Source organism: Bos javanicus, chromosome 25, assembly GCF_032452875.1.
Source record: "Bos javanicus breed banteng chromosome 25, ARS-OSU_banteng_1.0, whole genome shotgun sequence".
In the NCBI taxonomy this organism is placed as follows: domain Eukaryota; kingdom Metazoa; phylum Chordata; class Mammalia; order Artiodactyla; family Bovidae; genus Bos; species Bos javanicus.
This window is the reverse complement of record NC_083892.1, coordinates 36,695,136-37,119,941: the sequence shown is the minus strand read 5'-3', so window position 1 is coordinate 37,119,941 and position 424,806 is coordinate 36,695,136. Positions and strand designations below refer to the sequence as shown.

General features: G+C 47.3%; 16 protein-coding genes, 2 long non-coding RNA genes, 1 other non-coding gene and 1 pseudogene across 62 annotated transcripts; 12 read left to right on the top strand and 8 right to left on the bottom strand.

Annotated features, from left to right (window-relative positions):
• Window positions 1–26,264: 26,264 nt before the first annotated feature.
• LOC133238307 (myosin-16-like) lies at window positions 26,265–70,543 on the top strand (annotated as a pseudogene).
• Window positions 70,544–80,807: 10,264 nt separating this feature from the next.
• ARPC1A (actin related protein 2/3 complex subunit 1A) lies at window positions 80,808–104,304 on the top strand. Of its 2 annotated transcripts, XM_061402143.1 has the most exons (11): window positions 80,863–80,999; window positions 81,881–81,953; window positions 86,519–86,610; window positions 88,810–88,914; window positions 94,378–94,600; window positions 96,907–97,014; window positions 98,585–98,797; window positions 101,143–101,218; window positions 101,431–101,624; window positions 102,445–102,535; window positions 103,910–104,304. In XM_061402143.1, the coding sequence occupies exons 3-11, from the start codon at window positions 86,547–86,549 to the stop codon at window positions 103,946–103,948; spliced, it is 1,113 nt and encodes a 370-aa protein (XP_061258127.1). In that variant the 5' UTR covers window positions 80,863–80,999; window positions 81,881–81,953; window positions 86,519–86,546; the 3' UTR covers window positions 103,949–104,304. The 2 variants fall into 2 exon arrangements, with proteins under 2 accessions (XP_061258126.1, XP_061258127.1); XM_061402142.1 differs by lacking the exon at window positions 81,881–81,953 and having other exon boundaries at window positions 80,808–80,999.
• LOC133238731 (uncharacterized) lies at window positions 91,880–109,414 on the bottom strand. The gene is made up of 3 exons (XR_009733608.1): window positions 106,717–109,414; window positions 105,513–105,658; window positions 91,880–92,787 (listed from the first exon to the last, which is right to left on the bottom strand). It is a non-coding gene; the product is annotated as an uncharacterized LOC133238731 (long non-coding RNA).
• Window positions 109,415–109,420: 6 nt separating this feature from the next.
• Window positions 109,421–122,123, top strand: ARPC1B (actin related protein 2/3 complex subunit 1B). The gene is made up of 10 exons (XM_061402141.1): window positions 109,421–109,518; window positions 115,752–115,828; window positions 116,601–116,705; window positions 117,134–117,356; window positions 118,310–118,417; window positions 119,225–119,431; window positions 119,517–119,592; window positions 120,502–120,707; window positions 121,426–121,516; window positions 121,819–122,123. The coding sequence occupies exons 2-10, from the start codon at window positions 115,765–115,767 to the stop codon at window positions 121,855–121,857; spliced, it is 1,119 nt and encodes a 372-aa protein (XP_061258125.1). The 5' UTR covers window positions 109,421–109,518; window positions 115,752–115,764; the 3' UTR covers window positions 121,858–122,123.
• Window positions 122,124–123,376: 1,253 nt separating this feature from the next.
• On the bottom strand, window positions 123,377–134,609 carry PDAP1 (PDGFA associated protein 1). The gene is made up of 6 exons (XM_061402147.1): window positions 134,502–134,609; window positions 131,011–131,102; window positions 129,663–129,773; window positions 126,595–126,716; window positions 125,473–125,624; window positions 123,377–124,127 (listed from the first exon to the last, which is right to left on the bottom strand). The coding sequence occupies exons 1-6, from the start codon at window positions 134,512–134,514 to the stop codon at window positions 124,069–124,071; spliced, it is 549 nt and encodes a 182-aa protein (XP_061258131.1). The 5' UTR covers window positions 134,515–134,609; the 3' UTR covers window positions 123,377–124,068.
• A 32-nt stretch (window positions 134,610–134,641) lies between these two features.
• On the top strand, window positions 134,642–142,701 carry BUD31 (BUD31 homolog). 6 transcript variants are annotated; one of them, XM_061402151.1, is made up of 7 exons: window positions 134,887–134,976; window positions 135,541–135,640; window positions 136,179–136,293; window positions 136,658–136,779; window positions 140,572–140,694; window positions 140,914–141,080; window positions 142,462–142,701. In XM_061402151.1, the coding sequence occupies exons 4-7, from the start codon at window positions 136,686–136,688 to the stop codon at window positions 142,510–142,512; spliced, it is 435 nt and encodes a 144-aa protein (XP_061258135.1). In that variant the 5' UTR covers window positions 134,887–134,976; window positions 135,541–135,640; window positions 136,179–136,293; window positions 136,658–136,685; the 3' UTR covers window positions 142,513–142,701. The 6 variants fall into 6 exon arrangements, with proteins under 6 accessions (XP_061258138.1, XP_061258133.1, XP_061258136.1 ...); XM_061402150.1 differs by having other exon boundaries at window positions 134,894–135,110; XM_061402154.1 differs by lacking the exons at window positions 134,887–134,976; window positions 135,541–135,640; window positions 136,179–136,293 and adding exons at window positions 134,642–134,857; window positions 135,003–135,110.
• On the bottom strand, window positions 142,203–153,945 carry PTCD1 (pentatricopeptide repeat domain 1). 6 transcript variants are annotated; one of them, XM_061402138.1, is made up of 9 exons: window positions 153,858–153,945; window positions 152,227–152,706; window positions 150,692–150,832; window positions 149,254–149,472; window positions 148,375–148,476; window positions 146,943–147,650; window positions 145,713–145,829; window positions 144,906–145,088; window positions 142,203–143,296 (listed from the first exon to the last, which is right to left on the bottom strand). In XM_061402138.1, exons 2-9 carry the CDS (start codon window positions 152,683–152,685, stop codon window positions 143,114–143,116), a joined length of 2,112 nt encoding a protein of 703 aa, XP_061258122.1. In that variant the 5' UTR covers window positions 152,686–152,706; window positions 153,858–153,945; the 3' UTR covers window positions 142,203–143,113. The 6 variants fall into 6 exon arrangements, with proteins under 6 accessions (XP_061258122.1, XP_061258121.1, XP_061258123.1 ...); XM_061402137.1 differs by having other exon boundaries at window positions 153,678–153,880; XM_061402139.1 differs by lacking the exon at window positions 153,858–153,945 and adding an exon at window positions 153,735–153,851.
• Window positions 153,946–154,009: 64 nt separating this feature from the next.
• On the top strand, window positions 154,010–166,361 carry CPSF4 (cleavage and polyadenylation specific factor 4). Of its 3 annotated transcripts, none has more exons than XM_061402144.1 (8): window positions 154,010–154,272; window positions 157,121–157,171; window positions 157,623–157,775; window positions 159,522–159,617; window positions 159,971–160,064; window positions 161,172–161,244; window positions 162,639–162,809; window positions 165,446–166,361. In XM_061402144.1, the coding sequence occupies exons 1-8, from the start codon at window positions 154,170–154,172 to the stop codon at window positions 165,512–165,514; spliced, it is 810 nt and encodes a 269-aa protein (XP_061258128.1). In that variant the 5' UTR covers window positions 154,010–154,169; the 3' UTR covers window positions 165,515–166,361. The 3 variants fall into 3 exon arrangements, with proteins under 3 accessions (XP_061258128.1, XP_061258130.1, XP_061258129.1); XM_061402146.1 differs by having other exon boundaries at window positions 154,031–154,272; window positions 162,717–162,809; XM_061402145.1 differs by having other exon boundaries at window positions 154,069–154,272; window positions 162,714–162,809.
• Window positions 166,362–167,141: 780 nt separating this feature from the next.
• On the bottom strand, window positions 167,142–172,699 carry ATP5MF (ATP synthase membrane subunit f). Its single transcript, XM_061402155.1, has 4 exons — window positions 172,213–172,699; window positions 168,666–168,773; window positions 167,959–168,075; window positions 167,142–167,276 (listed from the first exon to the last, which is right to left on the bottom strand). Exons 1-4 carry the CDS (start codon window positions 172,223–172,225, stop codon window positions 167,248–167,250), a joined length of 267 nt encoding a protein of 88 aa, XP_061258139.1. The 5' UTR covers window positions 172,226–172,699; the 3' UTR covers window positions 167,142–167,247.
• Window positions 172,700–183,319: 10,620 nt separating this feature from the next.
• Window positions 183,320–183,391, top strand: TRNAW-CCA (transfer RNA tryptophan (anticodon CCA)). Its single transcript has one exon. It is a non-coding gene; the product is annotated as a tRNA-Trp (tRNA).
• A 9,140-nt stretch (window positions 183,392–192,531) lies between these two features.
• Window positions 192,532–219,251, bottom strand: ZNF394 (zinc finger protein 394). Of its 3 annotated transcripts, XR_009733677.1 has the most exons (4): window positions 214,415–219,251; window positions 207,147–207,273; window positions 200,089–200,247; window positions 192,532–192,729 (listed from the first exon to the last, which is right to left on the bottom strand). XR_009733677.1 is itself a non-coding variant. In XM_061402580.1 (3 exons), the coding sequence occupies exons 1-3, from the start codon at window positions 214,823–214,825 to the stop codon at window positions 202,029–202,031; spliced, it is 1,929 nt and encodes a 642-aa protein (XP_061258564.1). In that variant the 5' UTR covers window positions 214,826–219,251; the 3' UTR covers window positions 202,024–202,028. The 3 variants fall into 3 exon arrangements, 2 of the variants coding, with proteins under 2 accessions (XP_061258564.1, XP_061258565.1); XM_061402580.1 differs by lacking the exons at window positions 192,532–192,729; window positions 200,089–200,247 and adding an exon at window positions 202,024–203,419; XM_061402581.1 differs by lacking the exons at window positions 192,532–192,729; window positions 200,089–200,247; window positions 207,147–207,273 and adding an exon at window positions 202,024–203,419.
• A 67-nt stretch (window positions 219,252–219,318) lies between these two features.
• On the top strand, window positions 219,319–235,684 carry ZKSCAN5 (zinc finger with KRAB and SCAN domains 5). Of its 6 annotated transcripts, none has more exons than XM_061402579.1 (7): window positions 219,319–219,383; window positions 220,641–221,158; window positions 226,304–226,442; window positions 228,823–228,905; window positions 229,133–229,268; window positions 231,969–232,577; window positions 233,368–235,684. In XM_061402579.1, exons 2-7 carry the CDS (start codon window positions 220,745–220,747, stop codon window positions 234,483–234,485), a joined length of 2,499 nt encoding a protein of 832 aa, XP_061258563.1. In that variant the 5' UTR covers window positions 219,319–219,383; window positions 220,641–220,744; the 3' UTR covers window positions 234,486–235,684. The 6 variants fall into 6 exon arrangements, with proteins under 6 accessions (XP_061258563.1, XP_061258559.1, XP_061258560.1 ...); XM_061402575.1 differs by having other exon boundaries at window positions 219,347–219,383; window positions 220,638–221,158; XM_061402576.1 differs by lacking the exon at window positions 219,319–219,383 and adding an exon at window positions 219,468–219,486 and having other exon boundaries at window positions 220,638–221,158.
• Window positions 235,685–245,598: 9,914 nt separating this feature from the next.
• Window positions 245,599–269,525, bottom strand: ZNF789 (zinc finger protein 789). 7 transcript variants are annotated; one of them, XM_061402605.1, is made up of 6 exons: window positions 269,436–269,525; window positions 258,693–258,902; window positions 254,573–254,650; window positions 252,881–253,007; window positions 249,622–249,735; window positions 245,599–248,582 (listed from the first exon to the last, which is right to left on the bottom strand). In XM_061402605.1, exons 3-6 carry the CDS (start codon window positions 254,639–254,641, stop codon window positions 247,570–247,572), a joined length of 1,323 nt encoding a protein of 440 aa, XP_061258589.1. In that variant the 5' UTR covers window positions 254,642–254,650; window positions 258,693–258,902; window positions 269,436–269,525; the 3' UTR covers window positions 245,599–247,569. The 7 variants fall into 7 exon arrangements, with proteins under 7 accessions (XP_061258589.1, XP_061258590.1, XP_061258592.1 ...); XM_061402606.1 differs by having other exon boundaries at window positions 258,693–258,897; window positions 269,436–269,517; XM_061402608.1 differs by lacking the exon at window positions 249,622–249,735.
• Window positions 269,526–272,043: 2,518 nt separating this feature from the next.
• Window positions 272,044–288,414, top strand: ZNF655 (zinc finger protein 655). 8 transcript variants are annotated; one of them, XM_061402588.1, is made up of 6 exons: window positions 272,044–272,327; window positions 273,498–273,660; window positions 274,823–274,908; window positions 275,302–275,428; window positions 281,779–281,883; window positions 288,038–288,414. In XM_061402588.1, exons 2-6 carry the CDS (start codon window positions 273,525–273,527, stop codon window positions 288,097–288,099), a joined length of 516 nt encoding a protein of 171 aa, XP_061258572.1. In that variant the 5' UTR covers window positions 272,044–272,327; window positions 273,498–273,524; the 3' UTR covers window positions 288,100–288,414. The 8 variants fall into 8 exon arrangements, with proteins under 8 accessions (XP_061258572.1, XP_061258570.1, XP_061258573.1 ...); XM_061402586.1 differs by having other exon boundaries at window positions 272,045–272,327; window positions 288,110–288,414; XM_061402582.1 differs by having other exon boundaries at window positions 272,166–272,327; window positions 282,401–288,414.
• Window positions 288,415–289,341: 927 nt separating this feature from the next.
• Window positions 289,342–306,657, bottom strand: LOC133238947 (uncharacterized). Its single transcript, XR_009733692.1, has 3 exons — window positions 305,407–306,657; window positions 289,985–290,331; window positions 289,342–289,667 (listed from the first exon to the last, which is right to left on the bottom strand). It is a non-coding gene; the product is annotated as an uncharacterized LOC133238947 (long non-coding RNA).
• LOC133238940 (zinc finger protein 239-like) lies at window positions 290,732–303,611 on the top strand. Its single transcript, XM_061402610.1, has 3 exons — window positions 290,732–291,087; window positions 296,709–297,887; window positions 303,485–303,611. The coding sequence occupies exons 1-2, from the start codon at window positions 291,012–291,014 to the stop codon at window positions 297,650–297,652; spliced, it is 1,020 nt and encodes a 339-aa protein (XP_061258594.1). The 5' UTR covers window positions 290,732–291,011; the 3' UTR covers window positions 297,653–297,887; window positions 303,485–303,611.
• TMEM225B (transmembrane protein 225B) lies at window positions 304,823–312,751 on the top strand. Its single transcript, XM_061402614.1, has 5 exons — window positions 304,823–304,900; window positions 307,072–307,282; window positions 307,588–307,734; window positions 308,427–308,564; window positions 312,329–312,751. The coding sequence occupies exons 1-5, from the start codon at window positions 304,889–304,891 to the stop codon at window positions 312,499–312,501; spliced, it is 681 nt and encodes a 226-aa protein (XP_061258598.1). The 5' UTR covers window positions 304,823–304,888; the 3' UTR covers window positions 312,502–312,751.
• A 1,863-nt stretch (window positions 312,752–314,614) lies between these two features.
• Window positions 314,615–332,181, top strand: ZSCAN25 (zinc finger and SCAN domain containing 25). Of its 9 annotated transcripts, XR_009733683.1 has the most exons (9): window positions 315,327–315,416; window positions 316,339–316,460; window positions 317,356–317,772; window positions 319,015–319,216; window positions 319,820–319,911; window positions 321,608–321,734; window positions 323,094–325,458; window positions 325,666–325,732; window positions 327,324–332,181. XR_009733683.1 is itself a non-coding variant. In XM_061402592.1 (7 exons), exons 3-7 carry the CDS (start codon window positions 317,386–317,388, stop codon window positions 323,924–323,926), a joined length of 1,641 nt encoding a protein of 546 aa, XP_061258576.1. In that variant the 5' UTR covers window positions 314,624–315,215; window positions 316,339–316,460; window positions 317,356–317,385; the 3' UTR covers window positions 323,927–332,181. The 9 variants fall into 9 exon arrangements, 4 of the variants coding, with proteins under 4 accessions (XP_061258577.1, XP_061258576.1, XP_061258575.1 ...); XR_009733680.1 differs by having other exon boundaries at window positions 323,094–325,214; window positions 325,355–332,181; XR_009733682.1 differs by having other exon boundaries at window positions 323,094–325,434; window positions 325,666–332,181.
• Window positions 332,182–333,525: 1,344 nt separating this feature from the next.
• On the bottom strand, window positions 333,526–337,962 carry LOC133238941 (putative olfactory receptor 1F12P). 2 transcript variants are annotated; one of them, XR_009733687.1, is made up of 2 exons: window positions 337,233–337,962; window positions 333,526–335,160 (listed from the first exon to the last, which is right to left on the bottom strand). XR_009733687.1 is itself a non-coding variant. In XM_061402611.1 (2 exons), exon 1 carries the CDS (start codon window positions 336,999–337,001, stop codon window positions 336,057–336,059), a length of 945 nt encoding a protein of 314 aa, XP_061258595.1. In that variant the 5' UTR covers window positions 337,002–337,103; the 3' UTR covers window positions 333,526–335,160; window positions 335,766–336,056. The 2 variants fall into 2 exon arrangements, 1 of the variants encoding a protein (XP_061258595.1); XM_061402611.1 differs by lacking the exon at window positions 337,233–337,962 and adding an exon at window positions 335,766–337,103.
• Window positions 337,963–338,670: 708 nt separating this feature from the next.
• On the top strand, window positions 338,671–424,268 carry LOC133238934 (cytochrome P450 3A24). 2 transcript variants are annotated; one of them, XM_061402597.1, is made up of 13 exons: window positions 338,671–338,746; window positions 383,732–383,825; window positions 392,485–392,537; window positions 394,843–394,942; window positions 398,792–398,905; window positions 399,156–399,244; window positions 402,843–402,991; window positions 409,675–409,802; window positions 410,888–410,954; window positions 414,493–414,653; window positions 417,896–418,122; window positions 420,373–420,535; window positions 422,812–424,268. In XM_061402597.1, the coding sequence occupies exons 3-13, from the start codon at window positions 392,530–392,532 to the stop codon at window positions 422,905–422,907; spliced, it is 1,302 nt and encodes a 433-aa protein (XP_061258581.1). In that variant the 5' UTR covers window positions 338,671–338,746; window positions 383,732–383,825; window positions 392,485–392,529; the 3' UTR covers window positions 422,908–424,268. The 2 variants fall into 2 exon arrangements, with proteins under 2 accessions (XP_061258581.1, XP_061258580.1); XM_061402596.1 differs by lacking the exon at window positions 338,671–338,746 and adding an exon at window positions 379,321–379,506.
• The last annotated feature ends 538 nt before the right edge of the window (window positions 424,269–424,806 follow it).

The following is a 424,806-nucleotide window of genomic DNA, read 5'->3' as shown; positions in this document are numbered from 1 at the left end:
CAAAGCACAGAACCCTTCCACGTGGCTGGGTCCAAGGACTTCTTTCTGTACAGAATATATGTACAGGATGCGGAGGAGTCCGAGCAGGCTATGACATGGAGATGGTCTTCTCCTTCCACACGGGCACATTTAGGACTTTATTTAGCACAACCCACTCCTAATTCTCGGGAAGGCTTCCTCCACCAGGTCCCGCCCATGGTCGTCTCTCACCCACACCCTGGCAACTGCCTCCGCTCTCTTCTCCCTGCTTCTACTACTGCTGTGTTCCACTCTGTTCTCGACACAAAGCCACACAATCTTTGAAAAAGAAACCGACCGTGTAATTTCCCCCACTTTTTTCCCCCTACCCTCTACTGGATGCCCACTGATCTTGGAAGAAAACTCAGATTCATCAAGATGGCCACCCTACACAAGCTGGCCTCAGCCTCCTCGCCCCAGCAACTCTTTCCTATGTAAGAAGCCAAGTATCCTCTCAATCGGTCTGTTTCATTTTCTCCACAGCTTTTACCATCGCCCAGTATTTTCTCGTTTGTGCATCTTCCCCTCCAAACTCCCAAGGACAACAGGACCGTGAGTGTCTTGGGTACAATTCCTCAGCCCCTGCACAATGCCTGGCATGCAGTAATATCTGTTGGATGACAGCAATGAGCAATAAGCTCACAAAAGGAGTTGGCCCTTCATTAGAAGAGGTTATTCAAATTGGGCCAACATTGGACTTTCTACAGGGCAGTATGGAATGACCTTTCTTACAAGTGTGCAGTGGATATCCATCTAAGTATATAGGATGGGCTGGACTACATTATACAGAGAGAAAACCGGACGAAGGCAACCAACAGACTTCTTGAGAAGACAACAGCTGGGGATAATTTTGCTGAGAATGACTAATTTAGTCTTATCAACTTGGATGGGATGGTGTAGACAACTTGGAGAATTCTGTAAGTAAGGAGAGAGCCAAGGAGAGAGAAGAGGAATTCTGAGTGAGAAATGAGCAAGAATTGAGTCTTGGTGACACTGGTATTACAGTCCAAGAGCACGAGGCTGTTCTGCATGGCAGTAAAGAACAACTGAACTGCGGTGTCAGAGAAGACTCAAGAGTCTCTTGGACTCCAAGGAGATCAAACCAGTCAATCCTAAAGGAAATCAACCCTGAATATTCACTGGAAGGACTGATGCTGAAGCTGAAGCTGAAATACTTTGGCCACCTGATGGAAAGAGCCAACCCATTAGAAAATACCTGAATGCTGGGAAAGACTGAAGGGAGACGGGGACGACAGAGGATGAGATGGTTAGACAGCATCACTGACTCAATGAACATGAATTTGAGCAACTCCAGGAGATAGTGAAGAACAAGGAAGCCTGTTGTGCTGCAGTCCATGGGGCTGCGAGGAATCAGACCCAACCTAGCGACTGAACGCACACAGACATGTGTAAGTGAATAACTTTGCTGTATACCCGCAACTAATACAACATTGTGAACGAACTGTATGACAACAACAAAAAAATTAATGAAGTAACATTAGCAGTAAGGGAGAGAGAGCCCTCTTCTGCAAGTGGGGAAATCATCTCAGGCACCATTTGCCAAAGTGCCCACAGCGGGTAGGCCCCGGAGCCAGGGATCAGCCTAGGTCTGACTGCCAGGCCATGGTTTGGTTCACTGAGCTTTGCAGCCGATAATCTGTAACAAAATCAGATTGGGAAACACCAGGTCTCCACCGTGGCTGGCCCCTGACATGTGGGGGAGATGTTGGAAAATAGGAACGCGCACGTTTTAGGCAATGGAAATAGCAGAGGCCGCTTCTGAAACGCTGTGTTACCACCTCATTGCTGCATGTCGCTGTTAACTGAGCCCCGCCAGCTCAGTTCGTGAGGCTGTCTGAATGTGCACAGGAGGCTGGTTTGGTACACGGGGATGAAATGCTTTTGCTTCTGGGGAGACCCAAGGCAGGGCCTCATTCTAGGACTGTTGCCATGGTAACCATGCATCCTTCTGCCACATCCCAGAAGGTATGGCCGTAAGGTACCTGGGAAGTAGCGGGTTTAAGATGGTCACCGCTTTCCTTCACATCAACTGTCAATGGGGATTCCCCAGCAGCCCAGTGGTTAGGACTCCGCTATTTCACTGCTGTGGGTTCAATCCCTGGTGGAGGAACTAGGATCCTGAAAGATGTGAGGTGCAGCCAAAAAAGAAAGAAAACAAAAATCAAGTGGAAGGCCAATATCAGATGGCATAAGGAGATAAAGCTCGACTTCAGATCAGAGTCCTCCCCTCTCCCCAAAGCAGTTTGAAAGTCACAGATGTGGCCACTTCATCTGGGGACGTTCTGCAAAGCCAGCTGCAGAGCCAATCCTTCTGGCTTTCACAAGCTTCCCTCCTCACAGCTCAAACGTGCTTCCTTCCCCTCCCACGGCTATTTGTAGCACCAGGACCGCTGGCTACCCCATCATCCTTCACCAGGAGGAGGAGAACACCAAGCTGGAGGCTTTGAATTAGGGGCCGAAGTCAAAGTCAGTACCTTTCTTCACTCAGTCTCCAAGTTTGAGATCCAGAGAAAGCCTAACTGGTTACTTAGGCAAACATCACCCATTTGGGAGGGGGCTGATACCCCTCCCCTCAACCTTAGGCCACACAGTATGAGACCCCTTCCCTGGATGTCAGGTGGCAGAAGCCCACCTAAGGGACCCTCCCGGGCCATGTTTAATTAATGGCACTGAGTTACTTTCTCTGGTTGGGGCGTTGTAGGCCATTTGGTTTTTTCTATCCTTTCCTAGATAGATCTAGTCAAGCTTTGCCATTGAGCATCTTTTGTGAACCCAGAACCGTTTTAAATTAAGATATGTCTCATCACCCCAGGCTTGGCTTCTGCAAGTACAATTTTTCTGATTCTAAATTAATGCATGTTCACAGCTTCAGAAAATGAAATACTTCAGAAGCATAAAGAGCATTAACTCCCAATAACCCCACTCCTCCCCCAAGTTAACCTTTAAAAACCCACACCACCATCCTCTAAGCACCCTAGCTGCTCTGCTCGAGCCCCAAGGTGCTGACTACAGGAGGGGAGCCAATTACAGACACGGTTAACGACTCGTTCATTTCTCCACTTCATCTGTACCAGGGATGTCTTTTGATGTGTTCAGATCTACATCACTAACAGCTGCTTCTTCAAACAAAGTGGGATTTAAGTGAAAACCATGCATTGGGTTGGAGAGAGGGAGGTTTATTCTCCAGGAAAGACTGAGCCAACCTTGACCCCAAGGTCCGCTGGGGCTGGAGTGGGGCCCCAGGGTCGGGGGGAGGGTCTCCAGTTCCAGGGACCACCCACCTCCGCATTCACTCCAGGCTGGAGGCAGGGAGCCACATAGCCAGGCTTCCCTCCAGGGCCCACCCTGACCAAGATGGAAGGCACGTGTCACAGCAAGGAGGAGGCAAGCGGCCAGGCCTCTCCTGTGACCCACCTCCAAGGCTGCAGAAGGCTTTGTTCCGCAGGTGAAAACTTCTGAGGGGTATTTCCGGGACGGGGACACCAGAATACAGGTCTGCAGGCTACTGTGTGGTTGATGCAACCCCAGGCACCCTGCCACCCTCCACCACCTGAGCTCTGCAGGGTGAGCAGCCCACAACAGTCACCACCCCCTCCCACCCCTTCTGAAAACAAGCCAAGAGCCACTCGCCACAGCATCTGCCAACCAAGGCTGAAGTTCGACAGGGAAAGGCCCCACCTGGGCCTCCTGGGAGCCACCCCTCGGGGCAAACCACCGGCTTGGCAGAGGACAAAACCGCAGCAACCTCTCCAAGGGCCCCCAAACTGCCTCTAGTGTCCCGGTGCCCTCACGCACAGAGACAAGCCTCCAGCCACCCATCACTCACCTGGTAGTGAGCCACGGTCTCCAGTCTGCTGGTCGGCCTTAAATGCCCTCAGCAGGTGGCACGTGTTTAGTGGGGGGGCGTTTGGTCCCGCCCTACAGCTGGTTCCTGACCAATGCCGATGGCTCTTGGAATCACGTGGTGCACTTTGCACCACCCACTCACCAAGCCCCGCCCCAGACGCTGATTGAGCTGGTCAAGGAGGGTGGTTCGGATCTCCAGGTGATTCTCAACGTCCCAAAGAGGTACAGGTGAGAGGGAGCCTCAGCGGCGCCCCGCACCTTCAGGCGCTACAGCCTCGGAGACCCTCAGACGGCCGATCAAGAGGCGAGGAGCAGGGACATCTCCCTCCAGGAAAGGGTTTGCATTCTGGGTGTTTGAGGCTTCCAGGATCTGGCTAGATTGAGTGGCCTCATCCTACAATTGGCTAAAAGCTTAAACTTAAAGCTGCTATTGAACAGTTAACAAATGTTTCTTCCCAAGGCCGGCAAGAAGATTGGGAGGTGGTGAGAATGGGTCTGCTTCATACTGAAATGGAAATAGGAACAAAATTTCATATATTTCTTCAACAAATATTGAGTATTTGTTGCCACTTTGAAGAAAATGGCAACCCACTCCAGTAGTCTTGCCTGGAAAATACCATGGACAGAGGAGCCTGGCGGGCTACAGTCCGTGGGGTCACAAAGAGTTGGAAACGACTGAGAGACTAAGCAACCATGTGCAAGGCCTAGCTTGCAACAGTGAACAAGATGACCTGGTCCCTGACCTTCCAGCAGGAACAGAGATGGGCGCTCCCAGTAGAGTGGGAACAGGGCAGCAATTGGGGTAGGGGCAGTCAGGGAGGGCTTCCTGGAAGAGGTGATGCTCGAGCCAAGTCTTCAGGAAAAGAAGTTAGTGGGTAAAAAACTGGAAAAAAAAAAATCCTCCAGGTCGAACAAGGCACTGAGGCAAGAAAACTAGTCATGGTTCCCTTGGGAACAGAGGTCATTTGGGATGGCTAAAGGGACACTGGGGTCAGGTGCCAGGGCAAAGATGGCCTGGTGTACGGGGGAGGGGCAGAGGGAGCTGTCCTCTCTGGTCCAGGCAAGCGGGGGTTGCACTGTCTGTTGTTGTTTAGTCTCTTTTAAGTTGTGTCCGATTCTTTTGCAACCCCATGGACTGTAGCCCCCCAGGCTCCTCTGTCCATGGAATTGTCCAGGCAAGAATACTGAAGTGGGTTGCCATGCCCTCCTCCAGGAGATCTTCCCGACCCAGAGATCAAATCCATGTCTCCTGCATTGGCAGGCAGGTTATTCACCACTGGGCCACCAGGGAAGCCCTTGTACTGTCTGTACGGGATTTTAAATCAATGATAAAATCAATTGCGTCTGTTTGCTTTTTGAGCCAGGAATTCCAAACAGTGTCCGTGGGCTGTGCCTACCTTGTTACTTACTCTCTGAAGGTGTTTGGATTTCATCCTGAGAGCAGCAGGCAGCCTCTGAAGGCCGCAGCAGGAGGCTGCGTTCTTCTTTGCCTGATTTTTATTTTTATTTTTTTAATTATGAAAGGTTCCAAATTTGTAAATGTGGAGAAAAGGGTACAAATGGATCCTCAGGGACACCCAGGCCCTATAATCACCAATGCCATCTTCTTTCCTCTCCCCCAACCTATTTATTGATTTTTGGTTGGTGTGTTTTAAAGAAAATCATCAGACATCATATCATTTCACCTGTAAACATTCAGAATGAATCTCTGAATCTCTGACAGATAGACTTAAAAGCTAAAACCAAAATATCACGATCACACCTACCAAAAGCAGCCATCATTCTTCAAGGGTCGGTTTAGAACAGTTAGGCTAGCCTCGGGGCCAAGGGGTAAGAGGAGGATGCTTACCCAGGTGGGGCTGGAAAGTGGACGTGTTTGACTTCAGGATACCGGGGTTTCGGCATGGGAGGAAAGCCAAGGTTCTGAGTGGGTAAAGGGGGGAATTCAGGCTTGGACCCACACATCCAGATACCTGGAGAACCTTGAGGTAGGGATGCAGAAAAAGCCAGTCGTCTCAGAGCTGGGACAGGACTTGGTGAGCCATCGGAGGCAGTGGTGACTGACAGTGACAGAGACGTAAGTTAAAATTGTGGTTTCCACTATTATATTCAAAATGCATAACCAACAAGGACCTACTGTCGAGCACATGGAACTCTACTCAGGTGTTATGTGCCAGCCTGGATGGGAGGGGAATTTGGGGGAGAATGGCTGCATGTATAAGCATGCTGAATCCCTTCACTGTTCATCTGAAACTATCACAATATTCTTAATCAGCTATGCCCCAATACAAAATAAAAAGTTAAGTTTGAAAAAAAAACACCTGTGGGTTCAAACCGAGGTGGCTGGTGAGGGATGGTGACAGAAAAGAGGGGTTTGGGATGACTTACAGGAGGCCTGACCCCCTCAGGATCTAAGGATCCAAGGCCTCCCTGTTCTGCCCAAGGAATTTGAGATAACCTACCTCTGTCCACCTGCACCCAGGCCTGATGGTGACCTGGTCACTTCATCACAGCCATCCCCGCCTTGGCCTGCGCCCCTTGAGGCTTTTACACACACACACACACACACACACACACACCCCTGACAGATCCTTTACACATTTAAGTCAAGTTACATCACCTTGCTGCTCAAACACTCCAGTGCTCCCCAGCATCCCTCCAATTGCCTGTGGGGCCCTTCAGGCTCTGTCTCACCCCCATCCCATCCTTCTGGCTTCACCGCCTCTGCACTCCGCCCCAGCCACCCTGGCCTCCTCATAGCCCTGCAGACGCATCAGGACCACACTGGCCTTAGGGCCTTTGCACCCGCTGTTCCCTGTGCCGCCCTCACTTCCTTCAGGTCGCAGCTTTTAGAGACCACTCCTGGTCACCCTATCTAAAATCAAGTTCAGTTCAGTTCAGTTTGGTCACTCAGTCATGTCCAACTCTCTGCAAACCCATGGACTGCAGCACGCCAGGCCTCCCTGTCCATCACCATCTCCCAGAGTTACCCAAACTCATGTTCATTGTGTCGGTGATGCCATCGAACCATCTCATCCTCTGTCGTCCCCTTCTCCTGCCCTCAATCTTTCCCAGCATCAGGGTATTTTCAAATGACTCAATTCTTCACATCAGGTGGCAAAGTATTGCAGTTTCAGCTTCAGCATCCGGCCTTCCAATGGTTATTCAGGACTGATCTCCTTTAGGATGGACTGGTTGGATCTCCTTGCTGCCCAAGGGACTCTCAGGAGTCTTTTCCAGCACCATAGTTCAAAAGCATCAATTCTTCAGTGCTCAGCTTTATTTATAGTCCAACTCTCACATCCATACATGACTACTGGAAAAACCATAGCTTTGACTAGACAGACCTTTGTTGGCAAAGTAACGTCTCTGCTTTTTAATATGCTGTCTAGGTTGGTCATAGTTTTCTTCCAAGGAGCAAGTGTCTTTTAATTTTATGGCTGCAATCACCATCTGCAGTGATTTTGGAGCCCCCAAAAATAAGGTCTGTCATTGTTTCCACTGTTTCCCCATCTGTTTGGCATGAAGTGATGGGACCGGATGCCATGATCTTAGTTTTCTGAACGAGCCTCCCTATCCCTGCATCCATATCTGACTTACTTCATCCTGTGGGTCTCCTGGGCAGCACTTGCTAACATCTGAAATACTATATGTTCCCTTACTTGTTTATTTTCCATCCCCACCCCTGAAATGGAACAAAAGCTCTATGAGGGCAGGAGTGTTGTTTGTTTGCTTCGTCCCCACGGCCCGGAAGCGTCATTGCTGGTTGTATCTGCTGAATGCCAAAGCGGGCATGCTGGCTTCAGAGCCAGGCTCTCCCCCTGCCCATGGTGCTCCGAGTGCCCCCCTCCATCACCCAGGATGTACCCTGGGTGTACCATGGGGCACGCTCAGTATCCTTCCCCAGCCAAGCGCTGAGCCAACGTCCTTTGAATAAATCTCATTGCCTTACCTCACGGAGCCCACAGTCGCCACCCAGAGGGCTGGAAAAACATGAGGAAGATCACTTTGGATGGAAGTGAGTCCTTCAGTGGAGGCCGCTCCATCTTCTCCGACTCCTATTGCTCCAATCGTGTGGAAGGGCCACCGCATCCACCCAGGCTTGGGGCCTGACCTCAGCCTCCCCTTCCATCCCCTTCCTCCACAGCCCCACCCTCCCCTGAGGCCCGCTCTTAGACCCTCTGCTCGGGGCTGACCCCTGGGGCCCGTCGCCCACTGGCCTGGAAGCAGGTTCCTACAACACCTTCCCACAAACTCCTACCTGGATGGGTTTGTTGACCTGTTGGTTTAACCTGCCTTGATGCCTCTAATGTAGGGATTACCAATCCCATTTCACAGAGAGGAGACAGGCTGCCGATGTCGACGTGAATGGCCTGAGGTCACATGATGGGAAGACAGGGTCTGTGTGGCCCCATCTTTGCCCTTGTGCTGGGGTCACACCTGACTCCCCCTTCTTTTATTTCCTTTCCTTTCGTTTCCTTTCATCCCTCCCTCCCTCCCTCCCTTCCTTCCTCCTTCCCTTCCCCCATTTTCTTATGGTTGTAAAATACCATAACATAAAATTGACCATTTAACCATTTTTGAGCTTACAGAGGGGCATTAAGTATATTCACATTCTTATGCAACCATCCCCACCATCATCACCAGAACTCTCTGCATCTTCCCAAAGAGAAACTCTGTCCCCACTGAACACCTGCCCCCCAATCCTCCCCGCCCCCATCCCTGGCCCCACCCTTCTACCTTCTGTCTGTGCGTGTAACCCTTCTGGGGACCTCATATAAGTGGAATCATACAGTGCTTGTCTTTCTGGGACTGGCTTATTTCACTCAGCGTGATGTCCTTGAGGCCTGTCCATACTGTAGCAGAGGTCAGAATTTCCTTCCTTCTGATTTATTTCTTTAAAACAAGAACACATTTTTCATGGTTTTGTAGCATCATTGACACTGTTATTTATAGTAGCCTCCCAGTGGGGGAGACGGGGGAGCATTTACCATTGACTGTGTTTATAATGGCCAGTGCAAGGCAGTAGTAAATGCAGACGGATTTCTACTTGGTTTTCATTTTTGTCTTTAAATCCTGTAAGGTCAGGGTCCTTCCCACTTGTTACCCACATCCTCAGCCACCTGCTCCACCATCCCCCCGACTCTGTACATCACTGGTTATTTATAAATGCCTGTTCAGGTTTATTACTACTGTTGAAAGGGTTTTAAGAAAACCCAGATTGGAGAACTGATGTCACCATTCCTCAGGGGATACAAGGAAGGTTTTGTCCTTGAGGCCGGTCTTTGGGAATCCACGGCTCCTGATGAATGCAGCTGTCACCCTCTTGGCTTCTGAGAGTGCATGTATGTGTCTTGTGTGTGTCTCTGTCTCTGTGTCTGTGTATGTGTCTCTGTGTGTCTGTCTCTCTGGGTGCCTGTGTATCTTTGTGTGCGTGTGTGTGTGTGTGTGTGTGTGAGTGTGTGTCTCTGTGTCCGTGTCTGTGTGTGTCTGTGTGTGCATGTGTCTCTGTCTCCGTGTCTGTGTCTCCGTGTCCATGTCTGTGTGTCTGTGTGTCTGTGTGTGTGTGTCTCTCTCTCTGTGTCCGTGTCTGTGTGTGTCTGTGTGTGCATGTGTCTATGTCTCCGTGTCTGTGTCTCTGTGTCTGTGTGTGTGTGTGTGTGTGTGTGTGAGTGTCTCTGTGTCCGTGTCTGTGTGTGTGTGTGTGTGCATGTGAGTGTGTGTCTCTGTGTCCGTGTCTGTGTATCTGTGTGTGTCTGTGTGTGCATGTGTCTGTGTCTCCGTGTCTGTGTGTGAGTGTGTGTCTCTGTGTGTGTGTGTGTGTGTGTGTCTGTGTGTCTGTGTCCGTGTCTGTGTGTCTGTGTGTGCATGTGTCTGTGTCTCCGTGTCTGTGTCTGTGTGTGTATATATCTTTGCGGCTGTGTCTGTGTGTGTACACACACGTATCAGGAAGTCCTCAGGTCCTAGAGGGACTTCAGCAGCCTAAGGATGCTGACCCAGAATGGCTCATTTCAGATTCCTGGGAGATGCTATCTGACCCAGAACCAGGAGATGAGAAGGAGTGCGGGTATTAAGGAAACAAAACTGGTGGTCAGGAAGACAGAAAAAGGAAACCAATCTGATTATTTCTCAGGTCTGAGGCTCGCCAGTAAAATCACCTCTACACAGTACTTGTTTCCTAAAAGCATGTTCTGTTTTCTGGGCTATTCAGCACCATCCCTCCCAAGTTTCTCATCCACCTGATTGTCCTAAGAATTGGCTTTCCTGGGGTGAGTTTTCTCTTCACTGAGGGCTATGAATAGCAGAAGCACAAACTGTGCCCAGAGTCCAGGGTCCTGGTGGCTTTCTCCTGACACCATGTGACCTCAGGAGCTGGGCCGTGGACAAGCCTCCTTGGGGAGCAGCTCCCGGGAGCCAAAGCTCCTCCTCCTTTGGGAGCCTGCTCTGTGCTGGCCTCCGTGAGCTTCGGGTGTGAACCCAGCAGGGTCCCTGCTGCCGGGGAGCTGAGAACTCCCAGCTGCCATTGCTCAAGCACCCAGGTTATAACGATCACATAGGACCTTTGGTCCCCCATTCCTACCCCTGGTGAGATGACATGAGCACCAACTCAGAGAAGGGAGAGAGGTAGGAATTCAAAGACAGCCTGTGTGTCCAGCACGGTGCTCCAGCTCCCTGTGATGGCTCTGCTAGGTAGTTAGAATAGGGAAGGGAGTCCAGAATGGCGGTGGCTAAAAGACAAGGAAGGGAAAAGCCCACGAAAATAGAGCAAAGGAAGGTCCAAGGACCGAGTGAGGACGTCAGGTAGAACAAATGGCGTTCCTCGCTAGCCCAATTTATATAGGGCAGGCCCAGGGGGAGGAAAAACATATGAAAAGAGGAGCCAAAAGGCTGGGACTCTCTCTCTTCTCTTCTTGTCTTCTGGGTCAGCATGCCCTCACACCTTGAGGATGTATTTTTCTTTTATTCTCTAAATAAAACTGAGCTGTAACACGGAGCTATAACACTGATCTGTCCGAGAGCTATAACATGGTCTGTCCGAGAGCTGAGAGCTATAACACGGCCTGACAGCTGTGACAGGCTGAGGGCTTTAACGTCCATTGCTTCAAGATTTTGTTGTGATGAGACAGAACCGAGGAGATTACACTCCCCTGATAGCTCCGAGGCATAAACGCTGTCCCCAGAGAGTACAGGAGGATACAGACAAGGTTCACACCAGCCCAGTCTGTGGCCCCAGAGGGAGTGACATAAATACGTGTTGAATGGATGGATGGATGAGTGAGTGAATGGATGAACGGATGGTGATGATGGATGGATGGATGAGTGAGTGAATGGATGAACGGATGGTGATAATGGATGGATGGATGAGTGAGTGAATGGATGAACGGATGGTGATAATGGATGGATGGATGAGTGAGTGAATGGATGAACGGATGGTGATAATGGATGGATGGATGAGTGAGTGAATGGATGGATGAGTGAGTGAATGGATGAATGGATGGTGATGATGGATGGATGAACGGTGATAATGGACGGATAGATGGATGGATGGTGATGATGGATGGATGGATGAGTGGGTGAATGGATGATGGATGATGGATAGGTGCATGGGTGAATGAGTGAATGGATGGAGGATGGATGGTGATGATAGATGGACAAATAGACAGATAGATGGTTGGATGGATAGATGAGAGGTTATTCAGCTAAACTCATCTTTGAACCCACCAGCTTTTCAGACACTGGGCTTTGCTGGACCTTGGGAGAGTCACAGAAAGCAGAGATTCTCTTCTTTGGAAAACTAAGAATAAATACTTCTTGACAAAGAGGAATGATGCCAGACAGATAAAAAGCGAAAACGACTTTGAGATATTTTGAGATAATAAAATGAAAACGGCACAATGGTGCCAAATGAAACCAAACTGAGGTACAGGTCTAAGTGCAGTATGAAAAAGAAAGAAACGCAGCTGGAGAAACCTCTGCGCAGCAGCCGTGACCTCGGTATTTCTGGGATTCCATAGACTTCACAACTAATTAGGAATTCTCCAATTGGCTTGGAATCAGAGAGTTTTCAAGCCGGGCTGGTTTTGGAGAACTCCTTGCGTAGGTCCAGCTTGCATCGGCCCCGATGCAGAACGCTGTGTTAGATGGGCCTCATCTTCCATTTCAGAGCCTGCAAGGACGGTTCCAGCAGTAGCCTGCTCAGCTCTCCCCTCCTGAGACGACACTGCAGGATTCCAGGGGTCTCTGGAGCGAGGAGCTACTTCTGGGCCGAGACTCCGTACGGGTGTTTGGCCTCCAAGGCGCACACTGTGACTGTACTGCACCTGCGGAAGCCTCACCCGGCAACCCTCCTGGGAGGGCACTGCTCCCCTCCCCCACTTCCCCCAAGGAACCAAACAGAAGCTGGGAATGCAGCTTCTGGAGCTGCCAGGAAGGACCCTCCAACCACCACCCAGGGGCGAAAAGCCAAAGGGAAACTCGTGAGACACCTCTGATGAACATTCGTTACATTTTTTACACTAAAGAATAATTTCCAATCCTAAAAACAGTCCTTCTCATTGAAAAAAAGAAAGCTTTGGGCAACACTGATAAGTTTAAAGAGGGTTTAAGGAAAAAAAATCACCTGAAATCCCACCGCCCAGAGCTAATGGGTCCGACCATCTGGCTGACGATCCTTTCAGATAAGCTCTTAGGGCCTCTGTTTACAGAGGTGCCATTTTGCAAAAATGGGCTCGAGCTGTTCTATAGCCTTTCTTAAAAAAACAAAAACCAACAGTCTGCTGTCAGCCTCGTTCTATGCCAATGAATGTGAATTTACATCGTCAGTTTGAAACCCATGCATTGTGCCTTTATCCCACTTGATTTATAGTTCATAATTAGATTATGAACGAATCCCCTATGGACATATAGGTTGTCTCCTGCTTTTCATCCTCACAAGAACATCCCACTAGCAGTCTCCTGCAGAATTTTCCCTTCTGCTCCCTTCATGGAAAGCTAGCTCAGAGACGCCTGCAAGGAGAGAGGGAGAGAGAGCTGGAAAAAAAGAGAGGAGGAAGGACTTCCCTGTGGTCCAGGGGCTTAGGGGTCTCTCTGGCTCTCAAGACAGGGGGCTTGGGTCAGGGAACCAGATCTCACTTGCCACAACTAAAAGATCCCACGTGCCATATCTAAGACCCGGTGCAGCCAAAATGAATGAATGAATAAGGAAATAAATGTGTGCTGTGCTAAGTCAGTTCAGTCATGTCCCATTCTTTGCAATCCCATGGACTGTAGTCTGCCAGGCTCCTCCATCCATGAGATTCTTCAGGCAAGAATACTGGAGTGGGTTGCCAGGGGATCTTCCTGACCCAGGGATTGACCCCGTGTCTCTCGCATCTCCTGCATTGGCGGGCAGGTTCTTTACCGCCAGCGCCACCTTAAAAGAGGAGGAGAGAAGAGAACAATGGTGTTTGGGCTTCTAAAGAGGTTCCCTGAAGGAGCTGAGGTGGCAGCCTGGGTGGGAAGTGCCTGGGGAGGGGTTGCTCCAGGCCCAAGGTGGGAGGGTGGGGCCAGAAGCCTGAGGCTTGACTCAGCTGCCCTTCGCCTGATCGGAAGGTTCCAGAACCTGGATCCCTAGAGGCGTGGGTCCAGCGTGCCCCGGCCCCAGCAGCTTAACAATAACCTGTACGTCCAAACCGTGTGGAACACAGAGCTGGGGTGATCAGAGAGGCTGTAATGAGCTGCTTCCACAGGGGTGGAGATCGGGTTGCTGAGGACATGACTCTGCTGACACCTGTGGAAACCGGCCGAGGGTCACCAGGCAGGATAAATATATTCCTACTCTGGCCCTACCCCCTCCCAGCCCCAGCCCTGAGCCAAGTCCTCAGAACTCACAGCTCCAACACTTGACCTTGCTCAGAGGAGCCCAACGTGCCCGGGGTATGCTGCCCAGGAGAGATAAGCAGAGGTACATGGAGGGAGTTTCTTGGGGTCTCCATTCTGAGTCATGTGAGAACATCCTTAATATGTAGGCAGCCTATTACCATTCAACAACAATTTAAAGACAAGCCACGGCCTAGGAGAAAGTATCTTCATAGCATATATCCAACAACAGCCTTGGGTCTAGAATATACAAAGAGCTCTCAAAATAAATTAATAAGAAAATAGGGACGTCTTAGGACTTCCAGTGTTTAAGACTCCATGCTCCATTGCAGGGGCCACGGCTTCCATCCCTGCTTGGAGAGCTAAGGTCCCACATGTGCTTAGTCGCTCAGTCATGTCTGACTCTTTGCAACCCCATGGATTGTAGTCTTCCAGGCTCCTCTGTCCATGGCGATTCTCCAGGCAAGAATACTGGAGTGGGTTGCCATGCCCTCCTCCAAGGGATCTTCCCAATCCAGGGATCAAACCCAGGTCTCCTACATTGCATGCAAATTCTTTACAGTCTGAGCCACCAGAGAAGCCCAAGATCCTTCATGGCATGGCCCAAAGAAGAAAGGAGGAAGGAGGAAAGAGAGAAAGAAAACTATCTGATGATGAAAAATGGGCAAAAGACCTGAACAGATGCCTCACTGCATCTGCTATCTGGGTGACAGATAAGCATGTGAAAAGATGCTCAGCATCATTCGTTGATGATGATTAGTTACAAATTTTTAAAAAGCATTTTTGAGTCCACAACTGATCATTTCATCAGCTCTGTGAAGTTAGTGGTAGTTATTGTCATTATTATTAGTCCCATTTAATAGTGAAGAACTGGAGGCTCCTGGAGGTGAAATGACTTACCCAAGGTCAAAAATGAGACTCAGAGTCACGGAACTCCTTCCACTTAAGAGGCCTCTGTGGTTTAAGAATGTTCTAGAAGCCGACACTTTGTATCCAACTGGACAAGGTCACATTTCTCCTTTTAAGTGAGGAGAGAAGACCGCACCCAGCCGCATACCCTGCCATCATGGATGGACGGACCAGCTTCATAGCAGGAGGCCCTGGTACAGGGCTGGCCCCTAGGGGAGTGTAGGACAGAGTGACCACTGAATGCCCAACAGCAGGGGCCCTCATAGGCTGGAAAGGCCTGCCCCGTGGACCTTCCAGAGCTGGCGTTTGGCTTCACAGGAAGGGGGCCTATCCCAGGAGCAGCTGGCTCCGATCCAGGGTCTGGCACATGGTAGCAAACCTGTAGGTTTGGCTTCCTGGCTGTGGATATGGACAGGAGTCCAATTAAAAAAAAGAAAACTTATTTATTTAATAATTTGGCTGCATCGGGTCTTAGCTGTGCCATGCGGGATATTTCATTGCAGCGCATGGACTCTCTAGTTGCCACACGCAGGCTTGGTTGCTATAGGGCGTGTGGGATCTTAGTTCCTTGACCAGGGATTGAACCCTGCACTATAAGGTGGATTCTCAACCGCCGGATCACCAGGGAAGTCATTAGGGGTTTGATTTTCGTCAACTCACCTTGACTGAGAACTTCGCTCCATCCAAAGTTATGGATGGGCCCTGGTCCTGGCACTCGGGGACCCTGCAGGGGGCACTGCGGGGGTTGGGGGTGTGGTCCTCAGGGTGGAGAAGGAGCAGAAGGCAGAGGATGGATCAAAGTGCCGCTCCCCCGCCTTCATCTCCTCAGCTCCCCTGCCCGCCTCAGTCTGCCTCCCGCTCCAGCACTCAGCACAGTTCTCCCCCACCGGAGGCCCGTAGACAATAGTGCAGCCTCCTTGGAGGCAGAGAAAGAGTCCAGTTAACTATCTGTCCTTGCTGGGGTCTAGTGAAGAACGTGCCGCAGAGCTCCAGGGACTGCGGAAAGGCAGGCAGGCAGGCGAGACTGTTGCATAAGGAGGAGCAGGCCTGTTCTGTTGGGAGCAGAGCCCAGCCCTCTGTGTATGCTGAGCCAAGGGGTTTCCAGATGCAGACACCAAGAACAACTTCCACTTCCCTGAATAGAGTGCTGTGCTTGGAGTCATTGGTCCCATCAAAGGGCTCCAGCTTTCATTCATTCAACAAATATTTTGTTGATCATCTACTAGATGCCAGGCACTTTACAAGTATGAACTCAATTCTCCCAACAACCTATTTAATTTCATGGCTGCAGCTATGAAATTAAAAGATGTTTGCTCCTTGGAAGGAAATCTATGACAATCCTAGACAGTGCATTAAAAAGCAGAGACATCACTTTGCCAACAAAGGTCTGTCTATATAGTCAAAGCTATGGTTTTTCCAGTAGTCAGGTACAGATGGGACAGCTGGACCATAAAGAAGGCTGAGCACCAAAGAATTGATGCTTCTGAACTGTGGTGTTGGAGAAGACTCTTGAGAGTCCCTTGGACTGCAAGGAGATCCAACCAGTCCACCCTAAAGGAGATCAGTCCTGAATATTCATTGGAAGGACTGATGCTGAAGCTGAAGCTCCAATACTTTGGCCACCTGATACAAAGAGACGATACACAGAAAAAGACCCTGATGCTGGGAAAGATTGAGGGTGGGAGGAGAAGAGGATGAGATGGTTAGATAATATCACTGACTTAATGGACATGAATTTGAGTAAACTCCATGAGATAGTGGAGGACAGAGGGGCCTGCAGTCCTCAGGCGTGCTGCAGTCCCTGGGGTCACAAAGAGTCAGACACGACCTAGAGACTGAACAAGAAGCCTAATTGGTAATCAGTGTTATCCTCATTTTATGGGCAAGAAAACTGAGGCAGGGAGAGCAGTAAGGGGCAAACCTCATGGAATCTGGTTTCTGATTCTAGTTCTTTTATTAAAAATAATAATAACAGCTGTCTTTTATTAATTTATTTTGCCCATCCCTTGGGGTATGCAAGATCTTAGTTCCTTGACCAAGGGTGGAACCCATGCCCCCTGTAGTGGAAGCAGGGAGTCCCAACCACTGGGCCACCAGGGAAGTCCCATGAGTCCAAGTTCTTGACCACCACAATGCAGTACCTCCCAGTAGAGAGATCAAGCCCCTGTCATCACCACGCTCATGTTCTATGAGGACAAGACCCCCAAGTCACCTAGCAGATCTATAATGCATGGTTGGATAGTGACAAGTGCCAGGAAGAAAAACAAAGCCATGTCTCAGATGCTGACTCGCTGTGTGCTTTCTTGAAAATTGCTTCGTCTTTCTGAGCCTTGGTTTTCTCATCTGCTAAAAGCAGGTCATTCAACTCATTCACCCTACCCACCTGCCCAGGTTGTTGGAAGGATCAAAATGAGCTCATGGACAAAGGAGCCCTTTGTTTTCATGGTTGAATCAACACCAACCCCTGACTCCACGAAATTCTCCCCCAGGGGATTCAGGTCAGCTTACCTCCTACAGAAAGACATCACTAGACTTCCCGCAGGTACCTTTAGGAGCCAGATGACTCCAAGCCCAGTGCGATTCTTAGTGTATTTTTGTAGGCAGAGAACAATGCATTCACCTGTTCTTGGTTACCTTGTGGGCCTTCCCCAGACCAAGCACACTTACTGAAATGGAACTTTCTGGCATGCTGACCATTAAAAACTCCCCCATGGAGACGTCCCTGGTGGTCCAGTGGTTAAGGCTCCACGATCCCAATGCAGGGGGAACGGGTTCGATCCCTGGTTGGGGGACTAGGGTCCCACATGCTGCATGATGGGGCCAAATAAATAAATAAATGAAATGAAAAAAAAAAAAAAAGATGGCCTTTTCAATTAAAAAATTTAAAAAACAACCCTTCCCTGTGAGAAAGACAAACCACAAGAGACTGTGGGGGCAGATGCTGGATGCCCTACGTTTGCTTTAGGTCTGTCCCGTCGGCCACCCGATGGTAAGAGCTGACTCATTGGAAAAGACCCTAATGCTGGGAAAGATTGAGGGCAGGAGGAGAAGCGGGCGACAGAGGATGAATGGCATCCTCTGTCTGTTGAATGGCATGGCCATCGTGTCTGACTCGATGGACACAAATCTGAGTAAACGCCGGGAGTCGGTGATGGTCAGGGAGGCCTGGTGTGCTGCAGTGCATGGAGTCACAAAGAGTCGGACACAGCTGAGCGACTGAACAACGACAACAGCAGTTTGCCACCCATCACCACCCTGTCCGGTGTCCCAGGAGGCTGGTCTCCCCTGGCCTTCCAGGTCCCTGCTCTCCCACTGGGTCTGGCTGGGCAGTGGCTGTGTCAGCCCTGAGGGCCAGGCTTTCCCTACAGCTGTATCCAGGTGGGGTGGCTCTTCAGTCACCTCTCTAGGGATGGGGGCGGCCCCTCACCATCCTCCGTGGGTTTCCCATGACACTGCCCCAGTTAGCTTGTTGTCTTTTCATCAAACTCTAGGCAGCAACCCTACAGCAGTGTGCTCTTTCTTGCTGGGCACCACCCCGCCCTGAAGAACCTCCTGTTGGGGAATATCCCTTCCCAGAATCACGGCAGGGCAGGGGCCAGGCTCTTCTCACTGGCCCCCAACTCATTAGCCAGAAGATGAGAATCACGAGGGAAGAAGCTGGAAGCGCCCCGGGCTCTGGGTGGGGCACTGCACTCCGAGGATGGACTCCAGGCCTCGGCTGGTGGGGGAGGGGTGGAGGGCCCCCCCCCACTTTCCTCTCCTGGATGTCTGGGCACTGTCCTCAAAGGCTCTACCCAGAGAAGCTCCACTTTCATCGTTCACAAGCCAGACTTCTGCACAAAGGTCTGCCCTTTAGAGAAGCCCTACTGCTAGAGAGATGAAAAACAACCCCGTCCCGTGAACAGACTCTGAAGAGCAGTAGGTGGGAGGGAAGGGCACCTCGGCGGCAGCATCGCAGACAGCCCTGCAGGGAGGAGTCTCAGCCAAGACCTGATTTTTACCTTTGGGGAAACTGAGGCCCTGCTCAGGAGAAGTGAGGTTCATCCTCAGGTGTGCAGTATTCAGGCTGAGCGAGTGCTGGTAAAAGACCACTTGCCAATATGAGTCTTCATTGTGGGATTCCAGTTTTCAGAATACAGGGACATGCTCTAGGGATCAGATGGTAATAGAAAACATATGCAAGACATTACTATGTGCTAAATAAAAGGTTCTTTGGGTCTTAAGTAGTTGGTTCCCAGGCCCAAATCTAGAGAGAAAATAGGGAAATTAGCTCTGTCTTAAGTGGGTTCCTTTTTCCTTTAGGAGTGGATTCAGGGATTTCCCTGGTGGTCCAGAGATGAAGGCTGTACGCTTCCAGTGTAGGGGGCCCGGGTTCGATCCCTGGTCGGGGAGCTAAGATCACACATGGTACACATGGTGTGGCCAAAAAATAAATAAATAAGAGTGAATCGAGGCATCAACCCTAAATGTAAAAGTTAAAACTGTACCACTCTTAGAAGAAAATGCTGGACAAATCTTCATGACCTTGAGTTTGGCAGTGGGTTCTTAAATATGAAACCAAAAGCACAGGGTGGCAAAATTAAAAAAAAAAAAAAAAAAACACAGATAAGTTGGACTGCATTAAAATTAACTTTTTGGGGGGTGGGGGAAGGAAATTTTGGGAGTTTGGGATTAACATATGCAAACTAGTAAATATATTAATAGGATTGATAAACTACAAGATCCTATTGGATAGGGCTTCCCGGATAGCTCAGTTAGTAAAGAATCCGCCTGCAATGCAAGAGACCCCGGTTCAATTCCTGGGTCGGGACGATCTGCTGAAAAAGGGACAGGCTACCCACTCCAGTATTCTTGGGCTTCCCTTGTGGCTCATATGGTAAAGAATCCGCCCGCAATGCGGGAGACCTGGGTTCAATCCCTGGGTTGGGAAGATCCCCTGGAGAAGGGAAAGGCTACCCACTCCAGTATTGTGGCCTGGAGAATTCCACGGACTGTATGGTCCATGGGGTCACACAGAGTCAGACACAACCGAGAGACTTTTACTTCCCTCACTGTATAGCACAGTGAGCTATACTCAATATACTGTGATAAGCCATATGAAAAAGAACACGAAAAGGAATATACATGTATAACTGAGTCATTTTGCTGGACAGCGGAAATGAACGCAATGTCGTAAATCAACTACACTGCAAAAAAATTTAAGATAGATAAAGAAGAAAAAATAAATAAAATTAACTTTTGTGCATCAAAGGACATTATCAAAAACTGAAAAAGCCCACAGAATGGGAGAAAATATTTGTAAATCATATATCTGATAAGGGTCCAGTATCTAAAATATATAAAGAACACTTCCAGCTCAACAACAGAAAGACAAACCAATTTAAAAATGGGCAAAGGACTTGACATTTTTCCAAAGATATGCAAGTGACCAACGAGCACATGAAAAGATGCTCAACATCATCAGGCATCAGTTCAGTTCATTCACTCAGTCGTGTCCGACTCTTTGCAACCCATGAATCACAGCACGCCTGGCCTCCCTGTCCATCACCATCTCCCAGAGTTCACTCAAACTCACGTCCATCGAGTCAGTGATGTCATCCAGCCATCTCATCCTCTGTCGTCCCCTTCTCCTCCTGCCCCCAATCCCTCCCAGCATCAGAGTCTTTTCCAATGAGTCAACTCTTCGCATGAGGTGGCCAAAGTACTGGAGTTTCAGCTTTAGCATCATTCTTTCCAAAGAACACCCAGGACTGATCTTTAGAATGGACTGATTGGATCTCCTTGGGGAGTCTAAATAAAAACCAGAATGAGATACCACTTCCCACCCACTAGGATGTCCATAGTTTTTATTTTTGTTTTTAAGGAAAATAACAAATGTTAGTGATGGATGTGTATTAGCTGCTCAGTCGTGTCCGACTTTTTGTGACCCCATGGACTGTAGCCCACCAGGCTCCTCTGTCCTTGAAATTCTCCAAGTACTCTTCAAGTACTCTTGAAAGAATACTGGAATGGGTTGCCATTTCCTTCTCTAGGGGATCTTCCTGACCCAGGGATTGAACCCTGGTCTCCTGCATTGCAGGCAGATTCTTTACCACCTGAGCCACCAGGGAAGCCCAAATGTTAGGGAGGATGTGGAGAAATTGGAACCCTTGTGAACTGCTGGTGAGAAGGTGAAATGATTTAGCCTCCTGTGGAAATAGTTTGGGGATTCCTCAAAAAACTAAACATAGAATTACCAAATGGCCCAGCAATTCCATTCCTAAGGAAATATCCAAAAGAATGGAAAACAAACACAGGCGCACGTTTGTTCAGAGCAGCACAATGCACAGCAGTCAAAAGGTGGAAACAAGGGACTCCCTGGTAGACCAGGGGTTACGAATCTGCCTTGCAATGCAGGAGACATGAGTTCAACTCCTGGTCAGGGAACTAAGATCTCCCAAGCTGCGGCGCAGTTGAGAGCCCCACACACCACAACCAGAGAGCCTTCGAGCCACAGTGGAAGATCCCGCGTGATGCAACGAGGATCCCATGTGCCCCAACACAGAACTGACACAAACAAAAAAATAAATAAAATAAAATAAAGGTGGGAACAACCCAGATATCCATCAGTGGATGAACAGATAAAGAAACTGTGGTCCAACAAATAGAAAGAGGATTATTCAGCCCTAAAAAGGAGTGAAGTGCTGATACATTCAACAGTGTAGATGCACTTTGAAACCGTTATGCTAAATGAAAGAAGCCAGGCACAAAAGTCATTGTATGCCGTCGTATGGTTTTACTTCTAAAATTCTTAGAAAAGCTAAAACCATAAAGACAGAGAGCAGACTGGTGACTGCCTAGGGCTGGGTGAGAAACTGTTTGATGGTTTGTAGATTTCCTTTTGAGTTAATGAAAATGTTTTCAAACTGTTAATAGATAGAGGTGGTAAGCAGCTACAGAACACTGAGAATATACTAAATGCCACTGAGTTAGTTACTTAATATGGTTAATTTTATGTTACATTAAATTCTTTATCAATTAAAAGAATAGTGAATTAGGGATCAGAGGGTGGAGATGGGGTGATTGCAGAAGGAAGTTCCCTGGGCAAGTTTCTCCCTCCAGACCCAGAGGCTGTCTCTGGGCTTGAGAAAGTCACAAAGGACTCCTGCTGTGTTTAGTGGCTCTGACTCTTTGCGACCCCAGGCTCCTTTGTCCATGGGGATTCTCCAGGCAAGAATACTGGAGTGGGTTGCCGTGCCCTCCTCTAGGGGATCTTCTCAACCCAGGGATCAAACCCGGGTTTCCTGCATTGCAGGTGGATTCTTTACGATCTGAGCCATCAGAGAAGGACTCTTAAGGTCCTTCCATCCTCTTTTATGGATGGAAAAGACAAGCCCTGAGAAGACAGGGACTTGCTCAAGGCCTGGAGAACAAGGAAAACCACAGAAGAATTAGAGGTCAAGATTCAGAACTCAAAGCTGCCATTGTACCATGGTGCCCCATGGGCTCTGCTGGCCATGGTGGGCTGGAGGGGGCCCACAGCCATGATCAGATGAGGGAAGTCCAAGCTCACACTTCTGGCCTGAGCATGTGAAAGGGACAGAGTCATCAACCAGCTGTTATCCAGGCTTATCCATGCCTAGGGCCTTGAATGAGCCCACCCATGTCTTCTTCCTTGAGCGTAAGCCCCCTGCATGGTGCAATTACAGTTTTAAGAGGAAAACTCATTAGCCAGCTCTTTGATTTCTGCCCACAGCCTACACCCCTGGGCTGGGGTCATCAGTTTTCCCACAAGGGCATTGGGAGGAAGGCAAATGTCCTAGCAGCAGGGCATTCACTGATCCCCGCAGAGGGACCTGGGAGCATCCAGTCAAGCCCCGGAAGGGGAGGCCTACTGAGCCCACTGGAGCCCTGGAGGGGTTGTTTTCTTCTTTTTTAAGTTTTGCTGGCTCAGACCTGCTGGGCAGGTATAAAAGGGAAAGGCCAGCCTCTGGGGGGACCCAATCTCTTCCAGTGTGACCTCAGGTGAGTACCACAGAGGGGGCTGGGGGAGGTGGGGAATGGGGAGGGGGTGCCATGGAGAAGCCACCCAAGGAAAGGAGATGTAACAATGAGAGATTCACAAGGGGGAGCAGAGAGGAGGCATTTCTTGAGGGGCTGCAGAGTGGGCACATCACTCAATGCTCCCGGGGCTCTGGACCTAGGGGACAGGAGAGAGCTGCCTCGTTCCACAGCGAGACAGGAACAGAGGGGCTTGAACCCAGATCAGCCCCACTCCACTGCACCATCTGGCTCCCACCAGGGGATGGCGGGGATGTTGGACTTGAGCTGGGTTCAATCCCCGCCACCCACTTCCCACACTCTGCAATGCATCTCTCCTCCTCTTAAGACACTTTAAGCGTTTGCATCCCATGCACTGATTTTTTTCTCTGTTTTGTGGTTTGTGGTTTTGAAAACTGGATCTTGTTATCAAAGATGACTGGGAAAAGCAGTTGTCTGGGAGGCAGGGAGCAGGAGTTGTTTACATGCAGGGAGCCCTGGAAGATGCGGTCACAACTGAGCAGGAGGCTGGTGGCTCCTGAGAGGGGTGGTTCCTGGTGTCAGAGGCCTGCATGGCCCTCAGGGTTCCTGGTCCCAGGGATCTGTGCCCCAGGCCACCAGGCCAGGACAAGGGCCACCTGTGGTTTGTGGCAAAACCACCATTAAAAAAAAAAAATACAAGCAACTTAATTGGAATAAACAAAGGAGAATTTCTGGCCCCTCCTCCCTAATTAGGACGATTGAAAAGGAACCCAGCACAGAGACAGGAGAAGTTGTTCTGTTTTCAAGACAAATCTAATGCATTTTAAAAATCTGACCTTGTGGATACTCACGTTTTCTTTTCATGTGGATTTTGGTCTCATCTCCCTGGTGACTTCCATCTATGTCAATCAGAACCACTAAAATGAGACCGCAGAAAGGCAGTGCGATCATCCTGCCAGGGACAGCAAATGGCAAGAGAAAGTTTATGAAGAGACAGTGTCTCTTCCAGAAAGGGGGTGGGGGACGCCCAGCGAGGCCACTGAGCTGCCCAGGGTGACTGTGGCAGAGCTGAGAGCCTGGTCTCCTAGATGCTGGAGGAAGACAGTCCAAAGCTACCGGGGACCTCCCAGCCCCATGCTCTCCACCAGAGATGGGACTCCGGGGGGATCGGGTAGGGTTCCTACCCTGGGCTTGGGGGTCTTCAGCAGGAGAACGATTGCATCATGATGTTCACCACCTTTACCCGAAATGTACCATCTCCTCCCCCTTTTTAACACAGATGACAAACCACAGTCGTATTAGCAGTACCTGTGACTTTGTCAGCAAAGGAAATCACCAGTATTTTCATATATCACAGTTATTGCAGAGAGCTCAAAAGATTAATTCTCACGGCTGCTTTAAAATGAAAGTTACTAGACCTGCTGTTGTTGTAGCCACACATTCCGGGAAACAAACTCACTCAGACGGACAATGCAGATAGTGGAGTGCAGTTTATTACACCGGCGGGCCCAAGGCAGAGTCTCCTCTTAGCCAAGGACCCCAACCAGTTTTTGTGAAAGTCTTATATACCCTAAGTGTATAAGGTTCCCTGAAACTAGTCTGAACAAAGGAAAAAGAAAGATACAATCAAAGTTAACCCATGATCATATGCCTTAAGCCTAGGTAGTTAACAGTGGAGGAGGGATTATCAATAGGCCTGTGGTCATACCCCAATAAGCATAATACAATGTATGATTCTATTCGGTTACACAGATAATTAGGGTATTCTTTAGGCAACGGAGATCCCCGGGGCTCTTCCTTCTGGGGGCCAGATGTTCCAGTTGGTATGTCCTTTCCATAGATATTGGGCATATAGCTCAAAGCCCACAGTCCGGTCCAAGATAGAGTCCTGCTTTCGAGATGGAGCCTGTTCTATTTCCTCCTTCACTGTTAGATCGTGTTACCAGATACCTTCATAAAGAAGTGCGTGTATTGCCGTATCAGGCATGTTTAATACTGTGTTCATTACATGTCGATGTCATTTGTTTCCTTGGTGATCTTATTCATTTTATTACCTGAATTTAAAGTTTTGTCCAATGAGAGCACAGACATCGCCAGATGGACAAAGAAGTCAGTGGGCCACAAAGGCACAGGACCCCTGATACCCCTTCTCTCATTCTCATTTTCTGTGAAATGGACCAGCTTAAGGGTTGGAGAACCCAGGCTTTGGTCAGAACTCTCTAACCTGGACACCACACTGAGATGAGAAGAGGAGAACGCGTCTGACTTTGCCTCCATCACTTTCCTGTTCCGACTCGGCCTCTTTTGGAAAACTGGCAGGGAATGCTGGAGCTCCCCCAAGGATACTTCAGTGCAGTAGGAGGCCCAGGAGCACCACTGTGAGAGCCTCCGTCTCCAGCTTAAAGGTGAAGGCTGTCCCCTTGGCTTGAGAACAGCACTTCTGGCAAAGGGGCTCAGAACCACCTGCTCCCCCAACCTTCCAGAAGGTCCTTCACCCTCAAGACAGACTGGGATGCCCCTGACTTCTCTCTGCTACTAAAAGTCCCCGGTCCTCTGCCTTCCTGAGAGACTGTCTGCATTTGGAAACCAAGAGGCCCAGCCTTGACTCCCGGCTGGCCTCATCTTTTTTTTTTTTTTTGGCCTCATCTTAAGAGAGAGAATCACTGAGCCGGGGCGATTATTCAGCACCAGGGACTCACTTAGCATCTGACAAAGCCTGTGGCCCTCTGCTCAGGTTAGTGTTTTTAAATGCACAAAATAAACTATGCAGGGTCACAAAGGAAACCAGGGGTATTAAAATTCAGTTATCAAAATATTTTCAAAAATCAGTTTTTGATATAGCATTTCAAAGTAGACTTTACTGTTAGTAGATTTAAATAATAACTTCTAAGTGAGGGTCTCATGAGACCATCATTTTGAAGCTGAGATGAGTGTAAGTCGTATTTAGAGATGCCTGCAACCATGCTACCGTGAAAGGAGAATAGTGGGATTTCTGTTGGGGACAGGCCACAGTAGAGCAGGACTGTGGTGGCTTGTGGCCTCTGCTCAGACCTTACGGGAAAATGAAAACCAAATGGTAATTGTTTTCTCGTCCCATTTCATGGTTAAAAGTCCATGCTTTAACCTCTCTTGGTCTTTATCTTCTCCTCCATAACATCAAATCCCTGAACCCTACCTCACAGCCTTAGTGTGGGGGCATATGGAACTACAGACGCAGAAGCATTGTGTGGTGGCTGGGGGTACACAACTCTGAGGAGCTATCAGTTTATTTGTTATTCTCAGTGGTATGTGTGTGCTTAGTCACTCAATCGTGCTGGACTCTTTGCAACCCAGTGGACTGTAGCCCACCAGGTCCTCTGTTTATGGGGTTTTCCCAGCAAGAATACTGGAGTGGGTGGCCACTTCCTACTCCAGGGGTTCTTCTGACCCTCGCCTCTTGCATCTCCTGCATTGGCAGGTGGATTCTTTACCACTAGCACCACCTTGGAAGCCATTATTCTTAGTTATTAAGACCTAATAGCACCAAGACAATGAAAGTGGCATGAGAGAAGCAGCCCCAGCCTGTACTACAGTCTTGGCAAACCATCCTGTTTTTGCTCCGGCACCCAGGGAAGCCCTGGCTCCCACCGGTGGCTCCTTCCTGCTCCTCCCTCAGCTGAGCCACGATGCCCGGTGCACACAAAGGTGAATGTGGGGCTAATGTGGACCAGATGCCCTTCCTGGCACCTCCCGATAAGGGGAGGATTGAAGGCATGAACAAGCCCTATGACATCAAGAGTTCCTGCTGGGTCAAGGATGAGAAGGAGGGCTTCATCGCTGGGGAGAACCAGTCTGAACAGGGTGACCAAGTCACCATGAAGACGATCACCAACAAGCTGGGTGGGAAATGATCCTCAGGATGAAACTGAGCTTGAGTCCTGGACCCCCAGGACTCAAGAGGCACCGTGGCCAGAAAAGCTGATGCCTCTGAGTCCCCTGTGCTGGGTTCAAGTGCAGACTCAATGACACTCAACCTGTGGGGCCCTAAGCAAAATGCTTTCCCTCTCTGACCTTTGGTTTTCTCACAGTAGAGATTCCAATGTGATATGACATGAGAGTATTTTGTATGCTCTGTAAAACAGTGAATGTGTGCAAGAGATCGTAACGAGAGTTGTGTGTGTGTGTGTGTGTGCGCTCAGTGGTTTCAGTCGTGTCCAACTGACTCTTTGCGACCCCATGGACTGTAGCCCACCAGGCTCCTCTGCCCATGGGATTCTCCAAGCAAGAATACTGAGTGGGTTGCCATGTCTTCCTCCAGGGGATCTTCCTGGCCCAGAGATCAAACTTGCATCTCCTACAGCTCCTGCATTTGCAGGCAGACTTTTTACCACTTAAGCCACCTGGGAAGCCTATCATGAGAGTTACTTATCTTTAAAGCCTCAGACAGCTCTCACATGGAATCAATTTTCTAAGAGTAAGGAGGAGCATCCCATCAAGAGTGAGAAGGAGCATCACATCCATCAGGAAATTGTGCTACGTGCCCATGATGGTGTGAGGGCTGTGAGACAGGACCTGGAATACCCTGGGCAACCCAGGTGAGTTCTCCAGTGTCATGAGCTACAGATGGTGGCACTGAGCCCATTGCTGCGTGGTGGTGCTGAGCTGGGGCTGCCTTGTCCTGGCTTGTAAGGATCCAACTCTAAACATTCGGGGGCTTTGCAGGTGGTCGTTAAACCTTTGGCATCCTGGTGTCAGCCATGGTGGAAATGACAAAGGGTGCAAATCATGGATTTTTTCCCCCCCCGTATAGCTGGTTTACTACCACAGCTCTCTGTGTTGGTCCACACTCTGTCCAGCTACAAGGATTGACTTCAGAGAGTGGCTAGAAATTTTGGTTTAGGAGACCCCTCACCTGGAGCAAACTCCTGGGGGAGGCACTAGATATTTTGCTTAATGCTTTTAATAACCTTATGGTAGTAGGATGTATGAACCCTGTTTTGCAGAAGATTAAAGAGATTTTAGGTAACTTGCCTACAGCTACAAAGACAGTGAATGATGAATTCAGATTCAAAGCTTGCTGCATCTGGACTCACAGAGAACAAACTTAGGGTTGCCAGGTACAGGAGTCGGGGGAAGAGACAGGGAGTTTGGGATCGACATGTCCACTCTGCTGTGTTTAAAACAGATGACAAAAAGGTAGGTCCTCCTATACAGCACAGGGAACTCTGCTCAATGTTACGTGGCAGCCTGGATGGGACGGGAGTTTAGGGAAGAATGGATACATGTATATGTGTGGCTGAGTCCTTTTGCTGTCCACTTGAAACTATCACAGTATTGTTAATTGGCTATACTCCAATATAAAATTAAAAGTTAAAAAAAAATAAAACTGATAAATCTAGGGGAAAAAAATACCCCAGAGTTTACTGTATCTGGCTCCAACGTCCATGCCCCTTCTACAGCATCACCTCATTTTCCACGTGGACTGTGGGGGGTGGGGGGTGTGTGGGATCAGTGCTTGGTTAATTTCAGGGATAAGGGGACAGAGACCTTCCATGATCAGAACTTGCGATATCTAAGCTTTATTCTGTGCCTCGCCCCTCTTTGATAGGAGTGGCCATAGGAAAACAAGGCTACAGCTGGGGTCCAGTGGGTTTGAATACGAAAGTCAAGATTAACGTGCAGGAGAAGCATCCTTCTCAGAAGGGCAGGACACTGCAGTGCTGCCAGGAATGATGGATGATGAGAGCGAAGCGCCAGAGGCCCCAGTTTGGGTACAGTTTAAGGACAACACAACTTCTGGGAGCATCTGCGGTAGACACGCATACAGCAGGGTTTGGGACAGAAAAGATCGACTCATCTGGCTCTTAATGATAAAGCCACAGAACTCCATTTCTCTGCTGGGGCTGAAAGACAAGTGTTTGCCTGTGGGCGAGGCCCAGAGATCAGGAAACTACCAGAAATGGACCCTGAAAGAAATCTAGCTGGATTTACTGTGGGCGTGGTGACCATTACTGGGTGTATTTTCCAGAACCGTCAAGATTTCAAATTATCTGCCTGTTGAACTCATAAATTATTAAAAGTCCCAGAAATCCCAGTTGGTGTTTGAGCCTCACATCTCAGGCTTCAGGCAGCAGAAAGATATTTGTTTTCCTGATCACATGTCTCAAGCTTTGGCCCCAGTCGCTGCCACACAAGAGCTGGCGCTAGTTCACATTTACAGGGGAAAAGCTGGGGTGCAGAGTGGGGATGGGAATTTGTTGTATTATTTTTACCCTAAAATATATGTGGCTCATCGTTGTTGGGTTGTTTTTTTTTTTTTTTGGTCTTGTTTGCTAGCTTGCTTTCAATTTTATCCTTCAAGGTGGTTTACTGGGAGCAGGGGAATGTCTTTTTTTAATGGAAATGTTCACTGTTATTTAGAAACCACCACTAATTCTCAAGGCAGAGGGCAAGGGTCACATCTCTGCACAGGGTCCCTGGGATCAATGAGCAAGTTCAGCTACCAGAATGGACTTGGCTGAAAGAGAAGCACTGGTCAGAGATGGTCTGAATATAGGGAGGGAACATCAAGGTCTTTTTACTTGATGCCGCTTCAGCCCATATAATCCTCCCAGCAACCAGCCAAGGAAGCCATTGCCGTCCCTACTTCAGAGGGGAGGCACCTAGAGCTCAGAGGGCCGTGGATGTTCCTCCCCGTCCCACGTCGACGGGACATGGCTGCACCGGGAGTTGGACCCACTGATCCAGTTTTTTTCTTGAAGCCAGAGAGCGGGTGGTACTCTGCCCGACGCTGCCGTGGTGTTGAGACAGTTCTATGTCCTGATGCGCGTGCTGTGTTTTGACCCTCAGACGCTCATCGTGAAGGAAGATGACATCCAGCAGATGAACCCTCCCAAATTCTACCAAACCAGCAACCTGGCGGACATGACCTTCCTGAACGAGGCCAGCATCCTGGACAATCTGCGTCAATGCTACGTCAACACGAGGATCTGTGTAAGTGTCAGGGCTGGAGGGAGAGGAGGGGGTGGCTGCGGTTCTTCGGCCCCTCTCGTCCCCAACAACCCACGTGTCTGCCTCTCTAGATGTCTTTACTAGAAAGGAAAGAGGCAATCTGGTAGGACTGGGTGAGCTGGGGCCCCACTTCAAGGTCAGGGGACTTCCCTTCCCTGGGTTTTGGTGACAGTCAAGAGAGCTGCCGCTTACTTCTTCCCCTTGCCCTACTTCAATACTGCTTCAGTTCCAGATTCAGACCTTCGGCAGCACCAGAGCTACAGGCGGTGCTGGAGGATCTCTGGAAAGCTCTTGGGGTCATTTGCTAGGGCCACAGGCTGGTGAGGCATCACTGGATTTCACTCTGGGAAAAGCCACATCCGCAGCCTGGCTGCGCCTTGAGCTTGGGCAGAGAATGTCCATGTGGGCTCAAGGCCAAGCTCAGGGCCTGGGCTTGCTCAGAGCCCCTCTGCAGCTGAGCCCTCGCTCCCAAGGGTGGCCACACCATGACTCTGGGCTAAGGGACTGCAGGCTCTGTGGACAGTGGCCTGAGGTACCAGGGCAGGAGTCTCCTCTTAAATCCAACACCTCAGTTGAACCACTGACTGAAAACCTGGGGTAGGCAGGGCAGCCGCCCTCTCATGTCCCTCCTGCGAGGGTGGTGGGGGCTTCTCCTCTTCATTCTGGCCCAAAAAGGGACAGAACTCGCTTCTGTTCTGCTCTCTCTGCCCCACCCCAACCCCCAGGACAGGGCTGGAGGGAAAGAGCGACTCGGTGGCTGGATCCCGGATGAGACACAGTGCATCATCCTCTTACGTCTTTGCGTGGGTTCTCTGCCTCTTCTCTTTGCTCCTCTTTCTTTGGGTCGCTTTCTATTTAATAAGGTTCCTTTTTAAAATGCAATATAATGCAGCTCTGCTAAGGAGAAGCTGAGGGTGTGTATCCCCACTTGGAATACAAAATGGAAACTTTTCGAGTTGACATGAAAAGAGGCAGAGAGTGGAGACACAAGAGGTCAGTGTGAATGTCTGCCAGGAGAAGCTTGGGACCCACGGATTTGGCCATTTTCTGCCCTCACCTATTCTGCCCTCAAATAATTTCTTTCACTACTTCACTGGTTTTTCTGATTAAAAAAAAAAAATGGAATGATTTCCTGAAAAAAATTGCCATAGGGTAAAAGAGTATCTTCTTAAGAGTAGACCAATCCCTGTTGCCCACCAGTTGGCAGATCGTGTCCATAAAGAACTCCATGAACTGTCATGGAAAACCTCTCCCATGAAGAAAATCCAAAAATCAAGATATAAAAGAGTATCATGTATCATTTCTATGTGAAATCTAAAATACGACAGAAATGAACATGTCTACAAAACAGAAGCCGACTCAGACGTAGAGAACAGACTTGTAGTTGCCAAAGGGGATGGGTGCGGGGCGGGACAGGGAAGGAGCAGGACTTGGGGATTAGCACATGCAAGCTATTATCCATAGGACGGGTAAACAACACGTTCCTACCGGACAGTATAGATAACTATATTCAATATTCTGTGATACCCATAATGGAAAAGATGATGGAAAAGAATATATACGTATAACTGAATCACTTTGCCGTACAAAGTGCCGTACAAAGTGCCGTACAAAGAAATGAACAGAATGTTGTAAATCAACCATACTTCAAAAAAACTTTTCCGTTAAAAAAATAAAAAATAATCTGTATCATAGAAAACAATTGTTTGCTTTAAGAACAAGGTGAGGGGACAAGAACATATCTCTGGGTTTGTTTGTATACTATGAGAAAGGGATATTAGAAACCAACATGGTGCTTCCTTCTGGGATGAGGGGGCAGGCACTGAGCAGCTGGGGGACTTTTTGCTGTGTATTTGTCCACAGAAACGATTATGTTATCAAGTCAGATCCTGGGGTTGGCCAAAAAGATCGTTCTGGTTTTTCCGTAAGATGTTACCAAAAAAAAACCCTAATGAAATTTTGGCCAACCCAATAATTAAACCAAAAGAAAATGAAACAGATACATATTAAAGAGAAGCCTGGTTTTGCCTACTGGATAAAGACTCAGACATAGATTCTGCCCTCAGAGAGAGCATCACGGAATCTTTCCAGGACGGCAGGATGCTCCAGCCAGGATGCTCTGCGATGGGCCGGGGTCCAGAGGGAAGGGGGTGTCGGGAGAAGGGCCAGATAATCCTCTTCTTTTCCTCTCACCAGACCTACTCGGACTTGTTCTGCATGACACTCAGCCCCTACCGGTGGCTGCCCATCCACGGGGCCCACGTGGCCAACATGTACGAAGGCAAGAAGCGTGCACGGAGATGTCACCCCACCTCTTCTCCATCGCGGATAGCACCCATCACGGCAGGCTCATGGGTGCGTGTAGGGGTGGGGATAGTACGGGGCCGCCGGGGCAGTCATGGCAGGGCTAGAAAAATCCCTTTGCCGCTGGAGCTCCAAATGCATAAGACCCCCATGCTACCCAGTCCCAACCTTGATCCCTCATCACCCACTGAAGATTTTTTTTTAATATTGCTCAGTGAGTGCGCTTGCTAAGTACCAACCCTACCTCACATCCTGTCTCATTTAAGCATTACAAAAACATGGGAAACAAGCTAAATAATGTCCAGAACTCAAGTCAACCCTTAACCATTCCCTATGCCATCTTCACCGTACAGTACAAAGTGATTTTTATTAATGTTACTATTTATCTTTATGTTGCTTACGACTAGGCAGTTTCCTGAGATGGGGCTGGTAAATTCTTGGGCCCTTTGGCAAGGATGTGGGCTTCAGGGGCAGGTGTGTAGCCTCGGACCTGACGGGATCCTAGCTCTTCTTCATCTGCGGGCCACTGCAGCCGTGCTGCAAGCCGGGCAGGATGCAGGGAGATGCAGGTGTCACGGCTAGGGTGTTGCCAAATGTTGAGTTTCTAAGTGTTTTCTAATTACATCTTCCTGTTGACAGGTCCCTCCCTACAGAGCGTGAAAATCAGTCTATGCTAATCACATAAGTGTCCCTCCTGCCTCTCAGTCTATAGACATGTAATTAGGTCTGTGTCTTACACATGTAATTAAGCCTTCTTAGAATTAATTGGGGGGACTTTGTATGGAAATCTGCAGTCTGCGAACGAGTGGGCTTAGCAGGGTAAGGCTGCTGCTGCTGCTGCTAAATCGCTTCAGTCGTGTCCCACTCTGTGCGACCCCATAGACGGCAGCCCACCAGGCTCCCCCGTCCCTGGGATTCTCCAGGCAAGAACACTGGAGTGGGTTGCCATTTCCTTCTCCAATGCGTGCAAGTGAAAAGTGAAAGTGAAGTCGCTCAGTTGTGCCTGACTCTTAGCGACCCCATGGACTGCAGCCCACCAGGCTCCTCCACCCATGAGATTCTCCAGGCAAGAGCACTGGAGTGGGTGCCATTGCCTTCTCCATGGGTAAGGCTGCATCTGCTAAACTGAGTCGGGGTGAGGGGTTTCGGGGCCCAAGTCCCCTCCTGCCCCACCCTGCCGGCCCCGATGGCTGGGACCTTTCATCACTGCAATGCCTCTCTGCAGCCACTCCCCTCTCTGCCCATCACTTGTCTGCACCCGCTCTCCACCTGCAGTGGAGAATCTGGTGCCGGCAAGACCGAGAACATGAAGAAAGTCATCCAGTACTTTGGCGACATTGGAGGAACTGGCAAACAGTCCTCGGATGGGAAGGTAGGGCCGTCTGGGGACACTTGGGGCCTAGGGTCCACACAGCAGAGCCCTGTGACCCTCACAGCTGCTCTCTGGGTTAGGGCCACTTTATAGATGAGGAGATGGTAGCTGAGAGATAAGCGACTTGGGCAGAGTCCCATAGAGAGAAGGTGGCTGCAGACCCGGATCTGACCCACTGGATGGACTCTGATGCTCCAGGCCACGTCTGCCCCTAGAAGTGCTGTGCCAGAGCCCCTTGTGCTTGGCAGGGGAAAGAGGGAACCGCCAGCTCCTGGTTACGCTGCTTCTGCAGGCCCTGGCAACCCCAGGGCTCAGGGAGCACTAGCTGGGCCAGTGGCAACTGTAAAAAGCCAACAGAGAGGAAAGGAAGACTTTGCAGGAGCACCAGGGGTGCCCAGGGAAGGGTTTCAAGGTTCACATAGGAGTCTCTCCACCAAGAGCAAAGGAAAGAAACAGCAGCTAAGAATCAAGGCCTGCCATCTGGCAAGGGTGCTCTGACAGGGACTGCAGGGGCACAGTCCTCAGGCGGCGGCCCTCCTCCCAGGTCCCCTCCAGTCCCGCTCTGCCCGCCTCCCCAAGGCCGTGCCCCTCCTGGGTTCCTGGCACATACACCACTGTCATTTGAAAGCCCTGGCTTCCCAGGCAGCAGCCGACAGGCCACCCCACCTAGTGTTTCTCTCTGGGTCAGGGGTCCCCGGAGGATCAAATCATCCAGGCAGCCCTGAGCTGGAGGCTCCAGAAACAACGGCTCCTCCTGCTTCGTCAGTGTGACGGCGGCAGGGTGGCCCCAGGGTGGCGGGACAGGCTTTACCACCCCGCCCCAGGGAGGAAATCAGGGCTGACTGACACTCACCAATGGGATGACCCAAGTCCCAGCATCTCCTTCCCAGAGACTGGTATCAGTCAGGAGCTTCCCCGGCGGTCCAGGGCTTAAAACTCCACACTGCCAATGCAGGGGACATAGGATCAATCCCTGGTCAGGGAGCTAAGACCACCCACGAGTCGTGTGGCACGGCCCAAAAATATTAATAAATAAAATGGTTCATAATAAATAATGCTTTAAAAAACAAACAAAAAGAGTCCAATTCAGTATTTAAATCCAGGGGCTTGAGTGCAGAGAAGTGGGCACACGGTGATGGAAGGACTAAGAAGTCAAAACAGGAACCCAGAGATCGCAGCGGCTGGAGGCTGAACCGCCTCCCCCCCCCCCCCCCGCCCCACTGAGGGGCCCTGGGGCTGGCAGGATGCGGGAGAGGCGCTGTCCCCAGGGCCCTGGTGGCCTGAAGCCTGTCTGGTGGGAGCTGGGTCGTGGATGGAGCTCAGTAGATCTGCTTCGCCTTTCCCTGCTGACCCCGTATGTCCTGCTGGGGCCTCTCACTGCCTGGGGAAGAGAGCTGGGCGGGGAGGAGGTGAGGATAAAAGGTGATGGAGACACCGAGACTCCTGTTCCAGGAGAGTTTGTCCTTGACTGATCCGGCGTCTCTCCATAGGAGGCACGGTACAGCGCCCTCTATGTGTCACTTCAGTTGCTCAGTCGTGTCTGACTCTTTGTGACCCCATGGACTGCAGCACGCCAGGCCTCGCTGTCCATTGCCAACCCCCGGAGCTTACTCAAACTCGTGCCCATTGAGTCGGTGATGCCAACCAACCATCTCATCCTCTGTTGTCCCCTTTCTCCTTCTACCTTCAATCTTTCCCAGCATCAGAGTCTTTTCTAATGAGTCAGTTCTTCGCATCAGGTGGCCAAAGTATTGGAGTTTCAGCTTCAGCATCAGTCCTTCCAATGAATATTCAGGACTGACAACTCCCACCACGCCTGCCTAAGGCGGAATTCCAGAGGGTTCTAGCCTCTCCTGCAGGGCACCCCTCTGCTCCATTAGATGCCCCCAAACTGCAGGCTACCCCCAGACCCTAGGTTTAGCTCCAAGACCTGTCCACTTCCTTCTCTGCCTGTCCAAGTGGGAAATCCACAACTCCACGTACAGCCACCTCTGGCCCAGTCACCTTTCTGCAGTGCCCTTAGAATTCGGGGTGGGGGGCTGGGGGGAGGGAGGGTCAATGAGTGACCGAAGCCAGTGAGTGACGGAGTGACAAGCTTGGTCTACAGTGCCACACGTGCTCCTTCATGACCCTCCCCGCCCAGGACAACTTCATCTGGATCCACTTCGGAACTCCGGGCAAGCTGGCAGGAGCTGACATCGAGAGCTGTGAGTCAGGCTTTTTTCAGAGAGTTCTTGGGGGCAGGACCAGCTACCGTCATGGGGTGCAGCGCACAGTGAAAGCACGGGCCCCTTGTTCCAAAAGTACTGAGAAGTTCCAAATAGCAGCAGAGGGACTCAAGCGTGGGGCCCTGCTGAGCACAGCCTGGATCACACGCGGGAGGTCAGCCCTACTCCCAGGCCCCCCTCCCTCAGGAGCCAGCCCCCTGCCCTGGCCATGGGTCTGGGGGAGAGGGAAGAGGACTCATGCCTGGACATGGCACTGGGCTTTATGGGGAGGGGATCCCTGCACTCCAGGGAGAATGGGCTGAACTCATGGGCACATTGGCTTCTTCTTTTCCAGATCTCTTGGTGAAATCTCGTGTCATCTCACAGCAAGCAGATGAGAGGAGCTACTACGTTTTCTACCACATTCTAACAGGAAGCCTGAGCTTGTCAGTAAAGATCTTCACGTCTCTCTCATTGTCTCTTAACTGCTTTTCCGCTATTTCCAATAATGAAAGAATCTCCTGTGTGTGGAGGGGTTCTGTGGTTCTACACAAATCTGTTTAGTTGAGAATTATGTGAAGAGGTTACAGGAAAGTTTCTCAAAGTTCTACTCACACCCACCTTCACAATAGCCTATGAGGTTTCACAGCATTGCTGGCCCATTTCACAGATGGGGCTTTGAGATGCTATGGTTGAGATACAGACCTAGGGTATAGGATTTTAGATCCACCTGCCTTCTCCCCTGACTCCTTGTCTGGGTTTCCCAAGTGACTCAGTGGTAAAGAATCTGCCTGCCAATTCAGGAGACACAGAAAACGCAGGTTCAATCCCTGGGTTGGGAAGATCCCCTGGAAAAGCAAATGGCCAGCCCACTCCAGTATTTTTGCCTGGAAAATCCTATGGACAGAGGAGCCTGACAGGCTACAGTCCATGGGGTTGCAAAGAGTCAAACACGATTGAGCAACTGAGCATGCATGCATGCCTTCCATATCTTGGTCAGACAGCAGCAGAGAGGTCAGCCCAGGACCACTGCACGTGGACATAGTCCTGTGAGCAGTTCAGCAAGCAGACTGCATTCATGCCCTCAGTGGGATGCCCTTGTGCAGGCAACAATCTACTCAACTGTCCATGGCAGACCTGCTCAGAATCTAAGGTCCAGAGTGAGATGAAGACTCGGTCTTCCACATACACACCTCTTTTCCCAGCCAGAGACAAGGGCATTGAATACCACCCCCTACCCACACACATGGGTTTTATTTGTGTTGGAAATGGTGTACTTTTTAATTAATATATGCCATTTTGAAATTGGAAGGTGTCACATAAAAACCAAACTTCTGGTTTCTCTGGAATAGCAGGACATCTGGTAGGCATGGCCTGCCCTGGCATGTGGCACGAGTCAGGGAAGTTGAGTGGTAGTGGGCCCTTCGGATGGAGCTCAAGCTCTCCTGTTTACCACACTCCCCACCAAGCCCTACTGCCTGCCTGACCCTGGAGCAGAGTGGCAGGCACCATTCATCTTCCTTCTTGGGCTGTAGTTTTTCTTAACAGTAGAGAGAAAAGGAAAGGACAATATGTCTCGCACCCATGTCTCTTCCAAAAGCGAAAAAGACAGAACAAGAGGGGCACATATTTGAAGAAAAATAGAAGCGAGTGTATTTCTTTGCAAAAGTGACAGCATCCCAGGCATCCTATACGCAAGTGATTCCTACTGCCTGCTGCAGTCTTTGGGTTACCTTCTGCCTTTGAGCATGACCTGCTTTTTACAGGAGAGAGAATGGAGAAAGAGGTGCATTCATTTATTCCAGAAACACCTACTAGTTATCTACCAGGTGCCAGGTCCTGGGCCAAGTGACAAAGGGCACAGCCACATTCCTGAGACCCTCCTGTCTCTCCAAAGTTCCTCACGTGCCTCATTCAAGTCCCTCGATGAGTCCAGGTGACCTCAAGGGGCACAGAGCACGTTGTATTCAGCTCTGTAACCGCCACAATGACACCATCATACCTGGCACAGGGGAGGCATTTAGAGATACAGGTTAAAAATGAAAAAGAATGGACTTCCCTGGCATTCCAGTGGTTAAGACTTCGCCTCCCAATGCAGGGGGTGTGAGTTTGATCCCTAGTCAGGGAGCTAAGACCCTGTATGCCTCAGGGCCAAAAAGCCAAAACATAAAACAGAAGCAATATCGTGACAAATTCAAAGGACTGAAAACTGGTCTACATCAAAAAAATTAAAACTAAAAAGAAGGAAACCACGCGTCACCAGCCTGCTAACCTGCTTTCTTGCAGAAAGCCTGCTGCTGGTCCCCAACCTGAAGGAGTACCACTGGGTGAGCCGGGGCATCACTGTGGTGGTAACATGGACGATGGGGAGGAACTGCAGACGTGAGTGAGTGGGCATAGCCAGCGAAAGACGGGGGAACTCTGGGGCCCTGCAGGCACTGCCATCTGAACTGGGTGGGGCAGGGTCAGAGGGGACACGAAGAGTTGCCAGGCAGCAGCCTGGGTTCTCCCGTGGAGATTGCTGGGGTTGCAGCCAGTGTTTTCCCCAAGCCTGTCATAGAGAGCAGCGCTTCTCTGCAGAGTTGAACTGTTACTTGACAGGGACTTGCGGGGCGGTCTACTCCACATTCCTCCGCCTCCCCAGCCCAGCGAGACATCACCTTCTAGTCCCACCAGTTCCCACAGCACCTCTCTCTCCTCCTCTGTGACGCTGAGCACCTGGGGCTTCCATTAGAATACTGTGTAACTCTCTCTTTTTTGACAAAAGAATCAAATCCTGATGCATTTTTGCCTTCCCTTTCTCTAAGGACCTAGCAAGGAGCCTGTACAGTAATAATGGTGGGGATTATAACACTATTTCCCATTTGTTCCTATCACTGTGGTTTATCTTTATGATCACCTGCTGCTTCTTCTGCTGCTGCTAAATTGCTTCAGTCGTGTCCGACTCTGTGCAACCCCATAGACGGCAGCCCACCAGGATGCCCCGTCCCTGGGATTCTCCAGGCAAGAATACTGGAGTGGGTTGCCATTTCCTTCTCCAATGCATGAAAGTGAAAAATGAAAGTGAAGTCACTCAGTCATGTCCGACCCTTAGCGATCCCATGGACTGCAGCCTTCCAGGCTCCTCCATCCATGGGATTTTCCAGGCAAGAGTACGGGAGTGGGGTGCCATCGCCTTCTCCGTTATGACCACCTACAGGCCCCATTTTGCAGATGACTTCACTGAGGCCAGAAGGTTAAATGAATAATACAAGGACTGCCTTGCAGAGCATCTGGCCTGGGCTCCTTGGAGGAAAGACTCACCCTGGTCAGGGTCTGTCTGGCCCATTGGTGCCACCTCTGGCACCAAATGGTGGCCTCCACTCTGAGGAACAGGAAGCCAGGAGCTCCTTGGTGTTCCTCCCCCGGGAGCCTTGCAGAAAGCCTTTGATGTGCTGGGTTTCAGCGCCAAGAAGATCGGCGTGTATAAGCTGAATGGGGGGCATCATGCACTTCGGCAACGTGAAGTTCAGGCAGAAGGCCAGAGAGAGCAGGCCGAGGTGGGCACCAGAGAGGATAGGCGCAGGGCGGGGGCTGTGCGGGGAGGGGGTGGCCAGCAGTGGGGGCAGGGGAGGCTCAGGACTCTCCAGGCTTCCTGCACATGTCAGAGACCCTCGGTAAACTGAGGATGCTCCTTTAATACCAGACATCAAGAGCCGCCAAAGGCGTGACAGTCAGAGACATAATTTTGGTTTCTATATCACCCTGCCGCGTGACCTTGAGCGAGCGAGTGTGGAAACTGTTATCAGACTTCTGTTTTCTTTCTTTCCCCAATATTCCTAAATTTTTTAAATCAAAATATAGGTGATGTACAATATTATATGTTACAAGTGTACACTATAGTGATTCACAATTTTTACACATTATACTCCATTTATAGCTATTATAAAATATTGGCTATATTTTTTCTGTGCTGTACAATAGATCCTTGTAGCTTATTTTATACCTAATAGCTTGTTCCTCTTACTCCGCTACTCCATCTTGCCCCTACCCATTCCCTCCCCACACTGGTAGCCACTAGTTCGTTCTCTGTATCTGCGAGTCTGCTTCTTTTAGGTTATACTCACTAGTTTGTTTTATTAGATTTCACATACAAGTGGTCTTTAGCTGTCTGACTTATTGCACTGACCATAATGACCTTCCAGTCCTGCCAAACTGCTGCAGATGGCGAATTTTCGTTCTTTTTCATGGCTGCATAGCATTCCATTGTGTATCTCTGGCACAGACAGCTTCAGACCCCAGTTTTTTCAATGGCAACATGGGCGGTCTCCCCGTCTCTCCCCATAACCCCTTCTCTAAACACAATAGACAGGGGCTATGGTTCTCCAGGGCAGGGCACCATCTTTCACTCCCCTGCTTTTTCTTTCCCTGCTCAGTGGCTGACAAAGTTGCCCACCTCATGGGTCTCAACTTCAGGGAGCTCCAGAAGGGCATCACCAGGCCGCAGGTCAAAGTAAGCAACAAGTTTGTGCAGGAGGGCCAGAACATGGAGCAGAGCCAGAACCCCATCGGGGCCCTGGGCAAGACCGTGTACGACAAGATGTTCAAGTGGCTGGTGGTCAGGATCAACAGGACCTTGGACGCCAAGATGCAGAGGGAGTTCTGCACTGGGACACTAGACGCTGCCGGCTTCGAGATCTTGGAGGGGTATCTGGCCTCACTTTGCCGTAGCCACCCTCCTTTGATAAGAACCTTTCCACCAGGGTTCTCTCGCTTCTCACCTTTGACCTGGGGCCAGCCAGTTTCAGTCTGCTCCTGGCCTCCAGCTTCTGGCCTCCAGAAAGTTCCATCTTCATGTATTGGCGCCAAGTCACAACAGGTAGAATGAGCGGTGCGCTGGCTGGAGCTGGCCTGTCCCAGCTCACCAGAGCTGACTGGAGGAATTTTCAGGAATTCTGAGAGCCGGTCAACACCCTGTTGCTGACATGTCCATGGCGCATTTACATGGCCAACACTACAAACCAGGAGCTTTTTTTTGAGAGAGAGCTGATTTATCAGCACAGTACTGGTGGTCCCTGTTTCTTGCCCAGACAAATGAGACTCAGGTCTCATCACAAGACGAAGGCTGTGGATCAGGAAGATTTTGCCTTCATGATTATGAGTTAGGAGGCCCGGTTCTGGACTCGGGTTGGCCACCAACCAGCTGTGTGGCCTTTGGACAGTGGCTACCCCTGTCTAAGCCTCAGCTGTCTCAACTCTAAAATGAGTTGGCCGGAGGTGATGACTTTTAAGGTGCACTTCTGCTCTGCTCTCCTATTATTCCAGGACTTCTGTTAGCCACAGCTAGGGTTTTAAAAAATAATTTAGCCCCATTTCTATCAGGCTTCCCTAGTGGCTCAGCTGGTAAGAATTCACCGGCGATGCAGGAGACCCCAGTTCCATTCCTGGGTCAGGAAGAGCACCTGGGAAGGGATAAGCTACCCACTCCAGTATTCTTGGGCTTCTTGGTGGCTCAGCTGGTAAAGAATCTGCCTGCAATGTGGGAGACGTGGGTTTGATCCCTGGGTTGGGAAGATCCCCTGGAGGAGGGAAAGGCTACCCACTCCAGTATTCTGGCCTGGAGAATCCCATGGACTGTATAGTCCAAGGGGCTGCAAAGAGTCGGACGCAACCCAGTGACTTTCACTTTCAATTTCTCTCAGGATCCAAAAGGCTAATTTGGCTGCTGTCTACAACAAAATCATTTAATTCCATAGGTGGAAAGGGCCTTAGACAGAGTCTCAAACTGTGCTGCCTGGAGTCCTGGGCAGCTGCCGATGGCCAGCCGAGTGGGGCTGGAAAGGGAGGAAAGCGCCTGCGCCAACAGAGGGGTGTATGCAGTAGACAAACAGGGCTGGACTCCCAGCTCCGCCACTTCCACGCCATGAACCTCCAGGTCCCCATCTTTAATGGGGTCACCGATCATTCTTGCAGATGCAGCTTAACCATGTACGTCTGACACACGTACATGCTCGATGCAGGTGACTCTGTGATCAAAACAGCCCCTCTCCCCTGACTTGTTTTTCATAAGAGCCTTCCATGTGGGCTTTCATTCAGAGAAAGCAGTCTCTGGTTTTAAAAAAAAATGAATAAAAAGGCTTGCAAATCCCTCAAACCCCTTCATCCTCCAGATGAGGATGAGAAAAACTAGACAGAGAGACCTATCCAAAGGCACACCAGGTTGGGGCAGGGTTCAGACCCACAAAGCATCTCAAAGGATTTCACTCCCTAGAAAGGAAATGATTCCTCCCACGTTGGTGTTCACGCACCGCGTGAGGCTGGAGTCTGAGTTTCGGGTGCTGCAGCAGCAGTGGGGGGCTTGGGCGGGCATGGGGCAAGGCGCTCTGTGCCTGCATGGGGAGGGGGCCGAGGGGCTTATCATGGGGCCTGGGAGCACCGACTGGCCAGTTGGTGTTACGGCATCTGCGGCTGTGCCAGACACTGGCCAGCTTCAGCTCTGCTGGAGGCCCAGCCCTCCGCCCCTCCCGGGGGAGGCTCTGTCTGCATCTGGGCTGCCCCTCTTTCTATTTCCACCCCACAGTTCAACAGCTTCGAGCAGCTATGCATCAGCTTCACCAAGAAGAAGCTGCAGCAGTTCTCCCAGCACCACATGTTCGCGCTGGAGCAGGAGGCGTGCAAGAGGGAGGACATCCAATGGGTCTTCACAGATTTTGGCCTTGACCTGCAGGCCTGCATCTACCTCCTGGAAAAGGGACCCCGCTTCTCGAAGGAGGGGCTTAGAGAGAGGTCGGGACCCTGACTGGGGCATGTCTCAGGAGGGGATTTCACTGGGGCCAGTGCTTTTGGGGGAATCAGCAACACAGCTGATGGCTCTGGTTTATCTGACCTCAAGCTTCCTCTCTAAAACGGCACAACACCCACTGCAGTGGCCACTGTCAGCTCAGCTGTATTATGCCTTCACTCATCGGATCATCACAAGCTCCTGTGTGCAGGGGGTAATTTATTATAACCATTTCACAGATTCCCAACACTGAGGCACCAAAAAATGAAGTTGCTTGTCCATGGTCATCCATCCTATGAAAGGCAGAGTCAGGTTTTAACCAGGCTGTCTAATAGCCTCCCATGTAATCACATTATAGGCAATGTTTTAGCAAATGGTCCTCACTGGAGAATATATAACATTAGTAGATGCAAACTATTTTATATAGAATGGATAAGCAACAAGGTCCTACTGTAGAGCACAGGGAACTATCATCAGTATCCTGTGATAAACCATAATGGAAAAGAACATGAAAAAGAATATACATGCATCAGATCAGATCAGTCGCTCAGTCGTGTCCGACTCTTTGCGACCCCATGAATCGCAGCACACCAGGCCTCCCTGTCCATCACCAACTTCCGGAGTTCACCCAGACTTACGTCCATCGAGTCAGTGATGCCATCCAGCCATCTCATCCTCTGTCGTCCCCTTCTCCTCCTGCCCCCAATCCCTCCCAGTAGCAGAGTCTTTTCCAAGGAGTCAACTCTTCGCATGAGGTGGCCAAAGTATTGGAGTTTCAGCTTCAGCATCATTCCTTCCAAAGAAATCCCAGGGCTGATCTCCTTCAGAATGGACTGGTTGGATCTCCTTGCAGTCCAAGGGACTCTCCAGAGTCTTCTCCAACACCACAGTTCAAAAGCATCAATTCTTCGGCGCTCAGCCTTCTTCACAGTCCAACTCTCACATCCATACATGACCACAGGAAAAACCATAGCCTTGACTAGCCGGACCTTTGTTGGCAAAGTAATGTCTCTGCTTTTGAATATGCTATCTAGGTTGGTCATAACTTTCCTTCCAAGGAGGAAGCGTCTTTTAATTTCATGGCTGCAGTCACCATCTGTAGTGATTTTGGAGCCCAGAAAAATAAAGTCTGACACTGTTTCCACTGTTTCCCCATCTACTTCCCATGAAGTGGTGGGACCGGATGCCATGATCTTCGTTTTCTGAATGTTGAGCTTTAAGCCAACTTTTTCACTCTCTACTTTCACTTTCATCAAGAGGCTTTTGAGTTCCTCTTCACTTTCTGCCATAAGGGTGGTGTCATCTGCATATCTGAGGTTATTGATATTTCTCCCAGCAATCTTGATTCCAGCTTATCACTCTGCCCCGTACAGCAGAAAAAACACAACATTGTAAATCAACTATACTTAGCAAAATAAATTTTTTAATTGGAAAAGAAAATAAAAAAGGATATGTATTGTTTGATTAAATGCGTAAAAGTGACAGAAAAAGGACATTAATGAGGCCAATGACAAAACGTGAACAGAGTCTGTTCACAGTATTGTACTGATGTTGATTTCCTAGTTTTCATTATTTTACAGAGTTTACTGTAACATTTGGAGAAGTTGGATGAAGGATGTATAGGAATTCTTTGCACTAGTCTTGCAAGCCTAAAATTATTTCAAAATAAAGAGATAAAAAATAAAGAATATACCTTGTCTCCAAAGTTCATCCTCGGATCCATCATAGAGAAGTTATCATCAAGGAAGCCAGGGGTCTTCAATGGGAGGCTTTCCTCCCTGGAAAAGTCACCAAAAACAGTCTGTGGGGACTTCCCTGTGGTCTAGTATGCTCTGTGAGATGGCCTAGTTAAGACTCTGTGTCCAGCTGTCACAGAACCCAAAAGGCCCTCATGCTTGAGCTTTGGGAACAAGCATTGCCCTCTTCTAGGAGTCTGCTTCAGAAATCCAGACCTTCCACGGGAGAGGGCATATTGCATCACTAAGGGCATTTGTGAGCTTCTTTTTCTGGTGGGAAGAAACCTAGAACCACATGAGGCCCAGGTTGCCAGGAATGTCACTGAGAAGGAGGAACAGATAAAAGAGAATTAAACATGGGGAAGACAGGTGTCATTGACGTCACCATTTTTCTGAGAGGCAAGTCTGCCTGGCACCTGGGATTAGCATTTGGGGAGCTACGTAGCACCCTAGAGATGTCAGTCTTCCCTTCTCTTGGACCTGATGAATTCTAGCCTCTTTCAAGTCTAAATAGCCATGGCATTCGAAGACCACGGAAAACCAGACCACGCTCAGAGGTTGCTGCCCAGTTCTGCATCCTGGCTGGCCACATCAGGTGTGGGGCACCCCTCCCACCAACCCCAGGCCAGTGCCAGTCACCTCGCTGGCCTCCTCTAATGCCATCCACTCCTTTTTCCTTCCAGCCCACGGGCATCTTCTCCATCTTCCCCAAGGCCACAAACGCCACATTCAAGGCAGCCCTGTTCCTCAACCACCCGGGTAAGTCCAGCAACTTCCTAAGCCCAAGGGGCACAAGGGCAAGGGGCCCAAGGCCCACCCTGAGCTCGTCCACTGCTCGGGCACCGTGAGTACCTCCCCCGGGGCCACCTGCCCAGTACCTCCACCTCCCACACATGGAAGTCCATCCTGCCATGCCCTCTCTGAGGCTTCCTGCCTTCTACTAACATGGCCATCATCTAACAGGGCGACCAGCTGATTGAAATGACCTCCCACTCCTATTTCCTCCTCACTTCTCTCTCTGGGAGACAGAGACGTTCCCTCTTGGAACTCTCTTTGGGAGTTCCAAAGCAACCTAGCCAAGAATGCCCTCAGACCTGCCAGGGCCATGCCATTGTCTACGGCCCTCCATTTGATCTTGGTCAGAAATGGTAACACTTGCAGGGGATTAAAACTCTGCCCTTCCAATTAACTGTGGAACATTCTGAAAGAGATGGGAATACCAGATCACCTGACCTGCCTCTTGAGAAAATTGTATGCAGGTCAGGAAGCAACATTTAGAACTGGACATGGAACAACAGACTGGTTCCAAATAGGAAAAGGAGTACGTCAAGGCTGTATATTGTTACTCTGCTATTTAACTTATATGCACAGTACATCATGAGAAATGCTGGGCTGGGTGAAGCACAAGCTGAAATCAAGATTTCCAGGAGAAATATCAATAACCTCAGATATGCAGATGACACCACCCTTATGGCAGAAAGTGAAGAACTAAAGAGCTTCTTGGTGAAAGTGAAAGAGGAGAGTGAAAAAACTGGCTTATAGCTCAACATTCAGAAAACTAAGATCATGGCATCCAGTCCCATCACTTCATGGGAAATAGATGGGGAAACAGTGGCAGACTTTATTTTTTTGGGCTCCAAAATCACTGCAGATGGTGACTGCAGCCATGAAATTAAAAGACACCTACTCCTTGGAAGAAAAGTTATGACCAACCTAGACAGCATATTATAAAGCAGAGACATAACTTTGCCAACAAAAGTCCATCTAGTCAAGGCTGTGGTTTTTCCAGTAGTCATGTATGGATGTGAGAGTTGGACTGTGAAGAAAGCTGAGCATGGAAGAATTGATGCTTTTGAACTGTGGTGTTGGAGAAGACTCTTGAGAGTCCCCTGGAGAGCAAAGAGATCCAACCAGTCAATCCTAAAGGAAATCAGTCCTGAATATTCACTGGAAGGACTGATGTTGAAGCGGAAACTCCAATACTTTGGCCACCTGATGGGAAGAGTTGACTCTTTTGAAAAGACCCTGATGCTGGGAAAGATTGAGGGCAGGAGGAGAAGGGTATGACAGAGGATGAGATGGTTGGATGACATCACCGACTCAATGGGCATGAGTTTGAGTGAACTCTGGGAGTTGGTGATGGACAGGGAGGCCTGGCGCGCTACAGTCCTTGGAGTCGCAAAGAGTCTGACACGACTGAGTGACTGAACTGAACTGAACTTCCATTGCAGGGGGCATTGGTTCAATCCCTGGTTGAGGAACTAAGATCCCACATGCCTCGCACCATGGCCAAAAAAAAAAAAAAGAAAGAAAAAGAAATAACACTTGTAAAAAGAAGAAAAAAATTCCATCAGCCCAATAAAGCAGTGCTGCAGTCAATGCCACTGCCTCTGGTGCCACAGCATCAGGTGATCCTCTGTGAATTTAGCTTCGGGGAAACGGCAGGCTTAGGACCGAGGTGTCAGGAAAGCTGCTGTTTGACTGGGTATTGGAGCCAAGCTTTTATGGTCTCCACAACCATGATGATGCCCATTACTGCCCAGAGCGGGCTTGGGGCTGAATTGCAGTGCTCCACCTCAGCCCCTAAGATGAAATGAAGAGGGTTCCGTGTTTGTAGCAATGGTACATCCCAAGTCAAGGGGGGCCTGTGCACTTCCAAGAAGGCTCTAAGAAGGGGCCTGGAGGTGATGAATGTCATACACCATGTAGCAGAAGGAGAGCCCAAAGGTGCTGGCTTCTCATCTGCATCCCTAGGTTCTCCGTGCTCAGGGGAAGGATCTGAAAGGTGCCTTCCTCTGTACCTCTCCAGCTGGGGCCACCTGGCAAAATGGGAACCAGACATCAGTGTGTGTCCAACGACTTGGGCCGTTGGTGCTGGATGAATGGAGCCCCCCCTCCCACCAGGCAATGTGGCAGGGAGCGGGGGTGGAGCTGTGCTTCTCAGCTTCTCAGCAAGGAGAGAACAGATGCCTTTGTAGGGAGTTCTTTACGTGGCTCGGGATTCCATGGGTCAAGCTCAATAGCTAAGACTGAAGTAAGATCAGCCATCCTGGGTAGAAGGAGACCCAGGTGTTGGGGAGGCTCAGGGTGACCAGCAAAGCCAGACATTCAAGAGAAGGTCACACTTGGCAGAGAGTAACTGGGGAATCCTGGTGTGTGGGCACAGCTCAGAGATGGGGTGCACCACACAGGCAAACTGCAAATGCCCAAGACGTGGGGCTTCTGGGCCATCCCAGGACTCCAGGCAAGTCATCAGGACAAGAACTGAAGCCCCGGGAGACGCTACCGAAGATCTGGCTGTGAGGTGGCCCTGGGGTTGAAATGCAACCACTGGCGTCTGCCCCCCTCCAGATGGGTTACAACATCACAGGCTGGATAGAGAAGAACGAAGACCCCCTGAATGAGTCAGTGGTGGGCTCGTTCCAAAAGTCGAGCCTGGGGATCCTGGCCCTTCTCTTCAAAGAAGAGGAGGCTCTGGGTATGGCTGCTCCCTCGTATGTCCAGTCTCTCTGTGCTGATGCCCTTTAGTGACCAGGAGAAGAAGAAAGAAGAAAACCAAACTCTTGTATTCAATTATTGTTGAATAAATGAATGAATAATGAATGAATGAATAACAAGTTGCTTGAGATTGTCTATGAATGCTAGTGCAATAAAGTGATGCAGAAGCATCCTGGGAGCTTCCATCAGCTGACTTGATCACAGGGCCCATACCACCTCTAAGGGGAGCAATATTGCTTTGGAGAAGCGGACACCCAAATGCGCTGTGCTTATTTTCTGCTTCCCGCTCTCCTGTCTGAGCCAAATGTCAAGCCCAGGCCTGCCTTGTACCCTGCTGAGGTTCTGTGGCCCCAGGGGAACACCCAACAGGGTCATCACTCAGAGGGACAAGAACTGCAAATATTCTTGGGCTCAGAGGTGTGCTCGCCACCAACATGCAATTCCTCTGGATGGTCTGTGGGCTCCTCTCCCCAGGCAGTGGCAGCAGCAAGCGGCCTCGGGCCAGCCCTAAATCACACAGGGCCACAGACCCTCCAGGGCGCACAACACTCCCTGTGAGTTATGCCACAGGCAGCCCGTTCACCCTCTCCTTGGTAGATCTCAATTACCTGGTGTGGAGGGCCCCCCTCGGTAGTCCCCAGACAATCCTTTTTGAAGCCAGAGAACACACATCCTTGTCACAGAGCCTGCCCCTCTGATGGCCACTGACGTGAAGCAAGCTTCTCTCTCTTCCTTAGCTGGAAGCAAGAAGCAGAAATGAGGGTCCTCCTTCATGACTGTCTCCAGCTACTACAGCGTAAGTAGGTAGGTGCTGCCCCAGAGGCCGCCTGGTGGCCAGTACCCCCAACTCTCCCTTTCACTGGAGACGTGGTCGGGCTGCCAATTCGCAGCTCAGGATAGGATGAGTCCACTTCTATGCCTTTGGTCGCCTCTTTCATTCAAGGGGTCTGTTTCCTTCTGCAGAGGCCACAAAAACCACAGACCACAGGGCAGGAAAATCCCTTAGAGATGGTCCAGTCCAACTGCACTGTTTCGGACTGAAAACCCAGGGGATGATGGGACTTGGCCAACATAACAAGTGGAAATACCAATGCATAAGGTCTTGTGCCAGTGGGTCTTCAGGGCTGGTCACAACTTCCACAAAGTTTGGGCATTACTGGAAATATGTTCCGAAGTGCAGAAATGCAGCCAATGGGGAGACGTTGCACATAGAATGGTTTCAGTGCTTCACAAGGATCTGGCTTTCCCAAGGCAGAATGGGCCACCCCACTGCATCCCAAGTGGAAGAGGAGGGTTCAGTAGGGAGGTTTAGAATGGGGAGGGATTTGTCCATACAGGCATTACGATTCCTTCTAGAAGCGAGATTCTACAGTGAGCTGGCACTGAATTCAGAGGATCCCTCTTGTAAAACCTGTCACTCTGGGCAAGTCCCTGGACCTCTGAGAGCACTGCTATCTAACAGAACTTTCCACAATGGTGGAATGTTCTCTTCTGTCCAATATGGTGCCGCTGCCCAATATGCTGTCCAGTACGATAGCCACCAACCACACATGGCTCGTGAGTGCCTGAGAAGTGGCTGGTGTGACCGAAGAACTGAATTGTAATCGTAGTTAAATTAATTAAACTCTAAACAAATACCTCTTCTGAGCACAGGTGTCCTGTCACACCAACACGGAGCTAATGCTTCCTTTCTCTCCACCCCCAGGAGCAGTGGAACAAGCTGATGACCACCCTGCACGGCACCTCCCCACATTCTGTCTGCTGTATCGTCCCCCATGAGTTCAAGAAATCAGGTACCTCACAGGAACATGCCTCCCAGCTGGAAGCTTTCAGGATGTGTGAAGTTGGGGTTCGTGCCACATTAAGTCCACTTGTAGTCACTGGGGTTGACTGGGGCAGGACAGGGCATTGAAAGAACCTCCAACCTCCATGGATCACCCAAAGAGCACGTTCTAGCTGCTACTCTGTACAGCTGAGTGCGGCTGGTCTAGCCAGAGTCACACTCAGGAGAGCTTTTGGTCCTTGGCTGAATTGTGGGGAACCTGGGACCCCCCCCCCAGGGCAGTGACAGGAGGAGATAGGACATGGATATGCAGGTCAGCGTCTTTGAGGGACAAGAAGTGGCCTCAGATACCCCAGGGTAGTAACTCCCTGTCCTGTTCCTCCCTCTTGGCAGGCGCGAAGGCCGCCCACCTGATCATGCACCAGCTGGCTTGCAACAGAATCTTGGAAGGCCTCCGGATTTGTAGGAAGGGCTTCTCAAACAGGCTGCAGTACCGAGTTCACACAGAGGTGAGCGGTGTCTTCCTGATGCCTTGAGCACAGTTCTCGGTGTCCGCAGTTGGCTCCTGATAAACAGTCCCGTTGGAGCAGGCACTGTGGGCACCTGATGGACAGTGTCTTATTGTCACTACTTCTGTACACAATGACACAACTTTCAGTGGCCAGCACCCCGTTTCTTTGCCTGGGTGCTCTCTCTGGCTGCGAAAGTTGCTTCGCTCTTGGCAGGCTGAAATGATCAGCAATTAATGACCCCCACCCCAGCCCAGGAGCAGCTCTCAACCAAGAGGACTAAGGACAGTTGGCATATAAATACTTCAGCTCCCCAACCTTGGTGATGGGCTAACTCTGAGGCATCTTCTATACTGGCTGTCAGACAGCTGTGTGTTGGTAAATGTTTAACAGGGCTCCAAGTTAAAATTTAAAAAGAAAAAGAAACGAAGCCCTGATTTTTAGTATCTACTGATTTCTAAGGTATAAATACTCCCACCATGTGGTAATTTCAAGCTACTAATGTGACATCACTCTACGCGGGGTTGGTAAGAGATGCACAGAGGCTCTTGTGAGCTAGGGGGAGCTGGTCCCGCACACCAGGGTCCCCCAGTAGCATGAAGCCCCAGATGCCTGTGGTGATAACTGACTTGATAACGTGCTTTTTGCTGGCTCCTCTGCCCCACTCCCCAGCTCTGCCACCTCTCAGATAAACTACTTGCATTTGAACCCTGGTCTCAAGTTCTGTTTCTGGGGAGCCCAAACTGAGACCTCCACCTTAGGGGTTCTTTTACTTCCTAACTGTTAGAACACATGGTCACAGATGATGGTGCGGGAAGGGTCACTAGAGGTCATCCTGTCCAAGCCCTCTGAAGTCCCTAACTGAGGAATGACTAAAGGGGGCTGCTGGCAGGTCAGGAAAAGGAGTGGTTCTGCCAGGTGTGGAAGAAAAGATCAGGAAGGAAAGGTTTTGGTGTCTTCTTGCAAGGCCCCTCCCTCTGCCTGCCATGGGCCTCGGCAAACCAAGCCTAACACCTGACTCAAAGGCCATCTCACAGATGGACGGTGACCATGCAGGCAGACTTCCTGGGCTGCCAGCTTGGGGAGGATGGGGACTGTCATTGTCTCTCCCAACAGGTACCAAGTGCTGAACCCCGACGTGATTCCTCAGGGGTTCGTGAACAACAGGGAGGCCTCAGAGCTGCTCCTGGGGTCCATCAACCTGGATGTCAATGAATACAAGATTGGACACACCAAGGTAGGGTCTTCTCCCTCAGCCTTGTCCCAGGAAGGTCGGTGGTGACATGTGAATTCCAGCTCAGCTGTGAACCAGTTGCGTCAAACTGCTGAGAGCTTCTGTTTCCTCTTCCGAAAAATTGGGGCTGCTAAATCCAATCTCACAGGATTGGGAGTAGCGTACGTGAGAACTCAGCTCAGACACAGCGGTGTTCAGTCAACAGGAGAACTTTCCTTAGGACTGCACGGGCCCCAGATTTCTAAGAATAAAAGGAGCCAACCTGAATCAAGGTCCTGGATTGGACCAGGGCACCATGGCATGTGTATGGGCAAGGTCTGGGGGTGAAGCACCGAAGCCCAGCCCACCCACACCGCGAGCTCTGGCCCTGAGCTGGCAGGTGAGTTGGGGTTGACTCAGACTGAGCGAATGCCCGACCCTGACTCACGGGGCCTGTGTCTGCTCCACTTCCTTGCCCTGCAGAATCCTGTCGGGATTGGAAGGGCAAGGCTGAGGGTGGGTGGTGTCCATCGACAGCTGCCCAACCTGCCTGCACCCCGACGTGACAGCCAGGGCGATGTGGGAAGGGCACTGGCTTTGCATCAGGCTCAGCGTGGGCCGCCAAGCAGCCCTGAGTGGGTCGCCTGCCCGTCCAGGTCTCATGGGGGGTGCAGGCAGGTGCAGCTTCTCAGCTGGCCTGGTGTGGCTGGAACTCCGGGGAAGTTCCAGGTTGCATGTGTGTCCAACACGTACAGAGCACCTCTTGTGTGCCAGGCATGGTGCAGGCTTAGGGATATGCAGGTGGACAGAACGGAGAGCCCCTAATTTCCTGCAGCTTGCTCTGTAGCCAGCGGTGTTGGCGGGATTGTAACACTGTTCTCAAATCTGCCAGCACCATAAGCTTTGGCCTCCTGCACCATTGAACTAAACTGACTTATGGGAACTTGGTCACAGAACTGCTGAATACCTGAGCCAGAAAGAACCTCGGAGTCTAGCTCCTTCCCCTACACCACCTTTGATGGGTGGGAAACTTAGGAAAGCCTGGAGAAGGTGTGGAGGTCATGTGCCTAATTTCACAGAACTAGGGGGGCCAGAGCAGGCCTCACGCCCCCCAGCTGCAGGTCCTGTGATCAGGCAGGCCGGGGCTGACATCGCCTGTGTCTGACACAGCTGTCTCTGGGCAGGCAGACTGCACCTTGCTTAGTCCAAGGGTTGCATTGGGCACCTCGGGTCCAGGTAAAGGCCCAGGGCTGCCAGGGACAGCTCCGCTCCCTGGGGGCCAGGCCCACTCTGGCAGCAGGGGCAGAACAAGGGACATAATGACTCTGCCTGTATGCGGTGTGCCCGCCTGTGACTTTGGCTCACGTGGGCTCTGCCCCGCCAGCAACATGCTCACCTCACTGTCCCCAGAGACCAAACCTCAACCACAAGTAACTTGGAAATATCAAGCCCAATGTCTCTACCCTATAATGGCTACTCTGGGGTTTTGGCGGAAAGAGGGCAGGGGGAGAAGCATCCTTTTCCACCTTTTTCCTCTCAGTATCCAAGCGAACACATAGAGGATTCATCTGAGGGGGCCCCAACCCCATATCCAAGCGACTGTGACTGTCCCAAGCCTGCTTTGTGAGGTAGTAAAGAAGAATTGATGCTTTTGAATTGTGGGGCTGGAGAAGACTCTTGACAGTCCCTTGGACAGCAAGGAGATCAAACCAGTCCATCCTAAAGGGAATTAGTCCTGAATATTCATTGGAGGCCTTACAAATAGCTGTGAAAAGAAGAGAAGCGAAAAGCAAAGGAGAAAAGGAAAGATATAAACATCTGAATGCAGAGTTCCAAAGAATAGCAAGAAGAGATAAGAAAGCCTTCTTCAGCAACCAATACAAAGAAATAGAGGAAAACAACAGAATGGGAAAGACTAGAGATTTCTTCAAGAAAATCAGAGATACCAAAGGAACATTTCATTCAAAGATGGGCTTGATAAAGGACAGAAATGGTATGGACCTAACAGAAGCAGAAGCTATTAAGAAGAGATGGCAAGAATACACAGAAGAACAGTAGAAAAAAGATCTTCACGACCCAGATAATCACGATGGTGTGATCACTCACCTAGAGCCAGACATCCTGGAATGTGAAGTCAAATGGGCCTTAGAAAGCATCACTACGAACAAAGCTAGTGGAGGTGATAGAATTCCAGTTGAGCTATTCCAAATCCTGAAAGATGATGCTGTGAAAGTGCTGCACTCAATATGCCAGCAAATTTGGAAAACTCAGCAGTGGCCACAGGACTGGAAAAGGTCAGTTTTCATTCCAATCCCAAAGAAAGGCAATGCCAAAGAATGCTCAAACTACCACACAATTGCACTCATCTCACACGCTAGTAAAGTAATGCTCAAAATTCTCCAAGCCAGGCTTCAGCAATATGTGAACCGTAAACTTCCTGATGTTCAAGCTGGTTTTAGAAAAGGCAGAGGAACCAGAGACCAAATTGCCAACATCCACCGGATCATGGAAAAAGCAAGAGAGTTCCAGAAAAACATCTATTTCTGCTTTATTGACTATGCCAAAGCCTTTGACTGTGTGGATCACAATAAACTGTGGACAATTCTGAAAGAGATGGGAATACCAGACCACCTGATCTGCCTCTTGAGAGATGTGTATGCAGGTCAGGAAGCAACAGTTAGAACTGGACATGGAACAACAGACTGGTTCCAAATAGGAAAAGGAATATGTCAAGGCTGTATATTGTCACCCTGTTTATTTAACTTATATGCAGAGTACATCATGAGAAACGCTGGGCTGGAAGAAACACAAGCTGGAATCAAGATTGCTGGGAGAAATATCAATAACCTCAGATATGCAGATGACACCACCCTTATGGCAGAAAGTGAAGAGGAACTCAAAAGCCTCTTGATGAAAGTGAAAGTGGAGAGTGAAAAAGTTGGCTTAAAGCTCAACATTCAGAAAATGAAGATCATGGCATCCGGTCCCATCACTTCATGGGAAATAGATGGGTAAACAGTGGAAACAGTGTCAGACTTTATTTTTCTGGGCTCCAAAATCACTGCAGATGGTGACTGCAGCCACGAAATTAAAAGACGCTTCCTCCTTGGAAGGAAAGTTATGACCAACCTAGATAGCATATTCAAAAGCAGAGACATTACTTTGCCAACAAAGGTTCGTCTAGTCAAGGCTATGGTTTTTCCTGTGGTCATGTACGGATGTGAGAGTTGGACTATGAAGAAGGCTAAGAGCCGAAAAATTGACGCTTTTGAACTGTGGTGTTGGAGAAGACTCTTGAGAGTCCCTTGGACTTCAAGGAGATCCAACCAGTCCATTCTGAAGGAGATCAGCCCTGGGATTTCTTTGGAAGGAATGATGCTAAAGCTGAAACTCCAGTACTTTGGCCACCTCATGCAAAGAGTTGACTCATTGGAAAAGACTCTGATGCTGGGAGGGATTGGGGGCAGGAGGAGAAGGGGACGACAGAGGATGAGATGGCTGGATGGCATCACTGACTCGATGGACGTGAGTCTGGGTGAACTCCGGGAGTTGGTGATGGACAGGGAGGCCTGGTGTGCTGCGATTCATGGGGTCGCAAAGAGTCGGACATGACTGATCTGATCTGATCTGATTCATTGGAAGGATTGATGCTAAAGCTCCAATACTTTGGCCACGTGATGCTAAGAGCCAACTCGTTGGAAAAGACCCTGATGCTGGGAAAGATTGAAGGCGGGAGGAGAAGGGGATGACAGAGGATGGGATGGTTGGATGGCATCACAGACTCGATGGACATGAGTCTGAGCTCTGGGAGTTGGTGGGCAGGGAGGCCTGGCATGCTGCAGTGCACGGGGTCACAAAAATCAGACCCGACTGAGCGACTGAACAACAAAGGAAGGCAGCTTGGTGTCCCACTGCCGAGCAGTCACCTTATACAGCAGCGAGGATCCTAACAGTCTGCCACATTGCACTCAGAGCTTCACAGTCTGCAGAAGCGCTTCCCTCCTGTTACTCCATTTGTATAGTAACCCTCTAGGATTACTCTAGGGGAGGGATCAACACCCCCACTTCCCAGATGAGGCACGGAGGCCCTGAGATGTAAGGGGACGTGTTCGAGGTGACCCAGTTAGTAAGTGCCAGGCCAGGCTGGAGCCCGTAGGAAAGTCCACGAGGAGCAAGAGGAAACAGACGCGGGGCCGGCGCGCTCTGCTGGGCAGGTTTCCAGGCCGACGCCAGCTGTTTCCCAAGGGCCTCAGACGTCGGCACCGGGGTCTCCAAACGCCGAAGGACCCTTCTAAAATATCGTTCTTTGCTTCTGAACTGCCACCCCACATCCACCCCCCAAGCCTCTGCCACTGGTGAGCTGGGCTACTCTCGGATCACTGTGTCTTTCCCTGAGGTGTTCTTCCGAGCGGGCATCCTGGCCAGGCTCGAGGACATGCGGGACGAATGCCCCACCGAGATCATGACCATGTTGCAGCATCGGCTCCGCGGTTTCCTCATGAGGGTCCAATTCAAGAAGATGCTGGAACGAAGGTAGCACCAAGCGGGTGGGCCCACTGGAGCCTCAGCAGTCACATGGAGCAGCTGGGACCCCGCCCACACACGGTGGTCAGCCCCACCAGTGACACTGGGCAGTGCGGAGGGAGGCTGACAGTGTCTCTGCTGGCCCGAAGAACCCTCAGCAGAAACTTGGTTTCCCACAGTCCTGGAGCTCAGGGGCCTGACATGAAGGTCTTGGTAGGCAGGCCCCGCCAAGGCCTGCAGAGCAGCCTCTCCTGCCTCTTGCAGTCCTGGGGGCCCAGGCCCCCCTTAGCCCATGGCTGCCCCACTCCAGTCTCTGCCTCCATCCTCACAGGGCTGTCCTCACATGTCTCCCTTCTTTCTCTAAGGACACCAGTCCTCTGAGGCTAGCCACCCCCCACTCCAGGATGGGGGCTTCCCAGGTGGCATTAGTGGTAAAGAACCTGCCTGCCAAAGCAAGAGATGCAAGAGATGCAGGTTTGATCCCTGGGTCAGGAAGATCCCTTGGAGAAGGAAATGGCAACTCATTCCAATATTCTTGCCTGGAGAATCCCATGGACTGAGGAGCCTGGAGGGCTAGAGACCACGGGGTCACACAGAGTCGGACGCGACTGAAACGACTTAGCGCACACACATGCACTCCAGTCCGACCTCATCTTAACCTCAGTCATTCCATCCGCAAAGACTCTATTTCCAAATACGGTCATAGTCACAGGTTCTGGGAGGCAGGACTCCAGCCTATCTTTTAGGAGGGGACACAGTTCAACTCCTGACACGGACCACCTAATACAAACCTTTCTCTTTACAATTGACAAGTCACTCTCACAGCCTTCTCCTTACTTGATCCTGATAATGACGCTGAGAGAGGGGTGTGGCAGGACAGCAACCCCATTTTACAGATGTGGAAACTGAGATCAGAGGGTGGTTAAGGTACTGGGCCAGAGAAAGTCACAATCAGAACCCAAAAGTCTTCATTCCAAGTCCCTGCCCTCAGAATCGTGTTTTTCAGCCATCTCCCTAAAATGGTAATCTGAGAAAAGCTCTGGCGGCCCTGTGGTGGACTCTGGCTCTTTGTGGTCACAGTATAAGTAATAAAAACAGTAGTGAAGAAATAATAAGAGTAGTGAAGTCCGGAAAGCCACCAGCAGGACCCCTGTGACCCGGCCAAAGGCAGGGACAAAAGTCAGGGGCTAAGTGGTGGGACTCAGTGTCCAGAAGCCCCCACCAGATGACCGTTGAAAGAAGCTGTTAGGGGCCAGGAGGGCTGATTCCAGAGACTGCAGAGATGGGATCTGAAGACTAAATGGATTTCCAGTGAGGGAGTGGAAGGAGGGGCAATGCAGGAGGAAGTGAACTCAGCCCTAAGCTGTCTGACAGGAGCTGGTTCCACTGGGGAGGCCGGTCCCCTATCACCCTCCCCAACAACGCCTGCATTTTAACCCCTGGAACCCTAGATTCTTTTTTGCAGAATGTGCCTGCAGGTCATCCAGAGGAATACACGCAAGTTCCTGCAGCTGCGTTCCTGGGGCTGGTGGAAGCTCTACATCAAGGTGAGGGCCTCGGGGCCTCGGTTCCAGGCACAGGGGCCTCTTGGGGGTGGGAGGCCTCTTAGGGATTAGGGAGGCTGCAGGGACAGTCTGGAAATGAGGGCGCCTTGGAGGAAGAGTGCAGCCTCCTTTCAGACAGGGGTGGATTCCTCCCTGAGAAAAATGATGGTGTGTCCTCCCAACTTTCAACTTATCCCTCAAAATAAAACCCTCTGAGGATGCAGAGAGTGCCCCCCAAATGTGGGCCTGATGCTCAGTGCCTCACCCCTGGGCATGCTGAAGCCCCTTCAACCCCTTCAGTGATGTCCTCGGCTTTAGGAAACCGTGGAATCCCGACTCTCCTTTCCCAGGCTGCTCTGAGGCAGTGAGGGTGAGTGAGTTAGCCGGGTGGTGGGGCTGCAGGTGCCCAAGCAACCAGGCCACTCTCAACCAATGCAGGAGTCCACGAGCCACCTACTACATGCGGGTCAGGTCATACTGGGGCCTGGCATCCTGGGGCCCCCCGTTATGAGGAAGCACGCCACTGGACACCGGGGACAGGGCTGCTGCATTCAGGAGGCTGGAGGACGGGGTTGTCTTGAGGGGCGGGGTGTTCTGGGCAGCTACATGGAGGGGTGGACAGGCCACAGGTCATCTCTGGGGGTCCTGAGCCCCCCACAGCTCACGCAGAAGCTTCTTTCTCCTCCCCGTAGGAAAGGACTTTCTGACAATTGGTGCTGACCACAAGTAGAAAGGTGGGGCGGGGGTGAGGGGCGTGGATAGTAAATTCTGCATGGCCAGAGGTAGCCATGCACAGGCCAGCCTGCTGGAGGGCTTGAGATCGCAGAGGGAGCTAAATAAGAATTTCTCAAATTTGGATATCATGGTACTCTCCCCGCCTGTTCTATGTCTGACCCTCTTTCCTTAAATCAATTCCCTTTTTTACTTTGAAATTTTTATTTTAAAAGGAAACTTCACATCCTTACCTGTCTCATCCCAAGCAGGTTGTCCATAAAAACTGAAGATTTAGGAACTTCCTTGGTGGTCTGGTGGTTAAAACTCCATGCTCCTGATGCAGGGGTCACAGGTTCAATCTCTGGTCAAGGAACTAAGATCTTCGCATGCCTTGCATGCATGGCCTAAAACAAAATAAAACAAAACAAAAAAACCCCTGTAGATTTAACAAGAAAGGAGGGTCGCCTTCCAAGAAGCCATGTCCATCCAGGCCATGGGGAATTCTCAGACTTACCTTTGCTTCATTGCCATGTCACCCTTGACCCAGCTACCAAAAATCTCCATCAAATTCCTGTTTGCCCACAGCACCAGGCTGGGCACACACACATACAGTACATGCTGGGTCTGAGGGATTATCCAGACATGGGGGCGGTCACAAGATGGTGGGAGGAGTGCCCCTGGCTCCCCTGAGAACCTTGGGAAGTTGCCCTCTTTTCTCTGATTCCTTTTCCTAGCCCATCAAGTGCAAACACAGTACGGAGAACAAATGACCTAGTTTCTGTGGGAAGCCAGACTCCCAGCACAATGAGTGGGTTCACTGCCATGACCCTGCTGGTTTACCGAGGTCCTTCTCTGATTTGACCTTCACAACCACCTCTTGAGACACCCAGTTCTCATATGTATTTTCAGGGTATAAAAGTCCATTTGACTGAATTTTGGAGACTTGATCACGGTCCCAAGGCTATCAGTAGAAGACCCTTGACTGGGAGGGGCCCAGTGCCATCTCGACCCTCCCTGCCGTCACGGCTGTGTCTCCTTGACCATCATGGTGTTAGCACTTGAATCATCCATCCGCTTTCCCTGAAAGTGAAGTCGCTCAGTCATGTCCGACTTTTGCGACCCCATGGACTGTAGCCTATCAGGCTCCTCCATCCATGGGATTTTCCAGACAACAGTGCTGGAGTGGATTGCCATTTCCTTCTCCAGGGGATCTTCTGACCCAGGAATCAAACCCGGGTCTCCCGCATTGCAGGCAGACACTTTATCGCCTGAGCTTTACCGCTTTCCCTAAGCTGTCTCTAACATGGTTTCTCCACAGTCTGGAGGCGTTGCTCCAGCTGGGACCCTCATTCAATGTTTGGGAGGCTGAGACCGAGTGAGACCACAGGGATAAAACGATCTTCCCCTTACAGAAGCACCTTCATGATGACCCTTTCCCTTATTTTGCAAAGAAGTGAATTTTAGTAAATTTATACCACAAACTAAAAGTCATCTAGCTGGTCTGGTCTTCTACCCACATGGCCCGTGACCTCATCTCAGGGAGACCCCAGGGGGCACCCCCACTTACTGCCTGTGTGCCTTCTGACAACTCCACCCCCTCTGCATGTTGGTTCTCTCAACGCCTGCCTGGCTTGCTTCTCAGCATTGTTAAAAGGAGGAACTGTGGACAACGGAACCGGATTGTTAACACAAAAGTGCTAAACCGATGCTGGGAGTCATTTGGGTGGAGAGGCCCCTCCCCGTGGGTGAATGGAAGCACTGTCACACCCGGGGTCAGAGGACCAGATGGCACAGCCTGGACTTCTCCTAGACCACTCTCCTAACACCTCGAGGTGCACCTGATCACCTGGGATCTTGTTATGATGCAGATTCAGATGAACAGGCCACAGGTGCGGGCTGAGATGTCGCATCCTAGAAGCACTGCTCGAGGTGCACCTGATCACCTGGGATCTTGTTATGATGCAGATTCAGATGAACAGGCCACAGGTGCGGGCTGAGATGTCGCATCCTAGCCAGCTTGCTGGTGATGCTGCTGCGGCTGGTCTGGGGACCGCACTCCTGGACGACGCTTGGTCCCGCCCATTGGCAAGGAGCTTGGAGATGGCCCAGCTCTCTATCCAACCCCCAGGACACGTTTGCTTGGGGCCCCAGGCCTGTTTGCATTTGTTGTCCCCTGTAGGTGCTGGGACCCTGCCTTTGGCCAACGCTCTTTCCTCCACCAGGAGCATGAGAATCTGCTGGTCGTGGAGGAGCGCCTGACCCCAATGATGAAAGCCAAGACAGGGCTGGAGAGCCAGATCTCCAACACGCGAGAGCGGCTGGAGGAGGAGGAGGGCCTGTCAGCCTCATTGAGCACTGATAGGCGCAAGCTGGAGGGGGAGCTGAGCGACCTCAGGCGGGACCTGGAGGGCCTGGGAGACCATGCTGGCCAAGATGGAGAAGGAGAAGCAGGTGGGGAGGCCCCAGGCCTGACTCTAGTCCTCCCAGGGCCAGGGAACCCCCTAGTTGGCTCACCCTGCAGGAGCCACACCCAGCACTGCCCAGCAGTGCTGCCCAGGACTGAGCTGCCAGCCAGATGCAGCTATTTTAACTTAATTCAGCACAGTTTCAGAGGCAGCTCCTCGGTCGACCTGGCTGCACTTTGAGGGCTCAGTAGCCATGCACGGCACTTGCTACGATGTCAGACAGAGCAGTTGACTCAGGGCTGAGGGCTGCTCCCCTCATGGGGACACCTGGGCCTGTCTGGGTCTCCTCGTGCCTGGGTTCCTGGGTGTCTGCCTGGCCCACTGCCCACTCAGCGTCAGCATCCCTGGGGCCCCTCACGGAACACCCCTCTGCACCACCAACCATATCCACACCCCTCTTCCCAGAAGAAGCAACCCTGTTGTAAGGTGGAGTCACCTTTAGCTGCTCAGTTTCTGCCCAAACAAGCAGTTGCTGCCCCTGCACGCGGCTCCCCAGCTCCTGGTACTGGGTGGCTGGCCCTCAGCCCCAGGCCCCCTTCCAACCTCACATAGGTGGGACCCCCCAGCAAGGGAAGGTGGACCGGGGTGTCTCCAGCGCTGAGGTGCACACGAACCACCAGGACCTCGATAAGACGCAGACTCTGGGCCGGCAGGTCTGGTGGGGCCGAGGGGCTGTGTTCCCAACAGTCCCGGGCGATGCCACGGCTGCTGTCCAAGGACCAGGCGTTGAGTAGCCAGGGCCTGACAGTGTCCTCGTTGCCTCCTCACCCCGAGATCCTGACTTGGTTGGGTATTGGCATCTCCAAGGCCCCCAGGTGACCCTGGGGTGCAGCTATGCTGAAGACCTTCTCTTGGAGCATGCACCCCCTCCCCCCTGCCCCCAAAGATATTCCCAGCCTTAAAGTCCCCCACCCCACCTCCAGGCCCTGGATCACAAAGTCTGTTCGCTGACTGGGGACCTCTCCCTTCAAGAAGACTCCATCGCCAAGCTCTGGAAGGAGAAGAGGGAGCTGGAGGAGCTGCATCAGGTAGGTATTGCCTGCCTCTCCCCTTGAAGTGGGAATTCAGAGACAGGAGACCCCTGTTCAAACCCCAGCTTTGCCACCCCTCAGCTGGGGCCCCTGGGAAGTCACCGAATCTCCCTGAATCACGGTGCCTTCGTCCATCAAGTGGGCATGGTCACTGGCAGCCTCCCTTCCAGGTTTGCTGTAGTGGGGTGATCATGTCATTTATCACCCAAACCAGGATAGGTTCAGAGTGAAAGGGGGCAGCAGGTGTGGTCAGAATGGTCCAGGCACCAGGGAGGGATGCTCCTAGCATCGTAGGGACAAAGTGGGCCCATGGAAGTGCCCTGGAGTTCTAAAGCACCAGCAAATCTTGATTCACCGCAGCAACAACAGACGTGAGCTCTTGAGATCACAGGGCTCTGAGTGCAGAGCCAGCTCTGAGCACACATCAGTGCCGACAGTGGCACGGAACGCCTCCTAGCCCGGATCAGGCCCCAAGAGCAAGCTGAAGCCTGGAACCAGATCAGTGGACCCACATCCCTGTGTTTGCTGACATCATGGGTCTACGTTATGTCCCCAGAGCGCCTCTCTCTGCTGCCCCGGCAACACCTCCCCTTAGACTGTGACTCTCCATCATATCAAACCCAGAGCCCTCTTTTACAACAAACACACTCAGTTCTCATTATTCGAGGTGATGAAGTCACTGAATTCAGCCTGAACCTCTGCTCTTGGGGAAATACAGGATTCAGTTCAGTTTAGTTCAGTTGCTCAGTCGTGTCCGACTCTTTGTGACCCCATGAACTGCAGCATACCAGGCCTCCCTGTCCATCACCATCTTCCGGAGTTCACTCAAACTCACGTCCATCGAGTCGGTGATGCCATCCAGCCATCTTATCCTCTGTCATCCCCTTCTCCTCCTGCCCCCAATCCCTCCCAGCATGAGTCTTTTCCAATGAGTCAACCCTTCGCATGAGGTGGCCAAAGTACTGGAGTTTCAGCTTTAGCATCATTCCTTCCAAAGAACACCCAGGACTGATCTCCTTTAGGATGGACTGGTTGGATCTCCCTGCAGTCCAAGGGACTCTCAAGAGTCTTCTCCAACACCACAGTTCAAACGCATCAATTCTTCGGCGCTCAGCTTTCTTCACAGTCCAACTCTCACATCCGTACATGACTACTGGAAAAACCATAGCCTTGACTAGACAGACCTTTGTTGGCAAAGTAATGTCTCTGCTTTTAAATATGCTATCTAGGTTGGTCATAACTTTTCTACCAGGGAGTAAGCATCTTTTAATTTCATGGCTGCAATCACCATCTGCAGTGATTTTGGAGCCAGAAAAATAAAGTCTGACACTGTTTCCCCATCTATTTGCCATTAAGTGATGGGACCAGATGCCATGATCTTAGTTTTCTGAATATTGAGCTTTAAGCCAACTTTTTCACTCTCCACTTTCACTTTCATCAAGAGGCTTTTTAGTTCCTCTTCATTTTCTGCCGTAAGGGCGGTGTCATCTGCATATCTGAGGTTATTGATATCTCTCCCAGCAATCTTGATTCCAGCTTGTGCTTCTTCCAGCCCAGCGTTTAGGTTCCTGCAAACCTTTGGTCATAGTGTTTTTCTCAACCCATCGATATATCATACATGGTTTCGATTTATACATTATCTTGTTTTATGTGTGTTTCTGTTGAAAAACACACAATATTTAATACATATTGTTGATTCCTTGACATTGAACTCACGGTCAACAGTCACTGTATCTCAGGCCTGAACAAAGCTCATCCAACACACAGATTTTCTCTGCAAAGCACTTCAGAGCCTTCTTGCGTCAGGAACACCAGGCAGCATGGTGGCACTGTGCGTGGTGGCATAGTAAGCAATGAAATCACCAAAAAAAATCACCAATGTAAAAAAACCCGGCACTAAACAGACCAGGAAAAGGACACTTGTTTGCAGTAGGAGCTGAACTGAGATGATAGAGCATCATTTATCCAACCTCAGCTGGGAAAAATGTGCTCCTCAGGCAACTTGACATTTTCGCTGCTCTGCGTGTCCATGAATGACCACAAAAGCACCATGAGTATTGATTTGGGGATTACAAATACACTTTAGTGAGCAGACAAATTGGCAAATAGATAACTCACAGACAATGAGGATCAGCTGTATTTTGGAAGGCCCTCTTACATCCCGAATTGAAGACAACAATAATGTAACTAATACATAACTTCAGGAAAATCAATTGGGTGCCCTTCCATATAATGGAGAAATGAGTGACATTAGTTCATAATAAATAATGAGACTGTCAAACTGCAAAAGCTCAGGTGGATCTGAGAGTGCTGCCTGCCCGAGGCCATCTATGATGGCTGCAGATGGGCACTGGAGGGGGTGTTGGTGACTCAGGTAGCCAAGTGTGGGTGCTGCCAGTGATGAGACTTTACGAAACAGAGAATAATTCTCAGGGAAGTTTCAACAAGTAAATCCTCTCTCAGTTTTCATGGTAGATCATTCTTTTAAAATGTAGTGTATGCTAAATGAAAAAAAAATTTTTTTTTGAGTTAAATGTGCAGAGGTGCTGAGTTCTAGGTTCAGAAAAGCATAAATAGTTGTTTACTTACATGAATGGCTGGCTGGACTGCAGAATTATTCACAGCCTATTGTCCAGAGCACAACCAGACATCCAGTGTCTCTGGAAACACCCACATAGTGCGGACCCCAAATGTTGTGACAGCCAGAAGCCACACCCCTGCAGATTTCCTATGTGCCCCTTGGAGAACCAGAGCCCCCAGCTGCCCCTGGGGTCCACCTGTGGCTGACAGGAGATCGTTCTGCCCTGGGCTCACGTGTCTCTCAGGAGCAGGCGCTCACATCATCAACTCAGCCCAGAAGTGATGGCAGAGAACCAGCTCTGTTCAGCTGCTCCCACCCGCCTTGTGGGACACACACATGTATCTTTCCAGGAAACCCTTGACAACCTGCAAGCTGAGGAGGACAAGGTGAACCACCTGACCAAGACCAGCAGCAAGCTCAGCAGCCAGATCCACGAGGTAATGCCCCATCCCCAGGCCTGATTCTACACCCTGATGGCCAGGTCTGTCCATTCTGGGAAACAGGAAGCGAGGGTCTTTCTGATGCCACAGCTAAGGAACCTGGCCCAGTCTGGTTCTTTACTGCATTCTGGCCTCAGACACCCCGTCCCCCGCCACGCACACAACTCTACTTTCTCTTGTATTTTTTGTCTCTGCAGCCAGAGGATAACTGGAAACAGGAAAAGAAAATTTGGGCGGAAGTGGAAAAGGCTCGCCGGAAAGCTGAGAGTGACCTGAAGATTACCACCGACCCTCTCAATGAGATGGAGCGGTCCAAGCTAGATCTCCAGGAGGTGGTGAAAAAGTATGCACTCTTTCATTTCGCCTGCAGCAGTGTTAGCAACACCGAGCACTTCCTGGATAGTCTGTGCTCAGGGCTTTGTGTACTAAATGCACTTCCCCAGCACCTACTCTGTGCCAGGCATGGAGGATTAGGGAGGAACAAGTAGGTGCTCCCTGTGCTCAGGGAGCTCCCAGCCTCACACAGGGCCATGGACACTGGACAAGAGGCTGATAGTAAGCAAAGCAGCCACCCCAGAGGGAGGGAGTCTGCGCAGAAGCCTACAAACTGAGCTGTCCAAGATCACGAGGAGTGGAGGGGGTATGTTATCAGCGTCACCCTGGGAATAACGCGGAGGACAGGTGGGGTGAGAAAAGCTGGCAGCAGGAAGACAACTGGGAGGCTACTGCAACAGTCCAAGCATAAACCAGAACCAAGTCAGAGGCCAAGGGGAAGGGAGAGAAGGAGGCAGGTAAGGAGGGCCCTTGTGGGGCGGAAGCTGCACTCTGTGTCTTTGAAGCACATTCTGCCTAAGGCAGGTCTAAAGCACCACTGGCTGCCCCGAGGGCGTGTGCATCGAAATCCACCTCTTAGCATGGATCTCGGGAGGAACACCCAGAAGGTGTGGGAGACCCTGATCTATCCTCCCCATCCATCTGCTTAGTCTCTAGCCTCTTAGTTCTCACACGTGGCTCCTGACACATGGGACTCACGCATCAGGAGGAGACAGCCTTTTGCGGCAAGTTTTGGAAGGAACGTTTTCCCTAAAAAGGACAAGTGTTTTGTGCGATTCTGGGGTCTGTAGACTGTAAGCTGCACCAGAGAAGGGAGTTCTGTCCGTTTCGTTCACTGATGAGTCCCTGGAATCCCAGGTGATGTCTGGCACCAGGAGGGACTCAGTACGTAAGAAAGAAAATAATAAATGCACGAGGGAGTGAAGGAATGGGTGGGTCCGTGAGAAGCCAGTGAAGGGTGACTCATCTGCAGGGTGAGAAGGCCAGGGGTCGGGGTGAGGGGGTCTCAGCAGGGTCAAGGTCTCCCCCGGCTCCACTCCCACGCCAACCCACTAGCCCAGCCTCAGAGCTTTTCCTCAGGAGGGCAAACCTCCTCCGGCAGGAGGGATATGGAAATCAACTCTGTCAACTCTAAGGAGAGGACGAGCAGTCTCTGAATTCCACACTGCAGCGGAAACTGAAGGAACGCCAGGTCTGTCTGGGGCGGAGGAGACCCGACTCCCCTCCTGAAATGCACTGGCCTGGGCCTCGGCCCCCATCTGCTGACCGGCCACTACCACAGTCTTCGGAGACTACCACAGTCTTCAGAGACTGACTCACGTCCACCTCACGCCAGCTTCAGTTCCAAGTCCTCACGGTGGCCGCAGGGCCCTCCACGAACTAGCCCTGCTCCCTCCCTTGCTCGTCACCCACTGTCCCCGCACCACTCTGTCCAGGCCAGCCAGGCTGGCCCCCTGGCGGTGTCGTGCACACCCCTGCCTCCCTCCTGCCTCCCATCGCACACTCTCTGTGCCCTGCTTCCTTCTGCTTTTGACAGTGTCCCATATAGGCTAAGCTGCCATCCCTCATTTCCATCCTACAAGGCCAATGGGTAGGTCTCTAACCTCACACCGGAGAGAGAAATTGCTCTGTCTGCTTATTTGCCTGCTAGGCATGAATCGAGGAGCTGAATCAAGAGCTGGAGGCTGAGAGGGCAATGAGCCAAGGTGAGTGAAACACATCCACTCTTCCTGGAGTCAAAAGACCCAGGGAAGCCACAGTCCAACCAGGCGCAGAAACTCCTCCGGAAGCCAACAGAGAGGAGGACAGGGTTCCAGCTGGAAAGGCCTTGTTAGTTTCTTGAGTGCCTCCCGTGTGCCCGGCACTGTGCCACACGTGCACACTGATGTTGCACAGATGCTCTCTGTGCTGCCGCCCAAGGGGAGGCGGCAGCAGCAGCCTGGGCGCCTGAAGACTGAATTCAACAGGCAGAGGTGGGGAGGAGGTTCCAGGCAAAGGGGATCAGATAGCACCTGCATGTGCAGGCACAGAGGTGTGAAGGGGAGAGCGGGAGTGGAGGGAGGCTTGTGGGGAGGGATCCCACAGGGAGATGAATCCAAACACACACATTCCAGCTTCAGCCCGGTGCGGCTGGGGGGCAGGACGGGCACTAAGGCCCCCAGACAGCTCCCTTTGCTGAGGGTGGGGGGCGGGGGGCAGAAGACAGACCCCCTGCAAGTGCAGGCCCCTGACCTCACAGATGCCACTCGGTCATCCCAGTCTTTACTAGAGGAAACGGGGGCTCTTGGACAGTCAGGGTCAGCGTCATTCACCTCCCCCAGGTGGAGAAACAACACAGCAACCTGTCCCGAGACCTGGAAGACTTAAGTGACAGGCTGGAAGAGGCTGGGGGAGCCTCATCTGCTCAGGTGCCATCCTAAGGGGCCCAGGACCCCCAAATCCTGCCCACCTACTGGACGATGAGCAAGGGGATAAAGACCAGTTAGTCCTTGCTGAATTTCTGGGGCTACCTAGGGGAGAAACCAATCAATAATAGAGAACAGGCAAGAGGGGGCTGGTTCCGTCCACTTGCTCTGGGCTGCTCAGTTCAGTGGGTACAAGCGGGACTGAGACTGAACGTCTCAGGGAGGCTGGTGCTGGCCTGCCCATGAGCCTGCCTCTGCTCTGCCCGGTTCGAGCTGAACCACAAGCGGGAGGTTGAGCTGCTGCAGCTGCGGCAGTGGGAGCCGGAGGAGGCGGCCCTGCAGAGTGCAGAGTGCAGTGTGCAGGAAGCACACGGACTCCATGGCCGAGCTAACTGAGCATGTGGAGAACCTGCAGAGGGTGAGGTCCAAGCTGGAGAAGGACAAGCAGGGCATGAAGGCCGAGATGGACGCCAGCGTAGAGACCATGCAGAGGTCCAAGGTGAGGGGGAATCCCTGCAGAGCCTTCTCGAATAATATCCCCTGAGGAGCCCCCCGACAGACCTGAGGTGCGATTTAGATGCTGTGAAGGGAACCAAGATGGACCCATCACAGACCCCACACGCCGGGGATATAACCTTGGCCAAGGTGCACCACCCAACTGTGCCTTGGCTTCCCCATCCATAAAACGGGGGTAAAGATAATCCCCGCCTCACATTGCTCGTTAGGGCTACAACAGTCCCTGGCACATGAGGAAGAGCTCCGTAAATGTGAGCTACTAGGATCTCCACGACATTAGGAGGACTGTATCCTTGAGGAGCTGGAGACGTAGGAAGAGAGACAAGTGCAGTCACGGCCACGCTGAAAAAGCGATACATGGGAGGAAAGAAAATGAAGTCAGTCACTCAACATGCATTTATGCAGCACCTGCCACAGGAAGAGTCTTCATGTGACATGAAGGAAGTGAGGGGCTCCAGGGAAGTGGGGGGCTCCAGAGGTGAGCAGGGATGTGGCTTCAGGGGCCCAGGTCCCAGCCAATAGGTGTCTCCAAACTGTAGACACTCCAGAGAGACCACAGTAGCGCCTGTTTTATCCTGCTCTAATGCGGCATTTTCTTAGTGGGTGAGGTCAGCCGGGGCCCACAAGCGAGGGGCTGTGTGCCAACCCAAAGGCTCTGGGTTTATGTTGATAGAAAACGGTGAGCTGCTGAGATGAGGGTGTTCTAAAAGGATGAGGCAGGTGGCCAGGGAGGCTGCAAGAGGGCAGCCCAGCTGGGAAACAGGGTGGGCCTGGCCTGGGCCTGCTCGTTCCCTCACTGGGTCCATTCTCGCTGCCCAGATGAATGCTGAGGCCCACATCCGAAAGCTGGAGGACAACCTGGCAGAGGCCGACGCGAAGGTGGCTGAGCTGGAGCGGAAGTGGGTGGAAATTAACGCCATCTGGACCCGCCTCCAGGGTGAGCTCGCCCCTCCCTGCAGCTTCCTGAGAACGGAATAGGGATCCTCAAGGAACCTGAAAGAGGAGCCGGGTCCCCTCCCGGAGCCTCCCTGACCTTGGAAAACCCACATCCCCTGTGATGAGACAGGGATGTTTTCTTCTGCCCGCTGAGTGCTTGCTCCAAGTCACATCTTTACAGCCTAAAACAGGGAACACAATTCAAAACATTTTCATGTTGGTTCTCTCAATCTCTCTGTGGGATCAGCGGGAGGAGCAGTACTACTGATACAACACAGTTTTCAAGCATTTTAAAACATGATCAGCCTACAAACATAAAGCAAACACGGGTCACTAATGAGGGAACTGGAAAGATGGTAGAGCCACCTTTGAAAAGCATCTGAGGGACCAAGGTTTACACAGCCAGTTGGGAAAGGAACGCTTCAGTAACTCTGACAAGTTAGATGCAAAACTGGTTCCTGTCCAACAGGGCAGTAACACTGCAACCTCTGGGTCTGATTTGGGGTTTTTTCTATCAGAAGAAATTCTTTACATATCTAGGTCAAAAACGATTTGCGACTCATGCATATGCAAGTTAACATCCAACTTCGCAGAGTCTGGGCCCTAGACAGGGGTCAACAGTTGGGTCAAGCAAAAGTGTAGTTCCTTGGAGAGCTTCACACTCCTTAGGTGTGCCAGTTAGACACAGCTCTCGAGCACTGAAACCAGAGAACCTGAAGCATCATTTGGCCTTACTGCCGCATCAATACTTTTAAAAATCAATTTCCCCACTGGATGGATAAGAAGAGTGAACAGTGAGGTTGGGGGTGACTCGATCACAAAACTGAAGACTTACAGGGCAGAGCTGGAAACCCTTGCCGTCCTCTGGCTCCAGAAATCAGTCCTCAGATGACAGGAGTGGGTTCAGGGGCTGTGACGAATGGATTTTTCAAAGTAAACATTCTTGGCCTCACTGTTGTCTCCAAACTTGTGTGTCCCCTGCCAGGGGCTGGGGGCCTCATTATCCAAAGCTACTTGTCCCACACACATCACCTGGACAGTGGGGACCCTTGGGCATTGCGCCCCTCCTGGGCCCACTTGATTTGGGCAGCTGAGGTGGGGGTCACCGTGCTCCCCATCCCAGCCCTGCCGGCCAAGCCGTCATATTGATGGGTTCTCCAAGAGCCCATCTGGCTCCACATTTCTGTCTCCTCACCCAGCTGAAAACGGTGAGCTGACCTGGGAGTATGAAGAATCCCAGAGCCCGCTCAACCAGATCCTGGGGATAAAGACATCCCTGACGTCGCAGGTGGACGATTACAAGCGGTAGCTGGATGAAGAGTCCAAGGTTGGCTTGCGGGTGAGGTCGGGGGCAACAGTGCCGCCTCCTTGAAGAAAGTTGTATGTTATGAAGATGCAGAAGGAACATGAAAATTATCTGATTCCACAGTGAGTAAAAAAGTTAACTACAAAGCCAGAGCATGCGTGTGGGCGCACGAGGCTAATTAAATGAAAGAAATTATGTATCCTTGTGGACGGTAATGGGGAGAGATCAAGGAAAATTAAACCTCGGTGGTTTGGGTTGCAGACTCCTATGTCTTTTCGCCTCTTGCTGTACTGTTGATCAACATCACATATCTTTAAGTGATGGTCCCAGGTGCCACAGAGACCAGGGGGACTCTGACAGGCCGGTCTGGCCCCCACAGGCCCGCAGCACGGCCAAGGTGAGTTTCGCCAACACCACGCACGACCTGGACCTGCTGGAGGAGCCCCTGGAGGAAGAGCAGGGAGGCAAGTCCCCGGCCCCCTCAGGACGTAGAGCTTTGACTCTGCTGCCATTCACTGCCAGCTCTGGGCCCACCACGCTGACTCCATCAGTCACCCAGGCACCTGCCACCCTTCCCAAAAGCCTGGCTAAAGGTCAGGCTTACAGGAAATACGGTTCTAACTAAAACGACACTATGGCTCCACTGGGAAGACGAGGTTATGGGAAATGAGGGACAGAGGCCAGAGAAAGCGCCAAAACCACACCTTCCACAGCAGGGCTGCTGCTGCTGCTGCTGCTGCTGCTGCTGCTGCTGCTGCTAAGTCACTTCAGTCGTGTCCGACTCTGTGCGACCCCATAGACGGCAGCCCACCAGGCTCCCCCGTCCCTGGGATTCTCCAGGCAAGAACACTGGAGTGGGTTGCCATTTCCTTCTCCAATGCAGGAAAGTGAAAAGTGAAAGTGAAGTCGCTCAGTCGCATCCGACCCTCAACGACCCCATGGACTGCAGCCTTCCAGGCTCCTCCGTCCATGGGATTCTCCAGGCAAGAGTACTGGAGTGGGGTGCCACTGCCTTCTCCGCCACAGCAGGGCACCAAGAGCTAATGCCTAAAACCACACAGAGCACATTTCATTTAGAAACATGGACATCAAAGCCCAAAACCATCAGCTAACAGTGCTGAAGGCGGGTGTCCGTGATGACCTGGAGTGTGCCCCTGACCCAGGACTGCTGTGTCTCCTAACGAGCCTTACAGAATGACTGAACTCTTAGGATGTCTGGGCAGAAGCAAAAACAACGCACATTTAACCGAAACAAGCCAGCTTTACGCCCCATTTTCCACCGTGCGTTGGTCACAGGAGGAGCAGGCCAACCAGATGCTGGCCTGCTACAGAAGACGGTGCACGAGCTGGGTGATGTCGAGGAGCGGACGGGCATGGCGGAGACTGCCCTCAGCAAGCTGTACTCCAGACACCATGAGGCCGGCAAGGGCATCACCTCCTGGAGGTTGTCCAGGCGTCCGGGCTCCTCCAAGACACCATCTGAGGAGTGAGGGCCTGTGGCCCCAGTCCATAGCTGGTAGGTGTGGACTCCATGCTCCGCAGTGAAGGCAATGGCACCTCACTCCAGTACTCTTGCCTGGAGAATCCCATGGATGGAGGAGCCTGGTAGGCTACAGTCCATGGGGTCGCTAAGAGTCGGACACGACTGAGCGACTTCACTTTCACTTTTCACTTTCCTGCATTGGAGAAGGAAATGGCAACCCACTCCAGTGTTCTTGCCTGGAGAATCCCAGGGACGGGGAGCCTGGTGGGCTGCCGTCTGTGGGGTCGCAGAGTCGGACATGACTGAAGCGACTTAGCAGCAGCAGCAACCGTGCTCCAAACTCACCTGCTCTGCTTTGCTCTTTCCGACTTCTCTTGGGTTCAGGCTAAGCCTTTTCTTACCATTTACTTAGGGAGGGGATAAAAAAATAGGACACAGAATCTTTGTCTTAATTCTGACTCTTAAATAATGATTCTCTCAGAAAGTTAAGGAAACCAGTGTCTTGCCTCTGGATGAGTCTGACGATTAACATGTAACCTCCTTTCAGGGCAAAAACCTCAACGGGGTCCCTTCTGTTGAGCTCCCCTCTCTTGGTGGGGGTTACTCCTGAGGCTCCCTGCACCACCCAGACTCAGGAGGCATTGCAGCCCCTTCCACCTAGGTCTTATCTTCCAGGATCAGGCACCATGTGAAGCAGATCCCCCGGTTATGCCTGGGGTCTGCTGGCCCTGGTCCAGTTGCCCTGTCTTCATGTTACCGTCCTGTGTCACCATGGCACAGTCCTGCCAACAGCATCCAGAGGTGATGAGGTGGAGCCCCTGGGGTCTGCTCTCTGTGTTCTGGTTCATTCTGTCTTTAACCCCATATCCCAGGCCTATCCAGGCATGCCAGGCCCAAAGAAGGTGTCCCTAAAGCCTTATGACCTAGAAGAGAATGAACCAGGTATGACCTGGTGATGCTCATTACAAGGAAGAAAAAGCAGCCCACGCACCTGGCGGCACTGTCTTTCTAGCAAGAAGGCGACAAAGACGTTAGAACTCCCAGCTCTGGCCCACAAGGATCTTCTCACCCTCTCTCTCTTTTTCCTGCCAGGGTGATACATATCTCAACAGCAGACCACTGAGAGGAAAAAATATATGAAAAATGGAAAACTGGGCCTATCCCAAGACTACTATGCAAAGGAAAGTGCAAGCCAGAAAAAGACAGGTGCAAAAGAATAAAGATAGCTGTGGGGGCGAGGGGCTTGAGGATGTAAATACCTGGCCATCAGAGGCAGGAAAATTAGCATGGCTTCTCTGAGAGACAGCATCAAGCACAAGCGCTTGGATAACAGTAACTGTGGGTCTGCTTTAGCTGAGATCCTACATGTTCATGTCAAGGATGGAATGTGTAATGTCTGTGGGACCTGGCTGTTCTCTAGGAGTAATTTCTCAGGTGGACAATTTTAATACCGTGTCCCCATGAATCTTAAATAGAAGAAACATGAAAAATAGGCTGACTGAAGATTGTTTTTAAGTGAAGAAGTTTTTCCTGAGACTCCCAAATCCAAAGGCAATTTTACAGTATACCAGGGTCCTGTGGCGACCCTGTGTCCTCCTTCACAGGCTTGTGTCTCAGGGATATGAAGACAGAGAGCTGAGATAGTTACAGGATGCTCTGGAGGGATGGCAAGATCCATCCAGGCTGACGACTCAAAGGCCCCCCACACACACACCCTGCCTCAGTGTCTCCCCCGATGCTCAGACACAGGCAGGTCAGCTCTGTGAGGGCAGATGGTTTTGGGTATTGTATTTTACTGCTGTTAATCAGCAGTGAGAGAGTGCCAGACCCGAAGGGGCAACAGAGTGAATATGGTAAACACATATGGAGTGAATGCCTCCCAAAGAAATGCACTGCTTTCTGACACTGCACAGAGCACTTCCTAAAATCAGGCTGGGGACTTCCCTGATGGTCCAGGGGTTAAGAATCTGCCTTGCATTGCAGAGGATGTGGGTTCAGTTCCTGGATGGGGAACTAAGACCCCACATGCACTAAGCCCCCGTGCTGCAACAACTGAGCCTATGGGATGACCTGAGGCAGCCAAATAAATAAATAAATAAATAAATAAATAAATGAACATCTCTTTTAAAAAAAAAAAAAAAGAAAATCAGATCCCTGCCTCCTGGCGGAATCCACTTGCCAACCCTGGTGTTGATACCCAGAACCCTGCAGAACCACCTGAATGGAAGAGAGGTCTCACGGTTTCTTCAAGTCACTCTTCCGTTCCTGGGTCCTTCAGTCTTCCCAAGTTTCCTTCCCAGATTTCCTTTGTCATCTTCTGGCACTTCTCAACCCCATTCCTTCCCTTTCTGTCCTAGTCTTTGGGGTACAGGGGCAGAGCCCTCAGAAAGACCCACGCCCCAGCCCTCTGGAGAAGGGGGCTTCCCTTTGAATCTCACCACCTGACCTCTCTCCAATGCACTGGCAGACAGAAGTCACTGTTCGGACTGGTAGAGGAAGGGATAGTAATATTCTGTTGGTGGTGCCCACATCATGCTTGTGATGTTTCTAAACTTGGCACTCTACAGCTCTGGAGGGAACCTGGTTTGGGTCCTTGGGTGCAAATACACCAATGTGAAAACACTGCCCTCTGGTGGTGGGGTCTCCGAATGCTGGGTGTGACTAACAGGGGAGACCCCAAATCACACAATCTAAGAATTATTATATATTAGAATTTTAGGGACTTCCTTGATGGTCCAGTGGCTCAGACTCCATGCTCCCAGTGCAGGGGGCCCGAGTTTGATCCCTGGTCAGGGAACTAGAGCTTACACACCACAAATAAGTTTCCACAGGACACAAAATCCTACATGCCGCAACTGAAGACCCTTTGTGCTGCAACAGACTGAAGATCCAGAGTGCTGCAACTAAGACCCAGCACAGCCAACTAAGGAAATAAATATTTGCAGGGGAAGGGATTTTAGAACTGGAAGGGACATTTAGAGGGTATCAAGTCCAGCTTTTGGCTAATTTTGGATTCCCTTCCATAGCATCCCTGAAAAATAAATGGTAATCCAACTTGAACTCTTCCAGTGGAAAAAGGCAGCCCATTGCGGTTCTGGCTGACAGTCATGGTGCAAAAGTCCCACTCAGTACTGAATCGCAATGTCTCCCCTATTTTGACCTTATTCCGATCTAGTCTTCACTTCTGTAATTACACAAAATAAGTTTAATTCTTATGCATTGAAGTCAGACAGATAAGGTTTCCACTTTCCCACGAGTATGACCTTGGGCAACTTAACCTATCTTACCTCCTGCTTTCTTGACTATTAAATGAGGAATAATAACAGCATCTGCCTCGTAGGAATGCGAAGTTTAAACAAGAGAACTTGGCCCAGCGCCCATTATGCTAACGCTGAGCCATTTGCCAAGCTCCTTCTAGCATTCCTTATGACTTCCGCAGTTGACCTTCCCGGGGAGGCTCTCCCAGGCTGTTAGTCTGGTAGCTGATGGCAGCGAGCCTCTTGCTGGAGAGATGCCAGGGGCATCCATGAGGTTTAGACCTGGAGGACAGCCCACACGTGGAGAATTCTCCAGAATTCCACAGCAGCTCCTCACTCTGCTGGGGAGAGTGGGGGCCCAGACAGAGGCAGGCTCAGTGACTTGCCCAAGACCATTCGGTTAAGGCAGAGAGAGAAATAATTCTTCGTGGCAGGAGATGAGATGAAGTTTCTGACCCAGTATTTATTTAAAACACACACACACACACACACACACACACACACCAGACTTCAGTTAGCCACATACGCTGTTTTTGCCTGAAAGTGTTAGTCGCTCAGTCATGTCCGACACTTTGGGACCCCATGGACTGTAGCCTACCAGGCCCCTCTGTCCATGGGGATTCTCCAGGCAAGACTGCTGGAGCAGGTTTCCATTCCCTCCTCCAGGGGACCTTCCCGACCCAGGGATTGAACCGGGGTCTCCTATATTGCAGGCGGATTCTTTACCAGCTGAGCCACCAGGGAAGCCCACTGTTTTTGCCTAAGGACATGTAATTTCAGAATGACTTAAAGATCTAAGAGGGTATAATCCACGCAGTCTTGCAAAATAATATTAATTGTTATCCATGATGACTGAAACCAGGGCATTGGCACCATGTTCTGTAGAGTAGTTACTTCCCTGGCGGCTCAGATGGTAAAGCGTCTGTCTACAATGCAGGAGACCCAGGTTCGAGCCCTGGGTTGGGAAGATCCCCTGGAGAAGGAAATGGCAACCCACTCCAGTACTATTGCCTGGAAAATCCCATGGACAGAGGAGCCTGGTAGGCTACAGTCTATGGGGTCACAAAGAGTCAGACACGACTGAGTGACTTCACTTTCACTTTCTGTAGAGTAAGTGGAGCAAACGTTTATTTACATGATTTTGGTAAATGTTTTGGGATAGTTTTTAAGACTGCTAAGTTTTGTATCACTGGCTATATTAAACACATATGTTTTATTTCCTATATTCTTAAAGCTCTGGCACCTGGGGACTCCCTGGCTGGGGAGTCACGGCCTCTCCCAGGGCTGCTGAGGGACAGCAAATGGCTCTCCTACACAGGCTCACCAATCCAGAGCCCACACTCTGAACCACCTCCTCTGCCCTGTTCGTGTACCTTGGGAGTACTTTCCTCCCTAATCATCCCAGGACCAGGACCAGACGAGGGACCGCCCCTCTGCCCCAGAGCCCACTGAAGTTACTCCACCAGCCAATCCTAACCCTGCTCACCCAGCCGCCCCCTTTCCTTCCTGTGGGAACCATAACGAAAGCTCGTGCACCTGCTTTCCCCTTGCTCCTCTGGCTCCTGACCAACCCTGGGGCTTCCCCACAAGGCCCTGCGTGGCATGTCATGGTGTACCTTCTGCTTCCAGGGACAGGTCTCTGAGTGAATAAACTTTCTCCTTCATGACAATCATTTCCACATCTGTGTATCTTCCCATATCTGATTAAAGCAAATCCCAGGGACATTTGAAGGTACATATACCAATTAGCTTCCTCGTCCTCCTTTCACATGTGATCCAATCCTGGGTCCTTATAGGGAACCCAGCAGGTTCTGGGTCAACCCCCAGGGAGCACAACTTTGGGTATTTCCAGAAATCACAGACTGCTGCCCTAACACCCACACGCTACCAGGAACTGAGGTTGGAGATCTGTTGTGAAAAGGCCAACCTTGAGGTACGGTAAATCCGCAAGACTGGAAGGGAACTTGCTGGCTATTATAAGGGACTGTTCTCTCTTCTGAACCCTGAAATCTGGCTTAGGCTAATGAAAAATGTATCCTGAGGTTTTGGAGCAGTGATCCTGTAATACTTTTTTTCTACAGACATTTTTAAAAAACCAACTTTCAGGAGCTTCCCTGGTAGCTCAGTGGTGAGGAATCCACCTACCAATGCAGGAGACATGGGTTCGATCCTGGTCCACGGAGATCCCAAATGCGCTAGAGCAACTAAGCCCGTGTGCCACAACTACTGAGCCTGTGCTCTACAGCCTGGGAGCCACAGCTACTGAAGCCCTCATGCCTGGAGCCCACACTCCACAACGAGAGAAGCCACTGCAATAAGGCCGTGTACCGCAACTAGAGAGTAGTCTCTGCTCTCCACAACCGGAGGAAAACCCCACGCAGCAGTGAAGATCCAGCACAGCCAAAAATAAAATAAATACAATTAAAAAAAAAGATATCACTAAAGACCTTCTAAACACCTATAGAACAATTCTTTAAACATCACTAATTATGTAATTATTTAATGCTTAATGACCTCCATAGTGATTACATTTGTTGAGCCGTACAGGACATGCACTATATTTGATGAGAATTAAATATTACCTTTAATAGATATGTACCATAAAGCAAATAAACAATGTAAATGTGTAAAAGACATATCATTAATGCACTAGGATTTAGCAAAATAAATATGACAAATTGGGTAATTTTTTTTAATGGTTGCTGGGACGTCCCTGATGGTCCAGTGGTTAAAACTCTGCACTTTCACTGGCAGAGTTAAGATCCCATATGCCACACGGGCAGGGAATCCATATGCCACTTAGGGAACTAAGATCCCACATGCCACATGGGGTGGCCAAAATTGTTTTAAAAATGAATCCAAGAGAAGACCTGAGAACTATTCTCCTTATTTGATGGAAACTTAGAGAAGTTGACTGACTTGCCCAAAGTTCCATACGTACTGTAGCTGGTAAACTGCAGAGTCAGAGTTTGAACTAGATAAATAGATAAATAGAGTTCTATTTATCTCCAAAGTTAATGAACTCTTTTAAGCTATCATACTTTTTTTTTAATAATAGATTGCATAAAAAACATTTTAAAAATGTGTTAGAAATAAAATGTGTAAGAAGTGGCCCTTCAGGAGATTTACAGGCTGGTGACTACAGATTTCACTTACCAAATTAGGAAAATGATACTTTGTATTCATAAGTATGCTTACATGCTTGCTCTTCTAAGTATGGTATTTGTGACAGTATGCTATTTACATACATCTGAGACTATCTTACATCCCTAGATACCCCATAAACTGGCCCCATCCCTGCGCTATGGAAATAAACTGGATGATCAGCCTTTGAACCACTTTGCTGAACACCTGAAACTAACACAACACTGTGAATCAGCTATGCGTTACTTGCTCGGTCATGTCCGACTCTTTGTGACCCCATGGGCTGTAGCCGGCTCCTCTGTCCATGGGACTCTCCAGGCAAGAATACTGGAGTGGGTAGCCATTTCCTTCTCCAGGGGATCTTCCCGACCCAGGCATTGAACCTGGGTCTCCTGCATTGTAGGCAGACTCTTTATGGTTTGAGCCACCAGGGAAGCCATCTGAGACTATCTTACTTCCCTAGGCATCCCATAAATTGGCCCCACCTCTTCCCTACGGAAATGAACTGGATGATTAGCCTAGAGTGGAAAAATCTGCATGCATTTTTCAATCCCTCCGCACTGAATTGTATAAGACCTTTTCTACAGGAAATTTTCCCTCGTTAGGACCACACCCAGCACTTGGGACAATATCTAAATCATAGGCATTATTAACAAAGAGTATGCATTTACGGTTTTGTCCTTTTGTTAATTTTTTTTTTTTTTTTTTTAACTTTTCGGCCACATCACATGGCATGTGGGATCTTAGTTCCAGGACCAGGGATCAAACGCACACCTCCTGGAGTGGAACCACAGAGTCTTAACCACTGGGCCACCAGAGAAGTCCCTGTTAACTTGTAAGTCTTATAGGTATTGATTCAATAATATTTTCAAGAGTCTTGTGGGGAATAGGTAGCTAGCATTAACCCATACAAGAGACAGAAGTGGAGGCAGACTGGTGGTAAGTGCTCACTGTCATTCAGCTGGTGGCACAAACAAGAACCAATCTTCTTACTCTCCAAATCCACATTCCAGATACTATATCAAAGGTTTCCTGAACAGAATGAAATTCTTAGATCTTTGCAAACACATAATCTTTCCAACGTATGATTGGTTATGTTCTGGATGTTCCTATCTGTACAAACCCCCTTTCCCATTCACAACTGGGAGTGACCAATTGAAATCTCCAGACCGTTTCTTTTATTCGTTTCGTTCAACAGACATTACCTAGGCACTTCCAAGTTCGAGGTATTATGCATTTCCTTCTACTTAAGACATCTGTGAACTTGTTTCACCCTAGTCTCAAAGTTCCTTGAGGACAGTGGAACTTCACCCAACTCTTCTATACACTGCACAGAATGCCTGACAATACTTGGCACTTGGTGAATACTCATTGTTTCATGACTTGAAGCTTGACCAAAACTCCAATCTAGTCCTATTCCAATTCCAATTGAGGGGGATGGGACAAGATGGCAGAGTAGTAGGACCTTGAGTTCACTGCCTCTAAAGAGCTCATCAAAATTACAACTAATTGCTAAACAGCCATCGATAAAGAAGACTGGAACCTACCAAAAAAGAAATCCTACATCCAGACATAAAGAAGAAAGCACAATGAGATAGGAGAGGCACACTCTTGATAAAATCAATTCCAAATGAATCAATAATGCAAATAAAATCATCCACAGCAGTGTCCAACCGCTTCATTCCTCCTGTTTCCCATTTCTAAGTACCAACTTCCCTGGAATTGATTTTTTAAAGGGCACAGTCCTCATATTGGATACTAGATTAGGGTCATCACAGTAGTCTAAAAAACACACACGAAGAATAACTTGATTTCCTTGTAATTCCAATGTTCTTACACCAGACCATGATGGGATAAGGGGGCAATGTTCTGGACTAGGAATTATGTCAGCATTGCCACTGACTTCCATCAAAATCTTCCTGGAGTCTCAAAAACCTCTGGCCCTGTTTCCTCAGTTATAGAATATGATGGTTTCACTTAAGAGCCCCTGAGGAACTAAGAGTCTACCATCCAGAATGCCTCATAAAATATGAAAGAAAATGCATCGAATGGTAAGCTTTGTTTAGGCTGAAATGCAAAATATTAACTCAAAAGATAGAATCAGTGATTAACGTTAAAATGCTCATTGTTACTCTTCTGGGGCTAAATTATTTCTTACCTTGTCATTTATCATAAAGAGTTTGGTATTATTGATTTCTATGTGTCACTCTCATTTACCCAGACTATAAATCCCTTCAAAGAAGGAACTGTCCTTTGTAAAGAGGTGGTATCTAAGTTAAGCACTTGGTATTTTGATTCTGGGTAACAACTCTACATACTTTCGGATTCGTTCATCTGACTTGGAGACACAGGAGGAATCCTCGCTTCCACGTGCGGTCCTTCCCATGCCAGGATGCTGTCTCCAGGAAGGAATAATTAACTGAAAATGATCTTTCCACTCTCAATGTGCCCTAGAACGCCCTAGGACCAAAGACCTTGCAGCCATGGGACCAAAGATAACCAATTATTCCAGGGCATTAGCACTGAATAAACAGCCCCAGAGAAGACAGTATATGTGGCTGTGAAGTCGGGAATCTGACAAGTTCACTTTGGTGAACATCACCTGACAAGTTTCTGGGTCAATCACCCCTGGGCCAGGAGAGCTGGTCCAAAATTTCTGAGTTCAAGGGCAGCCAGTCTGGTGGAAAGAGGGGTTCAAGTCACTGTCTTCCTGAGTTTGAGGGACGGCTGAACTCCCCCAACTCCTAGGTCCTGTGGCGCCACCTCGGGAGCAGGGAACGATGCTGACCCAAGAAGGGTAGAGAACGTTCCTTGGAGAGACCTCCACAGAGGGAGGGCGGGCTCTGAAGAGGCCTCCTCACAGAGGGAGGGAAAAAAAGTAGGGATTTGTTGGTCCGTTTGGTTCAAAAGGTCCCAATTCTCAGGAATTCATTCCGTGACCAAAGCACTTGTGAAAACGCCAAGGCCCCACACTTCGGTCCGCGAGTCTCAGGACATTTTGCGAGGAAAGCACTAAGAGGTCCACGTTGTCCCGCCACCAGCTCCCAGCACTCCCTGGACGCAAACTCCTGAAGAGCCGCCCGACCCTTCCCCGCGGCGCGCGCGCCCCAGGGCGCGCGTGCGCCGACAGCCCGCGCCGCCGCGCCGCGCAGGCGCCGTGGCCACTTCCGGGAACTGTCAGCCGCTCCCTCTGGGCCTCGGTCCTCCGCCCGCGCCCGCCGGAGCCTGTTCGCGTCGACTGACCAGAGTCCGCGAATTCAACGCTCCGAGCCCGTCCGTACGGCCCCGATCCCAGGTAAGGGGCAGCAGGGGCGAGCTTCGGGCCCTGCTAGCCTCCCCTGGCCCGGCCTCGCTCCCGATCTGAACCTGCGGGGGCAGTAAGGCGGGGGCTTAGGCCGCGGGGCCCGGAGGCGGAGGGGAGGGGCGGGCCGGGGGAGGGGGCGGGGAGGCGGTGTTCTCTGAGGGGCCTGCCGAGCCCTGGGGTCCCCACATGCCCAGATCCATTTCTCAGCGATTTTCAAGTTCCGATGCTCCTCCAATGCCAGAATGAAAGACTGCTTCTCCTGCGCTTCCTTCGTGGGCATTTATCACAGGCGCTAAAATTGTAGTGAATGGGATCACCACCCTCACCCCCGATCGCGCGTCGCGAGGCACAGTTCATTCCTTTCTTCAGCGTCTAGAATAGGTCCCTGAGCGCAGTAAGCGCCCCTGGAATGTCTGTTCCTGTCTAGGGCAGCCCTGTATCCTTCAGCTATAGGGGGAACCTTTCCGAACCTGCGAAGAAGCCTCCGCCGAGTTCTTTAAGAATCTCCCCGCTTGAGTGCCGCCTTCCCCTAAGTCATGGTCGACCCCTGGCGCTCCGAGTCCTGCGTGCAACCTTTTTTTTTTTTTTTAAGCACCTTTCTCATTTCTAATCCTCGAGTCGGACTGCCCAGCCTCCCTCCCATCCCGGCACCACCACTGCTTGGATGGCCCTGGGAAGGTTGCTCGTCTGAATCCCCGTTTTCTCATCTACATTAATAAGATCCTTAAGGGGTTTCTGAGGCTCCAGTGAGCTTGTTTGCATACATTGCTTAGGATAGCCCCTGTCCCTTAGTATGTGCTCAGTTAAGTTTTATTCGTGCTTCTTACATTCTCTGTGTGTCTTCCCTTCCTCTTCTACCCTTCTCTCCCCAGATTTGTGGACCAGAGAAGTGTCAGATTTATGTTTCTGGCCCCAACCTGGTATTGCTCCACTGCTGGGAATATGGTAGGCCCTTTAATACATTGTGGGCTTTCCTGGTGGCTCAGATGGTAGAGCATCTGCCTGCAATGCAGGAGACTTGAGTTTGATCCCTGGGTTGGGAAGATCCCCTGGAGAAGGAAATGGCAACCCACTCCAGTATTCTTGCCTGAAAAATCCCATGGTCAGAGGAGCCTGATAGGTTATAGTCCATCTGGTCGTAAAGAGTTGGACACGACTAAGCTACTTCACTTTCTTTAATACATTGTAGTTTAGAATCTTTTATTATAAAGCCATCTGTTCTCATACTGGGGCTTTGGAATCAGAAGGCAGTGCTAACCTACTTTTATCTAATTCAACTCCTTGCTGAAATTACCTAAATTATCCTAGTTCTGCCCTCTTTCTTTAATCAGTTTTTAAATCTAACCTTTTAGTATCCAATAGACCCTGGGTGTTTCAGGTATCTATAAAAAAAAAAAAAAAAGGAGAGGTATCATTCAGGAGGATATTTTTGCCAGGTGAGGGAGTAGGTAGATGTAAGTGGCTGCTTCTCCCTCAAAGTATTCGGAGACCTTCCAAGGTTAATTCATCTGCTTATCACAGTTAAAGGAGGGGATCATCTTGGAAAAATAAATCTCCTGCTAGGAGGGAGAGGATCAGTAATTCCATCTACTTAACTAATCCTAAACAGGTTCTCCCTAATGAGGTTTAGTCTGCTGGTCGAGGCTGGAATTGGAACCTGTCTCTGAACACTGTAGAGGGTGTGGTGACCTTGTCAGAGTACCTGGTATTGCTGGGTTGGGTGATGAGAGCAATTAAAAACTGGATGAATCACAGTCTCAAACACTGACCTTAAGTAGGAAACTGACATCCCTACTGTACAATTACTTTAAAGCTCCAGGGCCAGGAAGGTAAAGCCTGTGTAGGTGTTTCCAATTGAGAGGGTACTCCCTGGGGTGTATTTCTGGGGCAGGTTCAAAAGCCTTGGGTCAGAGGGAGAAAGGGAACTCATTTTTTGAGTATGTCTTTGGGGGTAGGCTTTGAACCACATGTGTTCACGTGTTCTCTCATTTAATCCTCCTACCACTGGCCTTGCTATGTCAGTTCTATGTCCATTTCACAGATGAAGAGAAATGAGTTTTGGAGATAGCAAGTGACCTGCCCACGGTTTCCTGGCTAGTGTGTGTCAAAGCCAGGATTCAAACCCAGGTCCCCTTCGCTCCACCACCCATGGCTAACCAAACATTAGGATGACTCAAGTGATAGGTAGAGAAAGGAACTGAGGGATGGACGGGTCCCCTGGAGTCATATTGTGCTACAGAGAAGTCATTTTCTCCCTCTCCATGCTGGCCATTAAAAAGTCATAAGTAGAAGTTTGTTAATATCATCACCTTTTTTGTCTGTCCCTTTTTCTTCTCTCTATCCTCAATAAGACAAGCTTTCCAGTTTTCACTTAAGTAGAAATCACAGTTTAGAAATGATAGTTATCACCCTAGGACAGAAGGTTTCTTTTTCCTAGTGAAAAAAAAAAAAAAAACCCCAAGCTGTCATTATTCTCCTTTCACTGAGTTTCATGAACACATGCTGTGTTCACTGGTGGTGTCTTATGAATTGGACGAACATGAATGTTGTCTTGGTCTACAGACTTAAAATAGCCACATGATTATAGAAGTACAGGTCCTGAGTGTAGGTCCAAATATGGAACCTGAATGATACAACAAAATTAGAAGTGCAATTTTAGAAGTTAATTATGCCATTGAGTAAATGTTTACCTCTTTTGAAGGCTTTGCTCCATTGCTTATAACCCTGAGTTTTCGAATGAGAAAGCCTTTATGTTATTTTGAGTAACTGAGTAAAGCCTTTTGTAATGGCTAAGCATCAGAGAAAAAGAATTACGCATTGAGCATCTGGAAATTTATTTTTCAGAAGAAATTTAGGCGGTTTTACTTGAATTCATTAAAAAAAAATTAATTTTCAGTTAGAGACTTCACCTGTGAGTTGCAACTTGCAGAACATGTACAAGTAAAAAAAAAAAATTAATGATCTTGAGCTTCCCCTGTGGTCCAGTGGTTAAGAATCTGCCTGCCAATGTAGGGGACATGGGTTTGATCCCTGGTCCACAGAGCAACTAAGCCCAGGCACCACAACTACTGAGCCTGCTGGCCGAGACGACTGCAGCCTGTGTGCTCTGGAGCCTGTGCTCTGCTATGACCCTCTCTCCTCAGCTAGAGAAAGCCCTCCTGCAGCAGTGAAGACCCAGCGAAGTCATAAATAAATAAATAAATAATTGTTTGATTAATTACCTAAATATCGTCATTCTTAGAATAGAATGGAAAACACATTTCTCAGCCAGTTCAAGATATCAGATGTTTTATTTAAGGATATATTTATCTCTTTTTGACTCTTGGATTCCTTTACAACAATTAGCAGAGGCATTTCCTTTGCTTTCCACTGAGATTGATTTCTGCTTTGTCTGCTGAATTCTTATTGTTCACCTCATAACCTTCTGGTGGCCTTCCCATTCATTTCCTGCTTACATCAGAATTCCTGTCTCACATTTCTGTCTCCACCCTAAGTTGACTTGTACTTAAAGCATAGAATCTTCAGTGCTGTGAGAATGCCTCTTAGAAATGATTTTAAGGGGAGAGGTGGTAAGGGTGGGGGGAGGGCACCTGGCTACTTTGAAAACATTTCTCCTATTTCAGGTAAAGGTTGCTTCATCAGTCTCTCTAGATTTGGATGCCTGTAAAAATAGAGAATTTGATAGGATTTTTTATTTAATGAGTTTCACAAACTCTGCTTTTCATTTAGTTACAATAAGTTTAGAGGATAAATAACAAACACCTGCCTAATCTTCACCACTTGTTAACATGTTGCCACATTAGCTTTTATACATCTACTTTGTTGTCCTGAAGGAATGAAAATAAATTACAGGGGACTTCATCCCTAAAGCTTCATCTCTATCTCCTAAGAGTCGGAACATTCTCCTACCTATGGCCAACCATTATCATAGTTGGGCTTCCCAGGCAGCGCAGTGGTGAAGAATCTGCCTGCCAGTGCAAGAGACTCGGATTCCATCCCTGGGCCAGGAACGTCCCCTGGAAAAGAGAATGGCTACCCTCTCCAGTTGGAGAAGGCAATGGCACCCCACTCCGGTACTCTTGCCTGGAAAACCCCATGGATGGAGGAGCCTGGTAGGCGGCAGTCCATGGGGTCGCACAGAGTCGGACATGACTGAGCGACTTCACTTTCACTTTTCACTTTCATGCATTGGAGAAGGAAATGGGAACCCACTCCAGCGTTCTTGCCTGGAGAATCCCAGGGACGGGGAAGCCTGGTGGGCTGCTGTCTATGGGGTCGCACAGTCGGACATGACTGAAGTGACTTAGCAGCACCCTCTCCAGTATTCTTGCCTGGAGAATCCTATGGACAGAAGAGCCTGGCGAGCTACCTTCCATGGGGTCTCAAAGAGTCAGACATGACTGAGCGACTAACACACACATTATCATAGTTAAGAAATGGAAAATAATTCCATGTTATGTGATAGGTAGTCTAAATTCAAATTTTTCCTATTTTACAAAATATATTTTTGATGGCTATTTAAAAAATGTAGATTTACAGTCAAGTTTCATTTATAAAATTTGGTTTTTATAGCTCTTTTAATCTAGAACAACCTCCCCCAGGGACTTCTTTGGTGCTCCAGTGGTTAAAACTCCGAGCTTTCAACAGAAGCAGCAGGAGTTCAGTCCCTGGTTGGGGAACTAAGATCCCACGTGCAGTGCAGCGAGGCCAGAGAATTGAAAAACTAAGTGTACAATTCAGTGACTTTTGTAAGACAGCCACCCCACCCCGACTCCCAGCTTTTCTGAATGGTCCCGGTCAGTTTTTTTATAGGATGGCACACATTTCTGGTTTTAACTGTTTCCGCTTTATGTTATGTAACTAAGGCCACTCTCCTTTATTTCCTATAAACTGGAAATTAGATCTTGAATGGATTTAGCATAAATGTTTGGCATAAATATTTCATAGGTAGGTTCACCATCTCTTTTATTACCAAGCTTCTTCATAGTAGCCCTGTGTCCTGTTTTCATGGCACAATTATTAACAGGGCCCGTTTTGCTCTCTTGGAAGTATTAAGTGGTCACTACTTATAAGCGATGATGTGCACTTCAAACTGCCTCCCTTCAGGAAGCCCATCAGATTATTGTTCCACTACTTAATGATATTAAGATAGATTACTTGGCTAAGGTGGTGACAGATTTTTTTTTATGGTAAAGGCATGTTTTTTTGTTTGTTTGTTTGCAGTTAGTAAATAATCTGTGGGTGGTTCTTTTGAGACTATGACTATCTCATACCCCAGCAGTCCTTAACTCATGGTTTTAGAGTCCTTTGATGACCTTTGACAGAATAAATTCCACATTGGTGGTTACAGTGCTAACTGTATTTAAATGATTAAGATTTGAAGTTGAGATTGATTCTCTTTTAATGAGAGAATAATGTTTTATTTATTCCCCAAACATTTCAGGATCCCCAGACAACTTAAATATGGGTTGCCTACTATTTTAAATGCTTTTTTCTATCTCTTGTTGCAGCTTCTATCCTTTGAAAACACTAAGAATAATGTCCCTGCATCAGTTTTTACTGGAGCCAATCACCTGTCATGCCTGGAACAGGGATCGTACCCGTAAGTATGCCAAGTATCGACTTGGCTCCTTTATCTCAGTACCACTGATTCTCTTAGATGTTGGCATTTTTAAGAATCACATATTTCAATGTCATATGTAAACAGGGACATAGCTTAAGAGAACTAGGTCAGTCAGCTGGGATTTTGATAAGGATTACTTTGAATCTGTAGCTTCACTATCTCTTTTAAAGCAATTCAGACTTGGTTTACTTTTTTTTTTTTTTTAATGAATTAATTTATTTGTCTGGGCATGTGGGATCTTTAGTTGCCACACGTGGGATCTAGTTCCTTGATCAGGCATCGAACCAGGGGGACCTGCACTGAGAGCACAGTCTTAGCCACTGGACCACCAGGGAAGTCCCAGTTTGCTCTTATTTTTGAATAAATCTTTGGCACATAAACAGTGTACTTAAGGTTGTTGTTGAATAAAGTGAAAACCTAGATATGGGCCTCTATGTGGATATTTCAGAGAAGGTGATGGCACCCCACTCCAGTACTCTTTCCTGGAAAATCCCATGGATGGAGGAGCCTGGTAGGCTGCAGTCCATGGGGTCGCTAAGAGTCAGACATGACTGAGCGACTTCACTTTCACTTTTCACTTTGATGCATTGGAGAAGGAAATGGCAACCCACTGCAGTGTTCTTGCCTGGAGAATCCCAGGGGCAGGGGAGCCTGGTGGGCTGCCGTCTCTGGGGTCGCACAGAGTCGGACACGACTGAGGTGACTTAGCAGCAGCAGCAGCAGATGGATATTTGAACCATGGCAGAATGGTGAATCCAGAGCTTCTACTTTGTGATCACGTCCTAAAGCTTCATAGCTTAGTTTCCTATAATTCTGTCTCTACTGTCCCATCTAAAAATAGGGTTTTAGAATATTTCCAATTATGCTTAATAGAAACATAAGTTATAATTTTTCTCATTTAAACTAGTCGATATACTCAGTATCTTAAAAGTCAAATTTTTTTGTTAGGCCGCATTCTAATCTGAAACATAGTTTTCAGGTTTAAATTTAGATTTGGATTTTGAAATCCCTACACACATCTTGGAGATTTAAAGAAATATGTAACTGGTTTCCAGAAAGCACTTAAAGTCTTAGAATTTTAGAGCTAGGTATTTATTCCGTAGTTTCATCTTTAAACAGATGTGGCTTTCCTAAGGAGTGAAGAAAAGGGGATATGATAGATGAGGGAGCTGTTAAATGATTGACCTAAAGTTTGGGTCATAGACTTTAATTTTAAGAAATCAATTTTTATTTTTTAAAAATGGATGAACTAGAAAGGAGAAAAATATCATATAAGTTCAAAAAGTCCATTATATATGTATATTCTTAATATTTTAGATTGGTTAAAGAGATTTCTCTTAAAAACAGATTTGTATTTTGTGATTTATATTGGCTTTATTGTAAAGAAAAACTTCAATTTATTTTATCAGTAGAATCAAAGTTATTTTTCCTTAGTAAACAAGTGGTTCCTGTTTCGGTTCGTGATAGCAATAATAAGAACCTACAAGCTATTTGCGGTGTTTCAGAAAGTCTACAGAAATTAAATATTTATCATTCGTAACATCGGACAGTAAACTAAAACGTCAAATATTTTACTGTGGCCCAAAATCATGTCAGTTAAGTATAGCTGTGTTGTTTGTTTGTTACTGGTTAGAATCCTTAATTGATAGTTGTGTATGTTTCTAATAAAATGAAATTTTTAGTTTCTCTTTAAAACGCTTTAAAATATGGGCTCCAAGTAGAGGTAAAAATAATAAAGGAATTCTTTAGGAGCCAAAATTGGAAACCATTTTCTAGAATTGCCTTCCTGTTCCTTCCTTCAATCTGTTTTTAAAATGCTCACTGTAGGAATTCCCTGGTGGTCTAGTGGTCATGCTCCAATTCAGGAGGTGCAGATTCAGTCCCTTCGGGAAACTAAGATCCCACATGCTGCCTGACATGCCACCCAGCGAGGCCAAAAAAAATTTCTTTTAATAATTAAATAGATAAGTAAAATATCCACTGTGGGAATTCCCTGGTCATGTAGTGGTTAGTACTCCATGCTTTCACTCCCAAGACCTGGGTTCAATCCCTGGTCAGGGAACTAAGATCCCCACGAGCCATGCGGCACAGCCTGAAAAAAAAAAAAAAAGCCCGCTGTAACAGATACCTTTTTTGGTGACAGGTTCAAATATTAACCTTTGACTTTTTTTTTTCCAGAGATCGCCCTTAGCCCCAATAATCACGAGGTCCACATCTATAAGAAGAACGGGGGCCAGTGGGTGAAGGCCCATGAACTCAAGGAACACAATGGACACATCACAGGTAAAGGGAGTGGGCTCAGTGCGGCATTTCCCAGCACTGCACACTCTTGTAGACAGACAGCCTAGTAAAGAAGTCAGCCACCCTACTCAGAGTCGTGCAGCACTTACTGAGCTGTCTTTAGAGAATTTGAGAAAATATCCTAATGTTGACCTCGGTCTTGAAGTGTGTCTCTGAGCCCCGCTGGTACACAGAACTCTGCTAGTGTTCCTGAAAACACAGCCTCTGGGGACTAAACAGCTTAGATGGAGATGAGACATGAAAGCCAGAACCAGACAGCACGTCAGCTGGGTGAAACTGCCAGCCAGGCTGGGTTCGCAAGTCCTGAGGGAACACCGTGTCTCCCAGAACTTTCCTGTATGTTGTTTTTGGGGCGAGGAAGACATTCCAAAATACCGAAAAGGACAAAGAGGAGTGTAACCAAATACCCATATTCCTGCCACCCAGAATTAGCCGCTGTTTATCTTTTTTCCTGTGCCAGAAAATTTGGGAAATGAAAGATTGGATTATAAGGAGTGTTATTCTAGACAATGGTAACGAACCCTCTCACCCCCGTGCCCATTCCTGTCCCCCAGAAGGCGGTCTGAAGTTTGGTATGGTACTGTCCCCGTCTGCTTTTTATAGTTTCACTTGCATGAATATGTGTTATCGTTCAGTCACTCAGTTGTGTCCAGCTCTTTGAGACCCCATGGACTGTAGCATGCCAGGCTTCCCTGTCCTTCACTCTCCTGGAGGCTGCTCAGACTCACGTGCATGGAGTTGATGAAAGTGAAAGTCACTCAGTGGTGTCTGACTCTTTGCGACCCCATGGACTAGTCCATGGAAGTCTCTAGGCCAGAATACTGAGTGAGAAGCCATTCCTTCTCCAGGGGATCTTCTCGACCCAGGGATCGAACCCAGGTCTCCCGCATTGCAGGCAGATTCTTTACCAGCTAGGCCACCAGGGAAGAAGTATGTAGGTGGAGGTAGATCCAGCTGATTGCTTTTACCCACTGGTTAGCATTTCATGCCTCATTTGTTTATTCATTCCTGCACTGAAAAACATTTATTTCCACTTTTTCCTTGTGACATTGAAGTGCTAAATTGAGCGTGCCTAGGAAGATCTCCCGGAGAAGGCAATGGCACCCCACTCCAGTACTCTTGCCTGGAAAACCCCATGGACGGAGGAGCCTGGTGGGCTGCAGTCCATGGGGTCTAGAAGAGTCGGACACGACTGAGTGACTTCACTTTCATGCATTGGAGAAGGAAATGGCAACCCACTCCAGTGTTCTTGCCTGGAGAATCCCAGGGATTGGAGAGCCTGGTGGGCTGCTGTCTATGGGGTCGAACAGAGTCGGACAAGACTGAAGCGACTTAGCAGCAGCAGCAGCAACAGGAAGATCTCCGTCCAGGAGTGAATATTTGTCTCTGGGAGACTTGCTGTACCCCAGGGCTATGCAGATCTCAGCCTTGCCAGGCGTCGTCAGCTCGCCTTCATCCCACCCACCCTGACAGGAGAGCTGGCCTTCCCAGGCTTGATAGAGTCAGACTGGCCCATGAGTGAGTGGTGGTCTCTCTCTGAGTTGCATTTCCCTGGTTCATAGAAAGGTTGCTGCTGCTGCTGCTAAGTCGCTTCAGTCTTGTCCAGCTCTGTGCGACCCCATAGACGGCAGCCCACCAGGCTCCGCCGTCCCTGGGATTCTCCAGGCAAGAACACTGGAGTGGGTTGCCATTGCCTTCTCTGCATAGAAAGGTTGAGCCACTGTTTATTAGCCACCTGGGTTTTCTTTTTCATAACTTCACTGTTCATAACTCCTAACCACTCTTCCACTGAATTTTTGTGTCCTTTCTTCTTGTCAATTTGTAAAAGACTGGATCTTAAAGCGGTGGTTCTGAGGCAGATTCCTAAGTGTGCAGTAACGTTCATCTTTGACAAAAACCCTCAATGAATAGCTGGGGAAGGTAACATCAGAGCAGTGTTGTTAAGAAAGCGTCAAGTAAAGGAGAGAGAAAAATGGAGCATTTTTACAAAGGTTTTCAGAACTTGGTGAACCGTTTCTTGATGCCAGATTTCAAGAGAATGTATTACTGTGCTGGGAAATCCTATCTGACAGCTTTTTTTAAAAAAAAACACACTCACTTATTGCTGTGTTCGGGAAGAACTCTTTATTCTTTGACCCTTAACTACTGTAGTTTCTTTTTTATCCTGTTTTCTGGCTGAGTGATTGAGCCTCTTGCTTTCAACAATTTGGCCAAGCACATCAAAACTTACTCTCCATAACATTTCACTTACAAATTTCTCACGTCTGTCTTGGGTCTCCCTTCTTCTTGAAGTAATTTTTGCACTTAAGTGGGCAGCACAGGGACTGATGGTAAATGTTTTGTTTTTTTTAATTGGGACCCTTGAGTTTTGCCTCTGATGTTGATTAGCATAAAGATATCTTTCCCGCATCAGAAAAAAACAGCATATTTTGACCTTCTGCACCCCTTAGATTGTGTCCCCAGCAAAAACTCATGACTGTCTCTTCTGGCTTTGACCAGTGATTTGTGTGTGATGCCAGTCAGGGGCCAACTGGCTGTATTACCAAACTAGCATCAAAGACATAATTTCTATTTTGGTTGCTGTTTCTTTCCCACGGCCTTATTTCTATGAGGTTTGGCCTATTTCCATCAAGTCCCTTTGCCGGTGGCCTTGCAACCTAAAAATAAGCACCCTCATATTTTAAATTGGAATTTTAGCATTAGGAAATACTGAAAAAATGAGAAAAGGCCAAGATGAAAGACCAAAGAACTAGCCAAGAAAGTGAAATAGTTTTGTCCTTTCTCTCCCCTGCTTCTCCTTTGGAATCCTTTGTACTTGGGCCTGTTTTCTGTCCAGATGCTCAAATGACATTTTTCTTTTTTAGATCTGAAGAAAAAACTGTTGTTGGAAAAGTCTAAATATAACTCTGTGGCAGGAGACCAAAGATCAGACATACTTTCTCAGAGAGATAGTAACTATGGAAAAAGCAAACACCCCTCTGAAGTTTTTTAGAAGATAAATCTGCTCAGTAGTACAGAGGAAAAGAATATGGTGTGCATCAAAGGACAGCAGAGTCTGGTGCTTTTCTTTGACTTTATTGTTGTTAAATATTTGATCACCATCTCTTAAAAAAAAAAAAAAGATTTTACTGTGGAGTTTTAAACAGATGGCATATAAAAGAGTAATGCAATGAGCCCAGCCCCTATATACCCATCACTCAGAGTCAACAATTACCAATTGGTAGCCAGTCTTGTTCTCAACTCACTTTCCTTCTTCCTGTTCTGTTTTCAAGCACATCCCAGACATTGCCTCATCTCACATTTTCAGTTCCTGTCTCTAAAAGATAAGGAGTCTTCAAACAGTAACCAGTACAGTTGTCAGTTGCTTTAACTGGCATCCTCATAAGGTACACACATGGTTGGGATTAACTGATGTCTCTCCAGTTCATGGGTTCCTTCTCTTTTCCTTTGCTATTTGCTTGTTAGGAAACTGGAGAGATCGGTTGTCGGTCCTGCAGTGTCTGCCAGAGCCTGGGTTTTGCAGACTGCAGGCACTCAGTGCGTCACAGGTTCCTTCATGCTCTGTTTCCGTGACTCGCTGGTTGAGGTTAGGAGATGGCAGGTTCATGAAGGAGGCACGTAACGTCAGGTCATCTTTCTCTCTGTGATGCTAGCAACTGTTGATGATCTTTCCCCTACCCGTTAATTTAGAAGTGGCTGCACCATGGTAAGACTCTCTAGCATTTCCTCTCTATTAATTGGAATGCATTTATAAAGAACACGCTTACCTTCACCTACCGTCTGGTTATCCTGGAATGCAGTTTGTAAAGGAAAAGATGGGACAGACGCTCGAGTCCTTTCCTTTTCTTTTGAAGTCTTCTGATGGCAGGAAAACAGAAAAAAAAAAAAGATGCAGCACTAAATTAGCAAGAGATGAGAACTTGCCTTTTACTGACTGTCTGCCTTCCTCACTTTTTAACAAGTATGTGCTTTTGCATTACATTTCTGGGAATGCATCATAGATCATTTTAACCAAAGCAAGAAGGTATGTGCCTTAATGTTCATGCCGATTTTATCTATTCTGTTAATAATAAGTGATTGGAAACCAAACATACAACAAAAGGATGTTTTGGGAAATTATTGTGATGAGATCTGTGTTCTAACATAATGTATAACCACTGCTAATTTACTGAAAGCAGAAGAAAATGTTTGCCATGATATTAGTGTCATTTGAGGGAGGAACATGTGTAGATATGAGATGGAAGTAGAGCTTTTTTTACTTTCCTGTATGTCCCATTGTGATGTGTATCTTGTGATAGTATGTGGGTTTGCTGTTGTAGTTAAAAATAAAAATTTAAATCTAATAACAAAGGCTGCAAAGCTATCCTGTAATGAATGGTTTTAAATAAAAAATACACATCACTGAGAATATACTCCCCCATCTTTGTCCCTTTAGTGGTATGAATAATTGAGCTGACTGCTCCGGTAGGTGAATGAATATAAACTCCTCACACTCCTAAAGTCACTGCAATTTATGACTAATGGAGACTTTGATTCCTATTTTTTTATATAAATGTTAAGAATGTTGATTATTTTTAAGGAAACACCTATAATAAAAATTTCTTAGTGGTATTTCTATAACTTTAATGTTAAATTATATTTATGGAAAATACTTCATCAGTAAGTATAAAATGACTGAGTCATAGCAGATTTTACTCTTGGTGTATAACAAACTGCCCTTGACTTTGGGATCCTTCAGAGAGGCTTCCCAGGTGGTGCTAGAGTTACGTTAGTGGTAAAGAACTTGCCTGCCAATGCAGGAGACTTAAGAGAAGGGGGTTTGATCCCTGGGTCAGGAAGATCCCTTGGAGGAGGGCATGACAACCCACTCCAGTATTTTTGCCTGGAGAATCCCGTGGAAAGGGAGCCTGGCGGGCTACAGTCCATGGGGTCGCGAAGAGTTGGACACAGCTGAGTGAGCACCGGCAGTACTGACTCTGTTTAGGTCTCTTCCTAGTTTAGATACAAAGATACTCAAAGACTCTCACAGAACCTGTATCATATAGGAAAGGCATTTTGTTTAGGTTAAATAGCAGCTACCTTCAGAAGAATCACAATTTATATTTTACCCTCTCTATACTGAAGGTCGTTCACCCTGTACATTGCTATATTAGACAATGGTCTTCAGATCAGAATTCTAAAGCCATGGGAGTGGGTGGTGAGAATGCCCCTGCTTGGTTTGGAAGCTCCACAGTTATAAAGCTCTGTTCTGCCTGGCCTTCAGAAGATCCTGAATTACAGAACTTTGCAGAGGAGCGTCCTTGCCTTGGTGATCAGGACCATCGGTGGGGAAGGACGGGCTGGGGAGGAAGGTCCCAGGCCCACCTCCAGCCCGGCCCACCTGCCAGTGCCCCGTCTGTTGCAGCTGGCCAGGCGGAGCTGATGCCCACCACGTCTCACTTGCAGGTATCGACTGGGCTCCCAAGAGTGACCGCATCGTCACTTGCGGGGCCGACCGCAACGCCTATGTCTGGAGTCAGAAGGATGGTGTCTGGAAGCCAACCCTGGTGATCCTGAGAATTAACCGGGCGGCCACTTTCGTCAAGTGGTCCCCGCTAGAGAACAAGTTTGCCGTGGGCAGCGGAGCACGACTCATCTCCGTCTGTTACTTTGAGTCTGAAAATGACTGGTGAGCGCCATCCGGGTATTTTTATTTCTGTCTGTGGAGTTGTGTGTTTGGACCGCTGTGTCCTCGGTGACTTCTTGAGGCGCTGGGTACAGGCTTAACTATAACTTGAGCTCTTCCACATCCAGAGATGTTTTTTTCCTTTGAAATTCTCCAATCTCTCTGAGCATTTTTTCCTTCTTCTGAGTACAAGTCCAATCTCACATCTTCCTCACATTAATATCGAGCTGTAGTTTCCATGTTCTGATCTCCTAACTTGTTTGTTCTTTAAGATGCTACGACTCTTTTCAGTCTGCACTGTCTACATTGCTGTTTTCTTACCCTGATGTATATAAATCATAAACTTGAAAGAGTCCCCATGCCCTAAGGAATAGTTTTTTTTCCCCTATCTCTATTGACTAAAATATCTAGAATTCCTACAGAGAGCAGTATTCTCCTGTCTTTAAAGTTTGCTAACGAAAACTGTGTCCTGGTATAACATTTTACTTATCTAAACTGCTGAAGTAAAAATTGACCAAAATCTCAGAAATAAATCAGCCTGTTGTACATGCTTTATACTGTAAACCACTCGTAGCTGAGCCTGTCAAAATACCCAGGTGTATTTTATGGCTAAGTAACTGATTTTAGCTACTCCTTCCTGCTCACTTTGATAAGGAAACCACTCTGCTCTACCCGGCACGTGTTCAGAAAGGGTGGTAAATGCCCTCCAACACGGAATTGTCATTTAGTGCGAAACTGGCAGTGTTTGTGTTTGTACTAAAAATAGCCGAGTACACAGTATTCTTCCTGTGTCCCTGTCTGAAGCAAGGAAAGGAAGGGATGGTCATGTTACATTATGTAGTTTAGTAAAACCTCAGAAATTTTGATCATCTGTGAATTTGCAACAAGACTGAATTATGAATTAAAGACTGGTGGCCTTTCTTTCAAGCCCCTGTTAAAATAAGGATAACAAAATACTGCCCGCAAGAAATTGTTCAGAAGGTCACTGTAACAGGAGAAGCAGCTTTTTTCCTGGGTAGCCTTCAACCTCAGTGATTTGGCATTTTTATTCATTGAAAAATAGTTTCAGTACAGGTAAATTGGGCTTAACTGTGGGACACAGTACTGTCCCTTGAACAAGACGTGTGTTCAGTGGGATGTCTCAGCTATGGCACGGTACTTCGTTGGTGGGATGCAAGGACTCTTAAAAAACCTCTAAAGGCCTTTAATGTCAAATAACTGGCACAAAACACATCAGACTGCTGTCTGTTTTCCAGAAAGGCCCCTATGAGAAAGATTCTCTAGAAAAGTGACCTAGCATTCAGCTCAAGAGTGAGTCTCCCAGCTCCTGAGTAATAGAACGGGACTGGTTTTTAAGCAGCAGTTTAAGGACAGAAATTGAATTAGGCCAGAATGATGACTGATCTTAGATATAAATAAACTATTTTGGGGTTGTTGTTGTTGTTTTTTTTTTTTTTTTTTTTTGGAATCTTTTTTGGCATGTGGAATCTTTGTTCCCTGACCAGGGGTTGAACTCATGCCCCCAAATTGGCAGGAGGAGTCTCGATCACTGGAATACCAGGGAAGTCCATAGGCTTCCCAGGTGGCTCAGTGGTAAAGAATTTGCCTGCAATGCAGGAGTCTCAGGAGACCCAGGTTCAATCCCTGGAACGGGAGCAGCCCCTGAAGAAGGGCATGGCAACCCACTCCTATGTATTCTTGCCAGGAGAATCCCATGGACAGAGGAGCCTGGTAGGCTACAATCCATGGGGTCACAAGAGTCAGACACGACTGAAGCAACTTAGCATACATGCACAGAGAATTAGCCAGAGGCTCATATTCAGCGAGAGGTTCTCATTTCTTGACTTTTCTGTGAAAAAATAAATTTGCAGCTTCATAGAGACTTAGAAAGGGAATTAAACTATTTTACAACCAACCCAAACTTAACCCAAAACGAAGGAACATATCACTGAGTTATTTGTAATAAAAATTTAAGTGATGTCAAACCTCCATTTTTATTCCTAAGGTTAGGAATCTGAAAGTCCATGGTGGGGGGCGGTGGTACCAGAATTAATCTACAAATACACTCCCTAACGAGGATCCCCTGGTAGCCAGGAAAGTTCAGAACCGGCTGTTCTGGTGAAAATGTCAAAGGGTGAAAAGGAGCAGAAGGGCCTCTTCGGGTCCCCCTTGCTCTTTTCCTTTATAGACGCACCTCCTCTCCAGCAGGAGCCCCGTGGGGCTGGTTTCACGTGGCGCACATCTGTGGGTCACCTGGGGACGGTTGCTTGATGCGTGGGTAAACTGAAATGGGTTTTCTCCTTTTGTAGGTGGGTGAGCAAGCACATTAAAAAGCCCATCCGCTCCACGGTCCTCAGCTTGGATTGGCATCCCAACAACGTCTTGCTGGCCGCGGGATCCTGCGACTTCAAGTGCAGGTGGGAGCAGGCGAGGGTTGGCAGCAGCCTTCAGCTCCTCGTTCTCCGTCCTTCAGCAAGTGTTTGTGTGGTTCCTTTCTTTTGTAAGGGACTGTGCCGGGCCCCACGAGGGACTCAAGAGATGAAAGGAGCTTGTGATCTAGAAAAGGAACGCCAGCATGTGCGGAAATCAGGAGGCAGAAAGAAGAGGGCGAGGAGGGGCAGGTGGAGGGGCTGTAGGGGCCAAACCAGGAAGTGTCCTCTGGCGGGGGGAGGGGGGCGCAGGTGCAGGGTCCCCCACCCCCACAGGTCATTTCTCATCTCACAACCCTGGCAGCGGACTCGGCGCGTTCCAGAGTGAGGCTGAGATTAGCAAAACAGAGCTGAACAGGGCGCTGCTGGGTTCCTTCTCAGCTGAAGCTCTTTATTTGTCATGAGCATGGGCCTGGAAGAAACAGGGCCACTTTGCTGAGCGCTTTAAGGATCATACGATATAATTGCTTTTTAAAGCTGTTCTTTATCAAGAAGGTCCCCCCCCCCCCACGCCTTTAGCCAAAAGAAAAGCAAATATATGTTGCTTCATTATTCGCTGGTTCGTGGGTTGGGAGATGGGGGTGCAAGCTTTCTTTAGTAAGCTGTGTGGAGACATTCCAGAAAACCTGTCTAATGATTTATATCCAAGAATACCCAAGTTCTTTTGGTTTGTTTTTTTAAGGATGTGTGTAAGAATTCAGCTGTGGGATGAGAGGAGGGTAGCATTAGGTGCTTTGGGGAAAATGCTGACCCTTCTACTTGAGCAGCAGTGTAGCAGTTAGGGTTCAGAAGTTTTCAAAGCGAAGCCGTACAAAGAAATAGCACTGGAGGGCCAAGGGACTAGAAGGACCGACTCCCAGCTGTTCTCCAGCCCTTCTGCTTCTGTCTGGGTCAGAACAGCCTCCCACAGAATTAAGTCTTGGAATTAGAGAAGAAGACCGATGACCCGAGGGTGTAAAGGACCCGCCTTCATCCCAGGCGAGCCCTGCTACCCAGGCTGGACATTGACACTAGGGAGAGCCTGCCCCCTCAGCCTCCCTGATGCCCTTGGCTTTCTCTTGGGATGTCCCTTTCAGTCTTCAAATGAGTTAGTACCCGTGGTTTCCTGCAGGGCGGCAAATCGTTTCCTCTCTCCTGCTGTTTGTCCCTGTGGGCTTCCTGGACCCCACTGTTATTGAGAATAATGGCGGGTAGCCTCGTTTAGCAGAGACCGCCGTGGCCTGGGGAGGGGCAGGCAGGACAGCATGGTCCTCCTCCAGATGCCCTCCAGGAGGGAAGGGGAAGGGCTTCTGTGTCCATCACCTGCAGATGCTGTGCCCGAAGAGCGATGCCTCATGGGCCGTAGGCCACACTTGAACTGACGCGGAGGCAGCCCGCCGAATCTTCTCCTTCTTGAGAGGTGCATGTGGGAACTTGCCCGTCGTCAGGTTTTGGTTTTGCTGAGTCGGTACCTTTGCGTCTTGGGACGCCTGCCAGCAGCTGCCCGTGGCCTGTTTCTAGTAGTACATATGGATGTTTTCATTCCCTTTTTCCTTCTCTCCCTGCCCTTAAACCACAGAGTGTTTTCTGCCTACATTAAAGAAGTGGATGAGAAGCCAGCCAGCACGCCCTGGGGCAGCAAGATGCCTTTCGGTCAGCTGATGTCCGAGTTCGGGGGCAGCGGCACCGGCGGCTGGGTGCACGGGGTCAGCTTCTCAGCCAGTGGCAGCCGCCTGGCCTGGGTCAGCCACGACAGCACCGTGTCCGTTGCCGACGCCTCCAAAAGCGTGCAGTGAGTATTAGCCTTTGTCTGGGCTTACAGAGGAGCAGCATGGGGTCTCTCCGCAGCTGGCCTGAGGCCTCCCAGCCCTGGTGGAAGTACAGGACACGAGCGTAAAAGTCCCAACCTGGCTGCACAGCAGCCTTTAAAGTCACCTTCACACGTTTAGATGGTCCATCTGGGGAGATTTTGAAGATTCAGGTTTCCTTTCCAGAAACACTTGTTAATGGAAATACCCATCATGAATCCTCCGAAGGAGCCTCCTGGTTTGCTCCTGGTCCCAGAGTTCCTTCAGGTGGCAGTTAATCCATCCCTGAGAATCCCTCACAGCATGTGAGCGTCATCCCACAGCTTTAGATGAAGTGGGGGATGTGTTCTTCCTCTCTGTGGTCGGTGAGCAGAGCTCCATTCACCCAGGGCCTTGGTGATGGCCGACCCCTGGCAGCCAGCCCACCCGGGGTGCACACTGGAGGGGCCAGGGTTGCAGGGACTCAGGGTGAGGAGGCCCCAGCTCAGCCCTGAGAAGGGCGGAGGGCATCCTTCAGAGCTCAGAGCTCGCATCTGCTGCTCGTGCCTGGAGGGCAGAGGGGGCGACCGCAGTCCTTGCCACTTATGAATCTCCGTTCTTTCCTGGCGCATCCTTCCACTGGCAGCTAGAGGGAGCCCACCTGTAAGGGTCTCCTGACCTGGCACCCTGTTCCGGGAAGCCCTCACATCTGATTCCCCCTGTCCCATGGGGGGAACAAAGTGACATTTCAAAGAGAATGTCTTTTTTACTACTTGGATTGAACTGGTTGGTTTTTGTTTTTAATTTTTTTTAAACATTCCCCCCAATCCTAAATTACATCACCTTCGAGATGATTTTTCTGCACATATATAGACACACACATCTTTTCATTTTCAACGCCAGTGGGATTATGCTGTGCATCCTGTACAGTAATTTGCTCCTTGTCCTTCAGTCATGTTCTGATGTCATGGCTGCTTGCTTTCTGTAGAGTTTACTATAACGCATAATGAGCTCTGAGCAAATGCTCACAAGCCCCTGTCTACCGTCCTACTGATGTATTATTTGCCTTTTCCAGTGCTGCAAGTCAGATTACATCCTCCACCCTTCACCATCTCAGACATAAGTATTTCATGTAGTAAGAGCTAGGTAAGCCACAGGAAAGCCTCAGATGAGGTGTTAGGACTTTAATCCAATGCCAGTCATGCTGGTGGAGGAGGCAGTTGGAGGTTGCAGGGGTGACTTTCACATGGAGCCATGTGAGCCTTCCCTGGCGGCTCAGTGGTGAAGAATCTGCCTGCCAGTGCAGGAGATGCAGGTTTGATCCCTGGGTCGGGAAGAGCCCCTGGAGAAGGAAGTGGAAACCCACTCCAGTGTTCTTGCCTGGAAAATCCCATGGCCAGGGAGCCTGGCGGGCTTCAGTCCATAGGGTCACAAAGACTCAGACATGACTGAGCACAACCATGACGCATTTCTGCGGCATATGAGCCTCCTTCATCCATCAGCACATTTGCTGCTGCATCTATCATTTCTTGGCAGGTGACCATGAAGCATACATGTACCCACACACATGGCCCATTCATGTGTGAGGTCCTGGCTGGCTAACACTGTGTTTTGTTCGTCAGTGGCCATAGCTGCAGGCCCAGTGCCTGACGGGCACAGACTAGACTTCCATGAGTGTCTGTGGTCCCGGCCCACTAGGAGCCCCTGTGAGCCCAGACGAGAATGGTGTCAGAGAAGGGCCTTCGGTCGTGAGTGACAGTGACAGTCAGCTCTAGGAGGCCAGAGAGAGGGGAAGCCCTGCAGGCTGCAGTGGTGCAGGAAAGCTGCTTGTGGGGGTGATGAGACCCAGGCTGAGTTTCAGAAATCAGGGTGGACTTCAGGTGGGCAGGAGGAGGGCATGTGGGTAACGGGGCAGGGGGCCAAGGCCAGGGCAACAGAACCAGGAGGGGTGGGCACAGCCAGAGGAGCAGAGGCCCCTGCTGCTGCAGGTCACCTCAGGGCTGGCCCGTGCTGGAGATTGCTGGAGGTCACAGGGCTTCTCTTAAAAAAAAAAAAAAAAGATTTATTCACTTTAATTATTTGGCTGCGCAGGGGCTCAGCTGCCGCATGTGGGATCTTTCGTTGCAGCGTGTGGGACCTAGTTCCCTGCAGGGACCTCGTCTGGGACCCCCTTCATTAGGAGCACAGTCTTAGCCACTGGACCACCAAGGAAGTCCTCACAGGGCTCCTCTTGCGAAGTGTCTGTCCTTCACGCTATGATGCCCCTTGAGAACATGTCCTCTGTCACCCCCGTGTCTGACGAGGCTGCATGGCCCCTTCCAGTGCGTGTTAACCGGGTTCTCATGTTCAGGGTCTCAACTCTGAAGACAGAGTTCCTGCCCCTCCTGAGTGTGTCATTCGTCTCAGAGAACAGCGTCGTGGCTGCTGTAAGTATTTATCTTATATTCCCGCACGTGCCCTGCGTTTCATTCTTGAGACCAGAACAGGCCGTGCACTGAGGCTGTGTGCCCTGAGGCTGAGGCACAGGGAACAGCAGCCTCGTGGAAGGAACGGATCCAGAGGCCTCTGTGGTGGGACCGTCCGCTGGGGGAGCTGGTGGGCACCCCCGCAACCCGGCCTGACAGTTCCCCCATTTCAGGGCCATGATTGCTGCCCCATGCTTTTTAACTACGACGACCGCGGCTGCTTGACTTTCGTCTCCAAGCTGGACATCCCCAAACAGAGCATCCAGCGCAACATGTCGGCCATGGAGCGCTTCCGCAACATGGACAAGCGGGCCACGACCGAGGACCGCAACACGGCCCTGGAGACGCTGCACCAGAACAGCATTACGTAGGTGCCCCGCCCGGCCGCCAGGGGGCACCGCTCCCCTCTGCTTCCTGCCGGTCCCGTGATGGTCTGTCTGTGCCCTCCAGGCCCGGGCGACCCTTCAGGAACGGGGTGACAGGAGGCTGTAGCTTCCCCAGTGCGGGCCCTTGTTTCCAGCTTGTCACAGAGCCAGCTCCACCCGCACCCCGTAGTCAGCCTGTCCTCCACACGCAGAGCACGGGCCCTGCCCTCAGGCAGCCTCTTCTGAGTCTCGCTGTCTCAGAAACGTGACTGAGAACAAAAGGAGACCGTCTTGAACGGCGTGTTCCTCTCGTAGGGAGCATCCGGCAGGAAGGTCAGTCAGACCCTGTCTGAAAAGTGACCGTAGTTGTCACTTCAGTCCTAGATTTCAAGTAATATGTACAAGTAAGATCATTCAGTTAGATTTCTCAGCAGCATCACGGTGCACACGAGGAGCCAGGTGGGTTTCAGCCATGCTTCACGAGGCCTCTAGTTTGTTCAGAAAGCCTGTCCTGACTGGCTGTGCCCGCCCCCTGCTCCCCCAGGGCCGCGCTGTGTGGCCCGGATCGCCCTGCTTCTCTTTACATCCCTGAGGTTAATGCCCATCCTTAACTTTTCCCTTTTGGCAGTCTCTTTTCTGGATACCTGGTAATAAAATTCATCTGAGCATTTTCTGAGTCAGGGTGCCCCAGACTACTATCCACAGACACCTTAAAGGAACTGGTGGACACTTGGTTTCCTGGAAACGCCGATGCGAGTCTAGGAAGGCTGGCGTTCGCTTCCGCCACGCCCCTCACTGTCTCTCGCTTGTGCTTCCTTTCAGTCAAGTGTCTATTTACGAGGTGGACAAGCAAGATTGTCGCAAATTTTGCACTACCGGCATTGACGGAGCCATGACCATTTGGGATTTCAAGGTATTGTCTGTACCTCTCAGAACACATCTCTTTGGTGCTTAAATTCTTCTTGTGAGAAGACTGTTCCCCGTGCCCTTAACCCAACCGTCACCTGTAACGCTGGGCAGGAGTGTGGTGCGCTGGGCTGCCCCCAGGGGCTATTAGCAGGAGAGAGCCGCTCTGTCTCACTGAGGTGTCCGCACAGTCCCCGACGGGGAGCCGAGCGCTGCTTTCGTGGCAGGCCCGGGGTTGGGTCCAGCCCGGTCGAACTCTGTAGCTATGTTTTTATGAGCCACACCAACTCCTCTGACCAGCTCTGGCTGCCGGCCTTCGGGTGCCGGGCCCGGGGGCTGGCCCTGAGGATTGGCCATGAAAGGCCCTGGAAGGGCTCGTCTGGCGGGAGAGAGAGGAGGACAGGGTCGGGGAGCTGGGTGAGGAGGAGTCAGCACCTGTTCTCCCGTTGGGGAGTGTGGGGTTGGGGGGTGCTGCACAGACTGCCTGAGCGGCCTCTTCAGGCGGGGTGGGTTTCAGGTAGCAAGTGGTCTGGGCTGTGGTGGTCACCGTGGGCTGGGCAGAGACCCCTGGAGGAGCCTGGCATGTCTGTGGGCAGTGGGGGCAACTCTGGAGCCCACTTGGAGAGGCGCCCGCCATGATGTGTGGGCGGCCTGGGCTCCAGGCCTAGTGAGCAAGTGACCAGGACGTGCCTCCAGCTATGGTGGGGGTGGCCAGGAGGTTCTGGACCAGCGAGACTTAGGGGGCCGGATGGAGGGGTGTTGTGAGTGAGGGACAAACCCCGGAGGCTTCTGCAGCCTCCAGCTTCGGGGTCGGGCGGGTGGCGGGGGAGGAGAGGCGGACCAAACCTCCAGAAGTGAAATGTTCACAGAACTCTGCCTCTGCCTATAGGGCTTCCACGACGATTGATGTTTCTGCCCCTACAAGTCTCTCCCCCTTGTTACTTCGCCGCTTTGGGGCATCCGCACCTGTGTAATTAGCTCCACCTGGGTGGGTAGCGCCGTCCTTCTTTGATCCCTGCGGCCAACCTGCCTCTCCTTTTGTGCGCTCGTGAGCACGTCCTCCTCTGTGATCCGTCCCCCTGTGAGCCCACGCTCGGTGTTGTGGACCCGACTGGCTGCGTGGGGGTTACAGACGTGGGAGTGCCTGCCATCAGGGCACTAGAGTGCGGGGCCAGCGACACAGATGATATAAGCACATAGGAGCCTTCCCTCCTGGGGTGTAGCTCCCGGCCTGGGGACAAGGCAGCGCACAGCCTGGAAGGACCAGCAGGGGGCGCCCTGTCCTGGCGAGTCCGGGTCTCCGAGGCAGGTGGGGTAATGGGTGAAACGCTGGGCTGGCCAGTCCCTAGTGATGATCCGTGTTCTCCCCGCTGCTCCGCAGACCTTAGAGTCTTCCATCCAGGGTCTTCGGATAATGTGAAGCTGAGCGAGCCTCCAGACCCAGCATGAGGACGGACCGGCTGCGCTGGGGCAGCGCTGCCATTCGCACCGGGAGGGGAGCCCGCCGCCAGGAAACACTGAAGATGCACGTGGCGCAAACCTCGTTGTGTGTTTTGTTTGAATATAATTGGTGAAAATGTTGTTTTTTTTAAAGCAGCAGTGATTTGGGTTTTGTTTGGGGGTTGTTTTTGTTTTGTTTTGCAATTTCATTCCATTCTTGACCAAAGCTTCTCTTTAAGTAGTTTATTATGGAACGTTGTCAACACTAACTTAAAGGAAGGGGTGGGGAGGTATGTAAATTGTCTGCTAAAAAAAAAATAAAAACACTGAATATGTTTTGGGTTTTGTTTTCCCTATACTGTTTGCATTTTTAATGGGGAAATGTGGGTGAATTCTTTGTCAGACTAGTGAATTTGGGGGGCAGAATCTTAGACTTGGTTTCCTGAATCGAGCCATCTAGTATACCCTTCAACCAAAAGAACCATTTCTCTAGGGCAGTCTTTAACCCGGCAGGACTTGGGCAGAGGAGGCACCCTGTTCCCAGCTTGTTTAGAGACGACAGACAGATCTCTGCCGAGCCGCCTCTTCCCTGTGGGTGTGGTGGGGGGCAAGGTGTGCAGTGGGAGAGAAAAAGCACATGTTGTCATTTTGGTTTAGAGATGATTATACCCAAACTCAGTTATCTTCATCATAAGGAGAAGCCAAGTTTGACATTTCAAGGCTAAGACTCCTGAGAGGCGCAACAAAGAAAAAGTGACTGGTGGGGAAAATGAATACAGCACGGCCTTGAGCGTGGCCTGGCCGCGTGCCCAGAAATGAGCAGTGGTTCCCACATGACTCTAGTACTATTAACGCGGGTAACTGCGTTCTCAAAGGACATCGTGATGTTCTGAAAAGAGCATATTTTGCCCTGCTGCTGACCCACGGGAAGTACCACTTCCCTCCCGGAGGGAATCCCGGCCCCTGGCACCTGCCTCTGTCCGTCTGCTGTAGCGTCTGCAAATGGTGCAGACGCTGAGAGCTGGAGGAGGAGCCTGGTTCTCCCCTGGGGCCTCCAGAAACCTCCAGCACCCATTCAGGTACTGAGGCGGGCTGTGGGCCTCTGACCTCCAGCGCTGAAAGAGAAGGCACCTGCGTGGTCTCAAGGACCGCCCCCCTGCCTCCCCATCTGTGTGAGTTCCAGCAGTAACAGAGAAGGAGTCCACAAGGTCCATTCAGGAAAGGGGAGGAAGGAGTTCCCTAGGAGTCTGGTGGTTAAGACTCGCACTTCCATTGCCGGGGGCATGGGTTCGGTCCCTGGTCGGGGAGCTAAGATCCAGCAAGCCGGGTGGCACAGCATAAAAAGAAAGGGAAGAAACAGGATCGGGAGCAGTTTTTCAAATAGGGTCAGAGCCCATCCAGAGGTTGTAGGAGAAAGCATTCTGCACCACGTGGAGTCACTTCTGTTTCAGACACATGGGGGAGTGTGGAAAAGGCCACAGCGTGTACCCATGGGGATCGTGACCACAGTACAGTTTGAAAGCCACTAAGGTAGAGTCACTCACCTGAGTGGGGGTTGACGAGGAACCAACACTGCTGGTTCTTGCTCAGTCCAACACGGCAAGGTGTGCCTCACACCAAGGTCCCCGTGCCAACACCAAGGGGAACGGTCGACAGGCATGCACTCCTCACAGCGGGCTTGAAACTGGGACTGCCACATTATAGAGATGAAAAAACTCAAGTCCAGAGAGCAAGTAAGGGCTGGCATCTCCAGAGCCCAGGGGGGGAACCGCCAAGCATGCTCCCTGCTGGGCCGGGGCAGGGAGGGGAGCTGCCTGGCCACCCAGCACCACATTTGGGATATGGGTGCTGTCACTGAAACCAGGAAGGGATCTCCACCCCCCACGCCCCACCCCTGGCAACACCTGTGGGGTCTCCTGGTAGACCTAGGTTTCTCATTGAGCCATGTTGATTGATAGGGACAGAATAAAGAGACACAGTAGGTGATTATTTAAACAGTTAAGCGACCCCATGGACTGCAGCCTACCAGGCTCCTCCGTCCATGGGATTTTCCAGGCAAGAGTACTAGAGTGGGGTGCCACTGCCTTCTCCAATCCCATGAGGAGACTAAGTAGAAAAAAATATGGGACTGTAAGTAGGAAAAAAATACAGCTAGCTGCTGTAAGCTAACGAGCAGGTTTGCTTAACCACAGAACCAAGCAGGCTTGCTTGGCAACAAAACCATGCGACAGACGCACGAGATATGCCCCCAAAACAATGAGACAATGGTGGCACGAGCCCCACATCCTGCCCAGTGAGCTCAGAAAGGTAATAATCCCTCGGACATGCTGTCTGCTCTCATGAAAAACAGTCATTGGTGGCTATGTCAGGACAAGCAATTCCCCCGCCCAGCCTGGAGGGGGAGCTGATGATGGAAGCATGACGTCTACTCAAGAAACAGGTGTTCTCCCCCTCCCCACTTTTCCTTTGATTATAAACCTGTAGCCCACCAAGTTCTCGGGCTGCAGCAGCCCTTTGCCCACCTGCCTGTAAGCCTCACAAGCCCCCTAATAAATCACTTATTATCTATCACTTTGTGGAATTCTTTCTGCGCTGAGACATAAAGGGGTGGTATCAAACCTGTTCAGAGCCCCCAGATGACACCACATGGGTTCAGCGTGGCTTGGGCCGTGAGCAGGCCCAGGTTGAGGCGCACTCGGCGTGTGTACCTGGCCTCCATGCGGCATACCTCGGCCATCCCAGGCTTACCTTGGAAGGAGGCTTAGGGTCTCTCCTCTTTCTTCCTCCCCACAGGGTACTGGGTGGCATCCTTTGATCTCAGGGAGAGACCCAGTGTCCCCATCTGGGGGTGGGCACGGGCTGAGACTGAAGGAGACCGGGGTGGGCGCTGCTGGAAAGACTCGCTCCCTGGCCTCCTGCTGCCCGGGCCGGCCCACCACCGCCTGAGTCCAGAAGCCCAGAGTGAGGCTGCCCCCTTGTGACCGAGAGGCAGTAAGGCCAGTGCAGCGAGGAGGAAGGCGCAGAGAGCCGGGGAGGAAGGAGTTGGTGAGCCTGAGACCCTGCACCAGGCCTGGGCCCACAGCCCTCCCCAAGTGGGCCGGCCCTGAGAAGTCGGCAGGGGCGCGGGGCTGTCTTCCTGGGAACCCTGAGAAGGCAGAAAAGAAGGGAGTGTATCGCATTTTCATCCCAGGGAACCGGGGGAGGCAGATTCCAGGAAGACACACATCTTAGTTCTTGGAACTCCAGGTTCTCCCCACCCAAGGACTTGCTCCACTGGAGGCTTAGAGCACTGTCCCCCAATGGAGCCATTTCAGATAACACCCCCCGTCGCTTCCCAGCTTGAGGTGTGTTCCCTGTCGCTTGGGTCTTCCCACAAGGACTGCAAGGCCTGTGAGGTAGGCGAGCAGGGCTTGTTAGGACTCAGCCTCACTTTACAGATGCGGAAACCCAGGCACTGCAAGAAGAGTGGTCTGAAGTTACACTCCAGGTTAAGCAGCTGAGTCAGAGCTGGGTTCAAGATTCTGACCCCACGAGTTCCTTCATTCATGATTCATTAGGCAAATGCCTACCGAGTGCCTCCTGAGCGAATAACACAAACACGCTTTCTAGCATTGGCTAGCCAACTGGCTAGCCATTGGCTCATCAAATCAGCTCAGTTTCACAATGAGGGAAGGGGAGGCCTTGGATGTGCATATTTGTTAGAAAGCTGCTGGGGATGAGTAACAGAGAAACAACTCAGAAGTGGATTCCCCGGCTCATGGCTCACGTATCTGAAACCCCTGGAGGCAGGCTGAGCTCAGGCTGCCGTTGGAGGTTGACCAGGGAGGGCTGTGGTCATTTCCTGGGACTTTCTGCATCTCAATCCCCACCACCCTCACTCCCCCACTCCCCGTGTCATCTGCTGCTGGTAAGTCGCTTCAGTTGTGTCCGACTCTGTGCGACCCTGTAGACGGCAGACCAGGCTCCCCCATCCCTGGGATTCTCCAGGCAAGAACACTGGAGTGGGTTTGCCATTTCCTCCTCTAATGCATGAAAGTGGAAAGTGAAAGTGAAGTCGCTCATTCGTGTCCGACTCTTAGTGACCCCATGGACTGCAGCCTACCAGGCTCCTCCGTCCATGGGATTTTCCAGACAAGAGTACTGGAGTGGGGTGCCATTGCCTTCTCCGCCCTGTGTCATCAGGCTTCCCAAATTCCAGAAGGTATTGCTTTCCTCTCTGTCTTCATCCGAAGTCCTGGGCTTTGCTTTGACCAACTCTTAGGTCACAAGTCCAGGACTAGGGGATCGGGTGAGAGCGTTGCAGAGGGAGGAGGCCACCATCAGAGGTGGGGCTCAGTCCCACCTGGGGGAGTTCCCTGGGCATCTGCAAAGCTGGGGAGAGGTAAGTGGAACCCAAGGATTCAAGTGTCACCTCGGCATTGAAGTGCACTTGTCCTTATGGGAGGGGGGGTAGCCGGTACAGTTCACTTGAAACTTTTTTCTGACTAAAGCCATCACTTATATTTGCCACGGCTGGATGTGGTGGTGTGGAGTTGGGGGTGGGGGTCCTGCTAATAGCCCCTCAGTGTCTGCCCAGAGCCAGGAAGGAGCTAAAGTTTACCAAATACCCTGTGTGCTCATCTCAAAGTGCTCCTCACCTTTGACGCATTTCCTCCTCCCGGCCACCCGCAGGTTGGGATTGTGTAATGGGAGCCCGGACTGGTGAGCCCAGGACTCTGTTGAGGGGGTCAGGGACAAAGTGACCTAAGAGACACTGACTCCTGTCCTGCAAGATAAAGGTAAGTGGGCCAGGTGTGGACATGACATGACATGACAATGTTCCAGGCAGAAAGAACAGCAAGGGTCAAAGCCGGGAGACATGTGGGTGCCTAGAACCTCCTGAGACCCCACACCATCCGCCCATGCCACTTGGTGTCTGGCTGAGCGAACGCTGAGGGAAGGGCCACCTGCCGGTCATCCCTCTTGATGAGGCAGGGGGCAGGGATGGAGAGACCCTCCTGGACCACCTGGCCCAAGACCCACCACATTCAGGCGGCTGCGAGTCCGCTGTAACTTAAGGACGGGAAGCGGTCTGCGGTGGAAAGAGGGTCAGGAAGTGGGCCCTGGGAAGGGGCTGGACCAGCCGAGGGCGGCGCCTCCGTTTTGACGTGAGGACCCCGGCGGCGGGCCGGCGGCCCAGACTGCCCCTGATTGCCCACACGCCCCGCACATGAGGCGACCCGCGGCATCCGCTCCCGGACGGAGGTCTGGTCCCCGCTGGGAGGGGGCCCGAGGCCGACAGAGACGGGCGCCCCTCGCCGAAGCTCCGTCTCCCCGACAGACAGGCGGAGAGCAGAGCATGCCTTCCGGACGGCCCGTGTGGGCGCGGCCCCAGGCCGGGAGGGAGGGCAGGCCCGGGGCTCCCCGCCCGCCGCCCGGCCCCGCCCCGTCCCCACGGGGCTGAGCCCGGAGGCCCCGCCCCCCGCCCACGAGGAAGTGGCCGCGCAGCGCGGCGCCCAGAGCCGGTTCGGCGCGTCGACTGCCCAGAGTCCGCGGCCGCGGCGCCCCGAGGTGAGGGGGGCGCGGGGGCAGCCCGGAAGGGCGGGATCGAGGGGAGCGCGGGGAGGGGCGCGTGCAGGTGGGGAGGGCGTTGCGGGGGGGTCGCCAGGAGATGGGGGGCCGCGGGGAGCTCAGGGACGAGAAGGGGCACTGAGGGCCCCCCTGGACGTGAGCGGGCGCGCTCGGGGCGCGGGGTGCTGGCGGGTGAGCGACCTCCTTCGGGCGAGGGCGCCGCAGCGCTCCCCACACTCCGTGCCTTCGGGGCGCGCGGGCTCGCGCGTCCACCTCCGCGCCCGGCCCTCTCGGCCTCCCCTCTGTCCCGTCCCCCCACCCCTGACTCTGCCCGGCCGTCGGTGGTCCCCGTTATTTCGAGCCGGAGGGCCCCCACGCCCAGTCACTTCCCCTCCATCCTTCAGCCTTCCGGGTTCCTCCAGCGGGGAAATGAGCTGGCGCCCCCGCCCGCCTCGCCCCTCCCCTCTCCCTCCTTCTCTCCCGGCCCCAGCCCGCCCCCGACCCCGGGGCCAGGTCGAAGGGGTCCGATGCGGTGGGGGGTTGCCCGGGTCCGGAAGGCGGACCTCCTGAGCTCGCGGGCGCTGGACCGCCGCGTTCCGAGCGGCCCCTCTCTCTCCGGCGGCCCAGGGGCCGCGGCCAGGACTGGGGCAGGGCCGGGACCTCAGGGCGGCGACGGTGACACTGAGGTTTACTGGCATGAAGCAGCCTTAGCGGGCCCGGTGCAGTCGCGGAGCTGGAGGGCTCTCCGTTTCATCTGGGCTCTCCCGGGAACCCCTCCCGCCTGGCGGCCACTGCTACCCGGTGATTAAGAGCACCCTGGCTGGCAAGGTCTTCCAGACCAGAAGCTGCTAAGAGCGCCAGGGTCTTCCTTCACTGGCCACTGACCTTAGCAAGCCGCCTAACCGCCCTGGGCCACAACTTTACTTACCTGGAAAATGAGGAACTTTCAAGCTGGGAGGCTTACATGTGATCATGTGTGTAAGACACTTGGCAGCGTGCCAGACACACACACGGGCTAAATGTGCGCTGTTACTGTCCTTGCTTTTATTATAAGGCCTGCCTATATGCTTATCACCTCTGAGATTTAGGGTCAGAATCCCACACGGTGCCATTTTAGGCGCTGGGTGACTTGGCGCAGTTTGCTTTTTGTCTGCATCCATTTCCTACTCTACAACATGAAGGTTAAAACAAACACTAGAAGAGTTCTTGGGCTTCTCTTAGGGCATACAAGAGAATGTATGTCAAAGTCCTGGGTAAATTCTGGGCATTTAAAGAAGCCAAGTAAATTAGGTATGTGTATGTAATCCACATACATCTTATCCCAACGTGTTCACTGTTTCTCTTTCCATGTTTGTAGTCATCTGCATTTTTCTGTCTTGTGACCATTATAAAGAGAGTTACTATGAACATGTTTGCTTTAAAAAAAAAAAAAGGCAGTGGCTGTGTTTTTTAGCATTGAAATGAATTTATGCCACAAAAAAATGTTAACAATTTTTAAGTTCCTGTTAATGTTATTTTGTTCCATTTGTTTCCACCTGGTTGGTTTGGAATCGGATGTTACCAAACTGCCCTTCAGAGAGACTTACAAATCAGCAACAAATGAGAATTTCTCCATAGTCTTGCCAGCATTGAGTTTCATGTGTTTGGGGGTTTTGTTTGGTCTGTATTCTTTTAGCTAAAGTTTTATGGTGCCTTAGGATCATTTTCACTTGTCTTGCTTGACTTGACTTTGCCTGGCTTGTAAGACCTCAGCAGTGGAGTTGGGGAGGAGGGATCGGTTGGTCTGTTGGGGTGACTAGGGTTGTTCCACACACAACAGGAAGTTGAGTAACAGCTCAGCACCAGTGCAAAATGGCTTGCTGGCAGCTCCCTCGGGTGGCTGAGCTGGGTGGGGACTTCCCTGAGTGTCTGTAGAGCAGAGTTCTTTGCTCCAGGCAGCTCCTGCCTAGTTCAGCCTCAAATGCAGCCAAACCTCTGGATGCAGAAAAGGCCGGGCTGGCAAAGCTTCTCTGGAAGCAAGACAGGATGTACACCCAGTGCCTTGTCCAGCCCCAGCCTTTTCTGGACAGAGATGTGGGGAAGCATTGGCAGGGAGCACCCCGTCAGTATCGAGAGAATCGGGATGTGAACCCAGTGTGTAGGGAAGAGACGTGAGGCTTGAGACCCTTGGCTGAGCAGCTGGGAGCTTCACCTGGTTTGCTTTGCTTTGGAAGGGAGCTGTATTCTCCCCAGATCCTCACAGAGGACCTTTTAAATGAAAGATCCCCAAGCTTTTCTGATCATGGACCCTATCAGGAAAAAGCCTTGAGCACATACTCCCCAGTAAATATTTACAAGTTGCATATATGTACCAGTGAAATAATAGGGCTGGTCTGTAAGGAATAAACTAAGATAGATGTGATTCATTCATGCAATCACAGTCAAGGAATATTTACTGAGCACCTACTATGTGCTGGGCACTCTGATTGGTACTGGGGAAGCACTTACAAACAAAACAAATACCCCTGTGCCCATGGAGTGTATGTCCCCACCCTGGTATGTGGTCCTTGGCACCCCCTGCCTGGACACCCAAAGCTCCTCCAGCCTTCAGGCTGCTGTCCCTTCCCTGCACCCTCAAACCCCAGCCCTGGGTGATTCCCCCATCCATTCATCCTGAGCACCACCATATGCCAGACACGGGGGAAGTGCTACCTGGAGCACAGAAAGATCCTGGCTCCAGTTGGTAGCGGGCAGCTCGGAGCCAGTGGGGTAGCGGTGGAGTAGGGGGAGTCTGTTGGGGTTTGGCCGTGCTCCCCCAGACTCACTGTTTCCAGGGTGATGGGGGCACGGAGCACTAGTCATGGGGTCCCAGTTGCAATGCCATCCCCAGGGTCCTCTCCTCTCTCTTTGTCCTCGACAAGCAAGTGGGTCCACAGAGCTGGCTCAGAGGCAGGGTCACAGGGATAAGTGGGTAAGTGTCCCCGGGGCCATGGCCTCATCCCGCCTTAGTCTCCACCAGAAGGCAGCACTGCAGCATTGCCTTGTCCACATCCTTGGGCAGAGCAGCCCCCAGGGCACTTTCCTCTGGGGTGACTGGCGAGCAGTGGCACCCACCCCCAGCCCTTTGGCAGGGCGGAGATTTCCCTGGGAATGATGAAGGCACAGTTCCTATGGCTGGTGGCCTGGTGTGAAGGCTGCTTTCCTGGGTCTGATCACACAGAATGATCCCCTGACCCAGGAGCCAGGAGGCTGAGCCCCAAGGCTACAGTGGCTGGAGAAGCCACACCCCTCCCTGGGCTCCCACTTCCTCAGTTGTAACATGTGGGGGTTGGGAGGCCCTGCTGGCTTCAACTGCTTTGCAGAAGTTATGAAAAAGGGGAAACACGTCTGTCTTCCTCTTTCCCACTCCTTTCAGCTGCACCCCCTCGCTGCTTTAAGGTGTGGGTTAGTAGACGAGGGAGTATCCCATCTGAATTTATACTGAGGTGTGACTCGCTGACAGGTGTGCTCTGAGCCTGCCTGTCCCACTGCGCTACCGTACCTCCCTCTCACACTGAGAAATTTTGGGTCCCAGGAAACAAATGGCCAGGGCTCCCCGAGTCCTCTCAGCTGTGTTATCCGTCCTCTGCAGACCCAACCTCTCCATCTTCATAGCCTGAAACCCTGAAATGTCACTAGACTGTTAGGAGTCTGGCCCACAGGTCTGGACACTGTCACCAAGAGCCCACAAGGGCAGAGGTACCCGGCCACACAGCAGGACTGGGACAGAACCAGGAAGTCAGGTTCTGCTCTGAGTCCCCAGGACGCCTGGGGCTGCAGCCATGAGGCTTCTTTCCTTCTGGGCCACCTAGGGTGAAGGGCTCCGGGATGGTCAGCCTCCCCTGGAGTCAGGGGCCAAGAAGAACCCGGCTGGCGTTTGAAAGTGGGCATCTAACCTTATACCTCCACCCCCCACCACCACCACTGGTGACCTAGGGGAAAGTAGGGCAGATAAGCACAGCTTAGCGGACAGGCCTGGTGCACCCACCCTGCATCTTGGCATCTGCGGTGTAGACATGGATGACCCCCTGCCTGCCCAGCCCGGATGCAGCAGAAGCACTGGGGAAACCCCGTCTGGCCCGCTGACCTAGGCCTGTGGCTCCCAGGCACCACTTCCGGGGTCTTTACTGTACACAAAAGAGGCCTTATAAGGAGACAGAGGCTGGGGAGGCAGCCGCCCTGGGAGCTGCATGTTCGTGTTTGTGTGTGCAAGGCTGAGTACACGTGTGTGTGGGAGCAGTCATGCGTGTGCAAGGCTAACCATGCACGAACGTGTGTGGCCTCAAGCCTGGCTGTGAGTGTCCACTTTCTTTCTTAGCAAAGGCTGCCCGAGGACCCACTGGGTCTGGGGCTGAGGGACCAGGCGGGCCCTGCCCAGTCCTGTCTGTGCACCTGTGCGCGCCTGGCCGCTGCTGCCTTGGGAAATTTGCAGGACTTCCTGCTATAAATTAAAGTGGGATTTGTGGTCGCTGAGCACCAGAGTCCCCAGCAGCACAGTGGGTGACACCGCAGCTCGATAGGCCCCAACTCAGCGCTGTTCCTCCCTCAGGGGTCTTGGCTGAGACCCCTGCTGGGGGCAGAGAGAGACCCCAGGGTTCCAGCAGCAGCCAGGGCCATCAGGGCTCAGGCCTGGGCTGAGAAGTGGCCTTCCCAGGGCCCAGCCTTGGGCCACAAACCTCCCGGTCAGATGGGGGAGGTGGCTGAAGGCCTGGGGACACCCAGACATGGGGGGGTGGGGGTGCTGCAGGTCTGGGCAGGTGGCCTCCCCCCCTAAACCACCGCCTCCACAGCCGTCATCTGGGGTTCAAGTCGAGAATACAGGAGGGCTTAGAGCTGGTGAATACAGAGCGCTCAGGAAATGTTGCTTGGCCTTTTTTTTTTTTTAACATTTAAAAAAATAACTTACTCAGGCTGGATGCTAATGGCAGTAAACAACTGTGTTCATCAAATATTTATCGAGCACTTATATGTGCCAAGCATTTAGGCGCCGGGGATTGCAGTGCGAACAAGATGGCCAGAAGTATATGTCTCCATCAAGCGAGTTACAGTCCAGCAGAGGAAAAAGACACCGCAGAATAAAGGAGGACAATGCAACCTGTGCTCAGTAGGGTTATCTGAGGGGACAACGAGGGACTTGAGAGTCCCTGGGACTGCAAGGAGATCCAGCCAGTCCATCCTCAAGGAAATCAGTCCTGAATATTGGAAGGACTGATGCTGAAGCTGAAACTCCAATACTTTGGCCACCTGATGTGAAGAGCTGACTCATTGGGAAAGACTGACCACGGGAGGATAAGGGGACAGCAGAGGATGAGATGGTTGGATGGCATCTCTGACACGATGGACATGAGTTTGAGTAGGCTCCGGGAGTTGGTGAAGGACAGGAAGGCCTGGTGTGCTGCAGTCCATGGGGTCGCAAAGAGTTGGACACAACTGAGCAACTGAACTGAACTGGGAGAGTCTGGGGCTGGGGCGGGCGGCAGCCTGGCTTAGAAAGTGGCCTTGGACCCAGACTTGAATGGCAGTGGGGAGGGCGGGAGCCATGTGGGCATCTGGGATAAGAGCTTTGAAGGCTGAGGGAACAGCCTATGCAAAGGCCTGAGGTGCGTGTGTCCAGGATCAGCCCCCGCTGGGAGGCCCACCCTACGCAGGTGAAGCACGCCGAGGGCCAGCACATCCATTCTAGACCAAGAGTTGCTGTTTCATGAACACCTACTATGTGCCAGGCATGATGTGTTGTCTTATTTCACCCTCTTAAATCTCCGGGAAAGCGGGGGAGGGCAGGATTCCTATTTCCATTTTGCAAATGTGGAAACCGAGGTTCAGAGAGGGCGAGTGACGTGCCGGGGTCACACAGCTGGCAAGCAGCGTGGCTGGGCTCCACCCAGGGCTCCCTGTGACTCTGGGAGGCTGAGGCGGGGAGGGAAGGGGTTCAAGTTCACTTTGGGTCTTTCCAGATGAGTAGGAGTTTGCTGGACAGAATGGGGGGAGCATTTGGCGGCATGGAGAGGGTTAGCACGTGGAACTGGCCTCCCAGGACCATCAGGCTTGACCTTCCCTGCAGAGGGAAAAGAGCACACGCGAAGGCCAGCAGGCCTGGCGTGCTCCTGGAGGGGGACGGCGCTCCACCCGCAGGGAAACTGAGGCACAGGTGATGACACCCTCCCCCGAGGCCAGAAGGGATGCTGACCTGCATTCCCTCCCTGTCTTGGGCACAGAAGCCAAGCAGCCATGGCCTATCACAGCTTCCTGGTGGAGCCCATCAGCTGCCACGCCTGGAACAAGGACCGCACCCGTGAGTCCCCGAGGCTCCCTGTGCCAGCTGCACCCCTGCTTCACCCCTGACCCTGAGATCCTGAGTGTCAGGAGAGAAGGGACCCCAAGCAGGGCAGCCAGGCGAGCGGGCCTTGAGGGTCAGAGACCAGAGGGCAGCCCCGCCTGTGCTGGGCACTACTGTGGGCGCAGGGCAGGTAGCCTGTCCTCTGCTCGTGAGGGTTTGGGGGTGGGAAATGTGGCCTGCAATGAATTGAGCTCTAAGGGAACAAGCAGAGTAAGGGGAAAGCGAAAGGGTGGCCCGTGAGGCCTTTCGGGGGAGGTGGCATTTGCACGGAGACCCGAAGGAAGTAAGGAAAGTCAGCATGCAAAGGAGGTGAAGGAAGTCAGCGTGCAAAGGCCAGGGTGGGTGCAGCGACCCCAAGGGTCATCAGGAACAGCCCAGAAACCGTGGCTGGAGCCTAGTATCCCCAGGGGGCAGAGCTGGGTGGGGGCGGGGGGAGGCAGGGAGAGCTGCGTGGCTGGAGCCTAGTATCCCCAGGGGGCAGAGCTGGGTGGGGGCGGGGGGAGGCAGGGAGAGCTGCAAGACTGCCTTAGGGATGTTGGGGGTAGTGGGCACAGGTAAGGAGTGGCCAAGTCCTGGGGAGGTGTCCCAAGGAGGAGGCCGTCCAGCGGGACCTGAGGCAGAGGAGAGGCCAGTGACGAAGGACAAGGTACTGCCCAGGTGGCCCGTGAAGAGGGGGACTCGTGGCAGGGAAGGGGAGTCTGAGCACGTCCGCCCGTCTCTCCTGCAGAGATCGCTATCTGCCCCAACAACCACGAGGTGCACATCTATGAGAAGAGCGGGAACAAGTGGGTCCAGGTGCACGAACTCAAGGAGCACAACGGGCAGGTGACAGGTGGGTTGGGCTGCTGGGATCACCCTCTTGAACGAGGGCAGGGCAAGGCAGAGCCAGGCCGTCCACCTACTCTTAGGTAGGAGAGTTCGGGTTGCAAGCATTGATGACAGAACCCTGATTCAGACTGGCTTAAGTTATAAAGCAGTTACATGGATGAGTTCATGTTACTGAAAAACACAGAAGTTTGAGGGCTTCAGGAAAGGCTTGATCCAGCACATCAGCATTACCAGGGACCCATTTCTATTTTTGTCTCTTGGCTTGGCCTTCCGGTGTGTTTACTGATAGCTGAGAGAGCTGTAACACCCCCAGTGAACTCTAGCAGCACTCCCTGATTCAATCCTGATTGTGACCTCGAAGCCCCTCTGTGGATACTGTCGAGCCACCTCTGCTTGGATGGCCCCAGCCTAGTCCTTCCTCCCACCCCACAGGCATTGACTGGGCCCCAGATAGTAACCGCATCGTGACCTGTGGCACAGACCGCAACGCCTACGTGTGGACGCTGAAGGGCCACACGTGGAAGCCCACGCTTGTCATCCTGCGCATCAACCGCGCCGCTCGCTGTGTGCGCTGGGCCCCCAATGAGAAAAAGTTCGCTGTGGGCAGTGGCTCCCGTGTCATCTCCATCTGCTATTTCGAGCAGGAAAATGACTGGTGGGTGCCTGGGCGGGGTCAGAGTGGGTTTGGAGGGACCTGGGGCTTCAGACCAACAGGTGGTGGGACAGGAGGGTCCCACAAAGCCACTAGGCGGGGAGTCAGGACCGTGTTCACAGGACCCGAGAAGGGTGTCCTCTCCAGCCCTTGGCAGTGAGGCGAGGGGCTCTCTGCACAGCGCCTGGCCCTCCCCCAGCCCCCTCTAGTAATAAGGGTACAAGCCACACCAGGGCCGCCTCTGCGGGCATCACACTAAGCCCTGTACGCGATGACCCTGCAGCTCCCCGGACTGGGCGTCTGCTACCATCCCTGGTGGTGGTGGTGGTTTAGTCGCTCAGTCGTGTCCAACTCTTGCGACCCCGTGGACTGTAGCCCGCCAGGATCCTCTATCCAGGGGATTCTCCAGGCAAGAATACTGGAGTGGGTTGCCATTTCCTTCTCCAGGGGCTCTTCCCAACACAGGAATATGAACCTGGGTCTCCCGCACTGCAGGCAGATTCTTTACCGACTGAGCTATGAGGGAAGCCCCGCTGCCATCCCCACTTTCCAGCAAAGCCCTGAGGCAAATCATCTGCCCACGGCACCAGCCGTCATGCTCCAGGGCCCACTCACGAGTTCCAGCCACGTCACGACCTTCTCCCCTGGGTCGCTGAAGCAGAGGCCGGGCGGGAGCTCGGACTGGGGTCCGAGAGACTCGAGTTCAGGTCCCACCCTGACCAGTGAGCAGACTTCTCCTTAACCTGGCGGCCCCAGGGTAGTTGCGAGGTTGAAAGGTGACCAGCGTGGTGCTCCTATCCAGGGAGGGACCCAGCTGGCCTGGGCCCTTCCCTCCTGGGACCTCTGTGGTCTGCAGGGCCCAGTGGGAGCCGGGAGCCCGAGGCGCTGAGGTCCGAGGGCGCTCACCTGTCTGTCCCTCTCTCCCCTGACACCTGTGTGACCGCCGCCGTGTCCAGGTGGGTGTGCAAGCACATCAAGAAGCCCATCCGCTCCACCGTCCTCAGCCTGGACTGGCACCCCAACAGCGTGCTCCTGGCCGCTGGCTCCTGCGACTTCAAATGCCGGTGAGAGTGGGGGCCCCGCCGTCAACACAGGATTCATCGGGGGTCGGAGGGTGGTGGGGAGCCCTGTCACAAGAGCCCCGCCTTCCAGACCAGCTCTGCTGCCAGCGGGTGACCTGGGCCTCAGTCCAGCTTCTGTGAGGTTTTGCTCTTTGAAGGATTGTTCCTGGGTCCTCTGTCTGGCCTATGGGGAGTCTTAGAAGGACATATACCTTTGCCACTTTTTAATGTCAGCAGGATCCCTTTTCTAGGCCCTCCTGTCCTCATTAGAACCTCCCACTCGTTCAGCTTCCTGATTTCCATCTGAGGGAAAAAGAGTGGGTGTTTTTATTCACACTGAGATATAAATGACTGAGGCTGGGACGATCTCTGCCTTGTCATCTTAAGACCTGGAACACAGAGACTCCAACTGCCACTGGCTGTTTCTCATTTTGGGCCCAGCACCCCTGAGTCTCCCAAGGCCTCTGGCTCCCAGCTCCAGGCAAGATGGCCTGCGTTTCTGAATCGCCCCTGGGCCGTGAGGCTACAGCAGGCACCAGAGGCCCCGGGCACGGAGCGGATACGGTCCTGAGAGCTCCCAGGACTTGGAGCTGGGAGACGTCCTGGCCCCACTCCATTGCACAAGTGGGCACTGAGGCCCAGACTTCTCCAAGCATGAAGGCGCAGGTCGTGAAAAGCCAGCCCGGGTACCCACAAACTCAGCTAGGTGCTCTGGCCTCAACAGGCCAGTTTGGGAGAACGGGGCAGTGGGGGGTCCTTCTTGGGTCCCTCTCAGATCCCATCCATCCCCTTTTCTGCCTCTCCCGGCAGGATCTTCTCAGCCTACATCAAGGAGGTGGAGGAGCGGCCAGCACCCACCCCGTGGGGCTCCAAGATGCCGTTCGGGGAGCTGATGTTCGAGTCCAGCAGTAGCTGCGGCTGGGTGCATGGCGTCTGCTTCTCGGCCAACGGCAGTCGTGTAGTCTGGGTCAGCCACGACAGCACCGTGTGCCTGGCTGATGCTGACAAGAAGATGGCGTGAGTACGGGTCACCCGAGTTGGGGTGCGCCCCGGCACCGAGAACCAGGAGCCAGCGTGGCTGACATTGCGCTCTCTCTCTCAGCGTCGCGACTCTGGCCTCTGAAACGCTGCCGCTGCTGGCCGTCACCTTCATCACGGAGAGCAGTCTGGTGGCAGCGGTAAGGAGGGGGCCTGGGAGAGGGGCTGGTGACAGCAGGTCTCCCAGGGGCCCCAAGATGCCCAGGCAGCCCTCAATTTGTCCCCGCTCGTGCCTCTCCTGCCTCCCTCCCTCCCTCCCTCCCATCCATCCATCCGTCCATCTATATCTCTATGCGGAATAGGTGGGGTTACACTGGGGTGACAACAAAAATTCCCAATGGCACCAACTGCAGTGGCCTAACACGGGAAATGTTTGCTTCTTGCTCACTTTGTTCGGTCTGGGTGCTGGGAGCGGGGCTCTGTCTCCCATCTGGAGACAGGGGAAGTGGGGAGATGTGCCCTGGGCCAGACCTTCCTGCTTTTACATTTTATTGGCCAATGGAAATGACAGGGCCACACCGCACTCAAAGAATGGGTGTTTGTGGTGGGCAGGGGCGGGTGGGGGTCCTACCGTGTGTCCAGAAAGGTGCCACTCTTCCTCCGTCCCTCCTGCCCAGCTCTGTCAAGTCTCTCTTCAGGCCTCAGCAAACTTACTGGGGTCCCGGAGGGATCAGGCCCACTTTGCCTAGGGAAGGGTCCCGTGTCTCCCCCAGAGCACATGTGACTGGATGGAGCGGGGCTGCTGGCCTCCCAGGGGAGTCCCAGACCAGCTTTCTCAACCGGATGCTGGCCTTGCGGGCAGAGGGGGCCGCTCTTAGGTGCTCAGCCCCAACATCTGGCCCCTGTTACTATAGCCGGGGTCCCTGAGCGGGCATTGGCTGCCTGGCGCTACACCCACGCCCTGCCTCCGGCTCCCCCTGGATTGGTGGCCAGGGGTGCCTTAGCCTTGCACCTCCCCCAGGGCCTGGGGTTCCCCTAGAGGAAAATGGGGGCGCTGCGCCTGCCCTGGCCAGCGCTCCAGTGGCACCCCGCCCTGCCCTTCGCCGCAGGGCCACGACTGCTTCCCGGTGCTCTTCACCTACGACAGCGCCGCGGGGAAGCTGAGCTTCGGTGGGCGGCTGGACGTGCCCAAGCAGAGCTCGCAGCGCGGCCTCACGGCCCGCGAGCGCTTCCAGAACCTCGACAAGAAGGCGAGCTCTGAGGGCAGCGCGGCGGCGGGCGCCGGCCTGGACTCGCTGCACAAGAACAGCGTCAGGTGGGGGCGGGGCCTGGGGGCGGGTCCACTTAGGAAGGCGGGTCCGTCTCTTCCGGCGGCGGGACTAGCATCAGGCGGTGGGCGAGCAGGCAGCCTCCCTCTGCGGCCCCGGGACGGTGTGGGACTGTCGCAGGGCCGGGTGTGCGGGTCTGGGGGGTGGCCGGGCAGCGACCCACGGACTCCTAGCGGGCGGGGCCTGAGCCTCAGCGGCTCTGGGGGTAGAACCTGGCGGGGAGGCGCGGAATGGAGAGTGTGGCAGCGGTCTCCTCGAAGAGCTAGGTGGGATCGGAGCGAGAGACCCTGAATCCTGCCAGCCGTGGGTGTCCGACCCGTGGCAGATGAGAGAGCACGGCCAGGCCTTGACCCTTGTCTGTTAAGCCCTCCTGTGGCCGCCGGGTCCCATGTCTTCAGACCAGACCGCTTTGCCTGCCTTCCAAGGCTCTCTGGAACTAGCCCCGCCTCCTCCCAGCCCCACCTTTGGCTGCTTCTCATCAACAACACCGTGTTGTCACTGACTCCCTGGGCGCACGTCCCCTGCCCACGCCACCGTGTCCCTTGCACACAGGCTGCTGCTTGCCCCTAGAGCAGACTCGGGAGCCCTGTCCTCTGTGATCCTTCTCAGCTGGGCGCACACACCTCACAGAAGCGGGCTCCCCCAGCAGTCGGGGGGCTCCTGGAGGGCAGGGTGGGATCTGTAAAGCCCTCCTCCTCTTTGCAGCCAGATCTCGGTGCTGAGTGGGGGAAAGGCCAAGTGCTCGCAGTTTTGCACCACCGGCATGGACGGCGGCATGAGCATCTGGGACGTGAAGGTGAGGCCTGCCCTCCACCCCTGCCTCCCCCCAGGTCCCCAGGGCGGGCCCCCTACCCCCCACCTTCTCCCTGGCAGCCACCTGGACACTCCAGCCCTTCGTCCCTGCAGAAGGGCCCCTCAGTGGAGTGAGGACCCCTTGGCACCCTCTGCAGCACCTTCCTTCAGGGCTGGGATTCAAACCCAGATCGCCTGACCCCAAAGGCCAGGTTCTGTGTCTGGCACCAGGTCCCTGCGGGTGGTGGTGGGGTGTCTACAGGACAGCTGAGAACCAACCTGTCTGTCCTGCTTGTCTCCTCCCAGAGCCTGGAGTCTGCCCTGAAGGACCTCAAGATTGTATGACCTGCGAGCAGTGTGCTGCCCTTGGCCCAGGCTGAAGAAGCGGGTCGGGGAGGCTGAGGCCGCTTTGCTGAGTTTCTAGGGTACTGGGTGGGGTCCCCACCGGGGCTGTTCCCGCAGGAGGGGAGGGACGGGAGGCTGCTTCTTGGCTCTGGAAGGAACGATTGTCTTTTTCTTGAAGAAATGCTTTAATTGTAAAAACTGTTCTCAAAGCACTCGTGGTCATGAACTGCTTCAGAACATGAAGGTAATAAAAACGCAACTGTAGACACGCTGGCCTGTGTGTCTGGAGGAGGGGTCAGTCTGGGCAGGGCACTGGTAGCTTCCTGCCGTTTGCCAGCACAGCTGATCTTCACACAGAGGCGGCTCCCCTGTGGTTGCTTCCCGCTGCAGTCCAGCTTGGGAGCTGCCAGGGTCACTCACTCAGCAGTCAGATGCCAAGAGTGGTGACTGTACACTCTGGGCTGGTTCTGGGCTTTAAAGGAAATTACTGTTTCTCTATTTGATGTTTGAGGTTGGTTTCTAATAACTGCTCATTTTTTTAGGACCTATTTTACTGGGTTTTTTAAATCACATGGTTTTTAGTCTAGGTAATGCGTTACATCAATAGATCTTCTAACGGTGAACTAGGCCCACATTTACAGGAAAAATGGTACCTAAAGGTGGCTTCTCTCCCACTGTCCTGGGGCCTCTCTGTTCTCAGAATAACCTCTGGAGTTGGAGGACACCCACGGATTTTTTAAATCAGGAAATAAAAATCAGGCTATATGGTTCCCCATGTGCCTGTGTGATCAGCCGCATCTGACTCTGTGACCCCATGGATGGTAACCCTGTCCATGGACGGCTCCTCTGTCCATGGGATGTTTCAGGCAAGAGGACTGAATGCGGCTGCTATTTCCTTCTCCAGAGGCCCTTCCCACCCAGCAATCAGACCTGCATCTCTGGCATCTCCCACCTTGGCAACCAGGTTCTTTACCACTGCACCACCTGGGAAGCCCCCCAGCTCCCCATTATTCTTGAGCAAACCTGTGCCTGGCACCTGTTCACCACTCAGGAGGCTGCTGTTTGGGAAGTGGCGCCCCTTCCAGAGGGCTGGCCACATAGTAAGATAGGCACTGTGGAGGAACCCACGTGACTGAGCCAAGCCTGGGTTTCCCGACCGCCACCCACCGCGAACGAGGTAGTAACAAGTAAGGCCAAGCAGTAGTGCTGGGTGTTGGGTCGCTTCCTCCCAGCACTGAAATCCTGGGGCTGGCACCACCAGGGGACACCAGGAGGACAGGACTCAAACCTGCGTGCAGGCCCCGGCCCCTCTGGCTTAAGGTCCCTGGGTGGTTAAAGAAGAGACGGGTGGTTCCTGTATCCTGTGGTCCTTCCTGGCTCGGATGCCTGGGGTCCAGTCCCTGTACCCAGGACTGGTGGCACTGGAACCCCGTGGGGTGGGTCTGAGAGGGACACTGGGTCCTGCTGGGTGAAAACAGCTCAGGCATGGGGGCCCCCAAGAGCGACCACAGAACCAGGATTACGATAATGTCAAGTTTAATTTGCCAAATATACAAGTTGGATTTGTGGAGCGTGTTGTGCCTGGGTGCTGCACAGTAAACAGGTTTCTCGAAGTGATCTGTGGGCAAGGTTACGAACAGGCGAGGGCCTGGCCAGAGTAGGGGGCAGGGAGTGGGGTGGGAGGGGCAGGGGAAGCATCTGTCAGAGGGGACTGGCCGGGATGAGCCGTGACCCTCAGGGACCCATGGGCACGGGCTGCCAGCTGCCAGCCTCTCTGAGTGAGCACCCAGGGAACACAGACCGGGGAGGGGTGGGCAGACAGGCCATCACAAACTTGTCAGCCCCTACTGCAGCCCCAGCTGCCCCCTGCCCCGCAATCTACCAGACAAACGGAAGCTCCTCTTAACCTACCTCCCAGGTACCCCGCAACAAGGGTTCTGAATTCTAAAAACAGCCAAAACATTTGAATGGTTACATATGAAATGCTGTCCTGCATCTTTCTGTCTCAAAGATAGCAGCTGCCCCTCCCCCAGCCCCCCACCCACCATCCCCCCAAACGATTTCCGTGCCAAGATGAAGAGGAGGTCCCAGGCCATGGGGGGCTCCTCGCCACGAGGGGCTGCTGCAGCGGCGCCAGGGCACAGGGCGGGTGAGACGCAGCAGAGGTCCTGGCAGCACGGCCCAATTCCCTGGTCTCTCCTCGCACAGGTTCTACTTGTTCAGGGAGAGAGACTGCATTCGTTTTCCTGACAAGGTCGCATCATCTTTTGCTGAGAAATAGGAAGAGAGAGAGTCACAAAAAGACGAAACCACCCTTCCACACACACAGCCCCGCACACCCCAGAATCAGCGAAATGTAGGTTCAGGAGGCCTCAGAGAACAGTCTGTGCAACTGGCTCAGCTGGCAGATGAGGAAGAGACCAAGAAGGGCCCTGCCTGACGCCCTCCCATGGAAGCCACTGGACCCACGTGTCCAGACATTCTTGCTGAGTTTGGGTGGTTTCCCCCCTCCACAAAGGCCCACCAACATGCAATCTACTGGGCAGATAGAAACTCTTCTTAGCCTGCTCCCAGAAGTCTGTAATTCCAACCTCTCCCTGTGGCTTCTGAAGTCTGAAATCAGCAACATTCAAGCAGTCACACACACAGCCCTTTCCTGCTTGGGGTTTGTGAAACAAGCGACTGATGGGCAGCTGAGATCACCTGGTATCTCCAACGTGGTGATAATGCCCTGGGGCATCTCTGCTGCTGCTGCTGCTAAGTCACTTCAGTTGCGTCCCTGTGCGATCCCATAGACGGCAGCCCACCAGGCTCCCCCGTCCCTGGGATTCTCCTGGCAAGAACACTGGAGTGGGTTGCCATTTCCTTCTCCAATGCATGAAAGTGAAAAGTGAAAGTGAAGTCGCTCAGTCATGTCCGACTCTTCGCGACCCCATGGACTACAGCCTACCAGGCTCCTCCGTCCATGGGATTTTCCAGGCAAGAGTACTGGAGTGGGGTGCCATTGCCTTCTCCGGGGCATCTCTTGGCCTCTAGAATGCAGGACAGCAAGATTCCCAACACTCATGGCTCCCCCACAGATGGAGAAAGGAGTGCACAAGGCCAGAAGGTCCTGAGACAAACACTCCTTTAAACCAGACCAATTCCTCACAGCCAACCTGGCCTGGAAGAACCCTACCACCTTCAGCCCCACTGGAAGGAAGGCATGGGGAACAGGGACACCTGGGCCAGATTTCATCTGGGAAGCCCAGCCCACCACACCCTCCCAAGCCCCTGAGACATACAATGGTGATGCCAAGCAGGTCTCCTGGCTATACGAGGCACCAGAGACTTAGTGGAACCTTCTAGCCTCCAAAGTAGGTGCATTCTGAGGCCTCCCTCAAATGCTGTGGACATTGCTCTGCTGAGATTCAATTCTCCTGCTGCTGGACCCTTCCAGAATCCTGGGAGGTGGCAGGCAGGAACGCCCACCTCCATCTGACAGAAACACACACACACACACACAGCCTCCTGAGCAATCTGGCCCAAACCCACCTCACAGCAAGACATCGAAGTACAGGGCTTCACTCCATCCAGAGCCAGGGTCAGGCTGCCACGCCAGTGGCTCAGACTTACCTTTCCTCTCTTCTTCCTTCTTCCTGGCAGCCTCTTCCCGCTGTTTTCGGATGATCGCCAGCCGGGCAAGGTCAGCCTTGGCTTGCTCTGTCTTCCCCGCTAAATGCATCTTCATGTAACGCTCTTTTGCTTTCTGCTTCTCAATTTCTTCTCTGTTTGGGTAAAGGGGTGTCACAGGGGACATCTTCCCCACCAGTCAGCTGAGCTGGAGGCGGGAGCCAGAATCAAGGCCAAACACTGGGGCCGAGGCCCAAGTGGAGGAGGGGCTGTGGCCAAGTGGCCCCTCCCTGACAGACACTCACAAGCAAGTTAGTAAAGGCCGTCTGTCACTCTGCTACCTTGGGGGGTGGGCGGTCCTCAGTGGTGAGAAGGCAGTTGGAGGGGGAGGGTCTCAGGCAGCCTTCAGTCACACCCCAAGCTGGTGGGCCTTCCCCGTGGGGTTTACAGAGACCCTATTCAGCTCTCATGGGGTCAGCACAGCAAGGTGGATTTAAATCAAAGAGCACAATCAGGAGAGAAATCACGGTGGCTTTTCCTAGTGGCCCACAACCTCCTGTGAGGCCCCAGACACCACTAGGTAAGCATGAAAACAGAGACGAGCCATGTGCAGGGCACTTTAGCCCTCAGGTGCGAGCCTCACACCGCCCACAGGGAGCTCTCTGAAGCCTCGTTTTCATCTGAGACGAGAGAGGACTGGGCAACTGGTGGGTCTCCCCACACTGCCCATCAGTACAGGCCCCCAACCCCACAGCCATGACGTCAAGGACGGACGCAGGTCAGGAGGGTCTGATCAGGCTGGATAAGGGAGGTGACCCTGGAGCAGAGTGTCCTGAGGGAGGGGCTGTAGCATGTCCGCATCCCCAGGGATTACCTCAAGTGTAACGCTCAGGTCTGAATCTGCTGTTGCATTTTCCCTATGTTTCCACTGGTGAAAAAAACTCTTTTTTTTTTTGTTCCCGAGAAACTTCTAAAGGGCCTTTGGGGAATGAGATCATATAGAAATAAACACCATAACTGGAGCCCCCATCCGGCCACTGGAGACCTCAGGGCCCAGAAGTGAGGGCAGAGGAGCTGGGGCCTCAGCCCCCAGCCGAAGCCACGAGGCTCAGAAGCAGCACTTACCTCTCTCTCCGTGACAGTTCCTTGGGCCCGTCCAGGTCCAGCTGTGTGACTTTTTTGGTTGTCTGTGCCACCCGGTTGGGGTTTTCAATGTCGATGAGCCCTTCCACGCCTTTGCGCTTTTGCTAAGATAGGACAAGAAGCCGGACATTGGAGAAACTTGGTCCTGCAGTGCCCGAGGGCCACCCCCATCTCCACAGCCTGCCTGGACTAGAACAAACTGCTCCTCCCCAGGCCGTGTGACGCTCAGATCACACGGTCACGGTGGGAACAGAGCTCAGGCGTGTCTGAACCAGCCCAGGAGATGCAGCGGGAGTGCGGGTGACCAAGTCCAGCCTGTGCCGTGTCCAGGCCACCAGGGACTGTCACCCTAGTTTCACAGGCAGCAGAGCAGAGACACAATAAAATGCCTGACATCAACCAAGAAGTAGACAGGAGATGTGAACCCGAGCCCAATTCACAAGCTCTCAGCAGAGGTACTCCCTCACTTAGAGCTCAACCTCTGAAAGCCGTTTCCATGGAACCTCACGCCTGGCTGCTAGCCATGCTGGGTCCCCAGAGCAGTTGCTTGCGGGGAAGTGGGACCTGGGAACGAGCTCAATGTCTGCAGGTTTGGGAGGCGGACCTGCAGCTTGCACCTCCCAGCTGCCCAGGGCAAGTGCAGAAAGTAATGAGAGCACAAGTGCTTGATGCAACAGGTTTGATCAAAGTTTCAGGCCCTGTCAACCCAGCTGTTCTCTTTAAGAGACCAGGGAGAGTCTCCGGCCTTATCAGCCTGAAGGCGCCCGATCTCGGCTGATCTCGGAAGAGACCAGGGAGAGAGCTTCCAAACACCTGTTCATCAGAGCACTGCACAGAGCTCCAGGTACCTCTACCCAACTGGTACGTGGACATACCTTACCTAGATACCTGACATCCCAAGTTTAACTCATCTAAAACAGAACTGCAGACTCAGCCCGTTCTTCCCCACAAGCCCGAGCAAGGCCTTGTTTCTCTTTCCCCTTAGTCCCACCACCCCAACCCCGGACAAATCCCAACGAGTTCATCTTTAAAACACAGCTTGAATCTGCCCACTTTTCTCCACTGCTAGGCTTCAGCAATATGTGAACCGTGAACTTCCTGATGTTCAAGCTGGTTTTAGAAAAGGCAGAGGAACCAGAGATCAAATTGCCAAAATCCGCTGGATCATGGAAAAAGCAAGAGAGTTCCAGAAAAACATCTATTTCTGCTTTACTGACTATGCCAAAACCTTTGACTGTGTGGATCACAATAAACTGTGGAAAATTCTGAAAGAGATGGGAATACCAGACCACCTGATCTGCCTCTTGAGAAATTTGTATGCAGGTCAGGAAGCAACAGTTAGAACTGGACATGGAACAACAGACGGTTCCAAATAGGAAAAGGAGTACGTCAAGGCTGTATATTGTCACCCTGCTTATTTAACTTATATGCAGAGTACATCATGAGAAACGCTGGACTGGAAGAAACACAGCTGGAATCAAGATTGCCGGGAGAAATATCAGTCACCTCAGATATGCAGATGACACCACTCTTATGGCAGAAAGTGAAGAGGAACTCAAAAGCCTCTTGATGAAAGTCAAAGTGGAGAGTGAAAAAATTGGCTTAAAGCTCAACATTCAGAAAACGAAGATCATGGCATCCGGTCCCATCACTTCATGGGAAATAGATGGGGAAAGAGTGGAAACAGTATCAGACTTTATTTTTCTGGGCTCCAAAATCACTACAGATGGTGACTGCAGCCATGAAATTAAAAGACGCTTACTCCTTGGAAGGAAAGTTATGACCAACCAAATAGCATATTCAGAAGCAGAGACATTACTTTGCCAACAAAGGTTCATCTAGTCATGGCTATGGTTTTCCCTGTGGTCATGTATGGATGTGAGAGTTGGACTGTGAAGAAGGCTGAACGCCGAAGAATTGATGCTTTTGAACTGTGGTGTTGGAGAAGACTCTTGAGTCCCTTGGACTGCAAGGAGATCCAACCAGTCCATTTTGAAGGAGATCAGCCCTGGGATTTCTTTGGAAGGAATGATGCTAAAGCTGAAACTCTAGTACTTTGGCCACCTGATGTGAAGAGTTGACTCATTGGAAAAGACTCTGATGCTGGGAGGGATTGGGGGCAGGAGGAGAATGGGACGACAGAAAATGAGATGGCTGGATGGCATCACTGACTCGATGGAGGTGAGTCTGGGTGAACTCCGGGAGTTGGTGATGGACAGGGAGGCCCGGCATGCTGCGATTCATGGGGTCGCAAAGAGTTGGACACGACTGAGCGACTGATCTGATCTGATCTGACTGCCACCCCCTTAAGTCAAGTTACAATTTCTTATCTGGATACCTGCTACCAGCTCTCGGCTTCTACACTCAACACTGTACAACTCACTGTGCAGATATAAGCAAATCTGGCCCGTATTCTTGCCTGGAGAATCCCATGGACTGAGGAGCCTGGCAGGCTGCAGTCCACAGGGTCACAAGAGGCAAACATGACTAAAGTGACTAAGCACGCACGCACGCACTGGTGCTCTCTCGCCCACATCCCACTTTACCAGCTGCCCACTACCTGCTACGATTAAACCAAAACCCCTTCACAACCGCACACGTGCTGCCTTGCCAACTGCTCCTCCTCCATTCCTAACTCCACTTCTTACCCACCAAGTCACAGCCCCACTAGCCTCTCTGTTCCCTGGACCTGCCTAGGTTATTCCGACCCCCGGACTGCACTTGCTAACCTGGCTGCCTCAACGACTCAGCCAAACAATTTTCATGTGACTGGCTCCGCCTTGTTTTTCAGATCTCAGTTTAAAAGTCACCTTCTCACCACGCACCAGTCCTCAATCATGTATCCTCAATCATGGATCATCTTATTCATGATATTTCTGGCTACCTGAAATTATACTGTTCACGGACTTCCTTATTGTCTCTATCTTATTTCAATGCAAACCCTTAAGTGTAAAGACTCTGTCTGCATGTACCACGGGGGCTGCGAAACCACTGATGAACATTTGCTGAATGGATGAGTCTAGAACCCAGGTCCCCATCAGACTTAGTACCTGGTAATCATCTTCTTCATCCTCGCTCTCATCTGAATCTAGGGATTTCTTCTCTTTTTTTGGGTCACCTGCAGCCCCATCTCCACCTTCTTCTCCTTGTTCCTCTTCTTCCTGTTTCAGAAATGGGTAATCTGAGGAATCAAAAGATGAAAACCAAACTCCCAAGACCATGATCCTCCCATCCCTCCTGCCCCAGATTGTGAACCTTGAGAAATTAAGCCCCCAGAAGGCTGGGACCAAGTATGGTAAGAGTCCTACTCTGCTGCGCTGGCCCCACGGGGGACCTGGGTCACAGGCAGCCTGTTCACTTGGCTCCACAGCCTAGAAGCCTTTCCCAAGCCTTTGCCAGGGGTTGTGAACCAACCCCTCACACAGCCATACAAGGCCCTGCTCCTCTTTTCAGCCCAGGTGCCTGGGACCGCCTTGGTACACAGCTTGTCTCCCAGAGTCCACAGGACTTGGCTGTGGGGCTGGAAACCACTGTCCCGCTCGGTTTCCCTCCCACTGTCCCTGCTGCCACACGCAGCTGCCAGTTTGTACTCGTTTTCCCAGGCAAGCCTCCTCCCTCCCCCACTTTCCACTCCCACAGTCAGGGGCGGGTCAGTCACTCCAAACTGCCCACAAAGATGCCCTGCTGCGCCGCCTCCCTCTACCTTTCTTGCCTCCCTACTAGAAACATCCCTGACAAAAACCGTAAGCATTTCCACCCCCTTAGCTCCTGCCCACACATCCTCCAAGGTCCTGCTCAGCCGCAGGCTGCTCCATCAGACCCTCCCCGACCGCGGCTTCTTCCTCACACGTCACACTTCAGTCATCCGCACTGACAGCTCCCTGTGGCCCTCATCCAGGTGAGGATCTAATGGTGTGGGAGGGTCACGGACACCAACGACGGAAACATGCTCTGTTTCCTGACAGTGGGCTGGAAAAAGCACGGAGGGACAGAGGGACCTCCTAAGCTGAGACTGGAGGGGGAAGGGTGGGGAGCACCAGTGAGGGGAGCAGGCAGGAGGGGGTGCTAAGCACGGATGGCACTCTCGCCAGTGGCGGGAGGGGGAAGGCAGGGTGTCAAGTCCCAGCAGGGCTGGCGGAGGCCGGATCACACAAGGTGGGTGTGGAGCGCCCGCGCTGCAGATGTGCAGGGCCGTGGTAAGGGAGAGCCCCCACAACACAGGAGCAGGGACCCAATGCTGAGAAAACAAAGCTCTAAGTGGTCAACCAAAGGCCTGCCGCCCGCCCCCTCCAACCACACCCCAGGTGTTGGCTTCCTCCAGAGGATGGGTGGTCCTTGCCCGGCCTCTCTAGGTGCCACCCTGGGCCACTGGAGTGGCCCGAAGAGTCGCGTACTCACCCGGGCCTTCTGCTTTTCAGCCTGGAGCTGCGCATCAATCTCCTCAGGGCTCGTGTATTGCCGGGCCCGGCCTTTGTGGCCTCCCTTTCTCCCTGCACAAGGACCGGAAGTTTAGGAAGGCAACAGGAAGGCAGCTAGCTCCCTTGATTGCCCTGAACTTCAGACTGTGTCCCGCTTGAGCTGCTCTCAGCAGAGGCTGCCGACCTCCCTTGCCCCTCACCAAGACCGCCCACCCACCTGTACCTCCCCCTCACCTGTTCAAAGGGACAAAAGAGGGGACATGTGATCACCTGATGCAGCCCCAAACCGCCTGCTGGATGCGGCTCCCACCACTGAGGCCTGAGGGGGGATCCGGGTGGGGGGCACCACAGGGAGGGACCCGCTAAGTCCCCTGGTCCCTTCATCCACACGCAGAGGACTCAGATGCAATCACGAGAAGGGGTAACCCTCACCCCTGCTGTCACTACAGTGCTCTTTATTTGCAATGCTCTGTCACAGCCAGGGGCTCATTTGAGTCCCAGATTAAACCTAAGGTGCACATCACGGCTGGTCACATTTTATAGACAAGGAGACTTAAAGCTAAAGCAGAGTGGTGAAGAGCACAAATGTTGGGGTCCAATCCCTGGGTTCAAATCTCAGCTCTACCACTTAATAGTTTTGTGACTTTGGGTAGGTACTTAATCTTTGAGTCTCAGTTTCCCTACCACATAGGATTGTTGTGAAGATGGATTTGTTAACGTATGTGAAGATGTTGGATCAGTGCTCGGCACTAGACGAGCACTACAAAGTAAGTTTGCTATAACTGTTACTCTTCTAGTGTGTATATATATTGGGTTGACCAAAAAGTTCAATCAGGTTTTTTGGTAAGATATTACATACCCACCCACCTCCCAATAATACCTGGTGTGGGGGGAAAAGAAAAAACAAAGCTACTGGTCACAATGACAATTTACTACAGATGCAGGGAATATAAGCTACTTAATAATTATTTAAGTGGTATTTATGGTAGAAAGGGAAAACTTAAAACCTATATGAGAAAACTTTCTGTGCTCGGAGTAGAAACACAATTGCCAAACAAAGGTAAAGTTGAAAATAAAACTGACTACCTTCTAAGAGTTAAAAATGTAACTAGCAATTTAAGTTCATCACAGAGAATCAGTCAATTTTATAGCCTGACTCTCTCAAACCAAGACACTAGACTGACCCCTGCCACAGGCTTCCCAGGTGGCTCAGTGGTAAAGAATCCACCTGCCAATGCAGGAGACACAAGAGACACAGGTTCGATCTCTGGATTATAAAAATCCCCTGGAGGAGGAAATGACAACATGCTCCAGTATTCTTGCCTGGAAAATTCCATGGAGAGGAGCCTGGCAGGCTACAGTACATGGGGTCGCAAAGAGTTGGACTCGACTGAGCACACACACACAAAGCCAACAGCCAGTTTCATAGCAGGGCGGCACCTTCTCAGCTATTCTGGAGGATGCTGGTGGCTGTGGCCTGGATCCATTTCACCTCTCCTGGAAGCTGCAGCCCACCTGGTTTCTCATGACCCTCTCACTGAGAGCAGAGAATCTATAATGAGGTAGCCAGAGCTGCTCTGAACTCCAGAGACAGCAGCAGAGATACTAGCCTCCTCTAATTTCCTAGACAGCAGCTGCAGAGCCATAATTGGGCTGCTACAGACCACACCACCCATTTTTAATGACTACCTGGGATTCCCAAGGGTGTCTCAGTCAAGGATCATCAAAGTCCTATTGTGAGAGATCAAGTTTGCCATCCAAAACCCCAACATTTCTTGCCCTCTTAATGGTCTAAGGAATAGAAACAGCTCAAAATTGACTACTACAGGCTCTGACCCTGCATGTCTGGCTATGGGACACTGATCTTAACTTGGTCTACAGTAACTTTTATTAGAAGCTCTCCACACCTTTGAAAATGTTTCACAGGTTTCATGACAAAGACAAGAGTTGGTCCTTGGCTCTTAGAGAATTTTACACTTTTACATCTTCATGTTCTCTCTTACTTTTCAAGCAAATTAACACCAGCAAAAATGTAAATGTTATCTGCCCATAAAGCTTTCACAAGCCAAAAGGCCAAGTCATTTAAACAAGTATCCCTATTTAGGATTTTCTAATTGTAACCGCCAACCTTGGCTCAAAGCACCTATTAAGTAGGGCTCTTAGAATTCTGGCACCAGAAGTGAAAGTTGGCTCAGTCGTGTCTGACTCTTTGCGACCCCATGTACTACACAGTCCATGGAATTCTCCAGGCCAGAACACTGGAGTGGGTAGCTTTTCCCTTCTCCAGGAACTCTTCTCAACCCAGGGATCGAACCCAGGTTGGTACCCCTAATACCCCTCCTTTTGCAGAACATAAGACTGAGAGACACAGAGGAGACAAAGCTCTTCCTACCACAGAATAAACCACTAGAAAACTACGTTTAAAGAGATTCAGCTCTGAAAACCCCAGCATCTCTGGGAGCAGAGTCAGGAAGTCATTTAGGTTTGAAAAAGCTCCAAGCAGATCTTCCTGTGGGCTGAGACATCTTAACCAACATGTCACAGGAGAGACCAATATTAACTGAACACCTCTTCTGCGCCAGGAGTAGTCAGGCACGGCGAGGGCTCTATGTAAGACCCCGATCCCAACTCTCCAGGCTAAGGGTTATTAGCTAGGTGTTCCAGATGGGGAAAACAGGCTGGGAGAAGTTAAACAACTTGTTCAAGGCCATAAGGCTAGACAGTGTAGGGGAAGAGGATGGAGAACGGTGTACAAACGTACCGGGGACGCCATGGATTCTTTACTTTCTTGGCCAAGGAACTGGCAAAGTCTGAGGAGTAACAATAGATAATGCTTACTGGACACTTAGCGACTATTAGCAGCATACAGCGCCCTCCACGTGGATCGCCTACTTCAAGACTCGCATCAGTATTATGAGGTAGATACAATCATACCCCTATACTTGCAAACACACAGGGAGGTTATGCGGCTGGCTCAAAGGCCCACGTCTAGCCGCTCGAAAAGGGCAGTCAAAGCTAGGTCGGCCAGGCTCAAGAGCATCCAGCTAGGTCGCAACAGGCAAGCCTAGCTCGCCCAGAGCCCGAGAAGGCCCACGTTTTACGCGCGAGGCAGGCGGGCCCGCCTCTGGCGCGGGACGCGGTGACTCAGTCCCCGGCGAGCCTGAAAGGGGTAGGAAACTCCAGACCCCCCCAGGCCGAGAGAACGCGCCCTAGATGGGCCATCCGGGTGGGCGAGGACCCAGAGCCTCCAAATCTCCTCAGCCCCCCGCGGGAGCGGCTCGAGGCCACTACTACGGTCCTCAGTTTCTCCAAGCGGGACAATTGGGCGTCGAGGCCCAGCCCAGGCCCTCAGGCGGAGCGGACGCTCTCCCTCCGAGTCGCTCTCTGAGGCGCCCGCGGGCTGACTGGACGGCGGGAGCCGGACTCGGGCCGCTCCTCGAGGCCCGCGGGCGACACGCGCCCGCCCCTCACCTCCTTTAGGCATCGCGGCTCCGGCGGCTGCGGCGGCGGCGCCTCGAGCTGACACCGGAACCGGAAATTCCTCGGGCTCGACTTCTTCCGCCAGGCCAGTTTCCCGCCCCCCCGCCCGGCCACCCGGGCCCTTCTCAGCGCGCCGCGCCGCCGCGAGAACCGCGGCCCTCAGGGAGGCCGGGCGGGCCCACGCACCGCCTGAGCCCAGGCTCGCCGCGCGCTGCTGGGCAACAGAGCCCCTCCCAACCCCCGCCGCGGGAGGCGCGGGAGCCTGCTAGCCCACCCCGCCGGGCAGTGCGGACGAAAGGAGACAGCGGCGCTGGAATTCTACCCAGGCAGGGCTGCGGACACCTAAGGTAACGCAATCGCCGCGCTCCATGGGGCGGGGCTCCGCGAGGACCTCATCGTGAAGAGATACTTGGGGAAGCTGAGGCGGTGGATACACAAGGGACGTTGTATCGCGACGGAGGGCCTAGTGAGTGTTTCCCTTCTCTTCTCTAGGACCTTGGTAACGGCTGGGGGCCAGGGATCAGACGTCTGCGTTGGCCCAGAAGGCGATCTGAACAGCCGAACTGGGACAGGTTCGGGCCTCTGGACCCGAAGGTCGAAGTGAGTTCCCGAGACTAGGCGGCGTCTTGCTGGGTCCGTGGAGGGCATGGGAAATTTGGGGGTTCCCTTGCTTCTAGGCTTCCCCGCCCTTACTTTTCGCGCATTTCCCTCCTCGCCTAGAACGTTTGTTGTCTAAATATTGCTTTTCCTTGTAATCCCGGTTCAGATGCCGTAGTCTCCCTGAGCTTTTTTACAACCGGGGTTGTAGCGTCTTCACTCAGCTTCTTCCGAACGCCTTTCTGCTCGCCGCCCTTCCCGAGCGCTTCCACTTTTCTAACACCGCCCCACATCTCGTTCTTCCTGACCAGGTTGCTTCTTAGCTGTTACCTCCCATGGGAGGCCTCCACTGACTCCCAAGCTGGGCCAGGCCCTCCACTCTCCGTGGGTCTTAGTTAGCAGAGTGGTCATTCCCTTTTCTTTGTCCACCCAGCCCGTGCTCCTTGGGACAGGGACCAGATTCCATTCGTCTCTAGCTTCAGAGCAGGGGAGACAAGTGTAGAGACCTCAGATTTGGGAGTCAGGAGCCCCTGGTGAGTCAAACTCTGCCGGTTCCCAGCTCTGTGCAACCCTGAGTTTGATCTTCTGTAAGGTTGTTGCTGAGAATTCACGATGGGGCGAAGAGGGCGGGGCTTCATAAACATATCAGGAGGGAGGAACTGAATGAGCGTGGGAAAGGAGGAGTCTGCCCTGCTTAAAGATAATTAACATGAGTTCTCTTTTAGTGTATTTTAAAAAATATTTTGAAAATATTTATTTGACTGCACCGGGTCTTTGTTGAGGCATGTAAACTCTTAATTGCGGCATGTGGGAACTAGTTCCCTGACCAGGGATGGGACCCAGGCCCCCTGCATTGGGAGCTCAGAGTCTTAGCAACTGGACTACCAGGGAAGTCCCACCCTGAGTTCTCTTTGCTAGCTATGAAATGCCTTGCGGTTTGAAAAATGACTTGCTATGTAGGTCTGGGCTGGTCTTTTCTTTGGGCTTTACATGACTTCCTTTATATAGTATGTTTGTTGGGTTTAAAAGAGACCTTGGCAATCCAGTTAATACACTGTCCTCACCTTATAGACAAGATTGAGGACCATAAAGGGAATGTGACCTCTACAAAGTCATAGCTGGACAAGAATCCTAACTGAAGAGACCTGAGATCTTTCTATTATACTCTTGGGAAGCAGACCCTAAGGTACTTTGGTTTCACTCTTTTTCCTTTTTAAACACTCATCTTTGCTCTCCCAGTCAGTCTCCCTCACACTGTGTTAGAATTCCCTTTCCACTTTGCATTTCCTTGCTAGAATATCACCTTCTCAGGGACAGTGTGTGTCTTATTCTTTGTATGATAATAGCAAAACCCTACTAAGCAAACATTAAATACCAGGCACATTACATATAATCAAGGCCTCACATGGCCCCATAAGTAGATTCTCTCCGTTACACAGATGAGGAAACAGACTTACGGATATTAACGTGCACCAGAGTTGTGGCTTGTGAAGTCCTCTGGGGATCTTGAGGCTCAGAAACCAATTCATTTTAATTTTTTTCCCCCACAGATTTTTGCAGACTATCTTCTGGGAAAAAATGCCTAAAGTCAAAAGAAGCCGGAAAGCTCCCCCAGATGGGTGGGAGTTGATTGAGCCAACACTGGATGAATTAGATCAAAAAATGAGAGAAGGTGAGTTGGAGAGTTTCTGTCTGGGTGGGCTGTGTCCCACAGATAAATGGGAAGAGACAAGCTGTACCACCAAGGCTGCCTGACACTGACATGTTTTGTTTGCTTTTTAACTGATAGGAATACCATAAATGCCAGAAAGTAAGATAATACAAATGAGAAGGTCCTCAAAAATGTTTTTGAGTATATAAGACCTTTAGGGAGTATAAATCAAATAGTCTACTTAGAATTATTTACAGTCAGTCAGTTCCATCGCTCAGTCATGTCTGCGTCCCCTTCTCCTGCCCCCAATCCCTCCCAGCAGCAGAGTCTTTTCCAATGAGTCAACTCTTCACATGAGGTGGCCAAAGTACTGGAGTTTCAGCTTTAGCATCATTCCTTCCAAAGAAATCCCAGGGCTGATCTTCAGAATGGATTGGTTGGATCTCCTTGTAGTCCAAGGGACTCTCAAGAGTCTTCTCCAACACCACAGTTCAAAAGCATCAATTCTTTGGTGTTCAGCCTTCTTCACAGTCCAACTCTCACATCCATACATGACCACAGGAAAAACCATAGCCTTGACTAGACGAACCTTTGTTGGCAAAGTAATGTCTCTGCTTTTCAATATGCTATCTAGGTTGGTCATAACTTTTCTTCCAAGGAGTAAGCGTCTTTTAATTTCATGGCTGCAGTCACCATCTGTAGTGATTTTGGAGCCCAGAAAAATAAAGTCTGACACTGTTTCCCCATCTATTTCCCATGAAGTGATGGGACCAGATGCCATGATCGTAGTTTTCTGAATCAACAGTTGAGCTTTAAGCCAACTTTTTCACTCTCCTCTGTCACTTTCATCAAAAAGTATATTTAAAATCATACAAAATATATTTACTTGGAAAATCCTGTTCTTTTCGCTCCAAATTTTCTGAAATGTTTTTATTTGGATTTTTCTTGTGGGTTTGCATCATCATCACTTTATCTTTGCATCATCTACCAGTTGTCCAGAATGCACAGTCTTCACCTCCCCCTAAGTGTTATATGATTTTGCATTTGGTGTATCAGTGTAGTGTGCAGTTTTGGGAAATTTAACCTGAAGCCACAAGCGTTGTTGGCCCTGTTGTTGTTCAGTCCCTAAGTCGTGTCCTACTCTTTGTGACCCCATGGACTGCAGCACACTGGGCTTCACTATCTCCTGGAGTTTGCTCAAATTCATGTCTGTTGAGTCGGTGATGCCATCCTACCGTCTCATCCTCCGCCATCCTCTTCTGTTGTTCCTGTCACAGTGTTAACTACTTACTGAATTGCTTTTTAAAGCAATCTTTTTTTCTTAAAGGTTTTTGGTAATTAACGCTTGTTATTCTGAAGTTATCCCTTCAGCAATAATTAGCAAGTGGATGTTAACTTTGCTTCCTTTTTTTGAAGCTGAGTATATCAGGTAACTTCTATTAACTACCCAGAACTTGCAATAATCAAGGTCATTTGGGGCTGATTTTTTCCTCCAAACAGATCTTTATTCAACATAAAGGAATTTAAAGAGATTGCTGTGATAGAAGAGGTAATTTGTGAGTCCTTGGAAATAAACCTCTTTTTTTTTTTTTTAATTTTTAAATTTTATTTTATTTTTAAACTTTACAATAGTGTATTAGTTTTGCCAAATATCGAAATGAATCCGCCACAGGTATACCTGTGTTCCCCATCCTGAACCCTCCTCCCTCCTCCCTCCCCATACCCTCCCTCTGGGTCGTCCCAGTGCACCAGCCCCAAGCATCCAGTATCGTGCATCGAACCTGGACTGGCGACTCGTTTCATACGTGATATTATACATGTTTCAATGCCATTCTCCCAAATCTCCCCACCCTCTCCCTCTCCCACAGAATCCATAAGACTGATCTATACATCAGTGTCTCTTTTGCTGTCTCGTACACAGGGTTATTGTTACCGTCTTTCTAAAGAAAATAAACCTCTTTTTAAGGGATGACTTCTTGAAGGGATAGCATTTAGATAGATAAGATGTTCTTTACTGTCAAAAGTGTTCTTTTTCTTTAACCATCTAGTTCTTCTTGGCTTTCCCATTTTTAATATGCAGGTTTTAAGCCCCAGTTTCCTGTTGCTTTCACTTCCACTATAAAGAAAAAGAGTGGCTGGCAGGTGGTGGCAGAGCTGATGCAGTGTTGGGGACAGCAGCAAGCTCTGGGGTGGGCAGAAGCTGCTGCCCACCCAGGCCCTTTCTGCCACGTCAGATGCAGCCTCAGCTTTTCCAGATTTGCTGCTTTTTTTCCCCCCAAGATGAGCAAGAAATCAGGTTTTCTATGTGAACTCTTCCAATTTAACATTCAAACCTAAAAAAAAGCATCTGTGGGGGAACCAAAGCCTGCCTCCAGGCCGGCAGGGCTGCCAGCCTCCAGTTTGTTGCCTTCAACTCACGTTTGCCTTTGGGATTTGCAGCCACGCTCTGGGCCGCCAAGGACCAGAGCTAGTGGCACCGCTGGCCTGTCCCTCTGACTGAGCTGTTTTATAGAAGAGCTCACACTTGTTGAAGCAGTTGGCACTGTTACCTTAGAAAGCAAAGTTGCTGTTTTCTCTTTTAGTTTGTCCCTGTATTTCCTAAGCTCAGCACAACTGCCCAGCTCTTTGTATATCTCCTAGCTTACTACTCAAGTTTTTGTACAGCCACTATTACCCTAGAAGTTTCTAGACAAACAGAGCCTGATTATAGGGACTGAGGAACAGAGAGGGGTGTGGTGGGGGGGTTTATGTGTGACTGAGAAGTATAGGCACTATTTCTGTGGACTATAAACAGGACTTGTAAATAACTTTGCTTTTACAAGTACTTTGAACTAGTTGAAAGTCAAGCATAATCAGTACTTGAATAATGAACATGTATTTAGACTTTTTAAGAGTGGCACTTTAAAAGAATTGTTGCTTAGGTTCTGGAGTTAATAGGCCATTTGGGGCATTAACTAAGAGGCAGAAACCTGAGTCTACCCTGAGCCACGAGGGCCCTACCCCTGGCCTCTTCATACGTTCCCAGGGGCAGGACTCCACATTGCCCACTGCAGGCTGCCTTCCACTGTGTGTGTGGACCTGTCCAAAGTGATATCCAAGAATGTTCACACGACCTTGTGAAAACAGGTCCAAAGAGAAATGCTGTGATTAAAACCTTAAGAAATGATTCTAAGCACAGGAGCTTCTCTGGTGGCTTAGTGGTAAAGAATCTGCCTGCAATGCAGGAGATGTGGGTTCCACCCCTGGGTCAGGAAGATCCTCTTGGAGGAGGCCATGGCAACCCACTCCAGTATTCTTGCCTGGAGAATCCCATGGACAGAGGACCTTGGTGGGCTACAGTCTATGCGGTCTCAGAGTTTGACATGACTGAGCAATTAAACACCACCACCAAAGCGTGGGAAGGTTCCAATTCCAGGACAGCCAGGCCTGAGGTGCTCCGTGGTCCCCACCGCCACCTCCCTATCATCCCATCCGGCTACATGGCTTTCCACACTAGACTCACCACCCCCTTCCATGTTTCTTTATTCTCCGTGGCCGTTACCCTGCACCACCAGGGGCTGGTCTGCCTCCTCCTCCACAGACCTTGGCTCTGTGGTCTGTCTTGTTCACTGCTGTACACTGGGTACCCAGAGCATGCTCTCACCCACAGCAGACACGTGGTGTTGCCGAATCCTCGTACCTGCCTTTGGCTTAGATCACAGAATCCTGTTTGTTGAGCTGAGTTATAAATCCCCGGTGATATGACAATACTATATCCTGTGCAGACTAACCCTAGTCTCCAAAACAAAGCAAACACCCGTGTTTTCTCCACAGCTGAGACAGAACCTCACGAAGGAAAGAGGAAAGTGGAATCTCTGTGGCCCATCTTCAGGATCCATCACCAGAAAACCCGCTACATCTTTGACCTCTTCTACAAGCGGAAAGCCATAAGCAGAGGTAACTGGCCGAATGTTCTCTTGGCCTTTCCAGCTTGAGTGGCGTCCGATTTAAATAATTCTTGAAACCTCAGCAAGTATCATGATGTTTGCTGTTTCCAAAAAATGAAAAGGGGCCAGTGTTGACTCAACATTTTTTCTCAGGGTGGGCAGTGATGGGCTGCGGGCCGGAGAGCTTTGTTACACTGTGGTCTGATGGCCTTTCCCCGTCTTTTTGCAGAACTGTATGAGTACTGTATTAAAGAAGGCTATGCAGATAAAAACTTGATTGCAAAATGGAAGAAGCAGGGGTATGAGAACCTGTGCTGCCTGCGGTGCATTCAGACTCGGGACACCAATTTTGGGACAAACTGCATCTGCCGGGTCCCCAAAAGCAAGCTGGAAGTGGTAAGGCCACCACCCCCCTCCTGTCTGACAACTGAGTGTGATGCTAGCATAAGCAGTTCAGCTGACCACAACAGGTTTTATGTTCTGTCCTGTGGCTGGGTGTTCTGCTGGCCCTCCCTGTGAGAGGGAGCCCCTCTGGTCAGGGATCCATGCCAGGCAAGTTACTGGTTCCTACCCTCACACAGGAAATGCGGGTGATGGGAGGCTAAGCCAGGGGAGGGTGGGCCAGGCAGTAGGGGTTCATCCCTCTTTTTTCCCGGCCTCCTGTTGCTCCCAGTGACACTTTAACTTGAGCCTCACTGCATTTTGCGCCAGAACTCTCGGAGCGGCTAGGGAACGGTGCTGGGGTGCAGTGGTGAGCTCCGTGCGCAGGCACCCCTGAAGGGGAGTGGCAGCAGGCGCAGAGGAGGGTCACTGGGCTGTTAGCGGCCTGTGAGTACAGCCCCTCAGCTGCCCATGAGTGAGGTCAGGCCAGATGCCCTCTTTCTCACAGTCCCTTCAGGCTGCAGCACTGGTTAGCTTCTGTGGAGAGCCTCGGCTCTGGCCCATGGGCTTCAGCTCAGCAGGCAGGTCTGTCCCTGAGTCCTCTGGAAGCTCAGGATGGGCGTGCGGAGCAGTGGAGGGCAAGCACAGTCTGCCCTCCGAGGAGGCTCTGTGCAGGTCTCGGGGGGCGGGCGCGGGGCAGAGCTGCAGGAGCCCCACGGTCCACTGCCCAGAACAGGTTTAGTTGAGTTTCACCACTGGATCCTGTTTCCTTAGACCAGTCTTGCTTCTCCAAAAAAGAGGGAAATGGAGAATAAACCCCTTTTCTGTACTGGGCAGGCCCTCGGCCGGACACTAGAGCACACACCTGGGCCGGGGTACAACTGTCCTGCCGCCATACAGATTCAAGGACACCCTGTTCTCCCCACACCCCTATTAGAAAGTTCCCAGACCAGAGGAGACCGTGAGGCCCCTGGCACTGAGCCCCGAGAGCAGCAGCACAGTTGCCTCCAGCTCATTGAAGGGTGTGTCATGCTTGCTTCACAGAATAACAGGAATCACTCAGAGATTTTTTTTTCCTTTTTGGGGGCAAGTATGTACACTGAGTTTGTATAAGTTAAATCCTCATAGAAATTTAACTGTTAACAGCAGCTGTTCTCATCGTCACAAGGGAGCTGAATTTTCCCCATCCCACACCATCATGGAGGGTTTCTGAGGAGGGTCCAAGGGGAGTGGGTGTCCCATGGTCACGCCTCCCTCTGGGGGGCTCCTGCATGTGGGCGCAGGGTCTCAGGTCCTCTGTCCGCAGGGTCTGTGGGGAGTGGGTGTCCCGTGGCCACACTTCCCTTGGGGGGCCCCCATATGTTGGCACAGGGTCGCAGGGGTCCTCTGTCCACAGGGCCGGATCATCGAGTGCACACACTGTGGCTGCCGGGGCTGCTCTGGCTGAGCATCAGGCCCCAACCTCCACCCACCCCGGACTCTGGGCTGCGTAGGACTCTGCCCGTCACGCCACCCTTCCTGGGAGCAGCTCTTCCTCAGAGTGGTCCCCAGGCCCAACTAGGAGCATGGTCTCTCTGTGGGAAGGTTTTGGTGTTCATCAGCTGTGATTTGTAAAAATAAAAAAAACTAAAGCTTTTGGGCTTTGCGTCCCTTCTTAGAGCCAGTGGTCTGGCACCCAGGGGACATCACCAGGCCCCGGAGACTAGTCGCCCTTAGGACTCGATCCCGACTCCTCATCTGTGTTATGTGACCTGGAGCAAACTCACCCTCCTCGTTGTCACCCTCAGATGGGGATGGCCTGAGATGACAGACCAAGGTGGCTCATGCTGCTCTGGCGCTTGCCATGACCTTGTTGGGCACCTGGGCCAGCAGTTGTCCTCAGGCTGATGCCTGAGCTGGAGCCCTGACCCTGGACTTGCCCTCGTGCTTGCAGCTGCCCCGGCACGCTCAGTGTCTTTCACGTGAAGGGGACTCGGGGTTCCCACAGAGCCCCATGAAGGCTGTGCACGTTGTTCCGGCTCTGCTGGGGGTCCCCTAGGACCTCCTCCTCACCTGCCCCCAGGGCCTTTGTCCATATCAGCCTCGGTGCTGGTGTCCTGGTCTCCTTTTGGTTTCGTCTGGAACTTCTGCCACGGGTGGGGGGTTTCCTCCGCTGGCATCCCTTTCAGCCACTGCTTGTAATAAGCCCGGAAGCCATCAATCTTCTCCAAGTAGGTGTTTTTCCCTTTGTACTGTAATTGGAAAAGCATGGAGTTCAGAGGGGCCACAATGAGACTCACTGCCTGCTACCTACAGCAGACCCCAAACCGCGGCAGGTGGCTCAGGCCTCAGGGAAGCTGTTCTTGCTTCCAGTTAGTCAAAAGGAAAAGGGCAGAGAAGCTGATCAACACAGAGTAGAGACTTCCTTTAAGTCTGTGCTGCTGAGCCCCTCTAGCCAGCGATGGCACCCCAGCCCCCCAAAGCTAGACTCGCCGGGTGCCACTGCTCTGCCCCCACTGCTGGGCACCTCCTGCTTGGCGCAGGCACTGCCACCCTCCCGTCACCTCTGCACTGCTGCAAGGGTCTCAGGAAAGGTGGGACAAAGAAAAGGAAACAAGACGTGCCAGGTAGATACCAAGAGAAAGTTGACACAGGAGCACATAGATAAAAAGACAAAGATGCATGAAATAAACACTGCTACCACATGATGATAAACGAGTTGATTCAAAAGGTTGAGCAATTGTGAGCTGTATCTGATAGAGCCTGAAAGTTCCTGCAGCAAAAATTTGACAACAGACACAAGCTCCACATCGTGAGTGAATACAATAAGGTTTAGGCCTGTGGTAATTGGTGACTCTTGGTTGAACCTGAGAAGACCCCTAGTGGGTCTTCCATGGAGGACTTTGCAATATGGAAGGACTAGAAGACACTTGCAATATGGAACCAACAAAAGCCTAGTCTATGGAGTATGTAAAGCACTCTAAGCAATCAATAAAACAAACCATCGGACGGTCAAAGATGCCCAGCCCCGCCCTCTGCCTGGTACACTCTCCATGGTCGTCGCACTAATTCTTACTAAGCCTTCTTTTCAGTGGCACTCAGTGTCCTTCCTGCACAACCGTCCCTGACCCCAGCCCCATGGCTTGGTGTGTCCTGGCTGACTTGCTCCCTACCCATCAGGCCACAGAGCCTGACGAGGTAGACCTCAAAACCAGAACCCCAGAGCCTGACACCTTCGGAACAGCAAGGAGACAAGTGGCCGCTACAGAACATTCTGTCACCACCCTCCTGCCATCCCCATTCATTCAACAACAGTCTGTGCCAGGCACCCGACGACGGGCAGGGACCCGGGACCCCGGTGAGCAAGACAGACAGTCCCGTCCTCTAGGGGTGTTCACTCTCCTTACAGTGAGGGTCACACATGAGTCCGTGTGAGTACGGGCCGTGAAACAGGATGAAGAGGAGCCGTGATGTAAGGAGGGGGCCAGCGGGGCCCTGCTGAGGAAGAGCCACCTCAGCTGGGACCAACGGGATGAGAAGGAAGCAGGAACATGAAAAGCAGGGGAGCCTGCTGGGAAGACGAGAACCCTGAGGCATGGAAGAGGCCCGTGTTATCTAGAAGTGACCACAGGCCAGGGGTTGACAAGGTACCAAGGGGAGAGCGGCCTGACGGAAGATGAGTCACGTGGACAAGGAGTGGCCAGCTATGGTCTGAGGAGTGTAGGATCCTCCCCAAGGGAAGCCGTGGACAGTTTAAAGCAAGAGGATGCCAACCCCAGGAGGTCAGCATGAGGGTCGGGTGGACGTGAGGGTGACGCTGGCCAGGGAGATGATGGGCACGTCAGAGCCAGGTGCACTCACCCGGTCAAAGCTGGGTGGGTACTGGGCCGCGAACTCCAGCTGGCGGATGACCACTTCATTCACGGGGACTCTGTTCCGCCTCATGTCCTTCAGGATGTCAATGAGATAGGCGTAGTCCAGCTTCTTGACAGCCGCGTTGATGAGAGTGCTGTAGATGTGGGTGTTGGGGCTCATCTGGGACTCCTGCAACATTCAGCGAGAGGATGGCGGTGGTTGGGAGAGTGCGGCCCTGTGGGGCGTCATACTTGGGGAGCCACCCTGCTGCCCAGGACTGCTCTGCAGACCAGCCCCCAGGGGAGAGAAGGGCAGGCAGGACCTCGCAGCAGCAACAGGTTGTATTCCCCACTCCACACGCTCCATCCCAAGCAGCTGGAGGCCCTGCCCTCTCAGCCCTGAAGAACTTGGAGACAGAGCAGAGGGTTGTTCTGAGATCAACACACTCAGGCAGTAAACCATGGGCAGGAGATGCCTCCTGGGGGTTCACTGCACACCTGTCCCCCGAAAATTCTGGCCCTCCCTGCTTCCATCACGGCCTCCATGCCCCTAGAGGGTTGGCTCCCCTCAATCACCCCACGGCCACACTTCAGTGAGAACACCCCTGGCTCAGTGTTCGTGTCTGCGGCCCCTCACCAGGGTCTTCTTTCTCCCAAACTGGACTAATGACCCTTCTCACTGGAAGCTCGAGACCCCACTCTCCCTACCCTGCTCCCCCGCGGCTTACCCTGAGGACAGAGGCCTGGGGGGTTCGGGAGGCCCCCACACCCCCAACCCTCGCTCCCGGGGCCTGCTTGGGCAGGGCCCACTCACCCTCATGTCCGAGAGCAGCCGCAGGCCATCATCTGGCCTGCGACACCCAATGGCCAGGCTGCAAAACGTCTGCAGGTTGGGGACGATGCCCCTCTTTGCCAGGACGGGCAGCAGGGCCTGTGGGGACAGAGGCAGCGTCACTGTGAACTGTAACCCACCAGCCCAGTAAGAGCCTTCTCTGGTGAAGCCCGCGGCTGGATGCTGGAGATGCCAGGGCACGGCTCTTCTCCAAGGCCTCGCGGCTCCCCCTGCTGACCACCCTGGGCGCCGGCCTCGGCCCAGCACTCAAGGCTGGGGGTCCTGCCCAGCACCTCACTGCTCGGCTCCCCGGATTCAGCTGCTCTGCGAGGACACCCTGCCTGCCAGCCTGCCGGTCCCCAACAGGCCATCTCTCCTCCGGATCCTGCATGTTCCTGCCCCTCCTGCTCCTTGACCAGCCACCATCCACACTGCGCTCAGGACTTGGACGTGGCTCGAGCACCAGGGGCCTCGGGATGGCGGTCCTGTGGTCCAGGGCTGGAGACCAAGCCGACAACAGTGTGTGCAGTGCAGGCCGAGGGAGCCCGGGGCAGGAGGAGAGGAAGATGCCTGCTCAGGCCGGCGGGGTCAGGGCGGGTCCGGGGAGGGGCTCGAGAGAAAGCTGTGATGGGCACAGAGGGCCTGAAGGCAGAGGCTGCTCTGTCATCTTTGATGCTCGTAAGAGCCCAGGTCAGAGCTTCTGGCAAAAAGGGCAGCACACAGAAACACGTATGAACAGACAAAATACCGTGAGGACCCTGGTGTCCCCATGTGTGAAATGGGTAAAGCCCCGGGCGGCAGAGCTTCCTGGTGTGGTCAGTAAAGACACAGATGATGCAAAACTCTCAGGACAGCATCAAGCAAAGTGAGTGTGACAATGGACGATGTCATTGAGGCTGGCGGGGGGAGGATGTGGGGGCTGAAGGGTGGGGACACTCAGGAACCACCAGCCTCTCAGGCCACACGTCCCCGAATGCTGCGTCAGTGCGAGGACTTGTTTGGGGTCTGCCCCCATCACTGGGGGCCCCCCTGGGAGGGCTGGCGGTATGGCTGGTCCACCACTCGATTCCCAGTTGTCACCCAAGCCCAGGCCTGGAACAGGGGCTCTGGGCAGTCTGCCCACCTCTGGTGAGAATGACACGCCTGCAGGAGAGAGTCCAGGGAAGAAGGAGAGGAAGGAGCCCTGTGCCTCCTTATCCCCGAGCCCCTCACCTTTGCCCCCTCCAGGTCGCCCAGCTTGCTCTTCTTCTTCATCAGCGTGTTGAAGAAGGTCAGGTCGGGCTCCACCCTGTGCGCATCCAAGACGCTCAGCAGCGAGGACTCTGCGGGGCTCCCTGGCTCCACCACCTCCGCCAGCAGCGTGAGGGTTTTGATGTCAGGGCGAAGCCCATGCTCCGCCATCTTGCCGAGGAAGCCCTCCAGGCCCCCCATCAAGGCCAGTCTGTCGGCAGGGGTGCTCACGGTCCCAAAGGAGACCACAGCCAAGGGGGCCGCCCCCGGGGTCAGGAGGTTGGCCTCCAGCCCCCAGGGAGGCGGCTCTGGGGCCACAGAGGTGAGAGCCACCGGGTGGTCAGGCTCTGCCTTGGTCTCCATCCCAGACTGGGCCTGCTTGGGGGCTCTGGCCTCCTCAGGCTCCTGAGGCCCCTCAAGTGCCTGAGAAGGTTCCAGAAACAGCTGCCTCTCCAGGGCCTCCACGTGCAGCTTGGCTGACAGGCTGCAGTCTGCCCCGACCTGGGCTCTCCTCCTGGTCTGCCGCCCCCCGGCCAGGGGCTGGAGCAGGGCTGTCTCCTCCCTGGGCCTCAGGAGCACCGCTGAGGCCACCACCGGGTCCCCCAGCCCGCAGTCCCGAGCTGCCGCCAACAGCAAGTTGTAGCCATGCCGGCTCGGCTGGAGCCCCAGACTCAGCATCTGCCTCCATACCTGCCAAGGAGAGGCAGACCTCAGCCCCCAGCCCCTTCTCCGACGAGCCTTCAGCAGAGCAGGCACCGGGGCAGCAACCAGTGGTCAAATGGGGCATGGGAAAGACTCCAGGCTCTGGGCAAATGAGGACCCAGGAAACTGAGAGCCCCAGGACCCTACACAGGCACCCTCCTCCCCTCCTTCATATGTGTTAGTCGCTCAGTCATGTCTCACTCTTTGGAACCCCATGGGCTGTAGCCCGCCAGGTTCCTCTGATTCTCCAGGCAAGAATACTGGAGTGAATAGTCATTCCCTCCTCTAGGGGATCTTCCCAGCCCAGGGATCACACCCGTGTCTCTTGTGTCTCCTGCAGTGGCAGGTAGATCACTAGCCCACTTCGCTTCCCCAAACTGTGTCCCACTTCTACCCCTCTGCTTCTCCCAGCCCTTCTCCCTACTCCCCGGGGAGGAACGGCCAGAGAGGTCAGGTTCTGGAGGAGTCCAGGCCAACTTAAGGGTTGGCTTCAGTTGCACTTTCTGAGTGCCTGCTGTGCGCCCATCTGTAAAACTCCAGGAACAGTGTGCTCTGGGAAGGCTAAAAGATCACAAATATAAAAACACCCAGCACAGGGCAGGAGTGGATGCTCAAGAAGTGCACCCAGCATCATCATTCGCCCCCAGCACAGGCACAGGGTGGCGGGGCGAGCAGCGCAGCAGGTGACAGGAAGCAGAGCCGGGGGACGGACCTGCAGGGCATATCGGAAGCCAGTCTTCTTGTCTTGGATGCAGCCCATTAGCAGGTAACTGAAGGTCTCCTCTGTGACCACGTGCCCTTTCTGGATGATTTCCTGGGGGAAGGAACGAAGAGGGCCTGCTGAGACTCTGCAGGAGAATCGAGGCCCAGACTCAGGCCCACTGGGTCTGGCTCAGGACCAACAGACACCCCACGGCAGGGCCAGGGCTGCATATCCTCAGCAGTGGGGCCCGAATCCGGCATGGGCCAGCTCAGCACCAGCCTCGGAGCAGAGCTCCCCGGGGCCTGCACTCCCACTTTCCCAGGCCTGTCTTCCAGGCTCTGCTCCTATCACTCCTGTGCAGCCCCTCCGCGAAGATCTGCCCAGTAGCCACTCAACCCGTGCACATGAGGCTTTGGAACTGACCAGAGCTGGCTTCATGTCCCGGCTTCACCGCTAGCCTGCTGTACAAATGTGGGAAGCATTAAGCACCCATCTCAGTTTCCTCATCGGTTAAACGCCCATCTCAGTTTCCTCATCGGTGAAGCAGGGGCCACAGGACTTGCCTCGTAAGATCTTTGGAACGATGCCCCGGCGGGCACCGATTCCTCTTCAGCGCTATGCATCTCACCAGCGAGTGCCCTCAGCAGGACACAGCACACGGCAGCACACACGACCCGCCCCCCCCCCCCGCCCTCACAGGGCGGGGGCCTTCCTGTCCCACCCAGGACTCTGACCACAGGGACTCCTCGGTGAGTCCCAGAGGCCGACAGGGGGCCTGTCTCATCAGCATCTGAACCTTCCCACACGAGGAACACAGAGGGCAAAGCCTTAGCCCGGCCTCGCAGGACTCACTCTGAGTGGGGAGCAGGAAGGAAGGGATGGCCCCACCTTAAACACATCCAGGCACATCCTGAGGTCCGCGCACAGGGCGGCCATCTTCAGCAGGGCATGGTACGTTTTCAAGTTGAGTTGGAAGTTTCTGGCCTGAAGCTGCTGCCGTAGCTTCAGGGCGCTCTGCAGTGCGGAGTCCTTCCAGGGGGACTCGGCGCACACGTTGAACAGGGCTGTGTAGGTGGCGTCTGAGGGCTCCAGGTCCCGCTTCTTCATCTGAGGAGACAGGGAGAAACTTGGAGGTGGCTCTGGGGTCAGCTGGATGCATGGGACATGGGGATAGGAGGCTAGAGAGGACTCTGCTAAGAGGCAGAGCCGACTGACACACAGAGCTGGGCTCTCCAAACCCAACTCAACCTGAGGGGCCCTGAGAGCTGGCCTTGCTCCCCAGAGGCACCAAACAAGAAAGCATCCTCCCCAAGGCACTCAGCAGCCCACCCTGGGCCTGAAGTGCTCTTACGGCAGGCCGCTGTAACTGTTCCTGCCCTCTGGCCGCCCAGGTTGCCCTAACTGTTAAGATCTGTGGGATAGATCTGATCTGGGAAAGGGCAGGAGGGGTAATCAAACCCCAGCTCCAATGTTTAGTAACTGAGGGGTTGTGGGCAATCAGCTTGTCATTGGAAAAACGGGGGTGATACGGTCACACTGGAAGGCCGTTACCAAGGAGACCGTCTTGGGAGAGTGGCCCCTGGAGCGGCAGCCGGGAGCACAGCCCTGCAGCACATCTCAGGCCTCCCCAGCCCTCCTCCTGCCCGGCTGACACTGCTTCGCAAGCCCTCCCGGTGATGAAGCTTGAGAAGCTCCTGGTAAAGCCAAGTGCTCTCTATTTCCCAGAGAAGGGCCACCTGACCGAGGGCAGCAAGCAGCTGCCGCAGAGCGCACAGAGCCCTGCTCTCAGGCCGTGGCTGGGCTCAACTCCAAATCAGCACTCGAGACAGGTAACCTTAGACACAGCACTTCATCTCTCCAGGCCTCAGCGTCCTCACTGGAGAAACAAAGACAGTGATCCCAGCTTTGAGGATGGGGGTACGCTCTGTATGTGTTCACATATTCCACAGACGCATACTAAGGACTTAATACAGGCCAGGTACTGGCCACTGGGGTTACCAGGACAGGCAAGGCCTGTCTTCACTGAGCTTACTCTCTGGAGGGGAGACACACGACAGGCAAATAGGTAATCAACAACAATGATAAAGATGTGAAGGACACTCAGTGAAGAGCAGCTGGAAAGGGCACCTTCGTGATGGATAAAGCACTCTGGCCTAGGTAATGTCACCTGTGCTAAGACCACAAAACTGAGGCTGGAGAGGCAAAACTGGCCACCCAGGGTAATACACTAGCAGGGAACACATTCAGGACCGGCACCCAACTCTTCTGGGGCCCAAAGCCCGTGTTCTAGGCCGCCTGGCCTGCCGCCCCCCTGCCCCATGCTCACGTCGTTGTAGAGCCTGAAGGCCTTCTTCAGGTAGCCGGCCCGCCCGCAGCCCCCGATCAGCACTGTGTAGTTGCACTCGAGGGGCTGGAGGCGCTCCTCCTTCAGCATCTGCCTCTCAAACAGGTCCAGGGCCTCGGCCAGCTGGGGAAGGGGTTGGGGAAGGGAGGACACAGGGAAGGGGGCTCAGCAGAGGGAGGGAGACCGAGGCTAAGGGACCCTCCCTGAGCTCAAGCCCAGGCCAGCCCAGGAGCCAAACACGCACCCTGGGCCTCTGCCACCAGCCTCCCAGTCCCTGTGCTCCACTGCAAGGGGACTGCGTGGTGGCCAGGAAGGAAAGCCCACCAGACTCCCACCACCTATGAGCGCTCTTGGCCCCACGACTGTGGGGGAACTCTCTGAGCACAAGGGCAATGCCCAGGTAAATGAAGATCTGAAGGAGGTGAGGGAAGGAGCCAGGTGGCTCACTGAGGGAACAGCCGGCGCAAAGGCCCTGAAGCAGGAGTGTGCTTGGGAGCTAGGGGGGTGGCTGCGGGGGAGAGAGTAAAGGAGGGGAGGTGCAGGCAGACAGGGAGGGGAGGGTCGAGCGGGAGAAGAGACAGTTTTTGCAGGCTTCATATGCTATCATGAGGACTCTGGCTTCTCTTTATTTCTCAACTTTTCATTACGGAAAATCTCAAATACACACAAAAGTAGAAAGCTGTAATTACAACGACTATTAATGTTTGGCCAATCTTGATTCATCAATATCCTGCGCTCCTCCTTCCAACTCAATTTTTTTTAAAGCAAATTCCAGACATTGTATCACTTCATTCACAAAAGCTTCAACATATACCGCCAAGAGATTTTTAAGCCTAAATGGAATGTCATTATCAACACCTAAGAAAATGAACACCCCCACTGTCACTGAATACGTGGGGAGTGCTAGAGGAAGGAGAAAGCCCACCTGCTCTCTGCTCACGGTTCCGTGTCTAAGGCCACATCGGGGTAAGAGGTGGAGAGAGCCTCGGGGAGACTAGTGACAAGTGTCATAACAGCTGATGGGGGTGGGGGGTGGGGAGGAGAAGGCTAGGCCTGGGCATTCAGGGGGAGGGTTGTGAGAAGTTAGGATGGGAGACACTTTGAAGGCAGAGTTGGTGGGAGAAAGAAGACTAGGGGTAAAGGGATTTGGCCTAGACGGATGGAAAAACCGGGTTACCAATTAGGGAGATGAAGAAAGTGTAGAGAAATTGAGGTTGGGAACAAGAATTCCAGGCCACTAAGGGTAAGTGTAACGGAGATGGTGAGGAGGCAGCTGGACACAAAGATGGGGAGCCCGTGGGATGGCTGGGTTGGTAACAGGAAGATGAGAATGGCATCGAGGAGAGGGCACGGGAAGCCAGGGGGCTAGAGGGTCGCCTGAGGCAGCACTGGGGGGAATGAAGACAAAGAGGGGAGAGAAGCCCTGAGCACCCACCAGGACAGCAGGATAGCCCCTCACAAAAGACTGGCACCGCGGAAGCAGGAGTTGGGAGCAGCAGAGTCCAGAGGTTCCCTACCTTTCCTTCCCTGATCAGGCGTTTGCACTGAAAGAAGTACCAGTAAGGGGTGTTTCTGGGGCCCCGCCATGGTTTTGGTTCCAGCTCCCCTTCCTCATCTTCTTCAGTATTCTGTTCCTTGAGCCGCAGGTTATACAGCTGGGCCGTCGATTTGTGGAACATTCTCCGAGAGGAGTATTTGTCGGACAGAGTCCCAAAGCTCTCTTCCTCCCCTTCCTCCTGGGTGGCCGTGGGGCTGGGCTGGCCGGGGTCAGAGCTGAGGCTGCCTGTGTTCTTCTGGCTCTGCGAGCCAAGGGGCAGCTGAGAGAGAGAGCTGGAGAAGGCTGCTGGCGCGGGCGAAACCCACCCTGCGGCCCTACCTCCAGCCCACCTGGCTCTGAGAGGGTCAAGGTGGCGCACAATGGACAGTCCCACGGGGCAGGGGCTGGAGAAGAGCCGGGCAAGCCTCAGGAAGTCCATTTCCGGCGTTCTCCTCGGGGCCTGGCATAGGTCAGCAAAATAATGAAAGTCAACTTCGTTGTCCCAAAAGGCAGAAAGACCGATAAGTGGTACAAGCACGAGTCCTGAGGTCAGAAAGCCTAGGTTCAGATCGCAGCTCCACCAAAGCATCCTCGCGTCCCTGAGCACTGGCTGCTCTGGCCTCAGTCTCCATGCTTGTAAACCAGAGTTACCTATAACATCACCCACACAGCACCATGGCAACGATCCAATCTCAAGATATCAGGGTGCAGGCACAGGACGGTGAGCACCGAAAAAACTACGGATCTGGACCATTCTGCACCTGGTGAGGCTCCAACAGAAACACAGTGCGAGCCTGTATGTAATTTTAAATTTTCAAGTAGCCACATTAAATAATGGGTTTACACACATTAATCAAAAGACAGAGAATTGTAATTACTGATACTGAAATCGCTACCAGAATGCTTTTAAAATAAACTCATGCTATATTACTATAGAGTCTTCTTTTCCAAGTATTAAGTAACAAGGTTCTGTCGATCTGATGAAGCAGCGATGACTGTAAATGAGTTTGTAGCAGTTGTGGATACTGTTATCTCCATCATTTACACTCATCCCTATTTGCAATCAAGACTTCGTTTTGGGCACAGACAACGTCAGGTGAGGAAATACTTGCTAAGTTTCACTTATAAAGGTGTAATTTCTTCCTCCCCGAGTTCTTCCACCCGCCCGGGGTTAATAATCCCTGAATCAGAGACCCGCTGCCGCCGTCCTCCCCCGGGGTACCCACCCCTGCCCAGACCCTCCCGGGAAACCTCAGGCCGACCAGAGCCCTCTCTCCACCGGCCTACACCGGTCTCCTCAGCAGAGGCCTACACCTCCGACCCTTGCAGCGATCCTCGCAGCCCCTCTGGCCCGCCTTCGCTTGGCGCCCGGGCTCCTGAGAGGGTCAAACGAGAAACTCACTCCAGGAGTCCGGCCCAGTGAACACGCACCTCGGCCCCCGAGCCCGCGCCACGCCCGCCCCGCCTCGCGTCACGGCCAGTCCCGACCCCGCCACGCCGCACCGCGTCCCCAGCTCCGCGTCCCCAACGCGCTCTCCCAGGTGCGACCCGGCCTACTCGCGCACGCGCACTCCGCGTCGCGAACTCCCGGCGCGGTTTCAGGTCGCGCACTGAGGTCGGCGACGGGCCGGGGGACGTTGTCGGGGCGGGGTGCGTTCGGCGAGCGGCTAGTCGAGCCTAGCGGAGCGGCCCGCACTCTGCGCTCCATTGGCCGGGCCTGAACAGGCGAAAAGGACCGGCGCGGGCTCCGGGAGCTCCCGGCATCCTTCGGGCGGCGGCGGCGGCGGCGACAGCGGCGGCAGCGGCTGCGAGGCGAGGCGAGGCTGCGGGGCGCCGTGTGCGGCTGAGCCGGCGGCGGGTAGAGGTGTGAGGGCGGCCGGGGACCTGAGCGGGAGCCGGGCCGGTGTGGCCGTCGCCGCCACCATGCAGGAAATCATCGCCAGCGTGGACCACATCAAGTTTGACTTGGAGATCGCCGTGGAGCAGCAGCTCGGGGCGCAGCCGCTGCCCTTCCCCGGCATGGACAGTGAGCGCGGGGTCGGGGCGGGCGGGCGAGGGCGCGACCCACTCAGCTCCGGGACCTCCCCCACTGGTTCCCGGACGCCTTCTCCCTCCGCCGGGGAGCTCCTCCCCCTCTGTCTTGGGACTCCTTTTCCCCCCGATCTTGGGACAACCCTCCCGTCGTTATTTTGACAAGGGAGCCCCCGTTCCCGGGGGCTTTTCTAACGCAGGCGTCAGAAAGGCAGGGCGACGTCGGGCAGTTAGAATAACTCTTGAAAGAAGGCGGGTATCCTGGGTTGGAAATCCTGCCCCCACTGGCACACACTCCCCAGCTACAGAGACGTACTAAGATAGCCCGTTTCCCCACCTCCAGCTCCACTTTGAGCGCCGTCTTCTTGCTTTCGTCAAAACTGGGCCGTTGGAGGAGTCTTGCTGAGGGAAGGACCCACCTCCCCCTCTCTGTAGGAGACCCCCTACAGAGACTCTTTCCTTCTGCAGTTCCCGGGCTGTCTCCCGTAACTACCTTGAGAAGACTCAGGTCCATTTTTCTCTTAGGACTCGCGCTCCTGGGAACCCATCCCTCAGTGTTTTTCTGGACCCCACCTTTGGGTCTTTCATCCACCCAGGCAGCTACTTAAGTTCCCTTCACTTCAGTCTCCCCCATCACACGGTGACTCCTGGCTTTCCCTGCCCCACCCCCCAACTCAGGTGGGATGTCTAGCACTTGACTTTTATTTATTTACTTTGGTCACTCCACCGGGCTTGCTAGGATCTTGGTCCCCCACCAGGGATTGAGCCCTGGCCGTGGCAGTGAAAGCGGGGAGTCCTAATCACTGGACCACCAGGGAATTCCTTGAGAGGTCTAGCACTTTAAGAGAAAGGAGCAGTTTCCATTCTCCTTTCCAGACGTACTTGAAATCTAATGCTATAACATTACATCTCAGAGGGCTCTTAAAGATCATTGAATTCAAGCCACAGATGGGCCAGCTGAGGCCTGGGGTTGGGGAAAGGACTTGCCAAAGACCACTGAGCTCCAGATGGAGCAGGTGAGCTCACCAGGGCTCTTGATCTTTCCATCTACAGTTCCTGGGCTGTCTCCTGTAACTGCCAGAGGACATGGGCTTCAGGGCCCCGTTCTTCCGCCTGTCCCTGGGCTGCTCGAGTCTGCTTGCAGCCTCATTCCCCTCAAGAGGCCACGCTTCCATGTGAGATAATGCTCACACCCCAGAGACATAATCCAAACAGCCTTACTTTACACTGTCTCCACTGTACATGGCTTATAAACTGCTGCTCACATTCAGATACTCTTAAACATACTTGTCCAAGCACGTGATCACTTCCTACTTGTACATTCACTCACACATGTGGCCTTTTCCTGGGCCGATGGCACTAGCTGGAGGCCATCCTCCTCCATGCAGGGCAGCTCTCTCCCTCCCGCCCCACTCCAGCTTGGAAGCAGATACTTGACTCTGTGTGAGGGCAGGTGCAGAGGTGAGAACAAACGTGTTCTTAGAGAGGGTCCAGGACACACCTGGCCATAGGTACTGCCTCCGACTGGGGAAGCGCCCTCGGCACTTGCACCGCCTGCCCAGCTTCACGGTCAGTGTGTTAGAGTCCAGGGAGGCCACGGCCCTTCCTCTCTCATCCCTACACCTCATTCTGTCTTTTTTTTTTTTTTTTTAATATTATGTAGCTGGGTCGGGTCTAGTTGTGGCAAGCAGAATCCTCATTGCAGCTCTCACGCTCCAGAGCACGGGCCTAGTTGCTCTGGGGCATGTGGGATCTTAGTTTCCTGACCAGGGATCGAACCTTTGTCCCCGTATTGCAAGGTGGTGGATTCTTAACTACTGGACCACCAGGGAAGTCCCCATTCCCATCTGATGTGGAGTAGACATATCAGTTCTGTCCTGAAGGCAAACTCCTTTATGCTGTCTGCCTAAAACCTGACCCCCAGGACAGTGGACTTTAAGGAATGAAACAAACTTAACCTCTGTAAAGGATGAAGGCCCAGCAATACTCTTAAATGGTACTTTTCTAATGTATTGATAAGACTTCTCAGACTTTCTTGAAATGCAAACAAATGACACCCCTGTGACTCCTACTACTGTAACCTTAAATCTGTCCTAGCAAAATCTGCCTGCTTCCAAGAAGCCAACGAGTCTCTTGCAAGTTAGCAAGCAGAGGCGTGCAAGTGGTCTTTAGAGATAGTGTCGGTGGGTTTCCTGAAATGCCCGCTGATAGAGAAAACTGAGACGCCACAGACAGTTTGTTCTGGTGGCCGTGGCAGGTGAAATCTCGGGCTCCTTGGGACAGCCCTGGACCCCACTGGCTTCTCAGTGCTCAGCTTTTATTCTCCTGCTCCCCTCACCTGAACCCACTGCATCTGTGGGAGCGGAAGTCCGTGCTCCTTTAATTATTCCATGTTGACGTTGCACACCAAAAGCAGTCCTGCTCTGGTATCTTCAGTGACGCTCTTCCCTCCAGAATAGCGTCTCTGAGGCACCCACCTCTTCTCTTGGGCAAGTTCTTCCTGAGAGTCCCCATTGGCTTGTTCTTCCTAGGAGATCATTCCATCCCTCTGCCCTCAGGTTAAAGAGCCCCTGAATCAGCCCTCTGGAAGGTCTGGGCAGGGAGTAATTAATCTCTGTGACCTTGTGCTCCGTCCGTCCTTCTCCCATCCACTTCTGACTCCTGGAAAGCATCTTGCTTATAGGAGGTCCTGGATGTTACAGTGGGGAGCTTTTCTCCTTGCTCGACCGGGTTTCTGTTTCCTGTACTTTGACTCCTCTGTGGGTTAAAGGCCAGAAGGGTCCCCACCCCCGTGTTCAGATGTCACACCTCGCCCTGTTTGACACTTCTCATTCTTTGTCCAGAGTCAGGGGCTGCTGTCTGCGAATTCTTTTTGAAAGCTGCCTGTGGCAAAGGTAAGAGACCCAGACTCCCCATATCCCACTGAGGTGTCCTCCACCACCCTGTCCCTGGGCAGACCACAGGCTCTCGGATCCCTGGTTTGCCCTGCTTTCGGCAGACTCACAGTGTCCCTAGGTGTGTTTCCCCATCCCCAGTGTTTACTGCTCCTACAAATGTTGACATGTCTTCATATCACCAGAACACTTCTTTAAATTAAGAAAAATGCCCCCCCTTCTCCCCACCTCCCTTAGGCTTCTTAAGTTTCTGTCTTACAGAAATATCTGTGATACCTCGATTGGATATTTTAGATTTTCCCAGTTACAATAAAATCCACAACTATTAAAACCTGAAGCGTGTGCTCACGTGCAGCCTGAAATCACACTGCCTTCTGCCAGGGCAGCTGCCACGTTCCAGGACACGCGGCCCGCGGGCGCACCGGGTCTTCACGCCCGTCTTCCCCGGCAGGGGGCATGTGCCCGTTCCGCCACATCAGTGGTGAGAAGACGGTGGTGTGCAAACACTGGCTGCGAGGGCTGTGCAAGAAGGGGGACCAGTGCGAGTTCCTGCACGAGTACGACATGACCAAGATGCCCGAGTGCTACTTCTACTCCAAGTTCGGTGAGGCGCGGGGCCGGCCCGCCAGCCCGGCTCCCCCGGGGTGGGGTTGGGGTGGGGAGCCCCCCTGAGGCTCCACAAGCACAAGAGTCGGGGTGTGAGCCGTTGCTCTGGCGCCCGTGGTGCCTGCCGACCTCAGTGGGCCCTTTAGTTGTGGGAACTTAGGGTGATTCTCTCATGACCCCCGCGTCTCTGTAGTGCTTCCGTTTTCTGAGCACTCGCGGGTACTTTGGGAGGTTAAGGCAGATCCGGGTCTCATGGTGGGCACAGGACCAGGGCAGCTGGCTGGGGGCCTTGTTTCTGCGCCAGTGAACCTTCTCCCTTAGTCAGCCGTTGCTGCCGGAGTGGTGACTAGAGGCCTCTGTGGAAGTGTGATCCCAGGTAGGAGCTGGTCTGTCCTCAGTTCAGCTCAGTCGTGTCTGACTCTTTGCGACCCCGTGGACTGCAGCACGCCAGGCCTCCCTGTCCATCACCAACTCCCAGAGTTTACCCAAACTCATGTCCATTGAGCCAGTGATGCCATCCAGTCATCTCAACCTCTGTCGTCTCCTTTCTCCTCCCACCTTCAATGTTTCCCAGCATCAGGGTCTTTTCCAATGAGTCAGCTCTTCGCATCAGGTGGACAAAGTGTTAAGAGTTTCGGTTTCAACATCAGTCCTTGCAATGAACACTCAGGACTGATCTCCTGAAAATACTCTTTAAGAATAGCCGGTGGGGGGCGCTGTCTTCTGGTGGCAGGAAGCCCTCCTCTTTTCATGAGAAACAGAGATTGCCTCCGTCTCTGCTCAAGGGACAGTGGCCTCCGCTGAGCTGAGTGAGCTGTGTGGAGAAGCCAGGGTGGTAGGGCCGGCTTAGGGCCTGGTGGAGCTGGCATGCTCCCTGACGGAACTAGACTCCCGGTTCTACCCTGGGCAAGGCTGCCCAGGAAGAAGCCCTGTTGGTCAGGATGAGGCTGGGCTCTGGCCCCAGAACTGCTGGCCTCAGGCAGGGGGCTGGAAGCCTGCTGTGCACTGTTGTCTGAAGAGACTTAATTCTTTTAGCAGCCCGACAGGTATGCCTGCTGGCTTGTTAATGATAGTTGTAGCTTTTTTTGTAGAGGCAATATAAGCTGGTTTGATTCCTGGCGGGGGGAAGATCCCTTGGAGAAGGAAATGGCAACCCACTCCAGAATTCTTGCCTGGGAAATCCCATGGACAGAGGAGCCTGGCAGGCTACAGTCCACGGGGTCACAGAGAGTCGGACATGACTGAGAGACTAAACGGCAACCAGAGGGCCCCAGCTGTGAGTTCCCAAACCTTCCCTATTGTTGTCCTGAGAGGCAGTCCTCAGACCTTCTTCCTGTCCCAACATGAAGAGCGCATCAAAGCAGACCGGTAATTTCCTGCTGGTCTCAGCTGGTGCGTTTGCACATCTGGACCCCCCCACAATGCCCAGGACACCTCCTCTGGGTGAGGGGTGGAGCCAGGAGCTGTTTGACGAGTTTGATGAGGTGTGTCCCGTGCCCGTCTCTGTCAGTGTCTGTGACCCTCAAGGCAGCACAGACTGTGGGGGAAGGACCATCCCAGCCCAGGTACAGGCCAGGAGACTGAGGCTCCGAGACCCACTGCCCTGGGTCTCAGGGCTTGCTGGGCCGGGACAGGGCACCGGAACCCCCGGCCCTCCCTGCTGTTCTGCGGCCCGGGCCTCCGGAGAATCAGGGGTGGGTCTGGGTCCAGCTCCCCCAGGTGGATGCCTGTCTGGTCCCCGCAGGGGAGTGCAGCAACAAGGAGTGCCCCTTCCTGCACATCGACCCCGAGTCCAAGATCAAGGACTGCCCATGGTACGACCGCGGCTTCTGCAAGCACGGTAGGTGTGGGGTGGCGGGGCCCCCGGCCAGAGGCCTGTCCTCCCCGCCTCTGCCCACATCCTGCCCCTCCTACAAACATCGTGTTAGGCATTTGGGAGCTGGTGAGGCTTTGTCACACCCTTAAGTCCCTCCCCAGGCCAGGCGCCCCTGGAACGCATCCTCACCTGGATTTCTGACCAGGAGACTAGTGTTTGAGAGGCTGTGTGTCCTGCATGCCAGCCCTGCTGAACATGAGGCAGAGCCAGCATCTGAAGCCCTGTTTTTGCACTCTGACCCCCGGGCGGTGGTGTGGGCAGGGCTCTGACCTGCCAGTCAGAGGACGGTCTGAGTGGCCCTGTGCTCGGCTCTGCAGGCCCCCTGTGCAGGCACCGGCACACGCGGAGGGTCATCTGTGTCAATTACCTCGTGGGATTCTGCCCGGAGGGGCCCTCGTGTAAATTCATGCAGTGAGTACCAGGCCCTGTGCTCCCGTGTCTCTCCTGGGCCCACTTGGGCTTTGATCACTGGGCAGTGTCATCAATGGGTCTGGGGAGGGGTGGAAGGCGGGGAGGGGCGGGCCACTGCTGCTTCTGAGCCCAGAGGTGGCTCTGCCTAAACCAAGGTTTGACCTTTACTGGGTCACAGTCCATCTTGGCCTCAGATAAAAACTCCGGTCCCTGTACTCCAGAAAAACTCAGACACACATGACCTCAAGCCAAGAACCTGTGCCCTCAAGGAAGGGAACTTCAGTTTCCAGCAGGGCCTCCTGCATGAAGACACTGAGCTCAGGCTTCCCTGGACAGGGGTTCATAAACCCTCGTGTGAAAGAATGTCCCCATTTCACACATGGGAACACGGAGGTTCCGAGCCCCGCCACTGGCCAGGGGCAGGTGGGGACGGGTGGGGGCGCTTGGTCTGAGGCAGGTCTGTGGCCTCTAGAGCCCAGTCCTCCTGCCAGCAGGGCCCAGTGCCCCTCCCCTGGGCCTCAGTGCCCATCTGTCACTTTGGGTGGTTGTGGGTGACGGCACTGGGACCCAGAGTAGTGTCAGCCCACCCCCACCCCTTGCTGCCTCCATCCACACTGCTGACACCCACATGGCAGCTGTGTCCTGCTCGCTGCCACGTGGTGGGCAGGTGACTGGTGCTGCTGACTTGGTCCCCCTCCTGAGATGCAAGCCCGGCAGCCTACAGGTGACCCAGGGGTTCCTCTATATGGGCAGGGGAGTGGGGGGGCATGTCCACCAGGACTCTGTGGGCAGAGGTCTAACGCTGTCCCTGCAGCACAGGGTATGTGCAGGGAGGGCCTCTGTGCCCGCCAGCCCTGTTTCCTTCCTCTCTCTTAGCACCGCTCACCGGGGCTCACAGCTAGGTGTAGGCAGAGCTGGATCTGAGTCCAGACACCTCAGATCCGTCCTGAGGCCCGGCGGAGCTGAGTGCCAGCCCCCGCCCTCCGTCCAGGTAGCTCGTTGGCCCTGGGCTCGGCGAGAGGCCAGCTGGGATTTTTCTGGGGCCAGAACTTGGGAGCCCCGCCCGCCTGGCTCCTCTCTCACCTCCTCTTCTCCTCTCGTGACCAGCCCTCGATTTGAACTGCCGATGGGAACCACTGAGCAGCCCCCACTGCCGCAGCAGACGCAGCCACCCACGAAGGTACCGTGCCCTGGGCCCGCGGTGCTGCAGGGCCTGGCAGCGCACTCACTGCCTGCCCCAGTGCGGGGTCTGTCTGAGAGCTGGCGGGAGACCGCGAGAGGAGGGTGGGGGCGGGGGCCGGAGCGGAGGGGAGTCACCTGCGTTCCAGCAGAAGCTCCAAGGGGGACAGAGCGGCCGGCACCTTCTCGTGGTGGAGGGCGGCCTGCTGCAGCCAGACGCCTGCTGGGCTCCTCTGCCCGTCTCGCCTGCGGGCCTGGGAGCGTCCTGGGCGCCCCATGTCTGCTGCGCTGGCTGCAGGCCCTTCCCTCCACAACGGGACTCGCCTGAGGGGCCCGGCAGGGCGGGAGCAGACCTGGGAGCAGAAGCGAGGCCGCCTGGTTCTCTGGCCGGGCCCGACCGTGGGAAGGGATGCTGGGCACAGAGGCTGAGGGACCAGATGGCTCCAGTCTCCTAGGTGAGGGGGCCCTACTCCCACCCCGCAGCGGGCCATTCCCCTCAAGCAAAGGAGAGGGAACTGCCCTGAACGCATGGGACTCTGCGGCAGTGCCCCCCAAACCAAGGGCACTTTGGGTTTGGTTACGGACGGTGGGCGGGTCCCAGAGGAAGGCCGGGCGGGTGTCCCCGGCAGGGTCTCAGCAGGCTGATGAGCTGCCCGCTGGTTGTGAAGCCTCACCTCTCACCTGGTTGGACTCTCAGCCCGCTGTCCAGGCCCAGCCTGGCCCTCCATCTGTGCTGGAGGTCGAGCAGCTGGGAGGGGATGCGGCCACCCTCACCACCCTGACCCCCACCCTCCTGCGGGTGTGGGATAAACTAGCAGAGCTGGGCGTTCCCAGTTCCCAGCTCAGGGCTCCTGCGATGATGGGCCCAGAGGCAGGGTCCCACCGGGTTGGGCAGTGGCCATGCTGTCCAAGCCCTGCCGAGGCGCCCCGTCCCCCTTGCTCCCTAGCGGAGGGCCCTCTCAGCCCCTAGACCGCAGGTCAGCGTGTCAGCCTCCGACTCTTTTCTGTGACTTGCCCGCCGTGTAGGCTCTAAACAGCTGGCTGAACCAAGCGTTCATCCTGACCTGAAGCTAGAACCTCACAAACAAAAGTAAGGCCTGCTCATGCCCTCGCCCCGCCGCCCCGGAGGCCACCTGTCTCTCTGGTGTTTTGTTTCCACTTTTATTTTTCGTTTCTGTGTGTCTGCATGGTGTTTTCGGGCAGCGGCTCCTGCCATCGTCGCCAGGCGTTTCTCTCCCGCCTGCTCTCCTGAGCGGGGCCGCCGCGAAAGCCCTTCTTCGCTGGCCACGGCCACGGTCGTGCGGGAGAAGGCCCGCCCTCTTTTTTCCTCTCCCCATCGGTAGTCTGCCTGCACGTGTTTTCCGCAGTAAAACCGTGTTGTGTAACTCTTTCCAGCAAAGTAACAATCCGCCATTACAAAGGTCGTCCTCCTTGATCCAGTTAACGAGTCAGAACTCTTCTCCCAACCAGCAGAGAACTCCGCAGGTCATCGGGGTCATGCAGAGTCAAAACAGCAGCGCAGGCAGCCGAGGACCCCGGCCGCTGGAGCAGGTCACATGCTACAAGGTGAGTCCCGGGGCCGGCGGGGGCGTCTTCCACAGGCCACGGCCATCCCCTCCTTCCCCAGAGAGTTAGCTCATGTTGAAGAACGAAGACATCTTTGTTTTTGCTAATTGGAAGAGAAAAACGGGGCCACTCCGGTGAGCTAGACCATGCCACTTCCACGACACACTAAGGCCAGGTTAACAACTAAACATCTGCTGTTGAATGAACGGATTGCGCACGCAAGAAAGGGATGGCAGCCTTCCAGAGCCCAGGAACGGAGTGAGCCCTGAACTCTGGGGGAGGCGGGGTCCTCACACGCCACACGGCACCCCCGAGGGAAAGGGACAGAGCTTTAGATCTGCCTGGTGAGGAATCAGATGAGGACACACACACGCAAAATGGGATGTTCAGGGAAAGGGCGCGCTTTTAAAAAACACTTACTAGAAAACTGGTCTCACTCTTGGCTCTGGGTGGAAAGTGGGGGAGGAAAGTCCTTTCAGAGTTGGTCGTCACTGGTGGGCAAGCTCTTCCTCCTTGAGTTTGAGCCTTGGTGAGGGCCAAAAAGCCACAGGCTGAGTTTTCTAATCTAAAACAGCCCCCTGGTAACGTAGCTTCGAGATATTTATTCTCAACCCAGCCCACACAGAATTCCCACAATGAGGTTTCCCTAGAAGAGAGCTGGTGACTAAGAAGTATAGAAGGAAACCAGCACCTGCGAGTGAGCGAGCAGGGACGACCAGCAGAACTAGGTTCACAGAGGCTTCAGATCATCTGGGGGGTCAGATGGAGTACGGAATTAGTGCAGGTTTCTTGTGAAGACTTCTAGAGGACGCAGAAGTGTGGGGGCGCAGTGGGTGCTGTCCTTCATCCCCGCCCTTCCTGAGGGCAGCCACTGTGCTTGGCCATTCGCCCGCCACGCTCCGTCTGCTGTGCCCTCTGCACTCGCAGTGCCTACAGGGGCTCCACTCGGAGACGTGCTCTTCTGAACTTACTCACACAAGGACAAGACGGATTTTAATGTAAATAGGGCCCTTGGGTGGAGTGTCCTCTGATCCCTTTTACCTTACATTCTGAGTCTGTGTCAGGATAAGTTACTCCAGTGTATTTCACTGGCTGCATAATTTTATCAGTTCTCTGTTGGTAGTTATAGTTTTTGCTACTAAAAACAGCGCTGCGCCTGACAGACATTGGTGAGCTCTTGTCTGGTGTCTGGAGCACCCACAAGTAGAAGGGTCGAGTCAAAAACTATATGCTTATATTGTCCCTAGAACTTGCCTTCAGGAAGGGCTGAGCCACTATGGCCGTCACTCACTGAGCACCTCCTCTGCTGTCGCTCCTTCCCAGGAGGGGTCTCTGTTCTGAGGGAGGGCAAGGCAGGTGCCCAGACATCAAAGTTAGGAGTGCCCACGTGTGTAGGGAAGGCCTCACAAATTTATGAGCCTGAGCCCTGACCAGTGAGGAGAATGTGGAAAGGGGGCTGTGGAAGCAGGTGAGTGGAGGCGGGGGCGGGGAGTTGTCAGATGGCTTCCAACCAGGCAGTTCTCAAGTACAGCGAGGAGCCTTGGGCGTCCTGGGTCAGCTGTGCTGTCACCTTGCCCCTCCAGGACTCATCAGCAGGGCCTCTGAAGAGCCAGCTTCCGTAGAAAGACGGGGCTAGGGGACGAACCTAACCACCCCTTCCTGCCGCGGGCACAGTTGATATTAAAGCCACCTCGGGAATCCTGGAGGCCAGTAGACATGCCAGGTGCTATAAGCGGAGGTACTCAGTCCCTCCCTCTGGTTACGATGTCTACCAAAGGCCCAGCTGGCGGCTATATGGGCCACTTGTGCACACAATGTACACCTGCAGGTCAGACAGGCGTGAGAACCTGGGGACTGTGGGGTCAGGGGATAGAACAGGCCAAAGCCCTGAGTTCGACTGAGGAAGTAAGGACTGAGAGAGCTGGTGTAGGGTGGGTGCCCCTACCTGTCTCCCAACCCCTTGTTCAGTGGTTGAGGCTGCCTTTTCCTTCCTTATAATCTCCTTCTGCCCTCTGAGGAGTAACGAGAATGAAGAGAAACTAGGGAAGGGTCTGGATCATCAGCAGGGACAGGAAGCCAGGGTCAGTGCTAGGTTTTTGAGGAGATTCTACCAGATCTGGTGATCCAAGTCTAACCAGTTTTCCCGTCTCTCTGATCCCATGAGCAAACTTGGCCCAGGGGTAGCTTAGGCAAGTACGCAGGAGACAGGAGGGAGAGCCCTTTGGGTGCAGCCCACCCTCTGTCCTCGCAGTGAGTCCCTGAGTTGGGGGAGGAGCCTGGGGGCTTCTCCCACGTTGCCGCCTCCCTGTCCCTGGGGAGTCCCAGAACTGTGCCTCAGAGGTAAGTGACTGGCCAGTGCAGAGGGGCTCGGTCCCTGCTCAGGCAGGGTGCTCTGGTGCTGTGGGCTTTTCTTCTGAACCCGAACACCAGAGGCTGCCATGGCCATGTACTTTCTTATACCTGTGGTTCCTGGGCCACTTGACCTTCTGGAACTCCCTTTCCACCTGAATGAGTCAGTATACCCCGGAATTTCGGCGTCCCTGTCCCCAGCCTGGGGCTTGGTGGGTGCTGCCTTAGTTGAGAACTGCATCTGAAACGATGTTTTTGTTTGTTCCCTCCCTCCCTGCTGTTCCCAGTGTGGTGAAAAAGGACACTATGCCAACAGATGTACCAAAGGGCACTTGGCCTTTCTCAGCGGACAGTGACAGCAGCTGGACCCAGCTCAGAGCAGCCTGGGGGGCCCCGTGCTGGGGGCCGCCCTCGGCCATTCCTGGGAGTGTGTGTTTAACTGTTTCACACCAGCGCTGGTGCGGCTCTGGCTGGAGCTGGTAGGCAGGCACGCTGGGGTTTATTCTTACGGGCTACGTCTTGTCAGTATCCCTATTTTGCTGTAATCTCTTTTTTAAAAGGGGAATACGTGTTCCAGTCTGGCCCCTTGGGTTGGCATCATGTTTGTCGAGCTATCAAAGCTGCACACCACCCTCAGGAGGGAGGAAGCTGTGGGAAAGGGCTTGTGCTTACAGCAGTTGTGTATGGAGGGCAGCCCTTCCCCTTGGGCCTCCTTAAACACTGGGGGCTGGTGGACCGTTTGAAGCTGCAGCTGGGTCACGCCTGCTTCCTCCCTGTCCTGCTGCATCAGAGGCTGTATCTGTTGGTGGGATTTGAACAAGGTGGCCCTTCAGGGCAAGCTCAAGTGTGCTTGCCACCTCAGCCGGGTCCTGCTCCCTGGTGGCCGTGGCTGAGGAAAGGTGCAGGGCCAAGGCTGTCACGTGTGATGGCCTTTTTCTTCTGGCCGTATCTGCCTGACGGTGTTTAAGGTATACCTTAAGCTGGAGCTGCCACCAGCCTTTCCACAGACACGCAGTTCACCTGTGCACCTACCTCCCATGCCATCAAGCATCTGTACTGTCACACACCTTGGGCCCAGAGGAGAGGCCTGTCTCTGAGCCTGGAAATGTGAAGCTGGCACCTGCAACCTGCAGGGCAAATGGGCCTATTTGAGTTTAATTACAGGAACCATTTTTATGAAGTTGATTAAAGCTTGTTTTGTAAGCTGTGTTTCATTACGTCAGGACTCCATGACAAGAAGGTTCTTGCTGCCGGCTGCATAAGCTTTGACGGTGCTCCCTTTTCCCCTTTTAGTGAAAGTAATCTCACGACAGGAAGTGACGCTGGGGCGTCGGGGTGGCATCCTGGAAGCCTAGTCATGGACACAGTTGCCTGGCAGGTGTCCGTCATCTCAGATGTCGGGAGACTGGTTCTTTCCACTTCAGATCTTGCAGGAGGTAATCAGCCACAGGATCTCCACCCTTCACACTCCACGCGTGTGTATGCTCACTACACACCCCTTAGGAAGAAAGGTTCTGACCTTGATGCCACTTTACCTCTGGTGGAGTGTAAGGAAGAGGCTGCTGGACACAGCAGCCTGAGCTCCTGTCGGGACTTCTGCTTTCCCTTCCCACCGGTGTCATCCCACTGACCTTCCTGCAAGTGAGGCTTACTCAGCAAGACCAGACGAGCCCACGCACCTGGTCCCCTGAGACCCCAATAGCCCAGGATGGTGCAGGAAGATGGGGGAGGGGAGAACATTCTTAGGAACCAGGGCATCTGCCTTATACTGTGAGTCTGTCAGCTGACAAAAGACCAAAAGTGAGGCAGAGAGAAGGAAAACACCTTAGCACTGTTGATGGGGCACTAGGTGACCTCCGGGACACTGGGGCAAGATCCTGAAGCTCAAGGTTCGCAGTCCCCTCTGGAAGCTGTAGAAGCACCCCACCCCAGCTCGTGCAGCAGGAGCTACAGGGCAGGCAGTTGGCTGAGCCAGCGAGGCAGTCCAAGTACCAGTCATTTTTTATTGGATGTTAATTCTCCATTAGGATGTGAAAGGATTCAGGGGTGCCGGCAAAGGTGATGGTCAGGAATGCAGAGTGCGCCCTCTTCAGTGGTACTTGCGGAGCCGCTCGTGTTCTGGAGTCAGAAAGGCAAAATGGTAGAGAGTTCTTCACAGGTGTGGAGAAAGCACAGGGCGACAGGGAGGGCAGCGGGCCAAAACCGTGAAGCCCTCCTGAAAACTTTCAGGAGATGCCCCACAGCCTGCTTGTGGAATCAGGAGCTCATCTGGCCCCTGAAGGCATTCCCACTCAGAAAAACCACCCACGCGCCCACCCTCAGGGCCAGCACTGCTCAGGATGCCCCAGGCTGGCAGGGAGCTGGACAATGGCGCACACTGTCCATGGAGCCCGGTCAGTGGCCACTGCTGACACTTCCTGGCCTCTCCAACAGATAAGACTCCTCTCAGATCTCAGAATGGGAGACACCATGCTTTGCAGAGCCCACAGATAGCGGACTGCAGCCTGCAACCCACTGCCCTCTTCACACTGGCTGCTAGGAAGATGAAGCCAAACTTCCCACCAACCTGTGGCAGAGCCTGCAGTATCTGACAGAATGCTGCCTAAATGCTTTCACCTCACGTTCATCTTACTTTTCCTTTCTCTTTGCCACAGTTTTCTACCTTAAAACATGCCATATTCTGGTAGGTCCCTCCAATTCTTCAGCTGTCTGTGGGGTGACTTCTAAATGAGACGGTGAACCAATCCCACCCTGTCAGGGGAGACCCCACCAGAGGCAAAGCAATCCAGAAGACACTCACTGAGCTCCTTATAAGAGCGGCAGTAGTTTAAAAACACGTAGGCCGCCAGCACCATCGAGAGCCCCGCGATGCTCCCTTTCTTCACATTCACGTACTTGTTGTAATACCGATAGTAACCTGTGAACGGGGGAGGCCACGCCTCTGAGGACACATTCTAACGGGAGAGGGCAAAGCTGAGGACAGGCCTCAGTGCAGGAGCAAAGAGCATGCAAAAGACAGCAGAGGGTGGTCAGCATTAGAAAGGAAAACAGAATGAGCCCCCCGCCCTGCCCCCCGGGGGGCTGGCGACCACACAGGTCCCATGACATGACGACACAGGACTGATCTGCCTGGTCACGCACTGTGACCTGAAAGGCAGACCACTTCAAATGTCCATCCTGGAAGGCCGGGCTCGCAGGGAGGCGAGCATCGCAGACTAGCATCCCCTGTGCTTCTAGCTCATTTTCCTCTTAAGGCTTAATGACATTTCTTTAACACAGAGGCAGTGGTACACATTCCAGACAAGAGAAAACATATCCTTATCTGAAATATTTACAAGCCAGCCTTTCACAGGACCCATCAAATGCGGAAATTTGAGGCCTAACAATCTGACTCTGTCCTCTACATAACTTATAGGTCTAAAACTGGCCAAGTTAACTCAGGGCAAAAAAAAAGACCTGAAGACCCAGAGGCCTGCTCTTATTTACACATGCCCATAAGGCTCTGACCTCTTTGAAATGCTCCAGCGATGCCTGAAGGGGTGAAATCCCGCATCAGTATCCAGCTTGGCAACTCCCCTAGTTTGACTTCCAGGAGCTTCTTCTCCTTCAGTGGTACTGAAAAGGACAACACAAAAACACACCCAGTGAAAGGGTCTCCCGGGAACACAAACAGCATCTGTCTGTGTCACGTCAACCACTCAATAATGATGCATTCAGTAACATCACTAAACAGAGGCTGCACATAAGTAATACTACAGGTAAACATATCACACCAAATACATTATCTTAAGCCAGAGTCTATATATCGCAGAACAAGATCCTGAATAACAGCCTGCTAGGAGTAACTATAAAGAGAGAACTAAGGGCCATGAAGAAGAGATAAAAGTGGAGGATGGATGCCTTTATTTTATGACGAAGAGTGCGGAAAACTGACTCAGAGAAGCTGGCGAATCCTGAACAAAGGCAGAGAGCCTGCAGGCCGTGGGGGCACAACTCGACCTCAGGTCTGGTTCCCATGCTCCTGAAGCCAATCTGACTCCTACCTCAAGCATCCCACCTCAGACCACAGACGTCAAATGACTTAGTAAAAGCCATTCCCGAGGCCCCATGGGCCCCAGATCATTTCCCAATGAGAATCTGGACACAGGAAGGGCTCTTGTTTTAGGCCATACTGTATTCATCTCTGGGCTTAAGAGTAAAACAGGAAAGTGGCCAGGGAGAGGCTGGCCCTGTGAATGCTCATAAAAGGAGGGAATGGCCTCTCCGCTGTCCTCTTCCCAGACGTCAACTTTAAAACATTGTTTGACAGGCGCACTCTTCAGAGCAAGGAGTCAAGGGCGCTGCTGCTTCTTAAAGATGACCAAGAGGAGCTGGATTTCACCATTCCAAGGTTTCTTCTCCATTTTCAGGATCTAAGGAAAGGCTTGGGCTCCTTAAGGACTAACCTTGAGAGTTGACTGGGGGAGAATCCCACCGTGAACTCTTATCAAGGGCAAGGGCCATCATCAGGCTTAATGGCACATTCACACAAACTATGAAAACATTCACATTATCTTGCATTCTCGTTCAGGGGCTGACAAGTGCCTTGGCACATCACGGGAGAAAAAAGCCAACCATTAATTTTTCTTCATATTCATGTCTCTGTGGTAATGGTTTAGTCACTCAGTTGTGTCTCTCTCTTTGCAACCCCATGGAGAGTAGCTCCAAGAGTTATGTATCTGTACTATGAAGAAAAGAGCATTTCTGTAACCAAAACCAAGAAATGTATAAACACAGAAACACACACACACACACACACACACATTAGCCTTAAGGAGAGCCAAGTACAGCACCATCACAAAACTCCAAGAGACCATCAGATTCATCAGAGATGCATGTACACTCCCTCACTCCAAGAGTTTCTCTCTCTGCAGAACACAAAGGCCTTAGTCCTTGGCTGCATACTGGCTCTCCCCCAACACTCCTCTGCAGTGGCTGGTTCATACCAGTAGAGCGTGGTGATGAACAGAGCAGACTCTACCATCAAGTATCCTGGGTTTAGTGCCACTTTGAAGCTGTGTGCCCTCAGGCAAGTTACTGCCCTCTTTGTGCCTCAGTTTCCTCTTCTGTAAAATAAAGTAGAAATAGTACCTACCTTGCTACTAAGCTCCAGGTACTATGTAAATAGGAATTATTATTATCTGTCTCCCTGATGACTGTGAGCTATCTGAAGGTGGGAGTTCCCCACACATAGTTCCTGGTCATGACAGAATTTCACTGAAGGTTAAGAAAGGACCACAGGTTCTTGGGAGGGCAGGTGACTACCTGACTTGATTTTATGACTTCAAAAAGCATACTGTCCATCTATACGGAGGGACACGGAGAGACACAAGTGTCTTCTGTGTGCTAAATCCAACCAGAGAGTGAAAGGTTTTGTTTTGCAGGTCACACAAGGTCTCTGTAACATAGTCTTAACAAAAAGAAAAAACAAAAAACAACTATTTATGCACACATGCCACACTGCAAGTCAGGCAAGATCTTAGTTCCCTGACCAGGAATGGAACACAAACCCCACCCCTTCCCCACAGTGGCAGCACACAGCCTTAACCACTGGACCACCAGGGAAGTCCCTGAACAAATATTTTTTTAAAAACATAAAAACTATTCTTCGTTCACAGACCATACAAAAAACAGGCCCAGGAAACCCAGCCGACTGGCCACTCTATCAACCCGGACCTCATCTATCACTGTCGGTACTCCCATCACTTTATCTGATACTGAATTCGTGGCTTTATGCTCTGGTGACAGGTATCACCTAAAAGCTCATCAGTACATGAACTCCAATTCCTTCACCTGGGTAACACCACGGGTCAGACGTGACATGACCTTACCCAAAGGTCACGCAGGGAAAGCTGGATGACAGCACTCAACAGTGGCCCAGGCAGTGTTCCGAGCACCTTACAAACTTCAGGTGTTTAACCCTTAGTTCACAGTGCTCTCCACAACTCTCTGCTACAATAAGAAACCAAGACTCAAGGTTTCCTTTTCACACGCTGTCCTGTTTACACAACACAACCACCCTGGATATATATTCTCATGCCCGTTCTTACAGATGAAAAAAAGCATCGTTATCATCTTTTTTGACCCCCCTTTACACGTCTCCAGACTGAGATTTAAGAATATAGAAACTGAGGGAAGAGACAGACCCGTGAATCAGAATTCTGCCATTATCATGCAGTGTGACCACAGGCAAGCCATACCGCATCTCTGACCCGTTACTTTCCTCACCTTTAAAATGGGATCAAAAAAAAATAAAATAAAATGGGATCAACGTTCCCGGCACTGACCTCCTGACAAGGTTACTGTGACGATCCAGAGCTAAAATACGGTGGTTTCAGTATTTCTTAAAAAGTCAAAGTGGACAGTCTGTTAAGTGTAGAGATTATACCCGCATATCATCGAAAAGGCTGATGGTCATACGGTCACTTGTGTGATTAAAAGCTCAGTTTACCACAAGACCCCAGAAGCCTAGGCTTGAATCCCAGCTCAGCCCACTCACCCCCAGTGACCTTGAATAGGTCACTTCACCTCTCTAAGCCTATTCCACACACTCAAGCGTCGACCCTTCCGTGGTGTCAGGCTCTGTCCCAGCATAGCTCCTCTGGGAACTGAATTTGAGCTTCCGCTTAACACTGAGGGCTCAGGTGCAAAGAAACTGCCAGAGCATGGATAAGAGTGCCATTCCTCAGCGAGGAGAGGAGGGTGGTCCGAGGCGCGCATTCCCAGGCCCCGAGGCGCGTCGCTGGGATGCCGTCGCCCTCCCCGCCGCAGCCGAGCGGCGCCCGCTCTGGGCAGCCAGGAGGCACCGCTGGGCGAGACGAGGAGGGTCGGGCGGCGCTGGACCCTGAACAGAGGGTCCGGCAGGCCTCAAGTGAGGGCGCGGCGAAGGTCCTGAGCGAAAGGGAGGCGGCTCCTGCACTCTGTCCCTCTCTTCCCTGTGCGACTCTGGTCACTGGGCCCCAAACTCCGACTCCTGGCTCCACCCGAGTAGCCCTAAATGGACCCGGAGACTCACCGACTGACGCCATCTTGGAGTCCTGGCCGTCCGCTCGGCCGGGCCGCGCAAGGACTGCTGGGTAGGGAGCATGCCCTCTGGGGACCAGAAGCAGAGGCTCACGGGAAGCAGGTCGAGACTGGGAGGAGGCTGGGCTTGCAAGTGCGCCATGAGTCGAAGGGCGAAGTAACGAAGGCAAAGCCCAGCGACCCCGCAGTGGGGAAGCCGGGCGGGAAGCGGGCGCTGGTGACGGGGTGGGAGTGGAAGTGATAAGGCTCACCTTGGGCTTCCAGCCCCAGGAGGAGATTGGAAAGGACCAAAAAGGGGGGGTTGGAGGAATAGGGGGGTTGGAGGAATAGGGGGGTTGGAGGAATAGGGGAAGAGCATCTTAGCTTTCTTGCTCTGTCGCCTTAAATTTGTTGTGAAGGATGACAGGGGCATATTAAGATCTTTGTCCCAACTGTGCTTGATGGGAGATTCAAGGAATCCCCGGTTACCAGGAAAAGTCGGTGTCCAGGCTTAGATTCCAAATACGTTTGATTACCTCATAGCTGAGTCGGTAAAGAATCTGCCTGCAATGAAGGAGACTCGGGTTTGAGTCCTGGGTCGGGAAGATCGCCTGGAGGAGAATCCCATGGACAGAGGAGCCTGGTGGGCTACAGTCCAAGTGGTCGCAAGAGTGGGACACGACTGAGTGACTTTCACTTTACTTAGGTTTGATTCCAGAGTAACTATGTGTCCACCCTCTGGGACTGCACCCTAAGGTCGGAAATAAGCAATACTCTCAGATCAGATCAAATCAGATCAGTCGCTCAGTCGTGTCCGACTCTTTGCAACCCCATGAATCGCAGCACGCCAGGTCTCCCTGTCCATCACCAACTCCTGGAATTCACCCAGACTCACGTCCATCGAGTCAGTGATACCATCCAGCCATCTCATCCTCTGTCGTCCCCTTCTCCTCTTGCCCCCAATCCCTCCCAGCATCAGAGTCTTTTCCAATGAGTCAACTCTTCTCATGAGGTGGCCAAAGTACTGGAGTTTCAGCTTTAGCATCATTCCTTCCAAAGAAATCCCAGGGCTGATCTCCTTCAGAATGGACTGGTTGGATCTCCTTGCAGTCCAAGGGACTCTCAAGAGTCTTCTCCAACACCACAGTTCAAAAGCATCAATTCTTCGGCACTCAGCCTTCTTCACAGTCCAACCCTAGGGATACACAACTCCTTCTTTCTGCCCCTTCTCCAGGGGCAATGATGATGCCTCACCACCATCTTGTTCTTTCTGGAAAGGTGGCGATAACCCTTTCTGGTTAAGCAATTCTGACTTGGGCAAGATGCTTCAGTGGCCTGAATCCTAGTTTCTTCTCTGTAAAATAGGGATATAATGCTTACCTGGCACCATTGTAGGATTTAAATTAAACAATGTGTGTCAAAATAAAAATAAGAACTGAGTGGATAGGAGGCATTGGACCAGGGAAATGATAGCTTCCTCAGGAAAGTGACTTGGGAGGAGTTGACTATCAAACTCATTTTTATCAGTCACTTATTCATTCACCAAATGTGTATTGCTATGTACTGAGCACTAGAGACACTGAAGTCAGACATGGAACTTCTCCCGTGGTCCAGTGGCTAAGACTTGGAGCTCCCAATGCAGGGGGCAGAGCACAGAAGATTTTAAGGATTTTAAAATATTCTTTATGCTGTTATAATGATGGATATATGCCATGATACGCTTGTCCCAAACCCATAGAATATACATTGAGTGAACTCGAAGATAAACTGTGTACTTTAGGTGATCATGATGTGTTGGTGTAGATGCATTCTTCATAGAAAATGTAATAGTCTGCTGAGTGGTGTTGAGAATCAGGGACGCTATGCATGTAGGGTGGGCAGGAAGTATTTGAAAAATCTCTGTACTCCACTCTCAGTTTTGTTGCAAACCTAAAGCTGCTCTAAAAAATGGCTTTAAAAAGATGCATCACTCATAGCCTGTGCTCTGGGACAACCCAGAGGGATGGGGTGAGGAGGGAGGTGGGTGGGGTGTCCAGGATGGGGGGACACATGTACACCCCTGGCTGATTCATGTCAATGTATGGCAAAAAACACGATATTGTGAAGTAATTAGTCTTCAATTAAAATAATTAATTTAAAAAGGATGCATCAAGTGCCAGCCACAAGGTTATAGCTTGTAGCATCTCCCTAGAAAGAACTTGAGCTGCAACATAGAAGCCATGGTTTTCTTCCTGAGTTCAGTTCAGTTCAGTTCAGTCGCTCAGTCGTGTCCGACTCTTTGCGACCCCATGAATCGCAGCACGCCAGGCTTCCCTGTCCATCACCAATTCCCGGAGTTCATTTTCTGGTACTTATTTTTTTTATACAACTTCACCTCCTTTGATCGTCATTACTCATTTTCACCCCATTCTTTGTTATGGAAGGAGTCTTTTGCATGTTTCTCCTCCAAAAATGATTTTTTTCTTCTTTGACTTCCATTAACATTCCATTAATATTGTAAAGACCTCTTGCAATTCATGGATGTATTTTGAACTAAATGCTAGTTCCAGTGTTCAGTTTTAATTGGTGTCTTCTCGTCTTGAGAGGTAAGTTCCTAAGAATAAACTAGAGTCCTGGAAAATTTCAAGTTCAAATTCTGGCACAGAACGGAATCACCCCTCACCCTACCCTACCATAGCCATTAGCCTTTGAGTCCATCTTACCATGTTTCCTTAACAGAAAAATCTTCACTTTCCACACCTCTAAACCTGGGGCTCTTTTCTAAGCCATGCCCTTAAGTTTTAATGATTCTTAGCCAACACTAAATCCAACAGACTGCCTCTCTGCGCCTGTGAAAACTGTCTCTAGACATTCATAAGACGTAGTTTCTCATTCTCTATTCTAATCTCCCTCTGTGACTTGCATTTCCTTCAGTCACAGTTATCTACAATACTGGATGGCTTTTTTTTTTTTTTCAACATGGCACAGTATCACTTGATATAAAATGATTGCATGAAACAATACACATTTGCAAAAACTATAGAAACACAGAGAATGACTGTCACATTCAGGATGGCTTTAAAGCTGTCTTTTGTTCATTTAATCTCAAACATTATTCTCCAATTTTTCAGAAGTCTTCACTGGGACACCTTACTTTTCAGGAACACCAAGGCATCGGATACACACCTCATTTCTCAACCCTACACCTGAAGCCCCAGTCCCAGCCCGGCTTCCAGCACTCAGCAGCTCCCTCTGGTGGCCTCAGATGTATATGCACAGGAGCCCAGGATCTGCAGTTGTTACCACGACCTCAAGCCTGGTACTGAGCCAGGCTGGACCCGGGAGATGTGAGCGCCGAATGCAGCAGCCCCAGCCCTAGACAGAGATGGGGAACAAGGTGGAGGAGGGGACAGTGGGCGCAGGAAGCCCAAGACCTGAGTTTGTGCCTGTAAGATGAGTTGGGGCTTGGGGTAAGGGCAGATTCCTCAGCAGGGTCACCTTTACAGAGCTTCTGGAAGGGATCAGCAGAAGGCACAGAGCCAGAGACCCGTATCTCTGCGTCCAGACCCTCTCTGTTTAGTATCTGGCCTGCACCTGGGCTTTTATCGTTGTCCCCCCCAAATCTGCCCAGTCGGAGGTCATGGCTTCCAGAGCATCACAGTGGGAGTCTGGTCCCCATCTCCCATCTTGACATGGGTTGAAGGCCCTCCAGAACCACCCCATCCTTGTCCCTGTCCCAGGCCCTGTTCTGCCACATCCTGCCCCTTGCAGCTTCTGCCTCAGTCCCCTGGTCCTGCCTGTTCTCTCTCCAGTCCTGTCATCTCTCACAGAACCAGGAGATGCCTCAGTTACCAGAGAAATTGCAGCAGCTCAGAGACAGCGACTTGCAACTATCATGTCTGGTCAAAGAGGGGAAACACCCCCAGGAAAGCCAGGGTCCCCAGGGCCACGCTTCCTCCCAGCACTGGCTGATTTTGAGGGAGAACAGGGCACATGGTCGAGCCTGAGCAGGGAAGCCAAGCAGAAGCACTTCCTAGAGTCACCCTTAGGAGACCTGGGAGACTGCCTCTTCCATCTGCGTCCAGGACCCTGACTCCACTGGCAGTTTCCATGGTGACAGTGAACAAGCCTCAGTGTGGTCCTGTCCCCCTACCTTCATCTGCACAAATGAAGTGACCCGGAATGACAACGGAGAGGCTCAAATGGGAGGGACTGGGACCTTGAGAAAGAGAACCCACGTGGGGGCAAGGCCCTTGGATGGGTGGCCTGGGGTTGCGGGCATTGAGACCTGGGGCTGTGCTGGGAGGTCTGAAGACCTGGGCACCAGCTCCTGGGGGAACCAGGAATTGGGCTCCAGAAAGTGCAGATGGAGCCCAGATGTACACATAGCACCCCACAGCAGAGCTGAGGCAAGTATCAGAGGCGTCATTCGCAGATGAAGCATCTCAGCCTCAGAGGAGCAGTTCAGAGACTAATCCACTCAGGAGGGCAGGTTTTGTCTTGAAGAACATTGTCACCTTCTCAAGTTCCTCTAAACCCCTCTCCCCAAAGCAGTCTCATCAAGTGACTGAATTCTAGGAAGTTGCAAACAGTTCAAATTGGTCTCTGCAGATCCTCTCTTCACAACCATTGAGTTTTGCACAGATGTAGAAAGAAATCTTAGGGTTACCAAAGGGGAAAGGAGGGAAGAGGAGTAAATTAGAAGTGTGGGATTAACAGATACACACATTTATATAACAGATATACACGTAATTTTGTATCAACGACCTCTGTATAGCACAGGGAACTATATGCAATAGTTGTAATACCCAATACTGGAAAAGAACCTGGAAATATGTATCTGAATCACTTTGTTAAACACCTGAAACTAACACAATATTGTAAATCAACTACAGGTTAGTCGCTCAGTCGTGTCCAGCTCTTTGTGACCCCATGGACTGTAGCCAGCTCCTCTGTCCATGCGATTATCCAAGCAAGAATACTGGAGTGGGTTGCCCTTTCCTTCTCCAGGGGATCTTCCCAACCCAGGTATCGAATATGGGTCTCCTACATTGCAGGCAGACACTCTATGGTTTGAGCCACCAGAGAAGCCTGTAAATCAACTATACTTCAGTTTTTAAAAATGGGGGAATAAAAACCCGTTGAGTTTTGTAATTGGAAGTGAAGTCCAACGAAAGGGAGAAGTGAGATGAGAGTCTAAAGCAAGCTCTGCCAAGTGGCTAATAGGTTATCTCAATCTGTCGCCAGCTCTCTGATCCCATTCCTGTGGGTGCAATTAAAATAATCTTTTCTCTTGCTGTCCAACAACACGACCTGCCTGCCATTGAGTGCTCTGGGTCTCCCTCACCTGGGAGCTTCCTGCAGCTTCTCTATGAAGGTGAGGAACAGGGTGGACACAGCCAGCACAGAAGGGGCTCCCTGGGCCTAATCCAACACATGCACGGGACTACTGACGTACCGTTTACTGATGTCTGCAGTTTTCTTTGAAGTGGATAAAAATAAGATGGGTTGGTGAATGGGGGATGGATGGATATGTGCTAAAGTTAAGTGCCTTTAAATATTAATGATAAATGTTTGCAGGATACAGGTATAAACTGTAAAATTCTTTCAGCCATCCATTAGATTTCAAATTTTTCATATTTAAATGCTGGGGAAAGCTTTATGAGGTCTTTCCTCCTTTCATGTTTTGCGGAGGTCCCCATGCAAAGGATGTGAATTTTCAAGGTAGCTGGACCTGGTGGGATGCTAAGACAATGGGAGGGGGGAGCCTGTTCAAAACAAGACCATAATTAACCATTACCCAGATTCCTTGAGGGATTGCCAGAAACCTCTCACCCTCAGTTCCTGGACAGGTGGAAGGAGGCCTCCCACAGCTCAGAAGGGAGCCACGGGGTGCAAGGAGCGTGGACCTCATCCCACGGACACACTGCTCTCCAAGTGTGCCTGGTAGGAGTACATGTTAATGTCACAGGTGGGACAACCATTGTGCTGGCAACTCCCCCATGAAGAAGTCGTTAGTAGGGACTCACATGCTCACTCATCTGCTTTGATGGAAAAGAAAATGCACTAAATGAGGCTGACTGCTCAGCATGCCTTCCCTTTTCTCCTCCTGCAGACCCTGAACCCGACGATGGTGGATGGTGCTCACTCGGCTCTGATGTGTTCCAAGTTTCTACCCACATCTTCCTCTCCGGCTGGTGCTCCAAGCAGTGAGCACCTGTCATGATTCCGCCTCCTCCAAGCATCCAGTACCTGCCCATCTGACCTTTTCCATCTCCCTGGTCAAAGAAGTCTGCAGATTTTTCGACACTGGAAACGACTTGCTGTGACAAGTACCTGACATCTATCCCTTCTGAGGTTCTCTTTTGCGCTCCAGTGTCCTGCAAGTGGATCTCACTGCCCACGGTACTTTCACACTCTCATGTCTCTTTCCCTTGTCAGCCAGAGCTCCTGAAGCTGGTTGAGATTTCCCATAATCTTGTGAGGGTCACTGAGCTCCTGGTGTTTATCCTGGTGGTGGCATCCTGTTGCCACAATTCCGCCAGCATCGGAATAATAGTTTTTCCTTCCAAACCCAATGGCTTTTCTGTGTTTCTCTGCCTTTGTTTTTAGCTTCCCCAAGGGGTGAAGAAATGGGAGACCAGAGTCCATGACCGAGACTCCGAAGAGGAGCTGGTGCCCTAAGTGGTCACCTCGGTAGCGTCAGCTTTAAAAGGTGCCTGGATGAAAGGGGCCAGCAGAAGCAGCAGGAGCTGAAGAGCCTCCTCTGGGCACCAAGACTGTGTCCAGTGCTGGCCCTGGCGACCAGGGCTTTATACCCACCCCACACCCCACGTCCGCCCGGCCAATCCCCGCTGAGGCTCGGGACGTGTCACAATGGGGCGTGGTGCCTGTCCCCGTCCCCACCCCCACCTGACTCCCCAGGGGGGGTCACCCGAAGCAGCGCCTGCGGGCCCCGCCCCCGCCGCGGAGAGTCCCTCCCCTCCTTCACCCCACCTACTGTCTGCGCAGGTGAGTCACAATACGTCCCACAGTTCGTTGGTGGATTTTTTGGAGCTCAGAGACGCTGGTGGTTCCAGGATCACTGCGCTAGCTGGAAATGAAAAGCCTGCTGAACCCAGGACCGCCCAGCAAGGGTCTTAAAAGCCCGGCAGAAAGCTGCTTAGGGATTGGTAGTCATTGGGCGGGGCCACGGAAGCCCCGCCCCGCACTTGGTAGCCTTCAGATCAGATCAGTCGCTCAGTCGTGTCCGACTCTTTGCGACCCCATGAATCGAAGCATGCCAGGCCTCCCTGTCCATCACCAACTCTCGGAGTTCACTCAGACTCACGTCCATCGAGTCAGTGATGCCATCCAGCTATCTCATCCTCTGTCGTCCCCTTCTCCTCTAGCCCCCAATCCCTCCCAGCATCAGAGTCTTTTCCAATGAGTCAACTCTTTGCGTCAGGTGGCCAAAGGACTGGGGTTTCAGCTTTAGCATCATTCCTTCCAAAGAAATCCCAGGGCTGATCTCCTTCAGAATGGACCGGTTGGATCTCCTTGCAGTCCAAGGGACACTCAAGCGTCTTCTCCAACACCACAGTTCAAAAGCATCAATTCTTCGGCGCTCAGCCTTCTTCACAGTCCAACTCTCACATCCATACATGACCACAGGAAAAACCATAGCCTTGACTAGATGAACCTTTGTTGGCAAAGTAATGTCTCTGCTTTTGAATATGCTATCTAGGTTGGTCATAACTTTCCTTCCAAGGAGGAAGCATCTTTTAACTTCGTGGCTGCAGTCACCATCTGTAGTGATTTTGGAGCCCAGAAAAATAAAGTCTGACACTGTTTCCACTGTTTCCCCATCTATTTCCCATGAAGTGATGGGACCGGATGCCATGATCATACTTTTCTGAATGTTGAGGTTTAAGCCAACTTTTTCACTCTCCACTTTGACTTTCCTCAAGAGGCTTTTGAGTTCCTCTTCACTTTCTGCCATAAGGGTGGTGTCATCTGCATATCTGAGGTTATTGATATTTCTCCCGGCAATCTTGATACCAGCTTGTGTTTCTTCCAGTCCAGCTTTTCTCATGATGTACTCTGCATAGAAGTTAAATAAGCAGGGTGACAATATACAGCCTTGACGTACTCCTTTTCCTATTTGGAACCATGTCCATGGTTGTTCCATGTCCAGTTCTAACTGTTGCTTCCTGACCTGCATACAAATTTCTCAAGAGGCAGATCAGGTGGTCTGGTATTCCCATCTCTTTCAGAATTGTCCACAGTTGATTATGATCCACACAGTCAAAGGCTTTGGCATCGTCAATAAAGCAGAAATAGATGTTTTTCTGGAACTCTCTTGCTTTTTCCATGATCCAGCAGATGTTGGCAATTTGATCTCTGGTGCCTCTGCCTTTTCTAAAACCAGCTTGAACATCAGGAAGTTCACGGTTCACATATTGCTGAAGCCTGGCTTGGAGAATTTTGAGCATTACTTTACTAGCGTGTGAGATGAGTGCAATTGTGCGGTAGTTTGAGCATTCTTTGGCATTGCCTTTCTTTGGGATTGGAATGAAAACTGACCTTTTCCAGTCCTGTGGCCACTGCTTAGTTTTCCAAATTTGCTGGCATATTGAGTGCAGCACTTTCACAGCATCATCTTTCAGGCTTTGGTATCCTTGGTGATGGAGAAGGCAATGGCACCCCACTCCAGTACTCTTGCCTGGCAAATCCCATGGAAGGAGGAGCCTGGTAGGCTGCAGTCCATGGGGTCGCTAGGAGTCAGACACTACTGAGTGACTTCACTTTCACTTTTCCCTTTCATGCATTGGAGAAGGAAATGGCAACCCACTCCAGTGTTCTTGCCTGGAGAATCCCAGGGACAGGGGAGCCTGGTGGACTGCTGTCTATGGGGTCGCACAGAGTCGGACACGACTGAAGCGACTTAGCAGCAGCAGCAGCATCCTTGGTGATGGTAAACAAGCCTCAAGATGCCCCGTCTTTTTCTTTTTTTCACATTTTGCATATTGGTATTTAATGAAGACTGTCTAAGAATTAGAAGTTTAACTCCACCTGCAACAGCGCTGAGGCTCCTCCGTGACTTTCGTACTTCTGTCATCATTTCAAGACCACCCGGGTGCTGGGGCCACGTGGCCGCCAAACCTATTCCCTACTGTCCACGCCGGCCTCTCTGGCCCACAGGTGACAGTCTCCCCCTGTCCCACCTGGCGCCCCCAGGATGGGGAGAGGAAAGCGGGACGTGGGAAGTGTGGCCACCCACCCCCAACCCCCTACCCCACCCTCCCTGGGTAACAGAGGCTAGGGTGAGAGCCAGAGTGTAATTTGGGCACTGAACACCAATAAATTAATGTTTCTGTAATGTCATTATTTTCCCTGAAACCCCGACATGTATAACCAACCTGCTCTGTGTTCATCTGGCTTCTAATCCCCCTTCTTTAACCTGATGTGCTCAGTCGCTCTCCCCATGGCCTGGGCAGCTCGCCAGGGCTCCTCTACACATGTAATTTACCACTACTGCCACAGACCTCATTGGGTGAGAGAGGAGTCATCCTCTCACCACCCAGAAGTGAAATAAAATTATCCATAGTATCCCTGTTTAATGCATTATGGGAGCGCGTCTGTCCCCCCTTCTCTTGCTAGAAAAGTCAAATCTGAAATAAAAGACTTAGGATGCCTCCTTTGTGGTTCAGCTGGTAAAGAATCCGCCTGCAATGCGGGAAACCTGGGTCTATCTCTGGGTAGGGAAGATCCCCTGGAGAAGGGAAAGGCTACCCACTCCAGTATTCTGGCCTGGAGAATTCAATCCATGGGGTTGCAAAGAGTGACTTTCACTTTTTACTTCAGTCTCACTGTATATACATCTATGGTACAGTGATAAAGAATCCACCTGCCAGTGCAGGAGACACAAGAAACACAGGTTCGATCCCTGGGTTGGGAAGGTCCCCTGGAAAAGGAGATGGCAACCAGCTCCAGTATTCTTGCCTGGGAAATCCCATGGACCTAGGAGCCAGTCTCACTGTGAAAGGGATTTGCTTCATTGGTTATATGGTTATATCTTTCTTTCTGGCATCTTCAAATTCTATCTTTTCAATTAACCCTTTCTTCAGCATGCTGACATACATTGATCTATCACCTTAAACAGTCTGTTTATGCCACATTGCCCTCTTCAAAACTGCTATTTCTCTGGGCTACTTTGGAGTTATTAAACTTCTAATTTTTAATGGAAGTATAATTGATTTACAATATTTCAGGTTGCAGCAAAGTGATTCAGATATATATACATCTATGGCTCAGTGGTAGAGAATTCTCCTGCCAATGCAGGAGACACAAAAGACACGGGTTCAATCCCTGGGTCGGGAAGATCCCCTGGAGAAGGAAATGGCAACCCGCTCCAGGATTCTTGCCTGGGAAATCCTATGGACAGAGGAGCCCATAGGGTTGCAGAGTCAGACATGACTGAGGATGCATTCTTTTTCAGATTCTTTTCCATTAAAGAATATTGCTAGATATAGCAAAAAATATAGTTCTTTGTGCTATAGAGTAGGTCCTTGTTATTTATCTATTTTATATAGTGTGTTTGTTTTAATCCCAAGTTCCTAATTTACCCTGTCTCCCATGTGTGAATGTTATTTTTTTAAAGCAAAAAAATTTCTAAGCCCCTTTTTGTTAAAGAGAAGTTGTGTTCCTCCGTAGGTGTGACACCACCACCACCACCCCCCCCCCCCCCCCCCCCCCACTCCCCGGCCTCAACATCCAAATCCTCGTGGCGTGCCGCCTGCAGAAAGACTGGGAAAACAGAAAGCACCCGGAGCGCCAATCACCCCACCCCGCCTTCCCTGACAGCCGGACTTCTCGTTTTCCAGTCTCTTCCCAAACATCCCTCCCTAAAAAAAAAACCTCTGTAGGGAGAGTGGGTTTCCCAGAATGAGGGGGGTCGAATATTCTTTGAGCCCTAAGCTCCTGACCCTGCTTCATTTACATCTCACTTTGAATAGACTCATTATAAAAGGGACAAGGAGCTTACAGTCATTCCTAAATGGTAGTAAGAGCAGTAAAAGAAAACAAAAGCAGAACAGAACTCACACCTGACAACCTCTGAAGTTGTCCCCCTAAGGCATTACAGGAGGAGCCACCACCAGGACCTCGTGGCGCAACGGTAGCGCGTCTGACTCCAGATCAGAAGGTTGCGTGTTCAAATCACGTCGGGGTCAAGGTACCTTTTTCTCTTGCGCCAAGAGATAAATTCGGTAGTGAACCAAACAATTGTCTGTCCGCGGGCTCCCAGCAGGAGATTTTCTCCTATCTTTTCCTTAGTCCAGAGAGACTTCTTGTGAACCATTCAGCAGTAGACAGGCACTAACTGAAAGGTAAGAAAACCCAGGTGAGCCGAAATGTCAGTTGTTTGGTTCTTTTCCTTATCAGGACTAAGCTTCAGAGGGGACATCAGATGACCTCAGATGGGACAGCAAAACAGGGGGTGAGGAGACTTCGCTAATGAATTCACCCTGATGTGAACAGTTTTATTTGGTCCCCACACAGATATGGTATAGTCTCCCTGGGTTGATATTTGTGTCACTTTGATGAAGTCAGGTTCTCTGCCCTCTCACCCCACCCCAGCCACCACCACCCCACAAACTTCATGGTTTGAGCTTCCTCTGTCAAAAGCCCCGTGAACATTGTGGTTAAAGACAATACACTGTGAAGCTGATTAAAAAGTTACTATGTTGATGACGGAGTTTTTGAACTCTACTGGAGTGGGGAAAAAATTACTCTGGAATTTACCATGCTGTTACTTAGATTTCATTTAAATGCGTATCTCCCAGAGGGATGTGATTCAATCAAGTTCCAGATACATGACCTGAGCAAGGAAAAACCCAAGTTAAAGGAAATGGAGACTGTTGTAGACTTACCAGGATTTAGCTTTCACTTAATGAATTAATTAAGCCGGCCCCAATCCCTCTTCAGTTTGAAAGTCTTTCTGTTTCTGAGCTTAATAAATGAATAGATAGGTAAACAGTGGTTAGGGCTCTGTGCTCTCAGAGCTGAGGGACGGGAGCTGAGGGCCGGGTTCCATCCATGGTGAAAAAAAGTGTTAGTCGCTCAGTCGTGTCGGATTGTTTGTGACCCTCGTGGAGTCCGCCAGTTTCCTCTGTCCATGGAATTCTGCAAGAATATTGGAGTAGGATTCTCCAGGCAAGAATACTGGAGTGGGTAGCCATTCTCTTCTCCAGGGGATCTTCTCCAGTGATTGAACCTGGGTCTCCTGCATTGCAGGCAGATTCTTTACCATCTGAGCCTCCAGGAAAGCCCTCAATCAGTGATAGGGGAATTAAAGTGTCATAAGCCTTGCTGCTGGGCAGGAGGAAGAAAAAAAAAACCCTACCTACAAATTGTGGGTGGGGGTTTTCGCTTTTGAATGTATATTTATTTGGCTGCGTCGCAGACATTAGTTTTCGAACGAGGGATCGAACCTGTGTCCCCTGCATTGTAAGGCAAAACCCTTAGCCGCTGGCCCACCAGGAAAGTCTGCAGGCTGTGACTTTTAAAAGGTTAATAGTTAGTGAAATCTCAGGATTGAGGGTATAACAGTTACCCGGATGACAAGCTAATGTGTTTTATGTATTAGTCTGTTTTATATTTTATGTGCTAACTTCCTCACTTCTCCGTTGCAGAATTCAATATTTGTGATCCATTGCGTCCAGAGGGTTTGGGATGTATTAATAGTACAGGGAAGCAATCCATACGGTTTCAAAGAGTCGGAAACGACTGAGCAACTGGATAACGAACAAGCAAGGTGGAAAGGTGGAAAAAGTAGAGATAGACAGAGTTAGGGGAAAGGGGCTCGGATAACATGAACCTCGCCTGCTCAAAGAACCTGCGGTCCCTGGACTTTTGAGGATCCGCCCATCCTCAGAGCAGCGCTGCTGGTCCGGCCCCTTCTCCCGGACCGAGGTTCCCATAGCGCCTAAGCCAGAGGAATGTGTGTGTTTGTGCGGGTGAGGGTGGGTGGGTTCCCACTGACACAGTAGCTGCCTAAGGATCAGCAGGTGCCAGGGGGAAGTTCCACCATCCAGGGAAAGAATTGTTCTCCCTTCCTCACACTTTTAGCTGGAGCTAGTCCTACTGCGAGGGCACGAAAGCGGCTTGGGGACCAGACCTGTGTTCCCCCTCCTTAGGTCCATGTTCCTGCAGGACTGGCTCTCCGTGCTACCTGCCTGGGGCCGGTCATGCCTGACGTTTCCTCCATCCCTTCAGTACCTCCAGGTGCCTGAAACTTACTCACCTGCCCCACTGGCCATGCGCCGGCTTCTCTAAAGAGAAACGGGCGCTGCTGGGGGAGTCCGCTGTCTATGCTGGTTGCTTCGCTTCTGAAGGTTTTCTCCTCTTTAGAGTTACTCTAAAGAGCGGTTATGGTAATTTATTTCCCAAACATTTGCAAAATCATAACAGGATTACACTCACACCCACACACACCCACATAATGTTCCAGGATGTCCAAGCCCCCTTCTACGAGCTGTGGTCGAGAATAAAATAAATTGGGCTCTCAAGGAGGTCCCTGTCTCCTAATCAATCTGAAGAGATTTTGACATATGAGAAGCAAAACACAAAACAGAGACTGAAGAGATGATATGATCAGAATGGAGACCCTCTCCCTCCAAACCTTCATGTACTTGAGTCACAACTCTAAGAGTTTTTATTTTGCCCCAGTTTGTAAAGAATGCAATTACTAGTTGTTGTTTTTAAGAGTAAAATATGTTTTTTAAAAGAAATTTTGTCAAACACAGGACATTCTGATGAGAAAACTTAAAATGACCCAAATTCAAACATCTCAGAGAAAAATCAAGGCTCTTGTGTGGATGGACAACTTTGCTGGGATTTTTCTGTCTCTACATCCTTACACATCTTATAAAAGTCTTCCTGTAAAACAATGTCCCTGGTTATACCACTATAAATTTAATGTGTTTTAAAATAGCTCTACTGAGATATAATTCACTCTTTTAAAGCATATGGTCAGGACTTCCCTCGTGGTCCAGTGGCTAAAACTGTGCTTCTGCTGGAAGAGATTCAGGTTCAATCCCTGGTCTGGAAATTAAGATCTTACATGCCCAGTTCAGTTCAGTTCAGTAGCTCAGTAGTGTCCAACTCTTTGTGATCCCATGAACTACAGCACGCCAGGCCTCCCTGTCCATCACCATCTCCCAGAGCTCGCTCAAACTCATGTCCATTGAGTCAGTGATGCCATCCAACCATCTCATCCACTACCCTCCCCTTCTCCTCCCGCCTTCAATCTTTCCCAGCATCAGGGTCTTTTCAGATGAGTGGGTTCTTCCCATCAGGTGGCCAAAGTATTGGAGTTTCAGCTTCAGCATCAGTCCTTCCAATGAATATTCAGGACTGATTTCTTTTTAGAATTGACTGGTTGGATCTCCTTGCAGTCCAAGGGACTCTCAAGAGTCTTCTCCAACACCACAGTTCAAAAGCATCAATTCTTTGGTGCTCAGCTTTCTTTATAGTCCAATTCTCACATCCACACATGACTACTGGAAAAACCATAGCTTTGACTAGACAGACCTTTGTTGGCAAAGTAATGTCTCTGCTTTTTAGTATGCTGTCTAGGTTGGTCCTAGTTTTTCTTCCAAGGAAAAGGGCGGGGCAAAAAAGTACACAGAACTGCTTTGGGTATGTTCACAGACTTGTACAGCCTTCACCATAGTCAACTTTAGAACAGTTTTTTATATATATATATCACCAAAACAACCCTTTACCCATTAGCAGTCACCCTTCATTCCCTTGTGCCCCTGTCCCCTCCAGCCTTAGGCAATCACTATTTGAAAAATCACTATATGGAAAATCACTGTTTCCATAGATTTATCTATTCTGAATACTTGCTATAAATGAAATGAAACAAAATGTTACCTTCTGTGTCTGGTTTCTCTCACATGTTTTCATTTAATTAAGGAGTTTACATTTTACTCCAGGGCAGAAGGAGTTATTGAAAAGTTCTGAGAAGAGTGACAAAATAGATTTAATTTTTAAATCTTCATCTTGGCTGCTTTGAATAGCACGGATTGAGGAAAGGAAAGATTAGGGGTGGAGAGTGTTTAGGTGACTATGGTGATTTGGACTACAATGCCAACTGAGATGCAGTGGGTTTCTCTGGATTTCTGTGAAGAACTAGACCTAGAGCCTCCAGTGTTCCTGACACTGAGGGTAGAAGTATCTTTTGCCTTGTTTGATCTTAGACTCCAGGGAGTGGCCCTCCCCATACTGACGTTCCTCAGTTCAGTTCAGTCGCTCAGTTGTGTCCGCCTCTTTGCGACCCCATGAACCGCAGCACGCCAGGCCTCCCTGTCCAACACCAACTCCCGGAGCCTACCCAAACTCATGTCCATTGAGTCGGTGATGCCTTCCAACCATCTACTGACGTTCCCAGGGCCGCACAATTCTCCCTGTTTGCTGCTTTCTCACATCTTTTCCTTGCCAACTCATACTTTATTCATTTATCAGGAGAACGGCTTCTCACTCCGTCCAATGCTTTTTAAATCAGCCAGAATGCTTTCAACCAAATCAGCGTTTGCATTCGGTTTCCAGAACTGAGACTATCATAAGAAAGAAATACTAGCAAAAAGACTTTGTGTCATAGCGCCGCATCGCCCACCCCCAGCGAATAATCAAACGCTAAAATCGCTCGGAGCTTCTCAGTTTATTCATAAAAGAGATCAAGTGGAGAATGATCTCCACTTCGAGGCCGACTAGGAAGGCCCGCAGTTCTCTCCCCTCGCTCTGCAGACGCCCCAGAACAGACACCGCTGTCCCCGAGCCCTCTGGGAAGTGGAGTCCTTCCGCCGGGACCCCCGACCCGGCGCGGTCGCCTCCAAGTGCGCAGATGCGACTCCAGACAGAGCCTCGGGCTCGAGCCTTTTGTCTCCCCGCAGCTCGGTGGGTCCAGAAGGCGACGGTGTCCGCCGCCCCCGCCCCTCCCAGAGCGCTGCTCGGAGGGGATCCAGCCCGGGAGCCGGAGCCAAGTCCGCAACGAGTCCGTAGGTAAGAGAAAGCCGGGTCAGAGGCGCGAGTCTCCGCGACCCGTCCGTCAAGCGCGCCGCTCTAACGCCACCTGCTGCGGCGCCGGCCAGGCTCTCAGGTTCCGGCCTCAGCGGGAGAAGGGCTGGGCCTTGCCTGCCTCCCGGCCCCACCCCTCGGGCGCTCCGCCGGTATTTCCGGCTGGGTAGCGAGCCGGCTACCCTTGTTCTGAGCTAAGGGGCGCCCCGGAAGCGAGGTTGCCGCTAGGTACTCTGGGAAATGGAGTCCGGGAGCCTGAAGGGGGCATGGCCGACGGGGGATTTGGGGAAGGGAAGAGTGAGGGTTGGAGGGCTCAGCTTCCGAGGTTCGGAGAGCTAGAGCGCCTCCCGCTGGTGTTGGCTTTAGGTCCTGTCACTCCACTGAAACACTGCAGGTTCTGAACTTTGGGGACAGATAGAAAAGAATGGAGTCCATGTCTTACTCATTTCTCTTCTGTGCTTGAGCTATGAGAGTTTGGTGGTTTAGCCATTAAATCGTGTCCGACTCTTGTGACCCCCATGGATCATGGGGGCTCTGTCACCAGGCGGCTCTGTCCTTTGCATTTCCAGGCAAGAATACCGGAGTAGGTTGCCATTTCCTTCTCCCAGTGATCGAACCCGAGTATCGTGCATTGCAAGCCAACTCTTTTAACAACTGAGCCACCGGGAGTGGGGGTTAGGGGAGGGAGGGTGTCTGGATTAAAGTTTTCGGGGCTGCCTATATTTGGGGTCCAGAGTAAGGGGTTCGACTCTGAACGTGCAAAGGAATCCCGGCCTGTTTTATTTTCAGGGTCTTAAAGAGCGAGTGAAGAATCACATGTATAAGGATTCCACCTATCAACTACCTTGTGTTTTATGAGTAGGAAGGATTGAGTAACTGTGGGAGCTCTACTTTTAGTTACTGCGACGTTAATCAGAGGCCAGCTTATAACCATTTCTGTGCTTCAGGGTCTTAGGAGAATTTGTGCATCATACAGAACCGGTGTGTGACTAAGGCTCACAGTCACTACCCTGGCTCTCTCCTGTTTTTGCCTTGGTGTGGAACGTAGGTGACTGACCTGGGGACTCCAGAGAAGGGTCTTCCAACTGTGAAGTTTAATCTAGGCTAAATTATGAAGGTTCTAAGTAAAACAGAGTTACTACTGAGGCCCTAGGACTTAAATGTGTAGGAATAAGCCTCCTAGGAGTAGAGGTAGAGGGAGATGCCCCAGGGAGTGTAATCAATTTCACAGTGGGGCAAGGCTAACCCCAGAATCTCTCCCTGAAGCTTCAGAGTAGAGTTGAATGATTTATACAAAGAAGTGGATTATATATTGCTGAAAAGTCCATGTTTATCTCATCTGAAACAGTGAATTAGGAGGAAGTCCTAGCAATAACAAGAGGACAAGGAAAAGCTGATCATGGATTATCTGACCATTGAAGTTGAGGAAAATGGTAAGAATTACGCAAATAAACATGGAGTTAAAAGTGGGGACAAGTGGAGGAAATACCCTGGATAAGAATGAAAAGGTTAGGTGCCCCTGCATGATGGGAAAGGGAAACAGACACATGTCAGGAGAAGACCCCAAAGTAGAGAAACTCAGTAAGCCATCATGTTGGGAAATCACTAAGAAGGCTCCTTGGAAGGAAAGTTATGACCAACCTAGATAGCATATTCAAAAGCAGAGACATTACTTTGCCAACAAAGGTCCGTTTAGTCAAGGCTATGGTTTTTCCAGTGGTCATGTATGGATGTGAAAGTTGGACTGTGAAGAAAGCTGAACACCGAAAAATTGATGCTTTTGAACTGTGGTGTTGGAGAAGACTCTTGAGAGTCCCTTGGACTGCAAGGAGATCCAACCAGTCTATTCTAAAGGAGATCAGTCCTGGGTGTTCTTTGGAAGGAATGATGCTAAAGCTGAAACTCCATTACTTTGGCCACCTCATGTGAAGAGTTGACTCATTGGAAAAGACTCTGATGCTGGGAGGGATTGGGGGCAAGAGGAGAAGGGGACGACAGAGGATGAGATGGCTGGATGGCATCACCGACTTGATGGATGTGAGTCTGAGTGAACTCCGGGAGTTGGTGATGGACAGGGAGGCCTGGCGTGCTGCGATTCATGGGGTCGCAAAGAGTAGGACACGACTGAGTGACTGAACTGAACTGAACTGAATTGAAGAAGGCTCCTTGTCATACATTCCCCTCTCTCATCTTCCTCTTTCAGTGCTTCTATGCTCATACACATTCCCTCTGATGCTGTAGAAGGGAGAATATTCCACAGTGCTTGTTTTTGTGGTAAAGAACAGGTCATGCTTTTCCACTCCCATAGGAGTGTACCAAAATATTGACATACTATATGTGCATTTAGCTTTTTGGTCAAAGTGCTTTCATGTTATTATCTTCGTCTATCTGTATCTGATCCTTTTGAGTTAAGTAGAGTAGGTCTTGTGTATATAATTCCTCTGGCTTGTGCTAGCTTTTGTCCTTGCGAATTTGTAAGTGGGAAGATAGAGTTTATCCCCTTCATGGCTTTACTTCTGCTCTTTCCAGCTATGACTACAGAAGATGTTTCTTTGTCCCAAGAACAGAGCACAGAAGAAATGGAACCTATTGGAGAGCTTCTTCCTGTTGAGTTCCAGGCAAGTTTGAGTTTCATTTCCCTCCTGTGAAATCTCAGTTTGGTGTTCAGAGTGTGTCCTCATTTCTTCCTTTCATCTCACTTCGGAGGTTCATGGAAATCTCATCTGGAGAACTGAACCAAAGTAATTTTTCCTTGAAGACTTGAAGCTCTGGGGGGAGCTCAGGCTGGAGCTTTAAATTTGGGAGGAATCTGTGTGAATGGTATTTCAAACTATGAAGCTGTAATCACTAGCAAATAAATGTAGGTAGAAAAGAGATGAGATCTTATTACTGTAGCTTCCAACACTTTGAGGTCGGGGAGATAAGAGGAAACAGCAAAGGAGACTGAGAAGATGTGGCCAGTGAGGCAGGGAGGGGAGGCCAAAAGTGGCATTCTGGTAGCTTTACAGACTCACAGATGTAAAATTAGTGGTTACCAGTGGCAGGGGTGGGGGGCGGGATACATGGTTGGGGAGTGGGAGGTATGAACTATTGGGTGTAAAACAGGCTCAAGAATGGATCATACAGTGTGGTCCAGTGGATGAGACTCTGCCTTGTAATGCAGAGGATGTGAGTTCAATCCCTAGTCCAAGAATTAAGATCTTTTGTGCCTCACATAAGACCCTCAGCTAAGACCCAACACAGCCTAATAAATATTTGCAAAAAGAGAATGTGTTGTACAACATGGGGAGTATAGCCAATATTTTCTAATATTGGCTGCTGCTGCTGCTAAGTCGCTTCAGTCGTGTCCGACTCTGTGCGACCCCACAGACGGCAGCTTATCAGCCCCCCACCCGTCCCTGGGATTCTCCAGGCAAGAACACTGGAGTGGGTTGCCATTTCCTTCTCCAATGCATGAAAGGGAAAAGTGAAAGTGAAAAGTGAAAGTGAAGTCGCTCAGTCGTGTCCGACTCTTAGCAACCCCATGGACTGCAGCCTACCAGGCTCCTCCGTCCATGGGATTTTCCAGGCAAGAGTACTGGAGTGGGGTGCTATTGCCTTCTCCGAAATATTGGCTAGTAACCTGTATTAGTCTGTGTTAGGGAAAACAGTAATAATAGCTAACATTTATCTTTTTTTTCTATGTATTAAGTCCTTTGAACAACCTCTTGTAATAATAACTATGTTAGGTAAGTACCATTATTAACATTATCTACAGATGTAAGGACAGATCTGAGATTTGCACCCAGGCAGTCTGACATCAAAGTTAGACTCTTGTTTTAAATTTACTTTTTATACAATTTTTACAGGTTACTAGCCAATATTTGTATAAAAAATAAATTTAAAACAAGAGTCTAACTTTGATGTCAGACTGCCTGGGTGCAAATCTCAGATCTGTCCTTACATCTGTAGATAATGTTAATAATGGTACTTACCTAACATAGTTATTATTGTTCGCTATTACTGTTTTCCCTAACACAGACTAATACTTAGAATATTCCATTAAAATGGTTAAAATAAAGTTTTAACGCTCAGATTAAAAAGAACTTCCTATTCCAGATTGTTCTCTTCCCTCAAAGATCACCAAATCCTATAAGAATGTACTTATTCTTCCAGGAATTGACGACAGTCAAGGATGAGGAAATGGACTTCACCTGTGTGGAGGAGGAACAGATGAATTCTGCCCGAAGGCACATGGGCATGGATATGAAGGTGGAGAATTGTGGGAACCTGGTGTTTTGGGGTAAGAAAGTTATTTTTCAGTACTTTATTGAAAAAAAGTTATTTTTCATACTGTTTACTGTGACATAAAACTTCCACTGTGACTAATGACATCAAATGCCATAGTTTTGCTTACGATCCAGAGAGCTCTGATCCCGTAGGGGATCCCTGATGACTTTGAGCTCAGAATTGGGCTTCTTTTCTCTCCTGGCAAATCAAAGTTCACCATCTGTGGAAATGAAAAAGGACAGCTCCTTTACATACATATGTATAAGTATATAATTTTGTTTATTTATTATTTTTATCTTTCTGGCTGTGCTGTGTCTTTGTCGCTTCTCGGGCTTTCTCCAGTTTCAGAGAGCAAGGCCTACCTTCTCCTTGCGGTGCGTGGGGTTCTCCTCGCAGTGGCTTCTCTCGCTGTGGAGCGTAGGTTCTAGGGTGTGTGGGCTTCACTAGTTGAGGCCCATGAGCTTAGTTGCCCTGCAGCATGTGGAACCTTCCTGGAGCAGGGATCAAACCCATGTCCCCTGCATTGGCAGGTGGATTCTTAACCACTAGACCAGCGGGAAGTCTGGGATGATGTCTTTAAAGGAGACAGTGGGGGGCGGGGGGACAGGGACCAAAGAGGGGAGCCTAAGACAGAACACTGAGAAGCATCAACACTTCAGAAGAAGGAACAGCAGGAAAACTTCCAAATAAGTAGGGATCAGGAGAAAAAACCTGGAGAGCTTAGTAATACAGAAGTTAAGAGAGAATGTTTGTTAATTCTCTCTCAATAAGATGGGGAGAAAAGCACCAGGAAAATGTTGTTAGGAGGAGCACATGGTGTCAAGTGCTGTTGAGAGGCCCAGGTGATCTACAGATGAAAAGGATCCACTGGATTTAGGTGACATATAAATGGTTAGTGACTTTAGTGAGAGCAATTCCAACTGAGTGGTGGGGAGAGAAGCCAGACTGTGGTGAGTCAGGAGCAAGTGTGTGATGAGATGATATCCAAAATCTGAGAAATTTGACTTTGGCAATAAAGGAAGGAAGAAAGAAAGGTGAGAGAGAGGGAAAGAAGGAAGGGAGGAAGAAAAGAAGGGAAGGAAAGAATGGAGGGAGGGAGGAGGCAGTGGTTAGTGGAGACACAAAATCATAGGGAAAGCATACACTAAACAAACAAACAAAAAATCTGCTTTTAAAAAAGGACTAAAGGTAATGATTTTAAAAATCAAATGTGGTTGTTGCCGGGGTCCAGCCCCGGTGGATCCAGGGAATTTGAAGCGGGGACGGCGTCGGCGAGGATCAGGAAACAAATGCTTAATTAAATGTTAATTAAGGATATAAAGAGTAATAGAATAAGGATAGCTCAGTAGGAAAATTCAGTGAAGAAAAGAGGCTGAAATAAGGATAGCTCAGTGAGGAAATTCAGTGAAGAAAAGAGGCTGAATAATTCAGCCAGAAGGTGAGAGAAAGAACGACACAGGGAGACCAAGTTTCGGTGAACAAGGCCCGCACTTTATTTTCCAAAGTAGTTTTTATACCTTAAGTTATGCATAGAGGATAATGGGGGAAGGGGTAGAGTCATGCAGCAAGCCAGGCTTTCTTCCTGCAAACTAATCATATGCAAAAGCTTAGGTGATTTGCATCATCTTCTGGCCCCGAGGCCTGTTAACATTTTAAGACCCTTTCTTCAGAAAACTAATTTTTCTCTAAAGGTGATTGGTCAGGAGCCACCCTCCAAAAGCATTAGATAAAGTTGCATTCCTACAGAGCAAAGGTGTGGTGGGCTATAACAAGAAAAAGAATTAACTCAAGGGTCCCAGGTTACAAACATTAAAGCTACTACTTACACCAAATATATTAATCAATACACTGCCAGGGACACAGCAGGTAAGGGATATGGAAATTTAGCAGCAAACATTGGCCCAACAAGTGAAAATCCCTTCACCAATACAATTTCTAATCAATCTTTTAACTGCTCAAAGGAATGTGTATTTAGACAGTTTAGAACATCTCATGCCTCTCACAGTTGGGAGGCTCTGAGCAATCACATATGGCCTGAAAAACCTATTCAGGCAGGCTAGAGGACTTCCAAAGGAGCTTGTAGGTTGAAACACTGTCACACCCAGGAATTATTAACTGGAGCTGTAAGCTAACTCTTTTTTCAGAGAGAGGTAGTGGGGGACAGCCCCCCGTAAAGTCAGAGGTGTAGGTGAGAGCACAAAGCAGAAAGTAGGCAGACTCTGGTTTTGGGGGCTAGATGCTCGAGAATTTCCAGGGGGACTCCTGAGGCTCGATCCCGCCTTTGCGTCTGCCGAGCTTCCTTCCTCATGACCTTTGTCATGGGTGGAGCTCCTCACGCTTGCTCCCGGCAGTGATAGAATTCCAGTTGAGCTATTCCAGATCCTGAAAGATGATGCTGTGGAAAGTGCTGCACTCAATATGCAATATGCACTCAATATACATTATGCCGGCTCCTGGCAGGTTGTCACTAATATATGTCTTCATGTAAGCGATTTTTTTGTCCAATACTTTTTCAAAATTGCCCAATTTCAACCTGTGTTTTCATCCCCCCACCCCGCCCACTTCCTCAGTTATTTTGTTGACATTTATTTTCATCCTGCCTGCTTATCTTCTTCCCTGGCTAGTCTGTTCAGTTTCCCATTCTTTCAGGTGTAGCATCATCATTATCTGACCTTGTATTGTGCTTCAGCTTCATCATTTCCCCATCAGTGTTATTCACTGAAACTTTGTCACCTGCCATTGCCATGAGGCTTTTTCTGAGAACATTCAAACATTTTTAAAGGACATCAATTTAATTTTCTTTAACTTCTTGCCACCTCAGCAGTTTTCTTTCTCTCCACACAGAGAACACAAATATCTGTACTCTTTATTTATTTCAGATTCTGAATCTACACCTGAAACTAAAGTGTCCCTTTCAATGCAGGAAGGTTCTGAAGGAGTATCATCAGAAAGGGAGCTGATAATAGAAAGACTTATAAAGGATGATTCCTGGGACTCCAGATGGATAAAAACCTGGGAATGTGGAGGCATGTTAGAAAGGCAGCAAGGAAATCTGAAGAAAGATTTAAGGCAAGTCATAATTAAGCACAAGAGAAATCCTATGGAGGATTGTACTGAAATCGGGGAAAGTTCGAACCCAATTAAACATCAGAACATTTACTCAGTGAAAAGGCCTTGGAAGTGCAGTGAGTGTGGCAAGTCCTTCAGCTACTACTCAGCTTTTATCCTACATCAGAGGATTCACACAGGAGAGAAACCCTATGTATGTACTGAATGTGGAAAGGCCTTCACCCGGAGCTCATCCCTTATCCAGCATCAGAGAATCCACACTGGAGAGAAACCTTACGAGTGTAATGAATGCGGGAAAGCTTTCAGTCACCGTTCAGCGCTTATTCAACATCATATCATTCATACTGGAGAAAAGCCCTATGAGTGCAATGAATGTGGGAAGGCCTTCAACCAAAGCACGTACCTCATCCAGCACCATAGAATACACACTGGAGAGAAGCCCTATAAATGTAAAGAGTGTGGGAAAGCTTTCAATGACACCTCCTCTCTTATTAAACATCAGAGGGTCCATACTGGAGAAAAACCGTATGGGTGTAAAGAGTGTGGGAAGGCCTTTAGTGACAGGTCAGGCCTTACTCAACATCAGAGAACTCACACAGGGGAGAAGCCCTATGAATGTAGTGAATGTGGGAAGGCTTTCAGTTACTGTTCAGCTCTTATTCAACATCAAGGAACCCACACTGGGGAGAAACCTTACAAATGTCATGAATGTGGAAAAGCCTTCAGTGATCGCTCAGCTCTCATAAGACACCAGAGAATTCATACTGGAGAGAAACCTTACAAGTGTAAAGAATGTGAGAAAGCCTTCAGCCAGAGCTCATCCCTGACAAAGCATCTAAGAACTCACACTGGAGAGAAACCATATAAATGCAATGATTGTGACAAAGCCTTTAGCCAGAGTTCTTCTCTTATTCAACACCAGAAAACTCATGCAGGGGAAAAACGCTATAAATATAAGAAATGTGAGAAAACTTTCAGTATGTGTTCAGCCTATCATCAACATGGAGAAATTCATGGTGAATAGAAGGCAGTGAATTGATGAAATAATTATGCACTATCTCCTTATTATACAGAGCTCCAAATATTGGTCTTCCCAGGTGGCACTAGTGGTAAAGAAACTGCCTGCCAATGCAGGAGACATAAGAGATGGGGGTTCGATCCTTGAATTGGGAAGATCCCCTAGAGGAGGGCATGGCAATCCACTCCAGTATTGTTGCCTGGAGAATCCCTTGGACAGAAGAGCCTGGTGGGCTACAGTCCAAAGGGTCACTAAGAGTTGGACATGACTGAAGCGACCAGGATGGACCTAGAGATTATCATACTAAAGTAAGTCAGACAGAGAAAGACAAATATGATATGATTTATATGTGGAATCTAAAAAATGATTCAAATAAACTTATTTACTAAACAGACTCACAGTCATAGAGAACAAACTTCTTACCAGAGGAAAAAGGTCCTGGAGGGGGATAAGTTAGGAAATCGGAAATAACATATCCAAACTACTATATATAAAATTGGTAAACAAAAAGGACCTACTGTGTGGCACAGAGAGCTATGCTCAATATTTTATAATAACCTATAACAAAAGAATCTGAAAAAGTGATAACCAAATCATTTTGCTGTCCATGAGAAACTAACACAATATTATAAATCAACTATACTTCAATAAAAATAATTTTTAAAATTCTCGTGTTAATCAATGTGCAACCAGGATGAAAAGTAGCACTGACTGAAATTCTTTCTGCACGAGGATCAACCTAACGGGATAAGAGGGTTATAGGCAGCCGAAAGGATATTAACAATCTACATTAGCTGACAAGAGCTCTTTGTGTCCTTGTTTCTGCTTTATCTTTCTCCTGCTAGTAACATCACCTTTTAAAATTAATTAATTAGACTGCATTGGGTTTTAGTTGCTGCACACAGTGTCTTCGTTGAGATGTCGGATCTTTCATCACGGTGCACAGAATCTAGTTGTGTCACAGGGCTTAGTTGTCCCAAGGCAGGTAGGACCTTAGTTCTCCGACCAGGGATCAAACCCCTACCTCCTGCAGTGGAAGTGCAGAGCCCTAACCATTGGGCCACCAGGAAATTCTCTGTAGGCTTATTAATGATGGCCATTCTGACTCGTGTGAAGTAGTACCTCATTGTAGTTTTGGCTTAAATGTTGCTATGACTAGCAATATCGAGCATCTTTTCATGTGCCTGTTGGCCATTTGGATGTCTTCTTTGAAGAAATGTCTATTTAGATCATCTGCCCATTTTTTTGATTGGATTGTTTGGTATTTTGTTATTGAGTTGTATGAGCTGTTTGTATATTTTGGAAAGTAGGTCCTTGTTGATCACATAATTTGCAAAAATTATATAGCAGTCTGTCTTTCCATTTTTCTTATAGTTTGCTGTGCTAAAGCTTCTAAGTTTGATTAGGTATCATTTGGGAGACAGCTAAAAAAACATTGGTCTGATTTATGTAAAAGATACTTTAAATACAGAAAATTCAAAAGATGAAAAAATATACAATGAAAACACTAATCATAAGGAAGCTGGAGTGGATATATTAATATCAGATAAAACAGAATTCAAGAACAGGGATATTATCTTAGATATAGAAGGATTTTACAATGATAAAAGGGATCAATTCACCAAGGTGAGTAATTGTTTAATGTGTAATTGGGTTACAATTATGAATGCGATTTTAGTGTTATACACAAAATTTAGAATTCTGGATTATTAATATATTATGTGCTTAATATCACAGCCTCCAAAATCACAAAGTAATAACTGACAAATTTTTAAAAAGTGGGCAATTTTATAACTGGAAATTTTAACACTCCATTTTCAGAAGTTGATAGAACAACTAGACAAAATATTAAAGACATAGAATATCTGAACCACACTGTCTACAATCTTGAATTGATTGACATATACATTATAGAAGATACAACAACTGCAGAATGCATACTACCTAAAAAAAACATATTTGGCTGCATTGAGTCTTAGTTGCAGCTTGCAGGATCTTTCAGTGTGGCACCCGTCAGAGCTTAGTTGCTTGAAGGCATGTGGGATCTTAGTTCCCTGACCAGATCCCACTGATGCTAGAATGGCTCACAGAACTCGGAAATAATAGTTTAGAGACTTCCCTGGTGGTCCAGTGGCTGAGACCCCCACAGCTCCCAGTTCAGTGGGCCCCGGTTCAATCCCTGGTCAGGGAACTAGATCCCGCCTGCTGCAACTAAGATCTGACGCTGCCAAATAAATAAATATTTGAGAAAAACAGTTTACTTATCACTGGTTCATTGTAAAAGGATAGAACTCAGGATCAGCCAGATGGAAGAGATGCTCAGGATGCAGGGGACAGGGTAGTAGAGCTTCCAACCCTCTCCGGGCATGCCCCCAGCACCTCCACCAGTTCAGCAACCAGTGTCTGCATTTTCATGGGGGTTCCTTGCGTAGGTGTAATGGGCGAGTCACTGACCTCTGGGGACTGACTGAACCCCAGCCTGTCCCCTCCCCTCAGGTGCTAGGGGTGAAGGTTCTAACTTGCTCACAGGCCTTGGCCCCTGGCAACTAGGTGTATCCTTAGGAGTTTTCCTCATTAACATAAAACTCAGATGCTGAGGGATTTGTTATGATAACAAGATGCTTATCTCACCTGTGAGGCTGTGCAGCTACTTCAGAAATTGAGGAGGACTTCCCTGATGGCTGGTGGCACAGTGGATAAAAATCCTCCTGCCAATGCATGGGACACAGATTCGATCCCTGGTCCAGGAAGATCCCATATGCTATGGAGCAACTAAGCGGGTGCGCCACAACTACGGAGCCTGCGCACCTAGAGCCTGTGCTCCGCAGCTAGAGAAGCCACTGCAGTGAGTCTGCACACCACAACAAAGAGTAACCCTTGCTTGCCTCAGTTAGAGAAAGCCCACGTGCAACAATGAAGAGCCAACACAGCCCAAAATAAATAAAAAACCAAAGAGAAAAGCCCAAGTTAAAAGATACTCCTCTGCACTTATCCCCTAAGAAATTCCAAGCACTTTAGGAACTCTGCCAGAAACAGGCAGGAAGACCAAATATACATTTCTTATTTAAATCACAATATCACAATGGGGAAAAGGGAAAAGACTCATTTGCTTAAGACCCTGGAGGAGACGAGAGAGAATGACCTCGGGGCCCAGGGGGAGAGGACAGGAGGGGTGAGGACCACACAGGGGAAAGTCTTTGCCTCCCCTGAGGCCCGGGCTCAAGTCTTGCTCCTCCAACAACTTTCTGGATCCCAGTGAGCCCTCCCTTCCTCCCTCTTCAGACCTGGCGGATAGTGGTACCCACGACAGCCAGCCCAGAAGCTTCTGCCAGTGAGTCCCAGTAGCCTGTCCATCCCTGTGGGAGCAGCCCGCACGCTGCCCCATTCTCAGTGTCCTCCTGGGAGGGCGCCATCTATTTCGTATGAGAACTGGGCAGAAGAACCGTGTGATGAGGAAGGTGGGAGTGCACAGAGCAGGGTCAGCGAACTCACCTGGACCCGGGAGTGGTTTTATGGGGTCACAGCCACAGCTGTCCACTCTCCTGTTGTCTATGCTGCCAGAGTAGAGTTGAGTGACCACAGCAGAGACCAAACGGCCAGAGAAGCCTTACATACTGACCATGTGTCCTTCCAGAGAGAACACGTGTGACTCTAGTGTGGAAGAAAGAACATTCGTGACCTGAGGGTTGGAGACGAGTTGAGCCCTGAGTCTGCAAATTCACTGGATGAGCCTCGGCTGTAGGACAATAATACTGTGGCCCACAAAGCTGTGGTAGGAGCTGCAGCTATAATGAGTCTGTTTCCAGGGGTTGCTGTCCTTTCAGGACAAGGCTCTGTACTTCACCAGGCAAGAGTGGGACACACTGGACTGGGCTCAGAAGGCCCTCTACAGGGACGTGATGCTGGACAACTACAGACGTCATCTTCTTGGGTGATGAGTCAGCTTGAAGGTGAGGGAATGGGATTAGGGAGGGCTTGTGAGTATACATGGTATTTATTACAAGTGTGTTATTTCCTTAAAAATGATATGAAGCAAATATGTCCTACTCAAGAATTGATTCATCTGTGTGGTGTATTTGTGAATGTTCTTTAAAATTGTTCTAGTCTACGCTTGCCTATATGTTGGCAGTACTTCACAATAAACTTGTTCATATTTTTTGGTGGAGTATCACAATAAAAAAGTATATAACTAGGGACTTCCCTGGTGGTCCAGCAGTTAAGTCTTCACCTTCCAATGCAGGGGGTGCGGGTTCGATCCCTGGTCAGGGCACTGAGATACCACATTTCTAAAGAGGTAAATAAATCCCATGGAGATCAGTACTAAAAAAACAAAGGACTCACTTTCATTTAAAAAAATATTTTGAACTTATAAAACAGAGACTCACAGACACGAAACGAACTTATGGTTACTGGAAGAGAGGGACAGTTAGGGAGTTTGGGAAGGTCATGTACATGTTAGGGGAAGCACACTGATTGAAACCACCCACCCTGGCCAGGCACCATAGTAACCATTTGCATGAGTTGTTTTATGACAGGAGCTCCTGATAAGGGATACAGAACTAGTAAGCCACCACCAACTGGAAGAGTTCGGGAAAGGTCAAAAGGAGACACTGCGTGTCCGTCCACTTCCCAGAATCCCTCTCGCTAGCATCCATCTTGGCTGAGTGATGCGTGCGCCACCAGGAAAGACTCTGAATTAGAATGATTGGCCAAAGACCACCCGGAAACTAATCCCATCACCATAAAACCAGCCACCCTTACCCTACTGCTCCCCACCCGGATGTCCTTTCCCAATAAAATCTCTTGCTTTGTCAGCACATGTGTCTCCTTGGACAATTCATTTTCGAGTGTTAGACAAGAGCCCAGTTTCGGGCCCTGGAAGGGGTCCCCCTTCCTGCAACATACACACTGCTATATTTAAAATGAATAACCAACAAGGACCTATTGTAGCACATGGAACTCTCTCTGTTTAATGGTATGTGGCAGCCTGGATGGGAGGGGAGTTCGGGGGAGAATGGGTACATGTATACGCATGGCTGAGTCCCTTCAGTGTTCCTCTGAAACTATCCCAACATTGTTAACCAGCTATCCCCCAATACAAGATAAAAAGTTCAAAGGAAAAAAAAAGGTTTGGTCCAAAAGTGGAGGTCCTTGAAGAGTGACAAGGGCACAACTCTGATGGGTCATCTTTGCTCTTGCGGAAAGTATGTTCTGGGGAGAGGGGGGTGCTCCTGACTCAGACCCTCCTCCTTCAGGGCAACAGGCTCTCAAAGGGCATCCCGAGACTAATTGAACTCAGTCTATCTTGGGTGTGATGGCAAAAGGCAATACAATCCATGATTACTGAAATACTCCAAAGAATATAGTTTCTGGAAAGAGAAAGAGAAGGAGGGAAAGAGAGAATGGAATAAAACGACTCATGCAGAAGCAGGTCAAAATGATGGGACTTTATTTCTGTGGATTCTTTGGTGTCGGACGAGGTGTGAGCTCTGTCTGAAGCTGCCCCCACAGTCGAGACATCTGTAAGGTTTCTCTCCGGTGTGAGTTCTCCGGTGTTTAATGAGGGTCGCGCTCTGACTGAAGTGCTTCCCGCACACAGAACACCCGTAGGGCTTCTCACCGGTGTGGATCCTCTGGTGTTTGGAGAGGTCGGAAGAGCGTTTGAAGCTCTTGTTGCACTCCTCACACGTGTGGGGTCGCTCTGCCTTGTGTGTCCTCTGGTGTCTAAAACGACTGGAGGCGCGGCAGTTCTCCCCGCACTCCTTACATGTGTAGTGCTTCTCCCCTAGGTGGGTTCTCTGATGCCGGCTGAGGTGTGAGCTCTGTCGGAAGCTGTCCCCACACTTGGGACACGTGTAGGGCTTCTCTCCGGTGTGTGTCCTCTGGTGTTTAATGAGGGTCGCGCTCTGACTGAAGCGCCTCCCACACACAGGACACCCGTAGGGCTTCTCGCCAGTGTGGATCCTCTGGTGTTTGGAGAGGTCGGAGCAGCGTTTGAAGCTCTTGTCGCACTCCTCACACAAGTAGGGTCGCTCCTCATTGTGTGTCCTCTGGTGACTAAAATGGCTGGAGGTGTGGCAGGTTTCCCTGAAGTTGTTACAGGTATAGTGCTTCTCCCCCAGGTGGGTTCTCTGATGTCGACTGAGATTTGAGCTCTGTCGGAAGCTGTCCCCACACTTGGGACACGTGTAGGGCTTCTCACCGGTGTGTGTCCTCTGGTGTTTAATGAGGGTCGCACTCTGACTGAAGCGCCTCCCACACACAGAACACCCATAGGGCCTCTCCCCAGTGTGGATTCGATGGTGTTTAAGGAGGTCGGAACGCTGTTTGAAGCTCTTCTCACAGGTGTCACATGTATAAGGTCTTTCTTCATGGAACCACCTCTGAGTCTCAAATAGGCCCGAATGATGGCGATTTTCCTCACTGTTGAGAGATTCATGAGGTTTCACCATGTCTAACCTGTGTTGGCAGTTGTTCCCATATTCATCCCCAGTGGCGGGTCTCCCTGCTGTTGGGACATACTGACCAGGAACAAAGTCTGAACTCTCAGCACTGGTCCTGAATTCTTTGTTTCTGACGTCTCCTTCTTCGCTGGGACCATTCCTGAGATCTGAGATGTGGGTGACTCCCTGATCTTCAGGAGAATTTTCACGTTTCAGCGATGAGGGGTCTCCCAAGGACTTCTCTCTCCTGTCCTGGGCATCACCACACTCAGAAGATAGGGGAGCCTTCTCCTGAAATCCTTGTAGCTGCCCTTGAAGCTCCACTTCTAGAATTTCTTGCTTTGGAATCAATTCTTTGTTCACAATTATGGTTTCCGAACCTGAAATATTAATATACGAGTTGCTGACATTTCATCCCCTGGCAGGAGTGATTAAGAAACTGCTAGCAAAAAAAAAAAAAAAAGAAAGAAACTGCTAGCAGAGAAACAACGCCCCCAAAGCCCTTTTCATGTTCTCTATGAAACCACTCCTGAAGTTAAATTATTTTAATTAACCTGTCAAATGTGCTTACCTGTACAAATCTTGTTTCTTTCCTTTTATACTTGTGTCTACACCCACCAACCCATCTCTCTTCCCCTAACCCCACTTCATAAGAACACAGGGAGAAACAGACAAGAACGATTGGCGTAATACTCTGTGTAATAGTGAAAAACTAGAAGCCTTAACATCTGTTGACAGAATGGATAAGTGAATATTAGGATGAAATATATAGAGATGTTAAAATGAATAAACTAGAGCTACACCTATCAACATGGATAAAAATCCCAAAAATGTGGAGAAAAAAGGCAAGGTGCAAAAGAACCATACAGTAATACAATGTATGCTGAGGCTGCTGCTAAGTCGCTTCAGTCGTGTCCAACTCTGTGCGACCCCACAGACGGCAGCCCACCAGGCTCCCCCGTCCCTGGGGTTCTCCAGGCAAGAACACTGGAGTGGGTTGCCATTTCCTTCTCCAATGCATGAAAGGGAAAAGTGAAACTGAAGTCGCTCAGTCGTGTCTGACTCTTTGGGACCCGGTGGACTGCAGCCTACCAGGCTCCTCTGTTCATGGGATTTTCCAGGCAAGAGTACTAGAGTGGGTTGCCATTGCCTTCTCCGAATACAACGTATATATACCATAAAAACATGTCAAAATACTATATATGTTTACATACATTTATATATATGCATACACAGAGTGATATTGAATGGTTTGCCTTGGAAACAAACAGAGATCATTCTGTCGTTTTTGAGATTGCATCCAAGTACTGCATTTAGGACTCTTTTGTTGATCATGATGGCTACTCCATTTCTTCTGAGGGATTCCTGCCCGCAGTAGTAGATATAATGGTCATCTGAGTTAAATTCACCCATTCTAGTCCATTTCAGTTCGCTGAAATCCTAGAATGTCGACATTCACTCTTGCCATCTCTTGTTTGACCACTTCCAATTTGCCTTGATTCATGGACCTGACATTCCAGGTTCCTATGCAATATTGCTCTTTACAGCATCGGACCTTGCTTCTATCACCAGTCACATCCACAGCTGGGTACTGTGTTTGCTTTGGCTCCATTCCTTCATTCTTTCTGGAGGTATTTGTCCACTGATCTCCAGTAGCATATTGGGCACCTACTGACCTGGGGAGTTCCTCTTTCAGTATCCTATCATTTTGCCTTTTCGTACTGTTCATCCCTTATGATTATAGAGTGGAAGTGAGAAATAGATTTAAGGGCCTAGATCTGATAGATAGAGTGCCTGATGAACTATGGAATGAGGTTGGTGACACTGTACAGGAGACAGGGATCAAGACCATCCCCATGGAAAAGAAATGCAAAAAAGCAAAATGGCTGTCTGGGGAGGCCTTACAAATAGCTGTGAAAAGAAAAGAAGTGAAAAGCAAAGGAGCAAAGGAAAGATATAAGCATCTGAATGCAGAGTTCCAAAAAATAGCAAGAAGAGATAAGAAAGCCTTCTTCAGCGATCAATGCAAAGAAATAGAGGAAAACAACAGAATGGGAACGACTAGAGATCTCTTCAAGAAAATTAGAGATACCAAGGGAACATTTTGTGCAAAGATGAGCTCAATAAAGGACAGAAATGGTATGGACCTAACAGAAGCAGAAGCTATTAAGAAGAGATGGCAAGAATACACAGAAGAACTGTACAAAAAAGATCTTCACGACCCAGATAATCACGATGGTGTGATCACTCACCTAGAGCCAGACATCCTGGAATGTGAAGTCAAGTGGGCTTTAGAAAGCATCACTACGAACAAAGCTAGTGGAGGTGATGGAATTCCAGTTGAGCTATTCCAAATCCTGAAAGATGATGCTGTGAAAGTACTGCACTCAATATGCCAGCAAATTTGGAAAACTCAGCAGTGGCCACAGGACTGGAAAAGGTCAGTTTTCATTCCAATCCCAAAGAACGGCAATGCCAAAGAATGCTCAAACTACCGCACAATTGCACTCATCTCACATGCTAGTAAAGTAATGCTCAAAATTCTCCAAGCCAGGCTTCAGCAATACGTGAACCGTGAACTTCCAGATGTTCAAGCTGGTTTTAGAAAAGGCAGAGGAACCAGAGATCAAATTGCCAACATCCGCTGGATCATGGAAAAAGCAAGAGAGTTCCAGAAAAACATCTATTTCTGCTTTATTGACTATGCCAAAGCCTTTGACTGTGTGGATCACAATAAACTGTGGACAATTCTGAAAGAGATGAGAATACCAGACCACCTGACCTGCCTCTTGAGAAATGTGTATGCAGGTCAGGAAGCAACAGTTAGAACTGGACATGGAACAACAGACTGGTTCCAAATCGGGAAAGGAATATGTCAAGGCTGTATATTGTCACCCTGCTTATTTAACTTCTATGCAGAGTACATCATGAGAAACGCTGGACTGGAAGAAACACAAGCTGGAATCAAGATTGCCGGGAGAAATATCAATAACCTCAGATATGCAGATGACACCACCCTTATGGCAGAAAGTGAAGAGGAACTAAAAAGCCTCTTGATGAAAGTGAAAGTGGAGAGTGAAAAAGTTGGCTTAAAGCTCAACATTCAGAAAACGAAGATCATGGCATCCGGTCCCATCACTTCATGGGAAATAGATGGGGCAACAGTGTCAGACTTTATTTTTTTGGGCTCCAAAATCACTGCAGATGGTGACTGCAGCCATGAAATTAAAAGACGCTTCCTCCTTGGAAGGAAAGTTATGACCAACTAGATAGCATATTCAAAAGCAGAGACATTACTTTGCCAACAAAGATTCGTCTAGTCAAGGCTATGGTTTTTCCTGTGGTCATGTATGGATGTGAGAGTTGGACTGTGAAGAAGGCTGAGCGCCGAAGAATTGATGCTTTTGAACTGTGGTGTTGGAGAAGACTCTTGAGAGTCCCTTGGACTGCAAGGAGATCCAACCAGTCCATTCTGAAGGAGATCAGCCCTGGGATTTCTTTGGAAGGAATGATGCTAAAGCTGAAACTCTAGTACTTTGGCCACCTGATGCAAAGAGTTGACTCATTGGAAAAGACTCTGATGCTGGGAGGGATTGGGGGCAAGAGGAGAAGGGGACGACAGAGGATGAGATGGCTGGATGGCATCACTGACTCGATGGAGGTGAGTCTGGGTGAACTCCGGGAGTTGGTGATGGACAGGGAGGCCTGGCGTGCTGCGATTCATGGGGTCGCAAAGAGTCGGACACAACTGAGTGACTGAACTGAACTGATATACAAGTGTATATGTGGCTACATGTATATGTAGAAAGAATATAAAACAGGCATAGAAATGGTAAGTCAGGATATTGATCACTTCTGGAGAAGGAGTGAGGGGATAGCTTTCGAGGGGGTACACAGAGCTTCACCTGGTGCTATGGCTGTAATATGCAGCAAAATAAAAAGCTGAGTCTATCACCTAACAATATAGAACAGAAAGTCTTGCCTCAGTCACAAAAGGGGCTTGAAGGCTCTCAATCTCTGTGAATGGCAGCCTGGCTCAGGGATTTTCTGAAGCAAACCCTCCACCAGTCACACCCAGCTGGAGACAGGCAGAGGCCCAGCACTTACTTGGTGAGACTGCGTTTCCATGATCCTTTGGTGCACTCTCCCTGAAGAAGTGCTTCTGTGCTGGGTACAGACGCTCCCACTCCTCCCAGGTTAGAGACACGGCCACATCCCGGACTGTCACCAACCCCTGTAACAACATGAGACCTCCCCTCAGCACCTGCCATCCCAGTGAGAGAGTCATTTCCTAGGCAGGTTGATAAGAAGTCTAGGCATCTGAAAGGAGAGAGGGGTCTGGAATTCTCAAGGAGGAAGAAAGGACAAACTTTTTTTTCTCTACATTCCTTAAGATTATATAACAATAATGTATCCTGCCTGAGGACAGTCTCTGGATTAAACCTCCTGGCTAATCCTGTTATTTTAAAATGTAAATTATGGGAGTAGGTCTGGTCTTTACAAGGACTATATAATAATAATGTATCTTGCCTGAGGACAGTCTCTGGATTAAACCTTCTGACTAATTCTGTTATCTTAAAATGTTAATTATGGGAGTAGGTCTGGTGGGTCTTTACAACCTCCAGACATTCTTTGGATTCATTGGAGAGTATTTAACTCCATTGCTAAGGCTAGCAAGGGGGTACTCTTTCTACCCCCTTCTCATGTCTATGTCAGAAGCTTTCTCTATCTCCTTTATACTTTAATAAAACTTTATTACACAAAAGCTCTGAGCGATCAAGTCTTGTCTATGGCCCCGGATTGAATGGATAGAATTCTTCTCCAGAGGCCAAGAATCCTGGCGTCTTTGCGTGATTCAGCAACAACCTTTCATCTTGGGGGCTCGTCCGGGATTCTTCAGGACAAGATGGGAGCTAACAATTCTAGCCTCATCCTGTGAACTGTATCCTGAAAAACTGGGATAGTTTTGATCCCCAGAGCTTAAAGAAGACACACGTGGTCTTCCTATGTGATACTGCATGGCCACGGTATCCATTGGAGGTTCTCTTAAGTATATATAATTCTGTTTTACAATTAGACTGGTTCTGTAGAAAACAAGGGAAATGGGTAGAAGTAGCCTACTATTGCCCTTTTTCTCTCTGCGAAATATGCCAGACTTATGTCCTAAGGGTATAAATTTGGGTGTGACTCCTTCAGCTCCCTCCAGTCCTCCTAGTTTGCTAGATGAGAAGGAGGACAGGAGACAAAGAGATAAAGAAAAGCAGGTTTCTCCAATCTATTCCTGGGATCATATGCACAGAGCAGCCAGAGAGACTGAGGAACAGCCACACAAGCTGTTGCCTCTTCATGAAGCACCCACCAGGAGAAATAATCAGTCTACAAGAGTTAATATTAATAAGCCTTTTCTTATCAAGAAATGCAAAGAATCAAGGAGGATCTGGGAGACTATTTAGACGACCCAGAAAAATATACTAGAGCTTTTAAAGGTGTTACTCTTGTTTATGACCTTACTTGGAAAGGTGTATATCTTGGGACAAATGCTGACTCCTGACTCAAAGAGTCGAGTTTTGGGAAAAGCGGTTGCTTATGGAGATGAATGGCTTGGTAACTAATCAGTAGGGAAGAGGGAGGACAAGATAGCGGTCCTCCCCACTGGGAATCAGGTGGTCCCAACTACAGAACCAGACTGGGACTACAACACAGCTAAAGGAAGATGGGGTCAGAGTCATTTTGTCAGATGTATTCTTGAAGGCCTCAGGCAGGCACGTGCTAAGCCTTTAAACTATGGCAAATCGGCAAACACAGAACAGGAGAAGGAAGCTCCTGGTAAATTCCTAGATAGACTGAGAGAAGCCCTTCGCAGATTCACTGAGACTGATCCCAAAAGTGAAGAGGGAAAAGTGATCTTAAAGGATAGATTTCTCACTCAGTTGGCTCCAGATGTCCGCTGTAAGCTATTAAAATGGGCGTATGGGCCAAATCAGTCTTTAGATAATCTGTTACAACTGGCTCAGTCTATTATGGTAGGGAATATGAGGAAAAGAAAGAAAGGTAGAAAAGGACAAAGAAGCCCTCACAATAGCTATGAGAACTGTTCTTAAACAGCCTGAGAAAAATGCCCAGAGGGGCCCAGGTGAAAAGGGATGGGCTTGCTATTACTGTGGAAAGGAGGGGCACATCAAGTGGGATTGCCCGCAGGCATCTAAGCTGCCCCTGGCTCCATGTCCGGTCTGCAAGGGACCACACTGGAGGAGAGACTGCCCCCAGAGGCGTAGGTTTCAGGGGTCAGATTCTCAAGACAATCAGGACTAAAGGTGCCCGGGGGTCCCCACACAAGCTCCCGTCCTAATTACACCTGAGGAACCCTGGGTATCAATAACTGTGTGTGGGGGCAATCTGTCGATTTACTTTTAGATACTGGGCAACTTACTCCCTGCTTACTGAAGCCCGTGGCCCACTTTCTTCCCGATCTGCTTCCGTAACGGGACTGTCTGGATGAGCCAAAAGGTATTACTTCAGTGTTTCTGTCAGTTGTGACTGGGATTCTTTGCTATTTTCACACGTGTTTCTGATCGTGCCAGAGTCTCCCTCACCCCCTTTGGGGAGGGATATACTGAGCAAGGTCCATGCCTCTGTTTTCACGAATATGGAGCCCTCCCTTTCTCTCCCTTTAATTGAACAAAATATAAATCCTAGAGTGTGGGCTGATGGAAAATCAGTGGGTCGAGCACAAACTGCTATTCCTGTAGTTGTCAAGCTCAAAAACCCGCACTTATTTCCACATAAGAAGCAGTATCCAATGAAACCTGAGGTTAAGGAAGGGTTAAAACCCATCATCGAGAATTTAAAGGAGCAAGGGCTATTGATTCCATGTAACAGTCCATGCAACACTCCTATTTTGGGTATAAAGAAATCAAATGGTAAATGGAGACTAGTTCAAGATTTACAAATAATAAATGAGGCTGTAGTTCCTTTACACCCCTTGGTGCCTAATCCTTGTACTCTATTGTCTGAAATTCCTGAATGAGCCAAATATTTCTCAGTAATTGATTTGAAAGATGTCTTCTATTCAGTGCCTTTGGCGGAGGAAAGTCAATTTCTCTTTGCCTTAGAAGACCCTACGCAGTCAGCTTCTCAGTTAACCTGGACAGTTTTGCCCCAGGGATTTCGTGACAGTCCTCACTTATTTGGACAAAGTTTGTCATGGGATTTACAAAACTTTTAATAGCTCAGAAGCAGTGATGTAACAATATGTAGATGGTATTTTGCTCTGTGCTGAGACAGAGGAAGCTTGTTCATGAGCCTCAGAAGATTTCTTAAACTTTTTGGCAGGCTGCAGTTACAAGGCATCAAGAGAAAAGGCTCAGCTTTGTCAACAATCTGTTAGATATCTGGGCCTAATCATATCAGAAGGGACTAGGGCCATAGGCTTAAACCTATGAGACTTACACCTATACTAAATCATCCCCTACCTATGACTTTACAACAAGTGAGAGGAATTTTGGAAATCACAGGCTACTGTAATTGGATTCCGGGTTACGGGGAAACTTGCCCAGCCTTTATAGAGCCAGACATCTTGGAATGTGAAGCCAAGCGGGCCTTAGAAAGCATCACTACGAACAAAGCTAGTGGAGGTGATGGAATTCCAGTTGAGCTATTCCAAATCCTGAAAGATGATGCTGTGAAAGTGCTGCACTCAATATGTCAGCAAATTTGGAAAACTCAGCAGTGGCCACAGGACTGGAAAAGGTCAGTTTTCATTCCAATCCCAAAGAAAGGCAATGCCAAAGAATGCTCAAACTACCACACAATTGCACTCATCTCACACGCTAGTAAAGTAATGCTCAAAATTCTCCAAGCCAGGCTTCAGCAATACGTGAACCGTGAACTTCCTGATGTTCAAGCTGGTTTTAGAAAAGGCAGAGGAACCAGAGATCAAATTGCCAACATCCGCTGGATCATGAAAAAAGCAAGAGAGTTCCAGAAAAACATCTATTTCTGCTTTATTGACTATGCCAAAGCCTTTGACTGTGTGGATCACAATAAACTGTGGACAATTCTGAAAGAGATGGGAATACCAGACCACCTGATCTGCCTCTTGAGAAATGTGTATGCAGGTCAGGAAGCAACAGTTAGAACTGGACATGGAACAACAGACTGGTTCCAAATCGGGAAAGGAGTATGTCAAGGCTGTATATTGTCACCCTGCTGATTTAACTTCTATGCAGAGTACATCATGAGAAACGCTGGACTGGAAGAAACACAAGCTGGAATCAAGATTGCCGGGAGAAATATCAATAACCTCAGATATGCAGATGACACCACTCTTATGGCAGAAAGTGAAGAGGAACTCAAAAGCCTCTTGAGGAAAGTCAAAGTGGAGAGTGAAAAAGTTGGCTTAAAGCTCAACATTCAGAAAACGAAGATAATGGCATCCGGTCCCATCACTTCATGGGAAATAGATGGGGAAAGAGTGGAAACAGTGTCAGACTTTATTTTTCTGGGCTCCAAAATCACTACAGATGGTGACTGCAGCCATGAAGTTAAAAGACGCTTACTCCTTGGAAGGAAAGTTATGACCAACCTAGATAGCATATTGAGAAACAGAGACATTACTTTGCCAACAAAGGTCTGTCTAGTCAAGGCCATGGTTTTTCCTGTGGTCATGTATGGATGTGAGAGTTGGACTGTGAAGAAGGCTGAGCGCCGAAGAATTGATGCTTTTGAACTGTGGTGTTGGAGAAGACTCTTGAGTGTCCCTTGGACTGCAAGGAGATCCAACCAGTCCATTCTGAAGGAGATCAGCCCTGGGATTTCTTTGGAAGGAATGATGCTAAAGCTGAAACTCCAGTACTTTGGCCACCTGACGCAAAGAGTTGACTCATTGGAAAAGACTCTGATGCTGGGAGGGATTGGGGGCAGGAGGAGAAGGGGACGACAGAGGATGAGATAGCTGGATGGCATCACTGACTCGATGGACGTGAGTCTGAGTGAACTCCGGGAGTTGGTGATGGACAGGGAGGCCTGGCGTGCTGTGATTCATGGGGTCGCAAAGAGTCGGACAGGACTGAGCGACTGATCTGATCTGATCTGATCTGATAGCTGCAACTCAGCAGGCCCGAACCAACAAACTGGTTTGGTCTCCAGTTACTCAAAAGGCTTTTAAGGTTCTTCAGACTGCTCTCCTGCAAGCTCCCACTCTGAGCTTGGCCACAGGGTCAGAATTTAATTTGTTTGTCACTGAAAGAAAAGGTATGGCCTTGGGAGTTTTGACACAACCCCAAGGGCCTCACCAGCAACCTATTGCTTATCTAAGCAGAGAATTAGATGTAATTTCACGTGGGTGGCCCCACTGCCTAAGAGTAATTGGGGCAGCAGAAGCTTTAAAAATAATTAGTGGGTGAAACCTTACTGTACTGACTTCTCATGTTGTGAATGGAATCTTAAATTCTAAGGTTAATATTTGGATGACAGTAGGCTTCTTAAATATCAGACATTGTTATAGACCCTTAAGCCTTGGAATTAACTAGTTATGTAACTCAGCTCTCAGCTTTTCAACAGGCATTAACAGAACTCCAGGAGAGGGCTCCTGACCCAGTCTCTGAGTCAAGCAAGCCTCTATTTGAGCCAGGAACCGAGGTCCTCATAAAAACATTGGAATCTGGGGGCCAATCCCACAAGTCCCTCTGGGAAGGCTGGGCCTGATAATCTATGTGAGCCTACTTCTGCTGACTCCAAAAATCCTGAGTCTGCCATTTGACCCTCAAGACAATGCCTTCCTGTCCTGGGCTCACTCCTATGCAGCATTTCACAGTCTAACTGCTGGGTCTGTGGAGCACTCCCCTCTTCATCAGTGGAAGGATTCCCAGGGTGGACATCTCCACTTCAAGGAAAAGACTTTCTCAAAGTCTGCAAATACCTTCAACAATCGCACGTGATGCCTCTTCTTAAACTGATGACATCTAACAACCTTAACATGGACTGATTTAACTATGGACATAATGTGACTTTTCATTTTGATTTTAACTTGGTTTAATGACTATTTTGCCTTACATCTGTAACTGTATAATGGAGTTTTCTAACCATCTAAAAGCTTTTAAGTTACAAATGGTTGTCCAAGCTCCTATGAGTGCCACTGCCTCCTCCAACTATTACTTGGGGCCCCTGGATCAGAGACCCTCAATACGAGGGTTAGAAGAATATGTTGCCTCAACTATTTAGGGACCACACCCCTAAACAGCAGGAAGTAGTTATGGAACAAAAACGATGCCCCTTTCCCTTGGCAACATAATTCTCCTAAAAGAAAAGAGGGGAATGAGAGTCATTTCCTAGGCAGGTTGATAAGAAGTCTAGGTGTCCGAAAGGAGAGAGGGGTCTGGAATTCTCAAGGAGGAAGAAAGGACAAACTTTTTTTTCTCTACATTCCTTAAGATTATATAACAATAATGTATCCTGCCTGAGGACAGTCTCTGGATTAAATCTCCTGGCTAATCCTGTTATTTTAAAATGCAAATTATGGGAGTAGGTCTGGTCTTTACAAGGACTATATAATAATAATGTATCCTGCCTGAGGACAGTCTCTGGATTAAACCTTCTGACTAATTCTGTTACCTTAAAATGTTAATTATGGGAGTAGGTCTGGTGAGGTCTTTACAACCTCGAGACATTCTTTGGATTCATTGGAGAGTATATAACTCCATTGCTAACTCTTTCTACCCCCTTCTCACGTCTATGTCAGAAGCACAGCAACAGTCAGATGGAAGAGATGCATTGGGCAAGGTCTGGAGGGGGGTCCTAAGCTCAGGAGCTTCTCTCCCCTTGGAGGTGGGATGGGGGAAGGGTTGTGTTACCCTCCCACTTAAGTAGATGCGCATACCAACTGGGAAGCTCTCTCAACCCCATACTCTTGTGGTTTTATGGAGGCTTCATCATGTAGGCAGGATCAATTATTAACTCCATTTCCAGCCTCTCTTCCTTCTCTGCAGTATCATTATCAATTGAGGGAGGAGGGAGGTAGTCATCCAAGCCGTTAAAAAGTAAAAGGATGCTCACATTCAAAGTGGTGGGGAACTGCTGTTCTTATACATCGTTTAAGGACACTTTTCACCTTGACATCTTTCGTTCCCAAACAATCTAGTTAGACACGAGGGTGTCTTACACTGAATAAACAATACTTCTGTGCCAATTTTGTGCGGAAAGGTCTACAACTCAAGGACCTCTTCCTAGACGGATTTGTTACCGCTTCCTACAAAGGAAAGAATGTTTCATGCACATACTAAAGTTCACGCAAAATGTAATAAGGAAGTAAAGAACTTCTGAAACCCATAGCATCCCTCACACCTCCATCCCCACTCCCAGAACACTTGACTCCTCACCTGGCGTGAGGTCCCAGCAGGCTGCCTCTGAAGAGACCGCACCACGGCGGCCGCCTCCTCCCCGCTCTGCGGGCAGTGCTTCCGCACCCAGGCTTGGATCTCCTGGGGCAGGATTGTCAGGAACTGCTCCAGCACCAGCAGCTCCAGGATCTGCTCTTTCGAGTGCACCTCTGGCCTCAGCCATCGACAACAAAGTTCCCTGAGCCGGCTCAGCGCCTCTTCCGGTCCAGCCACCTCCTGATAACGGAACTGCCTAAAATGACATCGGAAAGTTTCGGGATCCGGACAGTCCCAGGGCCGGTCGGACTCCCCACTTCCGAAGGAGTCTTCCTCCACTTTCACTGTCCAAAGTCCATCACCTAGGGCCGGAGGGGCGATCGTGCTTTGACTTGCGGTCCAGCTCCAACTCATCCTTCTCTCGCTCGTGCGCACTTTCCCGGAGTTCCACCTTCAGCTGAGGTGACAGTAAACCCAGCAAGAAGCCGCAGAACACATCGGATCTCCCCGAAGAAGCGGCTGCCGACTGTCGGGTCTTAAACGAGATCCCACCTCCCCGGGCCCCTCCCAGACTCCTCCTACCCAGAAACCGCTACCCTACCTCAGTTCAGTTCAGTTCAGTCGCTCAGTCGTGTCCGACTCTTTGCGACACCCTACCTGAAGCTGTCAAATCCCGCGACAAAAAATTACGAACAGCCCGAGTCGGAAGCGCGTCACCGGCTCCCTGCGGTGCCCACCCCTCGGGGCATTTCCGGGGCCTCTCTAGGCTCCTGGGAAGAGTGACGTGCATCTCTGTGGTTTGTTATCTTTAACCTTTTCCAGAGGTACTCTTGGTGGCTCACACGGTAAAGAAACCGCCTGCAATGCGGGAGACATGGGTTCAGTCCCTGGGTTGGGAAGATCCCCTGGAGAAGGGAACGGCTACGCAGTCCAGTATTCCGGCCTGGAGAATTCCATGGACAGAGGAGCCTGGCCGACTACAGTCCATGGGATCGCAAAGAGGAGGACACGAAGAGTCGGACACGACTGAGCGACTTTCACTTTCACCTTGTAGTGTGGAGCTTACAGTCCTTAAGGTTGCAGAACTAAAGGACATTCCTCCTTTAAAAATAAATGTCATTCCTTTTGAATTCTTGACAATCTTTCATCCTTAGATTAAGTATGAGAAGGAATCTTATTGTTTCAAAGAGGAAAAAAAAAGAAAAGAAAAATATCAAACCTGTTTTTCACTTGCATTCCTTTGTATGAAATACATAATCAAAATTTTGCAAAAAAAAAATCATTCAAAAGCAATCACATGCCTTAGCTTTGTAGCAACTTTCTTCTCAAAGTTGGCTCATTACCATGTTAAACATTTATACTAAGCTGGAGAATATATTTGTCAAATTATATGTCTTATGTTATAAAAGTATGTTTTATATGATAGTAAAATAAATTTAAAACAATAACTGTATATGAAAAATTGTATATGTGATAAAAATATGTACCATTCAATTGTTTCTACGTTTAATAAACATCACTTTTATTTGAGAATAACCAAAAGAAAGAATGTCATTCTTAACAAATTATCTGTGAAGAAAGTTGTATAAATTTGGTTTCAGGGAAAGTTAAAAGTTCCAGGTGTACAATAAAGTGGTCATTGATCCATCGGTTACACTTAGGCAAGAAAGGTTTGTAGAGTGTCTTCTACATGCTAAGGCATCACGGTTGACACTATAGATGCAAAACTGGGAGGATATATTCCCTGTCCTCAAGTTGCTCACAGTCTCCTAATGGAGACAGACACTTAAATTACAGGACAGTGTGGTAAATGCAATACTTTGAGGTGTATGCAGCATCTATTTGTATAAGCAGAGATGGAAATAAACAACCATGCCTGATGGGGAGTGTACAGTAAAAGGCTTCACAGAAGAGATTAAGTTTAAAAAGTCCATGTGGACTGAAGACATATTTTAATTTAAAACTGGGTTAAATATATGGGCAATAGTTGGACACAACTAAAGCAACTTAGCACACGCATACTTTAGTTTAACATTTATATTAAATCATCTGCATTATTTAAGAAGTGAAGAATTATCTAAGCTACATGTGTGTGTGTTTCGTGCTCAGCTGTGTCTGACTCTTTGTGATCCCAAGGACTGTAGTCTGCCAGGCTCCTCTGTGGGATTTCCCAGGCAAGAATACTGGAGTGGGTTGCTATTTCCTTCTCCAGGGGATCTTCCCAACCCACAGATCGAACTGGCATCTGCTGCCTGGCAGGTGAGTTCTTTACCACTGAGCCACCAGGGAAACCCTATGTAAGTTACATTAAGGGTACTTTCATTTAAAAAGCATTTAATACAATTAATGTCCTGATTTATGAATGCAAATTCCTAAGCAGGGTCAAGATTTCATACAACATATTTATATGGATTAAAGCTTAAAATATAAACTTTAAAAATTATTTCCAAATTATTTCCTGTGCAAAAGCACAGGTAGTCAATTCCTACTTTAGGTTTTAGCAGTTGTAGTGGCTGTTCTAGTCTGTTGTGATCTGTTTTGATTGGACATTAACAGGACATGAAACAGGCAAAGGCAGATTTTTCAGGATTATTTTTTATGTTGAACGTGAAAGTGTTAGTCGCTCAGTCCATGTAAATATAATCAAACATCTTGAGAGCTTGTCAAATATCTTATATAATGCACATATACTACACCAGTGTGTGAGCTAAGTCACTTCAGTCCTGTCTGACTCTGTGACCCCATGGACTGTAGCCTGCCAGGCTCCTCCATCCATAGAATTCTCCAGGCAAGAATATTGGAGTGGGTTGCCAGTTTCTTCTCCAGGGGATCTTCTCCACCCAGGGATTGAACTCGGGTCTCTTGCATTGTAGGAAGATTCCTTACCATCTGAACCACCAGGGAAGCCCAATTTTTACGTTAAAAATCACTTAAAGAGAAAACAATTCACTACTCTCAAGGCTCATCTTTGTCATTTTACAAATCTGGAGCAACATGTGATAATTTAATGAGATAACTTGTTGAATGTTTACATCTCATCTCCCTAGGTGGTTTGAAAGTCTCTGGAGGGCAGAAATTTTACACAAGTCTACTTCTTCATCTGTGTGGGAACGCTATCATGATCTGGCAGGAAGTCAAAAGTTCTTTTTTGCAGGACAAGGCTTTGACTAGGATCAGGTTATCAAGGATGGTAAGGGAATTAGGACAATGCAAATTCACAAATAAAACTCTATGGCACAGGCAAATCTAGCTCCAGAAAATATCCATCTACGTAACTAGTAACAGAATCCAGAAGAGAATATCATGTACTATGAAGACAGTACAAGCATTTTTCCTCTTCTCCCAGAGAAAGGAGATGTATTAATAGGTCTTCTTTCCTGTTGATTACCAGTTTGGCTCCAATAGTTTCAGTGTCTGGGTTGTATGACTGGTTTCTTATCATGATTTAGTGATTTGCTTAGCTCTTTCCTCCCTTTCTCCTGTAATGTAACTTTTGTCTTCACTTGCAGAACATCAAGTGCTTTCATCTGCTCCCACTGATACCACTGAATGATATATTTTTGTGTTCCCAATGCCTTTTCTGGTGCTTTTTTCATAGAAGTTAACTGAAGAGATGTCTCATCTTTTAAAAAAAACAATTCAGTGCAAGTAAATAAAGTGAGAAAAGGAAAAAAAGTAGGGATAAATAAGATGGAGCCAGGGATAGGACAGGATTAGAACTTACCCACTGTACACTCCTGTATACTCACAAAAGATAGCTCATAGTTCTGCTTTGAGAAACCTCAGCAGCCAATTCAAGAAGAAAACAAGATCAGTTACATGAGCAAACTATTATAATGGCTTAGGAGAAATCCAGCTATTCTTAGTATCAAGAGGGAAGAGAAATTTATAGTCATAAGGGTCGCAAAGAGTCGGACACGACTGAAGCAACTTAGTACTCAAGCACGCCTCCACCCTATATAAGATGCTTTAAAACAATATACCTCTGACCCTCTTTCCACGTTTTGCTTTGAGTGCTCCCGGGTTGCTAACTTTTTAGTATGTACACAATAAACTTTCACTAATTACTACTTCAGCGATTCAATGGTTTCACGTCTTTGTTTGTTTGGTTTTTTTGGCCGGAACTTTTGACGATTCTAAATATAAAAAGTGAAACCATAAAAATACATTGCACAAACCGCAGTGTCAATTTAAGCCTCTCCAGCTATAGATCTCTTTGACGATAGTAGGAATTTTTTGCATTTTTTCATTCATAAGGTAGACCACGGCACGAGCAAGCCATTCTCAAAATCCCATCTCTGATCTGAGTGAAAATTCACAACGTACTATATAAAAATAAAACTCCTGAGAGTATAGAAGGATTTGCTGTTGTTCAGTCGCTTAAGTCGTATCCGGTTCTTTGCGACCCCATGGACTGCAAGTCAGGTTTCCTTGTCCTTCACATCTCCTGGAGTTTGCTCAAACTCACGTCCGTTGAGTCCGTGATGCCATCCAACCATCTCGTCCTCTGTCGTCCCCTTCTCCTGCCTTCAGGAGGATATATGCCTTCTAATTCAGAGTGGAGTCCGTGAGCCTCATTCACTTCGTGACTTGTAAGACAAAGACTCTTGTCCTGTCTGTAGAGTAACTTCGCAAATGGATACAAAATGAGACTAAAGATGGGACCCCTCTTGGCTAGAGAAGCCCTGAAAACACCGCTCAAGAATTTCTCAAGAACGCGGACCTTCCGCCTTCTCTCCGCAGCCAGGAAGCGAGTCTCCCGACACACTCAAGCCTCCACTGGGGCCTCTGAAGAAACGCCTCCCAGCTTCCCCGCACCGTGAGACTGAGGCTGCGAAGAGAGCCGCTGCCTTATTGGCTAGGGGGCGTGGCCCGCGCGGTGCTTCCTGGGAATTGTAGTCCCCGGAGCCGCGGGGGCTCGGGTCTGACGTTGGGTGTTTCCGCCGGCTGAGCTGACCGCTGCGGTAAGGAGGTGGGTGTGTCTGGAGACGGGGTGAGGGGAGTGGCGAGTGGATTCGGGTGTAGAAACCGAAGGGTCCATTAAAGAGAAGTGAAGGTTGCCGATTCGCACAAAGGTACGGACCTACTTCGAACCGCGGCGAAGAGCGCCGGGGGTGAGGGATCGCAAGTTCCACGGCCAGTCAGACACTAGCAACTGTGGCCAAGCAAGGGCTTTGGACACCTAAGTCCCGGCCTCTGCCCCTATTCCAAGGAAAGGGGCGGACTCGGACTGCTTAAACGGCTGTGGCGTTGAGTAGGGGCAGAGAGTGGCTGTGTTTCCCACCCGGCTCTAGCGTTGAAGTATCTGCGTCTGGGTGGGCGGGGAACGGCCGGGTTGCTGGAGGTGGGACTGGGATCTATCTCCCAACCGATTGGCCCACAGCCCTTCCGGGGGCGGGTCTTAGGGCGGAGCCTGGGGCGGGCACTTTCCTCCTGTGGCGAGGCAAGGACCTCCGGGATTCCTAGAGAGGACTCGGAAGTGCTCTCGTGGGGGGCGGGGGTGGGATTTCTGGCTCTACCCCGCTGGTCAGGAACGCTTGGACATGCTTACTTCCGGCGAGGAAGTGTTGCGAAGTGTCGGCTTCGGCTTTTCTCTCCGTCTGTAAGAAGAAACCCGTCTTTCCCCACCCTTGGCTGCGGGCGCTTGGTCTTCCAGGAGAGCTCCCAGGGACGGGGGCCTTGAGCAAAAGGAATGGCCTTTGTGTCCAGTTGAGGGTCCTGTCCCTAACCTTGACCAGGCTGGTTTCCGTGGCTCGGGGGTCAGGGGCGATGTTGCGCAATCCAGGTGCAAAATCTGTACTTAAAACCCTGGTTCTCTTCGGGACCCATGAAATCTTCCGTTGGTCAATCAAGCTCTTATGGCTTGAGGGACAAGACCAACTTTGACCACTGTAACGTTTTTGACCTCTGTTCCGACTTAAGTTTGGCTTGTGGTAGAGAGAAGGAGCGGCTGCGTCTGGACTAGTTAGTAAGTCGTCCTACTATTTATATGAATTATAACGTTCTTCACCACTAAAATTGTATTTGATGAAGCCATAGGTCAGATTTTTATTGCTCTCCTGTACACTTTTTAAATATTAGAAATATTCTGTGTTGATCATTTTGTGGGTGGAGTGATGGCTGTTTTGTAGTACACGTTGTGGTCAGTTACTCTGCTGCATGGTCATCTTTAGGATAGATGACCTCTTTGTCATCTCTTTGATAATAACGATTTCCAATATATCAGTAGGTTGCATAGTAATGAAAGTGTCCTTCAGAAGATCTCAGAGAGCAGAGAAACGGATTCGAGTACTGTAACCCAGTTTACCTGGAGCGAGATCCCGCTGAGTTGGAATGATAATGACAGGATCTGGGGAAGTTATAGACCTAGACCCTCCCTCGGAGATTTCACCAGAGCAAGAAGACCTTCTGATAGTGAAGGTGGAAGAAGAAGATTGCACCTGGATGCAGGAGTACAGTCCGCCGGTGTTCGAGACTTTTTATCAGCGCTTCAAGCACTTCCAGTACCACGAGGCGTCAGGCCCCCGGGAGGCCCTCAGTCAGCTCCGGGTGCTCTGCTGTGAGTGGCTGCGGCCGGAGCTACACACCAAGGAGCAGATCCTGGAGCTACTGGTGCTGGAGCAGTTCCTGACCATCCTGCCTGAAGAGTTCCAGACCTGGGTGAGAGAGCATCACCCGGAAAGCGGAGAGGAGGCTGTGGCCGTCGTAGAAAATATACAAAGAGAACTAGAGGAACGTCAGCAACAGGTGAGTGAAAGAGGAGGCCTTAGACCAATGAGGAAGGAGAGGAAGAGAGTTCAGGAGCAGCTGAGCAGGGGTGAGGTCTTGAGCGCCCTGGTGCTTCATTCATATTCTTTTGTTCTCCTGGGATTAGGTCCACTGTGGAGATTTCCTGCCACTCCAGCAAAGAGAAGCAGTATCCATGTGTTAATCTGGAGAAGAGAGTCTGCGATTTTGTTTGTTTTAAATTACCCTGTTTGTTTTTTGAGTGACATGATACAAAATTCAAAAAGTGCATAAGGTTGTAATGAAAAGTAAGTGCCCCTCCCACCCCTAATTCCCCAGCCGCCTGAGTTCTCACCAGAAGCAACCATTGTCCCATGATACTTGTCTGTCCTTACAGAGGTACACTGTATTCTGTATATTGTTAGCATCTACGTGTATGATGTTTTAAAAAACACACACAAACGTTTTTTACATCACCTTGTACTTCTGCCTCTTGCTTTTTTTTCTCTTTAAAATGTATTTCCTGCTCTTTAAAAACTTTTTTGTTTGACTGTGTTGGGTCTTCACTGGAGCACATGGGATCTTTTAGTTGTGCATGGACTCTCTAGTTGTGTGATGTGGCCTCCAGATAGTGTGGGCTTAAGTAGTTGTGCCCGGTCTTAGTTGCTCCTTGGCATGTGGGATCTTAGTTCCCGGACAAGGGATTGAACCCATGTCCCTTGCATTGCATGACAGATTCTTTAACCACTGGACCACCAGGGAAGTCCCAGCTTTTTTTCTTATAATGTATCCTGGCTTGTTCTATGTCAGTGCATAGAGTGCTGCCTCACTCTTTGAAACTGCATTGTGTTCCATTGTATGGATGTACAATAATTTAAGGCTATTTAAGTTGTTCCTTTAGACTGTCTCTGAATCTTTAACAAACTTTGCTACCACGAATATCCTTTCCATCCATCATTAGTTGTAGAATCAAAACTGAGAAGTCCGTTGTTGACTCAGAGGCCATACGCATCTGTAGTCTGGATAGTTGTTGACAGATTGCCCTCTGTGGAGGTTATACCAATTTATATCCCCAGCAGCCGTGTATCAGAGAAGTTTTTTGCTCAAAGCCTGGTATCACAGTGTTATCCAACTTTGAGATTGTTGCCAATCTGAAAGACGCAGTATTCCATTTGCAAGTTTACCATGCATTTTTTTCTTACTATGAGTGAGCTTGATCGCTGTACATATTTTAAAAGGCTGTGCATATACCCTTTTTTGTGAACTCTCTGTTTATATTCACCTATTAGAAAAAGCAAGCACTGGATCTGCCATCTGAGTTGCAAGAGTTATTTCCTCCTTTTGTTGTTTGTCATTGCTTATGGAGATTTTTTTGCTTTGCTGGTTTTTCTTTTTCCTTTTTATGCAGTCAGTTTAAATCTTTTAATTTATGATTTCTGGATTTTGTACCATAGTTAGAAAGGCTGTCTCTGCTACAGTATTATAAGAAACCTTTCTCATTGTTTCTTCTCCATTGTGTGTTATTGTTTTTGTTTGACCCTTTGACATGATTGATCTTTCTGGAATTCATTTTGCAGTGGTGTGTTTGCGGTGTTTATAGCTCGGTTTTTTTTCCCAGATGTCTGTCAAGTTGTCCCAGCAAGCAATCCCTTTTTTTCCTTGATTGATTAAAATGTCATCTTTATTAAATACCAAATTTTTCCATGTATTTGGGTCCATTTCTGTTCTTTTTATTCTATTTTATTGTCTTACTGTCTGTTCACATATCAGTATTTTAATTATTTGAGCTCTGCAAAGTGTTTTGGTATTCAATAGGTCTGCCCTTCTCCCTTCCAAATTTTTTTTCCCAATGTTTTCTTTTTTCCATGTGAACTTTAGAATACTTACCTTCTACCACCCCAAAAATCCTATTGATATTTTTGTTGGGATGGCCTGAAATCAATTGTTCATTTAAGGGAAGATCTGTATCTTTACGTTGTTCTTCTCTTCCTTTGTCATTTCTTACCCTTTCTTACTCATTTATCACCTGACTTTCTACTTCCCTCCTGTTGGTAGGCCCACATTCTCTGAAACATTAATTTTTCTTTTTTGATAGCAAAGAAACAAAAATTATGGGATCCTAGGTCTATGAGTTTGAAGCTAGAGAAGCTGCCTCATTCTTCATAGCCATTGCCCTTCATTGTACAGGACCAGCCTCTTTCTTCTTCTCTTCTGGGTCAGGGTGTTTCAGAACCTTCAGGTGTCAGTGTTCCAGAGCATCCTCAGGTTCTTCAGATCGTGGGCTGGCTCACCCCATGAGGCAAGGGGGCAGCAAAGGGGGCTACAGTAGACCCTCTGCCAGACCCTGCAGCTGAGCTGAATGTTTGTCTTGCAAACAGGAGTGTTTGAATCTTTTTATTGCTTCTGTTAGGACAGGAAGTAAAGATTCTTGGTGCCATTTGGTTATTCCTTTGGTGCCTGAAATGGTAAAGAGTCTGCCTGCAATGCAGGAAACCTGGGTTCAGTCCCTGGGTTGGGAAGATCCCCTGGAGAAGGGAATGGCTACCCACTCCAGTATTCTTGCCTGGAGAATACCATGGACAGAGGATCCTGGTAGGCTACAGTCCATGGGGTCTTTAAGAGTCAGACAAGACTGAGTAAGTAACACTAACTCAAGACTGAGTTAGTAACACTAACATTGACTTGCGGACAAACTTTACCCTACTCTTTTATAGTAATAAATATTCAAAATCCTAGTTTAAAGCAAAAAGCATTTTTATTTATTTTAAAAATACTTATTTGGCTGTGCTGGGTCTTAGCTGCGGCATATGATATCTTTAACTGTGGCATGTGGGGTCTAGTTCCCTGACCCGGGCTCAAACCCGGGCCCTGCATGCTGGGAGTGCAGAATCGTAGCCTCTGGACCACCAGCGAAGTCCCCCAAGAGCGTTTTTAAATGGAGGATTTACAGCAGGTATTACACATCGACCTCTGTCATTGCGACATGCACCCCATCTGTGAAAGGAACACTCAGATCACTTCTGGGTGGGAATCAGGGATTTGAGGCCCAGAGGTGCGGGTTTTCCTAAGAGCCTGCTCAGCTCACTGTGTTTGCCTTTGTCCCTTCCTGCCCTTTGTATCCCCGACATTGCTCCTCATCTTTATCTCCAGGTAGTTCTTGTCTCTGGCAAGCCTTTTCCCAGGCTGTATCCTCTGTCCCTCCTCCTGGGTTTCTCTGTCTGCTTCTCAGGGGACCTCTGGGGCTGCTTCGCTTCTCTGGTCCCCAGGTACCCTTTGACCTACTTGGCATTTTCTTCCCTTGCCTGAGCAGGTCCGAAAGGAGACACACACTTCCATGCAGAGTCATATTTGCCACAACTGTGTTGCAGCCGTCTCTTTTTTTTTTCCCTTTCTTTTTTTTTTTTAAACTCTGCTTGTCCTCTCTGTCTTGGAGCAGCCTTTTTTTTTTTTTTTTTTCCTGGCTTTGCAGCATGTAGGATTTTAGTTCCCTGACCAGGGGGCGAACCCTCACCCCTGCATCGGAAGTGCAGAATCTTAACCTCTGGACCCCCAGGGAAGTCCCTAGCCACCTCTTAATGTAATTCCTGTGCTGTGTTTTGTCAGGACCAGGAGGGTTAAAATTGAAAGTGCTTTTGAAACATAAGAGAAGGTGAGAGGCGAGGAGAGCAATTCTATGTCAAAACAGGATCTGATTACCTGCTTCGATGCCATTGAGCTAGTACTTTCCAGAAGAGACAGATTGTAGAGAGACTGGCTATGGATATCCTAAGGTTGTGTAAGAGCAGAAAGATACACACCAGTCATGCACTAGCCCCAGTCTTGGCATTTGTCTGTCCCACTTGAACCTGGTCTTCTGGGTCTCTGAGTGTGATTGTTGAGTCCTGTATTGATCTTTCCAAGCTCATTTCTCTTTTTTTTCCCACTTGACTAAACTTGGCCAACTCTGGCTTTCTGCCTGACGGTCTTTGAGTATGTCACTCTGTCTGCCTGGGTCACTCCTCACTTTTCTCCTGGCTGACTCCTTTCATCCTCCAAGTATTGCCTTCAGTGACCCCTCCTCAGAAAAGCCTTCATTGGCTACCCAGTCTAACATAGGTCTCATCTGTTTTGCCTCACGGCCTCACATTCTTCTCCTTTCTGACATGTAACACAGCTTATAATTGTGTATTTATTTGTGTGTCAGTGTATTTAATGGAAGTTGTCTTCAACTAGACATAGGCCATGTTTATTCAGCCACTGTGTAATTAGTCCCGGATGGTTGTAGACACACAGGTAATACTTGGGCAAGGAGTGAATGAAAGAAGAACGTGAACTTGCTGGGCTCTTTCTTCAGTTCAGTTCACTTTAGTCGCTTAGTTGTGTCCGACTCTTTGCGACCCCCTGGACTGCAGCACGCCAGCCCTCCCTGTCTATCACCAACTCTCGGAGTTTACTCAGACTCACGTCCGTTGAGTCAGTGATGCCATCCAACCATCTCATCCTCTGTCGTCCCCTTCTCCTCCCGCCTTCAGTCTTTCCTAGCATCAGGGTCTTTTCAAATGAATCAGTTCTTCACATCAGGTGGCCACAGTACTGGAGTTTCAGCTTCAACATTAGTCCTTCCAGTGAATATTCAGGACTGATTTCCTTTAGGATGGACTGGTTGGATCTCCTTGCAGTCCAAGGGACTCTCAAGAGTCTGCTCCAACACCACAGTTCAAAAGCATCGATTCTTAGGCACTCAGCTTTCTTTATATGTATGGATATAGTCATATCCATACATGACTACTGGAAAAATAGCCTTCACTAGACAGACCTTTGTTGGCAAAGTAATGTCTCTGCTTTTGAATATGCTGTCTAAGTTGGTCATAACTTTTCTTCCAAGGAGTAAGTGTCTTTTAATTTCATGGCTGCAGTCACCATCTGCAGTGATTTTGGAACCCAAGAAAATAAAGTCTGTCACTGTTTCCACTGTTTCCCCATCTATATCTCATGGAGTGATGGGACCAGATGCCCTGTCTTCGTTTTCTGAATGTTGAGCTTTAAGCCAACTTTTTCACTCTCCTCTTTCACTTTCATCAAGAGGCTCTTTAGTTCTTCGCTTTCTGCCATAAGGGTGGTGTCATCTGTATATCTGACTCTTAGCCCTTCCTGTAACATGCTGATTAATGTGGTTGTGATTGGCAGATTGTGGCGTGTCCTGAAGGGCTTCCTCCGAAGAGCGTGCCACCTGGAGCCGGGCCCGAGTCCTTCAGTCACCAGCTTCTGCCTGTGGATCCCCAGGCCGAACATGAGCCACAGGAGCCTCGTCTTCTGGAGGAAGACGGTTAGAATCTGGGCTTCCGTGGGATGGGTGTGGGCATCCCGGCTGTGTGGGTAAGCTGTTTTGTAGCGAGAGACCTAGGTCTGGGCAGCCTCTCCGCAGTTAGCATCATCTGGAGGTTGGGAAGGGTGGGGGCGGGGAATCGAGTCCTTGGTCAGCTTGGAGGCCGGCTAGGAGCTGTACTAATATCCAGGGCCATGTGAAACCTATATTGCGGCTGAAGACAAGTCTAAGTACAGGTACTGTTAAAAGATCTAGAAGTCTTTTATGAAAGTATCATTGTGGTTTTGCAATGGTTTTCCAGCTCTCCCTCATTCATTTTGTTGTCCTAAGGCTCATGTTGACAAAGCCCTCCAGTTCCTAACTGCACTTCTGGCTGTTTGGCCGTTCATGTGAAAACTGATTTTAAGCTGTGTTTCACAAGGACCGTTAGAGCATCTGACCTCTCTTTCTCTCCTTCAATCCCTCTCACCCTCACCTCATTGTTACTAACCTCTATGAGACACGTCAAGGAGGAAAAGTGCATACCTAGTATCTCATTTATGAGGATATATGTCCACAAGTCTGTCATCTCTAATCAGAATCTCTTGATATGGGATATAGTTTCTTTCTTTTTTTATTTGGCCAAGCCCTGTTGCCTATGGGATCCTTGTACTCCAACCAGGGATCGAACCCATGTTCCCTGCATTGGAAACACAGAGTTTTAACCACTGGACCATCAAGGAAGTCCCTGGATATATTTTAGAATTTAGAATTTTTAAGATTTAGTAAGATGATCTGATTTATGTACCATCCAGATTGGAGGTGGGACCCCATATTGGTTGTGTTGTTTAGTTGCTAAGTCATGTCCAACTCTTTTGTGTTGCTTCTCTTTTCTGCCCTATTGGCCAGACCCAGCCAGTTTGCTTATTCCAACAGAAAATACTGGATTGGGTGGTTGGTTTGACGCTCTGGGGCAGGCTGCACCCTCATGCCTTTGATAGCACTGAGGGCTAGTTTTCTGTCCCTGGGACTCACTTGAGCTTGAGAGGGCCAAGGTCATTTTCTTAAAAGCTAGAAACAGTGGGTTTCACAGGAACTTCAAAAAATATGAGTGGACTTATTTAGGATGTAGTTATTCTAATTATTCCAGTTATATTGGAAAGTAGTCTATATTCATAATTACTGCTTCAGTATAGACTATGTTTATCCCTTTCTTTCACGTCTCACTTTGACTCTAGCCACACTGCTGGGTTCAGATCCAACTCTGTTTCTGGCTTTCATCTCTAACCATTGTCTCCTCTTTTTTGAGTCTCTGCTCATCTTCCTAGTCCTTGGACACAAGCAGGCTCCATATGCATATGTTAATACATCTCTAGGACCTGGGACACCACAGGAAGGTCTGAGTCAACAGGTGAAAGGTTGATAGCAGGTGGATCTGTCCAGGTCAGGGTGCACGAGGCAGGTCCGGATGCACCATGAATCTCAGACAAAGGAGCAGCAGAGGTGACCGCAGAGGGTCAGATGGTCACCAGGATCTAGAGACCAGACCCTCCAGGCGTTGCACGTATGGGTCACTGTACTGGGAAGGCACCTCTATCCCACCTCGGTCCATCCCACCCCTCCTTCCAGAGTCACTTCCTGCTGAAAGGCTTTCCTGCTGCTCCCACCTCCTGCTGTCCACTCTGCAGATGCCCCCACTCTGTTCCTGCTGGAACTTGGGTGAACCTTGAGGATAATGCTCTCTGCCCTGTGCTGGCAGTAAGGCTTCCAGTCAGCCCTGCCCATCAGACAGTGAGGTTTCGCAAGGCAAGATTTACTTTATCTGCCTGTTCTCATAACACACAGAGTAGACTTACTTGTAGACCAACTAGGACGCAAACTAGTCGGCTGTCTATAAACCAACCACAGTCATGTTTTGAAGGGAGTGTGGACTAAGGCCTTGCTGATGATCCAAGTGTGGTCCCAAGAGCGGCAGTGCCAGCATCACCTTCTGGCTAGTTAGAAATGCACAATATGGGGAACACCCCGTTACCCTTGAGGCAGAATCTGCCCTGTGCCAAGACCCCCAGGTGATGTGTTTGCACCTTAAAGCTCGAGAAGCCCTGGGCTCTTGGCGGTGCTTCAGCTTCATGGCAGATGTGGGCCTGTGGAGATTCTTCGAGGTGACGAGGTCTGACCTTGGCAGGGCAGAGAGCATCCTTTCTAGGGGAATGGTCCCATCCCCAGTCAGCAGCGGGACTATCTACACTCTATCCAGAGTGTAGAACGTCTTGACGGCCAAGCAGAAGAATGTGGCCTCAGTGCCATGGCACCATGGTGGTTTCTTGAGAAAAAGCAGAACATCATGGCAGTCGGAACTGGGCAGAGATTCTCACAGACTCCTCTTTTTCTCCCCTCTCAGTGCTTCCTGCTCTCCAAGTTTCCTCCCTTCCCCTGAAGGACAGCCAGGAGCTGACAGCCTCTCTCCTCTCCACTGGGTCCCAGGTGAGCCGGCGTCCCTGTGCTCATGTCAAGGGACCACGTCGGTTCTTGGGCATGTAGCTGCCTTAAGCCTGACTGTATCAGGGTTCTATCTCTTTAACCAGAGACGGGGCTCATCTGGGTTTGTGGTCACTGTCTTTTCCTGTTCCGCTCCCCCCACCCTCCGTGAAGCACAGTCCCTCCCCTCTGAGCCTAGGGAATAGAGATTTAGTGGCGATCTCGTGTTTCAGAAGTTGGTGAAAATTGAAGATGTGGCTGACGTGGCTGTGTCCTTCATCCTGGAAGAATGGGGACATTTGGACCAGTCTCAGAAGTCCCTCTATAGGAATGACCGGAAGGAGAATTACGGGAGTATGACTTCCATGGGTAAGAATGATTTCGTTTGTGTGGTGTAGGACATCTTCATTTTGTTATCCATAAAGACTATTTCTAGCATGTCGAGTAAAAGCATGCCTGTTATATTTATTTATTTAAATTTTATTTTATATCGGATATAGTTGGTTAACAGAGTCGTGTTAGTTTCGGGTGTAGAGCACAGTGGTGGTTATACACGTACGCATGTAATTGCTATGACTTTGGTTATTTTGTTTTTCTGTGAGAGTAAATCAGCTTTCTCCGTCTCTCTCTCTCTCTTTTTTTCTTATTCAGCTTATTCTGATTATTTCCATCATAGTAAGAGTATGATTGGAGTAGGAAATGGCAACCCACTCCAGTATTCTTGTCTGGAAGATTCCATGGACAGAGGAGCCTGGCGGGCTACAGTCCATGGAGTTGTAAAGAATTGGACATGTCGGAGCATGCCAGGAGAACAATGGAGAACTGATAGTGCTTTGGGGATAGTATTTGCAATTGGGCAAATATTATGTTTAGCTTAAAACTACAAAATTGGATCTTAATAGATTTGTAGTAGTGATCATTCTCTGTTCCTTGACAAATTGAGTCCTTGTTAACTGAGTAATTCTCATTTGAGGAGCATCTCAGACTTTGCTGAATAACCGTTTGGTGAAGTAGTTATTAGAATTTTTCAGTAGCATTCTTTTTCTTCCCCGTCATGTATGGTTGGCTATTTCACTCCATTGGGCTTCCCTGATGGCTCAGACGGTACAGAATCTGCCTGCAGTGCCAGAGACCTGGGTTCAATCCCTGGGTTGGGAAGATGCCCTGGAGGAGGGTGTGGCAACCCACTCCAGTATTCTTGCCTGGAGAATCCCCATGGACAGAGGAGCCTGGCGGGCTACAGTCCACAGGGTCGCAAAGAGTTGGACATGACTGAGCAACTAAGCACAGCACAGCACATGCGTGGATGGCTCACTCACTCCATTGCTATTCTCAGATCACTCGTACCTGTGTTACATTCGCCTTGGCATCTGCATTTCACATGTCTTATTTCTTCTTGAATTTTGTGCCCCAGGTGAGATTTTCAACCTATTTCTGAGTTAATGATCTTGGAAACTAATATTTAGCTGTGCTGCCTGGAGCAATTATAGAATACCTCAGCACTATGGTAAATATTTTGAAGCTTATGGCTTGTAGCCTCTTTTGAATGAATTCTTTTGGAAGAGTACTGTCAGGCACGCTGGTGGACTTTAGATGGAATCCATCCACTATAAGCCCAAATTTCTTTTGAAAAGCATTATCCCAGTTTACATTGTCTGAGGGTTTAGTGCACTCACAGGCTTTTATTTAAAAAGGAACATTTCCTACTGCTCTTTCAGATTTTCTATTTCCTTTATTACTATTGATACATATTTGTATTTTCTTTGAGTTATTTGCACATGCCCTCTGCTTACTTGTCTATTGGGATCTTAGTGGTAGTCTCAAGGAATTGGTTATGTAGTATAAATATTATATTCAATGCAAATTTCTTTCGTTCCCTACTTTTAAAATTAATTTCTTGGTCTAATTTGAGTCAGAATTGTTTTATCTTTTTCAATCACTTTATAGGTATTTAATGGGTTTCAGAGTTGCAGAACTTGGCACAGTTCTTCTGCATATTATTTTCCAAGCTGTTTTGAATTCCTTTTTTTTTTTTTTAGTTAGTTAATTCATTCATTGTTTGGCTGTGCTGGGTCTTCATTGCCGCGTAGGCTTTTCTCTAGTTGCTGCTCTCCAGTTGTGGTGTGTGGGCTTCTCACTGCAGTAGCTTCTCTCATTGCAGAGCACGGGCTCGAGGGCACAGGCTCAGTAGCCTGTGGGATGTGGGATCTTCCTGGACCAGGATCAAACATTTTGATATAGCTGTTGAGAAGAATGAGTAGGAAACTAGCCAACCTTAGAAACACAGGATGCCAGACAGGGTGCCAGGAAGGTTCTTTATAATGTTTGAAAACAATTTTTCTCTTTACAAAAAAATCTTTTTAGAAAGTTCTCAATGGGCTATGATCTATCTCTCTAGTCTTTAAAGAAACATTCCTATTTTTGTTAACCACTGAAAGTTTATCTTTGCAGACTCTATTAAATTCCCATGTTTTGAGTGAAATACGTGTTGCTGATCCAGTTATACAGGGAATGGACTGCAGCCTTTTAAGTGTCTCTTTCATCAACGACCACCTAATGGTGACCTAGCTCTCAACAATCGTAAGGCCTCTCCGGGTGTAGAAAGAATGCTTTTTTCCCTTGAGACTGATTCACACCAAACTGAGATTCTTTGGGGACTGAAAAAGCTAGAGAGATCCTTTTTCTTCTCCAGGCTGTGAATGAATAGGAAGGGGAAGGTGAGGACTGGGTTAGCAACATCACCCAGCATCAGATTTTACTGAGAATAGTTAACACAGCACAGGTGTTCACAAACAGCTACTGGACGGAAGTCCTGTACCAAGAGGAAGTCATTTTCTGACTGCTCTTCCAATCTCATCCCATTGATCCATTCCTGCTGGCTCTGTCTTCCCTTTCCTACCTCAGTTTCCAACTTCATTGATCCTCATCCCATGTCTGTATTGTGAAGTCATTTTGCAGATGGCTTTACAAAGTTGTGCCTTGCTTGCACTTGTTGGTTTCATGTAGTTTTCTTCTATTCCTGAATGCAGGGAGTAAGCTAACGTTTTCATTTTCCCTCTGTCATCTCAGATTATGAGTCCAGAAACGACAACGTGGAACTCACAGTAAAGCAGATTTCTGATGAAGCTGAGTCATCCTGGATGACTTCAGGAGGCCCTGAGAGAATTATTCCCCCGAGTCAAGAGTTTGGAGAAGTTAGCGACCTTCACAGCATGGTAGAAAGGTGGCAGGTCCACCCGCCAGTGGGGAGATCAAGGCAGACCCCTCCCCAGAAGAGAGAGCTCAGGGCTATCACCGACGTGACCCGGAAACCACCCACCAGCGGTGAGAGGGGGCACAGGTGTAATGACTGCGGGAAGTTCTTCCTGCAGGCCTCCAACTTTATCCAGCACCGGCGAATCCACACGGGCGAGAAGCCCTTCAAGTGCGGCGAGTGTGGGAAGAGCTACAACCAGCGCGTGCACCTCACCCAGCACCAGCGTGTCCACACCGGCGAGAAGCCCTACACGTGCCAGGTGTGCGGCAAGGCCTTCCGCGTCAGCTCCCACCTGGTCCAGCATCACAGCGTGCACAGCGGTGAGCGGCCCTACGGCTGCCCTGAGTGCGGGAAGAGCTTCGGGCGCCACTCGCACCTGATCGAGCACCTCAAGCGCCACTTCAGAGAGAAATCCCAAAGATGTAGGTGTGAGGAGTTGGTCTTCGGAGCGTAAACAATGCAGGAATTGTTTTATCAGCTTAGAACCATCAGACAGACCGTGTGGGGATGGTGGCAGCTGTAGTAGGCAGGGACGGAGAGTTACCCTCTGTTTTATTATCACTTGTACTGTATGTTTTTTTTTTTTTTAAATATTTATTAGGCTGCTCTGGGTCTTAGTTGTGCATTTGAACTCTCAGTCTCAGCATGGGGGGTTTAGTTCCATGGCCAGGGACTGAATCTGGCCCCCTGCATTGGGAGTGCAGAGTCTTAGCCACTGGACCACCAGGGAACTCCCGACAACATTTCTTCTGGCTCATTTCTCTTTTTTCCTGGCTCCTAATTGGATATTCTTCCAACTCCATGTCCCCCTCATATACCTTTGCTTTCCATTCTTCAGGTCTTCGTCAGTTCTCACCATCTAGTTGTGTATCTTTGTTCTGTCTCATTCTCTCTCCATGACTTATATTGGGGTGAGGATCCCTTCCACATTTCCTACCGCCTCTCCTATGTCAGAATTCCTTTCCTCTCTGTGTAATAACGTGTTTGGCTTTTCCCTATGACTATCTGTCCTCAGTCTTTCTCATCACCCTCCAAAGTAAGCTCTCTATCTTGTTCACTGAACAGACACCAAAACACACACATGCTCCCCTCCTCCTATTACATTACTCCTCCATTACTTCTGTTACATCATAGTTTCATTTGATTATCCTCTTTATCCTTTTCTTCTGTAAAAGGACCGATAACATTTTCATTTCCTCTTGACTTTTGCAGGTGGCAATAGAAGAAATAAGAATACAAAACTGAATGTTAAGAAGAAAATTTCAGAGTTTTCAGAAGCGGACATGGAACCCACAGGTAGACTCCAAAGAAATGTGTCTCCAGTTCAAGATTTTGGAGAAGGCCACGAGCACCAGGGCAAGTTGGAGAGAAAGCAGGGAATGCCCATGAAAGACATACTAGGACAGCCCTCTTCAAAGAGGATGAATTTCAGCGAAGTCACCTACACCCACAAAAAGCCCTCCACCGGAGAGAGACCCCATAAATGTAACGAATGCGGGAAGAGCTTTATTCAGAGCGCACATCTTATCCAGCATCAGCGAATACACACTGGGGAGAAACCATTTAGGTGCGACGAGTGTGGGAAAAGCTACAATCAGCGTGTGCACCTGACTCAGCATCAGCGGGTCCACACTGGGGAGAAGCCCTACACCTGCCCCTTGTGTGGGAAAGCCTTTAGAGTGAGGTCCCACCTGGTTCAACATCAGAGTGTGCACAGCGGGGAGAGGCCCTTCAAGTGTAATGAGTGTGGGAAAGGCTTTGGGAGACGTTCACACCTTGCTGGGCATCTGAGGCTCCACTCAAGAGAGAAGTCCCACCAGTGTCATGAATGCGGAGAAGTCTTTTTTCAGTACGTTAGCCTCATTGAACATCAGGTGCTCCACATGGGCCAGAAAAATGAACAGAATGGTGTTTGCGAGGAAGCATACAGCTGGAACTTAACAGTGATCGAAGATAAGAAGATTGAGTTGCAAGAGCAGCCTTATAAGTGTGACGTGTGTGGCAAAGCCTTTCATTATAGTTCAGACCTCATTCAGCATTACAGAACTCATACCGCAGAGAAAACCTATAAATGTGATCTGTGTGGAGAAAGCATTGGCCAGTGTCCCCACATCAAACAACATCCTAAAAGCTATTCCAGCCTGAAAGCCCATCAGTGTAATGAATGTGGCAGAGGCTTTGCTCTGCAGTCACATCTCAATCAACATCAGAGGATCCACACTGGTGAGAAACCCTTTCAGTGTAAAGAATGCGGCATGAGTTTCAGTTGGAGTTGTAGCCTCTTTAAACATCTGAGAAGTCACGAGAGGACAGATCCCATAAAGACCTAAAGTGTCTAGAGGTTCCTATCATAGAACAGCTCTTACACAATTTTAGAGACGCCTTTCTGAAGAGTAACCCTATTCCTATAACTAATGTAGTCACAACCTCAAGCATCTTCTTCAGTGTAGCCATCAAACGTACCACATATGTTGAGATCCTTCAGTTAGAACTTAGGACACTGGAGCATCCACAGCAAGTACAGATCTGCTTTCCCACTGGGAAATGCTTTCATTTACATCTTCATGTGCGAGAGTCTAGATGAAAGAGAACGATACAGTGGGTGGGGGGAAGCCTTCAGAAGGCACTCATTCTTCACGTGAATCTAAGAACATTGACACTGGGAGAAGCCTCATGAACTCAGAAATAAGCTTCATTTGTAGTTTCTGCATTGACAGCTAATCTATTCAGGGAAGAGCACACTGAAAGAGAGAAATTTCAGCATGATCTTGGTGTTGGTATCTCAGCAACGAACCTTAGCGGTAATGCCAGCCACTGGAATGCTCCAGGTGTCATTCCCATCTTGAGTATTTTAAAACCTTTGGAAATAAATTGATTTTTAAAGTATTTATATCTGGGCAAAAACGAGGTTCAGAGGCTGGATGGTATGTGTTCTTACTGCCTTATTCAGTCAACAAATTCTCCATGAAACACACTCTACCTTTTTGTTTGTCTTTGATTCTCCTGGCACCATGGTTAGCTAGTAGAAGAGAAGTTATGTTTGTAAATTCAAGAGAAACTGTTGGTCTGTCACGTCTTAGGGAGAGGGGAGTGGGACCTTTGGGTAATAGAGCTGACAGGCCAGGCTGTGGACTGGTTTTTACTCTGTTACCAAACAAATGAGGGTGGCTTTATCCACAGAAGGAGTTGGACCAAATCGAATTGAGAATTGAGTTGTGGTCCAAGCAGTATGTGTGCCAACTCCCAGTTGCCCTGAGATGGATCTCCCCCATAAGATAGTGGATAAAGAATGAGTTTCAACTTGGGTTGCCACTGGATTTGAAAGTAAACATTCATAGAAGCAGGGAGGTCCTGGTCTGGTGTGCCCTGCCTTTCGGAAAGCTCTCAGAAGGAGTGGTGGGGAAAAGATGATGACATGGAAGAGGGTTAACCCGAACATGTTTGCTAGAGAGATGGTGAGAGGCTTTGGGGCACCGCTGAAGTCCTGCTTCTGCTGATGGCCTGAATTACAATAAACACCTAATGAATACCTGTTCATTGTGTGTGTGTGCACTGGTGCCCAGGCCAGGTCCCCTTTACCAGGCTGCCATACCTGTCTCCCAGCTGCTCTTGAGTTTTGGCCGCCAGGTGCTAACAGCTCGCCCAGTTCTCTGGAGGCTCAGGTGAAGAGAGCTGCCCCACCTAGGACTCAGCTGCCCGCCCTTCCCAGCCAATGACTGGCTGATACAGGATTCAGTTCAGTTGAGTTCAGTCGCTCAGTCGTGTCTGACTCTTTGCGACCCCATGAATCACAGCATGCCAGGCCTTCCTGTCCATCACCAACTCCCGGAGTTCACCCAGACTCACGTCCATCGAGTCAGTGATGCCATCCAGCCATCTCATCCTCTGTCGTCCCCTTCTCCTCCTGCCCCCAATCCCTCCCAGCATCAGAGTCTTTTCCAATGAGTCAACTCTTCGCATCAGGTGCCCAAAGGACTGGAGTTTCAGCTTTAGCGTCATTCCTTCCAAAGAAATCCCAGGGCTGATCTTCAGAATGGACTGGTTGGATCTCCTTGCAGTCCAAGGGGACTCTCAAGAGTCTTCTCCAACACCACAGTTCAAAAGCATCAATTCTTCGGCGCTCAGCCTTCTTCACAGTCCAACTCTCACATCCATACATGACCACAGGAAAAACCATAGCCTTGACTAGATGGACCTTTGTTGGCAAAGTAATGTCTCTGCTTTTGAATATGCTATCTAGGTTGGTCATAACTTTCCTTCCAAGGAGTAAGCATCTTTTAATTTCATGGCTGCAGTCACTATCTGCAGTGATTTTGGAGCCCCGAAAAATAAAGTCTGACACTGTTTCCACTGTTTCCCCATCTATTTCCCATGAAGTGATGGGACCGGATGCCATGATCTTTGTTTTCTGAATGTTGAGCTTTAAGCCAACTTTTTCACTCTCCACTTTCACTTTCATCAAGAGGCTTTTGAGTTCCTCTTCACTTTCTGCCATAAGAGTGGTGTCATCTGCATATCAGAGGTTATTGATATTTCTCCTGGCAATCTTGATTCCAGCTTGTGTTTCTTCCAGTCCAGTGTTCCTCATGATGTACTCTGCATAGAAGTTAAATAAGCAGGGTGACAATATACAGCCTTGATGTACTCCTTTTCCTATTTGGAACCAGTCTGTTGTTCCATGTCCAGTTCTAACTGTTGCTTCCTGACCTGCATACAGATTTCTCAAGAGGCAGATCAGGTGGTCTGGTATTCCCATCTCTTTCAGAATTGTCCACAGTTGATTATGATCCACACAGTCAAAGGCTTTGGCATAGTCAATAAAGCAGAAATAGATGTTTTTCTGGAACTCTCTTGCTTTTTCCATGATCCAGCGGATGTTGGCAATTTGACCTCTGGTTCCTCTGCCTTTTCTAAAACCAGCTTGAACATCACAAAGCTCACGGTTCACATATGGCTGAAGACTGGCTTGGAGAATTTTGAGCATTACTTTACTAGCGTGTGAGATGAGTGCAATTGTGCGGTAGTTTGAGCATTCTTTGGCATTGCCTTTCTTTGGGATTGGAATGAAAACTGACCTTTTCCAGTCCTGTGGCCACTGCTGAGTTTTCCAAATTTGCTGGCATATTGAGTGCAGTACTTTCACAGCATCATCTTTCAGGATTTGGAATAGCTCAACTGGAATTCCATCATCTCCATTAGCTTTGTTCGTAGTGATGCTTTCTAAGGCCCACTTGACTTCACATTCCAGGATGTCTGGCTCTAGGTGAGTGATCACATCATCGTGATTATCTGGGTCGTGAAGATCTTTGTTGTACAGTTCTTCTGTGTATTCTTGCCACCTCTTCTTAATATCTTCTGCTTCTGTTAGGTCCATACCATTTCTGTCCTTTATCGAGCCCATCTTTGCATGAAATGTTCCCTTGGTATCTCTAATCTTCTTGAAGAGATCTCTAGTCGTTCCCATTCTGTTGTTTTCCTCTATTTCTTTGCAATGATCGCTTAAGAAGGCTTTCTTATCTCTTGCTATTTTTTGGAACTCTGCATTCAGATGCTTATATCTTTCCTTTGCTCCTTTGCTTTTCACTTCTCTTTTCACAGCTATTTGTAAGGCCTCCCCAGACAGCCATTTTGCTTTTTTGCATTTCTTTTCCATGGGGATCGTCTTGATCCCTGTCTCCTGTACAATGTCACGAACCTCATTCCATAGTTCATCAGGCACTCTATCTATCAGATCTAGGCCCGTAAATCTATTTCTCACTTCCACTGTGTAATCATAAGGGATTTGATTTATGTCATATGTGAATGGTCTAGTGGTTTCCCCTACTTTCTTCAATTAAATCTGAGTTTGGTAATAAGGAGTTCATGATCTGAGCCAGTCAGCTCCTGGTCTTGTTTTTGTTGACTGTATAGAGCTTCTCCATCTTTGGCTGCAAAGAACATAATCAGTCTGATTTTGGTGTTGACCATCTGGTGTCCATCTGATGTCCATGTGTAGAGTCTTCTCTAGTGTTGCTGGAAGAGAGTGTTTGCTATGACCAGTGCGTCCTCTTGGCAAAACTCTATTAGTATTTGCCCTGCTTCATTCCGTATTCCAAGGCCAAATTTGACTGTTACTCCAGGTGTTTCTTGACTTCCTACTTTTGCATTCCAGTCCCCTATAATGAAAAGGACATCTTTTTTGGGTGTGAGTTCTAAAAGGTCTTGTAGGTCTTCATAGAACCGTTCAACTTCAGCTTCTTCAGTGTTACTGGTTGGGGCATAGACTTGGATTACTGTGATATTGAATGGTTTGCCTTGGAAATGAACAGAGATCATTCTGTCGTTTTTGAGATTGCATCCAAGTACTGCATTTCAGACTCTTGTTGACCATGATGGCTACTCCATTTCTTCTGAGGGATTCCTGCCCGCAGTAGTAGATATAATGGTCATCTGAGTTAAATTCATCCATTCCAGTCCATTTGAGTTCGCTGATTCCTAGAATGTTGACATTCACTCTTGCCATCTCTTGTTTGACCACTTCTAATTTGCCTTGATTCATGGACCTGACATTCCAGGTTCCTATGCAATATTGCTCTTTACAGCATCGGACCTTGCTTCTATCAGCAGTCACATCCACAGCTGGGTATTGTGTTTGCTTTGGCTCCATCCCTTCATTCTTTCTGGAGTTATTTCTCCACTGATCTCCAGAAGCATATTGGGTACCTACTGACCTGGGGAGTTCCTCTTTCAGTATCCTATCATTTTGCCTTTTCATACTGTTCATGGGGTTCTCAAGGCAAGAATACTGAAGTTGTTTGCCATTCCCTTCTCCAGTGGACCACATTCTGTCAGATCTCTCCACCATTACCCGCCCATCTTGGGTTGTCCCACAGGCATGGCTTGGTTTCATTGAGTTAGACAAGGCTGTGGTCCTAGTGTGATTGCTGCTGCTAAGTCGCTTCAGTCGTGTCCGATTCTGTGCAACCCCAGAGATGGCAGCCCACCAGGCTCCCCCGTCCCTGGGATTCTCCAGGCAAGAACAGTGGAGTGGGTTGCCATTTCCTTCTCCAATGCATGAAAGTGAAAAGTGAAAGTGAAGTCACTCAGTCGTGTCTGACTCTTAGCGACCCCATGGACTGCAGCCTACCAGGCTCCTCCGTCCATGGGATTTTCCAGGTGAGAGGACTGGAGTGGGGTGCCATTGCCTGATTAGATTGACTAGTTTCCTGTGATTATGGTTTCAGTGTGTCCGTCCTCTGATGCCCTCTTGCAACACCTACCATTTTACTTGGGTTTCTCTTACCTTGGGCGTGGGGTATCTCTTGATGGCTGCTCCAGCAAAGTGCAGCCGCTGCTCCTTACCTTGGATGAGGGGTATCTCCTCACCGCCGCCCTTCCTGACCTTCAACGTGGGATAGCTCCTCTAGGCCCTCCTGCACCCGCGCAGCCACTGCTCCTTGGACGTGGGGTTGGTCCTCCTGGTTGCCGCCCCTGACCTTGGATGAGGGACAGCTCCTCTTGGCTGCTGCCCCTGACCTCGGACTTGGGTAGCTCTTATCAGCCGTTCCTGTGCCATCGCAGCCTGGCACTCTCGACCGCTGCCCCTGACCTCGGATGTGGGCGGCTGCGACCAGCGCACTTAAGTGCGGCCAAGAGGAGCTACCCCACATCTGAGGTCAGGGGCAGAAGCCGGGAGATACAGGGTTACAAAGGCTGATTCACTTGCCTCCGGGTGGGAAGCAGGTGCAGTATGCTCCAGACCCACCCTTTGTGGATTGGGCAGAGGCAAGACTTTGGTTGTCAGACTCCATCCATTCTTTTGTCCTCTGTGCTCCCATCCCCTCCTGCCCTTCCTGTCCTCAACAAATCACGTGGGTCTGAATGCTTGTCTCAGGCTCTGCTTTAGGCAACCTGATCTGAGATGTATGGTGCCATGAATTGTCCTGAAAGAATGGGCTGGCCACCCACCATGAGGCAACAAGGACCCATCACCAATGGTGGGCGGAACACTGGTAGTCCCAGGCATGTGGTGGCCATTCAGTTGGGAGACACTCACTTTGGTGAACTGGGATGGAATACAGATAAGAAGGGATACACCAATTTGGGTAAGTTTTGAGGAACAAAATGAAAATGTGGAATTGAGTGGCTCTGGCTGAAAGCCACTGATTGCTTAAAGAGAGAAAATGACACTCGGGGCAAATATCCACCAACTTAATGTAATGTATGAGTGTCAGAGGGCCTCCTTGGAAGCATTTAAGGAGACTTGTCACCTACAAACGATCACACAGCTAAAGGTGATTAAGACTTAAAGGTGATTTAAGACAATTGAGAATGACAACTTCAGTAAAGCCTGGTGTTAATGTCCACCGTGCTTTAAACATCATGCTAAGTGCTTTATGTGGATCACCTCATTTAATCCTCACATTATGCAATGGTTTCACTTAATAGCACCCTCATTTTACAGTTGAGAAAAACTTGACATTCAGAGCAGTCAATTCATTTGCCCAAAGTCACACAGCCAACAAGTGGCAGAGTGAGTATTTGAACCACGGTCACTTTGCCTCCAAAAGCTAAGCTCTTAAGCACCAAACTATACTGTCTTAGATGATTAAACATTACGAAGTGATGAAACTTCTTGTCAGTTTATGTGAAAAAGATTTTGATCCAAATGGTAAAAACATTAATAGAATCTTGTAAAGGATTTGATGGGACTGTCAAACTCAACCTCCCACTCAACGGAGGAATCACCATTCAGTTGTAGACATGTGCATGCAGCAAGTGCTTAATAACTGTGTTGAACTGGAGAGAACACTTCCTGGCAGCTTCTTTTCTACATGAAACCCTTCCACCGATGGGTTCATTGCATCCCGAGGCAGCCTCTTCCCTTTAAAAACACCTCTGATTGCCAGAAACTCCTTAGTGAGCTGAAAACTGTGCCAACCTGGAGTCTTACATCTCTTAGTTGCAGAAAAAACTTAAAAAAGAGCTTTATGACCTGAACATTTGTTAAGTTTTTTTTGCTGCTACTCAATCATCACATCCATCATCATCTTACCTTGCAAACCTCCAAAAGTGAAGGGAAACAGACCACTGGGGTCATATATTTTGTCTGGTCAGTTTGACGCAAGTTAGAGCAATCTGGATCAGGACAGTAGAACCTGCATCCATTTACAGCAGTAAATTGGTGCATGGAGCACACAGGTTGAATTCTACAGAAATGTTTGCCACAGTACTGGGGCAGGGAGGAAGACTGTGATTGATTCAGTCAAAGGTTTTTTGTTTTCTTTCCCACAAAAGTATCAGAGCCATCTGAGTGTGACCAGGTCCAGGTCACCAGCTTGCGGTCCTTTCCCTGCAGAAAGAGCCGTTAGAAACAGGGACCATGTGCTATTAATAGTTCTCAAAACGTAGGAGCTGCACCTTCCGCCCCATCAATTCCTCACTTCTTTCTCAGTAGTGAGGACCTGCTTCTAGGTATTTCTTAGACTGAGGAAGAGGTTTAAATTCCCTCAATTTATAGAGGAACCACGGAGACCGAAAGACCTCCTAGATTCCTAGAGAACGCCTATGGGGGTAGAGCTCCCGGTAGTTGGGGGGCGGGATGGTGACGCGCTTCCGGTCATCTTTCCGGAACCAGTTCTGTTTGTCCTACAGGCGTGTGGCGTCTGCTGCCCTTCGGTTCCCTGAGGAGCTGTGTGGTTAGTACCCCCGGCAGGTTGTGTTTCTCTTCCACTTTTCCCTCCTCAATTTCCAGCCCAACTTACTGATTTGACTTACCCTGAATTTTGAGTTCTATTAGGAAAGGCGTTGAAGACAAGACGTCCTGAGGTGTCCATAGGGTGGGTTTCTCAGAGCTCTCAGGGCTTGCCTAAGGCTGACTTCTCACTGTGGTCTTTCCTGTCTCCATGCCCCTGCACTCCCGGTGTCTCTCTCCTCTTCTTAAAAGGGTACTAATGGCACCCCACTCCAGTACTCTTGCCTGGAAAATTCCACGGACGGAGGAGCCTGGAAGGCTCTAGTCCATGGGGTCGCTAAGAGTCGGACACGACTGAGCGACTTCACTTTCACTTTTCACTTTCATGCACTGGAGAAGGAAATGGCAACCCACTCCAGTGTTCTTGCCTGGAGAATCCCAGGGACCGGGGAGTCTGGTGGGCTGCCGTCTCTGGCGTCGCACAGAGTCGGACACGACTGAAGCGACTAAGCAGCAGCAGCAGCAGCAGCAGTCTTAACCTTGAGGAACCCAACCTCATGACCTCATTTAACCTTAATCACCACCTTAAGGGCTCTGTTGCCATAAACGGTCACACTGCGGGGTAAGGCGTACAGTGCATGAATTTTGTGAGGGGCACACAGTTCAGGACAGTTGGGATCTTGTTACTCTTTGTATTTTCCCGTAGACCCTAGCACAGCATCCGGCAAGATGGTAAATCTAGATTTTTGTTAACAAAGTGATCGAAGACCTGATCGGAGCTGGAAGAGGAGTTATAAAGTCATTTACATCTAGTGTCTTAGCTCATCTTTGTTTATACATTTCTGAGTCCTATTCTGGAAGATCCGAAGGCCTGCTTAGAACTTCAGGGTCTAAAAGGCAAAGGCACAGAGGTACAAGGGAAGCTCCTGGGGGCCTCGGGGGTGGGGACTGAAGGGACAGGGTTTGTGCCCTCCCATTAACCTCCTATCATTGCAGATGGTGACTGCAGCCATGAAATTAAAAGACGCTTGCTCCTTGGAAGGAAAGTTATGACCAACCTAGATAGCATATTCAAAAGCAGAGACATTACTTTGCCAACTGTTGGGGGCCAGAGTGAGGTACTCCGCCCGTGACAAAGGTCATGAGGAAGGAGGCTCGACATACGCAAAGGCGGGATCGAGCCTCAGGAGTCCCCCTGGAAATCCCCGAGCGTCTACCCCCATAACCAGAGCCTGCCTACTTTACTACTTTGTGCTCTTACCTACACCTCTGACTTTACGGGGGCTGTCCCCCACCACCTCTTTCGGAGAAGGAGTTAACCTAGAGCTCCAGTTTATAATAATTCCTGGGCGTGATAAGAGTGTTTTAACCTACAAACTCCTCTGAAGGTTCTCTGGCCTGCCTGACAGGCTTGTCCGGCCACATGTGATTGCTCACAGCCTCCCAACCGTGAGAGGCACAAGATGCTTTAAACCTTCTAAAAACAGGTTCCTTAGAAAAGTTAGAAAACTATTAGTGTAAGTATAATGGGCTAATTAGAAATTGTGTTGAAGGGTTTTTCATTTGTTGAGCCAATGTTTGTTGCTAAGTCTCCATATCCCCTGCCCTTACACACATTAATGAATATATAGAAGAAATAAGTATTAACCTTTGATATTAATCACGTTAGACCTTAGGCTAAGTAAATTCTTTCCTTAACTAAAACCCACTACACCCTCACCCTGTAGGAATGTAACTTTACTTGGGTGGCGTCTGTTTTGAGAATAATCAGCCCTGGAGAAATAAGTGTCCTGATTGACTGACCGCTGTCACAAGGAGAGGGTCGTAAATTGTCAGCAGGCCCCCCTGGCCAGAAGATGATGTAACACCCCTAAGACCTCTGTATACATTTGTGTGAAGCACCTGACTTTAATAAAAGTCAGGACTGCTGTCCCCACGTGACTTTTGTATAACATCTTAGTGTATAAAAACAGACTCTGGAAAATAAAGAATTGGGATCAGTTTCTCGAAATACTGGTCTCCCCATGTCGCTCTCTCTCTCACTCTGGTTGAGTCTCCATCTGGAGCGCGGAACCCACCATGCTTACTAATTATGCCTGGGCTTCTAAGATCCGACCGGGGAGGCCTCAGTGTCTCCTCTCCTTCGGGAGAACGGAAGGACGCCTGCGGCCTACGTAAGTGGTGCAAGCTTCTTGTCTTGAAGTTTTATTGGTCTCCCGCGTAAACCAAGCTACTCAGCCTCTTTTCTCCACTGAATTTTCCTACTGAGCTATCCTTATTCTATTACTCTTTATATCTTTAATTAATATCTAATTGAAGCTATTGTATCCTGATCCTCGCCTATGCCGTCTCTCCTTCGAATACCCTGGATCAGCCGGGGCTGGTCCCCGGCAGCCAACAAAGGTCCATCTAGTCAAGGCTATGGTTTTTCCTGTGGTCATGTATGGATGTGAGAGTTGGACTGTGAAGAAGGCTGAGCGCCGAAGAATTGATGCTTTTGAACTGTGGTGTTGGAGAAGACTCTTGAGTCCCTTGGACTGCAAGGAGATCCAACCAGTCCATTCTGAAGGAGATCAGCCCTGGGATTTCTTTGGAAGGAATGATGCTAAAGCTGAAACTCCAGTACTTTGGCCACCTGATGCAAAGAGTTGACTCATTGGAAAAGACTCTGATGCTGGGAGGGATTGGGGGCAGGAGGAGAAGGGGACGACAGAGGATGAGATGGCTGGATGGCATCACTGACTCGATGGACGTGAGTCTCAGTGAACTCCGGGAGTTGGAGATGGACAGGGAGGCTTCGCGTGCTGTGATTCATGGGGTCGCAAAGAGTCGGACAGGACTGAGCGACTGATCTGATCTGATCTGATCTGATTAACCTCCTAACTACATCCTTGCTTCCAACCCGGGCTGTCTACCAGGCAGTGCATTGGGGTTGGGGAGGTGGAGTCTGTGAGCCCTTGCTTCTCACAAGCTTAACTTCTGGCAAGATTCTGAACAGTCTGTGGTAATCATTATTGCCCCATCAGGTGTCGCAGTGGATGTGGCATCATTGGCACATGATGACAGCAAGGCTTGGGGGCCTCTGTGGCCATTCATCTTGGTGAGCAGAGATCACATTGCCACTTCGAATGATCAGACTAAAGCATCTATCTTGGCACCCTGTCTCCTTCAGGACCCACACTGGAATCATTTTGGTGAGCAAAGGGTTTATTTTAATAATTTTAAATTGTCCGAGGCCCATGTGCCAGACTGTATGGCTTAGCTTTTGGTCACAGCCTAAGGAAAGCCTTTACGGCAGGTAGCTAGTCTCCTATAGTGAAGCCTGTTGCCTGTAATTGGCTCTTCCTCAGGGTAGATTCCCATAGAGACAGGAATACGAGACTACCTTACCTGCCTCTTGAGAAATCAGTGTGCATGTCAAGAAGCAACAGTTAGAATCGGACATGGAACAACAGACTGGTTCCAAATTGGGAAAGGAGTACGTCAAGGCTGTATGTTGTCACCCTGCTTATTTAACTTACATGCTGAGTACATCATGCGAAGTGCCAGGCTCGATGAAGCACAAGCTGGAATCAAGATTGCCGGGAGAAATACCAATAACCTCAGACATGCAGATGACACCACGCTTTTGGCAGAAAATGAAGAGGAACTGAAGAGCCTCTTGATGAAAGTGAAAGAGTGAAAAAGCTGGCTTAAAACTCAACATTCAAAAAAGGAAGATCATGGCATCTGGTCCCATCACTTCATGGCAAATAGATGGGGAAATAATGGAAACAGTAACAGACTTTATTTTCTTGGGCTCCAAAATCACTGCAGATGGTGATTACAGCCATGAGATTAAAAGACACTTGCTCCTTGGAAGAGAAGCTATGACCAACCTAGTCAGCATATTAAAAAGCAGAGACATTACTTGGCCAGCAAAGGTCCGTCTAGTCAAAGTTATCATTTTTCCAGCAGTCATGCATGCGTCTGAGTTGGACATCCATACTGATGGAGCTGAAGAATTGATGCTTTTGAATTGTGGTATTGGAGAAGACCCTTGAGAGTCCCTTGGACTGCAAGGAGATCCAACCAATCCATCCTAAAGGAAATCAGTCCTGAATATTCATTGCACGGACTGATGCTGAAGCTGAAACTCCAATACTTTGGCCACCAGATGTGAAGAACTTACTCCTTGGAAAAGACCCTGATGCTGGGAAAGATTGAAGGTAGGAGGAGAAGGGGACAACAGAGGATGATATGGCTGGATGGCATCACTGACTTGATGAGTCATGAGTTTGAGCAAGCTCTGGGAGTTGGTGATGGACAGGGAAGCTGGGTGTGCTGCAGTCCCAAAGAATTGGACAAGAATGGGGTCACAAAGAATTGGACAAGACTGAGTGACTGAACTGAACAGGTGTGGATTGCTGATTTCCAGATTGGTTCTTACCTGTATAGAGAGTTGCCATCAGGAAACCAAGCTGCCTTTTACTTTTTGTCTTACCAGGGCTTCTGCTTGGCATTTGGAAAGTTCTTAAAGTGGGGATGTTATTTATTGTCAATCCAATAGTTGTACTGTTACTCTTCACTGATGTGACATGTGCCTCTCTCAAAGCCCCAGATCCTTGATCCTTGGGGCATAAATGTTTCAAAAATCAGAATTTTTCAGTTTGTAGATAGGTATTTTACATAAAACCGCTGAGGGGTTTGCACTAATACTCCATGTGCCGTGCTGTGGTTAGTTGCTCAGTTGTGTCCGACTTTTTGCAACTCCATGGACTGTAGCCCACCATGCTCCTCTGTCCATGGGGAATTCTCCAGAGTCCTGGAGTGGGTTGCCATGCCCTCCTCCAAGTGATCTTCCCAACTCAGGGTCTTCAACATTGCAGGTGGATTCTTTACAGTCTGAGCCATCAGAGAAGCCCAAGAATACTGGAGTGGGTAGCCTAACCCTTCTCCAGGGGATCTTCCCGATCAAGGAATTGAACCGGGGTCTTCTGCATTGCAGGTGAATTCTTTACCAGATGAACTACCAGGGAAGCCAGCACTCCATTACTGAACACATTGGAACAAAATGTGTGAATATGTACACTAATGGGGATAAACAGTCTTTACTTCACCAGCAAATAAATTCAGGTCATCTCAGGTTTGGTAGCCAAACGGAGCATAAGAAAACATGTTTGCTCTCACATTTTTTAAATTGTAAAATTAAAAAAAAAGGAATTGTGGACATATATATATACATAGTCCTTAGAAATTTATATATAAGGATAAATGTGTAAATAGATATCTTTGTTCTTGTTTAGTCACTAAGTTGTGTCTAACTTTGCGACCCCGTGGACTACAGCCTGCTAGACTCCTCTGTCTATGGGATTTCCCAGGCAAGAATATTGGAGTGGGTTGCCATTTCCTTCTCCAGGGGATCTTTCCCACCCAGGGATCAAACCTGCATTTCCTGCATTGGCAGGTGGATTCTTTACTGCTGAGCCACCTAGGAAGCACCGTGTGGTATGTGGAACTTTCCTGACCGGGGGGACCAGGGATCAAATCCGTACCTCCTGCAGTGAAAGCACGGAGTATTAACCCCTGGACCACCAAGGAAGTCCTCTATTAATTACTGCAGCCAGAAGGTTGGCTACAAGGAGAGGGTCCCCCCAGAAAAACCAGTTCTTGTTTATTAATTTTCATGAAACAATCAGGTTATACATACTTGCCATAGCGGTTAAGTTCTGGACTTTAAATGATAGCTTTTCCAGTTAATATCATGCAGATACCTGCTCTCTGTGGGTACCCTGATGCTTAATAAAGCTTGTGCGCCAACTGAAAGACTTTCCACATTTGTCACATCTGTAGGGTCTCTCTCCAGTATGAATAACCTCATGTCGATGAAGATTTGCCTTAAAGCTAAAGGTTTTCCCACATTCTCTACACTCAAAGAATTCCTCCTTCGTGTGGATCCTTTGATGCTGAATGAGATCGACATTGCGACCAAAGGATTCTCCACATTCACTGCATTTGTGGGCATTCTGTTTATTGTGAATCTGTTGATGGCTCATAAGGGTTGAGTGCCGGCCAAAGGCTTTTCCACATTTAGTGCACTTGTGGGGTTTCTCTCCACTGTGGATTAACTGATGTCGAATAAGCGTTGAATTCTGACTAAACGTTCTTTCACATTTGCTGCACTTATAGGGTTTTTCTTTGGTATGGATCCTCTTATGTTCAACGAGATATGCCATCTGACGGAAACACTTTCCACAGTCGTGACATTTATATGGCTTTTTTTGTGAGTGACACTGTTTGTGGATGATCAGAGTGGACTTCTGTTTGAAGGCCTGCCCACATATGTCACACTCAAAAGGATTCTCTGAACTGTGAAGTCTTTGATGTCGAACAAAATTTGCCTGCCGCTGGAAGGCTCTTCCACATTCGTGGCATTCATAAGATTTTGCGTTTGTCAGAGTTCTCTTATGCCTCAAAAGCTGTGATCTCTGATGGCAGGGTTTTCCGTACTCATCATATTTGCCCTGCTGTGTCCATGTCTGAGCTCTCCGACTGTGAATAAGGTTAAGGCTTTGAAGGAAGTCCTTACAGCACTCATCACCAGTAGCAGGGAGTGAAAATCCGTAAATGTCCACAAGTTCATTATATTCACATAACTCTTCTGAAGGCTCCTTGGCTGTTTTCTGCTTTAGTGCTGACATCTTCCATAACATTAAATCTTCAGAAGTGTTCTCCTTTGGGGTGAGCTCTTTCGTCTGGAATCTGGCTTCCGAATCTAGCCAAATAAAAAGAATATGCAAATTACCTGACTGCTACAGAAGAAAAGGAAAGAAGCAACTGTTTGTGATATGAGACACTCAAACGAGGCTAAGAAGTGCTCACCTGGTTCCATCGCCATATTAAAAAGCCAGTATTCTGATTTTTGTAGGACCCTCAGCTTTCATATCAGAAAGAGCTCTTGACATCACGAACTAACCAACTAACATATGCACAAGTGTGTCAGAGAATGTGAGAACTGAACACACCCTTCTCCACTAGTGGGGAAAACAGCTTCCTGTTGGTACCCAGCAGAGTCACATAGCTCTAGGAGAGAGGGAGCATCTTGTACTTTCTAGAGAAGCATGTTTTTCACAATTCTGGGAGAAATGACTGCTTTAAAATGGAGGCAGTGTGTCAGAAAAGAAAAGGAACCTGAGAAACAGCACAAAAGCCAATGGAACAGAGCAGTGACTCTCAACCAGGGATGGTCCTGCCAGAATGTAGTAGGCGGAGGCCAATGATGCTGCTTGACATCCTGTGAGGCCCAGGATCAAACAGCCCAAAACGTCAACAGAGCTGAGGCTGAGAATCCAAGGAGCAGAGGGATGTGGTAAAGGGTAGAAAGAAGCAGCCATCAGGACACAGTAAGTAGGAAAAGGCAGGAACATCAAGAAACACCAAGGGGATGTGGAAAACAGAATGAAAGCAAGGGAACAAGAGAAAGTACAGAAAAAGGGTAAGTGATGAGGGTAGAAAAAAGGAGTATCTAGAATGGCCTGAAAGCTGTCAGAAAGCACCAGCCTGCCTCTAGTAGAAGTAGAATGAGCTTTATTGCAGGAGAAAGAGGATGAGCTTTGCAGACTTGAAATCCAGCTGGGGATTATCTCTGGGGAACAGGGGCAACGATCATACCCACCACCATCAGGGGACAGTAGGGATGAACAAGCAGAACACAAGCCAAACTCCCGGCTTGGTATCCAGGTGCAGGCGGGGTCTCCTGGATGGTGTCACCAACTCTGCATGACCCCCAGGGGCCAGGTCTGCTCCTCACCCACCTGGGCAGGCACTACCGGAAGCCTTCCTAGTCCCCGCTCTCGGCAGATCCAGGATCCACGGCTCTTCCCACTGTTCCAGGTGACAGATCACCTCAGGTTTGGGAAACTGAAATCCTACTCGTGGGGAAGTAAATGGGATGTGGTGGTTAGCAAGTGGCAGGAGAGGTCCCAGAGCTCAGTCTACCCCTGGGGGTCTGGGTGGCAGGGCTGCAGCAACAAGCAGAGATCAGGACAATAATCAGAAGGATTATCTGAGGAGAGGAATCAGCACCATCTTTGCGAAAGCTCGGCATCTTGATTGAAAGCCTGAACAATATTCACACTCGTGGACATGGTCATTTCACTCTTAAGAATAGAGCCTAAGGGAAATGAGGGCAAAGGTTAATGGGCAAAGGTTAATGCACCCCAGATGTTCAGCAGAATCCTAACAGTGCAAACTGGAAATAAACCAAATGTCAACAGGGGAAGGATTAAAGTGTAGCCAGATACAATGAAGGCAGAATATTAGGCTAATATTGAAAATCCATGAATTCAAAGGACATTTCTTAAAACAGGAAAAGGCTCCCCAGGTATTTTAAAGCAGAATACAAAACTCACATGTAGCATGATTCAAAGTTCATGTAAATTATGATATGAATTTGTTTCTAAAAACTACGTGTGTTGGGGTGTTCCCTGGTGGTCCAGTGGTTAAGAATCTGCCTTGCAATTCAGGGCTCACAGGTTTCCATTCCTGGTCAGGGAACTAAGACCCCACATGGCTGCAGAGCAGCTAAGCCTGTGAACCATAACTAGAGAGTCTGTGTGCTGCAATGAAAGATCTTTCATGCCGCAACTAAGACCTAGAGCACCTCCCTCCCAAAAAACTACATGTGTGAGTGTGTATATACACACATCATCCTCTTCTTAGGACAGGGTAAGTGAAAGTCAGTCGTGTCTGACTCTTTGCGACCCCATGGACTGTGCAGTCCATGGAATTCTCCAGGCCAGAATACTGGAGTGGGTAGCCTTTCCCTTCTCCAGGGGATCTTCCCAACCCAGGGATCGAACCCAGGTCTCCCACATTGCAGGAGGATTCTTTACCAGCTGAGCCACAAGGGAAGTCCAAGAATACTGGAGTGGGTAGCCTATCCCTTCTCCAGCGGATCTTCCCAACCCAGCAATCAAACCTGGGTCTTGACCCAGGAATCAAACCAGGGTCTCCTGCATTGCAGGCGGATTCTTTACCAACTGAGCTATGAGGGAAGCCCATTTACAGGATAAGTGAAGTCGCTCAGTCATGTCCAACTCTTTGCGATCCCATGGACTGTAGCCTACCAGGTTCCTCTGTCCATGGGATTTTCCAGGCAATAGTACTGGAGTGGATTGCCATTTCCTTTTCCAGGGGATCTTCCCGACCCAGGGATCAAACCCGGGTCTTCCTCATTGTAGACAGACGCTTTACCGTCTAAGCCACCAGGGAAGCTCCCATAAATCCATCGAAAATATTGTAAGTTAGAAGTGCATTTAATATAAACAGTGCTGCGATGAACATTGGGGTACACGTGTCTCTTTCCCTTCTGGTTTCCTCAGTGTGTATGCCCAGCAGTGGGATTCCTGGATCATAAGGCAGTTCTATTTCCAGTTTTTTAAGGAATCTCCACACTGTACCCCAATGTTCATCGCAGCACTGTTTATAATAGCCAGGATATGGAAGCAACCTAGATGTCCATCAGCAGATGAATGGATAAGAAAGCTGTGGTACATATACACAATGGAGTATTACTCAGCCATTAAAAAGAATACATTTGAATCAGTTCTAATGAGGTGGATGAAACTGGAGCCTATTATACAGAGTGAAGTAAGCCAGAAGGACAAACACCAATACAGTACACTAACGCATATATATGGAATTTAGAAAGATGGTAACGATAACCCTGTATATGAGACAGCAAAAGAGACACTGATGTATAGAACAGGCTTATGGACTCTGTGGGAGAGGGAGAGGGTGGGAAGATTTGGGAGAATGGCATTGAAACATGTGAAATGTCATGTATGAAACGAGATGCCAGTCCAGGTTCAAAAAAAAAAAAAAAAAGAATGCATTTACATTAATTTTCTGATAGATGAAAAATAGATAGGATTTCATTAGGTTGAATGATGCGAAAGGGCTGTTTCTGTAGGCCAAAGCAATAAAATATTGGCAATTTCAAAAAAAAAAGAAGTGCATTTAATACACCTAAACTACTGAATATCATAGCTTAGTCTTACCTACCTTAAACATGCCAAGAATAGTTGAATTAGCCTGCAGTTGGGCAAAATTGTCTGACACACAGCCTATTTCATAATAAGAATGATGAATATCTCATGTAACTTACTCAATACTGTACTAGTGAAGAACAGAATGGTTTTAAGTGGACTGGTTGGCGACCCTTGTGATTACACAGCTGTCTGGGAGCCCCTGAATGCTTTCCAAACAAAAATAAACATTAAAGCATCCAGTGGTGGGTGGACAATCCCACAAAGGTGGTCAAGAATCTGCCGAGAGTGTCAGCATGGGGTCAAACATGCTCCACAAAGAAAAATCCGTCGAGGAGCCTCCCTCTGTAGGAGACTCTGCATTGAATGAGACAAGGGTGGGCTCCCAGGAAGGTGGAAGCTGAGGAGGTACAGAAGTGAAGTCAGTGAAGAATCATCTCCTGGGCACCCGGTGATGGTATAAGCAAAGAAGGAAACCATTTTCAGACAGAAGAAAGAAAGACTTTTCAAGAGAGGAAGAAGGTAGACTTTGGAATCTGCATGGGCCACAATCTTTTCAACTCCTAGAAGTCTTACAGATGTGGAGGATTCAGGCTGGGGGATGAATGTCTTCAAACTCTAAAACAAAAGGAAACTACTCATTATCCACAATCCCTTACTTGAAAACTTTAAGGCCTGATTTGTTTCAGGACTCAAAATTTTTCCAGATTTCAGAAAGGTGACTTGAGTGTGGGTATAGTTTCTATTATGTACCACCCTCAACAGGGGTTGAGCTGAAACCTTAGAAAAACTTTCTGATATTTATTATGCTATACATATATATATGGAGACCAAATGAGAAAAAGGATGATAAATAGCTTCCTACAGGATAAAATCAGGTTTAACCACCTGATGACTTCAGGTTAGGCCTTATAGCCAAATGAGTTATGATAAAACTGGTTTTCAGAGCTTTTTCTGCTTTGGGCATTGCACGGAAGAAACCAAGGACTTGCGTAGACACTCAAATCTTAAGCCAGCTCATTACCCAAGGAGACGACGTCTCTGTAGTTGTCCAGCATCACGTCCCTGTAGAGGGCCTTCTGAGCCCAGTCCAGCATGTCCCACTCTTCCCTAGTGAAGTACAGAGCCACATCCTCAAAGGACAGCAACCCCTGGAAATACAGAGACTCATTACAGCTGCAGCTCTTATCACAGCTCTGTGGGCCACAGTATTATTGTTGTCCTACAGGCAAGGCTCATCCAGTTAATTAGCAGACTCAGGGCTCAACTCAAGCTCTGACCCTCAGGCCATGCATGTTCTTTCTTCTGCACTAGAGTCACACATGTTCTCTCTAGAGGGACACGTGGTCAGTGTGTGAGGCTTCTCTGGCTGTTTGGTCTCTGCTGCGGTCATTCAGATAATCAGAACTGAGTCAAATCATGGGGCACCCAGCTGGTGTCAGAACTGCTCCATGTGTAGAGACACCCCATATGCCTGAGGGCAAAGGTGAAGTGAGGAAGCAGAGAAACAGCCGTGTCCTCCCTAGGCACGTGCTCTTCCTCTGCCTCCCTCCCCGAGGCTGGCAAGGATGCACACTCTGTTCCTGTCTTTACAGAGATGCTCCCATGCCTGCCTTCCTCTTGTTTCCACTCTCTCCACCCCTAACTGGACCAGTTCTGTAAAGAAAACCTACACACACATCTGCAGTCACCCCACAAACCCCCCTCTGACTTCAGTCTTCATAGCTCCCCTGGAGTGTCCTTCTGAGCCTCGCGCCAGCCCTCTGCCCACGTGTGAATACAGGGGAGAGCAATACAGTTACCGCAGGAAATCAGAGATTTCACAGAAACGATGATCTTTGAGCTGAGTGTTAACATATGCAGAGGTGAGTTTGCCTGTAGGCGGGGAGAACAGGATACACAGTGGTGGGGAGGTTGGGGGGTGGGGAAGAGCGTTCACATCCCCACGTGCAGGTCCTCTGTTTCAGGGAAGGCAGGAGATGACACCAGAAAGGCAGGCAGAGCTCTGTGTTCCCTCAGCAAATGTGGACATGCTGGGCCAGTGGGGTCAAATTGTTCCCTTTGAACTCCCTCCTGTCCACGACTGGTCTTTACAAATTGTCACAATGGCTTCCTCATGTATCTCCTGACTTTTCACTGACTTTTCAACTTGACTTCTTAAAATCACCCTCCCTCTTGTTACCATCAGTACCTAAACTTCTACTGTACCTTTTAATCCAAGGGATCAGAATTATATGAGCTTGTTTCCATATCTCCTTCCCTAAACGGCTTGTAAAGTCCTTAGGGTAAGAGTCTCTCTCCCAGCACAAAGGACATATCTATCTTGCACACAGTAGGTACTCAAGAATGCTCACTGACACAAACACGGAGCAACTGTGGTGACGGCAGCTAAAACTTACAGGGCGCTCGAAACATCACTAGATCCTCTGCCAAGCACTCCAAGAGCCTCACTTCACTGAATCCTCATGACAGCTACTGTCATGACCCATTTTACAGATAAGGAAACTGTGCCCCAGAGAGATTAGGTGACATGTCTAAAACAGAGCCTGGATTTGATCCTGTCTGACCCCAGAGTTCAAGCTCTGTGCATCATATCATCCACGAAGGAAACACCCCCCAGCTGATAAAGATGGCTCAACCCCAATGGCCATGTGGAAACCACTGCCTGGCTGCTGAGACTACACTGAGGAGGTGGAGGCAGGGGGAACCAGCTCACCTTCCATGGGACTGGCAGGAACATGGCTTCCATGGCCTGGTCTCCAAAATGGGGCTGGATCCTGGCCATCAGGCTAAGCTGGAGAAAGAAAGAAAACAAGGTCAGCCCTGAATCAAAGCTCTCTCACTAGACAGACTTTAGATGGGGAATGCCAATGGGGCCAACAAAGCTCGAGTAGTACAAAGTCACAGTGTTTGGTGTTGGAATGTGGGATTACAATGAAAGCAGCCGCTAGAATGGTCTTAGGAATTTCTGATGCTAGATCAATTTCTAATTTTTATCCTAGGAAACCTGTGCCTCTGCCCTCGCCCTCTCTCTAGAATATATTCTTCAGCACCTCAGTGAGAGACTCAATATATCAAGGGACCAGACTATAGGAAAAAACAGAACTCTAACCTGCAACCTGTAGCTCTGGCCTGGAACCCAAACCAGAAGCAACGTGGCAACAGGCGCCCAATCAGGACTTAGGTGGCAAGTGTGAACTTGTCCCTAACATGTGTCCCCCTCCTCCATCCAGGACCAGTAGAGAAAGTCGGGTGTGCTCCCCTACCAAATCACATAGGATGTCCTGCCCCTTTTTTTTTCCCCCCAAGCAAGGTTTTACTGGGGCCGATACTGCAGGAGCGGGGAGCAAGAACAAAGAATAGGTTCCCCTGCTTGCTTGCTCCCTGAGGCCGGGTGGAAGGGAGTCCTGCTTCTTTTACTTAACCTGCCTCCAGGTTTTCCAAGTCGATCTCCTCAAAACTCAGCATAGTTGAGTTTTCCCTTTTTTCCACTCTAAAGTTTCTCCTGCTTGCTTTTGAGTCTCTGCCAAACGTGATAGTGGCCAGTTCACTTAGTATAGCAAGCTCTGCCTGAAGAACCTTTGCCTGCTCTCATTTGGGCGGTCTTAGTTTATTTCTTGGAGAAGGCAATGGCACCCCACTCCAGCACTCTTGCCTGGAAAATCCCCTGTACGGAGGAGCCTGGTAGGCTGCAGTCCATGGGGTCGCTAAGAGTCGGACACGACTGAGGGACTTCACTTTCACTTTTCACTTTCATGCATTGGAGAAGGAAATGGCAACCCACTCCAGTGTTCTTGCCTGGAGAATCCCAGGGATGGGGGAGCCTGGTGGGCTGCCATCTCTGGGGTCGCACAGAGTCAGACACGACTGACGTGACTTAGCAGCAGTAGCAGCAGCAGTTTGTTTCTACGTCACACAGAATCAGCTCAGAGAGTATAACAATGATTTTAGGGAAGTTATCAGAGATTTTAGGCTACATATGATATATAAAGAGCTAACTGTTGTCAAAGGGGCTTCCCAGGCTGCTCAAGTGATAAAGAATCCACTTGCAATGCCAGAGATGCAGGAGACTCTGGTTTGATCCCTGGGTTGGGAGATCCCCTGGAGGAGGAAAAGGAAACACACTCCAGTATTCTTGGCTGGAATATTCCATGGACAGAGAAGCCTGGCAGGGTCCATGGGGTCTCAAAGAGTTGGACACCAACTGAGCGACTGAGCAGGCACAGCTGTTGTCAAAAGAAAATTCAGAGGACTTTACTTGATATGAACAGTTTATGGAGTGAAAACCAAACTGCTAACAAGGGGGCTTCAAAATGGAAAGTCTTAAGAAGTTAGTTCCTCCGCACTTACCCTTCAGTTTATAAAACATGTAAATGGGCGGCAGAATAACCCACTCCCTAATATACCACTTTGGAAAACTGATTATTTTGAGCTGCAGGCACTTAAAACAGCTGTTTTTTTAAAAAGGTTGGGGGGGGGGGGGGCAAAAGGAGAATTCCCTGGTGGTCTGGTGGTTAGGACTCAGTGCTTTCCTTGTTGGGGATCAGGTTCAATCCCTGGTTGGGGGAACTAAGATCTCACAAGCCATGTGGACTCACTTGTGCTAAGCCCCATGTCAGCAAACCGACACCTAATACTTAGCCTAACTGCAGTTTCAGCCTCTTCCAGGTATAGAACCTCCCTCCCCTTGCCCTAGGACTTCCCCAGTGGCTCAGTGGTAAAGAATCCACCTGCAATGAAGGAGACGTGGGTTCAATCCTTGAGTTAAGAACATCCCTTGGAGAAGGAAGCGGCAACCCACTCCAGTATTGTTGCCAGAGAAATCTCATGGACAGAGGAGCCTAGTGGGCTATAGTCCATGGGGTCTCAAAAGAGTCATGAACTTTCAAGAGTCTTAAGAGATACAACTTAGCAACTAAACAACTCCCTTCCCTATGAAGACTGCATTTACAATAGACCTGAATTCTAAGCCATCTCAGGGGTTAATCATTTTTCCTTGGGAATCTCCATGTTTATACAAGGTAAGCGTGTGTGCATGTGCAGGCGTGTCCAACTCTGCGACCCCGTGGACTGCAGCCTGTCAGGCTCCTCTGTCCATGTAATTTTCCAAGCAAGAATATTGACCCAAGGTTTGAACCCATGTTTCTTACATCTCCTGCACTGGCACGTGGATTCTTTACCACTGTGCCACCTGGGAAGCCTCTTACCTGAGGTATACATGTTAAGAAACTTGTTTGTCTTCATTTTTTATTGCAGGAATCTCAGCTAAGTACTCAGAAGGGTAGAGAGAAAATTATTTTCCTCCTGTGCACAGGAATGAGGAAGTACATTGTTTTCTCTTGGGACTGGTTACTAGACCTGACGGTCCTTTCAGAAGAGTACCACGGTACAAGTTTACTTGTTTGTAGCTGCTAGGAAGCTGCAAGGTTACCCAGACGTGAAGAAAGCTTGTTTCCTTTAAGGACAGAGCCAGCTCTTCATGGGAAATTAGGACAGTTAAAGTTTTGGTTCTGCAGCTCTGGGTAGCTGGCCTGGGAGTATACTTAAACTGTGGCCTCCACTTTGGTTCTTCTTTAATATAATAAATCTAATGTTTCTCTCAGGGAATACACAAATGATGAGATACAGAGGATTTCCACTTTTTTCTGGTGCCTTTCTGGGCACTGGCAAACCTTGTTTCATGTAACTGCATTTTTAAGAAAGTCTGTTACATTCTGGTCTCCTTCTTTAAAAACACTCTTTGTAAGCCCTCTTGCCTCTTAACCAAGGAGGCACTTGTGATCAATAGCTCCATGGCTGGGGAAGGGACATCGACCCTTTCACTATCTAAAGTAGATTACCTGCTGTGAGCACTGTGCATTTGGAAGTCAGAATCCATAATTCAATTTATAACAAAATCTGCAATGCAGGAGACTTGGGTTGGATCCCTGGGTGCAGATGATTCCCCTAGAGAAGGGAATAGCTACCCATTCTTTTTTTTTTTTTTTAATGTGCATTTAGTTGGCTGTACAGGATCTTAGTTGCAGCATGTGTGATCTGGGATCAAGCCCTGACCTGGGATCCCTGACCCAGGGATCAAGCCCAGGCCCCCTGCATTGGGAGCGCAGGGTCTTAGCCACTGGACCACCAGGGAAGTGCCACACTCCAGTATTCTTGGCTGGATAATTCCACGGACAGAGAAGCCTGGTGGGCCACAGTCCATGGGGGTCGCGAAGAGTCGGACAGGACTGAGCGACTAACAAACAAAGCCAAAGCAAACAATAGTATTAACCAGCCATTCATTCATCGGACTCTGAACTTCTCTAAAGCCAAAGGACCTGACATGATACTCAGAGGCTGGCCTCTTCAGGAAGTCTCTCGGTAAATGCCCTGAAGACCGGGGGTTTGGAGGGACGTGGTGGGGGGCACGGGATTCGAGGGAAAGGGGGTTGTCTCTCCAGCTCTCACACCTGTGGCGGGGCCACCGTGGCTTCCCCTGGCACCCCACTCCGCCCATCACACTAGCTCTTTTCTCCCCAAACCTCCGCGCCTCCGACCCCCGCCGTGCCTCCTCCTCCAGGAAGTCCTCAGGATGCACCTGCGGCTGCCATGGAGCTGGCCTCCATTATGGAGGCGCCAGGCCAGACTCGGAATTAGGTCGGGACCTCGGCTAACCTCCACCTGAGGTGTCCATGCGGAAGATCTTTGTGCCTGTCGCCCGATCACTAGCGCAGGCCGAGCAGAGCGTCCCCACCCGAGGACCTTCTAGGAAGCTCGGAGGATTCACAACTCTCTGATCGGGTTAAGCGCTGTGGCCGGTCGCGGGGAGTTTGCGAGTAAGGGGGCGGGGCACTCACGTCTCATCGCAACTGCCGTTCTGGTCGGAGCCAATCAGCCGCCGCAGATGGAGTGGTCTAGGCCACGTGATTTCCAGGTTGGTTACCCCAAGCACTTTCCTTTCCCACAGATTGTAGCAAGATCTCCACGGGTGAACCTTTGTGTAGCTGGGTATTTTTAAACCCTCCTTTTGGGAGTTCAGAATGACTTTTTAGAGAGCCGACCCTGGACTAGGCAAAAAAATTAAACAAAAAATTAAATATAATGAATAATACACACATATGCTATTAGCATAAAAATATTCATCTGATATTATGTTATCCGGAATTTACTTTTCTACTTAATGCTGTTGTTTAAAGAAAGAGAAGACTTAGTGGTAATTAATTGTAATTGATAGTACGACTAATTAATCTTTGATTCCATATGTTCAAAGAATGTTCAAACTACAGCACAATTGCATTCATCTCATACGCTCAGTATGCTAATGCTCATACAGTAAAGTAATGCTCAAAATTCTCCAAGCCAGGCTTCAACGGTACCTAAACCATGAACTTCCAGATGTTCAAGCTGAATTTAGAAAAGGCAGAAGAACCAGAGATCAAATTGCCAACATCCGTTGGATCATAGAAAAAGCAAGAGAATTACAGAAAAACATCTACTTCTTTTATTGATTACGTCAAAGCCTTTGACTGTGTAGATCACAACAAATTGGAAAATTCTTCAAGAGATGAGAATACCAGACCACTTTATGTGCCTCCGGAGAAATCTATATGTAGGTCAAGAAGCAGCAGTTAGAACCCGACATGGAACAACAAACTGGTTCCAAATTTGAAAAGCAGTATGTCAAGGCTGTATACTGTCACCCTGCTTATTTAACTTACATGCAGAGTACATTATGTGAAGTGCCAGGCTGGATGAAGCACAAAGTGGAATCAAGATTGCTAGGAGAAATATCAATAACCTCGGATACGCAGATGACACCACCCTTACAGCAGAAAATGAAGAACTAAAGAGCCTCTTGATGAAAGTGAAAGAGGAGAGTGATAAAGCTGGCTTAAAACTCAACATTCAAAAAAGGAAGATCATGGCATCCAGTCCCATAACTTCATGGCAAATAGATGGGGAAACAATGGAAACAGTGACAGACTTTATTTTCTTGGGTTCCAAAATCACTGCAGATGGTGACTGCAGCCATGAGATTAAAAGACACTTGCTCCTTGGAAGAAAAGCTATGAACAACCTAGACAGCATATTAAAAAGCAGAGACATTACTTTGCTGACAAAGGTCCGTCTAGTCAAAGCTATCGTTTTTCTAGCAGTCATGTATGCATCTGAGTTGGACATCCATACTGATGGAGCTGAAGATCTTCAATCTTTCCCAGCATCAGGGTCTTTTCCAATGAGTCAGCTCTTTGCATCAGGTGGCCAAAGTATTGGAGTTTCAGCTTCAGCATCAGTCCTTCCAATGAACACCCAGGACTGATCTCGTTTAGGATGGACTGGTTGGATCTCCTTGCAGTCCAAGTGACTCTCAAGAGTCTTCTCCAACACCACAGTTCAAAAGCATCAATTCTTTGGCACTCAGCTTTCTTTATAGTCCAACTCTCACATTCATACATGACCACTGTAAAAACCATAGCCTTGACTAGACGGACCTTTGTTGGCAAAGTCACACCTTAGTTTTAGACATAAGTGGCCCACAGAATTGTATGCTTTTATCTTAAACCTGTTCAAGCCAGGAGCTTAAATGAGCACTTTAGATGTACAGGAAAGAACCCTTCCCTGTCCCGGCCCAGAGCTCCCAGTTCAGACCAGGGCTTTCCTTGCCCCGCCCCTCCCTGGAAGAACCTGCTCCAACTCCATGGGAATGCACAGTTTCTTTAGGGACCTGAAACAAAGTGCTCAGAGTTAGGATCACATGCCCTTCTAGTGTAAATCTGTGCTGCACTGTCCACCTTCTTCCCTCCACCATCCTGGTGTGGGAATCACTGCGGACCTAAAATCTCAGCATCTGGCCCCCTGCCCCAAGTAAATCCAGACACCCCTGTTACAGGTCAGATAGCTTTTCCTTTGAGTTTGAAATAGCTCAGAAACTTCAAAGTTCCCTTGGAATTTTCTGACTTCATTCCGGGGAAAACACTGCCTTTCTCATTTTCCTGCTTTAAATTCTTTACTACCTCTGCCTCCCCCTGTAAAGTCCTCTTGCAAGGGGTGGATTTGAGGCAGTAGGTAGATGGGTACCCCCCCACCCCAGGGTGAGCAGTTGAAAATTCATTTCCCGTGCGCCAGTACTGCAAGATGAGAATCGCAGGACAATTGAGAGAGGAGGCTGGGACCTGCCCAGACAGAAGGTAAGCGACCACATATATCTCATTCTCTTTGTCAAGGAGACTTTCTGACTAGAAAGTTCCTTGGAGGTTAAAAGGGGAGTGATGCCAAGCTACCAATAGGCCTCTTTGCTGGAATCCATCTTGGCTGAGAGATGCCTGTAAACATGAGGGAAGACCCTGAGATACACCAAATAAGGACTCTGAACCAGGCAAATGAAAATGATTGGCCAAAGAAAAACTGGAAGAAATGTCCCATAAAAGTGATTTAAACTACACAAGGGTGTGACTGTCTCTGAGCCCACTGTGAGTCTACCAGCATGTACTGTACTCTTTCCTCCTAATAAACACTACTTGTTTCACTGCTTTCCCTCTTTGTGGCCATTCTTTTCTGCAAAGCCAATGGCCCAGGGCCTTGTCACCAGCCACTGGTCTAGTGGCCAGGATTCAGCTCTGTCATTCCATGACCTCAGGAGCTGAAACCCTGCTCCAAGCCTCTGCAGGCTGAGGCCACCTGAGATCAGATTCACCCCCTCAGCCTCGCTATCCTGGCCCCTGGAGGGCAGTGCCGGCTGCCCAGCTCCCAGGGAGGCTGCATCCTCTCCCCGGTCCTGGGATTCTAAAGAGCCCACTCCTCACCTGCGACCCTCACCCCCGGCCCTGTGTACTCCTGTCCTCCTCTGGCGGGTCCTTCTGCTCCACAGGCCCCCTCTTCGTAGTCAGCCCTTCCCCTCACCCCTTGTAGGGCGGTGTAGTTTCTTATGACCAAGGTAATCTAATTGTACAGGTTTTTTCCTTGTTGAACCATTCTGGAGCTGTGAGTTTTCTGGTATCTCAGGTAAAAGACCAAACCTCTTCTATGCCTGACGCTGATGAGTTTCCTCACCCAGGTAGGTTCTGTAGTGTAAAAGTAAGCTGGTGCCATACATCCAGGATTTGCAGGGTTTCTTTCCTGTGCAGCCAAAAGTTATCCTGAGGTTGGAAGCTGCGTCACACACGCTGCACTCTAGGGTCTGTCTCTCCTATGATTGGTTCCTCTGGTGCTCATCCAGGTGTGAGCTTTACCTGAAGCTTTTCCCACATTCTCCGCAAGAACTGGGCTTTCTCCTCAGTGCTGTCACTGGTGGTGATGAGAATACTGAGCTCTGTATGAAGCTTTTGCCACTGCCACTACGTTTTGTGCTTTTTTTTTAGTGTGGATTTTCTGATGCACCTTCTGGGTGGTGCATGAAAGGTTTTCTGATAGTCAAGGCAGTGATGTGGCCTCTCCCTCATGTGGGGCATGATGAGGCATGATCACGATGAAAGCTATTCTTGCACTCACCACCCACTTGGAGTGTCTCCTGGCTGTGGACTCCCAGGTCTGCTCTGGCTAGAGCTTTCCTCACATCCCTTACACTGGTAGGGCTTCTCTCTGGCTTGTGTCTTCTGATGGCACAGGGACTCTGCCAGAACCCTTCCCATTCTCCCCTGTGTCGTTTATGAAGACAACAGAAATGTTGTTTCTGGGTTATTTTCCCAGGTGTCTCTCTAAGCATTTCTTCATTGCCTGAATTTTCACAGCCTTGCCATTATCACTGGCATGCTGTTTGGTTTCTCCTAGTAATGTCCTGGAAGTTTCACTCCCCACACACCCCCTCCCCTCCACCATTTTCTGTCTTGAAGCCTTTTCATTATTTTTTTCTTTCATCTTAGAATCTAAAGGAAAAAGTAAGAAGTAAAGGTGTTAGTCTTGAAATGGGATTTGCCACTGGAGCGGGGGATGGTTGGAACAATTACATTAGGCTAGGCTGAAGCACAAGTATGTCTGAATACAGGACTTTAGAGAGGTCAAAGGCAAAGACAGCAGAAGGGATGCTTGAGTGACTGTGTCTAAACAACCCATAAGTAAAGTCTTTTCATAGGCCATGTTCATATGGTCAGTTCTGAATGTTCACTTTATAGTCTTGTATTCAGCTCTTCTGTTAAGCCTTATTTGGTTACTTCTGCCTCCCTCTGCTCTACAACCCCTCATTTAGTTGAAATCACTCATTTATAATCCTTCCTTCTCTTTCTTCCTTTCCTACTTCTTTCACAGACATGTGTGTAGCACTTCCTATATGTGAGGCACTCTTCAAGGTGCATTTCACAGATACATGTGAAATATATATGAAGGTCCGTTAGACGTTCTGCCATCACTCACCTGTAATCCATCTCTCATGTCAAAAATCCTCAATTTCAGGACCTCCAAGCCAGGGCCAGGCACCTCACCACCACTTCTGTGTGAGTCCAGGTTGGGTGCATGTGAGGCAGGTCCGGCCACGCTTTGGGCAGCCCTTAGCAGTGATTCCTGCCTTGAGGCCAGGGGAGGGGGCGCAGGGAGAGGGCAGTGGGAGGGAGGAGCGCCAGGCCTGTGTGTTTACTGGATGCCCCGCCCCTATTTGTGTTTACCAGACTTGACTGGGATCTTGATGTAAAGCCAGCAGACCTCTGTTAGGTCCCTGGGGGGTGGGCGTCCATTTTGACAATGGACTTAATTATGTCCTTTATAGCTTTTTTTTTTTTCCTAGTGAAAGATTCAAGCCAAAGTAATACATTGCATTTGTCATGTCTCTTTAATCTCCTTTAGCCATTTACAAAGATCATTTCAAAATGCATTATAGACCTAAATGTAAAATCTAAAACTTCTATAAAACAGTTGGATGAAAACAGAAATTTGTGACCGTGGATTAGGCAAAGATTTCTTAGGCAGAACACACAAAGAATGAACCATATAAGAAAAAAACTTGATAACTGAAGTTGATCAAAATTTTAAAATTTTGCTCTTCAAACACTGTTAAGAAAATGAAAAGAGAAGCCACAGACTGGGAGAAAACATTTGTAAAACACGGGTGTGATCATTTGAAAACAATATATAAAAATAATTCTTATTCATAAGACACTTGAATTTTTAAAATGTGCAACAGATTTGAACTTCACCAAAGGAAGACATGCACAGCCATAAATATGTGAAAAGATGCTCAAATGATTGTCCATTAGGGAAATGGAAATTAATGCTATAATGAGATATTATTAAACTTAATACAATAGCTAAAATAGAAACCTGACAATACAAAATGCTGACTCAGATATAGAGGAACTATAAATTTCACACACTGCTGGAGAAAATGCATAAAATTAAATGTATATTTACCATATGAGCCAATAATCCCACTGCTAGCTGTTACCAAAGAAATATATGTCCACACAAATTCCTGTATACAAATATTTATAGCAGCTTTGTTCATAAAAAACAAATAAAAAATTTGAAAAAACTAAATGTCTATCAACTGAAGAATTGATAAGCTAATTGATACACATACATACAATGGTACATTAGTCACTATTAAACTACCAATGCATACGATAATATGGATAGATTGCAAAAGCATTATGCTAAGAGAAAAAAGCCAAATACATGACGTTCTGGAAAAGACAAAACCATCAGTAGTACAAGAGAAGGACTGACAACAAAGCCATGAAAGATCTTTTGGGGATGAAGGATATGTTTTATATCTTGATTGTAGGGGTGGTTCCACAATTGTATACCTCTGTCAAGACTCAACAAACCATATACCAAAAGGGGTGAATTTTACTAGAAGTAAATCATATCTCAATAAAGCTGAATTTTTTAAAACAGAAAATAATAGCAAAAACGAACTGTGACTTCCCTGGTCATTCAGTGGTTAAGAATCTGCCTTGTAAGGCAGGAGACCTGAGTTTGATCCCTGGTTAGGGAACTACAATCTCACAATCTCTGTGGCACTACCCAAAAAAACACCCCAACACAGCCAATAAACAAAAATCAGATAAGGAAGAGCACATAGGCACATAGATGGTGAGAAACTGAACCTGAAAGGGGTTTTGCCTACAAGAAGCAAGGCAGCAGCAGTAGACAAGGTGACAGATTTGAGTGTAAAACTAAGAGTGTTAAGAGCACTATTTTAAAAAATTGATGGTAATTCGTAGAAATATATTTTACATCATTATCCTGCATACACATACATTCATGTAACAAACAATGTCAAAGAGCAATACTTACTATATAGGAAAATGAAACCTAGTAAATCCCAATCACAATCTTATTAATACTTAAATACAATACACAAAGGATACCTATGAAAGTACAGAAACCTGAGTTCATAAAGATAGTATTTAATGTGATGGGTGTGCTTGCCTGTTCATCAGTTCGCTCCAGTCAGGCACACTCGAGGATAAGGCCACACGCATGTCAGGTGCGCTATTAAGCCTATTTCTTTTTTTTGTTTTTAATCGTGTCAAGATCGAAAATCCTAGTTCACACAAATAGGTAGATGTGAATGGTAATAATAGCAATATACTCTTTCTACTTAGCAGTGGAAATTCCTCTTTAATCTTAATCCAGAATGCTGATAAACTTAATGTCTTGTAATAATTCCTCAGCGTGAATGACGAACTGAGCTGCAATAATTCATTCTCTTCTTCAGGCACCAAATTTAACTCAATGATTGATTCTGGGGTTTGAAAAGCAAATGGATCTTTTATCCAGATATTTTCCTTTAATGATGCAAATTTCTCTTCTGGAAAGTAATGATGAAAGGTTTGAGACAAAGAAGTGAGATGTATTAATATCTCTGATTTTATTACCTTTAAGCATTCTTCATTAATAATGTTCTCTTCGATGTGTTGCAACAATGTAGGGAACATATAGTAGCTAGGACGATTACTTTTAAGTCTAGTTTGCCATGACAATAACATCTTTTGGAATCCTTGAATGTGTTCAAGATACTGAAATATATGATTGTTTTTCCCTTGTAGTTTCAAACTTAATTCATTTAAAATGCCAAAAATATCACTTAAGTATGCCAATTTTGATACCCAAACATCATCTTCAAAAATATTTGCCAAATGAGATTGCTTTTCAATGAGAAAAATGTAAATCTCATGCCTGAGTTCATATACTCTGCTCAATACTTTTCCTTGAGACAACCAACGAACTTCTGTATGAAATAGTAAGTGGGTATGGTTCTCTCCGATCTCTGAACAAAATATTTCAAGAAGTTGGCTATTCAATGAGCTTCCTTTACTAAAATTAACAATTTTCACTGCATTTTTCAACACGTCCATTAGGCTTGGCGGAATTTCTTTGGATACCAAAGCTTCTCTGTGAATAAAACAATGATTCCAAAGAGCGTTGTTGTGGGTGGCTTCTAACAAGTTTTCAAGAAGTCTGCTATGTTTCCCAGTCATATTTGCTGCTCCATCACTTGAGATTCCTTTACAGTTTCTCCAGTTTAATTTATATTGACCAACAACACACTTATCTAATTCAGTGAATACATCTAATCCGGTTACCTGTGAATTTAAATTTAAACAACACAACAGATCTTCTATAAAATCATCTTGCCACATATATCTGACATATACCAAGAGTGTAGGACCACTAGCCGTATCAGTGCTCTCATCGAGTTGGATTGCAAAATCGATACCAGACTGTAGCCGTGTCATAAGCATTGCTTCTAAATGTTTTGCAATAGTACAGATTCGACGAGATATTGTATTATCACTAAGAGGTATAGTTCTTAATTTGTCAGCTGATTTATCGTCAAAGATGGTACGTACCATACCCATACATGCTGGGAGAATAATTTTTTCAGCAGCTGTGTGAGCCATTTTTTCTTTGGCCACTCGATATGCCACTAAATATGATGATAACAAGGCTCTCTCGTTCGTAGTTGTGGAACGACTAAGAAATTGGGGTGATAACTCTGTGTTACTTCTGTTGGAAAACGGTCTTCTTCATCATCTGTCCCTTCCTCCTCCACTTTTACTATCACTATGCCTTCCATCTCTCGGGTATCCTTAGGAGACAAATCTGCAGCATTCCTGGATTCAGCAGTCATTGGTCAGGTTCAAAGAACTGGGTCACTTAATCCAAATAGGGTCTGTCTGCAGGACTTTCCTTTTTGTCCTACATGTTTTATGAGCTCCATTTTTGCTATCCTGCAGGGTTGAAAAATTTAATAGCAGTATTAAAAGGTAATATTGTATTGCTATGGGGCTAACACCTCATCCATGAAGACAATTCATGAAATCCAGTGGTGTGACATGTCAATGCTGAATAACTGTTATTCATGTTAGCTGTGTACCAGGCAGTTTTGGTACCTTGCATACACAGCTCATTTAATTCTCATGGAAACCTAATGAAGCACAGTTATTATTCCTATTTTAAAAGCTGAGAAAGATTAAATAATGTGTCTAACAACATAGTGTGGTGGATCCAGTACTCAAACCCAAGTCTGAAGCTCAGGGTCCTAACTATGCCGCTACACTGCCATCTAGTCAGTCTTACAAAGTGATCACCAAAGTTTGGTGTTCAAGACCACCACTGGAGCACAGAGGAAAAAAATTAAAATGTTTATTTATTTAAAAAGAAGTATTGAAACCCATTAAACTTTCCTGATAGTCATCTTATAGCATTTATATTTTCTGTCATCATTTGTGTTGCTGCTCTTCATCCTCCAACTATTATATTTTCTTTGTTCACTTTCTTTCAGTTTTAGTGATCTATCATCTGAAAAATCTTATTTCCAGTATTTTAAGATCAAGGAAAAGAAATCTTGGTTTTTGAGATAGGATCAAAGATTTAAAAGTGGGGTATGTGGAATAACACATTCCTAGAGGCCTTCCCTCCCAGTGAATCAAAATGAAGACTACAAGCAAGGGAAACTCAAAAGATACAGGGCCGAGATCAGGACCTGGTCAGGCCTTCCTGGAGTGTTTCCCTGCTCGTATTCTAGGCAAGAAGCAGCAGAAAGACTGGGCTTTATTTTGCATTTCTTGAAGTTGCCCTTAACATAGTTACTTGCAACCAGGAGATATTTTTTAAAATATTTGTTTAAGTGAATATAATGTCAACATTTTTTGCCTATTTGTAGAATGTTCAACAAATTCATTATAGGCATGGCATTTCAATACTTGGAAGGGCTTGTCATTTAGAAATTAAAGAGATTCCATTATATTGTCAGGTTATTTAGAAAATATCTGAGTAAGAATAGGAGGAATGTTACAGAAGCACAGATTTAAAATAGAAAAATAAATTATGTGTCCATGGTAAGTTATTTATATGTCTCCCACCACTGTGTGTAACCAACCTATTTCTCCAGCAAATATTAAGGTTTCATTGATTTGCTTACAATGCATTCTCCATAACTTATTGATTGCAAATGATCTGTTTAGCACAGGCCTGTACAAGTGTTTTCTTTGGTCCTCTGCCACTTAAGTGTCTCTCATTAGTAACAGTGCTTTTGTGCATACTGGTGGTGCTTCAGGAAATGGAGATGGGGCATTAGGTTTGGTCAAGCTGGATTTTTCAGTTAATTTCCCTTTATCAATGAATGTCCTAGTTGGGTGGGCCCTTGGAGACAGTTTATTTTATTTAGGATCAATACCAGAATTCGTGTTTGTCTAAGCTGCTGCTGCTGCTGCTAAGTCGCTTCAGTCGTGTCCGACTCTGTGCGACCCCATAGAAGGCAGCCCACCAGGCTCCGCCGTCCCTGGGATTCTCCAGGCAAGAACACTGGAGTGGGTTGCCATTTCCTTCTCCAGTGCCTAAAAGTGAAGAGTGAAAGTGAAGTCCCTCAGTCGTGTCCGACTCCTAGCGACCCCATGGACTGCAGCATACCAGGCTCCTCCGTCCATGGGATTTTCCAGGCAAGAGTACTGGAGTGGGTTGCCATTGCCTTCTCCAAGCATCCTGCAAATCGGTGGCAGAGAAAGGCTGGTGGTGACCAGTCTTCAAGTGACCCAACGCATTTTCCACTGCACCACCACAAACTCCCTTCATTACTCAGCCCTCCAAGTCAAGCACATTTTCCTCCCACAACTGAAAAATTCACCTGGTGTTCTATCAGAAATCACTCCTTTTAAAAAGCCTTCAGAAACTTCAGAAACTGAAAGGAAGAGGGTGAAGTGTATGTATGATCTGTAAACACGAGGCTTAACAAACTTGTCCGCTAAACAACAAAACAAAACGTGGATCTTGGTAGCCTCTGGGGTCTTCCTCATTTTACACCTCGAGATCACCAGGGAAAAAAACCCTCACCAGAAGGAAAGGAAATGGGGTAAGCCCGGGAGCACAGAAATTAGACTAGAGTCATTGGTCCCCGACCCCTTGGGGGTGAAAACCAGGGACGAGGACGGGGCACGCAGGCTGCCGCCTCTCGGACCCATAGGTATCTCATCCCAATGCAGAAACCAAGGATCCGCGGCTGTCTCTGCAGGGAGACGGCACTTCCTACGGCGGAGGCTGGGACCAAGGACAGGGACACGACCCTCCACCCCGTTCGGAGACTCGCGTGGTGAGCGGGATCACGGAACACGGTTTTACACGTCCACCTACGTCCCCGCCCCTCCGCCCCGGCCGGACCCGCCTCTCACCGTGAACCCCGGAGAAGCCCGGGGTGCTGGGATAGAAAAGGGAGGTGACTCTGGGGATCAAAGGGCAGTGGACCCGTTCCCAGTCCCTCCGTTCGCCAGAACCCAGAGTGTCACAAAAGCCGGAAGTGCGTCAACACCTGCCTTCCGGGTCTGCGCTGCGCTTTGCGGGGGGTACGGGGGGTGGTCCTCGCTAGGAAAAACGGAGGACTTTGGTCCTTGTTCCCCAATTCATGGTTCGGGCTTTGGGGATGTCTTTTCTAAGCTCAGTTTTTCCCGGCGGGGAAAACAGGGGTTAAGTTTCACTCAGTACTTCCTGTTCAGAAACTTACACAGTTCTTTTTCTTATTGATGGCAGGTATCGTAATAATTCTAGGTATTATCAAACAGTAATAGTGATCGTGTGTCTGTATCTATGGCAGAGGAACTGAACCAAAAATGTAGACAGATCAAAGTGAAGTTGAGGATGAGTGGTTTCTCAAAACCAAAGTGGTTGCTTCTCTGGGTACCGTGATTGGGTATTGCTGCTTGAATGGTCGTGGCGCAAAAGGTTGCTTGCCAGAGCAGTGAACAAAAGAAGGTGTGGCCAGCAAACCTGCCGCCACAGCAGCCACCCCCAACTGTGCACCCTGAGGGGATTTGGGATGGACAAAAATTAAGGTGGCCTTGTAAAGTTAAGGTGCATATCAAAGTAATGATTTCAGAGTCCAGACTCCTGCATCTTCTCACATATAGAAAGGCACTAAAATCATTAATGTGAGATGTCTGGTTTTAATTAACAGTATTTTGATGTTCTGGCTATCTGGTTTTTGTTGCAAAGTCCTACATAATCTGGCTTCTTCCTAACATCTTTAGAGCAGTCCCTCAGAGTCACCTGAGAGGCTGTTTTCCAGGCTTTAAGTCCCCAGTTTTGTCCATCAAATGAAACATAAATCCCAACTTTTAAGTTGTGCATTTTTTTCAGTCGATGGTATTTTCAAATATTTGTTCATTGGGGAGCAATTATTCTTTCCAATACTAAATAGTTATAAGATTCTGAGCTTGGCTAATGTATCCAGGGAGTTTTCTGAGTGATAATAGTGGAATTACAATTTGAGGCATTTTGGCTGTCAAATGCAATCACAGAAATTACATCTTTTACTATTCACCTAAAAAAACTTTTTTATTTGTCTGCTCCAAATCGTAGTTGCAGCTTTTGGGATCTTTAGTTGTGCCATTTGAACTCTTGGCTGTGGTATGTGAGATCTAGTTCTCTGACCAGGAATCGAACCCAGGCTCCCTGCATTGGGAGCAAGGAGTCTTAACCACGGGACCACTAGGGAAGTCCCTAAGTGCTTGTATTTGGTAACATGCATCCCATTATGAACCCTGTAACTGATAGGCCTGTGTAGAACACTGATTACCTCACTTTTCCCCACACCTAAGACCTCTGCTTCTTTATCCCATAAAAATCTCATGCCCTTCACCTACAGGGAGGTAGATCTGAGATTTGTTCTCCTATGTCCTCACTCGGCTGTCTTGTGGATAAACTCTCAGCTGCAAACCTCACTTTCTCAGTGTTTGACTTGTTGCCCATTGGGCAAACGACCTAGTTCTTACTAAGTTGTTAATGACAAGCAGGAAGTAATGTGTCTCAGAGATCTCAATAGGAACAACAGACATCAACAGGAGGTATAGTTTTGTTCAACACACAAAAAGTTTTCAACTGGAGCTGTCCAACAAGCAATTGACTAAGCAGTGCTTTACTTTTTAAAAAACAATGAATTTCCTATCTATGATGCTGACTCCACTGTGACAAATACTGTAGGCTAGAAAGACTATGTCATAGAAAGTTGTTTTAGATCCCTGAAATACTCAAGGAAGAAAGGGAAGGCATATAAGAGTATTCCAGAGGCTCATGTAGTTTGAAAAAGCATGGAAACTGTCACACTTGATTTTTCATATTTTTAATTGGAAATGCCAAACATCATTAAAGGGTAATACCTGATTTGTGAGCCTAAACAAAGGAAAAGTATCTAAAGTCTCTTTCAAATCACTGTTTATATTCTCTAGGAAACTTGCCAGTTCCTGGTGGACCTAGCTCAACCACAGGACATCACATTCCCTAAGGATCCAGGAGATTACAATGCCCCAGGCGCTTTTGTGCCAGCCCTGGGACTGCCTGTTCACATGCTCCTGCTCTATCAATCCTTGCTGCACAGCCCTTTCCATCAGGAACACAACACTTTCCCAGTCTCTCTCTCCCACTCCAGCTTGCTCAGTGCCCCTACCTCCCCCCAAGAACCGTGTTATGTTTCAGTCCTAGGATTTTCTGAGGTCCTCATATCACCAAGGCGCCTTCAACACTGGCTTTAATCAGCGTGGTTTGTACCCTTGCTAGCTCCCTACCGGCTGATTCATGGAAGTCGGACCACTAGGTGGGCCATTCGTCCTCATTCCTCATACCCACCCACCCCCAAGCGCAAGGGCCACCATCCTGCGATGAGTCTTGAGGGTTGGCTGGAGCCAGGGATGGGCCAGCGGGGGCGCCTTCCCAAATCCGGGTCGGCTGCGGTCACTATTGTGTACTGGCTAGAGTGGCCAGTCAGGGTCAGCAGGAGGGTGAGACCGGCAGCAGGACATGTAAAAGCCTAGGAAATGAGCCGGGGCCCTCATCCGGGGCCCTCATCCGGGGCCCTCATCCGGGGCCCTCATCCGGGGCCCTCATCCGGGGCCCGCCCTGTCCTCGCTGGCGGACTCCGCCTCCGGAAGTGCCAGAGAGAAGCGCAGCCTCCGAGCAGTCTAGAGCGACCCCCCCCTCCTCTGCGCGCCCCCCCCCCCCGCCAAACCCTGGGCCGGCTTCTAGAGCACGGGTGTCCGCGACGCGATAGCTGCCCGGCCCTTCCCTCCACCCTGGTGAGTCCCCGGAAGCCGTCCCGAGGTCGCGTTGGGTCGGAGCCTTGTTTAGCCCTTCTGGGGCGGAGCAGGAGTCTCCTGGCTCCGGCTGACGGCGGTTCCCGTCTCCAGGAGCGCGCAGGGCCGGGGTGCGACAACCAGTTTCTCTTCAGTCAGGGTTCGCCCCGACGCCCGGCGGACGGAGGGCCCGGCCATCAGGACCCAGTGACCGTGGCCTGCTGTGAGATGGGTTTCCGGGGCCCGCTTCTCTCTTTTGGGACCTTTCCTTGACAGAGCAGAGAAGTGGGAGGACGGTAGCGCCGGGCGAGGCCTTCTGAGGGCCCTTTCTGAGGGTGTGGAAGGGGGACGGGGCCCTGCTGCGTCCTTGGGTGTGAAGGACAACGAGTCCGACCTGTTTGAGTCGCAGCCCTTCCCTGTTCCTGTCAGGGTCATGGGAAGAGGTCTGCCCACCTAGTCTGAGTTATCGAAGGGTCTGACCCCCAAAGTGGAATTTAGTCGTCAGTCACGGCTTCCCTTGTGGCTCAGCTGGTAAAGAATCCGCCTGCAATGCGGGAGACCTGGGTTCAATCCCTGGGTTGGGAAGATCCCCTGGAGAAGGGAAAGGCTACCCACTCCAGTATTCTGGAGTGGAGAATCCCATGGACTGTAGGTCATGGGGTCAGAAAAAGTCGGACTCGACTGAGTGACTTTCACTCACTCATTCACTCAGGGTTACTCAGTAATTCAGAATGGGCTGACAGTGTTTACCAAATAATTCCTCAGGGTCTTGCTTTAAAAAATAACGAGTAATAATGTATTTCTCAAGAATTAATGTATTTCTCTCGGTACACACTTGATCCTTGAAAGAAGTTTGTAAATTTCAGGTATTTTGAATTTCAACAGATATCTCTGTACTATTAAATTGTCTTGTCTTTATTTTAAAAAATTCCACAAGTTCAGAATTAGTGGAGTTCAAATAAACCTGCAAACTTGGACCATATGACATGGTTCTTAACTGTCTGAAAGTGAATGACGTCCATTTTTCTTTCTGCTCTATATTTAGGTGGTTAATTGTTATTAAGTATTTTCACTGTGTCTGCAGTGTGTAAGATACTTGGTTAAGTCATGAGGGTGTCAAATGATGGGCTATTTTAACTTGTTACAATAATTTCTCCTCATCTCACTCCGCAGTGATGGTCATTGTCCTCCAGAACAGGGATGGAGGAGGTATCAGCCCAGGAAGCAGCAGAATCTCCAGTGGTCCAGTTTCAGTCCTTGGAGACCCACTCTGAGGGTCTGTCCCCAGAGCCTCAGTTCGTGCAGGACACCGACATGGAACAGGGACTCACTGGGGGTAAGGCAGAGAGAACACTTCCATCCAGGAGAATGGGAGTGTAGAGGGGCTCCTGGGCCTGGGATGAGAGAGACCAGGGGCTTCAATGAGAGGATGGCCCCTAGAGGGAGGTCTGGAAGGGAGGGACAGATGTGGCTCAATTCAGTCCTGATCGGGGCCCCTCTGTGGAGGTCAGCCTGTCCTTTAATAGGCAGAGTGGTCTTCACTCACTCTATTCAGGCTTTTTTCTTTCATGTAATTTTCACTTCATGCCAGTTACCACATAAGTTAGAAGAAATGCTGCTTTTGCCACCCCTCACAGTCCTTGCCTCGCTTTCACTTCCTCTTAGATTTAGGACCTGTCCCTACCCTCTGTTTCTTTAACTTAGTTTCTTCCCTCCTTGACCTTTTGGGCTTTACCAGCTGCCATTATGTTGCAACTGCAGTGTTTTTGACTGCTCTAATTTTGATCAAGAAAGCAACCATTTAATTCCTTGGTTGAGCCCAGGGCTTGGAGCAATGTATACATATCACATACAGACTGTAAAATAACATTTTTATGTGTTATAGAGATAGGTTGATCTGCCTTGTACTCCCTTTGTTTTGTATGAAGTTTGTCTGAGATTTACTTGTGGCCAACTGCAGTGCCTGAAATAACCTGTGTGTCATGAACACCGACCGAATGCCTTTTAAGTGCTGTGGGGCATTGTGCTAGTGTAGAAAGGATTATGAGGAAACAGATGACCATTCCTTATTCTTGGGGGCTTTACACACTGGTTGCAGAGACAGTGCTCATTCTCAAAAGTTTACAGAGCAGTGTCTGAGAGAGGGTCAGAAGTCTACTAAATAACCATGGCCTTGGATGAGTCACTGCGAACCTTTATGCTTGGCTTTGCCATCTGCAAAACAGGTAATGGTGCTCACTTTTTTGACATGACATTCATGTCATGACATGGGGGTATAGTGCAATATGAGATTTCATAATAAAATCCTGAATCATGGGTCTAAACACGTGGAAGGAGGGCATGCAGGTGTTGAGATGGTGCAGGACAAACTCAGTATCTGATAAACATTCATTGGTTTTGCTGTAATGTCGATGTGAAGAAGGGTCCCACTGACTCTCTTTTGTGAGGGCACCCTGGGAAGGGCTGCTCTCACTCTTGGCTCCTTTCTCCTCCCTCAGCTCCACCTGTTCCCCAGGTGTCTTCTCTTCCCCACGAGGGAAGCCCAGGAGACCAGGCAGCTGCGCTCCTGACAGCCAGGTACCAGGTGAGCTGAGGAACCCTCTGCTTTTCCTCAGGGACTGTTGCTGCTGATTGAGCGTGGCCCTTGTCCTCATCCCATCCATGAGCCTTGCCTGGAGATCTTTTTTTAATAGCAGATCCCGGCTTGGGTGCCTGTCTTCCTCAGAGACCCGGACTTCACAGAAACACCTTTCCATCTCCCCAATACCACCAGTAAACACTGTTCCTTTATCCTTGGTGCTATCATGGGTGCTTAATAGATGTTAAAAGGTTGTGGAACCTATTCCCAAGATGCTCCTCTGTTCTCCCTCCTTTCCAACGTAAATGCACACTGCAGACCCTCTGTGTCATCTTTGTCCTCTGGCCGTGATGCTGTGGTGGCCGCCTTCGCCAGAGCAGCCAGGCTGTGTTATTTCAGGAATTTGTGACATTCGAGGATGTGGCTGTGCACCTTACTCGAGAGGAATGGGGATGCCTGGACCCTGTTCAGAGGGCTCTCTACAGAGAAGTGATGTTAGAGAATTATGGGAACCTGGTCTCACTGGGTAAGGATTGCCTTTCCTATTATTCAGTTTACCTATTAGGGTTTCTTTACTTCCTTGTTTTTGAGTAGGTATGAGGTCTCTGAGTGGGGCTCAAATTCCAGGTCTTAGAACCTCTTGAGACCTCAGTCTTTAAGGTCATCTCCTCTGGGAGTGGGTTTCCTTTGGGGATGTCAAGAGGAGACATTCTACTCCTTATCCTCAGTTAACGTTTACTGCTTTTGTGGGACATCTGTTCCCTGTTACTAAAGGGAAACTTGCTGGTGCTTTGCGAGTTCTCAATTTCCGTATCTTTCCCTTTTTTATGAGAGGGACTCTAGGGCCTCCCAACCCACAACCAGACACTTTTCTTCCTGGTAATTCAGTGCCCCTGTATCTGAGAGTTTCCCATTTTTCTTGGAAGAAGAAACGCCTTTTTTTTTTTTTCAAGATAGGCTAAAATCTTCATTGAGTAATCCCTCACCTCTTAAGACCCCTTAATTCATCTGCAAGCAGGCAGAATTTCAGAGGCTTGATCTCAAGGCATGACTTACTGCCAGTACATTTCAGTGAGTCATCCAGACAGTAATCCCTGCTTCACCCGAGCAGTAGCGTCTCACACTTAGACCAAGTCTCTCCTTTGTCATTTGGATGGTGCAGTTGGCAGCTGAGATGAGGCAACTTGTAGTGCTCTAGAGAAGCATCAGGGGGAGCTGCCAGCACCCGCCTTGGTGTGAACATTGCTCCTTCTCCTCTTTCTTTTTTGGCCTGTCTCTGCTACTCTTTTCTTTGTTATGTAAGTACTTAATCACACTCTTTCTTTTCTTTCTCTTTTTTTTTCTTTTTTGCTTTGCCTGTGCTGGTGGCATCCAGGGTGGTGTTTTGTCTCCTTGATTAATTCTTGTCTGTGGGGAGGCAGCCTGCCCGCTGGGAAGGTTTGTAGTGTGTTTTCCATTCCTGGCTCTTTGATCTTTGTAGGCATACTTCTCCGCCTTCCCACCACCCGGATTCATAGTGTGAATTCCTGCCCGGCCCTGAGTCATACCCAGGCAAGTGCTTTCTCTGGAGAAACACTTGCCATCCTTTCAGCAGGAATCTCCAGGAGATGGCCCAGGTGTCGGCTTCCCATCGATAGTGCTCGTCCCCGCTCGGAAGCTCCTTTTCCACGATTGTGAGATCTTACACTTGATTGATGGAGTAGATGTTTCCCAGGAGGCTACCACTGTGTAAAATTGCAGCTCCTCAAATCACCTTTGATAAATTTCCAAGGGCCAAGGATGCCCTCCGTTGCAACCAGAATTTTGAACCTTGAATTTTGAGTTCATTCAGAAGCCATGGTTGGTGGTCATCGACTTGTGTTCTCAGAAACCACAGAGTTCGACTCCAGCTCTTCAGTTATGACCTTTCCATGTTATTCTAGACTGTGGAACACATGCTGTGTGCCCCTCCTTTTCCATAGTGAACACAAACTGCCCCATCTGTTGCGTGAATCTCCTGAGACCCCTGGGCCTTCCTCATGTTTAACATTCTAGTCTTTTCCTTCCTTTAAATCCCTGTGACCCCCTCCAGGGTCCTGTCTTTGTCTCCTTTATTCTTTACAGTATTGTATAGATTGATGCATTTATATAATCCTCCTGGATCAAGTGTTCCTTAAAGGCTCTTTGATGGAGGGCAAATGGGAGGGCAAAAGAATTCAGGTTATTTCAGGCTATTAAATCCAATGTATATTTAACAACTTGTAAATTACAAAGTGATATGTAATTGTAAATTACTGTTAATTTTACCTAATAATTACATAATTTCCAACAGTTTACCTGTCTACTTTTTGAAGTAAAGCATCTTCTTAGTACTTCATTCAGCCTAATAACACAGCTTACTATTAGGCTGAATTTGATCCCATTTCCTCTGTCATCTCTGCACATGCACAGGACACGTTTGTACACTCGCACATGCTGGGCACAATTACATTCAAGAAACCCTACTACTCAACTTGCTCTTTGACCAAGTACTCAGCCTCTCCTTGAGGCTGTCTTTTTTTTGACTATTTTTGACAGTCTTTGGGAAGTCATTTTCATATTTGGGGATTCAGCAAACTCCACCTGTAGTTAGCTTAATGTTTGGCATTGTAAAATAAGCACTTTATAACTCAGCCTCTGACTTAGCAGCTGTGGGTTCCAATTCATATCTTTTTCCCATGACAGTACCTCTGAGCTGTATTTGTCACAGATATCAGAGCCTTGGTCTTTTGGTTAAGTGCTTCCACTACATAGTGTAAATATACAGAGTAGGAACAGAGTAATAAAATACTAGGCAAAAATTTTCGTTACTTAATCTTAAAAAGAAGCATATACTATTGACAGTGAGTGAAATACTGGCTGGGGGGTCATGCCCAAAGGGAAATTATCTGTGACTTAGTGCTGGAGATTAAGATCAGGAAAAAGACATGGATTGTATTTCACATGGGGCAGTGTGGCAGATGCCCTCTTAGACGACAGCATTAGAAACCTGCTTAACAGAACTGCTGGGTGATGAGGGAGTTGGTAAATCAGGAATGTTTGGCACATAGCCCTTCCTTTTTGAAGTCAATGTCATGAGGAGAAAAATGATTTTGTGTAGAATGTTTCTCACTGCCACAGCTATTCACTGATACTAGGTACTTTATGTATCTCTCACTTAATCCTTACTGTAACTCTTTCAGCAGATGTTATTCTGTTTTTTACCTGAGGTGGTTGAGGCTAAGAGAAGTTAAGTGATCCACTCAGGGTGAAAGCTAGGTTAGGGGCTCAGATCTGACTCTGAAGCCCATGCTTTTTCACTGTTTATACTTTAGGACAGTCAGTTCAACCACATGTGGTGTTTTGTATATTTTTATGGCTCAGTATTCTGATGATAATTTAAAATAGGCACAATAAATTGGACAGACAAGCGTGAGTTTATACAGTTTGGGAGCAGAAAGGGCATGGATTCAAGAAAAAGTAAAATTGTTGATACATTCCATCGTAAATAGATATCTACACAAGAATGTATTCCTAAGGAGAGATTTTGTGTGTTAACCATCAGGAAGAGAAGCATGAAGCTTTCAGATGGCTAAAATCTTAGCACAACACTGGTACAGGCAACAAACAATGAGGTCAATTTTAAATGTTGTTTTTAAAGATCAGGTGAAGTTAAAAATTAGAACACTATCAAGGTTGCAGTTTAAAAAATCAAAATGTTTTAATAATTTTAGATAGGAAAAACTTAAAGCAAATGCATATTTTGAAAGCATAGATTTTTGACTTAAATCTAGGAAAAAAGCATTCAGGCCAGTAGTAAGAAAACCTGCTTTAGTGCTCTCTGTGACTCTTATAGATTGGAAAGAATATTAACTGTGAGGTCCATTTGCCTGTGATTGAGGAGATTATTTGTAAATGGATTATAATGATTTTTTTCATCTATAAAACATGAAAAATAATGTCTGCTTTCTGAGTTATGCCAAGGATTAAATTAGTTTATATATGTAAGTACGGGGCTAGTGGTAGTTACTTAAATTTTTTTTTTTTTGGAAAGGACAGTAAGAGAGAATGAGCTATGGATAAGATTTCTTAATACAAACAAATTTCAGGAGAGTGTTCAATTATTTCTTTATAATGCTATTTTCTCAAATTGAATATTGCTCAGACTGTGCCCAGTGGTTTGGATTTTTATTATAAAGAGATTTTCATTTCTTGGACACTAAATGTTCTCTTACATCCCTTTTAATTAAGAGTCATGATTCTCAATCTGTTGGATCCTGACTCTCTATGTATTGTTCTAATTACAGGTTCTCTGTTCTTTTTACTGTTTTCACCTTTTGCTTCATTGTCACTATGTTGGTCTTCTGTTCTCTTTCTGTACATATTTAGAGGAAGGGATAGATATCATTCACAATCATTATTTATTTTACTAGCAGATTATTTAAAGGCCAGTTTCTGAAATAAGAGTGTCTGAGCCCTAGCTTCACTGGTTATCATGACCTTGGGTGAGTTACTTAACCTCTCTGAATCTTAGTTTTCCAAATCTTTGTTTGTAAAATTGGCACAGTAATAATTCCTATCTCATGAAGGTGTGGTGAGTATTGAGTAAGTGAAAGTTTATAAGATTCTTGGAATGACACTTTGCACCTACCAAAGCTTAGTGAATCTTAGCTTAATATTTTGATAATACAAGTGACTTTTAAATTTAAGCCTGTATATTGGATCCTGTTTTCTTTTCTAAATTGCAGTCTTGTATCTCTCACTGCTAGGCATTCTCTTTTATACCTTCCTGCATATTACCTTAAACACATGTCTAAAATCAAACTCCTAATCCCACACGAAGATGATCTTTTTTATTCTGTGTAAGTGATTTAAGTGTACATATAGAGTAAAGAGGGGCTTCCCTGGTGGTTCTAATGGTAAAGAATCTGCCTGCAATGCAGGAGACCTGGATTTGATCCCTGGGGTCAGGAAGATCCTATGGAGAAGGAAATGGCAACCCACTCCAGTATTCTTGCCTGTAGAATTCCATGGACAGAGGAGCCCTGGTGGGCTACAGTCCATGGGGTTGCAAAGAGTCAAACACAACTAAGCGACTAAAGCTTTCACTTTTCACTTCAAAGAGTAACGAAAATTAATTTTGATTATCAAATACTTAGAAATATCTTTTTTTTTTTTTAGAAATATCTTAATAAATATCTATTAAAAATTGCAAATTGTGTTACCAGAATTTTGAGTAGGGTAGTTGCTGCTTCATGCCCTTTTTTTTTCCTTAAACTTGAAAAAACTATTTGATTTGACATAGATGATCTTAACTAAATTAATAAATGTCCAGAAAGAGAATTGACTCTATTTATGCCCAAGAGAATTCAGAAACACAGTAAATGCCTTTCTTACATCTATTCTGGTCTCCCTGCTCATAGACTCTCACGTGGAATCTCATAGGACAGCTATTGGTTTATCATAGTTTTCTTGATTACCTGTTGACACTTTAGGCACAAAATTAGCAGTCAGTGAGTAGCTCTTAAGTAAATGAGTCAAAAGAAGTGCACGATACAATGTATATGGTCTCTGTTATCAAAGTTTATAAATCAAATAGGAATGATAATACCAAGAAACAGTTTTTAAACGTCTATAAAACTCCATTATGTAGAGATATGTCAGGATAGAAGGGGGCTTCCCAGGTAGCTCAGCTGGTAAAGAATCTGCCTGTAATGCAGGAGACCCCGGCTCGATTCCTGGGTTGGGAAGTTCCCTGGAGAAGGGATAGGCTACCCACTCCAGTGTTCTTGCCTGGAGAATCCCCATGGACAGAGGAGCCTGGTGGGCTGTAGTACGTGGAGTCTCAAAGGGTCGGACACAACTGAACAACTAAGCACAGCACAGGATAGGAACAAATAATACGCTCTGTAGACATTCAGTACGTGAAGAGAAAGGCTTTTGGAGATGAGGGGCTTGAGTGAGACCTTGCATGTGTGCTACTAGAAGCTTTGTGGGCTGAGGACATGTAAAAACTGCCCCTTTGATACTGTAATAGTTCTCCCCTCAGAAGCAGACTGCCTCTTGCTTTTGCTTTAAAAGAGATTAGATCTTAGCAGTCCATTAGGCAAGCCAGAGAGACCATTTTATGTGAAAATGAACTTTTATTGCACTTTCCTCACTACATAATATTACAGTAAGTTGTTTCTGTCTCTGCAATTAGAGTGTAAGGTCCTTGAGGGGATGGACTGTATCTGCTTGGGCTCTTATTTCCTACATACTTTGCATATAGTGGGCACCCCATAAACATTTGTTCAACAAGAGTATAGCTCCTAAGGGGTAAGGATGTGTCATATTATTACTTATTTCCTCATATGCCCTAAAATGAATTATTTCCTGAAATTGGTCCTTGCAGTATTTATTCAGTCTTCACTGATTTTATTGCTACAATTTAGCTCACCATACAACAGGTGCCTGAGAATTGACCTTCCTGTAGTCCAGCAGAGTCATATTTTGACACCCTCCATTTTGACCAGGTCTAACACTTATAGATTGGGTCTGATACAAAGATTGATCTATAAGCAATAGGTAAAGAGTAAGAGTGATAATTTCTGTGAAGATAGGTACACACTTACTTATGCACAAATTCCCTGGTCTGAGTATGTTTAAATGAATATTTTTAACTGAGTATGTTTAAATGCTCCTTAGCTTGCCCCTTAGCATATCTCTTTCTAGAGCACAAACATGAATTCTGTGTTGAAGGTCTTTGGCTTTCTCACTCTCCAGGCCTTCCTAATGTCTTCTAAGAATTTACTTTCTCTCTCCATTAACCACTAATTAAGAGAAAAATGTAGTATCTGGGGGTAAAATGCCACATCCCATTTCCTTCTCTGTGAGCAGGATTTCCAATTTTCAAGCCTGATGGGATCTCCCAGCTGGAACAAGATCTACAAGTCTTTGATCTGGAAACTAAGAATAGAGAAGTCTTAAGAGATGACTGCTCAGGTGAGTAAGGCAGAGTCAATCAGATGAACTAGTTGGGAAGTAGAGTCTAGTTGTTAAGCCAAGCTGTAGCTGCTTTGGAAGTCAGTGAAGAGCTCTGTCTGTATCCCTGAATAAAGAGCTCTTTCCTCCCCCCCCCCCCCCTTTTTTTTGATGAACTCTTTCCAGTTATTTTGTCCCTTATCCATAAGATGTAGTAGGTCCCTATTCAAGTTACTTATCTATAATTCTGTTGAACTAGTTCCCTGTTATCTCTGTTGAAACACCTTAATTGGTTATCTCCTTACTCTGCTGAACCTGCCCTCTGTTTCTGTCACACCCTGAACCACTTGGATCCTGCCTCACTGCTCCTATTCATGCCCGTACATCTGCTGTTGAGATTTTGTGCCTGTGTTTCAAAGTAAATAAACTTCTCTTACCCTGGTAGACTGTAGATTATTTAGTTTTCTCCTCTAAGTTTTCTTTTTCTAAGCACAGGGTACAGATTATATTTGCATTTTCTATTTATATATTGAATCAGATGGAGATACCAGAGACGAGAACAAGCTGTTGATTCCTAAGCAGAAAATTCCAGAAGAAGTACATTCATACAAAGTGAGAGTAGGAAGATTCAAAAAGGATATTGCCCAAGTTCCTGAGACTAGAGAAGTGTATAAGCCTGAGGACAGATTAGAAAGGCTTCAGGAAATCCTAAGAAAATTTCTCTTCCTGGAGAGAGAATTTAGGCAAATAACAATCAGTAAGAAAACCTTCACCAGTGAGAAGAACAATGAATGTAACGAACTTGAAAAAAGCTTCAGTCTGGACTCTACTCTTGATACAGATCAGAGAGTTCTTAGAATACAGAATGTTGATGACATTGATAAGTACGATGTGAGCCTCAACCAGAATTCAGCGGGTAAACAGGAACAAATAAATCTAACGCAGGATTTTCACAGTAATGATTATAAGGACAGTTTAATGGAACTCTCCCACCTTAGTAACTGTGAGAGCATTCCTACCACTGAGAAATCTTATAAATGTGATGCATGTGAGAAAATCTTCCATCAGAGCTCAGCCCTTTCTAGACATCAGAGAATTCATACTAGAGAGAAACCCTACAAATGTAAAGAATGTGAAAAATCTTTCAGTCAGAGTTCAAGTCTTAGTCGACATAAAAGAATACACACTAGAGAAAAACCCTATAAATGTGAAGCATCTGATAAATCCTGTGAGGCGTCTGACAAATCTTGTAATCAGAGCTCAGACATACTTCAGCATAAGAGGGTTCACACTAGAGCAAAATCTTATAAATGTAGCAGTTGTGAAAGGGTCTTCAGTCGTAGTGTACACCTCACTCAACATCAGAGAGTTCATAGAGAGATGCCTTGTAAGTGTACTGTGTGTGGCAGTGATTTCTGTCACACCTCACATCAAGCTGAACATCAGAAGGTCCATGATGAAGAGAAGTCCTATGAATACAATAACTGCGGGTTGACCTTTATTAAACATCAAGGAATTCGTCCCAGAGAAAAGCCCTATACGTGTAATGAATGTGGAAAAGACTTCAGGTTGAATTCTCATCTTATTCAGCATCAAAGAATTCACACAGAGAAACCGCATGAATCTAGTGAAAGTGGAAAAGCTTTTAGTCAAACCGCATGCCTTATTCAGCATCACAAAGTTCATAGGAAAGAGAAATCCTATGAGTGTAATGATTATGAGGATAATTTCAGCCATAGCTCAGATCTTGTCCTGCAACAGGAAGTCCTCACCAGAGAAAAAGCCTTTGATTGTGATGCGTGGGAAAAGAGCCTCAGTCAGAGAGCCCACCTTGTCCACCATCAAGGAATTCATACCAAAGAGAAACCTTATGAATGTAATGAACGTGGGGAGACATTTAATCAAGTTCAGGCCTCATTCAACATATGATATGTCACACCAGGGAGCCATCACGTGTGTCCTGACTGTGGTAAAGCCTTCAGTCCCAGCTCAACCTTCATTCAGCATCGAGGAATTCATACCAGAGGGAAACCTGAATGTGACAAACATTGGAAAGTTGTCAGTGTTGCACTCTTGACACCTGCAAACCCATACCAATGAGAAAACCTACAAATACATTGAATGTGATAGATGCTTCACACTATTTTCCTACCTTAGTATCATTGGAGAATTGATACTGGAATAAAATTCCATTGCTGTAATGAATGTGAAAAAGCCTTCAGTCAAAGAAACTACCTTGTTGAGCATCAAATTCATTTCATGCCGAATACCTATGAATGTAATGTGTATGTGTGGGAGGATTCAGCCATATTTCCAGCCCTCATTCAGCAGTAAAGAATCCATACCCAAGGGAAGTCCTTTGGGTATAGGAAATGTGACAAGTCTTTCAGTAGGAGTTCAAGTCTTTTTTCATCATCAGAATGTCCACACCAGACTGGAGTCTGATACAATGCAAGTGGAAAAATTTAGCACCATATTTCAGGCTTCAGTTAATATCAAAATATTGAAGGGAAAATTATTATTTGTGTATAAAATAGTTAATGCATAGTCCCAGTCTTTTTCACTGCGGAAGAGTCTAGTCAGAGGAGTGACTTGGTGAATGCAGTGCTGTTTTCTCATGGCATTCTTTTATTTAATAGGTGTTATAAGTAGGTATGTATACTTTATTTATGGAACTCCAGCTTTTTTATTTTAATGTGGCCTATAAACATTTTTATTTTTCCTGAAATTGGTTTTTATTGTCCAATAAATGCTTCCCTGATACATTAATACACCAACGTTAAAACAATAACTTCTGGAAAGTTTCTCTCATTTAGCTTTTTCTACTGTTCTCAGCCAGAGTTCTCTCCAAAACAGACTCTTGGGCCTGCTCTTTGCTGAGGATCCTATTCCTTTCCAGCCACAGCATTTGGGTTCATGTTGGTTTCTCTATTCTCTTAAGCACCTTCAATGATGGTTTCCTAGTTTTAAGCTTTAAGCCAGTGGTATGCCATCCCTATTTACTTTTTGGGTGTCTTCTTTCCTAAGCAAAATATCTTTAGAAGAAATGGATTTTCATACTCTTGTCTGTTCATGAGTATGAAGGATTCTGTTTCCCCTGAGTCTGGCAAGAAGCTAAACATTTTCAAGTGACGCCCAAGTTCTTAGCTGTGTTAGCATTCACAGCCTTCTAAGAGAGATGAGAAAGACATTAGAAGCTGACAATACTGGTGGTAGCCTAGCTATATTTGGTGTCTATTCTGCATGTCTAAGTTCAGGATGATTTATGTCCATTAAAGGCCAGCAGAACACTCAAGTCTGCCTTCGATAGGGCAAAACATAAAGAACGTACGTTAAGAGATCAGAGATCTTCATAAAGGAATACTGCCTTCCATCTGATATTGCGGGTTTTGTGTAGTATCTCAAGATAGTATTTCAAGAATGGCAGAAAAGTCTGTAAACATTTAACTGTTACAGTTGCTTCCTTGTTTGGAGTTGTTTACATATCATATATATATATATATATTTTTTTTTTTTTGTATTTTACAAGCGTCTACAGGCCATATAAAAACTTTTTTTTTTTGATTGATGAAACTGATCACAGACGTTGGCTCCACAGATCAGGGTCACTGTCATAACACCTAGCAAGAGTTCATGATTCTGCAGATGATGTCAAAGTATTTGATTGTATTTTCCCATCTTAAGCATCATAACATTTTGTGAATAAAGCAAGTGTTATTTAAAACTCTAGTAGTTGTCCCAGCGATTGAGTTCACCTGTTAAAATACTAGGGATCCTTACCAACTAATACAAAAATGCATTGCTTACTTTGTAAGCCTCTTCTGCCTAATAAGCTTTAGGGTAGTTCTACTGCCGTATTTTACCTTTTAGCCATCAGCAAGCATAGGATCTCATCTGGACAAGGTAGGGACCTAAATGAATTGATCTAAATGTAAAAGCATATGAAAAAAAATGCATGTTTTTTTTTTCTTTCCTATCTATGAACATGTATATCCTACTAATAGAGACCACCAGTAGTTACCTCTGGTGATTATGAAACAGCAGGTTGAGTAATCTCTAAATATCAGGAAATGTAAAAATCACATGTTATGCGTTTGGCTTAGGAATGTGCTTTTTGTACTTCCACTTGAATAAAGGTGTGTTTGATACTATGAGAATCTGTTTCAAATAAAATCTGAAGTCCTCAGCCCAAAGTACTTGGGGATCTTAGAATCACCTTCCTGTCTGCAACTCAATTCTTTCCAGAAAGCTGACTCACAGCAGGAGTAGGTCACTCCTTCCTGCAGGTATAGTGCTTGGTCCTCCACAGAACTCTGGAATAAAGCCTAAATGTTTACAACTTTAAAGGGTTACTTGACTGGGATGCTGTTGGCATATGAAGTAAATGGGTTGAGTAGAGCTAGGTAGAATGTGTTTTTTCAATAAAACATTTCAAAAAATGAGAAACCAGATCAGCATAACATTGTAAATCAACTATACTTCAATCAAAAAATTCTTTTAAAATGAGAAATCAAAATAATCCTTGAGGACAAGTAACTTGTCCATTTAAGCTTGCTGATATTTAATTGATCCAATATAATATGTGTTCTTAGTCTTTTTAGTCTTGAAGACGGGGAAGGAAGAGAAGAAATCTAATAGTTGGGACACCTAAGTTTGTCTCTTCACCTGCTTGTGTACACATCTATGTATATATGCACATATTTGAACAATCCTCATAGCTCTTTAAGGGAACAAACTGTAACAGAGACACTGAGGTGTAGAGAGGTTGAAGAACCTATAGGATCACACAGCAAGTTAATGGCTCAAAGTCAGGGATATTTGACTCTAAAGCTTTCCGTCATCTTGATGTTGGTGTCTGACATATCTCAGAACTCAGAGAAGAGACATTTTCTTTGATAGCTCTTCATTCCCTATTACATACTTGCTTCACCATCAGTTTTCAGCTGATCCTAAATGCTCCCAGAGCTCCAGGAAGCTGGGAGAAAATACCCCAGTATCTTCTGAAAGCTAGGTAGAACCATCCCCCTCCCACAGACGGTTTTGACAATGTTAGGCCACGGGTTAGATCTCCCAAATTCCCATCTCCTGCTAAGAGATCCCCACTGCCATCAGTAGGTTTATATTTACACTTCTTTGTGCCCCAAATGCACTTTTTTCTGCTAACTAGAACTTACTGATGGGTACATATCCTTATCAAAGTTTGTTTACCGCCTCTGGTTATATTCAGCGGTGGAGCAAAGTGGGTGGGCAATGGGAACATCAAGTTTGAGTCCTAGGTTTTCAGCTTGAGCAAGAGTAGATAGAGGGAGACTAGAAAGATGGAGAGCATGGAGTGTTTTAAGGCAAAAGTATGTCAGAAGTCCCGCAGAAGAATGAATGTGGCATTTTCAAGGCAGTAATGAGGTCTTCGGAGAATGCCTCATCCTAGGACATATCACATGGGTAACTGAGAATTTAAGAAGTTCAAAGGAAGCCCCTAGCGGGTTATCTCAGAAACTGGAATTTCTCACATTCAAAAGTTTAACCTGGTATGTCCTTTCATTCATTCAGTCATATAGTTGCCAGACAGTATGTTTAGTGCCAGCCAATGGATACAGTTAACCTAATCAAATGAATTAATCCATTGAGTAAAAAAGACTAGTCAAAGCAATGAATTTGGAATTAGGCCTACCTATGTTTGAACTTTATTAGCTATGACTTTGGACATTTTCCCTAGCCTTCCTAGTTTTGGCTATACAATGTGGTGAATAATAGCATGAATATTAAATGAGATAATGTAAAAGCTACTGGTCATATAGTAAGTGCCCAAAAGTTATTAGTGTAAATAATAATATCAAAACCACCATATTAGAGTAGAGATACTTAGCATAAAATCTAAAAATGAGGGAATGAATGAGCAAGTATTTACCAGTGCAGGACTAGCATTGTCCAGGGAGGGACACCCTGAGTTTCATTTCAGTTCAGCTCAGTCGCTGAGTCGTGTCCAACTCTGCAACCTGTGGACTGTAGCACGCCAGGCTTTCCTGTCCATCACCAACTCCTGGAGCTTACTCAAACTCATGTCCGTTCAATCGGTGATGCCATCCAACCATCTCATCCTCTATTGTCCCCTTCTCCCACCTTCAGTCTTTTCCAGCATCAGGGTCTTTTCTAGTGAGTCACTTCTTCTCATCAGGTGGCCAAAGTATTGGAGTTTCAGCTTCAGCATCAGTCCTTCCAATGACTATTCAGGACTGATTTCCTTTAGGATGGACTGTTGGATCTCCTTGCTGTCCAAGGGACTTTCAAGAGTCTTCTCCAACACCACAGTTCAAAAGCATCAATTCTTCGGCGCTCAGCTTCGGAGAACTTAAATATAACTAGAGGAATCATTAGGCACTGTGGGGGGGGTGTGGTAGGACATGCCTTCTAACGGGCAATTCCTGCTGGAGTCTGCAAACTGATGTGTCTAACATCTGTATCATATGGCATTATGTCTTACACTCCTTTCAAGATTTGAGTGCATGAAGCAGCCAGTGTTAAATCTGTCGATTAAAAAGATGTACAACATGAGCGTTGTGAGTTAAGTTTTATTTGGGGCAAAATGCTGATTGTAGCCTGGGAGACAGCACCTCAGATAGCTCTGAGAGACTGCTCCAAAGCAGCAGTGGGGGTAAGTCAACATACAAGATTTCAGTGAAGGGTGTATGTGTATGTGTTAGTTGCTCAGTCGTGTCCAACTCTTTGTGACTCCACAGATTGGGGTCCGCCAGGCTCCTCTGTCCATGGGGTTTTCCAGGCAAGAAGACTGGAGTGAGTTGCCATTCCCTTCTCCAGGGGGGTTTCAATGCAATGGTGAAGGGAGAGTTCAATGCAATGAAGGGGGAGTTCAATGCAAAGAAGCACTCTTTTTTTTGGCTTAGATTCTGTGTTGTTTGCTAAGTTGCTTCAGTTGTGTCTGATTCTGTGTGACCCCATGGACTGCAGCCTACCAGGCTTCTCTGTCCATGGGATTCTCCAGGCAAGAACACTGGAGTGGGTTGCCATTTCCTTCTCCAATGCATGCAAGTGAAAAGTGAAAGTGAAGTTGCTCAGTCGTGTCTGACTCTTAGCGACCCCATGGACTGCAGCCTACCAGGCTCCTCTGTCCATGGGATTTTCCAGGCAACAGTACTGGAGTGGGATGCCATTGCCTGTGTTGTTTATTACTGTCCAAATACATGAAGTTCTGATGAAATAAAATCATATGGTACAGATAAAAACAGGCCATGAGAGCCCAGAGTTGTTTTAGGGCCAAATGGCAGACCACTTAACAGTTCACATTTTAGGAATTCAAAATGCTTAGAAATTGATAAGGTGGTTTCTGAAAAAGAAAGGGAAGGAAAAAAAGATGAAAAGGAGGGAGGGAGGGAGGGAGGAGACGGAAACCATTGAGGAAATGTTAGCTCTCGAGAAAGCCTGACTTAGAAGTGACAAACGCATAAAAAAAAATGCATAAACTTTGGAAGCACTCATTTTATAAAAGGGTTTCTGCTAGTCACGAGGAGCTGATATCATCATGAAAGGATTTAGTGCTTTTCTAGATATGAGGAGATGCAAGGATTGGGATCATGAAATCAGTTCTAAAAATATGTCTAAAGACCTGTTATACCAGTAGGGTGCCTCACTCTCCACCCTGAATTCCCTTCAGGGAACGTCGAAGGTCAGCAACTGCAGCAGCACTGGCAGATGGTGAATGCCCTTGCTGTTCAGTCGCTGGCAAATGCTCTTGACAAGTGCCAATTTGTAGTTGAAAAATCCAAGAATGGTTTCAAATAGATGGTGCTCTGTACAAATCAAAGAGAAAATATTTATTTTAGAATTATTTTGCTGCCTCATCCCATTCACTTCACTTTAAGAAAATGGTTACTCTCTTATGTTTGTATGTCATCCATGCTATAAATTTTACAACTCGGGCATAATTACAAGTTTTTCTTTCTAGCAGTTTCTCATGTTACAATACTCCCCCCAGTCTTCCTTCATTTTTCTTTGCTGATTGTGGTTAGCCTCCAGGCTCTGGTTTGAACAGGCCAGGGTTTGAATCCTGCTTCTAGTTCACTCACTAACTGCCGCTTCTGGCACATGGTAAAAAATACCAACTTACGGGACTGTTGTGAGGGTTAATGGGATGTCAGTTTTCAGTGCTCCACAACTGGTAGCTGTCGTTTTTGACTTTACCAGGAGAATCCTTGATCATGAACAACTCATTGCCTTAACCCTTTTTCCTGCTTCAGCATATGAGATAATGCCTCTGCAAACCAGTACTCCAAGCAGTAGGCGTTTGGATCTTGACACTGTATCTAAGGCTTTTCTTCCTCTTTCACCCGTTTGGTGTGTTCCTCCTCTTCGTGTGCGCCAGGCAAAACAGGGAGGCTGTGTTGAAGCCACAACGGGCTGCACGGAGGGAGTAGATAACCGGTCTAGGCCCGCAGGGTCATCGTGGCCTGTGATCTGAAAGAAACGGGGGTGTAGAGATGGGTGGAGCAGAGCGGAGGAGGGTGCACACGGGAATGATAAAGAAAAAACAACCAATTTAGGTCCTAAGTCCACCTAGGCAATGAGGGTCAAAAAGAGAAATCTCTTCCATCCTCCTTCAATCTCTCCTCGGGAAGGAGGACAAACGCCTAAGGAAGCCCCCACACGACGCCTCTGAGCCCAACCCCGCAGGGGATCCTTAGGGAACTCGCGATCGAGATTAGACCTCCGAACTGCCTAGATGGCCCCGGAAGTGCGCGCCGAGGAACCCGCGTTTCCGGTCTCCCTGGAGGCCGTGGTGGCGGACGCTGCCGCTATCGGCCAGCGGAGGGCGTGAGTGTCCGGGCCGGGCCGGGCCGGCTGTCCGCCGGGCGGCGAAGAGAGTCGGGCCGGGGGGACCCCAGTGGGACCGGGGTGGGGCGTGCTGCCGGCCGGGCGCTCCCCGCGGCTGGGCCCAGCCTGCCTGCTGGGAGGACAGGGCTCCTCCGTCCGACCCCCGGCAGGGAGCCTTTTGGGAAGCGGCACCTACTGTTTCCCCTACATCTGTCCCCTCTCGCTCTCTGTCCTGAAGTGGCTGCCCCTCCCCTGTGTCGGGTTCTGAAGACTTGTAGAGAAGACTTTGGCCTTGGAGCGGCACCGGGGTTTGGACCCAGTCCATGGAGAAACCGCCCGAGCAGATGTCCCTGGATTCCCCGTGTCCATCCCCCGAGCAGGAGCCTCGAAAGACCAAGGGTGAGGAGCTGACCTAGCTGCTTTCTGTTTCTAAAGTTTGTCCTTTCCATTGAGGCCTCAGATCAGATGGACATGCTTAACCGTGCACTTAGAAATACCCTGGTTCGAGACACTTAATTTTTTTTTTTTTAACCTAAAGCTCTGTTACACGTAAATGAAGCCTATCACTAATATTTTCTCTCTCACTGTGGAGCAGACCTGCAGCAGCACTGTCCATGTCACTAAGTCTTTCGGATCTGTCATTCCAGCGCCTGTTAACTTGCTTGGCCTTTGAGAGGCTAAGTAAACTGAATAAGTGAATGAACCCAGCCAAGTGTGTCCTATATCCCAAGTACCAGGAAAAGACTGGTCTTCTCTTGGCAAGCTGTCTTTCATCATTAGGAAAGATACATTTTCCACCCAGGATATAAACTTCAAGAGAGTGCCCTGCCTGTGGAGTACGGTAGACAGGCCAGCCACCCGCTGATGGAAAATGAGATTAAACTGTAGACATCAGCATTGAAATTTCAATCTACTATCCCCCCATTATCTGGTGTGTGTGTGTGTAGTGCTCGCATGTGCACGCTGTCATGTCTGACTCTTTGTGACCTCATGGACTAGCCTGCCAGGCTCCTGCCCATGGAATTTTCCAGGCAAGAGTACTGGAATGGGTTGCCATTTCCTTCTCCAGGGGATCTTCCTCACCCAGGGATCAAACCCATGTTTCTTATGTCTCTTGCATTGGCAGGCGGGTTCTTTACCAACTGTGCCACCTGGGAAGCTGTACCTGGGAAGCTGTATCTTGGCCTTTAAAAAAAAGTGGATTGGATTATTTAATTGAGGGACAAGGGCTTAGATAATCCACATCAAGGATTTTGAGAAGGTTTATGTTTGGGAGACTATTTTACATGTTTAGCCTCTAATTCTGTTTTAGGCTAATTTTTAACTCAAGTATTTATTGAATTGTTATTACAAGGTACTGAGACTAAGTTGGAAGAAAATCTAGCCCCTGCCACCAGCTTAGAGTTGAGTTGGAATAGTTATCTATGAGAGATTATGGGATAATAAACAGTGTGAAAGTTCACAAGAGGAGAGCCTTGTCAACTGGATATTGGCCCTGGAGGCCTTAGAAAGTCATATGTTTGGCCTTGAAAGAATTTAGAGTAAGAAAAGAATCAGGTTTTAGGTCAGAAGGGATAGACTCTTACACAGGCTCCTCAGTGGTCATCTTTCTAAGGCCAAGTGTCTTATTTACCTTCCTAAAATACTCATTTATTTATGTTAGTTCACAGTGCCTACTGTATACAGTCTATTCTCTATAACCTGGCATTCGGGTCCCGGCATTCAGGGTCCTCTGCAGCGTGATCTGAACCCAGCTTTAAACGTTGTCTCCATGTTTCCCCATACAGGCTCTGCCAGACTGGTGTGTCTGCACGAGGAGATGCCAAAAACACTCTGCTTTACCTGCTGTTGTGCCTTTGTGTCCTTTTTCTGCGTCACTGTTGCCTACATCCTCTATCTCCCCAAATCACACACATCCCAGTGTCCCATGCATGTCACCTCAGTGCAGGGCAGGCTCCTCCCTCAAGCTCCTGAAATAGACTGGTGGCTGCCCAGAAGGAAATAAATACACACACGCTAGAGACGTTTACATGGAAGCCTGTGGGACTTGGTGGTTGACTCAGCAGTAGAGGTGTAATCACCTTTGTTCCCTTTGCTCTCATACCTCTTAAAAAAAACCTTCACCACTTGCTGTTAGCTTTGTAACTGCCATTCACTTAGCTCAGGGCACCGCTTTTACTCCATCGAAACTGATTATATCCAGGTTGCCAGTAGCTTAACGAGTGAATCCATTGGACACTTTTTTTCCTTCAGCCCTAATTTTTTTTGACCCCTTAGTATTTTTATTGACATGATTGCTCTTCTTTGAAACTCTTGTTCTTTGGTATAGGCAGCACCATTTTCTCCTGATTCTGTCTCTTGCCTTCTCAGGGTCTTTCCCACTCCTGTTTGTCCACCTGTTTCTTTCTTGTTTTGGGTCACACCATGCAGCTTGTGGGATCTTAGTTCCCCGACCAGGGATTGAATCTGGGCCCTTGGCAGTGAAACCACCTGTAGCAGGTGGAGGTAGAAAGTTGAATGGAGAAGGAATTGTGTCGGGAGATAAATGTTCAGGGAACAGTTCAGAGTAATTGGACCACAGAGTAGACTGATAGAGGATGACTGTAAAGGCAGAGTGGTGTAAGATCGTGGAAGATGGACACCGGGCCAGCCAAAGAGTTTAGATTTTGTTTGTTAGAAATTGAAGCACATAAACTTTGCTTCACAGGAGGCTAGCAGATGAGCTTGCAGATCAAGGAAGAGATTCTGGTCTGTTTAGTGTGAGAGGTGATTAGAATCTGACTTGAGCATATTCGCAGTGATAATAGGAAAGCAGGGGCAAAAAATCAAGAAGTACATCATAGGTAGAGGCAACAGTATTTGTTTACTGAGTGAATGTGGAGCAGAGAAGAGAGTCACTGGTCACTGTTGCCTCCTTCCGTGGTTTTTTTTTTTCGAAAAATGTTAAAGCTGCAGGAGAATTGAAGAATATACCAAATACTCGCACACTGGAAGTGTATGTGCCAGTTTGGGACAAGTCGATCTCAAGAGACTGGTATGACAGCTGCCACTTGGAAATCTTGTTTTTAATTATTGGAGATGCTGTAGCTGGTTGATGAATACTGCGCATCTCACCACCCATCTCAGGAGATGGTAACACCATCCCTCCAGCTACTCAATCTAGAGGGAAACCCCTGTTTCTTTCATATCCGTATCCATCAGTCAGGAATCCCACCCATGTGACTGTCAGCATTTCTCTCCAGAGTCCAATTACTTCTTACCGCCTCCTCTGCCGCCATCTTGGTTCATGTCACCATCGTCTCTCACCTGGATTGTTGCCACAGCCTGGTTGCTTGTCCTGTCTCTGCACTTGCCTCCCCATGGTCTCTCCTCAGCATGGCAGCCAGCATGATCCTGTTGAAGTGTCAGATCTTGTCTTCCTCTGGTCAGAACCCTTCAGTGGCTTCCCATTTCGCTCAGTGTAAAACCTCTTTACAAACCTGTGGCCACAGTGGCCTGTGTTCTCTGATCCTCTTTTATGTCTCTGACCTCATTTCTTACTCCTCTCTCTCTTGCTCATTCTGCTCCAGTCACACTTGCCTTCAGGAATACCCAGTGCCTTTGCAGTTGCTGTTTCTTCTATTTGTAATCCTCTTTCTCAGAAATCCTTATCTCCTTCAAGTCTTTGCTTAAATGCCGTTTTCTTAGTCTTCTTTTGATCATGGTATTTAAAATTGCATCTCCTTTGCCCACTCTCCCAGGCACTCTAATCCTTGTTCCTTGCTTTTTTGCTTTTATAGCATCTTTACAATCTTTTAACAGTATGTAATTTACATAGTTTGTTGTCCATCTCCTTTAGTAAAATGGAAGAGGATTTTTTTTGTTTTGCTTATTGACAGATCTCAGAGTCTGGAACTGTACCTGGCATGTTGTTGGTGCTCAATAAAATGTTCTGAGTGACTGTTATGTGACTTGAGGAATATTTCAAGGATCACCTTCAGCTTCATGGAGGAGGTGATGTTGAACAGGGCTTGAGCGCAGTGAGGTTGACAGTCTCAACCATGTTGGGCAGTGGGCCAAGTAAAAGGCACCTTATCTAGAATGTCACGGCCATCACATGTGACGAGAGTGGTTCAACAGGTAGTAAAGAGGCTTCGTGTGGGGAGAAGATCAGAATGAGGCTGGAAAAACAGGCAGAGGCCAGATCAGGAAGATGGAGAAGAAACCTAAGTCTCTCTCTGCTCCCTCGGAGCTTGCAGTCTAACAGGTAAGTAAACACTTGTGCAAGGGGACGTACAAAGAGTAAACCAGCAATCTACTCCCACCTGTTAGAATAACTGTTATCAAAAAGACAAGAAATAACAAGTGTTGATGAAGATGTGGTGAAAAAGGAACCCTCCTGTACTGTTGGTGGGAATGTAAATTGGTGTAGCCATTATGGAAAATGGTATGGAGGTTTCTCATAAAGTTAAATATAGAACTACCATATGATCCAGTGATTCTACTTCTGGGTATTTATTCAGAGGAAATGAAATCCAAGTTCATTGCAGCATTATTTACTGTAGCCAAGACATGGAACAACCTAAGTGTCCACCAGCAGACAAATATTATCCAGCCATAAGAAAGATGGAAATAATGCCCTTGTAACAGCATGGATGGACCTGGAGGGCATTATGCTAAGTGAAATAAGTCAGAGAAGGACAAACATTGTATTACCTCACATGTGTGTGGAATCTGAAAAATCCAAGCTCATGCATACAGAGAACACGTTGGTGTTGCCAAAAGTGGGGTGTGGGGAGTGGGAGAACTGGATGAAGGGCGTCAAAAGTATAAACTTACAGCTCTAAGGTAAGTCAGTCCCAGGAAGCTGAGGTATAACATGGTGACTACAGTTAGCAATACCATGTTGTATATTTGAGAGTTGCTTATAGAGTAGATCTTAAAGGTTCCCATCACACGCACAAAAAATTAAAACCAATATCCCAATGGAATGTATAGAAGACATATCTGGAGGTGGAGAACAAATGTAAAATGGTTCTCTGATATCAGATAATTTGTGGAGAACAAATATAAATATGGTTCTCTGATATCAGATAATTACTAAATTCCTTAAAGACAATGACCATTCCCTACTAAAATCTGGGCTGCATGTGTTTTACTTTGATTGCTAATGGAAATGATACTACGTTGGATATTCCTCAGCGTCCCCTTCTTCCAGAAATATTACTCTAAGCCGAGGCCTTCTTTCTGTAACATACTGCACTTCAGTAAGTCATATTTAATAAGTAAAACTTAGGAGGAGAAATGTATTAATAGTAAACGGATTTTTTCCATTGTCTCCCTTAGATACAACTAGGGTGCAGAGTTGGTTTTTGTTGGTTCTCTTAGAAATAGACATGAAAGATATGGAATAGAGCTGAAATAGATAACGGAAGTATTTCTTGCTACCCCATGCTTCATACTTTAAGCATTTCCTCCTCTTCTCCCCCTCTCTTTATCAAATCCTCTCAGTTGGCACCATTTCTAAAACGGTTCCTCTAAGGTCTGAGTATGTCATGTGAGTGAGCATGTGAGCGTCTGTCTGTGGAGAGAGAGCAGGAATGAGGAAGGTGCTGCGTCTGGTTATGGGGAGTATTTCCTGTTACCACAGTGACAACCCACGTGGCCAGGGTACCATGTGGACAGAACCTTTGCGTGAAGTTCTCTTTGATTTATCTGCTCAGTCCCTGCCTCTCTCCATTCAGAATCCCCAGCATCACCCTTCCTGTGTTCTGAGAAGATCTCACTTTCCTCAAACTCTGTTTTCCTATTCTGCTAATTCCAGTGTACTTGTCTGATTAGGTACTTCATTTATAAATCCTCACTTTAGTTTACTCACTACTTTCTCCAGATCTGCTCAGCTTGTATCCATTTCCCCCGCCCTGTACTTCAAGGCCATTTTTCATACTTTTTTGAACCAAATAACCTGGAATACTTTAATCATCCTGTTTCCCACCAGGAGTTTTTACTGTTACATATACCTTTTTTGTATTTTCTGTCAGATGGTGAGACCTGGACTGAGGATCAATTAATTATAAAGCAGAAAACTCTTGAAGTAGGGACACGACCACATGAAGGAGATGAATGTGAACAAAACAAACATGAGGGACCCTATGAATATGGGCAAAACTTCAGTAACATGTCAGACTTCATCCAGCAGTCATATGTTCTTATTGAAGAGAAATCTCAAATGTGCAATGTTTGTGGGAAATTATTCAGGCGGAATGCATACCTTATTCAGCATAAGAAAATCCACACGCAAGAGAAGCCTTACAAGTGTCATGTATGTGGAAAAGCCTTTGGCCATAGTTCAAATCTGTCTCAGCATCAAAGAATTCATACTGAGGAGAAACCCTATGAATGTGATGAGTGTGGGAGGGCCTTCCGGCGCAGCTCACACCTCATCCAGCATCAGGTCACCCACACGGGAGAGATGCCTTACCTGTGTAACGAGTGTGGAAAAGCCTTCGGCCGGAGCTCAAGTCTCCTCCGACATCAGAGAATCCACTCTAGGGAGAAACCCTATGAATGTACCAAATGTGGAAAGGCCTTCAGCCAGAGCTCACATCTAACAGAACATCAGCGAGTTCACACCAAAGAGAGACCCTACGAGTGCAGTGACTGTGGGAAAGCTTACAGTCGGAACTCACACCTTGTTGAACATCAGAGGGTCCATACAGGAGAGGCTCCTTATGGCTGTAATGAGTGTGGGAAATCTTTCAGTAGGAGTTCACTCTTTTTCAAACATCACAGAATTCACACTGGAGAAAGACCTTATGAGTGCAGTGAATGTGGGAAGGCATTTAGTTGCAACTCCTACCTCATTCAGCACCAGAAGACTCACAGTGGAGTAAAATCTTCCAAATGTAAAGAATGTGGGAAAACCTTCAAGCACAGTTCATACCTTATTCATCACCTGGGAACCCATACAAGAGAGAAACCATAAATGAAGTGAAGGTGGTAAAGCCTTTGGTCGGAGTTCAGCTCCGACATCAGAGAACTTGCACTGGGGAGAAAACCTTTGCCTGTAGAGAATGTGGACTGTCTTCAGTCATAGTTCACCTCTTACTAAGACCTGAGAATCCACACAGTAGACAAATCTCTTATGCATTCAGTGCATGAGAACCTTTAGATAGAGTTCCCGCCTTACTCAGCATTGGCCAGTTCACGTTGGGGGAATGGTGGGTATGGGGAGAGCCTTGCTGTGTGTCAGAAAGGGGCGCAAAAGGGGTAGAGTGACGCCATGGAGGGGGTGACTGAAATGGAACTTTTAGTTTGCACTACTTTTTATTTGATCTTGAGGATCTACATCAGAGAGAGATTCTATGGTTTGTTTTTCAAATCTCTACAGTCATCTTCTGAAAACAGGATGAGTTAGGTCCATTCCAGGGAAGAACAAATCAGGGGGATTCAGACTCATGGATCAGGAAAGCAGCAGGATGACCCTTGAAACCAATAGTTTCCTTCTATCTCACCTGTCCTGTTGGTTGTCACTGTACATGGAAGTGGCTCTTGGGTTTTCTAGGGCCACCATTTTTGCTCCTCAGTATCCTGCAGACTACTGAATCTCTCTTTGTTTTATACGTTATAGAAGCTTTAAATAAATGGGCCAATTTTCTAAGCCAAATAATTTCTCAGTATTACGTCATGGGCTTTGCTATGTGTAGAATCCAGTAGACTGAACTGCATGTGTCAGACTTCTCCTTTCTTCTGTTTTTCAGTCTGTCTGGGCTCTCGGGGAGATCCTTGGGAGAGTTAGAGGGCAGGAGAGAGGCAGCAGTGATTTTGTAGCTCACATGTGGTATTGTTGCTGATCTGTTGACTCACCTCACTGGGGCTGGGCCTGAAACTAGTCTGCCCTCCCCTGGATTCTTCTTTGCCTTTATCGGGCCAGGTGTGTGTGTGTGTCTGTCTGTCGCATCATGATTTTCCTTCTCTGACTGAATTCTAGTCATACACATGCTTTGCTCTCATATCCTTAAATTTTTTTTTCACCAGTTGCTGTTATCTTTGTAACTGCCATTCACTTAGCACAGGGCACTGCTTCTGCTCCATTGAAACTGATTATATCCAGGTTGCCAGTGGCTTAGCTAATTAATCCACTGGACACTTTTCTTTAGCCCTAAGTTTTTTGACCCAGGCTAGATGGAAGGAGTGGTGGGAGGGACCTTTGCACTGGGAGTAGAACCAGCTATTGGGTGGGGGCCCTACGAGCCTGCTTATTGATAGGTTCTGGTTGTGTTATATGCAGTAAAACTTCAATTTGGGTAACTTGGGTTTTCCCTTTAGAGCATGGGACCAGGGAAGCACAGAACCCAGGGGAATCAGAACTCTAAAGGTTCTAGCTCCAGCTCACAGGCTCTCCACCGACTTTTCCAACAGACAGTTCTCTCCTCCTTTGTCTGTCCCTCTACTCTAGACTTGGGAAAGCACGAAAATGCTTCCTGAGGAGACGATACTTGAATACACTTTCTAAATTTCTGATACTTATATACACTTTCTCAATTTCTTATCCTGGGAGGGGCTGGCTTGGCAGTTCCTAGCCATACCTTGAATACAGCCTTGGGCCCCCCGAGAGAGAGGCATTTCCTATGCTGTGGTTGAAGAGGTAAGAGTCTTCGGGCAAAGGGAGATAGGAGGAAGAAGAAGACAAATTTCCACAGTGGCATCCAGAAGTGACTGTTTTCATCCCCACAAAAGCCCATCCCAGCCCTCATGTTGAAATCAACAAGACCGTTCTCATCCCAGCTCTGCCTACTGACTTCTCCAGCCCTCTGTGGCCACCCCTTCTGCCAGACATTCTGAAATTCATTGCTGCTGCTGTTAAGTCGCTTCAGTCGTGTCCGACTCTGTGTGACCCCATAGATGGCAGCCCACCAGGCCTCCCCGTCCCTGGGATTCTCCTGGCAAGAACACTGGAGTGGGTTGCCATTTCCTTCTCCAATGCATGAAAGTGAAAAGTGAAAGTGAAGTCGCTCAGTCGTGTCCGACTCTTAGCGACCCCATGGACTGCAGCCCACCAGGCTCCTCTGTCCATGGGATTTTCCAGGCAAGAGTACTGGAGTGGGGTGCCATTGTATTTTTCAAATGTAGGTTAAGAGCCACTCGGGGCGGGGGGAGGGGCACAAAATTAATTTACTGTAATGAGTTGCGACCAGCAAAGGGTAAAAAGAAAAAAAGTAGGCAGAACTAGAATTGACTAGAAAACACCCATCATAAAGGTAAGTCAGACTTTTGTCCTGTTTGTGCACAATGGTGCATATACACAAAGTACAACGTACAATAGTTCTTGCTGGAGAGCAGGTAAAAATCTTTGCACATTGCAATCCCTGTTTGGGCATAAGATTCTGTCTAGAAGGGCCTCCTTGGCATGTCTTCCCTTGGACTGAATTGTTCTCACTCTACAATTCCCACAGCATGCTCTACTTCTTTGTGCACTGATCACACTTTAAAAAAATGATTTATCTGTTTGTGCTAGTTTCCTGTTTGTGCTAGTTGCAAGCTTGGTGAGGGCAGGGACTGTATGCACCTCACCTGACATCTGTAATTAGAGAAGGCACTTGTGTTGAGTGGCTGAATGATAAACCCAGGTCCAGGTTCTGGCTGTGTGTGTTCTCAGGCAAGGTCTCTTTGTTTTTTCTGACTTTTAATCTGATTTACATACAGAAAACTTCAAAGAGTAGACTAATGAACACCCTATATATCCTCCACTTAGATAAACAGTATTATCATATTTCCATATTTGCTTTCTATTTATGTGCTTTCCACCCCCCCGAATCATTTGAAAGTAAGCTTTACCCTGAGTATTGGGTTGGCCAAAAGTTTGTTCAAATTTTCCTGTAACAGTAAAATCTGAACGAACTTTGTGGCAAACCCAATACTATGGCATGCTTTTTCTAAGAGATCATTCTTGTATGTAATCACAAGACAATTAACATACCTAAGAAAAAGAATTAAATTCCATAATACCATCTAAAATGTAGTCTGTATTTAGATTTTCCTTGGTTGTCCCAAGAATGTGTTTTATAGCTAGCTTATTTCAAATCAGAAAAAAAAAATCAAGAGTCACATTACATTTGGCTTTATATCTCTTTAGATTCTTTTAATCTAGAAGAGTCCCACCTTTTTTTTTTTAATGACTGACTTCTGGAGGAGTCAAGAGTTACCTTTTATAACTTTCCATGAAATTGATTTCCTTGTTTTCCTGAGGTGGCGTTTAGCTTCCTCCTTACCCCTCTGTATTTTCTCTCAACTGGAACGAGGTCTAGAGGCCTGATGATCTACTTCTGGCAAGAGCACCTCACAGGCGACGCTTCCTTCATACTGCTGTCACCTCAAGGGGCACGTGACATGAGATTACTCTACCCCAAGTAATACTGTTTGTTTACCGGCTTAAGGGAGTGACCGCCAGATCTCTTCTGTATAAAGATATGTGTTTCTTTTGCAGTTAGTAATCTGTGAGGAGGATAAGCTCCAGCATCATGTGAAGAATCTATTCCTCCACAGCCTAATGTTTTTAGTAATCGCCCATGATTTTTTAGCAACCATTCATGTGATAGTTTGGACATGTTCTTAACCAGGGGCTCAGTTTTTCCATCTGTGAGTGAGTGAAGTCGCTCAGTCGTGTCTGACCCTTTGCGACCCTGTGGACTGTAGCCCACCAGGCTCCTCCGTCCATGGGATTCTCCAGGCAAGAATACTGGAGTGGGTTGCCATTTCCTTCTCCAGGGAATCTTTCCAACCCAGGGATCGAACCCAGGTCTCCCGCATTGCAGGCAGACGCTTTAACCTCTGAGCCACCTGAGAAGCCCAGGTAGCTTGGGCATAATCATACCAGTGATTTAGATTTGCTGTATAACAACATTTAAGTGTGACAGTGCGTATGAAGATGCTGTTACAGTCTGCCATAATTTCTCCTTCTTCTGAGAACACCATCCCTCTTCCTTTTTAGAACGTTCTTTGGCTGCTCCAGATAAGTGGTCTGATATGATCTCTAGTGGCCTTGGCCTGCAACTGCTTGGAGCAAGGCTTCGGTTCCCAGCCAGAGATTGCAGTAGTACCAGATCCTAGCCACTAGACCAGTGGTCAGTGACAAGGGCCCTGACCCTTTGGCTTTGCAGAAAAGAATTCCCACAAAGACAGAAAATAGTGAAAGTATTAAAGAGGGGACAAAAATACAGTTTGTGTTGATAGACTCAGGGAGAGAGAGAGAGAGAGTCGATGAGTGGCCCCCTTGTGGCAGTTTGAATTACTTTTATGGGGCATTTCTTCTGGTTTTCCTTTGGCCAATCATTTTGATTTGCCTGGTCCATATTTGGTACATCTCAGGATCCTCCTGTGTGTGTGCACGCATCTCTTAGCCAAGATGGATTTTACTGAAAAGGCATATGGGTAGGGAACATCCCTTGGCATCACTTCCCTTTGGCCTCCAAGGAGCCTTTTCTATGCATGTGTGGTCGGGGAGATCTTCTGACTTCAAGAAAAGAAATGTGTCATCTGAGCAGGGCCCAGCCTCCTCCCTTACATATCCTGCTATTCTTGTCTTGGAAATCATGATTCCCTGGGGGTCTCATCTGCCTCCTTCCTCAAAACCTTCAACTTCTTTGATGATTCTACCTGCTTGGCTTCTGTGGGGCACAGCTGATGCATCTTCTTCGGTGGAGTGGAATGAGTTTGTGACCAGAGCTGAGCCAGTCAGAATCCCTGGGGAACTGGGAACCAAGTAGGGGTGGGAATAGGGTGAAGAAAACATTCTTTTTCCTGAGGGTGACTAAAAGTGAAGCTGTGAGTCTAGAAGTTGACTATTTCCCCTCCCACCTGGAGAAGGACAGCCTCTGGGATGGAGGGATCAAACACCATCTCTGAGAGCAGGGCAGAGAGGTCTCCTGGGCCTGGCTCCAGGCCTTCCCAACTGTACTCTGCCTTGCCCCAACTAAGCCAAGAAAGACCTGTCTTGCCTGAGGCCTTACAAATTGGGGTCTGAACCTTATGACAGGTAGAATACTGACTATACAATGAGCCTCTCACATGATGTATGTTAGTCGCTTCAGTCATGCCTGACTGCGACCCCATGGACTGTAGCCCACCAGGCTTGTCTGTCCATGGGGTTCCCCAGACAAGAATACTAGAGTGCCATTTCCTTCTCCGAGGGATCTTCCCCACTCAAGGATCAAACCTGGGTCTCCTGCTTTGCAGGCAGATTCTTTACCATATGAACCACCAGGGAAGCCCTCTTTCACATGGTAGATAATCACGTCTCACATGTTAGGTGATTCAATAAATTAATGGTTCATCAGCTCTCATCCTTTCCTGTTGTCTTTGAATATGTGCCTGCTAGTGGAGAGGTGTGTGGAGGTGCCAGACATGGTCCTGGTTCTTGAAAATCTTAAAGAATTATAAATGCCTTTCCTTGATGAGCTTAGTCTCAAATCACGGGGAGCTGGTGACTCATCCAGCTCCAAGTGTGGCCCCTCTTGCCACACAAACCAGCCCCCCAGCTCAACCACCAGGGCTAGGAGCTAGAGTGCCTCTCTTGGAAGAGCCTAAGTTTAAAACCAGCCCGCCTTGGGAGAGGTGTACACAGCCTTTTTAGCGGAGGGCAGAGGACTGCCGGCCAGGGCGGGGTTTGGGGGTGTGCCTGAGTGCATGCGCAGGGCAAGGGCGAGGGAAAGACTGGGAATGCGGGGGATGGGGGTGAGCGCGAGGTCCGGCAGCGCGTCTCCCAGGCCCTCCCAGCCAGCCCGCTGGAGAAGTCACTATGATCATGCCTTTTTCACAGATGAGGAAACTGACGCCCAGGAAGAAGAAATAACTTCCCCAAGGGCACCCTGCTGGTGATGGCAGAGCTGGCATTCGAATCCGGTGGACTTCAGGGTGCACCCACCCCCACCCCATTCTGCGTACCGGTGAGCAAGGCCTGGACCGCAACCGTCTGGGAGGCCAGGTTTCCCCAGTCGTAGGGCCCCGAGGGCTCCGGCTCGGTGGGCTCCGTGGGGAGACTGAGCATCCCCTCGCTGGCCTGAGGCGGGCGGAGAGCAAAGGAGGGTCTTGACCACCGGCCAAAGGGCTGTGCCAGCAGCCGGGGCAGATGTAGGGACTGGAGACCGGTGGGGAGGGGCGAGCGGAGGTGGAACCTCGGGTTGGGAGGGGGAGGGCGTGAAGGAGGCCCCCCAGGCCAAATATTACCCTTCTGTTGGGAGCCGTCGGGCTGGATCTGGGGCCCAATGGCCAGGTCAGGACCCATCTATGGGTCTGGATAATGTCACTGGGGCTTTGGGACCACTAAGGACCGAGGAGGGTCGTCAGTGGAAGGAACCCCTCACCCAGCCTAAGGCACTTTCAGCCCAAGTGACCTCAGATTACTGGCTGGTGGGACACGTGGGGAGTGAGGCTCCCGGGGGGCCCAGACAGTTCCCTTCCCGGTTCCAGCCCGGGATACACTTATCTGGGCTGCACTGCACCTGGGCTGCTGACAGGGCTGCTCCAGGGCTGGGCGCTGGAGCGCAGGGAGAGACTCTGCCAGCGGGAACCAGGCCCAGCGGGCACGCAGCTCTTCCAGTCATTGGCCCTTGTCAAAATAATTGAAACGTCAGTGAGAGTAGATGATAGTAAGTCCGTTTTGTTTTGAATGTTCTTGGCAAAGTAAAAAGTTGGCAACCCTCTTCCCCTCACCCCATTCTGTCTCCCTCTCCTCTACTTTTGGGAATCCCAAACCCAACTGCCGGTCAGTGGTGACTGGTGAAGAGGTGAGGAGATGGGGTGGCCGTTCAGGGTTGTGGTCCCTGTGTCCACTCTGACTGACTGTGGCATCCTGGACCAGTCTGTTCTCCTTTCCAGATATTTCTTCATCAGTACAAAAGGATCTGCAAATCCCCCTTTATGGTAACATGTCCGTGGTTCTTTGAGTCTGGCTTATGTCCCTGGTGCCCAGTTGTCCAGAGCCAGCACTGAGGGCAGCTCCATGCAGAGGCTGGCTTATCCCTGGAGAAAGGCCTGCAGGGTCCTCCTCTCTGGAGAGCAGCTGGGGCGGGCCAGGGGACAGCTCGGAGTCACCTCAGGTGAGGAGGGGAAAGCACTGTACTGCCTGACGAGTTTATGTGTCTCTTCTCCCCAGTAGTTACCCAGAGCCTGAGAGTTCCTGTCTTTTTTCATCCCTGATTCTCCCCGTTGGCCTAAGCTGGGCATGGGGCGCCCAGTAAGTACACAGTTCGTTTTTGTGGAGTGAATGGATAAAGACTGGTGGCTGGGAGAGTCCAGGGAGTAGAAAGGGCCAAGCTGAGGTTTGCAGAAGATGTGGGATTTAAAAGGCTTAAAGGGGAAGAGACCTGCCCTCAGGGAAGAAACCCAGACTGGAGATGCTTGGGGTGACTGTGGTGTTCCAGGAATGGAGAGAGTCATGGCGGGTGTGGGGTCAGGAGGGTGGGTGCTTTAAAGACTTTATGAAAGAAAACTTGAGAAGGTGAGGACGGTTGATGAGGTTCAAGTGTGGGAGAAACAGAGAAGGCAGCACGAACTCCAGACTAGAGTGTGGGTGATGGAGCAGGTGATTGAAATGCGGGGACACTGAGGTCAGTTTAGACAAGTTGAAGTTCAGAGGGGTGGGGGTTGGGGACAGGAAGGGACTCAGAGCATCAGTTGAAAATGTCCAGGGTACGCCATTCCCTGAAGAGGACGGGGTCAAGATGCGGCCATGACTCCTACCTGGAGAGCTTTAGAGCCAGGACTCAACTCTCTCTGGTCCAGTGACTTCATCTTCTTAGAGTGAAGGAAACCAAGGCCTTGAAGTTCGGGTGACTCATCAGTACTGCCCGGAGGGTGGAGAGATCTCAAAGGGTAGCTTTGCAGAGAGGGCAGGATAAATTTTTTCAGGTGGGAAGAAGAAAAACTGGGGAATGACAGAAAGAGAGAGTGCTTTAGAAATTTCCCAATCGCTCTGACAGCAGTCAAAGAGGAACAGTTGTTAACTCTTCTATAAGCAGTGGATTTCCTCTGCCCTCCGGCTAGTTCTTCTGTTGTGATCAGACGATCTCAAAGCCTCAGAGATGCTCCTTGCGCCCGGCTGCAGTGAGGGGTCCGTATGAGGGCCTTGGAGGGGCCCCAGTGCCTGGGTACACACGGGGGCTGAGAGGAAAGGGAAGCCCCTCACTTGCTATGTGCAGCTTGGAAGCTTGGCGCTGCCAGGCACAGTCTGCTGAGGCAGCAGAAACAAGGGCTGTTGTCTCGGGGTGTCCCCATCTCCCTTGTCCTGTCCCTCTGACCTCCAGATGCCACCTTCCTGCACTGCCATGTGGCTATGGTCATCGGGGGCCATCTGGACAGGGCCCACCCTCGCTGCTGCACCCAGGCTTCCAACGACCCTCCTCTCGTCCCCCTCCTTGGCCCTCCACCTCGTTCCTCAGGGCTGCCAGGCTGGGTGAAGGCAGAGGAGGCTGACTAGGTGCATCCTTAACCAAGCGCCTGGGCCCTGAGCACTGTGCTTGACGCTTTGTTTGCAGCATGTTACTTGGTCCGCCCAAGAACCTCAGTGGGCAAGTGTTATCTCCTCCCTTTTCCAAATGGGGAAGCCAAGGTCCTGAGAGTTTTAGTAAGTTCCCCGAGGTTACCCAGCCAGCAAGTGATAAAACTGGGACACAGTCACGGCTTCTACAGCCAATTCCAGCCAGTGCTTACCTTCCATATCACAGGTGTTCCTTCTAGGAAGACTTCTTGATGACAGCTGGCGGTGATGGAGAAGTTTTGAGGGATCCTTAACTGAGGGGCTCAACCTCCAGGCCTAGAGGGAGCCTAGGGCTTCAGGAGGGTCTATGAAACTCTAAAACTATTTTTAAAAGTTTCTGTGTGTATATTTTCTGCTCATTTTTCAGCAGAGGACCAGGTGGACCCCTGTCCATCTAAACCCCAGGTCCTGAGGCAAGAGGGCCAGTCCCTGAGTAAAGGCACTCCAGGCCCTGGTTTTAATATCTGCCTGGTCCTCATTCTGAAATCTCCAAGGGCAGACAGTAGCTAACAGCTGACTGGAGAGGCTCTGTGGCCAGTTGCAGTGGGGTGAGGAAGGGGGTGGGGCGGTGGGGAGGTGGGGCGGGGGCTGTTAAACAGAACTGAAAAGTTAGAACTTTAGAGCTGGGAGGGTGGAAATTTTACCAAGGTGGAAATCGAGGCTCAAAGAAGGGACTATACACACTCAAGATCACCCAGTGAGTTAGTGAGAGAAAAGGTTTTCTGTGTTGGCTAGGCCAGCTGAAGAGGTCTGGAAGGTTAATTAAAGCAAAGCAAACATTTCCTGAGCCCCACGTCCGCTGACATGTCCACGGGCACCATCTCCATCACCTGGTGCCGCGTGGGGCTTCCTCACTGTTCCTCCCCCAGGTGATGCTGACGATAGAGGACAGAGATGTGAAGGGCTTCACCTGGGCCATAGCCCCTGCCTTGACTTCCCTGGGCTACCTGCTTATCCTGCTGGTCTCCATCTTCCCCTTCTGGGTGCGGCTGGTGAACGAGGAGTCCCAGGAAGTGTTCTTCAGTGGCCTGTTTGAGAACTGCTTCCATATCAAGTGCTGGAAGCCTCGACCCTTATCCAGTATGGAGGGCTGAAGGCGGGGATCGGGGAGAGGGAAGCAGGGCCAGCTTGGGGTTTGGGGGCTGACAGAGGACTAGTGGGGGCAGATAGAACAGAATGAACATGCCTGAAAGGACATTTTCTCTCAGTCTCTTGGGGTTAGATGAAAGTAGGCAGCTGGGAAGGTGTTAATGATGTGCGGTCTACCCATGGGGGGTTGGAACTTTGGCCCCAGGCCACGGTTGGGGACCCGAGGCTGGCCGGGCTCCGTCCTCTGGGCTGAGTGCCGGGGCCCAGCCTGCTCTCCCTCCTGCCCTCCCTTGCAGTTTACGTCATCCTCGGCCGAGTCTCCCTGCTGTCAGCCGTTGTCTTGTCTTTCCTCACCACTTTCATCATGGTGTCCTTTGCGTCTCAGCTCTTTCCGAGGACCCGGAAGCACAATTTTGTGTCAGCCTTCATCAGTTTCCTCACAGGTGGGGAGCAGCAGGTGGGCCCCAGCCTTGGGGAGGGGTCCAAAGATGGGGGGATGGTCTCTGTCTGAGGTCAGGAGAGGGACTTTCTAGGGCCCCTCTCCTCTGTTTCCATCTCTGTGAAGTTGCCCAGGGCACAGCCACCCCCTCCTTGGGGCTCCTCCTAACTGCACTTCCAGAGGGCACAGCCCTCATCACCTTGGCTTGGCAACATCTCTCTGGGGGTCTTTCCCATCATCTCTATCCTAGCAGCTGTCCTGGAACCTGGTACAGAGTTATAATTGAAATATAGACTATAAACCAAATACAAATGTTTCTTGGATGAACGAATGGAAGAGACCATCTCTGCCCTCTAGAACCTTCTAACTTTAATAGGCTGACCAAGGCCCTGCCCTGGGAAGCTCCCATCAGATGGAGGACGTGGAACGCTCACAGTGGGAGCGTCACACCCGGGGCCCATCTGGAGTCGGCCCAGGGCACAGGCACAGAGGGTACCTGGGAAAGGGGTTTCTGAGAGGCAAGGCACACGGGCTTTGCAAAGAGTTAGGAAGGAGGGTGAGACAGGTGTGTGGGGTGAAGGTTGTTGGTTCTGAAAGCAAAAGGGGCCTGGGCAGGAGAAGGGAGCCTCACGCAGGTGCTGGAAGGCTGGAGCAGGGGCAGGAGGAGACCAAGGGGGCCTGCCTGTGATCCCGCAGGGGCTTGTGCCTTCCTGGCCTTGTTGCTGCATGCCCTGGAGATCCAGAGTCTGCGGATGAAGCCCAGCCCCCCACAGTTCTCCATACAGTGGCCTTACTACGTCCTGGGCTTCAGCATCCTTCTGTTCATGGTGGCTGGTGAGTGATTTGGGGCTGGTGCCCTCTCCCCACCCTCTGTCTGGATTCAGGAGCTGTGGGTGCTCTAGAACTGTGCTGCTCAAAACCCTAGTCACATGTGGCTGTTGCTGTTGTTTAGTCACTCAGTCGTGTCTGACTCTTTGCAACCCCATGGACCATAGCCCGCCAGGCTCCTCTGTCCATGGGATTTGCCAGGCAAGGATACTGGTGCGGGTTGCCATTTCCTTTGCCAGGAGATCTTCCCCACCCAGGGATTGAACCTGGGTCTCCTGCATTGCAGGTGGTTTCTTTACCAGGGAAGCCTTCACATGTGCCTAGGTAACTTTAATTAATTAACATGAAATAAGGTTAGAAATTGAGTTCCTCGGTCACACCAGCTACACCTCACATATTCAAAAACCACATTGTTACGTGCTCAGTGGCTTCCACATTGGGCAGTGCGGATGCAGAAGGTTCTGTTGGACAGCACCGCTCTAGGGCCTACCTCAACTCTGTCCCCCACCCTCACCCTCCCCATTCCCATCTTCCTTGACTTTAGAACCAAACTTGCACATTTCATGTGCTCCCTTACACCATCCTGGTTCCTAAGGCTTTCTATCCCTATCTCTCTAGCTTGAAATCTGTGATCTTATTTCTCACTTGAATCCCTTTTTCTTTATTTATCATCATCATCTAAGTTCTTCATCCCATCTGATCCCGTCTAATTGTCCCTACTCCTCATCCTCTTCCCACAATATTAACCTGACCCATGATCATAACCTATTTAGACTCAATTTTATTATACGTTGAACATATAACAAAGGATATATCTGTAAGATATAAGTAATTATAAACTGTACACCCATATTTCCACCATATATTTAAGAACTAGCCATATTTTGTCAAATCCATTGTTTAGAATTTACACCCTTATTTTATGTACCACTGAGAAAGAAAAGACTGATGCCAAATATAATTCTAAGGTGCTAATAGCTTGTAAGGCACATCTTTATTTCAAGATGTTAACATGTGGAAAAAAATGGGCTTGTTAAAATTAATGAAATATGTTAGAATATTAAGTATCTTTGAAGTTTTTCCCCCCACCATGTGGCTCTTCCTTCTCTCACCTTCTTCTCTATCCCGAGGAATCAATTATTCTGAAATTTATGCCAGTTATGTTTACTACATGGTTGTATATCCTTAAACAATGTATTATTTACTTTTGCATACTTTAAAATGTTATATGAGTATTATGATACTGCAGAGAAGGCGATGGCACCTCACTCCAGTACTCTTGCCTGGAAAATCCCACGGACCGAGGAGCCTGGTAGGCTGAAGTCCATGGGGTTGCTAAGAGTCAGACACGACTGAGCGACTTCACCTTCACTTTTCACTTTCATGCATTGGAGAAGGAAATGGCAACCCACTCCAGTGTTCTTGCCAGGAGAATCCCAGGGACGGGGGAGCCTGGTGGGCTGCCGTCTATGGGGTCGCACAGAGTCGGACACGACTGAAGTGACTTAGCAGCAGCAGCAGCATTATGATACTGTATTTTTTCTTTTGGAATTTGCTGTGTTTGATCGATATTATAATCTCGAGATTCCTCCATATTAATATGAGGAACTAAGCTTCATTTATTTTTACTACCTTGAGTATTTAATTGTGTAACTAAGCTTTCCAGTAGAAGGAGCATGGTATTTTTCTATGGGAGAATTTTTAAGTTAATGATTCAGTTTCTTTAATGATTACATGACTATTCAGGTATTTTGTTTCTTCTTGAGTCAGTTTTGCCAAGTTATGTATTTCTTTATACATTTTATCTAAGTTTTAAATTTTATTGACAAAATATTTTTTAAATTTTGTTCTGCATCTGTAGTTGTATGCTTTTTCATACCTGATTTTTCTGTTTTTTCGTTACTAAGTTTGTCAAGGGTTTATCAGTTGTTTTAGTCTTTTCAAAGAATCAACTTTTTAGTTTTCATGAAACAAACCTTCTTGTTTGTTTTCTACATAATTGCTTTTGCCTCTTATTTTGAACTTCCCTCCCCACTACTTAATTTTTTTGTGTGTTTATTCTTCTGTTCCTTTTTCAACTTCCTAAATCAGGATCTAAGCTCATGGATTATTTCTTCTTTTCTAAGTAGGCATTTAAAGCTTTAATCCTCATCTAAGAATTGCATCTTTATTTGAAGCTCTCATTTTGATGTGTAATATTTTTTGTTGTTCAATTTCAAATATTTTCTTGTTCCCTTATTACTTCTTTCATCCATGCATTATTTTAAAGTATACAATTTGGTGCATGAACTGAAGCTGAGGAGTGGTATTTCTAGAACATTTTTTTCTCCTCCCTAATATCTTTTTTTTTTTCTTTTTGTCTTTTGTGGAACCCCAGGAAGACTTCTGTTAGACCTTAATACTCTATCCTGCATGTCTGTCAGTTTCTCTTTCATATTTTCCGTCTTTGTCTTTCTGGGCTGCATTCTGAATAATGTATCTAGCTATATCTTCAGTTTTATCCATTCACTTTTTAGCTGTGTCTGATCTATTTAACCTAGCCTTTAAATTTTTATTTCAATGAATCTATGTTATAACTAAACATTGTATTTTCCTGTAAATCTCATTTTATACTTTTTCCTTATGTTTTAAATCTCTGCTCTAAATATATTTTTATTATACATGTTAAACATACTCACTGTATATTCTGTATCTTATAAGTTTTGAAGTTGAATTACTTGCCCTTGTTTCTACAAGCCCTGGCTTGTGGTGCCTTGTTCCTTCCTATGTTCTGTGGGTTTTGACTGTGAACTCATTTTCCTTGAAAAAACAAATTTTTTGGGGAAGATCTTTGAGGCCTGTATTTAAAGTGTTTCCTTAAAAAAGGATCTGCATTTGCTTCTGCCTGGTGCCTGGGTGCACAACAACTACCCTAGGATCCCAATCAAAATACTTAGGTACTATGAGTCTAGCTGCAGACCCACGTAATAGCTAGCCTGTGCTTGTGAATTCTGAATCCGTGCAGGCAACTTTGAAGTTCCAGTTTCATGTGGTTGACTCTTACTAGATCCCCTCATTGCACACAGGACCTGGGCTTTCCTTTTATTTTCTGTGTCCTAAATAGCCAACTGAATGGAAACTCAGGGTCACCTGGGTTGAATAGATGTCTCCAAGGTGAAGGCTAATTGTGTGTTTGCTTAACCCTCTAGATTCCTAAGATCATTATGGTTTGGCTTCTGAAAATGTCTTACTCTGATGCCAACTTGATGATGTATTTATAAATAGGTTTTTGAAGAAATATTTAGAAGTTTTATTTAGTGGGGGAGTATCTTGTTGACTGTAAAGCTGAAAATAGAAGTTGTTTTATCTCAGTCTTAGCCATAATGCAGCATTTCTTATCCAGTCAGGATATCTCCATTTGTTCCTTAATATTCACTCTCCCTTCCTTCCAGTAAGATTCAAAACTTACTGAGAATTTTGAATGGGTTGGGCATGAAGAGGCCTGGACTTTGTGTTTGACCTTCCTCTCTGAAACCTGGTTTTCTTACCAATTAATGGTTAGACAATTGCTCAGATGACTTCCAGCACTGGCCATGGTTCCTTGAGTTTATACATCTATTTGTATGCTTTGTCTGTCAATGTACTGTTTTGCCTTCTATTTCTGTAAAACTCTAAATTGGAGGGCAGGTGCAGACCAGAGGAATCAGGTCAGAGGAGGGAATTTCCAACCTCCGGGGCACTGAGCTTGATACACTTTCTCTCTCCTGACTCAAACTTTTGCTGTGACCCAGGTGCCATCTGCCTCATCCAAGAAATAGCCTGCCCTAGATGCCATTTGTTGCCCATTTCCCAGAGTACTGAGGACACCCAAGAGATCTCGTACCTGGAAAACCTGGATAGTCTGGGAGGAGAACTGAGCTCCATGCAGAAGGAGACGCTGCTGAAGGAAGAAACCATTATCTAGACCCAGACAGTCTGTGCCCTGCCCTTCGTCCAGTGCACATGTGTCAGTGTGTGTGGCTCTTCAGTCTCCCCCAGTCTCTGCCGTTTCTGATGAGGCTTTTGAGTGTCAAGTCAACCCCTCCCTTCCCCCTCCTCACAGTGATTCTATCCTGCATGTGTTTGATATTTGTTAAACGTTTTTTTTAATTCTTCCTGAGCTTTCTGAGTGATTTTTTTGGACATGTGTTTTCAATAAAAAGAGGACTACCGTCTGTTAATCCATACCTCCGAAAACAGACAAGGGAATTCCCTGGCGGCCCAGTGGTTAAAACTCCACACTTCCACTGCAAGGGTCACAGGTTCCATCCCTCGCCGGGGAACTAAGATCTTGAGTGCTGTTCAGTGTGACCGAAAAACAAACAAAACACCAGCTTGCAGCCTAGAGGGCAGGAGGGGAGGGAGGAGTATCAGGAAATGACCAAGTGATATGAGGTTTTGTAAAATAAAAACTGAACAGAGTATAACCACAGCAGAAGGTGTTTGAGATAGTGACATTAAAAAGGGTTCCCAGACAAAAACTGTGACTCAGTACAGGGAACTTTTCTCATGTCTGTGTTGTGGGGAAGGGCTGGGAGTGGTAATAGGTGGAAGCTTCCCTGACACTGAGCTCCCAGGTCTGGGAGTCTGAGCCTAACAAGTCTATGCCTTTGGAAAGAATAGCCAGGTTAGCCAATCCACACATGGGCACTGAGCCTCTCACTAGAGCCAGAGGCCTCCTGCAGGCACCTCTAAAGTTGCCTCTTAATAGTCTTGAGGTGCTTTTATACTGGGGAGCACTCTGCCTCCCAGCTAGGCTGGTTATAACTGGGGAGAACACATGCTTTGGCCTTCCCAGATGGTGCTAATGGTAAAGAATCCATCCCTGGGTCGGGACTATCCCTAGGAGGAGGAAATGGCAACCCATTCCAGTATTCTTGCTTGGAGAACTCCATGGACAGAGGAGCCTGGAGGGTCCATGGGATCGCAAAAAGTCCAACAGGACTGAGCAACTAACACTTTCACTGGCTTCCCATTGCCTCCAGGTCATCCATCACCCTAAGTAGTTAGCTCAGCCACCTGCTCTAGTGGTTGTGAGGGTGCGGGGAAGCACTAATGCCCACCACTCACTGGGTTCTTCATCGTGCTCCTTATGCTGGGGCTACCCGACCTCACTTTTGGGTCCACCCAGGAAATCTGAGAAACCTGTGTGCAGGTCAGGAAACAACAGTTAGAACTGGACATGGAACAACAGACTGGTTCCAAATAGGAAAAGGAGTACATCAAGGCTGTATATTGTCACCATGCTTATTTAACTTAGACATAGAGTACATCATGAGAAACGCTGGGCTGGAGGAAGCACAAGCTGGAATCAAGATTGCCAGGAGAAATATCAATAACCTCAGATATGCAGATGACACCACCCTTATGGCAGAAAGTGAAGAGGAACTAAAAAGCCTCTTGGTGAAAGTGAAAGAGTGAAAAGGTTGGCTTAAAGCTCGACATTCAGAAAACTAAGATCATGGCTCCTGGTCCCATCACTTCATGGCAAATAGATGGGGAAACGGGCTGACTTTATTTTTTGGGGCTCCAAAATCACTGCAGATGGTGATTGCAGGCATGAAATTTAAAAATGCTTATTCCTTGGAAGGAAAGTTATGACCAACCTGGACAGCATATTAAAAAGCAGAGACATTACTTTGCCAACAAAGGTCTGTCTAGTAAAAGCTATGGTTTTTCCAGTAGTCATGTATGGATGTGAGAGTTGGACTATAAAGAAAGCTGAGCGCTTAAGAATTGATGCTTTTGGACTGTGGTGTTGGGGAAGCTCTTGAGAGTCCCTTGGACTGCAAGGAGATCCAACCAGTCCATCCTAAAGGAGATCAGTCCTGGGTGTTCATTGGAACGACTGATGTTGAAGCTGAAACTCCAGTACTTTGGCCACCTGATGCGAAGAGCTGACTCATTTGAAAAGACGCTGATGCTGGGAAAGATTGAGGGCAGGAGGAGAAGGGGGTGACAGAGAATGAGATAGTTGGATGGCATCACTGACTCAATGGACAAGAGTTTGGGTAAACTCCGGGAGTTGGTGATGGACAGGGAGGCCTGGCGTGCTGCGGTTCATGGGGTCGGAAAGTCGGACAGGACTGAGCGACTTTAGTGAACTGAACTGAACTGAAGCAAATCTGAGCTCAGGTGCCGGCTCCTCCGGGAAACCTTCCCTGACTAGCCCCTACCCAACGCCGCCACACAGTACCCAGGGTAGAAGCCTCTTATGCGTACCCACAATACCCGGGTGCTTCCCTCCGTCACCCTCTGACCCTAAGCCTCGCACAAAGCACCGGAGGATACAGTAAACATGTGTTGACAGACTGGGCTCTAATCTAAAGTGCCATGAGGGAGGCGCTTTATCTCGCGGTGTGTCTGGAGAAACGTCCTTCCCATAACGGAGCGCAGATGCAAATGCACGGAGGCGCTAAGGGCCCGCAGACGGTGAGCAAGAACGGAGGCAGGTGGGTGGAGCCTCTGGTGGTCTGGCGCGCTCTCTCGAACGGTCCCCAGGGAAGGGGGATCAACGAGACGCACCGGCCTCCGAGAGTCCTAGAGAGGAAACGGAAGGGGCCCCTCCTTAACGCACCTGTCTGACCGCGTCCGTCGCCCACTTCCGGCTCGCCGCTGGCTGGGGCGAGCCTTCCTCAGGTGTGGGGCTGTGAGGGGAGGCGAGTTTGAGTAGCGGGGCCGAGGTGGCTGGGGCCCGGGTTCCGTGCTGTGGGGCTGCTGCGGGTGTCGGCGGTGGCGGCGAGGCTGACGCTGAGGCGCGCGTCTCCCCGGAGCTGCCTTCCGCAGCACCGAGGCCTTGCGGGTCGGGATCCCGGGGGCGCCGCACGGCGCTCGGCTCAGGTAGGAGGGAGGTTGGTCGCGCCCGGCCAGGGTTGGCTTAACGGGGGAGGTCTCCAGAACCCGGATATCTTGAGCCGAAGCAGAACACTCTGAAGAGTGAAAAGTGGTCATTTTAGAACGAGAAGCTCATTCAAAGAACAATAAAGTGGCGCCTTCTATTTGTGCAGTGCTAGAAATAAAAGATGAGTGAGTGAGGGCTTCCCCCACCCCCCCGCCCACTCTGGGCCTGTCAGTAGGGCATCTTAGTTCCCAGACCAGGGATAGAACCCATGCTTCCTGCAGTGGAAGCTCAGAGTACTAACCGCTGGACCGCCAGGGAATTCCCCAGAATGAGGACATTTCTTTACCAAAGGGAATCTTGTAGATGGAGACACATGGATAAGCATTCGCACTATAATGTGGTAAATGCAATCGTGGGATGAACAAATTCAATAGCTAAAAAGTCAGGAAAGAGAAATCTCGATGCAGCAGAGAAAACAAATAGGGTGAAAATGTAAATACATTTGAAAAGGATAGATAGATACACGAACACAATAGAATATTAAGCAGACACTTTGATAATATTAATGCCTACTGCCATTCGCTTATTCTCTGCTACATGTAAGGCGATTCTCCCCGCTTTCTCCTACCCCAAGTCTACAGGTCTCTTCTTTCTCATGAGTACTTGAACTTGTGTAAACCTTTCTTTTTTTTTTTTATGGCTTCCCATGTTTCTTATCTACACTTTTGTGTTTTGGGAGGCTGACCTCAATCATCTGTCTAACCTTTTACATACTCAGTTTCTTCAGTACACTCACTAGGATGGTTGTCCGTATTAAATGAGAGCGTGTGCTCACATGCTTTCTAAATGGTAAAGCATAAGTTGGAATTCTTTTGATCAATTATAGTAATGGTATGTATATCATTCTGTTGTTTTCTTTAGGCTGAGCACACTGTCACATTCTAGCCACCAACAAGGCTATTGGTTTTGCCTGCAAAATGCCTTAACTGTCTGCTTCTTTGCCACCTCCCTGATCTAAGTCTCTATCTCCTGCTTGGACTACGGTAAGTGCAGCTTTCCTTCTTGACCCTTCATATCTATACTCTGCTGACACTTTGCAGGCAGAGTGACCTTTGAAGAACATATATCTCCCCACTAAAATAAGGAGTAAGAGTGAAGTCCATAATCCTTACTGCATGCTCAGGCCCTGGATAATCTGTTTTCCTCCTTCCCCTGTGTTCTGTCCCTCTGTCACTCTACTGAAGCCACTTTGCTCTTTGGTTTGTTTGCAGACTGCCCTCCTAATGTCTAGCCCCCAGGCTTTTGCCTGGAAAGTTCTTTGAATGACTGGCTCATTCTCATTCATTTGTTGGGTCTCATCTTAAGTGTCATTTCTTTAGAAAAGCCTTCTCCAAGTTGATTGTCCCCATTAACACCCTCTTATTTCCTTTTTAGAACTAATTCTCATTTATAATTTAAATATATTTGTTTACATTTTTTTTCCATCTGCTGCACCAGTTTGTGAGTTTCAAAGGGCAAGCACTTTTGTTCCCTCTTGTGTTTCTAGCTTCTGTGGGCCAGTCATAGATATATGTTTAATGTATATTTTCTTTGATTTTGGAAGAGTGGGCCCTGGTGACTGACCTAGTTATAATACATCTCCTTTAATGATTATCCTCTTCATGAAATTCTTCAGTATTATCCTCTTCATGAAATTCTAAGCTATTTGTGGGTATAAGCTAAGTCTTGTATGTTTTCTATTTATCCTCCACACATAAGTGGTTAGCAAATACTGAGTTGAATTGACATGACTCAGGATATATGTCTCGTCTTTTGAAAATGTCTCATTATCCTGTTTCCCAGTGGAATGTTTATTGATGTAGAGGCAGAACTGGGATACCCCGAGCTTCCTGGAGTCTTATTTATGCTGTCCTGTTGTCTGTCTGTTCTTCCCTACAGACCTTCAGTCTTTTGGGAGGTGGTGTGAAGATGCTTGTAGAGCGTCCAGGGATGGCAGAAGAGCCTCAGCAGCAAATGGGTGGCCATGTGGTAAAACTAGAGAAAGAGCTGCCGTGGGGCAGGACGAGGGAGGACCCCAGCCCGGAGACTTTTCGCCTGCGGTTTCGGCAGTTCCGCTACCAGGAGGCGGCCGGGCCTCAGGAAGCCCTCAGGGAGCTCCAGGAGCTCTGTCGCCAGTGGCTGCGGCCCGAGCTGCATACCAAGGAGCAGATCCTGGAGCTGCTAGTGCTGGAGCAGTTCCTGACCATCCTGCCACGGGAGTTCTATGCCTGGATTTGGGAGCATGGCCCTGAGAGCGGCAAGGCCCTAGTGGCCATGGTGGAGGACTTCACGCAGAGAGCCCTGGAAGCCAAGGCGGTGGGTGAGAAGGGGGTTCTGGGTCTTGCTTTGTTGATTGGAAGGGAAGCGGTAAAGAATCTAGAGGTTTGATGAAGCAGTGGGAGTGGGTGATGTGCATGCAGAGTCTCCTTTCTCTGCTTCCGGGCCACTAGAAGTACTTTTTGGAGGGTAGAGGAGTTTTCAGCAAGGAAAGCCATTTCCACGGAAGACGCAGGGCCAGTGGAAGGGCCGGTGGCTGCTTTTCTGGTCATCAGGGCAGGGCCTTGGCCATATTTCCTTTGTGAGCCTTGCGTCCAGGAAGGCAGTGGTGGACCTCCCAGTGGTTAGCACTGGCTTCTAATGCAGGGGGCACTGGATTCAAGCCCTGGTTAGGGAGCTAAGATCCCACATGCTGTGTGGTATGGTCAAAAATGAAAGAAAAGGAAGGCAGTTAGGATGGATTTCAAAGGCCCAGGGGTCTCCTTCCTCTTTGGGCGGAGACGTATGTGGGCTTGCAGGGAATTCTTCTTGGTGAACAGTTTTTCTCAGGAGCGCTGTCTGTAGCAGTGCCATTTCCACATTTGGGACGTTGGCTCAGATGATCACATAATGAGTGACTTTGCACCTCAGAGGCTTCCCTGGGACTCTGGTCATGTCTCTGTCCCTCTCTGGTACAGTTTCCTGCTGGCTGTCTAGGAAAGAGAGGACAGGACCGAACATTACTGTTTTGCTTGCAGGTAACAACCTTCCTTCAGTTTATCCTCCCCTTTCCCACAGCAGTCACCCTGACTTCTTGTGTTGTCTAAGAGAGTTGTTTTGTTTTGTCTTTAGTAGGAGTTTAAAAGTGGACCAGGAAGGGCCTGTTTTTGTGGGTTTTGGTTTTCCTTGCTATTTGTAGAACAATTTTTTTCCTCACTAATTCACTGTACACTTTAGGCCTTATATTTTTTGTTTTCAGCATCTTTAACTGAGGAATGTTTTTTCCTAATGTGTGTTTTGGGCTAAAGTTCTCAATGAAATGATACTGTCTCTCTATGATGTTGATCATGGTGGAATGTGATCAATACTGAGGTGAGCTGAAGGGACTCCTGTCAAATGGCATGGATACAGACAAGTATCTGATCTCAGAGCCTGATGAAGGCAGTTTAGCTTCCTTTTCACCTTTTCACTGCTGTGCTCAGGAAGAGCTGAGCCAGCTTGTCCATGCCCCAGCAGCTGGAATGGCTTTCATGACAGCCTTACACAGGCCTCGTTCTAACAGGTGTTGGGGACTCTTCTTAGGTTCCGTGCCACGTGCAGGGACAGCGGGAGGAGACAACGCTTTGCAGAGACCCCTGGGAACCAAGTGTCCACCTGGGGCCCGTGGAGGTCAAGCCCGAGTGGGGGATGCCCCATGGGGAAGGCATCCAAGACCTTGACCGAGGCACTGAGGAGCAGCTCAGCCAGGACCCTGGAGAGGGGACGCAGGCCTTCCAGGAGCAGGGTAAGATGCAAGCAGTAAGAAGATAGGGTGCAGAAAACTGCTTTGTACCCCACGTTCCCCTTTCCTTATAGACCCCTCAGCTGAGGGGTCAAACCAAGGCACCTGTGGGCGCAGTTTTGCGTTTCCCTGACTTCCTCTTTGACTTTACTAGGAAACAGATGCAGTGGAGTTGTTCTCTATAGCTCGATCTCTCAATTTCTGCTATCTGGGATCACTCTGTCTTGTCATTTCTTCTCCTTCCCCTCACATCCTTAATATGGAGAGCACCAGGGCATATGTAGCTGATATGTAGGGATTTTTTTTTTTTTTTTAAGTGGGTGGATAAACCAAATTCCTGAAAGTAACAGGTGACTTTACTGTGTTGCAGAATCTCAAAGGGGATTATTGTGAGCCTGTGACTTGGGAGCATGAACCGTCCTGAAGGGCCATGTGTAGTGGGTTGGGCCCTTCTTCCCAGCTGAGAACAGAATTGGGTACACCCATGCCTGGCCTGTCTGGAGGTTCCTTATGGTTCCTGGGGTTCTGTGTGTCGGGCAGCAGAGCCTGTGGCTGAGCTGCTGCAGGACAGTGCTAATCCTGCTCCTGTTTTCCTTTCCTGTTCAGCTCTGCCAGTCCTTCAGGCTGGTGCTGGCCTCCCTGCAGTGACCACCAGAGACCAGGAGGTGGCAGCCAGCTTCCTGACGGCTGGATCCCAGGTGAGCTGTGCCTGCCATTGAGGGATCACGAGGTTGCTTTGAATGAGGCGCACCTTCCTCAAGAGTTCTCCTCACAGCAGAGCACTGTGCACAGAGTTGAGTGATTCTTCCTTTCTCATCCTGATGGATGTGACAGCTTCGTTTTCTCCACTTGACTATCAATCATCAGTTATTAATTTGGATTGAGCCTTATGCCTTAGGGTCTAGGCATGAGGCTCAGTTCACTCATTTGTATTACTCTTTGATTTCTTCTTTTTTTCCTCAGTCAACTCAGTATTACTCTTGTAATTGTAGTGTTATTCAGTCACTCAGTCATGTCCGACTCTTTTGCAGCCCCATGAGCTGTAGCTCACCAGACTCCTCTGTCCATGGAATTTTCCAGACAAGACTACTGAATACTGGAGTGGGTTGCCACACCCTCCTCCAGGGGATCTTCCCAACCCAGGGATCGAACTCACGTCTCCTGCATTGGCAGGCAGATTCTTTACCTCTCAGCCACAAGGGAAGCCCAGTTGTGAGGAGGAAGCCATTATTGGTGGAAACCCCACAGGCATGATTTAGGCTGTGGTGGGCGGCCAGGAGATCAGTAGCCCTCTGTGGATAGCTTTTATGGATCTGTCTGTGGCTGCTCTTCCTGTGGACCCCTTCCTCCCCACTGAGTCAGCAGGAGTGTTGCTGACTCAGAGGTGGGGGTGCCCAGCAGTGCCAAGTGGAATGGTCTCTCTGGCCCCTCCAAAGGCTGCACCAGGAGTTTTGGCCTTGTTAGCACTTCTTAGCCTGCCACAGATGGGGGTCCCTAGAGCACAGGTGGGCAGTCCTGTCATGGTGTGAGTGTCTCCCATGGCATGCCCAGTGTTCCCAGGGAGGTGGGGGGTTTCTAGTGTGACAGCTTTCTGAAAGGGACATCAAGTCTTAAAGTGAAGAGTTCCTTGTAGAAGGAAAGTTATCATTTGGCAGAAAAAAAAGAAGTGACTCAAGTTTGATCTCATTAAAGCAGTATTTAGGCAGGGTTTGGTGCCTGTGCTGTTTCCTGCTTCTGTTGACCAAGGACATTTAGAGGAGAGGAAGAAAGACATCAGCACTTTTTTTTTCAGTTAAGTTAGACTCTCTCCTCCTGCCACAAATGTTCTTTACTGTGTCATGACAGCAGCACATTCATTTTAACGTGGCGCTGTTCTTAAGACAGGGCCTGCCCAAGTGTTTGCTTATCTCTGAGGGAAAATTGATTCTACATGAGGGGATAAATAGCAGCCCCCATCTCCCTCCAATATGAAGATGTAGTGGAGGTGATTGAGTAGTGGAAGTTGGAGGCTGTGGTTATTGGGTACCAGCAAAGTTGCTGCAGCAAAGACTCAAAACAGTGCCTCCGACAAGTCCATCACTTCTCTGTCATTAAACTGTCTAGAGGGAGGCACTTCCAGTCCCCTTTTGGAGCCATCTGGGACCCTGGTTCCTGTGCTGTTTCCTGCTTCTGTTTTCCAAGGACATTTAGAGTAGAGGAAGAAAGACATCAGCATTTTTTTTTTTTTTCAATTAAGTTAGACTCTCTCCTCCTGCCACAAGTGTTCTTCTTTGGGGAGAAGTGATCTTCTCTCTCTGTTCTCCCCTGGAGTGTGGCTCCCTGTGTGTCTGCTCTTTAGCTGTTCCTGCCTTGGGATTATTTCTTTATCCTTAGCCATCTCCTGTGCTGTTTCAGGGGTTGGGCCCATTTAAAGACATGGCCCTGGCTTTCCCTGAGGAGGAGTGGAGGCACGTAACCCCAGCCCAGATAGACTGCTTTGGGGAGTATGTGGAACCCCAGGACTGCGGGGTCTCACCTCCAGGTAAGACATCAGAAATGCTGGCTGTCTCCTCTGTATTTTGTCAAATCAGGAAGCATTAAGTGTCCTTTTTCCTTTTCTCTTTTAATGGCCTTGCCTGAAAGGACTTTCCCGTTGAAGCGTGACTTGTCATTTTCCTCTTTTCTTGGCTTCTTTGCTCCCTAGGATCTCTCTCCTCTCTTCTTTTCCTTTTCTTCTTGATCTTATGTAACCAATTATTCTGTTAATTTAGAGAGAGTAAAAGAGGAAACAAAGGAAGGACCTGTGGAAGGGCATTTCATTCCTAATAAATGTGCTGATGTCGAGGTGGCTTGGTACAGACAGCTGCGTTCACTGGCCCATCCAGCAGTCATGAAGCATCTGTCCTGAGTCAGTCCCTGTGCCAGGCTCCCAGAGACCCAGGGCAATAAACCAGGCTGAGGTGGAGGGCACAGTGTGAGCAGGGACAGTGACCTGAGGGAGGATGTGGAAACATTGCTGGAACAGGTCCGTGATCCTAGGGAAGCTGAACATCTCGACGACTGTAGAATAGCATGTGTAACAAGGTCATGTGTAAGTAAGTGTGGAATAAACAGTGCTAATTGAATGCATGTGCTGTAGAGACCCACAGCGGGGGAGAAATCAAGGTGTGTTCCTTAGAGGATGGCATTGAGTCAGATTTTGAAGGAAAGCACAGGGTGACTTAGTAGGAAATTAAGAGGGAAGGCATTGTAATTTAGCAGATGGTTCCGTGAGAAGGCAGGGAGATGGTCTGAGCTTGGGCTGCTGTCACAAAATACCACCAAGTGGGTGGCTTTAACAACAGACACTTAATATCTCCCAGTTCCGGAGGCTGGGAAGTCCCGGATCCAGTTGCTGGCACATTTGTTGTCTGGTGAGGGCCTCTCTTCCTGGTTCACGGGCAGTTGCCTTCTTGCCAGTCCTCATGTGGCAGAGGGAGAGAGAGAGAGATCTCATGTTTCTTCCTCCTTTTTTGTAAGGCCGTTAATCCATCACGAGGGCTCCCACTCACATGACCCCTGTGTGCAGAGAGCCAGCCCAGGCTTCTGCTCTTCTGGGACATGGTCCCATCCTGGGGGCTCCACCCCCAGACCCTCACCTAATTAGGGTCCAAAGGCCCCACCTCCTAACAGCAGCCCCAGGGGCCTGAGAGCTTCAGCCTGTGAATTTTGGAGGGAACCCAAACATTCAGTCCATAACAGGTGGAAAGAAGTAAAGGAATGTCTGGTTTTAGAGTCAGAGCAAGTGAAATGCACAGAGGTCATTGGTAGTTGTTAATGGGACACGTTAGAAGCCAGGTTCTGGCTAGAAGTTTCCCTTCAGATCTCTTCAGCGTTGGTCTGTATCTCCTTTGTCCTGTAGGCCTGGGGAGCAAGGACAAGGAGGCAAAGACCCAGCTGGCAGACCCCAAGGGGCAGCTCGCTTGCGGGCGGGCAGAGAGGTGTGGGGAGGCCGCTCTCCAGGGCCCGGAGTTGGGAAGACCAAGCGAGCAGCAGGCCGGGAGCTCGGTGGGAAACGCGCCCGGGCCGCTCCTGCCCCAGCACAGCGTTGCCCCGCTGCCCGATGACCTCCAGACCCACAGCTCCTTCTGGAAGCCTTTCCAGTGCCCTGAGTGTGGGAAAGGCTTCAGTCGGAGCTCCAACCTGGTCCGACACCAGCGGACGCACGAGGAGGAGAAGTCGTACAGCTGCGGGGAGTGCGGCAAGGGCTTTGCGCTGCGCGAGTACCTGCTGAAGCACCAGCGGACGCACCTGGGCCGGCGGCCGCACGTGTGCAGTGAGTGCTGGAAGACCTTCAGCCAGCGCCACCACCTCGCGGTCCACCAGCGCAGCCACACAGGCGAGAAGCCCTTCCAGTGCGCGGACTGCTGGAGGAGCTTCAGCCGCCGGCAGCACCTGCAGGTGCACCGCCGGACACACACCGGCGAGAAGCCGTACACCTGCGAGTGTGGCAAGCGCTTCAGCAGGAACGCCAACCTGGCGGTGCACCGGCGGACCCACACGGGCGAGAAACCCTATGGCTGCCAGGTGTGCGGGAAGCGCTTCAGCAAGGGGGAGCGGCTGGTCCGGCACCAGAGGATCCACACCGGGGAGAAGCCGTATCGCTGCCCGGCCTGCGGCCGCAGCTTCAACCAGCGCTCCATCCTCAACCGGCACCAGAAGACGCAGCACCGCCAGGAGCCCCCGGGGCAGTGAGGGTGCTTGGCCTGGATGCACCTGTTTGGCTCACGGGACCACCAGTGGAGGGAGACCTCGTGGGAGGAAGTACCTACTGTTACTTCCTGAAGGGCTGCCGGTGTCAGGAATGTTGCGTGTGGAGAGGCGCTTTGACCCCTTTTATTTCCCCTCGTTTCAGACGCTGGGTAAGGGAGAGGCCTGCTTTAGTTGAGGTGCCACGTCTCTCACCCAATTGGTGCTAGCACTTCATAACCTTTCCAGGAATTGATGGTCCAAGTTTCAGTTCATGTCAACATTTTTCTCCTTCCATGGATGTTCACATCCACCTCCTGAGCAAATCTGGGCCTCCTAGTGAAATCTTCTCACCTGTCAGCAGTTTGAACCTCATTTTCCTGAGGGCTGTGTCCCTGCAAGATCATTAGTTCAGACTCTGATTTCCTCTCTCTCCCCAGTTCTCTTCCATTTAACAAATATTTATTGAACACCTACTGCCCCAGTGACCAGACAGCTGAGACCTCATTGCCCCAGAGTGTGGGATCAGGCTCTGGAAGCAGATTTGTTAATAAAGCAGAGCGTCCTGAGTTACATTCCTGGTGAGTGCTGAGTGAGAGGAAGTTCTCTGCTCCAACTGCCCAGTTCCTGATCTTTCCCTCCCCAGCTGGGTCGCTTAGGCATCCGCCTTTATTTTACTCTCTCTATGGCCCCTTCCTCTCTGTGACCTACTCTCAGTAGTAGTTTCTCCCATTCCGTTGTTCCTTGCACAAAAACAGCTGTCCACACATCTGTTAGGAAATTAATATTTTGCTTTTGGTCACTGTCTAAACATGAGAGTATTTTTTTTTAAAAATCCAGTTTGGAATGAAGTTCTAATTAAATGAGTCTGAAAGATGAACTGGTATTAATACATTTGATGGCACTTTACAGCATATAAAATGCACTTCCCTGTTTTCTCACTTGACTCATTCCACAAATATTTATTGAGGCCTGACAGTGTGCCAGGGACTCTTCTGGGTGCTTGAGGTAGGTTAGTAAATAAAATGGGGGGAGTCCCTGTCCTTGGGGAGCTTACCTGTTAGTGAATGTGTTTGATCTTCAGAATCACCCAAGGTGGAACCTGTGGATACTCCCAGATACTGTCCGGACCTGGGCATCTGGGCCTGTGCCTCCGTCCTGTCTGCTCTGGCCCCGCAGTGCATTCGCCACCACCTACCTCTTGTTTCTGAATCATCTCTGTCCTCGGTGCATCTCGGTCCTTGTCATCTGAGAGGTGCTTGGGATCCTCAGGCCACCTGGAGATGATGAGACGGTAGCTGGCTGTTTTTATATGAATGCTAATTTAGGAAAAACAAAGATGTTTTTAGGAATTAAATACATTTTTTTAAAAATGAGAAGATGCATTATCTGTAACTGTGTTTAAGCTCTCATATTATTTTGCCATCATTAAAGGGTTTCCTTTTTCTTGGACTTTCTGGAAACTGCCTAACTAGCCCAGACCATGCTGCAGTGCCTTTGGATGCCGCTGCCGAGTGAGTTAGTCTTCTGATGGGACTGTAAGTTAGTTGTCTTTGGACTGTGTCCTGTGTTTGCAAGATGTGATTTGTTTCATGGTGCCTCTTAATACTATCTTCTTTCACTGGGGTTCCCCCCCCCCATTTTCCATTGTAAATGGGATATTGATAAATGGTAATGACTTTAATACAGAGAGTTGCATTACTCACTCCGATTTGAAACACATTATTTTATCACTTATTTGGCAGGTAACCATGGTGTTTACATTTGACTCAGCAGAAGACGTCCTGGCCCTTCAGTTGTCCCCGTGAGGCTGTGAGTACTGTGAGACGTCCACTTTCTGAGATGCTGGACTGCCATTTCCCAGCACTGTTGAGTCCAGGTGCAGAGTCAGCTCTTTTCTGCCTCACGCCTCAGACAAGCCAGGCAAGGCTCATAGCCACCTGAAGTCCAAACCCAATGACAGGCTTCCCTCAGCCTCTGGCTCTAGTCTGTAGGACATAGGGGCTGACCTGACCGGAGTTTGGTCTTTTCTGAGAGGTGTGTAGGGGGAATGGGGCCAGCATGGGTTTGGAGTTGCTCATCAGTGGCCTTCTGTTTACCTGAATTAAATGGCAGATTCTCTGAGCATACACTGGGTTTTCAGCCAGTTGGGATCTCAGATGGGAGCTTCTGTAAGAGTAAGAACTTGCTGTCTTCCCGTGTGGACTCCCTTGTTTGCTTTGAGACCAAAGCTTACTGACGGTTCCTCCAAAGAGTCCCAAAAGGAACATTTTCCCATAGAGCTGTAGTAACCTTATTTTTGATAGCTATTCAAATGCCAAATATTGTTTTCTGTATTTTTCTATTTAGGAATTTTTTTAGAATAGAGAATTTCAAACATACATAAATGAATCCTCATGTATTCATCATTTAGCTTTAACCATTTGTTTATGCGTAGCCAATCTTGTTTCATTTCTGCCCCATCCTCCTCTTCATCTTCCTCCCCAGCTGAAGTATTTTGAAGCAAATCTCAAATGTTGTTTATAGATATTTCAGTGTATACTGCTAAATGTTAAGGATTCTTAAAAAAATTATAATAACTACATTGCTATTATCATACCTAAAAAATTAAATAGTTCCTTAATTCCCAATTAATGTACTTAAAAAAGAAACCACATGATTTTTAAAAAGCTCCTTTAAGATCAAAGTAAGATCCATAAATTGTAATTTGTTGCTTGTCTTCTAAGTCTGATATATCTTTTCCCCCTTGATATATGCTTTTCTTTTTTATTTGGCCATGCTGCATGGCTTGTGCGAACTTAATTCCCCAACTAGAGATTGAACCCATGCCCCCTACAGTGGAAGCACAGAGCCCTCACCACTGGACTACCAGGGAAGTCCCTTCCCCTTAAAATTTATTTGTTAAAACAACTGGATTATTTTTCCTGTGGACTTTCTCACATTCTGAATTTTATTGCTTGCATACTCATGGCATAGTTAAATATAGTTCTCTGCCATCTGATTAACTAAAAACTGCAGGTGTAGAGGGCTAGTCAGGTTCATGTTTCACATTTTGGCAAGAACATACTACAGATGGTGGCTTGTCTGGGTTGTTTCTCATTATATAATGTTAAGAGCCTAAATGTGAAGTCAAGTGGGCCTTAGGAAGCATCACTATGAACAAAGCTAGTGGAGGTGATAGAATTTCAGTTAAGCTATTTCAAATCCTAAAACACGATGCTGTGAAAGTGCAACACTCAGTATGCCAGCAAATTTGGAAAAAGCAGCAGTGGCCATAGGACTGGAAAAGGTCAGTTTTCATTCCAATCCCAAAGAAAGGCAATGCCAAAGAATGCTCAAGCTACCGCACAGTTGCACTCATCTCACATGCTGGTAAAGTAATATTCAAAATTCTCCAAGCCAGGCTTCAGCAATACGTGAACCGTGAACTTCCAGATGTTCAAGCTGGTTTTAGAAAAGGCAGAGGAACCAGAGATCAAATTGCCAACATCCACTGGATCATGGAAAAAGCAAGAGAGTTCCAGAAAAACATCTATTTCTGCTTTATTAACTATGCCAAAGCCTTTGACTGTGTGGATCACCATGAACTGTGGAAAATTCTGAAAGAGATGGGAATACAAGACCACCTGACCTGCCTCTTGATAAAATTGTATGCAGGTCAGGAAGCAACAGTTAGAACTGGACATGGAACAACAGACTGGTTCCAAATAGGAAAAGGAGTATGTCAAGGCTGTATATTGTCACCCTGCTTATTTAACTTCTATGCAGAGTACATCATGAGAAACGCTGGGCTGGAGGAAGCACAAGCTGGAATCAAGGTTGCCCGGAGAAATATCAATAACCTCAGATGTGCAGATGACACCACCCTTATGGCAGAAAGTGAAAGAAGAACTAAAGAGCCTCTTGATGAAAGTGAAAGAGGAGAGTGAAAAAGTTGGCTTAAAGCTCAACATTCAGAAAACTAAAATCAAGGCATCTGGTTCCATCACTTCATGGCAAATAGATGGAGAAACAGTGGCTGACTTTATTTTTTGGGCTCCAGAATCACTGCAGATGGTGACTGCAGCCATGAAATTAAAAGACGCTTACTCCTTGGAAGAAAAGTTATGACCAACCTAGACAGCCTATTAAAAAGCAGAGACATTACCAACAAAGGTCTGTCTAGTCAAGGCTATGGTTTTTCCAGTAGTCTTGTATGGATGTGAGAGTTGGACTATAAAGAAAGCTGAGCGCCGAAGAATTGATGCTTTTGAACTGTGGTGTTGGAGAAGATTCTTGAGAGTCCCTTGGAGAGCAGAGAGATCCAACCAGTCAATCCTAAAGGAAATCAGTCCTGAATATTCATTGGAAGGACTGATGTTGAAGTTGAAACTCCAATACTTTGGCCACCTGATTCGAAGAGCTGACTCATTTGCAAAGACCCTGATGCTGGGAAATACTAAAGGCAGGAGGAGAAGGGGAGGATGAGGTGGTTGGATGGCGTCACCAACTCAATGGACATGGGTTTGGGTAAACTCCGGGAGTTGGTGATGGACAGGGAGGCCTGGTGTGCTGCAGTCCATGGAGTCACAAAGAGTTGGACATGGCTGAGTGACTGAACTGAACTGAAGAGCCTAAATGCATTTATTTCACTAATTCTATAAAAGAATCTTCATTTATTAGCTGGGATGCCTCACAGCTGTATCTGTGCACTCATACAGTTGACAGAGGAAAGGAAATACTGGATTCTTCGTTCCCTTATTTACCCATCTTCACAATAATGATCTCGTGGCTTTTCTCCTAAACTAATCACCATGAAAGTGGTCAGTGATTATTATTTTTTAATAAAAAATGGATTCTTGAATTTAACCAATCCATCACAGTTGTTGATGCTCAAATAATTTCAGTTCTGACCAGTGGGAGCCTCTTCACATTGGCTCCTGATTCTGTATAACCCTAATCACCTTTGATGGCTTCTTTGCTCTCATGTGACAGGGTATTACAAGCTCATCTTGTTCATTTCAAGCCCCCCTTGAGAGTAAAGGGAAGTGCTATTATGTTAGGACAGTGGTGTAAACTGGGAATCCAGGGCAAACAGGGACACTTGGTCACTTTATATTTAGCCCTCACTGTGTGTGACAGGGTGTCTGCAGTTCCCTCACGCTGGGCTAAGGCTGTGCACTTTCAGGGCCTAGCTGTGTGTGCCATGCCGGCTGTGGTGGTGAGAAAGGCTGCTGCTCCCAAGGGGTATGACCTTTGGAAGAGAAACCCCTTTTTATTTCTTGGGCATTAACAGACCAGATAACTTTCTGCCTAAGGTCTGTCCTGGGGAGCAAATGGATTAAAAAAAATGCTTCTCAAAATGTATGCCAGGGTGAATGTTGTCTGCAGACTGATTAAGTATGCTAGGGAGAAGTAGGAATACCTTTGTTGCTTAAAAAATAAGCTGGTTTCTTATCCCATCACCTTCACCCTGCAACACAAGTTGTCTGGATCCACTTTTGAGATGGGGAAAGGAGCTGTCAAAACATGTCTCCTTGCTCTTGTAAACTTTGCCTGAGTTTCTCAACCTTGACAGTGTTCTCACTGTGTGCCAGGCACTTCTTTGTCTTGGAGGCTGCCCTGGCTTTTTTGTGGGTCATAGGCTGTTTAGCAGGATCCTTGTTCTCAGTCTATTTGATGACAGTTGTGACAACTAAAGTTGTTTCCAGGCCTTCCCAAATGTCCCCTGGGGCAAAATTGATCTTGGCTGAGAACCTCTGCCCTTAGGGTTCAGGGTAAGTGCTGGGGCGAATTAGATGGCTTAGCTATTAGAAGAAAAGACTGGGTTTCTAAGGCCTGGACCTTAAAGACCCCTGGCCTAATTTCTAGAAAACAAAGGAGCTACTAGAGCTCATGGGTGTTAAGTGCAGTGTTGCCAGGCAGAGCCAAGAGCTACTGAAGCTGAGTCTCAGGGTGGGTGCTGGGATCTGTCACAGGCAGCCTGGCATGTGGCTTTGGGTTCTCTTCAGGCAGGCACTTGCTGTGAAGTCTCCACACAGCAGTGAGCTGGGCCTGGACTCACCATCCCCAGTGAAAGCAGGTGCATGTTGGGGGCCATGCAAGCATGGTGCAGCCACTGCCAACATTTTTGCCTCCATAATAAGGTCTTCAGGGCCCACAGTAGACATAAATATTTGAATGGATGAAAGCCCTGGATTTCTACCTTTTTCATGGCTAGAAGTCTCTCAAGTGTGCCTTAGGAAGGAAGAGCACTGAAGCACGGTGCCCCTTGGTGGCCCCCCAACCTGGCAGTCATCTGTAACTGCTGCACGCCATCTGCAGGGACATCAGTTCACTTAGCAGTTCTACAAGTCAGAGCAGCTCACTTGGGCTTCTTAAAATTTCATATCCCTTTCTTGCCTTTTTTTTTTTTTTCTCTTTATTGTCTCAGTGAAGGGCATATTTCTAGAGACTGGTCTTGTGCAACCCATTCCCAGGGTTGATACCTTTCAATAAAAAACTACATAAACATTTGTAATGAAGTGGGGAGGGTAGGCTGTCATCTTCTTTGTGTTTGTCTCCGGGAACTTAAACTGCTGGGAGAGTGAGGGTGGAAGGGGTGGGTGATGCTGGTGTTGCACCCTGAGAAGCAGAGGGACTGAGGAGATGGAAGAGCACAGAGGGGCCAGTAAAAGGGCTGTCTTCACTGCTGTGTGCACTAGTCACAGCTCATGGTTTCCATGGCCAGAGACCAGGAAACACAGCAAATGCAAGAGCTGGCTTCATATTTCCCCTTCCTACTTAAAAAATGTATTTATTGAGAAGGTGGTGAATGAGCTTTTAGACAAAGACTGGGAAAAGGGATGGTAGAAGTCTATATTTGTCTTCTTGAGTCCCACCCCTGGGAGCTATTTGAGTCTTAGACCATCTCCATGTCTGTGAAAAATTTGAGAAAACCCAATCTCTATCATCTGGATGTATCATGGACTTCTGTGGAAGGGCTTAGCAGATTCTCTGAACAGGAAGAAGTAGAATGGATGATGAACAGTTAATTGTTGAGAACCAGTCTTCCTGTAGGTTTTCCCAGCTTTCAGTTGTAGGAATTCCAGCCACCTGGACTAAGGTGCTGATGAAAAGAATGGAAAATAAGAGATGGAAAAACCAAGAGTTAAAACAGTGTGGTGGTAGCACAGATACACCAATGGAGTGGAATACAGGTTCAGAAACAGACCCATCTTTGTATGGAAATCTAGCATATAATAAAGATGATATTGCATGGAAAAATTAACAAATTTGAATTCACAAAAAAGATAAAAGTGACTCTTGAACATATGAAAAGATGTTCACCTTCATTCATGAAATAAATGCCAAGTAAAGCTACACTGAGATATTATTTCTTATCCTATAGATTGGTCATACTTCAAAAGCCTGACTACATGTGTTTGATGGGTTTGTGGGGAAAAAAGGAATTCTTAGGCACCTCTGACAGAACGCAAAGTGGTACAACTTTATGTGAGGGGAATTTAGCAGTGCTATATCTAACAAAATTACATGTGAATTTAGTCTAAAGACACGCCTCTAACAATAAGAAGAGACATGCACAAGACAATTCATTGCAGCGTTCTTTGTAGCTCCCTGGTAAATCCCACCGGGTACTGGTCACATCTCTATGTTGAAGTGCTTTATATTTCAGGAAGTTCCTGGAGCAGTGGGGCAGGTAACTTGATCATGTGGTATTTGACTGTAGAAGATCACTTTCTCATGGAATAATGGCATCTGATTAAAAAAATTCAATGTAGGGGATCTAGAGGTGACCAGGTCCACTGTCTTAGAACATCCCTTGCCTTCCATGGTTCCACAGGGGAGACTGCTCCTCTAGGAGGCACTCAGCTCTCAATCAGATTAGCTTGCTCAGCTTGCTATTTTCAGCTTGGGTAGTGGAAGGGTGGGCATGTTCCTGCCACACTCAGTGCTCAAGGTGAAAGCTATCCTAGGATATTCAGGATAGAGATTTTTATCCTTCATGGTCTTAAACTAGTTAAACAAGGAGGCAGTTAGAGGTAATTCTAATGCCTTGGCAGCCTATATGAGCAAACCCAAACCTTGAGCCTGTGAATGCCTCAAGGTTAAAATAAATTGAAAAGGATGACCAATCACAAACAGCCAGCTTGACTTCCTGTATAAGGCAGCCTTAAACTACAGCCTTTCAGTTTATTCACTTCTCTTCCTTCTCTGTAGACGTCTTGCTCCTGCCTCCTGTGTGCGGAATGAGTTTTGCTCAAATAAACTGAAAACTTTTACTATGCCTCCTTTTTTATTGTTTAACAATGCTTTTCAGCAGAGACTCTCCAAATGTCCTCTGAAAATCCCTGACATCAAAGACACCAGGGAACTTGTTTGAAATGTACTTGGGGATGGAGGAATTTTCCACTGGTACCTTCCTTTTACCCGACTCCTCAGGTGGTAACATGCATGTCTTTTGAGAGCGCTTGCTCCATCATCATGTGGGACACTGGTCGCACCAGAGCACTTGTTGAAACATTTGAATAAATCCCAGTTTCCCCCCACCAGCCCAAAGCAGATACAAGATGGTCATACAAATGAACAGTAAGTCATGATCTTAGCAAAGTGCTGTTATGACTCTCAGCTCGTAGCCATAATGCAGGAACGTCTTAAACAACAAGGATAGTTACATCCTAATTTCACACTAGAAGATTTTGGTGGGGAGGAGGGAATCAGAAATTCATTTATTGCTATGTCTCAGCACAGTGCCCAGCTTAATAAAAGTGCTTCACAAAGATGTCTTCAATGCATCCATTTCTCTTGGTGCAGTCACCTAGTATCTGCTTCTCTGCCTGCTGCTGCTTCTCTCGTTTTCTCAGTTGCCATCACTCTCCTTCACTTTCACCTCCCACGATGGGGGAGGCAGGTGAAGCACTTTGCATAGGGCATCTTGGGAGCGCAGCTCTACAGGAAATGCTTGAGTTCTGTTATAATAGAAGGAGGTTGTGCTCATCTGTAACCACGTGCTGGGTTGGGTGTGGAGAGTCCAGCAAAGCCGGTGTGGTTCTGGGAGAGGTGAGTGTTGCAGAGGATCCACCAGGAACTCTGACAAAACCCTATCTGTACATTATTCTGAGGGCCCAGTCACCACCAGAAATATGAGAGAACAAATAAATGAGTATTTTAAGCCACTGAATTGGGGTTGTTGGTTATGAAACAACAGTAACTGAAGCACAGCCTGCCCACAGGAGCACTTCTGGTTAACGTCTGGTGCCTGAACCGCGTTTATTTTTCTTACAGCGCTCACAACTGTGGCATGTTGAATGCTTTTCTTCTTAATTTTTTTTCTGCCTCCCTAATCCCTGGAACATCAGCTGCTGCAAGAAAGAGGAAACTTTGTTTGCTGGTACCTCTCTGGGATAAGGTATCTGGGACATAATTTCCCTTGAGCTCAAATTACCTTTGTTGAACAGATGCAGTACCTGTGGCCCCTGGTGTGGGGAAGGCACCCACTGTGAGCAGAGGGAGTGTTGTATGACTTGGAAAATGATGTAAGAGATATTTTTTATTCTAATTATTCTTGGAGATGCTTCCACTTTCCCTCATAACACTTTTAAAAATGTAGATAACAGCTCTTTTTTTTCCCCTTAAATATTTTATTTTAAAAATATAAACGGACATTCTGGTATCTTCACAGGATTGGGTTTATGCTACCAAGTCTGTAAGGGTGGCTGAGCTTCTGAACATCTTATAGTTGACCTGTGTGCAGGTGGTTCCTTCCCATTTCCCCCTCAGCAAGCAGCCTCCTGGCCAGGACGTGAGCCAGGCTGACAAGGTGACAAGGAGAGGCCTCAGGGCAGGAAGCATCCTCACGGCCCACTGATGAGCAAGGTCAGTTTAAGGTCTTTCAAAGGTATTCACTGCCTACCCCCTTTTAAAATCTTTTTCTTATTCCTTTTTTTTTTTTTTTTAACTTTGAGACCAAACCATTGTATTATTCACCATTATAGCAATGCACACGAAGACCTCTTCTCCATGCTGACGTCAGCTTTTCATGATGTCACAAAGTGATGGTGAGATTTTGTTGCCGTTATTGTGGTTCTATGATCAGAGACCCAGGAAGCTGAAATCCAATCATCCCAACTCCTAAGGCTCAGGATCCCATGGAAACTGTTCAAGGAACAATAGCAAACTTTGAGCCAAAGTTCAACTGTTGGTATGTGAGTTATACCCAGTAACCTCTGTCGTGGGCTCAGTGGTTAAAGGTGAGCTGGGAAGTAGCTTTGGCCTACTTTGCTTTCCCACTCAGCCCCAGATCAGAATTAAGGACCTATGTGCTCAGTCATGGTGTTGGGGGCAGGGAGAGGGAGGGAGGGAGGAAGAGGTGACTGGACCCAAGTGAGGACTCCAGCCAGACACGGATAGAAGAGGACTAATCAAGGGGCCAGGCTGGGAGGAAGGGAGCTTCACCCCTAAATGATGACCCATAAGGGCACACTGCCCCTCATAAAATATGCACCAGTGAACTCCTTGGACTCTGGCCAACCAGGTTGCTAACTTTTTCCTTGTCTGGGGTTGGGGAAATGTATTGGTTAAGGCAAAATCATGGGGAGAAAGGCCATAAGTGTTCTTTCTGCATATCTGCTGTCAATTTAAAACGTTGAGATTTAAGAAAACAAGACTTCAACAATTCTGTTTGTAGTAGAGTTGAGGTGAGCCCTGCGAAGTTGAAGTATGCAAAACAGAGCATGAAAGAAGCTGTAGTAGAATTCAAATTATATTGCGATTCAGAGGAGAAAAAAGTTTCCTTTTGACTGGGGAGACTTGAGGTGGCTTCATGAAGGGCATGGTATTTTATCTGAGCCTTGAGGGACAACTGGAATTTTGGTGGATAGAAATGGGCAAATGGCAGCTGGAGAAGAATGAGGAGGGACAAAAAGAGCATGGTGTGTTGGCTGGAATGATGCTTGTCAGATGAACCAGAGTCAAATAGCTGGTAATCAGAGGGCCCAGGACCAGATGCCAGTTGTGATTACTTTCCGTGTAATGCTCTCCCCAGCTCTGCCACACCCGTCGCAGCCTAGGATATTATCCTACTGGACAGAAAGCCATATACACCTTCTTCAGCCATGAACTAATTACATGAGGCTTTTTCCCTTTGTCTCTTTGTCCAGTTCAGCTTGTAGAGAAGCATCTTCAGAAGGATTATCTTGGCCCCTTCCTTTTACATGCTTCACACCCAGAGAACCAACTCTAAGTCCAGCCTCCTCTCTTTCCTAAGAGACAAGAAAGCACATAAGTAGGACAGTATAGGGCCTTCATAGGTGTTCAGCTGAGACAGTCACTCTAGGCATTCCCAATACAAGTAGGTAGAGCTATGGAGCTCCAGCCAGCAGGACCTAGCCTGAGAGTGGACAGACTGAAGCCTGTCTCCAAAGCCAGGTTCAGCCCAGAGTGTGGGGGTGGTTGTTGGGAAGTGGGGGGTCCAGCAGAGGAGTTTGGAAGCTGGGATGGTTGAGGATTAAAGATCTGAGCCTCTGTAGGGGTGCATGGGGGCTCTCAAAGGGCATCTCCTTGGCACAGGCTGTCAGCACAGGTTGTGTGTGTGTGTGTGTGTGTGTGTGTGTGTGTGTGTGAGTGAGTCACTCAGTTGTGTCCGGTTCTTTGCGACCCCATGGACTGTAACCCTCCAGCAGAGGAGGGTTATAGTCTATAAGATTCTCCAGACAAGAAAACTGGGAGTGGGTTGCCATTCCCTTCTTCAGGGGATCTTCCCAACCCAGGGATTGAACTTGGATTTTCCACATCACTGGCAGATTCCTTACTGACTGAGCCACCAGGGAAGCCCACCAGCACAGGTCATAGACTCCTATGAACTCACCGTTCTCACATGAACCCTCTCCAGAAGGTCTGCAGATAGAGCTACTTTATACCTGTTTATATGGTTTTGTCTTTATGGGAGAGTTTATTCCCCTCTTGGTAGTCTAGGCAGTCAGCACAGGGGTCAAGATATTTTGGACCTGCAGATTACTTATGGAGCAGTGAAAGGCTTTGCTGGCCACAGTGACAACACAGGACAGTGAGGTCTGCTCCTCCCGCCTTCTGTGTGTTGAGCCTGTCCCTGGGGTTCATCCTCTTTCCAGCACAGAGGCCCCGAAGGGGAGCTCTGCTATCATAGCCCATGGAATGCAACCTTCACACCGACCAGTTTCCGCAGAGCTCCCTGCATGTCCTTATTCCTCAGGCAGTAGATAAAGGGATTCAGCGTGGGGGTGACCACCATGTACATTACTGAAGCTAGTGAATCCTTGTCAGCTGAGTGGGAGGGTGAGGGACTCAGGTAGACCCCTGTGATGGTCCCATAGAAGAGGATGACCACAGCAAGGTGGGAGCCACAGGTAGAGAAGGCCTTCTGTTTTCCCCGGGCAGATGGGACCTTGAGCACAGCAGACACAATGTGGACGTAGGAGATGAGGATGCTGAGGAAGGGGATGAGGACGATCAGGCCCCCCACCAGCAGAATCATGAGTTGATTGGGCAGGGTGTTGGAGCAGGAGAGCTGAAGCAGGGGAATGAGGTCACAGAAGAAGTAAGGGATGACGTTGCTGGCACAGAAGTCCAGCCAGGCCATGAGGAGGGTGTGCAGCAGGGAGTGGAAATTGGCAAGGAGCCAGGCGCTCCCAAGCATCAGGGCACAGGCTGCTAAACTCATCGTCGTGGAGTAGTGCAGGGGCCGGCAGATCGCCACGTAGCGGTCGTAAGCCATGGCCATCAGGAGGAAGTTGTCCATGTTCGCAAGCAAAATGCAGAAGTAGATCTGGGCTAGGCAGCCACTGTAGGAAATGGACCGGGTCTGTGTCTGGATGTTCGTGAGCATCTTGGGGACTGTGGTGGAGATGAAGCAGAAATCCACCAGGGAGAGGTTGCTGAGAAAGAAGTACATGGGAGTGTGGAGATGGGAGTCTGAGCCAATAGCCAGAATGATGAGCAGGTTCCCGGCTGCCCCAACCAGGTACATGAGAAGGAAGAGCCCAAAGATCAGCTCCTGCTTCTCGGGTTGGCTGGAGAGACCGAGGAGGATGAACTGGGAGGTGCTCGTGCGGTTTCCCGTCGCCATGGTCAACTGGTCCTGCTGGGAGATCCAGACCAGGCGTGGGCTTTAGAGGATGGTGGTGTCTCCCTCCTTCCCCCACACACCCCCTCAGCTCACATCTTTGTGTTCATCTGGTAGAAACCTAAAAGAAGGCTGTCTACCCATCAAAGGAGAAGCTTCAACCAGGAAGTCCTATGGCCCCGGCAGATCACAAAGTCAGGGTTTTAATTATTTTGCCACCAAAACGCTACTGACCTTGAGCCCCACAAAGCTCCATATGCCATCTCTCCAAGAAGAAGCCTTGTGTGGTGGCAACAACAATGGGGATACTTTAGGTGTGTTAGCCCCCCAAATTTCCATCATACTCTAGTTCTTTGTTGTGATGATGTCTCAGTATTAAGTAAAGAGCTATAGAAATGTAATTTCCTCCTAATCCCAATAGGTTTGCCACCTGAAGGCCCTTTCTATACAGAATTCTAGAACCGCAATGGCACATACATGGAACTTCAGGATATTTGTAAACATTCTCCTTCCCCATAAACCTTCTTCCCCACCAGTAGTTTATCTTCCCTTGCTCCTCCACCCACATGGAGCCCAGGACTCGGGTGCCCTGGCTGCCACTCATCACTGGCTCTGGGCCTCCTTGGTCCTGGTGATGATGCTGGGGATGGAGTTGGCCAGGGCACGCCTGGACAGAAGAGCCTGCTGACTGAGACAGCTCAGCCCGCCCTTCTGTCAGGGCTGACCCAGGAAGGGCCTCGCCTCTGGAGGGTGAGAGCCGCCCCTGCAGATAACAAAGAGGAACTGCGAGTGTGATGTTGCCCAAAGTAACAGAGTGGGCAGCAGGGCAGCAACTCAGAGTTGGAGTTCTTTGCAAGCATAGCTGAAGTTTCATTAGTTACAAATGAATTTTCAGTGCTTCACAAGACATAGTTGGGATTTGTGTCCTATAGAAGGTACGGCCTAAAGAGGGAGGGTGGGAAAGAAGCAACCGGAGTTACTGCGCTGCTTGGGGATGAATAGCTGACAGGGGAAATCAGTCTGGAAAAGCTATGGGAATGGGTATGGCCCACCTGGGACCTGGGCAGGGAATGAAAAGGGGCTCACGGTCTTGGGAGGCTTTTTCTGTGCCACCATTTTGTTGGAGCAAAGGGGCTTCCCCGCTCCACTGGGCAGCATCCAGCGAGGATGGAGATTTCAGCTCGCGCAGGACCCAGCCCACAGATTCTTGGCCTGTGTTGAGCGTTATGCCTTAGTATAGAAAAGAAATGGCTCCTTTGGAAGTAATATTTTACTGATGCATTTTTTTTTAAGGATTCAAGTATTTGACAACCCACAGGCAAGAATCTTTGGTAAAGGACAGCCATAACATAGAGGCCTAAGAGGCTAAGAGAAAAATCTGTTCAGTGAAAAGTAAAAGTGAAAGGAAGCATGTATTTAATATGGTTTAGATCTTCATTTGACCAGTGCTGATTAAAACAGCTCTTTACTGGGTAATGTGAACAATGTGAAAACAATGAAGGACATTGTTCTTGCTCCCAAGAAGCTTCTAGTCAAATGGAAAGGTGACAGCCCTTAGGCTAGGGAGCTGACACTTATTGAGCACCTACTGTGTGTCATACACAGGACTAGGCATGTATGTAGGTGCATGTATTTAATCCTCACAATGTGTATAAAGGAGGCATTATTATTCTTATTTTACAGATGAGTAAACTGAGACTGAGAGGGCTTGAGTAATTTCCCCCAAAGACATCAGGATTTGATTCCAGGTCAGTCTGATTTCAAATTAGTGCTTTGATTTTCTCAAAAAGACTGAAGAAGTGCTACCGGGTAACCTTAAACTTGGAGCATTCTTGTCAGTGGATCAGGGAATCCTGCAGTGGCCAGCCCGGGGACAGGAGAAGGGAGTGTGGGGCAGGATGGACAGAATAGGGACATGGGAAAGAAGGTCGTCTGTACTGGGAAGAGGCGGCTTGTTCATATAGCTGCAACAGAGGTGCCAAGACACGCTTGAGTGTGAACGGGAGCTGTGGCGCAGGGACCAATGCTCTGTCCTTTCCTGACTAACATTCTTTTCAAACCAAGGAGTCTCCATCCTGTCTTTTCCTTCCCATCCTCCCACTGCCCAAGAGATATGGGAGAAGAACATTTTCCTGTTACTGTTTCCCACTGGTTGGGAACATGGTCTTTCCAAGTGCTCCTATTTTAAGAATTGTTTTCGCTGTTTAGTCGCTAAGTGTGTCCGACTCTTCTGTGACCCTGTGGACTGTGTAGTCCACTAGACTCCTCAGTCCATGAGACTTTTCCAGAGTACTGGAAAAGACTACTGGAGTGGGTTGCCATTTCCTGCTCCAGGGGATCTTCCCAACCCAGGGACCAAACCCACATCCCCTGCATTGGCAGGCGGGTTCTTTACCACTGGGCCACCAGGGGAGTCATTTTAAGAATACCAAAACTCAAAAAGTCTAACTCAAAACAGAAAAGATTCCTCCCTTCCCCTCGTTGCTTCTGGACCATTCCTGCAGACATCCCCCAGTTTGAAAATCCATGCTGACCTCACATTCCCCCCCAGCCATCAACTCATTTCTCTATCCATCCTTTTCCACAAAAGTTCTCAGAATGTGATCAGTACTCATTCTCCAGTTCCCCCTTCCTGTTCTCTCGCAAAGCCCCCATCCAAGGCCTCCCCACCAATCCCTGAAGTGTCTCTTGTCAAGGCCGCCATCGCTCCGTCTGTGGTTAGCTCTCAGGCTCTGTCTCCTGAGACCCAACAAGCTGGAGCTGGCACTGTTGGTCACGTCCTCCTCTGGGAAGCACGTTTTTCACTTGGCTTTGAAGCAGTTTCATCTGGGCATCCCTCCTCCCTCACTGGCTGCGCACTTGCTCCTCCTTTTCTGGCCTCCAGCTGGCCTCCTTCAATCTGTGGTCTCATTAGCCCCAAAGCTTTACATACCAGCCAGATTTCTCTCCAGTTTGGGATTTTCCTCTTGAACTTACTTAGGTTCAACTTCTTGCATTCCATATTCATTTAGATCTGTCAGGTGTCTCAGACTTGACTTGTCTAAAACCGTGTTGCTGATCTTCTCCTCAAAACTGCTGCTTCCTCGGTTGCATCTTATTCTTCTAACTGCTCAAGCCAAAACCTTAGTACCATCCTTAACTCCTCTTATTAAGTAATCAGTTACTGTCCTCATCCCGTAGAGTATATTGTCATCTCTACCTTTGAACTGTAACCAGGTGGGACCACTTTTTTTCTGTGACCACTGCTGCCTTTGTGGCCCAAACTGTCTTTTTTTTCAATCCAGTTTATTCCCAAACTGTCTTTTTTTTCAATCCAGTTTATTCAGTAGTCTCTTAACCAGGCTCACTGTTTCTATCTTCATCCGATCCTCAGCAGTCTGTTTCTACATGGCATCGGGGGTGAATGGTAAGAAATATAAGTCAGATGTTACTCCTCTGCTCAAAGTCCTCCAGTGGCTCCTCATCTCGTTTAAAACTCAAAGTTCTTGCCGCGTCCTTTGCAACTGTGGGCTAATACAACTTGTCAAATAAACAATAGAAGGCTACTTACATATGTTTGAAATATCCCCAAAGGTGCAAAATGAATTAGAGAACATGAATATGAGGCTAATAGAGAAAGAAACATAAAGTTATTAAATAGTTTCTAAGGGGGCACCTGATTCCAGTGTCTTCAAAATCTTCTAAGCACCAATAATTAATTCAGTAGTAAAAAATTTAAAAATAGAGAAAATTGTAGCATGTTAATAATCTGAAATATTTGCTAAAAGAGGTTATTGTGAGGATTAAATGAGAAAATACCTATAATTTGTTGAGAATAGTGCACTGTACATGTAAGCAGTTAACCTGGCTATTACTATTATCGTTATTATTATTCAGTTCACTTTTAGAGGCAAGTATTTTAAATTCAAGATAAATAATGACAATGAAAGAAATATTTTAGACCAATTTTGTTCATGTGTTAGTTGCTCAGTCGTGTCCGACTCTTTGCGGCCCCATGGATTGTAGCCCACCAGGCTCCTCTGTCCATGGGATTCTCCAGGCAAGAATATTAGAGTGGATTGCCATTCCCTTCTCCAGAGGATCTTCCCAACTCGGGGATCGAACCCTGATCTCCTTCATTGCAGGCAGATTCTTTACCATTTGAGCTACAGGGAAGTCCTTAATTTTTTGTTCATAGATATAAATACCCCAAATAAAATATCTGAGAATTACGAAAATGACACATTGAGTTAACTATTAAACTCAAGGAAATCCATTAACCTAATTCATCATGAACCAAATATCAAAATAATGTAATTAGACTTCAATAAAGTATTTATCATTATCATTGCTTTATAGATTAAAACTCTGAAAACATTAGGAGTGTTTGTCTTAATATGTAAACTGCCTGTTCAACATCTTGTTTATGGAAGACTTAAACCTTTTCCCTCAAAAGAACAAGATATGAATGTTCTCTGTTATCATTCCTTATGTAATATTTCACTAGAAATGCTGGTATTGGTTATTTTAGAAGAAAAAAAGATTAAAAACATAACTTTTTTGCATATCATTTCATAACTAAAGTCTTAAAAATAAAACACACCAAAAAAAAAAACCCGCAATGAAAAAGGTGATTTCATTCCCACCAATGATAAAATTGATATTTTAGGTTTTTAATTCAACTTGAAAAATAAAATATTTGCTCAAAGAAAGTTGTAATGGATAAAGTAAAGATATATATATGATACAAATAGGTTTTAATGGAAAAGTTTAGGTATATTTAGGTGATCATGCTTTCCAAGTAAGTATATAGATATATTATTAGTAGTAATAAATTAATAATAAATATATACTATAGAGCAGGCACTGTACTAACTACTTAAATTTTAGCTTTTAAATTGTACCCCAAACTATAGATTGGTACTATTATCTGTCTTATAGAGGTTTACACAAACTAAGTAAATGTAGTAAATGTAGGCATTTTACATTTGGAACTATATAGCAGGAAACAAATCCTATGGAAAAAGAAGGTAATTTGTTCAGATATTTGTTGAAACATTCCTATATTTAAAAAAAAAGGTTAAGACAATCAAATGCCCAATAAGAGAATAGCTTTGCAGCTATGATTTATCAATGCAGTGGAATATTATACAGATATTAAAAGTGGAAGCATGTGTTCATTTCTGGATATTTGTCTATGATACAGACTTTGAAAGCAGAACATAAGATAGCATGTACATACAGATAACATCTATGTCAGAATATTTGTACATCTGCCAGCAAAAATAAGATGTTAATTTAGAGGGTTATAGGAATGGTTTGAGGTTTAATTTCTACTAGTTTCTTCCTTGCTAAGTTGCCTACATTCAATGTGATGTGAAATAGGTTATCCTGCTCTGCTCCTGAGCCTGTCTTAACGCCAGCAAATGTTTTCAGATGTCTCTGTCAAGGATAAGCTTTAGAAACAGATGGAATTAATAGACAGGCCTCCACAATCGGGAATCAGGGAAGGTGCTGAGTGAGGATGTCTAGGAATCGAATCCTGTGTGGTTTTAGAAATTCTGTACTCTGATTGCTTCTCTGTAAAGAGATGGGGTTGGATTCCTAGATGGTTTCCAAGGCATCCTACAGGTCTCCTGTCCTGCTTATCTTTGAGAAGTGGAAGAGATGTCTTTGGGCTTATACATTTTGGAGCACTGAGAGAGGAGTTTCTCCTCTTGTGCCCACATTGGCACTGACCTGTCCAGTTGTTCTAATTTCTGCCAACCCAACCTGAGGAATGAGCCTCTTCCTGACTTGCTTCTCTTCCTTAAGGAGGGACAGACAGCTCAGAAGCAACCTAAAGCCAGAGACACAACCCTGAGCCCCATGGAAAGCAGGGTGAGGAGTACATCTGTGCCTGGAAGGCACGGTGAGCAAGGAGGCTTCATTCCCTGATTCTTGGGCTTCAAAGAGATGTGTGGGCCTCACACTCAGATTATTTGCCGAGCTACTCTTGGCCTCCAGAGAGCAGTACCCAGTGGGCATTGTTAAAGACAAATGTGCAGTAATTACCTTGGGTCTGGCTGGGCCCAGTTCTCCTGGGCTCCACATCATCTCCTTAGGGCTTTTCTACTGGAAAGTTATTGCTTTAAGTGGTTTAATTTGTAACTTTTGTCTACAGGGGATATCTTAATATTTTCTTACTTTTTGTGTTTAACCCAGGAAATTGATCTTCAGTCAGATCAGAACTCCAGTGTTCATGTAATGGTCAATTTTTTAAAAACTATGATTTAAAAAAATTGAAGTATAGTTAATTGACAATGCTGTTAGTTTCAGGTATACAGTTGTGTTAGTTTCAGGTGTATATAAATTTATATGTATAAACATAATGCTATTGCATACTTCATAGATAATAGTTTAATATAAAATCACTTTTATGTGCACTGGAAAATAAAAAAATTCATGTGACTTGCTTTGTTGTGGTGATCTGATACTGAACACGCAATATTTCTGAGGTATACTTGTGTCTGTGTGTGTGTGTATTTAACAATAGCCATCCTAATGAATGTGAGGTGGCATCTCATTATGGTTTTTATTTGCACTTCCTTAATGATTAGTGCTGTTGAGCATTTTTTTTTCATATTTGAATAAACAAATGGTTTGCTGGCCATTTGTATATCTTTGGAGAAATGCCTATTCAAATCCTTTGCCAATTTTTAAATAAAAAATATATATTTTAATTGTTAAGTTGTAGGAGTTCTTTATGTATTCTGGATATTAACCCCTTATAAGATATGATGTGTAAGTATTTTCTCCCATTTCATATGTTGCTTTTTCTCTCTGTTGATTGTGTCCTCTGATGCATAGACATTTTTAATTTTGATGATCAGATTATCTAGTTTTTGTTTTGTTTCCTGTGCTTTTGGTGTCATATCCAAGAAATTATTCCCGAATCCAGTGTTTGAGGTTTTCCTCCTATTTTTTCTTCTAAGTGTTTTATAGTTTTAGGTCTTACATTTTTAGGGCTTACACTTCATGCATTTTTAGGTAATTTTTGTATGTGGTGTAAGATAAGGGCCCCACTCCATTCTTTTGCGTGCGGCTATTCACATTTTCCAGCACAGTCCGTTGAAAAGACTGTTCTTTCCCCATTGAATGGTCTTGGCACTCTTGTCAGAAATCACCTAGCTCTCTTTACGAGAGTGTGCCTCTGGGCTGTCTATGCTGCTCCATTAGTGCCTATGTCTGTCTTTATGCCAGTGGCACACTGTCTTGATTACTGTAGCTGTGTGATGTTTCAAAATCAGGAAGTGTGAGACCTTCAGCTGTGTTCTTCAAGATTGTCTTGGCTACTCAGAGTCCTCCGGATTCCATGTAAATTTAAGGATGGATTTTTCTATTTCTAGAAAAAAAAAACATGCTGTTTGGAATTTGACAGAAATTACATTAAATCTATAGATTCCTTTGAGTAGTATTGACATCTTAACAATATTAATTCTTCCAATCATGACCACGGGGTACCTTTACATTATTGGTATCTTTAATTTCTTTCAGCAAATTGTTATAGCTTTCAGGCCACAAGTCTTTTGCCTCCTTGGTTCAATTTATTTCTAGATATTTTATTATTTTTGATGCTATTGTAAATTGAATTGTTTTAAAGATTTCCTTTTCATACTCTTCCTTGTTAATTTATAGAAACACAGCTAATTCTCGTATGTTGATTTTTATATCCTTCAACTTTGCTGAATTTTATTAAACATTTTTGGGTTTGGAATCTTTAGGATTTACAACATATAAAATCCTTTTATCTGTGAACAGAGATAATTTTACTTTGTTCTTTTCAATTTAAATGCCTTTTTTTTTTCTTGACTAATTGCTCTGGCTTGGACTTCTAGTATTATGTTGAACAGAAGTGGTGAAGGCCCTTGTCTTGTTTCTGATCTTAGAGGTAAAGCATTTAGCTTTTGATCATTAAGTATAATGTTAGCTGTGGGCTTTTCATATGTGGCCTTTATTACGTTGAGTTAGTTTCCTTCTATTTCTACTTTGTTAAGTTTTTTTTTTTTTTAATATCATGAATAGGTGTTGAATTTTGTAAAAATAATTCTTCTGCATCAATTGAGATGATCAAGTCATTTTTTCCCTCTTCATCCTGTTTGTGTTTATTGCATTGATTGATGTTTGTATGTTGAACTAGCCTTGCATTCCAGGAATAAATCCTACTTGGTCATAGTATATGATCCTTATAATGTTCTTTTGAATTCTGTTTATAAGTATTTTGTTGAGAGTTTTTGCATCATTGTTCATTAGGTACATTGATCTATAGTTTTCTTTTTGTAGTGTCTTTGTCTGGTTTTGGTATCAGGGTAATGCTGACATCATAAAAATGAATTTGAAAGTCTTCTTTCTTCTTTGATTTTTTGGACGAGTTTGAAGACGATTGCCGTTAATTTCTTTAAATGCTCACCAGTGAAGCCATCTGGCTCTGGAGTTATCATTTCTGAGAGATTTTTGATTACTGATTCAATCTCTTTACTAGTTATAGATATATGTTCAGATTTTCAACTTCTTCCTGATTCAGGCTTGTTGTATGTTGTACTACTTGTACCTTCAGTAGGTTGTATGTTTCCAGGATTTAAGTCGCCATCCCTATTTTCTTTTGTTTATAATTTACATTGAATATCTTTTTCTAACCTTTCACTTTCAGCCCATGCATGTCATCAGATCTAAAACAAATCTCTTATAGATACAATATCATTGGATTCTATTTGTTTTACCCATTTTGACAATATTTGTCCTTTGATTGGGTAGTTTAATCCATTTATATTCATATTTAAAGTAATTACTAATAGGGAAGGACTTGTTATTACCATTTTGTTATTTGTCTTCTTTATGTCTTATATCTGTTTTGCTCCTCATTTCCTCCCTTACTGCCTGCCTTTGTGTTTCATTGATTTTTTTTTTTTTTTGTAGTGACATGTTTTGATTTCCTTCCCATTTCCTATTGTGTGTATACTGTAGATATTTTCTTTGTGTTTACCATGGGGATTACATAAAGCATCCTAAAGTTATAATGACCTATTTTAAACTTTAAAATATGCAATTTTACTTGCATAGAAACTCTACTTCTTTACAACTCTACACTCTCCCACTTTGTGTTATAATTGTCATAAATTACATCTTTATGTACTGTGTACCCATTAATATAGAGGTATAGTTATTTTTATGCATTTGTCTTTTATTATTACTTTTTTATTTTTTTAAATTTATTTTAATTGGAGGCTAATTACTTTACAATATTAAGAAAAACACCAATACAGTATACTAATGTGTTTGTCTTTTAAATTCTATAGTAGAATAAAAAGTGAAGTTAGAAACTGGTTATAGCAATGCAGGTTTTTATATTTGTATATTTACCTTTACTCTAGAACTATTTATTTTTGTATGGTTTTGTATTACTGTATAGGGGAAAAAAAGCAAATTTCCATTTCTACTAACCTATCAGAGACTCAGAGTTCTAGCCTCTCTGCTTTCTCAGTATACATGTTTTCTGCTTTATTTTACTAACTCTGCAGTGTGCCTGTGTGTGTGAGTGATTGAAAGCCTATGGATGAAGTGTATGGACCAAACTTTCCTTCCTCAGTCAGCTTTTCCTGGTCTCTATGACCATTCCATAACTGCTTGGGGAATTAGAATTACTAACCTAATCTGTCGGATCATAGACTTTAGAGGGACTTGTGATCTACCCACCAGGCTTCCCTGGTGTCTCAGAAGATAAAGTGTTTGCCTGCAATGTGGGAGACCTGGGTTCGATCCCTGGGTCAGGAAGATCCCCTAGAAGAGGAAATGGCAATCCACTCCAGTATTCTTGCCTGGAGAGTCCCATGGACGGAGGAGCCTGGCAGGGCTACAGTCCATGGGGTTGCAAAGAGTCAGACACGACTGAGCAACTAACACTATCAGAGACTAAGGGTCTCCTTTTTGAGAGGTATTTTAAAATCTCTGGCTTCTGTTACTTCTAAAGTAACTTCATAAGCCCTAAATTGTTGATTAAAGTCCCCCAAATAAATTAATAAGTATGAGCCTATTACATTTTAGTCAATATACAGATTTTTTTTGTGTGTGAATATACTTTCTGGGCAGGCAGGTAACAAACTTTTAGATTGTCTTTCAATGTATATATTCTGAGAGAATTGAAACTGTAAAAGAAGTCTTGACTTCTAGTGTCAGGTACTAGAGTTGTCCCATAATGGTGTGTTCCTGGGGTAAGCTGAGTTCATATTCTCATTTTCCTGAACTGGTCTGATTATCATCTGAACTTTATAAGGTTCATGTGCCACACTGAGTTTTTTGTTTAATATTCAACAAGGATTATGCCATCAAAGTAGTGCTGTAGGGAAATAACAGTTGTCTGTTGTCATTGGTGTGACTTAATTGGTGTTGCAACACATTCCATCTGCCTACTGATCTCGTCCCCACTCCTGCCTTCTATCTTGGTCTTCTAGATCTGCAACCTTGGAAGTTTTGAAATTTAGCTCATGGAACCCTATTACCTGGACACTGAGAGTGTATAGTACCACCTCCATATGTTACAGGAAGTGGATTACAGATTGGAGTGGGACCTTGGGGTCTGGACTCTCATGATGACTTCCTCCCAGCAACACGTTCTAATCATTCCTTCATTTCTTCTGTAATCTCATGTCTGGTCAGATTCAGCTGATTCCTGTTTTCCACTTGTTGCCTTCTCCAGTTCTCCCTTCCATAGGTCACCCTATGCTTCAGAGACCCTCTGTGGCCCTTGACTACATTCTTAGAAGGAATGCTTAGCTTCAGTTTACAAAGTTGTTCTTGGTGAAGCTGATGGAAGGCCTGGGTCTTGTCCACTTGGTATCATCATCCTCTGACATCTGTTTTCCATCTTTATAGGCGGTCCTTGCTTGAAAAGAGCTGATCCAGAAGGTCAGATGATCTTGCAATGCTTACTAAGCTGCTGGCCTGGTTCTTTTCTGCTCCATTTTTTTAATCCCTAAGACATGTCCTCAGTCCCAACCCAGCAATCCCATGTCTTGTCTCCATGCAGAGAATTTGTCTTCCAGGGCTGTGCTGAACTCCATGGTGGAAGCCGCAGGCACTTGAGAGTGGCTCGTGGAAGGCTCAAGCAGGAGGTGAGGCCAGCATCAGTGTTTGGAGGGTAGGAGGGAATGGCTGAGCATTAGAAGGCCCTCATTATTGTTCAGTTGGATCAGCATGTCTTCCTAAGGTCTCTTGTCAGGCATGGCACTTGATGATGAAGAAATAAAAACAGACTTACTTCCGTGTGTGAAGAAAATCTGTCAGCACCATTTTTCCAACAGCATTTGCTCACTGTGTGTCTCTGTGTGTCACATCTCGGTAATTCTTGCAATATTTCAAACCCTCCAACAGCAAAAAGATTATAACATGCCAAGAGCTCAGATGGTGGTTAGCAATTTTAGTAATAAAATGTTTAAAAATTAAGGTATGCATACTGTTTTTTAAAGATATAATGCTATTACACACTTAGCTGATTACAGAAGAGTGTAAGCATAACTTATATGCCCTGGGAAGCCAAACCATTTGTGTGACTTGCTTTATTGCAATACCTACTTATGGCAGTGGTCAGACACTGAACCTGTAGTATCTCCGAAGTATGACTATTTTATACTTGCATTCCTACTTTTCTTGAGTCATTCCTTTATCCTCTCAAAATGCTTCTTGGGATCACCCTTTAAATTAACTATTTACATCCAAATATTTACCCCAGGTATGTTTTGGGGGGGGGGAATTAAAACTAAGAGCCTTATTATGTCCCTGAGGTTTTTACATCCATTTGCTTAAAACCTTTCTTACTTTTCACACAAGCTGTGGAATATGCATCGAATCCTTTTTAGAGATGAGGATGCTGAGCAGCTCCCAGCCAGCCCCCCATTCCACTCATTCCATTCCACTCCCTGCATGTTCCAAAGAAAGATCTGGTCCTGTCCAGTTCCAGGGGGATAACCTGGTTAAATATGCAAATAAGATTTAGACCAATAAGAATTCTATTGGCCTAGATTCTCCAGGGCCACATAGTTAATAAGGGTAGAACCAGGGTTTGAAACTATGTCTGTGTGACTCCAAAGCCTGTCTCATTTTTACCATTTCTGCTGCTTCAGGGGAACACCCCTGCATCAGGGTCAACAGACCTAAAGACCCAACAGACCTGGGTTCAGTTCTTCCTCCACGTCAGTGTGTGATCTTGGGCAGACCCCTAGATTCTTATTGGTCTAAATCTTATTTGCATATTTAACCAGGTTATCCCCCTGGAACTGGACAGGATCAGACCTTTCTTTGGAATATGCAGCGAGTGGGCAGAGTGGAATAGGGGGCTGGCTGGGAGCTGCCCAAGTATTCAGGCAAAAGATTCAGAAAGTGGAGGTGGTTCAGAGCAGACACAGCACAAATGTATTTTGTGGGAGGATTGGACAGGCCTTGAGGATGGACTGGAGTGGAGATGAGTGAGAGAGAAACCTCAGGTCCTGGCCTGAGCAGCCTGTCTTCACACAGTGGCTTTCCTCCTGGCCTGTGCCACACATACTTGCTGTATGTTCAGGGACTCAGGTCTGACCTCTTTGGGGCTCCATTTTGAGAGGTAAAAGCTCAGAAAAGCTGAACTAGAGGCCAGCAATGGAAACTGAATTGGCTGCTTCATGCCTTGAAGTGCTTAGTCAGTGGCTTCTCAGTCTTGGTCAGGTGTCTCAAGGTCTTTAAGTTTGGTCTTGGTGATTTTGTCACCCTTTCCAGGATCCTCCAAGATGATATGTGGTGTATAGGGAGTGGTTGGGATTAATAAGAATAAGAAAGTGGGCCTTGCAGGCCTCTGTGGTCAGGGGTGAGGTTTACTCAAGCTCTGCCCTGTGGCTTCCATCCTGGATGGAGAGCCCTACAGGGAAGGCGGGACATCTCGGTAGGGGAGAAGGCTGCTGTGCAGTGTGAGCTCCAGCTGCATCCAGATGTCTGGAGTGTGACCCTGCACACACAGCCTAATCTGCAGAAAGCCCAGGGGACTCCCTCCCTTGCTTGCCACCAGGAACCTTTTGCTCCAAGTGGGTGACAGGGGCCCAGAAATCCTCCCGTGAGGGAAGGAGAAGGGACTGTGTTAGCTCCCCAGGGCTGCCACAATGATTCACGGCAGACTGGGCAGCTTAAACCACTGAAATGTATCCTGTCACAATTCTGGAGGCTGGAAGTGCAAGACTAAGGGGTCAGCAGGGTTGGTTCCTTCAGTCTTCTCGCTGTGTCTTCACATGGTCTCCCCTTTGTGCTCATCTGTCCTGGTTTTCTCATCTTGTAAAGACACCAGTCATATCGAGTTAGTACTCACCTGTATGAGCTGGTTAAGCCTTAATTTCCTCTTTAAAGCTCCCCAGTTCTGAGGTTCTGGGGGTTAGAACCTCAACCTATACATTTGTAGGAGACAGTCAGCCCATAACAGGATCCCAGGAGATATCCCGTAAGCCTGCACATGGCTGTCTCAGGAGGGTGAAGGGGACTTGCAGCAGTGGACAGGCACTGTCATGAAGGCTGAGTGGGTGGAACATGGAGTTGGGATGCAGGTGCCAGTGGAAAGGGCCCATAGGTCAGCAGAGGTGACTCCCAGACCTGACAGAACCAGACCTGTGACCTTAATCATTAAGCTGTGCTGGTTCCAAGCAACCTCAGTAGGCTCCCTGCTGGGATGGGCCACCCCAGGTCAGGGGGGCTTGGAGGCTAATGTCGGCCCCATTTATGTCCTCTTAGCGCCCAGCTCACTGCTGAACATGTTGCGGGCCCTCTGCTGAAACATCTCCTGGTTGTTTGTGAAACACCCAGTGGGTGCCCATGGGCACTGCTTTGGGGATTTCCCAATGTCTCCTATCAGGAGGTTCATCTGAACCTCAAATATGCCTGGGAGGTCAGCAGAGGGCTCTTGTCTCGGCTTGTTTGGATTTACAAAGATTTCCTGGGCCTGCTCTGGGTCAGACATGAGATGCTCCCAGTCTGGTGGGGAAACCTCAGACCCATAGACAGACTGAATTAATATGGTGGGAGGTTGGACCTGGTGCTGTGGGAGCAAGAGACGAGGTGCTTAGTCCCAAAGGCGTTTGGAAGGAGGTGACACCTGAGCTGAAGCTTTTAAAATTTATTTATTTTTTATTGAAGGATAATTGCTTTACAGAATTTTGCTGTTTTTTGCCAAACCTCAACATGAATCAGCCATAGGTATACCTATATCATCTCCCTTTTGAAACTCCCTCCCATCTCCCTCCCCATCCCACCCCTCTAGGTTGATACAGAGCCCCTGTTTGAGTTTCCTGAGCCATACAGCAAATTCCTGTTGGCTATAGTGGAAACAGTGTCAGACTTTATTTTTCTGGGCTTCAAAATCACTACAGATGGTGACTGCAACCATGAAATTAAAAGATGCTTACTCCTTGGAAGGAAAGTTATGACCAACCTAGATAGCATATTCAAAAGCAGAGACATTACTTTGCCAACAAAGGTCCGTCTAGTCAAGGCTATGGTTTTTCCTGTGGTCATGTATGGATGTGAGAGTTGGACTGTGAAGAAGGCTGAGCGCCGAAGAATTGACGCTTTTGAACTGTGGTGTTGGAGAAGACTCTTGAGAGTCCCTTGGACTGCAAGGAGATCCAACGAGTCCATTCTGAAGGAGATCAGCCCTGGGATTTCTTTGGAAGGAATGATGCTAAAGCTGAAACTCCAGTCCTTTGGCCACCTGATGCAAAGAGTTGACTCATTGGAAAAGACTCTGATGCTGGGAGGGATTGGGGGCAGGAGGAGAAGGGGACGACAGAGGATGAGATGGCTGGATGGCATCGCTGACTCTATGGACGTGAGTCTGAGTGAACTCTGGGAGTTGGTGATGGACAGGGAGGCCTGGCGTGCTGTGATTCATGGGGTCGCAAAGAGTCGGACACGACTGAGTGACTGATCTGATCTGATCTATTTTACAGATGGTAATGTAAGTTTCCATGTTACTCTTTCCATACATCTCACCCTCTCCTCCCCTCTCCCCATGTCCATAAGTCTATTCTCTATGTCTGTTTCTCCACTGTTGCTCTGTAAATAAATTCTTCAGTACCATTTTTCTAGATTCCGTATATATGTGTTAGAATACGGTATTTCTCTTTCTGACTCACTTCACTCTGTATAATCGGTTCTAGGTTCATCCACCTCATTAGAACTGACTCAAATGCGAACACTTTGAATGGCTGAGTAATATTCCATTGTGTATATGTATCACAGCTTCTTTATCCATTCATCGGTCCATGGATGTCTAGGTTGCTTCCATGTTCTAGCTATTGTTAATAGTGCTTCAATGAACAATGGGATACATGTTTCTCTTTCACTTTTGGTTTCCTCAGGGTATATGTCTAGGAGTGGGATTGCTGGGTCATATGGTGGTTTTATTTCTAGTTTTTTAAGGAATCTCCGTACTGTCTTCCATAGTGGCTGTATCAATTTACATTCCCACCAACAGTGCAAAAGCATTCCCTTTTCTCCACACCCTCTCCAGCATTTATTGTTTGTAGACTTTTTGATGAGGGCCATTCTGACTGGTGTGAGGTGATATCTCATTGTAGTTTTGATTTGCATTTCTGTAATAATAAGTGATGTTGAGCATCTTTTCATGTATTTGTTAGCCATCTGTATGTCTTCTTTGGAGGAATGTCTGTTTAGGTCTTTCCCCCCCTTTTTTTTTAATTAGGTAGCTATTGTTTTTTTTTTAATTTATTTTAATTGGAGGCTAATTACTTTACAATATTGTATTGGTTTTGCCATACATGAACATGAATCTGCCACAGGTGTACATGTGTTCCCCATCCTGATCCCCCCTCCCACCTCCTTCCCCGTACCATCCCTCTGGGTCATCCCAGTGCACCAGCCCCAAGCATCCTGTATCCTGCATCGAACCTGGACTGGCAATTTGTTTCTTATATGATATTATACATGTTTCAATGCCATTCTCCCAAATCATCCCACCCTTGCCCTCTCCCACAGAGTCCAAAAGACTGTTCCATACATCTGTGTCTCTCTTGCTGTCTCATATACAGGGTTATTGTTACTGTCTTTCTAAATTCCATATGTATGCGTTAGTATTCTGTATTGGTGTTTTTCTTTCTGGCTTACTTCACTCTGTATAATAGGCTCCAGTTTCATCCACCTCATTGGAGCTGATTCAAATGTATTCTTTTTAATGGCTGAGTAATACTCCTTTCCCCCACTTTTTGATTGGATTGTTTATTTTTCTGGTATTGAGTTGTATGAGCTGCTTGTATATTTTGGAAATTAATCTTCTGACAGTTGTTTCATTTGCTATTATATTCTCCCATTCTGAGGGTTGTCTTTTCACCTTGCTTATAGTTTCCTTTGTTGTGCAAAAGCTTTTAAGTTTAATCAGGTCTCACTTGTTTACTTTTGTTTTTATTTCTGTTACTCTAAGAGGTGGGTCATAGAGGATCTTGCTTTGATTTATGTCATCGAGTGTTCTGCCTATGTTTTCCTCTAAGAGTTTTGTAGTTTCTGGTATTACATTTAGGTCTTTAATCCATTTTGAGTTTATCTTTGTGTATGGTGTTGGAAAGTATACTAATTTCTTTCTTTTACATGTAGCTGTTGAGTTTTCCCAGCACCATTTATTGAAGAGGCTGTCTTTGCCCCATTGTATATTCTTGCCTCCTTTGTCAAAAATAAGGTATTCATAGGTGCATGGGTTTATTTCTGTGCTTTCTATCTTGTTCCATTGGTCTGTATTTCTGTTTTTGTGCTAGTACCATGCTGTCAGTACCATACATGACTGTAGCTTTGTAGTACAATCTGAAGTCAGAAAGGTTGATTCCTCCAGCTCCATTTTTCTTTCTCAAGACTGCTTTGGCTATTCGGGGTCTTTTGTGTTTCCATATGAACTGTGAAATTTTTTGTTCTAGTTCTGTGAAAAATCCCATTGGTAATTTGATAGGGATCACATTAAATCTGTAGATTGCATTTGGTAGTATAGTCATTTTCACAGTATTGATTCTTCCTACCCAGGAGCATGGAATATCTCTCCATCTGTTTATGTCGTTTTTTGTTTCTTTCATTAGTGTATTATAATTTTTGGTGTACAGTTCTTTTGCCTCCTTCAGTTCAGTTCAGTTCAGTCGCTCAGTCATGTCTGACTCTTTGCAGCCCCATGAACCACAGCAAGCCAGGCCTCCCTGTCCATCACCAACTGCTGGAGTTCACTCAAACTCACATCCATCGAGTTGGTGATGCCATCCAGCCATCTCATCCTCTGTCATCCCCTTCTCCTCCTGCCCCCAATCCCTCCCAGCATCAGGGTCTTTTCCAATGAGTCAACTCTTCGCATCAGGTGGCCAAAGTACTGGAGTTTCAGCTTTAGCATCATTCCTTCCAAAGAAATCCCAGGGCTGATCTCCTTCAGAATGGACTGGTTGGATCTCCTTGCAGTCCAAGGGACTCCTAAGAGTCTTCTCCAACACCACAGTTCAAAGGCATCAATTCTTTGGTGCTCAGCTTTCTTTATAGTCCAACTCTCACATCTATACATGACTACTGGAAAAACCATGGCCTTGACTAGATGGACCTTTGTTGGCAAAATAATGTCTCTGCTTTTGAATAAGCTATCTAGGTTGGTCATAACTTTCCTTCCAAGGAGTAAGCGTCTTTTAATTCCATGGCTGCAGTCACCATCTGCAGTGATTTTGGAGCCCCAAAAAATAAAGTCAGCCACTGTTTCCACTGTTTCCCCATCTGTTTGCCATGAAGTGGTGGGACCAGATGCCATAATCTTTGTTTTCTGAATGTTGAGCTTTAAGCCAACCTTTTCACTCTCCTCTTTCACTTTCACCAGGAGGCTCTTTAGCTCTTCTTCACTTTCTGCCATAAGGGTGGTGTCATCTTCATATCTGAGGTTATTGATATTTCTCCCGGCAGTCTTGATTCCAGCTTGTGCTTCTTCCAGCCAAGCATTTCTCATGATGTACTCTGCATAGAAGTTAAATAAGCAGGGTGACAATATACTGCCTTGATGTACTCCTTTTCCTATTTGGAACCAGTCTGTTGTTCCATGTCCAGTTCTAACTGTTGCTTCCTGACCTGCATACAAATTTCTCAAGAGGCAGGTCAGGTGGTCTGGTATTCCCATCTCTTTCAGAATTTTCCACAGTTTATTGTGATCCACACAGTCAAAGGCTTTGGCATAGTCAACAAAGCAGAAATAGATGTTTTTCTGGAAGTCTCTTGTTTTTTCAATGATCCAGCAGATGTTGGCAGTTTGATCTCTGGTTCCTCTGCCTTTTCTAAAACCAGCTTGAACATCTGGAAGTTCACGGTTCACGTATTGCTGAAGCCTGGCTTGGAGAATTTTGAATATTACTTTACTAGCATGTGAGATGAGTGCAATTGTGCTGTAGTTTGAGCATTCTTTGGCATTGCCTTTCTTTGGGATTGGAATGAAAACTGACCTTTTCCAGTCCTGTGGCCACTGCTGAGTTTTCCAAATTTTCTGGTATATTGAGTGCAGCACTTTCACAGCATCATCTTTTAGTATTTGAAATAGCTCAACTGAAATTTCATCACCTCCACTAGCTTTGTTCGTAGTGATGCTTTCTAAGGTCCACTTGACTTCACATTCCAGGATGTCTGGCTCTAGGTGAGTGTGAGTGATCACACCATCGTGATTATCTGAAGATAATTACGTGATATCATGAAGATCTTTTTTGTACAGTTCTTCTGTATATTCTTTTTTTTTTTCTTCTGTATATTCTTGCCACCTCTTCTTAATATCTTCTGCTTCTGTTAGGTCCATACTATTTCCGTCCTTTATTGAGCCCATCTTTGCATGAAATGTTCCTTGGTATGTCTAATTTTCTTGGAGAGATCTCTAGTATTTCCCATTCTGTTGTTTTCCTCTATTTCTTTGCATTGATTGCTGAGGAAGGCTTTCTTATCTCTCCTTGCTATTCTTTGGGACTCTACATTCAAATGGGTATATCTTTCCTTTTCTCCTTTGCTTTTCACTTCTCTTCTTTTCATAGCTATTTGTAAAGCCTCGTCCAACAGCCATTTTGTTTTTTTGCATTTCTTTTTCATGGGGATGGTCTTGATTCCTGTCTCCTGTACAATGTCACAAACCTCCGTCATAGTTCATCAGGCACTCTGTCTATCAGAGTGCAATGGTGAATGAGATTGATTCCTAAATCTCTCTTTTTGATTTTTCATTGTTAGTATGTGGAAGTGCAAGTGATTTCTGTGTATTGATTTTGTATCCTGCAACTTTGCTAAGTTTACTAATTAGCTCTAATAATTTTCTGATACTATCTTTAGGGTTTTCTGTGTATAGTATCATGTCATCTGCAAACAGTGAGCGCTTACTTATTCTTTTCCAATCTGGATTCCTTTTATTTCTTTTTCGTCTCTGATTGCTGTAGCTTGGACTTCCAGAACTATGTTGAATAATAGTGGTGAAAGTGGACACCCTTGTCTTGTTCGTGATCTTTGGGGGAATGCTTTCAGTTTTTCACCATCAAGAATAATGTTTGCTGTAGGCTTGTCATATATGGCCTTTACTATGCTGAGATAGGTTCCTTCTATGTCCATTTTTAAAAGAGTTTTAATCATAAATCGGTGCTGAATTTTGTCAAAGGCTTTTTCTGTATCTATTGAGATTGTCATATGGTTTTTATCTTTCTATTTATTAATATGGTGTATCACATTGATTATTTTCCATATATTGTAGAATCCTTGGATCCCTGGAATAAACCCAAGTTGATCATGGTGTATGAACTTCTTGATGTGTTGCTGAATTCTGTTTGCTAAAATTTTGTTGAAGGTTTTTGCATCTATGTTCATCAGTGATATTGGCCTGTAGTTTTCTTCTTGTGTGTTGTCTTTGTCTGGTTTTGGTATCAGGGTGATTGTGGCCTCATAGAATGAATTTGGAAGTGTTCCTTCCTCTGCAATTTTTTGAAAGAGTTTTAGAGGGATAGGAATTAGCCCTTCTCTACATGATTGATAGAATTCTCCTGGGAAGCCATCTGGTCCTGGGCTTTTGTATTTGGGGAGATTTTTGATCACAGCTTCAATTTCAGTGCTTGTAATTGGGTTTCTATTTCTATCTTCATAATTTCTATTTCTTCCTGGTTCAGTCTTGGAAGACTGAACTTTTCTAAGAATCTGTCCATTTCTTCCAGGGTATCTATTTTATTGCCATATAGTTGTTCATAATAGTCTCATAATCCTTTGTATTTCTGCATTGTTTGTTGTAACCTCTCCTTTTTCATTTCTAATTTTGTTGATTTGATTCTTCTCTCTTTTTTAAAAATTTATTTATTTTAATTAGAAGCTAATTACTTTACAATATTGTATTGGTTTTGCCATACATCAACATGAATCTTGATGAATCTGGCTAAGGGTTTGTCAATTTTATCTTCTCAAAGAATCAGCTTTTAGTTTTATTAATCTTTACTATTGTTTCTTTCACTTTTTCATTTATTTCTGCTCATATCTTTATGATTTCTTTCCTTCTACTAATTTTTTTTCTTCTTTTTCCAGTTGTTTTAGGTATAAATTTAGGTTGTATATTTGATGTTTCTCTTGTTTCTTGAGGTAGGATCATATTTACATAAACTTTCTTCTTTGAACTGCTGCATCCCCTAGGTTTTGAGTTGTGCTTTCATTGTCATTTGTTTCTAGGAATGTTTGTATTTCCCTTTTGATTTCTTCAGTAACCTGTTGGTTATTTAGAAACGTGTTGTTTAATCTCCACATGTTTGTGTTTCTTACAGTATTTTTCTTGTAATTGATATCTAGTCTCATAGTGTTGTGGTCGGAAAAAGTGCTTGATACAATTTCAATTTTCTTAAATTTACTGAGGCTTGATTTGTGACCCTGGGTTTTCTATACTGGAGAATGTTCCACAGGCACTTGAGAAGAAGGTGAGTTCTTCTGCATTTGGATGTAATGTCCTGAAGATATCAATGAGATCCATCTCATCTAATGTATCATTTAAGACTTGTGTTTCCTTATTAATTTTTGTTTTGATGATCTCTCCATTGGTGTGAGTGGGGTGTTAAAGTCTCCTAGTATTATTGTGTTACTGTCAATTTCTCTTTTTATGTCTGTTGGTGTTTGTCTTATGTATTGAGCTCCTACTGTGTTGGGTGCATAGATATTTACAATTGTTATGTCTTCCTCTTGGATTGATCCCTTGATCATTATGTAGTGTCCTTCCTTATCTCTTGTAATTGTCTTTGTTTTAAGATCTATTTTGTCTGATACAAGGATTGCTACTCCAGCTTTCTTTTGCTTCCCATTTTCATGAAATATATTATCCCATCCTCTCACTTTCAGTCTATATGTCTTGAGGTCTGAAGTGGGTTTCTAGTAGACAGCATAGATATGGGTCTTGTTTCTGTATCCATTCAGCCAGTCTTTGTCTTTTGGTTGGAGCATTTAATCCACTTACATTTAAAGTAATTATTGATATATATGTTCCTGTTGCCATTTTCTAATTGTTTGGGGTTGATTTTGTAGATCTTTTTTCTTCTGTTGTATTTCTTGACTATATAAGTCCGTTTAATATTTTTTGTAAAGCTGGTTTGGTGGTACTGAATTCTCTTAACTTTTGCTTGTCTGAAAAGCTTTTTATTTCTCCATCAATTTTGAATGAGATCCTTGCTGGATCAGTAATTAGATTAAGATTAAGATACAATAATCTTGGTTGTAGATTTTTCCCTTTCAGTACTTTAAATATATCCTGCCATCCCCTTCTGGCCTGCAGAGTTTCTGTTGAAAGATAAGCTGTTAAGCATATGGGGTTTTCCTTGTATGTGACTTGTTGCTTCTCCCTTGCTGCTTTTAATATTCTTTCTTTGTGTTTAGTCTTTGTTAGTTTGATTAGTATGTGTCTTGGTGTGTTTCTCCTTGGGTTTTTCCTGTATGGGATTCTTTGTGCCTCTTGGACTTGATTGGCTATTTCCTTTCCCATGTTGAGGAAATTTTCAATGATAATCTCTTCAAAAATTTTCTCATACCCTTTCTTTTTCTCTTCTTCTTCTAAGACCCCTATAATTCGAATGTTGGTGCATTTGATATGGTCCCAGAGGTCTCTGAGACTGTCCTCAGCTCTTTTCATTCCTTTTACTTTATTCTGCTCTTCAGAAGTTATTTCCACCATTTTATCTTCCAGCTCACTGATTTGTTCTTCTGCTTCAGATATTATGCTATTGATTCCTTCTAGAGTATTTTTAATTTCAGTAATTGTGGTGTTTGTCTCTGTATGTTTATTCTTTGGTTCTTCTAGGTCTTTGTTAATTGATTCTTGCATTTTCTCCATTTTGTTTTCAAGGTTTTTGGTCATCTTTACTATCATTATTCTGAATTCTTTTTTCAGGTAATTTTCCTATTTCCTCTTCATTTATTTGGACTTCTGTGTTTCTAGTTTGTTCCTTCATTTGTGCAGTATTTCTCTGCCTTTTCATTTTTAAAAAAAAATTATTGTGTTTGAGGTCTCCTTTTCCAAGGCTTCAAGGAAAGTTGAATTCTTTCCTTGAAGAAGGTTGAATTCTTTCTTCCTTTTGGTTTCTGCCCTCCTAAGGTTGGTCCAGTCGTTTGTGTGAGCTTTGTATAGGGTGAGATTTGTGCTGAGTTTTTGTTTGTTTGTTTGCCTGTTTTTCTTCTGATGGGCATGGCTGAGTGGTGGTAATCCTGTCTTCTGATGATTGGGTTTGTATTTCTGTTTTGTTTGTTGTTTAGATGGGGCATCCTGCACAGTGTGCTACTGGTGGTTGGGTGATGCCAGGTCTTGTATTCAGGTGGTTTCCTTTGTATGAGTTTGATACTCCCTAGGGTTAGTTCTCTCGGAGAAGGAAATGGCAACCCACTCCAGTGTTCTTGCCTGGAGAATCCCAGGGACGGGGAGCCTGGTGGGCCGCCGTCTATGGGGTTGCACAGAGTCGGACACGACTGAAGCAACTTAGCAGCAGCAGCAGGGTTAGTTCTCTGGTAGTCTAGGGTCTTGGAGTCAGTGCTCCCACTCCAAAGGCTCAGGGCTTGATCTCTGGTCAGGAACAAAGATTCCAGAGTGCTTTGTTATGGCATTAAGTGAGATTAAAACAAATATCCAAAAATAAGAAACCAAAGATGAACCCCAGACAAATGGCAGTTACAAAATCAGGCAAATAATAATTAAAATAATGGCATATACACATATACATATACAACCATGAGCAAACTGAAAATAGTCCAACAAAAACAAAGTACAATAGATTGATCTGGCAAACAAAGGAAATAAAAAATTATATTTAACAGTTAAGAACAAAACTAACTTAAGCATAAACTGGAAAACAAAACTAAAGCAAGGTGCTAAGTGGGGAATAAAGCAATGTAAGCAAAACAAAACTAACAAATATGTTGAGAGGAAAAGAAAGAATAGATATGCAAAGTTAGAGGTAGATGCTGCTGCCACTGCTGCTGCTAAGTCACTTCAGTCGTGTCCAACTCTGTGCAACCCCATAGACAGCAGCCCACCAGGCTCCTCTGTCCCTGGGATTCTCAAGGCAAGAATACTGGAGGATGGTGCCATTTTCTTCTCCAATGCATGAAAGTGAAAAGTGAAAGTAAAGCCGCTCAGTTGTGTCCGACTCTTAGCGATCCCATGGACTGTAGCCTACCAAGCTCCTCCATCCATGGGATTGTCCAGATAAGAGTACTGGAGTGGGTTGCCATTTCCTTCTCTGAGAGGTAGATGAAGAAGATTTATATACATTAAAGATTAACTGCAAGGGGAAAAAAACAGTAGGAAAGACAAACAAAAGAATAAATGTAGACAAAATATAATAGGTTTTAAAAATTAAAATTATATATATATATTTACAATTATTATTATTATTTTTTTTTTACTTTACAATATTGTATTGGTTTTGCCATACATCAACATGCATCCACCACGGGTGTACACGTGTTCCCCATCCTGAACCCCCTCCCACCTCCCTCCCCATACCATCCCTCTGGGTCATCCCAGTGCACCAGCCCTAAGCTTCCTGTATCCTGCATCAAACCTGGACCGGCAATTCGTTTCTTATATGATATTGTACATGTTTTAATGCCATTCTCCCAAATCATCCTCCCCCAAATTATAAAAAGGAGCAAAGAGAAAAAAATGGAAGAAGAGCGAAAAAAAGGGGGAAAAAGGAAAACTCACAGAACTGCAAAAGCCCAATGTAGAGGCAGAGTTTTGTAACAACAATAGAAAATGTGACTGAATATACACATATACACCCAGAAGCAAAATCAAAACAGCCCAACAAAAATAAAGTACAATAGACTGACCTGGTGAGCAAAGGAAACCAAAAGTTATATCTACTAGAACAAAACAACTTAAAGCACAAACTGGAAAACAAAACTAAAGCAAGGTGCCAGTTTGGGAATAAAGCAATGAAGATAAAACTAACAAATATGTTGAGAGGAAAGGAGAGAAAGAAAAGAAAGACTAGATATGCAAAGTTAATAGAGGTAGATAAAGAAGGTTTATATACATTAAAGATTTACTGCAAGGGGAAAACAACAGTAGGAAAAGCAAACAAAGGAATAAATGTAGAAATAATAATAATAGGTTTAAAAATTAAAATTAAAAAAAGAGGAAAACACAGACCTGCAAAAGCCCAACATAGAGGCAGAGGTTTATGACAACAATAAAAAATGTGACTCAGGAAAAAAAGAAAAAAGTTCAAAAGCTTAATTGGATTTCTTAGTGCCAATAAAATCGACAACTATAGCAGAGGGGGGAGAAATCCAAAAGAATCTACAGAACAAGTCAAAAAATAAGAAGAATAAATGTTTTTCTTGAGTCACTTTCCCGAGCAGTCAGAGTCCTTTCCCCCACTGGGAGTCACAGTCCACCTTACCTCCCTAGGATGCCCTCCAACACTGTGCTGATATCAGGACCTGCTGTCCTACTCCTGTGTGTTTTTGCCTCCAATGTCTGCTGCTCTCAGAGCTAGTGCATTTTCTTCTGTGGGCAATCTCAATGGCCTTTTGTATATTCCATAGACACAGAGTCTGCTTAGTTGATCATGTGGATTTAATCTGCAACTTGTACAACTGATGGGAAGGTTTTGGATCTTCTTCCTTAGCCGCACTGCCCCTGGGTTTCAATTGTGGTTTTATTTTCACCTCTACACGTGGGTCGTCTACTGGGGTTTAGCTCCTGCGGCTTCCCTGGAGGGCTTGGGTTTGCCCCTGTGAGGGCCAGGTGTGGAGGTGGTGCAGCTGCTTGAGTCACAGGGGTTCTGGCAGCACCAGGTACTCAGGGGGTTGGCAGTTAGAATGGTAGGAAATACAGTGCTCTAGAAGGGTATGGCAACTAGTGTTGGCCAATAGGCTCCAGTATTCTTGCCTAGAGAACCCCCTCTCTGAGAAGCCTGGCAGGCCACAGTCCACAGGGTTGCAAAGAGTTGGACATGACTGAAGCGACCCTGAGTGCATAATTGCAAGATTTTTTTTTTTTTTTTGCCTGTAGCAGCTCTGCCCCAGTGAAAGTTGAGCTTGAAGGTGGTGCAGCTGTTTGGCTTGCAGGGACCCTGGCGGCGCCAAGTGTGCAGGGACACAGACTGCCTCCGCCACAGGAGTTATGGCCCTATCAGAGTCTTTTTTTGAGCCTCTTGTAGCTGGTGATCAGAAATCCTCATAGGACAGTCTTTCTCCATAGCTTCGCCCATTCAGGAACTTAGAGGACTCCCTTGTCTGGGGTCCTTCTCTGTTGTTTGGTGCTTCAGGCACATAGAGGGACCCTCCTGACTGGGATCCTACTCTGTAGATTGGTGCATCAGTAACTTAAAGGGGCACCCTGGGTGGGGTCCTGCTCTGTAGTTAAGTGTGTCAGGCATTTGATGGGCCAGCCTCTCTATTGTTCAGCTGCCAATGAGAGTTTTGTGTGGTTCTATATATTCTTTTCCACTGGTCAGGTACTCCTGTCTGCTCTCAGCTGGTGTTCTGCATGCATTTCTGTGTCTGAAGTTGTATTCCTGATATATCTGTGGAGAAAGATGTACTCCACGTCCACCTACTCCTCTGCTATTTTGTTCTCTGTGCCTAAAATTTATTTTTAAAAGCCAAATTTGTAGATGTACATGCTTTAGAAAGTGGAATCAGTTCAGTTCAGTTCAGTCGCTCAGTTGTGTCCAACTCTTTGCAACCCCATGAATCGCAGCACGCCAGGCCTCCCTGTCCATCACCAACTTCCGGAGTTCACTCAAATTCTTGTCCATCGAGTCGGTGATGCCATCCAGCCGTCTCATCCTCTGTCGTCCCCTTCTCCTCCTGCCCCCAATCCCTCCCAGCATCAGAGTCTTTTCCAATGAGTCAACTCTTCCTTCGCATGAGGTGGCCAAAGTACTGGAGTTTCAGCTTTAGCATCATTCCTTCCAAAGAACACGCATAGTCCTACACTATTTACAACAAAATTAGAGGCACCTTGCTCTACTGATCCCCACACTAGATTTTCCTTCCAATGTCCATTTTTCACTCCAATGAGAAGTTTCTTCCAGTGTTTGTTGCCATGTCATTAAATGACATGCTTATCCTACTGTTTCTTGATTACTCTGGGAGATGGGGATTCAGGTTTCTGATATCCTTCTGGCCTCACACAGGGAAGATAAAACAGGGATACGAATGGGGTTTTTATTTGGTGTTTGCATCATGATGACTTAAGTTCTCATTATTCAGACTGAAGCCACACACACTTCTGTACTTCCATTTCTGTTCTTGACATCTTTTCTTTTTTTTTTTTTGGAATCAATAGTTCCTCTAGTAATCATGAGTTTTCTGTGTCCCAAACTATCATCTGTTTTCTATAAAAGTGTGCCTCCCCTCTCAGGATGTTCAAGCCCTCCCCAAGCTCTCTCCTAGCTTAGGCCTAGGCTACTTACTTCTGCTCCTGTATGGCCATTTTCCTGGGCATTCCCCTTGCCTCTCTGCTGCACTGAATTTTACCTGTTCCTGGATGCTCAGGCTGTCTCTTTCTTGGTTTTGTCCCTTGTTTTGATAGAGGGCATCATCTTGTCACTTTCTGAGGCATAATACATACGAGAACTTTTTTTTTTCCTGTGAAGTTGCATGTCTGAATAATTCTCTGTTCTACACTCATACTTGATTGATGGCCTGAGTGTAAAATTCGAGGTGAGGTGAACTTTCTCTCTGAATTTGAAGACACAGAGTCGTGCTTCTGTTATTGCTGTTGAGAAGCTCAGTGCCCTTCTGATTTCTATTCCTTTGTGTCTGACCTGTTTCTTATCCCCATCCCACTTTTGGAAGTTCTTGGGACTTTCTTTCTGTCCCTGGTTCTCCAAAATGTCATGACTGTGTGTCCTGGTGGGTCTGCTTTCATCTGTTATTCTAGGCCAGGGCTGTCCAGTCCACCTTTCTGTGGTGCCACAAATGCTCTCTACCTGTGTTGTTCTGTATGGTGACCTCCAGATGCTAGAGACAAACAAGCATTGAAATGTGGCTGGTGTGACCAAGGAACTGCTTGTCTGGTTTTATCTAATTTTAAGTAATTTGCATTTTAACTTTAATTAGCTTCATGTGACTAGGGGCTACCATATTGGACAGTGATTTCCATTGATTTTTCAGTCTGAACCCATAGCATTCGGGAGACAAGAAGTAAGCAGAGCCACACCACTAGAGCCCAGAAAGACTCAGGAGCTGAATGACCCAGGTACCTCTGCAACTGGGAGTGTTGGGGGGGGGGGGGTGAAAGCAGAGGACCTCATATCTGAGTGATCATTTCTTGAGGGTCTGCTGAGGATCAGGTATCTGATGGGCAAGGTCACATGTCCTCTTCTCTCAAAGCCACCACGACACTGATCTGCGGATCCAGGCCCCAAGCCCATCAGGTCACAGATCAGGGGCTAGTGTGGTCTGGGCTCCTTTAGAAGGGAAAGGCATAATTAGTATCATTCATTTTATAGATTAGGCAACTGAGGCTGAGAAGGTTTAAATAACTCACCCAAGGGCCTGCATATCAGTCACATTCTGTGGATCCCTACCAGCCAACTGTCCACAGAACAGAGAGCATAGGTGGCCCTGGAGCCCATAGAAGGCTCAGGGACCTCCTTGGGCAGGTTCCCAACCACACCATTTGCTTGTCACCCTCTATTTCTGGCAAATTCTCACAAATTCTTAGTTACTGTGGTTGTACAAAGTCAAAATCCCAGAAATTTGACTCTTTCACAAAAACTAGAGTGGCTATAAAAAAAAAAAAAAAGAAAAGAACAAGTGTTGATGAGGACGAAGAGAAATTGGAACCCTCATCTGTTGCTGGTAGGGATGTAAAGTTGCAGCTATTATGCAGAACACTTTGGCAGCTCCTCAGGTAGTTGAGCATAGAATTACCACATAAGCCAACAATTACACTCCTGGGTAGATACCTAAGAGAACTGCATACAGTTTCTCCAACAAATACATGTATCTGCATGTTCATAGCAGCACTATTCACAATAGCTGAAGGGTAAAAGCAAGGCAAACCAGTGGATGAATAAACAGATCGTGATGTATCCATACAATAATGGTTTCTTCAGCCACCAAAGATACGAAGTACTGATACATGGTACAAGAGAGATCAACTTCAAAGACATGTAATCAAAAGAATTCAGACACAGGATGCTGCATATAATGTGGTTCATTTATATGAATCATCTAAAATGGGCAAATTCATGAAGACAGAATGTACATGGGTGGTGGCCAGAGGCTGGGAGAGGAGCGAGTGGGAAGGAGCTGCTTATTGGGCTCAGGAGTACACTCTGGTGGAATGGGAGTGTCTTAGAACTAGAGGAGGTGGTGGCATGACCCTGTGAATGTGCTAAATGACATTAAATTGTTCACCTGAAATAATTTGTGTCAGGTGGATTTTATCATAGTAAAAAAAAAGTTAAATGCCAGGACTGTACCCTAAGAAGTACAAGACAGGTCACTGTGGTTTCTGTGAAGCCCAGTGGCTTTATTTTAAATTTTTAAATTTATATCTATTTATTTGACTGTCCTGGATCTTAGTTGCCGCACGTAGGATCTTTAGTTGTGGTGTGGGATCTGTTAGTTGTGGCATGTGGGATCTAGTTCCTTGATTAGGGATTTAACTGGGCCCCCTGCATTGGGAGCTTAGAGTCTTAGCCACTGTACCACCAGGGAAATCCCACCCAGTGGCTTTTCCCCGATGTCTTGCATAGCCTTCAGCTCCCTGCTGAGCTGTCCAGGGTGGAACCTTGGCCCCAGAATTACAGGATCCCCAACTTGGCCTGTGATCTGATCACTTCCTTCATAGCAGTTATAAAAGCTGGCTGATTTAGACTCTGCTTTGCAACCAAGAAATGACAAACATACTCAGCAATGATGATGATAAGATGGACCATTCTCACAGCCTAGAATGCTCTCTCTGCTTCTCTCCTTAGACAAACACTGCTCTGTCCCTAGTACTGCAAGCAGTGTCACCTCTTCCGAGAAGCCACTCATCCCTACAGAGGCTCCAAATCCCACTTATCTCTGCCTTTCCCATCCTTTGGAGTTGTCTGCATGCATGGAGCACCACACTTAGGTAAGTGTGACAGTGTGACACTTGTCACTTAGGTAAGTGTGACAAGTGTGACAGTCTTGTTCACACTTTGTGCCCATGGTGCATCATAGCTCCGGACACAGCGAAGACCAGTTCAGACTGACCCACAGGGCCTATGACCATGCAGATAACTGTGTGTCCAATCAGAATAGGGCATCTTGTGTTGGAGTCCAGGTGTGGGCTGGAATTGGCCAGGCCAGGCCCCTGGAAAAAGTCACTTGATTTGGCAGACACATGGTGACATGTCTATTTAGAAATCTCTTGGAAGTGCATGCAGTAATGAGGATTTGTTTATTTTCTGGGCATTTGGTTTTTTTTTTCCATCTGATTATCACAGAAGCTGATGTTGTAACCAAAGGTAAAGAACTCAGCATTTGAACCTAGTTGATCTCAGTTGAATGAACCCATGTTGGTCAGTTCAAACAGCCTCAAATGGTCAAAAGTATTTAATTTATTCAGTGATTTTTTTCAATTGTTCACCTGGTATTCACAAGCTGGGTTTCTGACAAAAACAAGTAATGACATTCTTTTTGTTTCCAGCATAAAATTAACTGATGGGATTTTATGTACTTAAAGAGTGTTACAAATTTTGAAAAGGCTGTATGTGCATGTGGTAAAGTAGCATAAGCAGATAATGCTTTTATACTATGAATGATGTTTTGTTAGGTGATTTTGGTAGATCCTTTTATCACATTAAGGAAATTCCTTGCTATTAGTAGTTTACATTCTTCTTCTATCATAAATGATATATTGAATATTAACAAATGCATTTCTGAAGCTGTTGGGATGATAAGACTTTTTTCTTTTAATCAATTAACCTGATAACTAATATTTATATTAATTCTCTGTTAACCACCCTTGAGTTCCAGGGTAAAAGCCAACTTGGTCATGGTGTATCATAGTTGCTGGATTTGACTGGCTTTATTTTGCTCAGGATTTTTGTGTTGAAGCCCGTGATTGAGACTGAAATGGAGTCTTTCTTTTTTGTCCCATTTTTGTCCTATTTGGATCAAGTTCATACTGTCTTCATAGAGTGAGCTGAGAATCTTAGCTTCACCTCTGCGATGGCATCCTCTCAGTTGGCCACCAATGGCTCTGCCTGCTAGCAGTTACGCCACATTTAACCCCCTCCCATTGGTGAGGCTGGGATAGGTGACTTGCTTCTAATGAGTAGAATATTAATTGGGTGCCCCCTCTCACTCCCTCACTCTGGGGGAAGCGACTGCCATGTTGTGAGCTGTTCTGTGGAGAGACTCCGGTGGCAGAGATCTGAGGGGGCTTCTGGGCCATAGCCAGTGAGGAACTGAATCCTCGAGCTTGTGAGGATCTGAACCCTGCCAGACCACCTGGAGGACCTGAAAGGGGGTCCTTCCCCAGTGAGACTTTGGATGAGAGGCAGCCCAGCCTGACAGCAGGAGAGAGCTTGAGCCAGAGGCTCCCAGGTAAGCCACGCCTGGACTCCCAGCCCAAGGAGTGTGACACAGTCAATGCTTGTTTCAAGGGGCTGTATTTGGGGATAATCTGCTGGACAGCATAGAGAACTAGTGTACCTGCCATGGTCTCTGTTCCCGCCACACTACAGGGACCATCTTCGCCCGGATTCCAACTGAATTCGTGCAGTGAAGCCTGACTGTGCCTCTCAGACTAGCAATTCTTCTGTAATACAGAAGTTTTAGAGAATTACTTTTCTGTGGGAGGAACATTTTCCCAAAGGGAGAGGGAAACCAGTGGATACCCTCTTCCCCCTTCCTTCCCTTGGATGGGCTGCATCTTCTGAGTGGTTGTATGGCTTCTCAGAAGATGGTCAGTTGAACAAAGAGCTGGTTGCTTTTGATACCAAGTGTTGACCAGGTTGGTTAATGAATCTGGTATTGATTCTCCTTCCTTGCTTTGTTCCTATTTTCCTTCATTCTTCCTGTCCTGGATCAAATTCCCCAGATGATAATAGCATGAAAGCCTGTATTTCAGGCTCTCCTTTCTTGGGAAAGAAGGCTAAGACAAATGTGTTCCTTGAAGGTTACCGTAAAACTCTGGATGAATTTCTCCTTGTAGGAAGACTTTGACTTCCAATTATTTTTAAAGGAGTTTTGGGACTAATTTTATATTTCTTGTTTGGCTGGTGTTGGTCAATTTTGTTTCTCTAGGAACCAGCCTATTGCTTTTAATATTTCAGCTAATGTTTTTCATAATTCTTAGCAACAATTAAATTAATAATATGATTTTTCTTGAGTTTTACTTCATCCTGTCAATTTCAGGTATTCAGGTGGGCCCAGGCATATGTAGTTTTTAACATTCCCCCTGCACTTGGATTATAATGAATGTCATGGTCTGAGAGTCACTATGTTTCTTCATGAGATCTGTGATATGCAGAAGTGGGACCCTCCCCATCAGCTACATGTTGAGGACAAGGGTCAGTGGGGAAGATGTTGCCTTGGCTGACTCCCAAAGGAAGTTTAGGAATTCACCAGATGGAAAATGGATTGGATCCATTCCAGATGGAAGAACAGTTGTGTAGACACAAGAAGACCCAGTCATCTGAGGAGCTTGGGGACAATACATCTTACCATTTTCTTTTTTTTTTTCCATAGCATGTCTTTGTGTTTTATTTATTTATTGTAATTTATTTATTTTAATTGGAGGCTAATTACTTTACAATTTGTATTGGTTTTGCAATACATTGACATGAATCTGCCACGGGTGTACATGTGTTCCCCATCTTGAACCCCCCTCCCACCTCCCCCCCCCATATCATCCCTCTAGATCATCCTAGTGCACCAGCCCCAAGCATCCTGTATCCTGCATCGAACCTGGACTGGCGATTTGTTTCACACATGATAATATACATGTTTCAGTGCCATTCTCCAAAATCATCCCACCCTCTCCCTCTCCCACAGAGTCCAAAAGACTGTTCTATACATCTGTGTCTCTTTTGCTGTCTCGCATATAGGGTTATCATTACCATCTTTCTAAATTCCATATATATGCATTAGTATACTGTATTGGTGTTTTTCTTTCTGGCTTACTTCACTCTGTATAATAGGCTCCAGTTTCATCCACCTCATTAGAACTGATTAAAATGTATTCTTTTTAATGGCTGAGTAATACTCCATTGATCACTGAGGAAGGCTTTCTTACCTCTTCTTGCTATTCTTTGGAACTCTGCATTCAGTTGCTTATATCTTTCCTTTTCTCCTTTGCTTTTCTCTTCTCTTCTTTTCACAGCTATTTGTAAGGCCTCCCCAGATAGCCAGAAATAGAGGAAAACAACAGAATGGGAAAGACTAGAGATCTCTTCAAGAAAATTAGAGACACCAAGGGAACATTTCATGCAAAGATGGGCTTGATAAAGGACAGAAATGGTATGGACCTAACAGAAGCAGAAGATAGTAAGAAGAGGTGGCAAGAATACACAGAAGAACTGTACAACAAAGATCTTCATGACCTAGATAATCACGATGATGTGATCACTCATCTAGAGCCAGACGTCCTGGAATGTGAAGTCAAGTGGGCCTTAGAAAGCATCACTACGAACAAAGCTAGTGGAGGTGATAAAATTCCAGTTGAGCTATTTCAAATCCTGAAAGATGATGCTGTGAAAGTGCTGCACTCAACATGCCAGCAAATTTGGAAAACTCAGCAGTGGCCACAGGACTGGAAAAGGTCAGTTTTCATTCCAATCCCAAAGAAAGGCAATGCCAAAGAATGCTCAAACTACCGCATAATTGCACTCATCTCACACGCTAGTAGAGTAATGCTCAAAATTCTCCAAGCCAGGCTTCAGCAATACGTGAACCGTGAACTTCCAGTTCATGTTCAAGCTGGTTTTAGAAAAGGCAGAGGAACCAGAGACCAAATTGCCCACATCCGCTGGATCATGGAAAAAGCAAGAGAGTTCCAGAAAAACATCTATTTCTGCTTTATTGACTATGCCAAAGCCTTTGACTGTGTGGATCACAATAAACTGTGGAAAATCTTGAAAGAGATGGGAATACCAGACCACCTGACCTACCTCTTGAGAAATCTGTATGCAGGTCAGGAAGCAACAGTTAGAACTGGACATGGAACAACAGACTGGTTCCAAATAGGAAAAGGAATACATCAAGGCTGTATATTGTCATCGTGCTTATTTAACTTATATGCCGAGTACATCATGAGAAACGCTGGGCTGGAGGAAGCACAAGCTGGAATCAAGATTGCTGGGAGAAATATCAATAACCTCAGATATGCAGATGACACCACTCTTATGGCAGAAAGTGAAGAGGAACTAAAAAGCCTCTTGATGAAAGTGAAAGAGGAGAGTGAAAAAGTTGGCTTAAAACTCAACATTCATTAGAACTGATTCAAATGTATTCTTTTTAATGGCTGAGTAATACTCCATTGTGTATATGTACCACAGCTTTCTTATCCATTCATCTGCTGATGGGCATCTAGGTTGCGGCTGGTGCACTGGGACGACCCAGAGGGAGGGTATGGGGAGGGAGGAGGGAGGAGGGTTCAGGATGGGGAACACAGGTATACCTGTGGTGGATTCATTTCGATATTTGGCAAAACTAATACAATATTGTAAAGTTAAAAAAAAAAAACAAACTCAACATTCAGAAAACTAAGATCATGGCATCTGGTCCCATCACTTCATGGGAAAAGATGGGGAAACAGTGGAAACAGTGTCAGACTTTATTTTGGGGGGCTCCAAAATCACTGCAGATTGTGCCTGCAACCATGAAATTAAAAGACGCTTACCCCTTGAAGAAAAGTTATGACCAACCTAGATAGCATATTCAAAAGCAGAGACATTACTTTGCCAACAAAGGTCCGTCTAGTCAAGGCTATGGTTTTTCCTGTGGTCATGTATGGATGTGAGAGTTGGACTGTGAAGAAGGCTGAGTGCCAAAGAATTGATGCTTTTGAACTGTGGTGTTGGAGAAGACTCTTGAGAGTCCCTTGGACTGCAAGGAGATCCAACGAGTCCATTCTGAAGGAGATCAGCCCTGGGATTTCTTTGGAAGGAATGATGCTAAAGCTGAAACTCCAGTACTTTGGCCACCTCATGCGAAGGAAGAGTTGACTCATTGGAAAAGACTCTGCTGCTGGGAGGGATTGGGGGCAGGAGGAGAAGGGGACGACAGAGGATGAGATGGCTGGATGGCATCACTGGCTCGATGAATGTAAGTCTGAGTGAACTCCGGGAGTTGGTGATGGACAGGGAGGCCTGGCATGCTGTGATTCATGGGGTCGCAAGGAGTCGGACATGACTGAGCGACTGAACTGACTGAACTGAATACTCCATTGTGTATATGTACCACAGCTTTCTTACGCATTCATCTGCTGATGGATATCTAGGTTGCTTCCATGTTCTGGCTATTATAAACAGTGCTGTGATGAACACTGGGGTACATGTGTCTCTTTCATTTCTGGTTTCCTTGGTGTGTATGCCCAGCAGTGGGATTGCTGGGTCATATGGCAGTTCTATTTCCAGTTTTTTAAGGAATCTCCACACTGTTCTTCATAGTCGCTGTACTAGTTTGCATTCCCACCAACAGTGTAAGAGGATTCCCTTTTCTCCACACTCTCTCCAGCATGTATTGGTTGTAGACTTTTGGATAGCAGCCATTCTGACTGGCATGAGATGATATCTCATTCTGGGTTTGATTTGCATTTATCTAATAATGAGTGATGTTGAGCATCTTTTCATGTGTTTTTTAGCCATCTGTATGTCTTCTTTGGAGAAATGTCTGTTTAGTTCTTTGGCCCATTTTTTGATTGGGTCATTTATTTTTCTGGAATTGAGCTTCAGGTGCTGCTTGTATATTTTTGAAATTAATTCTTTGTCAGTTGCTTCATTTGCTATTATTTTATCCCATTCTGAAGGCTTTTTCACCTTGCTTACAGTTTCCTTAGTTGTGCAAAAGCTTTTAAGTTTAATTAGGTCCCATTTGTTTATTTTTGCTTTTAGTTCCATTACTCTGGGAGGTGGGTCATAGAGGGTCCTGTTATGATTTACATCGGAGAGTGTTTTGCCTGTGTTTTCCTCTAGGAATTTTATAGTTTCTGGTCTTACATTTAGATCTCTAATCCATTTTGAGTTTATTTTTGTGTATGGTGTTAGAAAGTGTTCTAATTTCATTCTTTTACAAGGGGTTGACCAGTTTTCCAAGCACCACTTGTTAAAGAGATTGTATTTTCTCCCTTGTATATTCTTGCCTCCTTTGTCAAAGGTAAGGTGTCCATAGGTGTGTGGATTTATCTCTGTGCTTTCTATTTTGCTCCATTGATCTATATTTCTGTCTTTGTGCCAGCACCATACTGTCTTGATGACTGTATCTTTGTAGTATAGTCTGAGGTCAGGCAGGTTGATTCCTCCAGTTCCATTCTTCTTCCTAAGATTGCTTTGGCTATTCAAGGTTTTCTGTATTTCCATACAGATTGTGAAATTATTTGTTCTAGTTCTCTGAAAAATACCATTGGTAGATTTATAGGGGGAGAAGGCAATGGCAACCCACTCCAGTACTCTTGCCTGGGAAATCTCATGGATGGAGGACCCTGGTAGGCTGCAGTCCGTGGGGTTGCAAAGAGTTGGACATGACTGAACGACTTCACTTTCACTTTTCACTTTCATGCACTGGAGAAGGAAATGGCAACCCACTCCAGTGTTCTTGCCTGGAGAATCCAAGGGACAGAGGAGCCTGGTGGGCTGCTGTCTATGGGGTCACACAGAGTCGGACATGACTGACACAGTTTAGCAGCAGCAGCAGCTTTATAGGGATTGCATTAAATCTATAGATCACTTTGGGTAGTATACTCCTTTTTCACTATATTGATTCTTCCGATCCAGGAACATGGTATATTTCTCCATCTATTTGTGTCATCTTTGATTTCTTTCATTAGTGTTTTATAGTTATCTATATCGAAGAAGGCAACGGCACCCCACTCCAGTACTCTTGCCTGGAAAATTCCATGGACTGAGGAGCTTGGTGGGCTGCAGTCCATGGGGTCGCTAAGAGTAGGACACGACTGAGCAACTTCACTTTCACTTTTCACTTTCATGCATTGGAGAAGGCAGTGGCAACCCACTCCAGTGTTCTTGCCTGGAGAATTCCACGGATGGTGGAGCCTGGTGGGCTTCCGTCTATGGGGTCACACAGAGTTGGACACAACTGAGGTGACTTAGCAGCAGCAGTTATCTATATATAGGTCTTTTGTTTCTTTAGTTAGATTTATTCCTAAATATTTTATTCTTTTTGTTGCAATGGTGAATGGAATTTTTTCCTTAATTTCTCTTTCTGTTTTCTCATTGTTAGTGTATAGGAATGCAAAGGATTTCTCTGTGTGAATTTTATATCCTGCAACTTTACTATAGTCATTGATTAGCTCTAGTAATTTTCTGGTGGAGTCTTTAGGGTTTTCTATGTAGAGGATCATGTCATCTGCAAACAGTGAGAGTTTTACTTCTTTCCAATCTGGATTCCTTTTATTTCTTTTTCTGCTCTGATTGCTGTGGCCAAAACTTCCAAAATTATGTTGAATAGTAGTGGTGAGAGTGGGCACCCTTGTCTTGTTCCTGACTTTAGGGGAAATGCTTTCAATTTTTCACCATTGAGGATAATGTTTGTTGTGGGTTTATCATATATGGCCTTTATTATGTTGAGGTATGTTCCTTCTATGCCTGCTTTCTGGAGGGTTTTTTTTTTTTTATCATAAATGGATGTTGAATTTTGTCAATGGCTTTCTCTGCATCTATTGAGATAGTCATATGGTTTTTATCTTTCAATTTGTTAATGTGGTGTATCACATTGTTTGATTTGCAAATATTGAAGAATCCTTGCACCCCTGGGATAAAGCCCACTTGGTCATGATGTATGATCTAGCCAGGTTATTCCAGGAAGCCTCTTGGAATCCAGCCAAGCATGACACTGGCACAATTTAGAATTATGAGATCTAGCTCCATGCCCTGCATTCATGGTTTAATGTTTGGGCAAGATTCTTCCCCACTCTAAGCTTCTGTTTTTACATCTGTAAAGTGGGAATCAAACAACACCAGCACTGCTTATCTCACAGAATTTTCAGGGAAATCAGTTAAGAGAGACATGAAAGAACTTTCTTGGCTTCCCTGGTGGCTCAGACCGTAAAGAGACTGCCTACAATGTGGGAGACCTGAGTTTGGTCCCTGGGTTGGGAAGAAACCCTGGAGAAGGACATGGTAACCCACTCCAGTATTCTTGCCTGGAAAATCTCATGAATGGAGGAGCCTGGCAGGCTACAGTTCATGGGGTCTCAGAGTTGGACACAACAGAGCAACTTCACTTTTCTTTTCCTGAAAGAACTTTCTAAGGTGTACTGTGCAGTAGAGATATTAGTGATTCATTTATCAAGAAAGAGAAACTCAGGAATGGAGTCGAAAGTGAGCAGCCATGAGGTCCTTCTCATCCCTTTGCTGTGAAGTCCACGGAAGTGCACCTGCTTAAGGGCACGTGTGTGTTTCTTCATGGTGGGATATGTGTGGGTCAGAAAGAACATCCCTGTACCTCACCCCAGCCCCTACTGACTGGCTTGCTAGGGGCCCTCACCTTGTCTCTGTTGGGGCAGTGCTCTGGTCACAGACCCGTGATCTGTGAAATTGGAATCTAGCACACACATCATTCCAGAGAAACACAGCCTTCCCATACTGTGAGCAGTTCTCTCAGCCAGTGGACAAGCTTCCCAGAAGAGGAGTCACCTCTAAAAGGAGAGGAATAGCAGACTGACAGGGCCTCTTACATCACTGAGTCCCTGGCACCCTGCTCACCTCTCCTGATATCTGAGCCTAATGCCCAGTTCCATGAGTGTTCTTTGATTTCCATCTCTGACTGATTGCTGAGGTCTGAAAAGATAAGCCACGTATTGTTGATGAGGACACTGTGTTTCTAAAACATGTATAATTAGTTTACCTTGGCAGTACTATACTTGTCTATTTCTATCTTCCACCTGAGTAATATCAGGATCTTAGTCACATCTGCATGTGAAGCACTTGGAATAGAGCTTTGACCATGCCAGGCCGTCAGTACACAAATGACCAGATGAGAGACGTGAGGTGTGGGGTGCTCTTCAGGCACACACGTCTTCCTTCACGGTCTTCGTAAGTGAGACTTTTCAAGTCAGGTGTGTCTGGCTGTGGAACGAAGAGCACAAAGACCATGCCTTCTGTTATTTCCCCTTGCAGAGCAAGCCATTTGCCTTTGCTAGGACGTGGCTCTGGCTACACATTTTTCCAGGACTTGACTAGACTATTGACACTAGACAGATTCCAACCAGCTGGACCAGGCCCTGAGGTGAATTGGGAAGGTGATGGCATGTAAGTGTTGGTGAGAAAACCATCATATTAGCATATGTTTTGGAGGAAGATGAAAGTATGTAGTTTCCACAAGGGTTTTGTTTTCAAGAAGAATAAGAAAGGCTGTGGGTTTAGCTGAGTGAATTAAGTTGTCAGTAGTTATCAGATGACACTGTAATCTCTTCATGGGGATGTATTTTGTGTTCCTCTCAGTGGAGAATACAGACAGGTGGGTCCTCATGACAAGCACCTGTCCTTGTTCCTGCTGAGGTGACATGAAGTCCGGGTTCTGCAGACCCATGGGGGAGCCCCTGGGCAGGGGTAGACATGGAGACAGAGCCAGAATTGTGACCAATGTGCTGCTTCAGCCTTGGGTCTCACTATTTCACACAGTGACTCTCATCATGAATCAGCAAATGTTGAATATCGGCATTTCAGAGCAGAAGACTTGCCATCTTTCTTCATATTATTTATAACATGTTTTGATCAATAGCTGTTGGGAAGCCACTTGCAGTCACTAAGGCTCACTTTCTATCTGTAAATGGAGGATTGTAGCATGACCCTCTTTAAAACTATGCCATGTGTGCGTGTGCTTAATCATTCAATCATGTCCCACTCTTTGCAACACCATGGTAGTAGTCCATCAGGCTCCTCTGGCCATGGGATTCTCCAGGCAGGAATGCTGGAGTGGGTAGCCATTCCCTTCTCCAGGGGGACCTTCCTGACCCAGGGATCGAGCCTGGGTCTCCTACATTGCAGGCAGATTGTTTACAGTTGAGCCACCAGGGAAGCCCCAACAGTACCCAGGGAAGGTACCAAAAGGGGGCAGAAATGTATCAAAATTCCTTGGACTTTCTGACTTTCCCTGGGGATCATCCTCCAGCTTCCCAGGTCTGTGCTTTGTTGGTACTCAAGCTTCCGTCCATTTCTCTCCTTTGCTGCCTCTCTCTAGGGCTCCATTTCCCCAAGGATTCCAGAGGTATGCCCCATACTGAGCTTGGTTGTGTGTCTCACTCCCTCCACCGGAGGCTGCTCCCCAGGGAGGGGACTGGATGGCTTCTAGCCCACAGTCCAGCACAATACCAGCGCTGAATTAACCAGCTGAATTAACTCACTTGGATGACGCAATGGACAGATAAATGTGTTCAGACAATACAATTCTCATTGGATGTGGATTTTAACAGAGGCCTCCTGGAAGAAGTGAACCCTAAGATGACAAACTCTGATGGTAGAAATATCATGCTCCATGAGAAGCTCCCAAGGAAATAAAAAAGTGCAGGAGACATAGTTCAGACTTGCTGCATTTTACTAATGAGACTTCCACTCAGGCCAGTATGGAACAGCCCTGGGAACTCTCAGGCCAGAGTGAGGGAAAGAGTTACCAAGAGATGAGTATCACTTTCTGTAGGAGTAAAAGTGAGAAAGGATAAAGGGAGAAGGAAGTGCACAAACACAGCTTACATGTCTTATGTTTCTATCAAGTTTTGGGAACCTTTGAGGTTTTGTTTTTCATGTAATCCATGGTCATTCAGGCCTGGCAGATGCAGGACATGGTTCAAAGTACTGATAATGAGCCAGTGTAAATTCTCGATGCTCAGCCTTCATACTGCTCCCATCAGGAATTCAGCATGGATAGAAGGTGGCTCTAGTGGTAAAGAACTTGTCTGCCATTGCAGGAGACATAAGAGATGCTGATTCAATCCCTGGGTTGGGAAGATCCCCTGGAGGAGGGCATGGCAACCCATTCCAGTATCCTTGCCTAGAGAATCCCATGGACAGAGGAGCCTGGTGGGCTACAGCCCATGGGACACAGAGTCGGATATGACTGAAGCGAATTAACTGCACAGGGGAAGGCCTACCAGCTGGTAATACCAACGGCTACTCTAGGCCTCCTCAGTATCAGCTCCTTGTTACCCAGTAAACACTCCCTGTTTTGTGCATGCTAATTCGCTACAGTAGTGTCCAACTCTATGTAACCCTGTGGACTGTAGCCCTCCAGGATCCTCTGCCATGGGATTCTCCAGGCAAGAATACTGGAGATGGTTGCCATTTCCTCCTCCAGGGGATCTTCCCATCCCAGGGATCTAACCTGTGTATCTTAGGTCTCCTGCATTAGCAAGTGGGTTTTTTTTTTTTTTTTTCTTTTACAACTGGTGCCACCTGGGAAGCCTCAAATGCCCTACGTGTCCACAAGTGGGAACCTGTCTGCTCTGACCCACCCACACCTCACATTCCCCAGAGATAACATGCCCTTGTGTGATCTTTTTGGAGTCCTGTTGCTGTACATGCCACATTACTGGTGGCTAAGGACGTTGGGGTCCTCTTGGCCATTGGGCTGCTTTTTTCTCTCTCTTTACACCCTTTGATCTTGGATTGCAGCCTTTCCAGAGAGGGGAGACCATTCTTTGATCTAGAATCTGACTTGCAGGATACTCTGAGGGTGGGACAGGAATGAGCCTGAATTGATACCATTGGTGCAGCCATCACCCTCTCCTCCATGTCCTGCCTTTCCTTCTGGGGCCCTCTTGTCAACAGGATTCTGATGGATTCTCCTGAAAATACAGAGACAGTGACCAAGGCCCAGCCAGGCCCTCTTGGTGTGTCAACAATTCAGGAAAGCACTTCTGAAAGCACTGTGCTAGGTACCTGGGACATGACTGTGGCTAGTATCCAGCATGTGCCCAAGCTCTTGATCCACTGAGGGGACTAGAAGTGGAAACTGACTGTGGTGTGGGAGATAGTAGGATTGTGTGCAAGGGACAGAAGTCCCCAGAGGATGAAATTGTTATATCTGCTCAAGGAGGTTTGTTTGGGAAATCTCTAACACAGATGTTCTGTCTGAACTTCATTTTGAAGCATAATTAAGAGCCTACAAGGGAAACAGGGGCATTCCTGGGCAGAAAAAAAAAAACATATAAGTAACAGTAACAATCAGGACAGCCATCTTGTTTGACCCCCTAGAGAAGGAGATAACACCTGACTCCAGTATTCTTGCCTGGAAATCCCATGGACAGAGGAGCCTGTCGGGCCGCTGTGCATGGGATCACAAAGAGTGGGACACGACTTGGCAACTACACTGCCACCATCATCTTGTTTGAACAATTTCAAACATTTTGGACTGCAGGCAACCCTAGAGACAGGGCAGTCGAGAGGAGAATTAAAGCCAGTGGCTTTATTTGAGTTTCTGTAACCTTTGGGCTTACTGTTAACACTGATTGAGTTGTTTATTGATTTCCTACAGAATATGAACTCAAGGGAGGTCAAACTGTAATGTGTATGATGCTCAGCCAACTACCAAGGCCGAGAGGGCTCCTACAGGTGGAGCCCAGGTGGCTCTTCTATTGGTTGCAGCTCCAGCTCCAACTCCTTTCTAAGCACATAAATCTCCCAACCGCACTGAATCTCCACCTAATGTGAACAGAAGCTTCACACTGAGAGGTAGGCAGAGAGCAGCACACACAGCTGAAAGGAAACTCAGAGGAGGGAATCACCAAGAAAGTGGCCATGGAGCTAATCCCAAGCTTTTCCATGGACACCTGGGTTCTCCTGTCTATCAGCCTGGTGCTCCTTTATCTGTGAGTAACTGTTAGGCTCATCTCTTCTAAAACCTAGGTCTTGGGGTGCTAATCAGGAAAGGGGGTTCCCTTAGTTTTTTAAAGTTCAAAGTAAATGGAGGGGAAGTTGCTCAAGCATCATGTGCTATGGGCACCAAATGGGTTATTATCATCGATCTTACCCACATCTGTTGAAGGAGTTAACTTTACTCCTGAGTTGCTGTTAGCATAGTTAGGAGGGTTTGTGACATTATTTGCTCCTGAGAATGACCCTCTGATTGACTGCCAGTTTGCGTGGACCTAGAGTAGTCAACCAGAGTCCATCAAGGGCAAATTAAAAACAACTGGCCCATGTACAGCATAGTCCTTACTGATTCCCATGGCTGGGAATCCTGGAGGCAAGGATCAATGTGGATTTTTGTTTCAGTCTCTCTGACTGTACCTGCTGCAAGAGACATGAGGAAGTATCGGCCCCTTTGTCACTCAGGAGTTCCTGCTCCGGACCCTTCTTCCAGGTGTTATTTACACAAGGCATGGGGTGCACCCCGACTTTGTTGGGAGGCCTGAGACTGAGCACCCTTTTTTTCATGGTCAGACCTTCCCCTTTTCTGTGCCCCTCCTCAGGGCATCCCTTCCTAAGACTCAATTCCCGCACCCTGTACTCTGCAGAAATTATCTAGTTTCCAAATGAGAAAGCTTAAGATCTGAGGAGACTTGGTAAAAATCTTGAAATTATATTCATTTCTTTCACCTTTTCTCTCAATCTCTGGAAGGGTTAGAATCAATGTACATATTTATTTTCCCTGTGATATGACATCTGCTAAGCCTACAAGAGGCACAAGCCCCAGAGTCCAATTTGGATTTTATTTTCCCTGTATAAGTGTGGCACAGGAGGTTGAATCAAAACCATCTAGCAGAAAAATTCCTTTCAATGTTGAGATTCTGGTATCATGGATTGGATTGGGAGAGGAGTTATTTCTAATGAGTGATTAGAGAGATACCCCTACAAATCACATTTAGGTTCTGTGTCAATTTCATTTTCACTAAGTGTAGTAAATCATGATGACATGTATGTGGGTAATATTAACCTCATTTTAATTACTTGAAAGAAGTATTAGGAATTTAAGGTATTTCAGCAACATATTTTCTATTATTATAAAATTAATTGGTACAGTTTAATTTCATTCTATTTAGTACTGCTGCTGCTGCTGCTAAGTCGTGTCAGTCGTGTCCAACTCTTTGTGACCCCACAGAAGGCAGCCCAACAGGCTCCTCTGTCCCTGGGATTCTCCAGGCAAGAATACTGGAGTGGGTTGCCATTTCCTTCTCCAATGCATGAAAGTGAAAAGTGAAAGTGAAGTCGCTCAGTCGTGCCTGACTCTTAGCGACCCCGTGGACTGTAGCCTACCAGGCTCCTCTGTCCATGGGATTCAAAATCAGTATGAGTATTTCCAGCATGTGGTTTTTCCCTGAAGGACAAAAGAGGACTGTTTCTAGGTGTTCCAGCACCTAGAAAGGTATGTAAATAAATTCGCCCTCTAGAATAATGCCTGGAATATGAATCTAGTGTAGTAAAATATTCCTGTGATATACCCTTTTAAATATGCATGTCCAGCAAGCTATTTTAGTCTTCAGGGCAGATGAGTATACATGCCTGGGAGCTGGTGATGATATGAGAGGCATCCAGAAAGAGATCGGGATGGAGGGGAGAATATTCCTCTTTCCTCAGAGCAGACCCCCTAGAGTTATTCCTCAGACCTGGTCCCACAGAAGGTCAACAGGGTTGGCATCTCATCTGTTGGAAGCCTGGGGACAAGACACAACCTCAGTCACACTGTGTGTGGTCCGTCTGACAGTGGGGCTGGTACCAGCTAGTGTCCCACCAGGCAAACATCCCTGTAGCCTGAGAAGGTGCTGGTGCAGCCAGGAATCAGCCGCTGCAGGCAATGCTCTTTTTAGGCTGACAGGATGTAAAGACTATAAAAATGTTGGCTTTATCTTTAGCCCCTTCCTTTTTACCCAAAATAGCATTACTGTACCAACCAAAAAGTAAAGAGCTAGAAAGAAGCCAAATAATTCACTCAGTCCACCTGCTGCCTTGGTGGAACCATGTGAATTTAGACCAGAGCTCTCTGTGGGACCAGTGTTGCCAACATGTTCACTCAATTGCTTGGCATCACTTTTGAGTTTATGTAGCAACCCACTCCAGTATTCTTGCTTGGAGAATCCCAGGGATGGTGGAGCCTGTTGGGCTGCCATCTATGGCGTCGCACAGAGTCGGACACGACTAAAGCGACTTAGCAGCAGCAGCAGCAGCAGCACACTGAAGGTTCAGAAGCAGACATTGACTTGCCCTGTTTGTGAAGACAGAGGAAGCAACTGGGGTTTGAATAGCCCAGGCCATCTCTTTTGTGGTGATTGGTGCCCACACCTCCACCACTTGCTTTGGAGGAAAGAGAGATATAGCCGACTGCACTTGGCCAAGGTACCTCTGTGTGCACTTCCAACATAGGTACTTACCTGAAATTTTTTGGGTTTCTCTTATCACATACTTTAAGACCGCTAGATTTCTAGAGATTTGAACCTGTGCTACCTTAAAGGCTACCTTCCAAAGAAGGAGAGAGAGGAGCTTAGTCCAGTATTCTGGAGTTTTTTATGGTCACTCATTTTTGGTCACACAAAGTCTTTTGCTCTACACGGAAAGGTAACTGAAGACTGGGAACTGTGATATCTCTTTGTTGAAAGTGCCCACAGGGCATGATGAACCATTTACACATAGCATGCTTTTCAACCATACCTTACTAATTTGCCTCTAGAGAGTTAGCCTTGGAGGCCTAGCAAGTTCATGTTTAAACCATTGATGGCAGTCTCTTCTTTCAGCCTCTCTTTTCCTGCACTCTGTCATCTCTCAGGAACACCAGAGTGAGCAGGCTTGCAAAGATCCACAACTCGGAACTGTGAGCTTGCACACATAATACATGAAGAATAACCTGCAGGCAGGCCTGGCATAGGGAGCACCAGCTTGATTGGTTTTTAAGATAGTTGAAGTGCAGAGGAAGTAATCTAGCTGCTTTATGTTTGAGAATCTTCAGAAAAATGAGGTATTTCAGGCCCTGGGCTTAGCAGGTGGTTGGAGGACCAGATGCCATGAGGTGGGGAATGGTCTGGAGATGGATCCTTTAGTCATTGATTCATTTATACAGTTTCAGGGAACAAAAGGGTCAATCACCCTTTTTTGTAGTTCAAGTCAACCAAATTGCCTGGTGACAGAGTCATGGGTGTAGCTGAAAGGTACTCAATTTCTATGATGGCAGTGGAAGGCTTGAACACAGTTTTCATTATACAGACAAGAACACTGTGCTTGTTTTAATGCCAGCTTGTGAAGACAGAGTTAAGAAGAATCAGATCCAGTGTTCTTGCCTGGAGAATCCCAGGGACGGGGGAGCCTGGTGGGCTGCTGTCTATGGGGTCGCACAGAGTCGGACATGACTGAAGAGACTTAGCAGCAGCATGGAGGGAGGTCTGATGCATTGGCCACTTGATGGGAGGAGCTTACTCACTGGAGAAGACCCTGATGCTGGGAGTGATTGAAGGCAGGAAGAGAAGAGGGAGACAGAGGATAAGATGGTTGGATAGTATCACTGACTCAATGAACATGAGTTTGAGCAAACTCCAGGAGATAGTGAAGGACAGGGAAGCCTGGCATGTTGCAGTCCATAGAGTGACAAAGAATCAGACATGACTGAGTGACTAAACAACAAAACAATATAGAGGAAAGGAGAAAGATAAGAACAATGCCAAGGTAGACTCTAGTAACTCTGTCATTGGGCAAATGCAGTTAACCAAAGTCTCATGTTTGATACAGAAAAGAAAAGTTTCCCCTTTGTATCTAGAATGAGAATCTCTGAATCATGGAAGAGTTAACTTGCTGAATACATATGAATGAATTTTTTGGAGGAATTATAGCCTACACCTCTTAGGAGCTCTCAAATTTAAATATTTATCAAGCATCCAATCTAGGATTAGGACCTTCAAGATTTCACTTGATGGTGAAAGTGATATTGTCTCACTGTGCAAGAGGGAAAGAAGATGATGAATGAAAGTAATTATTGCTTTTGGAATTGCTGTTATTATTTATCGCCTACATGTTACCTCTGTAGGCTGACAGTTCCAGTTCCAAGTCTGTGACTAGCCAGCTCCACACATTCCACAATCCCTGACCTGGATTTTCTCTTTCACTTTACAGATATGGAACTTATTCACATGGACTGTTTAAGAAGCTGGGAGTTCCTGGGCCAAGACCTCTGCCTTATTTTGGAAATGTTCTGTCCTACCGAAAGGTGTGTGTTGTTTGATGTCCCTTTTTTGCTTCTTATTGCAAATCCCAGATGAGTTGCATAGTAAAAATTCTCCTCCTCAGGAGATAGTGGAGAGTTTTCTTACTTCCCAGAAATGGCATTGTAGGCCCCACCCACACATGCCCTCTTTACCCGAGGCCTCTATTGTCAGCTGTCAGGAGCCTTAGGTTTGCCTCCTCAGACAGCTGAACTCTCTGGCTGAGTCAGCACAGGACTTGAAGTTCCATCTTGTAAGCTTTGTGAAGAGGGTCTTATCTCTGCCAGGTGCAGATTCCCAGCAAAGCACAGCCCTACTAATTGTCAGGAGAGAAGCATGAAGGGATGCCTGGTCGTGGCTCTTAAGCAGCGTACAGTACAGTCAGATGTATCCTGTTGGTAGCATAAGCTCTGGGTACCCTTTTTTCTCCTTTCTCCTGAATTGCTTGGATGCTTCATTTTTAATGTATCAGGTAATTTGCACATACTTGGATTCTCTCAAGAACTGCTAATGCCTGCAGGTTGGTTTTTTTTTTTCCTTTTTCTGCTCTACCTCTTGCTACACATGACATCTTTTGGGATATGAAAAATGGAACAAAAGCTTTCTGCTTTTCTTCTGTGCTTTCAAAGTGGGCACCTCATGGATGAGTTTGAGCAGAGAATTAGTGTAACTGAGACAACATGGTGGTTGTCTATTTGCTTCAGATACTTAACTGCTAAATAAATTGTGGAGTTTTTAAAAATAAGGCAGAATCACATATACAAAAATCACTAGAAATGATATGATTTGACAAAATTATTAGAAGTTTAATTTACCTGAAAGGAATGTACCAGGTGGCAGATGGACTGTGAATTCTGATATTCATTCAGCTCTGATGCCTCCCCAGGGCCTGGCCCCTGAACTGAAGGTCATGAACTGCATTCAGATGTGCAGGGGCAGAGCCCCGTGTGCAGGCTGCTCTCTGGCTTAGATTTCCTGTCCTGCAGACATGAGGCTTGTTTCTCAGATCCTGATTCTCCCAACTGAGGTCTTCACTGTCTTGTTACTGCCTCAGAGTTTCCTGAACATTTTTCCATCTGAAGAAGCAGTAATTTCCTCTCCACCTTTCCTAGGTGAACTCTTTAGTAGATGCACCCCAATTCACATTTCTGAGACTTTCATTTACTTGGTAAAGCATTAAATATCATGATAGAAACTTAGGGACAGGCTTTTTTTTAAGTTATAGAAGTAAAAACTCAGGCCAGGTTTTTTTGTCCTGTGTGTATGTGTGTGTAGCAGAGTTTCATTAAAGTATAAAAAGGGACAGAGAAAGCTTCTGAGACAGACATCAGAAGGGTGATGGAGAGTGCCCCCCTCACTAGTCTTAGCAAGGGAGCTGTATACTTTTTAAATTGGTTATTACAATACATCAAAAGATGTCTCAAGTTTGTAAAGGTCCTACCAGACCCACTCCCACAATTTACAAGTTTCAAGATAACAAGATTAGTCAGAAGGTTCTTGCTAAGGAGAAACATGTCCTCGAGCAAGATACATTGTCATATTCACTAAGACAAAGTAATATAGAAAAAAATATTTGTCCTTTTCTCCTTGAGAGCCTCAGACCCCTTTCTCCTCCTTGGGGAATCTGGTCTTTTTATCAGCCTGCCTAGGAACTGACTCTCTCATCCCCCACTCCCCAACCTTTTCTTTTAGGAGAATTATGTTGCAAGGGAAAGGGGCATCATTTTCATCCCATAACTAGTTCCTGCTGTTGAGGGGCATAGTCCCTAAATTGTTGAGGCAACATATTCTCCTAACCCTCATGTTGAGGGTGTCTGATTCAGGGGCCCCAAGTAATAGTTTGAGGAGCCTGTGGCATTCATAGGAGCTTGAACAACCATTTGTAACTTAAGAGGTTTCAGCCAGTTAGAAACAAATCCAGTTACATAGTTATAGATATAAGGCAAAATGGTAATTAAACCAAGTTAAAACATAATCAAAATTAAGTTACATTATGTCCATAGTTACACCAGTCCATTTTAGGATTGTTAGATGTCATCAGATCAAGAAGAGGCATCACATATGATTGTTGTTCATGAAGATATTTGCAGAGTTGAAGAAAGTCCTTTCCTTGAAGCGGAGAAACCCACCATGGGAAGCCTTCAATTGATTAGGAGGGGGAGTGCTCCACAGACCCAGAAATTAGACCAATGTGGAGGCTGGGTCAGGGGTCACCTCCCAGAGTTCTAGTAATGTCTGTTGAAAAGCTGAGTCACATAGTTAGTTAATTCTAAGGCTTTAGGATCTATGACAATATCTGTATGCAAAAACAGTCTGTCATAGATAGAGTCCCTTTTTTGGGGGGCAGTTTGAGCCCTCATTAAAAGCTGGGCAAGTCCCCCATAACCCAGAATCCAAATTTGGCAATAGCCTGTAATGCCCAAGAATCCTCTCAATTGTCTTAAAATCATAGGTAGAGGATGATTTAATATAGGTTTAATGTTAGAAAGCATCATCCTTCAAATCAGTCACTGAAAATTATATGGCTTGTTTAGGAATTTCAGACAATAAAGTATAAGAATTAGGCACTTATTATTCATATATCTAGAACAAGTCTCCACTTATCATTTGAGCCTTTTCACACCCAAAATAGAAGTGTTACATGGACTATTGTAGGGAATTAATAGCCCTTGTTCCTTTAAATTTTCAATGATAGGCTTTAACCCTTTCTTAACCTCAGTTTTAATGGATATTGCTTTTGATATGAAAATAGGTGAGGGTCATTGAGCTTGATAAGGAGAGGAACAACATTTTGTGCTTGACCACAGTTTTTCCATCAGTCCACACTTTAGGATTTACATTTTTTTCAGTTAAAAGAACGGGTTCCATATTCATGAAAACAGAGGCCTGGACTTTGTTCAGTATATCCCTCCCCAGAAGGGGTGAGGGAGACTCTGGCACGATTAGAAACTCGTGAGAAAAACAGCTCAGAGTCCCAGTTGCAGCTTAAAGGATGACTGAAATAATAACGTTTGGCTCGTTCTGACAGAAGCAGACCAGGGGCTTCAGTGAGCAAAGAGAAAGCTGCCCCAGGGTCCAAAATAAAATCGACTGGTTGGCCCCCCACAGTTATTAATGCCCAGGGTTCCTCAGGTGTAATTAGGGTGGGAGCTTGTGTGGGCACCTTTTGTCCTGATTGTCTTGAGAGTCCGACCCCTGGGGCCTACACCTTAGAGGGCAGTCTCTTCTCCAGTATGGTCCTTTTCAGACCAGACATGGAGCTGGGGGTGGCATAGATGCCTTAGGGCAATCCCACTTGAGATGCCCCTTCTTTCCACAGTAATAACAAGCCCATCCCTTTTCACCTGGGTCCATCTGGGCATTTTTCTCAGGCTGTTTCAGAGCAGGTCTAACAGCCATTGTTGGGGCTTCAGTCTTTTGCCTGGTTCTTTTTTCCCCTCTTATTTTCTTTCTCATATTCTTTACCATAATATACTGTCTGAGCCAGCTGTAACAGTTTTTCTAAAGACTGATTTGGTCCAAATGCCAGTTTTTATAACTTATGGCAGATATCTGGAGCCGACTGAGTGAGAAATCTTTTTTTTTTAATTTAACTTTACAATATTGTATTGGTTTTGCCATATATCAAAATGAATCTGCCACAGGTATACATGTGTTCCCCATCCTGAACCCTCCTCCCTCCTCCCTCCCCATACCATCCCTCTGGGTCATCCCAGTGCACCAGCCCCAACCATCCAGCATCGTGCATCGAACCTGGACTGGCGACTCATTTCATATATGATATTATACACGTTTCAATGCCATTCTCCCAAATCATCGCACCCTCTCCCTCTCCCACAGAGTCCAAAAGACTGTTCTATACATCTGTGTCTCTTTTGCTGTCTCGTATACAGGGTTATTGTTACCATCTTTCTAAATTCCATATATATGCATTAGTATACTGTATTGGTGTTTTTCTTTCTGGCTTACTTCACTCTGTATAATAGGCTCCAGTTTCATCCACCTCGTTAGAACTGATCCAAATGTATTCTTTTTAATGGATGAGTAATAGTCCATTGTGTATATGTACCACAGCTTTCTTATCCATTCATCTGCTGATGGACATCTAGGTTGCTTCCATGTCCTGGCTATTATAAACAGTGCTGCGATGGACATTGGGGTACACGTGTCTCTTTCAATTCTGGTTTCCTCAGTGTGTATGCCCAGCAGTGGGATTGCTGCATCATAAGGCAGTTCTATTTCTAGTTTTTTAAGGAATCTCCACACTGTTCTCCATAGTGGCTGTACTAGTTTGCATTCCCACCAACAGTGTAAGAGGGTTCCCTTTTCTCCACACCCTCTCCAGCATTTATTGCTTGTAGACTTTTGGATAGCAGCCATTCTGACTGGCGTGAAATGGTACCTCCTAGTGGTTTTGATTTGCATTTATCTGATAATGAGTGACAAATTGAAAAATAAAAACATTTGATTATCTCAATAGATGCAGAGAAAGCCTTTGACAAAATTCAACACCCATTTATGATAAAAACTCTCCAGAAAGCAGGAATAGAAGGAACATACCTCAACATAATAAAAGCTATATATGACAAACCCACAGCAAACATTATCCTCAATGGTGAAAAATTGAAAGCATTTCCTCTAAAGTCAGGAACAAGACAAGGGTGCCCACTTTCACCATTACTATTCAACATAGTTTTGGAAGTTTTGGCCACAGCAATCAGAGCAGAAAAATAAATAAAAGGAATCCAAATTGGAAAAGAAGAAGTAAAACTCTCACTGTTTGCAGATGACAGGATCCTCTACATAGAAAACCCTAAAGACTCCACCAGAAAATTACTAGAACTAATCAATGAATATAGTAAATTTGCAGGATATAAAATCAACACACAGAAATCCCTTGCATTCCTATACACTAATAATGAGAAAACAGAAAGAGAAATTAAGGAAACAATTCCATTCACCATTGCAACGGAAAGAATAAAATACTTAGGAATATATCTACCTAAAGAAACTAAAGACCTATATATAGAAAACTATAAAACACTGGTGAAAGAAATCAAAGAGGACACTAATAGATGGAGAAATATACCATGTTCATGGATTGGAAGAATCAATATAGTGAAAATGAGTATACTACCCAAAGCAATTTATAGATTCAATGCAATCCCTATCAAGCTACCAACGGTATTCTTCACAGAGCTAGAACAAATAATTTCACAGTTTGTATGGAAATACAAAAAACCTCGAATGGCCAAAACTATCTTGAGAAAGAAGAATGGAACTGGAGGAATCAACCTGCCTGACTTCAGGCTCTACTACAAAGCCACAGTCATCAAGACAGTATGGTACTGGCACAAAGACAGAAATATAGATCAATGGAACAAAAGAGAAAGCCCAGAGATAAATCCATGCACATATGGACACCTTATCTTTGACAAAGGAGGCAAGAATATATAATGGATTAAAGACAATCTCTTTAACAAGTGGTGCTGGGAAAACTGGTCAACCATTTGTAAAAGAATGAAACTAGAGCACTTTCTAACACATACACAAAAATAAACTCATGGATTAAAGATCTCAACGTAAGACCAGAAACTATAAAACTCCTAGAGGAGAACATAGGCAAAACACTCTCCGAAATCTATCTTTTAAGATCATTTCTCCCTCTGTAATTTCAGGATCAATGTCAGTAAACATGTGGAGAGCCTCCCATAATCTTTGTTAAGAGTTTACCAGGAGTTTCCTTCTCTCCCTATTCTATGTTAGTTAACTTAGCATAGTTTAAAGTCTTAGCATATGCTCTCTTGAGTCCTTCAAGAATACATCTGGCAAAGTGGCTCTGTTATGGGAACGGCTTGGCTCCCAGTAGGGAGGAAGGCTATTTTGTGATCCCTCTTTCCCCTTGCCTCCAAGCCATTCATCTCCAAAAGTAATGGCTTCCCCCAAAACTCGAGCTCTCAAGTCAGGAATCAGCATCTGTCCCAAGACATATCCTCTAAATAGTCTACCGAGACTGAGGTAAGCCCTCCTGGAAGGGTGCCCTGATTCTCAGCCTGTTCAATTGGCAGCCCCAGATACAGGGGCAAAGTAAGAGAACAGGAGGGAGCTGAAGGTTTCACACTCAAGTCTGTACCCTTAGGACACAAGTCTGGCATGTCTCACAGAGAGATAAAGAGCAACATATATGGCACTTCCACCCATTTCTTTGTTTTCTACAGAACTGATCTAATTGTAAACAATATTGTAATTAAGAGACTCTTCAACAGGCTAGTGTTCCCTGTCTTCCAAAGGATACTATGGCCATTTGGTATCACAGAAGAAGATCAGGCATTTCTTTTTAAACTCTAGGGATCAAACTTGTCCTAGTTTTTTTTTTTTTTAATAGATTTTAAAGGAGTGGTTTTGGAACTGTTAGTTCCCATCTGTAAGAGACAAAAAAGAAGCATCCACAGCCATGGTTTCTTTCCACCGAAGGCGTCCCTCCCTGCTCTAGATGGGAGTGTAGACAGACTTTCCACCGAAGTTTTCCTTCCCTGGTCGGACTTAGTCTGTCCCTTACCAATGCAGGAGCCTGATTCACCTCTCCCGGTTCTACCACTGAGATGGGGTGGAGATGCACCAGGGGTAGATCTGATGGCATCCCAAATTGATTTCTAGTTCTATACCACCACAACCTTTGATTTGTCAGAGTAGTTTCCCAAAATGTTTACCAAGCTAGGACTGCTAGGGGAAGCATCCGTCTTCCCTGTGCCTATGCACATTCCTGAGTACAGTCCTGACTGCAGTAGAAATGGTGAGTCATAAAGGGATAAACAACAACCAAGATGTCCCTTCTAGTGTCACCACGCCAGTATATGTGATAGCAAAAGGGTCGGCCAGCGAGGAAAAAGTGATTTTTGTCCTCAAGCTACTAGAACCAATCCTTCCAGTCCATTTCCACAGATTCCACAGAAAGAATATCTAAGGAGTTGAGACAGAAGCCACCCGAGAGCCTCTTCTGGTCCACCACTAAAGGAAGAAACCCTTTGCATTTCCAATCTGACCAGATCCTGCAATTCCCAATCTGTGTCCTCAAAAACCTCATGGTCAGCAGCAGTGCTTCTCTCCACATAGATCAGAGGCACAGCCATGACAAAGACTCACTTTCAGATCGCTGGTCCCTGAGGCAGCCAAGAGAGTGACCTTTAGCCTGAGAGACATTCCTGGAGTTAAAGTTCTGTCTTGCTCCCAAATCTGCTCTTGTAGCTTTTGGCTCCTAGCAAGACCAGGCACTTCCATGACTACCAAGCTTGGGGTCTAAGTGAAAGTACATAGTAACGGCATGAATCTCAAGTCTACTCAAAGTCTATGACCCAGCAGATTAGGTTAGTAGTTCTGATTCCCCATGCAATTACAAAGTGGTCAAAGGGACCAGGAAAAATGACCAAGAAAGGAAAGTTCTGTCCACACGCTTTGCCATCCTCTGGCCACTCCCTTCACAGGGACATTGGGTGTCTCTTGGCATTGACAGGTGGTATAAACCCCTGACAAGGCTCCCCTTTTTGGATCTGCCTTCAGTCATTACGAGGCACCGTGAAACTGCAGAGCAGGGCTCATCACTTGCTTTGTGCAGGGCATGTCATTCATTCACACAAGCAAACCATAGAGTTAGTAAAAGTAAAGCAGAAAATATGTATACTGAGAAAGCAGAGAGACTAGAGCTCTTGAATGTTCTTACCCTGTCCTGAAGATCCTGGGCAAGCCCCAAGATGATAGCTTAATGTGAACAATGCAGATTCGTGATCTCCGAAGAAGACTTAGCTTCTGGACCAGGGACCAAGCTTGATCACTCAAGAGCTTTTGCATAGCAGAGATTTATTTAAAGTACAAAAAGGGACAGAGTAAGCTTCTGACATAGACATCAGAAGGGGGATGGAGAGTGTCCCCCTCGCTAGTCTTAGCAAGGGAGCTATATCCTTTTTTTAATTGGTTATTCCTATCAAGCCAGGTGTTTAAAATGCACTGTTCCTTGTATAGTTGTGGCATCTCCCCATTTTTTTCTGTGTTGAGCTGGAAGACTAGGAGGTATGTCCAATTTGTCATTCATTCAGTCACTCACTCACTTTCTCATTGAACACACACCCCTTAGACTTCTTTAAATCTGTGAGATTAAAAGATGTTACTAGTGCTTTGACTTGCTTATTCTGCTAGAATTCTAGAAAGAGCCCATGAGATAAATGAAAAGGCTGCTTAACTAGGAGATGAAAGTGTGTGTAGGAATCTGTTACTTCCCTCAGCTTCAGTTTTGTCACATGTCCATGGAGGATTAGAGATGAAGAGATTTTAGACAACACATGCACAAGGAAAAGCCTTCAGGAAGACAAAGAGTAATTAGTATTCACTGACAGGGTAAGTGTTTAGTGTCTATAATATTCAAAGAATATTCAAGAGTGATTTTAAATTGTCAGTTTCAAATATCTCCTCTATTTTCCCTCCTTCCCCTTAAGACATTTGTGAATAAGAACCAATACAATATTGTAAAGTAATTAGCCTCCAATTAAAATAAATAAATTTATATTAAAAAAAGAACTTCTCTCCAACTGCCAGTGAAAAATAGTAGTTTTGTGAATTAGAGATAGGGTTCAATACAGGATATTAATAATGTAATATTGTTTTTCCTTATAGGGTGTTTGTGAGTTTGATGAAGAATGTTTTAAAAAGTATGGGAAAATGTGGGGGTGAGTATTCTGAAAACTCCCATCGGACACACTTGTTATAATAATCCTGCCCTCCCCTGGTGGTGTGGAGGGCACTCTCAGTCCAGAGCTTCTTGGAATGAAGTCATTTGCTGTAAAGCTTGCAGGTTTTTTCTACCAGAGATCATGAAAGCCACCAGGTATCCAGGTCCACAGTCTGAATCAGGCCTGGAGGACCACAGGTCGTCACTTTTCTCCAGACTTTGAGGCCCAGGGACTCCTAGCATCACTTTCTCTCCAGGATCTCACTCTTCCTCCCCTTTTCCATTTTTCTCTCCTTAGGTTACCTTTAATTGCATAAAATGCATTATCCCAGAACATTCTAATATGTGCTCATAAATGTATCTTATGACCCTTTCCCACATGATTACCTTTTAATTTAAACCCAATATCCTTTATTTAAACTCTGGATTTAATATGTCCTTTTGGAAAAAGAGGGTTATAGATTAACATAACGGAAAATCATTTCTGCTCAGCTTTTTTACTTTCTCTACATGTATGGAATTTGTTTAATTTTCAGGTAAGATTTTCCAATAGAATTGTATTCAATGATTGTTTTATCTACTGTTTTTCTCTGACCTTGAGGAGATGTAGGGTATATATATCTAACCCAGTCTGTCAGGTGGGCTTTAGGAGCTGTTGGAGGTTTGGTGAGAGCAGAGGGAGAGGTGTCATGTGGTGCTTCTTTGCCAACAGCAAGTGGCAGAGGCTCTACCTGTCCGGACCTCTTCATCTTCTCTCATGAGGCCCTCAGAAACCATGGGAACCTGTGAGTTGCCATGGCCCCACATGTCAACCTGCTTGAGTGGAAAGAATACATAGCACTGGGACACTACTGGCCCAGCTCCAGCTGCCCCTCCAACGCTTAGTACCTGTGAGCTCGGGCTGGAGTCCGTTTTTCATGGTGGATCCCAGTTCTCTTTTAGAAAATGGTTCTCATGCATGGATGTATGAGGAGCACCTGGGAGAGCTTGTTATAAATACAGACTTTGACCCCACTCATCAGTACACTGAATCACTATGATCTGAGGTGGGTTCAAAGACCTGATTGTAACTGTTAGTGAGAGAAATTATTAAGGCTGGAGTGACATCATGAATATAAAGCAAACCACTATCTCTTCTCCACCCAAGTGTTGTTGCAAAACCATGGTGGGAAGAAGGGAATCATACAAATAATAACTCAGTCAGGTGGAAGAGCAGATTAAGTGCCTCCTCAATCCCTCCTGTCACTGCTTCAGCACTAAATGCTCTTGCACCCACTTACACCCTCTGAGTTTTAGAACAGCTTTTGGAAATGGGCAGAAGTAAGTGCAGTGTTTCTCTGCAATTTTTATATGTGATCATGAAACCATTTGAGATTCTTCTGTGAAATTAAAGGAGGAATAGGGAACATGTGGAAAATCTTCCAATTTGTTCTAGCCATTGCAAGTGATTGATAATGAAACCAAAATGTCAGAAGACAGTAAATAACCCAGAGTAAACCTCATTCCAGTGGCCAATTCCCATGAATGGGCATCCTGATAGTCAGGAGATCAGGTCAAACAGTGACATGTCACATCTGAGGAGTCAGCTTTGTGTGATAGGTGGGTCAAACGTGGGCCTGCCCTGCTGGTGATGGATGTCACTGACATGGAGCCTGAGGCCCACGGGACCCATGTAATGAAAAGAAAATATTTAAAAGATGAGTTATACATACTTCTCTGATCTTTTTCATTCTCTTTTTCCTTTTGTTCAAATTCTCCTGAACTTGATGCTACCAAAGATATCTCACTATTTAAAATATTTGCTTAAAAAATATTTACTAGTAAGCAAATTTTAGAAAATAGGACAAAAAAATCTTTCATATCCCACTGTCAGTTGTGGAGCATTCCAAATCTTCTTCCATTTGCAGATATATTGTTACATATTTATGATAGCTGTATCTACAGTTTTCATCTAATATTATATGCATTTTCATGCTTTGGGTATATCTTAAAAAATGACTGAGTAGATGGACTCCCCTTAATTATTTTTTAATTTTCAGATAATTTACTTCCTTCAATTATTTACTAACCTAACTTCCTTCTTGATAATGAAATATATTAAACCTATAAAAATTGTGGAAAATGATACAGGAAATACCCATATACTTACCACCTAGAATTAGCAGTGTTTTCATGGTATTTTTAATGATAACTTTAGAAGGATGGGTTATGTAATGTTAAGATAAACATCTGGACTTCCAGGTATGGCTCCAGCTGCAGAAAATGGCTTATTAAGTTTAATCAGCTTTGTTTTCCCCACACAGGATTTTTGAAGGTAAACATCCTCTGTTGGTTATCACAGATCCAGATGTGATCAAAACAGTACTAGTGAAAGAATGTTATTCTGTCTTCACAAACCGGAAGGTAGGCATCCATTTTTTTAATTTAAAATTTGTTTATTAGATATGCATTTTGAAATATATTACAGATTCACAGGATATTGTCAAAAGAGAAAAATACAGAAAGGCTGGATGTCAGGTACCTTTCATCCTGATTCCTCCAACGGCAATAAATTGATTAATTAGTCTACAATTTCAAAGCAGAAAGCTGACATTCATACTATCCACAGAGCATATTGTGGTTTCTTCAGTTTCATGCTCACTCATTGTGTATGTTTTGTTCTGTGAAATGTGTCCTAGATGTAGATTTGTGTAGCTACCACTACAATCAATGTACAGAACTATTCCATCCCTACAAGTCTCCTTCTTACTATTCTTATATAGTTGTAGCAGGTAGCTTGTTTTTTCCTCTTATCAGGGTCTTTAGCATAGCAAACACTGCTCTTTAAATTTTGATGAATGATTTATCAATTTTCCATTTTATGGATTTTGCCTTTGTTGTCAAGTCCAAAATATCTTGACCTAGCCCTAGGCCTTGAAGATTTTCTCCTATTTTGTCCCTAAACATTAAATCATTTTATGTTTTACATTTATGCCTATAACCCATTTTATGTTAGTTTCTCTGTAACGTGTGAGGTTAAGTTTGTTTTTTTTTAATTTGGCTTCTAAATGTCTGAATTGCCCTAGCACCATTTATGGAAAGACTATCCATTTAAAATAATGTGTTTATTTAATATTTATTCATTTTTAGCTGTGCTGGGTCTTCACTGCTGTGCTCAGGCTTGAGCCTGGCTGTGTGCAGGTTTGTGGCTGCGGAGGTTAACTGCGGACAGGTGTGTCAGTGCAGTCGAGTGACAGTAGTGAGGACTGGCTTTAGGCATCTGAGCATCTGCAGGGGCCTGTCATAATGTTTTGCACATGCCCACCCAAAAAGATTGACTGCTGTTATCAATCCTGGGTCTTATAGCATCAACAGTGGCACTAGCTGGGCAGCTCTAGTGGGGTTGGAGGCAGTAGGGTAGGATTCATGAAACTCCCTGAACACCATGAACATGGACTAAAAGACGGCTGATTGTTCAGTTGACTGGGGAGAAAGGCTACACACACTGGTCAGTTTCCGTTGGTATCAGAAGCTGCACATGGCTCTTCATTTCTCTTTTTTGCCCCTTCCTTCCCCTCTCCTTCCCTTGCCTGTCATGTCTTCTTGGACTATCCAGTCCTAAACCCATAGGTGGGCCACAGAATGTGGGCAGCCTCACACATCAGGGTGGGGCCAGAGAAGGAGGACAGTGGCTCCAAATCAGAGACTGAGTAGGGAGGGGATGGTGTTCACAGGGATGGCAGCTGGGCACTGGTAAAGTGAAAGTGAAAGTCACTCAGTCATGTTCCCATGGACTATACAGTCCATGGAATTCTCAAGGCCAGAATACTGGAGTGGGTAGCCTTTCCCTTCTCCAGGGTATCTTCCCAACCCATGGATTGAACCCAGGTCTCCCACATTGCAGGAGGATTCTTTACCAGATGAGCCACAAGGGAAGCCCAAGAATCCTGGAGTGGGTAGCCTTTTCCTTCTCCAGGGGAATCTTCCTGATACAAAAATTGGACTGAGGTCTACTCCACTGCAGGTGGATTCTTTACCAACTAGCTATCAGGGGAGCCCCTTTCACTTTCCCTGGTAAGGTAACCCAGAATACTCACTTGTGGGGTTGGCCCATAAGGCGAGGGGGCATTGTGAGTGGAAAGGGATGCATTGTGGATTGGGTCCATAAAGGAAGATTGATCAAGTAATAATATAGAAAGGATGATGGAAGCTGGCATTCTCACTGTTGGAGAAGAAGTCACAGGTTCAAAGACTGAGAAACTAGTCTGTGGAGTCACCACCTGTATTATCAGTGCAAATCCATGCTTTTCTGTGTAGATAGATGATAGCAGGCCAGATGATATAGACAGATGACAGATAAATACAGATAAAGACAGATAGGTGTGTGTGTGTGTTTGTGTAGCTACAAAAGCACATTATACCTACTGCTTTCTACTGATATAGTATAGACACCTGAGCAGCTGCAGGGGTCTGGGATGGGGTTTTACACATGCCCAGCCAAAAAGATTGGGGCTGGCAGCTGATATGGATTTTGGGTCTCACGGCATCACTGGCTGGAGCAGCTCTCTTGGGGTTGAGGGGGAAGACAGGACGCAAGAAATTGGAATCTGCCCATCACTGACTCGATGGACATGAGTTTGGGTAAACTCCGGGAGTTGGTGATGGACAGGGAGGCCTGGCATGCTGCGATTCATGGGGTCGCTAAGAGTCGGACACGACTGAGCGACTGAACTGAACTGAACTGAACTGAATATAGAACCCTGGGAGTGATCAGCACCAAAATTTTCAGAGGTTTTTCAATGACTATGCTGGCAGTTGGTTTCATCATAGCAAAGTTTCTGGGGTTTTCTGCAGAGCAGGATACAGAGAACCATAGTCACTCCTGCTGTGTGGTTGACACTGGTAGTCCCTGCCCTTCTTCTTTGTTCCTAGTTGTCTCTAGTTGTCTCAGCTCTGCTCTTCTCTGGGAAGGGTGAAAGCCAAGCAGGTCATTTGTGCAATGTTCTGAAAGGCTGGAGAAACTGGTCACTGATCCTGTTGTCTCTTTTAGTCGTTTTTAATGTTTCCAGCAAGGGAAAATGTCTCAGGCTGGGGAAATCCCTTTTGATGCTGAGCAGTTCAGGCCTAGAGGAAGGGATGATGCAAACATCAGTTATTCTCCTCTTTTTGTGAGTTATTTTCAAGTGTGCTCTGTTGTATTGCTGAGGCTTCTTAGACCTATTTTCATTTACTGTGAGCTATCTAATTATGAGACAACAAAGGCTGGAGTCTCCACTCTGGTGATGAGTCTCCTATCTTGAAGATGTCACTTTAGTATTTCATCATTAAAGTGCTATTAGCTGTAGGTCTTTTTGTAGATGCTCTTTATCAAGTTGAGGAAATTTTTTTGTCTTCCTGTTTTGTGAGTTTTATCATGAATGAGTGTTGGAGCAATCTATTTTAAAACAAAATATAAATTTGAAAGATTGAGGAGATTTTCAAACAAGTTTGCTTCATACACCTGTCCCAAGCTGAGAAGTAGAATTGTCTTCTTTCCCCTTCTATTCCTGGGGAAAATGAAGGGGGAAATGTTTTCCATATCATTGCATAATTTTTTTCAGAAGATCAGGTAGATTCTTAATCTTTTGCGTAGTTAGTACTACTTAAAAAGTCCCCACCATGTCAACACATTCCTTTTTCCAGTTGGTCAGGCTGTAAATATATGTAAAGACTGAAGTAACCTGAGGCAAAATGCAGTCGGCCAAGGCTATCTGGCTGGCTGTCACCAATCCCTTCTCTGCATGGCCCAGGAACATGAACTAGATCTTACTCCCTTCTATCCCCCTGGAAGAACCCTTTCCATACTACATGGGTCATTTGTGTTTAAAAGGAGATTGGAATATGAATGCTGGAAACCACATCAAGTGGCTGAATGTCTCTTCCACATTCACAGGAACCTAGACATTCAGGATAAATGTTTATTGTTCATCTAGCATAGGGCCTGGTACTACATAGATAGTCATTAAACATGAAGGGGACGACAGAGGATAGATGGCTGGATGGCATCACTGACTCAATGGACGTGAGTCTGAGTGAACTCCGGGAGTTGGTGATGGACAGGGAGGCCTGGCGTGCTGCGGTTCATGGGGTTGCAGAGTCGGACATGACTGAGCGACTGAACTGAACTGAAAGATTTGTTGGATACATTGTTCCCAAATTATTAACAAATTTTCCCCAACTGTTGAGACTTCCAACACTTAGGTAGGGTAAAATGTGTTTTGCTTTCAACTCTAGGTTTTTGGTCCAAGGGGAATTATGAAAAATGCTGTTTCTGTGGCTGAGGATGAACAATGGAAGAGAATACGGACATTGCTCTCTCCAGCCTTCACCAGTGCGAAGCTCAAGGAGGTAAGAAAAGAATACGGTTTTCCATGAGCAACTTAAAGAATAAGGTAGAAAATAAATTCATATCCCTGTCTAAGGCGTGTGCCAAATTTGAGTTTCCTAAAATGGTTTTTATCTTCACATCCTAAAAGAGACATCATCAGATTCATAATAAAATGTCATTTACGGCTCCATGCCCCTGAAAACCAGGTTCTTCTAAAACTTGAAAACTTCTCCACATTTAACTTCCTGTGCTGTTGTGTTTTGTGTCTAGATGTTCCCTATCATTGGGAAGTATGGAGATGTGTTGGTGAGGAACCTGAGGAAGGAAGCAGAAAAAGGCAAGTCCGTCAACATGAAAGAGTAAGTAGGAGTGGAGCTTCTGGTCCTCTGAGCTCCAGGGAGACCCTTGTGTTTCGTGCCTTGGAGCCAAATTCCTACTGCTGAGTTACTCTAGTGACCAAACAGAAGCAGGTGTATGGTTTACAATGCCAGCTGGCCGGCCACCCAAGAATGAGTGGTGGCTCATGAAAATATCAGAAGTTATCTTCTGTGTACATGAGCCAGGATTAACTTCTCTGCTTAAGTGTCACCTTGGATATTCTGGGAGACAAAAATACAGTTTGGTCTTAAGTCAGGGAGCATGATGCCTCCATCTCTGTTGGTTTTCTCAAGATTGCTTTGGCTATTTATGGTCTTGTATGGTATTTTTTTGGGCTGCAAAATGGCTGCAGATGGTGATTGCAGCCATGAAATTAAAAGATGCTTACTCCTTGGAAGGAAAGTTATGGCCAACCTAGACAGCATATTCAGAAGCAGAGACATTACTTTGCCAACAAAGTCCATCTAGTCAAGGCTATGGTTTTTCCAGTGGTCATGTATGGATGTGAGAGTTGGACTGTGAAGAAAGCTGAGCGCTGAAGAATTGATGTTTTTGAACTGCGGTGTTGGAGAAGACTCTTGAGAGTCCCTTAGACTGCAAGGAGATCCAACCAGTCCATCCTAAAGGAGATCAGTTCTGGGTGTTCATTGGAAGGACTGATGCTGAAGCTGAAACTACAATACTTTGGCCACTTCATGTGAAGAGTTGACTCATTGGAAGAGACTCTAATGCTGGGAGGGATTGGGGGCAGGAAGAGAAGGGGACGACAGAGGATGAGATGGCTGGATGGCATCACCGACTCGATGGACATGAGTTTGAGTGAACTCTGGGAGTTGGTGATGGACAGGGAGGCCTGGCGTGCTGCGATTCATGGGGTTGCAAAGAGTTGGACATGACTGAGCGACTGAACTGAACTGAACTGAACTGATGGTTCCATATAAACTTGAGGATTATTTGTTCTAGTTCTGTGAAAAGTACCACAAGTATTTTGATAGGGATTGCGCTAGATCTACTTGGGTTGCTTTGGGTTGTATGGACATTTTGGAAACGTTAATTGTAGCTATCCATGTACATGCAGCATCTTTCCGTTTGTTTGGATTTCCTTCATCATTTTATCGTTTACATAGTATAGGTCTTTCACTTCCCTGATTAAGTTTATTCCTAAGTGTTTTATTCTTTTAATGTGATTTTAAACAGGATTGTTTTATTATTTTCTCTTTCTTATAGTTCTTTATTACTGTATAGAAAAGCACCAGATTTCTGCATATTAATCACCTATCTGCCACTTTACTGAATTAATTTATTCTAGTTTTTTGGTGGAACTTCAGGGTTGCCTATATAAAGTATTATTTCATCTGCAAATAGTGATAGTTTTACATGTACCCTTCCAATTTGGATGCATTTTACTTCTTTTTCTTGTATTATTATGGCTAGGACTTCTAATTCTATATTGAGTAGAAAGGGCAAGCATGGGCATCCTTGTCTTGTTCCTGATTCTAGAGACTACTTACTGGTACAAAACAGACACATATCAATTGAATAAATTTGAGAGCTCCAAAATAAACCCTTATACTTAGAGTCAATTAATCTATGATAAAGGAGGTAGGAATATACAGTGGAGAAAAGACAGTCTCTTCAATAAGTATGCTGGGAAAACTGGACAGCTACATGTAAAAGAATGAAATTAGAACATTTTCCTATACCCTATAGAAAAACAAAACTCAAAATGGATTAAAGATCTAAATGTAAGACTGGAAAATCATTAAAACATAGAAGAAACAATAGGCAGAATGCTCTTTGCCATAAATATCATAACAATATGTTTTTGGATTTAACTCTTAAGAAAACAAGAGTAAAAATAAGCAAATGACCTAATTTTTTATTTTTGCTTAATTGAACTTAAAAATCTTTTGCACAGTGAAGTAAAATATTGATAAAATGAAAAGACCACCTAGTTAATGGATGGGAGAATAATTTGCAAATGATATGATGATAAGAGGTTAGTATCCAAAAATATATAAATGTCTCATACAACCCAAAATCTAAATAACAAACAACCCAATGAAAAATGAGCAGAAGATCTTAATAGACATTTTTTTCAAGCGAAGATATACAATTGAAAAGATGTTCAACATTGCAAATCATCAGAGAAATGCAAATCAAAATCACAAAACCAGCCAACACCTGTAAGTTTGGGTGAGGATGTGGAGAAAAGGAAACCCTGGTACAAGGTTGGTGGACTGTAAACTGATGCAGACGCTGTGAGAAACCATATGGAGGTTTCTCCAAAAGCTTAAAGAGAACTATTGTCTGTGTTCCGTCATGTCCCACTCTCTGTGACCCCACAGACTGTAGCCCCCAGGCTCCTCTGTCCATGGGATTTCCCAGGCAAGAATACTGGATTGGGTAGCCATTCCCTTCTGCAGGGGATCTTCCTGACCCAGCGATCGAACCCAAATCTCCTGCCTTGCAGCCTGAGGACTGTGATATGATTCAGGAATTCCACCCTGAGTATACACCCAGTGAAAATGAATATACTAATTTGAAAAGATACATGCACCCCATTTCTTTTATCAGCTTTATTTACAGTAGCCAAGATATGGAAGAATGTAAGTATCTGTCAGTAGATAAATGTTGAAAGAAGATGTATCACATGTGTGTACACACACACACACACCCCCCACACAAGAAATATTACCAAGCCATATAAAAGAATGAAACTGTTCCATTTACAACAGCATGTATGGACGTAGAGGGTATCATGCTTAGTGAAATAAGTTAGAGAACAACAAACATTGCATGTTATCATTTGTATGTGGAATCTGAAAATAAAATGAATAAATATCAATATAACAAAACAGAAACAGACTCACAGTGTAGAAAACAAAGTGGTGGTTACCAGTGAGAAGTAGGAAGGGGAGTGCAAGATAGGACAGATGATTAAAAGGTACAAATTGCAATGTATAACGTAATTGTGCTACAGGGATAGACTGTACCTAACAAGGAATGTAGTCAATATTTAATAATAACTTTAAATGGAGTATTTAAAATCGTCCTTCTACACCTGAAACTAATGTGATATTGTATATCAACTCTGCTTTTGCGCTAAAGGGGCATCAGCTCTGAGCACAATTCTGTGGTAAGGTGAGACCCAGATCAATGTCCCCTTTCTTGACTCCCCAGGAAGAGTGAATTTGCTCCCTTTGCTCTGCTCAGACACAGTCCTTATACACCTTTTATTGCCATAGTCAAAGCACACTACTGTCCTCTGTCTGATTATGGGTTCTATCCTTCTGTGACTGAGCTCCTTGAGTTTGGGGGGTGGGGTCTAACTTGCCTTAGTGTCCCCATCCCCCCAGCACGGGGGCAGTTGCAGCATTCACACTCATACACACCTCAGGAGTGAGTGATAGTAGCAGACAGTCTTCCATGATCCAGCAGGTGGTTCTGAGAGAGTGTGGCTCTTGACCTGTCTTGCCTGGGCATCTGATTTTATATGATTTTCTTGTTGACTCTGTTGGATATGGATAGTCAGCTGGTCCTGATTTTAACTGTCTGTGTCTGTCTTTCTCTACTCAGTGTCTTTGGGGCCTACAGCATGGATGTGATTACTAGCACATCATTTGGAGTGAATATTGATTCCCTTGGCAACCCGCAAGATCCCTTTGTGGAGAATGCTAAGAAGCTCTTAAGATTTAATATCCTCAATCCATTTCTTCTCTCAGTAGGTAAGTATCCTACTACATTTCTTTTTCTGTATTCTTCCTCCTGTCCCTCCTTCCCTCTCATTCTTTTTTCCTCTCTTCCTCCTTCCCTCCCTCCCTTTCTTCTTTTTCATAGGTTTATTGAGATATAATTCACCAATTTAAAATATACAATTCAATGGTTTTTATAACCTAAGTGCCCATTGATGGATAAATGGATAGGAAAAATGTGGTATTTATACACACAGACACAAACACAACAGAATACTCTTCAGCCATAAAAAGGAAGGAAATTCTTTCATTTGCAGCAATGTGGCTGGACCTCATGCTAAGTGAGATAAGACAAATACTATATGTTGAATCAAAGGAAGAAATCCAAACTCATAGAAAAATGATGTCAGATTTTTGGTTACTAGAGACAGGGTTTGGGAGATAGAATTGGATGATGGTGGTCAAAAGGTACAAATTTCAGTTATTACTTAAATCAATAGTCCTGGTGCAATTTGCTTATAGGTATCCAGTTGTCTGAGCACCACTTACTGAAAAGCCTGTTTTGTCTCCATTGAATGGTCTTGGAAACATTTCCATTATTCAGTTGGCCATAGACACGTGGGTTTATTTCTGGACTCAAAATTTTATTCCATGGATATATGTCCATCTTTAGGCCAGTGCCACATTGCCTTGATTAATGTAGCTTTATGGTAAGTCTTAAAATCAGGAAAGGTGAGTCTTATAACTTTATTATTTTTTTCAGTAATATTTTGTCTTCTCTGAGCCCCTTCCAATTTCATATGAATTTATGCTAAGTTAGTCAGTTTATTCAAAGAGCTCAGCTAGAGTTCTGATAGGGAATATCTTCTATCTGTCAACGTGCCATCTTGACAATGTGAATGTTCTGATTCATGATCATGGCATGTTTTTCATTTATTTACATCTTCTTTAATTTAGTTCAACAAGGTTTTGTGGTTTTCAGAGTGTAAATTTTACATCTTTTATTTTATTCCTACTTATTCTATTCTTTTTGATGTTATTGTAAGTGGAGTTATTTTCTTAATGTCACTTTATATTATTTATTGCAATATAGAAATACAATTGATTTTGTGTTGTGATCTTGTATCTTTTTTTTCTTTTTATTTTAGTTGGAGGCTAATTACTTTACAATATCATAGTGGTTTTTGCCTTGATCTTGTATCTTGAAACCCTGCTGAACTTATTTATTTTTTCTAATAGGTTTTTAGTGGTTTTCTTAGGATTCCCTGTATAAAATATCATGTTGTCTGATAGCAGAGGTTTAGTCTTCATTTCCTATATGGATATATTTTATTTAATTTTCTTGACTAATTCTTCTGGTTAGAATGTCAGGTACAGTTTTGGGTAGAAGTGGTGAAAAAGGCTTCCTTGTCTTATTCTTAATCTTAGAGAAAATCATCCAGTTTTTCACTATTAGGTATTAGTGTTAACTATGGGTTTACGTAAGTTGTTAAATATGTGCTTTTCATAGATTCCTTTTATCAGGTTGATGAAAGTCCCTTCTGTTTCTGTTTGCTGAGAGTTGTTTTTTTTTTTTTTTTTTTAATCACAAGCACGTATTGGATTTTTGTTACATGCTTCTTATGCATCTATTAGATAATTGTGTGGTCATTGTTTATTACTCTATTGAAATGGCATATTATACAACCTTGCCTTCCTGGGATAAAGCACACTTATACATGATGTATACATCTTTTTATATGTTAGTAGATTCAGTTTGCTAGTATTTTGTTGAGGATCTGTGTATCCATGGTCATAGATACATTGATCTATAGTTTTTTTCTTCCTCTACTATCTTATTTTTTCTCACACCAGGTTAATACTGATTCTGAAGAGTGACTTTCAGAGTATTCTGTCATCTTCTATTTGTTTGATGAATTAGTGGAAAATTGGCATTAATTCTTTAATTATTTGAGTAGCGTTCAGCATGGAAACCATGTGGACCTGAGCTTTTCATTTTCAAGTTGTGGGTGGTGTCTTGATTATCAAATCAAACTGTATTTCTTATAGGTCTATTCACATTGTTTCTTTCTTTTTGAGTAGTTTCTGTTTAATAATTTTTTACAGTATATTAATTTATTTTAATTGGAAGATAATTACATTACAATATTATGAGGTCTTTTGTCATCCATCAACATGAATCAGTCACAAGTATACATGTGTCTCCCCATCCTGAAATCCCCTTCTCACCCCTCTCCACACCCTATCCCTCTGGGTTATCCCAGAGCACCAGCTTTGGTGCCCTGCTTCATATATCAAACTTCCACTGGTCATCTATTTTACATATGGTAATGTACATGTTTCAGTGCTATTCTCTCAAATCACCCCACCCTTGCCTTCTCCCACTGAGTCCAAAAGTCTGTTCTTTACATCTGTGTCTCTTTTACTGCCCTGCATGTAGGATTGTCAGTACCTTCTTTCCAAATTCCATATATGTGCATTAATATACAGTATTTTTTTCCTCTTTCTGACTTATTTCACTCTGTATAATAAGCCCCAGGTTCATCCACCTCATTAGAAGTGACTCATAAGTGTTCCTTTTTATAGTGAGTAATATTCCATTATGTATATGTACCACAATTTTCATATCTATTCATGTGCTGAGGGACATCTAGGTTGCTTCCATGTCCTAGCTATTGTAAATAGTGCTGCCATGAACACTGGGGTACATGTGTCTCTTTCAGTTCTGGTTTTCTTGGGGTTTATGCCTAGCAGTGGGCTTGCTGGGTCATATGGCAGTTCTATTCCCAGTTTTTTAAGGAATCTCCACACTGTTCTTCATGTGGCTGGGTTGGTTTGCTTTCCCACCAACAGTGTAAGAGAGTTTCCTTTTCTCCAAACCCTCTCCAGCATTTATTGTTTGTAGATTTTTTGATCAGAGAAGGCAGTGGCACCCCACTCCAGTACTCTTGCCTGGAAAATCCCATGGGTGGAGGAGCCTGGTAGGCTGCAGTCCATGAGGTCACTAAAAGTCGGACACGACTGAGCGACTTCACTTTCACTTTTCACTTTCCTGCATTGGAGCAGGAAATGGCAACCCACTCCAGTGTTCTTGCCTGGAGAATCCCAGGGATGGGGGAGCCTGGTGGGCTGCCATCTATGGGGTCGCACAGAGTCGGACACGACTGAAGTGACTTGGCAGCAGAAGTAGCAGCAGACTTTTTGATAATGGCCATTCTGACTCATGTGAGATGATACCTCATTGTGGTTTTGATTTGCAGTTCTCTAATAATGAGTGAGATAGCATATTCAAAAGCACAGACATTACTTTGCCAACAAAAGTCTGTCTAGTCAAGGCTGTGGTTTTTCCAATAGTCATGTATGGATGTGAAAATTGGACTATGAAGAAAGCTGAGCGCTGAAGAATTGATGCTTTTGAACTGTGGTGTTGGAGAAGACTCTTGAGAGTCCCTTGGACTGCAAGGAGATCCAACCAGTCCATCCTAAAGTCCTGGGTGTTCTTTGGAAGGACTGATGCTAAAGCTGAAACTCCAGTACTTTGGCCACCTCATGCAAAGGGTCGACTTATTGGAAAAGACTCTGATGCTGGGAGGGATTGAGGGCAGTAGGAGAAGGGGACGACAGAGGATGAGATGGCTGGATGGTATCACTGACTCGATGGACATGAGTCTGAATGAACTCCGGGAGTTGGTGATGGACAGGGAGGCCTGGTGTGCTGCAATTCATAGGGTTGCAAAGAGTCAGACATGACTGAGCGACTGAACTGAACTGAATAATGAGTGAAGTTGAACATCTTTTCACGTGTTTATTAGCCATCTTTATGTCTCCTTTGGAGAAATGTCTGTTTAGGTCTTTTGCCCAGTTTTTGACTGGGTTGTTCATTTTTCTGGTATTGAACTATATGAGGAGCTGCTTGTATATTTTGGAGATTAATTCTTTGTCAGTTTCTTCATTTGCTACTATATTCTCCCAGTCTGAGGGCTATCTTTTCACCTTGCTTATGGTTTCCTTCATTGTGGGAAAGCTTTTAAGTCCCATTTGTTTATTTTGTTTTTATTTCCATTACTCTGGGAGGTCGGTCCTAGAGCATCTTGCTGTGATTTATGTCAGAGAGTGTTCTGCCTTTGTTTTCCTCTTTTTATAGTTTTTGGCCTTTCATCTATTTTGAGTTTATTTTTGTGTATGGTGTTAGAAGATATTCTAGTTTCATTCTTTTACACATATTTGACCAGTTTTCCCAGCACAACATTTTGAAGAGACTGTCTTTTCTCTATTGTATATTTTTGCCTCCTTTGTCATAGATAAGGCATCTTTGGTGTGTGGATTTACCTCTGGACTTGCTATTTGTCCCATTGATCTATATTGATTTCTGTCTTTGTGCCATTACCATTCTGTCTTGATGACTGTAGCTTTGTAGTATACTCTTCTCTGGTGGCTTAGACAGTAAAGAATCTGGCTACAATGCAGGAGACCTGGGTTCAATTCCTGAGTTGGAAAGATCCCCTGGAGAAAGAAATGGAAACCTACTCCAGTACTCTTGCCTGGAGGATCCCATGGACAGAGGCACCTGGAGGACTATAGACCATGGGGTCCCAAAAAGTCAGACAGGGCTGAGTGACTAACACTGTCACTTTCTTTCAGTATAGTCTGAAGTCAGGAAGATTGATTCCTCCAGTTCCATTCTTTCTCAATATTGCTTTGAAAGCATTCCCTCTAAAATCAGGAGCAAGACAAGGGTTCCCACTCTCACCACTACTATTCAACATAGTTTTGGAAGTTCTAGCCACAGCAATCAGAGATGAAAAGAAATAAAAGGAGTCCAGACTGAAAAGAATAAGTTAAACTCACAGTGTTTACAGATAACATCATCCTCTACATAGAAAACCCTAAAGATGCCATGAGAAAATTACTAGAGCTAATCAATGAATATAGTAAAGTTGCAGGATATAAAATTAATACACAGAAATCCCTTGCATTCTTATATAATAACAATGAAAAATCAGAAGGAGAAATTAAGGAAATAATGCCATTCATCATTGCACCAAAAAGAATAAAATAGGAACAAATTTACCTAAAGAAACAAAAGACCTCTATACAGGAAACTATAAAACACTGATGAAAGAAATCAGAGATAACACAAATAGATGGAGAAATATACCGTGTTCTTGGATTCAAAGAATCAATATAATGAAAATGAGTATACTACCCAAAGCAATCTATAGATTCAATGCAATCCCTATCAAACTACCAACGATATTTTTCACAGAACGAAAACAAATAATTTCACAATTTGTATGGAAACACAAAAGACCCTGAATAGCCAAAGCAGTCTTGAGAAAGAAGAATGAAGCTGGAGGAATCAACCTTCCTGTTTAATAATTTTTAATAGAAAAATTCAGATTGTCTCTTTCTTTTTGAGTTAGCTTCTGTACTTCATGTCTTTTAAGGAATTTGTCCACTTTGTCTAAGTTATCTAATTTATTGGTGAACCTTGTTCCTGGTATTCTTTTAATGTCAACAGTAATCACTCCTCTTTCATTGGGATGCTACATATTTGAGCTCTCTCTCTCTCTCTTTGGTCTATCTAGCTTCAAAGTGCTTCCCTGATAGCTCAGTTGGTAAAGAATCCACTTACAATGAAGGAGATCCCGATTCAATTCCTGCATTGGGAAGATCCGCTGGAGAATGAATAGGCTACCCACTCCTGTATTCTTGGGCTTCCCTTGTGGCTCAACTGGTAAATAATCCACCCGCAGTGCAGGAGACCTGGGATCGATCCCTGGGTTGGGAAGATCCCCTGGAGAAGGGGAAGATACCCAGTCCAGTATTCTGGCCTGGAGAATTCCATGAACTGTATAGTCCATGGGATCAAAAAGAGTTAGACAAAACTGAGTGACTTTCACTTTACTAGCTTAAAAGTTCTTTTCAAAGAATTAGCTTTTGGTTTTATTGATTTTCTCGATTGTTTTTATTCTATTTCATTAGTTTCTGCTCTTGTCTTTATTAATTTCTTCTTCTAGATTTAGGTTGAGTTTGCTCTTCTTTTTTCAGTGAGTTAGGGTGGAAAGTTAGGTTCATGCCTTGAGGTATTTGTTCTTTTTAAAAGTAGATATTTATAGCCTTAAACTTTTCCATGAGCACTGTTTTTTCTATATCCCATTCGTTTTGGTAAGTAATAGTTTCATTTTTATTTATTTCAAAGTAATTCCTGGTTGTATATTTGATATAGTATACAGATAATTGTTTATTTAGGAGTGTATTGTTTAATTTCCATGTATTTGTGAATTTCCCAATTTTGGTTATTGATTTTTAATTTAATTCCATTGTAGTTAAAAGATATATACTGTTTTATTTCTATCTTGAATGGTTTTTTGCAGAAAATGGTTAATTAGCATACTATAGTGTGATTTATCCAAAGAAATCCTAATCCAATAGGTAAAAAACTAGGAAGTTAAGGAATATAATTCTGTTTTTGTTTTTTTTTTTTTAATCATTCCAAAAGGCCAAAACGACCACTGATTTCACTACTATAGTGACGGCCCCTATAAGTGGACTTGGCCTTGCTCAGTCATTGACTTGGAGGTCTGAGCAAAGGTCGTACAGGGAGTGATTCTGGTTGAGAAACCTGGTATCTTTCTCTGATAGATAGAGCAAATTATACTTGCTGTGTAAATTTTGAATTTTCACTGTGCTTTTCTGTTATCTCTTCTCTATAGTACTCTTTCCATTCCTTGTCCCAATCTTTGAAGTATTAAATATCACCATGTTTCCAAAAAGTGCTGTGAATTTTTTGGCAAAATCTGTAAAAAGAATAAAAGAAAGTCGCCTCAAAGATGATCAAAAGGTAAAATCTGGTGGTGGTTACATGAGGGTGTTCACGTTTTGAAAATTTGTTAACCTGTACACATATGATTTGTGAACTTCTCTGTATTTTTTAAAAGATATGTTGAGAAGTATAGATTTTAGAACTGGGGGATTATTAATATATCATTGTGAAGGGATGAGAAAGGTGGAGATTGGGGAAGAAATAAGAAAATGGGCCAGAGAGTGATGTTTTAATAGTAGGCATGCACATTAGTATGTCATTGCATAAATATTGTTGAGATGAAAGCTTTACCACTTCCATTCAATAAACTGTTAAAGGATAAGAATTACTGTTTAAAAATGATTTTACTGATATTATAGATGCCCGAGATGTTGTACTGGTAAAGAATCACTTTGATTCCAAGACTCTTATATTATAGATTGTGTAGTGAAAAGCCCCATCAGGCAGCTGGTGGAGTGAATTCTGTGTTAAATTGGAGCTGTCTCCTAGTCTGGCATGGGCAGGGGTCTTCTCTGGGCCATGAGGCTGCAAGCTGGTTAACCCACCTTTACCTTCATGAAGCCTGGAGGCCAGCACAAGCATGTCTGCAGGTCAGGGGGACTGAGGGTTTTGTACCCAGGATGCCACTGAAGACTGTATAGAGTTCTGAAAGGGTCAAAGCCTTGAAGATGCTTCTATACAAGTTGCCAAAGTACTTTGCAAATGTGAGGGGATTAATTTGTGTGGTAATTCATTAAGAATTAAAATTGGAAGGAAAAAAAGGATCGAAGTCATGGATTTTCTCCTGAGCAAACAGGTGTGACAGGAGAGACAGCAGGCAACTCTTTGGCAAAGAAGCTGTTTCAAAAGCCAGAGAAACCAAAGATCAGAGAGAGTGAGGACCAGAAAGCAGTTGACATAATGGCAGGTTTCTCTCTGGGAAACGTCATGTTCTCCAAGGTCTGTAGGTGAATGTTAGTTCACTGAGGACTCAGGCAATACTAGTCAGACTTCTGCTCTATAAGGGGCCATACTCTCAGGAAAGAGGTTAAATACTGCACTCCTGATTTGTCTATGACTTCACAAGTAACTTTCTTTCATAGAAATTTTTTTTCTGCTTACAGCCACGTGTGGATTTTCTTCAGCTGATGATTAACTCCCAGAATTCCAAAGAAACAGACAATCATAAAGGTAACCAAGGAGAGCTTCAGAGGGGCCACAGTGGGGAGATGCAGAGGTAGGGGGCAGTTCTGAAAATGAGCAGAAAGTTTTCTAGGTAGATGAGAATTTCTGCCAAATTGAAGAAAGACACTTGTGCAGAAAGAGTAGACTGTGGTACTTCCTGGGAGTTTGCAGGCACAACTTTGTTCAGAGCTCGAAGGACAAGGGTAACAAGGAAGTCATGCCCAGAAGCCAGTTATGATGTGGATTACTTACAGCTGAACCTCTGGGGAGCTTGGTTCCAATATCAGTTCTCAGGATCCTCCAGACCCACCAAGTCAGAACCTCTGCCTGGAAATTTGCATCAAGGCTTCATCCCTTCATTCATCAGGGGGCACATTGCCCCATTGTTGGTGACCTCCAGTTGGAACACTTTTTAACTTGTGTTCACCAGCTTACTCTACTGTAAAGTGTATTTTTCCCCCCTTTGTTATTAACACGTAACTTCTGGGAGAAGCCTTAAATATTCTGTTCCTCCTCAAATTGTCACCCACTGGTTTTATCATTCATGGATAGTTTTTGACTGAAACCGTTGTTACTATGATGATTACAACATGATGCCTTTCTTTTTTTTTTTTTTCCTAAACCTGAGGCAGACTTTTTTAAAATTTAAATTTATTTATTTTAATTGGAGGCTAATTACTTTACAATATTGTATTGGTTTTGCCATACATCAACACATGATGCCTTTCAAAACCCATCATTCTTCTGTGTTTATGAGCTGACATTCTTTCATAGGGAGAGCTCTCCATTCTCCCCCAATCATTTATTTATTTATATCAGTATAATCTCATGTATAACTAACTTACTCTCTCACATCACTCTTCAATTTAATTTTCAAATTGTCAGGTTTGTCTACTGGAGCCCTTTCAAGTGGGCTCCTATATATATTTTACTTTTTTTCTCCTTAGACATTTCTTTCAATAGTCTATTTTTTTAGCAGAAATTAAAAAAGCATAATTGAGTGAAGAATAGTTTACCAAAATACATTTTGCCCCCACCTACATATAGCCTTCCTCAATATCAGAAGTCCATACTGGAGTGATACACTTGTTATAATCAATGAACCTCCACTGATACAGTATTATCACCCAAAGACAATAGTTCCCACCTGGGTTCAATCTTGATATTGTACATTCTATGGCTTTTGATAAATGTATAATGATGTGTGTCCACCACTGTGGTACACAAAGTATCCTGTGTCCTTTTCATTTATCATTTTCCAAGAACCTCACTTCCTAATGCAAGGCATTCCAGCTTTCTCTTCTATTTCCCCTGGAATAAGCCATTTCTCTAAGAAGTTCTGCTTCCATTTAGTGAAAAATGGTATTTAGAACCCAAAATTTGGGTTCTAGGAATGCTCATTGCTTCTAGGGTTTCTTTGCTTCCAGATCCTCTTAGTGGACAACTGTCAGAACATCAAATATTTTTACACTTATGTTAAATAAAAAAAGATTTCTGTATCTACCACAAATCACTGATATAAACATGCTCTCTCTCTCAAACAAAAAGACCCTGGTGTGTTTTAATTCTATGACATGAATACTCCTATAGGATTAATCTGAAGCTACAAATGGATTGATAACCATCTCACAAAATAATGAATTTTGTAAAATTGGGTCTTGAAAGCAGGGATAAACTGCATCCCATTCTCAATATGTCTATACCTGTTTATATACATACTTATATCTATCTTGGAGAAGGCAATGGCAACCCACTCCAGCACTCTTGCCTGGAAAATCCCATGGACGGAGGAGCCTCGTAGGCTGCAGTCCATGCGGTCACGAAGAGTCAGACACGACTGAGCGACTTCACTTTCACTTTTCACTTTCATGCATTGGAGAAGGAAATGGCAACCCACTCCAGTGTTCTTGCCTGGAGAATCCCAGGGACGTTGGAGCCTGGTGGGCTGCCGTCTATGGGGTCGCGCTTGGTTGGACATGACTGAAGCAACTTAGCAGCAATAGCAGTAGCATATCTATCTATCTATTATTATCATCTAATATTTTTCTAAGTACATGATTCAATACAACTTTCTCTGATGAAGGAAATATTCTGTATCTGCTCTGTTCAATATAGTAATCACTAGGCATAAATGTCTGTTGAGGACTTGACATGTGACTAGTGCCACTGAAACCTGAATACTAAATTGTATTTAATTTTAATCAATTAAAATTTGAAGAATCATATATTAGCACAACTCTAAACTTTGAGTATTATGCAGTTTATGCTAACTGGAGAAAGAATTTGATGGTTGAATTTATTGACAATAGCATCACAGATATCATCACTAGGGAATTAGAACTTCGTAGATCTTTATTGCACTCATTTTATATTGCTTTTTTTTGCTAATCGCTTGTTTGGGGCAGGTACTATGTTGAGTTGAGTGCTCTAAGTAACAAAGATCCTACTTCAGTCCCATCAAATAGCTGAGAGCCTGAGCATGTTTGGTCTCTCAGGAGAAAATAAAAATGGAGACTGGTGTATAATCACAGGACTGTTTGATAAGAATAAAGAAGAGCAGAAAGAGGAGGTGTATACTGAAAGGATGACCTTCAGGCCAGACTTGAATCAGCATTGCTAATTGTACTCCCTGGACCTAATTTTTCTATATTTCACGCTGGCCTAAGTCCTTATATGCACACATTCTTTCTTCTGCTATTTTAATGTCACTGATTAGACTAGGATCATCACAACTCTTCAAGTTTTTTATTGATTTCTGCAGCTTCTATACATATCTCGATCCTCCCCTTGAAGACTTTATGTCCCAGGTCTTGTATTACCTGGTGCCTCTCAAGGGCATAATCCATGCTTCTCAGGCTACATTGTGCACATACATCTCCACATCTCATGAAAGTTCATGTGGGTTGTTTCCATAGTTCAGGGTTTTTGGGATTTGAGACACTGAATTTGTATTAGGCTTCTAGATCCTGCTCATGCTGCTGGTCCATGGACCACTCTTTGAGTAGCAAGAGTTTAACTGTAGCCCAATATTGTACTCTTATGTTCCTGGAAACAAGTTTTGATAAAATATAATTTAATTTCCCCTACCATATAGCCTTAGTACTGTAAATCTCTCAAAAAAAACAAAATCAAACTATACCTTAAGTGGAATAATTTAAAATATTCTAGAAGGGAATGCTACTCCATTTTACTTGGATCTAAAGTTCTTTTACAGTTCTCTAAGGGACACATTGATAACACTGTAGATTTTAGACACAAATGCCATCTCTTGAAATTACCCAGCTGTGTTGGTGGGGCTATGGTATTGCCAGGAACAGAGGGCCAAGAATAGTATAGACCTGGGAAAAACTCAATTAAAACAGTTCTTGGCTTTTTCTTGGCTCTGTGAGGCAGACACAGAGTGGAAATCGATCTCAGTTTGATTCTGAATTACTTTTCCATGATTCCCCTAGGGCTTTGGGAATTACACTGGAATGTCTCATCATCTAAACTGTGATTTTTACATTGCCATGCTTTACCTAAAATATCTTGACTTTCTTTTTAGCTCTCTCTGACCAAGAACTCATGGCCCAAAGTGTTATCTTTATTTTTGCTGGCTATGAGACCACTAGCAATACTCTTTCCTTCCTTTTGTATATTTTGGCCACTCACCCTGATGTCCAACAGAAGTTGCAGGAGGAAATTGATGTGACTTTCCCCAATAAGGTGAGTGATGATACCTGGAGAGAGAGGGAGAAGGTGAAGCCTTAGCATGATTGTCTTCTCTCTACTTCTTACAAGGTTTTTGCCCAAAGCATAAGCATCAAATCATTTACTTCCATTCCCAGATGGTGCAGTGGAGAAGAATCCAATCCTCCTGCCAGTGCAGGAGATGCAGGTTCAATAGGTGCGTTGGGAAGATCCCCTGGAGTAGGAAATGGCAGCCCACTCCAGTATTCTTGCCTGGGAAATCCATGGACAGAGGAGCCTGGTAGGCTACAGTTCATGGGATTGCAAAGAGTTGGAGAAGACTAAGCAGTTGAGCACTGCACATTTAGGAAGGATGTATAGCATACAAAACAAAGGGAGAAAACTTAAGTACTTCCTGCTACTCACAGCAATGTAAGTATTTTGAAAAAAGTGCTGGTCCAGCGGTATCAGTTATCAGAATAATCCCAACTAAATTCACTGAACTTCAGTGGCATCACTTATTACTCTGGTGTCTGCATTTGTTTTTGTTCAGTTGCTAAGTCATTTTGGACTCTTTGTGACTCCATGGACTGCAGCACACCAGGCCTCCCTGTCCCTCACTATCTCCTAGAGTCTGCCCAAGTTTATGGTGTCTGCACAGTTACCTATTGATGTTGGCTGGATTTGCTGTGGTCTGTGCATTGGCTGATCTCGGCTGCCCTTAGCTAAGTGTTTGGACTGACTCAACTCCACACATGCTCCTCACATGTCTCAATCTCCACATGTCTGCTTCTCAAGGCAGTTGTAGATGTCATGAGCAAGAGGCCTAATCCCATGGATGACTTTCACAACTCTGCTAGCATTACACTTAGTGAATATTCCACTGGTCAGGTTGAGCCACCTGACCAACCTGAGTCAGAATGGGAGGGCATCGCAGAGTTAATGGCGAAGGGAATGGACAGAGGAAATGGTGGAGAATTGGGACCATTCATTTAGTCTACTGCCTGCTGTAAACTTTAGACTAGGTGAAGCCTGGTGTACAAGAAAGGATATATGGTAAGAAACAGAGGACATGAGTATGAGACCTGACTGGTTTTGGACAAGTCTTATGACCTTTCAAATCCTAGGTCCTTCAAATACTTTGTAGGGCCTGCATAAATTAGAGACGATATTTCTTCTCTGGTAAACCCCATATTGGGATTCTCTTGATAACAAGAAGATTGAATGGTCACTAACTGAGGTTACCCAAGGCATTACATTCTCTCCTTTTTATAAGAATACTTACAGTAACACTACTACTGGCTAATAGGTACTTCTTACTATATATGTCTGTTCTAAATACTTTCTATTTATGAATGCATTTAGTTTTTGAGAAATTATTAGTCAGGAGAGGTAGGTTATTCCTCAGTAACGGACGAGCCCTGAAATCTCAGGGGCTTTTATAGCAGAGGTTTACTTCAGTCTATGTCTACAGATTCAACATGGATTGTTAGTGGTGGATGGAGCGGACAGCTCTGCTTCACAGAGTCACTCAGGAAAACCGACTCAGAGCTTCCACCATCTTGTAGCTGCCTTATCTGGAACATGAGACCTTCTTGTCATCTGTGGAATATGGAACTCGAGAGTTGCTTTCCAGGGTTCAAATGATTTGTCTCTGAACTGACATAATCATCTCACAGCCTGTTGGCTGATTTGGCCTTAACTTCAAGTGGGATGGGGAAAATGGGGCTGACATGGATGCTGGGTGAGCAGTGAGTGTCTCTGCCACACAACCCTATGGAGGGTCAGCTCCATCTGTCTCCATGTAACATATGAGAAACCTGAGCTACAGGGAGATGAAATACTTCCAGACACTAGTCGTGTATGTGGTGGTGATCTAGTCAAGCTGTGATCCAGGGTGTTGGCTCCTGAGGCACTCTTACCCTCTACAAGGTTGCTCCTTAAATATAACCCCACTTGACAGCCATGTATCACCCCCAGTTCAGTTCAGTTCAGTCACTCAGTCGTGTCCGACTCTTTACGACCCCATGAGTCGCAGCACGCCAGGCCTCCCTGTCCATCACCAACTCCCAGAGTTCACTCAGACTCACATCCATCGAGTCAGTGATGCCATCCAGCCATCTCATCCTCTGTCGTCCCCTTCTCCTCCTGCCCCCAATCCCTCCCCGCATCAAAGTCTTTTCCAATGAGTCAACTCTTCGCATGAGGTGGCCAAAGTACTGGACTTTCAGCTTTAGCATCATTCCTTCCAAAGAAATCCCAGGGCTGATCTCCTTCAGAATGGACTGGTTGGATCTCCTTGCAGTCCAAGGGACTCTCAAGAGTCTTCTCCAACACCACAGTTCAAAAGCATCAATTCTTCGACACTCAGCCTTCTTCACAATCCAACTCTCACATCCATATGTGACCACAGGAAAAACCATAGCCTTGACTAGATGGACCTTTGTTGGCAAAGTAATGTCTCTGCTTTTGACTATGCCATCTAGGTTGGTCATAACTTTCCTTCCAAGGAGTAAGTGTCTTTTAATTTCATGGCTGCAGTCTCACCCCCAGTGGTCTCAAATCTCAGCCAAAACTGGAGTTCTTTGTGGTGTGAGGAGAGCTGGCCCCTGGGGCTGGAGTGGCTTGTTTAGACCTTCAGACCTTAGGGTCACACCCACAGGGACAACAGGAGACCCTTCTAGCAGCAGAGGGTGGGGTTCTGATCCTCTTGTAACTTCCCTGCATCTGAAATTGTATTCTCATTCATTTGCGGATTTGGTTTAGAAAGGAACTCATTTCTCCCCAAGTTATTTATAGAGTTTTCATATATTATTTCTGGACTGTACATGTATAATAAAGAGAATGAGCAGTCAACAGTATTCATCTAAGAATCTTCATGTTGAATAGGGTATTTGCTCTGTTACACGTCTTTCCTTTGAACAGATGTATGGCCTCATTTCAAAAAGAAATGGTGACTTGGCCTTTTTCACTTAAAAGTAAGGGTCCTAGTCTGTTGGTCATGTTTGTTCTCATGAGAGAGAAAATACGTTCCCTGATCACCTCTGGTGTTTCACAGTTTAGATGATTGTCCCCATTTTCTTCTTTTGTTATAACTACTGTACAGTCAATGGGCATTGAGAGCTCAAAGGACATGATAGTAATGTCCATAAATACTAAGGTCCTTTACCAATTTAAATTATTCCCCAGAGCTCCTAACATTTCAATAGGACTATATAGATGGCGTTGAAGGGTGATCCAAATTCTTAATTTATCAAAATCTGTATTTCTCTTCCCAGGCCCCTCCGACCTACGATGTCCTGGCACAGATGGAGTATCTTGACATGGTGGTGAATGAGACTCTCAGAATGTTCCCAATTACTGTTAGACTTGATAGGCTCTGTAAGAAGGATGTGAAAATCCATGGAGTGTCCATTCCCAAAGGGACAACAGTGATGGTGCCAATCTCTGTGCTTCACAGAGACCCACAGCTCTGGCCAGAGCCTGAGGAGTTCCGTCCTGAAAGGTACAAGAGCCCAGGGAAGGGGCCCCTTCTGATCCTGTTGCTCAGAGCGTATTCTGATGACTCTCATTATGGGTGACAAATATGTGACTATACAATCATTTTATTTTACATCTTTTTATTGTTAAATGTATTTCCTATTCCAAGAATGATATTATTTGATTAAAAGCTTTACCAACCATAAACAAAAAAAGAAAAATTTAGTTGTTCATTTCTAAAACATTAAGCTTTGTTGTTTAGTCACTAAGTCATTTCCGACTCTTTGTGACCTCATGAACTGTAGCCCACCAGTCTCCTCTGTCCATAGGATTTTCCAGGCAAGGAGACTGGAGTGGGTTGCTATTTTCTTCTCCAGGGGATATTCCCGACCCGGGGATCGAACCCACATCTCCTGCATTGGCAGGTGGATACTTGATCACTGAGCCACCAGGGAAGCCCAATACCTTAAGATAGGCCTCATTAATAGTGCAATGTAAGTCCTGAGGACATTTTTCTATGCATATACAGATTGTTAAAGCTTAGAATGGCATTACATATAGTGTGATTTTTTTCAGTTGCTTACTATATGTAACAGTAAACTATAAATGGCATTCTGTGTTTTTAATATATATATATATATATATATATATAATTGTTGCATCTGCTATAATTTATTTAACAGCTATATTATTTTAGGTGTATTGGTTTTTTTCCTTAAGTCTTTCTGTCTGTTCTCCTTAGCTCTTTGAATTCATCACTAACGTTCCCACATTTCCATTTCTTTAAACACTGGCTGCTGTTTCCTCCATTATTATTGTGGGATGTAGGCTGAGGACCTAGCAGTCTCATCCCAGGTGGTTCCAGCAGCCTCAGTGAGGATGGAGGAGACACAGGTGGCCTGGTTCTGTCTGTGGCTGTAGACCTGGGCCAGCTCCCTTTTGCCTCCATGTTTTTTGACCTTCCAAAGAGAAGTCCTCTGCTCTCTAGACATCTAGACACCCCAGTTGGAGAGGTTAAGCATTGTCTTCTGGGAATTCAGAACCAGGTTCTGCTTTGGGCACAAATGGGATTCTGGAAATAATTGATGCTCTCCCTATATGGTGAACAAAATTTGGATTGAACATTTTAGGGCACTATCTGGGATCTAGACTTTTATGAGCTCCTGACTATAAGCTCCCTGGTGGCAGGGACTGTGTCTCGTTCACCTTTTTGCCCCTAGTACTAGCATAACCTGTACACGTAGCATTGTTGAAAGAAGAGTCAGAGTCCACCAAGTCCTCTGTTCTGGACCGGGGAAACTCTGTGTCACCCTCAAGCTCAGCAACTTCAGCTTCCCCTCCTGCAGCGTCAGGAACGTAAAACCAGAGACCACTCACTGTACTTCCCTTTGATTCACTCAGCCCTCAAGCAGAGAGTTAGTGCTCACCTGTGTGTGTCAGGGTCTGGGCCAGCCGATTATAGAGTTTTTGACATATACACAGTACAGTTTATAGTTACAGGTTATATGAATCATTTTTAATGTATCAGTATGTGTCCATTCCCTGCTCAACAGCCTTTGACCCAGGTCTGCAGCACTCAGATGCTGCCCTTTGACTAATTTCCCATGTAGCTACAGTGACATTATCTGTATTCTTCCAGAATATTTTCCATAATAGGACTGTTTATAATATACACAACCGTAATGCCATTATCACTTCTCCAAATCCAAATTTGAGGAGTCAAATTTGAATAAAGCAGAGATCTAGCCATCATGGACTTTATCAGTTTGTGGAACAGATAGACAAAAAAATCAGTGATTGAACCAGAGTATAGTAGAGTCATATGCCCTCATGAATCTACTGACCTCAGCAACCTCTGAGTGTGGGAGAAAGAGACGTATCCACACAAGAGGAAGCAAAGGGAAAACAATAGAAAACTAACAACTTAAATATTCAAAGATGTTTCTACTGCTTCCTTCATCTCTGAGCACATGACCAATGTAAGTGTTCATGGAGGCAGGAACCCACTCTTCCTGCAATCAGTCTCATTTCCTAACTGCCTTTCAGAGCATGAGCATCTCACCACCCTGAATGTAAATTTCATATTTAAAGATACATTTTCTTTAAACAGCCTTCATCTTATTTTCTCACCCAGACTGAAACCTCCTGTAGGATCCAGGGAATGGGAGTCTCTCCCTTATGCTACTGGTTGAGGGTTTAAGTTAAAACTTCAGACCTGAAGCTTCTGTGATTTTTCTGTTTCATTCACTTGTTTCATCTACTGTTGTGGATTCAGGTTCAGTAAGAAGAACAAGGACACCATAAGTCCTTATGTATACCTGCCTTTTGGAACTGGACCCCGAAATTGCATTGGCATGAGGTTTGCCATCATGAATATGAAACTTGCTGTTGTCAGAGTCCTGCAGAACTTCTCCTTCAAATCTTGTAAAGAAACACAGGTTAGCAGTTAACTATCTGCATAAATAATGTTTTATTGGGAATTTTTTAACCAAGATGTATTTCTCTGTGTCTATAAGATTGTATCTATAAGACTTATCCCTGGAGGGCTAAGTCTGTGGCTTCATAAAGACCCAACTATAAAGGTCATCTAGAGTCAAGGCGTTAGCACGACATGATTACACAAAGTCAGTGAACTTGAGCAACTTATAAAATTTGGTTTCATGTTCACTAGAAGGAAGGAAAATGTTGTACAAAGTCGTGAGAGCAGTGATGACCATGTCATGACTTTTCAGTGATGCCCTTCTCCACGGGAACTTACAGAAACTCTCCTGACAGTGATTCTCAGCCACTATTTGTATAAAGAAATTACTGGGGAGCATTATCCCGATGCCGAGGTCACCTCAGACTCTCTAAAATAATTCCCCCATAGTGTGGTGTCGAGAGCACCCCCACTGATCCTCCTGTGCAGCCACAGTGATCCCTGAGTGAAAGCATTTCTGCTGGATGGGAAGGACTCCCACAGCCCCTCACCTGCCAGGAATCCTGCTGCCATCCAGCTGGGCTCCCTTTACATTCTCAGAATGACTGTGTGTCCTTCCTGTCTACCCTTCTTGTCCTGTCCTTCCTGTCTACAGTCCATTCTCCCCCATAGAGTTCCAGTTCAGTCCCGAGCCCCTCCATGCAGCCTCCCCATCCAGGCCAGAGCCCACTCTCCCCTCTGCTGTGTTTACAGGTACCACAGGCTGGCATCAGTGGTCCTACCACCTAACAATACTTTGTCCCTGAACCAGCCAGTTTGATTCTTGTTTCCTTTGTACTTAAGAAGGTCTTTAACTCTGTCCCCTCATTTTATTCCTTCCATAAACTCCCAGTGGTGCCTTGACGTCATCGGGCAAATGTTTAAGGAGTGACTTGCAGTTGATTAGAGCTCTTGGACACAAATACGGAACAATTTGAACTTTAAAAATTTAACAGATGTCATCTGTGTGCTTGCTCGTTTTGTGTGTGTCTGTGTGTCTATCTGCAGGGAAAATGCTTACCATTTGAAAAAAAACAATTTGTTGCAGTTATAGAAAGACCTGGAATCACTCTCTGAGGAGCACACAGAACAGTTGGCATTGATTCATCTCAAGCATGGCCCTAAAATAACGTTTATTTCTAGGAGTCATGCATTTAGTAAGCAGCTGCTCCCTTTGAGTAGCTTTCTCAGGGAAGAGGAGGATAGAGATGTTTCCATTTTACTTGCAGGCATCTGTGTGGGCATCCTGTAAGTGTGCACACACAGCGGACTCAGCCCTGAGAGAAAGGGGGCCTCGGGCACGCCTGGGAAGGGCAGATGCCGCTGCAAGCTCCACCCAGTACCCCATGGGCTGGGGCTTCTCCCTCCACAGCTCCTTGCTTGTCCTTCAGTCAACTGAGGTTAGAAGGTCACTCTGTTGGTTCCCCCAACCCAGAAGGAGTGACTGGGTGAGAAAGGGGCTAAAAATCTCAGACAAACCACTGTAGGTCTTCAGAAGTTCACCATTTGCCCTGCACTTGGAACCAGGGCATGTTTAAAAAAACAGGCAAAATGCTTCATATAGGCATAGTGTTCAAATAATATTTTGTGCAAGAATGATGGGTGAATGCTTTCACTATCCAGTCTTGACAGAACTTACAGAATAAGTACAGAGAATCAAAGATAAAGAAAAGAAACTGGATGCAAGTGATCAAAAGGTACAAACTTCTGGTTATAGATAAATAAGTATTAGAACTATTGTGTAAAACATGATGATTATAGTTGACATTTTTATATAGTAGAAGAGAGTAGATCCTAAGAGTTCTCATGAGAGGAAAACAGTATTTTTTCTTTTTCTATCTCTTATGAGTTGATGGATGTTAACTAAACTTATTGTGGTAGTAATTTCACATATATGTAAGTCAAATGTTTATACTGTTGATCATTTATATCTCAGTAAAAGAGGAATTAAAACAATTTTTTTTAAGGTGAATAGTAAGGGGGTACTAGAAATGACTTTATGCCCATGTATTTTATAGCAAGTTAAATAGACCAATTTTCTGAAAGTCATGAAGTGTTAAAGTTTAATCAAGGAAATATTGACAGCCTGTCCATCCCTATAGCTATTAAACACATTGAATTTTAGTTAAAAAAATCAAAGACACACGATGTGTAGCTTGTATACGGTTGTAAAGCATTATTGTCTGTAATGTATCTTGTCTACTTTGCTTCTATTGTTGGCGGTGCCTCATTCATTGGTTCTCTTAACTGTTGCAGATCCCCTTGAAGATAAACAGTCAAGGACTTATAAGACCAGAAAAACCCATTTTTCTGAAGGTTGTGCTCAGAGATGAGACCATAAGTGGAGCTTGACTTCCCTTAAGGACCTGGGCTTTGTTCTTCAAGGACCTGTGTCCCACAGTTTCAGGGGACTTGATTTACTTTGTGATAAAACTCAGAAATAAAGACGGGCTGCATCTGTTGTACTTGCTGGATGACTAGGGTATCCACACATTTGTTTAGCTTTCTCAGTGTCTGTGTGGTGTTATATATTGTGTAATATGAAAGAGGTGACTAATGAGGGCCAGATACGTACACTCAGCTTATCTGATTCTCAAAGGACCATCTCCACCTACCCCCAGTTAGTAGCATCTACTCCTCCAGAGCAACGATCAAGAAAGAAAGTGTCTCAACAGTTTTATCAGCAAATTAATGAAAACAAGAATTATTGTGGTGACTAAAGTTCTGACATATTTTAATAAATCACTGGTTTTATTTTATATATTTCAAATCTAATATTCTATTGAGGAACTCTGTAAACCTCTTTACAAAAGTATTGTCTGATACCAACCTGCACTTTAGGGTAATATGTACATCTGAATCAGGGATAAGCAGTGACTAAATACTTGGCCATCACAATTCCTGGTGGGTGGGGCCTCTTTCAAAACTGCTGTTTGTTACATTACACAGGTAAGAATTAATCCACAGTGTTTTGCACATTTCTTAGAAAGTATAAAAATGAAAGTCGCTCAGTCATATCCCACTCTTTGTGACCCCATGGACTATACAGTTCATGGAATTCTCCAGGCCAGAACACTGAAGTGGGTAGCCTTTCCCTTCTCTAGGGAATCTGCCCAAGCCAGGGATCAATCCCAGGTCTCCTGCATTGTAGGTGGAATCTTAACCAGCTGAGCCACAAGGAAGCCCAAGAATACTGGATTGGGTAGCCTATCTGTTCTCTAGTGGATCTTCCAGACTCAGGAATTGAACTGGGCTTCCCTCATAGCTCAGTCGGTAAAGAATCTGCCTGCAATGCAGGAGACCTGGGTTAGATTCCTGGGTTTGAAGATCCCCTAGAGAAGGAAATGGCAACCCACTCCAGTATTCTTGCCTGGAAAATCCCATGGACAGAGGAGGCTGGCAGGCTACAGACCATGGGATCACAAGATTTGGACACGACTCAATGACTAAACCACCACCTCCTGCATTGCAGTGGATTCTTTACCAACTGAACTATCTTTCATGGTTTAAATCTACTTTTTGGGGGTACACATTTTATATAACAGACACACATATAATTATGTTATTAGTTTTGATTAAAATTTTTCATCTCATCTCCCCTGATATTTCTTGAAGACAGGAAACAGGTTTTCTTGAAGTGTCTTTGTATTCCACCCTCAATTCCCAACTGTCTTAACATAATGAATATGGAATAAAAGATGGTTGATTGGTCAGTTGATTGGGAAGAAAGGCTACAACCACTGGTCAGTTTCAGTTGATATCAGAAGCTGCACACAGCCCTTCCTTTCCCTTTTCTGCCCCTCCCATCCACAACCCCTTCCTTGCTAGGCTTTTCCTAGATAGTCCAGTCCTAAAGCCATTGGGGGTTGCACAGAAGGCGGACAGCCTTACCCTCCAGGGTGTGGGCAGAGAAGCGGGGCTCAGTGGCTCCAAGTTGGAGATTGAAGTGGGACAGTGTCCACAGGAACAGCAGCCCGGCATGGCTGTGGGTGTCCAGGCAGGGAGCAAGAGTGTCTGCTCAGAAGGGTGGCCTGGCCAGGGCATCCAGAGCCTAAATAGGGTGTGGAGAACCATGGAGGGTGAGGGGGATATCAGGAGTGGAAAAAGGCTGAGTGGTAGTAGCTACACAAAGGGAGATTGATTAAGCAAGTAAACATATTATGGATAATGGAAGATATGTTTTTTCCCTGTTAGAGAAGGGAGTCCCTGGTCCAGGAAAGGGGAAACTAGAAGAAACCCCATGGAGTCAGA

What these genes read in the sequence shown, in the direction of transcription:
- ARPC1A (XM_061402142.1), top strand. Translation starts at nt 86,547, where the DNA reads ATGTCCCTGCATCAGTTTTTACTGGAGCCAATCACCTGTCATGCCTGG. An exon ending in GACGCCTCCAAAAGCGTGCA is followed by an intron (nt 98,798 to 101,142) that starts GTGAGTATTAGC and finishes TCTCATGTTCAG; the next exon opens with GGTCTCAACTCTGAAGACAG. An exon ending in TGACCATTTGGGATTTCAAG is followed by an intron (nt 102,536 to 103,909) that starts GTATTGTCTGTA and finishes GCTGCTCCGCAG; the next exon opens with ACCTTAGAGTCTTCCATCCA.
- ARPC1B (XM_061402141.1), top strand. Translation starts at nt 115,765, where the DNA reads ATGGCCTATCACAGCTTCCTGGTGGAGCCCATCAGCTGCCACGCCTGG. An exon ending in CTGGAACAAGGACCGCACCC is followed by an intron (nt 115,829 to 116,600) that starts GTGAGTCCCCGA and finishes TCTCTCCTGCAG; the next exon opens with AGATCGCTATCTGCCCCAAC. An exon ending in GATGCTGACAAGAAGATGGC is followed by an intron (nt 119,432 to 119,516) that starts GTGAGTACGGGT and finishes TCTCTCTCTCAG; the next exon opens with CGTCGCGACTCTGGCCTCTG.
- PDAP1 (XM_061402147.1), bottom strand. An exon ending in ATGAAGAAGATGATTACCAG is followed by an intron (nt 126,717 to 129,662) that starts GTACTAAGTCTG and finishes GTCCTATCTTAG; the next exon opens with CAAAAGCGCAAAGGCGTGGA. An exon ending in GAACTGTCACGGAGAGAGAG is followed by an intron (nt 125,625 to 126,594) that starts GTAAGTGCTGCT and finishes TTACCCAAACAG; the next exon opens with AGAAGAAATTGAGAAGCAGA.
- BUD31 (XM_061402154.1), top strand. Translation starts at nt 136,686, where the DNA reads ATGCCTAAAGTCAAAAGAAGCCGGAAAGCTCCCCCAGATGGGTGGGAG. An exon ending in GCGGAAAGCCATAAGCAGAG is followed by an intron (nt 140,695 to 140,913) that starts GTAACTGGCCGA and finishes GTCTTTTTGCAG; the next exon opens with AACTGTATGAGTACTGTATT. An exon ending in CCAAAAGCAAGCTGGAAGTG is followed by an intron (nt 141,081 to 142,461) that starts GTAAGGCCACCA and finishes CTCTGTCCACAG; the next exon opens with GGCCGGATCATCGAGTGCAC.
- PTCD1 (XM_061402135.1), bottom strand. Translation starts at nt 152,835, where the DNA reads ATGCTTTGGTGGAGCTGCGATCTGAACCTAGGCTTTCTGACCTCAGGA. An exon ending in TGTGCCTGGATGTGTTTAAG is followed by an intron (nt 148,477 to 149,253) that starts GTGGGGCCATCC and finishes TCCTTCCCCCAG; the next exon opens with GAAATCATCCAGAAAGGGCA. An exon ending in GGCTGCTCTCGGACATGAGG is followed by an intron (nt 145,089 to 145,712) that starts GTGAGTGGGCCC and finishes TGAATGTTGCAG; the next exon opens with GAGTCCCAGATGAGCCCCAA.
- CPSF4 (XM_061402144.1), top strand. Translation starts at nt 154,170, where the DNA reads ATGCAGGAAATCATCGCCAGCGTGGACCACATCAAGTTTGACTTGGAG. An exon ending in GCCCTTCCCCGGCATGGACA is followed by an intron (nt 154,273 to 157,120) that starts GTGAGCGCGGGG and finishes TTCTTTGTCCAG; the next exon opens with AGTCAGGGGCTGCTGTCTGC. An exon ending in CCGCGGCTTCTGCAAGCACG is followed by an intron (nt 159,618 to 159,970) that starts GTAGGTGTGGGG and finishes TCGGCTCTGCAG; the next exon opens with GCCCCCTGTGCAGGCACCGG.
- ATP5MF (XM_061402155.1), bottom strand. An exon ending in CGCTGGAGCATTTCAAAGAG is followed by an intron (nt 168,076 to 168,665) that starts GTCAGAGCCTTA and finishes CCCCGTTCACAG; the next exon opens with GTTACTATCGGTATTACAAC. An exon ending in CCGCTCTTATAAGGAGCTCA is followed by an intron (nt 167,277 to 167,958) that starts GTGAGTGTCTTC and finishes TTCTGACTCCAG; the next exon opens with AACACGAGCGGCTCCGCAAG.
- ZNF394 (XM_061402580.1), bottom strand. Translation starts at nt 214,825, where the DNA reads ATGAGTTGGAGCTGGACCGCAAGTCAAAGCACGATCGCCCCTCCGGCC. An exon ending in CTGCTGGGACCTCACGCCAG is followed by an intron (nt 207,274 to 214,414) that starts GTGAGGAGTCAA and finishes ATGTTGTTACAG; the next exon opens with GGGTTGGTGACAGTCCGGGA. An exon ending in TGGAAACGCAGTCTCACCAA is followed by an intron (nt 203,420 to 207,146) that starts GTAAGTGCTGGG and finishes TTAATATTTCAG; the next exon opens with GTTCGGAAACCATAATTGTG.
- ZKSCAN5 (XM_061402579.1), top strand. Translation starts at nt 220,745, where the DNA reads ATGATAATGACAGGATCTGGGGAAGTTATAGACCTAGACCCTCCCTCG. An exon ending in TCGTCTTCTGGAGGAAGACG is followed by an intron (nt 226,443 to 228,822) that starts GTTAGAATCTGG and finishes CTCCCCTCTCAG; the next exon opens with TGCTTCCTGCTCTCCAAGTT. An exon ending in CAGAGAGAAATCCCAAAGAT is followed by an intron (nt 232,578 to 233,367) that starts GTAGGTGTGAGG and finishes TGACTTTTGCAG; the next exon opens with GTGGCAATAGAAGAAATAAG.
- ZNF789 (XM_061402605.1), bottom strand. Translation starts at nt 254,641, where the DNA reads ATGGCCAGGATCCAGCCCCATTTTGGAGACCAGGCCATGGAAGCCATG. An exon ending in TCCTGCCAGTCCCATGGAAG is followed by an intron (nt 253,008 to 254,572) that starts GTGAGCTGGTTC and finishes CTGTATTTCCAG; the next exon opens with GGGTTGCTGTCCTTTGAGGA. An exon ending in CAGAGACGTCGTCTCCTTGG is followed by an intron (nt 249,736 to 252,880) that starts GTAATGAGCTGG and finishes CCCCACGAGTAG; the next exon opens with GATTTCAGTTTCCCAAACCT.
- ZNF655 (XM_061402582.1), top strand. Translation starts at nt 273,525, where the DNA reads ATGGAGGAGGTATCAGCCCAGGAAGCAGCAGAATCTCCAGTGGTCCAG. An exon ending in GGAACAGGGACTCACTGGGG is followed by an intron (nt 273,661 to 274,822) that starts GTAAGGCAGAGA and finishes CTCCTCCCTCAG; the next exon opens with CTCCACCTGTTCCCCAGGTG. An exon ending in TGGGAACCTGGTCTCACTGG is followed by an intron (nt 275,429 to 281,778) that starts GTAAGGATTGCC and finishes CTCTGTGAGCAG; the next exon opens with GATTTCCAATTTTCAAGCCT.
- LOC133238940 (XM_061402610.1), top strand. Translation starts at nt 291,012, where the DNA reads ATGGAGAAACCGCCCGAGCAGATGTCCCTGGATTCCCCGTGTCCATCC. An exon ending in GGAGCCTCGAAAGACCAAGG is followed by an intron (nt 291,088 to 296,708) that starts GTGAGGAGCTGA and finishes ATTTTCTGTCAG; the next exon opens with ATGGTGAGACCTGGACTGAG.
- TMEM225B (XM_061402614.1), top strand. An exon ending in GAAGCCTCGACCCTTATCCA is followed by an intron (nt 307,283 to 307,587) that starts GTATGGAGGGCT and finishes CCTCCCTTGCAG; the next exon opens with TTTACGTCATCCTCGGCCGA. An exon ending in CCTTCTGTTCATGGTGGCTG is followed by an intron (nt 308,565 to 312,328) that starts GTGAGTGATTTG and finishes GCTGTGACCCAG; the next exon opens with GTGCCATCTGCCTCATCCAA.
- ZSCAN25 (XM_061402593.1), top strand. Translation starts at nt 317,386, where the DNA reads ATGCTTGTAGAGCGTCCAGGGATGGCAGAAGAGCCTCAGCAGCAAATG. An exon ending in GAGCCCTGGAAGCCAAGGCG is followed by an intron (nt 317,773 to 319,014) that starts GTGGGTGAGAAG and finishes GACTCTTCTTAG; the next exon opens with GTTCCGTGCCACGTGCAGGG. An exon ending in GCAGGCCTTCCAGGAGCAGG is followed by an intron (nt 319,217 to 319,819) that starts GTAAGATGCAAG and finishes TTTCCTGTTCAG; the next exon opens with CTCTGCCAGTCCTTCAGGCT.
- LOC133238941 (XM_061402611.1), bottom strand. Translation starts at nt 337,001, where the DNA reads ATGGCGACGGGAAACCGCACGAGCACCTCCCAGTTCATCCTCCTCGGT.
- LOC133238934 (XM_061402596.1), top strand. Translation starts at nt 379,436, where the DNA reads ATGGAGCTAATCCCAAGCTTTTCCATGGACACCTGGGTTCTCCTGTCT. An exon ending in AGCCTGGTGCTCCTTTATCT is followed by an intron (nt 379,507 to 383,731) that starts GTGAGTAACTGT and finishes TTCACTTTACAG; the next exon opens with ATATGGAACTTATTCACATG. An exon ending in AAGTCCGTCAACATGAAAGA is followed by an intron (nt 399,245 to 402,842) that starts GTAAGTAGGAGT and finishes TTCTCTACTCAG; the next exon opens with TGTCTTTGGGGCCTACAGCA.